Source organism: Heterocephalus glaber, unplaced genomic scaffold (assembly GCF_053883595.1).
Source record: "Heterocephalus glaber isolate CG9 unplaced genomic scaffold, H.glaber_assembly_v1.0 deba00000621, whole genome shotgun sequence".
NCBI classification, from domain to species: domain Eukaryota; kingdom Metazoa; phylum Chordata; class Mammalia; order Rodentia; family Bathyergidae; genus Heterocephalus; species Heterocephalus glaber.
In genome coordinates this window covers 6,091,833-6,619,877 of record NW_028258153.1, presented here as the reverse complement: position 1 = coordinate 6,619,877, position 528,045 = coordinate 6,091,833, and the positions used below count along the sequence as shown (strand labels likewise).

At 43.5% G+C, this 528,045-nt stretch overlaps 15 protein-coding genes and 7 pseudogenes across 61 annotated transcripts; 15 read left to right on the top strand and 7 right to left on the bottom strand.

Moving 5' to 3' along the window:
* Window positions 1-11,273: 11,273 nt before the first annotated feature.
* LOC101699537 (transmembrane 9 superfamily member 2 pseudogene) lies at window positions 11,274-13,397 on the bottom strand (annotated as a pseudogene).
* Window positions 13,398-26,062: 12,665 nt separating this feature from the next.
* On the top strand, window positions 26,063-32,318 carry Catip (ciliogenesis associated TTC17 interacting protein). 2 transcript variants are annotated; one of them, XM_004864597.4, is made up of 10 exons: window positions 26,063-26,150; window positions 26,312-26,404; window positions 26,661-26,861; window positions 27,039-27,094; window positions 27,803-27,889; window positions 28,079-28,246; window positions 29,467-29,591; window positions 31,291-31,367; window positions 31,683-31,771; window positions 31,942-32,318. In XM_004864597.4, exons 1-10 carry the CDS (start codon window positions 26,087-26,089, stop codon window positions 32,182-32,184), a joined length of 1,203 nt encoding a protein of 400 aa, XP_004864654.2. In that variant the 5' UTR covers window positions 26,063-26,086; the 3' UTR covers window positions 32,185-32,318. The 2 variants fall into 2 exon arrangements, with proteins under 2 accessions (XP_004864654.2, XP_087062185.1); XM_087206059.1 differs by lacking the exon at window positions 26,063-26,150 and having other exon boundaries at window positions 26,342-26,571.
* A 15,526-nt stretch (window positions 32,319-47,844) lies between these two features.
* Slc11a1 (solute carrier family 11 member 1) lies at window positions 47,845-60,202 on the top strand. Of its 9 annotated transcripts, XM_004864592.4 has the most exons (15): window positions 47,897-48,038; window positions 48,626-48,759; window positions 49,712-49,834; window positions 50,171-50,290; window positions 54,747-54,853; window positions 55,189-55,259; window positions 55,576-55,643; window positions 55,807-55,962; window positions 56,378-56,536; window positions 57,698-57,787; window positions 57,911-58,030; window positions 58,386-58,535; window positions 58,869-58,942; window positions 59,701-59,854; window positions 59,996-60,202. In XM_004864592.4, exons 1-15 carry the CDS (start codon window positions 47,981-47,983, stop codon window positions 60,107-60,109), a joined length of 1,698 nt encoding a protein of 565 aa, XP_004864649.1. In that variant the 5' UTR covers window positions 47,897-47,980; the 3' UTR covers window positions 60,110-60,202. The 9 variants fall into 9 exon arrangements, 8 of the variants coding, with proteins under 8 accessions (XP_021099905.1, XP_021099902.1, XP_021099904.1 ...); XM_021244243.2 differs by lacking the exon at window positions 56,378-56,536 and having other exon boundaries at window positions 47,846-48,038; XR_002389304.2 differs by lacking the exon at window positions 58,869-58,942 and having other exon boundaries at window positions 47,848-48,038.
* Window positions 60,203-64,068: 3,866 nt separating this feature from the next.
* On the top strand, window positions 64,069-69,517 carry Ctdsp1 (CTD small phosphatase 1). 4 transcript variants are annotated; one of them, XM_004864591.4, is made up of 7 exons: window positions 64,069-64,437; window positions 65,775-65,923; window positions 66,257-66,358; window positions 66,444-66,500; window positions 67,079-67,171; window positions 67,287-67,472; window positions 67,983-69,517. In XM_004864591.4, the coding sequence occupies exons 1-7, from the start codon at window positions 64,371-64,373 to the stop codon at window positions 68,109-68,111; spliced, it is 783 nt and encodes a 260-aa protein (XP_004864648.1). In that variant the 5' UTR covers window positions 64,069-64,370; the 3' UTR covers window positions 68,112-69,517. The 4 variants fall into 4 exon arrangements, with proteins under 4 accessions (XP_004864648.1, XP_004864647.1, XP_021099898.1 ...); XM_004864590.4 differs by having other exon boundaries at window positions 64,161-64,437; window positions 66,254-66,358; XM_021244239.2 differs by lacking the exon at window positions 64,069-64,437 and adding an exon at window positions 65,357-65,483.
* Window positions 69,518-79,333: 9,816 nt separating this feature from the next.
* Vil1 (villin 1) lies at window positions 79,334-107,786 on the top strand. The gene is made up of 20 exons (XM_004864587.4): window positions 79,334-79,500; window positions 84,129-84,214; window positions 84,646-84,720; window positions 85,934-86,130; window positions 87,092-87,200; window positions 87,327-87,437; window positions 88,726-88,928; window positions 89,037-89,115; window positions 89,278-89,376; window positions 90,458-90,611; window positions 91,304-91,404; window positions 91,491-91,628; window positions 92,170-92,328; window positions 93,873-94,052; window positions 94,560-94,705; window positions 95,477-95,621; window positions 95,929-96,117; window positions 98,106-98,174; window positions 99,393-99,533; window positions 104,243-107,786. Exons 2-20 carry the CDS (start codon window positions 84,140-84,142, stop codon window positions 104,354-104,356), a joined length of 2,484 nt encoding a protein of 827 aa, XP_004864644.1. The 5' UTR covers window positions 79,334-79,500; window positions 84,129-84,139; the 3' UTR covers window positions 104,357-107,786.
* On the bottom strand, window positions 105,267-188,388 carry Usp37 (ubiquitin specific peptidase 37). Of its 7 annotated transcripts, XM_087206050.1 has the most exons (27): window positions 187,874-188,067; window positions 182,915-183,010; window positions 179,335-179,398; window positions 178,268-178,429; window positions 177,860-178,084; window positions 173,666-173,837; window positions 169,779-169,876; window positions 165,677-165,855; window positions 165,295-165,369; window positions 160,964-161,061; window positions 159,317-159,401; window positions 155,013-155,174; window positions 148,921-149,052; window positions 148,638-148,761; window positions 147,685-147,875; window positions 139,210-139,327; window positions 137,646-137,725; window positions 133,819-133,983; window positions 131,752-131,817; window positions 128,963-129,104; window positions 126,946-127,186; window positions 122,434-122,600; window positions 115,062-115,122; window positions 113,325-113,440; window positions 111,087-111,156; window positions 110,805-110,943; window positions 105,267-110,119 (listed from the first exon to the last, which is right to left on the bottom strand). In XM_087206050.1, the coding sequence occupies exons 5-27, from the start codon at window positions 178,013-178,015 to the stop codon at window positions 110,032-110,034; spliced, it is 2,925 nt and encodes a 974-aa protein (XP_087062176.1). In that variant the 5' UTR covers window positions 178,016-178,084; window positions 178,268-178,429; window positions 179,335-179,398; window positions 182,915-183,010; window positions 187,874-188,067; the 3' UTR covers window positions 105,267-110,031. The 7 variants fall into 7 exon arrangements, with proteins under 7 accessions (XP_087062176.1, XP_087062177.1, XP_021099845.1 ...); XM_087206051.1 differs by lacking the exons at window positions 178,268-178,429; window positions 187,874-188,067 and adding an exon at window positions 188,245-188,388; XM_021244186.2 differs by lacking the exon at window positions 178,268-178,429.
* Window positions 160,681-160,759, top strand: LOC147829334 (U2 spliceosomal RNA; annotated as a pseudogene).
* A 128-nt stretch (window positions 188,389-188,516) lies between the features above and the next one.
* Cnot9 (CCR4-NOT transcription complex subunit 9) lies at window positions 188,517-223,641 on the top strand. 2 transcript variants are annotated; one of them, XM_004864583.3, is made up of 8 exons: window positions 188,517-188,657; window positions 198,714-198,893; window positions 200,120-200,235; window positions 202,183-202,292; window positions 213,767-213,876; window positions 219,597-219,695; window positions 219,915-220,006; window positions 221,379-223,641. In XM_004864583.3, exons 1-8 carry the CDS (start codon window positions 188,634-188,636, stop codon window positions 221,545-221,547), a joined length of 900 nt encoding a protein of 299 aa, XP_004864640.1. In that variant the 5' UTR covers window positions 188,517-188,633; the 3' UTR covers window positions 221,548-223,641. The 2 variants fall into 2 exon arrangements, with proteins under 2 accessions (XP_004864640.1, XP_012920925.1); XM_013065471.3 differs by having other exon boundaries at window positions 220,790-223,641.
* Window positions 223,642-223,813: 172 nt separating this feature from the next.
* On the top strand, window positions 223,814-254,419 carry Plcd4 (phospholipase C delta 4). 9 transcript variants are annotated; one of them, XM_021244278.2, is made up of 19 exons: window positions 223,814-230,147; window positions 230,371-230,509; window positions 235,238-235,293; window positions 235,428-235,483; window positions 237,428-237,656; window positions 238,926-239,055; window positions 239,600-239,831; window positions 244,814-245,036; window positions 246,075-246,219; window positions 246,872-247,024; window positions 249,658-249,828; window positions 251,243-251,341; window positions 251,467-251,623; window positions 251,973-252,089; window positions 252,259-252,431; window positions 253,069-253,204; window positions 253,526-253,675; window positions 253,752-253,856; window positions 254,080-254,419. In XM_021244278.2, exons 5-18 carry the CDS (start codon window positions 237,592-237,594, stop codon window positions 253,853-253,855), a joined length of 2,055 nt encoding a protein of 684 aa, XP_021099937.1. In that variant the 5' UTR covers window positions 223,814-230,147; window positions 230,371-230,509; window positions 235,238-235,293; window positions 235,428-235,483; window positions 237,428-237,591; the 3' UTR covers window position 253,856; window positions 254,080-254,419. The 9 variants fall into 9 exon arrangements, with proteins under 9 accessions (XP_021099937.1, XP_004864641.1, XP_012920920.1 ...); XM_004864584.4 differs by having other exon boundaries at window positions 235,428-235,586; window positions 244,814-245,015; XM_013065466.3 differs by having other exon boundaries at window positions 235,428-235,586.
* Window positions 254,420-255,106: 687 nt separating this feature from the next.
* Window positions 255,107-275,571, bottom strand: Znf142 (zinc finger protein 142). 4 transcript variants are annotated; one of them, XM_004864577.4, is made up of 10 exons: window positions 275,012-275,120; window positions 274,785-274,856; window positions 272,837-273,132; window positions 268,501-269,100; window positions 267,274-267,438; window positions 265,068-265,889; window positions 261,209-261,386; window positions 257,600-260,507; window positions 256,881-256,986; window positions 255,107-255,969 (listed from the first exon to the last, which is right to left on the bottom strand). In XM_004864577.4, the coding sequence occupies exons 3-10, from the start codon at window positions 273,102-273,104 to the stop codon at window positions 255,500-255,502; spliced, it is 5,517 nt and encodes a 1,838-aa protein (XP_004864634.1). In that variant the 5' UTR covers window positions 273,105-273,132; window positions 274,785-274,856; window positions 275,012-275,120; the 3' UTR covers window positions 255,107-255,499. The 4 variants fall into 4 exon arrangements, with proteins under 4 accessions (XP_004864634.1, XP_004864636.1, XP_004864633.1 ...); XM_004864579.3 differs by lacking the exons at window positions 274,785-274,856; window positions 275,012-275,120 and adding an exon at window positions 275,387-275,571; XM_004864576.4 differs by lacking the exon at window positions 274,785-274,856 and having other exon boundaries at window positions 275,012-275,150.
* A 168-nt stretch (window positions 275,572-275,739) lies between these two features.
* Window positions 275,740-279,823, top strand: Bcs1l (BCS1 ubiquinol-cytochrome c reductase complex chaperone). 2 transcript variants are annotated; one of them, XM_004864580.3, is made up of 8 exons: window positions 275,745-276,004; window positions 277,358-277,726; window positions 277,832-277,971; window positions 278,173-278,367; window positions 278,595-278,658; window positions 278,903-279,072; window positions 279,275-279,392; window positions 279,510-279,823. In XM_004864580.3, the coding sequence occupies exons 2-8, from the start codon at window positions 277,407-277,409 to the stop codon at window positions 279,757-279,759; spliced, it is 1,257 nt and encodes a 418-aa protein (XP_004864637.1). In that variant the 5' UTR covers window positions 275,745-276,004; window positions 277,358-277,406; the 3' UTR covers window positions 279,760-279,823. The 2 variants fall into 2 exon arrangements, with proteins under 2 accessions (XP_087062182.1, XP_004864637.1); XM_087206056.1 differs by lacking the exon at window positions 277,358-277,726 and having other exon boundaries at window positions 275,740-276,004.
* On the bottom strand, window positions 278,903-289,054 carry Rnf25 (ring finger protein 25). Of its 2 annotated transcripts, none has more exons than XM_004864575.4 (10): window positions 288,884-289,054; window positions 286,347-286,421; window positions 285,999-286,101; window positions 285,839-285,906; window positions 285,673-285,742; window positions 284,655-284,726; window positions 284,414-284,557; window positions 281,675-281,767; window positions 281,294-281,428; window positions 278,903-281,116 (listed from the first exon to the last, which is right to left on the bottom strand). In XM_004864575.4, exons 1-10 carry the CDS (start codon window positions 288,922-288,924, stop codon window positions 280,523-280,525), a joined length of 1,395 nt encoding a protein of 464 aa, XP_004864632.2. In that variant the 5' UTR covers window positions 288,925-289,054; the 3' UTR covers window positions 278,903-280,522. The 2 variants fall into 2 exon arrangements, with proteins under 2 accessions (XP_004864632.2, XP_012920924.2); XM_013065470.3 differs by having other exon boundaries at window positions 281,675-281,764.
* On the top strand, window positions 289,004-312,756 carry Stk36 (serine/threonine kinase 36). 11 transcript variants are annotated; one of them, XM_021244269.2, is made up of 27 exons: window positions 289,004-289,149; window positions 289,746-289,917; window positions 290,819-290,959; window positions 291,064-291,141; window positions 292,146-292,276; window positions 292,936-293,185; window positions 294,630-294,723; window positions 295,010-295,179; window positions 295,602-295,789; window positions 296,300-296,399; window positions 298,656-298,799; window positions 299,010-299,189; window positions 300,112-300,209; window positions 300,674-300,779; window positions 302,913-303,063; window positions 303,243-303,370; window positions 303,879-303,983; window positions 305,021-305,119; window positions 305,204-305,292; window positions 305,569-305,632; window positions 305,829-305,939; window positions 307,868-307,942; window positions 308,854-309,025; window positions 309,283-309,430; window positions 309,663-309,810; window positions 310,431-311,177; window positions 312,389-312,756. In XM_021244269.2, exons 2-27 carry the CDS (start codon window positions 289,834-289,836, stop codon window positions 312,530-312,532), a joined length of 3,945 nt encoding a protein of 1,314 aa, XP_021099928.1. In that variant the 5' UTR covers window positions 289,004-289,149; window positions 289,746-289,833; the 3' UTR covers window positions 312,533-312,756. The 11 variants fall into 11 exon arrangements, with proteins under 11 accessions (XP_021099928.1, XP_004864628.1, XP_021099927.1 ...); XM_004864571.4 differs by having other exon boundaries at window positions 308,851-309,025; XM_021244268.2 differs by having other exon boundaries at window positions 300,674-300,806.
* Window positions 312,757-320,568: 7,812 nt separating this feature from the next.
* On the top strand, window positions 320,569-362,164 carry Ttll4 (tubulin tyrosine ligase like 4). 3 transcript variants are annotated; one of them, XM_021244198.2, is made up of 20 exons: window positions 320,569-320,769; window positions 336,663-336,754; window positions 340,717-342,301; window positions 343,305-343,408; window positions 343,835-343,895; window positions 349,624-349,748; window positions 350,200-350,310; window positions 350,665-350,741; window positions 351,405-351,596; window positions 351,697-351,779; window positions 352,208-352,336; window positions 352,699-352,821; window positions 353,093-353,191; window positions 353,510-353,644; window positions 354,101-354,229; window positions 355,561-355,654; window positions 356,445-356,655; window positions 356,981-357,051; window positions 357,534-357,619; window positions 358,064-358,588. In XM_021244198.2, exons 3-20 carry the CDS (start codon window positions 340,815-340,817, stop codon window positions 358,134-358,136), a joined length of 3,390 nt encoding a protein of 1,129 aa, XP_021099857.2. In that variant the 5' UTR covers window positions 320,569-320,769; window positions 336,663-336,754; window positions 340,717-340,814; the 3' UTR covers window positions 358,137-358,588. The 3 variants fall into 3 exon arrangements, with proteins under 3 accessions (XP_021099857.2, XP_087062173.1, XP_087062172.1); XM_087206047.1 differs by lacking the exon at window positions 358,064-358,588 and adding an exon at window positions 361,979-362,164 and having other exon boundaries at window positions 320,623-320,769; XM_087206046.1 differs by having other exon boundaries at window positions 320,623-320,769; window positions 358,167-358,466.
* A 12,316-nt stretch (window positions 362,165-374,480) lies between these two features.
* Window positions 374,481-375,626, top strand: LOC101700379 (UBX domain-containing protein 2A-like; annotated as a pseudogene).
* A 25,910-nt stretch (window positions 375,627-401,536) lies between these two features.
* On the top strand, window positions 401,537-410,600 carry LOC101699181 (ankyrin repeat domain-containing protein 54 pseudogene; annotated as a pseudogene).
* A 4,029-nt stretch (window positions 410,601-414,629) lies between these two features.
* Window positions 414,630-473,293, top strand: Cyp27a1 (cytochrome P450 family 27 subfamily A member 1). Its single transcript, XM_004864569.4, has 9 exons — window positions 414,630-415,207; window positions 467,561-467,751; window positions 470,192-470,391; window positions 470,516-470,713; window positions 470,862-471,034; window positions 472,043-472,209; window positions 472,402-472,483; window positions 472,568-472,780; window positions 472,936-473,293. The coding sequence occupies exons 1-9, from the start codon at window positions 414,944-414,946 to the stop codon at window positions 473,053-473,055; spliced, it is 1,608 nt and encodes a 535-aa protein (XP_004864626.1). The 5' UTR covers window positions 414,630-414,943; the 3' UTR covers window positions 473,056-473,293.
* On the bottom strand, window positions 435,084-435,917 carry LOC147829333 (exocyst complex component 6 pseudogene; annotated as a pseudogene).
* Window positions 436,293-462,685, top strand: LOC147829332 (small ribosomal subunit protein bS1m pseudogene; annotated as a pseudogene). The gene has a single exon (XR_015449131.1). The product of XR_015449131.1 is annotated as a small ribosomal subunit protein bS1m pseudogene (transcript).
* On the bottom strand, window positions 437,348-467,432 carry LOC110345727 (exocyst complex component 6-like; annotated as a pseudogene).
* Window positions 473,294-477,152: 3,859 nt separating the features above from the next.
* On the bottom strand, window positions 477,153-488,059 carry Prkag3 (protein kinase AMP-activated non-catalytic subunit gamma 3). Of its 2 annotated transcripts, XM_013065534.3 has the most exons (14): window positions 487,953-488,059; window positions 487,379-487,418; window positions 486,788-486,943; window positions 486,054-486,460; window positions 484,839-484,920; window positions 484,633-484,691; window positions 484,472-484,517; window positions 484,234-484,288; window positions 483,913-484,039; window positions 483,600-483,765; window positions 482,030-482,067; window positions 481,722-481,868; window positions 481,179-481,400; window positions 477,153-480,687 (listed from the first exon to the last, which is right to left on the bottom strand). In XM_013065534.3, the coding sequence occupies exons 3-13, from the start codon at window positions 486,939-486,941 to the stop codon at window positions 481,284-481,286; spliced, it is 1,398 nt and encodes a 465-aa protein (XP_012920988.2). In that variant the 5' UTR covers window positions 486,942-486,943; window positions 487,379-487,418; window positions 487,953-488,059; the 3' UTR covers window positions 477,153-480,687; window positions 481,179-481,283. The 2 variants fall into 2 exon arrangements, with proteins under 2 accessions (XP_012920988.2, XP_087062171.1); XM_087206045.1 differs by lacking the exon at window positions 487,379-487,418 and having other exon boundaries at window positions 487,953-488,049.
* A 25,109-nt stretch (window positions 488,060-513,168) lies between these two features.
* Window positions 513,169-526,044, top strand: Wnt6 (Wnt family member 6). The gene is made up of 4 exons (XM_087206044.1): window positions 513,169-513,482; window positions 522,939-523,159; window positions 523,429-523,763; window positions 525,221-526,044. Exons 1-4 carry the CDS (start codon window positions 513,403-513,405, stop codon window positions 525,680-525,682), a joined length of 1,098 nt encoding a protein of 365 aa, XP_087062170.1. The 5' UTR covers window positions 513,169-513,402; the 3' UTR covers window positions 525,683-526,044.
* The last annotated feature ends 2,001 nt before the right edge of the window (window positions 526,045-528,045 follow it).

The window sequence follows — 528,045 nt, the reverse complement described above, 5'->3', positions numbered from 1 at the left end:
CCTGAAGATGCACAGTGACTACTGGAGACCCCAGAGGTCTCCATGGAGAAATGCATCAGTGGAATGGAGCAGTGGACACAGTGGACTGCAGTGGCTGGTGAGTTATTCAGATTCAGACGTCCCCCAGGAGAGGGCAATTGGCTGGTAATCATCTTGGTGAGGGCCTACCTGAACTCAGAACTCAGAGCAGCTGCAAGCTGCCTCCATTAGGGTGAGGTGGAACTGAGTTCAAGTTAGCAGGAGGTCAAGGAGCCACACGGGGTGTTTCAGGCTAAACAAAACAGGTTCCAGCCTCACAGCCAGAAACCAGCCTGAGCTTCAGAACTAAAGATGCAGGCTTGCTGGGATTATCCACTACCCTGCCATAAATCTATGGCTGGATTGTTGGGGATTAATCAACACAGATATGGACTCCGTCTGCCCACTTTGTCTACCAGTGGTAGCAGAGATGCCTTTAAGAGGAGGTTTTTTTCTTCTTATTTTCTTCTTTTCTGGTTTTGTTTCGTTTTTTGTCTTGATTGTTCTTGTTTTTATAGAAATGTGAACATTGTTTCTAGTGTTTTTGTTGTAGTAGTTCTCTGTTCTTGTTTTTATTTCTTCCTTCTCTCTTTCCCTCCTGTCTTCACCAGTTTCCCAAAGTTTGCCTAATATTCCTTTGTTCTCCAGCCTTGCTTCTAATTTCTTCCTCTTCTTCTATTTCTTAATTGTTTCCCCTAACCTTTTTAAAATTTTCTCCCCTGAGGGTAAAATTGCCATACTGAAGTCATATTTACCATTTACAATTTTCTGGTTTGTTTTAGATTTTGTTATATAACCACAAATCTAGTTCATATGGTTAAAGGTGGCAAATTAATAGTTATCACAGTTTGTCATTTTCTAGGCTGTATTTGATGCTATTGTTGTTGATTGTACTACTTTAGTCAAGGTGACCTAGTTGTTCTAATCAGTTGCTCTTCCTGGTATGCCAAAACTGAGATTACCTAAGGGTCATATAGGGCAGAGCCAAAGAACCAGGAGCTAGGTCAAGTAGGCAGCAACTTCTCATCTGCAATAAATTTAAGAGTTAGGATCTTGTAACAGACTCAAAACTCAAAATCTAGCTACACCTGGAAGATATCTCTGAGAAGCAGTCATTTCCTAAGGGTTCTAACTACTGACAATAAAGCCACTTGCCATAAATAATTTACAAGCATCAACCCAGGAATTAAACTTAAAAAAAAAAAAAGAAAATGAGATGACCCTTAAGCAAGATGCAGCCCTAGACTTTCAGCTCACCAAATGCAAACTCAGGGGGCATTGAGGTGGAACAATTAGAAACCCACCCACCTGGACTCTGAAGTGGTAAAAGCAGAAGTAACAAAGCAGATGAATGAGGCTATACAAAAAATCAAAGCAGAAATTGTTTCTCAGAAGACTACAGAGATGGTGACCATAATGAAAGATCTGGTTAGTGACTCTAGAGCAGATACAGATTAAAAAATAGAGGAGCTTAGGAAAATGATGGAAACCATGAATGCCTACCACAGGAAACCAATGGAATCCATGAAACAGATTCAAACAGATATCCAGGAGATTAAAAATTCCACTGAAAGCACACACAGTAGGGTGATCCAATGTGAGGACAGAACATCAGATATAGAAGACAGGCTTGTGGTTAGCGATCATGAAAAGAAATATTTCTTAAAAATAGCAAGAGACTGTGAATAATCAATCCAACAGCTGCTAGATGATGTAAAGAAGAATAACATAAGCTTGATCAGAATCAATGAAAAAGCAAGAAATAGTGCAAATGACATAAAGAACCTGTTAACAGAAGTAATGGCAGAAAACTTCCCAAGCAGGGAAAAAGAATTGGACATACAGATAAGTGAGGCATATAGAACTCCAATTAGCCATGGTCAAAAAAATCCTCACCAAGACACATAATAGTCAAGATTCCCAAAATTCAACACAAGAAAAGAATAATAAAGGCTATAGAGAAAAGAAACAAATCACGTATAAAGGAAAGACCATCAGAATCACAGTAGACTTCTCAACATAAACCCTCAAGTCAAGGAAAGCTGGGAGTGAAGTGTGAAGCCCTGAAAGAAAACAACCTCCAACCCACATTCACGTACCCGACAAAACTATCTTTCAAAATTATAGAGAAATAAGGTACTTCCATGACAAAGAACACCTGAATAAATTCATGACCACAAAACCAGCACTTTGAAATACTCTAAAGGATATTCTAGAAAGAGACAAGGACTACAACTCCATGAACCCCATAGAATGAATTCCCAGGCAATGGAATCAATTAAACAGGGGAGGAAAAAAACGGAACCAATAACAGGAAAATAACATGACAAGAATAAGTCAATACATATCAGTTATCTTGTTTTGTTTTTGGTACCAGGGATGGAACTCAGGACCTCGCGCTTGCGAGGCAGGCGCGGGAACCCCTGAGCTAAATCCCCAGCCATACATATCAGTTATAATCATCAACATAAATGGTCTCAATTCACCAATCAAAAGAAACAGACTGACAAATGTTGGCAGGGCTGTGGGGGAAAAAGAACCTTTCTTCACTGTGATTGGCGTGTAGACTGGTGCAACCACTGTGGAAATCAGTGTGGAGATTTCTCAAAAAACTAAAACTAGAGGTTCCATTTGACCTAGCTATCCCCCTTCTTGGTATCTTCCTGAAAGAATTAAAAGCATTATACCACAGTGATATGCACACCCATGTTTATAGCAGTACAGTTTGTAAAAGCTAAATCTTGGAAATAGCCCAAATGCTCATCAACTGACAAATGGATAAAGAAGATGTAGGGGTTTTTTTTATATATAATAGAGTACTACTCTCCCATAAAGAAGGATAAGCTTGAGACATTTCTAGCTAAATAGATGCACCTTGAGACCACACTTTAAGTGAAATAAATTGGACACACATATTTAAAGACCACATCGTTTCTCTGGTGTGAGCAACCAAAAGTGTAAATAAGAACTAAAATGTATAATAGATATTGGGAAATGGGAAGAAAATGTTCGAATGAGAAGGGAAAGAGCCAGGGATGCAGCTCAGTGGTGCTGTGCCTGCCTGACAAGTGCAAGGTCCTGAGTTCCAACCCCAGTACCTAAAAAAAAAAAGAGAGAGAGAAAGAGAAGGGAAACAAGGAAGAGGGGAGGGGGAAAGGAAAGAAGGGACAAGGAAAAAAAAGAATAGAAGGAAAAAATGGAAACAAACTTTTGTAAATAAGGAGGGGAAGAGGGGTTAAAGGGAGGGAGGAGGAATGAGAAAAATAAGAAGCAAGATATATCACACACCGTACAAATTCCCTATGATGAATGTTATCATGTGTACCTAAAATGTGACAATAAATGTTAGCTTCAAAAAAAAAGAAACACTTCAAAGGAAGTGTTTTAAGAACAAAGACTCAAAGCCTGGGAATGGTGATGCTTTCCTATAATTCCAGCACTCTGGGAGGCTGAAGTGGGAGGATCACAAATTTGAGCCCAGCCACAGTAACTTAGCAAGTTGGAGAGACCCTATCTCAAAATTTTTCTTAAAAAATGTTTTTATGAGTTGTGGATCTAGCTCAGTATAAAGACTCTCAGTTTGTTTGTTTGCTTTTGGTACAGGGGATCGAACTCGGGTCCTTGCACTTTCGAGGCAGGCAGTGGAACCACTGGGCTAAATCCCCCGCCCAAGGCTCTCAGTTTGATTCCCAGAGATTGAGGTTGGGTGGGGGAACCAGTGATGCAGAGTTGTAATCCTATCTACTCAGGAGGCTCAGGCAAGACATAGCAACTTTTGAGGCCTGCCTTGTCAATCTAATGGACCAGTGAGATCTCATCTCAAAATAAAAAGGGCTGGGTATGTAGCTCAGTGGTAGAGAGCTTGCCTAGCTTTCAGGAGCCTCTGAGTTTGATCCCCAGCACTGGGGGATTGGGGGCAGGGCAGGACTCTGAAGCCCCCATCTAGGTCAGAGTCCACATTTCATTTATGGACTGGGTGCTCTTAGGCAAGTTACTTAACCTTTTTGTGCCCGATTTTCTAATCTGTCAAATGGGGAAGAGAATGGTAGCTACCTGAGAAGCTCAGTGTGAGGATGGACTTAGTTAATCCCTGCAGAGCTCAACATATAGCGAGCCCCGACAGAGCCAGCTGTCCACCTGTTTCTTATGTGCTTGGACTGGCTTTGGAGCATCACCGCACCCCTCCATAGATCTTTCCAGAGGGTTCAAAAATAGTAAACTTCTGCCTAGCATGCACAAGGCCCTGGGTTCAAGCCGAACCATTACAAATATTAAAAAATAAATAGCAGCCCAGATGTCAGTCTTTCTGAGAGCTATCTTGCCAAATTGTTTCCAACCATAGCAGCCAGCAGGAGATGGCCAGCACCAAGAAAGGGATTCTAGGGGGTGGGGGATAAGAGGTTGAGGAACAGGGGCTCCCAGAAGGTGAGGACCCTGGGGAGACAGGTAGGCAGTAGCCCTATGCAGCTAGAAGGGCCTGACCTACTAGTGGTAAGAAGATGGGGTGAATGCACCTCTGGGAAGAGGTTGAGGGGAACCAGCAGTCCAGGACAACAGCAGGGGAGGAGAGGGCAAAGGGAGAGGACAGCTTTGAGGACATTCCCCTTAAAGAACCTCTAGCTGGGTGTGGTGGTGGACACCTGTAATCCCAGCACTCAGTAGGCTAAGGCAGGAGGATCACAGAGAGTTTAAACCCAGCCTGGGTGGGCTACATAGTGAGTCCAAGGTCAGTCTGAAATACATAGAGACCCTGTCTCAATCCCCCACCTTGCCCAGAAAAGAGCATCTGGATTACAATTTACTACTTTTAAACTTTGTTCTAATCATCAAAATGATTCTGCCAAATTTTACATACTTCATATTATGACACCAATAGGGTTTGCCATTTCTTTTTTTAGATATTCCTTGAACCCTATATATTTTAATGAACAGTTTTACTGGGATATGATTCACATAATGATATAGGAGACAGGGTGTGGCAAAGCTGGCTGGGGAAATGAGTGGGACCTGTCGATCACAAGATCCCAGGGCAATGCGAGGACCCCTTATGTGGAACTACTCGAAAGCTCCCAGCAGATGTGGATGGCATAAAAAGGACTGGCCATGACAGAAAGCCACTATCCTGAGTGACTCTGCAGGGTATCCTGTGCCATGTTTTTGTCTTTGTTCAGCCCAAGTTTGCTCTGCAGAGCTGGTTTCTTTCATACCCTTTTACCTCGCACTTTTCAAATAAACTTTTTGGCACCATTATTGGTTTGTCTCATCCAATTCTTTGTTCAAGTCAAGAAGAACCTGGAATACTTTTGATTGACAAGCCATTTCTAAAGGAACTACCCTATAAAAGTAACACAAAATTCATTCTTTTAAACCATTCAGTTCAGTGGTTTTTAGTACCTATAACTTTGTGGTCATCACCACAATCTAATTTTAGAATATTTCCCTTATCCTAAAAAGAAAGCCCATGCCCACCTGACGTCACTCCCTGCTTCCACACCCCATAGCACGCAACCACTAATGACTTTCTGTCCACAGATTTGCCTATTCTGGACAGTTAAGGTATATCTGAAATGGAGCCCCTAAAGTCTCAGGTGTTGCTCATTGAATACACCAGCAGCTTGGGAGCTTTTTGTGTGATTTCTTTGCCTGCAGATCTGGACCTACAGGCAAGCAACCATGTCAAAAGGACCTGCAGTTGGTATTGACCTTGGTACCACTACTCCTGTGTGGGTATCTTCCAGCATGGAAAAGTGGAGATAATCATCAGTGATCAGGGAAAATGAACCACCCCAAGTTACATCGCTTTCACTGACACCAAATGACCGATTTGAGATAGGAGATGCTCCAAAAAATCAAGTTGAAATGAATTCCACCAAGTTTTTGATGCCAAGCATATGATTGGACGTAGATTTGATAATGCTGTTGTCCAGGCTGATATGAAGCATTGGCCCTTCATGGTGGTGAACGATGCAGGCAGGTCCAGGGTTCAAGCAGAATACAAAGGAGAGACAAAGAGCTTCTATCTAGAGGAGGTATCTTCTGTGGTGCTGACAAAGATGAGGGAAATTGCAGAAGCTTATCTTTTTTTTTTTTTTTTGTAGTGGGGATCGAACTCAGGACCTTGCACTTTTGAGGCAGATGCAGCACCACTGAGCTAAATCCCCAACCCCACAGAATCTTAGCTTGAGAAGACTGTTACCAGTGCTGTGGTTACTGTGCCAGCTTACTTTAATAACTCTCAGCATCAGGCTACCAAAGATGCTGGAACCATTGCTGGTCTTAATGTACTTAAAATTATCAATGAACCAAAAACTGCTGCTATTACTTCAGGCTTAGACAAAAAGGTTGAAGCTGAAAATGTGCTGGTTTTTTATTTAGGAGGTGGCACTTTTGATGTGTCAATCCTCACTATTGAAGATGGAATCTTCAAGGTGAAATCTATAGCTGGAGACACCCACTTAGGTGGAGAAGACTTTGACAACCAAATCATCAACCATTTTATTGCCAATTTCAAGTCCAAGAGTTGAATGCCGACCTGTCCCGTGGCACTATGGACCCTGTGGAGAAAGCTCTTTGAGATTCTAAACTGGACAAGTCACAAATCATGGTGGTGGGTGGTTCTATCTGTATCCCCAAGATCTAGAAGCTTCTACAAGACTTCTTCAATGGAAAGAATTGAATAAGAGATCAACCCTGATATGGCTGTTGCTTATGATACAACTGTTCAGGCAGCCATTCTGTCTGGAGACAAGTCTGAAAATGTTCAAGATTTGCTGCTCTTGGATATCATTCCTCTTTCTCTTGGTATTGAAAATGGTGGTGGAGTCATGACAGTCCTCATCAAGTGCAATACTACCATTCCTACCAAGAACATACAGACCTTCACTACCTACTCTGACAACCAGCCCCATGTGCTTATTCAGGTATATGAAGGTAAGTGTGCCATGACTAAGAATAACAACCTGCTTGGCAAGTTTGAACTCACAGGCATACCTCCTGCACCCCATGGTGTTCCTCAGATTGAAGTCACTTTTGATATTGATGCAATGGCATTCTCACTGTCTCTGCTGTTGACAAGAGAACAAGATTACCATCACTAATGACGTGGGCCATTTGAGCAAGGAGGACATAGAGCGTATGGTCCAGGAAGCAGAGAAGTACAAAGCTGAAGATGAGGGACCGAGGATTTAGCTCAGTGGTTCTGCCACCTGCCTCACAAGCAGAAGGACCCAAGTTCGATCCCCAGTACCAAAAAAAAAAAAAAGCTGAAGATGAGAAGCAGAGGGACAAGGTGTCCTCCAAGAATTCACTAGAGTCCTATGCTTTCAATATGGAAGCAACTGTTGAAGATGAGAAACTTCAGGGCAAGGTCAATAATGAAGATAAACAGAAGATTATTGACAAGTGTAATGAAATCATCTACTGGCTACATAAGAATCAGACTGCAGAGAAGGAAGAATTTGAACATCCGCAGAAGGAGATGGAGAAAGTCTGCAATCCATCGTTACCAAGCTGTACCAGAGTGCAGGTGATGTGCCTTGAGGAATCCCTGAGGCTTCCCCGGTGGGGAGCTCCTTCCTCTGGTGGTGCTTCCTCAGGGCCCAGCACCGAAGAGATTGATTAAGCCAACGCCAAGTATATATTTAGCATTGTTCCACACAATAAAACATTGAAAGATCTGAATTTGTAGCAAATTCTGTGGCAGTTGTTGAAGTTTAACTGCTATAGTAAAGTACTGGGCATTCTCAATACTTGAATACGGAACACGTGCACAGGGAAACAATAACATCACACTTTATAAGCACCATATGATAAGTGGAAATGCAACGTCTTCAATAAAACTATTTAAAATTGGCACCATTTAAAAAAAAAGTTTCAGGTGTTTAAAGGTAATGGGAGCCAGGTGTAGTGGTGTATGCCTGTAATCCCAGCCCTTAGGAGGCTGAGGCAGGGAATTGCCTCAAGTTTGAGGCCAGCCTGGACTACATAGTGAGTTTGAGGCAAGCCTGAACTACATAACAGCACCTGTCGAAAGAAAGAAAGAAAGAAAGAAAGAAAGAAAGAAAGAAAGAAAGAAAAGAAAAGAAAAGAAAAGAAAAGAAAAGAAAAGAAAAGAAAAGAAAAGAAAAGAAAAAAGAAATGTCCATATCTTAGAGAAAAAAGAAATGTCCATTTCTTCTTCCTGGGACAAAGTACTTAAAGGAAGAGACTTAAAGGAGGAAAGGTTTATTTTGGCTCACTGTTTTAGTCAGTGGGTGGCTGGCTCCATGTATGCGTCACCATGTCCAGCTGAACATTTCATATAATTGGAATCATTCAATTTGTAGTCTTCTTTTTTAAAACTTCATCTAGATATTGAACCAGAGAACACTGAGTTATAATTCCCAGATTTTTTTCTTTTCTTTGTTGTTGTTATTTGTGTTTATATATGTATATATGTATGTATGTATTTGGAGACAAGGTCTTGCTCTGTAGTTCAAGGCTGGTCTTGAGTTCACCATGCATCATAGGTTGGCCTCAAAATCATGATGATCCTCCTGCCTCAGCCTCCTGAGTGCTGGAATTACAGATGTGTTCCACCTCACCTGCCCATCTTTTTTATTTTTTATTTTGAGACAGGGCCTCACTAGGTTACCCCAGGCTGGTCTTGAAAATGTGATCCACCCGCCTCATCCTCCTCAATAGCTGGGATTACAGATATTTGCCACTGTGTAAGGTATAATATGTGTGGATTTATGTTTTCATTCCTCTTGGGAATATACTTGTGAGTGGAACTTCTAACTTTTTGAAGAACTCCCAAACTTTTTTCTAAAGCAACTATAAATGCTTGGTGTGGTGGTCCACACCAGTAATCCCAGCACTGGGAAGGCTGAGACAGTTCCCATTTGATACACCCTTTTTTAACCAGTAGTGAAGCCGTGAGGAAAATATTGTCTCATACAAGATCTCAGAGATATTGATGAGGCAGTGATACCTATTCACCCATTAAGAACAGACCTATATACCCTTTTAGCACATCTCAGGTGACACTAAATCGTTTTCTGTCCTTGATCTCAAAGACATCTTTTCTTTCTATCCCTGTAGGTCCTAGCTCTCAATATTTGTTCACATTTAAATGAGAAGATCCTCAAATAGGACTTCTCCAACAGTCTTCTTAGACTGTCTTGCCTCAGGGCTTTAGGATAGTTTCTACTTGTTTACAAGGAATTTAGCTCAAGGCCCGAGAGAACTAAACTTCAGAAGGGGATGCCTATTACAATACATAGATGACCTCCTCATTTATAGCCCCACTAAGATGCGCTGATATGAACACCACTGAGACTAAATTTTCTAACAAATTGGGGTTATAAGGTGTCCCAACAAAAGGCCCAGATTTCTCAACGAAAGGTGACTTAGCTAAGATTCATCTTTTTTTTTTTTTTTTTTTTTTTTTTTTGGTACCAGGGATCGAACTCGGGTCCTTGCGCTTGCTCAGCAGGCAGCAAAACCACTGAGCTAAATCCCCGGCCCTGCTAAGATACATCTTAACTCCAAGACAAAGACTACTGTCCTCAAAGAGAACAGAGGCAGTCTGCCACCTGGGTCCTCCAGAGTCCAAACAACTACTAAAGGCTTTCTTGAAAACATCAGGCTTCTGCCATAAATAAATACCCCACTTCAGAGTAATAGCCACAACACTATATGAGACAGCTCCAAAGACCAAAAACCAAATCCCTAAAATAGACAATAGCTGCTCAAGAAGCTTTTAAAGCCTTAAAACAGGCCTTAGTGCAGGCCCTAGCATTAGGAATCCCAAATCTAACTAATCCTTTTTCTCTCTTTGTGGCTGGGAGACAAAGAGTAGCCATAAGAATACTAACTCAATGTCTAGGCAGAAATAAAACAAAAATTAAAACCTGACCAGTTACTTAACTTTCCAAAGAACTAGATAGAGTATCACAGGGCTGGCCTAGCTGCCTATGAACTATAGCATTCTTAGTCCAGGAAGCTTCTAAGATTACTTTAAGACAAAAACTCCTAGTTCTAACTCCATATCAAGTTAAGGCTCTATTAACTGAAGAGACACTTGTGGATGACTGGGGAAAGCCTCACTAAATATCAGTGTTCATTAAAAATTCAGATGTAGGGCCAGGGATTTAACTTAGTGGTCCTGCCACCTGCCTCTCAAGTGCAAGGTCCTGAGTTCGATCCCAGTACCAAAAAAAAAATCATATATTTCTCTTCAGTCTTACCCTGTCCTAAACCCAGCCACAATCTTCCCAACCAACCCATAGATAAAACAAGTATAAACAAACATGGCCCAAAATTATACTAGCCGTCCTGATCTTAGGGACCAGCCATTAGGCCATATGACACATGGTTCATTAATGACATCAATTTCATAAAAGAGGACTTTAAGAAGACAGGTTATGCCATAGTTAGCCCCACCCAGGTCATTAAAGCAAAAAGACTTCCCCCTAGGACTTCTACCCAGAAGACAAAACTTGTTGCCCTTACCTTGCCTAGGGGAAGAGGGTATATATATATTTATAGAGTATATGTAATGTATGGAACTTTTTATTTTTGGTACCGGGGATCGAACTCAGGTCCTTGCACTTGCGCAGCAGGAGGTGAAACCACTGAGCTAAATCCCCAGCCCTGAGTATATGTAAAGTATATACTGACTCCAGATATGCCTTTCTGGTTCTACATGCATACGCAGTCATTTAGAAAGAAAAAAGACTTTTGACCAGTCACCAGTCTCCAATCAAACATAGACCAGAGATCTTCAGCCTCCTCGAGATAGTAAATCCCCCACAAGAGAAAATAGTTATCCACTACAAGGGACATCCAGCTTTCACAGACCCTGTCTCCCAGGGCAATTCTAAGTCAGACTTCTCTGCCAAAAAGGCCACTCTCTAATATAGTTCTAGCCCATTAACAGCACTCTACCCATAACCCCTTTCCAAGATTGTGACTTAGAACCAAGATATTGTACCAAAGAGCTTCAAATAATTCATAATGAGGAAAAAACTAAAAAAGGTCAATGGTGATATATAAGACCCTGACTGTTCTTGCCACAAGTATCATAGTCATTAAGTCCCTACATAAAGCCTTCCACCTAGGGCAAAATACCACCACAACTATAACACATAAACTCTTTTTTTTTAATTAAGTACTTTCTTTTTTACTGGACACAATGGGCTTCTTCACTCAACCTTTACCACACAGCATATATTGGTAATAAGCCAAAAGCATGCAAGGGCTGGGGATTTAGCTCAGTGGTTCCGGCACCTGCCTTGCAAGCGCAAGGTCCCAAGTTCAATCCCTGGTACCAAAAAAACAAACAAACAAAAGCATGCAAAGAAGCCAATAGTTCCTGTAAAAGGAAAGAAAATCAAAACCGTTATCATGGTATAATTGAAGTACAGAATTGTATTTGCTGTTCCTGTTATCTGCAGCCTTAGAAAGAAGTAATGAATAGTGTATATTAAGAAATACACTGCAGTGAAACTGCTAGTGAGGAATGAATGCCATTGCCAATGGTAACCATAGGTGGAAATAACAAAGAAGCATAGATGCGTCAGAACATGTAATAACCAAAATGATAAATACCAGAAACAGAAAGCCAAACATGTAATACATCTGGTGTGATTAAATGCTCTTCAGAATGAAGAAAAGCTGTATAAAGATGCAGCTGAATTACAAAATCCCTGATATGATAATACCAGGCAAGGGCTTTGTGTAAAAAGACTGCTCAGGAATCTGACATGGAATCTGATAGGCTCAAACTTGGTTTTCAATGGCATTCTTCCTAAAACCAAAGTATGCACCAATAAGTGTCAAAGGCACAGATATGCAGAACCAAAGAGCCAGTATGGCAACCAGTGTGCCAAAGGAAATAGCCATTGATCCTTCTCCCCAGATGATTAGATTTATTACAGAGAAGTCAGCTGGGCCAGGGATTCAGCTCAGTGGTTTCGCTGCCTGCTGTGCAAGTGCAAGGACTCGAGTTTGAACCCCTGTACCAAAAAAAAAAAAAAAAAAAAAGGAACAAAGAAGTCAGCAAACACCATCCCAGGACAAAAAAATGATGTCAATAAAACATTTTTTTCCACTTCTCACCTCCAAAACACACAGAATCTGGCAGCAATGTAGCCTGCAGGAGTGCCAGACAGCACCCACAGGACCACAGCGTACATCATCAGTCCCCCTCAGTTGGCAGGGGACAAAAACCTCAGGCAGGCAAAAAATAGAATCACAAAAGTCATAATTAAAATCTGTATCACAGATCTTAGCAAGACTGACAGAAGCATCCCTTTTCTTGGAGGACAAAATATGTCACCATGAAATAGTTTCCAGCCAAATTCTTTCTGGGCATCCTCTATAGAATCCATCTGATTGTTTTTGGCAATATCTTTATGCAGTGTCTGCATCATAATCATAGCCACCATTCCAGATAAGAAGATAACCATAATGAGAGAATTCATTATGCTAAACCACTGAATGTGGGTGTGAGACACAGACTCCAGAATATGGTTCCATTTAGATGCCCATCTGATATTTTTGTGTCTCTGGAAACTTATAGACTAAATATAGTCAATTTTGATCTCCCCAGAGGCCTTCTTACTTATCACAATGGGAGGCCCGGACCAGTCTGGTTTATTTATATAAGTATGTTTGAAGCTTTTTGGTTCAAGTTTAGCAGCCATTAATCTTGCTCCTATGGGCCCTGTCTCAACAACATGATAGTATATTTTGATGTCAGCATGGTTGAAGATGTAAAATTATCTCTCTCATGGAATTCTGAATTAATAACACAGGCATCTTTTGCATGGCCTTTATCTATAATGCAACAGCCAATAGGAAATCCAGAACTGCAGAACTTCTGACCATTTTCAGTATCATAACATCAAGTGACAGGCATATTATCCACAATCCAATGATGTTGATAATTCAGTAACATGCTTTTTTCAAGAAATTGAACTTTTGTTTGTCTTCAGGTTTCTCTGTAAGATATGTCTTCATACAAACAAACTTACAGGTTTCCTCTTTATTAAACATAAACTTATATGGTGAAGGTTCAATTCTTCCTCCAAATAATACTTGACCAAGATTTTTAGACGGACATTTTCCTTTTGACGCTTGGCAACAATCAAACATTGTTTATTCATAAGGAAGAACAGATTCCACCAAGTCAAGGCTGTTCACAAATAGTTCTATTTCAGCCTTGCACTAGTCACTCTCCTTTTCTTCTTTGCAGAAGTTGACCAGTGCCAGGCCTGGCAAGTAGATGGTGCTTCCCTAGCACAGGCCTGGGACTGCCCCCAGCAGGAGCAGTGACAGCAGTAACGGCTGTGGCCCTGTGGCCCTGGAGATGACACTGGCAGCCTGGCGCTCATGAAGGCTGCTTTGGGGAAAGAGCAACCAAGCCTAGGGGGTGTAGAAGGGAGAAGGGGCAGGGAGGCTCAGAGACTACAGGAGGCCTCTGGAGGTGAGAGAGCCCAGCCCCACAACAGCTTAGTTCCAGAAGTGCCTAACACATAAACTCTTTATGGGCCTAAAATCCATAATGTTATAACCAAGGTCTATAAGACATATCCTGTCTGTGCCTGCCATATCCCACTGACTCATCCTCCCTCATTACCTAGGAAGGCATGGGTCTTCCTCTTGACAAATAGATTTCACTCATATGCCTAAATATAAGGGATATTCACACCTCCTAGTATACATTAACACTTTTACTGAGTAGATAAAGGCCTTCCCTACCAGGTCAAATCAGGCTCTAGAGGTAATAAAAGTTCTCCTTAAAAAAATAATCTCTAAAAAATAATAATAATATTAATAATAATCTCTAGGTTTAGACTGCCTAGGTCTATCCAGAGTGATAATAGACCCACTTTCACCTCCCAGATCATACAAGGAGTTACCAAGGCACTAAAAATAAATATTATCTCCAAACTGCATAGACATCCCAATCATCAGGAAAGACTGAAAAAGCCAATCAAACCCTCAAACAGGACTTAGCCAAGCTATGTCAAAAAACCCACTGTAAGTAGCTAGATCTACTTCTAATTGCCTTAATGAGACTTTGGATAGCCCCCAAGTCCCAATTTAATCTCAGTCCATTTCAGATATGTTATGAGATGACCTTTGTAGCATCTAATCTACTCAATGACACTAAAACCTCCCAACTCCTTCATCATGTTATTATAGATAGCTAAGGTAGGCAGAAATATTATAGGCAGTTAGACAGGGCTAGACCCTCAAGAAAGTCATGAAAAAAGTAAAAACACATTACAACTGTGGCCAAAGGCACATCTGTTTGAGGCCAGGCCTCAAGATAAGTGGTAACACCTGGTCTAATGAAGTCTAGATAGACATCAGTCACCTTGGTGAATGATCAAAACCCTTGAACTCATCCATTCCTGAAAAGTTCTTTGTTCCCTCCATGTACACTTGCTACGTGACTTGCTTCCTCATTGGATCAATGTTACCTAAGCAATTATACTTATAATCGTATTGGTTGATCATAGGTATAACCCATGTTATACCCATGTGGTTGTACTCTATAAAAATTCCCCTAAAAAGTGAGGTCCTCAGCAACCCACTTTCAGGCCCCCTCTGCCTCTCAGGAGCTGTATCTTTCCCTCTCAATAAATATTTCCTACTCTTAATCTCCATTGTTCCTTAGAATTCGTTCTTCAATTTTGGGGAACACAAACTCAGTGTGTCTGACATCTAATAGGTTGGGAATTATAATATTTTCCCTATATCATTTCCTATATCATATTTGGAGATATCACCAAGATAATTGGACAGAGTTAAGAGTTTGGTTTTGTTTCATGTATTCTAGATTGTGACTTAGGTAATCAAAAATTATCATTTTTGTTTATCAATTCCTTATGCCTTTAATTCTTATGCCTTGTCTCTTTTATGCATTGTCTTTTGTTTAAAATGATGGTAAATTTCAATTGAGGACATGGGAAGATTATGATGGGGTTTTTTTGTTTTGTTTTGTTTTATTTTGTTTTGTTTTTGTACTGGGAATCAAACTCAGGACCTCTCACTTCCCAGGCAGGTGCTGTGCCACTGATATACATCCCTGGCCCAGTTATGATGTCTCTTTGATGGGGTATTTTATTCTTGTTTTGTATATGTTGTATTTGGACTTGGTTGCTGAACTTACTAGTGTTCCTTGTTTGACCTATTCAAATGTTGTGGTTTGTTATCTTAGGCAGCAGCTCTAGGTAAAAGTAATGTTAGATTGTCTCCTAGTGAACTTTGATATGAAATGCCACAAAATGGATCTTTTTGTGAAATCTAGTTCAGATTTAGAAAATATGCATGCCTATTAATAAATCATGGGACCCCATCTGACAGTTAAAAGGCAATAATAGGTTGGCAGCCATTCTTAAGACTTGTGGGACAGGTTTCACTGTGACAAACTGGCTCAAATCACCCTTCTATCCCCTAAAGGGAATATTTACTTTTTTTTTGGTACCAGGGATCAAACTTGTGTCCTTGCACTTACGCAGCAGGTGTCAAAACCAGTGAGCTAAATCCCTGGCCCCTCCTAAAGGGAACATTGAGCCTATTCTGCCTCAGTTTCCTTTCTGGTCTGACCTGCTGGTGAGGAGGCAATCTTAGCTCTTGAGATTCCCCATTCTCACCTTTCCAGCTGAGAGTGAGCAAGTTTGTCTTAATAACTCAACATGAGTATAAAAAGAAAAGACTTCCTTTTTCTGATCTCATTTCTGATCTTTCCCTGCCACTTTGTACTTTCCTTTTTTTAGAGGCATGTAGTATTTAAGAGAAAGGAATCCTGAAATGTCCCACTCTTTTCTCTTAAGAACCTTTAAGTTGAGCCTGTAGAAAATGAGCATTTGTTAACACCAAAGACAGGGAAATCATCTTAGATAGATAATACATCTTGGGCTTTTATCTGTCCCTTATAGAACACTAAAACAAACAGTGGTTACTCTGTCAGCTAATTAAACACTATTAGAACAAGCTGCCACCCTTAAAGCAGAGGACAATTTTCCCCAGCACCTCCTTGCCAATCTCCACTGAAGCCAATGGAATTTTGACCAGATAGGCAGCTAAATTCCTTTCTGAAGACAAATCTCTGGTTGTGTGGAACCAGTGAAAGCTGAGAAGACAAATGAGGGGTCATGGCCAAGGCTAGTAGTTCCTCATTAGAAGCTGTGTCCCAATAGCCCAAGTGTGTAACCAGCAGAAATCTTCACTTATCTATTGTTCCTACCTACACTCCTCAATGAGGTGAGAGGCAACTCTCTCAACAGTCTTCTGATATCCTCTGTCCCAGAGTGATCAGAGACAACACTGTTAGAGCCCTCTCTTAAGCCCCCACTAGGAGTTGAGCTACAGGTTTGGACTTTTCTCTCTCTGCTGGTAAGGTAGATAAATGACAACAATAACTCTAGATGTCTGACAAATCTTTGCTGGGACAAGGTCTAAGTTGAGACCCTCTCCCAAGTTTTCTCATCCCTACTCTCTGAGAGTTAACTTTAAAACTCCCTGGCTATCTAAACTACCTAATCACTAAACCAGCCCTCTCAGCAGGAAGTCAAACTGAAGCAACTTTCAGCAACTGTTCACCTTTCACAGAGGAGAATAGCTATCAGAGAAGTGATTTCTAACTAAGAAAAAGAGGTTTTAGTCAGCCTTTCTCTTCTTTCTTGTACATGTAAAAAAACTAATGTGTGCCTTTACAAACATGTAAATTGTGGTTGCTAAGTGATGGGTATAAGTTTAACCTGTAAGCTTCAGAGACATAAAAATTTTAGGGTGGAGCCAGGGATTTAGCTCAGTGGTGCTGTGCCTGCCTTACAAGCACAAGGTCATGAGTTCAATCTCGGGTACCAAAAAGAAAAGAAATTTTAGGGTGAATTTTGAGTAAAATAGCTTTGTCCTCCTGCAAGGTAAGATTGCCTTGGTGATTAGGTAGATAACACAAATGCCTTAGAGGCTTCTTCACCCTGAAGTCCAGGGCAAGATTTCTTTGAGTCATTCACTTGACTCTACCTATCTTTAGAGGTGATCTCTTTTGCAAGCTGGAAAATGGTGCCCTTTGATCTATTTTCCTCACTTTCTTTCAAAGAGTTGGAAAGCAGTAGTTCAGATCTTTTGATTATTGGTTTTGTTAACAATGCTTCCTTCTTTAAACATGATTGTTATAGCTGAAATCAAGTTTAGCTTGTGCTTTTAGAAACACTTGCTAGAATTAGGAGTGTGAGTTTCTGGGAAATACAGGTTCTTGAGCCAGTAAGGGTAGTTAGTCTGACTTTACCTACCTTCTACTCTCCAGACAGTAGCCACCTGCTCTGGAGTGGGTCACCTCAGGGGATGTCTTGAGGATATGGAAATCAAGTAGAAATTAAATGCAAATTCTTTCTCTTGTATTTTCACATGGGAGACTCAATGTCAAAATCTCTTACTCCTTTGGAATGTGTTCTTAAACATTGAAAAATGTTAGGGCCAGGGATGTAGCTCAGTGATGCCACACCTAGCAAGTCCAAGGCCCTAAGTTCAATTCCCAGTACTGGAAAAAAAAACATTGAAAAATATTTAACCATCACATTTTTTTTTTGGTACTAGGGATCGAACTCAGGGCCTTGTGCTTGTGCAGCAGGCATCAAAACCACTGAGCTAAATCCCCAGCCCTGACCCTCACATATTGAGAAGGAATGGTTTAATATTTTTCTTGCACCCATGCATGGCCTGCCTACCACCTAGAGCCAAAATGGAATGCAGAGGGAAGTATTGATTATGATACAATTTCACAACTAGAATCATACTGTAAGAAAGAGGGAAAATTGTCAGAATTACCTTATATTCAGGCTTTCTTTGCATTAAGAAATAATCCTTACTTGTGCTCAGAATGTAAATGTAATCCACAGGAAAACCAGACACCTCTAACCCTTAAGGCATTCACTATCACTAAACCTAAGATTCCCTACCCTTGCCCTTTGGAACCTGAGAATGAGGTTTCCAAGGCAACATTAATCAAAGTCTCATCCACTATTACCAAGCCTGAGATTTTCCCTACTTGCCCTTTGTAATCTGAGGTCCCTCTCTCTTACCTTGTGGAGTCTGTGTGAGCTTCTAAGATAGCCATAATTGAAGCCTCTACTGGGCTATATCCACCCATAGCTGACTTTGTAAAAGCCCCTCAAGGATAATACCTCTTTGTCAGGGCCGGGGACCTGCAGTATTTTTGAGGGTGAGGTCTCCAGGGTAAAGAAAGCACAGGGAGCCAACATCAGCAATATGACCATGAGCAGTGCATCTTTATTCCTCAGCCCTTATATAGGCCACTCCACACCATTACATCATTATGTCCTAAAATTACCTCTTAATGCATGTGCGGTAGTCTATGCTAAGTCATGCTTACATAAGCATTCTGTTGTGTGCATGTACTAGACGGTAGGGTCATGTCCTTAAGGTTCCCGAAAGCCTCAGGCTTTGAATCAGTCAAAAGTGATTCCCTACACCCTTATAAGAGGTAAATGGTGAATTTGGACATACTTGCGTCCATGTGTCCTTTTCTTTCAGTGATCTAAAAAAGATCTAGAAAAGTTGGCAGATGATCCTGATAAGTACATTGAGGTCTTTAGAGGATGTACTCAGATCTATGAATTAGACTGGAAAGATGTAAAGTTGCTCTTAAATCAAACATTGACTTCTAATGAGAGACAAGTGACAATACAAGCTGCCATTACATTTGGAGATGAATATCACAGTGTTAATTTTAGAAGGCCAGAAGACAGGCAACCAGGGGAAAAGGTGGTTCCCACCGGAGCCCAAGCAGTTCCTACCCAAGTCACCTACTGGCCTACCAACCAGACAAGAGGTTGGAATAGGAGACATCTCCAGACATGTAAATTGTCAACTATTCATCAGGAGAAAGATGAGAACCCCTTTGCCTTCTTAGATCATTTAGGAGAAGCATTGGTGAAACATACATCCCTAGCTCCTGATTTGATAGAAGGACAGGTTATTCTTACATTTATTTATTTATTTATTTATTTATTTATTTATTTATCTATTTGGTGGTACTGGGAATCAAAGTCAGGTCCTTGCACTTGCAAGGCAGGCAGTGGAACCACTGTGCTAAATCCCCAGCCAGGACAGGTTACTCTTAAAGACAAGTTTATTATCTAGTCAGCCTCAGATAGAAAAAAGCTACAAAGGATAGCTTTTGCTCCAGATAGCTCACTTGATACTTCAGTGAGAATTACCTCCTCAGTATTTTATAATCAAGACCGGGAGGAAGCCAAGGGGAGAAAACAAAGGGACCAGAACAAAATGGCTGCCTTGGCTGTGGCCTTAAAAGGAATAGACCCTAAATCTGATTCTTGGGGCTCCAAGAAGAGCTTGATGACTGAACTCACCTGCTACTACTGCAAAACCCAGGCCACCGTAAGAGGAAAATAATAACCATCATGACAAAAAGCCTCTTGAGCCATGCCCTGATTGCAAAGGTGACCACTGGAAATTGGACTGCCTCTGTGGCAAAGGGCCCAGAGTTCAGATTCACCTTACTAGCTTGTCCAGCAAGACTAAAGGGCCATAGGGAAGGGTGGAGGGCATGAAGGGAGGGCTAGGAATGGGGAAAAAATAACAACCAAGATGCATTATGTAAAGGTACAATTCCCAATGAGAAATGTAATTGTGTTGTATACCTACAATGTACCAATAAAAGAATTTAATAAAAAATAAATAAATAAATAAATAAAGGGCCCTGTGGCACTCTCTGCCTTCTCCCTCTGGCTGGACTGTCATCTCCATGGAGGAGCCCCAGGTAATCATGACTATAGCAGGAAAAGAAGCCAGCTTATTGCTGGACACTGGTGCATGTCTCTCAGATCTTTTACCGGCCTGGCCTTCCTTCCAGCCATCATACTTCAGTGAAAAGAATCACTAGGGAAGAGGTAATGTGATTTTTTTCACAACCCTTAGGCTATAACTGGGATGGATTTCTTTTTACACATTCCTTTTTAATTATGCATGAAGGTCCAATTCCTCTCTTGGGAAGAGATACCTTACATGAATACTGTAATATACATGCACCCAGGTCAGGCACGCTGCCTCCCCATCATGGAGACAGAAACAACACTGAAGTGTGGACAACTAAAGGTAGAATACATAAAAACAGTAAGAGCTGCTCCAGTGCATATACGTCTCAAAGATCCTACTATTTTTCCTTACTGGAGACAATACTTTCTAAGGCCTGGAGTTAAAAGAGGACTTGCCTATAATCAATAACTTATGGACACAAGATGTACTTCAAAGAAATATACCTCAAATTCTAGGCTTCAGTCCATTTAAAATGCTTTTTGGACACCCTTTTCTCACTAATGATTTTCTCTTTGATAGAGAAACAGATGCCTTACTAAAAGATGTCACCTCAGTGGCTAATTTCCAACAGACTCTTCAATATCTAATGTAAGATCAATCTAAAAAGAAGGGAAATCTTATATTCAACCCTGGAGATTCAGTACTAGCAAAGTCTCTTTCCTCATCTTCCCCTTCCCTAGGACCAACTTGGGAAGGACCAAACACTGTGATCCTGCCAACTCCATCAGCTGCCAAGGTAGCAGGCCTGGACTCTTACATACATCACACTTGACTCAAGCCCTGGGAACCAGAAACTGTCACTGAGTGTGAGCAACCATCTGAATATTCCTGGGAACCCATAGAAGACTTAAAATTCTTATTTAAAAAGAAAAGATTTAGCTCAGTGGTTTTGCCACCTGCTGCACAAGTGCAAGGACCTGAGTTCAATCCCCAGTACAAAAAAAATAAAAATAAAAATAAAAATAAAAAATAAAAAAAAGAAAGCCAAGTCTTCAGATAAGTGATCTAAGATGTTACCTTTAGCCCTTTCACTAATTACTTTAGCACTTAGAGAGTACAATTCCTTTTTAGTCTGGGCACAGGAATATGCAATTGTTAAAACAAACATCTTACTGGATATGTGGTCTGCTCCCCTTGTCAAGTACATCAGAACTTCCTTGGCAGGTATTCCCACTTCAAGGAGATGATTGGAATAAGCTACAAGACTACAATGATGAAATACAAAAAAGTTCAATGATTCATATTTTAACCCACTGTTACAAAAACTGAGTGGCCTATAAACTACACCCTTAATTATTCTGGACATAATCAAATTTTTTCTAAAAATGCCACTGAAGCCTCTCTACAGACACTAGTAAATCCCTTGTTAAGTAATAGTAAGGGCGTATCATGAGAGCCAACAATCACAGATATAAAGATGTCTACTTTCAGATATGGGACAATTATATGTGGTTAACTCTAACTATATGTCAACTTAGTAGAGAGGCCTCCTTATTTTGGGAACAAGGAAATCACTGTTATTCTCATTGGCCTAACTCTACTAAATACTTCAGATGGTCACCCCTTGAATAGTGTATACACATCATAACTTTACAAGTCAAAGACTAGTTTGCAATAGATTGGTTTAATCCCCTGAAATTATATGGGAAGTTTCCAGTGTCACTCATTGGTCCTGTGGAACCAATCTGTCACCCTGGTAACCCCCTGGATGGATAGGGAAATGCACATTGGGATTTGCATGGTTACAAGGCAGGAGTGTCGAAAATATCGACAAACCTGCAAACTTACCCCATCTATGACAATGATGGTCTAGAAATGTGCTTCACTGGTATGATCATTTGGCTTCTGTCTTTGTCCTTTCCCTAGGATTAGAAGATGTCTTGCAACACATCGAGGCCTTAAGTAACTGTACTCAACAAGCTTTAAATGGCATCTCAACTAGTCTCCCTTTCCTAAATGAAGAAGTAAAATTAATGAGACAAGCTGTTCTCCAAAATCAGATGGCATTAGACATTCTAACAGCAGCTCGGGGGATACCTGTAAAAGCAATTGTAAAAGCTAAATGTTGTGTGTACATTCCTGATACTTCTACTAATATCTCAATGGCTGTTCAAGATATTAAATGACAGGTTAAGACCATGTCAGATTCTGAATTTCCCTGGACCTTCACCTTACCCTCTTTGTTGGAGCCTATTACTGGCTTTTCCTGGTGAAAACATTTGTTGGTTGTATTCATAATAGTCTTGTTGATTTTATTATTTGACCCATGCATACTTAACTGTTTCTTTGGCCTTGACTTCTCCAAACTTAAAGCTGTATGCTTATCCAGCATGAGAATGCCGGATGTCTATTGAGGACCTTTAGATAAACCCTCTGGAGAGTGTCTCTGACTGTCAGTCACAACTATGACCCCCATTATCCTGAAGTAGCCAGAATGGTCATTATCCCTAACCCCTTCAAGACAGTTAGGGATACTTCTTCAGAGGGGGAATTATTATAGACAGCTAAGCTCGGTAGAAATATTATAGGCAGTCAGACAGGGCTAGGCCCTCAAGAGAGTCAGGACAAAGGTAAAAACACATTACAATTATGGTCAGAGGCACATCTGTTGGACCTGAGACCTCAAGATAAAGATAAAATAACCAGGCCTAAGATAAATGGTAACACCTGGTCTAATGAAGTATAGATGGACATCAGTCACCTTGGTGGGTGACCAAGACCCTTGGACTGATCTTTTCTCGAAAAGTTCTTTGTTCCTTCCATGTACACTTGCTACATGACTTGCTTTCCCATTGGATCAATGTTACCTAGGTGATTATACTTATAATCTTATTGGTTGATCATAGCTGTAACCCACATTGTACTCTCGTGGTACAATTTAGGAGATAAGTATTTCCTACTCTTAAATCCATTGTTCCTTAGAATTCATTCTTCAATTTTGGGGAACAAGAACTCAGTGTGTCTGACATCTAACAAGTTGGAAGTTACAATATTTTCCCTATATCATTTGGAGTTCCTATATCAGTATTACCCATCTAAAAACTTTCCAACAGGCCCTACAAAAATAGAGAGAAGACTCTTTCACTCCCAGAGACTAGCAATAATTGTCAACCCAAAGTCTGCTCTGGTGACCAGGCCCTAATCAAGACCTAAAAAGAGGATAGAGCTCAAGACCAACTTTTATCCAAATAAAAAGGCCCTTTCATCACCCTACTAACCACTCCTTCTACCATTAAGATACCAAAATTAGATAGTTAGATTTACCTTTCCAGGACAAAACTCAAACCATCTGAGATACAAAAAGACCGCAAACTTCATATACCTGTAAACCAATAAAGCTCAAGTTTCTTTAAAAAAAAACTCTATATATCAAAGAAATAAAAGTTACTCCTTCTAAAGAAATTATATAAATATACTACCACACTTAAGGCTTTTGTTCCAAGTTATAGCATAATAACTTTTAGGTCTTTTCTGTTTCCTTTGATACCATTCTACATTATTTTTAAAACTGTCTCTAATAGAAATAATAAACAGGGGCCGGGGATTTAGCTCAGTGGTGCCACACCTGTCTTGCAAGTGCAATGTCCTGAGTTCGATCCCCAGTACCACAAAAAAAAGAAAGGAAGAAATAATAAACAATAACTACCTACATGAGACCTTAAAACTAATCGCATCTTTCTCCTATCATCAGTTGATAAACTTAAAATTTAAAAGACAGCCTAGACAAACTTGTCTAGAATATTACCTTTTTTCAAGACCAGATAGACTCAATGACAGCAGTGGTCATACAACATCAGAGGGGACTAGATCTCCTAACAGCTAAAACAAAGGGGCTATGTTTGTCCCTAAATAAACAATGTACTTCCTTTGTCCATAGGTCTAAAATAACAAGAGACATGACAAAAATGGCTAGCCATGCTTCCAAGATCCATTAAAAACTATTTAAGTCATAGATATCCCAACCAAATATCTAAAATTGAAGGTCTTGGTTACTCTCCTAGACATGGCCCTCATTAATACTTCTCATACCATTACTATTTAGATCTTATATACTTAATCTCTTAAATCTGTTTCTTCTTGTTTGACAGCCATCAAACTGATACAGGGATGATATAGGAGATGAAATAAGACCTCCAAATGATATACAGGAAATATTATAATTCCCAACCTGTTAGATCTCTGATATGCTGAGTTCATGTTCTCTAAAATTCAAGAATGAATTCTAGGAACAACAGAGGTTAACTGTGGGAAATATGTATTGGGAGGATAGCACCTGAGTGCCAGGAGGGGTCCTAAATGGGTGACCAAGGATCTCACTTTACCGGGAAGTTTTATAGAGCAAAAACCACATGGGAACAATGTGGATTAAAGCTAAGATCAACCAATAACGTTACAAGTAGAGTCGCTTAGGTAATAGTGATCCAATTGGGGAACAAATCACCTACCAAGTGTGCATGGAAAGAACAAAGACTTTTTCTAGAAAGTGATGGGTCTGGAGGGCTTGGTCACCCACTGGAGAGACTGACATCTATCTGGACTGCATTAGGCCAGGTGTTACCCCTTGTTTTGTCCTTTGGGGAAGTATGCAGGCCTGGTCATTTCATCTTTATCTTGAGGCCTGGTCTCCAACGAATGTGTCCCTGGCCTCAGTTGTAATGTGTTTTACCTTTGTCCTGACTCTCTTGAGGACATAGCCCTGTCTATAATATCAATACCTAAAGTTTATTTTTACCAAAGAGATGCAATCTATTATGATAAAGTATTGCAGAATAAACTTTGTTTTATAACAAAAAAAATCTCTACCTAACTTAGCTATCTATAATGTCACTTAAAACACAAAGCATTGGCCAAGGATTACGTTTTACTCAATCCTAAACATGTCTGGCATTAATAGTTTCATAGTTTACAAAGACAATAACAAATGCAAAATATCATGGAGAAATTTTCTTAGAGGATTGGGACTGGAACTGATAAAAGATCAACTACAAGAGAGAAAGAACAGAGAGAAGAAAATAAAAGGTTTTAAACACAGAGAGAGAGGAAGAACAAAATGTTTCTGCCCAAGGAACTACTCAAAAGAATTCTGGAGCAGACTGGTGAAGAGAAAGGTTGAATAGGCAGGTTGCAAGGTCACAAAGACCTACTAGGACAATAGGAAATCCAAAAAGATGTCCACCTTGCCCTATAAAAAAGGGACAGGAAAACAAAATATACATATATGTACTAACAGTGCTATCAGTGAAAGCAATACTTGTGTATAGAACATGCAGTTCTCATGTGTGAAGACTGTCTTGGGTGAGACAGCCTCCCTCCTAGGGTGAAGCAAAGATTATTTCTGTGGTAGACTTTTGTTTGTATTTTCATTGTAATTCACATAAGAATTTATTTCTGCTGTTATTTTTTTGGTTTAGGTAAACAGTTTACATTGAAAATGTTGGAGCTGGAGATTTAGCTCAGTGGTGCCCCGCTTACCTGGCAAGCACAAGGTCCTGAGTTTGATCTCTGGTCCCAAAAAGAAAAAAAGAAAATGTTGATGTGTATTCTAAATACTCATTACATATTAAAATTTTAATTTTTTATTTTATTGATATTTTATTTTCTTGTAAAGCACACATTATTATAATAAAACTCAAAATTAAAATTAATAATTCAGGGGCCAGGGATTTAGCTCAGTGGTTTCACTGCCTGCTGCGCAAATGCAAGGACCCGACTTCGATACCTGGTACCAAAATAAATTTAAAAATAAAATTAAATAAATAAATAAATAAAATTAATAATTCATCTGGGCCAGAGATTTAGCTCAGTGGTTCTGCACCTGCCCCGCAAGCACAAGGACCCGAGTTCGATCCCCAGTATAAAAAAAAAATTAATAATTCATCAATAGAAATACTTCTAAAAAATAAATGTGGTCGTTATACGTCCCCCATAATGAGCCTTTCAAACTGAGATTTGCTATGAAAGGGCTAGGGATGTAGCTCAGTGGCACTGCGCCTGCCTGGCAAGCACAAAGTCCAGAGTTCAATCCCCTGTACAGCAAAAAAAAAAAAGATTTGCCATGAAAAATACCAAATGCTCCCCTTGCTGGACAACACCTCAGGCTTGGGCTGAGCTCACAACCTGCTGTCAGACTTTTTCTCCAAGGTCTGGACCTAGTGAAGTGGGTTGATGGCCCTTTAAAAGGCAGTAACTACAATGGTTTAGGGTTGCCATGGAGACAGATGGACACAGAGGGCCTGCAGCGGACAACATGTCCTCCAAAGTTCACTCCGAAGGTGAGAAGAAAGCTCTTAGGGTGGAAAAGGGGTGGGAGCTCTTCTTCCCCACAATCCCTGGGGGTGGTCTTGATGTATTGAGCTCTTGGGGCCAGGGGCCAGGACGGAGATACCCCTCTCTACCCCTGTCCTCCTTCCCTTAACTTCTCTTCCCTCTGTAGGCCCCATAACCAAGGACCACCTGCCCTCAAGCCAGGTGCATCCCCCAAGGCCAGAGGCCAATGCTGAAGCTGTCAACTTCCTCAGCTCCCTGAGTGAGCCACAAGGTGGAGGGCGGAGGGTCGCAAGTCCCAAGAGGAAACAGAAGGCCCAGATGGGCCCGTCTCTCCCAAGACTGAGAAAAGTCCAAGGCCTATTGTTGCTATTCTTCCAGGGAAGACCACGGCCATGGGAAAGAGGAATCTTTACCCACTGCACCCGGGTGCCAGGGAGGGGAGGCGGGCCACTGGGAAATGCATGGGGGGCTGGGCCCAGAGGAGGGGCTTATTATCTGTCCCCGCCCCACCCCAGGGCTGGAGGAGCTGCAAAAGCTGTTCTTCTCCGAGACTCTGGTCATGGTCTTGGACACCGGGGACCCTCAGGGAGAGCTGACGATCGAGGTACAGAGTGAGAAGTACAAGGACCAGCAGGGCCTCATGTCCCACTGCCTCTTCGTGCACGCCAGGAGCCATGGTGTCTTGGATAAAACCATCTGTGGAAACTCCATCCTGGGTAGAATTTGGGCTTCCTGCTGCCCGTCACTCTGTCTCCTCCATTCCCAGGGTCTCTGATCCCAGGATCCTGTCTTTTGACTTGTCTGGGCCAGGATGAGACACAGGGGAGGTAGGACAGGGAGATCATTCACAGCCAAAGATCCAGCGATGCCAGCGTTTGCCTCCCACACTCTAGGTTATCTCTCGTGGAAACTGGAGCCCTTAGAACAACACAGTCATGAGTTCATCAAGGTACCTCCTAGGGGTCCCCAAGCCTTGCTCCTGAGTCAGGGTAAGAGATCATCGGTCCTGTGAACAACAGAGGGAGGGGACCCAATGTCTCCTGTCACTCTGCCACACCACCACTCACAACTTGAGAATCCATCCATCTGGGACACTGAACTCAGCAGCAATTGCTACTACAGATGTTCTCCTGATGCACAAGCTGAGCCCAGTCCTCCTCCAGCCCCAGCCTGAGAACCTGGCATCTCCCTGAGGGCCCTGTTGCTGGCTTTTCCCAGAGCCTAGCTGCTCCCTCAGGGCCTATCACTATTCCGCTCCACATCCCTTGACCCCAGCCCTGGCCTCTTCACTAACTTCTGGAATATGGCCTTAATCAGTCTACGCACTGGAAACCACTTGTGCCTAAGAATCTTCCCAGAGTCTATGCTCATCTTTGAAACTTGTGTCCTGAGCAACACTCATTTTAGCTTCAAATTATACCATCATATGGCCAAGCTTTGTGGTGTATAGAAGGCTTTCTTGGTTGGCTGCTGTCTTTTAAATCACAACCTTCAAAGCTCAGGACTGAGGAGGTGGCTCAGTGGTAGAGCATTTGCCTGGCATGCCCAAGGCCTTGGCTTCCATCCTCAGCACTGTAAAAACAAAACAAAAAACCTTTAAACCTCAGCATTATCCTCCAGTGAGTCCATGATTCTCCCCTGCATCCTCTGCCCCCAGTTCCCTGTCCTCCCCATGGAGCGGAAGACAAGTTTGCTGAAAAAGGGTGACCAGCTGACCATGACCAGAAGCATCAGGGAGGGTGAGGTAAGGGCAATGGCCAGGTGGGAACTGCTGTCACATCCTCCTCCAGACCACAGGCAGGGACCGGGTTGGGTGAGGCTGGGGCCAGGAGCCTGGACCAAGAACTCCCTAAAGGACCATATGCCCCACACTCAGCTTGCCCACCCTCCTGCATCCAGTCTGAAGTCCCTCACGTAGATCTTTCCTAAACAGGAAGTGAAGACCAGCAAGACTTCTTTCCCCTGGGACTCAAATGAGGGCTTCATCTCCGAGGCTGCCAACCTGGTGCTGCTGCGGGTGATGGCCTGGCGGCAGATGGTGCCCAGCAAGGCCCGCTTCCTGGCCCTGGACACTGAGGGCAAACTCTGCTGTTCCACCTATGTATGAGGTCTCCCTGTGCGGGGAACTTGGCCTGGGTGCAAAGGGAAATGATGGTTGCTGAGATGGGAGAGAAGACAGCTGTGGAGCAGAAGGGGAGTCAGGGTGGGAGAAACCAAGAAAATCTGTCAGAGAGAAGATCAAGTGTGGGGCCAGTGGAATGAATGGGAACAGTTGAGCAAAGCAACCCTTTTTGCACAAGTTAATCCATGAAAAATAAACATAGTGAAGGGCTGCTTTGGAAGAGACATAGCTAGCACAGGCTTCACACATGCTAGTGCTGCACCACTTAGTTATATCTCCACCCCCTTTCATTTTTATTTATTTATTATTTGGGGGGTTTTTTTGAGATAGGGTCTTGCTATGTAGCCCAGGCTTGCCTGGAACTCCCTTCGATCCTCCTGCCTCAGCCTCCCAAGTGCTGGGATTACTGGCATGCACCACCATGCCTGGCTTGATTTGTCTTTCTTTCACTGACCTTGTAAATTACATTCTAGACTTGTCCATCACAAACACAACCAACAGCAATGTGTTGACACAAACAAGCACATGCCATTTCCCCCCATTTTCTTGAAAACATCTGTTCAGTGTTAGGTCTTTTCTTTCCATTAATTCTCCATTTAATTGTGACAGCAGCAACACAGGTCTGAGGCTACCACAAACCTCAGTCCAATCTCACCTTTCAAAGCCTCACTACCTTCCCCAACCGGCGCCAATAACTTGTCCCCCCACCATCCCTCCTCATACTGACCCTCATTCCTGTAAGACAATCTAGAAGCACCTGGTCACTGAGATGCCCTGGGGAGGGGCTGGGGATTTAGCTCAGGGGTTCTGCCACCTGCCTCACATGCAGAAGGGCCTGAGTTCAATCCCTGGTACCAACAAAACAAAACAAAACAAAACAATAAAACTTGTAGGAGATGCCGTGGGGAGGAGGAGGGCAGAACAAGCTGGAGCTGGCCGGTGGTGAGGGGTCCCCAACTTAGCTTGAGGATGTGGCTCAAAACGTATGGCACCTGCAAGTCTGGACAGCCAAGGGCTGCTTATCACTGGTAAATAAGGAATGAAGACCAAGGAGGAAGAGGCGGAAGAGAAAGAAGAGGAGGGGTTGGAGGAGGAGGGGGAAAAAGAGTGAGGAGAAGGGGGAGGAAAGGTCCAGGCTGAAATAGGGGTGACCTTGGTGTTCCCCACCTCAGCATCCTCCCTCCATTTTGTGGCTGCAGCGAGCCCTAGGCTTCCAGGTGATCCAGGTGGGCCACCAGCAAGCCCAAGTATTCATTGTGGAGCAGACCATGCACTCGGAGGAGGGCATTCCCACGTCCTGTCAGTTCTACCTGCTTTCTGATGGGTGAGCCACTGTACGTGTTATGGGGGTGGCACCCAGGACTGTGTTCGTCAGCTTTCCATTGTTATGACAGAATACTTGAGAACATCAGCTTAAAGGAGGAAGGGGTTGTCTTGGTTCATGGTTTCAGAGGTTTCAGTTCATGGTCACTGGGCTCCATTGCTTTTAGACCATTGTGAAGAAGAAACATGGTGAAAGGGCATGGCAGAGGAAAGATGCTCACCTCATGGCAAATGGGAAGCAGAGAGGAAAAAAGCCAGAAAAGAAGGGATGAGGGAATAGATATACCTTAAATGGCACTTCCCCTTGACCCACTTCCTGCAGCCAGACCTTACCTCCTAACAACCCATTTATCTATGAACTCATCATCAATGGGTTAGTCCATTCATGAGGTTAGGTTAGCGTTCTCAGGATCAGGCCCTCAATACTTGAATCTTTAGGGCACCAAGATATTTATATTTAAGCCATAACAGGGACCAAGGGGACAGTGTGATGTCCAAATACAGGAGCTTACCGATGGGGAAGGGGCATGGCACAAAAGGGAGACTGGCTGATCCTAGGGATACCACCAGGAAGAGTTGCAGTTGAGACCTAAGTGTTCCCTACCTCACCCATATCATTCAACTCTTCTTCGAAGATTCACTGGCTCCTTGAGAGCCTTCCACACTTTTTCACCAGACAACCCTGCCTGGCTGAGGAAGTACCTGGCAACCCCACAAGGCCTAGGATGCAGCAGAAGCAGCACCCGGGCTAGGGAAGTACTGAAAACACCAAGGTTCCAATGACTGAACACCTGACCAAGCCGATGTGCCAGAGCACTGCCCCGGAACCCAGCCAAGCTGTCACCAGCACTGTCCTGGCACCAAACGAGGAGAAATGCCAGTGAGGAAGAATAATTTCTTTTTCAAAATTTCAGAAGAGGTATCAATCCAGATACTGCACTGGAAGACGAAGGAACAAGAATGTTGTTGGCTTTTTTTGGTTCATAACCTGGCATATTGTTACTAGTTTGAGTGTCACATAGCAGGAGGCCATGATTTTTCAAGTCCTTACATCTGTGAAGGTCTCAGCACTTTTTTTATTTACTCTTTTATTTATTTATTTATTTTAAAGCAGGGGCCTGATGCTTGCCAAGCCCTGTGTCGTTATCTGGAATATGACTCAGGAACTCAAAAGAGGGGGAGGTTGGGCCGGGGATTTAGCTCAGTGGTTTCGCCGCCTGCGCGATCCCGGTACCAAAAAAAAAAAAAAAAAAGAGGGGAAGCAGAAGTAAGCAGAAGCCTCCAGGACAGCCCTTAAGGGGGCGCTGTGGTCTTAGCGTCCCCAAATCTTCATTTGATCTTAGCCAAAAGGCCGAGAAGCGTTAGCTGAGCTCTTAAATAACAGCAATTTGCTTCCTCAGAGTTGTAGGGGCTGGAAGTCCGAGGTCAAAGTATCAGCAGGATTGGTTTCTGGGGTGCCCTCTCTTTTTAGACAGCCACCTCCTGCCTGTGTCCTCATGTGGTCTTGGTTAGAGAGCTCTCTAAGCATCTCTCCTTATAAGGGTGCCAACCCACCTAATTAGGACCCCATCTTTGAGTCCTCAGTTAACCTAAATTCCCTCCTTAAAGGCCTATCTCCACAGTGAGGGTTAGGGTTTGGCACCGTCCCTAACCTGCGGCAGAGGAAGGCTCACTCTCCCCTCTTCCCCGTTGTTCTCCAGGCACCTGGCGAAGAGAGTCCAGGTGGGCTCCCCGGGGTGCTGCGTCATCACCAAGATGCCCATCTTAAGAGAGGAGGGTGAGTGCAGCCCAGGCCTGAGTTAGCTGCTGGGAGGTGAAAGCCAAGGGAGTCCTGGGCCCTGGGTTTAGGCAGGACCGAGTGTGCTGTGGATGCCCAGGACCTGGGAGGAGACCAGGGGCTGCCCACCAGCCCTGACCCCGAGGCAGACAGGGGTGGACTCTTTTGCTAGGAATCCCTTCCAACAACTCGGTCCGGGTGGGCAGAATCCTGAGGTTTGACACGAGTCTGTGCCTTTTGCTTGGGCGTTCTGGGACCTCTGTATCGAGGAAGGTTCTGGGGTGCAGGGTTAAGCAGTATTCCTCCTCCACGCAGATGAGATTGAGCCTTCGCCCGTGTTCCACAAGAAGCCCATGGTGTGGGAGGAGGACATGGAGCTCTACTCCAAGTTCCTGGACCGGAAGGTGGGGGGGGGGGGGCTGCGGCCAGCCTGGAGTCCCCGTTTCCTCCCTACTCATCTCTGTGCCTGACTGCAATGCATATCGGGAGGAGGGGGTGCTAGGAGCGAGGGAGGGGCTCCGGGGCTGCGGGTCCAGTCCCTAGGGCTGGCTCGGGACCGCGCAGTGCCCCCCAGGAGCAGCTCCGGCTCCACCACGCCAGCTACCTACGGCAGCACCCTGAAGCCCAGGCGCTCGTCTCCGACTTCCTGCTCTTCCTGCTGGTGCGCCAACCCCAGGACGCAGTCACTTTCGCCGCAGAGTTCTTCGGCTTCTTCTCCGCCAAGTGCTCGCCGTCCCCGAGCTTGCGCTCCTCCCACCCCCTCAGCCCTTTCCGCCCGCTGGACCCCGAGGACGGCGCCGACTCGGGGGCGGGCTAGGTGGCCCAGGCACCTGCAGAAAAGGGGGCGCCCAGAGGGGGCGCACATCCCGGCCGCGGCCCTGCTGAGCTGTCCCTGACCGGCCTCTTGTATCTTGAGTCAAAAAATACACCAAATAGGAACTGTTAACTTATCGAGCGAGTTTCGGTCTTTTTTCCTAGCTGCTCGTTTCGTCATTAGCCTCATTTTACAGAAACAGAAGCCTTAGAGTTGGCACACTGGGACTCGAACACTCTGAGTCACCTGCTAGCGCGGAGAGAGGGCGGGGCCTTGGCACTCAGAGTCAGCACCGATTTCTTTAAGCATTTTTGTCCCCGCCCCAAGAAAAACAATAGGGCTAGGCCGGGGATTTAGCTCAGTGGTTTCGATGCCTGCTGCGCAAGCTCAAGGACCCGAGTTCCACCCCCGGTACCAAAAAAAAAAAAAAAAAAAAAAAAAAAACTAGTTCGAAAAACAATAAGGGGAAGGACAGGCGCGAACACCTAGGCCTTGCTCCGCACCTTTGCACCCAGGTCCTCCGTTCCCCTGAAACTCAGAAACCCCCCAAGCTGCGCAGAGTGCCCCCAGTCACCGGCTTCCGTAGAAAAGTGGTGTACAAGTGACTATCACCTCCTTTAGGTCCCTGCTTGATGTCAATGCTGACCAGTGGCTTGTGTCTGCCTCATGCTCCCCTGAGATGGCTGGTAAAGGGGCACAGGCTCTGCCTCTCCATCCATGCATTCATGCGACTTGCTGCCATGAGGAGTAGACTCCAGAGGTTTGAATTCTAGTGGACATGAGCTATAGCCACTAGGCTGGGGTGTGAGAGGTGTCTTTGACCCAGGAAAGGACCCAAGGAAGTCTTCCTGGAGTATTATCTGGAGTTGAGAATTTTAAAAATAAATATTGTATTGTCCCTCTTCCTTATTAAAATAAAATACGTGTTTACAAGAAAAGGGAGAAAAGCCAAGACAGCAAAATCAACCTAATCTACGTGGAGGCAGTTACTCTTAATATTTTGGCACATATCCTTTCTTTTTTCTGGGTAAACTCAGTTGGTATTCATTGAGCATTTACTCAGTCAAGCATTTTTTTGTAGATTAGTCTGGTCTTTACAACTCCTAGGGACTTTATTTTTAACAAAAATGAAATCAAATAGAGTGCAGTAGTGCACACCTATAATCCGGAAAGCGCAAGGCCAGCCTGGACTACATAGGGAGATCTTATCTCAAAAACAAACAAGCAATAAAGATATTACTGATTTAAAAAAAAAAAAAAAGCAAAAAAAAGAAAATTATATGGTGCTATATGCCCATGAACTGGTAATTGAATAATTATGTTACTGAAAATTTTCAGAGGTTACAGATGAAGTCTTCCTGGTTTCCACTCCAATCCCATATAATTTATTCATGTGTTGTAACTAGCTTTGTTTAACTTGCTATATATATATATATATATATATATATATATATATATATATATTTTTTTTTTTTTTTTTTTTTTTTTTTTTTTTTTTGGTACCAGGGATAAAACTCGGGACCTTACACTTCTGAGGCAGGTCCTGGAACCACTGAGCTAAATCCCTGGCCCTAACTTGCAATATATTTTGAAAACATTTTCATATTATTACAGTCTTTTTGTGTGTGTGGCACTGAGGATCCAATCCAGGGCCTTGTGCATTGTAAGCTTGCACTATACCACTGAGCTATGCCCCCAGCTCTATTTATTCATTTAGTACAGGGGATTGAACTCAGGGCTTTTGCCCTGAGCTACATCTCCAGCCTTTGTTTTGCTTTGTTTTTGAGATAAGATCTTGCTAAATCACCAAGTTGGCTGGCTAGGCTTGAATTTTCAATACTCCTGCCTCAGCCTCCCATATAGCTTGGATTACTGGCTTCAGTCTTCTATTTTTTATGACTATACCACAGTCCAACTAATCTTTTTGTTAGTGTAAATAGTGCTACAGGGCCAGGGATTTAGCTTAGTGGCACAGCACCTACCTGACAAGCAAGAGGTCCTGAGTTTGAACCCTGGTATAAAAGAAAACAAAACAAAAAACAAAAAAAACAGTGCTATACTTGAATGTCCTGTAGCTAAATCTTTGCATATATCAAGTTATTAAAAAAAACTGTTATTTCCTTAAAGATACATTCTGCCAGTGGAATTATTGAATTGATTTTAAGGTTTTTGTTTGTTTTATTACTATTATTTCGTTTAGCAGTGCTGGGATTAAACCTAGGGCTGAGGCATGCTAAGCGAGTGTTCTACCGCTGAGCTACATTCCCAGCCCCTTTGTTTTGAGACAATCTCTCTAGGTAGAGCAGCTGATTTTCTTTTCTTTTCTTTTCTTTTTTTTTTGAGACAAGGTCTCATTATGCAGTTCAGGCTGGCCTTGAACTATGTAGCCCCAACTGACCTCAAACTCACAGCAATGATCCTCCTGCCTCAACCCCCTGAATTCTAGGATTACAAGCATGTGCCACCACTCCCAGTATTTATATTAAAATACTGCCATATTCTACCTGGCTAGGACTTTTATTAAGGGCCAGCTCAGGCATTCCAGGCAAAGGGAACAAGGAGGTAAGTTCAGTGTGTCCAACAGAACTTCGTGTTCATGGAAATGTTCTATCTGCGATCTCCATTATGGCAGCCACTCGCCACTTTTGGCCACTGAGCCCTTGAAATGTGGTTCATATGACTGAGGAGCTGGAGTTTTGATGGGAGATAAGGCCAGCCTTAGACTGGCTAGGAAGAGAAGGGTGGGATCCCAGCACTGTCCCTCAGGACTCATAGTAGAAGTTCTCATAGGTCCCCTGGAGATATAGATGAATAGAAGTGATAAAGACAGGTAAATTAGAAATATTGTAGATAGTCAGACAGGGCTGGGCCCTTGAAGTCAATGTAGAGGATGAGAACACATCGAAGCTGTGGCTGGAGGCCATCTGAAGAAGATTAAAGTCACAGTGGCCAGATTTGCATACTTCCCTAAGGCAGGAACAGAAGCTTTGGATTATTAGTACAACCCTTTTGGGCTTTCTGCACTGGTAGACAATTATCTATTAGGGGTGGGCCATCCAACTCCACCCACTAAAACTAAGACCACTAAGACTAAGACTACAGATTATCAACCAAGGTTAGTGATGTTATCCATATATCTTTGTTACTATTGGATCAATATTACCTAAGCAACTATACTTGTAATCTTATTGGTTGATTATAGTTTTACCTATGTTGTACCCACCCCTCCTGACTTTGCTCTATAAAACTTCCTTTGAGAAGTGGGCTCATTGGCAACCCATTCAGGACAGAATCTTTTCTTATTCCATATTCCTATTCTCCGCTCCCATTCCCCCCAAAATTTTCAGACTCTTACACTTGATCTTAGCCAAGAGGCTGAGAAGTGATAAATTTTCCTACTGTTAAAGTCTGTTGTTCCTTAGAACTCATCCTTCGACTTTGGGGAACATGAACTCTGAACTGGAACATGAATTCTGAACTCGACGTATCTGACATCTAGCATGTTGGGAGTTATATCTATTCCTCCCCAATCAGAAGGACACAGATGTCACAAAGCTTGCTGTCGGGCTTTCCTCACAATAGCCCACCCTGTATCTTCCAGGATGTACGTTTATCTTGCTTTTTCCTCTTACTCAGCCCAAGTTTGCTCTGCAGAGCCTCATTCATCACTTTTACTTTTTCAAATAAACTCTGTCACAATTTTATTTGCTCATTTTGTTCACTTCTTTGTTTGTGGTGAGAGTCTGGAATCCAACTCCAGAAGGGAAGGGGAGCAACCCCAAACCTGGTAATGTTTATTTGGTGAGCCAGGAAGGATACTACCCTCTAACAGTTTTACTTTTTTTAAAAAAAATCAATTTGGCCTGTTGTGCCCAGATCACGAGGACCCCAAAGACCACCAAGGAGCCGATGCAATCACACAAGGGTCGTTTATTCAAGCTCGAGCAGGGACTCTCGACTGTCGCCAACGCAGCGGGTCATCAGGGTATTGGGGTAACTACTGATTAGCTGTTGCTAGGGGACTGCTGAACATTATCACAGACAGGTGGTCAAAGTACATCTTGTGGTTTTTCTTGGAACTGGAGTTTATGTCCAGGCCACCTTATTTTAAGATGGAGCCAAATTTTAAAATGGAGTCGCTTAGGTCTCACATTCACTTAGGTCTCACAGGCCCAGAGATTTAGGTCAGTGTTTCCAGTGCCTGCCTTGCAAGCGCAAGGTCCCGAGTTAGATCCCCAGTACAAAAAAAAAAAAAAATCAATTAAATGTACTTGGGCTAGGCTACCACATTGGATGGCACAGCTCTAAGGGATAAATTCTTTTCATCCCAGCAGGCAGTCAGCCCTACTAACATTGAGCTTTTTCCACATACTAGGATTGCTCTGGACAGCAGGAAATCAGCAGACAAGACAAAGTCCCTGTCCTCGTGGAGCTTAGGGTAACATGGGGGACTGAGCATCTGACACAAGTGATCCTTTCCTGAGTGACTTGCAGACACCTAAGTCTTGGACAACAGGTTGATGGAGAGGACTTCAGGGGAAGCTCTGTCTTGGTTGGGCTAGGGCCCCAGGGATTAGGAGTCAGACCTGGGCAAAGCAGAGGGAGCATTGTTTAGGCAGAAGGAACACAGCAGGGCAGGGGAGGCAGAAGACAAGATGCTTAGTCATCCTGAGCGCTGCTTCGGGGCTGACCCCAGGCCTGGGGCCTGTGGGGGAACCGAAAGTGAGGCTGACTCAGCAGCAATGAACCCAGGACGCTCTCAGCTAGGTCCCGAGGTCCGGAGGGCTGCTTGGTCCTGACTCCCTGAAGCAGGAGGGAAAAGGGGAAGGGGCCACGCCCAGCCACCCAGACTCTTCCTCTGCTCAGCTCTCTTGCAACAGGCCAGGGACAGAAGGAGAAGTCTGGCCACTTCCCTGCTCCTGTTGTAAGACCGCTGTCTCACACCCAGGGATCCCAGCGGTGCCTCCAGAATGTAAGACCAAAGGCCTTACCAAATGCTCCAAGGAGCTGAAGTGGAGCACACCCGGGGATCCCAGCGGTGCCTCCAGAATGCAAGACCAAAGGCCTTACCAGATGCTCCAAGGAGCTGGAGTGGAGCAAAGAACACCCAGGAAGGAACACACCGGACAAGTTGGAAAGTGAAACAGACCTTAGTCTGGCCAGACGGCACTCCCAAAGCAAAGTACTTTAGAGAGGCCTAGTCCAGAGTCCGAGGCTCTTTTTATAGGGGCTTGCAGGGGAGTTAACAGGTGAAATTTACAGAAGAAGGAACAAAGGTTTAGTGGTCTTACATTTGTATGTTAATTAGCCTGACATGTACTGTTAGTCAGCAGATGCTTTGTAGATTGGTCTATAGATAGTGGTGTCCGGAACAAAGGGTTGGATAATTATGACTGATAGGGATCTTATCTAGTGTCTGGGAACTAAGAAGCATCTTTATCTATTTACTCACATTCAATCACAGGTGAGGCTAGGGGAGTTTTATGATTACAGAGTTATGCAGTCTTACACTGTGACCTTTATTTCAAAAGCACTTCATGTTTGGTTTGTTTGGGTTGGGTTTTTTGTTTTTGTTTTTTTGAGACAGAGCTCACTATGTAGTTGAGGCTGGCCTTGAACTCTCCATGATCCTGCCTCAGCCTCCTGAGTGCTAGGATTAGAGGCATGCACCACCACCCCCAGCTCATGCTACATTTCTTCTTTCTTTCTTTTTTTTTTTTTGGTACCAGGGATTGAACTTGGGACCTTGTGCTTGCGTAGCAGGCGGCAAAACAACTGAGCTAAATCCCTGGCCCCTACATTTCTTGAAATGAGAAAAAAATACCTGTTGAGCCCACCTGGAGTGCCTGGCACCTGGGGATGCCATGGTGGGCCCCTGCATGGCATTGTCACTTGATGATCCCACGTGCCAATGTGTAAGGGCAGACTCAGGAAAAGAGCTGAGAAGAACTTGACTGAGTGCAAGTCCAGGGAGGCAGAGGGAAATAAATGGTAACCTCAAGGCTGGGGTGGAGTTCAATGGTAGAGTCCCTGCCTATCTGCCTATCTTGCCTAGCATGCACAAGGTTCTGGGTTTGAGCTCCAGCTCTGCAAAAATTAACAAATAGTAGGGCTGGGAATTTAGCTCAGTGGTGTCCTGCCTGGCTGGCAAGTGCAAGATCCTGAGTTTGATCCCTGGTACAGAAAAAAAAAATTAACAAATAGTAATGATAACAGGAATAAATCCTTAATTTTTGTGATTTCCCCAGCACTGCTAGAGGTGTCTTCATCCATTTTCTATTGCTGTAACAAAATACTTGAGACTATGTCCTTTACTAAGAATAGACAGGGCCAGGGATTTAGCTCAGTGGTACCAAAAAAAAAAAAAAAAGAATAGACACTTAAGCCTAGCACAGTGTTACACAACTATGATCCCAGCACCTTGGGAGGCTAAAGAAGGAAGATCACAAGTTTGAGCCCTACCTGGGCAATTTAGCAAGACCTTGTCTCAAAAAAAAAAAGGAGACTCAAATTTAGTTCATGGTTCTAAAGGCTGAGAAGGCCAAGGGCAGAGAGCTGGCAGCTGCTGGGCACCCGCTGGGACCTCCTGCTTCATTGTAACACAGTGCACCATGTGGAGACACAGCAAGGTGCCAGCCCAGGGCTTTCCCTTGCTCTTCTTACAAAACCCTTATACTGTCTTGGCCCCTGCCTCAGGACCTCATCCAACCCTAACCACCTCCCCTAGCCCCACCTCCAAAAATCACTAACATTGAGGGGTTGTTTCCAATGAATGAAATTTGGAGGACAAATTCAAATCCAGCAAAATGGGCTTTTTTTTTTGAGGCAGGATGTCACTATGTAGTGTAGGCAGGCCTTGAACTCACTATGTAGTCCAAGGTGGCCTCAAAATCACAGCAATCCTCCTGTCTTGGCATCTTGAGCACTGGGATCACAGGCGTGTGTCACCATGTCCAGCTGGGCTTTGCTATTGGACCCATATTGTACTGATGGGGAAAAAGGCCAATGCCCAGGGCTACACACTGATTAGATGCAGAGCTAGAATTTCAACCTAGAATATGTGGCTCCAGTTCCCACACTAATCAACCCTGATAAATCCCAGACGAGAGCAGAGGCACCTCCCTGCTTTAATGCACCCAGAGCAGCTACACCAGACCCTGCCTTTCCCTTCCCCAGGTTCCCAGAGACTTCAGCACCCCTCATGCACAGCAGCCAGCAAGAGCCTCACAGCTTCAAGCTGCCTGGGCAGAGGGGAGGGCATTGTGCTGAGGAAGCGCCCAGCTGGCCGCTGAGACATCAAGGAGAGCTTCCTGGAGGAAGCACAGCAGGCAAAGAGTGGGCAGAATGATTTAGGAGGAAGCAACATATGCAAAGGCCAGAAGAGGGAGGAAGCACTGAAGGACTGAGCTACCGCAGGGGGCTCAGGACAAGATATTGAAGTGTGGGATCCCCACCAAAGCGCTGCCTGTTGGCCTGGAGCTGAGGCTCTGGAATCAGATGAGGTAAATGCCTGAATGTCCACCTGTTTGTTAGAGCTTTCCCCTTCACAGGAAACCACGAAGAGAGCAGATGAACTAAGAGTAGTGCTACACAGGGAGTCTGTCTCGGCCCCCTTAGTGCTATACAAGCCAGGCAAGGAGGTGCATGCCTGTGATCCTAGCACTTGGGAGTCAGGTGGATTGGTCCAAGTTCAAGGCCAGCCTGGACTACATAGTGAGTTCAAGGCCAGACTGACTACATAGTGAGACCCTGTCTCAAAAAACAAAAACACCCAAAAAACCTTAGACTGGGTAATTTATAAACCACAGAAATGTATCGCTCAAAAAAAAAAAAAAGAAAGAAATGTATTGCTTACAGTTCTTACTGCATCTGCAGGGCATCTTCTCTAGAGCAGAAGAGAAAAACAAGCTCTGACAGCCTCTTCAAAAGGGCACTAATTCATGAGGGAGGAGACTTCATGACCAAAGGCCAAAAGGCCCATCTCCTAGTACTGTCACTGAGGGGCTGGCACACAGATTGCAACTCAGTTTACAAAACAACCAGCTACACAGTGTTAGGTGCAATTCTTGTGCTTCACAAAAGCTCTTAAAGGTAAATACTTTTTTATTGTTGTTGTTTGGGGTTTTGGTTTTTGAGACAGGATCCACTATATCCTGTATATAGTTCATACTGGCCCTAAACACACTCTGTAGCCTAGCCGGGCCTCAAATCTGCCCTGATCAGGCCTCGATTTAGCTCAGTGGTCCTGCGCCTGCCTTTACAAGTGCAAGGTACTGAGTTCAATCCCTGGGGGGAAAAAACCTGCCCTGATCCTCCTGCCTCAGCCTCCTGAGTGCTGGGATTACAGGTGTGCAACCCCACACCTGGCCAGAAGTTCTGCATTTTTAAATAAATCAATTTTATATAATATTCACTCAATAAAATACAACCTTTCCCTAGCCCTAATCTACTTTCCATCTCTACAGATTTGTTTATTCTAGACATTTACATACGTGGAGTTGAACAATATGTGATCTTTTGGGCCTGGCTCATTTCAGTTCCCACAATGTTTCCAAGGTCCATCCATATCGTAGCACATATCAGGGTCTCATTTCTTTTTAAGAGAGGATAATCTTCTATTGCCTGCATATATCACTTTGATCACTTGGTGTTTTTCTACCCATGCATTAGTGGACACTTAGGGAGCTTCTACCTTCTGGTTGTGAATGTTGCTATGAATTTTGGCATACAGATGTCTGTTTGCATCCTTGATTTTTTTTTTTTTTTTGCAGGGGGTGGAGACAGTGTCTCACTATGTAGTTCAGGCTAGTCTTGAACTCACTTCATAGCCTAGGCTGGCCTTGAATTTAGTGATCCTCCTGCCTCAGCCTCCCAAGTACTGGAATTACAGGCATACGCCACCACACCCAGCTTTCCATCTCTACTTTTGATATCCCTAGGGTACTGACAAAGCCCATAGACCACAGACCTCTTTCAGTCATCTCCAGTGTTTCTTCTGCTCATCTGTGCCAAGCATACACACAGCCATGCATGGGTATTAAGTTCTGCACAATTTTGGCAGATGTGGTTTAGAAGCCACCTTGACAGCCAGCATACTGAACAGCTCCAGTACCACAAAGATCCCTCTAGTCACCCTTTGTAACCACATCTGTCCTCCACCCCACCTAGCCTTCACCCATGGCAACCACGAATCTGATCATCACTTCTCAAACTTTGTCATTGCAACAAAAGTTATTTAAATGGAAGAATAACAGTATGAAACCTTGTGAAATTGAGTCTTTTCACTCAGCATAATTTCTTGAAGATTTATCCAAGCAACCGTATGTTACAATACTACATTTCTTTTATTGCTATAGTAATCCCAGGGTGTAGTACTGCAGTTTGTTTGCCCGTTCACCTGCTGATGGACGTCTGGGATGATTCCAGTTTGAGACTACAACAAATACAGCTGCTATAAACATTCAGGTGCAGGGTTTTGTGTGGACATGGTTTTAATTTCTCTGGGATAAATGCCCAGGAATGTATTCTATACTATGGATGTACCATGGCATTAACCATTCACCTGTTGAAGGATATCTCAGTTATTTCCAGTTCTAGCTCATTGTGAATAAAGATGCTGTAAAGATTTGTGTACAGGTTTTTATGGGAACATAAATCATCATTTCTCTGGGGAACATGAGCAGGAGTGCATGGGTCATCATATGATAGTTGTATGCTTAGCTTTTTCTTTTTTCTTCTTTTCTTTTTTTCCTAATGCTGGGGATGGAACCAAAGAGTTCAATGTGCTAAGCAAATGCTCTTCCACTTAGGTACATGCCCAGGCCTGCATGTTGCATTTTTTAAGACATTTTCATTGCCTGGCATGATAGCACACAACTGTAATCCCAACACTATATGAGGCTGAGGCAGGAAGATTGAAAGTTCAAGCAGCCTGAGTAATTTAGCAATTTAGCAAGACCCTGTCTCAAAATAAAAAAGGCTGGGAAGGGTCAGGGATTTAGCTCAGTGGTGCTGCTGCCTGCCTCACAAGCACAAGGTCCCAAGTTTGATCCCTGGTATCAAAAAAAAAAGGCTGGGGATGTAGCTCAGTGAAAAGACACTGGGTTCAATCCTCAGTACAGAAAGAAAAACGAAGAAAGAAAGAAAGAAAGAAAGAAAGAAAGAAAGAAAGAAAGAAAGAAAGAAAGGAAAAGAAAAGTTGCAAACTGTTTTCAGAATGGCTCTACCATTTTACAATTCCACCAACAATATATGAGCAATTTAGTGTCTCCGTATCCTTGCCAACATTTGATGTTATCCATTTTTAAAAATTTATTTATTTATTTTCATTCATTCATTCATTCATTCATTCATTCATTTAGTGGTGTTGGGAATTGAACCCGGGCCTCACACAAGTACCCTACATCTCAGCTCCATTATTATTATTATTATTTTTTGGTACCAGGGATCTAACTCGGGTCCTTGAGCTTGCAAGGCAAGAGACAGAACCACTGAGCTAAATCCCCGGCCCCCCACTATTTTTATTTTAGCCATTCTGATAGGTATGTAGCAAACTCTAATCATGATTTTAATTTTATTTCCTTAATGGCTAATGACAGTGAACATCTCATGTGTTTATTTGCTATCTGAATATCTTCTGCTCATGACTTTTGCCCATTTTCATTGGATTTTTTTTTAATTTTTAAGAAAGACTATTATTTGACTGGTTATTTCATGCTGGCTTGACATGTACCCCTTATCACAAGTAGCTGAAGTGCAAGAGAAAGGCAGATACCATTTTGGAAGCTTTGCCTTGAAATCCAGCAGTCACAGAGAAGGAAAGTGCCTTCAACCAAACACTCTGTTCAATGATCTCGGTGAGACCTCCAAAATGATATAGTGCACCAAGTAATCCAAATAAGCAAAAATAATCCAAACAAGGCAAATAGTGTAACTCCCAACCTGCTAGATATCTGAAACTTGAGGTTGTGTTCTCTAAAATCAAAGAATGAATTCTAGGAACAATGGAGGTTAAGAGTAGGAAAAATTGGGCTGAGGATTTAGCTCAGTGGTTCTGCTGCCTGCCTCGCAAGCACAAGGTCCCAAGTTCGATCCCCAGTACCAAAAAAAAAAAGTAGGAAAAAAAGATAGCTTCTGTCTAAGAGAGACAGAAGGGGGACCAGAAAGTGGGCTGCCCCTCACTGGATTTCTTTTTCCAGACAAAATCTCGCCATGTAGCTCAGGCTGGTTTTGAATTTGCAGTGATCCTCCTGCTTCAATTTCCCGAGTGCTGGGATTACAGGTGTGCACCTCCACACCCAGCTGTTTTGGTTTTTTTTTTTGGAGATAAAGTCCTGCTATGTAGTGAAGAGTGGCTTTAAACTGGCTAAATAGCCCAGGCTTGAACTTGCAGTCCTGCCTCAATCTTCCAAGTGAGCAAAAGTGATTTTTTTGTTGTTTTTTTGTTTTGGGTTTTTTTTTTTTTTTTTGGTACTGGGGATCGAACTCCGGTCCTTGTGCTTGCACAGCATGGTGAAACCATAGCTAAATCCCTGGCTTAAAGTTTTTAATTTGAAAAATAATTTTTAATTTGAAAACATTCTAAAATTTTAATTTGAAGTCTAGTTTACTAGTTTTGCTCTTTATGGATCGGGCTTTTAATGTCAACTTTAAGTAAACTGTCACTCTACCCAGGCAGGTTAGTATACAGCGGCAGACCCAGATCCAGGGGGAGGCTTTGCAGATTTCCGGGGTCCTTCTCCTATAGCTGCTCTCTGATGCTCCTCCTAGGACCCCACCTCTTAACCACTACACTAAACTGCCTCTTCTGGAAGTTAGAGGCTGTGCAGGATGCTGAACAATGGCTAATCAATTATCCTACAGACTTCCTAACTGTAAGCAAGGCCCCCAGCCTGAGTGTGGTGGAGCACACCTATAATCCCAGCAGTGTGGGAGGCTGAGCAAGTGAATCACAAGTTCAAGCCCAGCCTGTGCAACTGAGAGACTTAGTGAGAACTTGTGTCAAAAAATTGGGGAAGGGCCGGGAATTTAGCTCAGTGGTTCTGCCACCTGCCTCAAAAGTGTAAGTTCCTGAGTTCAATCCCAGGTAGCAAAAAAAAAAAATGGGGGAAGAAAAAGGTCTGAGGATGTAACTCAATACAAAGGTGCTGGGTCCAATCCTCAGTACAGAAAAGAGCACAGAAAGAAAGAAGGAAGCCCTCAAGGATGCAGAGAGGAAGACATCCGGTCATCCCCACAAGAGCCCGAATCCAAGGTAGTGACTAGGAAATGGAAATGGGTACAAATCTGAGTCCAGGGATGATGACAGTGCCCTGAGCAATAGGAATACACAGTGATCAGCCTGATGCTGCTGTCTTCCCTCAGAACCAATCATTCATTATTCTCCTCACTCCCCGACCTCTCCAGCTCCTCTGACCTCCCCATCATTGAGGAGCCAGGAAGCTGGGTGCCCATCCCCACCCTCAGCTCCCAAATGTCATCTACAGTTTTTTACTCAATGTGGAAATCAATCACATTCCAGATTCACTCTGGGCCTGAAGAGCTCCCTAAGAGGAAAATTCTGTCTCTCTCTTCTCAACACTCTGATGCTAAACATGTGGGTTTTCCACACCAAGCCACTCTCTAATTCCCTGTGGACACCAATTCGGTATCTTACAGTGTGACTCAACTGAGACCCTAACTAGTTAAAGTTAGTGCAAACCCACAGGTTAAGGACTCAGTACCCAAGACTCACCCCATTCTGGACAACAGTTGCAAATAAGGATCCCCAAGTTACCCATACTTCTGTCCAACTTGACTACAAATCAGAGGTTCCCATGATCCTCAGGTTTGATAATCTGTGGCTCACATAACTCAGGGAGCTGACTCAATATTACTGGTTCACCATCAAGGATGCAACTCAAGAACATCTAAATGGAAGGGCAGATAGGGCAAGGGATTGGGGGTGTAGAGCATCTATCCCCTCTCAGCTGGGCCACCTTCTCAGCCCTCCATGTTTTTACCAGAATCTCCCTGAATCCCATGGCCTAGGATTTCAGGCGGTTCGATGACGTAGGCATGGTTGGTTAAATCATTGGCCATTGATTATGCAACTCAATTGCTTGGGGTGGGGGCTGCTGAAAGTTCCAACCTTCTGATCACATATTCAATTTCTCTGGCAACCAGCTCCCATCCTCCCAGAGCTGTTACTGAGCCACACCTTGTTTTGCCCACTGCACCAGATGTCAATCACTGAAACAACAAATTTTGCAAAAGAGATTATTCAGGAGGTAGCCAAGCATGCGAAGAAGGGAGAATATAAATCTGAAATCTGCCTCCTCAGGATAGGGTTTAGGGATAGTTATGGGATAAAGAAGCCTTGTGGGCCCTGGGGATGTAGCTCAGTGGTAGAGCACTTGCCTAGCACAGGCATGGCCCTGGGTTCCATCCCCAGCACCACTCCCCAGAAAGAAGTAGGCTAATTGAAGACTCTGGGAAGAGTGAGTAGAAGTAATCAGTGGTCTTTGCACGTGTAATTAAACTTCACAGCTCTTTAGAGGGTGCATGTTCAGAAAACTGCATTAGCAGCTGGGCGTGATGATGCACGCCTGTGATCCCAGCACTTGGAAGGTTGAGGCAGGAGGATTGCAGTGAGCTCGAGTCCAGCCTGGGCTACATAGTGAGTTCAGGGCCAGCCTGAACTACAAAGGGAGACCCTGCCTGAAAAACAAACAAACAAACAAGCAAACTCCATTAGTATGAACAGAGGGTGCTTTTGGCCCTCTGAAATTAAAAAATCACCCATCAGGCACTGGGCAGGCCCAAGTGAAGAGTGGACAGTTTCAAATATAGCAGCCTTCAAGTCCCTTAAAAGATAACCACTTTCACCATGACCCACACTTCAGAAGTACTATCTGCAGCAAAGCTAGTGGGGACTAATGATACATGGCTCAGCTGTGTGGCCTCCAAAATTAGTGATTTTTGTTTTTGTTCCTTGAGATGGGATCTCACTATGTAGTCCAGACTGGCCTTGATCTAGTGATTAGCCCAGGGTAGCCTCAAACTTGCAATCATCCTGTCTCAGCCTCCTGAATAATGGGATTACAGGCATGTACCACCATGCTCAGCCTCCAAATTAGTAATTTTTTTTTTCAAATTAGTGATTTTTAAAGTCAACTAAAGTTAATTTTTTAACAGTAACTGAAAAGCAAGTGAAGCTAGAGGGTTTATTCAGGTTTTCCTTAATTGCTGTCTCCGTTTCTCAGGTGTGTGGAGGATGATTGCATTGGGGAGGTGCTATGCTCATCAGGGGACTCTTCATTGTTAGGAAGTGGAGCCTGATGGGGGGGGCGGGGATCACTGGAAGCGTGGCCTGCAAGGGTGTGTTCTAGTCCTCCACTTCTTCCTTCTGCCTCTGCTTGCTGGTTGCCACGGGTTGAGCACCTTTTCCTCAATCATCCTGTTTCTGCCTTGGAGCCAGCTCACCACGGGCTGAAACCATGAGCCAAAATGAACTTCTCCCCCTTTAAATTGTGGGTGTCAGGTATTGTCTCTCAGCGATGATGAAAGTGACTAAGCCAGTATGTGATATTCTTATCTTCTCTGAGCCCTGCAGATATGGAAGTTGGAGACAATCCAGGTCTTGAATCTTTTTAGCAGAAAAGGAAGGCTGCAGGGTAGGAGGCATGGTAGATGTGAGGGAAGTGGAGGAGATGGAAGGGGAAAGGGAGTCTTACCCATCATTGTCCAGAGGCAACAGGTGGATAACCCTCAAGTGGAATCCAGCCCATAAGTGTGTTTGCTTGGATTACACAATACTTCCATTTTTTTGAGCCTAATATTTAAAAAGTATACATAGTTATGTGCTAAAAAAATAACATTTCAGTCAGTGACAGACTCCATATGTTACTGTGATCCCATAAGATTATATCGCCTAATGACATTATAGCCATCTTAGTTTGTACAAATACATTCTATGATGTTTACACAACATCAAAATTGCCTGGATGCATGGCAAAAATTGTCTGGGACTCTATGGGCACTGCGCTCCTCACATACGGGCTATGATCTATGTCTTGCTACAGTTTCCACCACTCTCTATTGCACCCCAACTCTGGAGCACAGGATCATTTGTCATTCACCACTAGACTGGCAGCTTACTCTCCATCAGTGCCTTAGCACCCGCATTTTTTACCTCTTAGCTAGTCTAAGCCTTTCATATAAGAAGAAATGAGCTCCAAGAGGGAAATATCTAATGACAACCTCAAGTGATCAGTGCAAAGCCAGGACCAGAATGCCAGTGCCCCTTTCTTCTGAAGACACTTTGGCCTGAATCTCTAATGTACATCCGAGTGGCAATGCCCAGAAAGTCTTTTGCTCCGAGGTCCTCAGAGGGGACAGAGGCCCAGGACACCATGAGGACTCCCTGGCTCCCATTGGGCCAACTGGTGATCTTGGAGCTCCCAACACAAGGGTCTGGCCATGGGGGTGGGGAACTATCGTAGGACCTAGCCACAAATACCCACATAGCAGGAAGTGTTTGAAATCAGAGCTCTTTGGGGAAGCACAGAGCACGGGGTGCCTGGAAGGGAGCCAGAGATGATATGGGGCAAAAGGCAGCCATGAGGGGAACAAAGGTTTACACTGTGGGTGACCAAGCCCTTCCGCCACAGCTGGTTACTTCTGCCTTTGGAGGGTGTTTCACAAGCCTGGAGAATGCAAATGTGCATCTGCACAGGGTGATGACAGTGATGGGAGCCAGAAAGGATGGAAGAGAGGGTGTGGGCTCCCACACCGGCTCACTCACAGCTCACTCACACAGATGGAAGCAGTAGAGGGGCTGCCTCAGAGACCACCTGACACCCAAGGCCTAATGACGAGTGAGTAGTGGTCTCCGGGAAAAGAGCCTGACTCAGGCAGGGGGCGACGTGGTGAGGAAATTAGGTCTGCGGGAGATTTGGGGAGCCAAGGAAGCCCCTGGTCCCCCATGGGTGTCCTCGTGGAGACCACAGTGCTGACACCTGACACACTGGTGGGTTGGGTTCTTCGTGTCCCTCAAAGGCTCTTGTTCTCTTGTCACTGGAGGCCCTGAAGCTTCCTTGCCATGAGAAGAGGTAGAGGACGAGGGATTGAGATGGAGGACGAGGGATTGAGATGGAGGACGAGGGATTGAGATGGTGGCCCCAGCTCGCCCTTCTCAAAGCCCGGTGTCTCTCTCTTGCATGCTTTGAGGCAAGAGACCTGGGTTTGGGGGTCTCTGTTCTCACTTGGGAAGAAGGTAATTCTGAAGCCTCCACCCGCTCTGGAATGGTGGGTGGAGGGGTGGAAGGGATGGACCTGAAATGCGGACCAGGGACCCTCATTTCTCCAGATTGACAAGAAGAGGGGAAGAGGAGGTAGATGGCTTGAACCCTGGGCTCTTGAAAGAAGGGGAATACTTAGCATGCCTCCTGGGGCCTTTCTCAAGGTGACAGGAGCCCCCAGAGGCTGAGCAGGCCCACCTATGGCTCCATCTCCAACCCACCACGTCCGGGGCCGCAGCAAGCGCCTCCCCAGCAGACCTACCTAAGTGAGAAGATCCCCATCCCGGATACAAAACCGGTGGGAATGCTGGGAACCTCTGGGGACTTTCAGGGTTGCCTAGATCCTCTGGGATCTCACAGATGGGGGGACTGGGCATCTCCCTTCCCATTCTGAGCAGCAGTGGCAGACAGAGGCAACTGCCCCGTGTCCGTTCATGTTCCCAGCACGTAGCTGGACTACTCCATAGTTGTTTAAAAATGAACAATGGCTTTCTGAAATGTGACTTTTCATCGCTTCTCGGCCTTTTGGCTAAGATCAAGTGAAATGTGACTTTTTGGTTGTTGTTACCTGGGTTTGAACTCGGGTCCTTGTGCTTGCGCAGCAGGTTGCGAAACCACTGAGCTAAATCCCCGGCCCCTGACAAGTGGCTTTCTGAATGAATCTCAGCTTTCCTATGAAGGGAGAGGGGCCTGGGACAATCAGGATGGGCACCTGGAAAGATCTGCTTTATTGAAAAATGCAGGCCCAGGCTATGGCCTAGAAAGAAGTGGAGGAGGCTGCAGGCTGGTGGCCAGGACACTGTCACCTGCATTGCCAGAATCTCCATCAGATCCCTGGGTTGACAGGCCAAGCCCTGCACAAGGGTGGGGAACTGTAGCCTCAGTGCACCCCAAAGAGGAGACCCTTCGGTCTGAGAAGGGGCCAGGAGGCTTGGCCCTCACCAAGCACCGTCTTGGGGCTCTGGGATCCGCTAAGCCAAGCCTTCCGGAGGCAGGCAGGTCAGGTACAGGCTTGCTGCTGAGGCTGCATCCACCATGACTCAGCAAACCCTGCCGATTCTGCCACCCTGGGCTCTCCCCTGTGCCCTGGACAAGGTGGTGGAGCTCTGGGGATGGACAAGGAGGGCAGGGCTGGCCTGAAGGGCTGAGCCGGGGCTAGCCAAGGCCAGCTGGTGGTAGCTATACCCAGGACCAGCCCCTCACCCCTTCCTCCCACATCCTTCACTCTCAACCCTCCCCATCACCCCCAGGGCACATTCAGCCTGCGGAAGCTGTGGGCATTCACAGGGCCTGGCTTCCTCATGAGCATCGCTTTCTTGGACCCAGGAAACATCGAGTCAGACCTTCAAGCTGGTGCTGTGGCTGGATTCAAAGTGACTGAGTTGGGGCTTGTGTGAAGGCCCTGGGGGGGGAAGGAGGTGACCCGGGTGCCCAGGTCTCCACCAGGACACCCAGGCTAAGAGGGCAGAAACCTCAGCTTGCCCTGTTTCCCCAGGGCAGCTGTGAGGATGGTTTTCCTGGGAGCCAGCATCAAGTGCAAATGGGCCAAAAAAGGGTTCCCAGGGCAGCTCTGAGCATGGGGCGGGTGGTCTTTCCACTCCGGCTCTCCCACCCTCTCCCCATGGAGTGTCCTTGGTCTTGAAGGTGTCACCTGGTCTGGGTCTTCTAGGATGACCCCTTGGCTGAAGGTCTCCCCTGTCTCCTCACAGCTGCTTTGGGTACTGCTCTGGGCCACCGTGCTGGGCTTGCTCTGCCAGCGACTGGCTGCCCGGCTAGGCGTGGTGACAGGCAAGGACTTGGGCGAGGTCTGCCATCTCTACTACCCTAAGGTGAGTTTGTGGCGGTGGGGCCAGGAAGGAAGCACAGATGCCAAACCCCAAGTGGCCATCGCCAGCTTCCATGATCGAATAAACCATATCCTCACCCAAGCATCTCAAATCCAGTTGCTAGATAGACTGAGGCTCAGACTGAGAAGGACATCAGAGATGGTAGGCTTGTTCCACAGAAGGCAGTGAGTTGGGGCAGCCCGGAAATGCTTATTGCTGGGCTGGGCCCTGGGGACTTAGCTGCTGTCAGTGCCCAGATAGGAAAACTGAAATCACACCATGATATAGTTCAAAGGGATTTCGTCCAGGCATCTAGTCACTTCAGGTGTTGAAGAGCTGGAGGAGCAAGGGCAAAAGGTACCACCAAAGCTCAGAAAGTTACTACATCTCCAAATCAAGCCCAAGAGGCACCCAGAACCCAGGTTTGGAAAGAAAAGGCGAGACAGGAAGTCAGGCTTGCTCCTATATAACAATTCTCTCTTGGGAACTAACCGGGGTCCCTTGGGAACTATAGTATATCCCTCTGAGGGCAGCACACCCAGTCACCTAGTAACTGCCCTCTAGGCCCCACCTATTACAGGTTCCCCTGCCTCTCGACATCTTCACACTGGGACCAATTTCTACCACACAACCCCTTAGGGGACACACTTAGCCATAGCCACAGCCAACCCACTGCCCTGAGCACTCCTCACAAAACCTAACTAGATGCCCACTGGCAAGGCTCACCTGAAATGTAGTTTGCAGGCTTCTAGCTCTGCAGTGAATGGAAAGATGAATATAGGACTGAGCCAACTAATAAATTGTTTTAAAAACATTAGTGCCTATTAATTTTACAAAATACTGGGTTTTGATGTGGTATTTTCATTCATGTATATATATTTTTTAATATACATATTTTGATCATACCCACCCCCCCATTATTACCCTTACACCTCCTCTTCCTTTCCCCTTATTCCCCTCCTCTTGTCTAATAACGGTCTTCCCTCTACTTTCTGTCATCTTTTTTAGATTCTACATCTTTCTCAGTCTAGCTTATCTCACTTGGCATGATGATTTCCAATTCCATCCATTTTCCTGCAGATGGTATTGTTTTATTCTTCACAGCTGTACAATATCCCACAATGTGTATATACCACATTTTCTTTACCCATTCATCTATTGATGGGTACCTAGGCTGCTTCCATATCTTGGCTATTGTAGATTGTGTTGCAACAACCATGGACATGGAGGTATTCATATAGTATTAATTTGCTGACATTAATTCCTTCAAGTATATACCAAGGAGTGATATAGCTAGGTCATAGGGTAGTTCTCTTTTCAGGGGGGCGGGGTGTGTCATATTGGGGACTAAACCTATAGGTGCCCTGTCTGAGCTACTTTTTTCTTCTCTGAATTTTAGACAGAGTCTCCCTAAGTTGCTCAGATGGGACTTGAACTTGCAATCTTCCTGTCTCAGCCTCCCAGCATGCTAGGATTACACCATAACACTTGGCTCTATTTTCAGTTTTTTTGTTACCAGGGATTGAATTTAGGACCTTGCACTTTCGAGGCAGGCATGGTGCCACTGAGCTAAATCCCTGGCTATTTTCAGTTTTTTGAGGAATCTCCATATTGATTTCCATAGTGGCTGTACTAATTTATATCCTATCATCAGTGTAGAAGAGTTCCTCCCCCTGCCCCATATACTCACCAGCATTTATTATTTTTCATATTCTTTTTTTTTTTGGTACTGGGGATCAAACTCAGGACCTTGTACTTGCGAGGCAGGTGGCAGCTTCACATTCTTGATTATAGTCACTCTGACTGGTGTGAGATGGAATTTCAGTATTGTTTTATTTGTATTTGCCTAATGGTTAAAGACGTTGAACTCTTTTTTTCAAATGCTTATTGGCCATTGGTGCTTCTTTTGAGAAGTCTGTTCAGTTCATTTACCCACTTACTGATTTGATTTATTATTTGACTTCTTGGTGTTGTTTTTTTAGTTCTTTATATATTCTAGATATTAATTCTCTGCTGGAAAAGTAGCTGGTAAAGATTTTCCCTCATTCTGTAAGTTGTCTCTTTACTTTGTCAGTTGTTTCCTTTGCTGTGCAGAAACTTTTTAACTTGATATACTCCCATTTATTGATTCCTGATATTATTTCCTGTGCTGTTGGAGTCCTATGAAGAAAGTCTTTGACTGTACCTATGGCTTAAAGTGTTTTCCCTATGTTTTCTTCTAGCAATTTCGAATTTCATGTCTCATACCTAGGTCTTTGATCCATTTTGCATTGATTTTTGTACAGGACGACAGATAGGGATCTGTTTCAGTTTTCTACAAGAATATCCAGTTTTCCCAGCACTGTTTGTTAGAGTTTGTCTTTTCTCCAAGGTATATTTTTGGATCCTTTGTCAAGAATCAGATGGTTGTAGCTGTGTGGATTTGTCTCTATGTCCTCTAATTTATTCCATTCATCATGTTTTTTTGGTTTTTTGTTTTGTTTTGCCAGTACCATGCTCCTTTTGTTACTATGGCTTTGTGGTATAATTAGAAATCTAGTATTGTGATTCCTCCAGCCTTCCTCTTTTTGCTTAGGATTGCTTTGGCTATTCTGGATCTTTTGTGTTTCCATATGAATTCCATGATTTGTTTTTTTCTAGTTCTGTGAGAAATGTCATTGGAAATTTGATGAGGATTGCATTAAATTTGTAGATCACTATCAGTAATATGGTCATTTTATTTAATTTTTATTAGTACATGTTTGTAGTACATAATGATTACATTCACTGTAGGGAGTTGACACATGTACATAACACATCTTAATTCTTTTTTCACTTCTTTCCTTTCTCCTCCCTCCATCTCTTGGTCAACTTAGCTTTTGCAAAAGATCCATCTCCCTGTTTCGTATCTTTTATTTTGCTCTTTGTTTATATTATGAGTCTCTCATATAAGAGAAACCATACAATATTTAAGTTTATGTTTCTGATTTATTTCACTTAACATTATGGTCTCAAGGTGCATCCATTTTCTTACAAATGACTTGTTTATCCTTCTTTATAGCATTGTGTATAAATACATTTTCTTTATCCATTCATCTGTTGATGGACATATAGGCTACTTTAAAGATTTAGTTATTATGAGTTGTGCTGTTATGAAGAGGAGTATGCATGTATCACTATAATATGATGTTTTTAACTCTTTTGCAAAGATAGCCAGAAGGGGAATAGCTGGAGCAAATGGAATTTCTAGTTTTAGTTTTTTGTTTTGGTACTGGGGATCAAACTTGGGACCTTGCACTTCCGAGGCAGGCGGCAGAACCACTGAGCTAAATCCCCAGCTCTAGTTTTAGTTTTTTGAGCCATCTCCATACTGATGTTCATAATGGTTTACTAGTTTACATTTCTGTCAGCAATGTAGAAGTGTTCCTTTTCCCACGCAACCTCACTAGCATTTGTAATTTTATTTTATTTTTGGCTTTTTGAGATAGGGTCTTGTTATGTAGCCCAGGCTGTCTTCAAACTTGTGGCTATTCCCCTGCTTCAACCTTCTGAGTGCTGAGATTACAGGCCTGCATTACCACACCCAACTTATTATTTGATTTCTTGATGATAGCCATTCTTTCTGTAGTAAGATGGAATCCCAATGGTGTTTTAATTTGCATTCCCCCAAAGGCCAGAGATGTTGAACATTTTTCATGTATTTAATGGCCATTTGTATTTCTTCTTTTGAAACATATCTATTAATCTCACTTGCCTATTTTTTGATTAGGTCTTTTATCTATTTGGGGGAATCTTATTTTTTGAGGGTTGTTTTGGGGGTTTTTTGCTATAAATAAAACTTTATTCTTTAATTTCACTTTTTTTTTTCTTTTGAGACAGGGTCTCACTATGTAGTTCAGGCTATCCTTGAACTCACTATGGAGCCCAGGCTGGCCTCGAACTCACAGAGATCCTCCTGCCTCAGCCTCCTGAGTTGAGTCTTTTATATAGTCTAGATATTAGTTCTCTGTCTGAGGAATCGCTGGCAAAATATTTTTCTCATTCTGTAGGTTGTCGTTTTCACTCAGTTTGTTGTTTAATATGGCTATCTTAACAATATTCATGGTGGGGCCCGGGACTTAGCTCAGTGGTTCTGCCACCTGCCTCGAAAGCACAAGGACCCAAGTTCAATCCCCGGTACCTACCCCCCAAAAAAGTAGAAAAACAATATTCATGGTCATAGGAGGTCTTTCCATCTTCTAGTGTCTTCAATTTCTTTCCTCAGTGTTCTCTAATTTTCATTGTACAGGTCTTTCACCTGTACAATGAGTTAGTCTTTAGGTGTTTTTATTTTATTTTTGAAGCTATTGTGCATGAGATTGTTTTCTCGATTTCCTTCTCAGCTTGTTCATTATCAGTATATAGAAAAGCTATTGGTTTTTTAATGATGATTTTGTATCCTGACAACAACTTACTGATGAAGGGCCTTGTTCTCCTATAGGTGCCCCGCATTCTCCTCTGGCTGACCATTGAGCTGGCCATTGTGGGCTCAGACATGCAGGAGGTCATTGGCACAGCTATCGCACTCAATCTGCTCTCCGCGGGACGGTACCACTCCAGGGCGCACCTACCTTTCAGCCCAGAGCTGGAGAGAGCTGCCGCTTCTTCCCCAGGCTGTGTCCCTCCCGAGTCCATTTTATCCTGAGGTCCCGCTGACATACACAGGGCTGAAGCTCCTAAGCCCCTGCCGTGCCTGGCCGCTCTCCTGGCTTTGCCCTTCCTGGGGTTCTCTGTACCATTTCCCATACACTCCGCTCCCCTCGCCCTACTGTCCAGGCGTTGGTTCCTGCTTGAAGGCGGCCAGATTCCCCAGTGTCCATCCCTGAGGGTGGGAGTCCTCGACCCTGGAGCAGGTGGGCTCACCTAGGCCACTGTGGTTTCAGAATTCCACTCTGGGGTGGCGTCCTCATCACCATCGTGGACACCTTCTTCTTCCTCTTCCTGGATAACTACGGTGAGCGATTTGCACAGCACAAGGATGGGAGGGGCCTGCTGTGGGCGGGGCCTGAGGACCGGCTCACCTGGAAGGGGCGTGGCTTCTGCTACTGAGGGGTCAAGCTAGCTGTGAGGCTTGAGCACGTTGCTTGGGCTTCGGTTTCTTCATCTATTACCTGGGGGAAAGAACCGCACAGACGTCAAAGGGCACTGAGGTAATAGTGTAGGTTAGCCCTCGGCACAGTCACTGCAACAAAGTGCTCAAAATATTAGCCATAATTGTTTGTGTTACAGGGTTTGGGTTTGTTTGTTCTGCTTCTTTACCATGCCCCTAGGGTTGCGGAAACTGGAAGCTTTTTTTGGACTCCTTATTACCGTTATGGCCTTGACCTTCGGCTATGAGGTGGGAAGTCCTACCTGCACCCCGCCCGCCTTCTCTCCCATCCTCCCGTTTACCCCAGGGGCTGGGGGAACGGCCCCTACCCAACCTCCTGGCTGCCGCCATTTTGGGAGAATCCAGAACGGGTGTCAGTCAGCGTCGGGGGCTGACCAGGCTCTCCCCACAGTATGTGGTGGCGCGTCCCGCGCAGGGGGCGCTTCTTCGGAGTCTGTTCCTGCCCTCCTGCCAGGGCTGCGGACAGCCCGAGCTGCTGCAGGCCGTGGGCATCGTTGGCGCTATCATAATGCCTCACAACATCTACCTGCACTCGGCCTTGGTCAAGGTGAGCGGAAGGGAGGGGAGGAAGAGACGCCCCCTTTCTAGACCTGGCCGGCCCTGCCTTGAAGCCTGGACCCCAACCCCCTGGCTCCTGACTTCAGGACTTTAGGCAGGAGCTGAGTCACTATTTATTCAACCTATAATAATGATGTATGCCTGGCGTAGTGGTGCACAGCTGTAATCCCAGCACTTGGGAGGCTGAGGCAGGAGGATGTGAGGTTCCAGCCCAGCCTGGATAACTAGTGACTTGGTGGGACACTGTCTCAAAATGAAAAATAAAAAAGGACCGGGGATGTAGCTCATTGTTCAATCCCCAGTACCAATAAATAAAATAAATAAACAGTTGAGGTTTGAAGGGAACATGTGTAGAAGTGGGAGGGTGGGGACTTAGGCCCTTTCCTTGCCTTTGGCTTTCATAGTCTCGGGAGGTAGACCGAGCCCACCGGGCAGACATCTGGGAAGCCAACATGTACTTCCTGATTGAGGCCACCATTGCCCTGTCTGTTTCCTTTGTCATCAACCTCTTCGTCATGGCTGTCTTCGGGCAGGCCTTCTACCAGCAAAGCAACCAGGACGTGGTGAGACCCCTTCCCCAGGCAGGCCCAGCTCCGTACACAACGCCCTGGAGCTCATGACTGCCTCCTTCTGAGTCTGCCTGGCTCGATTCTCTCTCCTGATAATCCCATTGTCAGAAGACAAGCAGCATTTACTGAGCAAATAATTACTGAGCACTGAGATAGACCGGGCAGCTCCTGGACCGTGGGGTCGAACAGTCAGTGATTCCCGCCCCCCCCCGCCCCCGCAGATTGCATAGAGAGGGGTCAAAGAGACAGGAGACAGACCACTGCTACACAGGACCACTGAGAAGTGAAGCTGTGGTGAAGCATAATTGGCAGCTGGGAGAGGGGCGGCCAGGAAAGCCTTCTACTTGGAGGTGACACTTTCATAGTGACTGAGCAGGCACCAGCAGCTCTTCCTGGATGTCTGGGATCTGGATCTGTGTCTGTCTGTGGTTCAGAGTGGAGCTGTCACAACTTCCAGCCATTGTTGGGTGCTTACCTAATGCTGAGTATTGTGGGGGAGGTGTGGCCAGGCCTGCTGGGACAACTGGCCTTGCTATGTGACCTGGGGTGGTAGTTTACGTCCCTCCCTGGGTCTCATCCAGTTCTTTGGCACAAGGAGACAGGGCTAAATAGTGATTGAGAGCACTTGTCTTCAACACAGGTGGTGGCCTCAGCAGTGTGGGAAGTGGGTGGGCTGTGAGGAAGAGTGGACTGCTGGGCATCTGAATTGCCTCTCAGTGGCAATTCCAGCTCTTACGAACCCAAGAGAGGCTGGAAACTGAGTTCCACGTAAATTCGTCCAATTTTAAACATTGGTAACAAATTCACATTAAAGAAAAAAACAAGTCAGATTCAGTGGTGCACTCCTGTAAACCCAGCACTCTGGGAAACTGAGACAGGAAGATCACAGGTTCAAGCCTAGCCTGGGCAACTTAGGGAGACCCTGTCTCAATGTAAAAATAAATAAACAGGGCGGGGGATGTAGCTTAGTGAAAAGGCCTTGGGTTCAATCTCTAGTTCAGGAAAAGGAAGGAAGGAAAGAAAAAATGTTAGTCAAACAGGGTATGAGGCCAGATTCAGCCTTCAAGCCACCGGTTTTGACTCCCAGCAAGACCAGGGGAGCTGATTTTCCAAGACTGACTGTGCGCTTCCCATCTCCCTGCTGCTCCCCCGCAGTTCAACGTTTGTGCTAACAGCAGCCTCCACGACTACGCCAAGATCTTCCCCAGGAACAACCACACAGTGTCGGTGGACATTTACCAAGGAGTAAGCTCAGGGCCTTGCAGACGGACACGGTGGGTGGGATCCAACCCTGCTCTCGCCACGCCCACCTCGGAGCCCAGCCTCGCGGAGGGCGGGTCCACACTCTGACCACACCTCTCCCCGCAGGGCGTGATCCTGGGCTGCCGCTTCGGCCAGGCAGCCCTCTACATCTGGGCGGTGGGTCTCCTGGCTGCGGGGCAGAGCTCCACTATGACGGGCACCTACGCGGGCCAGTTCGTGATGGAGGTGGGCTGAGGGTGAAGGAGGCCTGTGGTCCAAGGAGGACAGGCACATTCCTGGGGCTCAGACACCGGGCCTTAAGGCAGCCCAGAGCTCAGCGCTAGAAAACTGAGCTTCGGAGAGGTGGGGCGGACAGCTTGGGGAAGCCGCAGGTGCAGGACAACCAGGAACCTGTTCCCAAAAGCCGTTCAGTCTTTCCCCCATTTCTCTCACCCGTACCCTATCCACTGATTGCGCACCAAGCAGCTCCCATTTCAGATATGGGAAACCAGTGTCCTCCAGGTGGGAGGTGGGCTGAGAGACAGAGTCCCTCTTCAGGAGCCCCCGGGCTGCCCCCATCAAGGTCCCTACCCCCATCCAGGGCTTCCTGAAGCTGCGGTGGTCTCGCTTCGCCCGGGTCCTCCTCACGCGCTCCTGCGCCATCCTGCCCACCGTGCTGGTGGCTGTCTTCAGGGACCTGAGGGACCTGTCGGGCCTAAACGACCTGCTCAACGTGCTGCAGAGCCTGCTGGTGAGGCCGGGGTTAAACAGAAACATAGCAACCCCTGTATCCTAAACCCACCTTGCCTCAAGGCTCACGGGACCCCACAGCCATCCAGGGGTCGGAATCACCCTGATTCCAGTTTTACAGATAAGAAAACTATGCACCAAGTTAGGTGACCCCTGGCAGAGCCAAGATTCACACTGGGCAGCCCCCACATCCTGTTCCTGTGGTGGAAGGCAGAGGAGCTGGCAGGCCCAGAGTGGATGGGGGACTCCAGGCAGAGGCTGTGGAGCCCCGGCTGTTCCTCCCCCTGCTGGAGGAGATGTCAGTCCCTCACCCTCAGCCTGGGGCCTTCTGCAGCTTCCCTTTGCTGTACTGCCCATCCTGACATTCACTAGCATGCCGGTTGTCATGCAGGAGTTTGCCAGTGGCCGGTGAGTACTCCCATGGTGTGCCCCAGGGCTAGGACATTTGGTCCCCACAGCCACCCAGAGGTAGAGACTACTATTATCCCCATTATCTGAATGTAGCAACTGAAGCTCAGAGAGCCAAAAGAATTTGCTGAGGAACTGGGCGTGGCATTGCATGCCTGTCATTCCTGCATTGGAGGGGGCTGAGGCAGGAGGATGACAAGTTCCAGCCCAGCCCAGACAATCTAGCAATTTAGTGAGACCTTGTCTCCAAAAGAAAAGTAAAAAAAAAAATAAAAACAACAACAACAAACCAACAACAAAACCCGAAAGTAAACTGGGCCAGGGATTTAGCTCAGTGGCACCTTGCCTGGCTCGAAAGTGCAAGGTCCTGAGTTCAATCCCAGGGACCAAAAAAAAAAGTAAACTAAAGGGGGGGGGCAGGCTGGAAATGTAGCTCAGGGTGAAGGCCCCAGGTTCAATCCTCAGTGTTTAAAAAATAAATAAATGAAAGAACTTGCCCAAGGCCATGGGGGGGGGGAGGTCAGGAATCTAGGGTGGAGGCTCACCCACCCTCACCTCACCTCACGTCAATTCCTGCCAGTGTGGAGCCTGGAGGGCCAGGGACAAGGAGTCTATCCGCTTCTAGCCCCACAGCCGAAAGCCGGCTTTGTGTATCCTGTCCCCAGCTCCAAGCCAGCTGGGCCACAGGAGGAGGCAGGGAGAAGGTAATGCCCGTGCTTTGCCGGCATCTGCCCAGTCACCTCCCTCCTGTCACCCAGGCTAAGCAAGGTGGTCACCTCCTGCATCATGGCCCTGGTCTGCGCCATTAACCTCTACTTCGTGGTCAGCTATCTGCCCAGCCTCTCCCACCCTGCCTACTTTGGTCTCATAGCTGTGTTGGCTGCAGCCTACCTGGGCCTCACTTCATACTTGGTACTGTAGGGCTAGGGGTGCCTTGGGGAGGAGGGAGCGGAGGAGAACATGCCACCTTGGGGGAGGGGAAGGGAGTGCACACAGATGGGGGCTTCCCAGAGGTCCTAGCCCCTTCTGCATTCATGATTGCCCCTCCCCCAGGCCTGGACCTGCTGCATCGCACTCGGAGCCACCTTTCTGACCCACAGCTCCCACCAGCACTTCCTGTATGGGCTCCCTGAAGAAAAGCAGAAGGATGGGGAGAGCTCTGGATGAGCCCAAGGGTGGCAGCCAGACACTTTTGGAGGCTGGCCCAGTGGGGTCCTTGAAGACTTGCTATTTTTAATTTAGATAAATGCTTAACCTCTGGGTCTGTCTCATCTGTAAAACGGGGGCAACCACCACTTTGACATGAATGTAAAGCACTTTTACACAGTACTTAGCACTTGTGGGTTTAAAAAAATCATTTAAAAATATTTATTGATGATGGGCACGCAGGCCCTGTAATCAGCACTCCGAGAGCCCGAGGCAGAAGGATCACAAGTTCGAACCCAGCCTGGGCAATTTAGCAATTTAGTGAGACCTTACTTTAAAATTTTTTAAAAGGGCTGGGTATACAGCTGAGTCCAAAGGTCCTAGCTTCAATCTGCAGTACAAAAGAAAGAAAGAAAGAAAGAAGGAAAGAAAGAAAGAAAGAAAGAAAGAAAGAAAGAAAGAAAGAAAGAAAGAAAGAAAGAAAGAAAGAAAGAAAAGAACTGAGCACTTATAAGAGTGACCCAATAGACACGCGGGGAGGGAGTGGAAGTGACACAGTCTCCAAACTGGCACTTAAAATAGAGGCTTACAAATACTAAACAAACACCAGCTTCCTTTTCTTCTAAAGAGCTAGGAACACAAGCCCGGAAGGCTCTAAAGCCCTGAGAGCCCTCAAACCTCTGGCTGGCTTGCGCTCTCCGCAGCTTTAGCCGCACCTGCAACCCGTTTCCCGGCAGTAAAATGAGGCGCGGTTATAAGGAACCCAAGAGTCCGTGCCTCCCGGGCCCAGTGCCCTTGCTATCTCCCCAAGGGACCGGGCAGACAGGACTCCCACGCTGTGCGGTTAATGCTCCGTCGGCGCTGATAGCTGGCTCCCCCTAGGGGCAGGGACGGTCCCGAGCGCCGGCGCTCTCGCTGGGCGTCACCCTTCAGGGCCCAGCGGAACTACTGGGCCGGCGAGAACCGGAATCTCCCGCCGGGGGGTGCAGAATCTCCAGCAAGGAGGTGGGGAGTAGCTGTGTGGGCCAGGGAACCCATTCTTTCACTAGGAGCGGCCGGGCACCCCTTCGCCCCGTGCGGAGGCTGTACTTTACAGACGGTCCCTAGGCTGTTTCTAGGCTCCCCTAAGTCCCACCTCCTGGCTCCCTGGGCTCCTCGGACCCCAGCCTGAGAGCCGCGGGGAGCAACAACGGGGTGGGGCGCCAAGTCTTTCACAGGAGTTAAACTTGGGGCAGGTGGGGTGCCTGCCCGCACCCCCGATTTTCCGGGGACCCATCAGGGCCGGCGGCCCGGCTCCGCGCTCTGGTTGGAGTGCTTGTTTATGATAAGAATTTTTTCTTTCTTAAAAGGGCAACGATGAGAGTGGGGCCCACAAGGACGGGATGGGACAGGTCTGTTGCAACCGTGGCAACTGCCAGTGAGGGTGCGGGGAGAGAGGGCCGCCCACTGCTTGCTCTGGGCTTGCCTCTGGAGCGGACGGGACCTACGCGGCCGAAGAATGGGGCGGTGGGGAAGAAGGGCATCGCCTGAATTCTTCTCCAGCTGCGCATACGTGTCCCGGCCGACCCTCCCCCCCATTCACTTGATATCAACTGGGCGCCAGTTCTGTGCCCGGCCCAGTGCCAGAGGCGGGGAGGAAGCAGAGTCCCAAATTAAAGATGTGAGCTGAGCTGTCAAGGAGTTCAACCCCAGGGGACAAGTTCAAGTTCCTGAACAGCAAGATGAGGCTAAGGGCACCTGACCCTGCCTGACCAAGTGAAACTAGGGCCCGCCCGAGGAGGTGACCCATGCACAGGGTTTTGAAAGAAGAAAAGAAAGAGGGACAGTCCCACGAAAGTGAGTGTGGCAGGGCAGTGTCTGGTGTGCACCGTGCAGGGAGTGGAACCTCCAAGGAGACTCCGGAGCCTGTGGAGCCAGGCGATGCAGGCTGCTCACAGGAACAGTGAGCCTAGAATTGGAACCGGGGCCAGAGATGATGAGGCACCGCTGAGGAGTAGTCCTGGGCCTGGCAGGAGTCAGCCACCAGCGCAGGACCCAGTCATGTTGTGCCACGGAGGGCCCTGCTTGGGGCTGCCCTCACCTCCGCAGTAGCCCTGGTCCCCGCGGCCCCCAGACTCAGCGCAAATAAGACCCTGGGTTCCGGGACAGGAAGCCTACTGAGGGTGCTCGGCCCCGCTCACTGTGCTGCCCCCTTCACCCTGCTTTTCCAGCCCCATGGCATGTGAGCAGGTGGGCGCTGGACAGAGAAGACACTTGGCCTCGTTGCCAGACAGAATCCTGCTGAGTCCCCCCACCCCCCACCCTGGGCCTAGGAGCATCCCCGACAAGTGATAAAACAGATACAGATGATAGGGGGACAGCAGCCGGTGTGGACCCACACACACAAGCAAAGAACTTCCTTCACCCTACCCCCCGGCGTGGGCAGAGAGCTAAAAGGCTCCGGACCAAAGGCGTGTCCCCCTGCTCGCTGGGGGCAGCAGGGATGCGGGGGGCGGGCTGCCCTGCCCGGTTCTCCGACCCGTGCAGCCCCCCCCCCCCCCCCGTCACAGAGAGGATCAGAGGGAGAGGGAGGAGACCGCACCGCCCAGTAGACCTGGGGCAAAGCCAGCGAGTCGTTCGGTCCCTGACCCTGCACTGCCTTTTGGGGTCCCTGCGGGTCGGACCCAGAAGGGCGCTGGCTCTGGGAGGCAAGGCCGAGTCCCGCTTGGCCCCGGCTGGAGGGCTGGGCTTGGCGCTGCTCTTCTGGGAGTTCGGTTTCCTTAGCTGTCACGGGAATACGAAGGGGGTCGCTCTAAAGAGCAAAGGAGATTAAGGGCACTGCCAGATCAAGACCTGGCGACAGATGGCCGAGGAAGCTGATAAAGTGCAAGGGTGGCGTTCCTGCAGATGCCCTGGGCACAGGAGGGGGCCGGGGTGGGCTGCAGGCGCGGGCCCGCCCCCCACACCCCGTCTGCCGGGCCTCCCCCGGCTCCCTCGGGCAGCGCAGGCTGACAGGCGCCCCGGGCGAGCGGGGCGAGCGCGAATCCAAGGCCGGACTGGGCCGAACGCGCCAGCCCCGCCCCGCCGCGGAAGACGGGAGGAAGTGCCGAGGCGCGTCCGTCAATTTTTAAATTGTGAACACAAAATGGAAACGATGAATGCAAGGAACTTCGTAATCGGGTGGGGGGGCACAGACCTCAAGGTGCGCTACACACGCGGGCCTGGAAACGCAGAGCCCCCTCCCCTCACGGTGTCCCCACAGCCCCGCCTGGAACCTGTAAGAGAGTCCCTAAACAGTTGACACTGGTTCCTCTGGGCACTCGGAGCCAGCACCCTCGAATAAGGCCGGAGTGGTCGGGGAGACCTCCGGTTGGTGGGAGGAAGCGTTCGAAGCCCAGGGCGTATGCGAAAGCCTTTGGCTGGGGAGAAGCCTGCTCCTCCGGACGCAAACACGGGTGGCGTGGGCGCTGGCGGTGGACGTTCGGGGCGACCCGCGAGGTAGTGAGAGTTGAAATTTTCACACCCGATAGACCAGGATCACAGGGCCCAGAGATTGCAGTGGCTGGAGGCAGTCCCAGGTAAAGAACCTAATTTTGTGGATTCCCAGAGCTATTTGGACCTACCAGTAGTACTAGAACCTTCGATCATCCACTACGTCCCTGCGAGGTGGCTTCTACCAACATCAGGCAGAAACCCCATTTTATAAGTAAATTAGCGTTATCCCATTTTCCAGATAAGCAGGCCGATAAGTGCCTGGTGCCGGGCCCTCCGAATCTGCAGAACCCGAGCCGCGCTGCCTTTAGGCGCTACAGGGTGTTGGCGCTCCTGGCCTCGGACCCCTGGCTCGGGGTCCAGGAAGGTGGGTCGGGTGTCCGCCCTGCCACGCAGCCGCAGTGGCTCCGTCCCGCCGGCGGGCGGCCGGAAAGGAAGCGACGCCCCCTGGATCTCGGCAGGAACCCAGCCCGGCCCGCCTCCCCGCCCTCGGAGCTGCGCCGGCCCCAGAAGTGATGAAAGCCTCGGCCGAGTCTTGGTCACGCCGAAGCCGTTGCCCTTTTAAGGGGGAGCCTTGAAACGGCGCCCGGGTTCCATGTTTGCATCCGCCTCTCGGGGAGGAAACTCCATGTTGTAACAAAGTTTCCTCCGCGCCCCCTCCCTCCCCCTCCCCCTTAGAACCTGGCTCCCCTCCCCTCCGAAGCTCGCGGGGATCCCTCCCCTCCCCCCCGTGCCCCGATTCCGGCCCGAGCCGGGGGGGAGGCCGGGCGCCGGGGCCAGAGTCCGGCCGGAGGGGAGCGCGCCCGGCCCCATGGACAGCTCGGCCGTCATTACTCAGATAAGCAAGGAGGAGGCGCGGGGCCCGCTGCGGGGCAAAGGTACTGGGGTGGTGAGGAGGGGGATGCCGTCTGCGCGTGTCGAGAGGGGAGGAGGAGGGGACCGGAGTCTGTCCCTACGCTGCAGCCGCTGCCACCGCCCCGGGCGCCCGCCTTGGTTGGGTCGGAGCTCCTGGCCCGAGAGGCGGTGAGAGCAGAGTTTGAACTCTAGGAGTTTCCGAGACATGGGGCGGGGCCTGGCGCCTCTAGTACACCCTTGTCTGACCCAGGTTGGGAAACTGAGGTTGGGATAGGGAGGGGACCTCTGCGGGGGCTCTTGGGCCGGCCTAGCCCGGGCGTCGCCCCCTCCCCCCAGGTTGGCGCCAATGGGGCTGCGGGGTAGGGGGTTAGGTGGACGCCTTCGGGTCACCCGCTGAGACTCCGCCCCTCAGTCCTTTGGTCGGGTCGGGTCTTGGGAGGGGGCGCGGAGGTGACAGCGGCCGGGAAGGCTTGGAGGATCTCCCGCCAACCCGCAGCCACGTTTCCACAAACTTCCGAGTCATGCGTGGAGGCGCCGAGCACCTCCGAGGCACAGAGGGGCCCGCACTCCCACCAGTTCCTGCGCGCCCGCCGGGACAGCTTTGTGTCCGTAGGGGACGCTGCCCCAGGGCTGCAGGCCGTGGGCGCCCAGGATGTGCGCCCAGGATGTGCACCCAGGCACCAACCCGGGAACCCCCACTGAGGCTGTTCCCCCGGGCCGGGAAGCCAGGGTGGGGGTCCCTCCTGGGCCTCGTGTGGTTCTCGGGGCTTGGAAGTCCTCGAAGCTCTATCCACTTACCGCCTAGGCCTAGTGCGGCCCGGGCCAGGGCAGGGGCGGGGGCGATGGAGGGTGGGTCTGTCAATCAGCAGCCGCCGCCTTGCTGCAGGTCGGCGGTCTGGGCGGGGCGGGGCGGGACAGAGGAGGCGGGGCGGGCAGATGGCGCGGGACACTGGCTTCACTCCTAGGGACTGCACCCCCTAGCTCTAAGGACTTTGAACCTGAAGGGACAGGATGGAGGGAGAGTGGGAGTGGGCGATGGGGCCCCTGGGCCTGAGGAGAGGCTGCCCAGGTAAGGTGGCCAGATGATAGAGGCTGTGAGAGAGCAGCACCTCGTCCCCTGCGTCACTCGCCAACACAGGTGCCTTTGTATCCACACTGGACTCCTGGGGAGGTGACCCAGGGGCTGGAGCAAAGACTGGCCGGGCCCTGGCAGGCGGGTTTCAGGGAGGATCAGAGTCTCCTTACTGTGCCTCCCTGAAGGAAGGGGGCGTGGCTAGACCAGCTCTGGGGTTTGCACCTGGGCTGCCTGCCTCTGCAGCCCAGTGTGTCCACGTCCCCATCCTGGGCCTCCCTGCTTCAGGTGACCAGAAGTCAGCCTCTTCCCAGAAGCCCCGGAGCCGGGGCATCCTCCACTCGCTCTTCTGCTGCGTGTGCCGTGAAGATGGGGAGGCCCTGCCCGCCCACAGCGGGGCGCCCCTGCTGGTGGAGGAGAACGGTGCCATTCCCAAGGTTCGTGGAGGGCAGGTGGGGGCACCAGGGGATCTGGGCTCAGCTAGGAGGGAGCTTAGGGAAGGGCTCCTGGTGGAGGTTGTGTGACCCCACTCAGCACCCTGGGAGGGTCAGAGAAGGGGGAGCCCTACTCCTAAGCCCTCCTCCTTCCCCCAGGCCCTCAGGCCTGGCTCTGTCTGCCCCAAGACTGCTGCCCACTAACACAACTCTGAGGGGCTGGGGATTTAGCTCAGGGGTGGGATGCCCCACTGTCCCCATGTGTCCTCAGGCCGCCAGGGGAGGGATGCCTCTGTCGGAGGTCCCCCCCCCCAGCCCTGCCCCTCCCCACAGCAGAGCCCAGTGCAGTACCTGCTCCCCGAGGCCAAAGCCCAGGACTCAGACAAGATCTGTGTGGTCATCGACCTGGATGAGACCCTGGTCCACAGCTCCTTCAAGGTGGGTCCTGAGCCTGGGAGGGGCCTGCTCTGGCGGGGGGATGGGGCTCCCCACCCTAGCTCCAGCAGCTCTTTTCCCCCTGCAGCCGGTGAACAACGCCGACTTCATCATCCCGGTGGAGATCGATGGGGTGGTCCACCAGGTGAGGGCTAGGGAGAGATGGTGGGCTTGGCATCTGCCCCCAGGCCCCATACTCTTCCCACCACTCCGGAGCGAGCCCCAGATGGGACTTTGATAGACGTGGAATGGTGGCGGCCCAGAGAACGTGTGAGATCTGCCTGAGGTCACACAGAACCTCCAGGACTTGGCTGACTCCGGGCCTCTGGCCTGGCCTCGATGTGCCCTCTCACCCCGCACCCCCTTGCCCGGGACCCAGTTCAAGTAATTCAGGATAGGTTGTGTGCTGTCCAGCCTGTTCTCCATTACTTGGCTCGGGGGCCGGCGCCCTGCAGCCTTGGGGTGAGGGGCTGTCCTCAGGGTCCTGCTTGTTTTGAGGCCAAGGTGAGGGAAGAGACTGGGACTTTAGTGACTCCCTAGGCGGGATCTGCAGCTGCTGGGCTTGAACCTTGTCTTGATCCTCTGGGACACTGGGTGGTTGGACAGCTGGCCAAGGGACACCACTGGCCCTGGCTCCTCCACCTCCTCCACCATTCCCTCCCAGCCCTCTGCTGCCCCCTCCCCAGCCCGTGGGCCACAGCCCCTCACTGGCCCACCCCCCAGGTCTATGTGCTGAAGCGGCCCCATGTGGATGAGTTCCTGCAGCGAATGGGTGAGCTCTTCGAGTGCGTGCTGTTCACAGCCAGCCTGGCCAAGGTGAGCCTCTACCAGGGATGTGGGGTAACCTCGCCCTCCCATCTGCCTCCAGCATGCAGCCAGATGGAGCTCTGGGCCACTCCCAGCCCTTGGATGACCCACCTCCCACCCCCAGTATGCAGACCCAGTAGCTGACCTGCTGGACAAGTGGGGGGCTTTCCGGGCCCGGCTGTTCCGAGAGTCATGTGTCTTCCACCGGGGGAACTACGTGAAGGACCTGAGTCGGCTGGGCCGAGACCTTCGGCGGGTGCTTATCTTGGACAACTCCCCAGCCTCCTACGTCTTCCACCCAGACAACGCCGTGAGTGCTGGAAGACCACACAGGGCTGGGACCAAGGGACAGGAGCCCATCCAGGCTGCCTTGGGCTCCATAAACCTAGATCCAATGGTGTCAAATGGCTGTGCCTTTCCATGCCTGTCACCCATGCACACCACTGTTGCTGCCTGGTACTTGGTTAATTGGTCCATTCCACCTGTATGTGGACAGTGCCCACCACCAGGCAGTAGGGACAGCTTTGGCTTTTCAAAGTGCCAGTTGTGACCTAGTAATGGGCCACAGAATGAATGTAATGAGTCTTGATTGGGATTTTTAACAAAATGAAACAATAACAAATAATCTGAGTACTTAAAGTGTTGCTCTGTGAAACTTTTACCGTATATGTGTCACTCAGAGTTGCTGTCCAACCGTGAGAGCTGTGGATAAGGGCTTCCCTGGAACTGGGCAGCCTGAGTAGTGGGTGCTTAGGGCTGGCCTGGACATTCAACACCCTGGCCTGCCTGCACCCTCACCTTCCTCTTCCCATCTCCCCAGGTCCCGGTGGCCTCCTGGTTTGATAACATGAGTGACACTGAACTCCATGACCTCCTACCCTTCTTCGAGCAACTCAGCCGAGTGGATGATGTGTACTCAGTGCTCAGGCAGCCTCGGCCCGGCAGCTAGTGAGGCGCCGTGGGGCCAGGACCTGTCCTAGGCAGAAGCCTGCACCTCCTGACGCACAGACTCTGGGTACTTGCCTGTACTCTGTTAAGAAAACCTGCGGGCTGCACCATGTTCATGGCCCTGGGGAAGCAGGCATCTCCCTACCAGCCCCACTGGGCTGCACCAAGGACGATGAGCCCTGGGCCCATGTCAGTGCCTTCAAACCTCCTCTCCCCTTTTCAGGGGGCCTGGGAGGCTGTGCCTGCTGCTTACCCTTTCTGTCTCCTTTCTCCGTGCTGCCATGTTTCTGTGCTGCCAAATTGGGCCCCTTAGCTCCAGTTCTGCTTTGGGGGTGGAGGCAGGGTTTCTGACCCCCCAGCCCAGGAACAGTGGACACCAAGTGCCTTGCATAGACACCCCCCTTCCCTGTCAGCTCTCCCAAGGGCAAGGACACAGGTGGCTGCACTCTAGGTGTCCTGCCCAACCCCTACCTTGGGACTGATGGAGCAAGCAGCAGTTTCTTCCCTAGGGAGGGCCGGGAGGGGAGGTCTGTGACCACCTGTGAAGGAGCAGCCATTCTTCCTTCAGGATCCCACAGCTCCACCTCTCCAAAGCTGGACCCCTGCTTCTGCCTTAACCACCCCAAGGCCCTGTGGCTTGGTTCCCTGAGCTCTGAGTATGGGGGCATAGGCAGGACCCCCTTGTGGTGCCATATAAATATGTATATGTGTATATAGATTTTTAAGGGAAGGAGCGAGGGAAGGGTCAGGGTAGAGACACCCTTCCCTCGCTCCTTTCCTGGGCCCAGAAATTGGGGGGAGGGAGAGAAAGGATTTTTACATTTTTTTAAACTGCTATTTTCTGAATTGAACAAGCTGGGCCAGGGGGCTGAGGCTCTGTCCTCCTCTGTCCCTCACAGCCCCTTTGCTCTGTTCATTCAGAAATACTCTTTGAGCACCTTCTATGCCCACCAATGTGCTAGGTCCACCAGCTAAGTGAGTGGGGGAGTCTCCACCCCCTAATTGGTGCCTCTCCCCACTCGACTTCACAGGTGCCTTCCAGGTATCTGCAGGAGGTGGGACTTTCTTGGGTTTGGGGGTTCTCCAGAAAACCTGGCCAGGTTGTCCCCCTCCCTTGTGCCAACCCACCCCCTGCAGCCTCCTCTGACCCCCTGCTGGCTGGGGCCCCCTGCTCCCAGTCCTGCCTTCCAATTCTGACTTCTGTTTCTGAACCCCTGCCCCGCACCAGTGGAGTCTGGAGGTCAAGGCCTTGTGTTCTCCCCAGGGTCGTAGAGTTAAGGGGACCCCCAATGCCAAGGGAATTGGTGGGGGAGGGAGGCTACAGTTGGCCTGAGTCAAGGGTGACCATCCCGTTAAGTGCCTTCTCTGACGGCCTCACAGTGTGATAACTAAAGAGAAAGCCAGGTCTGTCCTGCTTCTGTGGTTTTTGGTCTGTGCCATGTGACCCTGCTTCAGCAAACCCCGGGTGGGGGCAAGAAGAGGGAGAGGCTGCTCAGGCCCTGCGGCAGGGTGGAGAGCACAGCCTTGGGTTGGACTTGTGCACCTCAGATTGTGGTAATGAGTTATTTTGTCTCTGGACTTCAATGGTTTGATCTGCAAAATGGAGACAGACCTTAGGCACACTGTTGAAGTCCCTGACACTGAAGATTCGAAACTTAGTTATAAAGCAAAACTACAACGCCCGGAAAGGAGCGGGCCCTGCGATGCCCGCGGGGCGGAAGGGCGCGTGGCTGGCGGAGCCCGGGAGGCCAGGTTCTGCTCCCCAGGCTGGCGGGTTGGCCTGCCAGGTCGTTGGCGTCCTGGAGCTGTGGGCTGTGTACTGGAGCCGCAATCTCCAGCCTAGGGATAGTTCGGCAGACTGGGTGGGGCTGGCGCCAACTCCCGGCCGCTGCCCCACTTCCTGCCCCGCCCCACGGTCCGCGGGCGCTTCCTCTACGGACCTCGCGGCCCCGGCCGGGCAGGAAGTTCCCTCGGCCCGCTTCCCTCGCCGGCCACTAGGGGCCTCCCTGTCCTCGGGGACCCGGGTCTTCCCGGGGCCTGGCCTTCGCGTACCTACTTCACCACCCAGGGACCCACCCCACTCCTCCTGCAACCCGGGACTGGGAAGACCGGGACCTGCCTCATTCTCCACTCCTGTGAAGGTGGGGTCCATCGCACGTGTCGGTCCCTGTTCCCGCAGCCCCGCACCTGGCCGTCGTTTATCTGGCGAATGTAGCCCCAAATCTGCCTCCTGCAGCCTCAAATCTGCCTCCTGCAGCTTCAGCTGTTGAATGCCCCGATTCTATGTGCAGGGCATTGCACTGGGCGTGAAGCCGCCCCTTCTCCCACGTCCCGCCCCGCTCCTGCTCCTTTTATCCAGTAGGGAAGAGCCAGAAATCACCCACCTGGGAAGAGAAGCCTGCAGTACCCTGGTGTCAACTCTGGTCTGACTGGACCAGGAGAGCCTCAGCAAGATAAATACCCAGCCCCTGGCCTCAGCCTATCCTGGAGGACCTGCTCTAGTTCCTGCTCTCCATGTAAACACTAGTCGCCCCAGATTTGCATCCCGGAGGCCACACAGGCAGAGCGCCCAGGTTTGAGTGAGACCATAGTCAGGGTTTCCTACCACCACCTACACACCCTCCACCTAGGCAGAGTTCAACCTGACCACATTGCAGGTGCTTCCCTGGGCCAGGCACAGCGCCAGGAGCAAGCTGTGTCACTGCTGCTCTCAAGGAACTCAACCCAGAGATATAAACTCATTGATTGGGAGGGTGGAAATCGAGGTTTTGATCTTTTAAGTATGAGTGTTATATCGCTAGGATGAGTTATTGACCCTGCTTCTGGATGCCTTAACTTTGTTCCTTCAGCAGTAGTTGCTGCAGAGGCCCCAAGTGTCATCCAAAGGTAAAACCCTGGGTGGCCCATTCTAAACACATTTCCATAATGGAAGCATTCTTAGTTAAGAGAAAAACAAAATGAGAAAACAAAGATTTAGCAATAGTAACTACAAAAAGTAATGCTACCTATAATTTAAGAAGTCAGATTAGAAGAGCTTCAGTGGCCACAAGCATTGACACCTTGGCTTGTCTTTTGTAGCTTTTGCTATAATTTTTATAATTTTTAGTAGAGGTTGAGGGAGTAGCTCAGTGACAAAGCACTTGCCTCACAAGCATGAAGCCCTGGGGTTGATTCCCAGCACTGAAAAAAGAATTCCAATAACATTTTTTTTTTGGTACTGGGGATTGAACTCAGGACCTTGCAGGAAAGGTGCCACTGAGCTAAATCCCCAGCCCCCAGTAACATTTTATCAGAAACTCTTTAATTTCCTGTTCCCTGGTCAGCTTCCCAGCCACAGTACCCTGGTGAAGGGTCTGCAAGGGAATGGATTTAGTACAGGACACATAATTTACAGGATTATTTTATAATATTCACCCAAAAAGTCAAATGCAGAGGAGCGCAAGAGATCTGTCTATACACTTGAGACCCAAAGAATCCAGCTGAGGGCCTGGATCCATAGCATTGTCCTGCACAAGTCCAGCTGAAGGCCTAGAGCCCAAGGCAATGTTCTCCGAGAGTCTAGCTGGAGGCCTGGAGCCCTTGGCAATGTCCCAAAGGTCAGTGGTGGAAGCTAGAAACCCTGTGCCAGTGTGATGAAGGATCAGTGCCACCAGGCTGAGGGATCCATACTGGAGCCAGGAAGTGATGCTTAAGGTGAAGACCAGAGCTCCCCTGACGAGATCAGCAGCCATTCCCAGTGACATCAAGGACCTGAGCTCCTCCTCCAACAAGAACAGCGAAGTGTACATCAGGAAAATCAACAGCATATGATCTTCCCCTCCAGTTCTCTTTTTATGCCTTTGGCAACAATCCTCAGGTGGGTCTTCCATGCCCAGAACCATGCTTACTCAGTTCAGCTGGGCATTCCAAGTTGATCTTTAGTTAATCCAGCATATGTGGAAAGTAAGATGTCCCTTTGGAATGACCTGCCTCGAGTTGATTGGGGTCTCTGGAACATGGCTATTGTGTTCATTTAGAAATGGCCTCAACACAATCCCCTCAATGGGTGTCACATCACTGTCACTCAGGCAAGCAGAATGTAGACAGGAGTACTGAGTGGCAGGGTGAGCAAGCCCTGACTGAGCCCACCTTAGGCTGGTTCACCCTTAGTCAGTTTAGAGACTTTCTGATTGCGTAGAGCTCCACTTTGTAGAATTAAAATGTAAGCAAAAGACAGCCTGCTTGCTATGGTAATTTGTCACACTGGACCAACAAAGGGTGGTCTGAGCCCCAATACCTGGCAACAATTTAACCTCCAAGCAGAGCACACTCCCAATCAAATGGCACGCCAAGTGAAACAAAGTTCTAGCGCTATCACCAGTTCCAGAACAAATTCAGAATAAGCAAAAATAAGTAAAAGGAATATATGAAAATATAGGCAAAAACAAATCAAAGACTTGAAAACAGAGTCCTAGCAATGAGCCAGACACCATTATGTCTGTGGAAGGAATTGTCCAAATGGTCCAGGAGACCATTTCCTCCAAGGTGACACCCAAAGGGTCCAGAATGCCTTCAGGTCAAATCATCAGCAATGAAACAAGGACTTTTCACTGGGCAGAGTCCCCAGTGGCTGGTGTCATTTCAGAATGAATATTTGCAGGGTGGAGTCGCAAGGTACTGCTATTTATATCCTAGGACATGTGTTACTCAGCATCCATATGTCAGTTTTGGAGGGAAAAGCTTCAGTTGCTATCTTATTTGTATTTCATCCCAGTATCCTCCAATGGCTAAAGACCAGCCACTTACCTTAGTCATGGCTTGTGATAAGAAAATCCCAAAATGAAGTTAGTGCTGTCAAAGCATAGTCACGGTCATCATAATTAAATACCAGTTCATTTAGGCTCAGGAGAATCGTAACACCGCAAAACATTCATCACATACCTAGTGTGGAGAAAGAACATGAACAGAGAGATGATCTAATCACTGCAAACACGGGTGCAAGAGATCATAGAGGGCAGAATGTGAGGGGGATATCTACCACCCCGGGTGGCCCTGGGTGATGGGAAAATGCTCCCTGCTGGAAGAGGAGTTTGGAAAGGAGTCAGGAAGGTGGCCTGAGCAAGGAGCAAGGTAGCCGGTGAGCAAAGCTTCAGGGGCTGGCCACAGCAGGGAGTGGGAGGTAGCAAAAATTTTCTAACAACAGGGAAGGATGGGAAAGGGGGCTGCGGATCTATAACAAGATCAAGAGAGTGGCCTTTTTCTTTTTTGGTACCGGGGATCGAACTCGGGACCTTGCGCTAAAGGCAGGCACCAGAACCACTGAGCTAAATCCCTGGCCCTTTTTCTTGTAGGCATGGGCACTGTTGGAAGCCAAATTAGGTGTACAGGGATACGAGACCCTATTGGAGGCCACAGTCACAGTCTCAAAGATGCAGAAGGAAGGCCTGAACTTGGGTGCAAGCAGAGTAAAGAGAGAAGGAAGGAGGATGGATGTGAGAGAGGAGATAACCAGCAGGAAGTGAGCATGGTTAGCTCTGGAGAGGGGCGGAAAGGGAGGGAGGGAGGGGGGTGACCACCCATCTGGCTTTGGAGAGGTCAGCTGTGAAAACGTCTCTAACTGATCTTGGTATGGGGCAGATATTCATATTTGCTTGTCACACACACACACACACACACACACACACACACACACCAGAGAATTCAGGGTAATAGGCACCCCATGCAATCCTGGTGGCAGGAGTGTTCAGCAAGGTAGAAACTTGCTGAAGAGCAACTTGACAAAAACCATCAAAAAATTAAAATGCAGACACCTTTTAATCTAAACAATTTCACTTTCAGGAATTTACCCTATAGATATAATATATATAACTTGGTATTCATTGTTTATAGGGATTATATGCAGGGTCTTTGTACATGCTAGGCAAGTGCTCTACCACTGAGCTACATCCCCATCCTACCAATAAATATGGAGTTTTTTTCTTGATTAATGTTTTTAAATGGTCTATCTCAACTAAAAATAAAAACAAAAATTAACACCATGACTTTTTGGTGTGTGTATATGTAGTACTGGGGATTAAATTCATGGCCTTCATACTGAGCTACATCCTTACTGCTTTTTAATTTTTTTTTTTTTAATTTTGAGACAAGATCTTGCTAAGTAGCTAAATTGCCTAGGCTGGGCTCTGACTTGGATCCTCCTGCCTCAGCCTCCCGGAATGGTGGGATCATAGGCATATGGCATCACACTCGGTTTACTGTTTCCTTTTTTTTGACAATCAGTTAGAGCTTTGTTTAATAGCTGGAGCCCAGAATGTGGGAGAATTAGAGAAACAAACACTCATGCAGTAAAGCGATGTAGCCCTTACTATGACCTTTCTAGAGGGTGGTTTTCCTAGTCACATCGTTGAGTCAGCAGTTTCACTTTTGGAAGTATATTCTAAAGAAATAATCATGTGGGGTGGGGGATTTAGCTCAATGGTGCCACACCCGCCTCACAAGTGCAAGGTCCCGAGTTTGATCCCTGGTACTGGGGAAAAAAAATTATGCATGTAATCAAATAGCAAATATTTAGCAAGAATACTAACTATAGCATTGTTTTTTGTTTTTTTGGTACTGGGAATCGAACTCAGGGCCTCGCACTTGCCAGGCAGGCTCTGTGCTGCTGAGCTACATTCCTGGCCCCATTGCAGTATTTTTTTTTTTTTTTTGGTACCGGGGATCGAACTTAGGTCCTTGTGCTTGCTAAGCAGGGGCTGGAACCACTGAGCTAAATCCCTGGCCCCATTGGAGCATTTTTTGTGGTATCAAGTAGATGGATACAATTTTGAAGTCCAATAAGAGCTATTGGTTACATAAACTGTGCTATCTAACAGATTACTGTGAGACAACTGAAAATGAAGTTTCAGCCGGCGTGGTGGTACACATCTATAATCATAGCATTAGGGAAGCTAAGGCAGGAGGATTGCTGTGAGTTTGAGGCCAGCCTGGGGCTACAAAATGAATTCAAGGCCAATCTGAACTACATAGGGAGACCCTGCCTCAGAAAGAGAAAAAGAAGGAGGGAAAAAGAGAAAGAAAAAGAAGTTGCAAAGTATATGTGACAGTAAATAGTATAAGTATAGATAGATATTCTGTGCATATAATATACATACTCAGCATATGTACTGGAAAATGCTAAAGGAGATAGTCCTGGAAATTAAAAGTGGAGTAAAGGGCTGGGCCTGGCAGCGCATACATGTAGTCCCAGCACTTCGGAGGCTGAGGCAGGAGGATCACTGTGAGTTCAAGACCAGCCTGAACTACATAGTGAGACCCTGTCTCAAAAAAAAAAAGAAAAAAAGAAACTGACAGCAAAATATACCTCTCGAAAAGCTGGATCCAAGACACCTGGGCAACAACTTAGTGAAGAAAAAAAAAGTAGATCTCTGGGAATCAAGAGGGAGCTTACAGGAAAACTAAAAACTACAGAGACACTGGGGAAACAGTGAGAAGAACAAAGAAGTCCCCAACTCCCAGGGAAGGGGACCTATCTCTGCTAACACAGGTCAGCAGCTCAAGGGAGAAACATGGTCTAGGCCAGGAGCACTAGATCCAAGAAAATCCCATGGATATTATAAACTGCACAAACCACATGAAGTTTTTGGGGTTTTTTTTGGGGGGGGGTGGTACCAGGGATCAAACTTGGGTCCTTGAGCTTGCAAGGCAGGTGGCGGAACCACTGAGCTAAAACCCCGGCTGAAGTTTTATTCTAACAGTGATTCCTACCGTATAATAGGTTAGAGTTGGAGAGTGCAGCACCCACCATATTTGAGTGTTTAACCAAGAGTCCTTTTGGGAAGGGATTCATTGTGTAAGACTGAGCTACTCCAGGAATCAGAAGTGACAGAACAAGTACATGTCAGGGTTTTGGGGATTACCCTACCACACCATGTGGATGGAGGGCCAGAAAAGGCAGTCAATAGAGGGCATAGCCACCCTGGAAGTTTAAGCTCAGGACAAGGGGGTCCCACACTCTGAAGTGAAAAGCCAGGTCAGCCATGTGTGGTTTTTGGAAGGGGCATGGTCTGGAAGAACTGGCAAGTCCAATGAACTGCTTGACCCCCACCTCTACTCCCAGTCTTCATCCATCATAGAGCTCAGGGCCTGTTTCCTTTCCCCATCTGCCAATGTGATCAGGGATATGCCTTGGTTTGAATGGTTGCCACAGCCTGGGATATATGGACAGAGGAGCCTTTAGAGTGTGGGGGGCACCTCATAAACTCACAGGCCATAAATCTGGATGGAGAAAGCTGTCACTTGGGGCACAAAGAGGGAAATAAAAACTGGAAGTGGCTGGAATGAAACCAGAAGAGAATCTTAGGCAATATGGAGCAAACCAGGAGGCATCATAATCCAAGCTTTCAAGCTATATTACAAAGCAACAGTGTCAAAAACAGCATGGTACTGGCCCAAAACCAGACATTTGAATCAATGAAATGGAACAGATGATGCAGAAATAACTCCAGGCACATTCAACCATCTGATCTTTGACAAAGTGGCCATATGATAGAGGAAAAATAGCCCTTTTAACAATTGTGCTGGGGAAACTGCCTATCCACATGCAGAAGATTGAATTGAGACTTGTATCTTTCTCCATGTACTAAACTAAAATAAAAATGGATCAAAGATCTAAATGTTAGCCAGGGACTTAGCTCAGTGGTTCCAGCACCTGCCTCGCAAGAGCAAGGTCCTGAGTTCGATCCCCAGTACCAAAAATAAATAAATGTTAAATCAGAAACAATCTGCTAGAAGATAAAATAGGTAAAATCCTTGAAGACATAGATGTAGATAAGGACTTTCTGAGCTCCAGTTGCACAAGAAATAACATCAAGAATTAATGAATAGTATTACATCAAATTTAAAAGTCTGCAAAGCAAAGGAAACTACCAACAAAGTGGAAAGACAACCTACAGAATAACCAAATTTTGCCAGCTATTCCTTGGACAGAGGACTAATGTCTAGAATATAGAAAGAACTAAAAAAAATTAAGACCCTCAAAATAAAAGACCCAATTAAAATGGACAATTGAAATGAATAGATACTTCCTAGAAAAAAGAAATATAAACAGCTAACAAATACATGAAAAATGTTCAGCATTTCTGGCCATTAGTGAAATGCAAATTAAAACAACACTGAAATTCCATTTTACTCCAGAAAGAATGGCTATCATCAAAAATAAAATAATAATAAAAGCTGCCAAGGCTAGGGGGAAAAAGGAATCATTCTACAATGTTAGTGGGAATGTAAGTTAGTACAACCACTATGGACATCAGTATAGAGATGCCTCAAAAAACAAAATAGAAATTCCAGGGCCAGGGATTTAGCTCAGTGGTTCCGATCCCTGCCTCGAAAGTGCAAGGTCTCTAAAAAAAAAAAAGAAAGTGCAAGGTCTCAAGTTAGATCCCTAGTACCAAAAAGAAAAAAAGAAAAAGAAATTCCATTCAACCCAGATAATTCCCCAGCTAAGTATCTTCCTGAAAAAGTTAGAATATTATAGTGATACATGCATTTCCATGTTTATAGCAGCGCAACCCATAATAGCTAAATCTTGGAAGCACCCCATATGTCCCACCAACAGATGAATGGAAAAAGAAAATGTGGTATTTATATACAATGGAGGACTACTCTGTGATAAGAAGGATAAATGTTAGTTATTTGTAGGAAAATGGATGCACCTTGAGACCATAATGTTAAGTGAAGTAAGTCAGACACACAAGCTTAAATAGCATGTGGTTTTCCTGATATGAGAAACCTAAAGTATAAATAAATTAAAGAGCAAAATGAAAGACAGATAATATGAAACAGGGAGATAGATCTTTTGCAAATGGGAAGGAAACAGGACCAAGAGATGGAATTAGGGAGGTGAGAGGGAGAGGAAAGGGCTGTAAAAATAATTAGGATGTGTTATATGCATGTACCAACTCCCCTTGATGAATATAATCACGATGTACTGCAAACATGCACTAATAAAAAAATAAGTGCATCAAAAAAAAAAAGAAAGAAAGAAAGAGATTCTCCAAAATAAATCACTAGCAATGACTTATGTGTAGATCATCTCTTGTGGAATTAGAGATGAACTTTTCTTTTTAGCTTGTTCATATAATTGAGTGAAATAGCTGCCAGGCATAGTGAGGCATGTTTGCAATCCTAGAACTGTGGGAGCCTGAGGCAGGAGGATCAAAAGTTCAAGCCCAAACTGAGTGTTTAGCAATTTAGTGAGACCCTTTCAAAAACAAAAACCAGGGGCCCCGGATTTAGCTCAGTGGTTTTGCCACCTGCTGTGTAAGCCCAAGGACCCGAGTTACATCGCTGCTGGTACCAAAAAAAACACAACAAATCAGCAAACAAGCAGACAAACAAAAAACACTGGCACTCTACCTCAGCATGAAGGCCCTGGGTTCAATCCCCATTATCACAAAAATAAATGAAATAAAATAAACAAAGTAGCACCTGTGGTGCACACCTGTGCACACACATGTACGTTTGGTCTCCAGAGCTCTTGGGAGGGTGTGGTCAGAAGGGGCCACCTTCCCCAGCCCACTTCATCTCACCCTCCTAAGGGCTGGGGCCCAGGGAAGATGAGAATTTCTGCAAGCTGGAGACAGCTGCCCACAGTGCTGAGTCTGAACATGACCCACAGCAAAGTGGGCTGCACCCCTTTCCCTTTCCCGTCCCAGTGACGTGGACCCTCAGGTCCAGGGGTGGAAAGTAGAAGCTGTGGCTCCTGGTAGAGGGCGGCAGAGCAGAGTCCAAAGGCGCTAGTTTATGGCAACTCATAAAAACTCAAGGAGGAGCTTGTGCCCCCAAAGTGAGGAGGACAGAAAGGGCATCGGTGCCCGTGAGCAAGGGTTGAGTTGAAGGGCCCTTTCAGGGTGCCAGGACCCCTATCTGTCCCTGAAGGGCCTTAATTGTGAACTTCTGGCCCTGGTCCCTGGTTCCAGGCTCTGAGCCCCTGGGAGTCCTCCCTGGTGTTCCACCCCCCAGGACAGGGGGAGGACAGCAGAGCGCCCCCCCCCCGCCGCCATGAGGAGGAGGCAGGGTCAGTGCCTGTGCCCCTCCCTGGCAGGCACTGTCCGCCTGTAGCCAGGGTGCAGTCCCTTGGTGGAAATGAGCCCCATCCCTGTGCTCACTGGCTGGCTTCAGAGCCAAGGGTGGGGCTCATCACTGCTGGCACTGGGCTATGGGTGCCCAGGGACCCAGCGGGCACCTGCCTCCCCACCCCCTCAGCCTTTCTCTCTCTCTGGGGCCCTATCTTCCCTTATATGGTGAAGGCAGTTCCTAGAGGAGGGGGGTGAGGACAAAGGTCGCTCTCTTGCAGCCAACTTGCCACAACTCCCTGAGATCTCCCAGGTGGCGGAAGTCTCCTCTGACAGGTAAGGCCACACGGTGGGGACACATGGGGACCACAGGTGATGGGAAGGAATACGGTCCTTGCTTCTCATAGACGGCCTGAGATCAGCTATAGCACCTGAAAATGGGGTCAGGTGTGAGGGGGGCCCTTGAGATTCTGGAAAGAGCAAGGAGCCCAGTAAGTCTGTCCTGGGCCTCCAAGGAGAGAAGTTTGCAGGCCCTTCGTCTGTGATTGGCCCCCAGCCCACACTGGGTGTCACCTGACTTGGACTGCCTGGGGCTGAGGCAGATCTTGGGGCTCAGAGTTTCTAGACTTAAAACCAAGACAGTCCCTTGGGCCGGGGATTTAGCTCAGTGGTTCCGTCGCTTGCCTTGCAAGCAAAAGGACCTGAGTTCAATCCCTGGTACCAAACAAAACAAAACAAAACCAAGACAGTCCCATCAGACCAGCCTTGGGTGGTCACCCTGACCTGAGCATTCTCTTCCCCCTCACTCATCTCTTTGCCCATTTCTTCCTCATTTGAAGTGGTTTCTTTCTTTGTGTCACCATTCCCCAGATACTTCTGGGACCTCCGGGTCCTTGCCTCCTGGATCCCAGATGTGAGCCACAGCACCAGGGATTGAATGGGCAAAGTCAGAGGCAGACCTTGGTCACATGGGGACATCTCCCCTCCATGAGGACTGGCCCTCTCTGTCTGGCCCCATTCAGCTAAACTGGGGATGGGAGCCAAGTCCAGCCCCGGATCTTAGGACATACTGGCCAGCCTCTTCCAGGGTCACCTGCTCAGACATTCTCCTGTGACTGAGGCACAGAGCCATGGGGCTGAAGGGGCTGGGGGGTCTCCAACCCTGTGCCTTCACAGGCCAGGGGAGGCAGGACGGTGTCCTTTGACAGAGGGGAGAAACCTGCCCAGCTCAGAGATGACTGACTGGGAACTGAGACCCTGGTCTCCCTAAAGCTACACCCCAAGAATCACAGGGCAGCAGATAAGAAAGGAAAGATGACTGGAGATAGCAGGCTCCTAACTCCCTGCAGGGTCCCAGAAGGTCCTCCTCTTATTCCACAGTTTTTCAGCTTCAGTAGTACTTGTTGAGCACCTACTATCAGCTAGGGCTGGGGGCCACAGAGACAAGCCTGTCTAGGTTGGGGAACTTGTGGACCTCAGACTTATAAACATATCTTTTCATCATGATGTGGTCAGGGGCTAAGCGAGACATCCGTCCAGGGTGGCGGGGTGGTGGAAGGCTGGTCCAGCTTGGGATTTTGGAAGAACCTGGGAGAACTGAAACCTAAACTGAGTCTGGAAAAGCATGTGTGCTGGGCAAGTGGAACAGGTGAGGAGAGAGTTGGTGGAGGGCACAGCAGGAGCAGGCAAGGGTGAGAGGCAGCCTGGGGCAGGGATAAAGACATCCTTTTTCCAGTCTCAGGCCATAGAAGACAGGGGCCTAAGAATGAGGACAGTCATTGGATGAGTTCAACTCATTCAACTCATTCAACACAAGGAAAAAATGAGCACAGATCCAAACCAGGGCTTTGCTGGCCATGTCAGGGGAGTGAGGGACCTGTACCCTCCCCGAAGTTTAGGGGACAAGCTGACCAACATGGGTAGGGGGCAGGAGCAGCTGGAGGTCGCCATGGGGTGGCCCAGGCCACCTTTCAGAGCCAGCCGTCCTCAGAATCCCCTTGTTCACCCTTGTCCCTAGCAAAGCTACCTCCCTCCCTGCTCAGGCTTCTGCAGCCTCCAGTCCTGCTTTCTCTCCAGAGAGGGTGAGTGAACCTGGAATGTGGGCCGGAAGTACCCCTCGTGTCTACCACTAATTCCTCCAGCTGCTGGTTCGCTCCTGGAGTCACAGCAGGCCCCTGAGGTGACTTCAGAGGTCATCTATGTAGCTGCCCACGCTCGTAGCTCCAAGGTGGAGTGAGGTCTGTGGTCTACAGCTGGTGTGTGCCAGCGTCTGTTTCGGAGAAAGGAGCTTGGAGACACGGACAATGAGTGGAGTTAAATAGAAAACATTCTCCTCTGTACTCACATTGGCTCTACTGAACCTGAGGTTCCCTGGGACTCCTAGTGTTGAGGAACACCTGATGTAGGGGGCAGTGGCCTACAGGGACACCAGGAAAAGCCTGGCCTAAGGGACTCCTCCAAGCACACAGCAAGCTGCCCGTGATGGACGGATGGCCCAGGTCAGCAGGGGACACTAATCAGACTGGGCCAGTGGCCTGGCTCCTGAACTCCAGAACACCAGAGAGAGCTCAGAGCAGGGAGTCTCCAAGTGGCTGTTTATTATTCCAAGATGTGACTCAGCGTCAAACTGCAAGGAGAGATTAGCTGCAGAGATCTGAAGCTGTCCGTGTGCAGGTCCTGACCCATGGGGCCATGCGACCTTTCATTCATTAGTCACCTGTCCAAGGAGCAGTCCAGGGGGATGACTTCTGCCTGGCTGCGGGCAGGGCCATGGAGAGTGGGGTGGGGAAATTGGGGTTGAGATTCACTAGGGACAGGAGGTTCTCTGCCCTGGCTCCTGGCTCCTGGCTCCTGGCTCCTGGCTCCTGGAAGGATCCCTGGGGAGTTTGCACCCAGCTCCACTTCCCAGCAGCAGAAAATAAAGCAGCCAGGCCCAGGACCCACCCCAGCTAATTAAATCTGAACCCCTGGGGATGAGGCCTGAGCCCAGGTACACCAATATTTTTAAAAAGCTCCCCAGGTGATTCTGATCAGCAGCTGGAGCGAACATAGCTACAGGTCAAAACAAAGCTCCAAGCAGCCAGGAGAAAGCTGTGGAGGGCACCGTCTAGCTCAGTGGGGGAGGGGGGCTCACAGCATGTGTGGGGTTCACTCTGTCATTCATTCATTCATTCGTTCACCCCTCTCTTCTCCGCTGTCTCCTTTTACCTTTCACTCATCCAACAAATTACTCATACTTAGCTAGAAACTAGAGAGCAAGCAGAGATAGTCACGGCCCTTGTGGGGTCTATATTCTGTGAGCCACCGTGCAGTGGCCCAAGGGTGTTTATGAGAGTAGCTGGGGAGGGACAGGAAATTATTGCTTACATTTTTCTTTTCTTTTTTTTTTTTTTCAGTGCTGAGGATTGAACCAAGGGCTCTCTCTCTCTTTCCCTCTCTCTCTCTCTCTCTCTCTCTCTCTCTCTCTCCCTCTCCCTCTCCCTCTCCCTCTCCCTCCCTCTCTCTCCTCTCTCTCTCTCTCTCTCTCTCTCTCTCTCTCTCTCTCTCTCGACAAGGTCTCACTATATAGCCCAGGCTAGCCTCAAACTCGTGGCAATCCTCCTGCCTCAGCCTTCCAAGTGCTAGGATTACAGGTGTGCACCACCACTCCTGGCCCCAGCCTCTTTTTATTATTTATTTATTTATTTATTTATTTATTTAGAGACAGAGTCTTACTAAATCACTAAGTTGCCTGATCTAGGCTTGAACTTTCAAACCTCTTGCCTCACCCCTCCCAGAATGCTGAGATTATAGGGATGCGTCACCATGCTCTAATGCACACACTTTTTAAAAATTGTGGTAAAACACTTGTACAATTTACCATTTTATGTATTTTAAAGCACACAATTCAGTGCTATTTAATATATTGACAATGTCATACAACCATCACTGTTGTCCAGTTCCAGACTTTTTTCCCATCCCAAATGGAAACTGTTCTTATTAGCAATTGCTTCTCATGTCCTCTGGTCCAGCCCCTTGCAGCTTCTCCCTCTATTTCTACAGATTTACCTGTCCTGGATATTTCATGTAAACAGTTATACAGTAGGTGCTTTGTGTGTGGCTTCTTTCACTTAGCACAAGTTTCATCCACGTATCTGTGAAGTAAAGTACTTCATTCCTTTTCATGGCTGAGTATGTTCCATTGTGTAGATACAGCCCTCTTTGCTCATTCAGTCATCTACCAATGGACATTTGGGCTTTTTCTACCTTTTGGCTATTGTGAATAGAGCTGCTATGAACTTCAAGTACAAGTTTCTGTTGTAATATTGGTTTTCAGTCCTATTGGGTGCCTATACCTTTAAATCTGTATTCACTTAGAAACTCTGTATGATTTGTTTGGGGTTTTTTTTGTTTTTTGGTACCGGATCAAACTCGGGTCCTTGCGCTTGCACAGCAGGCAGTGAAACCACTGAGCTAAATCCCCGGCCCCTTGTTTTGGTTTTTTGAGACAGAGTCACACTATGTAATTCAGGTTGGCCTAACTCATTATGTAGCCTAGGCTGGCCTTGAACTTGAGGCAATCCTCCTGCCTGAGCCACCCAAGTGCTGGGATTACTGATGTGTGCCATCACACCCAGCTCTGTGTGATTTTTTTTAAAAAACCAAACATGGCTCTGATAAAAATTTTTCAAACACAGAAATTGTAGAGGGCTAGATGAAGTAAGACCTGTTCGGCAGGTGAAAGGGAGTCGGGGAGGTGTTTGAGTGAGAGAGGATCGTGATCAGAGCTGGGCCAGAAGGCTGGAGACTGGGCCCTCAGCCATCAGGGCCCAGAATGGGGAGTCAGCTCCCCTTCCACCCGCAGGTGCTGGGCCTGCAGCCTCCAGGCACACAGTGCCTCCTTGGGCTAGGCTGGAAGGGCAGAACCAGAAGCCCAGGACAATCTCAGCTCTGAAGCCTGGCTCCCCCTTGGTCTTCTTCCCTAGGCTCCTCCACTATGACCGATCTGAGCTCCCAAGTCAAAAGCTCTCTCAATATCACCACCCCTGGTGTGCAGATATGGAGGATCGAGGTGAGCCCCGCTGGGCAAGATGGGGGAGAGGAGGGAGAGTCTGGAGTGCTCTGCTGCTTTCAGTCCTGCCCTGTGGCTTCCTGGAGCACCTGCTGCCACCTGTCGTTGGCCTCTCCCTTCACTTCCGGTATCATCCACACCCCTCCTCCACCTCCTCTCCTCAGCTCCCACATCCCTACTTCCTCCCTTTTCCCTTTACTCCATTTCTTCCCCATCTGTCTCTCAACTTCCTCTCCACTTCCTGCCCTCACTCATCTCTTCTTGTCCCTGCTTCTATTCCTTTTCTCCTTCCTCCCGTCTCTCGTCTCCCTTTCCCCTGCTCTTTTTCTCCATCCCCTCCTGGCGTGCATCCCCCGCTGGCGTGCATCCTCCTGGTCAGCTTCCTCCCTGCCCCTTTTTCTCCTGCACTTCTGACCTCATTCTCTCCTCAGGCCATGCAGATGGTGCCTGTTCCCTCCAGCACCTTTGGGACCTTCTATGACGGTGACTGCTACGTGGTCCTGGCTGTGAGTGGCCGGGCAGGGGTGGTGGCTCAGCAGAAATCAAAGCCCGCAGTGGTGCTGGGGAGGGAACAGGAGGCTGGGGCAGTGGGGAGAGAGCATTTCCAGAGTGCCAGGTGCCCAGCCCCAGCAGCTCACAGGGGTCAGAGCCCTGTATGGGTAAGAGGTTCTTCCTGCCCTAGTGCCACTGAGCTTGAGGCCCAGGCAACCTTGGCTGATTCACATTCTTGGGGGAACTTCTGAGTTGGTGCGATGCCATCTCACCAAAGTCCCCATTTCCAACATCCATAGTCATCTTCATATCACCTTGATTTTGCCACCTGGTACCCCCTGCACTATTAAGGCATTTATATTTTTCTTTATATTGACTCCCTTTTAAATACACTTACTTAACATTATAAGTGTACATCCTTAAGTGAAAAGCAGTGTTGTGTGTCATGAATAGAAAGTCACTAGAAAGTAGTAAAGTATTTGCATCATTTCACATGTAGTCACCCTCCATATCTACAGGGTATCAGTGGATTCAGCCAGTCACAGATTGAAAATGTTTGGAAAAAACCTATGTCTGTACTGAGGATTTACAGACTTTTTTTTTTTTTTTTGGTACCAGGGATCGAACTCAGGACCTTACACTTGTGGGGCAGGCAGCAGAACCACTGAGCTAAATCCCCAGCCCTTACAGACTTTTTTCTTATCATTATTCCCTAATCAATACAGTATAACAACTTTTTCCTCAGCACTTACACTGCATTACATAGTCTAAGTGATATAGAAATGGTTTAAAGTATATAGGAGGAGCTGGGCATGATGGTGAATGCCTGTAATCCCAGCACTTGGGAGGCTGAGGCAGGAGGATGGAGAGTTCAAGGTCAACCTGGACTACATAGTAAGACCCTGTCTCAAAAAAAAACAAAGTATAGGGGAGAATGTATGTAGATTATATGCAAATACTGTGCTTTCGGGAAATGCTGCTATAGTCTAAGCAAGTTATTTCCAAGATGAGGGGAGGGAGGCCCAGAGAGAGGAAGTCACATGCCTCCCATCTCAGTCAGGGGCAGAGCTAGGTGAAGACTCAGAGGCCCTGACTGCCAGGCCAGTAGCCTCCGCGGTGCCACACTCCCCCTGCTCCAGCCCCCATGTGTGTGGAAGACAGGGTGGGGGGATGGCGGGACGGTGGAAGCCCAGGACCTCAGGCACACTGGACACTTCCTCTCTCCAGATCCACAAGACTGGCAGCAACCTGACCTATGACATCCACTACTGGATCGGCCAGGACTCGTCCCAAGATGAGCAGGGTGCAGCTGCCATCTACACCACACAGATGGACGACTTCCTGAAGGGCCGGGCTGTCCAGCACCGAGAGGTCCAGGGCAATGAGAGCGAGACCTTCCGCAGCCACTTCAAGAAGGGCCTTATGTAGGGAGAGATGTGCTGTGCTGGGAGGAAGACAGACTGTGGGTGGGAGATGGGGGCTGAGCTGAGGAGGCAGAGACGCTGGGACCCACGGCATTGGCGAGAAGCCCCCGGGCAGAAGGAGGCAACCTGGGGCTAGGAAGGGAGGCTGAGGCTGCGAGGGAAGGCCGGAGGGACCCACAGTGGCTATTGGCTGATTTTCCTTACCTTCCTCTCCCTACCTTTATTTCTGCTGCTGCCCTGTCCTGGGCCCTGTCCCTCTGAGCATGCTGGGTGCTGTGAGCTGTCCCTGGAAGCTGTTCTGAAATCCTGTGACTCCAAGTACTATGGATTTCTATAAATCAGTACCTGTCTGAGTGTCCTGGAGAGCTCCAGGCCTAAGGAGGCCTGCAGGGTGTCACATCAAGCCCCATTCCCTTTCTGGCTAATGGGCAGATAACTGCCCTTCTAGATTTTCTGGAAAAGTCTGAGATTCTGGGCTCTTGTCTTTCCCCTGGAAACATGGGCTCTAGAGCGTGTTGCTGCTGACCTATAGGAAAGCCTGGACCACTCCCCACCCTCCCTTTCGTCTTGCTCTCCTCTTTCCACACCACTGTCCACTCCTTTGGGCACCTGAGCTGCACCTCGCTCTTCTTTTCTTCCAATCTCCTGGCTTCTGGGCCATGGCCTTACTGACCCCATCTTTGCAGGCCCTGGTGCAGTTGGGGCTAGGGTGAGGGAGTGAGGATCTGGGGTGCAGACCATAGGAGCTGCTCACTGCCAGGGTTACACGCAAAGGCAGGCCACAGACTGGCTTCATGCCTGCAGGATCTCAGCAATGACTGCTTCCTTACAGTTTGCACCCTAAGCATCTTATGCATCTCAGGTGGCCCCAAGGGCAGCCAGGAAGCCAAGGACTTGGGGCACAGAGGCCTGGCACCCCTCCCAGCCCTGCTTCCTTGGATAGACTCTCTTCTCCTCTCAGCATCCAGAAAGGGGGTGTGGCTTCTGGCATGAAGCACGTGGAGACCAACTCTAGCAATGTCCAGCGGCTGCTGCATGTCAAGGGCAAGAGGAATGTGGTAGCTGGAGAGGTGTGCAGCCCCCGAGGGCACTGTTGGGGGGCGCTGAGGAAGGCTGACATGCAGGGAGGGGTGGCCAGGAGGTGATGCTGATGGATGGGTCCTGTGTGGGGGCTGGGCCTTCCCTGTGTTCCCTAGGTGGAGATGTCCTGGAAGAGCTTCAACCGAGGGGATGTTTTCCTCCTGGATCTCGGCAAGCTCATCATCCAGTGGAATGGGCCGGAGAGTAACCGCATGGAGAGACTCAGGGTAACCCTGCCTGGGCATCACACTTCTGCAGTTCCAGCATCTGCCCCATCCCAGGCAAACTTACCAGACCTCTGCCACAGACAGACCAGCCCCCCACCCCCTGCCCCTGCAACTGGCTGAGTGTTGGGGACAGGACCTGAGTCTCCATGCGCATAGGAGAGGCATGGTAGAGTTGGTGTGTGTGTACTTGAGGCTAGTCCCCTGGGTTGGAAAGTGTCTCCACAGTGTGGCAGACCCTGGGCCAAGCCTTGGGGATCCAGGGGTGAGTGACAGTGTCAGAGCCTCACTGTCCAGCACCGGAGCCAGGCAGGAGGGAAAACCTGGAGGAGTAGAGTGGCCTCTAGGAGGCAATAGGGGGAGGAGAAGGCCCTAGGGCAGGAAGGAGGTGGCGGGCAGGAAGGAGGTGGCTGGCAGGGTCTGCCAGTGCTGCAGGAGCCTGGAGAGCAGGTGCAGGTCTCACAGGGCAGCTTATGTGGCCAGATGTCTGTAGAAGAGCCTTAGGTTTTCTGTTCCATGCCCCACACCATCGAAGGTCATCTGACCTCCAAGTGGAGACAGGGCCAGGGCAAGATCACAGCCAGCAGGGAACCTGTGCCCATGCAAGTACAGCAGAGGCCAGGGGTGCCCAGGCTCAGCTTGGCAGGTGGAACCCGTAAACTTATCTGCATCCTGAACGAGGGGTGAAGGGAGGAGGAGTGAGGCCGACTCAACGCCTTGAGCTAGAGAATCGTGGTTTCAGGCGGAGTCCTGCTTCCTGGGATGGGGAAGACAGCCCGGGGATGGGGGTACTGAGGGAGGACTGGGGATAAAGGGAAGGTGAGCCACAGTGTGAGTGTGAGTTTGTATGTATGGGTGTGAGCACATGAGATACTGTGCCCTGGGGGACTGTGTGTGTGAATGTGCACGTGTCTGTGGGAACTTGTGTGAGGCTGCTGTGAGTGTAAACATACTTGTGCATGTGTGAGCATTTGTGAGATTGTATGTGCACCTTGAGTATGCAGGTAGCACAGAAACTGGGAACAGTACTATGATCCTCAAGGCTCAGCTCTTGTGCAAAACAATGCCAAAACAAAAGCCCTGGCAAGTTCCCCCAGACACCCTCCTGCCAGAAGAGGAAGCCTGCTTTTCATTCTGCTCTCCACTGGCCTTCCTCTCACACACCTTAAAAGCCTGCTTCCAGCTCTTGCTGCTGTGGGGTGGCCAGGGACTTTCCTGGCAGGGTTTGGGGCTGGTGGACGCTGCAATGTCCCCTGCCAGCCTTCATGGGTCACCTGTGGCCTTTCTGCAGGGCATGACCCTAGCCAAGGAGATCCGAGACCAGGAGCGAGGTGGGCGCACCTATGTGGGCATGGTGGAGGGGGAGAGTGAGGCAGACAGCCCGCAGCTAATGGAGGTGATGAACTACGTGCTCGGCAAGCGCACAGAGCTGAAGGCAGCCATCCCGGACACAGTGGTGGAGCCCGCACTCAAGGCAGCCCTCAAGTTGTACCAGTGAGCACTGCCTGGGCTCTTCCTGGGTGCTAGGGACTTCCAGTGTGGGAAAGGTGCCCTGGCTGAGGGGCTTGAGCCCTCCCTTCTATGCCTCGCTTTATCCCACAGCGTGTCTGACTCAGGGGGAAAGATGGTGGTTAGGGAAGTCGCCACACGGCCACTCACACAGGACCTGCTCAGCCATGAGGTAAGAGGGCTGGAGGATGCCCAGCCTCAAACAGCCTGGTCCACCTCTCCCCAAGCAGGAAGAACTTCGGGGTGCAGGGACAGGCATGGGAGGGAAGGCTGACCCAGCCCAGTGTCCCCAGCACCATGAGGCTCTCAGCTGTGTTTTCTCTCCTGACTCTAGGACTGTTACATCCTGGACCAGGGGGGCCAGAAGATCTTTGTGTGGAAGGGGAAGAATGCCAATGCACAAGAGAGGAAGGAAGCCATGAATCAGGCCTTGGTAGGGACAAGTGTTGGGGAGGAGGGTCAGGAGTATGAGGGAAGCAGACAGCAGTGAGAGGCCAATGGCTCCTACCAGGGAAGATTCTAGAAGGAGAGGGCTGGGGGCTGGCCCCACCCAGCTGTTGGGGCTGAGGGGCCACTGTGAAGCCATCTTGAGGAGTTCTTTGCATACCAGAAAGCCAGCCGCCAGACAATGTGGGGCCTCCTCAGGATCTGAGCTGTCACTTCCCCATGCTCAAGGTTGGTTTAGAGAAGGAATAAGAAGGCTGAGTGAGGTAGGAGGATTACAAGTTCAAGCCCAGCCTGGGCAATTCAGCAACTTGAGACTGTGTCTCCAAATAAAAAATAAAAGTAAAAAAGGGCTACAGATGTAGCTCAGTGTGAAGGCTCTGGGTTCAATTCCCAGTGCTACAAAAAGGGAATTGGGTCAGCTCAAGGCCATGGCCAAGTCAGAGTCTGTGGTGATTGTTGGAGCTGGAGTTAGTAACCCAACAGGCTTGGGGTGGGTGTTGGATTGGTGGATGGGTTCAGGGTTGTAGTAAGGGACTGAACATTAAGATTAGAGGGGTGATGGAGTCAAACTAGGGGTCAAATGTGGCCTTGTGGTTGGGATCAGAGTTAGGTTTAGAGTCAATATAGTGGTTCTTCTGATCATGAACTTAATTCCTTCCATGATTCTGGTCGAAAATCAAATTGGATGAGAACTGAATCAAATTTCCCAATAAGATCAGCATTGAACCTAACCATTGAATTTGGTTCTCATCCAATTTGGTTTGTAACCAGAATCATGGAGAGAATTAAATTTGTGAACTGAGGTAGCACTCTATTAGGCTCAGGGTTAAGGTCAGAATGAGGCTTGAGGAGGTTTCACGTTGAGGCTTGAGGTGGTTTCACGTTTGACCTTGAAGTTGGGATGACAGAAGGTTAGGTTTGGGGTTAGCATAGGGATTGAGGCCAGGGGTGGGTTTGATGGTGGATCTGGCTGGAGTTAGAGCCAGGCTTTGGCTTGTACTGGAATTGGGAGTTGAGGAGGAACATGGCCTCTCTGCCCTTTCCCTTCCCTTCCCTTCCCTTCCCAGAATTTCATCAAAGCCAAGCAGTACTCAGCGAGCACACAGGTGGAAGTGCAGAATGATGGGGCAGAGTCAGCTGTCTTCCAGCAGCTCTTCCAGAAGTGGACAGTGCCCAACCGGACCTCAGGCCTGGGCAAAACCCACACTGTGGGCTCCGTGGGTGAGGACTAGATCGGGGTAGTGAGGGAGTCCAGAACCAGAAGCTGGCCCAGTAGAGAAATGTCCTGCCTCCCACTCTCCTTCCCTGATGGGTCCCTTCCAGGCACACTTTTCCTGCTTCAGGGCTCTTTCCTGGTGTGGTGCAGACCCCACGGGACATGGATAAACTCATAAGTATCACCCAGAGGGAGCTAAGAATGACCTACCTGCCTTTCATTTGTAATAGGCTTGGGCCTGCCTGGGAGCCAAACAGCCTCTGTAGACAATATTTGCTGAGTCCAAACTCAGGCCAGGCACTGGGGGGTGGCTGAAGGGAGAGCACAGGCCCCATCGCAGCAGAGCTCCCTGTTGAGCCAGGAGACTAGGTCAATGCTTGATGTCTGAATGCTGCAGGGCTCAGGATGGGTAGATCAACAAAGCTAAAACCTTCCTCTTGTCCCTTTTCTGACCCCTGTGGCTTCTCTGGGAGGCTTTGATGAAGTAGATGTGTTACAATCATGGAGATGTGATTCTGTGCATTAGCTCTGCTGTTCTCTATCTTTGCAACCTTGGGTGAGCTGTTGAATCTCTTCTAGCCTCGGTTTCCTCCTCTATAAAATGATTCTAACAATTATAGTCACCACCCAGGGCTATTGTGAGGACCTGGGGAAACTCGGCTGGTGGCAATTGGTGTCATGATTCCCCCCACTCCAGCCAAGGTGGAGCAGGTGAAGTTTGATGCCGCATCCATGCACGTGCAGCCCCAGGTGGCTGCCCAGCAGAAGATGGTGGACGACGGGAGCGGGGAAGTGCAGGTGTGTGCACAATGGGGCCCGTGCTGGGTGGAGAAGGGGTAGTGGAGGCCAGCTTGGCCCCCACACTGACCTGATACTGGCCCCAGATGTGGCGCATTGAGGACCTAGAGCTGGTGCCTGTGGATTCCAAATGGGTAGGCCACTTCTACGGAGGTGACTGCTACCTGCTGCTCTACACCTACCTCATTGGCGAAAAGGAGCACTACCTGCTGTACATCTGGCAGGTCAGCCTCCATCTCTTCCCACACAATCCCAGCCGGCTCTGCTGCTCTCTGCTGTGCACCTGCTATCATACTTGGGTTGACTACCCCTGGTGATGGGGAGCTCACCCCCTCCAGAGGCAGTCCATTCCATGTTGCGGCAGCTTTGGCTCTGAGATCCCACAGAGTGCCCCCATTCACCACCCTTTTCTGAGTCTCCCTGCCAATTCCCATCACTGCTGCACATACCCTTCCCTTGGTCTCCCTGAGGGTCCTGTGTCCAGATGGGAGGGAGCAGGGAGATACTTGGGCGCTCACTGGGGGTGAGTGGTATGGTCTTTCCCAGAGCAAGGATCAATAAGGAGAAGAGCAGGTTGGGGGTCAAGGCTGGGGTCGAGATGGGTCAGGGCTGGGCTGAGGCTAGGGTTAAAACAGGTCAAAATCAGATTGGGTTTGGGGCTACTGCGGAGGCCTGTTGGTCTGGGGCCAGGTCAGAATTGGGGACAGAGTTGTCTGTTGTCTGAGGCTGGCTCCACCCTATCTGTTCCTTCCTGCTCATCCCCAGGGCAGCCAGGCCAGCCAGGATGAAATCGCAGCCTCGGCCTATCAAGCTGTTATCTTGGACCAGAAGTACAATGATGAACCAGTCCAAATCCGCATCCCCATGGGCAAGGAGCCGCCCCACCTCATGTCCATCTTCAAGGGACGCATGGTGGTCTACCAGGTGTGGCTGCTGGGCTGGGGCAGGTTGGCGTCCAGGAGACAGGGAAGGGGGTGTGGGGAGATGGTTCAGGGTGAAGCCCATTTCTCATAGGAGAGGACCCTTCAAGGCTCCATCACTGGTGTGGAACTGGTAACAAAAACAACCACTTTTTCGCCACCTGCTGCGCGAGCTCAAGGACCCGAGTTCAATCCCCGGTACCCCCCCAAAAAAACCACACAAAACAACCACTTAGTTAGTTTAGAAATGTACATAATGGGCTGGGTGTGGGAGTACACGACTGTATTCCCAGTTCTCCGGAAGGCTGAGGATGGCAAGTTCGAGCCCAGCCTGAGCAACTTAGCAACTTAGTGAGATTCTTCTCAAACATTAAACAAACAAAAAAAATTTTTTGAGACAGAATCTTGCTAGGTAGTTCAGGGTGGCCTTGCCCTCATTAATATAGCATAGGCTGGCCTCGAACTTGCTGTGGGCCTCCTGCCTCAGCATCTGAGTGCTGGGATTACAACCATGTGTCCCCATGCCCAGCTTTTAAAAATTATTTTTACTTTTTTTTTTTTTTTTTGGTACCAGGGATCGAACTCGGGTCCTTGTGCTTGCGAGGCAGGAGATGGAACCACTGAGCTAAATCCCCAGCCCATAAAAATTATTTTTAAAGAGCTAGGAATTAAGTTCAGTATAAAGGCCCTGGGTTCCATCTGCAGTACTGAAAAGAAAGAAAAAAGGAAGGAAAGAAGAAAAAAAAGAAAAGAAAAATCCATAATCAGCCCTTACCTTGGGCAAGTACTATCCACCCTCCACGTCTAACACCTTGAATCCTCTACATGAAAAAGGTTTTATGCTTGGTTTGCCAAAATGATGCACCTGTCCAAACTGTGCTGGTGACTTCCAACAAAATGAAATAGACACTTCATGCAGCTGTTTAAGCAATAATCTGCTTATTGAGCACCTTCTAAGTACACAGTCCTTTGTAATGCACCAAACAAGGACAGGAGTGGCAGGCTCCTACCGTGGTCTCATTGGGAGAGGACAGTCATGTGGTTGTGTTCAAAGGGGGACAGGTCAACGGTCATCTGGGACTGGACATAGAGTTCAAGGGGGTTTGCAGGAGGTCTGGATATCTGGGGCAGAGTTGAAGAGCTTAGCAGGGGTCAAATGAGGGCTTGCAATGTAGGGGGCCCAGCAAGGCCTGAGGCAGGTGCAGGGGAAAGGCCTGAAGGGGACAAAGGACCCCCAGGGTTTGGATACAGAGCGAGTTGGCAAAGGCAGCTGGCATCTTCATCACTGGGGCCTTCACGGGCCCCCCGAGCAGCCGGTTTTAGTCTCTAAGCAGTGGAGACCACAGAGAGTTTCTGAGCAGAGTGCCAGAATCAAAGCCAGCTTTGGAAAGATTAGCCTGGCCATGCATGATGTGTCAGAGGAGCTGGAGGGGTGGGAAGCCCTCGCCCACCTTTCTCTCTCTGGCTCTCTGTGCCCCTCCATTCCCCACTGCCATAGTTACTAAGTCGCTCCTGCCTCTGTCTTCCTGCCCTGTCCCACACCTGCAGGGAGGCACCTCCCGAGCTAACAACTCAGAGCCTGTGCCGTCCACGAGGCTGTTCCAGGTCCGGGGAACCAGCGCCAACAACACCAAGGCCTTTGAGGTCCCAGCCCGGGCCACCTCCCTCAACTCCAATGATGTCTTTGTCCTCAAGACCCCATCCTGCTGCTACCTGTGGTGTGGGAAGGTGTGTGCAGGGCCCAGAGGGTGGGGAGGCCTCGGCCTCAGAGCAGACCGGCTTGGGGCAGGAGTCCTGGCCCACCAGCTGGAACTCGCTGGGTCCCCAGGTGCCTTGAAGCTGTGTCCCTCTCTGCCCCACCTCTGACTGCCCCCAGATCCTCTACCTCTATGTCAGAACCAGTCTCTTGTTCTGTTTGTCACCTTAGGTCTGTGTCTTGGGCTCTCTCAGCAGCTGTGCCTGTCACTATCTCTCCTGCTGCCTCTGTAGCATGGACTCATAGCCTCTTGCAGTCCTTCTCTAACCCTCTGCAGACTTCCTGTCTCCTCCGCTGTTCCCTGGAGTATCAGGGACAGAGGAGGGGATAGATAGCTGTCCCACATGGGCTGTGTGTGCGGGGCCCTGACCCAGGAGAGCTCTCCCACACCCCAGAGCTCTGGGCGGGGGACTGCCGAAGGGTGGGGAGGGGTGGGACTAAGATGTCTCCCCCAGCACAGCTGACCCCTCTCTGCCCAGGGCTGTAGCGGGGATGAGCGGGAGATGGCCAAGATGATTGCTGACACCATCTCCCCAACGGAGAAGCAAGTGGTGGTAGAGGGGCAGGAGCCAGCCAACTTCTGGATGGCGCTGGGCGGGAAGGCCCCCTATGCCAACACCAAGAGGTAACTGCAAAGCAGCCTCCCACCTCCAGTTCATGTCCTGACACTGAAGGGCCTGCCAGTGTCCAAGGCCCATCCCCAGAGCCTGCAGCAGGTGTGGAGAGAGGACTTGGTATACCAGGACCCCAGGGTTATGGGAAGGACAGGGGAAAGCCAATGGCCTTGGAGTCTTTGGGGCATGGTGCTGTGACCACACTGCTCACTAAGGGATGCCCAGGGGCCAGTGTTGGGGTAGCTTCCTTGGCAAAGGGCATTCCTAGCATAGGAGTTGCCAGGGATGACTATTTGCCCTTTAGGAAGAACGTGACAGAGCCCAGCCCTGCCCTTCAGTGCTGGCATAGGCCTGGGATATTGAGGAGAACCAGCCACAAACCTCTTTCAAATGGGTTTTGAGGCTGGAATGTAGCACAGTGGTAGAATGCTTGCCTTGCCTGTGCAAGGCCCTGAGTTCATCCCCAGAACCAAAGGGGAAAAAACCCCAAAATAACCAAAAACAAGCGTTTTGTCTAGAGAATATCTATGATCCACAGCAGGAGCAATAAAGGAAGATAGCACAGAACTTCCTATCAGGGCTATGAAATGCATGTTCCGAAAAGCACTGGGGATTTCTCCTTCAGAGCACTCTCAGGACAGGAGGGGAACCCTTGGTCTGCCATAAGCTGGGGCGTCTGGTGAGGAGATGGCCTTTCCATGCCTGAGTCCCTCAGAGTTCTTGTCCTTGAGCCTCCTTCCCCCAACTCCTCCTGCCAACGTGGTCTTTCCTCCACGCTGCAGACTGCAGGAGGAAAACACGGTCATCTCCGCTCGGCTCTTCGAATGCTCCAACCAGACTGGGCGCTTCCTGGCCACAGAGATCCCCGACTTCAATCAGGATGACTTGGAAGAGGACGACGTATTCCTGCTGGATGTGTGGGACCAGGTATTATCAAGGGTCTGGGGACTGCCCTTCCTACCTACCTCAATCCCCAGGGCCAAAAAGCCCCGGAGGCTGCAGGGCTCAGTAAGCCTCCGAGTTTTCTTGGAATGGAATGATGAACAGCGGGAGCTGAAGCAAAAGGGGAAGGGGGTGTTGTGCCCAGAGGGGCTGCAGGGCAGGATGGAGCCAAGGTCGTTTAGCTGGGTAGTGGCAGGGTCAAGGCTCTACTAGTGGACATCTGGGGTAAACTGAGGCAGAGCCCCGTGGGCCAGGGAGGAGAGGAAGGCCTGACTGTTGGGACTCTCCACAGATCTTCTTCTGGATAGGGAAGAATTCCAACGAGGAGGAGAAGAGGGCTGCGGCCACCACCGTGCAGGAGTACCTCAAGACCCATCCCAGCGGCCGAGACCTCAACACCCCCATCATTGTGGTGAAGCAAGAACATGAGCCCCCCACCTTCACAGGCTGGTTCCTGGCTTGGGATCCCTTCAAGTGGAGTGTGAGTGGCCCCAGCCCAGCCTGGTCCTCACAGCTCACACATCCACCACAGGCCGGCCTCAAGACACAGCCTGGAAGGCAGTGGACTCCCGAAAGCCTTTCTGTTCCTTTGGGATATATGACCTGCTTATTTGTAAAAGGGTTACATGGAGCTTAGCATTAAAAACTAGGGTTGCAGGAAGGCCAGTAACCCCCCTAGTGAGGGAGAGAGAAGGAAGTTTATTTTAAAACTCAAAGTTAAACTGGTTGCGGTAGCACATACTACCTGCAATCCCAGTACCCTGAGGCAGGAAGATTGCAAGTTCAGCTCAGCCTGGGCAATTTAGTGACTTAGAAAGATATTGTCTCAAAGTTGAAAATAGAAAGGGTTAAAATGTAGCTCAGTGTGAAGGGGGTAGGTTCAATCCTCAGTACTGCAAAAAATAAAATAAAAAACCCAGGCCAGGGATTTAGCTCAGTGGTTCTGCCACCTGCCTCCCAAGCACAAGGACCCGAGTTTGATCCCCTGTACCAAAAAAGCCCTCCCCAAACCCAAGGCTAACTGTGGTGCTTGGTTTGCATGCTATATTTAGAATCAAGCTGCTGTGTATTACAGGCAAAGGTCATATATATTACAGGTAAAAGCCATATTTTTAAATTACTTAGAATTCAGCTAGGCATGGTGGCATACACTGTAATCTCAGCACTCTAGAGGCAGAGGCAAGAGGATGGAGATTTTGAGGCTAGCCAGGGAGGGCAGCATAGCAAATTTGAGGCCAATCTGGACTACATAGTGAGAACCTGTCAAAAAAATTAAAAAAAAAGATTAATTAGAATTCTTCAATATTCACTTCCTTTGTTAGCCACATTTTTTCCCCCAGTACTGAGGATTGAATCCAGGGCCTTTGTACTGAGCTATATCTGTTGCACTTTATTATTTTTTATTTTGAGACTATCTAGCTAAGTCACTAAATTGCCCAGGCTGAGCTTGAACTTGTGTGATCCTCCTGCCTCAGCCTCCTAGACTGCTGCTAGCCACAATTTAAGTGCTCAATAGCCCCCCTGTGGCTGGTGGCTGCCATGTTTGAAAGTGTAGGTAGAGAACATTCCCATCGCCACAGAAACTTCAAGGCAGTGCTGACAGGAAACATGTTATTTCTGAAGGACAGTCAAAGCTGGATGTGGTGGCAGACACCTGTCATCCCAGCACTCCAGGCAGCATCAGGGTCACCCTGATGTCTTGCTGAGTGAATGAAGGAATGAAGGAAGGAATGAGCTAAAGGAGGAGCCAGTGCAGACTCAGGGTGATGGAAGGGCTGCCAGGCGTGGAGCTCTGAGAAGCTCTGGCATTGGGATTTGCTGCCTTTGCTATTTGCTGGGATCCGTCCTGAAGATTACACTCAGCCCATCAGCTTGGAAGTCTTTGAACACACACGCACACATGCACGCAGGTGCGCGCGCGCGCGCGCACACACACACACACACACACACACACATATACACATTTGAGGCCAGTGAGCTCTCTGTGTCCCTAAACTCATCTGTTAAATAATTTAGAGCACCCAGAGCCACCAGCCCAAGGCCTCCCTCCACCTGGGTCTTCCCCCCTCCTCCTGACAGGGCTTGCATTTGCCGTGTGCCAGGCACTAGAGGTGGGCTGCAACGGGGCCTCTTCTGCTCTCTGACCTCCTCTGTGGCAGGCAGGGCTCCCCTCCTGTGTCCCTGAGTGCTCCGGAGCCTGCACAGTGCGGGAGGGTTCTCAACGCTGCCTGTGGCTGCTTGCCCGGGCCTCTGCGACATGAAAGGGTCTTACTCCTCTCCATCCCATGGCAGGCGGAGCCAGGACAAATGCGTAGCTACACCTTTCCAGAGGCCTCCTCCAGCCTCAGCCTGAGCTTGCTCTTCCCCTTCTCGCCACCAGGGCCTGGACCCAGGTCTCTCAACTCTTGAAGGAAAATAGCCTTTTGTCTCCTCTGCCGAGATCTGATTTGTTATTTACTTTATACACAGAATGCCAAATCCTATGAGGACCTGAAGACGGAGCTTGGAAACTCTGAGGACTGGAGCCAGATCACTGCTGTGAGTATAGAGTAGGGAGGCTGGGCCCCAAGTGGCTGGGGGGCAGTCAGGGCCAAGAATGACCCATAGAAAACGCCAATGTCCTGTGCTTCTTTCCTGTCTCCTCCCACTTCTTACAGAAGTTCTTCTTGCTGTTCAACTCCAACACGTCTAGCTGTTTTGTCTCTCCAATTACCAGTGAAATGGTTTTCAATTATTTTTCACCATACTGGGGATCAAACTTAGGCCCTTATGTGTGCTAGGCAAGTGCTGAACCTTGAGCTAAATCCCTAGCCCTAGTTTCCGATTTTTATTATGCAGAGGTATCTGGATGATGGGGCAGCATATTAAAATGCAGATTTCAAGACTCCCAAGTATTCTGGTTCATAGAGTTTGGCTCTGCATGCAGGAATCTGTATGTTTTAAATAAAGGGCCCAACAACTCAGAGACTTAGGAAGATCCTGTCTCAAAATAATAAGAAAAAGGACTGGGATGTAGCTCAGTGTGAAGGCCCTGGGTTCAATCCCCAGTGCCACCTACGGACTGCACTTTGAAAACTAGCAACACTTCTCCACAGCCTTGCTCTTGGGATCCTTTCTCCAAGCAGAACACCTGCACCTCCTCTGGTCTTTCCATTAGTTAACAGAAGCTTATTGAGTCCATAGGCCTGGGGTATGGGGATATGAAATTAAAGCCTTTCCTTCTAGAAGTTCATGGGCTCACAGGGGAGACAAGACAGAGGCAACTCTGCAGAACTGCATGGAGGGCCTGAAAACAATTTCCTGGGCATATGGGGCAGTCAACACTCACAGGCTGTGCACCCAGAGGCTGTGAAGCCCAGCGTGCTCACCAGACCTCTCTTGATGGACCAATAGTGCAGACTGGAGAGGACAGATAGGTCAGGGCTAAGTGAATTTATGGATGACAATATCACAACAGATAAGACAGAGAGGGTCATAAATACCCAGGGTAGATCTCAAGCTCTGGAGGAAGCCATGAAGAAGTTAATAAGTCATTGAGTAAAATAGTCATCCTGCCCCAGGTGACGCTTTGGTCAGGTACAACCACTAAGGTGGTAGCTGCAGGGTCTGATCCAGGTGATGTGTTCTTATGAGTGTGTGTGTGTGTGTGTGTGTGTGTGTGTGTGTGTGTGTGTGGGTGGTGTGGCAGGCTGGGCCAGGCCATGGAAGTCTTGCTGAAGGTGGTACCCTAACTAGTGGCTTTCTTTCCTTCCCTAGGAGATCACAAACCCCAAAGTGGATGTGTTCACCGCCAACACCAGCCTCACTTCCGGGCCTCTGCCCATTTTTCCCTTGGAGCAGCTGGTGAACAAGCCAGTGGAGGAGCTCCCCGAGGGTGTGGACCCCAGCAGGAAGGAGGTGGGTGGGGCCCTCCGACAGCCCCAGATCTGGCTTGTCCATTTGTTAGACAACCTGAATGATCCTTGCAGGTTCACCCTGGTGAACCAGACAGACTGTCCCACTTTCCTACCAGCTTCTATCCCTGGGGGACAGAGATCAGAGAAGCCTGAACACACTGATCATTTCAGTGCTAACTGTCACCAAGGTAAGGAACAGGGGCCAGGGGAATATTACAAAAAGGAGTCTGATTTAGTCAGAAATTTCCCTCTGAAGTGTGAATAGGATTCATTTATTTATTTATTATTTTAGACAAGGCCTAAGTATTCCACGATGGCCTAGTCTTGAACTTGGGATGCTCCTGCCTCAGCCTCCCAGAGTACTGGGATTATAGGCATGATCACCACACCCAGGTGAGATTTACATTTTGAAAAGATGTCTGTAAACCAGGGAGCAGAACTCTGGGAGGCTGAGGCAGGAGGATAGCAAGTTTGCAACCAGCCTGGGCAACTTAGTGACTTAGTAAGACGTTGTTGCAAAATTAACAAAAATTTTTTTTTTTTTTGGTACCAGGGATCAAACTCAGGACCTTCTGCTTTTGACGCAGGCGGCAGAACCACTGAGCTAAATCCCCAGCCTCTAAAATTAACAAATTTTAAAAAAAGGTTTAGGGTGTAGCTCAGTGTGAAGGCCCCAAGTTCAATACCTAGTAGAAATAAAATATCAGTCTGGCTGCTCAGTGAAGAATAGACTGGAAGGTGGCAAGAGCAGTCAGTAGGAGAGCAGATCCCCGTCACGCTGTGCAGCAGCTCTGTCCTTTGAGGTACCCAGAAGTCATCCAGACTGAGGTGCATGTTTGAGGGGGCAGCAATTCAGAGGACCTGGGGCAGAGATAGAGTCTACAACTCAGCACATGGTTCAGCTGGTATTGGCAGCACAGGGGCAGGTCTGGCAGGAGTAGTGCAGCAGGAAGGGCTTGTCAAAAATCTCTTTTCTTTTCCCTTCCTCCTTCCTTTCTTCCTGTCTCTTCCTCCTCTTCCCTCTCCCCTTCTTTCTTCTTTTTCTTCCTCCTCCTTCTCCCTCCCCTCTCCTTTCCTCTCCCTCCTGCGATTGAATTCAGGCCCTCATGCATGCTAGGCAATGTGCTAGGCCATGCTCTACCACTGCCTGAAGGACACTGTCCTGTGTTCTGTCTTGGATTCTCCCGTCCGTGCGGTGGGTAGGAGGCTAGAAGGCACCTGTATCCGCACTGTATCACTGGGACGATCCTAGCCCAGGCTCTGGTATATAGACTGCCTGCTCTATATCCAAGCAAGCAGGTCCAGGTAGAGGGGAAGTGGTTTGTGTGATGTTAACTAGCTAGCTGGAAAGCCAGAACAAGAATCATCTTCTAGCTGGGTGTGGTAATGCATGCCTGTAATCCTGCACTCAGGATGCTGAAGCAGGAGGATTGGCACAAGATTGAGGCACTCCTGGGCTATACAGTGAGTTCAAGGCCAGCCTGGAATACACAGTGAGACCCTGTCTCAAAAATAATGACAACAACAACAACAACAATTTATGTTTTCTGAGTGCCACTTGTACCATCATGTTATGTGGCAAAAAGGACATATGTATTTCTAAAGGGAGGGGAGCCAAAGTTAAAGACCCCACTATGCTGGAAGCAGTTGAAGAAGCCTCAGATTTTACAATCAGTTATCTGTAGCTGATTTTCTTTTTTAAATCATGGAAGTAGTGTGTTTCCTTGTGAGAAAGTTGAGAGTTCAATGTCAAGTGTGGAGGGGTGGAGAGGTTTTCAGATCTCTGGCTGCTCCAAACTTGGAAGGGGACCAATGACAAGAGAGGGTGGTGGGCCAGGCTACAGGCAGTAGATAGATAATAATCTAAGTGTCAAACCCCAATGATAAACCTCAGGGAGGCAGATATGGGTGAGGCTGGTAATCAGCAGGCAAGACCATGGTGTTCAAGAGCACGAGCCATGGACAGACACAAGTCCACTGGGATGGGCAGTCCTTGCTATCTAGCTTGGAGGGTCAGAGTCCAGGAGTCCGGGCAAAGCCAAGCACCGTGCAGCCCCTCGCAGGGACCTAGGACACAGCAGCCACAGCTGTGAGGAACTCGCTAATGCCCGAAGTGCTTATGTTTACTCACTTCTTCCAAAACAAGGTCTGCATTGCCCTTCTCCTTGAGGAGACAATGCCCAGGGGAGGGAGGCAAAGCTAATGACAGGCTAAAAAACTGGGCATCAGACCCGCCTGAGCTTGAAACCTATCCACAGTGTTTACTATGAAGTGGTGCAATGTAGGGTTCTCTAGGAGTCAATAATGTCCCCTAGGGCAACTCCACTTCAGGGGAGCAGCCCAACATTTCAAGGAAGCTCACTGTGCTCACCCCACCCCATCTACCTCTCCATGTCTTTGGGAGCAGAGATGAAGGCCGACAGATGCTGTTTTATAGCTACTTTAATTTGGGTCCTTATTTGGGTATATCTGGGACTAGTTAGCAGCCTTAACCAGCATCATAATGCCACCTTAGAGCTGGGAACAAAGGCGGTTTCAGTCAGTTCTGACTTGTGGAGATCCCTGTTACTAGCTTTCTTGTGGCTGAGACACAATACCTGACACACCCACAACTGAAAGGAAAGGTTTAATTTGGCTCATGGCTTTGAGGAATTCAGTCCATGGTTGGCTGGCTCCAAACGAGGAACGTCATGGCAGGAGGAAGTGGTGAAACAAAGCCACTCAGCTCATGGTGATTGGGAAGCAGATGGGAACAGTGACAGAGAGGAAGGGTGAGGGACCGGATATAGGTAGCACTTCCATGACTCACCCAGACACACCCAAGATCATGCTTTACTAATCTGCTAGGCATTTCTCTCTCTCTCTCTCTCTCTCTCTCCCCCCCTCCCTCTCTCCCTCTCTCTCTCTCTCCAAGGTCTTGCTATGCAGTTCAGGCTGGCCTTAAACTCACTATGTAGCCCAGACTGGCCTTGAAGTTGCAGCTATCCTCCTGCCTTAGCCTCCCAAATGCTAGATCTGCTAGGCATTTCGTACACCAATGAGGTTGACATATCAGGGTTAACAGCCACAATACCAAAGACCTGGACAGGTAGTGACTCCCAGTTATGATTTCCAAGCTAAGAGCAAAAAGATAAAATTGTGCAATCTAATCTTCTGATCATTCACAAGATGAGAGGAACTGGCACGTCATTTACCCAAATATTTTGTTTTCTTCTCAACAAAGCAGATTTTTTTTTTGGTACCGGGGATTGGACTTGGGTCCTTGTGCTTGCGCAGCAGATGACGAATCCACTGAGCTAAATCCTCGGCCAAAGCAGAAGATTTGACTCTCAATTTATTCTTCAGCCTTCCTGGCTTCTCCTCTTAGAATCCTTCTCCTGGCTTGGGACTCCCTTCTGCAGTTACCCTCTCACCATCTAAGCAAAACCTGCTCCTAGAGAATCACATTCACCATGAAATAGAAGAGTGAGGAAGCTTCGCATGTTGCCTCTTAGCTAGGAACAAACCTGGTACACATGCAGGTCCAGGAGGGGAGATGACAAGAGCTCTGCACAGTGTGCCTGAGACCACTCATGGCAGGGAGCCTGTGCTGGAATGAACTGACCTTGACTTCCTTGAGTATTAGCATCAGCACCTGAAATCAGGAGCACAGTTGGCTGTATCCATGGGGGACTGGTGTTGAGACACCCCAGGACACCCAAGAATGCTCAAGTCCTATATAAAATGGCATAATCTATGCTCACCCTCCTGTATACTTTGTTTTGAGTCAGGGTCTCACTATGTAGTCCAAGCTACACTTCAATTTGCTATAGAAGCCAGGCTGGCCTTGAAATTGTGATCCTCCTGCCTCAGCCTCTTGAGTCCTGGGATTACAGGCATGTGTCACCTGCATACTTTAGATGACTTAAAATGCCTAATATAATGTAAATGCTATGTAAACTGCTGTTATACTGTATTATCTAGGAAATTATTACAAGAAAAAAATTTGTCCATGTTTAGTATAATTTTTTACCCTAGTATTTTCAACCTGGTTGGTTGAATCTGCAGACCCAGAACCCACTGACAGGGATCTGACTGAATTCAGATCTGCCTGTCTTCATGAGTGCTTTAGTAGTACTCATTAGATTGTTGCTTGCCCTGTCCATTAGGACCACTTAGGACTACTTCCCTGGCAGCTGGTCTGCTAATTTGCCCCAAAGCTAAAGAGCCACGTGTCCTGTGGTGGCAATGCAAGCTTATCCAGCCACCCTGAGCAGACTCCTATCTTGGGGCTCATCTGCTGGCTTTGTGGGATGGTCTATGACTTACAAAGTTAAATGAACCAGACTTTTTTATTTCCAATACCCTTTTCTATGTAGTAGTATTTTCATCCTCATAAAAATAAAAATTGGCCCTTATAACATTTCTCCCATTTTATGGGGAGGATAATAACTAAGCCCTAAAGAGCAGGAACACCTTCAGTCAGAGGTCCTAATTCTTCTCTCTAGACTAACACCAATTTGACCCTGGTACAAAGAAAAGCAGCTCCATTTTTATTACTGTCCTTTTGTGGAAGCCCCAAATGCTGCTGCCCTCCTTCCCATCCTTTCTTGGCTCTCACTGTTTGCTCTTGCTCTTCATTTGATCGATTCTATGCCACACCTATGTGACTCAGCCTAGCCAACCTGGGAAGGCTGTGACCTTTGTCTTCTGGCCCCTTTCCTCTCCTAGGCGCACCTGTCTGTTGAAGATTTTATGAAGGCTTTGGGGATGACTCCAGCTGCCTTCTCCACCCTGCCTCGATGGAAGCAACAAAACCTCAAGAAAGAAAAGGGACTATTTTAAGAAGAGTAGTTGTGGTGGTAAAGCAGCACCCTGCCTTGCTCTCGAGGTTTTGTTATTACTGATTTTCGACCTATGCCAGCTGAAAAGAACATTTCCAGCTGCCTCTGTGAGGAGGCAGTGTGGCAATGCTACTTTTGTTTAGAAATCTATGGACTCCTTCAGAAAGATGCTGGCTCTCCAGGGAGCCTGTGATCTGAAGGGGGAAGGACTATTTTCTCCTGTCCCTTTTAATCACCTTCTTCTAGAGCTTTCCCTCCTCAGAGGCGGCCCAACACTTCCATAGTAGAGTTCTGAGGCACTCCTCCATTTTTTATCTACAGCAGGTGGGCTGAAACATTGTGCAGTCTTGTATCTTTCCCACAATAATGGCCTCTGCTTTTCACTTATGCTGTCCTATCTTACTCAGGTGCTAAGTTAAAGAGGACCCCTTTTTGGGGGAGTTGAATGGCCTGAGATTGCCTTCCTGGGTTATACAATACTCATTACATAGTACCTAGTGAGAACAGCACATCCACTGGTTCTAGGCCTGAGGCCCAAAGCAAATAGTGAAATGAAATAGTAATAGTTTTTCACCCCCTGCCTCATTCTAACAAGGCAGGGGCAGTGTTACCCAGAAGCCTCTGTCAAGCTTCACAGGCTCCTCAGAAGAAAACCATAGGTTCTCAGTGGTAACGATGGGATAACATCAGGCTGCTGCACGGAATCCAGGCAGCCAATGAAGCCGATGTCCACAACTTTAGACTGGTATGAAGGGTGTCTGCAGGGGCCAGGCATTTAGCTCAGTGGTTCAGCCACCTGCCTCGCAAGCACAAGGTCCTGAGTTCGATCCCCAGTACCAAAAAAAACACAAAACCCCAGTAAAGGTGTCTGCAAGAATGTGTCCTTTTCAGAAGTAACAATCAAAACAACAGCAGGTTAATAAAGGTTTTAATTTCACACAAAAAAATTCTGTATAATTTATAAAGGAAACAAAAGGAAAAACCACGAAGGATCCAGAGGAACAGTTCTGCTAAAACACAGACAAAGTGCTGCTCCATACAAAACAGCAAAAATCAGAATAAAAAATCACTATAAACACAAAGAAAAAAAAAATAAAAACCACCTCAAAAATAACATGGCCAAAGCTGCCAGCGAACCTGGGGGTGGCTTGTTAGACCAAGTGTAGGAACCTCACTTCTGCTTTCCTCTCCTTAACCGTAAAGAAACCAACAATAGCCCAGGGAAGCTGAGGTGGGAGGAAGCACTCAGAGGGAGGGAAATCTGGGGACAGGAGTTTGCACACCCATGTGTGGTCTCCCTCATGCTGTTTCTGAAACAGACCATTTGGCTGATTGCTCCTTTGTTCTGGCATTTGACCTGGTAACCGCAGATCCTGATCCACTCTGTTCTTATGCCAGTGGGCACACCTGTACTTTGAACCTCTATACTTAGTCCAGTGTCACTAAAATCAAACACATTTTTTTCCCTTGAGATAGCGTCGTTATGTAGTCCAGGTTGCCCTCGAACTCATGGTGATCCTCCTGCCTTAGCCTCCCAAGTGCTGGGATTACAGGCATGCACCACCACGCCTGGCCACTAAATGCTTATTCATACTGGCACACTTTTAATTAAAACTTCAAAACCTCAGACATATTGCATACATGGAAAAGAAACAATTTACTAATTGTGCATAAATACAACGAAAGAGACTGCCTGGTTTAGTAGTCAAAGCATGCCATAAAGGAATCAATCATTGTGATGAAACAACAAAATAATTGTCACAAAACCCTCAAGGCTTAACAAACTATAGTTTTCCAATAAAATATATATTTTTAGATGTTACTAATAATACATATCAAGAGACAAAAGTAGAATTTTGAAGAAATGGATTAGAAAGATAGAGGGCAAAAATCTATTAGTTTCTGTACACACTTGCAAGAGTGTTACAGGATATAAAGCAAGATGGGGAGAAGTACATATCCATCTTACCGGGACACTCAGGAGACATCCTTCTGGTACGTGGTTACTGACTTCTCTAAAAACCTCTGTGTATGTACAAGATTCATGTATACTTGGAGCTCAAGGTGTTTCCCAGATTTAAAGCAAATATCCACCTCTGGGGTCAATTACATAAAATGGGGGGGGGTTGGATAATGAGGTCATTTGCCATAGTCATTTTCAGAGGACCAAAAAGAGAGCAGATAACACTGTATTTGTTTAATATATACACTTTTCAGGTCACAAGTCTTACAAATTACTTTTTTTCTAATTGCAATATGGAAGAATAGTTTTTTTTTGCAGAGGTTCTAAATCATAAAGCTTCTTAGAGGATTTTGCACTTGATCATGGAGAAAAAGGAAGAAATGTGTTAATATGTGCATCTGGAATTAATGAACTGATCTGTAGTATCACTATATATTTCCTAAAATGTAAGCACATTTACATTTGTTCTATTTGCTGCTGAACTACTTAAGTTAGCCCTGGCATTAACAGGGCACACCAAGTAAACAAATAGCATTGGAATCCAAATATAAATAGATCAATTGGTGGATTTGCTTATTGCATTCTGCTGAGACAAAACTTGAGCGTGTACATACATATAAATATATCCCTACAAAAAAAAATATATATATATATCCCTACAAAAGTTATCTTTTCACAGGCCTATAGTCTTGGCTATTAAAAGGATAATGACATTTGTCTACATGCAACTTTCTGATTCCCCATAATATTAGGGGACAAAAATCAGTAAGTTTGCATTTTATTTTTCTGTTCCAAAAATTTCAACTAAGATCAAAAGGTTGTGTCCAAAACTAATTACTACCACATTCCAATTCAAAGTCACTTAAAATAATGTACTACATATTTGGTATTTTTGATAGGTCCATTATTGTGCAGACTTTCTGGAACTGAAGTACTCTGTCTCCATCTAATTTCTCCCTTCCTGGCCCCAACCCACTAACTCCCCCAAGCCCCAACTATGGGCAAACTGATCACACTGTGCAAAAAAATAATATATTATCTATTTATAATTTAAAAATATATACAGCCAGCTCCAAAAAACAAAACAAAACAAAAACTCCCATAAATCCCAACCCCTATCAATATAGTCTAGCTGAAATCTCCATTTATAGTCAAGTGAGTATGTTAAAGGAGGGAAGGTAGAAGGGGAAGATTCACAAGGCCACAACAAGGACAGAGTAAAATTCAAGTCCCAAATTTGCAAGGAGGAGCAGTGAGGTAACTCATATATTCTAGTAACCTATTTTCAACAAGTTATGCCCAAAACATGAAGGACAAACCAAATCAGATTTCTGTGCCAAGTGTTCTTCTAAACTGTTCACACAGTGGGCTGGGGATTTAGCTCAGTGGCACTGTGCCTGCCTCGCAAGCCCAAGGTCCCAAGTTCAATCCCCAGTACCGCAAAAAAAAAAAAAATAAAAAAATAAAATAAACTGTTCACACATGCAAGCTATGAAAGCAACTCCCCCGAGCTGCTCATGAGGCCATCAAGGTTTATGGCATTATTTTGATTTTCTCTATGTCTTAATGCAAACCTCACTTTGTATTGCTCCCCATCATTTTTAACAGCTTAGAGCTCTCAAATGCAGAGACAGTGAATAGAATAAAGAATTTAATCACCACTGCACTTATTTATGAGAAAACTGATATTTGAAAACAAAACAAAGCTGCTGGTAGAAAATAAAAATTTTAAAACAAACAAAAAAATATTTCCCTCTGCTCTAACTACTCCTGCATAACTACCACTGTACCATTTTGGAACATTCACTATGATAATGTGTGCTGGTAGATGGTAGGAGGCAAAGCATTTATCAGTAGTTAAGCAAAAGTGCTGAGGTCATTTACAATTCAAAGGTCCAAAATTTAGAATAGGTGATTAAGTCACAACACAACCAAGTTTCCAGAGCGGGGCGAGGCTGGAGCTCTCTGAAAGCAATCTTCCAGAAAATATGTTGTTATCTTTGGGATGATGAGTTTTAACTGTTTTCTCCCCCTGAAAACTTGATGTGTTTTGTTCTTACCTCAGAACTGAAGAGTAATCCCCTTGTCTACAACAAAAGCAAGAAAAAACAGAAAAGAAAATGAAGGTTTCATTTTGCCATATTTAACTCTGTGTGATGCTAACACCTGGGCTCACAGAAGCCTGTCCTCATGCTCAGCCTTTCCATGGCTGGTGAAGCTGCTGACCCAAGCTGGGTGTGCTGTCCAAGAGATTAAGGCAGCACTCGATCCTGCACCCCCACTCAGCCTCTACTCAGAGCACCCAATGACAAATACACGGTGCACTTCTGTTTTTTGTTAGTTCTTGAGATTACCTAAACCAGTAACATTTTAATTCTCACCCTGTCTTAAGGGTAAAGTCAGACAGTAAATAATTAAATGCACAAGTTTTTCCCTACAGCTCATGTACTTCATTTCACACGTGCAGCAGGATTTTGCCTTTAGCGGTCCAGGGTTGGAGCTGTAACACAGCAGTGCACCTTTTGGCCTCTCTCTGCCGGAGAGGCAGAGATACTAGCGTTCTTCCTTCTCCCTAAGCCTCTCTCCTGGGGAGTCCCAGTTGGAGCAATATTATTTTTCTACCTGTTTAAGTTTTAGTTATGACACATTAGGGTTGTGCCTGCTTCATAGTACGAATAATACAGAAGAAAATAAAAGATTCTAACTTCACCATCACAATAATACAGATGAATAGGATGAACCAAGTGTGTGAAGGAATCCCTATAGAGAAAAACGTGAGGTCTACAATGAATACCAAAGATAGGACTGCAACACATTCTAAAGCACCAACAATCCATTTCTTGGAAACTGCATGTAAACAGCAAAGGCATGACATATTCATGAAACTTAGAAGACGATTAAGAAACAAAAAGCTTCTCAGGCAACAAAAATGCCTCTTGCAAGGATGACAAACTGTCATTAGTGTAACAGAGAGCTGGTTTTCCAGTGAATTTTACTTGTAAAAAACACATACAAAAGGTCACAGATTTAAATAACGCTACTTGAGGAACAAAAACAAAAAGCCAACTGATTTCTGTCTTCACACACTTTTCAGGTGAATGGACTCTGACACTTTTATTTCTTCTTCCAGCTTCCTAACTGTTCATCTTTTTTATTTATTTATTTTTTTGGTTTTATTTTTTGAGACAGGGTCTCGCTATACAGTTCAGGTTGGCCTTGAACTCACTATGTAACCCAGGCTGGCCTTAAACTTGTGCTGATCCTCCTGCCTCAGCCTCCCAAGTGTTGGGATTACAGTTGTGCGTCACCACGCACAGCTTGAAGTTAATTTTGAGCAGGCATACTCTAGTGGCTCACCCCAACTCCTTAAGCCTCCATTCATTTTGTATGTATATATATACATATATATATATACATATGTATATATATACACACACACATACATACACACAACATGTACTCCTAAGACAAAATGAAGTACCACTTTTGTAGGAGAAAAAGAGGATAATCAGCTACAGATGAGACCAAGGTGTCCATAAAATAGCATGGAGTATTCCACATAATTGCAATTTTGTCTTTTGGTTTTGGCCCTGAGCTGTTTGTTGCTCCCGCATCAAGTAGAATTCCAAATTCTCCTTGGGCAGAGGAAAGGTGACATCAGTGGCAGTGAGAGAGAAAATGCAGTGCACACTGCCAGCACAGGAGACTGTTCCTCACGAGGCTGGACGGGCAGTCTTCCCCACTTCCATGCTAAATGCCTGAGAGTTCTTTTCTGTTTCTAGCAGCTCATCAAAGATCTCCCTTAAAATAAAACAAAAAATACAACAGGAAATTCAGTGAATAGAACCAAGGTATAGAAAGAAGAAAAAGCAACAGGAAATATATTGATAAAGTCTACACAATCCCATTTGATACCTAAATTTTGCTAAATAAGTACCTCATTTACTCCATCACCATCTTAAATTCCTGGATAATAATTTTTGAGAATGAGGTAAACTGGTAATAAAAATACTATGTAGTTCCCATTCATATCAAGCAGATGTAGCTGACAGAACTAGAAGGCCAAACCAGGCGTGGTGGCACGTATCTGTAATCTCAGTGCCTGGGAGGCTGAGGGCAAGAGCTCAAGGCCAGCCTGGGCTACAAAGTGACTAAGATTAGCCTGAACTACATGGCAAGACCGTGTCTCAAAAAAAAAAACAAAAACAAACAAAAAACCTGAAAGGCCATAAAAGTTTATCATAGAGTATCTTCTATCACAAAACAGTATTAAATTCTGTACCTACATGATATTGTGCAATGAGTATTTAATGCTCAGTTGAGAAAATTCAGACTTACAAGGAAATATCAACAGATATAAACATTAAGCAAAAACAATAAAAACCAAAAACTGTCAACCAATCAAGTAATGTGGGTATAATTCATTCTCAAAGAAGAATTCAGGTAAGTTTTAGCCAGTTACTTGGTATCGGGTAAAGTTTCTTACTTGTGCATATAAAAGAAGATGTAACCGCTCCGATCTCGATCAGTCTGCACAGCAGTCTCCTGGATTTTAGATACTTCCAGGTCATTGTAAGTAAACCACGTTTGCTTCTTAATGTCATACACATCACTAATGTAATGACCTGCAAAAAGCAGTTACACCTATTAATATGATTCACATTGAAAGTGACCAAGCTTTAAGTTTTTCTTGATGCATTCAACTTATACCTCACAAAGCCAGGCAAACAGCAAACATAACAGGGGGCAAATGATGATGTCCATTTACCTGAAGAAGAGGTGCTGCCAATGTGACTGACGACACTAATAAGCCGATAGGAATGAGGGAGAGTCCCTGTCTGGAAAACAGAAGTGGGTATAACTTCTCATTTGAATAAAAGCAAAACACTAGATTTGAATTTAGTATCAAAGCTGACACAGCTAAGCCTTGGTGTGGGTTTATTTATTTATTTTGAGCATAACAGGGTAACATTTATTGAGGAAAATAAGAGAAAAAGTAGAAGAAAGAAAAGGAGAAGAAAAGAAGACACAGAAAAGATAAGTCCTGCACGCAGGACAGGGCACTGGTTTAGTAAGACTCAATAACAAAATCCCGTGGTTATACTGTTCATACCCTTTGGACCAAGAATTCACCTCCAACTAAGAATTTATCCTAACGAAATAATTTAAAAGAAGAAAAGAGCTGGGAATGTAGCTCAGCAGTGTAGTGCCTGCCTGGTAAACTCCAGGCCCTGAGTTTGATTCCGGGTACAAAAAAAAGAGAAGAGACTAAAAAGAAACGATATGTACCAAATTATTTACTACAGCATTATCTATAATAATGAAAAGCTGGGACTAACAGTGTACCCAATAATATATGTATTTTTTTGGTACCGGGGATTGAACTTGGGTCGTTGCACTTGCGCAGCAGGCAACAAAACCACTGAGCCAAATCCCCGGCCCCAGTACCCAATAATATTTGACGAGCGGGTGGTATATCAATTTAATCAATATTATTCAGTTAAAATAATAAAAAATTACTCTGCTGGAATGGTGGGACACACCTGTCATCTCAGCATGTAGGATGGTGAGGCAGGAGGATCACCATGTGTTTGAGACTAGCCTGAACTACATGGTGAGACCCCGGCTCAAAACGCAAACAAAAGGACTGGTGAGTTAGCTGAGTGGTGCTGCACCTGCCTTGCAAGCACAAGGTCCTGAGTTCGATCCCTGGTACCAACCGCCCCCCTGCCCAAAACAAAACAAAGGAAATTATTTGGAGTAGCTACATGTTAACTTGTTTTTCAAACCCAGGTGAATTTACATAATAACTACAGCCCTACCAAAGTAGTTATGGTGACATTTAGGTACTGGACAAAAAAATGAAAAAAAGTTGTGTTGCTGTAGGGATTACAGATGAACTTTCATATTTTATATATTTTATTTATTTATTTATTTTTTGGTACCAGGGATCGAACTCGGGTCCTTGCGCTTGCGCAGCAGGTGGTGAAACCACTGAGCTAAATCCTCGGCCCATTTTATATATTTTAAATGTTATTAAATAATGCTAGTAAAAAACAAAACAAAAATGCAAACTGATATTAATGCACTGCAGGCAGCACAGTAGGTTAAAATTTGTGAAGGAATATAGCTACATGTAAATCAAACTGTTCAAATGTTCATAAATTTTGATGTAATAATTTATTTCTGGAGATTTAAAGAAAATCTAAAATATAGAAAATAGGGGCTGGGGATTAGCTCAGTGGTTTCACCGCCTGCTGCACAAGCACAAGGAACCGAGTTTGATCCCTGGTACCAAAAAGAAAATACATTATGATGAAAAACTGACTAAATTTAAATACTCAAGTGTTAGCTAAATATAAATAGTATGTTCATTTCAGTAGAGTATAGCCAACAAGCAGAATAAAAACTTCACTTACATTATGACATTTTTAAACATATGTGGAGTTGAGAATGACAAAAATAAATGTCAAAATGCTAACAACAGTTATAGTTGTGTTAGTTGTGAATAATTAAAATTTGTAGGAACCCAGGTATGGTGGCACATGCTTGTAATACCAGCACTTGGGAGGCTGAGGCAGGAAGGTTGCTGCAAGTTGAAAGCCAGCCTGGACTGCACAGTGAGATCCTGTCTCAGCCACCACCACCACCACCACCACCCACCCACACACAGTAGGAAAAAGGCAATTATTTAAGGAAAGAGGTAAAAAAGGACCAATGTGCTCTAGTTACATAATCAACAGTTTTCCCTATTTACACAGTTATTTGGTGGAACTAAAGATAATTTGATATATACTGTGTTTACTCATATGTGTACTAAGGGTCTTATAGGATGCTCAGGATGTATTTCTGTTTTGTTCTGAATCTTACTGGTAAGAAATGAAAACTAAAGGATAAGAGACAATGAAGATGACTTGATGGCTGCTGAAAGGACACCACCAGCCTCTTCAAAGAGCAGAAGTAGCACTGACGATGTGACCAGTTCTACTCAGGGATAAAACATTACCTCAGCATTTCTTTTCAGTTCCTCAGCTTCAGCTTCTGTGTATTCCATATCAAAAACATCCTCATTTCCAGAATCCTCATCTGAGCCCAATGCATCCAGAAAAGAGTTGTTAAACTCTAAGAAAAAAAGGAAAATTCTGTAAGAGATATGAGTAGAAAGATAAAGTAGCCCGAGGTACACATTTTATCACCCTAAGAAAACATGAAACAATATCACAGTTCAAATCACTCAGTTCACTTCAGGGAATAACGGCAGACATGAAATCTGTAAAAATAAAGCTCTCTTTTCTTTTACACATATTTACATGACAAAGGGGTCTAATCCTCACAAGAAAGGAATAAGACTGGAAAAGAATATATAATTTTACAGATAATCCTAGTTCATTTAATTCTGTATCATAAAAATAGTACATACATTTGAAGTACTTGGCGAATTACAGGTATACACCACCATGCCTGGCACTATGCCCTCTTTCTTAAGAAAACTACTGGATGATGTTTTTCACCAAAATACAAGCATACAAAGAATGAAGAATGAAATACAGGAAATGAGAGATTCACACAGAAGAGAGGCAGAAGTCCCTCCCCTACACAGAAGGGCAGGGAGATCCAGGGTTCCGAATGGACACAGAGGACTATCAGTCCAGACTGCAGCACTGTGACTCCAGAAAGCCATCCTGTCACCAGCTCACTACCCTGAACCCTGAAGACAGTGCTTGATTGTGCCTAGCTAGGATCCTTATTTGTGACTTTGTTTCAACTATATGCCTGTGGGATTCTTACTCCTTCATCCTCTGCTGTCCAGGTCAGCAAAGTGAGAGCTGGAGAAAGGCCAGTGATGTTAGAAAGGTAACAGGGAAGCCAGTCCTGTCCCCATGACCATGCATTGCTACGGACATCCAGGACCTGCCCACACATTAGTTCTGCCAATGCCAGCACCATGTGAACCTTACACTACTCAATACTCACTATGACTGCCTACCAACCTCCCCAGAGTGAGCTTTTGGAAATTCAAGGGACAGCTGAAGCCTCATTCTGTTCTAGGAGTCCTAGCAGTGGCAATGTTAGTCTTTCACTGAACAGACAGATTGTTTGGGCCTCTGCACTGAGCTGCATCTCCACCACTTTTTTATTTTTAGTTTGAGACAGGGTCTCACTATGTCGCTTAGTTGCCCAGGTTATGTTCAAACCTGTGATCTTTCTGTGTTAGTCTCCCAGAACACTAGGATTCTAGGCATGTGCACCACTCGTCCCTGGTGTTTGAGTGTTTTCAAATTGTTGACATGGATATAGATATTAAAACCATAAAAAAAGTAGGTGAATATAAATGTTAAGAATAGTGATTTCCTTTCAAAGGAATAGAGAAGAGATACATAAGTAATTTTTTTTTTGGAGAAAGGGTCTCACTTTTGTAGTTCAAGCTGGCTTCAAACTCATGACCCCCCCCACCCCCAGCCTCCTCAGTGCTGGGATTATAGGTGTATGGCACAATGCCTGGCTCCAGGTAACTCTTGAGGTTCTACTTTTTTTTTTTCTTTTTTCTGGTACCAGGGATCAAACTCATGACCTTGCCCTTGCCAGGCAGGTGCAGTGCCTCTGAGCTACATCCCTGGCCCTGAGGTTCTACTTCTGTACCTGGGAGGAGTTCAAATTTGCTATTGTTAAAAAACGCTTAATAAGCTCTTCTATGTGTAATACATTTTACCATTTAAAAATGTAATTAAAATAATCTCCATACCTTGAAGACTCAACTCGGTAGCTCTTTTGAGGTCATCATCTTCTTTCTGTTCCCAAGCCTCCTAAGGGGACAAAAACAAGACTAAGGTATTTAAAGGGGTATTTGATTAGAAGATTTAATGAGGATAAAATCAGCTATTCCAGAAGGATTAGTTAATAACGCTTTTTTGTTTTCTTTATTTTTTTATTTCGAGACAGGCTCTAAGTCACTAAGATGCCTATGCTATGTTTTGAGTTTATGATCCTCCTGCCTCAGCCTCCCAGAGTGCTGGGATTTCAAGCATGCACCAAGATGCGCGGCTTGACCTTTCTTCTTTCTTTCTTGTTTTTCGTGTTGGGGATTCTGTTTGTTTCGTTTGTTTTTTTAGACAGGGTCTTGCTATGTTATGTAGTTCAGGCTGGCCTTGAACTCACAATGTAGTCTAGGCTGGCCTTGGACTTTTGGTGATCCTCTTGCCTCAGCCTCCCAAGTGGTAGGACTACACCTGCACCACCATGCCCAGCTAGACACTCCATTTTATAACCCTATCGTCAGATCTCTGAAAAATAGACTCATTTTAACTGAGCTAGTTGACAGAAAATAAGATGTATGTCTCTTGTGCATGAAAATAGGGAGTGCTAAAATCCTTCTTTTTCTGCACTGTAAATAACTCATGATTAGAAATTAGACCTTGGTCTTTTGTCTTGGAGTATTTCTAAGAGGCTGGAGATGTAGCTCAGTGGTAGAATGCTTGCTTATCATGTATAAGGCCCTGAGTTTGACTGCCAGCATCAGAAAAAAGGTAATTTTTCTAAAATGACTGCTACGGACTATTTGTAAAATAGTCTGACATACATGTATTTTGATGACATGGTACCAAGAGTTGTAGCTCCTTATAAATAAAAGGGTAAGGGGGCTGGGGATTTAGCTCAGTGGTGCCGCACCTGTCTCGCAAGAGCAAGGTCCTGAGTTCAAATCCCAGTATCAAAAGAAAATTGTGTCCAAATAAAAGGGTAGGACAGCTGGCTCTGAAATGATTTTAAAGCAACAGTTCTCAATGTTGGCTGCACATTAGAAGCTTTTAAAAATCTACATTAGCACTTTTCTTTTACAATGCTGGCTTTCAGAGAATGTGTCTTGATTATCCTCCATGTTGGCTCCTTGCAGGTCCTGTCTAACTGCCTACAAGGTATCTAATTAAGTTACCTATCTACAATACCAGCACAGCCTCTCAGGACCCAGATGTAGAAGTTCTCACAGGTTTCCTTGAGATTTGGACAACACAAAAGGAGAGATGAGAAGAACCTGGAACCTAACTGCTGAGGGAGAGGCAAGCAAGCAACCCAGAACTTGCATTGTGGCAGTGAACTGATAAACACTTGAGAAAGTGACACAAATTGGGATATTGCAAGACTGGTTACTGCCAGAGTTGATCCAAGAAGCTATAAGCATTCAGATGAAAACCACCTAAAGTGTAATAGACCCCCCTATGGAACTTCCTGGAGAACATAGACAGAAGTTAAATATAACCTACATTTATTCTGTGGGATTTGAGGAGATTAAACCTAGGGAGCACTGAGCTATATATCCCTAGCCCTTTAAAATTTTTATTTTGAAGCATTGTCTCACTAACTCACCCAGGCTATCCTCAAACGTGCAATCCTCTTGCCTTAGCCTCTCAGGTAGCTGGGATTACAGTCATTTAGGGTTCTTAGGAGGCCTCTGGGCCCTAGAGATGTTAAACTGGAACAAACCAGACATACCTGAGTTAGAATTGTGGCTCTGCCACTCCCAGTGCACAAGAGGAGGCCTCTGGGCCACTGTACCACCCCCTCCAGCACACAGGAGGTGAGCCGCTCCCAGTGCACAAGAGGAGGCTTCCAGGCCGCCTTACCACCCCACCAGCACACAAAAGTTGAGCCACGCGGGCATCAGCAGGAACCCCCCATTCCCCTATCAAAATGAGAAGACACATAAACAAGTCTCAAAACCAGACTTCCAGATCACCTACAGCAACCCCAAAGGGAAATGAGATGGAACACTCTGATACTCAACCACCTGGACTCCCTGAACTAGCAACAAAAGATGATCTGGAAAAAATGAAATCAGAAATAATTTCTCAGATAACAGCAGAGATTGTGCTCATAATGCAAGACATGATTAATAAATCTAGAGAGGAGCTCAGGAACATGATGGAATCCCAACATAGGAAACAAATGGAATCCATAAAACAGATGCAAACAGATTTCCAGGAGATTAAAAACTCCACTGAAAGTCTACGCAGCAGAATGAGCCAATGTGAGGACATAATTTCAGATACAGAAGATAAGATTGGAATTAGTGAAATGAAAAATTGCTTTAAAATTGTAAGGGACCATGAGAAATCAATCCAGCAGCTGCTAGATGATACAAAGAATAACATAAGACTGACTGGAGTCAATGAAGAAACAGGAGAGAGTGCAGATGACATAAAAAACTGTTCACAGAAGTGATGGCAGAAAACTTCCCAAGCAGGGGAAAAGAACTTGACATACAGATAAGGCATATAGGACTCCAACTAGACTTAATCAAAAGAAATCTACACATAGGCATATAATTGTTAAGATTCTAGAAACCCAACAGAAGAACAAAGTTCTACAAGCAGTTAGAGAAAAGAAATAAACCACATACAAAGGAAAGCCCATCAGAATCACAGAAGACTTCTCAATGAAAACCCCCAAGGCAAGAAGAGCATGGAGTGATGTATTCCAAGCCCTAAAGGAAAACAGCCTCCAACCCAGACTGATGTACCCTGCAAAATTATCTTTCAAAACTGATGGAGAAATAAGATACTTTCATGACAAAGAGCGCCTTAAGAACTTCATGAATACCAAACCAGCAGTCCAAAAAATTTTAGACAATGTCCTAGGAAAAGGCAACAAGGAACACAACCCCAGGAAGCCCAGCAGAATGAATCCATGGGGCGCGATAATAAATTAAACGCAAAAGGGGAGAATCCAACAAAAAGAAAAAGTCAAGACAATGATAAGTCAATATGTATGAGTTATAACCATCAATGTTAATGGTCTCAATTCATCAATGAAAAGAAATAGACTGGTAGAATGGGTCAAGAAGCAAGATCCAACAATACGGTGCATACAAGAAACACATTTAATTCAAAAAGAAAGTCATAGTCTGAAAGTTAAAGGATGGAAACAATACTCCATACAACAGGAACCTGAAAAAAAAAAAGCAGAAGCTATCCTTTTTGCAGATCAAGTGGATTTCAAATGAAAATCTGAAACACTCTGGTCCCAAGTATTTCAGATAAGGGATACTCAACTTGTACGTACAAATCTATTGTGAACATGTGTTTTCATTCCTCTCAAGTAAAAACTTAAGAACAGGACTGTTGGTTCTTAACAGTAATACAAGAAATTTCTATATTGTTTTTCAAAATGGTTTTATCATTTTACATTCACATTAGCAGTATTAGAAAGTTCTAACTGGTTCACACCTAAGCTGACATTTGTTCTTTTAAAACTTTTAATTTCATCTCCCTAATGAGGGTATAATTCAGTCTTCTTATTGTACTGATTAGTATTTTTCTGGTTCTAGTGTTGCACACCCTTCCTTGTGCTGTACTGGCTATTTATCATCTTCTTGTGTCTACTTTTTAATTGGGTTGTCTATTAATGAGCTGTAAGAGTTCTTTATATATTCTGGTTATAGGTTATATGGATTATAAATATTGTCTGTTTAAAGACTACTTTTCATTTTCTTTAACGATGTCATTTAAAGTTTTTAATTTTGATGGAATCTCATTTATCAATTTTTTTCTTTTAAACATCATGTTTTTTATATCCTAGGAAATTCTTCCCTACCCTAAATTCATAAACATTTTCCCTTATAATTTCTTCTTAAAGGTTTATAGTTTTAGCTGCGCAAGCATAAGGACCCAAATTCAATCCTTGGTACCAAAAAAAACCAAACAGTTTTACAGTTTTAGGCTTTCATATTTAGGTTCATAGATCCTTTCAAGTTATTTTTATGTAGAGAAATAAAGGGTTGAGGTTAATTTTTTATACATGGATACCAGGAGTTCTAGTGCCATTTGCTAAAAACACTATCTTTTCCTCTGCTCTTGAATTGAGTTTATGTTCTACAAAATGTTAATGTTAAATAATCTTTCAAAACTCAGTGGACCAGGGCCGGAGATTTAGCTCAGTGGTTCCGGCTCCTGCCTCACAAGTGCAAGGTCCCAAGTTCAATCTCCAGTACCGGGGGGAAAAAAAAAAGATCACTGCAATTTCAAGGCCAGCCTTAACTACATAGTGACACCATTTCAAAAAAATAATTTTGGGCCAAGGATTTAGCTCAGTGGTTCTCCTGCCTATCTCACAAGCACAAGGTCCCGAGTTCAATCCCCGGTACCAAAAAAAAAAACAAAAAACCTCAGTGGACCATCTATGTGTTGTTCTATTTCTACATTCTCTGTTTTATTCCAATGATCTATATGTCTTTCCTTACACCAACACTGCCTTGATTACCATAGCTTTAAAGGAAGTCTTAAAATTAGGTATTGAACACATCTCCCAACACTTTTTTTCTTTTTCTTTTTACTTTTGTAGGTGCTTTGTACTCCTACATAACTTTTAAATTTCAATATCCAATTCTTCATTTATAGCAAGTATATACAGACCTGAATTTTTATATATACCTTGTGTTTTCTAATCCTGCTAAATTCAAATACAAGTTCTAGGGGCTCCTAGAGATTTCTTAGTATTTTCTCTGTAGATGATCATTTCATCTACATATAAAGATTTTACTTCTACCTTGCAACCCTATGCTATTTATTTTTATTGCCAGACTATTTTGGTTTGGGCCTATGTTTCAAAGTTTAATGGACAGATGAAGAGTAGGCATATCTCCCCTTGTTCCCCACCTTAGGGAGAAAGCATTGTATCTTCTCCATTCATATAAGTCATTTTTGCTGGAAGTATGGAGTACACGTCTTTGATCTGTTGAGAAGGTTCTGTTCTACTTCCAGTCTCCTGATAGCTTTTACCATGAACAGCTGTAGAATTTAGTCCAATATTTTTTCTCCAACTAGTGACAGGATCATATGGCTTTTTCCTTTCCTCTGTTAAAATGATGACTTTTGGGGGTGGGTCTTCCAATGCTGAATCAACACTGCCATCCCTATAACAAAACCACTTTCTACATACTGCCAGATCTGACTTCTAAGACTTTGTTTTGTTAAACAAATTTCTATCTATGTTCATACTTTTTTCTTCTATTATCTTTATCCAGTTTTAGTATTAGCACAATGTTCATTTCCTAAAATGAGGGGAGAAGGGTTCCTTCTTTATGTTTTAAATGTTTGATATAATTTATCAGTTAAAATGTACATGAGCCTGTTGTTGTCATACAGGTAGGTTTTCAAGCTAGGAATATACTTTCTTTAATAGGTGCTATTCAAATTTTATATTTCCTCCAGAGTTAGTTTCATTAATTTGTCTTCCAAGGTACTTCTTAGAAGTTATCAAATTTATTTCAATAAAGATTTTTGTAACATGCTTTCTATATCCCTTTAAATTCTGTAAAATCTGTGGTAATGTCTCCTAGATCTTGATATTATAATTTTAAAAATGTATAATTGAGGGCTGGGGATTTAGCTCACTGGTTCCGGCACCTGCATCGCAAGCGCAAGGTCCCAAGTTCAATCCCCAGTACCAAAAAAAAAAATGTATAATTGATATTGTGTAATAGGAAGAAAAGGTCTAAAGGAGGAGGGGAAGTGGGAGGGGTAGGGGAAAGGAAAGAAGGGAAAAGAAAAAATATGAGAAAAGGAAAAAAATGGAAACAAAGTCTTTGCAAATAGGGAAAGGTGGAGGGGGTGAAGGGAGGGCAGGGGAAGGGAAAAGAAATAAGAACCAAGATACTCATGTAATGGTACAAGATCCCAATGATGAATGTAACTGTATTTTATACCTAAAATGTACCAATAAAGTTAATGGGGAAAAAAAATCTACATTAGCTGGGCATGGTGGTGGATGCCTGTAATCGCAGCTACTCAGGATCCTTAGGCAAAAGGATCACGAATTTGAGGTCAGCCTAGGAACTTAGAGAGACTCTGTCTCAAAATTTTAAAAAAGGGCTGGGGATGTAGCTCAGTGGTAGAGCACCCCTAAGTTCCTCAGTGGTAGAGTCCCCAGTCCTGGGGAGAAAAGTCCAGATTAAAGGCAAAGGAGAGAGATCCAAATGCCTAGATAACCACAGCAGAAATTCTGTGGGGCAGAACAATTCAGATATTAGTATTTTAAAAACTCCTTCAGATAATTTTATTTATTTATTTGGTACCAGAGATTGAACTCAGGTCCTTGCGCTTGCGCAGCAGGCGGCAAAACCAGAGCTAAATCCCTGGCCCCTTCAGATAATTTTAATGAGCACTTCAGACTGAGAACCACTGGTATAAAAAAATTTTTTTAAACCTTAATCTACAAGCATTAAAACTATGCATTCAAGAATTCTAGGGAGTCTTGGTAATTTTTCACTAACATGATTTGGAATGAATGGGATTAGACAACCATGAAAACACTACCTACAGGGCCGGGGATTTAGCTCAGTGGTTTTGCTGCCTGCTATGCAAGTGCAAAGACCCAAGTTCGATCCCTGGTACCAAAAAAAAAAAGAAAACACTACCTACAGTATAAATCAGGTATCAAGGTGATGCAAAGATACAAATCTATTAGCATAAAGATATAATAACTGTGGGCTGCAGACCGGGCTAAACCTAGCTCAGCAGCAGAGTGCTTGTGTGCAAGGACCTGGGTTTGATCTGGAGCACCACATCAAAAAAACAAACCATCAAACACCAAATAAAACAAAAAGTGTAAAACTTTAAGAATAGATTACTACAGAAAAACAGCAAATAAATGTGCTATTACCAAAATTTGATAATTAGATTTTAGATATTTTTTCTGATGACTCTATGCTCTAATAATTACAGGAAAAGATTGTGAAATGACCAAAGCCAATATTAAAATATTAATGATAAAATTACAGTGGTACACTAGCTGTGTTTCAAGTTTGCAAAATGAAATTGGACCAGGAATAATCTCTTATATCTCATTTCACTTTAGCATGTGGTGGACTATAGTATAGTTTGGAATGCAACCAAAACACATTTTGTTCTATTTAAATTTTCAAAACAAGAAAATCTACAAAGGTACCTGTTTCAAATCCAAAGTAAGCCCCAAACAATTTTTTAGGGGTGGATCAATACTTACTGTGTGAAAATCATCTAGAACAATGCCTGATACATAGTAAGTGCTCAATAAATGTTAGTCGTTGTTACTCTATTTCTGGGGAAAGACAGGTATGGAGAAAGTAGCACCAGAAAATCTCTTACTTGCTCCTGAAGGCTCTGGGCCAATGCTTGTTGAAGCTCTTGTTCTTCCCTTTCACGCTCTATATCATATTGCTGGAGCCAATCAACTTCTCCCTGAGATCCTTCTGGAGTTTTGTTTTCTTTATTCTCATCACAGTCTTTTGTTATCTCAGTAAAACTGGCAGGATCTGAGGAAAGAGAATTTAACATTATTTTGGAAATTTCTCTCTGAAAAACTGAAATTTCAGGACTAGAGTGACATCTACTGTTGAGAGTAACTTACTATAATCTCATCTAAGAGTTAGCTGGTACATACAGTTTCATCTTACTACATCTACATCATGGGTTCCCAACCTCAGCGCTACTGACAATTTAGGTGGGATAAGTAGTTTTTTTAAGGATGGGGACAGGGAGCAGTCTGTAGAATTGCAGAATTGTAGAATTTCAACCACATCCCTGGCATCTTCCTCCTAGATGCCATTAGCACTCATCTTCGCCAGTTATGACAACCAAAAATGAAAGACATCGCCAAATTTCCCCTGGGGGGGATGGACCTGCTTAGTTGAGAAACACTAATATACAATAATGGTCTGAAATTTTTTTTTTTTTGTACCAGGGATTGAACTCGGGACCTTGCACTTGTGAGGCAGGCTCTGGAACCACTGAACTAAATCCTTAGCCCCGAAATTTAACAGATCATTAGGAGGACACTATGATTAAGGATGGGGAAGAACAAATATCTGTAATATTCATAGGCCACAGTGCCACATTTCCAAGTTCTAGAAACATAGTATTATCAGAGTAAATGAAATATGAATTAGACTAAAACTATTAAGCTGTTATTGGGATTTTCCCATTTACTACACTGAATGTCAAAACACAGTCATTTACTACACTGCATGTCAAAACAGAGTATCTGTTTTCACATTAATAATCAAACTAGCCAGGGATTTAGCTCAGTGGTTCCACCGCCTGCCTTGTAGACGGCAAGGTCTCAAGTTCCTTCCCTGGTACCAAAAAAAAATCAAACTAATGAGGGCTGGTAATGTACCTCAGTGGTAGAGCATGTGCTTAGCATGTACAATGCCTTGGGGTTCAATCCTCACAAAATCAAACAAGCCGTGTATATATTCTAGATCAAAAGAGCGAAGTAGAAAATAATAAATGCTACAGAAAACTATCACAGTACATATGCTTAAAATCAGCCAGGGAAGTAAGAACAAATTTTTTGTTTTTTGTTCCTTCTCAGTCTCTAAGCTATGGCTAACTGGGATAAACAGGAGGTCATGATGTTCTGGTTATTTTAATTATGCGAGTAACAAAATTTCCAATATAGGTAAGAGTGGAAGAGAACTTTTTAAAACCATAAAACAGTTTATCAAAGTAAAAATTCTCATTGGGTTAAAGGCAAGTCTCATAAAAAGAATTCAGCCAGTGAGAATTACCTTTATATATTCATTTTATGAAACTGTTTATATTCTTTAATGATCCTAATCCTACATTTTATATGGATATTTCTCTCTCTCTTTTTGAAGACAAGGTCTCACTATGTGGTGCAGGCTGACCTTTTTTTTTTTGATACCAGGGATTGAACTCAGGACCTTGTGCTTGTGAGGCAGGCAGTGGCACCACTGAGCTAAATCTCCAGCCAGGCTGGCCTTCTTAAACTCACCATCCTCAGGCCTTAGCCTCCCAGAGTGCTGGGATTCCAGGCAAGCACCATCATGCCCTGCTTAAATGGATACTTTTTTTTTTTGGTACCGGGGATCGAACTCGGGTCCTTGCGCTTGTGCAGCAGGCGGCGAAACCACTGAGCTAAATCCCCAGCCCTAAATGGATACTTTTTTATTGGACAGATAACTCTGAAGCTTATAGTATTTTGGTTTTACACTCAAAAACACAACTAATTATTTTGAATTGTATTGAACTGCTGAGTGAATATTCATTAGAAGAGAAGGCAACCTTCTGAATTTATTGGGTGCAACTCTCTTGCCTTTTTGTTTCTTTGGAAATACTGGGGACTGAACCCTCAGCTTTGCTCATGCCAGGCAAGTGTGCCACCACTGGGCTACATCCCCAACCCCTCCAGCCTCTTTCAACAAATTTTATTTTAGACAGGTTTTTTAGCTAAGTTGCCCAGGCTGGCCTCAAACTTGCAATTCTCCTGCCTCAGCCTCCAGAGTAGCTGGGACAGGCATATACCCAGGTAAATATAACATTCTTACAATGAATATATTTACCTCTTCCATACCTGAACTGAAACCTCTCCTTTTCCTATATCTCTATTTCAGTGAATGAGATTACTGTCCATAGTTGGGTTTTTTTTGGCAGAGATAGAAACCTGAGGATCATCTTTTTCTTTGTTTTTTTTTCCATGAACCTAGTGCCTTCGCACTGAGCTACATCCCTAGCCCTTTTTTATTTTGAGATAGGGTCTTGCTAAGTTGCTAAATTGCCCAAGTGGGAACTGAACTTGTAATTTTTCTGCCTCAGCTTCCCAGAGTGCAGGGATTACAGCTGTGTGCCACCATACTCGGCTTCCAAGGATCACTTTTTATTTCTCACTCTCATTTACCCCTCACCTCAGATAATCCATTATTCCCTAACTAAATCCTGAACCCATCAGCTTTTATTTCTAAGCCAAAACCTTGGCTTAGGGGACCATTAACTTTTGCTTTGGACTTTGCAGTAACTTCCTAACAGGTCTCACAGAATCACCCTGGTTCTCCCTAATTTATGTGCTATTTTGCAGCCAGTGCTACCTTTTTTTCAAACACTGATCTTTATTAAAAACATTTGTTTTCTCAAAATATCCAATAATTCCAATGCTTTTGAAATAAAGGTCAAACTGTTAAACACGGTTTTAGGCCTGGCAAAGCCCCTAGAGACTGCTTAGCTCTACAGTTTCATCTTCCTCCCCCTTTAGCACCACACTCCAGTCATGCAAATAGTTCTGAACTTTTTCTTTAGGTCCACTAACTTGCCATGGCCTTTCTCCTCTCTGAGCCTTTGTAAACACTATTCCCAGTGGCGAGTGGTAAATCTCCTCAGTGATTTACCACATGGCCAATCTGTTGGGTCACAACCATTTATTGTGAATCTACTGTATTGAGAATGCACTGCTGCAAGCTGGGGATACAGTGGAACTTAAATGCAAAGGCTCAGGGATGAGAATGAAATTAGCGTATCTGAAGGGACAGAGAAGGCAAGTTGGCTAAGGTAGGAGAGTGGAAGCGAGTGACAGTGTGGAGGCAGGACACAATAAGCAGCTCAGTTATTAAGTGTACTGAGATGTCAAAATAAATTTTCAGTGCAAGTGTTACATGGTACGACTTATGCTTTAAAAAGACTACTTTGGCTGCTTTGCTGCAGCATCTGAGTGGAAGAGATGTTATTTAGCGACCAGGCCAGAGCTGGAAAGTTAGAGCTGTTGCCATAAAGATGTGAATGACTGAATTCAGAACATGCTTTGGAGGTACTGCTGACTGGATTTACTGATGGACTGAAAACAAGGTGCGAAGTAAAACAAAACAAGCGCCAAGGTTCTGAGTTCGATCCCCAGTACCAAAAAAAAAAAACCCCACATCAAAAGAGACATGTTTTTTGGCTTGAGCAACTGGGTAGATGATGGTACGATTTGATGAAACAGAGAAGGCATAATTGGTAGAGGGAGAAATTAAAACTAGACATCCAGAGCTGAGGGTGTAGCTCAGAGATAGAGTGTCCTGGGTTCAATCCCCAGAACTGCCAAAAAATAAATTTAATAAAGTGGAAACTGAGAAGCTGGCTGAAGCCTGTGTGTGTGCTTCTTGTGCTCCTCTCAGCAAGTTTGCACAACGAATGCGTATGAAGCATTTTGCCTCTAGGCTTGTTAGGATCTCCTTTGCCCATGTTCATTTTTCCTCAGCCAGGCACAGAGCTGCCCAGTGTGTCCAGCTCTTACCCCTGTGCTGTTTCTATGGAGATCAATGTAGTTGTCAAACAGGCTTTTCAAAGATAGGCGATAGTAAGTGGTTTAGCTACTTTCTCACCGTTGAGACACAATACTCAACACCCACAACTCTAAGGATGAAAGGTTTATTTTGGCTCACAGTTTCTAGAAGTTTCAGTTTGTAGTTGGCTGGTTTCAAGGCATGGTGGCATGGCACAGGGGCATGGCAGAGGAGAAAAGCTCATGGAATAGTGGCGGGAAGTAGAGAGGGATCAAGGAAGGAGGAAGGGAGATATAACGAATATATACTTATTCTTATTTTACTTGCACATAAGAGGGTTCAAAATTGAAGTGGCCCTGACTCTGCAAATGTGGAAAATAATTTTGTGATATTCTACTATTCTTTTTTTTGGTACCAGGCATCGAACTCGGGACCTTGGAGCTTATGAGGCAGGCACTGTGACACTGAACTAAATCCCTGGCCCTATTCTACTATTCTTTGCATTTCCAAAATCCTAGGCTTGGATTATTTAGAAGCCATTTGTCTCTCTAAGGCTTTGGAATACACTTATGTTTTAACATGTTCATTTCATTAATCTTACCTGGCTCTGTGACTGTTCTGGGCTTCTCAGCTTCCACAGTGCCTGGATTTTCAGACATTTCTTGAATATCATCTTCTGCAAATCCTGTATCTGGGCTGCTGGTTGGTTTATCATCATCTTCATGACTGAGGGTTGGTGAAGTTTCTCTCTTACTGATCTCTAAGACAGCTGCTAGAAGCTCTTCTTCACTTATTCTGTCAAATTCAGACTTCTCAGACTCCGCTCTGGATAGTTTCGAATCCTGAAGAAGACAGTTATTTTAGAGGTGACTAGTGCCTACAAATACAGCAATTTTTTCTTCTGTTTTCTATTAATTCGAGTTTAAAGTAGAAACTTTAATTTCTAAAAATTTCTTTGCTCTTTTGGGTTATTTAACAATAACAATCGGGCAAACCTAATTTTTAAAATAACAACTACATAAGAACATGATACTTTTCTATTTTTTGGCAGTACTGGAGATTGAACACAAAGGCTTTGCAACAAGCTATATTCCAAACCCCTTTAAAAAAAATTTTGAGGCCAGGGATTTAGCTCAGTGGTTCTGCTGCCTGCCCCGCAAGTGCAAGGACCAGAGTTTGATCCCCAGTACCAAAAAACCCAAAAAAATACAACAACAAAAAAAAAACTAAAAAAAAATTTTTGAGACAGGCTGGGCTCAAACTTATGATCCTCCTGCCTCAGCCTCCCAGAGTGCTGCAGACTTCCATGCCTGCCTTGGTACTTTTTCTTGATTACAGTAAGTGGTAAACATGCACTTTGTAGAAATTTGGGAAATACATAAAAATTTATAAAATCACTCAAAATAGATTACTGAATATAAGTATTTTTGTCCAGGTACAAAGGGGATTATACTGTGTTATTCTGTTCATTGCATTCAATATTCCATTTTAAATGTTGGCTGGTCTTAAATGAGAAAAACTAAAACTTCACAAGATTATGTAAATATTAAAAAGTTATATTTGAATAATTTTCTTTTATTTCTGGAAGAATTTCTGAATTTCAATTCTCATTCAAGGTGAGGAACCTCAAACTACTATTTTTAATCTTTTTTTGGTACCAAGGATCGAACTCGGGACCTTGCACTTGTGCGACAGGCACCAGAACCACTGAGCTAAATCCCCAGCCCTCAAACTACTATTAGAGCTTTAAAGTAAAGTGGCAGACAACTGAGAACACAAAATAACTATTATAATTTATTATATTACCAAAAGGGAAGTTTAAAATAAAACACAGTAGCATAAGATAATACAATCACCTAGAAAAGCTTAAATTTTCAATGCATGAATTAATAAGTGTTAAGGTAGATGATGATGTAGCCATGTCTTCATACTCATAATTTAAATAAATTATCTGGTTGCTCAGTTGATGTAAAATGTTTACTACAGTTTCCTCACATAAACAACAGTTACTAAAATTAGGTAATTATTTGAGGTCTAATGTGTAAAAGTAGCTGAGAAGGGTAGAAGAAATTTCACCTACAATTACTTTAATTTCTTAAAAACAGACTGGCTTTTTTTAGCTAGAGAAAGCACACTCTTTAAAACTAGTGTCAGAGCCGGGAGTGGTGGTATAGACCTGTATTCTAGCACTCACTAGGCTGAGACAGGAGGAGCAACTTAAGAGTTTGGGGCCAACCTGGGCTATACAATGAGTTCAAGGCCAACCTGAACTACATAGCAAGACTTTGCCTCAAAAAACAAAAAATAAAATAAAATAAAATAAAATGAAATAAAATAAAATGTAGTTGCGCTTGTAATCCCAGTACTTACAAGGCTGAATGAAGTAGGAGGTTCACCATGAATCTGAAGCCAGCCTGAATTACATAAGTGAGACACTGTCTCAAAAAATCAAAAACCAACCAAACAAAAAAAACCCCACACTAGTATCTGAACAGAGTCACTGAGTTTGTGATCCATCTTGTGTTATTTCTTAGGTTTGGTGATTATAAAAGGTATTTTGTTTGGACAGTAAGAGTTTCACAAATCTTTGTTAAGTGTTCTGATGAAAAATTACTTACTTTCTCCAGGTCTTCCTGTTGCTGTTCATTGCCTGACATTTCACAAAGTCGCTGGCTGACAGCCACAGAGCGTTTTAGCTCATCTTCACTGTCTGAATCAGTGCATAAAGCCAAGGAGCTCTTGGATTTAAAGGTGAATTTCCTACAATTAAAAAAAAAAGTGTGATAAACATTTGTCTTTGTTATTCTTTTGATGTATGTATAAATACCAAACAAAACACTTTTTCATTTGGAAAACTATTTGACAGAGAAAGCAGATTATCAAAAGAGATACAGTAATCATTACCTTTGACCCTAAAGAGCTATGGTATGAAAACTGGATAACTCCTATGCTACTATATTATCATCAATAAGCCAATCATATTGTACCCTTTTCTGTCAATGATCAACCCCAAAGAAGTTTGCTGCTATCTTTATAAAGTAAATATTCTACTGAATTCATGCAGGCATTGCAATGAGTAAACATTTTTGACAAAAAAGTGCATGATAACTATTTTTGATCTTTTAAATTATGATCCATGCACTTTTAAAAATAACAGTAACATTCCACTTATCCAATTATCTGTAGGTCAGACTTCTGGCAACCTCTGCCTTTCAGAACACAGAGGTTTTAAAGTAAGAAAAAAGCCTTCTAAGCAGGCAGTTCTAAAGCCAAAGCACTTAGATATTTTCTCACCCAAGAAATGGTGTATAAAATAGTGTAGCAAGTTCATCAAGAAATGAGAGCTAGGAAATGAGAGAAAATAATCACAGAAAAGGACAAAAAAGAACTATAAAGATATTTACTGTAAGGGCAAACTGTCCTGTAATAATTTAGAGCTCCTTCTGAGTGTAGCGTCACGTTAATACACAGTGCAATAATCAACACTCATAATGCTCATTCTACGTCATTATCATTGTAAAATATCTTCACAATATTTAAGAATATAAGGAATAGTACAACATATTTTAGAAAAATTTTCATCCAAAATGGCTAAAACTTTTAAAAGATAAATGCTTACAAAGGCAAGCCTCAATTACATAAAAATTAATCTATGTGGAACACCAAATATTATTCTTACTTATACCAGATAAGGTGTTACTGTGTTTTCTCTGTGAGCTGAAAATAAACTAAAGGAAAAGAGGTAAATGCCAAAGAACAAGAACCTTCTTGGATAGAAGTTAAAATAAATTCATATGCTATAGTTAAAAAATATATATATAAAACGGAAAAATGAAAAATGCAATTAATCTAAATGTGAAAACTATAAACATATGGAGTGATGGCACCAGGAAAGAGGCCACAATGGAAATCAGGAGGACTGCACAGCAGCAGAGATCAAAGAAAAGAGGCAGTAGTCAGTGAGAAGCCCACACGTGGCCTGTGGCTGGAACAGTTGGGATATCACTGCACTCCAGCCTGAACACTTAAACAGCCTCCTGTTATGTGTTCAAAAGGGTTCTTAGTATAACTTAGAAATAGCCAATTAGTCATCTTAATTCCTTATTTCTGATTTAATGCTCACCAAGCAAACCCGAATGTATGAATTTATCCACGTAAAAACTTCGGTGAAGAAAATGACACCTGGCTATTATTTCACCAGGGTCAAATGTGACAAAGGACATTGCAGGAGAACCAATGGTAGTATAGTTCATAATTCAGCCTCTTTTAAGTTTGATCGGCATGATGGATCTTCTAGGGCCTAATCATCCTTTACTGACCAACTCTCAAATTCTCATATCCATAGACCCTGGAGAACAGATGACCATGCCAAGGTATAATGATGTCTAATGAAACTATCTGTTTCTTGCAACTATAGTGATTTGGTAGATAAAGAGTGCATTCCATTAATAATTACTATATTTACAGAAGGCAGCTTGCCTGTAGCAATGAAAAATATTCATCTTGTAAATGCATCACTTGCTCACTTTCTAAGCAGCCAAGTGGTATTGCTCATTTGTATCTTGAGAACGGGCAAGAGTATTCATATCGGTACCATTTCAGATTTCTAGTCATGTTAGTCATCTGGTTTTAATTGCACTGAAAAATAATTAACAGGAGGAAAAGAAAACAGCAGTTCCCAAATGTCATTTTATGATTACATAAGCACCCCCCGAAGCCCTTAAACAACAAAAATGTCTCTTCCAAAAGTACTTTGGGATTTTAAATTTTTAGAAAAACAAATTTTAAAATCAAATGACAACTAACTCAATTGGAACTGTCTAATCAGGAACTGTGATTCTAGCAAAAATCTTAGAGAGGAGGTATAATTTTTTAAAAAAGTATTTGCTTCCCTCCTAGGATAAATTTTTGGTCTTATAACAAAAAACATAAAACGCAAAACAGCTGCATTTCCAGTGCATGTGGTTAAAGGAAATCCAGTGTTGTTTTCCTATCCCATTTCAGAAGTTCTCCTATTCAGTATCAAAGACAGTAAGTCTCAGTCGGACTACCAAGAGGTAAAAGGTTAGAGATGCCATGCTTATCTTTGAAGAAGAATGCTTTAGACCAAAAGGGGCCATTTTATCCCTTTAATTCTTAAAATCAATTGTCACTGGTTAATTTTTAGAGTTTCAGGATGAAATATTATATATTATCAACTAAGTTTTAAAAGAAAACACTGAATCATCTGAACTTCTTTTGCTATGAAGAACTTGTTATTATCTAGGTTATATTCTAAATGAGATTAGGAAAATTCTGAAGTATGGGTAATACAGAGCAATTATCATGCAAAAAGAAGAATAAAGGGGGTCAGGATAAGCCAATCCTTAAAAATACAAATTTTGGGTACACAAGAAATATAACTCACTTTGAAGGTGTAGAAGGGCTGGTGATGCAGGAATTCACCATTTGAGAGGCTTTCAATGGTCTAGAACTATCAGAAAATTAGAAAATATATAATGTATACATTTACATTGTTAAAGATACATATTTAACTTATAAAATGAATTATTTTGTGCCACAACTTATACATCTTCTTGAAAAACAATTATAATACTTATAAATTACTAGTAATAGAGGCCAAGAGAGAAAATGAAATACCATCTCTGGGCTCTTCTTGCTCTAATAATCAAAATAAACAGCTTTGAAAATGAAGTATAATGCATATGAAAAAAACACCTTGGGAGAAATTACTTTGTTTCAATTCTTTAAATAAAATAATAATAGCTCTCATTTATTGAGGACTTACTAGATGTCAAGCACTACAGTAAGAACTCAGCATGTATTACCTCACTTAATGTTGACAACCATCCTATTATTTTCCCTATGGACAAGCCAAGGAATTTATCCAAGGTCTGAAAGCTATAAATTGCAGAGGCAGAGAGTCTGGTTTAGGCTTATGACCAGAGATCCTACACTGATGGTAATACAATACCACAGCCAAGATAAGGAAAAACTCAACCTGCAGAGGGCAGTTTGCACCAGCAAAAACATTTACGCTGGAGTGGGGGGAGGGGGGAAGAACCCAAAATACTAAGACTCTCTGAGCACATGCTTTTATTAGTGGACCCTTGTAAACTTACTTAATTTTAAATCCAAAGGGAAATAAATACATTTTATAAAACTGCATCAATTCATGTTGACAAATATTCACTTTCTAAAACGTCTATTACTCTTTGCCAAGAGATCTGGCTTTTTCAGTTACTAACTGTATGACCTTAGGAAAGTCACTTAATGTCCGTGGATCTCCTCTGCAAAATTAAGGATATGTGCAAAAATCTCAAAAATTCTTTTCATCTCTAAAGTTTTTTTTTGGTTTTTTGTGGTACCCAGGATTGAACTTGGGTCCTTGCACTTGTGCAACAGAAAAAGGTCTTTGTTCTTTTTTTTTTTTTTTTTTTGGTACCAGGGATCGAACTCGGGTCTTTGTGCTTGCGCAGCAGGCAGTGAAACCACTGAGCTAAATCCCCGGCCCTCATCTCTAAAGTTTTAAAGTCCAGACCTTTATAGTCTTTTACCAAACTAGTGTTTAACTACAGAAGAGAATTACAGCATCTGGTTCCAAAATAATGCAAGTATGTAGAAAAGAGCTTGTCCTTCAGAGAAATTCTAAAATGTCACAGCATGCATGATGAAGCAAAACCTAAAGGAAAAGTTACTTTGTTTCTCTTTGAAAAGTTTCTAGGAGACACTGAAATTCTTCACATTGCTGACAACTTACATTTATGAAGGAACTATCTATTTTGGGGGCTCCAGCATAATATTTAGTATATGGCTTCTCAAATTTGCATGTCCCAAAGAGCCAGCTGAGTTATTTATTAAAGATATCAATTCCAAAGTAATATCTCAGATCTACTGAAATAGCACTTCAGGAAGAACACATCAGGGAAGAAGAAACAGTATTTTTAGTGTCCAGGCGATTCTTACGATCACTCAAGTCCTCCAGTGGTCTAAAAGGGTAAGTGGATTTCTTATAATGTACACTATTTTTTTGTTTGTTTGTCTTTTGAGGCAGGGTCTCCCTTTGTAGTTCATTCTGGTCCTGAACTCACTATGTAGCCCAGGCTAGCCTCGAACTCGAAGCGCTTCTTCTGCTTCAGCCTCCCAAGTGCTAAGATTACAAGCATGAGCCACCATGCCTGGCTCCAATGTACTTTATTAAGAAAAGCAGCTAATAAACTTGGTGGAATTTTCTTTAAGCATTTTCTTGAATTACTTCCAAAATTCTACCTGGGAGTCATGTTCCGTAACTCAGTCATTCTTTTCATAGGTTACTGAAACCTATTTCATTTTTTTTTTTTTCTTTTGGTACTGGGGATCGAACTCTGGTCCTTGCACTTGCGCAGCAGGCAGCGAAACAACTGAGCTAAATCCCCAGCCCTACTGAAACCCATTTCAAAAGGAAAGGTAAAGACATTGTCTCTCAAGGACTTACATTGTCGTATGTGCACTCCAGCCAAGAGTAAAAGGTGGTTTTGTATTTTCAGTGCAATGAGATGACAGGGTCAGGTATCTTGGAATGATGACTTGCTGCCCAATCTTGTTGTTAAGTGAGAGAGCCACGTTGAAGCTATATCGTTTCAAATGAAGAATGAGGACCCTAAAAAACAGGAGATGGTGACTCTACTGACACACAAAATACAGGTGGCTCTCTTATGGATTAAGAGAGGTCATTCTAACTAACCATAGTAGATAAATTTTGATTTAACAAATACATCAGGGGCCAAGGATTTAGCTCAGTGGCACCGCACCTGCCTCGCAAGTGCAAAGTCCCGAGTTCAATCCCCGAAACAAAACAAAACAAAATGAATACATTTGGCCAAACTAAAGATATTTCAAAGTATGTTGATATCAGCACATTGAGATCTAATATTTTATAAAGTTAATATACACTAATAAAAAATAAATTTAAAAAATACATTTACTAATACCAGCCATGTACCAGGTACTGGGCTAGGTACAAATAAAAACAATACTCCACACTGGTGGATTAGTGAGGGTTGGTAAAATATTTACAATGCTCCTAAAAAAAAAATAAATAAAAAATAGCAGACAAAAATACTAAATTCTTAAATGTTGCTATTGGTATTGGGTTAAATTCTCAAATAATTTACTTCACTAATACAAAGTTTAAAAGGAAGTGTTATGTAACCACATGGTAATGTCTACTTAACTGAAATGTTCCATAGCCTTTATGTTTGATGAACATTATTTCAAGGAGTTTTTGATAAGAATTAAATCTCATTTCAGAAGCACTTTCTCTGGAGAAGGCTTAGAGAGAAACAGAAAATTTTTCCCTACCTATAAAAAAGTTACACAAAATAATTTGCATGCCAATTCTGACTTGTAAGCCTGAAAAGACTTTTAACCTGTTTGGTTTCTATTGTTGTAACCTTTTTAACTTCACTGTTCAGAACATAATCTCTGCCTGATATATTCAATGTATTTTACAGTCCACAAGAACTTTAAAAATTGAATATTAAAAAATCATACAGGAAAAAACTTCAGCTTTAGGCAAAAAAATATCTGACCTATGGAAAATTTTCTTACTGTCTATGCCTTCATTATGGAAATCACAAGCTAAAAAATTTGCAAACTGAAGATATCAACTGTACTCTTTTAAAAAGCATTCACGATCTTCAAATTCAGTGTGAAAGACAACAAGGAACCAAGTGATGTGAAGAAACTAAAACTGATGTTAAAAAAATCAAACATTTAAATAAATTTCACAACAATCCTAACCAAAATAAAAGGTAATATGAAACAGGAAGACAAGTCAGAATCACTCATTTGCAAAGACGAGGCAGATTAAAAGTGAACAGAATTGATAAAGATTATCAGGTCCTTTAAGAATAAAAGTAGAATGGCTTTGAATAGTAAAATAGTAAAATGGCTTTGAACCAAAACCAGGACAAGACTAATCATTAGCATGTAAGATACAGAGGCTTCTATTTTGGATAAGTTTGAAATAAATTCACCTTTAATACATGATCTAACAGGAAAAAAAGAGAAAAATTCTCCTCAATGTATGTTTTTAATTCGAAAGATTAAGTAGTTTGAGAATGGGAAAGGGAAGAAACACCCAGGTTGTAATATCAAACAAGTTTTTTTATTATTTATTTTTCTGAGATAGGGTCTTGCTATGTAGTTCAAGCTGGTCTTAAACTTATTATGTAGCCTAGGCTGGACTCAAACTGGTGGCAATCCTCCTGCCTCAGCCTCCTGGAATTACAGGTGTGTGCCACCCCAACTGGCGAAATAAGTCTTTTTAATTGCACACTGGTTTCCTAAGTGACATCTGGTAACAACCAATCTTTACCTTAAGTTTTCTTCTTGCTTTCTTCTTGCCTCATAACACTCACAAATATGAAAGAGCTAAGTCTCTTAAGTAAAAAATACAGGCTAGCAAAGACTTTATGAACAAAACTCTGATCACATAGGAAATATTATAAAGAATCAACAACTGGGATTACATCATATTAAAAAGCTTTTGCACAGCAAAAGACAGCCCACAGAGTGGGAAAAAACTATTAGCTATTCTTCAGACAAAAGTATCTAAAATATATAAAGAACTAACAAACAAACAAAAAATAAAACAGACTAGTCCAAATGTAAAGATTCAATTCAAAAATGGGCATCTAAGGGCTGGGGATTTAGCTGTGGCACCACTGCCTGCCTCACAAGCCCAAGGTCCCAAGTTCAATCCCTGGTACAAAAAAAAAGGAGCAACTGAAATGAATACACTTCTCAGATGAAGAAGTACCACCAACACTGAGATTCCATCTAACATCAGAAAGAATGGCTATCATTAAATCAACCAATTACAAATGTTGGTGAGGCTGTGAGGAAAAAGGAACCCTTCTCCACTATGGGTGGGAGTGTATATTTGTACAACCAATATGGAAATCAGTATGGAGATTCCTCAAAAAGCTAAAACTAGAGGTTCCATTTAACCCAGCTATTCTCCTTCTTGGTATCTTCTGGAGTCAAAAGCATCATATCACAGCTCTACATGCACACCCATATTTACAGCAGCACAATTTGTAAGAGCTAAGTCTTGGAAACAGCCCACATGCCCATCAATGGATGAATGGACAAGGAAAATGTGGTTTTTAGATACAATGGAGTGCATGCTGCTATAAAGAAGTATAAACTTGAGACATTTTTAGGTAAATGGATGCACCATAAGAACATAATTTTAAGTGAAATAAATCAGACACACATGTTTAAATACTGCATTATTTCTCTTGTGTGAGAAACCCAAAGAGTAAATAAGGATCAAAATGGATGATGGATATTAGGAAGTAGGAAGACTGTTCAAATGGGAAGGGAAACAAAGGAGAGGGTAGAAGAAGGGAAAAGAAAGAATAGAAGGAAAAAATGGAAACAAAGGTTTTGCAAATGGGGTGAGGAAGAAGGGGTATACGGAGGGGAGGGGAATGGGGAAAAAAAGAAGAATCAAGATATATTATGTTCAGGTACAAATTCTCTATGATGAATTTGTATATCATTATGTATATCAGAAGTGTATCAATAAAATGAATTATAAAAAATACAAGCTATATCCAATATAATACTGCTAAAAACAACTTGTTTTCTAGAAAAGAGTAGATTACAGAATGTAAAAGAACTAGTCTCAGGGGGGTAGGTTCCAGAAACTCCACACTTATTCAAATTGAAGCTAATAAAAGAAAAGCAAAGTACTGCAGGCAAAGTGCCACATAAATAATTCATGTGAGTAATAATCCTCTTTGTGGCTGAGACCATTCTTGGAAAGAACTAAAAGCTGCACTGTAACCACAACATAATTTTTTGTAACCAGCTTCATTTTATGTTTGTCTACATAGCAGTAATAAAATATAAGTTAATTTCACTCCCAAGTCTGAACTGTCTCATAACACAGGAAACTTACTTATAAGAAAAAGAAATGCACAAAATGAAAACAGTTTTTATTTCATTTTCATGCACATGCCTGTGTCTCTGTAGATATTTCTGACAGTGTGGAATTCAAGAGGGTTAGGCCTCACCAGCTGCATCCTACTGCCATCTCCTTGGGACTCTCAAGACCCTTTTGCTCTTTAACATTTCAATGCCCTTCCCTTTCTTATACAAGAGCACTGTATCTGTCCACCCTGTATACTCTACCTATCTCAGTTTGGTTAACCTCCTTTACCATTCTAGTAACCTCCTAATCTATTCTAGTAAATGTAAGTTTCACTTACATTTGTAAGTACTTTTAAAAAACACATATTTTAAATTTACCTGGGAAGCCTATTAAATTTGTGTCTGACAAGGGCACACTTCCCACCACATTTTTCACAAGAATACTCAAGTTCTTCTGCCTATAAAAAGATGAGAGGGAAAAATGAAGGATGAAATTGATTCAGCATTAATAATAATCATTATATGCAAACAATCTTCTCTAACCTTATTAGTTTAGTGGAACGATAAGTCTGAACCAGTTTAAAGTTTTGTGATGTGAGCCACAAGAATTACCAAATTAAGACTAACATCTCAACTTAAGATGGTAACTAAACTCGTAAAGTACCAGATTCTCACTTTTCCCCATGGATACACATGAGCTGCTGCCAAGAGTGTATCTAGATTTTAACATTTGGCTATAGCACAGAAAAGATCACCTTCAGGTTAGGCAGAGTTCCTGGTCTGTTAGGTGCAACTCTACCCCTTTCTTATGTGATTAATATATTTTTCTTGGTTTTTGTTTTTGGTACCGGGGATTGAACTCGGGACCTTGTGCTTGCGAGGCAGGCTGTGGAACCACTGAGCTAAATCCCCAGCCCTACTACCCCTTTCTTATAATGGAAATCAATCTTTTTGTGACAGCCCACTAAGGATAACTGCTCTAAAAGGACCCAAAGTTTGGGGTGGATATCATTACCTAGAGAAAACTGAAACAAGAAATCCTTAAAAAATGGGGATAAAGATACAAGCAATAATCTTCAGCCTATGATAATTATAGAAATAGTAGAGAATGATTTTTAAAAAAACAAGAAAAAAGCAGAGTATTTATCTTTGGGTAGAACAGAACACTCATCATTTAAGTAACAGATTTTTTTTTTTAAACCTTAGGAGGACAACAGTGCCAATTTGCTAACAACAAAACAAGGACTATTACTATATAGATGAAGAGGGATCCTGGCAAATTTCCACCAGTTATAAGGTCTGCTACACAACAGGTCTAATTAGGGCCCAGAAACTTTCTTAATACCTGTGAGGTTATATCATAGACACAAATATTTATCTACAGCTTTGGATAAACATGATCCTTCCCTTCCTGTTCCCATCAGGGCACATACAACCTAAGGAAAAGCAAAGAGCATTTTTCTTCTTTAGCTCTTAGTATACCAACTTATATAGTATTACCAATTTTAATTTATGATATGAAATTTTAGCATGTTACTTCAAGTGCTTTAAATTAGTATTTTTTACAAATAATGAACCACTTCTAAGCTTGTCTAAAATAGCTCCTGTTGAGTTAAAGATATAATCTGTAAAAAAAAAAAAAAAAGATATAATCTGTTTAATCAGTTTTCTTCTTCAGTGAGTTACAATCAGATTTATCAAGCTTTATAAAGTATTTATAAATACTTTTCATTTGTTTTCCCTGTAGTAATTTGGTTGAAACTCTGCCTTAAAAAACCAATTTAAGGGCCGGGGATTTAGCTCAGGGGTTTTGCTGCCTGCTGCACAAGCGCAAGGACCAGAGTTCGATCCCCAGTACGAAAAAAGAAAAAACCAACTTAAAAGACAATTATCTATGACATATTAAATATATTTATATGAAAATACCAAAGGTATTACTTACCCTAAAGAAAAGATCAAGAGAATCTTGAATTGAACGAGGAGGGAGTGGCTTTTTCCTTCGAGGAAGGTCGATGGAGAGGTCATTAAACTGTTCTCTTTTGGGGATAGTCTCTCCACATCTGTAAGAATAAAAAGAGACAAATATAAGTAGTTAGAGGAATGAAAAAACACAAATATACTTTCCTACAGAATTCATGTTGCTGACATACTATGGGTAAGCATAGGAAATAGACAACATGTAAGACATTTTCTTCTTCTTCTTTTTTTTTTTTTGGTAGTACTGGGGATTGAGCCCAGGGCCTGATGCACGGTAGGCAAGTGCTCTACCACTGAGCCCACCCCAGCCCCTTTTAAATTCTATTTTGAGACAGTGCAGTTAAACTGCCCAGGGTTGGCCTCATACTTGGGATCCTCCTACCTCAGCCTCTAAGTAGCTCAGATTACAGGTGAGCATTATCATGCCCAGCAAAACTTTTTTCATGTCTACATTAAGCCTTATCAAATTAATAGAGATAAAATATCAATTGCAAAAGATCAATAGCAAAAGAAACCACAAAAATTACATAAACACATGGAAACTGAACAACACATTTCTGAATAACCAATGGGTCATAGAGGAAATGAAAGAAGAAATTAGACAGTTCCTACAATTAAATGACAATGACAATACAGCATATCGGAATCTATGGGACACAATGAAAGCAGTCTTACAAGGGAAATTCATAGCAGTGAATACTCATATTAGGAAAACAGAGTGAGCCCAATTAAACAACCTGATGCTGAACCTCAAGCTTCTAGAAAAAGAAGAGCAAGACAAACCCAAAGCTCATACAAGGGAGGAAATTATAAAGATCAGAGGAGAAATCAATGCAATGGAGACTAGGAGAACGATACAAAAAAATCAATGAAGCCAAGAGTTGGTTCTTTGAAAGAATAAACAAAATTGACACACCCTTAGCCAACCTTATCAGAAAAAGGAAAGAAAAGGCCCAAATCCATGCAATTAGGAATGAAAAGGATGAAATAACAATGGACCCAACAGAAATCCAGAGGATCATCAATACCTACTTCAAGAACCTATACACCAATAAGTTGGAAAACACAGAAGAAATGGACAGATTCCTAGATACATATGAATTACCAAAGTTGAACAAAGAAGACCTAAAAATTTTAAACAACCCAATATCAATGAATGAAATTGAAAACGTAATTAAAAACTTACCAATTAAGAAAAGTCCAGGTCCTGATGGCTTCACTGCTGAATTCTACAAGACATTTAGAGAGGAACTACTGCCACTACTATTTAAACTCTTCAATGAAATTGAAAGGGAAGCAATATTCCCAAATTCATTCCTGGAAGCAAACATCACCTTGATTCCCAAAGCAGAGAAAGACTCAACTGAAAAAGAGAACTATAGGCCAATCTCACTAATGAACATAGATGCAAAAATCCTTAATAAGGTACTGGCAAATAAAATGCAGAAGATCATACACCCTGACCAAGTGGGATTCATCCCAGGGATGCAGGGATGGTTCAACATACACAAATCAATCAATGTAATACACTATATCAATAAAGCCAAGGACAAAAACCATATGATCATCTCAATAATGCAGAAAAAGCATTAGACAAAATCCAACACACATTTATGATAAAAAACCTACAAATAATTGGAATAGATGGTCTCTACCTCAATCTCATAAAAGTCATCTATGAAAAAACAACAGCCAATATCATACTAAATGGTCAAAACCTGAAATCCTTCACACTAAAATCAAGAACAAGACAAGGATGTCCACTATCACCGCTCCTGTTCAATACAGTTTTGGAAACATTAGCCATGGCAATTAGACAAGAGAAAGAAATAAAAGGCATAAAGATAGGAAATGAAGAAGTCAAATTGTCATTATATGCAGGTGACATGATACTCTATATAGAAGACCCCAAGAACTCCACCAAAAGTCTTCTAGACTTAATAACCAAATTCAGTAGAGTAGCTGGATACAAGGTCAACACAGAAAAATCAATAGCTTTCCTCTAGACGAACAACGGACTCACTGAGAAATAGGGCAAACAATTCCTTTCACAATAGCATCCAAAAAACTGAAATACCTAGGAATCAACCTAACAAAAGAAATCAAAGCCCTCTTCTCTGAAAACTATAGCACTCTGAAAAGAGATTGAAGATGGTATCAGAAAATGGAAAGACATCTCTTGCTCCTGGGTAGGAAGGATCAACATCGTGAAAATGGCCAAACTTCCAAAACTGCTATATAGATTCAATGCAATCCCAATTGAAATCCCAGCAGCATGCTTCATGGACCTTGAGAAAACAATCCAAAAATTCATTTGGAACAAGAAGAGACCCAGAATAGCAAAAGCAATTCTAGGTAACAGACATAGCAGGGGGTATCACAACCCCCAACTTGAAACTATACTACAAAGCTACTGTGATAAAAACAGCATGGTACTGGCAAAGAAACAGACCAAAGGATCAGTGGAACAGATCAGAATATGCAGAAACAACTCCAGACACACTCAGCCACCTCATCTTCAACAAAGGAGCCAAACACCCTCACTGGAGGAAAGATAGCCTCTTTAATAAATGGTGCTGGAAAAATTGGGTTTCAACTTACCAAAGATTAAAACTAGACCTATATCTCTCACCATGCACTAAACTAAAATCTAAATGGATTAAAGATCTAAATATCAAAATACAAATGCTGAACCTGTTGGAACAGAGGTTAGGTAGAACTCTTGAAGACATTGGTGTAGGAAAAGATTTTATGAACAAAATCTCAGTTGCCTGTGAACTAGCACAATCAAGTGGGATCTCTTCTTATTAAAAAGCTTCTGCACACCAAGAGAAACCACCAGCAGTGTGAAGAGACAACCCACAATGTGGGAAGAAATCTTCACCTGCTGTTCCTCAGACAAATGCCTACTATCTCGAATCTATAAAGAACTTAAAAAGATCAGACCTCCCAAATTTAAAGACCCAATCCAAAAATGGGCATATGAAATGAACAGACATTTCTCAAAGAAGTAGAAATAGCAAATAAACACATGAAAAAATGTTCAATGTCACTGGTCATTCGAGAGATGCAAATGAAAACAATGCTGAGATCCCACCTCACCCCAGAAAGAATGGCTGCTATCATGAAATCAACCAGTAACAAATGCTGGCAGGGCTGTGGGGAAAGTGGAACCCTGCTCTACTGCTGGTGGGAGTGTAGACTTTTGCAACCACTGTGGAAATCAGTATGGAGATACCTCAAAAAACTAGGACTGGAAGTCCATTTGACCCAGCTATTCCCCTGCTGGGTATCTTCCCCAAAGATTTAAAAGAATCATACCACAGTTATATATGTGCACCCATGTTCATAGCAGCACAATCTGTAATAGCTAAAACTTGGAAGCAGCCCAACTGCCCATCAACTGGAGACTGGATAAAGAAAATGTGGTATTTTTTTTTTTTTTGTACTGGGGATCGAACTCGGGTCCTTGTGCTTGCGCAGCAGGTGGCGAAACCACTGAGCTAAATTCCTGGCTCGAAAATGTGGTATTTTTATAAAATGGAGTACTACTCCAGCAATAAAAAATGAGAAATTAGAGACATTTATAGCTAAATGGATGCACACTGAGGCGATACTCTTAAGTGAAATAAATACGACACACTTGTAAATACCGAATAGTTTCTCTAATGTGAGAAACTGAAAGTGTAAACAAGGACTAAAAGGTGTAATAGATAATGTGAAATAGGAAGAAATGGGGCAAAGGGGAAAGGGAAGTAGGAGGGGTAGCGGAAAGGAAAGAAGGGAATGGAATTAATATGAGAAAATGAAAAAATGGAAATGAAGTTTTTGTAGTAAATAGGGAGACATGGAGGGGTTAAAGGGAGGGCAGGAGAAGGGGGAGAAATAAGAATCAAGAGAGATTATGTAAAGGTGCAAATTTCCAATGATGAATGTCACTATATTGTATACCTAACATGTACCAATAAAATAAAATTTTAAAAAAATTCAACTGCAGGTATTTAAGGACTTTCTTAAACTGCTAAATTTTAAATTTTTATATTTTCAAAAAGTTCAAACTTTAAAAAGTTAAAAGGTAACACATATATAGAAAAGTGAGGGGCCAGGGATTTAGCTCAGTGGTTTCGTCGCCTGCTGTGCAAGTGCAAGGACCCGAGTTCAATCCCTGGTACCAAAAAAAAAAAAAAAAAAGAAAAGTGAACCAGTTACTCTTTTACAGCTTGGTGAATTAGCAGTTAACACATCTACACAATCACTTCTCAAATTAAGAAACAGAACACTATAAACTCCCTAGCAGCCCTCTCAAATACCTCTTCCCAATCACTACTCCCTTCCTTTCCACAAAAGGTAATGCTTATTCTGATTTCTAATACTGTGGTTTGAGTTTTGCCTGTTTTTGCGCCTTATATGATGTAATCATACAGTATGTTTTCTTTTATCAAGCCTCTTTGCTCAACATGATTGTAAGATTCAACTCTGCCTAAAATGCTTGACTATAGCCCATTTTTATTGTTGTTTAGCATTAATCTGTATTACTATTCCATAATTAACTATATCACTATTGACGGAAATTTGGATTGCTCCCTTTTTCTGACTATATAAACAATACTGCTTTGATAATTCTGTGTTCTCAATGCACATGTATAGGCATTTCTGTTAGGCAGAAGAACTGTTTGGTTACTGGAAATACTTTTATACAATTTTTTTTTAAAAAGGGACTCATCAAAACATAATATTCACTTTATCTGGAAGCCAATTTACTTATTTTTAGACAGTTGTAGTTGACTGCTTTTCATATGCCCCCTTATCAATATTTTTAGTAATAATCAATTCTCAGCCCTGTTCTCTACACCCACAGCTGAAGACTCAGATCATAAGGAAATATATCTTTTTATTCAACAAATATTAACTGATTCTCTGCTAGGCAGAATTTGCGTAATTCCACATACTTAATTATGGGTAGAATCTGTGATGATAACGAGTTATAATTCCTATGATGATGCTACTTAACTTGGCTAAGGAATTCTGTAGATATAATTAAAGTTACTAATCCTCATTTTGATTAACTCAAAATGGAGATTATCTGCGTGGGTCAGATCAAATCACCGAAGCCCTTCTATCTGGGTTACAGGGTAGAAACAGGAAACGTGGGATTAGAAATCAGACAGATGTGCTCCTGATGGTCAGAAAAAAAGCAAATAGCATTGTTATGAATTGCACATGGGGGTGACACTACTGAAGAAGCCTTTAGGAAATGAATTATCCCAGTTCACAGCTACCAAGAGAATGGAGATCTAAGTCCTATAGCTGCAAAGACCTGAATTCTGCCCACAATATTAGGTTTGCCACACTGTGCCCAGACTTCTGACGTACAGCATGGCAAGTTAATAAATCTTTTTTTGTGTGTGTGGTACTGGGGATCGAACTCCGGACCTTGTGCTTGCAAGGTGATCAAACTCGGGACCTTGTGCTTGCGAGACAGGTGGCAGCACCACTGAGCTAAATCCCCGGCCCTAAATGAGTGTTGTTTTAAGCCAGTAAGTTTGAGGAAATTTGTTAGAGAGCACTGAAAAACTAATATAGCCTCTTATATGCCAGAAACTGGTCTAGGCACTGGGGGTATAGTAGTGAATAAACCAAGACAAAAACACCTTCCCTCATGATGCCTTTATTGTACTGGGGGAGAGAGACAAAGACAAAGACACACAAGTAAAATATATGTTAGATAATGACACAAACTAAGGAAGAGAAACAGCAGGAAAGAAAGAAGGTAAGGGTCAGAATAGAAGGTTAGAACTTCACATATACTTTCTTTTTCTTTTTTCCAGTACCAGGGATTGAACTCAAGACCTTGCACTTGTGAGGCATGCGTGGCGCCACTGAGCTAAATTCCCGGGCCCTTAGAACTTCAGAATAGCAAGAAAATGCCTATCTGAGCAAATGGTCTTTATTTTATTCTCTCGTCCTGGGCACTGAAGCCAGGGAATTGTATGTGTTAAGCACATACTCAACCACTGAGTTATGCCCCCAGCACAGATTATATATAGGGTTTTATAGGACTGACATAAACTAACTTCCATTTTGAAAGGATCACTCTGGCTAATGTGTTTAGCGCTGAAAGGACTGGCTGACAAATGAGATGTGGAGTGTGAGAGAATAAAAAATACACCTTAGAAGGGGACATAAAAAGAACTAAGAGGTGTTATGTATATGTACCAATTCTCCACAATGAATGTAACTATTATGTACTGCAAATATATACTAATAAAAATAAAGAGCCGGGGATTTAGCTCGGTGGTTCCGCAGCCTGCCTTGCAAGCACAAGGTCCCAAGTTTGATCCCCAGTACCGGAAAAAAAAAAAAGAAAGAAAGAAAGAAAGAAAATACACCTGGGGTCAGGGATTTAGCTCAGTGGTTCTTCCGCCTGCCTCACAAGCTTGTACAAAGTTCAATCCCCGGTACCAAAAAAAAAAGTGTACCATTGCTGCTACAGCCCCAGACAGGCTTATCTGTCCTCAACCCTTGTCGCAACCTGTGCCACTGCCCAGCCTGGTCAGTGCTGGTATGCATATATCCCATGATCTCCTACTACTTCCTGCACTGGGCCATGCACCCCAACTGCACACCCAACATCCGGATGCTGCATACTTATGCCAGACTAATGCCACTGGCATGGTGCAGTAGCTATTGCTTTACATAGCTAGCTTTCTCTGTATGCTGCCTGAATGATACGACTGCTCACCTGCCTAGACATGACTGTGGAAGTAGTGAGGTGCCAGAAGCCATTTCCAAAGGAGCTAATTCTTTATTAAAACAAATTTGAATCATACCCTCACAATTCAATAAAATAACAACTGAAACCTTTGCTTCTCTCTCTGATTTATACCAAATTTTGTTTGGAAAGTACATTAGAAGGAAAGGATAGGTTGCAGTCTATCATAGCAAATGCTCTTGGCTCTCTAGACTTTTTCTTCAGAAAATCATTTATCCACTAGAGGAAAATAATAGTAAAGAAATCCAGAAAGGGAAGCAAATCAATCTCTCTCTCCCTCCCTCCCTCCCAGGGATTGAACATGAACCCAAGGAGCTCTACCAGTAAGCTACAACTCCAGCGCTTTTTACTTTTTTTAGGATTCACTAAATTGTCCAGCCTGGCCTTCAACTTGTGGTCCTTCTGCCTCAGCCTAATTATCTGAGATTACACCTAGGCAAAAACTATTTTCTTTATAGTATCCACATGCACATTCAAAATTCTAATAAAAAACTAGAATGTTACAGCTGTAAGAGACCTTAGGGAACTTTGAGCAGTCTAAGAAAAACAGGCATGAAAGAAAACTCGAGAACAAAAATCTGGGTTTTGAATATTTCTAAAGAAAATTCTAGAGCAAATGGAAGAGAAGCAGTATTTAGAGAATAGTTTTCTTGAACTGAAGAAAAGGAAGTCTTCAAATAAAAAGGTTTTATCATGGTAAAGGCAAAATTAACAAAAAGTGTGACTACCTAGATGTAAATTAGTGAAACCAAGACTTCCAAAACCAAAACTGCTACAAAATTTCAGGAAGAAAATTAAAGATTCCCGCAAAGTTAGGTTTCTTATGAGTATCAGAGTGTAACAAAATATGATGGAGCAGCATATATAATGTGTAAAAGGGCAAAGACTGTGACACCATAATTCCATCATGCAGGAAAGCCACAGAAGTAATTGTCACTTATAAAATGGCTCTGAAGAATTCTATTTTCTCTGAAAAAAATTTAGTCAGAGATGCCCTATGGATGACTGAAAAATTAATAATAATAAAACCTTTTGAAGAGAAATGTATGTTATAAAGTTCTAATGATGAGTATGGAAATTAATTAAATGCAGAGTCAGTGTGAATAATAATAATGATTATTATTTTTCTATTTGGTACCAGGGATCAAACTCAGGACCTTGCATTTTCAAGGCATGCATAACGCCACTGAGCTAAATCCCCGGCCCGTTAATTATTATCAACATGGTTGAAAATCATTGCAAAAGTTTAATTCAAATGTTGATCTATTTTGTAAAAAGAATTATTTCAATAAAACTAATATGGTTCAACAAAATAAGCAACTAACAAGGAGGGGGCCTTTTTAGTGAAAAACACATAAAATCCAAGTATATAACAAACTAAATTCTCCTCAGTTTTTAGTCCACCAAGCCTTTTTTATTTTTTTGGTACTGGGAATCAAACTCAGGACCTCACACTTGCCAGGAAGGCACTGCATAGCTGGGCTACATCCCAGCCCCACCAATCCTTTCTACGGAAAGATAAAGTCTGAAAAAGAGGCTTGGTATAATCTGTGGGTTTACATTTTCCCTATGACACAGGAAGGAAGAACAGCATTTGGTACATCACAAGAAACTTTTGATCACTTGCCATAAGGAACTAAGGGGGTGCCAGTCTTGGAGACTACTTACGCTTTACAAATAATGGAGTGCTGAACCTCAAACTCCAAATTAGTAATAACAGGGCAAGTGTATACTCTGGTAGCTGAAATATCTGGTGAATTTTCTTCTCCAGGAATAGCTTCAGTCTTCCAAGTTTTATTTAATTTTTCCATATCCTCTTTCAGTTGGTCTAAACACTGACTTAAAAATTCATGAGCATCCTAGGAAGATAATATCTATCATCAGATCAAAACATTTCCTGTCATCGTAATAACATTAACAAAGTAATTTATGTATTTAAAGCACTTGGAAGTCAGAGAGATAAATCTGTGAGCAAGGTCAGATTTATTCTAAAAAGCATTTTGGGGTACACAGTTTGTGACTAAAAACATGACAGCCAGGTGTGGCTGCATATGCCTGTAATCCCAGCACTCAGGAGGCTGAGGCAGGAGGATTGATGCAAGTTCAATGCCAGCCTGGGCTACCTAGTGAGTTCAAGGCCAGCCTGATCTATATAGAGAGACTGTGTCTCAAAAAGCAAAAAACCTCCAGCCTCCCCTCAAAAAGCAAATGCCAAGGAGGAGGGGTATATATATATGACAAGCTCAGTGGTAAAGTACTTGCATAGCTTGGGCAAGGCACTGGGTTTGATACTCAGCATCACAACAGCAAACAAAACCCAAAAAAACTAAGTAAAAACAAATGACAGAGTTCATATTCTTAGATATTTAAGGGTATTAGCCTGAGTGAATTAATGATTCTTCACTTTGCTAAAAATGTTATCTGTCACTGGCAAACGATACCTGTATATTATGATAAAATACACAGAAGAGTCATACTAAAACCTACCATAACTCCTCAAGGTTTTGAATCCATGATGACCACACTACCCAGATCGTATTTTAAAACAAAAATCTGGTTACACATTAAAATTATTTCAATTTTCCCTATCTCTAAAACAATTAGTAACAATTAGTACTCACATTCTGCATATAACCAGAGAATCTCTCTGCTGTAGCTGAAATGGCATTTTTAACCTTCTTGAGTAAATCTTTCTTGGTCTCTGAATTACAGATATCTTTTTTAACAAGCAAGTGGGCAAAACGCCTGGTAAAACAAAAGGAACAAGGTCAGCATATTTCACAAAACACTGAATAGCATGATATTTTAAAGACTACTAACAATGGCTCAATTTTAAGTGTTTAAAATCCCATTATTCTATAATCAACGTACTAAATGGTTACTGAGTAAGGGCATAACAATTACCTGATAAGTGCATTAAGTGGAATTTTCTTCCATGGGATACCTTGTTTAAGTAAGTCATTTGCAAATGACTGGAGTGAAAACAGAGACTGTAAAATAGCATTCATATAGCATGTATTTCCCAAATTGGAGAATCTGAAAATGAAAGAAATGGTGCATGAAGTATGCTTAGTATAGCAGAGGTAGTTCTGAATTACATTCAGCACAGCAACATAAAGGAGTTCTCTACTTTGGCTTGCATCAGAATCACCTGGAAGGCTTCTTAAACCACATATTAATGAACCCCAACCCAGAGTTTCTGACTCAGGTCTGGACAGAGAGAGTACAAAAATGAACATTTCTTTTGTTTTTGTATCGGGGATCGAACTCAGGACCTTGTGCTTGCGAGGCAGGTGGCAGAACCACTGAGCTAAATCCCCAGCCAAAAATGAACATTTCTAACAAGTTATCAGATGATGGTGATGCTGCTAATTTGGAAAGATACACTTGAGAACCACTGCATTATAAGAAAACAATTAACTTAGTTTTATCTAATGGAAAATTAGGCATTACCTTTATTAGGCAGACCTTTATTTATAATATATGTAGCAAATATTTATTCTAATTTGCTTTTGTTTTTGGTCATATAACTCTAATTTTTATATAGTCAAATTTATCAATCTTTTATTGAACCTTGATTTTGATCCTGAACCTTAATCTTGAATTTACAAAGCTTTCCCTATTTCAAAGTTTTCTCCCCGGACTCACATAGAGTTTTCATATTTTAAACTTAGAAATCTAATTCACATGGAATTTATTTTTGTAAACAGACGAAAGAAGAATCTATAGCTTCTCCAGAATGGCTACAAAGTTATTCTAATGTCATTGATTAAAAAATCCTTTTTTATTCCTCTAGAGGACTTTCTATTCTATTCCACTGACCTGTCTATGCATGGGTACAGCTTTTTTTTTGGTTTTGTTTTTTGAGTTGAGGTCTTGTTACATAGTCCAGGCTGGCCTTCAACTCAGTATGTAGCCCAGGATGGCCTCGAACTTGCAGTCATCCTCCTACCTCAGCCTCCTGACTGCTGGGATAAGAGGCATGTGCCACCACACCTGGCTGGGTACAGTTTTAATTGTAACAAATTCATAATTATTTTTAAGTGTTAGGAAGGGCTAGTCTCCCTTGTAGCTACTTCTACTCAGTATTTTCCTATTTCTGTGTTTGTTTTTCTATACGAATTTTTTGACATGAATATATGCTAGTCTAACTCTTTTTTTTTTGTACCAGGGATCAAACTCGGGTCCTTGTGCTTGCGCAGCAGGCGGCGAAGCCACTGAGCTAAATCCCCGGCTCCTATGCTAGTCTAATTTTATAGAAAAACCTTATATTTTTATTAGAATCATATTAAACTTACAACTTATTGTAGACAACTATATATAATATCTTGATTACACTCAGATGTCCTAAACAAGAATAATAGGTATTTTCTACATATTTAAGTTTAGTTTGTGTCCACTGGGAGTATTTTACAGTTTTTTTATCCAGCTATTTAAAAAATCTTGTTAAGTTACTCCTAAGTATTTTTGATGCTAAATTGGATTTTCCCTTCTGTCTTCAAACTGGCTACAGTATTCATGTTAATTTCTGATTCCATCTAACGAAGTGTTTTATTTTACCTATGTTTCTCATTGATCACTAGGGTTTCTAGGTCTTTCATTTCTAATTCCTATGCCCTACTTTTTTCTCATCTACGTGCATTGACTAATAACTGCAGTACAATGTTAAAATGAAGCAAAGGGCTGGAGATGTAGCACAGTGGTACAGCAGCTGCTTTGCTCAATCCCCAATACCAGAAAAAAAAAACCAAAACTAAACAGCCTCAAACACCAGAAAAACAAAACAATCCAATCAACTACAACAGAGGTAAAAAAAGTAGACATCCTTGACTTGTTCTTGATCTTAAGAAAAATACTAGGACTGGGGTATATATTTAGTCAAGTTAAGGAAGGATACATGGATTCCTATGTTCTGAAGCATTTTTAAAATCAGAAATGGGTACATTTTTGTCAAAAGGTTTTTTCAGGACCTGAGTAAAATAATAGAATTTTGCTCCTCAGACTTACTAATCCAGGAGATTATCTGAATAGATTTCCAAATACTGAACTATCCTTACAATCCTGGCACAAACATGTTAGGACAAAGCATATTATTATTTTTTAGAAGGGGTCTTGTTACATTGGCCAGGGTGGTCTTAAACTCCCGAGTCCAAGCAATCCTCCTGCCTCAGCTTCTCAAGTAGCTGGGTCTACAGGCACATGCCACCACACTGCTTGTTTATTTTCTTCATATGATACTGGATGGAGTCTGTTCACTAGGATTGTTTGGGGGTAATGTTCATAAATGATACTAGTTTATACTTCTTTTGTTTGAAATGGGTTTACTTACACTTGCTTCATTCAAAGTAATCAGTAAGGCTGGGGATTTAGCTCAGTGGTTTCATTGCCTGCTGCAGAAGCGCAAGTACCCAAGTTCGATCCCCAGTACCCCCCCAAAAAACAAAGTAGAAGTTTTCTTTAATTTTCTATACTCTGAAACAATTTACAATCTCTAAAAATCTCAAAGAATTTCCCTGTGAAATCACTTGGGCCTTGTGCTCTTTTGTGTGGGAACTCCCTGCTAAATTTTCTATGGAAAATGGTCTGAATTTTCTACCTCTATGGGATAAACCTGAGTAAACTGTACTTCATTTATGTGTTGAAATGCTTTTGGGCAAATACAAAATAGTGTCAAATGATTTTTTTTTTTTTTTTGGTACTGGGGATTGAACTTGGGACCTTGTGCTTGCGAGGCAGGCGGCAGAATCACTGACCTAAATCCCCGGCCCTCCTTGTCTTTTTTTAAAAAGAGGTAGAAAGGGGGCCGGGGATTTAGCTCAGTGGTTCCACCACCTGCCTTGGTGAGCACAAGGTCCCGAGTTCGATCTCCAGTACCAAACACCAAAACAAACAAACAAAGAGGTAGAAAGGTTTATTTTGGCTCAATTTCTTTTACTGTATATTTGTGCCTCCTTCTTCCTGGGTTGAATAAAAATCTAGTGATTTATCTATTTTGTTAATTTTTTTACGTAACCAGTACAGATGCTCCTTGACTTACAATGGGATTGTTATATCTCAATAAACCCACTGTAAATTGCAAATATCGTAAGTAAAAAATGTACTGAATATAAATACACCTAATTTATCAAAATATCATAGCTCAGCAATCAAGTAAACTGTAGAGTGTCTGCTTTTTATTCTTGGATTACATGGGTGACTGCGAGTTGTGGCTTGCTGCCCAAGCATCCTGAGAGAATGTGTTACCATATATTACTAGTTTGGGAAAAGAACAAAATTCAAAATTGGTAATGTAATTTCTATTGAATGTGTATTATTTCTGCACCATTGAAAAGTCAAAATATCTTAAATTGAACCATTATAAGTTATGGACCATTTGGACTTTGACTTGTTAATATAAGCCATTATTTTTCAGTTTTCTACTTCATGCAATTCTCTTTTATCTTTATTACTTCCTTACACTTTATTTTGATTTACTTTGTCATTCTTTTCATTTGAAGTTTCGAATTATTTTCATTCCTCTGTATTGATATAGATGTTTAAGACTATTATTTTCTATAGCTTAGAACTATATAATTACATATATATACTTTTATATGTATTTCTGTTAATTTTTCTGATCACTGCCCTTAAATATATTGCACATATTGTTATCAATATTTCATCATTCATCTTTTAGAACATCTGTAATTTGTATTCACTCAGTAGTCACTGAACAGGGTTTTCAGAGTTCCTAGGTAGAAGGTAACTATTTTATTTTATTTTTTATTTTATTTTATTTTTTGGTACCGGGGATCGAACTCGGGTCCTTGCGCTTGCACAGCAGGTGGCAAAACCACTGAGCTAAATCCCTGACCCTAGTTTTAATTTTAATTCACTTCATGAAACAATATATTTTCTTTCTTTTTTTTTTTTTTTTTTGAGATAGGGCAGTTCAGGCTGGCCTTCAACTCATGATGATCCTCCTGCTTCAGCCTCCCAAGTCCTGGGATTACAGGCCTGTGCCACCACACCCAGCTCTAGATTGTCTGTTTTATTTATTTATTCATACATTCATACTCTTTTTTTGGTACTGGGGATCGAACTTGGGATCCAACTAGGGATCTTGTGCTTGCAAGGCAGGCGGCAGAACCTCTGAGCTAAATCCCTGGCCCCATTCATTTTTTTTGGTACTGGGATCAACTCAGGACCTTGCACTTGGCAAGGCAGGCACTGTGCCACTGAGCTAAATCCCCAGCCCTAAATTGTCCATTTTAAATGACATCCTTTGACTTACACCTATTACTTATGAAACAATTACCTTTTCTACTTCCGCCTCTAGTTGTACTCTTACTGCCGTATCAGAAGACATGGTATTTATATGCAGTTCTCTATGTGTTCCCACCCATTTGTCTTAGCTCTGTAACTGAATATAGGAAATGTTCACCATCTTGTCAATGCTATCCCACCATGTCTTGGACAGATGACACTCATCTGTCCTCTGGAAGTTCCTGGGGTCAATCCCCAGTATCCAAAACAACAACAGCAACAGCAACTCACTCAGCTGGTAGGTCTGGGAGGCCAATTTGGTAAGCATAATCAAAAATTTCCAGCCGGGGATTTAGCTCAGTGGTTCTGGCGCCTGCCTCACAAGCTGAGGACCTGAGTTCGATCCCCAGTACCAAAAAAAAAAAAAAAAAAAAAATTAAAAAAAAAAAATTTCCAAGTGCCTTCCTTAGTCTTAATAATTCTACTCCTAAGAATTTACACTATAGAACCATTCCATCAAGTACAGTATTAAAAACATACATATATGTGTATAAAAATATTCATTCTAGCCTAGATTGTAAGTAGAAAAAAGAGAAACTTAAATGCATGCTAATACGGTTCAAAATTCTATATTAATATATATAAGGATTTCCAAGGGTTAATGTGCAGTGAAAAAGTCAGAGAATAGAAATGCAATATTATCAGAGTGGTGAAGAATGCAAATAGAGTCCAACTGCCTGAATTTACTGTTGCCATCATACTGACTATATCACTTTTTTTTTCCTTTGGTTTTTTTTGAGACAAGGTCTCGCTATGTAGTTCAGGTTGGCCTCAAACTCATGACATAGCCCAGGCTGGCTTCAAACACAGCAATCCTCCTGCCTCAGGCTCCTGAGTACTGGGATGACAGGGGTGCACCACCATGCCTGGGTTGACTATATCGCTTTGAGCAAGCTAATTAACTTCATTAAACTTTAGTTACTTACCCATAAAAGCAGATTTTTAATATACATGTATCAATAGGATTGTTGCAAGAGTTAAAAAAAAAAAAATCTATGAAAAACATTTAACACACAAGCTCAGTGGTTTCGCCGCCTGCTGTGCCAGCTCAAGAACCTGAGTTCAATCCCCGGTACCAAAAAAACAAAGCAAAAGAAAAACATTTAACACACAGTATCTTGTATATACATTTTGGGTATGATAGCTACTATTATATTACAGTTATTAAACTATGATCTCATTTTTGTGTTTATTAAGAAGAATATAATCATAAAAGCAATAGGGAGGATAACAAATTTAATTTTGAAAGTACCTCAGGAGTATGACTTCATCTATAGATTGAAGAACACTTTACTCCTTTAAAATGAGTATTATATGTATTTCCCCTTGTATCCCAAAGTTTAAAAATTGTTTAGAGATCAGATAATGAGCTTAACATTATTTATGGATTCAATAAATCTCTAATAAGTTATCTAATTTTTGGGAGAGAGGGTGAGACAGGGGTCTGTCTATGTATTTCAAGCTGGCCTCCAACTTGGGGCTATCCTCCTGCCTCTGCCTCCCAAGTGCTGGGATTACAGGCGTGCACCACCATGTCCAGCAAGTTATCTCATTTCTAAGTATTTTATAACTATAATTAATCTGACTTCTTTCTCCTTTCTTTCCTTCCTTTCTCTACCCCCGCCACCACTTCAACAAAGCTTAGGTCAGTTGAATCACTTTATAAAAAGAATGGAAAAGAATTGACCTACCCTTGTAGCTGCTGGTGTTGGTGAGATGAAAGGGGCACTCTTGGTTTGTTCCAGCCAGTGTAATCCTGGTTACACCTCAGTTTTTTAACAGAAAGAGGAATTGGCTGAGGAAGAAATCCCAAACTTCTTTTGGCAGAAGGAGTTTGGCTTGAAACATTATTCCTATAAAAAGAGTAAGAAATAAGGTAAGTTTTGAATGCTACTTTTTCTCCCTAAGTAGATTCATAGAAGTCAATGATCTGAGGAAAAAATTCTTTAATTTAGGAAAATATCTGTGGTAAGTCACTGGGAGAAAACTCACAAACGTAAATGAAGTCTGCTGACAGAGTGCTGAAGAAGCTTTAAGACTAAACTGCACATATTTAATCTATAACCAAAATAATCCAAGTGGACAAAAAAGGATAGTTTTGCTTTTTTTCTACTTACGAATATCACACATTAGTTTATCTAGTCTTGGCAGTCAACTTTTTCCATTACTACAAATAATACAACAAATAGTTTTTAACCCAATCTCTGGCAAAGTCCTCTAGTTTAATGTTTATAATTGAAAATATTGGGGGTATTTTTAATTTTCCTGGATATTTTGATTATTTTCCCAAAAGGCAGTATCAATTCATACTTGTACCAACAGTGAATTTTCATTCCCTCACATCTCTATTGGTTATTATTAAAAGTTTTACCTTTTATAGGATAGTGACATTTGATCTCATTGTTATTTTATTTTACATTTTCCTCATTACTACAGACACTGAACATACAAGTGGTGCCTTGCTTCATGAACTCAATTCTTTCCACAATTCTGGTCACAAACCAAACTGGACAAGAACTGAATCAAGTTTCCCCATAAGGTCAACAATGAACCTAACTAGAACCTAATTAATTAATTTGATTGGTTCTCATCCAACTCAGTATGTGACCAGAATCAGGGAAAGAATCAAGTTCCTGAACCAGGTACCACTGTATTTTTCTCATTGTTTACTCTTTTCTAAACTGTTTTTCTTTACCCTTAATTTTATTTATTTATTTTTTTTTTTAATTATTTTTTTTTTAACCCTTAATTTTACATAGGGTTCTTAATGATTTGGAGTTCTTTATATATGCTATATACTAACCCTTGGTCTAGTATATATCCTAAGTTTAAATTTTTTACATAGTCAAAATTTTTTTTAATGGTTTCAAATCTTTGTCATTTTAAAGAAATCATCCAGTACCATAAAGGTTACAGAAATGTTTTCCTGTATATTCTCTTAAATGGCTTAATATTTTTTGTCCTTCCTTTAATTCACCGGCAAGTTCATTTTGCTTTTATGTTTTGTTTTTTTTTAATTATTATTATTTTTTTGGTACCAGGGATCGAACTCGGGACCTTGTGCTGGTGAGGCAGGCATGGCACCACTGCCAGCACAAGGTACTGAGTATGATCCCCAGTACCAAAAAAAAAAAGAGAAAGAAAGAAAGAAAAAATTATAATTTACTTTCCTATATGGAAAACTAGTTGCCCTAAAATTACTTATTGTCTTAAGAGGTGATATATACATGTACCAACTCCCCATGATGAATGTATTCAATATGCATAATAAAAAATTTTACTTATTTTCTGGTCAGGCTATACAGTAGTTACTGTTTTTACTTAAAAAAAATTCTGAAATAGAATACTCATATGACAAATTATATAAAAACCAAATGTGGAACTTGATGAAGTTTTGTAAAGCAAACACATAGGCAATAACCATTAATAACTCACAAGTGCTCTTCAACAAAATTCCTCTAACCTAAATTTTATCATTAGCTATTTTTTTCATCCCTTACTACAAACTCTAAAAACTGCAGTTCAGACCATGCATGATATTCCTGTTTTCATCCTTCACCTTTCAACCTTTCAGCAATTCTATATTACAGCTGGTGCTTTTACATAGCATACAGATTTTTTTCTTCTTTCAAACTCAGTATCTTTCTCTTTAACTGGAATATTTAGTGTGCTGATGTAAATTAGCATATAAATTTTATACAAATATAGCATAATTATGTCAGTATTATCATTACTGATTTGGATTTATATATTGAATTTTATTATGTATTTGTTACTTGTTACATGTGTTCTCTGCTCCTTTTTCTTGTCTCTTTTTAGAATGCTTCACTAATATTGTCTCATTTTCTTCCCTCTGTTAGTTTGGAAGTAATAAATTCTTTTAGGAAATTTTAACTGGATGTCCCAAAAATTATATTACATGTTAAGAAGAAAAGCTTTATTGAAATGCAAATGACATAGAATAACTTCTACATAAAGTACATAATTTAGTAAATCTTGACATATGTATACCATCACCATAATTAAGATAACAAACATGTCCATCATCACCATAAGTACCCTGGTGGCCCTCTGTGTCCTTCCCTCTCACTCTTGTTTGTGTCCTTTCCTCTGAGCAAGCAACCACTGGTCTGTGTTTTGTCACTCTTGGTTACCTTGCATTTTCTAGAATTTCATATAAATGGAATCATATGTACCTTTTTTTATTAGTTATACAAAACACTAAAACTTTAAAACATTTAATTTTAAAATTTGCTTTTCAAATGCTCATTGATTTTTACTTCCTACTTCTTCAGTTTTCTTCTTGCTAAATAAATTCTTTGTCTCTAACTAAAGATAGCATTATCTGTCTACATTCCTGGATTCAAATTTAGATGGGTATAAAAGTTTGATGCTAGTATACAACCCGTTTCCCAGCACCATTTGTTAAAAGGACTATTTTTAACCCATTCAACAATCTATCCTTTTCTTTTAGCCTACTTTTATTTTAAGCAGGTTTCTTGTATGCATTAGTACTTGATTCTAGTGTGTGTTTTCTGTGTGCCTTATGATTTTAGGTTTTGTTCAATATTGGTTTTCTCACCAATCTGGAAATTTTCACAGTATCTTTGAAATAAAAATATTTTCCCCTCAAATATTCCTTTATACAATTAATATGTTCATTCTACTATTTTGTTAAGAAATTATATTTAATAAATCATTTGCAAACCAAATTTAGCTTTTTGGGTTTTTTTTTCAAAAACTTAGGTTTCCTGGATTGTGTTTTTCATTTTTGGTTTTGTGAGACAGGGTTTCACTATACATTCTAAGCTGGCCTAAGATTTTTCTAATGAGAGGAAATGTGTCAAGATTTCTTTTTCAAATTTAAATAACTTAGTTACCACTGTATTCATAAAGTGCTTGAGAGATAGGCTGAATACCTAACCACAACATCAAATTCATCTTAATCATTTTATACAAAGATGTGTTTACAACTCTGAATTAAATTATAATAAAAAGACAAAACGTGACAATATGTCATTATATGGTATACATATATCATACACTACCATTACCTTTGTTGCATTTTAAACCATCACCACTGTGGAATATATTCCATGATCACACTTTCTCAGTGAGTACTTAGCAGCTGCCTTATATATTTACATCCACTAAACCCTGAAAAAAAAACCCGCCAGCTATATCTATAATCAGCAATTAAATTTCTGACTTTTTCCAATAAAAAGTACTCATACGAAGCTTTTTTTGTTTTTAAAGAAAACTCCTTAATTTTTGGAAGGTAGCTTAAGTACATAAGAAACAAAGACAATGTAAAAGTGTCTCACTGGCAAGATCTTAGCATGTTCACCACTAGAGAGGATAGAAACACAGTGGCCTAGAATCTAACACTGGGAGTCTCAACCAGTAGGCTCAGTACAAATCTTTCCAGACTTCAGTTTATTCATCTGTAGAAAAACTTTAAAACAGAACTAAAAAGTTTCTAGAGTGCTTTCTAACTAAAGTGTCATGATACTATGATTCTCAATTTTTGGGGGGAGTGGTACTGAGGTTGAACCCAGGGCCTCATGCATGCTAGGCAAGCACTGTAACACTCATTAGGGGTTTTTTTTTTGGTTTTTTTTGGTACCGAGGATCAAACTCGGGACCTTGTGCTTTTGAGGCAGGTGCCAGAACCACTGAGCTACATCCCCGGCCCACTCATTAGTTTTAATATTCTTAAATTAGAGTATTTTTAGAGCATAAGAATCATTCAATATTCTGAGACAGTGCTTTTTTTATGGTGCCAAAAGTTTATCTGAAAAGCGGAGGTGAGGGGGTAAGGGAGCAACTAGCTTTGCAGAGTGAACTTGGGCTGAACAAGAAAGGAAAAGAGAAAAGCAAAAATAATAGTACACCCTGGGTCCGGGAGTCTCAGGGTAGGCTACTGTGAAGAGTCATGGCAGCCTGAAAAAGAGAGCTCTTCAAATTTTTCACAAGGCATATGATTCTCACATACCTATCTAGGTTAGTGACACTAGAAGAGTAGTCCTTGGATCCAGCTCTGCTTCCATAAAATGACGATGACTGCAAAGGTAAAAGGCCTATAAAACAAAATTAAAAGAAAAAATGTATTATCTAGATTAATCATTCAACTTCATTTAATAATAAATTACACACTGGGCATGTTTACATTCAACTGTTTTCTCCTTTCCATCAAAGTAAAATATAATTATGTTAAAGAGATTAAGTACTGTGGAAAAAGTTACAAGAGTAAAGCACTATTCTCCTGCCCAAAATCTCTGCAAGTTTTGCTTCAACTTTCTAACCATTTTTAAAAACTTAGTTTTTCTGACTTCTTCCATAGAGCTAGACTATATTTCTACTATTTCTTGATTTATTCATTTTAAACAATATCAGCTGACTCCTTATTATAGAAAACTAGAAGTTGCTTATATCACCCCAAACTGAGGTCCAGGAAGATCTGTACTGAGGCAATCTAGTCTTGTTCTCCTCTAACCAGTTATTACCTGTGTTATGCTAGTAATTCTACTGAGTTAACCCTAAAAGTTTAATACATTTAAAACTTCATTTTGTTTTATGGATTTTCTTGTAATTTTACTATCCACTTCTTCTCTTGCCTCATTTCTTCCACAGCAACTTTTTTTCTTCTGGGATGCTGGGGATTAACTCAGGGTCTTGCACATGCCAGAGTATTGAACCCCACATCTTGCATAAGTATTTTACTGCTGAGCTACAAGTCCCACATCAACTTTTTTTTTTTTTTTTTTGGTACCGGGGATCGAACTCAGGTCCTTGCGCTTGCACAGCAGGCAGTGAAACCACTGAGCTAAATCCCCGGCCCACCACATCAACTTTTTAAAGAATATTCTTAACTTCGATATTGCCAAGGCTTATTACATAATTTTTCCATTTTCTAACTACTGGTTGATTATAAAAGCTGAAAACCAGTAAGTGGAGTTTGTATCTTATGTATTAATATTTTAGAGCTAAAACATATTAGAGATTCATCTTTCTATAACAGCCAATGTCACAATCCCAAATCATTAAAAGAACATTTCTAGAAGCTCAATCAAGTGGATTTTCATAAATTATCAGTTAATCAAATCATGACATATTTTATCTTGCTTCAACTTAATTTTAAGTTGATATAATATTAAAATCAACACCAGATATCTGAGTCTCTAAGGACTTCAGAAGTCCAGAAATATAGGTAGGTGTGGGAAACATTTGACAAAAATGCACGGACAGTCTTTAATTCCTAGTTTTTGTAAAAACGGCGTATAAGGCAAGATTAAATACTTTAGGCAATAATTTCAAGATCTTCTACATAAAATTTTCTCATTAGAAGATGCACTGATGATCGCTTCTCGGCCTTTTGGCTAAGATCAAGTGTAGAAGATGCACTGATGAAACTTAATTTCGAACACTTTAACTCCTCTGATTCAGCCTATAAGGTAGTATGACAATAAAAGAGCTTAACTCCGGACAATCAAATAAAGGAAGGAAGTTAGGTCTAGATTTTTTAACTAGTACTGAATACACTAGTCCTGAATAACATAGTGATATATATTCCACTTTAGGTTTCTACTTCTAGTCTATTACAATATATCATATAAAAACCTTTTATAAAGACCAAACTTACCTGATGTCCGATTTTCTTCAGATTGTTTCAAACTCAACTGCTTTTCTCTACTGCTGGTTAAATACTTTCTTGAGGGATCTGTCATAGTCTTGTTGTTCCTATCATTTTAAATAACAATTTTACATCACTGAAGAGATACTAAAAATCAACAGGATAACTTGTCAGGTGGAAGTCAGCTAACCTCTGTCCTCAGCCATTCTAATATTTCTATAAAGTGTCTATGAGTAAAACACGGTGGCAGAGACAGAAACTGTAGTATGGGTTTCCTTCCCTTCATGAACCTTTAGCTCCTGCTGCTGTGTTTTGTTTTGTTTTGTTTTGTTTTCTTTCTTTTTTGGTACTTGGAATCAAACCCAGGGCCTCTTGCTTGCTAGGCCAGCACGGCACCCAAGCCACACCCCTGGCCCCAGCTACTGCAGGTACTCTATGTCCCAACTGGTTAGCAGCAAAAGTGGATGAGAACATGATCCAGTACCATCCCCTGAGAAAATAAATTAGCCCCTTGAAAGTAAATGGTTTTGTCTGATTCCTTTCACTTTGAAGACCACAATTAATAGAGTAAGTATGTACTTGTCTTCTGTCCAGTGCCTTGGCCAAAATTATTATCTGAGAGCTCATAAGAATAACTAATTTTCACTAGGGATGTAGCTCAGCAGCACAGTGCCTGCCTGGCAAGCGGGAGTTCCTGAGTTTGATCCCCAGTACAAAAAACAAAACAAAACAAACAAAAAGAATAATTTTCTAACCTGAAAACTCATATATTTGAAAATTCATATTTTATTATTTAGGAACAACACTCTACAGAAAAGGAAGTAAAACAAGAGCAAATGACCACAGGATCCTCTGGTACTATCACATTTGATATTACCCTAAAGCGGCTAGCCTGATAAAGCATTGCAACAGCTCTTTTTTTTTTTTTTTGGTACTAGGGATTGAACATGGGTCCTTGCGCTTGCGCAGTACGCGGTGAAACCACTGAGCTAAATCCCTAGCCCATGCAACAGCTTTTTAATTTAAAAAAAAATTTTATTTTGGTACCACGGATCAAACTCGGGTCCTTGTGCTTACGAGGCAGGCGACAGAACCACTGAGCTAAATCCCCGGCTACAACAGGTTTCTTAAAAGTACTACACAGAGATGATCTTATTAACAATGAAATCTTATTAGGAATAAAATATAATATATACAGGTTGAGTATTCCTTATCCAAAATGCTTGAAATTGGAAGTGTTTCATATTTTGGAATGGTGACATACGTACTTAGGGATGGACACCAAGTTCTAAACACAAAATTCATATACACCTTGTGCACAGAGCCTGAACATAGTTTTATAAAATATTTTTAGTGTACCTGTGTTCTGACTGCCACTTGTCATAGAGTCAGATGTGGAATTTCCACTTTTAGCATCAGGTTAGGACTCAGAAAAGTTTCACATTTTGGAACATTTCAGATTTCAGATTTTTGTATTAAGGATGCTTAATTTGTATTTAAATCAACAAACCGTTACATTTATAGAGAATATATGGGTCCAGAAACCAAAGGAGCAGAAGTAGCAGTGGTCCCTTTCCCTATAACTCTTAATAACTCACTTGATGAATTTGTGTTTATCATTCCAATTTGGCTGCCATGGGGTGCTAGTTCCAAGATAAGAAAGTTTTTCACCAGGAGGCATAGTAAGAGAACAATTAAACCTAATGTCATGGCTCCTACCTAGTCACTTGTGGCTTCTCATGCTGGCAGACCAACAGACAAAGAAAGTCACCATACTAGCATGGGTAAGTGAATATGATAAGGAAGAAAAACTGCTACTATACAATGAAGGCAGGGATCAACTGGAATAATGGAGATCTACTGGAGTACCTCTTAGTGCTCTCAAGCTTGTTCAACGTGGTTCTAATGTCACCTAAACTGGCAATTAGATCAACAGTGACCATGACCAGAGACTGAAATCCCTCAGACATGAAGACTTCAAACCAGGCAAACGGTCAAGACTGAAAGTGTTGGTAGAGGATTCAGGGAATACAGAAAGATATCAGAAGGGAAGGATGATATCAGCTATAGCCTCAGGGCCATGTGCAGCAATGCACTCTACCAGAAAGCAAGGCCAGGGGTCACATGGAATATAATAAGCAAGTGGGTTCCTTCCAGAGGACAGAATCAGAATGGTAGATGAGCTAACAGTAACTTATTCCACTACCTTCAAAGTTCTCACAACTTCTGTCTCACAAAATTTTATCACTACGAGTAGATACTGTTCCAGCTTCCTATTTTTGTCTTTTTTAAACAGAAGTTTTTAACTGTCATTACCCAGTTCCTACTCTAGCAATGTATAATGATGTGTGTATGACAATAGAATTGGAGAATGCAAATTAACTTGCCTACTAGTTTTTAGGTATTCGACCATAAGGGGCACAGTCCAAGAAACACCTGGACTTTATGGAGAAGGCTGCACATCACCCAGAGATCCTAGTCTCTGAGCTGGGTACAATACTTAATGAGACTTGGAGTTTGCTCCCATTAGCAATGGGGCTAAGGCTGTACTACATATGGGAAGAATGATAAATAAGGGTATGTTGATGGCCAGAGTGGCAAACTATGGCAGACTGTTACTTGTTCTCAAATAACCATTGCATCCTTGTACTGTAATAGTCAAGTTTTGGTTAGGCAAATTTCTTATAATACAGATATTCCTTATTTAATGACTGTTCAGACCTACAACCTTTTTTTGTACGATTCTGTAATCTTGTTTATAGAGCCTCAATGCCCTTTTCTGTACAGTACACCTGTCTATACAGTACTGTAACTTTTGCTGATTGTACACACACAGTACAGGGTGATTTGCACAGTACTGTAGTTTTATGAACTATTATACACTACAGTACTGCATGTAAAAGTTATACAAATAAAAGCAAAGTCATCAAATTGGAGTTTCCTTTGACTCTTTGTTCTGAATATTATAATGTACATACCACATACAATTTCTCATTTAGTGACCAATTCAATTAACCTAGATGCAGAAATGGCACTTGGTGTTAAGTGAAGAATGTCTGTATAATCATGTAATTAAGTTCTGGACAATGTGATATACACAAAAGTAGTGTGTACAATTTGCAGCCTAAAGGAAACAGTATGCCCTCCCTTCAGTCTTTCCCCCCTTTCTACTAATAGCAATGGAGGTATTAATTGAAGTAGCTAAGTAAGTCCAAAAAATTGTAGATTAACAAGACTCTGAGAATCTGAGTCTAAAGTGATTGTGATTTCAGATACCTATCCTATCAACTACCCAGCCTTTTACATCTGTCATAGAAGCACAACCAGTTAATATATGAAGTTCGTTTGGTTTTTTCCCAACTTGGTTCTGGCGATCTTTTCACCTCTGGTGAAAAGTTAACACCAGTTAACTAACAATGTCTGTTAAGGTATTAGCTGTTCACTATGTAGTATGTTTTCTCTCCACGAAAGCGAAAAAGAAAAAAAAGATCTTCACATGATAATGATGATGAGGATGATGAGTCAGTGACAACTCTACTGCACATCTATTCTCTTTTGTTCAACTCAAGAAATACTCCTTAGGGGCCGGGGATTTAGTTCAGTGGCACCACTCCTGCCTCACAAGCCCAAGTTCCATCCCCAGAAAAAACAAAAAACACTCCTTTGACTTTTTTGTTTTTGAGACAAGGTTTGGTTTTTTTAAGGCAAGGTCTCATTTGAATTTCAGGCTGGCCTCAAACTCACGGTGATCCTCCCGCCTCAGCTTCCCAACTGGTGGGATTACAGGCACACAACACAATGCCTGACAGGAAATACTCCTTTGAAAAATTAATACTCCTTGTCCAGTAGCTATGTAGGACTCACATTCTTTTCTCCCCAGGCTGACTTTCTATACCAGTAAAGTAAAAACACAGTAGTTAAGGGCAAAGGAAAGAAGGGTTCACATTAAAAGAGCAGCAAGAGGCCTGGGGATTTAGCTCAGTGGTTCCACCGCCTGCCTTACAAGCTCAAGGTCCCGAGTTTGATTCCCAGTACCAAAACAAACAGAAGAGCAGCAAGAAATATTTGTTTACCGAGTTTTTCAGTTCTATTCTTCTAAATATTGCATAATTTTTTTAAAAGGTGAGAAAGGAGAAGTGCAATGAAATGACAAAAGCATTAACAGTAGCCTAATTCCCTCCCTATTGAGCACAAAACCTACTGTCATCAAAATACTTTAAATTCTGCTCTATCTTTGGAATTCCCACCAACTGAACATTCCTCCCATAACCCCTAGTGCTTATGACTATCAGTAGGAGAAACACTAATCTAGTGACTTAAAGGCTCTTAAAGCAACTTACGATGAAGAATCATTTTCCTTAGGGTAATCTTCATTCAGCTCTGAGCCAGAAAGCATTCTTTTCCTCTTTTCAGTGCTACAGAGAAGAAAAGTTATTTTTCAAAAGTCATAATTCTGATACCATTAAAAATTATAAGCCAACATAATTAAGGATAGAAAATGTGACTACTGTTATTTAACTCTCTACATCATATTTAAATTAATATGCTGTACATCTGTAGGCTCAAGATGTGTCATTGACAAACTGCATAAGACAAATACTTGAAATTACCTATAAAAATCATTGTATACTTTCTCCTGTTTTTCCTCTTCAAATTTCTAAAAGGCCTAAAAGACATTTATAAAGTTACACTGCATGACTAAGTAAGAAATATCTTTCCTACCGGTTTTCTAATAATCCTGATCTAAGCGGTGTTGATGTAGCTGTCAAAGAAGGAATCGTCCGGGTAACAGTTATTCCACTTCCTGATACAGTCTTAATGGATCCTCTACCTGGATTACCAAGAACTTTTCGAAATGGAATATCATCTTTAGTTTCCAAACTTCCTCTTTTTGAAGAGGCCTGAAAGAATAAAGTTTGTAACAGTTAAATCTTCAAATTAATTGCAATACTTTTAAGATCAGTGATTCTCAAATGGGGAATTTTAACAAAACAAAAAACTAGAGACACTCATTTCTAGAGACTGTAGTCTAATTGGTCTTGGGTGACCCATTCATTTGTGTGTATAGAAACTTTTCTCTGGCAGCGGGGATCAAACCCAGGGCCTCTCGTATGTTAGGCAAATGCTCTACCACTGAGTTACACTCCGGCTCCTATAAATACATTATATATGTACGTATATATCTTTTGGTTTTATGAGACAAGGTCTCACTATGTAGTTCAGGCTGGCCTTGAAGTCACTATGTAGTCCAGGCTGTCCTAAAACTCATGGCAATCCTCCTGCCTCAGCCTTCCAAGTGCTGGGATTACAGGCATGTGCCACCCTGCCTGCCTACATATATATATTTAAAACCACTCTAGATGATTTGAATGCATAGCTAAGTGTGAGAAATTGAACTTGACACTTATTTTCCTATAGTATCCTTAAAATTTTAAAAATTCCATAGCACACCTGGAAGTAGAAGGCAAAAACTCTATTTTGAGTAATTAATTTTTTAAAAAGACAGTTCTAGAGAGCAACATATAAACTCTGGGAAAAAAACATACAATGTTAAGAAGGCGTGACCAGGACTGAGTATACACAGTGTTAGAGTATACGTTTAACACCAGGTGTGGTTGTGCATGCTTGTAATCCCACCACTCAAGAGGCTGAGGCAGGAGGATCACCTTGAGTTCAAGGTCAACCTGAACTACATGGCAAGACCTGTCTCAAAAAATCAAAAATAAAACACTAGGTGGGGTGGCACACACTTATAATTCCAGCCCTTGGGAGGCTGAGGCAGGAGGACTGTGAGTTTGTGGTCATCTGGGTAACTTAGTAAGACCTTATTTCAAATGAAAAGGGCTGGGAATATAATTCAGTGGCTTGCATAGTACTGCCAAAACCAAAAAAAAATATTCTCTATGGAATGGAAGACACATCCAATTATTTATTATATCTTAAATTTAGAAAAAAACCCCAAAACCCTAAGTCACCTGGATGAATGGTTTAAAAAAGTAAAATGATTTTTAAATAGGTAATGTAGTTCAGTGGCAGAAAGCTTGCCTCTTGTGCACAAGGGCCTGGGTTTTATGTCTGGCACTGAAAAAAACAATCATTGTTCATAAATTAAATATTAAAAGCCACAGACTTCTGGGCATGGTGGTGCACACCGGTAATCCCAGCACTCAGGAGCTGAGGCAAGAGAACCGCTGCAAGTTCAAAGCCAACCTGGGCTACAAAGTGACTTCAAGGCCAGCTTGAACTTAGTGAGTTCTTGTCTCAAAAAACCAACCAACCAACCAATCAAACAAACGACAACTGCCACAGACTGAAAAGTTTCACCATCACTCCATCCACTCAATTCTCCCACTTTCCATTCTCCCACCTCATAGCCTTTTCGAGCTTTCTGTACAAAAATCAAAATTTATCCATAAAATGCACAAAATCATACATAATTTTCTATGCCTTTTTATTTAATACTAGTTACAGTCCATAAAACTGTGTATTTCCACAAATGGGAATTATTTGTGGAGGTACGTATATATTTGCATGAGCTATATATGTTAACATTTACGCATTTAGATAGTATTCTAACGTTTAAATTCTAACCTACAACTGTATGAATCTCAAAAAATTATGCTGGGTAAAAGAAGCCAGAGTCTCCCTTCTCCTAGAAAAAAAATATAAATTCTAAGTGTATAAAGTCCAAAAAGTGGGCCAGGGATGTAGCTCAGTGGCACCGTGCCTGCTTGGCAAGTGCAAGATCCTAAGTTCAATCCCTGGTACCAAAACCAAAAAAAAACAAAACCCAAAACCAAAACCAAAAAAAACTCCAAAAAGTACAACCTAATCTAGGGTAACAGAAGCAAATCTGTGGTTGTTTCCAGATAGGGATGGGGTAGGGAGATTACACAGGAGGATGAGGAAACATAAGGGTTATGGTTAAGTTCATTTACTGTTTATGGTAATGATTTTAGGAGTGAAAACAGAAGTCAACATGCACTAGACATTGAATATGTACAATTAACTCTATACCAATTAGGTATCAATAAAAATGTTTCCCAAAAAATCTAATCTATGAAAAGAACCTAACAAAAGTTCAATCTTATTTATTGCTTAGTCCAGTATATGGACTAAGCAATGACCTCTCTACACTGCCAAATACAACTAATAAATTTACTTACAGAAAAACTTCAAAGTTTCTCTGACTTTATGCCTAGCTTCCCTTTGTAAAATATTTAATATGAGACATAAGACCTGCTAAGTTGCAGTAAAATTATTTATTGGTATACAGCAAGTCTCACAGCTGGCTGAGTCATATTCATAAAAGAAAAACTATTTAAAAAAAGATGTCATGGGACCGGAGATTTAGCTCAGTGGTTCTGCCACCTGCCTCGCAAGTGCAAGGTCCCAAGTTCAATCTCCGGTACCAAAAAAAAAGAACAGATGTCATGTACATGTACAAATTCCCTATAGTGAATATAATCATTATGTATCGCAAGCATGTACTAATAAAAAGAAATTTAAAAAGTAAAAACAGCCAGGCATGCTGGTCCATGTCTGTAATCCCAGCACCCGGGAGGCTGAGGCAGGAGGATTGCCACAAGTTCAAGGCCAGCCTGGACTACACAGCAAGATCATGTCTCAAAAAATAAATAACTTTTTAAAACAAGAATGAATGAATAAAATACAAACAAAACATCTCAACAAAACATATACTGTAAAGGCAAAATTCAAGTCAGGTGTGGTGGTGCACATCTGTAACCCAGCCCTTGGGAGGCCAAGGTAGGAGGACTGCTGCAAGTTTGAGGCTAGCCTGGGCTACATAGTGAGTTCAAGGCCAGTCTGGACTACACAGCAAGATCCTGTCTTAAAAAACAAACAAACATGGGGCCGGGGATTTAGCTCAGTGGTTCCACCACCTGCTTTGTAAGCGCAAGGACCCGAGTTCGATCCCCGGTACCCAAAAACAAACAAACAGGCTAAATTCATAATGTAGAACAGACCTAAAGAGTATAAAGATACTATGCATAATGTAGAACATTCATAATGTAGAACAGACCTAGAGTATAAAGATACTATGCGTAACACTTACAGGGCTGTGAGTAGGTGGTATGCTATAAATTGAGCTAAATACCTTTACATGGACTATCTCACAGTAACCTTTAAAATATTATTGCTGTCTCAAATTTTTTTTTTTTGGTACTGGGGATCGAACTTGGGTCCTTGCGCTTACGCAGCAGGAGGCAAAACCACTGAGCTAAATCCCCGGCCCCTGCTGTCTCAATTTTATAGATAGGTACTAAGACTCCAGATACTTAAGAAATTTCCCCAATGATCCACAGCTAGCAAGTGGCAGCACCACACTTAAGCCCACACCCAATTCTAAAGCCATTCATTCATTCATTCATTCACAGAGTCTTCCCATGTACTTTTGGCTGGCCTTGAACTCACTGTGTAGACCAGGCTGGCCTTGAACTCAAGGTGATCCTCCTGCCTCAGCCACCAGAGTGGTGGGATTAAAGGCAAGTGCCACCATGCACAGCAAAAGCTACGCTTTTAAAAACTACAGTGTGCTGTGGTTAATAATGTTTACCATGAGCTATTAAGCAAAAGTTGTTTAGTAAAATTATATGTAGGAAGAGATGTGGAAAAATTTTCATGAAAATAGTTCAACAAATCAAGAAAGCCAAAATGGTAAATCCCAACTATGCGGAAAATACCCTGGTGCAATGCCAGAAATGTTATGTAGTACAGGCTAAATTCTACTCTGCAACTACCCAGTACGCCTATCTATAACTAACATTTTTTTAAAAAGCTAAAAAGATTCAAGCAAACATACCTGATTATCCGAGTAAGAAAGTTGCCTGTTGGTTTCCTTCTGTGAGACCCTGCTACCCAAAACGGCTCCAAAACTACCAGAACCCTGAGGTTTCATGGCTGGTGACCAAAAAAAAAACACAACATCAAAACAAAAACCAAATCACAGACTTTAAAACATCAGGGAAGAGATAACCAAGTTTTTCTGATAGAATGTACATCTCTATGACATACAGTAATAAAAACATAAGAGCTAAAATCTCAAGCAAAAAGAACATGGGATGCATAAAATCTACAAACCAAAAGGAAAATGATAAAAATTTTATAGAATAATTGGTACTTAGCACTATAGTAGAGTTAGTCACTATGTATCTAGAGTAGTGATGGCGAACCTTTTAGAACTTTCAATCACACAAACGGCCTGCTGAGGCATGTGTGCCACAGGTTCAAAACCTCTGGTCTAGAACATGAACACCAACACTGGATCCCAAGGAAACATGTCAGAAAAGATGACAGGTACACCTCCAACAACACATACTCCAAAGCATCCTCTACAAGTCAATGTATATTAATCACAATGTAAAAGTATTGAAACATGATGTGGTATCCCATAAATATGTACAATTTTTATCAGTTAAAAATAAATTTAGTTTAAGATTTTTAATGTAAATGTATTGCATGATGCGGTATCCCATAAATATATATAATTTTTATCAGTTCAAAATAAATTTAAGATTTTTTTTTCCATTAAGTTTATTGGTACATTTTAGGTATAAAATACAGTTACATTCATCATTGGGATCTTGCATCATTACATGAGTATCTTGGTTCTTATTTTTTTTCCCCTTCCCCTGCCCTCCCTTCACCCCCTCCACCCTTCCCTATTTGCAAAGACTTTGTTTCCATTTTTTTCCTTTTCTCATATTTTTTCTTTTCCCTTTTTTTCTTTCCCCTAGCCCTCCCACTTCCCCCGCACCTTTAGACCTTTACTTCCTGTTACACAGTATCAATTATACATTTTTTAAATTACAATATCAAGATCTAGGAGACATTACCACAGATTTTACAGAATTTAAAAGGATATAGAAAGCATATTTCAAAAATCTGTTTTGAAATAAATCTGACAACTTCTAAGAAGTACCTTGGAAGACAAATTAATGAAACTAACTCTGGAGGAAATATAAAATTGGAATAGCACCTATTAAAGAAAGTATATTCCTAGCTTGAAAACCTACCTATATGACAACAGCAGGCTCATATACATTTTAACTGATAAATTATATCAAACAATTAAAGCAGAAAAAAGAAGGAACACTTCTCCCCTCATTTTAGGAACTCAACATTGTGCTAATCCTAAAACTGGATAAAGATAATAGAAGAAAAAAGTATGAACAAAGATAGAAAATCATTAAACAAATTTAAGATTTTTAAGTTTTTATTAAGCAAATAAATGGCTTCTATTTCAAAGAAATTCATGCCTATGTAAATATGAATTTGTACATTGTTTAAAAAGTATTTTAATTTAGTTTGAAAATTTTCCACTGATGATCATTTGGGATGTTCTAGTTTTTCAAAACTGTAAACAATGCTTAACATCCTTTCACATTATCTTCTTGTACTAATTGCATGATTTTTGGAGAGCAAATTCCTTAGAATAAAAATTTCTGGGTTAATGGACATATAATTTTAAATTAAACTGCCACTGCCAAACAGTGTCAAATTTTTCCTCCAAAAAATTTATCAAAAATATTTGATAAACCTATCAAATATACAAATATTATTATGTTTCCCCTCTCATTACTACCAATGTGACAGTAAGAATTATTGAAGTTAAGAATTTTTTCATGATTAAAGGCTACTTTTCTTCCTAAAATTTTTTATTTGCAGTTTTTGTCCATTTCCTTATTAGGCTGTCTTTTTTTTATCAATTTGTAAAATATCTTTGCATATCAATAATATTTATATATAACTGTGATATCACTGGCTAATATTTTCTTCCTTTGTCTTTTTTCCCCCCTTTATCACTTAAATTTTTTACAGTATAAGTTATCTATCTTCTACTGATTCTAGGTCTGTTTATTTCTAAGTGGTGCAGGGGATGGAATCCAGGGCCTCATACATTCTAGGTAAGCGCTGTAGCCCAGACCTGATTTCAGGTTTATGTATACTCCAAAAGGTCTTTTCCATCCCACTATTATGTTGGAATCCACTCCTTTTTTTTTTGGTACCAGAGATCGCACTCAGGACCTTGTGCTTAGGAGACAGGCGGCAGGACTACTGAGCTAAATCCCTGGCCCTTGCACTCCCTTTTTAATATTATCACTTTTTTACATTCAAATCTTTGAGGTGAAATTATCTTGATGAAAAGACAGAGAAAAAGATCCAGCTTCAGTATCTTCTTAAATAGTTAGCTAACTGTTTTATTTACAAAGAACACTTAATCAAAAGTTAGTCTTTTTTACCACTCATTTGAATACCACACTTAAATATTAAATGGCTTATATTATTCAAAGTATTTTTATATTCCTCATCTTACTCCAGTTCCTGCAAAGTATGTTCACCTTTGGGCAGCTATACAACTAAACATAAAGATTAAAATGACTTGCCCAAGATCAAAGAATGAGTTAGTGTTAAGCGCACAGCTACCTACTCTGATAATAGCAATGACTTGTTGAGTACCTATCATGTTCCAGTCAGGCTTTACATTCTTTAAAAAACTTTGAAGTAGGGGCCGGGGATTTAGCTCAGTGGTTCTGCTGCTTGCCTCGCAAACGCAAGGTCCAGAGCTCAATCCCCGGTACCAAAAAAAACACAAAAAACAAAAACAAAAAACTTTGAAGTTAAGGTGGTATGACTTTCATTTTAGAGACCAGGAAATTGAAATTCAGCTGTTAAATGACTGGCCCAAAATGACACAGGAAATAACAAGCAGAGCTAGGATAAAACTCAAGTTTGTTCTGCGCTAAAACACAGTTTTCCATTATAGCATGTTGTTCAAGCTTGGCTTCCCAGTCTACTGTGCCATCCTGCTCTAATGCATTTAAAGACATGCTTTTTCTTACACCAATTCTTAACACAGTGATGCAATTAATATGATGGGTATCGCAGAGTAAGACAAAAACAGAAATATACATAGTTCCTAAAATATTGTGAAAATTTTAAGTAGCACTGTACTCAATTTCTTGATTCCAAAATTTAATTGTTTAGTAAACTGACAGTCCAGATTTGATGGCATAAACATATGAGTAGGTTCTTCATGGCAAACAACCACAAAAAGTTTTATTTTTTTTTTTTTGGTACCAGGGATTGAACTTGGGACCTTGCACTTGTGAGGCAGGTGCCAGAACCACTGAGCTAAATCCCCGGCCCAAAAGTTTTTATTTTATAAGGAGAATGATATGCCAAATATAGATGTCAACTAAATATAAAAAGTATGTCTGGCTAAGACTTTCAGTGCTATACAGAAGTGGCAAAAGTAGGCATCCTTATCTTGCTACTGATCTTCAAGGAAAAACTTTGCTTTCTCGCACATTATCTGTGTGGGCTTTTCACATGTGACCTTTATTACACTGAAGTGGTTTCCTGCTTCTCTGAATTTGTTGAAAGTTTTCATCATTAAGGGTGGTAAATTTTGTCAAACGTTTTTCCTGTATCAACTGATATATCATGCAGCTTTTGTCCTTCATTCTATTAATGACTGTATAAAACAGACTGACTCATACCTGAATCATCCTTGCATTCCAGGAATAGATCCTTCTTGGTTGTGGTGTGCAACTCTTACTGTGCTACTGAAATCAGGTCTAGTATTTTGCTGAGGATTTTTGCATTATTATTAAGATTATTGGTCTGTACTATAGTCATAGTCTTTTAAAACTGCTAATATCAGACCCTGGCATGATAAGTGCTCACCTGTATGAAGTCTGTTTTGATGGACTGCATCTAGAAACAACTTCATTTCTTCTGCATCCTTACTTGGTACTTTGTCAATAGACAAAAAACTATTATCTTGTAGAGTTAACATTAGGCGGCTCTGCTTTGCTCCACTGGGTCGAAGCACCACATTTTTAATGTTATGACTTAGCTGATAAAAATAAAAAGGAAAATTATCTCATCATCAAAAAGGTATAATAAAGTATAATTAATTTGTATAATCAATACTAAACTTCATACTAAGTTACAATTCTCATACTTCCTTATAGTAATTCAATCTATCTTCAACTAAAGGAGTTCCCATTTCTTGATACAATTAACTCAAAGACTTAATTTTCAGAAGAAACAAAGACATACTACTAAAATTCATTTTATAGAATAATACTAGCTCTCTTGATCTTATAGGCAGAGAACTCTATATTTTCAGATACAGTTCTAAAGTTAAAGGATAAAAAAGTGAGTCAACATTTTTCAGAGCCAGGATGATTATACTATATCCAGTATAGAAAATCAAATTAAATTACTGGGTTTTTTCCTTAAATTCTTAAGGTAATTGGCAAATTGTTTAGGCAGCTGCAATACAAAAGGAATATAAATTCAAATTATGAACCTCAAAAGAATTCCAAACTCTCAAAACATATGTCAAAAACAAAGCTTTTCCAATACTAAGAAAATACCTTTTGTTTTTAATTGTTTAAGAAGACTCACTTTACTTCCCTTCAATCACAAAAATATATATAAAGCACCCTAGAATTTTCTTAGCTTACTGGTATCAATCCCCAAAGCTGGTTTATCTTGGACTCTCCTAGCCTTCGAAAATGTGCTATAAATACTTTTATTTTCTCTTGAATGAAATTTTTCCCAAAGGTTAAATGAATTTTTTTTTTTTTGTCCCAGCGATTGAACTCGGGACCTTGCGCTTGCAAGGCAAGCGCTGGAACCACTGAGCTAAATCCCCAGCCCTAAATGAATTATCTTAAAAATTTCTTCATTACCTAAATAATTCCTACCAGATAGGTCGACCTATTCTCTAATATTCTCCCTCAGCAGGCATTTCCAAAGGTTTCTACAACTCTCTTTTGCTGAAGACATATCCTTTAAACAGCAATAAGAATAACATGTCTCATAATTTTAATTAGGGAAAATTGTCAATTTTTAGGTAAGAATGAAATACAATTATACTAATTTACATTCAAATTTGAAGGATATATTTATTTTTAGCTTCAAAGTAGGTCTTAAATCCATGCCCTTCAGTAGAAATTCTCTAGTAAAATACAAAAATAGGTAACATAAAGCCATTATTTCAGTCAATTTATGATTTTAAAAAATTAGTCAAATGTAAATAGGAAAGTTTATTCATTAACAAATAAGATGAGAACAAACCTGAACTTGGTCACTTCAACAACTTAAAATCCCATCTAGCCTCCCAATTCTAGTAACTACTCATGGAAATAAGGACTCCCGTCTTTCGGAAGTCCAGACCTCTCTTAGAACTCCAGGCCTGTTTACCTTCTAAAGGTCTGACACCTCAGACAACTCCTCTCTCTCAATCTTCACACCCTGATGGTTCCCTCCGCTCCCTCTCACCAAATGCACACAAATTCTCAGAAATGGAAATCTCCCGCAGCTCTTAGGTCTTCTTAACTTTCTCTTGCTTCTTCCAATATTTTCCTTTTGTTTAGGACTTTCATCCCTCATCTAACCTCCTACCACAACCTCCTGCATATCTTTCCTAATCTCTCATTATCATGCATAGCCTCCAAGGAATAGGAATTTGAGACCCTTGGCTCCTTAGAACTTCAGCACTCATGACCAGCAAAAGGCATCAAAGCTCTTCAGACTCTACTTCTGTCACTAACTCCCAACTACCCATTTACTTTATACTGTATTGTATTTTAGACACAGGATCTCACTATGTACTTTAGGCTGGCCCTGAACTCACCCTGTAGCTCAGGCTGGTCTCAAACTCACAGTGATCCTCCTGTCTCAGCCTCCTGAGTGCTGGGATTTATAGGTGTGTGCCACCATGTTCAGCACTACCCATTTATTTTAAAATAACTTTGTGGTTTCCTAAGAATTTATCCACACTCACATGTGTTTGTCTACATATAGAAATCACTTATGTTTTACCTTCACTATGGCAAACTTCTATTTATCCTCTAAGTCCTCAGGGTACAAACCACTCACTTTTTTGTGTTACCTCAGTATCTTTGAAATATTTTTTACAGCTGAAAATGCATTTGGTTACTATTTAACTTTGAGGGGAATGGTGTCTCATTAAGCTCTGTATTCTTAGGCCTTAGCACAGAATCCACAATTGTAACCTGTAGGCGGTTAACACATGAATGTTGAATGTAAACTGATCTAGAACTGAGAAGAGGCTGGAATTGCAAATATAATTAATCATCACACTCCTAATGATCTATGTTTGCTTAAATATTTGAATACTCATTGCCAACCTGGGATGAAGACTAAATAAAAAGAAGAAAAGAATCTCTATTTGGAAAAAAGCCTTTGAGGTTTTGGTTTTGTGGGGGGTTTTTTGTTTTTGTTTTTGATTTTGAGATAGGATCTCACTAGGCAGTCCAGGCTGGCCTCAAACTCATGGTCCTCCTACCTCAGTCTCCTGAGTACTATAGTTGTACACCACTATGACTGGTTCCTTTTGTTGAGGTGGGCAATTTGCATTAGCGTGTAGTACATGACAAGCTACTACTGCTTTTATTACCCATTACTACCTGCAACTTATTTAAGAATATCTTTAACATATAATACCACAAGCAATTTATTTTCACAGTTCAATAGTAGAGACAAAAGGAAATTCTACTTCAGTACAGGTTCTAATACACTGTTCTTCAACAGAATATTTCCCTTTAGAACAAATACATTTTTGTATAATCTAGTCAATATACATTTTTTTTTTTTGGTACCAGGGATCGAACTTGGGACCTTGTGCTTGTGAGGCAGGGATCGAACTTGGGACCTTGTGCTTTCAAGGCAGCCACCAGAACCACTGAGCTAAATCCCTGGCTAATCAATATACTTTTGTATAATCTAATTAATCAATATAGAATAAAGTACAAAAAATGTAAGACATGTTATTCAATTAAGATGAGTTAACTCTTGGCTACATAAAAGAAGTTAATACGGAAGTGAAAAACAGTAACTTTTGCATACCAATAAAATGAGAATTCTTAGTTATAAGAAAATAGTTTTTTTTGTGTTTTTTTTTTTTGGCACCGGGATCGAACTCGGGTTCTTGCTTGTGCAGCACGCAGCGAAACCACTGAGCTAAATGCCCGGCCCTATAAGAAAATAGTTAAGATGACCTTGAACAATCATCCTTGAATGCTCCATACTATGTCATGTGGCAGGATTAATTAGGAAGTAGAAACTGGCTTTTAGAAGGCATTAATAAATCCTCTTAAAAACTAACACTAGCCAAGCTGTGTGTTTGAGGCCAGCCTGGGCTACATAGTGAGACCCTGTCTCAAAAAAACACAACAAAAACAAACACACAAAAAAACAAGGAAGAAACAAAAAAAACTAAAGCTAACACTAACCCAAGTATGGTAGTACATGCCTCTAATCCCAGGACTCGGGAACTTGAGAGGCTGAGGCAGAAGGATTGCAAGTTTGAGGCCAACATGGGCTACAAAGTGAGTTCAGGGCCAGACTGGACTGCATAGCAATACCCTGTTTCAGGAAAACAAAAAACAAAAACCCTAATACCAAATCCTGATAAATGAATCCATCATCTATGTTAATGAAAAAAAAAAAGGTATAACAAAGGGAGTTCCAATGTAGTTTTTAAAATAGTTTAGATGTACAGTATTAAAACTCTTCTTGGGCCAGGGATTCACCTCAGTGGTTCGGCCACCTGCCTCGCAAGCGCAAGGAGCTGAGTTTGATCCCTGGTACAAAAAAAACACACAAAAAAACTCTTCTAAGTTCCTTCCCATTAATTTCTTTTCAATAACAGTGACTACTTCCCACTCTTTATTATCCAGAGCCAACAATACTATTGAATAATTTATAAAACATATACACAAAAGTACTAGTGTCCCGGAAAAAAGAACAAGAAGAGCTACTCTGATGCTTACTATGGTACACAACAGCTATTTACTAAAAGATCTATTAAAAAACCATTCCAAATCAAAATTAGGTTAATACCTGAAATGTCCTTGGAATTCCTCCAGTATTGTAATGAACTACTAAGCTGACTTTATTCTCTTTTTCCACAATTTCAAAGGATCCTTCTTTCCACTTTGTAATCCCAGTCTGCATACTTCGAATTCTGATAGGTCCATGTATCTTCAGAGGAGACATGTTTTCTTTAAAAATAAATTGCTTCTAACCAAATTAAAAAAGCAAAAATACACCTTCACCTGACAGGTTCTAAGGAAGGAAAATAAAACAACAAGTTACAAGTTACCAATGATTAAAATAAGAGTTTAAAAGATAATACTTAAAGAACCTTTCCATATCCCTTTCTCCATTTTAATAAACCATTTTCATAGCATCCTCAAAGGTCCTAATTAGTTGTAGAGGACAAGTAAAAAGACAACTAAAGCAACTCACGTTCAGTAACTGCATCTTTGCCACGTGTCCAATATCTGTGTCATAGTCATTATATTGTACATTATGCACCATTCATAAATATATTGTTGCCAATAATTAGGAATCAGATTCCATTCTCAGTGTAACTGCATTCATAGCAATTCTTTTCTTCCTTTATGAATGCTAATGGATCACGAATTTCAAATTTAAGTTTAAAAAAAATGTTGTTATCTGACTCCATTTCTTAGAATGTAGTTTCTCCCCAAACAACAGAGTATTCAATCAGTAATCTAAACATATCCACATGTACAGAAGATATTATAAGATTAAAAATCTTTAAGAATAATCAAATTAGTTCAACTTCCATAATCCTATTATTGAGAAAATCATTTAATCTCTAGGAAAAACAAAGAACCATCTTCTTAAGAACCACCTTCATTTATATTTAATATCATTATCCCTAAAAAGAATTTTACCTTTGACAAACATGTTTCCTGAATGAACTTTTAATACTTGAAAATAACTTCCAGCAATGATGAAAGATATCTAAGATGCTTAGTTTTGCCGAAAGTCAGCAAGTAAATAAAATCTCAGTAATAGAGAATGTTGTTATATTCTATGCTATATACATAAATGCGTATTCATCTAAAATGCTAACCCAAATTTTATTTATAACATTTTCAAACCACTAAAAATAGTGCCTCTAAAATGGATTACTACATAATTCAACAAATTAAAAATCATTAAAAATTGCATTGGCCTAAATAGCTCAACAAGAAATTCTAGAAAAGCCAGTATACAAGGGAATACTAGATCTAGAAGCTATGAGCCCCAGTTCTGTTGCTTACTAACTTGTAACTTACTAACGATTAGTTTTCTCAATTATAAAGCAGAAATAGCAACGCTATAAGGTAATGAAATAACTACTAGCAAGCACTTAACTGACAGCATTAATATTAAAAAATTAGTATCCATTTTCTCAATTTATTCCTATACCACTTTTTTCAAAGACCTCAATAAAGAAGATTAACAAGAGTCACTAACTCAAATGCCTGTAAGAGGCCCACCAGGTAACTGAAATAACTTACGCAAGTAAAATGTGAAAAATCATAACCCAATCCAGCCAATTTTAAGTCAGTAGAAATAATGGACCTAAAAAAAAAAAGTAATAAACAAATAAATAAAATGGACCTAACCCTGCCAGATCTTCTTTTTCAAGAAAATGAAGGTACTCAAACATTCATGTAAAATTCCTCATTTTAAATTTTGAGTAATGAATTCAAATTTACTTTGAAAAGCTACAAGTGAGCTGGGCGTGGTAGAGTACACCTGTAATCCCAGCACTCGGGAGACTGAGGCAGGAGGGTGGTTGCCAGTTTGAGGCCAGCCTGGGTTATGAGGCGAGAGCCTGTCTCAAAAAACAAAAAACAAAACAACAACAAAAAAGCTATAAGGCCTGCAGTTTACTATATAGAAAATAACTGAGAATAATGATGTTAAAACACTTTAAAAGAGTTAAAAAGTATTATGCGTTAGATTCTCTATTATTATTCATTCAACTCATCAAAGCTTTCTGAGGACCCATTGTAACCAGATTTAGATATTAGTATAATTTGCTGGATATATGAATTCATCAAAGTAAGAGATAATGTTTGTAGCCTGGTTTATTAATATTTCATTTTGTCCAAACTAGTAACTCTACAAAATTTTGAACAAGCAATGTGTATTTGTAAAACTTTTGTTGCGAGTAATTATTTGTGGCTTCACTGGGTATATCTTTGATATACTCTGACTTTCAGCACTGCAAAGAGTATGTGGTTCCTCTCTCACCCTGGTTTCCTATGCCAGAAATATAAGTTGTCTTCAATTTCTCTGTTGATGATTGTCAGTATTGGACTGAAGTTGGAAGGTCAAAGCAGAGTTCTGTCAATTCTACCTCCTCACACTTTTCAGACAGCTTTATACTGAAGTATAGATCAAATCATATCACTCTAATTGTTACTCAATAATTCTCCTTTGTCCTCACAATAAAATCTAAACTCATTAACATGATATAAAGGCCCCATGCTCTGCTTACCTCTCTCATCCTAAACCTAAAACCCTCCAGATATCTAGCCATTTCAACAATTTATAATTTCTTCCAAACCCACATATCCTTATGTCACAATATACACACTATGGTCAGCTCTAGAGGATTTTCATGTACTCTGCCACCTTTTGCCTTTCTTAATTTCTCTAAAATCAAGGCTCAACTTAAATGTTACTTTTTTTTTTTTTTTTTGGTAAAGGGGACTGAACTCGGGACCTTGCACTTGCAAGGCAGGCAGCAGAACCACTGAGCTAAATCCCTGGCCCTAAATGTTACCCTTTTAAGAAGCCTTTTCTCACAACTTTTCTACTTGTTCTCTCCCTCATGGCCACACTGAGATTGTTTAAATCCTTCTTTCTGTGGTACTACTCTGTGCTTATCCTCCAGTATTTATCACACTTTGTTATAGCCAATGATTATCTCTTGTGTCTCTTATCTAGAATCTGCCACTTGAAGACAAATTCTTTAATCTCTCCGCCCTGCTGAGACAGGAAATAGAAATTCATTGTTCAAGAATAATGAACAAATTAGCACTATCAATTTTATTCAATTTATTGCTAAAATATACAATAGCAGATAATAAAATCATAAATATTTTATATGGGCAATGCAGGGTTATATTTACAAAGCTTTTTACAATAGTGCTGCTAAGCGGGATGTGGTGGTGCAAACCTGTAATCCCAACACTGGGCTGAGGCACAGGAAGATCACCATGCAGCCAGCCTGGGCTACATAATGAGTTCAAGGCCAGCCTGAACTACATAGCCAGACCCTGTTTCAAAAAAAACAAAATAAATAAAGAGCACTGCTATGCACAGCTATTACATCTTTTGAAGACTCTGTACACCTGAACTTCTCCACAAAATGCAAAGCTGTACTCATATTTTTAAAAGAATTCAATGGAAGAAAAATCATTTATGGATAATAATGTATAGTTACAGAATACTTTTTTTTTTTGAGACAGGGTCTTGCTATGTAGAGCAGGCCTCGAACTCGTGGCTTTCCTGCCTCAGTTTCACACCTGGCCATTTCTTAAAAAACTGGTAAACTTATCCAAACTAGGGTTCATGTTAATTGTTCCATGAAGAAACTCCACATTAAGAGTCAGTGTCTAGGGCCGGGGATTTAGCTCAGTGGTTCTAGTGCCTGCCTTGAAAGTGCAAGGTCCAGAGTTCAATCCCTGGTACCAAAAAATAAAAGTCATTGTCTATTGTCAAATTCCTTCATTTTCCCTTACATGTCGTTATTGGGCCAGGTGGCAACATAAAAAGAAATATAAAACTCTATTAGTTTAACATCTGCCTTATTAAATAAAATGCAGAGCTGGGTGTGGTAGTGTATGCTTACAATCCCAGCATTTAGGAGGCTGAGCTAGGACTGCCATGAGTTTGAGGCCAGCTTGGGCTACACAGTCAGACCCTGTCTCTAAATAAGTAATAAATAGATGAAGATTTCAAAGTTCACTGAAGTATAGAAGAAATTTAAAATGTTATTGGTTACCTCTCTAATTCTCTATGCCTCTCACACATTCTGATGTAGGATTTTGGTTAACTATATAAAATTTTACTTTAGATATTGAACATTTTTAACCATTAATACTAGCAACCTTCTACCAAAATAAAACAAAACAAAAAACCTAAAAGATACAGGACATAAAATTAACAGAACCAATACAATAAAACATTTTATTAATGCCCCAATTTAGTGCAGGACCTGCTTTTGCACTAAATGAATTAACAATAACGACTTCTGTACATTCTTCACATTATCACAGCTTGCCCTACTTGGTTAAGAGAGAAAAAAACTAAGTTTCTCTTACATTATGAAACAAGATCTAGAAATAGTTAAACTTTCTATGAAGCTAAGACAAAGATAAAATTTCCTTGAACTGGATAATTCTCTTAGCCAAGCCATATTAGGAAGAAAAAAGACAATTAAAAAGAATTATTCTTGCAGCCTGCCTCGCAAGCGCAAGGTCCCGAGTTTGATCCCCAGTACCAAAAAAAAAAAAAAAAAAAAAAGAATTATTCTCTACAGTTCAAAGAAATACCTTTTCCCTAAAAAAAATCTTCACAATTAAAATTACTATTCAAATTTGAGTATTCCATGAAACCTAAATCCATAAAATTGCAAACACATTTCTACACTGTGTTCATTTATATAAATGCTCATATTTAAGGTACTGCTTTGAAAATATCCTTATCCAGGGCCAGGGATTTAGCTCAGTGGTTCTGTTGCCTGCCTCAAAAGCTCAAGGTCCCAAGTTCAATCCCCAGTACCAAAAAAAAAAAATCCTTATCCAGAGACCATTCTGTGATAGACTATGCCAAAATATAAAACTATTACTACAAGGGCCCGGGATTTAGCCCAGTGGTTCCGTCGCCTGCCTCGCAAGCGCAAGGACCAGAGTTCGATGCCCGGTACCAAAAAAAAACCCCAAAAAACAAAACTATTACTACAAAACAAACACAGAAACTGCCAACTCTTGACAAATAGCATACTCTTGGAAACATACATCCAAAAACATGACTTACTTTTCAGTGACTTTTACTGAAAAACCCTATGTAATAATAATTCACCTTTATTCTGATCCTTGTGCCAAAGGCAACGCACTCTTCTTGGGAAACTACTCATATTCTGCAGCTATGCCAGTTCTCCAGGAGCCATCAACTCAGCTAAAGAAAATATAAGTGTGCCTTTTTAAAAAAATTCAATATACAAAATTTAAAACTTTTTTGAAGAAAGCAATCATTTACACAACAAAGATTAACCCCTCATATATTTAAAAGCACAAATCAATTACTAAAAATACTTAAGATGACATACAACACACACACAAACACACAAACATGATCAACCCAACTTTAGGAATGCACATTCTGTACAAAATGGACTAGGGGAGGAGCCTGTACCTTGATCAAACTTGTGTCAATTTACTTATCCTGCTACATTTGGAAACTAAGAAGTCAGTGAAAAAGTATACCCTTTGTTAACTTTATAAACATTGTTACAAACTGACATCTAAGTCTTAAAACACCATCCATGTGTTGACACAAATTTCCAAAGGTAATTCATCATGTTTTCACTCATCTTTTAAAGCCTTAAAAAAAATGTTTTGGGGCAGGGGATTTAGCTCAGTGGCACTGTGCCTGCCTCGAAAACGCAAGGTCCTGAGTTCAATCCCTGGTACAAAAAAAAAAAAAAAAAAAAAAGAAGTTTTTCAATATCAAGCCTCCTCAAGCCTGAATTTTTCCTGAAATTCTATCCAGACATTTCTCATTGCCTACTTGAATGGTACATAAACTTAAAATTCATCTGTTCATGTAGTAAAAAACCCATCTATTGAGTTACTGTAGTTGGAAGGCATTGTGGTAGGGATACAAATGTGAAGATACAACTGAAGACCTCATTAAGAGGTCCCTTGACTTCTCTATTTTTGTCCTATCACCATTTAAGCAAGAAATCTTAGCATCAGTTTTTATCTCATTCTCATCTATCCAAAACCAAATTTTTTCAGTTACTACTCTAATTCAGAAACTCATCTTCTTGCCATTACCTCATCCAATATGTATTATGCACTATTTACTAAGCACAGTCCCAAGGGCCACACATACATTATTTCACTTAACTTCCACAATAACCCTATGAGAGATTGTTACTATGTCAATTTTACAGATGAGGAAAATGGCTTAGACAGATTAAGTAGTTCATGAATCAGTAAGAAATAAAGCTACGTCTAAGACCAGAAACCACATTTTTAACCACTGCCACAGTTCATCCAGTCCTCATTTTCTTGTGATTTTTCCAACAACTGATTGTTTACACTACAATATCCTTTGTGGAAAACTTTATTTCTTAGAAACTAGAGTATGCGATTGCTGTCTCCTTTCTTTCTAAAGGCGGGGTGGGGGGCATGCCACACACTCACAAGTTGTATACTCCAACAAAATAATATTTAACTGATACTACTAATTTCCTCCCAAACATTTCTAATGCTAACTTGCCTCAACCCAGAAAATAAATCCAACTGCCTGTTAGACATTCTTGGGGGGGGGGGGGCAGTGCTAAAGATTGAACCCAGGGTCTTTGCACTGAATCCATAGCCCCTTTAACTTTTTATTTTGAAACAAGATCTCACTAAGTTGCTAGGTTGCCCAGGCTGAACTTGGACTTGTGATATTCCTGCCTTAGCTTCCCAAAGTATAACAGATGTGTGTCACAATACCTGGGTCACTTTCTAGCCTTTATTCCCTATTTTTCAAAATAAATTCTACACACAAAAAAATATTAACTTTTAATATTCTCATCATTCACCAAAAGCTGACTTAAAATGGGACTCTGCTTTATGTATAGAAATCTCTTATTAGTCTCATAACTTAAACTCTTGTTAAAGATACAAACCATTACTAATTTTCAAGCATGTTTTCTCAATTAAAAAATCCACTGAAACAATGGGCTGGGGATTTAGTTCAGTGGTTTCCTCCACCCGAGTTCATCCCCGGTACCAAAAACAAACAAACAAACAAACAAAAAATCCATTAAAACAAATATATAAGACATATAAAAGTAAATAGGGATACTAATCTAAAGTTTATCACCAATTAAAGAGTTTAAATGGGTAAAAGCATCCAAAGCTGGAAAACTGTTTTCCTTTGATGTGTTGTCTGCAGAACGAAGTTTGTCATGATATGACACGAATATCAGTAAGCTGGTGCTTCCAAAGACATGATGGTTCTGATAGCAAGTTCCAATTTACTTAATCATTTAACAAATTCTTGAGGAATAAAAATGAAATAATCACTATCCTATATCCTAGTAGGAGACAGACTTCAAATAAATCATATGGGGAATATAGAATTACAAGTTCTAAAAAATGATAAAAAGTAAAATACAGGGCATGATGAGACTTATGATTAAGACTCCGGGATTGAAGGTAAGAGAAAATCAAGAGAAGGCTTTTCTGAGAAAGTACCACTTAAATTGAAAATTGAAGAATGAGTTGAAGCCAGGTATGGTGGCACACGCCTATAATCTCAGCACTCTGGGAGGCTGAGGCAGGAGGATCACAAGTTTGGGCCCAGCCTGGGTAACTTAATGAGATCCTGTACGAAAAAAATAAAAAGGGTTGAGGATTTAGCTCAGTGTGAATGAAGGCTCTGGGTTCGATTCTCAGTACAACAACAACAATAAAAAAAATGAGCTGATTGGAGAACAGCTGTGCTACAACAGCTCAGGTAAACAGAACAGTATATACAAAGGCTCTGAAATGGAAAATACTTGGTGTGACTAAGGATATTGTCAGGGAGCAGGGATTAAGCTCAGTGGCACCACACCCACCTGGCAACTGCAAGGTTCTGAGTTCAATCCCTGGGACCAAGAAAAAAAAGCTATGTGGCTGAAGGTTTGAGAAAGGAAGATGGTTCAAGATGAAGTTAGTGAAGCATGAAAGAGCCAGATTATGTAGACTCTTGTGGACCACAGTAAGGATTTTTAATTTTATTCTAAATATAATAAACATTTAGCAATGAGAAAAACACTGAGTTTTAGGCAAAGAAATGACATGTTAGTATTGAATGGCAAAGCGATAATAGTTTGGCTTTGGGTAGGAAGAGTGGAAGGAACTCAAAATAAAGTAAGCAGAATAAGGCAAATAAACCAGGCATGGTGGCGCATGCCTGTAATCCCAGCACTTGGTAGGCTGAGGCAGGAGGATCACCATAAATTCAATACGAGCCTGGATACATAATGAGTTCAAGGCCAGCCTAAACTACATAGCAAGACCCTGTCAAAAAAAAAGAGGGGGGGATAAGGTAAATAAATGGAAAATTTACTGGAGGTATTCACCTTACCATAACAATTACAGTAATAATACCTAGTTGGAATGTATGTGTGCTATGTACTTATAACGGTTATTTCATTTAATCAGGTGAAAATTTTTATTATTCTCATTTTACAGATGATAATACTGAGGGCTACAGATTTGAGTCCAGGTAAAAAAGGACTGTGGCTTGTACTAGAAAATTGATAGTGATGATGTACAAGAGCAGATTCAGACACGTATTGGAACTATTATAGGCATGGTATAACTTGGAGAAGGTATACATACATGAGATGAAGAGGTCAATAATGCCTCTCTCAAGTTTCTATTCTGTGTAACTGAATAAATGGATATGCTACTTAATGAAACAGGACACAGGAAGATAAAGAATTTGAGTATGGGACTAGAGATGTAGCTCAGTGGTAGAGGGGATGTCTAGCATGTGCCAGGCCTTGAGCTCAACCCAGAGGATGACAAAAATAAATAAATAATTTGGGTACAAAAATAAAAATTAAAACTTTAGTTTTCCACAAATTTGAAATTGCTAAGAAAAAAAATCAAGTTGGGCTGTCAGGCAAACAATTGATGATTTGGATATGGAGTTAAAAACAAAGAGAATAGGCTGGAAATAAAAATTCTTGTCATCAATGCATACTTGAAATTTTAAGCTTAGGAAAGAATGAAAGAGAATCCACAACTGAACCCAAATATTCATTTTACTTTATCAAACATCTTTCACTAGACAACTGATTAGTTTTATGCCACTGAGCTTTGTAGCCTCTTTCAATTTTATCTCTCAGCAGAATGCAACACTACACTTGACTTTATCTCTTGAAAGAGTCCTTCCCTGTCCAGTTATTAAGCCTCAAGAATCTCTCAATGTTGCATCCTAGGTCTCCTTTTTTTCTAGGACTATACTCTGGGTAATTTCATCCATATTCATGGTTCCAATTACTATCAACGTGTCGATAACATATACCCATATTATATACATACAGTACATATCCAGCCTAGAATTCGCCTGTGATCTCAAACCCAGAACACACAACTGCCTACTTAACAGTCTTCTTACGTATCTCCTCTTGTCAGAGACTTTCAGGCACTGCCACCCCTCAAAAGAGAAGCACACAGCTGAAATTTTGAGGAACACTACAAAACCACTACAGCGCAACTCTCCAAAACACAGGACTTTGTCACCAATTATTTCCTTTCATAGATCATGACTTAAAAGAGGTTAACTTGACAACCTGATATGATGGCTAGATATGGGAAGCAATCAAGTGCACGAGAAAAATACAATTCATGTTTTTTAATGAGATGAAAAAGGAGAGAAAGAAGCTAAAGATGGTCAAGACAACGAATAAATATCATGTCCAAGGCCTAATGGATGTGCGGCTACAGAATTCATCTGAAGAGCCAGCAGGCCTTGGCGATTGGGGGGGGGGGGGCAACGGTGAACGACAACAGTCCCAGAGAAAACGGGACAGATTCGAGTGGCGGACGGAGCTAGTGACAGTACAGACCAGGTCAAAAGAGAGAGAAAGTCGAGGGAGGACACACAAGCTGAGTATCTGTGAGGCCTGGGGAGGGCCGAGGGGCTGGGGGCGAGCTGAGCAGCGGAGGGGAGAACTCCAGAAGAGTGAACGCCGAGTGGGCGGACCGCAGGGGGAGGGGTGCCAGGGGAAACGGCTCAATTGAGAAGCCACCCCGGCCGCCTTACCTGTGCCTGAGGGTCCAGAGCACCCTGACAAGCCTGCCGGAAGCAACAGATTTCGCGCGGAGGAGGAGGAGTCGGAGGTAAAAAAAAGGAAGGAACACCGACCAAAGAGCAAACCTGCTCGCTCCCCCCCAAATAGGGAAAGCGGCTGATGGCGGGAACTATGACCACACGCAAACACGCACGCACGCACGCACACTCTACGCGACCGGACCCGGCGCATGCGCGTAAATCTGCAAACTCCGCCCACTACACCCTCACCCGCCCCGGCACTGAGACACCTAACCCAGTAAGCCCCGCCCCCGCCGTGACTGTAGTACGCACGCGCACTACCCACTTCACCCAATTTCGACCTCCCACCACCTCCCTCCTACCTAGCTCAGTTGGGCATGCGCAATTCTTGTCCTACGGAGCCTGCTGGGCTTTTCCCGCCCTTCCTGGGCTTTTGGGGAAGGGTCCGAGTTCGTGCTCTTCTAGGATCACCGGCTCGATGTGAGGGAGATGCGGGACTAACAGGTTGTGGTCAACATTTCGTTTCTGAATCTTAAGGGGCAAAGAACATTCTGCGACTTTAGGCCCAAGGCCAGGAGGCGGGAAGAAGTTGTGTGGGCGGGGTCAGGGGTGAGGGGTCAGAGGGCTGCGAAGGGGGCGGAGCGAACCGGAGGTGGATGGCGGCTCATCGTCTTCCGCGGCAGAGGCGCTGAAGCTGGGACGCGAGTCGGGCGCCTCAGGCGGGGGAAAGAGAGCGGCGGCAGCTCCCAACATGCACAGCCTGGCGACAGCAGCGGTGAGTGGCTGGTCCCGGATCCCTTCCCCAGCCCCGCCTTCCGGCCTCGTAGCTCCCTGTGCCGGGCCTTGGAGTCCGGCTCCTTCTGCCTCAGCCCGCGAGGCCCCGGCAACTTCTACGCCGCGCCTTGTTGGTGGTGCAGCCAGCCCCCACTTTCCTCGCCGGACGCTTCTCGCGGCCTCCCGCGCGGCCCCTCGCGTTCTTTTCTGACAACGGGCCTGGTCCCGCGCCGGCCATTCATTGATCCATTGCGCTGACCGACAGTTTCAGGGCGCCAGTTATGTGCTGGGCGCCGGCAGGGATGAGGGGAATTCCATGGTCAATTTAACGCTGCCGTTGCTCTCGGAACTCACCCCCTAGGCACGTCGCAGCAGGAAGGAAATGGCTTCTGGCTCAAGCCACTTGCTTTGCCTATAGAAAGCCCGAGGCCCGGAGTAGTGCGTGATTATTGCATCTCGTTCTCGTCTTTAAAACCTTTGTTGCACAACTTGTTTTACCAGCGTGCTATTTTAACAAAGAAAAGAGATTTTGTAATTCATTCGTCTAAAGTACTCCTATAGCTTCTTATTTTACCTAAGTTTAGATTCCTTTCTGTGGCCTTCAAGGTCCTGTGTGATGCGATCCTTATCCATGTTCACAGACTCGTTTTATGTCATTTGCTTCTTAAGTTCCAGCCAAGCTGGCTACCCTTCAGACCCTGGTAACGTGCGCTTTCTAACCTCTAGGTCGGGAATGTCTTTACCTCTCTCCCCTTAACACTCGCATAGCCTGTGAGGGTAATCGGTTCCTCTTTCCTCAATTCTCCACCTAAATCTGCCTCAGAATGGCCTTCCCTGGCCACCCTAGTCAGTGTAGCTCCTAACTTTTCTGTCGTAGAGCACTTATTTCTCTCTTACAGCCCTGATCCCAATGTGTTATTAGATTCGTTTACCTGTAAGTTGTCTGTGTCCCTCCTGAGGGCAGGGATAGGACTGTGTGGGTCCCGTATACCTGTTTTCCCCCAGTCCTGGGATAGTTCCTGGTACAAAGTAAGGAGGCAAATACTTTGCTGATGGAAAGACTGCACGAGGGAGGTGAACATTGAAAGAATATAGCCATAATGGAGAAAGGGGACCATTTGATTTGATCACCCTTCTCTGAAAGCTAATTTCATTTTTTTTTCTGTTTCAGGAAGGTGCTATGATTTGAGAGTAGTATACTGAAATTGCATGTCCAGGCAAAATAACATAATTACTAAATAGAATATCAGAGATTGCCTAAATTGCCTTAACTTTAAATATAAAAAGTGAGAATTCAGCTGTGACTAAGCTAAAGAAAACTGTGCTTCTTGAAATTTGATCTGTTGTCCTGTCATTTCCAGAGCCAGTGATATCTCTGCCATCTGTCATGGCATTTCTAAGTTTTTGTAACTATTCAAAGTAGAGATGTACTTTATAAGGCTTAAGTGATTATAATTTCCTTAGTGTTTTTGTTCCTTCCCCTGAATTATACCTGTAATTTGAGAAGCAAGTTAATTATATGTTTGCTGCAGGTATGGAAGAGGCAGCTTAAAGGGGAAATTCTTCTAAGTTTGGCTTGTCCATCTCTCAAAATCTGATCATGCATCTCCTTTCCAGGATTTGTACTTGTGACACCAAACCACTTTTCCTTGTACCTTCCAGCTAATGTATCTATTCCTTTTAAACAACCATTAAAACTGTGGCACATAATTTATAAAAAGTTGGTTGCAGTTGTGGCTCAAGCCTGTAATCCCGCACTCCGGAGGCTGAGGCAGGAGGATACCAAGTTCAAGAGCAGCCTAGATTATGTAACAACACCTTTTCTCAAAAAACCAAATGATTATAAAAATTGATACATAATTTATAAGTACTCAAATACATGTTTCTTCAATTAAATTTACAATGTCTTGCATTAATTTAAAATAGGAACTTTCTGATGCACTTTTGTTATACTGGTTGGACCACATAGCAACTCTTGACAAGCTCCTTTGTGCCACTTATTCACTAGGATATTTCATTAGTGATGAGACTGAAATAGAAAAGGTTGAGGGACTTTCTTTTCATTCCTTCATATCTTCTTAGTCCAAACTGCCTATATTATTCTTTTCTTTCTCTTTTTTTTTTTTTGAGTCAGGGTCTCCCTTTGTAGTTCAGGCTGGTCCTGCACTTACTATGTGGCCCAGGCTAACCTCAAACTCACGGTGATCCTCCTGCCTCAGCTTCTGGAGTGCTGAGATCACAGGTGGGCACCACCAGGCCCAGCGCCTATATTATTCTGATCTGGATAAAATGACAGTAAAATGATGTTTCATTCGCCAGAAATCGAGAAGAGTTAATATGTGCAGCACTTCACACAGTAACCTAGAACACTTGAGAAGAGACTTACTTTTGCCCAATAAGAACTTGTATGTGTGCCTGTATTTTATCTTTTTCTGAACTAGCAGGTAACTCATCCCTTTAGCTAGGAAGGTAGAAAGTATGATCAAAGGAGAGTGTGATCACATGTGAATACAGGTTGTAATTTACTAGAAGAATAACACAAGTACTGAGATAGTTGGAGAAGTATCTTAAATTTTGACTGGAGTAGTATCTTATTATACTAGAAATGTATAGTAAACTAGACTCTTGCTATGGAATATATCCTAATGTCTTAGCTAATGCCACTATAGAATATAATTTTCTTCTTTTGCTCTATTAAATAGGAACAGAAATGTCACACAGGATTATTCTAAAAATTAATGACAATAACAGAAGTCTGCTGGTTGACTAAGTTTATGCAATGGTAAAGCAATAATTCCTGCCTTGATTAAAGTTAACAAATTACTTGGTTATAAACCTTGGCAGTTGCTTCAGATGAATAAAAGTACACATCTTCACATGCCATAGATTTCCTGTAATGGATGTTATGCTAGTGAAACAGCCAAATATGAATCTTTAAGAGCTGCATTGGATTATACCTTTTTAAAAATTCTTTATGATTTCCACTAGCATTCCTAAACTCTTGTCTTTCTCTGTCCATCTAATGAAAAATCATTAAAATAATTTTGTATCTTTGTTGAAGCTATTATGGACTCCCACATGCCCTCATTGGCAAGTAGAGAGAACTCCATGCACTCGTACGCAGAATCTAATTCACTGTCTCCTAATTAAAAAGCTTCTTTTGAAACTTTAAGCAAATTACTAGCTTCTCTTTGCTTGTTCACTTCCATTTTTTAAAATTACCTTGAAACTGGATATGTTGGCACATGTCTGTAATCTGAGCACTCTGAGAGGCCGAAGCAGGAGGGGTTGGGGGGGGGGTGCTGGGCATTGAACCTAAGGACTCTACCACTGAGCTATATCCCCAAGCCCAATCTCCGTTTCTTTTTTTGAGGCAGGATGGGCTCAAACTTGAAATCCTGCCTCCAGGGTGGCTGAAATTACAGGTGTGAACCACTGTGCCCAGTTTTGGCTCTAATTTTATAAATTTATGAGGCTATTTAACCTAATTTAATACTTTCAGCACTATTTGAAAAGTATATAGTCCTTTGTTTTTGAGGTGCTGGCCAAGTGCTCTACCATTGAGCTACATCTCTAGCTCTAGAAAATTTTTTTCTTAGAATATCATCATCTTAATACTCAAAGCCACATGTTGAAGCACCCGTAAACTTGGGAAAATAATCTGTTTCCGCTAATCCTGTTCTTTATTGACTGTCACATATTTATTGGTAGGAAAACAGCCATTCTGGGCCCATGAAGTTATATTGATAATTTGACTTTTTAATATTTATTTATTTTGGTTTTTTGAGACAGAATCTCTATGTACTCTAGACTGGTCTTGAAGTCACTATGTAGCCCAGGCTGGCCTTGAGCTCACAGCAGTCCTCCTGCCTCAGCCTCTCAAGTGCTGGGATTACAGGCTTCCCCTACCATACCCAGCTCAATTTGGCTATTTTCTATTTAAGAAAACTATCAATATCCATTTTCAATTTGCACAAAAGGGGGATAATTTTTCAATTTATGGATGAATGTATATTTTATTTAAAATAAGTTCTAGGCCAGATGTGGTGGCGGATGCCTGTAATCCCAGCACTTGGAAGGTTGAGGCAAGAGGATCCCCTCAGGTGAGGCTAGCCTGAGCTCCATAATGAGTTCAAGACCAGCCTGGACTACATAGTAAGAACCTATCTCAAAAAACAAAACAAAACCCAAACAAAATAACTTGTAAATATCATTCTACTTTTCACATTAAGATCTTTGAGAGATACAAGACCAACTGTTAGCATGCTGTGTTTGTGACACATAGTTAACCGTTGGTGATTTACTTAGGTAAATGTCTTACCTGTGCTAAATTTTGTTGAAAGGAGAAAAACATTACTTGAGATATATTTTCACATACAAATCATCAAACAGGAATCATCAAAAAGGAAAAAAATGGCTCTCTGCCAAGTTTTGGTAATGTAAATATTTTAACAAATTATTGACTTTAGCAGGTTACAATCAATAATGTACAGTAATGTACAACAGAGCCCTTTTCTAACCTCAGGGTAAGTCTTGAGGATAGTAACTAATAGTCTAAATCAGACTTTACATAAATGATTTTGTGTCTGATTGTATAATTAAACTCATTGTTTATCCAAGTCCAACTGTTAATGAGCTGTTACAATACTACATTTAAGAAACTTCTGTTAGATTCTTAAGGAATAACTTCTTGAACATGGAGAGATATTTGTGATTTCAGTCTTATTAACCAGGTAGGACACTGATTCTAGAAAGTAGACTAATTGTGCCATACATTTGCTGTGTGCCCTTGAGCATGTTGAGTCTCTATTAACCTATTAGAATTCTGAGGGTAAAGTGCCTGGCACATAATAGCCTCAATTAATGTTACCTCCTAATAGTAATTTCTAGAAAAGGCAGGCCCAACTGAAAAGATTCATGTTACCTAGGGTTGATTGTGAGGTTTACTGAAAGAGGCATTAGAAAACTGAGGGTAATGGAAGTGATCTATACCTTTTTTTAAAAATGTTGTTTTGAGGCAGGGTCTCAAGTTGCCTAGGCTGAGCTCAAACTTGCTATCCTTCTGCCTCAGCCTCCAAGAATGCTGGAATTACAGAAATATGCCACTATGCCCATCTGTGACCTATACATCTTAATTGTGGCAGTTACTTGGACATATAAATTTGTCAAAGTTCATTGAAATGTACATTTTAAATGGGTATGTTTTTATTGTGTGCAAACTATACCTCAATAAAATTTATGTCTTTAACTTATAACTGAGAACTAAATAAAGTACAGTGATACCTCAGTAAACGAATACTTCTGTTTGTTTGCAAACTCTGAAGCGAGCGACAAACACAACCACTGCCATCTTCCCCACAAACACGCAGCCATCTTCCTCAAAATCGTAAAACAAATTAAATTCATAAACCAAGGTACCACCGTAATTTCTAAGATTTCAGCCTCTGAGACTGGCAATTATTTAATATAGTTCTCCTTTAACAATAATAAAATTGAAGCTTAGAAAATTAAATGACTTATCCTAAGTCACACAAATCTAGAAATGACTAAACTGGGTTTTGAGCCATCTTGGACTAACAATCCAGTGTGCATTCTGTTTATGTACTACTTACATAGTTTCCTGCAAATTGACTTTCCTATGTTGTGGGATGTCCCTGAATTACCTAAACTTATTTGTAGATTTTTTTGTTTTTGCAACAATATTTTTCTGAGGAAAAGATCATACTTTTCATTGGATTCTTAAAGGGTCTGGTCTCAAAAAAAAATGTTACCTCTGCTCTTAATGGTGATTTTTATGCGATTATTGTTAGTGTTTTTAAGTTAGGTAATTTTCAATAGGGAAGTCATTGGTGAATTTGCTTATCTGCCCCTGGACAACATTGCTACTTCACTGAGTTTCATTATCAGTCACAGCCTAATACAGAAATGTTTTACTAAATTGAAAATTAAAATTAAAAATCAGAGTTGTAGCACCCGAATTAGGAATTTTTACAGTTTTGTTTGTTTGTTTTGTTTTTTGAGATAGGCTCTTCTGGTTCCCAAGACTAGCCTCAAACTCCTGGGCTCAAGCAGTCCTCCTGCCTTACCCTCTTGAGTAGCTGTAACTACAGATGCATGCTACTGTGCCCAGCTAGACAGTCTTTAAGGAGAATAGGAATAAGGAGGAAATCTGACCTCTGTTATCTCTCTGTAGTTTCACTGGTTGTAAAATGAGGACAATAACTACCTTGTACTCATTAAATAAAACTATGTTTAAAAAAAAACAAACCTACAACACATTTCTCCCCTTGCCAACCCTAGCCCTTCTTTCACTTCCCATCCCCTTTTAGGAAAACATTAATTTTTAGATTCTTCTATTTTTCTGAAGGGTGTACCTGAATGAGCTTAGGAGAGTAGAGAGTAAGAAACATTTTAAGTTTTTATTTATTCCCTCTAATGAGAGTTAGGCTTTGATTTTTTTTTTTTTTTTTTTTTTTTTTTTGGTACTGGGGATAGAACTTGGGTCCTTGCACTTTCGAGGCAGGCAGCAGAACGACTGAGCTAAATCCCCGGCCCTGGTTTTGATATTTTATTTAAGGATGATGTCCAAAATATTTTACCAATTGGTAATACAAATTAACATGTATGTGCAAGGCCCTGGATTTGATCTCCAGTACCACAAATATTACCAATGATATATGAACCAATATGTAACTAGAAATGTAAAAATATTTGTCTTTCATTCTCCAAAACTAAATTCCTATTTATAAAATTGCTTGTTGCCATGCTTATACATGTGCATGTGTATATGTGTATGTGTTTTGGTGGCTGTCATTAGATAAATTATGCTCCTGTCTGAGCCATAATATGACATCAGGAATTATGTCAAACTATTTTACTAGCTTTCTCGTTGAAATGATACTTATTAAGTGCTTTGTAATCTTAATAACTAGAGAGTTTCTCTTAACATCAGTAATATTTGTGGTACTGAGTTAAACTCACAGAATAATTTTTCTGATATATTCATTATTTTGTCTAGGTTGAAGTAAATAGTTCATTAGAGGGCCGGGGATTTAGCTCAGTGGTTTCACCACCTGCTGTGCAAGCTCAAGGACCCGAGTTCAATCCCCGGTACCAAAAACACACAAACAAACAAAAATAGTTCATTAGAAAGCTTTAGATGAGCTGTAATCTGCAGACAAATAAACAGCATGAGTAAAGAGGTTAAGAGTAGTTCAGGCTGGGAATGTAGCTCAGGAGTAGGGTGCTTGCCTAGTGCATGCAAGACCCTAGATTTAATCCCTGGCACCACCCAAAAAAGGGTATGGACTGTGTTACGAGACCATCTGGGTTCAAATTCTGGCTTGCTAGTTAGGTTTTATGTAACTTCCCTGTTCCTGAGCTCTGGAAAGGGAATATGGGGGACCCTGGTGTACAGGATCATGGTATGTTAACTGGTGACTACCAGGGCAGGGTAGGGGTACCAAATGTGAGTCACAGACGATCTTGTTGGAGTTTACTTATGGTGGTATATGTTTGACAAGACTTTAGGGAAGATTGATTGAATGGGTTCTAACTAATCAGGGGTCCCTTTAGTTATTGGATTGTGATAATTGTTCCAAGAGGCTGTGGGCAGGGTTCCTAAAGCTAAATTTTAGCCTGTGTTTCCACCAGTCTTTTAAGGTGATGTACTCTAAATAGACACTTCCAAAAACAGTTTTTAAGTTGAGGGCCTATTGATCAGAGCATAAAAAGAGCAAGTGCTTCAACCTTACTGCTTTTGCTGTTGGAAGGCGGGGGGAGTTACCCTATTTTTATCATATTTTTGCTTTAGGAACCTATGATTCCTTGAGGAGCATACTAATGGGAGTTACAAAACAGCTTTTAGCAAATTACTATAAGGAAGGCTTAAGCTGCATGGTATTTCAGTCCATTTAGCTATCTTGTGGTTCATTCTCTCTGGCAAGTGAAATTATATTCATCAAGCTAAAAGCTTATACTCAAGCTTACATTTATAGAAAGCCATTTTTCAGGTTGGGCAGAGTAAATCTGAGCCCACCCTGAAGTCTGTCTTACCCTTCATTCTGTCCTTCAACAAAGCAATTCTTTTAGGCCATGATTCTGACACACTAAGATACAGTGGAGACTTGTAAGTACTACGAGAAGCTATGTAATATGGTTCGGAAAAGCATTGAATGTGCAACTTCATACCTGGGTAAGTTGAGCAGATTGATTCAACTGAGTATGAATGATCTCATCTGTAAGTGTAGATCACCCTTTTATCTACTTACCACTCTTATCCCTCATGATTTAGGGAAAATTACATGAGGAATTATTGGGCATAGGGATAGAAATCATCTTGAGTTTGTGAGAAGTTTATGGCTTAGAGGTAGCAAGCAGTTGCAATCACTTTTCTAATATGCTATTTTACTTTCCAGATAAGAATAAGGAACTTGCTGGGCATAGTGGCGCATGCCTATAATCCCAGCACTTGGGAGGCTGAGGCAGGAGGATCACCGTGAGTTTGAGGCCAGCTTGGGCTACATAGTGAGTTCAAGACCAGCTTGAACTACATAGTGAGACCCTGTCTCAAAAAAACAGAAAAAAAAAAGAATAAGGAACTTAACCAAGGTTACAAGGCTATTTGACTAGTATGAAGAATAATTGAAATGCTCAAATTTAGGGGGAATGTTGTGATTCTTCAGTAGAGTAAGGAAAGCATGTTTTATAAATCTATATAGTTCCTACATGAATAAGTAATGAATTAAGTAATGAATGCTCTGAAAGGGATGGAAGGAATGAATATATATGATTGTGTGTGTGTGTGTGTGTGTGTGTGTGTGTGTGTGTGTGTGTGTGTGTGTGTGTGTGGTGAAGAAAGGTAGTTTTTTTTTCTGTCTGAGAAACTATTATAGGCATATGGTTAAAAATAAGTTTAAATAAGGGCCGGGGATTTAGCTCAGTGGTTCCACTGCCTGCCTTGCAAGCACAAGGTCCCGAGTTCAATCCCCAGTACCAAAAAAAAAAAAGTTTAAATGGTAATGAACCATTAAGGCTCCAATATAGATCTCCAACCTTGGAGATAACTATTGTTAAGTTTCTTATGTGTCTTTCTAGAACCATTACATGTAAACATATAAGAATGTTTGTTTATATTAATGGGAGCATATTATATATGCTGTCCTGCACCCCTTTTTGTTTTTGTTTTTTTTGGTACCAGGGATCGAACTCGGGTCCTTGTGCTTGTGCAGCAGGCGGCAAAACCACTGAGCTAAATCCCCGGCCTTCCCTTTTTGTTTTTTATTTAGTGTCAGTACATATAGAGCTATCTCTTTTTTGAGAAGATGGGTTGTTTTTGTTTTGTGAGATAGGGTGTTGCTATGTAGTTTAGGCTAGCCTTGAACTGACTGTGTAGCCCAAGCTAGCCTTGAACTTGGGGACAGTTCTCCTGCCTCAGCCTCCAGACTGCTGAGATTACAGGCATGTACCACTATACCCAGAGCTATCTCTTTTTCTTTTTTTTTTTAATTAAAAATTTTTTTAAAGACTTATATTCTTTCTTTATTTATTTTGGGTACCAGGGATCGAACTTGGTACCTTGCGCTTGCAAGGCAGGCCGTGTAACCACTGGTGTCCACATGGTATTCCATTATAAACATGTACCAATATGTATTTAACCAGCTCCTTATTTATAAATATGTTTGTTTTCTGCTTTAAAACATTACAACCGTAAAGGTCATAGTATGTCTTCAGTACAACCCAAGGATAACTACAGGAAAAATTCCTGAACATAGAATTATTATTAAATAATGTGAAGATTGGGGATGTAGCTCAGCGGTGCCACACCTGCCTAGCAAACACAAGGTCCTGAGTTCAATTCCCGATGTCAGGAAAAAAAAAAAAGAATGTGAGTATTGATAACTGCTAAACAGGTTGAATTGGTTTACATCAAATATGTATATTTAGAAAAGCCTCTCTGATATTTATGAAAGGTACATTCCCTCTAAAGCTCTGTTGCAGGGTGAGACTTGATGTGATTATAATAAACTCACACTTACTTTCTTCTTTTCCCCTAAAGCCTGTGCCTACTGCACTGGCTCAAGTGGATAGAGAAAAAATCTATCAGTGGATCAATGAGCTATCCAGCCCTGAGACGAGGGAAAATGCTTTGCTGGAACTAAGTAAGAAGCGAGAATCTGTTCCTGACCTTGCACCCATGCTGTGGCATTCCTTCGGTACTATTGCAGCACTTTTACAGGTGGGTTTATGTCCATGAGTGCCAGTTCAGTCATCTTCACCATACAGTACTTTTTTTCCTATCTTTACTCAGGTGATTTTGAAGACTTCAGTGGGATGATTCTTTAAACATTAATATTTCTCAGAACCTATTTTAGAAAACTATAAGGGGTTTGTTAAACATGCAAGTTCTTGGATGATCTTAATTAAGCAAGTGACTCAATTTATTGAGTCTGGGGTGGGCCCTTAAGTCTGCATTTCAACAGACAAGTGATTCTGATGCACATGGTCTAAGAACCTCACTGAGAAACATGGCTTTAGGATTGCTGCAGTAGATTTATATAACAGAAGAATGTGGAGAGTAAGGTGTAAGGAACTGCAAGGTATAATCTGTCTGAGGGGGGAAGAAATGTTAAGAATAGCTGTAGGATTAAAAGTGGGGGCACTTGTGCATTAGAGAATAAATAACTGGAAATTTGATTCAGGCCAAAATGATTGTTGGTGGAAGTAAATTAAAATAGTATAATCTGAGATACCAAGATAATAGAATGATCATCCTTAATCTTATTTCCCTGCTTTCATAGTTGCCAACCAAGCTCAGACTTCTTTATGAATAACTGTGGTTGATATCATTTAAAGCAGAAATGCTGACAAAAGGAGAAATTATAAAAATACAAGGGTCCCTCTGGTGAAAGACTCAGCAGCAGCAAAATCTAAGAGGAAGTATAGGTGACCGCAGTTGGCTTCCTAGAAGCCAAGTGTGGTGGCACATACCTAGTAATTCCAGCACTCTGGGATGCCTAGACAGGAAGATGACAAATTCAAGCTCAACCTTGGCAACTTAGAAAGAACTTGGCTTAAAAATAAAAAAAGGGGGCCCAGGAATTTAGCTCAGTGGTGCTGCTGCCTGCCTCACAAGCACAAGGCTCCAAGTTCGAGCCCCAGTACCAAAAAAAAAAAAATTAAAGAAAGGGGCTGGGGATGTAGCTTGGTGTCAAGGTCCTGGATTCAAACCTTAGTACTGCATGAGAGAAAAAGAAATATTCCTAGAGACACGTGTAGAAATGTCTTAGTCAAGTATGTTAGTCAAAGGATATGAACATTGTTTATATTTGCTCCTTTGATAATTAGTTCTTTCAGAATAAATGGAATTAAACAGGGTTTTTTAATTTGATTTTTGCTTTAGTGCTGTGGGAATTATATAACTAGTTATTCATTGTTGATCTGGTACTGGTTTTCACTTTTTAGGAAATTGTAAATATTTATCCATCTATCAACCCACCCACTTTGACAGCACACCAGTCTAACAGAGTCTGCAATGCTCTGGCATTACTGCAATGTGTGGCATCACACCCAGAAACCAGGTAAATGCTTTGGGTGAGTTGGGGGGGTATATTTAATATTGTTATAAGCTTTTGCTGAGTGGTAAGAGGAAGGGCATGCAATAGGACACATGTGTAGGTTTGGGTGAGAATCTTCAGGAATCCTAACTTTTTTTTTTTTTTTTTGTACTGGGGATTGAACTTGGGACCTTGCACTTTCGAGGCAGGCGCTGGAACCACTGAGCTAAATCCCCGGCCTGGGAATCCTAACTTTTTTACCTGTTCATAGCAATGAATTTTTTTTTTTTTTTTGTACTGGGGATCAAACTCAGAACCTTAAGCTTGCGAGGCAGGTGGCAGAACCACTGAGCTAAATCCCCGGCCCAACAGTGAACTTTCAAAAAGCAATATTCACATCACAAGAGAAGTTGTATGTGTCATACAGCCACTTCTCAAGTCTGTGGTATACTATGCTGTGACTGAGACACAGTATAATCCATGGCATATAATAGCAGTTCACTAAAGTTTTGTTAAGTACTTTTTCCCATTGAACTCAGAGTTGTTTCTTCCCCCTCCTTCCCTTCTTCCTCTTCTCTTTTTTCTTTTTTTTTCCTGTTTTGAAACATGGTCTCACTCTGTAAGTCAGGCTGGGACTACTGAGTGCTGGGATTACAGACATACTCTAGCATGCCTGGTTGAACTCACCTTTGACTTTAGAATCCTTAACATAGAATTCTAGGCAGCCCTCATAGTAGATTAAAATTGGAATGCAAATTGAAGGAATTTTTTTTGAGATTCTGCCATATCTAGAGAGTTGAGAAAAGGGAAATCCTTTTCAGGAATCTGCTTTATGGGTTTTGTGCCTCTGAAGATTTATTAAAGCCTTTTCTTTCTTTATCAATTTTTTTAATGAAATCCGAGTGTTTAGTTGGCTCTTAGTTGATCTTTCAGAATTTACCTTTAAAAATTATTTCAAGCACTAATAGCTATACAAGAGTATTTTGAGTGTTAAAAATCTTAGGTGTTAGCGGGGTGTGGTGGTGCTGCCTGTAATCCCAGCCTATAATCCCAGCACTTGGGAGGCTGAGGTAGGAAGAAACTATGCTATGAGTTTTAGGCCAGCCTGCACTATATAGTGAATTCAAACCCAGCCTGAACTAATAGCAAGACCCTGTCTCAAAAAAAGAAAGAAAAAAATCTTAGGTGTTGGCTGTCCTACAAAGTATAACTATAAATAATATAAAGTAATAGACTGATTTTTGTATTAGTTGCCTGCCATATTAGCTGCAAATTGAAATGTTTTCAGAATGCTTAATATATTTGAAGTGCTCTAACAAAAGAAGAAAAATGTGCATTTAAGCATAGGAGATAAATTTGATATGGTCTGCTTTGTTTTATAACCTTGGTTTATAAGGTTTTATCTGGCTGTACCTGTCAAATTATTTAATCATAAATTAGGTGAGGGAGATAATCTAGGAGAATCTCTTAGGCATTTATTAGCGTTTTATGACCTCTTCTTTTAAAATCCAGTGGGATATTTAAGTTAGTCATTTTTTAAGGTACCTAGGTACTGATGGCAGGGAAAATCTTGTGTTCCCTTAACCACCCTGACCTAATCTAGTGTTCAATATTGGCATCGTTGACATTTTGGGCTAGATCACTGTGATGGGAAGAGGAGGGCAAGAGGGAACCATCTTATGCATTGTAAGATGTTTAGTAGTATATCTGGCCTCTCTCCACTGGATAAGAGTAGCTCCCAACATCTCTTAGTTCTGACTACCAAAAATGTCTTGTGTTCTCTAGGGGGCAACCCCACCCACTGCCACCAATTTGAGAACCATTGGCCAAGACTAAGGGTCAATAAAATTTTTTTCCTAAGGTTTCCTTACTCTAGAAGTGTTATAGGCCTTACAGAATTAAAGAATATGAATGCTCAGGATCCTTAGAAATCATATCTGTGCACTGAATATGATATAATTTTTCTTCCAGGTCAGCTTTTCTTGCAGCACATATCCCACTTTTTTTGTACCCCTTTTTGCACACTGTCAGCAAAACACGTCCCTTTGAGTATCTTCGGCTCACCAGTCTAGGAGTTATTGGTAAGTGATTAGGGTTGTTTTGCAAGCCTGAAATCCTCATTCTTAATAGTGGTCTAAGTCGGATATTTTGACTTGCTGCTTACATCTTGTTCATTTTTATGTTTGAAATTGTCTCATTCTCTAATAAATGAGTCGTAAGGAACATGATAACTCTTTTCAAGCACCATTCCAAAGGTAAGTAAGGCTATGAGGACCAAAATTTAGAATTGAGTTCAGCATGTATATAGAAACATTTGCTGAAATTATAGGGAGAGTAAAGAATAAGAACTTGATTCAACACTGTGTATTATGCAGGAGTAAGAGTTTGAATTTGCATTTCATTTCTTTCTGCTGAAAGGTGTTTCACTTCTGAGCTGTTGTCTCCTAACTTTAGAGATTCACTTTCTGTTACTTCACCTAGTTAAATTTTTCATATTCAGTGATTGTGTATACATTTACTGTGGGGATGGGACGGGCATTTAGCTCAGTGGTTCTGCTGCCTGCCTCGCAAGAACAGGGACCCAAGTTCGAACCCCAGTACCAAAAAAAAGAAGGGCTGGAGATGTAGCTCAATAAAAAGGCCCTGGTTTCATCTCCCAGTACCACCAAAAATAAAATAAAATACATTTACTATGGGGAATGTGTGAAATACTTTTTACTCAAGAGAATAATATATCATCTGTTTTACATCTCAAACTCCTGGGTGGAAAGAACAAGCTTCAGACTTATGGAATGTAATACATTCAGGATTTCTTTTCCAAATCATCCTTCCTTTCTTTAAACCTTTTTCTTTTTTTTTTGGTACCAGGGATTGAACTCGGGTCCTTCCGCTTGCAAGGCAGGCGGCGGAACCACTGAGCTAAATCCCCGGCCCCTTTAAACCTTTTTCTTAACAGTTTCTTTCTAAGATACCAAAATATAAGAATATTGATTACACAGACTTTGTTTTGTTGGATTATTGTTTTAATGTGCAACCAGTATTTGGATCCCTATGATTACAAACTGCAAATCAGGAAATACAGTTTAAAAATTTAGTATTTTAAGACACATTTCTCAAGTATATTTTACTCTGCTTTTCTTTGTTATTTATTTGTTTTGTTCTGGGTTTTTTTGTTGTTGTTTTGTGAGACAGGGTCTCACTATGTAGTACAGGCTGGTGTTGAACTCACTATGTACCTAGGCTGGCCTCAAACTCATGGCCTAAATCCTCCTGGCTCAGGCTCCCGAGTGCTAGGATTATAGGCATGTGCCACCATGCCTGGCCACTGTTCATGGTTATTTTGAGATAGGTTCTCACTGTATAGTTCAGGCTGGCCTTGAACTCACAGTGATACGTAGGCATCAGCCTCCCAAGTGCTAGAATTACAGGGGTATACCACCATGCCTGGGACGTTTACTCTACTTTTAAGGAGTGACCATTATCTTATATACTTCAAAGAATGTTAATTGCTTTTTACATCTTCCCCCAAGTAGTATCTTAATTAGAACTTTATTCCAGTACATTCTTTCATGCTTTTAAACTATCAGAATTTCTCATATAGTGTTTAAAATACCAACATAATTCCAGCAAAAGAAAACACATCCTTGAGCTGAGCATGGTGGTGCATGCCTGTAATCCCAGCACTTGGAAGGCTGAGGCATAAGGATTGAGGTCATGAGTTTGAGGCCAGCCTGGGCTACATAATGACAGCAAGGCCAGCCTGGATTACAGGATAAAACCGTGTCTCAAATCAAAAACACATCCTTAACTCTGACTTAGATCATCCCACTTTTGCTGGTTTTTTGACCACTACAGTCAGTTGATGCTTTTATAAACATTAAGATAAAAGTCAAGCTGAGGAGATAAAAAAAACCATGATATTAATTCAATTGTCTGTCCTTGCAAATATGTTCAGAAACTTGTTTCCTCCAGTTCATTGAGGGAATAAGCAGATGATTATTTGGCTCAAAATATTTTACTTACAATTTAGGTGTTGTCGTATGAGTTTGACTATAAATGGAATGATACATAAGAAAAATTAGAGGGCCAGGGATTTAGCTCAGTGGTTTCGCCGCCTGCCTTGCAAGTGCAAGGACCTGAGTTCAATCCCCAGTACCAAAAAAAAAAGAAAAATTAGAAAATATTTGAAGATGAAAATAAAATATCAAAATGTCTAGGATGTAGCTAAAGCAAGGCTTAGAGGGTAATATATAGCATGAAATACTTATACTAGAAAGTAAAGCAAGTTAAACCAAAACAAAAGACAGAGGTTATAATAAAAAGTAGGTATTTAAGGGCCAGGAATGGAGGTGTACACCTATAATCCCAGCACTCGGGAGGCTGAGGTAGGAGGATTGCCATGAATTCGAGGCCGGCCTGGGCTACATAGCAAGATCCTGTCTAAAAAAAAGAGTAGATATTTAAACTGGGCATGGTAGTTCATGCCAGAGGCTGAGGCAGGAAGATTGTGAGATCGAGGCCAGCCTGAACTACATAACAAGACCCTGTCTAAAAGAAACAACAAAAAAAAGGGATAAAAATCAGTAAAACCAAAAAGGATATAGCTCAGTTATAGAGTGCTTATGTAGCATGCACAAGATGCCAGCACCATTTTTTTAAAAAAGGAAGAAACCAAAAGTTAATTCTTTAGGGAAAGAGTCAATAAAATTGATAAAACTAACCAGATTGACTGAGGGTGGAAAAAAAAATTACAGTTCAGAATGAATGAGTAGGGCCGGGGATTTAGCTCAGTGGTTTCACTGCCTGCTGCGAAAGCGCAAGGACCGGAGTTCCATCCCGGTACCAAAAACAAAGAAAGAAAGAATGAAAGAGTATACACTATTAAAGACTACAGACATCATAAAGGACAATAAGGGAGTACTAGTACTGCTAAGAAGTCTTCAAAAATTGATAATATATAGATGAAATGGAAAAATTCTTTAAAGTCACTGTTTACTAAATTGTACTTAAGAAGTAATACATAACCTGATTATTAATTACTTCTTTTATTGTTAACCTTCCATCATAGAAAATTCCAGGCCCAGATGGCTTTACTGGGGAATTCTACCAAATTTTTAAGGTAGAAATAAACCAATTCTCTATCTTTTACAAAGATAGAGAGGAACACTTCTCAACTCTGAGACTAACATTACTCTGATATTTTAAAAAGAAAGACAGCCAAGCATGGTGGCACATAATCCTGCATTTTAGGAGGCTGTGACACAAGGATCACATCATCAAGCCCAGCTTGGGCAACTTAGTGATTTAGTGAGACCATGTCTCAAAATAAAAAATGAAGGGCTTGCTGGATGTGGTGGCACACACCTGTCATTCCTGCCCTTGGGAGGCTGAGGCAAGAGAAGCACCCCAAGTTTGAGAGCAGCCTGGGCTACATAGTAAGTTCAACGCCAGCCTGAACTATACAGCAAGACCCTGTCTCAAAAACACAAAAATAAAGGGCTGGAACTATACCTTATATGAAAGGCCCTAAGTTCAGTCCCCAGTATGGAGGGGCACGTGATTACAAAAAAGAAAATCTACAGGCTAATATCTCATGAACATAGAGGTAGAAATCTTTGGGAAAAACACTAACAAATCAGATCCAACAGTATATAAAATGAATCATTATGACCAAGTGGGATTTATTGCAGGAATATCAATCCAGTTCAGCTTTTCAGAAATCACTCAATATGATTTGGCCATATAAACAGATTAAAGAAATATCATGCCAGGTGTGGTGGTACACACCTGTGTAATCCCAGCACTTGAGAGGCTGATGCGCAAGGATCACTGTGAGTTGGAGGCTAGCCTGGACTACATAGTCCAAGACTGGCCTAAACTACACACCGAGTCCAAAGCAAGCCTGCACTACATAGCAAGACCCTGTCTCAAAAAAGAAAAAAAACTGAGCGTGATGGTATACACCTGTTGTCCCAGCATTCAGGGGAGGCTGAGTCAGGAGGATTGCCACAAGTTCAAAGCCAGCCAGGACTACAGAGGCAGTTCAAGGGCAGCCTGATCTGCATTAGCGAGACCCTATCTCAAAAAAACAAACAAAAAAAGGAAATGTCATTTCTGTAAATGAATTTTTAAAAACATTTGTCAAATTCAACATCCATTTATGATTTTAAAAAACTCAGCATATAAACCAAATTAAACGTCTCCTTAAAAAAAAAATTTCATTCTGGAAGATGGCAGAGTGGTAAACAGCAGAGAAACAGCCTGTCCGACATTTGGAGTCCAAACACTGGAATATAGCAATGTGAGGAAAAGAAGAAGGAAGGAATTGGGTCCCTGGGACCCAACAAAGATCTGAAGCCCACAAGGAGAGCGAAGAGAGAGACCAACACAGGAGAAGGAGATGACAAGGGGCACACTCACTGAGTGGGAGGGTGAATTCAAAGCTGCAGATGCACAGTGACTACTGGTGAGCCCAGAGGCCTCCGCGGAGAAACACACCAGTGGAACAGAGCAGTGGACTCAGTGGACTGCAGTGGCGGGTGAGTTATTCGGGTTCAGATGTTTCCCCAGGAGGGACAGTTGGCTGATAGCCATCTTGGAGAGAGGCAAACTGAGCTTGGAAATCAGAGCAGCTGTGGGCTGGCTCCATCTAGCAGCTCCCAGGCAGGTTGAGGCAGAACTGAGTTCAAGACAGCAGGAAGTCAAGGAACCCAGTTCAAGCCAGCAGGAGGCACACAGAGTGTTGCAGGTTAAACAAATCAGATTCCAGCCTCTCAGCTAGAAAACAGCCTGAACTTCAGTGGAACTAAAGGTGCGGGGTTGCTGGGATTATCCACTACTCATTGTAAATCTAAGGCTGGCTTGCTGGGATTAATCAACACAGATCTGGGCGCTCTCTGTCTGCCGACTCTGTCTACCAGTGACAATAGAAGCATGCCCTTAAGGTAGTCATTTTTTTTTCTTCTTTTTTTGTTTATTTTTCTTTTTTCTTTCTTTCTTTTTTTTTTTTTTTGTACTGGGGATCAACCCAGGACCTTGCACACTTGCAAGGCAGGCGTGGTGCCCCTGAGCTAAATCCCCAGCCCTTGTTTTTTCTTGATTTTTCTTGTTCTTATGAGTGTGAATATTGTTTCTAGTTTTTTTGTTGTTCTTCTGTCCCTGTTTTTATTTCTCCCTTCTCTCTTTTCTTCCCATCTTTACCACTTTCCCAAAGTTTGTGTAATCTTCCTTTGTCCTCCAGCCTTGTTTCTAATCTCTTTCCACTTCTATTTCTCTATTTTTTCTCCCTAAGCCCTGTTAAATTTTCTCCCCTGAGGGTAAAATAGCCATATTAAGGCCATAGTTACTGTATACAATTTTCTGGTTCATCTTAGTTTGGTTTTTTTTTTGGTACCGGGGATCAAACTCACAACCTTGCACTTGCAAGGCAGGCCTGATGGCACTGAGCTGAATCTCTGGCCCTTAGATTTTATTATATAACCACAAATGTGGTTCATATGGTTAAAAGTGGCAAACTAATAGTTACCATGGTTTGTCATTTTCTAGGCTATGGTTGATGCTCTTGTTATTGCTGATTGTACTGCTTTAGCCAAGATAACATAATTTTTCTAACCAATTGTTCTTCCTGGTGTGCCAAGACTGAGATTGCTTAAGGGTCATAAACAGTACTATAGGCCAGTCCCAAAAGAACCAGGGGCTAGGCGAAATAAGCAGCAACTTTTCATCCCTAATAAACTGAAGAGAGGGCCAGGGATTTAGCTCAGTGGTTCCGTCGCCTGCCTCGCAAGCGCAAGGACCCGAGTTCGAGCCCCGATACCAAAAAAAAAACAAAAAACAAAAACAATAAACTGAAGAGGTAGGATCTCAAAACCCAATGGCAGCTACACCAGAGAGACATCTCTGAGTAGTCATTTTGTAAGGGTTACCACATCAGAAAAACAACACAAGCTCAAATAAACAACCTAATGTTTAACCTCAAGCTTCTAGAAAAAGAGCAAGTCAAGCCCAAAGCTTGTAGGAGGGAGGAAATTACAAAGATCAAAGCAGAAGTTAATGCAGTGGAGACTAAGAAAACAATACAAAGAATCAAGGAATTCAGTTGGTTCTTTGAAAGATTAAAAAAATTAATAAACCATCAGCCAACCTTATCAAAAAAAGGAAAACCTCAAATCCATGCAATTAGGAATGAAAAGGGTGAAATCACAACAGATCCTGCAGAAATCCAGAAGATCATCAAAACCTACTTCAAGAACCTGTATTCTAAAAAGATGGAAATCACGGAAGAAATGGACAGATTCTTAGATACATATGAATTACCAAAGCTGAATCAAAAAGATATAAAAATTCTAAGTAAAGCAGTATCAGTCAATGAAATTGAATATATAATTAAAACCCTACGAACAAAGAAAAACCCCAGGCCTGATGGATTCACTCCCAAATTCTACAAGAAATTTAGAGTCGACCCAATGCTGCTGCTTCTCAAACTAATGAAATTGAAAGGGAAGCAGTACTCCCAAATTTATTCCTGGAGGCAAGCATTACCCTGATACCAAAAGCAGAGAAAAATCCAACAAAAAAAGAACTACAGGCCAATCTCCCTAATGAACATAGATACAAAAATCCTCTGTAAGATACTAGCAAACAGAATGCAGCAAATCATCGAGATTATACTCCATGACCAGGTAGGATTCATCTCAGGGATTCAGGGATGGATGGCTCAGCATACACAAATCAATAAATGTAATATACCATATTAACAGAAGCAAGGACAAAAAACAATGTGATTATCTCAATAGATGCAGAAAAAGCATTTGACAAGTCCAACACTCATTCATGAAAATTAGAATAGATGGTCTTTATCTCAACCTAATAAAAGCCATCTATGACAGACCAACAGCCAACATCATACTAAATGGACAAAAACTGAAAGCTTTTACCCTGATATCAGGAACAAAACAGGGATGCCCACTATCACCACTCTTACTCAATGTAGTTCTGGAAACATTAGCGAGAGCAATTAGACAAGAGAAAGAAAAGGAGGGCCGGGGATTTGGCTCAGTGGTTTCGCTGCCTGCTGTTCAAGCACAAGGACCCGAGTTCGATCCCTGGTACCAAAAAAAAAAAAAGAAAAAGAAAATGAATAAGGCTAGGAAAGGAAAAAGTTAAATTATCTTTATTTGCAGATGGAAGACCCCAAAATCTCCACCAAAAGACTTCTAGATTTAGTAACCAAATTCAGTCATGTAGCTGGATAAAAAGTCAACACTCAGAAATCAGTAGTATTCCTGTTCACAAATAACAAACTCACTGAGAAATTAGGGAACCAACACCTTTTACAATAGCATCCCCAAAAAATGAAATACCTAGGAGTCTGAGGAAGGAAGAAAAGACCTTTACATTGAAAACTGCATTGCTCTGAAAAAGGAGATCAAAGAAGATACCAGAAAATGAAAAGATAGCCCTTGTTCTTTGATAGGAAGAACCAGTATAGTGAAAATGGCCATACTTACAAAATTGTTATACAGATTTAATGCAACCTTAATCAAAATACCAATACTCACAGAATTAGAAGAAAAAAATCCTAAAATTCATTTGGAACCAGAAGAGACCTAGATTATCAAAAGCAATTCTAGGTAACAAAGACAAGGCCCAGGGAGCATCACAATCCCTGACTTGAAATTATACTACAAAGCTACTGTGATAAAAAGAGCATGGTAGGCTGGTCTGAGTGCAGTGGTGTTTACAACTAATTGATCACAACCAGTTACAGATTTCTTTGTTCCTTCTCCACTCCCGCGGCTTCACTTCACTAGCCCTAAAAAAAAAAAAAAAAAAAAAGGACATGGTACTGGCAAAATAACAGACCCAAGGATTAGTGAGACATATTAGAAGATGCAGAAATAACTCCAAACACACTCAGCCACCTTATCTTTGGCAAAGGAGCCCAAAACCTTCACTGGAAGAAAGATAGCCTCTTTAATAAATGGTGCTGGAAAAACTGGCTTTCCACATGCTGAAGATTAAAACTAGACCCATATCTTTCACCATGCACCAAACTAAAATCAAAATGGATCAAAAGATCTAAATATTAAAACAAAAACACTAAATCTGCTTGAAGATAGAATATGTAGAACTCTTGACATTGGTGTAGGCAAAGATGTCATGAATGAAACCCAATCGCATAGGAAATATTACAGGAAACAACTGTGATCTCATCTTAATAGAAAGCTTTTGTACAGCAGAAGAAACCACCAACAGAGTGAAGAGACAACCCACAGAATGGGAAAAATTTTTGCCAGAAGTTCCTCAGACAAAGGACTAATATCTGGAATATATAAAGACATAAAAAAAACCAGACCCCACCCCCTCCAATTTAAAGACCCAATCCAAAAATAGGCATCTGAAATGAATAGACACTTCCTAGATGAAGAGTACAAACTGCAAATGAAAAAAATGTTCAACATTACTGGTCATTTGAGAGATGCAAATTAAACAACACTGAGATTCCATCTTATTCCAGAAAGAATGGCTATCATCAGGCTGGGGATTTAGCTCAGTGGTTCCACCACCTGCCTTGCAAGCGGAAGGTTAGGGTTCAATCACCGGTACCAAAAAAAAAAAAGAATGGCTATCATCTAGAAATCAACCAATCACATGCTGGAGGGGCTGTGGGGGAAAGGGAACCCCCTCTCCACTGCTGTTGAGAGTGTAGACTGGTACAACCACTGTGGAAATCAGTGTGGAGATTCCCCAAAAACTAAAACTAGAGGTTCCATTTGACCCAGCTATTCCCCTTCTTGGTATCTTCCAGAAAGAATTAAAAGCATCATACCACAGTGAATAATGCATCCCCATGTTTATAGCAGCACAGTTTGTAATAGCTAAATCCTGGAAATAACCCAAATGCCCATCAACTGATGAATGGATAAAGAAGTTGTGGGTTTTTTTAATACAGTGGAGTACTACTCTGCCTTAAAGAGAAATAAACTTGAGACATTTGTAACTAAATAGATGTACCTTGAAACTATACTCAAGTGAAATAAATCAGGCACATATGTTTAAATACCACATTGTTTCTCTGGTGTGAGCAAGCAAAAGTGTAAATAGGGACCAAAATGTATGATAGATATTGGGAAATGGGAAGAAAATGTTCAAATGAGAAGTGAACAAGGGAGGGGGGAGGGAAGAAAGGGACAAGAAAAAAAGAATAGAAAAAAATGGAAACAAAGCTTTGGTAAAGAGGGGAAGAGGGTTCACAGGAGGGGAGGTGAATGTTGGGAAAAAGCAAGAAATACCATGTGTAGGTTCAAATTTCCTATGATGAATGTTATCAATATGTATATCTAAAATGTACCGATACAAAAAAAATCTTTAATAAAAAAACTCAATTTAGGGCTGAGGATTTAGCTCAGTGGCACCATGCCTGCCTCGCAAGCAGAAGGTCCCGAGTTCGATCCCCAGTACCCCCAAAAAACCCCTCAGTATAGTGGTAGCATATATAAAACCCTGTGTTCCAACCTCAGAACTCCAAAAAAATTCCTCAGCAAACTAGGAATACAGGAGAAGTTTCTCAGGCAGCAACCCAATAGTTAAGATTATAATTATAAAAACAAAATACTTCCCCCTAAAATTGAGAATAAAGTAAGAATGTCTATTCTTACTGGTCCTGTTTAATATACTGAACATTCTAGTTAGTGTAGTGAGACAAGAAAAAAATTGATAAATTAGAAAGGACAAAATAAAACTATTCACAGACAATGTGCTTACATAGAAAAATCACAAAGACTCTCCCACCCCCAAAGCCTACTAGGACTAGTAAATTTAGGAAGGTCATAGGCTATATGGTTGGTATACAAAAATCAATAATATTTCTTGTATTGGCAGTAAACAATTGGAAATTGAATTTTTTTTATATATGCCAGGAATCAAACTCAGGGCCTCTCATTTGCTAGGCAGGTACTGCCTCGCTGAGTTACATCCCTTATCCTGGGATAGAATTTTTTTTTTTAAAGAGACAAATAATTGCAGATGTTCATTGGTATATTCTTATTTCAGTGTTAAGATGTCAGCTCTTGAGCTACAATGTAGATCACAGAGGTGTAGTACTTCCTAGCAAGCACTAGACCCTAGGTTTGATCCCCAACACTGGTTTTTTTAGTTTGTTTGGGGTTTTGGGGTTTTATTTTGTTTATCTCTCCTCAAACTGATCTATAGATTCAGAGCAATTGGAACAAAATCCTAGCAGGATTTTTTTTTCTTACAGAAATTGACAAATTGATTACTATGAACTAAACTGTATCCTCCTCACATTTGTATATGTTGAAACCTTACCCCTTAATGTGATGGCATTTGGAGATGAGGCTTTGGGAAAGGAATTAGATTTAGATAAGTACGTGAGAGTATGACACTCAAGGTAAGATTAGTATCCTTATAAGCAGAGACATCAGAGGGCTTCCTCTCTTTCTGTCCCTATCATGGGAGAACACAGCAAGAATGTAGACTTCTAAAGCCAGGAAGGGAGCCCTTATGAGAACCTTGGATGCATTGGGCAGCTCAAGGAACAGTCATTAGCTTCCCTGCATATAAAATGGAAAAGATATCGGTCTACCTGGTCAGCATTATTACTTGATAATAACAGGGGCTAGAATTGGGATGAATTTTAGAAGTCAGCTATTCCAACTTATTTTATAAAGAAACAGGCCTGCAGAGCCAGGCATGGTGGTATATACCTGTAATCTCAACACTCTGGGAAGCTGAGGTAAGAGGATTGTAAATTCAAGACCAGACTAGGCAACTTAGTGAGACCCAACTCAAATAAAAAATAAAGTATACACACAATCTCCTCTACTTTAAAAAATGATAAATAAAAAGGACTGGAGATGTAGCTCAGTGAAGACCCTAGATTCACAAAAAAAGAAAAGAAACAGACCTACAAAGGCAGAGTAACTTTATCAAACAGGTAAGCTAATTGTGGAACCAACATTAGAATCTAAGTGTGTTGTTTCTTGTTTGGAACTTTTTCTCCTGGTTGTGCCCTACAGTGTTTATGCTCTTTGGGGGAAAGACAACCAGAGAGAAATGTTTGTTTATACCTACTTTAAAGTAGGATTCTGACTGGCACTATTTCTTTGTTACCTGGGACTATGGGTTAATACTGATTGATGTAGGATGATCAATACTGTATGTATTAGTGTAGTCCTGCTTACCTAAAGTATGTGGACTATAGACCTCCATGCTATTGTAAGATTATCTAACAAGAATGCTAAAAATATTTAGATAACTAAACTACTGCTAACTACGTGATGGACCAAACTTGGTCCCTCATCTTTTAGTGCTAACTAATGAAGTCAATCTGTGCTTTTCTTTTTCTCTTTTTGTTTTTTTTTGTTGTTATTGTTTTGTTTTTTACATTAGTATGAATCTGATTCCTTGACATAGAAGCCACAGATTGGTACTCTGTTATTTAAATTTGACAACTTTCTTGGTGAACAATACATACCTCATTTAACTGGAAGCTCTGGCTCTAAAATAATTTTCTTTGTTCATATTTTCTTAGGGGCCTTGGTGAAAACAGATGAGCAAGAAGTAATCAACTTTTTATTGACAACAGAAATTATTCCTTTGTGTTTGCGCATTATGGAATCTGGAAGTGAGCTTTCTAAAACGGTACATTGTTTTGGCTCTTGAGTAGTTTCTTTACAATCTAGATTCATTTTCTGCCTGTTTCCAGCTTTTTACCTTCTATGGATATTTTTCTTTTCAATAAAAATGTTATAAAATGATCATTAAAAAACGCAGATCTGCCGGGGATTTAGCTCAGTGGCACCGTGCCTGCCTCACAATCGCAAGGTCCTGAGTTCAATCCCCAATACCAAAAGAAAAACCAGATCTACCCAGGTGTAGTGGCGCATGCCTGTAATCTCAGCACTCTGGGGGACTGAGGTAGGAGTATCAAAAGTTTGAGCTCAGGTTGGGCAGTTTAGCAATTTAGTAAAACCTTGTCAGGGAATATAGCTCAATGCAAAAGCCAGGTGTGGTGGCACACGCCTATAATCCCAGCACTGGGTAGGCTGAGGCAAGAGAATCGTCACAAGTTTGAGGCCAGCCTGGGCTACATAACAAGACTCTGTCTCAAAAAACCAAAAGGGGATGGGGGGCCGCTGGGTTCAATTCCCAGTATCGCAACAAAAAACAAAACACCCAAGTTAAACACTTTTTTTCTTTGAACCTACATCTTCTACAGGTAATGCATAAGTATATTATTCCAGCCTTTTTATGCGTAGTCAAGTATATATTCTTGAGCTTTTGTTTACTGTGAACTTTAACCGTGGACGGCAGCATAACTATAGATAAAATTCCTGTCTCACTTTTCTCTAAGAGTTCTGTTACCCTAGCCCTGTTGTCTCCTGGCATTGAATGTTGCCGTGAAGGCTTAGGCCAGCCACATTTTCCCTTTGTAAATGAAATTTCCTTCTTCTCTATAATTTTTGAAATTTATTTGATAATCTTATGTCAAAATTTCTCAGAATAACATATTCCTTGCATTTCTTTTTTGGGGGGGTGGGTACTGGGGATTGAACCCAGGGCCTCTGCACTGAGCTACATCTCCAGCCCCTTTTTTATCTTTTATTGCCCAAGCTGGGCTCAAACTCTCGATCCTGCTGCCTCAGCCTTCCAGAGTGCTGTAATTACAGCCTAGTGCCACCATACGTGACTATGACATCAGCTTTAAGTCAAGTACTTTACTTCCAAAGAGTTCATAGCTCTCTTCAGATGCCCAAAGGGGAATATATGACACCCTTTTCCCCAGAAGACACAAAATGTTTAAGAACCTAGCCTTCTCCCGAATTTATGAGGCTAATAGGCATGTGACATCAATACCGATTCTCTGTCCACCGACTCAGAAACTTTTCCATTTTTGGCTGTCACTTATCCTTATGTCTGGCTTGACTATTATTTTTTTTTATTTTATTTATTTTATTTTATTTTACTTATTTTAATTTTTTAATTTATTTTTGGTACGGGGGATCGAACTCAGGTCCTTGCGCTTGTACAGCAGGCAGCAGAACCACTGAGCTAAATCCCCAGCCCTGGCTTGACTATTATTGAGAGCACAAACACAGATAGATTCATATGTTGCATGATCTGTTCCTTATCTTTCAGAATTGTTCCAGTTGTCAAACTGTACTTCAGCATAATTGATACAGTGATTCCCAAATTACTCAGGAGACTAAGACATAGGGCATAAGTATCTTGTCATGGATGCTCTGTGTGATGGCACACACCTGTGATCCCAGCACTTGGGATGCTGGTCAGGAGGATTGCTTTGAGTTCAAGGCCATCCTAGTCTACAGAGTGAGTTCAAGGCCAGCCTGGACTACATAGCAAGACCTTTGTCTCAAAAAAGCAAAAAGCAATATAAGTACCTTGTCATATTCATTGCTTTCCCATCACTTTCAATTTTGATCTTTTCAAGTCTCTGCTTCCATTATAAGTATCTCTTCCTAACAGCATTTTCTACCTTCTCACTACTTTTCCCTCATCAGATAGATGGGGTAAATTGTGGTTGTTAAGCCTCAAAGAGAAGCTCAATTTTATAAAGTGATTGTGCAGTATTATTAAATTGAGAGCATTGAAATAGTTTTTGCTCTACAACATAGTTTTGTTCATATCTATAAATATTTATAAATTTTAAGTTCTTATGTTGAAAAGCTTCTGTTTACTCAAATTTTCTGAGATTTGGGGACCTGACACGATTATAATCCAGGCATGATGGTACATGCTTGTAGTTCAGCTACTTACAAGGCTGAACTGGATGGATGACTGATGTGCACAAGTCTGAGACCACGCTGGGGAATGTAATAAGACCTCATTTCAAAATACATGAACTACATTCTGTGGGATTTTGTTTTTTTTTGCTTTGTTTTTATTTTATTTTATTTTTATTTTTTTATTTATTTTTAATACTGGGGATTGAACTCGGGACCTTGCACTTTCGGGGCAGGCAGTGGAACCACTGAGCTAAATCCCTGGCCCCAACTTTGTTTTTAATTTTGAGGCAGGGACTCCCTAAGTCATGAAGTTGTCTAGCCTGGGCTCTAACTTGCAGGCCTCCTGGAGATCTAGTATTATAGGCTTATGCCATCATGCCCAGCCAAACTATTAAATTTTATGTTGAACAAAGTAAGATGTCTAGGTGAACTTAGAAGGGGAGACTGAAAGATACAGTGAATATTTTAAATGCAAAAAAAATTTACAGTAAAAGACACATTGCCATTAATCCCCCTTAAAGTACTCCCTCTCTTCAAACACACTTAAGTCATCATTCTTGCCACTTTCCGAAGCAGTTCTGGAAGAACTTTGTCATTGAGTGTCTTTGCAAAGTATGATCAAAAATACATTGAATACCCCTGCCAAGTGCCATCCAACAAAAAAGGTATGTTCATAAAAACATGGCAGTAATGACAAAAAAAGCATGTTCATAAAAACATGGCAGTGATAACATAAGAGCTTTCAATGATAACAAACAGCCTGCTGCAATATGTGTGCCATAGGTTTGCCACCTCTGCATTATAGTGTATTCTCATCCACCTTACACAGTGGATCTGGCACCATGTAACTTCTGGTTCTTCCTCAAAGTCAAAATGACCACAAAAGGTAATTGGTTTAAGTCAGGTTAGGTCATCAAGGCAGCCACAACAGTGCAACTAAGACACTCACAAGAAAAGACTTCCAGAACTGTTCCAGGAAGTGGCAAAAATGATGGGATAAGTATGTTGAAGTAATTTAAGCACACTATATTTTTCAGTCCCACCTCATATACCCCAGAGAATATAGTGATTATCTTGGAATAGTGGGATTATAGAATTTTAACTTTTTTCCTTATCTGTATTTTTCTAATTTTCCACAATAAGGAATTTGATTATTTCCTATTCCAAGGAACCCCCATTCTAACGATCCTTCCCTTTTCCAGTTGTCCAGAGCTAAAATTAATCCATCCTGTCTCTAGGTTTTTGGCCTTTAAGTGTCCAGCTAGAATAGTTCCTATATCCTACCCTTTTTCTGGCTTTTCTTCCTTTGTGCCATGCACACATAGACCCTAATCATTCACTTTTTATATGCAGCACTTAGTATTATACTTTGTTTATAATAGGTACCCAGTATAGTAAAGATTGTCAGGGCTGCTGTGTGAAATATTTTAGAAATATAAATGTCCAGGTCCCACCTATAACCTACTGAATCATTCCCCAGGATGGTAAAGTTTGGTCGTGTTTGTGTGTGTGTGTGTGTGTGTGTTTGTGTGTGTTTATGTATGTATTTAAATTTCTCTAGGTGAATGTATAGTGTTAACTGTTTTGGAAAGCTGTTTGCCAGGGTCCACTAAATAGCTACACATAAGCCTATCTATGACCCAACATATTTATTGACTCCTACGTATACATGACTCCTATATATATATTCAAGAGAGATGGATTCTCATGTGCATTTAAATATATATTAGAATGTTGATAGTGGCTTTATTTATAAAGGATGAATTTGTTGTAATACAGTCACAAAATAAACCACACAGTAATTAAAAAGCTTGAACTGCTGATGTATGTATCATGGATGACTCTCATAGGCATGTTGAATGAAAAACCAGACACATATGAGTTGGTACTGTATGATTTCATTTATGTGAAGTTCAAGGACAGGCAAAGCCAATTAATGGCAATAAGTTAGAATGATGGTTACCTCTGAAGTTTGGATATTTCCTAGGGAAAGGTACAAGGGAGTGCTAGAATTCTGAGCTGCCAGAAACATTTTAATCTTGTTCCAGTACACAGGTGTGTATGTAGATAAAAACTCATCAAGGGGCACTTAAGATTAGTGCATTTACATATTTTACTGTGTTTGTATTGCCTTGTGTTGCTCTTAAAACAAATTACCGTAAGTTTAGAAACTTAAAATCATACAAATACATTGTCACAGTTTTGGAAACTACAGATCATTTATAATAAGCTAACGTCAGGATGTAGGCTGGGCAATGCTCCCTGTAGGTTATAGAGGAGATTCCCTTTCCTTACCTTTTCCAGCTGGAACTTTATTCCTTACATTCCTTGGCCCCTGACTCCATCTGCAGAGCCAAGCCAATGCTGAAGCAGGTTCAAATCTGTCTAACCTTATATTGCCATCTTTTTTGTGGTTAAATCTCTTTCTTTACCTCCCTTTTTTTGTTTTTGAGACAGGGTCTCACTATGAACAGTAGTTTAGGCTGGTCTTGAATTCACTTTGTAGCCCTGGCTGGCCTCAAACCCATGATGATCCTCCTGACTGCTGAGTCCTGGGATTACAGGTGTGTACCACCATGCCCAGTTATCTCTTGGTTATAAGGAAATTTACAGTTAGGGCCTGTGTGAATAATCTCTCTATATACAGATCCTTAATCTCATCTTATTTTTACCATATAAATATAAAGCAACATTCTCAGGATTTGATGATTAGAACCTATTTGGGAACCACTGTTCAACCTACCACAATGTTACACCCCAGTAAAACAGTAATTTCCACAATTGGTTTTGTTGAGCAGCCAAGGAAGAGAATCATTATAATAATTGTCTGATATGAATTAAACTAGTATTTTTAAATCTCTTCCGTGTAAAAGTTAATGGCCTTAAATTGAGAGGGGAAATTGAGTCGGATATAAGCTTTATAGTCAGAGTTTATTAGTGTTAGAATAATTTTCAAAGAAAGGCTCAAAAAGGAAGATCTTGTAAGAACAAGCCAGGCATGATGGTGCACACCTATAATCCCAGCACTTGGGAGGCTGAGGTAGGAGGATCACCATAAGTTTGACGCCAGCATGAACTACACAGTGAGACCTTGTCTCAAAAACCAAAACAAAAAATCTTTTAAAGTACAGAAAAGGCATATTTTCCTTACTTGGAAGAGGTGAAACATAACTGAATGTCTAAAATCCTCTTGGCCCACAGAAAAGAGAAGAGGCTGTAGTATTCAAATAATGTTTGGCACTCAGTTCTGCCACTTGGTAGCTTTGTCACTTGGGACCTTAACCTGCACATAGGTGTTCAATAACCGAGCCTCCTCAGCTTTTAGAATCTGATAATTACTTAGAATTTCCCTCTTGTTTTATGTAAAATGAGAATAACAGTATTTACCTTATAGGTTTATTGTGAACATAAGGCATGTAAAGTCTTCAGAAAAAAATTCTGACAGTATAGTAGTATTTATGAATTTTCTGTACTACACATATATAGTAGAATGAGTTGTACAAGATACACAAGAGTCTCTGCATGCTCAGTTTTCTGATTGATGTATGCCTGGGACAATGAAGAGACAATTGGATAGTAAATTTGAGCAACTTTCTAAACTTTGTTTTACTCCAGGTTGCCACATTCATCCTCCAGAAGATCCTCTTAGATGACACTGGTTTGGCTTACATATGTCAGACATATGAGCGTTTTTCCCATGTTGCTATGATCTTGGTGAGTTCCTTCATCTGCCTCATTTTCGACTACTGTGTACTTCTAATCACACAGAGTAGACTCTTTGCAGTTGGCCCTGGAGCAGCTATAGTCTTCTAACTTAAATAATTCTAGAGGCTTCTATAATGATTCTTGAACAATCTAATCTCTGATGTCAATTACAATTATTTTATATTTTGTGTTTTTTCTCCTACCCCCTTCCTATTTTGGGCAAAACAGGGTAAAATGGTCCTGCAGCTATCCAAAGAGCCTTCTGCTCGTCTACTGAAGCATGTAGTAAGATGTTACCTTCGACTCTCAGATAATCCCAGGTAAACATTTATAGGATTTAGAGAACTTTAAGGAAATATTCTGCTGAATTGTATTCCCCATCTCATGACATAGATCTTTTGTCTTTAGGAGATGGAAAGGATTTAACCATATTTAGTTTGTCTGGAACAGAATAAATTCCTTTTAAAATCTAAAGTGCTAAATTTAAAACTCCATCAGAGTTGTATCTTCCCATTGTAATTATCTTATATTGAATTTCCAGAATGCAGGTTTCTAATTCCAGGGGAAGCTTTTTGATGTGGTTTGAGCTTTCAATTGATAGTACAAAGGGTCAGATAGAGAAGTATACTTTCAAACATCTCTTAGAAAGGACCATAGCCTACAGGGCTCTTAAATTATATTTCCAGTTCTCTAATTGCTGTGAGGTCATTGAGATAATTGTTTTATTTTCCTAAGTTCATAATCTTTCTGCCAGAATCATACATTGTGGATATAATGCATTTTAGAAATGTTTGACCTTCTGCTTTGTAAATCCATAATTTATGCTGAAAGCCATTGGCTCAGATTCTGACAAACCACGTAATGGAGTGACTTCTGCATTCCTAGGAAGAGGGATAACTTGATTTATTGTGAACTCAGTTTCTTGCCACTGAAGTTATTCAAGCCTTTCCTGTTTCTCTTGGCAATTTTGTCCTGTTCTTCAGTAGTTTCTGCTGTCACCAAAGTTTGAAAATATGTTTATTTAAAATTCTGCTTACCTAAGTACAAGAACTATAGCTTTGTTTAGAATAGCCCTATAAATAGTTAACATTTACCTTTTTTAGGTTTTCAGATTTGACTTTCTGCTGTTCATCATTTCAAAGAAAATGAAACATTTAAAGTTCATCTGATAATGCTGCTACCATAGTTTTGTTTTCATGATTCATCTCTTATTAAGGTTTTTAATATAAAATTGAAACTATTTCTGTAAAGACATAAGTTGATAAGTTAGAATAGAATGAAAATTCGTTATCATATATAAGTGAGGTCATACCTGCTGTTAATGGTTTTTGGAATATTTCATTTACTATAATTCATCTATTTTAACATGATATTTTGACATTATTGATTGTAATAAATCAAAAGCAGTTTGAAATGAAGTAAACTATTGCACCATTTTATTCCATTTTGCTTTGCATGAAATTCTACACTGGGACATCATTCTGAAAATGTTTGCAGACTACAGATCCTAGAGATCTTTGAACCAATGTCTGATACAAGCTTTAGAGTATTTTAATGGCTTCTTAATATAACTTGACAGAGTTAGATTCCCAAATACTGTATATTTGTGTCTAAGAAAGGGGCTCTTCCCTAGCCCCCAAATCTGGGTTTATTTGTTGGTCTCCCTGGTTGGTTTGTTTTTTTCTGATGTAGGGCACGTGAAGCACTCAGGCAGTGCCTCCCTGACCAGCTGAAGGACACAACCTTTGCCCAGGTGCTAAAAGATGACACCACCACGAAACGCTGGCTTGCACAACTGGTGAAGAACCTGCAAGAGGGCCAGGTCACCGATCCCCGGGGTATTCCCCTGCCCCCTCAGTGATCCTCCCCTGTCTCCTCCCACTGCTCCCCCAAGTTGGGGAAGGGAGGGGAAACCACGAGGAAAACAGCTCAGGTTTTATCGCCGACCGGGAATAGACAACCTCAATGCTGAACTGCACTGGAGAAAAGGGGCAAGGTACCCCTGCTGAGGTGTGTGGGCTGTCATCTCAGGCTGCCTTGAGGACCTGGGCTCCCTCGGCTACTCCTGGGAAATGGGCTCCTGACACAGCAGTCTGCCACCACAGCCCCAGAAGGGTGTCAGCACCAGCAAATGCTGTATTTGCAGCATGCCCAAGATGACCCTGCTCCCCCCTCCTCTGCCTAGCTATTGGCAGAGAGGGGAGACAGTGGTAATAGCAGCAGCACTCTAGGCATGGTGAGCGCCTGGGACCAAGCCATGTGGCGTTTTTTACTTTGCCTTCCTGGAAGACTCAAGATGTGTCTCTTAATTCTCTCTCTCAGTATTTGTTTACTTCGGTTTTTTTGTTTTTAACCTAGAGAGAGGTGTGTTAGTGGACACAAGCTGTAATTTTCAGCAAAACTTAGTTGGCACTGTTTACAAGTCTGTTAGCTGCATAAGCTCAATAAAAAGTTGGTCTGGGCATTACATCCCCTCTGGCAGGCCAATAGCTGCATCAGGCTGTTGGGAGGAATGGGAGGCAGGGGAAAGATGTAGAGCCAAAGGACAGCAGGAAAACTCCGCTTGTTTCCCTCCTTCCATTCTTCTGCTCCTACTCCTGGGTGCCATGAGGACCTTAACCTTGTTTCTGGCTTTAACTGCTAGTTTTTCCAAATCGCAGTGCTTTTCCTTTTCCATTTCCCTCCTATTAAACTTAAAATAGATGTCTTAACTCATCTGCTATCCTGAAAGGGTATTATTTTGTGGAAAGAGGGGTGGGAGTCTTCAAATTCAACTGTTCAGAGATATATTCCAGATGACATTTAAATGAGAGGTGCCTGGGATTAAGGTGCTAGGTCACCTGATCCCATTCTTTTAGTATGAATTTCAGGATTCCATCTGTCTTCATGATTGTATTTGAAGCAGTATTAGCTGAATGGCTGTATTTTATTCACATTTAAGATGGAGGACTGGACTCTGCTTGCTGACTCAGTCTTTTTTTTTTTTTTCTTTTGTCCATGGGAATTACAGGGTTGTCACTAAAATATTTTTCACTTGTTCATATTGTGTTGGAGAATTTCCCTTCCTTTTCCTGAGCTTTAGATTGTTCTGTTCACAATCCACAGGCTTGAACCTAATCTATTATAATCTGCCTTGCCTTCCCCAGTCCTTTCCTGTTAGTACCTGCTCTCTGTCATCCCCATCTCCAGTCAGAGATGGGTTTGCTGGTCCAGCTCTAGAGAAGGACCAAGTCTTTTCTGTCCACATCTCATACAATTGAAGATATAGTCTCTGAACAAATTTGAGGAGGATCTACAAGGGCAAGTTCAGAAATCTTTTGCAGAGGCAGTATTGCCAACTCAAGGGCTCTTTCAAGCCGACTTTCACAAAGGAAGCCGGCCTTGTTAGTTGGCTCCTGTCTCGTTAAAGCCAAGAAAGCAGTAAATAGCCTAGATGTAGGAAGGGTAGAATAAGCACTTATTCCTCTGCCTTCCAAAATGAAGAGGAGAACCAAATCTGAAGAGGAGAGGTCTTGGAGAAAGCAGAAACTAGCATGGACTAGATAAGATGTCTTGACTTCCTTCAGCCCACAGCTTGTGATCTGGAGAGCCCACCTAGGGTAACCCTGATTTTTGACAACCGCCTTCCTGCTGAGCCAAAGTTTTCTCATTCCCCCTCCACTGGGGAAACAGCTGAGGCCCAGGGCCTTGCTCCCTGGAACATTCTCTCCATCTTTCGGTGCATTGGCCATGTTACTGTGCCAATAGTGTCTTAATTCTTGTCCCATCTATTCTCAGCAGGCCTTGGAACCCACGTAGGAGTTGTTGGGGGAGGGGCAGAATGGGTGTTATTCCTTGTGGTTGGTCTTGATGTTTTGTGTATTGTATAAAGAGACCCCTCCCCTTATTTTGTGTTTTCCATCCCTCTCACTCAACAGGACTGAAATAAAACATGCTTCTGTTTTTGTAAAAATAACTTTTCCTTTTAACTGGAGATTTTATTCTGTCAACAGATACCCAGGCACTTTGGTCAGATGATCCTTGTCACACATTATGCACATACATTACCCTACCATGAGTGTAATGGTCGTTCCTATATGGATAGGTCCTTTAGGAGTCTAGAAGACTGCAGCTGATGTACAAAAGCTGTTTGGGAGGGTGGGATGGTGCCATTTACCTGATAAATTGTCTCTTGACATGCCTGTAATCTCAACACTTTGGGAGGCTGAGACAAGAAAGTTGTAAGTTCAAGTCCAGCTGGGGCAAGTTATCCAGTTAGCAAGACCTTGTCTTAAAATTAAAAAGCACCAGGGATGTAGCTCAGTGCAAAAGCCCTGGGCTTAGTCCCCAGTAATCAAAACGAAAGAAAAAGTGTCTTGCAGAAACAGGCCCTGTCTTCTGGCTTTCTTGCCAGTAAGTAGAAAGGTTTCTGTGAGAAGGTAATTCATCTCTGGAGTGGAGGGCTTGAAGCTCACCTTTAGAGTTGTTCCCGTGCCCGGCCCTTAGCAAGATACTTCCAGCTTCTTTTTTCAAGGACTTTAGAAGGCCTGTGAGTGTTTCAGTGGTAGAGCAAAGAGAAGCATCAGTAGCCTTTAGAGCATCCCTTCCTTGTTATCTACAGAGGATGCCTCTGCTCATTGTTAGTGCTGTACAAAGGTTAGGAAAAGAGGGACATAGAAAGTTACTCCTATATCAAGAATTCGTGGAGGGCTAGAGTCCAGCTCAGTACTTGAGCACATGCTTAGTATACACAAGGAACTGGGTTCAGTCCCCAGCACCATAAATAAAAAAGTTTGAAGACATTTGAAATAGGGAACCATAGAATGAAATGAGATTTTTTTCCTTTCCTGATATGTTGTGGAATTTGATTGTTGGAGAAGTATTTTAAATTGTTCCAAAAGCAGGTATAACAAGTAAAAATTTGAACTATCCACCTAGTTTAATTGACATACATAGAACACACTGCACTCTTACCCGACTCTGTGTGTGTGTGTGTTCATTCTTGGGAGGAGTATTTATTTGGAGACACAGTCTTGCTATGTATGTAGCTCATGCTGACAAACTCATGGTCTCCTGCCTCAGCCCCTTGAGTGCTGGGGATTATAGCCCTGTGCTGCCGTTAATTGCACCTGAAGATTTACTAGGGTTGATCCTAGCAGGACCACCAAGCAATCTTCAAGATTTTTCAGAAAAATTAAAACAATAGGATGTTCTTTTACCATAGAGAGCTCAAGCTAGGAAAAAGAACTGAAAATTCCTTGTTTAAAACTTAGGCATTATAGTTCTAAACCACATGGATCAAAGAAGAAATCACATGAGAAACTAGTCTTTTGAGTTAAATGGTATTGAAGATAATGTCATTGGAACCTGAGGTATACAGCTAAAGCAGTGCTTTTAAAAGAAATTATATATTCACATTATAAATTCACATATTACAAAAGAAGAAAGCCTGAGATTCAGAAATTAATTTTTCATGTCAAGAAACTGGAAAATAATAGTAAATTCAAAAAGTAGAAGGAAAAGCTGGGTGTGGTGGTACACCCCTGTAATCCCAGTACTTGGGAGGCTGAGGCAGGAGGGTTGCCACTGAGTTCCAAGGTCAGCCTGAATTACATAGTAAGACCCTGTCTCAAAAAGTAGAATATTTTAGAAAGTTGCTGAAATAGAAAACATACATAAAACAATTTCCAAGTAAAGAGTCCCTGGAAAAGATCAGAATTGATAAACCCTTAGCAGACTGATTAGGGAACAGCACCTCCTGTCTTAGTGACTGATCTCATAACTTTCCAGACTAGGAAAAGGGACTAGATCCCAGTTTACTTTCAAAGCAGCATTACCCAGCCATCAGAATGGCAAGAACATTTCCAGGATAACCAAGGGCCAGCCTCTGCTGTGAATATAGACAATTCTTGGACATCAGCTTTGTGAGAGGCTGAATCAGGAAGATTGCCCGTTCTGAGCAATACAGTGTGTCAAGCAAGGAGACAGGATGGAGCATCTAGGTTCAAGTCCCAACATGTACAAAAAGGCAAAGCTAGCAATATATATCAAAATACATAATTTGAGTTTATTGCAAAAATACAAGACTGACTCTATTAAACTAATCAATCAGTGCAGTTCAAGTAATCAACTTAAAAGGAGAGCAGGCGTGGAGCTGCATGCCTGTAATTCCAGCACTGGGGAGGCTGAGGCAGGAGGATCACCATGAGTTGTAGGACAGACTGGGCTATACAGTAAGTTCAAGACCAACCTGAACTACATAGTGAGACCCTGTCTCAAAAAAAAAATCATTTATATAGATGCAGAAAAAGACCCTATAGAATGTAACATACCCATTTTTTTTTAAAGGATATAGCTCACTAGTAGCATGTCACTTTAACATACACAAGACCCTGGGTTCAATCCCCAGCAACACTTCAAAAAGAAGGGAGGTGGGCAACTTTGAAAACCAGGAATAGAAATGAATGACTAATAAATTATCAGCAAAAATCCTACAGTAGTAAACCTCCCAATAAACACTGAAATCTTTATGAGTGAAACAAAGATGTCCACTATCAAATCTCCATTTATCATTTCCCAGTCAGTGTGATAGACCAAGGAAATAAAACAATTGGAAAAGAAAAGGAAAAATCTCAGTGTGTGCTGAGAGTGATTGTGTGCATAAATACTCCAAAAGTGTCTACAAACTCTTAGAATTAAGTGAATTTAGCATGGTCACAGAATACCAAACAAAATCAGTTACATTCCTCTACATATAAAACAATAAATAGAAAATGAAGCTTCAAAAACAATGTATAATAGCCTAAGTCAAGTAGCTAGAAATAGGTGCAGCAGAAGGTGTACAGAACCTCTACATTGAAAAACCACATTCAGGAGAGAGACATAAATGAAGGTATGTATCATCTCCATGGATAGGAAAGGACTATAGGATGCCAGGTTTTTTTTCAAATTCATCTCCTGGTTAAACTCAATTCTAAGTAAAATCCCAGCAGTTTAATTTTTGTGAAAATTGACAGGCGGATTCTGAAATTCTGCCATAACACCAAAGCAACCTTAAAATTTTAAAATATTGTAGGCTTTCCATTCCCAGATACCTTCCTTTAAATTTTCAACCTTTTTGTAGACAAAACTCTTAAAAATAACATTTTGTTGTTATGATCCTTTATGAAAGTTTGTCTTGGTATGGAATATTATACCATTTGTAGTCTTTATTTTATGTGGGGTTTTTTTTTCCTGGTACCAGGGATTGAACTCGGGACCTTGCACTTGTGAGGCAGGCACGGTGCCACTGAGCTAAATCCCCAGCCCTGTAGTCTTTATTATTAAAACCTATCATTTTCATAGTGTTTTTTTAATACCGCCTCACCATCACTTGAGTAAAGTGATAGAAATATAACTTTTGATTATGCAGGAATGGCAGAGTAGTTATATATTCTCTGGTCTGACACTATATCCTAGCTTTTAGTTCTACAGGTGGTCTCATATTTAAGATTCTTAGAGGGAATGTAATATTTTTAGTTGCCTTTTTGACCACCACGAAGATGCTTTATTTCAGAATTTTGAGTAGTTCAGCTAGATAAGCTGGGGAACTGAGCTTGGATTTGCCGGCCTGAATGTCCTAAACGTTGGCCCTGGATGAAGAGGGCCTAGGCAGGCTTGGATGCCAGGGTAAGAGTACTGTGGTTAGGTCTCCTGCCAGCGGCTGCTTTGTTTTAATTTAGACTTCTAGACCTTTCCTGGGCACAGTTCCCAGAAAGTCCCTCTGCTGCCGCTGCCCTGATTAGATTTCTGCATCTGTTAATAATAGGCAGCTGAGGGGGGAGGGCCAGGATCTTTGCAGAAATAGGAATTACCAAACCCGATGGCCAGTTCCTGTGCCTAGGGCCTTGTCTGCTTTCTCTGGATCTAATGAGAGTCTTTTAGAAGGTTATGCATTCTGAGCACCCTGAAGCCATACTAACCTTGTTAGTCTCTGAGTCCTCACCCCCAAAACCCTAACACTCAGTCTGAAGAGTAGTGGCGTGTTAATGAGAATGCTGAAACAAACTATAAGTGTTTGAGATCTGCACTCCTGGAAGGTCCAGGGTGAGTGCTAACACCTGTGACAGATCACCCCCAGAGGAAAGGTTTGGCAGCATTGAGCTTATAGGGACTCAAGGGGAGGCAGATGTATATAGTCTTGGAGTTAAAAGAGGAATGGGGTGAAAGGGAGAATGTGAGGATGAAGCTCAGAAAAAAGGAGATGCTGCTGTCGGGCAGGTAGAAATGGGACAGCTAGGCAAGCACAGGAGGCAAGACTGCTACTAATCAAATCTGAAATCAGCGTTCACATTTTGATGCTCCTCCTACTCTTCCTTTTCCCAGTGAATGTCCTCCCTTTTAATGATTCCCCTCCCTTCGTACTCTTCTTCCCTTATCCAAACCTGCTCTCAGTAGCTGGGCATGATGGCACACACCTATAATCCCAGCACTTGTGAGGCTAAGGCAGGACAATCACTGGGAGTTTGAGACTAGCCTGGGCTATGTAGTTCAAGGCCAGTCTGAACTATATGAGACCCTGTTTTAAAACAAAACAACAACAAAACTTGGTCTCAGTAAAAGAGTTTGCTTATTCTAACCTAGGTAAAAATTATTTAAAACTATTAATGCCAGGCATGGTGGTGCCTGTAATCCCAGCATTCAGAAGGCTGAGGCTGGAGGACTGCAGCAGGTTGGAGGCCAGCCTGGGCTGTAGTGAGTTCAAGGGAAACCTGTGGTATAAAAAAGTCTTCAAAAATTTCTAGTTGCCTGGGCTGGGGATTTAGCTCGGTGGTCCTGCCACCTGTGCCTCAAAAGCACAAGATCCCGAGTTTGATCCCTGGTACCAAAAACAAAAAAAACCCTAGTTGCAAAAGTTTTAAATCCTTTCATTGTAAAATATAGCATCATGCTCGCTTCAGCAGCACATATATTAAAATTGTAAAATATAGCATAGATATAGAAAACTACAGATAGAAATATATAGCTTAGTAAATTATTACAAAGTGAGACTCCTGTTAGCACTCAGAACTAGAAACAGAACTTGGCCAGCTATTCCAAAAGCCAGGTATATGTACCCCCATCCTATCACAATTTTTCTTTTCTTTTCTTTTCTTTTTTTTTCAGTTTGACACGGTCTCACTGTGTACTCCAGGCTGGCCTTGAACTCACTATATAGTCCAGGCTGGCCTCGAATTTACAGTAATCCTCCTGCCTCAGCCTCCCAAGTGCTAGGACTACAGGCATGAGCCATCATGCCCAGCTAATTCTTCCTTATTTTATGGTCATCATCTAGTAAGATTCTATTTAAGGGACCTAAAAATTTAGCTATAAATAGCCACTAATGGTAGAATTTTAGGCAGTTGAGGAATATTTGGGGGGACCACGAGAGCCAGCCAGATCTTAGCACACTTAAAATCACATTTCACACAGCTGGTCCCCTCTGTGCCTGTGATTAAAATATACCTTACTGCTGGGGATTTAGCTCAGTGGCGCCTCGCCTGCCCCCAAAGTGCAAGGTCCTGAGTTTGATGCCGGGTACGGAGGAAAAAAACAAAAACAAAGTGCAAATTAAAATATACCTTATTGAAAAAGGATTCCACAGAAGTTACAGGGCTGTGCCTTGTGCCTCAACTGCCTGTCATTCACTGGTCCAGAAAATGCCACTCCCCATAGTCCTCCCAAAGCAAAGCAAAAGCAGATCCAGGTCACAGAGCTGTTGGTGTTCAAGGGGCTGGTTGTCTCTGCTGTGGACACATGCAAGTCTAGGTCATCATATAAAATTCCCTGCACCTCGGTTTTCCATTGTGAAGGATGGAGTCATAATACAGTAAACCCTTTATAATCCCCTATTCTGCTCCTAACATGGCCTTCTTTCCTCAATCTTGGTTTCCATTCCCTCTGCCTAATCTTTCACCCTTGTGAGGAGCTCACTGTTGCCCTTTCCTAATGAGCATCTTGCCAGTCTGTACTTCCTCCACTCTGAATTCTTACACACCATGACCCTACTTCATCTCTAGTCATGCCCCTGTAAACACAGATGTATGTCCCAGCCCTGAGCAAATGCTTGTAGAAGGAATGAATGAATGAATGTAAAGGAAGAAAAATGAATTGTTTCACATTCATGTGTGCATTTTTCAATATTTAGCAAGTCTCTTAAATGTTCATAGATACTGACTCAACCCTTGACACTCAGTCATTCCCCCCGTTTCTTTCTCCTCATCTTCCTCCTTTCTCATTCTACTTCTTTCTTCCTTTGCATGCCACTGAGTGCCTTACAAGGCAGGATGCAGAGACACAGGCATGCTGGTGGAAACAGACACTGTGGAAAGCAGCCAGATGAAATGAGGGCAAAACCAGCAGTAGCACATGCAGAGACCCGCTGGAATGAAAAGCAGTGATTCAAGGAGCACTGCAATTCAGACACTCCTTGAGTTCCACTGTGAGAGCTGCTGCAGGATTGGGGTCAGTTGGGGCTGTGGGGGAGGGTGAACATCAAGATAAAGAGCAGCCAGGCTTCTCCCTGGAGATCCATTGCCAGTCAATCCCTCCTTTTAATCCCCCTCCACCCCTACTACTCTCACGTGGATCTGTGTCCTGGGCCTTTAAGAGCTGGATGGGCTGGACTAAGGAAAGTGCTTACACCTCTCCCCACCCCACTCCTTCCCTCTGGCTGTAACCCTGCCAGTAATAGCAGCAAACTGCAGTAGAAGAGGGGAGGAAGCAAGCAAGTGCAAAGGAGAAACCGAGCCAGGCTGGGCTTCCTCAGCCCACAGTGGAGAGCATCACAGAGCTCAGGACACAGGACTGCTATCCTGCCCACCACGGTAAGGACCTGGAGGCTCTAGTTAGCCTCCACTCAGCTCTGCTCTGACCTCCCCAGTCCCTAACTCTGCCCTCTAGGCACTTACGTACCCTGATTAGACTGTATCCTAGACTCCTTTCCTCACCCAACAGCTCAACAGGACTCTTCCGTTTCCCTCCTGTTCCTCCTCCTGTATTAGTTTTCCTCCTGTCTGTGTCAATCACTCATTGTTTATTTGTTTATTTGGGCTTTGTTTTGGGGGATTTTTTTGGTCCTAGGAATTGAACCCAGGGGCTTCGAACTGAGCAACATTCTTGGCCCTTTTTATTATTTATTTATTTAGTAATTTATTTATTTAATTTTTAAAGATAGGGTCTCCCTAAGTCTCTAAGTTGTCCAGGCTGGGCTTGAACTTGTGATCTTCCTGCTTCAGCCTCCCAAGTGCTAGGATGATGGCTGTACATCACCACACCTGATTTCAATCACCCCTTTATTTGTTTTTTTTGTTTTGTTTTGTTTTGTTGGTACCAGGGATCAAACTCGGGTCCTTGCACTTGCGCAGCAGGCAGTGAAACCACTGAGCTAAATCCCTGGCCCACAATCACCCCTTTATAAAGAGAAAACTTCTTAGCTGTCCAGGGCTAGGAGTGCTGACCCTAGCCACTCCTCAGAGGCGAGCCTTCCCCAATAAGGGAAGAGAAAGACTTGGAGTAGACAGGCTTTAGCATACATTCATTAACAGATTGTTGAGGTTTACCAAATGAGGAATGGCTAAAACTTTGGGGAGTCAGGAACTCTTCGTAACAGGGAGAGTTATGAGACTTCCTGAAGGAAGCCAGAGTTTTTGTCCTGTGCCTTACTCTTGCTTAATGATCCAGGGCAGTTTCTTGGTGCTATGCTATGGGACTTTAGATTACAACTTCCTGATCTGTAATAAGAGAGTTTAGGGTTTCCCAGACTCACCTGTACCAGGTGTGCTTGTTAAATATTCTTGAGCCCTATACTTGGAATTTTTGATTTGGTAGATTCTAGGGTAGGGTTAAGGAAGCTCTGTTTTAAGTTACTTTTCAAGAAATATTGACTTAGCCATGAACCTCTAGATTATATGTGCTGTAAAAGAGCCTTCAAACTCTAACATTCTGAGGGCTATGACCTGTGATCAGAGCCATTCTATCCCTCAGAGACAAATCAGACTCCTTGAGTCCTACTGTAATGCCATCGGCATCAATGGTGACACTACCAAAGTCCAACTCTAGATGACATGAAGCCACTTAGAAGTTAAAGGACAAATCTTGCTCTGCAGCCCCAAGCTTTCTCCTAATTTATGTGTCTATTTTCACATCTGTATCAGAGAGGTAATTATATCCTGAAGATCTCCATGTATGAATATTTAAGACCCAAACTCTCTTATTCTCAGTTTTCATCCTCAGGGCCCTTACCAATGGCCCCACTCCCAAATGCTTTGTTCCTTCTCTTCCCACTGTACTTGCATCAGCTGTGACTATCCCTCCTTTCAGACAGCAGAAGAAACACCAAGACCTAGAATATACTTGGATTCTAGCTCTCATTCTCTGGGCACTTTGTTTAGTCAGTCTCCTAGGATACAGGGAAAAGAGGCTGAGCAGAGGGACACGCTACTGAGTGTCCACAGTCTCAAAAATCCTCCAAGAGGATGGGAATGAGAGATATTGGGAATTAGTGAAGACAAAGGAGGGAAGTGAATGGAAGAGGTGATGAGAGAAGGGATGCAAAGAGGAGAATAAAAAGGAGGATCTAAGTAAGCAAAGAGGAAAACAGAAAGGACTGGGAAGAAGAAATGAGCTGGAAAGGAAGGAAAAAGATGGAATCAAAATGGCATGGGGAAAGGAAAGAATATGGGAAGAAAGAAAGCTCTTTGGTAGGGAGAGGAGAAACAGAAATGATGAAGAGAAACAAAATGTCAGTGTTCCTGATGGATTCCTAGCCTTGCTTTAACCTGTTTCCTAGAGAAGGCTGTTTCTAAGGCAGAGTCTTGGCACACTCTGTTAGATCTCCTAGATGATTGTATAGAGATCTGGGTTCCAGTTCCAATTCTGCCACTCAATAAGTGACTCTGGCAGGTCAGCCAGTCTTTCTAGTCCTCGATCCCCTTCTTTATAAAATGAAGTCCAGCTTTGTCATTATGTATCTCCCTGTGTTGACTGAAGCTGGCACTCTTGTGGCCACATGTTACCTGGATACAGGCTTAAAATAGTGATTCAGGAATTCAATCAGGATTAGATTTTTGAAAGACCAAGCTCTGGGATGGAAGAGTCTGACAAAGGAGGGAAAAATAATTTTTTAAAGGTGGGTTGTTTTGGGTTTTTTTGGTACTGAGGATTGAACTCGGGTCCTCGCACTTGTGAGGCAAGCAGCGAAACCACTGAGCTAAATCCCTGGCCCCCGCATGTGGTGTTTGAGGTGGTAATCTTTGTCAGGTGCGGTGCCCATGCCTGTAATCCCAGCATTTGGAAAGCTGAGGCAGGAGGATTGATTATTGCAAGTTTCAGGCCAGTTTGGGCTACATAGTGAGTTCAAGACCAGCCTGAATTATATAGTGAGACCCTGTCTCAAAAAAAGCCAAACAAACGAAGAGGTAGTAGTCTCCAAAATAAGGATGTCCACTTGGGCTCTGTTCTCAAGTTTCCTGTGTTTCAGAACATCATTGAGACCCCTGGACATGGGTAGAAGGGAAAGTAATTCTTTCTTCTCCCAGGCCTGAGGCCCACCCTGGGATCCCTGTGCCCCAGAGGTGGGAGCTGCAGTTTAGAGAGGACCAAAGGCAAACTGTTGGCTTGAGAGATTAGACATTAGTCCCAGTCCAACCTTGCTCCAGTAACAGTCTGAAGACTCAAGGAATCTGAGCCATGTTACTTTCTAATTCATTCTTTGTATAGCTTCTGTAAGCCTCGTATTCTAAACTCTGTGTCCCCACCGAAAAAAGGAACTGCTGTTCTGTCTCTCAGGAAGCACTTTTTGTCCCTTCGTCCATCCAATGATTTCTTCTGGTCTTAACGCAGGCACACATATTCAGCCTCAGACATCAAAATCTTTTCTCCCTGGAGCTGTCACAGGTTGTTTTTCTCCCAAGAGACTGCTTCCCAACCTTCCCCTCTCACTCTGCTATCCCTTTAGAAACTTTCTCTAGGTGCTGGAGTCAGGGAAGCTGTTTTTTTCAGTAACTCCCACATTCTGCCTGAGGATTTAGTCACTCCTGAATGACTTTATACCATCTTTAGAGAGATGGGACTCTAATATGCCCTATCTGTGACCTCAGACAAGCCACATCACATTTCCAGACTTACACACTTTTGTATTTTAAAATATAGGAGTCAACTATATGATGTGTTCATGGAACACTAACTGAATGACTGCTTTCCAGATTTTCAAAACTGTTAAAGATGTTCTCTACTATCAAATTTTAAACTTTTTAATTAACCATAGCATATTTCTATTCAAGTGTAGGTCCTTTGCATATGCAAAAGTATAGTTTTATGTCTCATGAGGTTTGTTAGTTTCAGCACAATGTCAAAAGGTCCACTAACTAGGAAAAACTAAAATCAAAGTGAACACATATTAAATCTTCTATCTCTTTTTAAGGAAAGTTTGTTGTTAGAGGCTAGGACAGCTTAGCCAGGTCCTAAATTGGACAGTATGTATTTTAAAGGAAGTACCCTTTTTCAGTAGGCAAATGTGCAAATGCAGTTCTGATTTATGTAACTTTTTTTTTTTTTTTTTTTGGTTTTTTGAGGCAGGGTCTCTCTTTGTAGTTCAGGCTGTCCCTGAACTCATTATGTAGCCCAGGCTGGCCTTGAACTCTTGGTGATCCTACTGCCTCAACCTTCCATGTGCTGGGATTACAGGTGTGCACCACCACGCCGAGCTCTGAGCTACATTATTTTTTTTTCTTTTTGGTACCCAGGATCAAACTCAGGACCTTGCGCTTTCCAGGGCTGCAGTACCACTGAGCTAAATCCCTGGCCCCCCTGGGTTTTATTCTTTTTTTTTTTTTTTGGTGCCCGGGATTGAATGGGTTTTATTCTTAGCACCGCAAAAAAAGGAGGAGAGCCGGCGATTTAGCTCAGTGATCCCACTGCCTGTCTTGCAAGCACAAGGTCCTGAGTTCGATCCCTGGCACAAAAAAAAAAAAAAAGGAGGAGGAAGAGAAGAAAAAGAATATAAAATATGATTTATCATGTAAATAGAAGAATATAATTCAGTGTTGTAGAAGAGACTCAAACAGTCAGGCTTCCCTATCCCTTCAGGAGCATGAGTGCATGGACAAGGGTCCCAGAAGAGGGAAGCTGGGATGATTCCACCTGGAGAAGAGAAAGCTAAGGTGTGGAGAGATTCCAGGTTCTGAAAGGGGCTGGTCAGCAAAATGGTGGTTCCCAATTAAGAGATGAGGAGTGAACTTGGTGTGGAGAGAGGTTACCTAGTGGGTTGTAGGGTTTGGGGTAGAAAGAGGGAATTTGGCAGATGCCCTGGTTTAGCCCTCTCTGGTTAGCCATGGGAAACAGCAGAGGCTCTGGGATCAGACATATCTGGGTTTAAATTCTAATCCTTATGTCATTTGAGGCAAGTATCTTATCCTCTCTAAACCTCAGAGTCACAAACTCAAATTAGTAAAAATCACTACAGACTATGTAGACTAAGAAAACACTGACCTCTTCTCTTGCTCCCTAGATCTCTAAGATTCACACAAGCCCTTTGCTCCTCTTTGTTCTTTTAGGTGTCTCTGGCACCAGCTAGTGGAGCAGTGGATGATGGCGTCCCTGTTACAAGACCGTGAGTACCCTTGCAGAGGAAGAAGGGTTAAGGGCAGCCCAGGGAAGGGAAGGAGGCTGGACTTGTATTCCACAGCTCCTTCTGGGCCCTCTACCCTACTTGCTAGCCCCTACTCCCTGCTTCTCCTGGTGCAGGGCTGACCACTGATCAGGACCTGCTGATGATGCAAGAAGGCATACTGATGCGCAAGGTGAGGTCCAAAAGCTGGAAGAAGCTAAGATACTTCAGACTTCAGAATGACGGCATGACAGTCTGGCATGCGCGGCAGGCCGGGGGCAGGGAGAAGCCCAGCTGTGAGTGACCTGGATAGCTGGGGGGGGGCATTCGGGTGGAGAGGTCCCTGTGGAGCCTGGCAGCCTGAGAGAAGGGGAGGGACCAGGGTCCCACTGATCTCATGCCCTTGTGCTGTCCCACTCTTGGCTGTGTCTGAGCCTATACAGATCATAACCAGTACTTGCCTTTGTAAGGCTATTGTGAAGATTAATTTTTCCATATAAAGGACTTAGCTGAGCACTGGCACATAGTAAGGCCCAAGTCATAGAAAAAAAATGTATGTATGTATTATGTATATGTGTGTGTGTGTGTGTGTGTGTGTGTGTTTGTATTACTGGAGAGTGACCCAGGGCCTTCATACCGTATACTGAGCTACATACATCCTCACCTCTGTTTTTGTTCATTTGTTTGTTTTTTGTTTTTTGAGACAGGGTCTTGCTATGTAGTTCAAGCTGGAATCCAACTCACAGTGACCCTCCTGCCTCAGTCTCCTGAGTGTTGGGATTATAGGCATGTGCCAACATGCTCAACAGCCAACTCTTTTTAAAAAAAAAAAAATTTTTTTGGGAGATAGGATCTCACTAAATCACCTAGGCTGGGCTCAAACTTGTGATCCTCTTCTGGCTCCCAGAGTGCTGGGATTACAAGCATTCACCACAACTCTTGGTTCATTGGTTATATTTTCTTGTTGTTGTTGTTGTTGTTGTTGTTGCTGTTGTTGTTGTTGTTATTGTTATCATATGACCAAGACCACACAAACAAACAAAAAAGAAAGCAAAAGATACCATGGTCTCAGACATAAATCTGCCTAGATTAAAGCCCTGGCTCTGTCACTTTCTAGCTCTAGGATCAGAACAAACAGTACCTGCCTAGTAGATTACAGAGATTCAATGAAATAATGTGTAAGGTACCTAAAACAGGATCTGATTAATCAATGTTAGCCATTATATTTTTATATTTAAAAATATATCAGTGGGCTGGGGATTTAGCTCAGTGGTTCTGCCACCTGCCTCGCAAGCCCAAGGTCCTGAGTTTGATCCCTAGTACCAAAAAACAATAAAAATAAAAATAAATTTTAAAAATAAAAATATGTCAGAACAATGTAGATTCTGCTGGCCAAACTATGATTCCTCTAAAAATCTAATAGCTAGGTGTGTGTGGTGGCAAATGTCTGTAATTCCAGCCTTCAAGAGGCTGAGGCAGAAGGATTACCATGAGTTCAAGGCCACCCTTGACTACTTAGTGAGACCCTGTCTTAAAAAAAAACAAAACAACAAAATAAAAACAAAAATCTGATCTCAGAATACATCTTAGAGAGTCTGCTTTAGACACATACTCAAAGGTCACAATTCAACCTGTCCGCAGCTAAGGTACGGGATAGAATTTCTCTGGCTCCCTCCTAAATGTCTGGAAAGGGGAAACCCTCAAACCTGAATTTAGGCATATACTGCTTTGGTATAATTGCTTCTACCATTCAAACGTGTTTCAATTTGTTATCCCTACCAGCTCTTTTGTGACCACCATTGAGACTAGCCCTGGAAAGGGACCATCCATTATCTAAGACACTGGAGGATTAAGTCCTTTTGGTCTGTTGTTGCATTGCCAGCTGGTGGCCGGAAGCCACGTCTTAGCACTTCTAGCATAGGCCCCTGCCATGCTGCTTAGGAAAACAGCAATGACTGAACTTCTGAACCCCAGGAATCTGTATTTCCATGCACTAATGCTTTTAGGACTCAGCCTGTAGAGCTTAGGGCTCCATCTCTATATCTTCATAGAGAAGGGGGTGCTGGCCCTTGCCTCTTAACCTCTGCAGTTTGTTGGATTCCCTTCTTTAATATTCCTACCTGCTTCTTCTCTGAAGTCTCAATCTCTGATGTGGAGACAGTGCGGAAGGGCCATGATTCTGAGTTGCTGCGTGGTCTGGCAGAGGATTTCCCACTGGAGCAGGGTTTCACTGTTGTCTTTCATGGCCGTCGCTCCAACCTGGACCTGGTGGCCAACAGTGTTGAGGAGGCCCAAACCTGGATGCAAGGACTCCAGCTGTTGGTTGATCTTGTTACAAGCATGGACCAACAGGAGCGGCTGGACCAGTATCAACAAGATGGAGCCAGGGTGGGGACTGGGTAACTTAAGGAGCCAGATGCTGCAGCACTAGGGAAGATGGGAAAGGGTGCAGGGATAGGGAGACCCAGAGGTCCAGAAGCTGTAGGCAAGGCACCTCAGGCTGATGTGTGACTAAGGGTTCTGAGGAAGAAATGGATGCTAGAGGGAGCAAACGTATAGCCAGGCAGAGTTTGGGCATGAATCAGGTCTCCCAGGATTGAGAGAGGTAGAGGGAGAGGCACAGGAGCAAACACACAGCTGCTCCTGAGAGCTGAACAGAAGATCCTGGTGGTATTAACTGCCACAGGGACAGGAACCAACTCCTTAGAGGGCCCTGTGGCATAGTACTTCAGGATTCCTGGATTGTGTGCCCATTCATTCATTCATTTGTCACCAACAAAGGATATACCAAGCAATATGCCAAGTTTTAGGGTACAGAGATTAATGAGATACAGATATTGTCTTGGTCAGTGGACAGGATGGAATGGTGTGATTTAAGTACCAAAGGAATGTTATGATACTTAGATTATTTGTATGCATTCAAAGGAAGAAATGTAATTCATAAAGTGTTCTGAGAAGGCTTTAGGGAAGAAATAGCATGTGAGCTGGCCTTAAGAACAAATAGTATAACAGGGCCGGGGATTTAGCTCAGTGGTTCCAGCACCTGCCTCAAAAGCACAAGGTCCAGTGTTGATCCCCCACACCAAAAAAGCAAAAAACAGAAGGGTGTTGTTCAGTCTCCACATATTTAGGGCCAGGGATTTAGCTCAGTGGTTCCAGCACCTGCCGCGTAAGTGCGAGGTCCCGAGTTCGATCCCCGGTACCAAAAAAAAAAGAAGAAGAAGAACAAATAGTATTTGAATATGAAGAGAGTAAGAGTAAAGTCCAGAGATAGGAGACTGAACAGAAGAAGAGAGTGGGACATCAGAAAGCAAGGACATTAGAAACAAGAATTATGGGTTGCACCAGATTACAGAGGTGAAGAAGATTTTAACTTCTATGTTAAGGGAATTGGGTGTCTTTCTGCAAACAACAGGAAGGTCCCAGCATGTGCCTGGGCCATGCAGTGACAAGATAGATTGGTGCTTGGGAGAGATTATTCTAGAAGCTCTGTGGAGAATGGATTGACATGGGAGAAAAACTAGACTAGGAAGGAAGAGAGATGAATGGATGAAACATACACACACACACACACACACACACACACACACACACACACACACACACACAGTGCTTTTGCCTTGACTCAAAGCTGGATGGCTGAGTGACTGGTTCCAGCGTGGAGACAAAAACCAGGATGGTCGGATGAGTTTTGAAGAAGTTCAGCGGCTGCTGCACCTAATGAATGTGGAGATGGACCAAGAATATGCCTTCAGTCTCTTCCAGGTGAGTCTACTGGGAAAGACAGGCCATATTTTCATGAGGCCAGAAGGCCTTTGACCTCTAACAGGAACATTCATTTGTTGAATCCCTGCTGTGTCTTCTAGCACCATGAGAGGCAAAATAGGAAGTGTGGTAAATGATTCTTGCCATTCAGTCTTGTTAGAAAGATGAATTGTAAATCTATGAAAGACAAATATCAATATATTGTTATGTTGGACCTCTAGGACCTTTCTGTTCCTGGCCAGAATTTTGCAGGTGCATAGTACAAAACCCCCACTGGAGTGTGAATAAATAGGAGGAAGTATCTTCTGACCTTTTAGGGGCCTTTATGAGATATAAAATTTTCTTTAGCAGCAAATGATAGAGCAGAAACTTTGCTTTTAACTTACTAAAGTGGCTTCATCTATAAACATGAAATGTCAGGTGTTCTGTGGGGGTTTTATGGAAGCATGTTTGAATCTGCCAACAGGATCGCCCTTACAGGGCAAGTGAAAGTTATAAAATTTCCTATTAAAGTATCTGTATGCTCTCCCCTAACCTCTTATAGACAGCAGACATCTCCCAGTCTGGGACTCTGGAAGGAGAAGAATTTGTACAGTTCTATAAGGCACTGACTAAACGTAATGAGGTACAGGAACTGTTTGAGAACTTTTCAGCCGATGGGCAGAAGTTGACCCTCCTGGAATTTGTGGATTTTCTTCAGGAAGAGCAGAAAGAAAAAGATTATGCTCCTGACCTTGCTCTGGAACTCATCAACTGCCATGAGCCTTCAGACAGTGGTAAGGAAAACTGGGTGGAAAGATACCAGACATAGGGGACAGGGTGGGGGCCATAATTAAAAAGCAGAGAAACATGCCAGGGATTTAGCTCAGTGGTTCCGCCGCCTGCTTCGCAAGCACAAGGTCCTGAGTTCAATCCCTGGTACCAAAAAAATAAATAAATAAACTATCAAGTAACATTATTAGGGCCGGGGATTTACCCCAGTGGTTCCGTCGCCCGCCTTCCAAGTGCAAGGACCCGAGTTCGATCCCCAGTACCAAAAAAAAAAAAAAAAAAAAGCAGAGAAAAGCAATCTTCTACCTGGAGGACACTGAATCTACCTACGTCCTGGTCTCCGGCACACCATCTCATTTAGCCACTCCTCCAGAAGGAGAGCAGCCTTTCCCTGCATAAACAGGAATGGGGTCTAGAGGACCCCACCAGTCCTCCTTTCTTCATTATATTCCTGTTTCATAGCCTTTATTTTTGCGATGTTTTCCTGCTATCATCTTCATCTTGAGTGGAAACAGAAAACCCATGGTCTTCTTCTCTAGTGGAAATGATTCCTTTTCCTCTGGTTCTCCTTCACAGTTCCTGTTTGCTGTCCCTTAAAATGTTAGCTCTCTGCCCTTTCCTGGGATTTTTCCCAATTCCTCAAGTGGTTCTTGAGTCCTTGAGCCCCTGAATCAGAAATCTCCTCCCTGCTGGGCAGAGCAGATGATGAGGCCAATTATTTAGCATTTAACAAGTGCAGCAAAAATATGTCTTTTCAGTCCTCATATTTTCTTCCACTCTCTTTTGTACACTTGTTTCCATTCTTCTCTTCCCTCCAGAGTGTGAGCAAATTTACATTAATAGTAAATTACTTACAAGACACTTTCACATTATTTGCTTAATTTAGTTCTCACTATAACCTTGTAAGTCAACACCTATAATCTTTTTTTGTATGTTTAACTAACAGCATTTTAATATCTTAAGAAAACTTTACTGCTTTTGAACATAGAAAACTTTATTTTTTATTTTTATTTTTTGGTACTGGGGATCGAACTCGGGTCCTTGTGCTTGCGCAGCAGGCAGTGAAACCACTGAGCTAAATTCCCGGCCTGAGAAAACTGTTTAACCTTTTAATTACATTAAACTTAATTATGTAATATTCAGGCTGCTGTTTTCTCATCTGGAGGGAGTTTAATTGGGCAAGGGTCTAAGGGCCTCTCCAGGGAAATCCTCTTCTTTTTCTTTTTTTTCCTCACAGTACCAGGAATAAAATCCAAGGTCTTGCACATACTGGGGTAGGGCTCTACCACTAAGCTACAGCCCCAGACCCTCTTTTTGTGGTTTTTTTTGTTTGTTTGTTTTTGTTTTGGTACTGGGGAACTAACTTGGGTCCTTGTGCTGGCTCAGCAGGCAGCAAAACCACTGAGCTAGGTCCCCGGCTGGACCCTCTTTTTGTAATAGGACTATACATTAGAATTTTTTTTTTTTGGTACCAGGGATCGAACTCGGGTCCTTGTGCTTGCGCAGCAGGCAGTGGAACCACTGAGCTAAATCCCTGGCCCTACATTAGAATTTTAACTCTTCGCTGCTTTATAATGAAAGCAATTTTAAATGTATTTTCACAAATTAATATTTTAAATTTTAATAGAACCAAACATCTTTTTTTTTTTAATTTAAGGAAAGAATACTTGAATTTAGTAACTGATGACTCAGATGAACAGCAATAATCTTTATTGGGCCTTTTTAAGTATACTACCATGCATTAATATCTCTATATGCTTTTTCTCTTCAAATCCTTCCAATGTCCTGTTAAAATGGATTCTCTTAGCCAGGTGTGATAGCCCACATCTGTAATCCCAGCATTTGGGAGGCTGAGGCAGAAGAATCATAGCAGATTTTTGTTTCTTTTTCTTTTTTTTTTGATCATAGTGAATTTTAGGCCAGCTTGGGCTTCATAGTGAGTTCAAAGCCAGCCTGAGTTACATAGTGAGACCTTGTCTCAAAAGAACCCCTCCCAAAAGGATTCTCTTATTCAGTTGTATAAAATAGAAAAATTGAGCTTGAGAAAGAAGAAAGGACTTGTCCAAAGGCAACAACTAATGAGGAAGGAATTGGAATTCAAATACAAGTCATCTCTTAACTGATATCTCTCTTGGAATTGAAGATAACATGGGATGATTGAGAGCTGAGGAAGTGATCCAGGTTTCAAGTCTCAACTCCTACTCCATTTCATTCATTCACTCATTCACTACTTCAGCTAATGCTTATTGATTACCTATAATATGTCATCTGTTCTGAGCACAGAGATACAGTAGTACCTAGGTCAGACAAGGGCACTGCCATTGTAGAATTTAGAGTCAAACAGAAAGTGTTAGTGGCTGTGAATGAAACTTAGAGGTAGAACACTTGCGTAGTATGCACAAAGCCTTGGGTTTGATTTTGTGAGGGTGTTAAAAGAAGAATGGAGGCTCTAAAGCAATAATTTCAGAAAATTAAATTGAAGAATATCAGAGTTAAGAGCTGCTGTTTCCAGAGCAGGATCTAGTACACATCAATTACATTTGTCATGGATTGAATATGTTCCCCAGATTGCATGTGTTGGGAATTTAATCTGCAACATAAAAGTGTTGACAGTTCAATTTTTTTTTTTTTGAGACAGGGTCTCACTATGTATGTAGTTCAGGCTGGCCTTGAACTCACTATGTAGCCCAGGCTGGCCTCCTGCCTCAACCTCCCAAGTGCTGGGATTACAGGAATGCGCCATTGCTCCCAGATCCAACATAAAAGAGTTGAGAGGTGGGACCTCTAAGAGTTGATTAAGTCATGAGGGCTCTGCTTTATGGGAGTGTTCTGGGAGTTATCAAGGGAGTGAGTTCCTGCTAAAAGGATACATTTGGTCCCCTTCCTCCCTCTTGCTCTCCCAAGTATTCTCTTGTCCTTCCATCTTCTGCCATGGGATGACCCAGCAAGATCTTCACCAGATGCAGGCCCCTGAACTTCAGACTTCCAGAACTGTAAGAAACCTGTTTTTAATAAATTAAGTACCTAGTCTGTAAAACAGACTGAGACAAGATTTATTCTACACCTCTCTTGGTGATCCCTCCCCTTGCACTTGAGAATCAGATAGTAGACTTTGGTTCAGAGTGTATTATCAGTCAAAAGACTTGTCCTAGCCAGGAGTGGTGGCAGACAACTATAACCCCAGCTCTCTAGAGGCTGAGGCAAGGGAATCACTGCAAGTTCAAGACCAGCCTGGACTACATAGTGAGTTCAAGACCAGCTTGAACTACATAGCACAACTCTGTCTCAAAACAAAACAAAACAGGGCCAGGAATTTAGCTCAGTGGTTCCACTGCCTGCCTCGCAAGTGGAAGGACCCAAGTTTGAACCCTGGTACCAAACAAAACAAAACAAAACAAAAAAAACTGTCTTCAAGTCCTCACTCTGTTTCTTATTAACTGAGTAACCTTGGGCAAGTCATTCAACCTGAGACTCAATTTCCTCATTTGTAAAATAACTAGTGATGAAAGGAAATGATGCACATGATAAGTATCTATCAACTATGGATTTACCTGAGTAATTTGAGTTATCACTGGCAAGAATGAAATTTCTTGCCCCAAGTGCTGCCATTCTCTACCATTTCCAGGTCTTGTCAAACCTGGAACAAGGAAGCTGGGCGTGAGAATTAAGGTGTTTTATCTTCCAAGGAAGAATGCCTTCACAGCTCAGTGGTCTAGAACATGGCTGATACCTGCTGGCCTGTGTTCAAATCCCAGCTCTTCCACTTACTAGTTATGTAACCTGGGGCAAGTTATCAACTTCTCATAGCAAACCATGTTAGTGAGACTATTAAGTGAGCTGTTGCATATAGTGTCCTTAACATAGAGCAGGTGCTTAGTTACTGTTAGTCGTTATCATTAGTATATGAAACCAACCTTGAGAAGCCTGAGGGCTATAGAAAGTGTATTAGTCACTGTCCTGTCACTAGGACAAAATACCCAACACCCACAATTTAAAGGAGAAGAGATTTATTTGGCTCATGGTTTGCCATGGGTTGGGTCCATGGTTGATGGGCTCCATGGCAGAAATGGCATGGTGGAAGGGCATAGTGGAGGAAAGATACTCAACCCATGGCAGCCAGGAAGCAGAGAGAGAGAGAAGAGAGGAGCCAGGGACAAGAATATACCTCTCTAGGCCATGCTCCCAGTGAATCTCCTTTTCCAACCAGACCCCTCCTAACAGCACATTCAGCTATGAACTCATCAGTACCTCCATAACCCAATCACCTCAAAGTTCCACTGCTGAATATGTGAGACTTCTGGGGCCATTTTAGGTCCAAACCATAAGAGAAGGGGTAACAGTCCCTTTCTTTAACAAGAGTGTACTCTAAGGCGACGCTGACAAATGCTCCCCGAAACACCACATGGGAGTGTTGATGGTAGGAAGAGATCTTCAAATCATAGGTCACACAGCTGTGTGACCCAAGAAAGAAAACAGGTATCTTGGCCTCATCACTAATGATTCTCTGACTTTGAATCTCTCTGACTTCAGTTTCCCATCTATAAGATTAGTCCTTTGCACTGGGTACTGTTCTGTCTATTATGATAACTCTGGGGTTCATGTGACTATTTAAATTTAAATTCAAGTGGCACTTAAAATGCAGTCCCTCAGTCATGCCAGTCACATTTCAAGTGCTTGTAGCCACAAGTGGTTAGAGACTGCCATATTCAACAGGCAGAATAGAACATTTCCATCATTGTACGAAGTCCTGTAGGACAGCTCTGGACTAGAATGAGTTTATTGGTTCCCTTTGATAGTCTCCAAGGGTAGGAATGGTGGAAATGACAGGCACTGGTGGGAAATACTTGGGATCTAGAGGCTGAGAATGGGGACCATCTGAAAGGTAGGACCCCAGAGGGCATGGGGTGGATGGAAGGTGTGCTGTGGGTGTGCTGCGTGCCCTACACTCGGAGCATCTCACTCCAGTGCTCCCCACTCCACACCCTAGGCAAACTTCGGCATGTGCTGAGCATGGATGGTTTCCTCAGCTACCTCTGCTCAAAGGATGGAGACATCTTCAACCCGGCCTGCCTCCCCATCTACCAGGATATGACTCAGCCTCTGAGTCACTACTTCATTAACTCCTCTCACAACACCTACCTAGTGAGGGACCAGCTGTGTGGCCAAAGCAGCGTCGAGGGATATATACGGTGCAGTGGGGTAGAAAAAAGGTCCAGCTCATGAGAGGGACTAACTGTGGGGAACTGAGGGGAGGCTATCAGTGGACAACAGGGGTTGACGAAGTATTGTATGGGGGATTAGGGGTTGAGCCTGGATACCTGAGATACTTGGAGAAGACATTGAAGACTGGTGGGAGAATAGTAATGAAACCCTATGGGTAAATAGAACTTCTCTTTCACAAACTGTGAAACTCTCAGAACTCAGAGGCCTTCACAGATTTATTTTTAATAAATAAACTGCATGTTAAAGGGAAGGCAGTAGAACAGAGGATTAGAAACATGAGTTCTAGAGTCCGACTACCTGGGGTCAAATCCTAGCTCCCTTAATAGTACTTTGGGGCTAAGTAATGAACCTCTTTATGCCTTGTTCTCTGTCTATGAGATGAGGATAACAGTGCCTTCCCTTTCAGGGTAGTTGTGAACACTGAATGAGTTAATCTGTGTGTCAGTAGCTACCCCACGGAAGCTGCTTTTATTGTGATTAATCATGAATTAGATTGAATAGTCAAGAGATCTTTGTAAGTGCTAGCAAATGAACTAGTAGCTTTATAGGATAAAAAATTAGTGGAGCTTTTACTCAAAAATAAGTGAAACTTCCAAGTTTCCACGTTAGAAAGTCTAGTTGAGAAAATAAGGGGGTGGGAGTATAGTTCAGTGGTAGAATGCATCCTTAGCATGTGTGAGGCCCTGGGTTGAATCCCCATTGGGAGGGGAGGAGGAGAGAGAGGGGAGGCATACACTTACCAAGAGTTTGACATCACAGGTTTGGAATAGAGATATGAAACCAGAACACCAAAAGTACCACAAGGCAATGTGTGATGCTTGCATGTTGGGGGGGTAGGGGTGGAGATCAGTGTGAATTGCAACCAGATCTCAGTAGACAGAGAAGTCTCCATGGAGATACAGCTTGCAGGGGTTTGGATGGGTAAGTGGTGGTGAGCATTGTTCTCACCAGAGTGCAGAGAGGGTCCTTAGGTGGAAGATCATACACTGACCTCCCCTGCTTCTGGGCTCTTGGCGTTCTTACAGGGCCCTGAAGCGGGGGTGCCGTTGTGTGGAGGTGGATGTTTGGGATGGACCTAGCGGGGAACCTGTCGTTTACCATGGACACACTCTGACCTCCCGAATCCTGTTCAAAGATGTTGTGGCCACAGTAGCAGAGTATGCCTTCCAGGTAGTATCCCCAGGTTGGGACCAGCACTAAGTAAGGAAAGAGGGTCTGGGGGAAAATGACTGGCTCAGGTCTGGGAGGGTAAAGGAGTGCAGGAAAAGTTGCTGCAAATAGCATGCTATATATAGATGATTTAAAGCATCAGACAACATTAAGGGTTACATGAATAAGTGTTGAGTGTGTTACTACTAATCAGTAGTCATAGAGGTAATTACTAATTCTTAGTAACTACTACTTATAACAAGTTCATTTAACTATCTGGGAGAGGATGGATAAGGATACAAATAGCGGTGAGTAGGGCTGAGGGACAATAGGAATTTGGAGATGGGTGTCTGAGGGTGTAATACAATAACTAGGGGAATGACCTGGCCCTCCTACTCTGAGCCTGAAAACTCAAAAGTCTCAGAAGGACCTGGGTCAGACTTGGCATAGGTATGAAATTTGGGACCCCAAGAGTGATCTTAGATGTGAGTAGCATACCAGGCCATGGAGTTCAGGCCCCAGCGGTCTCACTGAGTCCTGTAGCGGGGTTGGAGACATTTAGCCCTCAGGGTACTCAAATGAATTAACAGGGGGCCCTGGAAGCCACATGTTTGGAGGAGGTCAAGGGGTTTAGAACTGTGGATACAAGCCCCCCCACCTTCTCCCTCATCAGACATCAGACTACCCACTCATCCTGTCCCTGGAGAACCACTGCAGCTGGGAGCAGCAACAGACTCTGGCACAACACCTGACCGAGATCCTGGGGGAGCAGCTGCTGAGTACCCCCTTGGATGGGCTGCTGCCCACACAGCTGCCCTCGCCAGAGGTAGGGACCTAGGCTCTTCTGTAGCTTCTGCCTTCCCCCTGTGGCTCCTTCCTCCACGCACCTCTTGTTCCCTTCTTTCTGTCCTCAGATGGGCCATCTTGTCTTTAATATGCCTGGAGACACCTTTCATTTTGAAAGATCTAATTGAAGGCAGAATTCTATTTATAGTTCTCTAAAGTTTCAGTCAACTATTCACTCTATATTTTACTTTCAGTGGAAATATCTTAATAGTTTATAACTGTTGTACGGTGTAGACCATACAGACAATATAGAGACAAGGAAGTCCACCTCCAGCATGATCACAACCTCTTCCATAAAAATATCTGTATCTATATATGTCTATATCTCTATCCATATCTCTATCCCTATCTATCTATCTATCTATCTATCTATCTATCTATCTATCTATCTTTTGCTATACCTATTTGATGCTGGGGTTAGAACCTAGGGCCTCACTCATGCTAAGGACGTGCTGTATCACTGAGCTATGCCCATATCAATAAGTTTTTTAAACCCTTATATAAATACAGGTGTATATATTCACATGTTATTTGGGACAGAGTGGCCTCAAACTCATGGTGATCCTCTTGGCTCAGCCTCTTGAGTGCTGGGATTACAGGCCTGTACCATCATGCCAGACTTATTTTCACATTTTTATTTTGTTTTTTGGGATAAGATCTCACTAGGTAGTTCAGGCTGGCCTTGAACTCACCAAATAGTCCAGGCTGGCCTCCAATTTGTGGCAGTCCTTCTGCTTCAGCCCCCTGAGTGCTGGGACAAGTATGTGCCACTACGCCTGGCCTTATATTCACATTTTTTAAAAACCATGAATGGAATCATCTTCCATGAATATCTTACATGTAATATATATTGTGGATATCTTTTCATGTATAATTTTTTAAACAGCTTTACAGTATTCTTTTTTGTTTTTGTTTTGAGACAGAGTCTCACTGTGCAGGTCAGGCTGGCCTTAAACTCACTATATAGCCCAGACTGGCCTTGAACTTGCTGTGCTCCTCCTGCCTCAGCCTCCTGAGTGCTGGGATTATAGGCAAAAACCATGCACAGTTGAGCTCTAAAGTATTCTATTTATGTTATGGGCCATAATTTATTCAACTGTTTGCACATTTGATGGACATTTAGGTTGTTTGTAATTTTCAACTTATACATATGGCTTTGTCCATTTAGTTTTTCTTTGAAAAGGATTCCTAGAAACAAAATTACTAGGTTAAAAGGTTTGCATCCTGACATATTTTTTTATTGTTATGCCAATTCGCCCTGTGGGGGGAAAAAACCAAATTATATTCCAACCGACAGAAGAGAGTGACCAGAAACAACTCTGGGAGATGATTCATAATCATAATGGCAAACACTGAAAAAAAAGGTTATGTTTTCTTTTTTTGAACTATTTGTTATTATTTACTTTCATTAGGGTTTATCATTTTTATTGATATTCAGTGATTTTTTTTTTTTTTTGATACTGGGGATCGAACTCAGGTCCTTGCACTTGCGCAGCAGGCGGCGAAACCACTGAGCTAAATCCCTGGCCTGATGTTTTTGTTTTTTGAGACAGGATCTTGCTATGTGGTCCAGCCTAGCCTCAGACTAGTTGTGTAGCACAAGCTGGCTTTGAACTTGCAATCCTCTGCATTAGCCTCCTGAATGCTGGGATTGCAAGTGTGCCCAGCCGATGTTAAATGTTAAAGATATTAGGCTTTTTAGGGGAGGGGTACTGGGGATTGAACCAGCCATTTTTTATTTTAAGACAGGGTCTCTCTAAGTCATTAAGTTGCCCAGGTTGGGCTTGAATTTGTGATCTTCCTGCCTCAGCCTCCCGGAGTGCAGGGATTATAGGTGTGTACCACCATTCCAGCCTGGAAAATATTTTTTGCAGTCTATTTTTGCTTTTTTTGTTTTTAGCATTTTTCATCTTATAGAAGTTTTTAAGCTTCATGTAATCAAATTTTCAATCTTTTCTATTTTAGAATTGAGTTTTCTTATCACCTTTCTAAATGCTATTTTGTTCTCACACTCTTATGAGCTTTTTTGTTTATTTATTTATTTAGAGACAGGGTCTACTATGTAGTGCAGGCTGGCGTTGAACTTGTGGTGATCTTCCAGCCTCTGCCTCCCAAATGCTGGGATTACAGGTGTGCACCATCATGCCTGGCTCTTATGTTCCTTATATATGTAAATCTTTTTTTTCTTATTTCTTTTTTTGGGAGGGAGATCTTGAGACAGGGGTCTCACTATGTAGTTCAGACTGACTTTGACCTCACTATGTAGGCCAGCCTGGCCTCAAACTTGAAGTGATCCTCCTGCTTCAGGCTCCCAAGTGCTGGGATTACAAGTGTGTACGCCACCACGCCCGACTATATATGTAAATCTTTAAAGGAGTTTTTAGTATGTCAAATGTGAGGTAGGGGCCTGTTTTTCCATATAGGTAGAGATATAACAAGTTTGCTTAACAATAAGGGAATTCCTATGTTATATACCAAGAAACTGATCTCTTCCTGGGGGAACTTTCGACCACTCTCTTTCTTCCTCTGCCTTTGAGAGCAATGAGATCTGAAGGATCTCCAGAAGAACTTCAGACAGGTAGATAGATAGGTCCCTTCGTTTTTGTCCCCTAGCAACTTCGAGGAAAGATCCTGGTGAAGGGGAAGAAGTTAGAAACACTTGAGCAGGATGTTGAGGATGAGGATGAAGAGGAGGAGCCAGAGTGTGACCTGGAGCAACAGCAGGGGTCAGAGCTGGAGCCTGAGCTGCAAGAGTCGTTCCTTCAGAGTAAGGACAAAAAGAAGGTAGGCCAGGAGCCGTCTTCCTGCCATAGCATTTGCTCAGCATGCAGCACAAGCTGAAGGCTGGTTTGTGATGAGACTAAACCCAGGCAAAGTAGAGGGGCAAAGAGAAAAACGAACCTTCCTCCTAATAACAGAGGCATAAGAATGCATGTATGGGGCTGGGGATGTAGCTCAGTGGTTTTGCCACCTGCCTCACAAGCGCAAGGTCTTGAGTTCGATCTCTGGTGCCAAAAAAAAATATATGAAAGAATGTGTGTATGGCATCATTATATATATTGCCATTTACAGATATATTCCAGTGGCTTTCCTACTTCTTTGGGCCATGACATCTTTATTTCTTTCACTTTCCTTCTTTCTCCCTAACACAGTCTTGTATGAAAGCTCAGTAAACAAAATAGGTAAATGCAGAACCATTCTAATGCAGAACCATTGGAGCTCTCATTTGGCTCTTCTGGATCCCCTAGGTGACTCTGGACACATCTTTGTACGTGTCAGTCTCTTTAAATCCTGGTTTCAAAACCACTGAGAGTGTGTGTGTGTGTGTGTGTGTGTGTGTGTGTGTGTGTAGGACTGTTACTTTGCCTGAAATAATTTCTGTGACCTCAACTATATTGGTTTAGCTCCTTCTTGGAAGGGGTAAAATTTGAGTTTGAGGAGGGGCCAGAAATAGCCAGAGATGAAAGGGAGAAAAGTTGGAAGTGGGGAAGCTGAACCCCTGAGAAGGTTGTCCCAGCGTGGTCTGCCTCCCTATGGGGAAGAAGGAGGCTGAGGGAGAAGGGGTGCCATTGCTTGTACCTCTGCAATCCAGGTTTGAAGTCTGCATTGTTCTCTTGTGCACTCGCTTGGCTCACTCAGCTGACTTCTAGCATACCCTGTTCCCTCTGGGGCTGTGGTGTTTAACCTGCTACTGTGTCCAGGGTTGGAAATGGGAATTCAGGAAACAAATCCAAATATATTACTCTGGGATCCTCACAGCCTTCGAGGCGTGAATTCTGTGATCATTTGCATACCCTGACATATCTGTCCAGATTCATGAACCTTTTGACCAAAGATCATCATTAATTTGCTTTAAAAGAGAAGTAGGCCTGTAATCTCAATACTCAGGAGGCTGAGGCAAGAGGATTGCTGGAAGTTCAAGCCCAGCCAGGTCTACATAGTTAGTTCAAGGCTAGTTCAAGACCTTGTCTCAAATAAACCAAACCAAACCCTTCAAAAAACAAGAACAACACCAACAACAAAATAAATAAAAGGAGAAGAAAAAGAGAGAAGTAGGGAGGAAGATGCTTCTCTGTTTAAAAATAATATAAATACTTGTTATCTAAGGTGTAACATACAGCAGACCCTCCAGGCTCAGAGGCTGACACCAATCCCAGCACTATATGCAGAATGCCTTTATTCCCATTCCCACCCTCAGGTTGTGAAGTGCCCGCCGTTTTGTCCGCCTATCTGTTGTCAGATTATGACTCAGGGTCCTATTCCCGATCCTGGTGGGTTGCTTCTCTTGCCCATGCAGGTGAGGCAGGAGGGAGAATGCAGTGGGGAGGCAGCGGGCAGAGGCTCAGGTTGGATGGCTGTTAGCTTCTTCCCTCGCAGACTGCTGAGGATTCAATTCCATCTTCCTTCTACTTTCTCCCCCAGAAACTCAAGCCCATCTTGTGTCCAGCCCTCTCTGCCCTGGTTGTCTACCTGAAGTCTGTCCCATTCCACAGCTTCTCTCACTCAAAAGAGAACTACCACTTCTATGAGATATCATCCTTCTCTGAAAGCAAGGCCAGGAACCTTATCAAGGAGGCTGGTCAGGACCAAAATGGAAGGACAGGGAGGGAAGTGGGTTGGGTGGGCTCACACCTGATGGCAGGAAGGTAAGTTCCAAGAAAGAGGACAAGAGCTAGGGAGAAATGAAGAAGCTAAGAAACTCCTCAGAGCAGGCAAATGGAGAGGAGTTGTGAATAATGGACACAAGGCAGCAGGGGGAGGAAAGCTGGGAGGAAGATGGGCTGGATGGAGCAGAGCAGAAGCACAGTGAAGCTTTCTGGAGCCAACCTCAGCAGTCAGGGAGGAGTGAATGAGTGGGCAGCATCTTGGGATGGAAGAAGTGGGAGGCTCTGCCCCCACTTCCTTCTCCACCCCTACACCCTTTATAGGCAATGAGTTTGTGCAGCACAATACTTGGCAGTTAAGCCGTGTGTATCCTAGTGGTCTGAGGACAGATTCATCCAACTACAATCCCCAGGAGCTCTGGAATGCAGGCTGCCAGATGGGTAAGGAGGCCACAGAAGCAGGGAGGGGGGTGGGGTGGAAGATAAGTTCCTCAGTGGAAGTAGGGGCAGGGAATGCTTTAACGAGTAGTAGGGTGAGAAAGATTCTATCTACAGAGATGGGCTGGAAGGCCCCCAATGTGAATTTTCCTTTTTTCTCCTGGATCCCCAGTGGCTATGAATATGCAGACTGCAGGGCTTGAAATGGACATCTGTGATGGGCTCTTCCGCCAGAATGGTGTCTGTGGCTACGTGCTGAAGCCAGATTTCCTGCGTGATGTCCAGAGTTCCTTCCACCCCGAAAGGCCCATCAGTCCTTATAAGGCTCAGACCTTATTAGTCCAGGTATGATGGGAAGAACCTAGGGTGGCTGGGATGGAAGTGGGGGAAGAGGTAACTAGGCCTGACAAGAGTGTAACTGGTTGAAAATTTCCGAGAGGCAGGATAGCCTAAATGTTCTCCCATCCAAGTACTAACCAGGCCCAACCCTGCTTAGCTTCCCAGATCAGAGGAGATTGGGCGCGTACAGGGTGGTATGGCCATAGACAGGATAGCCTAAATGTTAACAGCACAATCAGACTTTGGAGCCTGCTGCCAAGCTTCACATCTACTTCCTAGTTGTGTAACAGTGGACAAATTCCTTAGCCTCTCTGTATCTGTGTTCATCTGCAAAATGGGGGTAATACTACTGCCTACATCCCAGAGTTGTGAAGATTGAAGCAGTTAAGATCAAATGTCTACAACTCCTGGCACATAGTAAGAGGCTATGCTGTCATTTGCATGCCTACTTTCAGACCTCCTTAGTTTCTACCTGTTGCGTCTAAAATTGCAGATAAAATATGAAAATATATAACCCATGGAGGATTAGTTTTGCAAACCAAAAAGCTATAGTGCAAGGTCCTGTGTCTTCTCCCCTGGAGTGAAAGCCGAATGGGTGCTGGGCTGAGCAGGAACTCATGAGGTTCCAATCCCCTGGTTGCAGGTGATCAGTGGCCAGCAACTGCCCAAGGTGAACAACACCAAAGAGAAGTCCATTGTGGACCCACTGGTGAAAGTGGAGATCTTCGGCATCCATGCAGACACAGCCCGGCAAGAGACCAACTATGTGGAGAACAATGGTGAGAGACAGGGTAGTGCTGGGGAAGGAGCTAGTAGCGCATAACTACTGTCTCTCTGTCTTGTCCTCCATTTTGTATGGTTCACGTCACTGCTCACTCCTCCACTCAGAGGAGGCAGTGTGGAACAGTATGAAGAATCCTAGCCCCTCACAGGCTCCAGTGACTCAGGAAAGCTGTTTATGCATTCTGAGCCTGTTTCCTCACCTGTGAAATGCTGATTACCATCTAGATTAAATGAGAAAACAGGGAAAGCAACTCAGTATGAGCAATTGCAGAAGACAGTCAGTGACAGTTCCTTTGGTCCCTCCAATCCCACCTCAGGCTTTAATCCATACTGGGGACAGACACTGTCCTTCCGTGTCCTGGTGCCTGAACTCGCTACGCTGCGTTTTGTGGTAAAGGACTATGACTGGAAATCCCGAAATGAGTTCATTGGCCAGTTCACTCTGCCATGGACCTGCATGAAACAAGGTGAGATGGTTCTCGGACCCCTGGCCAACACACCAGCTCTGGCTGCCTTCCTGACTGTCCTTTTGCCTCGTTCCAGGTTACCGTCACATACACCTGCTCTCCAGGGATGGGATCAGCCTCCATCCAGCTTCCATCTTTGTTTACATCTCCATCCGGGAAGAGCTGGAGATTGAATCCTGAGGTGGGTACCTCATGCAAGGGAGGGTGGTGGCTTTAGATAGGGAGAAAAACCTGGAAGAATTGCCCCCAAGAAAGCAAACGGAGATTGTGCATTACCAGGTACCAGTTACCTTGCCCTTTCTAACAAGCAAATCTAGGACTTTCACCTTCTCTCTCTTCCCTTCTCTTGTTTTCACAAGCCTTTGGTATCTTTCCTGCCCTTCTTCTTTGTGTACACTGTGCAGGCGTTTCTCCTTCCTGTTGCTGTGGGCTCAATCCCATATTCAGACCCACCACTAACCTCTCCCATCAACTCTGGTGTGAAGGCAGATTGCAACTGGAAACCTAAAGAGGGGCTTGGAACACAGAAACCCACAGAACTATTATCCTTTCCACTCCTAACTTCCTCAAAGCCCAGAGCCAAGGGAAGGATAAATCAAGGATCAAAGCTCCCCAAGCAAAGGTTGGGTTAGGAGACCTGACCCAAGACCGTACTGACTCTTCAGAGAATACTCCACAGCCCTCAAGAGTCTCCACTGGACTGCTCCTCCTTATCTCTCTGGTGTAAATAGAGCTTCTCTCCAATTTGGCTCCTCTATGGTGTTATTGTTGGGGAAGAAGGGGAGGTACACGGGTTGGGGGGACATTTGGGTAGTTGGTGGAAAAAAGGTAGAAAAGTGAGGTTCCCAGGGGCTTCCTGGATGTGCTACATAGAAAGGACACAGAAGAGGCTTCTTGGGGGCAGGACAAGGAGACCAAGGTTTATGTGGTCCCAGCCGTCTTGGAGAGCTTCCCTGGAACATTCTTGGTTTATGGCTATGTAAGCGTAATTATTAATAGCACTCTCTCTAGTGTTCCTACTGTCAGAGGATCAATTACATAGCGAGGTGCTAAGAATTATATTGTGAAAACTCAGAATTGAAATTTACCTCCCCAGTCACCTGCCTTTCAAAGTACTGTTGTGCTTTCATTCCCAGTGTAGCTGCTAAGGCAGCCTGAGGACTGATATTGAACTAAAGCTACTCCCAGGAAGAGGCTTAGTGGGTGGCAGTCCCCCTCCAGACAAAGGAGCTTGGGAGTGGGGAGAAACGAAAGGGCCAGGACAGGCTCAAGGTCTGAGAGAAGGCAGACAGGGGTCTTTCAGACCTATCTCCAAGTAAAGATGGAAGAGACAAGGGAGGAGCAGAGGTCTAAGAAGGGATGGGGCAGATCAAGATGACAACCTGGAAACGTTAAGACAGGAAGCTGGACGAATCCATAAGCTGGTAGTCATTTTCTGTTTAACATGCTTTATAGAGCATTAGGCACATGCAGTTAGATACAACTTATTTAAAGATGCTAGAAGAAAACAGGACTTGATTCAGTAAGAAGGGAAAACAGAGTGGATAAAATCGGGACCTTATATACAGGGACTCTTGAGTGATGGTGAAGAAACTGGAAATTCACAGGTTAAAAATATAGTGCACTTCAAGAAGAAATCAATGTTTTGGTCTATATCTCTCTTTTATATAGCCACTAATTTCAAAGTACTATGACCAGAGTCCCAGGAGGGGTTACAGTTGAACTGACAGCTCAAAGCCAGTTCTTCCTTAGGCCCTGAGCACCTTGAACTAGCTCTGATCTCCATCTTTGGCCACAGCCAGCTCTCTGGGAGATGGGCTAGGCTCAGCCCTCAGGTCCAATGGAGGGAGTGGCATGAGCAGGAGGGCTGGAGTCCTCCAGCTTCACATCATGCAGATGCACGGTGGGGGTTGTGGGGTCTTTGCCCACGCTCTGGTGGGGGTCGGCCTGGTCAGGGTGGTGCCTGCGCACATGCTTGACCACCTGGAACTTCTGCTTGGCCTTGTAGCTGCAGAGGCGGCAGAAGAAGGGGTGGTGATCAGTGTGGGTGAGGGCATGATGGCGCAGACCGGCAGCCCAGCGAAATGCTCGGTGGCACACGTTGCACACATAGGGTTTGGCTTCACTGTGCTTGCGAAGGTGGGTGCGCAGCAGAAAGCGCGTTTTGAAGGCCTTGCCACACTGCTCACACATGAAAGCCCGTGCTTCTCTATGGCGTGTCTCCCTGTGCACACGCAGTGCATCAGCCCGGTTGGTGCAGTACTCACACTCAGGACACTGGTATGGCTTCAGTCCTACAGGACAGGGAATAAATCACCACTGTGGCAGCATAGAATAAAGTTCGGCAGGCAATAAGGACATCATGATACTGGGATATAAAGAACACAGGCAGCAAGCTATATAATGACCATATCTTTGGAATGTTCTAGTCCTGTATGGTACTTCTGTGTCCTTTTCTCAACACAGCCCTTGTTTGCATAGGTGACCAGTGGGTGCTAATGACTAAGTGACCTCTAACCAACTAGCTACCTGATAGTAATGAGTACTCAAATATGATAGGGTTATTGAATGGGAAATTCCAACCCTCTTTTGATCATGGGATATTCACAGGATGTAGGAATTCATTTAAACACAACTCATTGTTCAACTCAAAAAGTAACAGAATGCTTAAGAGAAAAGTAGTAAAGATGAAAGAAGCAGCATTCATGGAAGCAGAGGGCCTTGAAATGCACCTAATCAGTTCTACATATGGGCAGGCATATGTAGTAACCATAGGCACATAATCATTAACCCTTTTCAGAGAAGCTCTAGTTTGTAGATTCCATACCAAAGAGAGGATAAGGATAAACTGGAACAAGAGAACTTTACACTTTCTGCTTTGTACTTATATGAGTATAGGAACCAGGTAGACCTGATCTCACTGAGGTTTGAATTGGGGTTCTCAATCAGGGAACAACCCTGTACCACAATCAGGTGGGAAGCTGTTGGAATGTACATGTGCTCTCAAGTTTATGCTCCTCTGTTTCTGATAGCTAAAGTGAGTTGGAGAGGCATTTGATATACACTTTTTCAGCCTACCCTCTAATTCCAGTGTGAAAATTGATGTTGCTCTGAATCTGAGCAAGGACACATATCACTTTACTGAGGTCAGGCTTACCAGAGAACAGGGCAATACTTTAGGCCTGTCAAAACCACCCAGACTCACCTGTGTGCTTGGTCATGTGGTACTTGAGCTGGTTGACCCATTTGCACTTGTAACCACACTCAGGGCACAGGTACTTCCGTTCCTCCTTATGGATCCGCATGTGATACTAACAAGAAAAAAAACAAAAAGCAGAACATGTATATCCTGTGGTACTCACTGGACGGGGGAATAGGGATAAGCAGGCGAAGAAACTGTTGGCAGATAATCCTATTCCCAGCTCCCATCCTATCTAAACTTAAGTTACCAACTGGGTCCTCCAGGATGGCCACTTTACCTAACCCATTCAGCCTCCCTAGGTCTGCCCTGACTATCTCAGCTCTGCCACTCATAAGCTTTGTCCTTGGGTGAGCTAACCCTGAATTCTCAGTAATCTGTAAAATGGGGACTAGTAAAAGTATCTGTATCTCTTATCTTTGAAAGAATTAAAATTACTGTCCTGGGTATACAGTAAGTGCTCAGTAAATGTTAGCTGTTATTATCCAGATTATCCCAGAATTATTATATGGCCTTATCACACTGTAAGCAGGTACTATAAAATTTTATCTTTATAACTCTCTGAAGTTGGTAAGTATTATCCCCTCCTTGTAAGTGAGGGATCTGAACCTTAGGGAAGTCAAGGAACTCATCCAAAGTCATAAAACTAGTGTTTGGAAGAGTTGGGATTACAGGACCCAGAGCCTACACTTTCTCCATTCCTGGCCTCAGGCCCCTGAACTTACCTTGAGGCGAGAGGGGTCAGCGCAGGCATAGGGGCAGAGATGACAGCGGTAAGGCTTTTCCCCTGTGTGGATGCGGCTGTGCCAGGTGATTTTCTGCCGGTTCTTGGTGCTGTAAGCACAATCAGTACACTTGTAGAGTCGGGTGCCCCCATGCCCTTTCACATGGTGATCTAGCACCAACTGATGGCGACATGCAAAGTCACAAAACGGGCAGTGCAGAGGCGGCTGGCCAGCATCCCCATCCCCATCAGAAGCCGCTGTTGCTGAAGTCTCCTCATGCTGTTCCAGGTAGTGCTTCACCAGGCCCACCCGCTCTCGGGCAGCAAAGTCACACAATTGGCAGCGGTGGCTGAAATGCTGCTGTCTCCGATGCTCATCCAGTGCGGGCCGGCTAGGGAAGGCCTTCTGGCAAGCCCCACACTCTAGCCGTGGGTGCTGTTTACGGGTATGTCCTCGCAGACTGGCAGGGTTGGGGCAGAGCAGCCCACAGTGGGAGCATTGCAGGGGGCCTTCAGCAGCCTCGGCAGGGGAGCCAGGGGCAGCATGTGTGGGCTCAGGGTGTCGGCGCAGAGCATGCTGCTTCAGTGCTGTCTCCGAGCTGAACTGAGCCTCACACTGGGAGCAGGCAAAGGCCGGGGTGCCTTGGTGGCAGCTGTTGACATGGCGAGTGATATCATGGCGAAGATAGCCACTATAGTCACAGAGTGGACAAAAGTGGGTGGGTGTCTTGTCGTGTACTCTTAGCCGGTGCAAGCGCAGTTTTGAGTTGGTACCAAATGTCTGAGAGCAGGAGCTGCAGGGGATGCGGCCAACACCTGTGTGTCGGGACTGGTGAGCCTCCAACCGATACCGCCTGGTGGTGGAAAAGTCACAGAAAGGGCACTGATGTGGCTTCACTCCCTCATGCTTGAGCCGCCGGTGCTGCTGCAGGCATCGGCTCTGTTTACAGGTGAAGCCACAGTCCCCACACTGCAGAGGGGGCCTCGGGCCTTGGACTGGGGCTGCAGTGTGGTGCTTCCGCTTCTGGTGGAGCCTCAGGGCAGCAGCAGTGGGAGCGGTGAATGGACAGAGGCCACAGTGCAGCTCTCCAGACTGCCCAAGGGGACAGCCCTGGGTCTGGTGAGTCCTCAGGGCCCGTTCCTGCTGGCAGCTGAAGGGGCACGTGGGGCAGGAAAAGAGGGCCACCTTTTGTTTCTGAGCTGAAGCTGTGACCCCATCACCAGGACTGGGCTTGGTACTCCCACTTCCATTACTCAGGGGAGCAGAGTTTCCATTGCTCAGGTGGCTCCCTCGCTTTCCTCCCTGGCCACGTCTTCCCCGGCAGCCTTCTGCCACATGAGAGGTAATAGAGGAGAGCCGGGAACAAAGGAATGTGCATGAGTTGCAGTGAAACTTGCCATGCTCAAAGTGGAACTTCTCAGGGGTCTCTGTGGGTGAGGAGTTTCCTGCAGAAGGGACCAGGAATTCAGAGGGTGTGGTGAGAAGCTCTACTCCTTCTGGCTCCCTGGGAAGCTTGGGAAGAGCATCTTTTGGAAACAGTAGCTCTTCTACTGGTACAGATTGGGGATTCCTGCCTTCACTATCCTCTGGGGCCTGGGTGCCTGGGAGCTGAGGATGCATAGGGATGGGAGAATCTGGTCTTGGCAAGCCCTTGTTCTTTCTGAGCAGAACAGGGCACTTCTTCAGCAGGTGGGTGCTGAGGCCACGTTGTTGCTTAAAGCTAGCCCCACACTCAGGGCACAGCAAGGGCTCTCGGCGGCCCTGGCACCCTGTCCTGGAGTGCAGATTTAGGGCCTTCTCCCGGCGAGTGATAAAGGGGCAGTGTGGGCAGCGGAAGGCTTGTCCTTCTCCCTGGATCACTACCATCTGTACCCGCCCTTCCAGCACCAATGCTTCTGCTTGTTCTTTGTCCTGCCTCCTTAGAGCCTTGAGTAATGACTCTGACTCAGGAAACTGAGGCAAGGGTGGCATCTCAGCAGGTGGAGTTGCCTTCAAGTTTTCTACCCTGCTGTTAGGGGTCTCTTCTGAGGATGGAGGAGTTCTAGTGGGCTCAGGGACTGGCTTCTCCAGAACAGGCTCTTCTTCAGCACCCAAGCCAGCAGTCCCAACACTTTCAAAGCTGGATGCTGCTGGCCCTTCGCGTCCATCTGGCCCTTCCAGTTCCAGAGGCCCAGAGGAATCCAGGGGCTTGAACTCCACAGTGGCTGTTTCATTAAGGTCCTCAAGGGGTGGCTCAGGCACAGGTTCCAGCTCGACTCCCAGGGCCTCTAAGTGTAGTGTGCAGCTACCCTCCTCCATTTCCACTGGGCTGGGACTGCAAACCAGGTCAACGCCATGGAGAGCCTCACTGCCATTCCGTCTCCTGGTGCTGCCCTCCTCACTTATCTCTGGCAGGGCCTGATCCAAGCTGGGATCCACCACAGACCCAGGTTCATGGCTTGGGCCCTCAGGCTGGATAGACAGCTGGCTGGAGGGCTCTGAGTCTGGTGGGTGTGCCAAGCACTGTCTGGTGACCCCTGGCTCTTGTCTGGCATCACGGGGCTGCCAGACCTGGTCCCCAGGCACGTAGCCATGGGCCTTACGCTTGTGGAAGAATAGAGTGGTGTTGCTAAAGGTACGATAGTCACAGAGGGCACAGCGGAACTCACGGAGACGGGTGTGCTTACAGTTTTCATGGCTCAACAGGGCCTGCTTGTGGCGGCTCTGGTAGCTGCAGTAGCGGCACGGGTAGAGTGGGGCTGGTGTGCCAGGGTGATGCTGGGAAGCCATGTGTTTCTGAAGCTCATACTTCCGCTTGCAGGCAAAGGCACACACCTCACACATCAGAGACTTGCCCTGGTGTCGCAGCTTGTGGCTGCTCAGCTGGTCGGCCCGATGGCAGCGATAGGAGCACTGGTTGCACTGGTATCTGGTAAAGAGGGAGAGGGAGGCAATCGCAATAATAAACAGCTAACAGTAACTAAATAAATATGGGTCAGGCTCTACACTCATGCATCATTTAACTCACCTTTCCACTGCCCTATAAAACAGGCATTTCTATTTTATAGTTGAGGCTAAGGCACAGAATTAATAACCTGCGAAAGATGGTTCCAAAGGAAGTTGAGGAGGAGACATCCTAGCTTCAGGGCCAGCATTCTAACCCCTACTCTAAGTTGCTTCCTAAAGGAATCATGAATAAGTCAGCATCACTCATTCTGGACTTCCAAGGGGTGATAAGGCTAATATCCCCAGGGTAGATTTTTGTGCCTAGTTTCCATTCTCCTATAGAGGCATGAAAGCTGTAGAGAAATGCCCTAGTCAGTTGTACCCACAGGTCAGAGAACTTGCCTGGAATTGGCAGTGGCCAGGAATGGTGCCAGAAGTAAAGATTCTATCCACATTCCTGACCAGACTGTGAATTCAAGTGACACCTTAGTCTTTGGGTCTATCCTCTAGGTCTGTATTCCCTCCCTTTGGCCCAGATTGCTCTCAACACAAAGAGTGGGGTACAGGCCCAGAGGCCAGCTGTAGGCAATCAAGTTGAGTGTGTTAGGGCCAGAAGTTGGCTCCAAGAGGCCAGTTTGACAGAAGGATCTCAAGATAAGGATGCAGGCCTGTGTGTGCTCGTACCTGAGATCGCCTGCATGTTTTCTCATGTGCACACTGAGGTAGTGCTTCCACTTGGTAACATAGCCACATTCGGTGCACATATAATCCTTGGTGTTGGAATGGGTCAGCATGTGCTTGGACAGGTAGCTCACATCTCGGCAGGTAAAATCACATAACTCACACTTGTGAGGCTTCTCACCTTACACGGGGGGTGGGGTGAGAGGGGAAAGGACACAGGTCAGACACAAATCCAGTGATTGGCCAGAGCAATTCTTCCAGCCAGGTTGTCCTGATGTAAGACAGGAACAAAAACTTTATGGGCTGAGATGTGGAAAACTGCCCAATAAAGCTCTTTATAGCCCTCTCAGGTAAATCATGCCCGCCCCCACCCTGCTACACCAATAAAGAGGAGAAAAGTAATCACTGAGCTTTTCAAAACTGGCTCCAAAGTACACTCTTGATTTGTTATGCAGCTTGTTGGCTCTAATGGTCAGCTGCTCAATTTAGCCCAATTTTTTCCAATTTGCTGGAACAGAGAGAAATTAGGCAACCAAACATGTTGGTTAAGAACTTTGACTCTGGATTCTATTATAGTAGTAAGAACTGACAATATTTATGTATGTAATGCTCACTATGTGCTGACACCTTTCTGAGTAGTTTATAAAAATGCCTCCTTTTACTCCCATGAAGCAGGTACTATCATCACCCTCATTTTATAGATAAGAAAACTGAGGCACAGAGAAATTGATGGAGTGGTGGCTCATACGTGTTGGCTTTGGGCAGTCTAATTTGTCTCCAAAAAGGGCACAAGAAAAATACTAACCTCACATTGTTGGTATGAATATTAAATCAGATACCCTAAAGTTGTCAGTGATGCCCAGTACAAACTCAATGATGAGTTGTCCAACTAGTTGTCAAGACTTGGCACTAACTCTAGGAGGCTGTGGCAGGAAGACTGCAAGTTTGAGACCAGCCTGGACAACTCAGTGAGACCCTATCTCTAAATAAAAAGTTTTAAAAGGGCTGAGGATATAGCTCAGTGAAAGGCCCTAGATTCAATCCCCAGTACCACAAAATGAAATAAAACAAAACAAAACAACCAAACAACAAAAAATACCCTGGCTCTAAAAAGCTGGGGCCATGTTCCTTCAGGACCCCTCCCTACCCACCCAGCCTGTGGTAAAAAGCAAGCAACATGGTACTCAAGTTCTGATTAGCTGTGTGATCTTAAAGTAGGTCTAAATTTAACTTATCAGAGTTTATTTCTTGTTTTTCCCAGCCTTATAAGACTGTCATGGATTATTAAACTGTATAATTATATAGACACAAAGTATTAAGGTATTAGGAAAGGCCTCAGAAAATGAGACTCTGACTAAATCACGCACAAAAATGAATAGTTCATCAGGAACAAGGGTTTTGCCCAAAACTGTCTAGAAGTTGTTATCCCAAATGAGTTCTGATGGAAATTTTTTACTGTCCTGTCAATCCACTGATATTTATGTAGATCACAAAGAGGATGATGCTATACAGGAAGTCTGATTTTGTTGTTATCTAAAACCTCAGTGATGTTGACAACCAATGAAGAATCTGAGGGCTGGGGATTTAGCTCAGTGGTTCTGGCACCTGCCTCACAAGCACAAGGTCCTGAGTTCGATCCCTGGAGAGAAAAAAAGTATCTGAAACATGGGCTGGAGGTGTAGCTTAGTGGCGCTGTGCTTGCCTGACAAGCACAAGGTCCTGAGTTTGATCCCCAGTACCAAAAAAAAAAAAAAAAAATCTGAAGCATGATGGCACATGGATACAATCCTGCTACTCCTGAGGCTGAGGCAGGAGGATCAAAAGCTTGAAGCCAGCCTGGGAAACTTAGTAAGACCCTGTCTCAAAAAAAGAAAAAAAATCACCATGTACTAAACTAAAATTCAAATGGATCAAAGATCTAAATAAAAGAGAAACACTAAACCTGCTGAAACAGAGGTTAGGTAGAACTCTTGAAGACATTGGTGAAGGAAAAGACTTCATGAACAAAAACCTGTCACATGTGAACTAGCAGCACAAAGGATCAACAACTGGGATCTCATTCTATTAAAAAGTTGCTGCACAGGAAAAGAAACCACCAACAGCACGAAGAGACAATCCACAATGTGGGAAAAATTTTTTTACCATATATCCCTCAGACAAAGGTCTACTATCCAGAATATATAAAGAACCTAAAAAATCTGACCTCCCAAATTTAAAGACCCAATCCAAAAATGGGCATCTGAAATGAACAGACATTTCTCAGACAAAGGAGTAGAAACAGCAAATAAACATGAAGAAATGTTCATCATCACTGGTCATCTGAGAGATACAAATGAAAACAACACTGAGATTCCACCTCACCCCAGAAAGAATGGCTGCTACTAAGAAATCAACCAACAACAAATGCTGGTGGGGTTGTGGGAAAAAAAGGAACCCTTCTCCACTGTTGGTGGGAGTGTAGACTGGTGCAACCATTATGGAAATCAGTATGGAGATACCTCAAAGAACTAGGATTAGAGGTCCCATTTGACCCAGCTATTCCCCTGCTGGGTATCTTCCCAAAAGAATTAAAAGCATCATACCACAGTGACATATGTGCACCCATGCTTATAGCAGCACAGTCTGTAATAGCTAGATCTTGAAAAACAGCCCAAATGCCCATCAACTGATGATTGGACAAAGACATGGTTTTTTAATAAAATGGAGTGTTACTCAGCCATAAATAATGAGAAACTAGAGACATTCATAACTAAATGGATGCATACTGAGATCATACTCTTAAGTGAAATAAACAGGACACACATGTGTGTAAATACTGAATAGTTTCTCTGGTGTGAGAAACTGAACGTGTAAATGAGGATCAAAATGTATAATAGATATTGTGAAATAGGAAGAAAAGGTCCAAAGGGGAAGGGGAAGGAGAAGTGAATGGGGTAGGGGAAAGGAGAGAAGGGAAAGGAAAAAATATGAGAAAAAGAATAAATGGAAACAAAATCTTTGTAAATAGGGAGGAGTGGAGGGGTTGAGGGGAGGGCAGGGGAATGGGGAAAAAAAGTAAGAGGCAAGATATATCATGTAAAAGTACAAATTCCCAATGCTGAATGTCATCATATTGTATACCTAAAATGTACCAATAAATTTAATGAATAAAAAAAAAAAAAAAAACAAGAATAAAGGCCCGAAGCTGAAGCTTAGTGGTACAGTGTTTGTCTTAGCATGCACAAAGCTGCGGGCCAATCCCTAGCACCAAACAAAGAAAGTCTGAGGTGAAATGAGTGCAATTTGTAGGTCACTGGATCTTGTTTCAGTGCCATGGATACCCAGCCATGGATAGCCATAAATACATGCATGTCTCAGTCCTCTCACATCCTGTCTCTCAAAGCACATCCCCACACCTGAATTGTAAAGAAAGGTATCTGTCGGGCTGGGGATTTAGCTCAGTGGTTCTGCCACCTGCCTCACAAGTGCAAGGTACTGAGTTCGATCCCTGGTACAAAAAAAAGGAAAGGTATCTGTCCTTATCTGGGTTTCTTTATTCTTAACAGGTAAGATATTCAACCACCCACCTGACTATGGGTGGGCAGAACTGGACAGGGGCTTAACCGTGAGGTACAACAGCATATCACTTAGAGTACAGGCTCTGGAGTACTATTACATGGGTTTAGATCCTAACTTGACCACTTTATTAAGGGAATGACATTCAACCTATGGCTCATTTGTAAACACAGGATGCTAGATCTGTGTCCAGGAATTAATGTATGTGAGGCCCTTCATCTGATGTCTAGTAGATGCATGTTGGCTCGTGTTAGCCATTATCGGTACTGTGGTTACTACATTATCATAAGGATGGAAGCCATCTCACCAGTATGCAGCAGCATGTGTCGGATGAGCACCCTCTTGTGGGCAGTGGCAAAGCTGCATTCAGGGCACTGGTGGATCTTCTCATGAGCATGCATCTTGCCTACATGGTCCTGGTAGGCAACTGGGTTGAAAGTGGCAAAGGGGCAGAAGGTGCAGCGCAGCTCTTCACTGCCTGGGTGGCCTTGCTTCTTGTGTTTGCGGAACAAGTGCTTGTTGGAGCAGGCAAAGTCACAGTGAGGGCAGTGGAAGGCATAGTGGCTCTTGTGGTGCACCTCCATGGCTTCGGCTGTGGCAAAGAGCATGGGACAAGAGTGGTGACGGCACTCTACAGCCCGCACCCCATGGGTCTCCTTCAAGTGCTTTACAAACACCTTTCGATCGGGGGCTGTGTAGCTGCAGCCCTCCTGAAAGCAAGGTAGTGGAGATGGCTCTGCTGCAGCTGCTGCTGTGTGGCTCTTGAGGTGCTCCTTGAGTGCCTGGCTGAGGCGGAATTCCTCACGGCAGACAGGACAGACATAAGTGTCTGAGTAAAAGTTGGAAATATCCTCGTGCATGCTGGCCATGTGGCGATTGAGTGCGTTCTTCTCCACTGCACTATAGTGGCACAGTGGGCAACGGTGGGCTTTCTCACCCAGCTCCCGCAATAGATGGGTCTTCAGTTTGCTCTTGCTGGTGAAGAACTTCTGGCAGTTGGGGCACTGGAGGCTGGGATCTGGGAAGTGGAGATGCAGGTGTTCCACTAGATGGGTCCGCTTCTTAAAGCAGCGCTTACACTCGGAGCACATGTGTGTCTTGAAGAGAGATTCAGAGCCAGAAGCCAAATCTGGGGAAAGGGAATCCAGGGGGTTAGCAGTGAGATTCTTCCATAGGTAAGGGGCAGGTCAAATGATGGAAGAGATACAATCTGGCCAGATACAAACACTGTGTGGCTTTTCTCTCAAAGAAACCAAACAATAGTCTTAAAACTGTAGTCTCAAGGAAGAGAAGAGTAACTCAAGTGTTAAGAGAAACCAAACCACAAAGACTTCTGAGACTTTGCTGTGGCCTGTTTGAAGTGCTCCCCCAGTCACCCACTGTTTCTGAACCTCTATTTGGAGCTGCTCAAGAGAACAATCTAGGGCTGGGGATTTAGCTCAGTGGTTCCACCGCCTGCCTCAAAAGTGCAAGGACCCGGGTTCAATCCCTAGTACCAAAAAAAAAAAAAAATTGGCTCACTGAGCTCTAGGTAATAGAGCTGGTAATAAGTACAATCAAATCTTACCCATTCACGTGACAGTGAATATGCTTTTTGGGGATGGGTTCAGACCTGAGAAGCAAAGATTCAGAAAAAAAATCCTAGCAGGCTTAATGCTAGCAAATCAGAATGCTGATCATTAACTTCTAGCATCTTAGTGCTATGAACAACACCCCTCCTTCCCTGCAAAAGAGCATTCTGCCATGAAAAAAAAGTCCAGAAGAGAAAACTACCCCAACCCTGTGTGATCAGCATCTTGACTCAACAAATCTTTTTTTTTTTTTTTTTTAGTTTTTCTGAGACAGGGTTTCACTGTGTAGTCCAGGCTGGTCTTGAATTATAGATCCCAGGCTGGCCTCAAAATTGTGGCAATCCCAAGGACCCAAGTTTGATCCCTGGTACCAAAAAAAACCAAAACCAAAACCAGAAACAAAAATTGTGGCAATCCTTCTGCCTCAGCCTCCTGAGTGCTGCAATTACAGTACTCACCAAATCTTGACCTTTTTTTTTTTCTTTTTTGGTAGTACGGGGCCGGGGGAGGATTGAACCTAGGGCAACTGCACTGAGCTACATCCTTAGTTCTTTTTAAATTTTTTTAAAATTTTGAGACAAGGTTTTGATAAGTTGCCTGGGCTGGGCTCAAACTTGTGATCTTCCTGCTTCAGCCTCCCAGAATGCTGGTATTACAGGCATGTGCCACCACATACAGCTAACTTTATTTATTTTTGAGACAGGGTCTTGTTAGCCCAGGCTGTTCTTGAACTCTTCTGCTTAAGTGATCCTCCTGCTTCAGCCTCCTGAGTAACTAGGACTACAGGCATATGTCATCACACTTAGCAGACCTTGACTTTGAGTCAAGGTAGAACAGAAAGAAAGGAAGAATCTGAATCAAAGCTCAGAAAACCAGACCCAAGAGCTTCAATGCCAGGCTCTCTGCTGTCCACCTCTCCCCACTGCCTAATAATGTCATTACCTTCCAACTGTCCAGCCTGCTGGCCTTTATCCAAGGCTTTCTGAGGGTTCTTCTGTGTGCCAGTCTCCTCTTCTTCTACATCCTCCTCCTCAGCTGACTCCTGCCCAGGCAAAGGTGGACCAGCTTCCTGTGAAGGGTCTACCTCTGCTGGAGGCAGTTTGGGAGCTGGAGATACATAAAACATGATGAAGTTCATGACACCCCATTGACAACACTGACGGCTTGAACTTTTCTACTTACTGGCTAGTAGAATCACCCTCCTCCTCTTTTAGCAGTAGGGTATCTTGGGTCTTAAGTAAATAAATGTATTCCCACTCAAGAAAGGAGCTAAACTATCAGTAATAATCCAATTTAAAGTAAATCAAACTTCAGAAATCACCAGCCAGAGCCCCCTTAAGGTGACAGCTTTGAGGTTACTGGGACAGGGGTAGGGCTGAGAGGTACAGAAAGGTAGACTGCACTTTGTTGGCTCAGGGGCCAATGACTGGGCTCGCTCAGTGCAGGTGAACATGCTCTGATCACTCAACTGTTCTATTGAGAAGCCCAACTCAGAAAGCCAGCATCGCACCTTACCCCTTAAATCTATCTCTTTTATCTCCCAACAGCTGCCTCAGTAAAGCAAAGAGGTATGACTAGTTCCCAGGAAAAAGATCTTCCCTTTAGGAATTAAGAGATCAAGTGGGTCTCAGCAAGCCAAGTTCTCATCACAATGCTGTCTTCTTCATTCCTCCTGCTCTTCCACTCACCCCTTGCTGGGGTTTTTGTTGTTGTTCTGAGACCAAGAGGAGTAAGAATCAATAAAGCACCACCTCCCTGGAAGGTTTCCTTTTAAAATAATCCCAGCTTCTCCTGCCCCATCCCACTTGCTCTAGAGGAAGTCTAAGGCATTCTATCTACCACCCACTAGTGGGCACTTTCACATCTGCCCTCATAAAGTCAAGTCTTAAAATGGATCAGTAGAGAATGTTGCTTAAGTAACTGCAGGCCACACATAATCTAAGTCACATTTCACTCAACATCATGGACAAAGACTTACTCTTTGTCTCATATGTTCTGACTGGTTTAAGGTTTCCAGATGACTTCTCATGCCATCCAGTAATTTTGTCCTAACTACTCTCAAGATTTCCAAATATTCATGTACATTCATGGTACTGGAAACAAATGTCTCTCCCATAAGATCAACTATGGCTATATCCCAGGTAGGGGACTGGGTTCCGGGCCTCATACCTGGCAGTAGCTCCTGGGACAGAAGTCCCTGGACGGCAGAAAGTTCTCCCTGTGTCCCAGCCCCATGGTTTCGCTGATGCTGCCGGAAGAGTTTGATGTTGGAGCCCATGAAGCTGCAATGGGTGCAGTGGAATGGGTAATGGGCCTGCCGGTGCAACTCCATCCCCTGGTGGCTCCCAAAAAGCAGGGGGCAGCCCCGGAAAGAACACGGCACAGGAACTGCTCCATGGGTCTGCCTCAGGTGGTGCTGCAGACCCTTACGATCTTCAGCAGAGAACACACAGCCAGACTCTGGGCAGGAGAAGGTGTCAGGAGTGGCTCGGTGACTCTTGAAGTGGCTCTTCAGGGCCTGCGGTTGGGCAAACTCCTGTCTACATACAGGACATGGCAGGGGGCTATCTGCTGGACTCTTGCCCTGCAGAGGGCCATGGAGGGTGAGGTTGCTGATGGGCAGCTCTACAGAGCACGGGGTGCTAGAGAGGCCCTGTACAGGCTGTATATGGGTCTCAGTGCACTGGTGCACGGACAGCAGAGTGGGCTCTGCAAAGCTCTGTTCACAGCGCTCACAGAAGTACACCTCCACCACCTTTACCAGGACACCTGCAGGCAGAGGACCGAAGAAAGGCAGAGAATCAGATAGAAGGAGACCCTAGGAGCTAGTTACTAGCAGAAATGCAGGTGAGTCTTTTCCCATTCAAGGAGTGCAGATGGACTTCAAATCCAGCTCTGCACCTGGACTGTAAGCCCATAGGTCAGGGACGGTCTGGCACTTTTATTTGGATTCCTAGTGTCTAGTAAAATATCTAGCATAAGCTGGGTGTTTCATGAATGAACAATTGTTAATAAAATTCAGAAAGTTTTAGAAAAGACAATATATTTTGCTGAAATAAAAATTAGAAACTTCCAAAAGAAGACAGTGACATACTACGAAGAATATCTGCAACATAAAATGTAGCTAGATACAGTAACACAAACCTGTATCCCAGTACTTTGGGAGGCTAAGACAGGAGCATCACAATTTCAAGCCCAACCTGGGCAACCTAGTGAGATGTTGTCTCAAAATAAAAAATAATAAAAGGCTAGGAATGTAGCTAAGTGGTGAGCCCCTAGATTCATCCCCCAGTGCCCCCCTCAAAAGAAAAGTGTCATTTTCAAATTCTATAAAAAAAGCTTTTCAGAGACATGAGAGTTCATAATGGAGAAATCCTTCTGAGAGTTGAGTCATGTCTGTAATAGCTGCTAACATTTTAAAAGCAATGAGAAGCTGGGCATGGTGGCACACAGATGTAACTGCAGCACTTGGGAGGCTGAGGCAGGAGGACTGCTTTGAGTTCAAGGCCAGCCTGGACTACATAGTGAGTTCAAGGCCAGTATGAACTACATAGTGAGAACCTGTCTCAAAAAACACCCAAAAATCAGAGCCGGGCATGGTGGCACACACCTGTAATCCCAGCACTTGGGGAGGCTGAGGCAGGAGGATCGCTGCAAGTTTGAGGCCAGCCTGGGGTAGTGAGTCAGGGCCAGCCTGAACTACAAAGTGAGACCTTGTCTCAAAACAAAACAAAACACCCAAATAACAAAACAAAAAACAAAAAATGATAAAAGCAATGAGCAGGGCCCTGATAATGTGTCTTTTGGTCCTCGGACTGCCCTATGAGAAGACGGACCTGAGATTCCACATTAAGGCTATCATGTGGTACTGGTTTCTCTTTTATTCTGCGGGCCTCTTTTCTCTATTTTTTAAAAAAAATTTTTACAAAAGTTCAGTGCAACAATTCAAATGATACAGAAGTATATAGTGCCACCCTCACACAAAAAGTCTGGTCTATACCCTTGCAGGCTTCTTTTTCTCTTTTTCTTTTTGGAACAAGGGAATTGTTATGTGTTGTCCAGAAGGCCCTGAGCTCCTGGGCTCAAATAATCCTCTTGCTTCAGCCTCCTGAGTAGCTGGGATTATAGGCAAGTGCCATTGCATCTGGCTTCTTTCAGGCCTTTTTTGGATCACTGTTCTGCAATTTGTTTTTTTTCTCTTTTCCACTTGCAGTATATCAAAGATATTTTTATCTACGAGTACAGAGGTAAACTTCATAATTTTTTGTTCAGTTCATAGTATTTCAGAACATTAAAATCAAAATGGGCCAGGTGTGGTGGCACACACCTATAATCCCAGCACTCAGGAGGCTGCAGCAGGACTGCCACAAGTTCAAGGCCAGCCTGAACTACAAAGCAAGAACTTGTTTTAAAAAACAAAATAAAGGGCTGGGGGTTTAGCTCAGTGGTGCCCCTGCCTGCCTCGAAAGTGCAAGGTCCCGAGTTTGATCCCCAGTACCAAAAAAACCAAAAAACCCAGTAAATTAAAATGAAATTCTGACCTAACTGATGGACAGTTGAGATGTTTCCAACCATTACAAATAAAACTGCCCTACACATCCCCATCTCTGTGTCCATGTCTTTCAGCCCTCCCCAATACCAGAAATTGAACTCAGGACCTTATGTTTGCCAGGCAGGTGCAGCACCACTGAGCTAAATCCCTGGCCCACCATGTGTTTTTCTGTAAGACAGATCCCTAGAGTGGAATTGCTGGGTCAGAGTACATACACTGTAAAACTGGCTATGCAGTTAAACTGACTTTTTTCTTTTTTTTTTTTTTTGGTTTTTTGAGACAGGGTCTTGCTATGTAGTTCTGGCTGGCCTTGAACTCCGTATGCAGTCCTGGATGGCCTGGAACTCATAGTGATCCTCCTGCCTCAGCCTCCTGAGTGCTGGGATTACAAGCATGTGCCACCAGTTATTATATGTTGTTCATAAACTGTAAGAGAGCATATTTCCTCACAGGCTCTCCGACACTGGGTATTATTTTTTAAGTATTTAATTTTTGCCAAAGCTGAGAAACAAAAATTGTATTACATGGTTATTTTTAACTGGAATTTATTTTTGTGAGATTAAGTAAACTTCCATATGGTTATTGACTATATTTATTTTTTAGTGAATTACATGTAACCCCGCCCCCCTTAAAATAATAACTAGCTGAGTGTGGTGTATGTCTGTAATCTCAGTACTTGGGAGGCTGAAGCAGGAGAACTGCTGAGATTTGAGGCCAGCTTGAGCTACACAGTGAGTTCAAGGCTAGCCTGAAATACATAGCCAGACCTTGTCTCAAAAAACCAAAAAAAAAAAAAAAATTTTTTTTTTAAACGTTTATTTTTCAGGCAAGCATGGTGGTACATGCCTGTAATCCCAGCACTTGGGAGGCCAAGGCAGAAAGATTGCTGCAAGTTCAAGCCAGCCTGAACTACACAGTGAGACCCTGTCTCAAAACAAAAAACAACCCAAAAACCCCCCAAAAGTTTGTTTTTCTTATTGTGGAGCTCTGAATTTTAAGGATATCAACTCTTTCTTATATATTAACCACTTACTAGCCCATTATTTAAATACAAGTTGACCAAAATTGCATATTTTTTCCCTTAATTTTTCTAAGATAACAGGAAGTACAAAATGATAATTTTATCAAATTTATTCAATACAAGATTCGACTGGTTGAAATGACACCTATCTGAGCAACACTCAGAATAGTCAGTATGTAAACATACACAGTGCCCAAATGACACTTAGGTTAAACGGTTAAGTGGTTAAAAATGTTTTCCCAAGCTTTTTCCTCCCTTTCATCACACATTAGTTTAAAAATATTACGTGGTTGAATTAGCTAATTTTTCCCCAAAATGTCACCATACTACACTGTCAGAGGAAGTAGTGACAAGAGTAGCTGGAGGATGGCAGTCAAAAAACCAGGAAGTTTCCTAAAAAGAAGTTACAGGAAGTAAAAGGGTAGATTCTTTCTACTAATATAAATATAAATGCTCAACTCTTCCTAACAGCATGCTTTGGATGAGTGAAATACACAGGAAAGTAGAGCAAGGAAAGATCAATTACCTCTGGAAAGCTCTGCCAAGCCCCAGGTGGTACAGTCAGGCTGGGCAGCCCCTGGCTGCTATTCCTTGGTGGTAGGGTCAATATGAGGGAAAGACTCCCCAAGGATTATAAGACTAAGGAAAAGCCAGAGTTGGGCAGATGTGTCAGAAGGTCTACTTTTCTGGATTGGTGCCTAGCAGTCATAAAGCCCTTGTAGGACAGGCTTTGCCAAATGCATGGTACAAGGTTATGCACTACTATGCCAGTCTTCCATCAACATACACCAACTGCAAACCCAATTACATCTCAAAGTATAAAAATAGCATGCTACCTTGTGTTCTCATCACACTCACACAGAAGGATCAAAAATAGCACACAAAAAACCTCAGGGCTGCTTGTCCCACTGGCCTGCTAGTAAAGTACATACCTGGGCTCTCTCCAGGAGCTCCTGGGGCTAGGGTCCCAGGTACTGTTTCCACAATGATCTCCATGTTTCCTGGGCTTTCTTCAGTAGCTGTGGCCTCTACCAGCAGGCAGCCTGGCTCAGTGTCCCCAGGACAGGTACTTGGGATGGGCCCCAGGATCCCACGGTTAGAGAGAGCTGGAGGGATCAACAATAGCTCAGGGCACAGTCCATCCATCTCCCCAGTGCTGTTGACTGGTTGTGAGTCCAATACGGCGTCTGCCATCACCATTGACTCTTGTGCTGTGGCTTCTTAAATGCTGACAACCCAAGCAGAATAAAACGAAAATATGGAAAAAGAAAAACAAAAAAACCCCCAAAACATGGTTAGTACAGACACATAGCTCAGTGCCTACCCACTTAAGACATTTCCTTGCATGGCAGAATGTTCAGAACAAAGAGAATAAATTTTAAAAAGGGTTAATATTAGGAGAGAGCCAATAATTTCTGGCCCACACATTAAAGATTATAGGTTATTTCTTTGCCTTGGTCAAAGCATAAATAAGCAGAGTCTCAATTTTCCTTTTTTTTGTTTTATTTTTTGAGGCAGGGTCTTACTATGTAGTTCAGGCTGGGCTTGAACTCATGGCCTCAATCCTCCTGCCTCAGCCTTGTGAGTCTACCACACCAGGCCTTTCAATTTTCTTATCTGCAACAAAATTTGGCAGGGTCAAAGGATCTTGAAGGCCCCTTTACTACTTGGTGATCTCCCTACTCCCTTAGTATTGGTATAAACCATTCCATTGCCACCTGGCTCCCACTGAGCTTTCCAGACATATCTTCATCTCTCCCCTCAACAGATCTCAGAACCAGATGATTTGCCATCTCACTCACATTCTCCTTTAATTGCACACACTCACTCCCTTTTGGCTCTTGTGGCTTAATGTGCCTTTCCCCCTTCTCACTCTCTCCTCTGGCAACCAAACCCTAACTATAAGTAGCTACACAAATGTCATTTCCACTATGAAGGATTCCTAACACTCAACCTTCTCTTTTCCAGGGTCCTGGTGGCATTCTGTACCACAGCACCAGCCCCAGTGTGTTTAACTGAACTATTGTTTACCTATTAGTCTCCCTCCTAGATGTGGAGCTTTTTGAGTAACATTTACCTGACATTATCACTTTCATGAACACAAAGGAATTCCAGTGAAGTATTAGTAAACATGGAGCTGCATCAGGGTAATGCCAGGTATCTTGCACCAAGGTACAAGGTACAAGGTACAACCAATTGATACACAGTTCCTCATACATAAATTGTCACATCTAGAGAAATCTCAAAGCTGTTAACTAAGGAAGGCCTCAAACTGGAACACAAGTGAGAAACAAATGACAATTAAACTGCATGCCCAGCTATTATATATGGCTAAAATGCGTTTAAACTAAATAATTTTTGTTATATCATTCAAAGACATCAGGTTCACCTGTTTATTGAGCTAGAAATACAGTATGTACTTTCACTTTTTAAAAATGGAACAGCTGTGCTGAAAATTTTTTTATCATTAACGCTTGAAGTAATAAAATAGCCTTCATTTATTTAAAAAACAGTAATTTTTGCAATGAATTTAACAATAATCACTTCATGAATTCAATCACAGAGACTGCAGGTGAGAACTAATATTCTGTATTCTCCAGAATCTTTCTATTCAAAACAGTAGATCAGTCAGGCGTCTTGGTGGTGCATGTCTGTAATCCCAGTACTCAAGAGGCTGAGGCAGGAGGACTGCCAGAGTTTGAAGCCGGCCTGGGCTACACGGTCAGTTCAAGGCCAGCCTGAACTATATACATAGCAAGACTCTGTCTCAAAAACCAAACCAAACCAACAAAAATCCAACACAAAAACCATCCAACACCAAAAACAGCGGATTACAGGATTCAGGAGGCAGGGAAGTGTACTGCCGCAGCCTCCACTTACTGCCTGTTATCGCTGCTCTGGGGAATCTTCCAGCGCCGTGCAGAATGAGAACCTGCAGCTTCGGGAAGGCTGCTGAGGTAGGAGCAGAGTGGGCACAAGGGAAGAAATAAGTCTATCTTAGAGGCAGAGGCAATAAGGAAGAGGAAGGATAAAGTAAGGGAGAGGAAAGGCCTGGGAAACAACGACCCCAGCTCCTGGGTTCTCACTGCTTCTGTGCTCTGACTCACCGCGTGGCCTCCCGCAGACGCGGTCGCCACACTTGTCTGGGCCTCAGCTTTCCTATCTGTAAAGTGGAGGCGATGACAGCGTCCATGTAGTCGGGCTGGATCACGAGAGCCAGCGAACAGGACAGGAATTTAGTAGCCTGCAAGCCTGGGGGAGGAGTGCATCGTCATGATTACGGTCCTGAGGAGAGGAAGCCGGGACCCGGGCGGGGTCCAACGTGGTGACGCGGATGAGGTTCAGGGGGCCGCTGAGAGGCGCGGGGCCTCGCTCGTAGGCGTGTTCCCGCCGCCCAGGCCCAACCTTATCCTGGGGCTCCAGTAACTTTTGCCTCCAGCTCGCTCCACCTCCCAGTTCACGCCCCGCGGCCGCTCACTCACCTCAGGAGTCAGGGCCAGCCGGAGCTGCATCTCTATGGTCGACAGCAGCTGGAGCGGCCTCCCAGGGCTCCTTTTGTGCGACCGCCCTCGGCCCATCCGCCACTAGAACATCCGGCATATACCTCGAGGCCACACTTCCCCAGTCGGCCGATAGGTATTCTACGTTTTTTTCACCTCTCAGTCGTCCTTCTGCCTACCAACCCTGAAGCTTAACGAGGACCATTGAGAGTTGTGGGGCAGAGTGGCATGGCCTTCGTGGTGGGCGTGGCGGGAAGTAGCTGAAACATTTAGGGGGCGGGGACGAGCGGAGCTTCCCTCCGGGCCGAGGGGTGAAACCAACGAGTCGGAGGGCCAGAGAGCCTTGGCGGTAGGGGGCGGGGTGACGAAGTACTCGAAACCACGTTCTTGGAGGCTTGAGCCACTGTATGGAGGGATTTCTTAAGGGGGCTTCTGGGTGTCGATCAAGGACTGGGGAAGAGAAGAGCTTTGTCTGTAGCCTTCCATGCATAGGTGTTTTGGAATTCTGGATTCCAGCTCGCTGAACCTCAGCCGAGGTCACTGCTGTCAATTCACTGCCCTTCGTGCCAGGTGCCGGGCGGAATGGCGTGGGTGGCTGAGGTGAGCAGTCGGAAGAGTGTTGTGCTAGAATCAGTTTGGCTCCCATTTCTCCAGGTGTTTTTGTTACAGCTGGACCCCCTTTGGGGGTTGAATTTAGGAAAGGCTGTGTGGAGGAAATAGATGGAGAGAATGGAAAGAATGCAAAGAATAAAGAGCGGACATTCCGAGCCAAGAGAATTGCAGGAACAAGGAGGGGGGAGGTGTTTTGCATATTTGGCAGTGGGGGGCATTATTAGGAGCTAAGCCATGAAAAACAGATGGGTGCCTTATTGTGGAGGCCTTCGAGTATCAGGCTGAAGAGTTTGTATACACTTTAGGGTCTGTTGGGAGCCACCCATTGAAGGCATTGGAGAAAGGAGAATGATAAGTTAATTGAAGCTGATCCTAATGAAGCAAACTTTAGATCTCGGTATAGCTGTTTAGTGATGCAAGAGCTGAAGACCGATTAAAATGCCATGTCAATAATTAAAATTTAAAGAGACAATTGAGGTGGGAGGTAATAAAGAACTACAGTAAGTCCCCGATTTACGAATAAGTTGTTCCCAGAGAACATTCATTAGTCGGATTCTTTTGTAAGTCCAACAAAGTAAGTCTTACACACCTTTGACACAGATATACAATGTGTATTGCTTTGCACTTCTCAGCAGTCCCCTCCACATCACCACTGCTTTTCCTCTTGCTTCTGAACATCCTGGGCTCTGAATGAACACTGTACTAATGTACACAATCGCACTGTACAATGAACAGTGAGCACACAGCAGGACAGCTGTGACGATGTCCAGCAGACATGTGAGGTACTCCTAGGATTTGTTCCCATCTATGAATGTTCCTAATGCAAGGTCTGTTCATGTGTATGAAAGTTTGCAACTGGAATGTTCATAAGTTGGGTAACTTACTGTAAACAGGACAGTAGGAATTGGGTAAGGGACAGGATATTTGAAGGGCACATGGTCACCTACAGGTCAAGAGAAGAACCATCCTGCTAACTCCAGCCAGTAGGCCTTTTACTATCTCACCTGGTCTCAAGGTCCACACAAATTCTGTCCATCTATTATCCTGATGTGAAGCTGGTTACATTGCTCTCTTGGGTTTCAGGAATCTTCAGACATGATCCTCTGGTAGGAAACAGGTATGAGTAGGCTGATGAAGAACAAAATGGGATGAAGGGCCTGAAATGTTGGCCCTTGTATTCCAGCAGGAACCCTACCTCACAGGAGGAGAATATTAAAGCAGAGTAGTGCTGACCTTCCTGCTTCTGCAGGAGGGAGTGGGACAGGGCTAGGGACATATGTGGGATCCAGTGTCTAAACTAAACTTGTGCTTTGTCTCATCTCCACTGCTCATTACCCCTAGGTTTTGATAATGCCTCACAGCCTGTAAGCTTTGGTGTTTCCCATTCAAGATGCCACTTTCAGACTTTGTTCTAGCCCTAAAGGACAATCCCTACTTTGGGGCTGGATTTGGGCTAGTGGGTGTGGGCACAGTCTTAGCCCTGGCCCGGAAGGGCGCCCAACTGGGACTGGTGGCGTTTCGGCGCCATTACATGATTACACTGGAAGTACCTGCTCGAGACAGGAGCTATGCTTGGTTGCTTAGCTGGCTCACCCGACACAGTTCCCGTACTCAGCACCTCAGTGTCGAGACTTCATACCTTCAGCATGAGAGTGGCCGCATCTCCACCAAGTTTGAGTTTGTTCCTAGCCCTGGGAACCACTTCATCTGGTAAGGTTGGGAGCCAAGGAGGGCTCTGAGAGCAGAAAAGGAGAACGGAGAGAGCTGGGTTGGACACATTCTCCTTCACTTATCCGTTTGACCATTCTTATTCAGGTATCAGGGGAAATGGATCCGGGTAGAACGAAGCCGAGAGATGCAGATGATAGACTTGCAGACGGGCACTCCTTGGGAATCTGTCACCTTCACAGCCCTGGGCACTGACCGCAAGGTTTTCTTCAACATCTTGGAGGAAGGTGTGGGATGGCACAGGAAAGCTTTATAGGGCGAATACAGGGATGGAGACATTGGATATCAGAGGAAGGGCAGTTTGGAGAGGAGAAATAAGGGGATTGGAGCCCATGAAAGCAGGAGACCGGGAAGAGGCCATTTTGGTGAAGAATCAACAGTGGTAAGGAGAATGAATTATTAGCTTTGTCTCATCTCTCCCCTCCCAGCTCGAGAGCTAGCCTTGCAACAGGAGGAAGGGAAGACAGTGATGTACACAGCTGTGGGCTCCGAATGGCGCACCTTTGGCTATCCACGCCGCCGCCGGCCCCTGAGTTCTGTGGTTCTACAGCAGGGTCTGGCTGATCGAATTATTAAAGACATCCGGGAATTCATTGATAACCCTAAATGGTACACTGACAGAGGTGAGAAACAGCTAGGGTCTGGGCTAGGCTGCTTTTGACTATATTATTTCAGCAAAGGGGGTGATCTTTGGCCCAATTCCCAGAGGTGAAGGGGAAAGAAAAGTTGCCTATGTAGATGATTTCAGAAATCACCAGGCCAGTATGGGACAAGGCTGGGGATGAATGTGGACACCTGGGGCACAGTAATGATACACGTTAGGTCTTGTTTTTCCTGGCTGTATCCCTAGGCATTCCCTACAGACGTGGCTATCTGCTTTATGGGCCCCCTGGTTGTGGAAAGAGCAGTTTTATGTGAGTAGTCAAAATTTCTCTTAACTGTGAAACTCAGCCTTTGTGGTGAAAGTGAGCTAATGGGTTGGAGAGGGAAATGAATATTGGGCCATGAACCAAGATAAACATGGGACATGTAGAACACTGATTGGGTAGGCTGTGGGAGAGCCAGGCCTCTGAGATACACCTCCCAGGCCTGGGACAAAAAGCAGCTGGGCCCAAGGAAGAGTCCCCAGGTTACTTCCTGCCATACCATGGTCCACAGCACAGCCCTGGCTGGAGAACTGGAACACAGCATCTGCCTGCTGAGTCTCACAGACTCCAGCCTATCTGATGACCGGCTCAACCACCTGCTGAGTGTGGCCCCACAGCAGAGTCTGGTGCTCCTGGAAGATGTGGATGCTGCTTTTCTCAGCCGAGACTTAGCTACAGAGAGTAAGTGAAAGTGCTGGGGATGGGGAGTGGTTCTAAATGAGGGTAGTGAGGTATAGTGGGAGAAAGTAAGAACTGGAAGGTTGATGGAGGCTGCTTGGGTTGGCGGTGCAAGGGGACCATGATGAGTAGGGGACCATGGTAGGTACGTTCATTTTGAGCAGTGCTGTGACCACTCAGCTTCTCCATCTTTGTCTTCCTTCAGACCCTGTGAAGTACCAAGGTCTAGGTCGTCTTACCTTCAGTGGGCTGCTCAATGCCCTGGATGGCGTGGCTTCCACTGAGGCACGCATCGTATTTATGACCACGAACCACGTTGACAGGTAAGGAGTGAGGTAAGACTCCGGTCCCTCTGTCTCAGGAGAACGAGGAGGTGAAAGGGACCATCTTTTTTGGGGGGTGCCATTGGGACTGTTGCTTGTAACTACTTCTCCTCTTAGGCTGGACCCTGCCCTGATACGCCCTGGGCGAGTGGATATGAAGGAGTATGTGGGCTACTGCTCACACTGGCAGCTGACCCAGATGTTCCAGAGGTTCTACCCAGGACAAGCATCTTCCTTGGCTGAGACCTTTGCAGAACATGTCCTTCAAGCTACAACCCAGATTAGTCCCGCCCAGGTACAGGGCTACTTCATGCTATATAAAAATGACCCTGCAGGGGCAATTCATAATGCTGAGTCTCTGAGGTGATCAACCAGGTTGTGCTCAGCTCTCCTTTCTGAGGAAATCAATAAATACTTGCTCTGGTCTCTGACTTCCCTTCTCCCCTTGCTGTGCTGGTACTTGAATACAAAGCAGGGGCTCCAATCATAGAAGCCTACAAGGGTTAGTCATGCCACCACATGTACAGATGATGGGGGCATAGCCCACAACAGAAGAGAGGAAGAGATCCTAGAATAAATGGAAAGATATATGCCTCCACCTAAGGGGATCTAAGTAAGAAACATGTGCAGCTGGGTGTGGTGGTACATGCCCATAATCCCAGTACTCTGGGAGGTTGAGTCAAGAGGATGCCAAGCTTGAGCCCAGTCTGGGCAACTTAGTGAAACACTTTCTCAAAAGAAGAAGCCAGGGGTTTGGGGATATAGCTAACTGCAAAGGCCTTGGGTTCAATCCCCAGTACCACCAAAAAATAAATGTGTGAATATGAGGGTATACCCAGTGGGGGTTGTATTATTTTGCCTTCTAAGGATTATGCTGAAATGTCAACCTCTGACTAGTTTTCCCAGAAACTCATTACACTACTGGAAAAATCAAAACCCTTTTTGCCTTGATCTCTTGGGAGAACAGACTAAAAGACAAAGGTGGGGGCTAATTTGCCACATAGTCAAGTTAACACAGAAAGAGGCATACCTCACAAGCTAGGCACTACTAAGCAAAGAAAGGCAAAAAAGGCCAGATGCCTTTATTGTCCCTCTCCCATCCCCAATTCCCTGTTCCCCCCACAGTACTGCTAGGAGCCATCCTCAGATTCCAAACCTAGGGGGTCACTCCGAGGAGTAGGTCGAGTGCCAGGCCGGTATACTCCCTGGCCCCGAGGCAGGTGGGGGTAGGAAGAACCTGGTGTTCGGCCCTTGGAGCGCTCCCAGCGAGCACAGTCCCGAGTCCTACGGGGTGGAGGACCCTGCCAGCCGCCAGGTCCTTTTTCTTGGGGAGGACCTTCAACCTCTTGATTTTGGGGTTCCAGATTTAGATTGACAGGCTCCTTGAGGGGCCTCTCAGGAGGTGGAAGTTCTTGGGTTTTACTGGTACCTCTGGGGGCAGAGAACTCCCCTCCCTTCAGGTGCCTCCGATTGGGCTGTCGCCAGGGCCCTCGACTGGGCCGGGGGGCATCTAGCATGGCTTTCTGGGTCTCACCCAACTTCGGCTGATTTGGCCCAGTCCCTGGAATCTTCTCACACATGTACTGGGTGGCCACAGGCAAAGGAACTGGCAGGGTGGGCTGGGCAGCTGGTGAAGTAGATTGTTCTGCAGGGAGGGCATTAGGTGATGGGTGGGATCCTCTGGAGACATCTACAGCTACCTCAGGATCCAAAGGGGCAGAAGCCTAGAGAAGAGGTGTGCCGAGAGAGATGCAGATCCTCAAAGATGGGAACTGTGTCCCCTTTCCTACTACTAGCCAACCACCATCAGCCTGTAACTTCCTGGGTAGAACAAAGTACATCCTAGGGCCATGGTAGAGTGGCAGAGTGGTGTCTGAGGGCAAGAAAGAAACTTCCCTCACCTGCTGAAGGCTGATGAAATACCGCTTCCGCTCAGCCTCAAGGTCAATGATGCCGCCCCGCTCCTGCTGCCTCTGGTAGAGCCGTTTGAGCTCCTCCTGCTGTCGCAAGCTTTCTGCACTGGGTTGATACAGCTCCTGGAGGGAAGCAGAATGGTAGGGAGGAAAAAATAAACAGAAGGTGGCAGATTTGAACCCCTACTCTTCCAGGAATGCCTCAGGAGAGCTGCATAAGGTGCTTGGTTTGATGGCCTGAGTCAGGCTCCCAGTGGCAGCTGTGGTTTGGTGGACAGGTCGAGCCCATTCAGTGGAGACAAGATGCCATTCCTCCCACCTTAGAGAATGCCATTATTCCTGGCTCAGATGAGAAGGGAGTCCCCTTACCATGGGCTGTTGGGGTTCAGGGGCTGCTTTCAGTGACTCAAGATCATACACGAGGGGCTCTCTGCACACTGGACACTGCACACCGACTGCCTTCTAAAACAAGAGGAGAAATCACACCCTGCTCCCTGGCAGCCATCTTGATTTGCAGAGGGCTGGGACTGAAGGCCATAGGCTTATCTGTTCAGCAGTGAGGTAGTACAGGAGGAGCTGCCAAACGAGAAGTCTGGGGACTCTTGGAAACTGCAGGCAATACATATGTGATGTGATAAAAAAAAAAGTGAATGTTTAAATTAAAAAATTATTACAGTAAGAGACACCCACTCAAAATATTTCTTGTTGCTCCAAACACATATACAATTGCTCTTGGCATTTTTTTAAGAACTGCAAAACTTTATTTCTTTAAAATTGCCTTTATCACAAATTTAAAATCTGAAGAAGCCTTTTTCCCACTCAGATTTCATAAATATTAGAATAGCAAGTATTTCATTTTAAAAGGTCATGTTGACAATGGTCAAAGATGATCCCCAAATTCATTTGTTACTACATTGTTTTTTGTTTTTGTTTTTATGGGGTTTTTTTTGTACCAGGGATTGAATTTGGGACTTCGAGCTTGCAAGGCAGACAGCAGAACCACTGAGCTAAATCCCCGGTACCCCCAAATTCATCTCACATCTAAGAAGTGAAGTTTTCAAACAGCCTGATGACCAGGATTGGTAAGGTCATGTCATAGTCCAGAATTTATAGTTTAGTCCCTCCATGTAACAGGAAGAAGTTATGGTCCAACAAGGGACAACTGCCCTGAGATGACGCTCCTGGATGGATTCCTGGGTATTCAATTTCACCTGACGAGCACATCTGTCCCAGTCCCCTTTTGCATTTATGGCTATTCTCTTCTTTTCATCACAAAGCTCACTGGAAACTGTTTTTGAATGTATCATGTTACGGGGATGTGCAAACAAAAATCTAAATGCACCAAATCATACGTGATTCAAGTTTTAGTGAAGGTACCTAATTGTTCTTGAACCCTGATGCTACAGAAAGTTAGAAAATAAATGAAGTCAAAAGAAGTCAGGCTGCACAACAGAGACAGGGGAGCCTTGGCCCACAGTAAGCTCAATGGACTCAAGTCACAGATTATTCACAGAGGCAATCAATTCGTTCTCACCAGGAGCCATGTTGTGGTAGAGCTTACCATCAAATCAGCATGAAGATGAGTCAACTCGAAAAATGAAAAGCGTGAGGAGCTCTCCCCACATACCTAAGATCTTCGTCATCATTTCACACCTTAGCCCAAGGGATTACCGGAAGCAGGAAATCCTCTTGCCACTTTCTGAAGGAGTTCTGGGAGTCCTCTTTCATGAATGTCTTTAGTTGCTATCATGGCTACTTCAGTATCCTGAATTGACTCAAAATATTTACTTTTCATGGTCATTTTTATTTTGGGGAAGAGTCAGGAGTCAGAAGTTACACACTGCCAGGTAATGGTGAATAAAGTGGATAAGGACACATCATTTTTTTTTTTTTTTTAAGTTCTTTTATTGGTACATTTTAGGTATACAATTCATTTACATTTATCATTGGGTGTTTGTACCTGAGCATGATATATCTAGGTTCTTATTTTTTCCCCATTACCTGTGTGCCCTTCACCCCCTCCGCCCTTCCCTATTTACATAGATTTCATTTCCTTTCTTTTGTTTTTTCTTTTCTCATAGTTTTTCCTTTCCCTCTTTTTCTTTCCCCTTCCCCTCCCTTCACTTCTTCATCTTTGGACCTTTTTTCCTATTTCAAATTATCAATTATTCATTTTAACCCTTGTTTACACTATCAGTTTCTCACACTAGTGTAACTATTCGGTATTTACACGTGTTTCCTATTTATTTCACTTAAAGAGTATGGCCTCGATATGCATCCATTTAGCTATAAACGACTAGTTTTTCATTCTTTATGGCTGAGTAGTACTCCATTTTATAAAAAAAACACATTTTCTTTTTTTTTTTTTGGTACCAGGGATCGAATTCGGGACCTTGTGCTTGCGAGGCAGGCGCTGGAACCACTGAACTAAATCTTCAGCCGAAAACCACATTTTCTTTATCCAGTTTCCAGTTGATGGGCACTTGGGCTGCTTCCAAGCTTTAGCTATTACAAACTGGGCCACTATGAACCACATCTTCTTTTTTTAAGCCTTTCTGTTGGATGGTACATGCCAGAACATTCACTGTATTTTTTATTACTCCTTTTATTTTACTTATTTATTTAGAGACAGGGTCTCACTATGTAGTTCAGGCTGGCCTTGAACTCACTATGTTGCCCAAGCTGGCCTCTTAACTCATAGGGATCCTCCTGCCTCAACCTCCTACGTGCTGGGATTATAGGTGTGTGCCACCATGCCTGGCATTTATTATTCCTTTTAAAGACACAAAAAGACTTCCAGAAAAGCTGCAGAAAGTGGCAAGAATGATGCGACAAGTGTGTTCGAAGCAAGGGGGAGTATTTGGGGGAGATTAAAGGCAATGTGTCTTTTACTATAATAATTATTTTTAATTTATACATTCACCATATATTTTGATTACCCCTTGTACATGTACGTAAGGATGCCCTTTTCTTTATGGACAAAGGTGAAATTCCATCTGTCTCAGAGATATCGATGACTCTAAAAAGGTATAAAGCCACTGGAGTGGAGGGATGGCAATGGCTGTGAAGGCGAAGTGTCAGGTGAGAGCAGGGGCTGGCTACGCCTACCTCTTTGGCAGCAGCATGGTGCCGTTCCTGTTCTTGCTCCTGTCCTTGAGCCTTCAGCTCTTGCTCCATGTGTTGGATATACCGAGCAAGGCAGTGGCAGTGGAAATAGTGGTAACACAGTGTTTTGGTAAAGGCTTCCTTCTCCTGGAGCGGGGACAGATAGAAGGTACTGTCAGTGGTCACTCACAAGCCATACTCTGCCTGTTTCCAGCGCATTCCAGGTCCCAACTGAGAAACCCACCTGGAAACCATAGAGGCAGATGACACACTGGCCATGGGGGATGTTGTTATCTGTGAGAATTTCCTTCCCTTTCTGAGAGAAGAGGAGACAAAACTGCTTAAATACAGAGGCAAGGATAGGAACTATGAGCCAAGCTTTTCTGCTCTTCCCAGGTGTGAGGAGTGACTGGCTGCACTTGGTACCCACCTGGCCAGCCTGTATCGCATACTTATGCATTCCCATTATGGTGGTGCTCCCTTAGCTTGTGAGCAATCCTTCTGCATATTCTAGCCCCTCCAGTAATTGGATCTTTCTGGCTTCAAAATCTAAATTGTTTTTCCTCTCGATAGTGACTTTTAATGCATTATTTGAATAGCTAATACTCTGGAATTCCACAGAGTTCAATGGTTCATAATGACCTGGCCTAGGGGTGTTACAGTGCTCTAATAGGGCCACTCCCGGACTCTAGGCCATCTACCTTTATTCTACTCTGAACATTTTGCTTAAAAATAATTCCAAGTTGAGGAAAACAAGACTTGTTTTTCCATCTCAAATGATAAAAGTTATCAGTGTACATTATGTTCTACATGTTGCTTCTTGTGAGTTGTTTCTTTAACTATGGTATAAACTCTCTTAAGTACAGGAACTGTGACTTTTTCTAGTCAGCTCCAATGGCTAGCCTTCAAACGTTCATTTATGGCTAAGTCCACCAAGGCAAGATCACTGTCTTTTGCCATCTGAGTTGCCAGTGCCAAGAGAACAATAAGCAATGAAATTGCAGCAAGAAAAATGCAAGCTAAAGAGGAACTGTACTTTTCTGTCAAGATACTCTGACAAGCAATTTGGTAAAGCTACTGATGTATCTTTTGGGGAGATTTTTCTGAAACATAACAGTTATCTTTCTAAATTAATTTACCTAAACAAGGACTAAAGGAATGACTCCAAATATGATATATTTAGGATTCCTTTCAAAACAAAAACAAAACACAACTGCTGCAGCTTGAAGGCAGGGGCATTTTCCCATGCCAGCACACCTTACCTCAATGAGTTCATAGAGCATGGCAGTACCCAGCCCTGCCTTAGCCACATGGCCCAGTGTCTGTGAGATCCTGGAAGAAGAGAGCAAAGCTAGTATTAGGCCTGCCCCTTCCCTTGCCAGGCAGAGTAGCATACCGAGTTTTCCCTGCTCTGACAGCCCAACTTACTTGTGGATCTGTTCATCTGAGAGCCCTCGGGGGTTCCGGATAGAGATCTGTGGCACTTCATGGGGATACTAGTAGGGGAAAATAACAAGTTGCTGCTAAAGTGATCCACCTCAGGGACTCTTTCTTTTTTCCTTTTGCTGTTGTATAGTAGGAGTCTCACCTGCACTGGGATTTGAAGCACCAGAGTGAAGCAGACATACTGTGAATCCTGGTCCTCTGCAGTGGCAGGGTGCAGAGTAATGAAGATCTCCCAGGGTGAAGATCTGCAAGTAGATGAAGTGAGACCCAAGATATGACTGTTCAGGGGCTCAAGGGCTGGGGAGGAGGGGAGTGAGCAGGCAGAAGTGAGTATTTGCCTCTTTCTTTAGAGGAGATTAAAGGAACAGCCTTTGTGTACACAAGAGAGACATTATCTCTGAATCAAGGGTCGCAGTGTCTTAAGATCAGGTTCTGCACAGAATCTTCTCATTACTAAGGATATTTCAGCATATCCTAGTTGAATACATACCTGCCATTTCCTTTAATCACCTGTAGTTCATCCAGATAGATGGACTCTAACACTTCAACTTCAGAGGGAAGGACCCTAAAGACACAGGAGGAAACTGACTCACCATTACAGATCTTCCTGCAGAAGCCTACTAAAGCTGGCAATCTCCCTCAAAGCATTCAATTGTTAAATTCCTTAAAAATGAGGGGAAAATTTCCTAAAGTTGCCAAGTGGCCAAGTAGGCAGCTGGGAATCAGAATTCTAGAGATTACTTCTGCCAACAGGTGAGGAACAGATTCCCAGAGAGATGAAAAGACTAACCAAGGAGTAACATGGGCAGAACAGAGACCAGAGCCTGGTTTCCTGACTCCCTGTTCAAGTTTCATTCTACGCTGGTTATCTCTTAGTGGCTATCTCTACAACCAAATGGCATCTATTTATTGCTAACAAGGTTACCAATACTAATACTGCCTTTCCTTACTCCATAGTTAAGCATGGATCTCAGTGCCTTGCCTATTGCCTAAACATACTGCCACCACCATCATTCTAAGCCATCTCAAAGGAGATACCAACCTGAACAGAACAAGTCTAGGTGGTATAAAGGCTGTGTTGTAGCCGAACAGCCATCAGCCTTGGAGTCAGTAATATGTACCAATCACCAGCTACTAAGTAATCTGGGTAGTTAATTCTATAAGCCTGAGTTACTCTACTACATATAGGTATCACCTATATCTACTACATATAGATACCACCTACTCTCTAGGATTAATGTGAAGATTAAAGGTGATTTTTTTTTTTTAAAGGTGATTCATTTATGTAAAGTACCTAATAGTATCTGGGTCATAGTAACTAGTTTAAGTCCTCTTTTTTCCTGTTTCTATGTAACTTTCCCACCTAAAAGGAAAGAAGGATGTACTTAAGAGTACTCTGGATGTATTTATGACCCTGGCTGTCTGGTTGACCTAGATGAGCCTGTCAGGTTAGGTTAGGATCCATGATCCTGATGTAAACCAGAGGACATATATATACATATGTAAACACAGAAATAGCAATTGTCATGATACTGAAGATAAGTAATTGGAGTCACAGTTCAATTCAGGTGATAAATGGAAAGATGGATGCTTTGCTTTCTTATATATTGTTCCCTCTTCACCAAGAGCATGTCTCCCATAGCATGACCTATATCATAATTTCTGTTTTAAAATTGTTTTTAAGCCTTAGGTAGAAACCTCAAAATATAAAATATAAAGCTTTACACTTACAAGAGTGGAGTAGCTCTGTTGACATGGGAATGGAACCCCTGAATCAGAGCTTGCAGTATGACAGGCTGCTGCAGTCACTGCTGCCCTCTCATTGCTCAAAGTGTCCCCTCAGAATCTTAAAGTTACCCCAAACAGTGAAAACTGCTAGTCTAGATGGTCTTAATAAAAGTCAGCACTGGCTGGGCTCCCTGAACTAACTTAACACTGAGGTATAACTCTTTGAGTTTCAGTCAGGAGGCTTTTCAATACTTGGCCCATCCTACCTGTGACCTAGGTCCTGGCTGTGAGATACAGGATGGAATGGTAATTAAGTGGTAACACAAAGGGTGTGTGTGTGTGTGTGTGTGTGTGTCACAGTGTGTCCTGGTACTAAGAATAAAAGATCTGGAGTCAGACCTGGGTTCCTAGTAGTAACCTCAGATCTCCTCAGATCTTCTACTCTCAGAGTTATTAATAAAAAGAAGCCATAGATAGGTTACAAATCCATGGTGATGTTCTTAAGTACTCCAAGGTAGATGCCACACCCACTTTTTCACAGCTAAGAACGTGTCACAGAAGCTAGTTAGCCTGGTCTGTATCACACAGCTAATAAAATGTGGAGTGATCCCACACTTACCCTATTTCCAAATCTTAACAGTACTTACAGGTTCTGGTCTCTTAAAAATCCTTGAGCCAAGGGCTACGAGGACTTCTTAGTGGGGTATAAGGCTTTATTCTGACAATAGCCCTCATTAGTGCTGTCGGGGACAGAAGGTTGAGGAAAACGTGGGAGAAAATGGACTAAACTTGGGCAGGGGATTTAGCTCAGTGGTTTCGCTGCCTGCTGTGCAAGCTCAAGGACCCGAGTTCGATCCCTGGTATCAAAAAAAAAAAAAAAAAAAAGACAAGAAAATGGACTAAACTAAGGGGCAAACAGGGACTGGAGGTGGAGGACGTTTCTGGAAGTTGGGGAGGTCTGATGAGCAGGTATCCCTCAAGCTCCTGAGAAAATTTATTTTAGAAGAGAATGAGAGAAGGTGGGGCCAAAGGGGAGGTAAAATAATCAAGCCAATAAAGCGTGGCGCCAACTGGCCAGGCAGGTGCAGACCCAGAATCCTCTCCCATCACCGCCCCTCCACTCTTCGGTTCCCAATTCAGAATCTCGCCTAGGAAGAAGTGTCAGAAGAAGTGTCAGCGTCTCTGCCACCCCGATCCCTCGCTCTATCCCTTATGACCACCGTACGGACCGTCTGTAGTCGCCGCTTGTTCCTCGCAACGGATTCAGGAAGCCGGCAAAAGCCCATGACACAGACTTACCAGTCCTCCTCCCCTATAGGGACCGACGCAGATGCCGCCATGTCTTCTCCGGCCAGCAGCCGGAACCGGAAATACCTTTAGGAAAGGCGGAGACTGAAGGGGGGCGTTGTTTCTAGGCAACCGCCGACTCCAGGTCCTTAGTGGGGCCTGATGGCGATCGCTGTCTTATAGTGCCCCGGGAAGTGCCTATGGGCGGTCCTCGTCTCTCCCACACTTCTAAGAGCCTTTGTCCTCGGAACTAATGACAGTTCTAGCGAGTAAAACCGGTAAGGATGGGAGCCTAAAGAGACCGGCATAGAAGGGTAGAGAAAAATGATAGGTCAGGCAAAGTATGTAGGCAGCCAGAGGGGACTAGAGGAGAGGCCAGGCAGGTGTCCCTCGGCCTGAAGAGTTTGGAGCTCCTAAACTGGCTGAAAGAGGAACTCCTAGCCGGCCGAGCGAGAGAACAAGGGGTCTGGGCAGGGGTGCTGAGGTTGGGAATGGCAGGGATTTGGGGGAAGCTAAAAGGGGCGGGGCGGGGCAGGTGGGCGAGGCTAGTTTGAGGGAAGTGGGGAACAAGTTATCTTGTGGGTGCAGGGCTTGGGTGGGAGAGTGGACAGGAGACTGTAAAAAGGGAAGGAGGGCCAGGGATTTAGCTCAATGGTTTCGCCGCCTGCTGCGCAAGCGCAAGGACCGAGTTCGAGCCCGGTACCAAAAAAAAAAAAGAAAAGAAAAGAAAAAAGGGAAGGAACTCCAAGGAGCCGGTCTGTTTGTTCAAAGATCTCGTCATCTTTCCATCCACACCACTCTACCATATTTTTAGGCCTGGATTATTGTAAAAAAGTTTAGGCTGCTAACATTTACCCTTCTGCGCCCTTGCCAGGCTTCTCAGATGCATGGAACTGTCCCTGGATGTGTAGCTCTTCGCCACTCTCTCTACCTTCTTTCTGAGAGATCCTGAAACCTTTGTCATGGAAAAGTACCACGTGTTGGAGATGATTGGAGAAGGCTCTTTTGGGAGAGTGTACAAGGGTCGAAAAAAATACAGTGCTAAGGTGGTGAACAAAGATATTTTTTGAGTGGGATTCTGTGTCCCTAATTCTAGTGGAAAATGGAGCCAGACAGTTGGATTTATACCAATCTGTATTCCTGAGGCACTGACTTCTTACAGAGTTTTATCTCTGAAGTTGTATTACTTAGGTTCAACTTCCAGTTACCTCCATTTAAAGCCTTAGCACTATGGACTACTTTTCTGTTTCTCAGTTTCTTCATCTGTAGAATGGAGATAATAACTGATTGATGCGGTTTGAGGATTAAATACCTCGTCACACTAAGTCACTTAGTACAATACTTGACACCTGTAAATAACAAATATTATTATTAGTCTATCATACCATGCAGAAAGAGATAAACCATGTGAACTCTATTCTTCCCTCTTCATTTTTCCTTCTTTTTCCCTCAGTCTCATCTTGAGTCTTTTGGTTAGATCAGAACACCTCTCTAAGAATCCAACAAAGGGAGCCAGACATAGTGGTACATGCCAGTAATCCCAGTACTGTGGGAGGTTATGACAGGACTATCCCAAGTTCAAGCCCAGATAGGGCAATTTAGTGATTTAATGTGTACCTGTCTCAAAAAAATTAAAATAAAAAGGGCTGGTCATAGTGTGAAAGTCCTGGGTTCCATCTCCAGTACTGGGGGGAAAAAAAGAATCCAGCAGAGGGATATGTTTGGGAAATATTGTTTCCACCTGGGGTGGGCAGTGGTGGAGGTGGGGGAGGGAGTCGAGCAAGATCAAAATATCAAGGGGAAAGCAGAGATGGGAAACTAGCAGATGTGATAAGAGTTGCTCAGACTATTTAAAGTTGAGTTTTAGAACTCTCTGGTTAAGGTTGAAATTCTAGCCTTTTCCATAGTTGTAGTTAGATCTTGACTCTTTACTTACACCACTGACAGGTGGTGGCCCTGAAGTTCATCCCCAAACTGGGGCGCTCAGAGAAGGAGCTGAGGAATCTGCAACGAGAGATTGAAATCATGCAGGGTCTTCGTCATCCCAACATTGTGCATATGCTTGACAGCTTTGAAACTGACAAAGAGGTGTGCTTTGATGGTTTGGAATCACTTCTCAAGCACAAGGGTCCCAGGAATTTCCCAACCTCAGAATGCATGAATCTATCACTCTCATTGCCTTCTCCCTGTAGGTGGTGGTAGTGACAGATTATGCTGAGGGAGAGCTTTTTCAGATCCTGGAAGATGATGGAAAACTTCCAGAAGACCAGGTATGCTTCCCATACCTGACCTCTCTCCAGGTGGAGGATGGGTAGGGCAGGCCGAAAGGCTTGAGGGTCTCCATTTTTGAAGACTCCTGACAAGAATGCAAGATACCAGGGATATATATAGAGGCAATGTGGTATTAGAGTAGAGTGTGTGAACACTGGAGACATAATATATGAGTATGAAGCTTGGTTTCCCTGGGACAAATTAATCTTTTTTGTGTTTAGTTTTTTCATTTGAAATTTCATTTCTTTTTTTTTTTTGTATGTATGTACTTTTTTTTTTTTTGGTACTGGGGATTGAACTCAGGACCTTGTGCTTTCGAGGCAGGCAGTGGCACCACTGAGCTAAATCCCCGGCCCTCCAGCCCGTGTATGTACTTTTTTGGGGGGGCCAGGGATCGAACTCAGGACCTTGTGCTTGCAAGGCAGGTGCCAGAACCACTGACCTAAATCCCCGGCCCTTGTTTTTTTGTTGTTTTTTTTTTTGGTATTGGGGACCTTGTGGTCCTGAAATTTCATTTCTAATGTCTACTTCATAAGGCTATTACAGGGACTAGTGAGTTAATTTACATAAAGTATTTAAATAGGTGGCTAATTTTTTTTTTTTTGGTACCGGGGATCGAACTCGGGACCTTGCACTTTCGAGGCAGCCGCTGGAACCACTGAGCTAAATCCCTGGCCCGAATTTGTATTGAATGTTTACTATGTGCGAGGCACCATTTTTTTTTTTTTTTTTTGAGAAAAGATCTTACTATGTAATTCAGGCTGGCCTTGAACCCACTATATAGCTCAGGCTAGCCTTGAATTCACAGGGATCCTCTTGCCTCAGCCTCTCGAGTTCTAGGATTACAGGCATGTGCCACCATGCCCAGCTAGCAGGAATATTCTGCGCTCTGGGAGAACAGGGAAGATCACCTTAGCTGTAGTATTAGGAGAAGTCTTTGGGCTTGTCAGCTGGCTCCTTTCACTAACCTTTTCTTTCTTCCTCCCATCTGTTCGACCCCTAGGTTCAGGTCATTGCTGCCCAGTTAGTGTCAGCCCTGTACTATTTGCATTCCCATCGTATCCTACACCGAGACATGAAGCCTCAGAACATCCTCCTTGCCAAGGGTGGTGGCATCAAGCTCTGTGACTTTGGGTAAGGTTTCTGAGCTTCCAGTTCTGCAGGGAGCCCTAGACTATATGCATGACTTACTTGGGCCTCAGTTTAGAAGCTGGAGACTGTCCCTTTTGTTAGGTCTTTTGGAACTAATCAAAGATACTCTCTCTATTCTGGTGTGGGATATCTCATACAATGACAGGTAGGAAATGACTGTTTTAGTTACTTTCTTGTTGCTGAGACACAATACCTGACACTTACAACTTAAGGAAGGAAAGGAGTTTTACTTTGGCTCATAGTTTGTAGAGGTTTCAGTCCAGAGTACACTGACTTCAAGGCAGCACTTCTGGCAGAGGGATGTGGCAGAGTACAGTTTGCTCATGGCATGGTAATGGAGAAGCAGAGATCAAGGGAGGAGGGAGGGGGAATAAACCTTTTCAGGCCATGCCCTCAGTGACACACTTCCTCCCACAAGGGTTCACCTCCCAGCATCACGTTTAGCTAATCTTGATTAACCCACTGATAAGTATCACATCCCTGAAATCCAGTCACCACCCAAAAGGCCCATCTATGAGCACATGAGGCTTTTGGAGGACATCTAGATACAAACCATAACAATGACCATATTTAGCTTTCTAGTAATGACCAAATCCAGAATATCTTTTCCCTTTCCATTTCCATCTGATCATCTGCTGCAGATTTGCCCGGGCTATGAGCACTAATACAATGGTGCTGACATCTATCAAAGGTACACCACTCTATATGTCTCCAGAGCTAGTGGAAGAACGACCATATGACCACACTTCGGACCTCTGGTCTATGGGCTGCATTCTGTATGAGCTGGCTGTGGGAACCCCTCCCTTCTATACCACGAGCATCTTTCAGCTGGTCAATCTCATTCTCAAGGACCCTGTACGCTGGCCCTCCACCATCAGTCCCTGCTTCAAGGTAATAAGACTCAAGGGAGAGTACTTTTTACATCAGAAACCTGTGTCCCTCTACTTCTGTTTTCTTTTCCAAAATCCTTTTCCAGAGCTGGGGCAAGACTTTGCAAGCTGCCTTGCTATTCTCCTGTGGGGATTTATTCTAAGAGGGTATTCTTGGGTCTGCTGAACTTGAGAATGGTAGCCTTTCTTTGAGGCAGGTGTGCTGTATGACAGTGGTGGTGAACCTATGGCACACACGCTGCAGTGGGCTATTTGTATCATTGAAAGCTCCAAAAGGTTTGCCATCACTGCTACATCACAATGGAAAGGTAATTTCAAGATACCAGAGATAATGGTCCTTTTATATGTCCTCTGTTCCACTTATTTCCTCTCAGATGCAATAGCTAGATCATATCGCTTGAAGTTGTCCACACTACTTTCAGTGTCCTTCAGATATCAAAATGACCAGTGATGGGGCTAGCTTGGTGATTAGGGGCAGATGACAGAGGTGGTGCCTGTCCTTGATAGCTAAGTCTCAGCAAGCTGACAAATGGGAGGGATGAGGGAGGAAGAGTTTGTTCTCTTTTTTTATTTCTTATCTAGGTCAAGATTATGGTCCATCAATGGAATTTAAGTGCAATCTTCTCCCAGAATAAAATCTTAATATAACTTTGCTTTATCTAATGGTAAAAAGGGAAAGATTTCTTCCCAATGTATTTTGTTAGACCCAAACAGTTATCAAAAAGAATCTAAAGAAAGAATCCTTAATTTGAGGAAGTGTCCATAAGATACTCATTCTTCTTTAGGGCAGATCTTCAGGTGTCTTCAACAAGAGCCATAGTTATACAAATCCCCTTGTTTTAGAATAGTGATCAGAATCTAGTAGTGCCTTTTATTCTTGTTTTAGGCCCAACTGAAGATTTTCCCAAGGGTAACTCATAACAGATGTACACTTTTGAGAGATAGTCTTCTAATCTCTCCACCATCTGAAGACTTGATGAAAGATTTCTGGTCTTGAGTGTTTCCAAACATATTTACACCATTACTTAAGTATGTGACTGTGTTTTTAAACACAGATGCATCTGTTTCTACACAGCCATGAAGAAACCATGAAAGGGAGGGAAGAGTTTGGGATGCTTTTGAATGTTTGGTTTCTAAAGGTGATTGCAAAGGTGACAACTCCTCTTCCAGTTTTTTCTCTCTTTTTAACAAAGCCATTGACCTTGAGATTTCTGCTTTTACTTTTGGGGTCACAGAATGTCCATGAACAGGAATTGGGTCTCTGTAGGAGGTGAGGCTATGGTCTGTCTGGAAAATGAGACCTAAGGAAAACATTTTTGAGAGTGTGGTTGAGTCTGCTCTGAGAGTAGATGCAGGAATCTTTATTTGCCAGTTCTGCTAATAGGTTAGACAGAACCTAGAGGGAAGAGGAAGAAGGGCTGATGGAGTGTTGTTTCTCTCCACAGAACTTCCTGCAGGGGCTGCTTACCAAGGAACCCCAGAAGCGTCTGTCCTGGCCAGACCTCTTGCATCACCCCTTTATTGCTGGTCGTGTCACCAGTGAGTTATCAGAGTTCCCAGGCCTCTGACACTTCCCAGTATTTTCTCCAGTCAAACCTCTATTCTTCAGTATCTGAATCCAACATATCTTCTTTCCTCTACGAGCTTAAACTTCGTTCCTAGTTCTTCTTAGCCTACCATTTGCCATTCTTGCTCCCTCTTTTTCACTTTGTTTAAATGGCTTCCTTCCACAGAAGCCTGGAGGCACTGAAGTTGTCCCTAGCTAAGTGGACATGGTGGATGAAGCTCTAGAATAATCATGTCCTTCCCCCTTCCTCCCTTGCAGTAATAACGGAACCAGCAGACTCAGATTTGGGCACCCCATTCACCAGTCGCCTACCCCCAGAACTTCAGGTTCTAAAGGATGAACAGGCCCATCAGCTGCCCCCCAAGGGCAGTCAGTCTCGCATCTTGCATCAGGCCTATAAATGCATGGCAGAAGAGGCCAAGCAGAAGGTGTGTGGGGTATAGGAAACTATGTTAACATGACCAGGCTAGTGACTAAGAGAGTTGGAGAAGGATGACTTTCTAGTTAATGGGGAAAGGGCCATAAGTAGAATCCATACTGCCCTATGGCAACCACATAGGTTTTTTTTTTTCGGTACCGGGGATCGAACTCGGGTCCTTGCACTTGTGCAGCAGGCAGTGAAACCACTGAGCTAAATCCCTGGCCTCCAAATAGGTTTTTTGTTTTTGAGACAAGGTCTTACCATGTAGTTCAGGCTGGCCTTGAACTCACTGTGTAGCCCAGGCTGGCCTCGAACTCATGGCAGTCCTCCTGCCTCAGCCTCCTGAGTGGCAGGACTACAGGAGTGCACCGCCACGCCTAGCAGCAACCAAATAGTTCTGATCCAGTATCTCCTCCTCACCTCCCACAGAAACAACAGAACATAGGACTTGCCCTTGAACAAGAAGATAAGACCAACAAGATGACCCCTAGCACAGTCCCTACGCCGGAACTAAGAGGCACTCTTGAAAAATCAAGCCTCTTGGCTGGGATCTTGGCTTCAGAAATGAAGAGCAGTTGTGCTGAATGGCAGGCTGGAGAGGCCCCCTCTGCACCTCGGTGAGGAGGGTATAGCTAGGGGTCTCAAACTATGAGGGGAAGGTATCTCACAGATCTTTGGCTCTAGCCAAGGTACATATGACCTGGTCCTTTCACTGGCTATTGCCTAAACATAGACAGGGCCTTGGGGATTTGAGTCCTAGGTTCTTAATTCATTCATTGGGAAACTTGAGGACTTTATCTTTTTTTGTGTGTCACTTACACTTTGAAAGGGAAAAGATCATCTGCATTCAAAGGGAAGACTGAGTTAAAAGCTAGAGATGGAAACTATAATGTAGACTTGAAAATAAGGTCCAGCGTGGGAGAACAGTTAAGGATATGTTCGTGGATGCCAACATATCCTATACTGGCCATATTCCATATCCCAAAAGGAAATTTCCTCTGTCTATCTGTATGTCTTGTTCCTCATTCTTTTCCTGGGATGGAGGTGGTGGTGGTGGTGGCACAAGTTAATAAACCCTAAGCCTCGTCAGTCTAGAATTCATTCTATGCCATGGCTTCTGCTGGCAGGGAAAACTGTATCACCCCAGACTGTGAACAGGCATTCCTGGAGTTGGGACCAGAGGTAATGAGCCAGCAGAGCACAGATGCAGGGGACCTAGAAGACAAGGTGAGTCCTAGGGTTCTTCTTGACTTTCCCTGCCATAGGATGTTGGGTCTAGCAAAATGTTTTTCTAGAGCAGGGATACTCTAAGTATCAGCTCTAAGTATGAGTTCCTGTTGTGTCAAAAAAGTATTTTATTATCATTTCATAGATTTTTAATTGCACAGTATCTGAACATATAATTCTGAAAAATTAGAATTCATAGGTGAAAATTAAGGTCCCAAGTTAGGTATAGTGGTGCACATCTATAGTTGCAAGTACCCAGGAGGCTGAAGCAGAAAGATGGCTTTAGCCTAGGAGTTCGAGGTCAGCTTGGGCAATGTTGTAAGACCCCATATTTTAAAAAATAAAAGAATTAAAAGTTTTCTTTGGGCCATATGTCAGTTCCAGAAGTGACTTCTATTACTAGGTGAAAAGGTGTATCCTTCCAAACTTCCTCTACTTTTCCATACATCTATCAGCATACAAGAAAATCTATTGTTTGTCTTTACATTACTGAGTTCATCCTGTATGTATTTTATATCATTCCTCTTTTTACCATATGATCTATTTTAGGGCTTTTCCTACATCAGAGCATATAGTTCTCCCTCAGTCTTTTATGTTTAAGATTGTAACTTTTTATTTTGAAATAGTTCATCTTAAAGAATAATTCCTATATACCCTTCAGTTCCTACATACAATTCCTACATACTGTCCTTGTGGTCCATTTTGTACTACTAAAGCAGAATACCTGAGACTGGGTTTTTTTGGGGTTTTTTTTTTGTTTTTTTTTGTTTTTTGAGACAGGGTCTCAGTTTGTATCAGTCTGGCCTGGAACTCACTATATAGTCCAGGCTGGCCTCAAACTCTCAATAACCCTCCTGCCTCAACCTCCTGAGTGCTGGGATTATAGGTATGTGCCACCATGCCCTTCTTCTTTGCCTTTTATGGCTAACAGTTTTGTTTTGGGGGTTTTTTTGGTACCAGGGATTGAACTTGGGTCCTTGCGCTTGTGAGGCAGGTGGCAGAACCATTGAGCTAAATCCCCACCCCATGACTGACAGTTTTGAGATACATGTATTAATCCATTTTTTATTATGATAGCTAAATATATGAGGTTGGTTAACTTTATAAAGAAAAGAGGAAGCCAGATGTTGAGGTGCATGGCTGCAATCCTAGTACTCTGAGAGCCTGAGGCAGGAGGATTGCAAGTTTGAGCCCAGCCTGGGCAACTTAGACCCTGTCTCAGAATTTAAGAAAAGGCTGGGGATTTAACTCATTGCAGAGCCCTGGGTTAAATCCTAAGTAACAAAATAATTACTTAAAATATAAAAAAGAAAAGAAAAGAAAAAAAAGGGATTATTTAGCTCATAGTTTTGGAAATCCGAGGGTCAGGCGTTGGCATTTACTTGGCTCTGGTGAGGACCTCATGGCTGAGGATGTCAAGGCAGTGAGGGGTAGGAGTGGGAAGAAGGATCACATCTCACACTTAGAAGCCAGAGAAAGTAGGTGGGGCCAGTCTTAGGGCTTTATAACAGCCTAATCCCAAACTGGATATATAGCTCAGTGGTAGAGTGCTGCCCTAGCTAGCATTCACGAGGTCCTCAATTCAAAAGAGAAATACCTCATCCCTTCCAGGGATTGCCTCCCACTGACCTACTAGGCCCCACCTCTAAAAGGTTCCACTGTTTCCCAGTACCTCCTCACGGTGACAAGCCTCCAGCACATCAACCTTTTGAGAAACACGTAAACCACATCCAAACCTGAACAGTACTGTTCCTCAAATTGATGTTTCCTCATTGTTAGATTCAGGTTATGCAGTTTTGGTAGGAATACCTTATAAGTGATGCATCCTTGATACTACAGTCTCTTTAATTACCTTATAGCATTTCCTATTAGGGATGGATTTTGGTTTATTATTCCCTGACCAACTGACTTTAGGATACTTCCCTTATTATATCAACCACACTGTTATGGACATCTCCTAGGTATGTCTGCACTCCTGGACCCCTTACACTATCAGTGTGTCTGATAGTGACCGAAGATATACACCTGTGCTGTTTGTAGTGACTTCATAGATCCCCAGGTTTCTAACTCCAGGTTGGGAGCTGTGATCCTGAGTCTTGCATGTTCCTCTTGACCTCCTGTATTTTCTTTAATTTTTTTTTCTTTTTGTACCAGGGATCGAACTCGGGTCCTTGCACTTGTGAGGCAGGTGGCGGAACCACTGAGCTAAATCCCTGGCCCCTCCTGTATTTTCCTGTTTCCTCCATTGTGCTTTAGGAGCCAAACCATAATAGTGAATGGCAGCGCCTACTAGAGACCACTGAGCCCATTCCTGTTCAGCTGAAGACCCCTCTCGCCCTGCTGTGCAATCCTGACTTCTGCCAGTACATCCAGAGTCAGCTTCGTGAGGCCGGAGGGCAGGTAATGGGCAGAAGGTACTGTGAGTGGCATTCAGAACTCTGCAGAGATGAAGTATTAAAACACATGCACTAAGTCGGGCAGAGTGGTGCACACCTATAATCCAAACATTTGGTCTGCCTTGCCAATATCTTGAGGATGTTTGGTGTCTGTAGCTCTCCTTCCTTTACCTGTGATAATACCAATAACTGTCTCTTCCATCTTGTCACGCAGATCCTGAAAGGTATACTGGAGGGTGCTACCCACATCCTCCCTGCACTCCGGGTCCTGAGCAGTCTTCTGTCCAGCTGCAGAGATTCTGTTCCCTTGTATTCCTTCTGCCGGGAGGCAGGGCTGCCTGCGCTGCCGCTTAGCCTACTCAGGCACAGCCAGGAGAGCAACACTATCCAGCAGGTAGGTGCCAGGTTGGGAGCATCTAAAGATTGATACGTGATCCTTTTCCTTGGGCTTCTCTCCCTCAAACTAATGTCTCTGTTTGGCCCAACAGCTTTTATTTTCTTTCCGTTAATCTTTCTGGGGTGAGACAGGTGGTGTCGGTCATGAAGTAGACTATGTATGTCAATATATGAGAGCGGGGAATATGAGAAACTAGAGATCACCTCCCCACTCTTGTTAGCTCTAGCCCATTGTGGCCTTGTGGAAATTTGGGCCTGTGTGCTGGATCTTCCAGTTTTCCAAAAGAAGGTAGAAATCCAGATTTCTGTGTATAATTTCCCAATATTTAGAATATTTTGCTTTGGAATGTTGGATCATGGGTCTTATTGACTTGACAGAGCAGGATACTGAAGTTGATTAGCTCCTACACAGTCATTATATAAATGGTCACAAGGACAATGAAAAGCTAGGATTGGGCTGGGGATTTAGCTCAGTGGTTCCACTGCCTCCCTCAAAAACTCAAGGACCCAAGTCTGATCCCTGATACCAAAAAAAAAAAAAGAGTTTTTTGAAAAATAGAACCTTCTACATTTCACAATCTTGTTCGGGCAAAAGAAGACATGCTAGATGAAAAAAACATTAAAATATCACAAAACTATGTATTATTTTATTTATTTATTTTTTGGTATAAATAAATAAATAAAATAATAGTTTTGTGATATTAAAAAAAACAAAAACAAGACATGTTTACTGGCTATTTATAGCCCATTGGCTGACACTTTGTCACCTCTTGACTCTCTGCCCATACTTCTTTCCCTACTGTCCCTTTCTGTTTACTCAGCTTGACTAGATCTCTGTATACCTTTTTTAAAAAAACTACTTTTCCTGTTCTCCATCACCCACATTGCCCTTACTATCTCTCTTTTCTCTTTTCCGGCAGCAACCTTGGTATGGGACCTTCTTGCGAGACCTGGTGGCTGTGATTCAGGCCTACTTTGCCTGCACCTTCAATCTGGAGAGGAATCAGACAGGTGACAGGTGGGATCAGAGAAGCTTTGCTCCATTGGCCAGTTTGGCCTTAGTTCCTACCCCATTTCTTTCCTTTCTCATTAGGAAGAAACCAAGTTAAGAGAAGTTGCGATTCGTGACAGGGTTAGAGATTAGCTGAATTGCCCTCAGAATTCAGCTGGTCCTTGGGAACCTTGAGACATCTCTAGGTTTATCCAAGGACTTTCAGGTTCTAAGAGTCAGTAGTCACCATGGCCCTAAATAAAAAAGTCAAGATGTGAACAATCTAGAGAAAATGGCAGAGAAGGGTTTGGAGGGAGTGTGAAATCGTGTGTGTATGTGTGTGTGCGTGTTTAGTAGGGAAGAAAGAAGGGAGCATTTTGATGTGTTCCTTGGCAGAAATTATCCTACCTTCCCAGAATTGAGCCATTCATCACATCTGGGCTTTTAGCAGATTAATGAGAAGAAACTATGGGCTCATTTTTTTCCCCCAGCCTGCAGGTGTTTCAGGAGGCTGTCAACCTCTTTCTGGACCTGTTGGGGAAACTGCTGGCTCAACCAGACGACTCTGAGCATACACTGCAGAGGGACAGCCTTGTGGTAGCCTACTCCCACCTCCAGATTTCGGTCTCTCCTATATTTCTGTGTGTTCTCTCATCCCTTTGTTATGACTGTAAATGGTCAGATCAAATTAGTACAGCAAACATTTTTGAATTCCCACTGTGTTCCATATGCCATGTGAGTAAGAGAAAGTCCCTGTCTTCAGGGAACAAGGGGTGGTCTAGTAGGGGAAAGTAGGAAGTACATGAGGCTGGGCATGGGGCCGCATGCCTGTAATCCCAGCATTCAGGAGGCTGAGGCAGAAGGATTGCCATGAACTCAAGGCCAGGCTGCACTACAAAGTGAAACTGTGTCTTTAAAAAAAGAAAAAAGAAGGTAAGAAAGTACATGAGAACTTAGTATAAAGTACAGATCCACTGAAGAAGATGCCATTAACCCTTATTTGGAGGGTCACGGAAGAAATCTTTAAGAAAGAAATCAGGGCCTGGGATTTAGCTCAGTGGTTTCGCTGCCTGTTGCGCAAGTGCAAGGACCCAAGTTCAATCCCCAGTACCAAAAAAAGAAAGAAATCATCTCTTGTAGGATTTGAAGAACACATAGTTTGCCAGCTGGCTGAGGCAGTGAAGTAGGGGAGGACAGAAAGAGCAGCTGGTCTATAGGGACTTAGGCATTAAGCAGTTTGGCATATTGCAGAGGACCATAAGTAGAAGTATTTTCTCTTGGCTCTTGCAGATCATCTAGCATTTCTCAACCTTGTTTGTCCCAAGACTAGTAAACTGTATGGATTCACTTCCTAGGCCCTGGAAATGAGGACAGGAGAATGGGGGGTTGAATGAGAAAACAGCTGAGTTCTCAATGATCTCAGAAGGAACAAGTAGAGAGGAACATGTGCAAAGAAGTAAACGATTTCTTGATCATTATTCACATGGTAATTGAGAGCACAGATCTGGGATACATTCCTGCCTCCAGCTACTCAAATTTTTTAGTCTGAGATCCTAACTTCATATTCCTTACCCTTTCAGTCAGAAATCTTTGAATGTCTAAACTAAATCTCAGTCAGCAGTTGATCATGTTATTGACCAATACTTCTCATGTCACTGTATAGTGAGGAGTAGCATAGGGAGTTTGGAATAATTATCCTTCTTCCCGAAATTCCAAATCAAGAGATTTAGAATCAACTGGGATGAGAGGATTCCAAGAATATCTAGAAATTCTTATATTCATGGCCCACAGATTACATTTTGAGAAATATCATTTGGGGAGGAGCTGATCCAGAAGATAAGAGGGTTGGCTGGGCACGGAGTTCAGTGGTGGAGCACATGCGTAACATGTGCAAGGCCCTAGGTTTGATCATCAACAGAGAAAGAGAGAGGGAGAGATAGAGAGGAGAAAGAGGGGAGGGGAGGAGAGGGAAGAAGAAAGAGGAAGAGGAGGTGGAAGAAGAAGAGGAGGAGGAAGAAAGGAAAGAAAAAGGGAGATTGAGACGGAAATTCTTGTCCTGCAAACATGAAGTCAGTATAGTTACAATTCATTTATTGTGGGTATGTGCAAAGAATGCTTAGAATTAGACAACTGTCCCATTTTCTTCTTCTCCTTCTTCCCTTTCTCCTCCTTTGTATAGGCATTGATCCTGAGGCCTCATACATGCTAGGCAAGTACTCTACCACTGAGCTATATCCCCAGCCCTTTTTATTTTTATTTTTTATTTTTTATTTTTTTTGTACAGGGGATCGAACTCAGATCCTTGCGCTTGCGAAGCAGGCACTGGAACCACTGAGCTAAATCCCCAGCTAAACATATTCCTGGTTACATTTCTGAACTTACGGATTTCAACCCGGTGACATATTAAAATCACTTGGAGAAATTTTTTTTTTTTTTTTTTTTTTTTTGGTACCGGGGATTGAACTCCGCTCCTTGTGCTTGCGCAGCAGGCAGCGAAACCACTGAGCTAAATCCCCGGCCCCAGCCCTTTTTATTTTGAGACAGGATCTTACTAAGTTGCCCAGGCTGGCCTCTGATCTGATCCTCCTGTCTCAGCCTCTCAGGTACCTGGGGTTACAAATGTGCCCAAAATCCTCTATTCCGAGCTTCTCTGGATATTCTTGGTTCTTACCACTTAGCTCATTCGGTCTTCTGATGCCCCAATGCTGCCTCTGCCCTTGTCTCCTTCAGTGCTTTGTTGTCCTTTGTGAAGCCATGGATGGAAACAGCCGGGCTATCTCCAAAGCCTTTTACTCCAGCCTGTTGACCACACAGCGTGCAGTGTTGGATGGGCTCCTTCATGGCCTGACAGTTTCACAGATTCCCTTCCACACACCTCCAGGTGAGGGGTGGGCAGTTTCTCTTGGCTTCTTTGTTGTGTTGGTCCTGCTCTGTTCTTCCTGCTGCCATCACCTAGAACAGTGCCTGGCACGTAGTGAGTACTCAATAAATCCCTGAACTGAAAGAGAATGGAGACCTGAAACAACCAGATCTCACCTGTGTTCTTTGCTTTCTCCACAGAGACCCCGTCCATGAGTCAAGCACTGAGGGAGCAGAATGAGGATCTGCCTGGAGCCATTTCCTGTGCCCTGGCAGCCATGTGCACTGCTCCCGTGGGGCTGTCCAGCTGCTGGGATGCCAAGGAGCAGGTCCGAGCTGCAACTTCTTGCTCCTTTTTTCCTGCTCCCTAGCAGAGTTGGAGAGGCTGGCCCCAGTTTCTCAGAGGAACAGAAAAACAAACTTTTATGCCTCTTCTTACACAGTAGTTCCAAAAACAGATGCTGCCAGCTTGGGCCTGGGACACTTGTACAATATGATGTAGCCAGAATTCCAGAGCCTGTGGCTGGCTGGTGAGGGAGAAAGCTCAATGATAAACTACCCAGGTGGTGAGACTGCTGATTGGAAGGGCTCAGGATTCAGTTTTCCTGTTGTCCAGTAACATTGCCTCCAGTACCTGCATAAATTGAGACCAAACTAGGCCATGACTTTTGCTTCTCCATTGGCCATGAATACTGGGAATAGAATGGGGTATGATGTTCCTGGTGACCCTTGTAAGAGAGACCAGTAAGGGATGGAGAGTCTTGGTCACCTGGAGATGTGTGAGGAATAAGTGGAATAAGAGAGATCAGATTGAATCTCTTGAGTTTATCCCCACAGGTCTCTTGGCATTTGGCAAATCAGCTGACTGAAGACAGCAGCCAGCTCAGGTCATCCCTCATCTCAGGCCTGCAACATCCCATCCTATGTCTGCACCTTCTTAAGGTACTTCCCAAAACTCTCAGAATCTTGGCTTTCCTTTCTTTTCTTCCTCTCTCTCTCTCTCTCTCTGTCTGTCTTTCTTTCTTTCTCCTACAACAGAGAGGTAGACAGACAGACACAGGAATTTAAGAATCCCTTGGAAAGTCAGGTGTGGTGGCACACCTGTAATCTCAGCACTTGAGAGGCTGAAGCAGGAGGATCACTGTAGGGAACAGGGAAAGAGGACGTTACTAGAAGCTCTGCAGTAAGTCCTAGTCTCCTTCGAGCCACGGCAGCACAAGGCAAATTACAGGAAAGGTAGAAAAATGAGACTGAGAAGAAGCTGAGATTCGGGTCTGATCAGTGCTGCTCTGAGCGGCAAAGATGAAAGCCCCCAGCTTACCGCACCTTTTATTCAGTACATCGGGAGAAACAGATGTAACAAATGACTTGCAGAGAGTTCAGTACATCCTGTGTAAACAAGAAGTAAGGATCCAAGAACAATGAGGAACTGAGTAGATGTTTGTTCCCCCAGTATGTTTCCAGCTGGTGTAATCTTGTCCTGGAGAATCACTGCATCACCGGATCACTGAGGTCTCAGTTGTGACCGGAGGCCAAAATGGAGTTATGTCTCGGAATTCCATAGCTGGGTTGTAGGCAGAACTAGGCTAACCAAATGATTTTACCCTAAAATTATGTAGCATTGCTCCCAACAGGTCACCGTGAGTTTCAGGCCAGCCTGGGCTACACAGTCAGTTCAAAGCCAGCCTGGACTATGTAGCAAGACCCAGTCCTTAAAGAGAGAGAGAGAGAGAATATCCCTTGGAGGACTCCATTCTGCTTTTAAGTCTGATCAACTCAGGTGTCTCCATGTTAGCCAGTCTTCACCAGAACTGAGAAATGTCCCTGTCTCACTATCTCAAGCAAGAGGCAGGAGTCCTTCACACTCCCAAGGTGGGCACTAGCTCCCTTGAGTGATTCACCTGCTTTTCAGCTGAGCCCCTCCATCCTAGAGCCTGGGGATGCTCTGCCCCCTGACAGACTCCTTCCTGCTCCCCTAGGTTCTCTACTCTTGTTGCCATGTCAATGAGTGCCTGTGCCGTCTTCTAGGGGAAGAGTCCCTGGCCTTGGAGTCAATGTTGATGCTAGTCCAGGGGAAGGTAGGCCAGTAACACAGGTGGGCACCCCTTGGCAGCCTTACTGTTTTACCTAGAGGTTATTCTAATAGCTAAGTTCCTTTGTAGGTGAAAGTAGTGGATTGGGAAGAGTCCACTGAAGTGGCGCTCTACCTCCTCTCCCTTCTTGTCTTTCGGCTCCAAGATCTGCCTTCCAGGTGAGTCATAAAGTCAGGTCTCTCCACTAAAGTCTTCTCCCACATAGCTAACCTGGACACAGTATGGGCAGTAGCACTCTTTAACCACTGCTTAGGAGGGACTAGGATCTAGAGAGGGAGGGTTTCTAAACAAAGAACAGACCTGGGTTCCCATCAACTTGGGGCTGTGAAGATGGATGTTCAGCCTAGGCAAAGAGCACAGTGCAAGGGAGAGGAAAGGCCACTTACCAGCCTCCTTTAATGCTCTGCATCCCTCGGTGTATCTCCTTATTCCAGAATGGAGAAGCTAGGCAGTGAGGTTGCTACCCTCTTTACCCACTCACACATCGTCTCTCTTGTGGTAAGTTTTCAGCCTTCCCCCTCCTCCCTTTTACCCCCACGATCTGTCCTTTCTGGGAGTGGGGCAGTCACACTCCCATTTGAAGCTGCTTGTGGAGGCATTTTTCTGGAACAGGTCAGAGACATGAACCCCCTCTGGCTGTCCTGAGCACCATTCAGATTCTGATGGTCTTTCTCCTTCACTGCCTGTCCCACAGAGTGCAGCAGCCTGTTTGTTGGGACAGCTTGGTCAGCGAGGGGTGACCTTTGACCTCCAGCCCAGGGAGTGGATCGCTGCAGCCACACATGCCCTGTCTGCCCCTGCAGAGGTGAGGCCTACAGGGAAGGCACAGACACATTTTCTCCAAGTCAAATACTAGAATCGCTAGCAAGCCTGGATGAGAATAAGGAATGGAAAAGGAATCAGGAACTGCTTCCTCCCCTAGCCTTTTGCCCCCAGACAGTTAGGCCCCTCTGAGCTCAGACTGATCAAACTTCACATTTCTTCTTTTTTTTTTGGTACCAGGGATCGAACTCGGGTCCTTACACTTGCAGAGCAGGCGGTGGAACCACTGAGCTAAATCCCCTAAACTTCAGATTTCTTATGCAGGGTTTTGAAGGAGGGAGGTGGGGAGGGAACAAAGGAGGACAGGAGACTGATCAAAGTTCTCTGAGGTGTTAGCTTTCCCTGCCTGCTTCAGTCTGTCTTGTGGTTAAAATCCTTCTGATACTTGTCTTCTCCCCTCCTACTGCAGAATCCACTCTATTTTCCCCACTTTTTCTTCTTAACTGGGATGAAGAAGGGATGACACACTGCATCTTACGCAGGAATCCAGTCCATTTTGTAGCCTTGTTTCTGTTTTCTCCCTTTCCACATCTTTCCCTTTTCCTTTTTAGTCCCTTTGGAACTCATATGTCTCATTCTGTAAAAAGAAGAATAGATTTCCTGTTCACATTATTGTCATATACATATGGATTCTTTATAATCTATAAAGCACTCTTGCATATGTTATCCCACAGCATATGTGGAAGATAGACAGAGCATGTAATAAGACTTATCTCCTTTTCTTTGATGAAGTTGACCTTCAAAAAAGGTCATATAGGGCTGGAGATTTAGCTCAGTGGTTATGCCACCTGTCTCGAAAGCACAAGGACCCGAGTTTGATCCCATCCCCGGTACCAAAAAAAAAAAAAAAAAGGTCATATCATTGGTGATAGCACTAACATTTATCTAGGAACCTACATCCAGACCCTGGAAGTAATCAGAGACACTCCCTTTCCCCCATTATTTTGCCTCTAAATGATTCCCCCAGGTCCTATTTATTCTACCTTCTAGTTGCTTCTCAGGCCTCTCCCCTCCATGGCACCATGGCAGTTTATGTACATGACTTCTCTTTTCTAGTCTTTGATGTTTGTCTATGTAAGTATCTCTCCTTTTAGCCCTCAATTTTCCATTTTATTCTCATTACTGCCACAGAGTTTTTTTTTTTTTGTATTGGGGATCAAACTCAGGACCTTGTGCTTGCGAGGCAGCCGTGGTGCCACTGAGCTAAATCCCTGAGAGTGAGCTTTTTAAAAGGAAAGTACAATTATTCATTCAACCAATGTTAATTGAATGCATAAATATGTATTAAGTGCCCAACACTATTCCAGACTCTGAGACTATAGCAGTGAGTAAAAGAAACAAAAAAATTGCTCATGCAGAGTTTACATCACGATCATGGCTTCCCACTGCTTCTAGGATAAAGTCCCTGTGGCTACCCACTGCTTCTGGGAGAAAGCCCAGACTTAGTTGCCTGCTACTCAGAGCTCGTCCGTTGCCTGTTGGCTGTATAATCCTGCTACACTAACAGAGTTGCCATTTCCAAATTGACTGTGGTTTTTCATGCCTACCTGCCTTTGTATAGGTTATGACTTCTTGAAATGGTCTCCCTTCTGACTATCACATTTTCTAATCTGTCTTTAAAATTTTCAATGCATCAGTTTTTTACCTCCAGCAGCCAGTATTAGGCACTCTCAGCTGTGCTCCTAACCTCTTATTTAGCAAGTATCTTCCTAATTATGATTTCTTCTGTGTCTGCTTATGCTACCAGACTATGTCTTTAGGACGTACATTGAATGAATAGGCAGATACTGAGACTTCTATGGCCAGAAAACTCTTCCCACTCTGCTGGGCCAGGGAAGAGCTTTTCTACCTGACTAGGAGTTGGGTGCATCCCTCTCAGGGATCTGTATTCTTCTTGCCTCTCTCCAACAGGTCCGGCTGACTCCACCAGGTAGCTGTGGATTCTATGATGGCCTCCTCATTCTTCTGCTGCAGCTCCTCACCGAGGTACAGGTGTATCTTGAGATGGATGAGAAGAAAAGAGAAGAAAGTGGGCAGTTTTTTGAGTTGCTAGATACTAGGAAGGAAGAAACGACCTACACTTGCTGTGCCTGCAGTAGTCTTATTGCTGTTGCCCCACCTGCCCTCAGTAGGAGCTCTTTGAGGGAAACCATCAAAGCGCATTCCTGGAGATCCAATGAGGAAACCAACAAATTCCTCATTTTGGACTTTTTTTTTTTTTTTTTTGCTGTACTGGGGATTGAACTCAGAACCTTTTGCTTTCGAGGTAGGTGTGGTGCCACTGAGCTAAATCCCTGGCCCTGGGATTTTTTTCTTTTTTCTTTTTTCTTTTTTTTTTGGTACTGGGGATCGAACTTGGGTCCTTGCTCTTGCATAGCAGGCGGCAAAACCACTGAGCTAAATCCCTAGCCCCTGGGATATTTTTCTTTTAAAAAATATTTTTAAAGTTTTCTTTTATTGGTCTGTGTACAACTCAGCCTTGGCATGAGCTGACTCCAACAGGACAATTCCCTGGTTTTCAGCAGGCACGCACATGTCTTGTGAGGTTCAGGGAATTAAGATATGATAAAAGAAAATAAGACAACAAGGAAATACTACGTGGGAAGACAGAAGTTATTTCTGTGGCTCCATTTCCTTATAGGTCAGGGACAAGAATGAAAAAAGGCATTTGCCAGGTGTTGTAGCACACGCCTGTGATCCCAGCACTTGGGAGGCTGGGGCAGGAGGATCACTGCAAGTTCCAAGGCAGCCTGGGCACTCATAGTGTGTTCAAGGCCGGCCTGAACTACAGGGCAAGACTCTGTCTGGAAAAAAAAGAAAGAAAAAAAGTGGCATTTGGGCATTTGGACCCCTGACTTCTGCCTCCCCACCTATTCATTCACTTTTGTTTCCAGCAGGGGAAGGCCAACCTGATCAGGGAAGTGGCTACCTCAGAAATGTGGACCATTCTGTGGCACCGCTTTTCCATGGTCTTGAAGCTACCTGACAAAGTGTTTACACAGGAAGAGGACCTGTCACTGTCTAGTCCACCGAGCCCAGAGCCAGACTGGACACTGATCTCACCCCAGGGTATCTATCTACTAGCATAGCCTCCTTTTTGGGGCCAGTATATGGATCCTGCTTCAAAAGGAGGCAGCCTAGAATTAGGTTAACCCACAGAGAGACATCTGTTGGTGCCACCTGAAAAGAGGATGGCAGAGTCTACAAAGGAGCTGGTCGAGGATGGGGAAGGGACTGGATAGGCGGTAGCTCTGGGAACCACAGAGAAACAGGAGCATCTGGACCTCTTGCCTGCATTGCTAGGTCTTTCTTCTTGGTGTTTTTAGGCATGGCAGCCCTGCTGAGCCTGGCCATGGCCACCTTCACACAAGAGCCCCAGTTATGCCTGAGCCACCTGTCCCAGCGTGGAAGTATCCTCATGTCCACCTTGAAGTACTTACTTTCCCCCAGCTTCCTGTATCACCTGAGCCAGGCGTGAGTCTGAGATAAAGGAAGAAGAATTAGCATTGGTTGGGGCAGGGTGGCAGGAAAGAAGTAGCTGACAGCTTGAATAATGAAATGGGAAATGAGGTAAAGATTAGGCTAGAAACCTGAGAAGTTGCTGAGAGTAGGGAAGAGTTCTGGGGAAGGAAGTTTGAAAGTAAGGGAAGCATCAGAAGGGTAGGTGACCAAGACCAAGTCTGTTCTACTCCATCCCCTCCCTTAGGCCTTCCGGGCCTGAGTTTCTCCCTGTCGTGGCACTCTCTGTCTGCCAGCTCTTCTGCTTCCCCTTCTCCCTGGATGTGGATGCTGACCACCTTGTAGGAATCGTGGCTGACCTCAAGAATGCGGAAGTTGCAGCCCTCCTGCTGCAGGTACATGGGAAGTGGGAGGGAGGGATAGATGGCCAAGTCTTTTGTCCTCTAATTCAGTCCTCAACAGTTCCAGGGCTCTCTTAGGTCCCTGTAAGAGTGGAACATCTGGCTTGATCTAAGAATTGGAGTGGGGACAGCATGCAGACCTGAACAGAGCACGCAGCTGGAGCTGGGCTATTGTTTCCTCTTTCCATCAGTCTTTTACTTGGCTCTTTTTTTTGGTACTAGGGATCAAACTCATGACCTTGCGCTTGTGAGGCAGGTGGGGTGTCACTGAGCTAAATCCCCAGCTCTTTACTTGGTTCTTTTGGAGTTCAGTGGGAAGAACATCCTAGTCCCAACACTAAAAGCTCAGCTCAATTACTTCCTTAGTAGTTCTTGGTATTAAGCCATGGATCTTTGGAGGCAGAGACGAGCCCTTGTGGACTAAGAAGTGAACTTGAAAAGAAGCTGCTTTCTTGGCTTTCACACGTGTTTCACGTAGTGTGCTTTGGGATTGGACTTCCAGCTCTCCTTAGCTTGGCTTTTCTCTAGCTTTTAGGCTCCTTCTTCCTAGAAGTGGTGAACTCTCCCTTTCTCTAAACTTCTTTTACCTGCATCCCCATACTGCATTCTCCCAGGTCTGCTGCCATCATCTTCCATTGTCACAAGTCCAGCTACCCATCAGCCTCCTCACACACCTGGCCCTCATGGATTCCACCTCTCTCAACCAGTTTGTGGACACAGTGGCTGCCTCCCCTAGAACCATCATCTCGTTCCTCTCTGTTGCCCTCCTGAGTGACCAGCCACTGCTGACCTCTGACCTCCTCTCCCTGCTGGCCCACACAGCCCGAGTACTGTCTCCCAGCCACTTGTTCTTCATTCAGGAACTCCTGGCTGGCTCTGATGAATCCTATCAACCCCTGCGCATCCTCCTGGGCCACTCAGAGAACTCTGTTCGGGCCCGTACTTATGGGCTCCTGGGACACTTGCTCCAACACAGCATGGCCCTCCGTGGGGCACTGCAGAGCCAGGCTGGACTGCTGAACCTTCTGCTGCTGGGCCTTGGAGACAAGGACCCCACTGTGCGGCGCAGTGCCAGCTTTGCTGTGGGCAATGCAGCTTACCAGGCTGGTCCCCTGGGACCCGCCCTGGCAGCAGCAGTGCCCAGTATGACCCAGCTACTCGGAGATGCTCAGGCTGGTATTCGGCGCAATGCTGCATCAGCTCTGGGCAACTTGGGCCCTGAGGGGTTGGGGGAGGAACTCCTCCAGTGCCAAGTACCCCAGCGACTCCTAGAGATGGCATGTGGAGACTCTCAGCCAAATGTGAAGGAAGCTGCCCTCATTGCCCTCAGGACCCTCCAACAGGAGCCCTGCATCCATCAGGTATGGCCCAAGGGACATGTGAACTGTGATGATCAGGGCCCTGTACTATACAACCTTTCTCTGAGATAGTCTGTAAGGAGTTGGGACATCTAGAAATCCAAGCTTGCTTTCTCTCTGGGTGTAGGGAACTCAGGCACAAGGAGTTTTCCATTTACCATCTCCCACCCTAGAGAAGGGAGAGGAGCTAGGACATGCCTGAGCTATCAAAGACCACAGCTTCTGTCTTCAAGAGGCTGTACAGGAGGGAGATGAGGGAAGACCAGAAGATATTGAGGCCACGAAGGTGCCAGCTATTTTTTTTAGTATCATGCTAAACATTTTACCTTTATTACCTAGTTTAAGCTGTTATTACCCTCATTTTGCAGGTGAGGGAACTGAGGCACAAAGAATTTAGTAACTTGTCCAAGTTACAAATATAGCAAATCTCAGGAATCTGGGTCCAGAGTCCATACTCATTTTTTCTTCCCTGTACTGGGGATCGAACTCAGGTCCTTGTGATTTCAAGGCAGGCGGTGGAACCACTGAGCTAAATCCTCAGGCCCCAAGTCCATACTCTTAACCGCGGCTTTATTCTGCTGTTTCTGTTCAATTTTCAATGCATGAGGAGCCCAGTGGAAATCACATATCTACCTATGATAACACATTATAATGGTACAATGTGGTAACATTGGGTAGTTCCTGAAGAATAGAAATTTGGCATGATGGTAGTGATATTGTAGGCGTTTCTGGCAATCCACATGGAGAAATAATAAAAGAGATTCTTCTTTGAAAATAAAGTGTTGGGACCCACTAGATCTAAAGCTAGAAATTCAAACTTTGGAGCTCCTGGGGACAAGTGGACGGGTCCCTTGAGGCCTTGGTTTTATGGTCTGCAACCAAGATACTGGAAGTAGACTTCTGTCCTCATGATTCCTGCCTCCAAGGTTGCTCTTCTCCCATTTAGCCTATTTTATTTTTCTGAAACAGGATTTCTACTGTGTAGCACAGGCTGGCCTCAAAACTGTGGTGATCCACCTGCCTTAGCCTGTCCTGAATGCTGGGATTACAGGCATGTGCTGCCATACCCAGATTCCTTTCTGTCTATTCTGAGTCTCCCAAATCCATCTCTTTTTCTTCCTTTTCTGAAATGGGTATTGGTGGTTTAAAGAGTACCCTTTATACTACCATTTCTGAGCCTCATGGCCTATTCGGTCATCTGCTCTGTTCCACAGGTGCTGGTGTCCCTGGGTGCCAGTGAGAAATTAGCCTTGCTCGCTCTGGGGAATCAGTTACTACCAGAAAGCAATTCCAGGCCTGCCTCTGCCAGACATTGTAGGAAACTCATCCACCTGCTGAAGCCAGCCCACAGCACATGATTCCAGGTTCCTGGGGTCCAGCCTCCAGCCTTCCTTGCCCTGCTATTGCCAAGTCTTCCTTATGATCCTTCACAAGTCACCAACTCACCTGAGGGCTAGAGACTGAAAAAGAGTGACAAGCTGCCAACTCTTCTGAGAATGAGGAACTAGAAGAGATTTATACATAAAGCCCCTTCTTTTTCCAAGATTCAGGATCATTTCAACCAGTAAATTTTATTACTGTCGGTGCCAGAGAAGATTTCTTCCTCCTCTACGTACAGGGGTCTTTTCTTCAAAAATGTGCCTTTAACCCCAGGAATGTGCCTCCCGGACTTTAGGGAAACATTGTCACCTCACAGATCTCTCCCTTTCTGGAGCTGCTATAATCCTCCAGCGATTTTTGCTGGAGGTACATTGGCCTTTGTCTCAGCTGAAGGCTGTGGGGATAAATGTCATCAGCCCCCGTTGTTGAGGGGTTCCCTTAGCCTACATTTCTTCCATGGGTGGGGAGTATATCTTTTTTTTTTTTTTTTTTTTAATAATTCTGCTTGTAAACTTTTTTAATTAAAAAAAAAAGTGCCTCTCCCTACTTGTAGCTCCCGGGTAAGAGGCTGGGGGGTTCAACCTCTCTTTTAGCTTCTACGTGGGGATGGAAGCCTTGGAGTCTTGTTCACATAGGATCCTGCTTTGGGTCCTCACTTGTATCTTGCCTTGCCTTCCAGCTTCCTCCATCCTAGATGAGCCAAATGTGATCACCTACTCCCAAGCCGCAGCCAGTAGAACTGAAATAGCAAAGGGTAGGTTTGAACAGAGGTAAAGTGAGTTTCTTTGAGGTCTCAGACTATTTTTAATATTTAGTGGAGTTTCAGTGTACTGTAGAGGGAATCCTGGCTGCTTTAAAAGAGCAGCTATTTATGAAGATTGTGTAGCTTGCCTGAAAGAGATGTTTAGCAGACATATTAGAATTGTAATCTAATTGGACACATGCTGGGAAGCTTAAACCTTGACTCATTGGATAGCTTAGGACAAGCTTCCAGGGCCCTGATTTCTCCATCTATACCTTCCTTAAACTCTGATTTTTTTTTTTTATAAAGAATTGAGGCCAGGCACAGTGGTGGATGTCTCTAGTCCCAGAACTCAGGAAGCTGAGACAGGAGGATCATTGTGAGTTTGAGGCCAGCCTGGGCTACATAATCAGTTCAAGGCCAGTCTGAACTATATAGTAAGATTCTGTCTCCAAGAAAAAAAAAAAAAAAGATAGACAAGTAAAGTGCCCTTAGTTTTATAAGGGATTTTATGTAGCCCTTTGTTTTAGTTACTTTTCTTTTTTTTTTTTTCCGTTTGTTTTGGTACTGGGGATTGAACTCGGGTCCTTGGGCGTGCGAGGCAGGCAGCAGAACCACTGAGCTAAATCCCTGGCCCCTTAGTTACTTTTCTTGTTCCTGAGACAAAATACCAGACAACCAAAGATAAAGGAGGAAAGGTTTATTTCAGTGCACAGTTTTTAGAGGTTTCAGTCCATAGTCTAGACTGGCTCCAAGGCAGGGCAGCATAGCAGAGGGGTATCACAGAGGAGAAACAGTTCATGGCATGGCAGGCAGAAGGCAGCAAGCAGCAACCAGTAGCCTGTTTTTCCCTTTTATGCCATGCAGGATACCAGCTTTTTGGGTAGTGGCACTCAGAACTATGCTAATTCCAATCAGTGAACTAATTAAGTACCACACAGCCTTAATCTCAGTATCACACACCCTAGATCCAGCCAGCTTTGAAAAACCCACTTATGAGTGCATGTGGCTTTGGCAGAGACATCTAGATAATAAGCCATAACATCCTTGTTTTCATTACCTACTGTGTTTACACTTTAACAAAAATGACATTTTCCTAAGGTCTTCCTTATTTCCTATCCAGATTATTTCAGTTCAATTCAACATGTATTTATGAGTCCTTTCTATGTGCTGGATTCTGTTTGAGCTACTGGAGATAAACACTACCAGTCTATCCTTGAGTTTCCATTTTGGTGGAGGAAATAAGGAACTTACTAAAATAAGTGAATTAAAGATGGGCATGGTGGTGTATGCTTATAGTCCCAATACTTGGGAGGCAGCAGGATCACTGTAGCCCAGGAGTTTGAGACCAGCCTGGACAACATTGTGAGATTCTGTCTTAAAAAGTCAATTAGATGGATTATGTGGAACAGTAGTAAAAGCTCTGGAGGGAGCTAAAGCAGGGAGAGGGAGTTGAGTGCTGAGCTAGGTGGTCAGGGTGACCTCAGTAGAAGGTGAATCTGAGCAAACTCTTTAAAGGTAAGAACCGAGCAGTGCAGCAGTGCCAGAAATACCTAGGCAGAGGGCCGGGGATTTAGCTCAGTGGTTCCACCACCTGCCTCGAAAGCGCAAGGTCCCAACTTCGATCCTCAGTACCCCCCCTCAAAAAAAAAAGGGGGAGCTAGGTGAGCAGTGAAGAGGGGATTGTAATAATCCAGGTGGGAGAGAATGGTGTCTTGGACTGGGGTAGCATCAATAGAATGGTAAAAAGTAATAGCTGGATTTTTATTTTTTCAGTACTGGGGATTTAACCCATGGCCTTTGCACTCAGCTACTATCCATTGCTTTTTTTTTAAATGATTTTGAAACATTATCTTGCTAAGTCTCTAAATTGCCCATGGTAGGCTTGAATTTCGGATCCTCCTGCCTCAACCTCCCAGAGTGCTGGGATTACAGTCATATGCTACCATGCCTGGCTATTGAATATATTTTGAATATGGACCAAATTGGATCTCTTGGCTGATTCGATGAAGGCATGTGACCAAAGGAAAGCAGGCAAGGATGAGTCCAAGGTTTTTGGCCTGAGCAACTGGAAGGATGAAATTGCCTCTAACTGAAATAGAGAAGGCCCCCAGCAGAATGGTAATGGGTAGGAAGATTCAAGTTCAGTTACAAAAATGTTAGGTCTTTTAGTTGAAAATCTTCAAACAAAAGTAGAGAGGTTAGATCAGTAAACTTCATAACCACTTGAGCGGATACTGTATTTATTCTTTGTTACTTGGGAAGTTTTAGAAAATCCTGAGCAACATAATATTACCCGTAAATACTTAGGTCTTTGGCAGATCAGGACTTTTGTTTTCATTTTTGACAAAACCACAGGATTGTACCACACTTAACAAAAATTAACAGTAATTGCCCAGTGTTAAATATATCATTGGACTTCAGTATTCTCTGACTTATCGTTTCTTCAAATGCAGACCTAAACAAGGTTCACTAATTGCATTTGGCTGACTTTCTCATAAGACTTACTGTAAAACACTTCTTTCAACATATTTTGGTACCATTTTATTGAAGAAACTGGATCATTTGACCAGTAGAATTTCTCACATTCGACTTTACTGATTATATATTGGAGTGTCACATTCTGTAGCAATATCCTTCATATTTTCTTTAAATATACAAATATATAGAAATAACACAAGATGCTGGGATTCAGGGGAGGGGGGAGGAGGAAGGGAAAGAAGGGAAAGGGGATTTTTTTAAAAAGCTATGGGAGGAAAAAATAGACTTTTTAAATGGGGAAAGGAAGAAGGGAGGAGGGGAATGGGAAAAAAAGAATTAAGATATATTATATACAAATTCCCCATGATGGATGTGATCATTATGTATGGCAAACGTGTACTAATAAAAAATAAAGATTAAAATAAATAAAGCTTGGGGCTCTGGAATTAGGCAATTTCTGAGGCTGAAAGAGTAAAGGTCTAAAATCTCAGGAGATAAATCCAAAGAAATACCAAACACGTGAAGCCAAAATGATTGTGGCAATCTCACCATGAGTGTTTGGAGTCACACAGATAAAATGCAAGTGAGTCAGCAGCCCAGTGTAGGAACAACCCTTGGTGAGTGACTGCCAGCATATACATTTGTCATTTATAACTTATTTTTGAGGTTAGTCCATGTCTAGTGTCTACATGGATATAGGGTCATTATCAGAACAGACATATAATAAAAGCAAAAAAATGAGGTTCTGGGTGAATTTTCAGCAATGCAAGCCCCGTGAAGGAAGCCATATGAGCCAACACCAAGTACCTCTTTGCCATTGCTAAACAGTCTAGACAGGAGCCTGATGAGCTGGGAACTTGGACACCAATCTGCTCTGTAACTTCAGAAAGTCTTCTCACCACTGGGGCCTCAGTTTCATTCTTCTGAGAAATGGGGGGAACAATATCACCCTCACCTATTTGTGGGGTAATTGTGAAGATCAGAGAAATCATAAGCATGTCTGAAGTCAAAAGAAACCTAAAACTGCTGCAGAAACCTAAGGGTATTATCTAGATCCTCCCCCTTCTAAATTGAAAAAATTAAGCTTTTCATTTGCCAGTCTTCTCTGCAGGGTTCAAAGTCTTAAAAAAGCATTATTTTCTTAACAGAAACCAACACTTTTCACAGATCTCTCAGGAAACCAAAGAGGCTAGCAAAGTTTTCCATAAACTGTTTTTAATCTGGGAATAAATATACTGAGAAAAAAAAGAAATATAGTGGTTGTTGAATCTTAAATACTGATCACTGAATCTAGATAGATAACATTAGAAGTGCTTTCTAAAAAATATTCCTTGCTTAAATCCAGTGTCTATTTCCTGATCAGACCCAAGCAGTCAAGCATACTTTTTCACTAAGATCTCTAGACTTAGGTAAACATAATATTTTGAAATTTGTAATTATCTCCTAAAAGATAAAGTAGGAGGAATCATTTTGTGAAACAATTACTGGGCCGGGGATTTAGCTGAGTGGTTTAGCTGCCTGCTGCACAAGCGCAAGGACCCAAATTTGATCCCCAGTACCCCCCCACCGCCCCCGCAAAAAGAAGGAAACAATTACTCATTTTTTTCAAATAATTCATTACATACCAGCTTGAACTAGAGTGCTTATCTAACATATAAATAATTCAATGTAGATTGCAAGCGAAAGGTCCTGAGTTTGATCCCCGGTACCAAAAAAACAAAAACAAAAAAACAAATAATTCATTGTAGAGAAATTTAAGCTCAAACGTTTTAGGCTATTGGATAAAGCAATAGTTGGCCATTTTATGAGGAAGCATAATAAGACATGTTTAACATCTCTGGGAGTATGGAATCCAAAGGATTAGGACTATATCAATTTTGCATCTAGCATTTATTACACAATGTGCTGACAAAGTGCTAAGAGGGTTTAGAGTGCATGGTCTGAGTAGTGCCTGTTATGTAGAGAATGTCTGGAAAGTTTGAGGATTTGCACCTGTGTTTGCTTTTATGTGCATGACTGTGAATGTCCTTTTTAAGGATGGGAGAAAACTAAAAATGCGCATACATATAAAACTATAGAGAGTGGCACAATACACTCCTAATCCCTGATCTCACTTGTCATCAACATTTTGCCACACTGGGTTGCCTTATATATTCCTTTTTAAAAATTTGTCATTGCTCAGCCAGGTGTGGTGGCACATGCCTGTCATTCCTGCATGCTGGGAGGCTGAACCAGGACTGCAAGTTCAAGCCCAGTCCGGGCAATTTAGTGATTTAGTGAGACCCTGTCTCAAAAAAATTAAAAAAGGGTTGGGAATGTAGCTGAGTGCGAAGGTCCTGAGTTCAGTCCCTAATATCTCTCTCTCTCTCTCTCTCTCTCTCTCTCTCTCTCACACACACACACACACACACACACACACACACACACACACACACACACAGAGACCATTGCTGTGGTTTTAAAAAATGCTATTTGGAATAATTTAAAGTTGTAAGATTAGTATGAAGAACTAACTCCCAAGAGCCTTTTCCCTAGTTTCACTAATTGTTAACATTTTGCCACATATGACCCATTATCTTGATTGTCCAACTGATTTGCTTGACAGATTAATAAAACACACTTTTGGGTATGTCTGGGTGGTCATAGGGGTATGAGCTTGGGAACTATATCTGGTCTCTGGCCCCCTCCTCTCTGCTGCTCTTTTCCTGTGCTGTGCTTCCTGATTGCCGTGAAGTCAGCAGTTTTGAGCCACCATGCCCTTCTGCCATGATGTCTCTGTCTTGGAGCCAACTGACCATGGAATGAAACTTCCAAAATTGTGAGCCAAAATAAACCTTTAAGTTGCAAGTGTTGAGTATTTTGTCCTAGCAAAGGGAAAGTTGACTTATATACCGCATTTAGTTTTAGCATATTTTTCCAACTACGTATGTTGAGAGTTTTAAATATCATGACTTTTATCTTTAAGTATATCATTGTTAATTTCTAAGATCAAAGGATATTCCCTTATATAAACAGTATAATTAATAATATTAGGAAATGTAACATTAACACAATACTATTAACTTCCACCCATATTCAAATATTGCCAATTATTTTAAATGATTTTAAGTGTTGAGGATTGAGCTCAGGGCCTTGTGAATGCTAGGTAAGCATTCTACCACTGAACCACACCCCAGCCCTTAAATAATGTTCATTATACAAAGTTTTCTTTCTCCTGCTTCAGAGTCCATCCCGAGAACATGCAATGCCTTTGGTTTTCATGTCTTTTTTCATATCTCTTTAGTCTCTAGTATAAAACCATTCCTCAGCTTTTCTTTGTCTTTTATGGATATTTTGGCTTGTATCTAGATGTCCCCACCCCAAAGCCTCATGCGCTTATAGGTGGGGCTTTTGAGAGGCTGGATCATGGGTGGGTGATACTGGGATTAAGGGTGTGTGGTAATACATTAGTCAATTGATTGGTTTAGTGTGGTTCCGGGTGTGGATAATGAGACGGCCCATCCTGGGTGTGGATGGGACCACTCAAAAGGCATGTAGGGCCGAGGATTTAGCTCAGTGGTTTTGCTGCCTGTTGCACAAGGCAAAGACCCGAGTTCAATCCCCAATACCAAAAAAAAAAAAAGGCTTGTAGCCTTGAGGGGATAAAAAGGGAAGGGAAGCTTGTTGTTGCTGCTTTCTGCCTACCCTGCCATGGACTGCTTCTCCTCTGCCATGCTACCCTGCCTTGGAGCCAGCAGGGTATGGACTGAATCCTCTACAAACTATGGGTTAAATAGAACTTTTCTCCTTTAACTTGTGGGTGTTGGGTATTTTAGCCAGCAACAAACAAGTAACTAACACAATGATATTGACAGTTTTGGAAAAAACAGGCCAAACTGGGTATATCTTTGATGTTCTTTGTGTTTGGTACAGGTTATTGATTTTGTGGTGGTTTTTTTCCCCCTAGAAACATTTACATAAGTGATGATATGTGCTATGGTTTAGATCTAAAATAGCCCCCAAATCCTCATGGTTGCAAGGTGCTTGGATTATGGGGCATTATAACTTGCTTGTATTCCAAGGCAGGGTCTGATGAAAGGTGGTCACTGAGGGCCTGGCCTTGGAGGTTTTATCTCCTTACCCAGTTCCTTCCTACCTTCTCTGCCTCCTGGCTGCCATGTGAACAGCTATTCCTCCACTATGGCCCTTGCCCTGGAACCAGCAGACTATGGACTGAAACTTGAGCCAAAATAAAGCTGTCCTTTTAGTTGTGGCTGTCTGGTATTTGTCCCAGTGAGCTAAGTGACTAAAACAATGTGTCATCTAAATATAACTGTATCATATTGCTTTTTTTCCCCATTTTGATGAAATTACTTCTGATTACTTGGTTAAGATGGGCTTAGCAGATTTCTGTTGCTAAAGTTCACACTTGAAGCCCATTAAGCAGCTGGTTGTTGTTTTATTCGGCTGTGAGAGAGGGATTTAGGGGAAGGTGTGTTAGAAGGAACCAGAGTGGATTAGGCGATGTTTCTTTTACTGGGCTCAAACTCAAAGGCTTTCTGTGGAAATTCTTTAGTAGAGTGTAAGCTCTTTGATTTTAGAGGAGTGAACTGAGCATAGCCAGAGTCCATAGATGTTAGGTGGAACCGGTAGAAATAGTTCCGGGTTTCCAGAACAGAGCTCAACTTCGGGACTACATCTCCCAGAATTCCGCTCGACAGTCCCCGGCGGACCGAAGGGATTGCGCGTGCGCTAGTCCGCTGTCGACCCTGCCCCCCAGGACCCATAAGCCCGAGATTCCGCGCGCTGGCCTCTCGCCTGCCTCTTCAGGCCCTCTGTCTGTCCGCTGGGGGCGCGCGCTGTGCTTGGCAGGCGGTAGCGGCAGCTGAGAGAGCGGGTCGCGTGGCGGTACGTGGTTGCTAGGGGCACCTAAGGTTGCTGGCTCTCCCAGGAGGTCTAGCGAGAAAGCAGTGTGGAGCCGGCGCCGAGCCGCGGTGAAGCCGGGTCTCCCAGGTGCGTGTGACTGCGGGGCCGGGGATGAACCGCGGGCTGTCCGCCGTCCGGACGCTACCGCCCCTCCCTCTGCCCCGCACCTTCGCGCGGGTCCCCAGCCCTCCGGCCGTTCCCGCCCCAGCCGAGCTTCCGGCTCGGCACCTCCATCCATCCAGAGGCCAGGGGGCAGCGGCCTCCTATCCGGCCTCTTCCGAGCCCTTGGTGGCTGCTGCTACGCCGGGTGAACTTAGGTTGCCTCGCCTCTGAGTGCCTGAAGCTAGCAGCGACCCCTTCGTCCTGGCCCGGGTGCCTCTTCGTTCCCGCCGTGCTGCAGTTTAAATTCCCCTCGCCTGATTGGGAGCCCAAACTATTCGGCTTCAGGGCCAAATTAGCTTGTATACCTGCCTTTTTTTTTTTTTTTTTTTGACTTCCCCACTGAGAATGTATAGGGAAACACTTTCCTAAACTCTGGAGTCCAGCCGGATCTGAGATCCTATGGAACTTACATCTTTATCAATTCCTCCACTTAATCATTTATAAACAATTTTTAATAAACATGGACAAATATTTAACGAATCATGCTACTAGGGAAAGTGACAGGGGACGGCGATACAGTGGCGAATGAGACGGATATATTTTCACAGAGGTGATAGTGTAGGAGAGACTTAATCGAGTAAGCATTTGTCAGCCTGTGGTGGTGTAAAGCGATAGAACCGAGGAGAGGCGCTTAAACTTGGAAAAGTACCTCATTCCATTTCCCCCTGGTCTTCACATTCACATTCTGGGCTAGGAAATGTTTTAATCTTTTTTTTTTTTTTTTTCAATGGGGTCATCTTAGATACGCCAAATCGCATGTTCCTTAATTTCAGCACCTGTTAATTCAGCTAATCAGGAAGCATCTGGAGGAAACTTTGGGAGACTGTTCCATCCCATCCTTCCTTTCTTTTTTGGTGGTAGTGGGGTACTGGGATCGAACTCAGGACCTTGTGCTTGCCAGGCAAGGAGCTGTGCTGCTGAGCTACATCCCTGGCCCCCATCCTTCATTTTTTGCAGTGCACTGAGAGGCTCTTTGCTTAAGATCTTGTTGTTCCACCCCGTTGTTACTCACAAAGTTATCAGCCACTTATTGATTGTAATAAACCTAGGGGCTGGGGATTTAGCTCAGTGGCAGCATGCCTGCCTCCCAAGCTCATGGTCCTAAATTCAATCCCCGGTACTGGGGGGGAAGAAAAGATTTTCTCATTGCTGGCAACATTGGAGTGAAACTGATTGTACTAAACCTAGCTTTGAAAAATTATCAAGTCTTTTCTGGGAATAAAGAAGTGGGAGGGTATTCCAGACACTGTATAAAGTAGCTTTAGAAAAAATAGGGACCTGAAACATTTTGACATTCCTGAGCTGGGTTTGTTAGGATGCTAACCTGAGACAAATAGGAAGAAGGAAGTTAATAGGGTTTATATCACAAAGGGCCTTTGGAATTTTGCTTGATTAGAACTGTATCCTGGAGCAGTGGTTTTCAGGGTGGTGTCTTTAGGGCCCAAGGCTTCCAAAGGATGGATACAAAGGTGCATATCTCCAGTGATCAATGTCATTATATTGTACACCTAAAATGTACCAATAAAAGGATATACAAAAAAAAAAGGATGGATACCCCAGCACACAAAGCTTTATTTAGATGCATACATTTCCAGAGCAGGAGCTTCCAAAGCGACTCTTTTCTAAAAGTGCCCCAGGTGGAAGTGAGGTGTGTGTATGTGGAGAGGCATTTCCCTCACTCTTGCCAAATTTTGTGTGAGGAAGTCAGAACCACCTCAGAAGCCAAACTAGGAACAATTTGGAAACACTGATTTCAGGGAAGCCTTCTTTAGTTTTTAAATTACCACCGAACCCAGAAGTCTTCCTGTCTTTCCCTAATACACATTGCTGTTGAGTTAAGCGTGTTCCCTGAGAGTCTGATCCCCCCCACCCCCCGTACTAGAGATTGAGGTACATCTTTAGCCTCTTTTTATTTTATGTATTTTATTACATTATTATTCTTGCAGTACTGAGAGTTGAACTCATAGTCTTTGCACTAAGCTACATCCCCATTCCCTTTTTAATTTATTTTGAGACAGTTTGTTTTTTTTTTTGTACTGGGGATTGAACTGGGGACCTTTCGCTTGCGAGGCAGGCCCTGGAACCACTGAGCCAAATCCCTGGCCCTGAGATAGTCTTGCTAATTGCCCAGGATGGGCTTGAACATTTGATCTTCCTGCCTCAGCCTTCCAGAGTGCTGGGATTACAGGCATGTGTCACTACACTGAGCTACCCTGGTTCTTTTTTTACTAGACTTTTTTTTTGGTACCGGGGATTGAACTCAGGTCCTTGTGCGCTGAAACCCCTGAGCTAAATCCCTGGCCCCTACCCTGGTTCTTAATGAGTGTACATTTCTGATTTTGAATTTAAGAGAGTACAACAGTTTAATGCAACTAGGTTGTTTTATGGGACTGTGGGTTTTTAAAGCTATATTGGATAAAACTTGCATAACAAGCTTTTAAGAGATTTAGCTTAGGTTTGATGTGTTATTCAATAAGATAATAAAAATCTATTTAATCAAATCAAATGATGAAATGTGTATTCTAATAACAATTCTTAATTCATTTCTTTTAATAAAATGTTTTATGTTTTCTGCCTCCTTTTAACAAAAAGGTAAACGTCTTTAAACTTTTGATAAAAACTGGATGTCAGGTCTGAGGTTATAATTTAGTGTGCAAAGGCCCAGCATTTGATGCCCAGCATTGGAGGTAGTTGTTTAGATGTCTTTTTAAGTATGTGTAAGGAGTACATGGTTTAAAAAACTCTTTTGGGGATAATGAATGAAATCATTTGTTTATTTATTTATCTATTTATTTGGTACTGGGGATTGAACTCAGGACCTTGAGCTTGCAAGGCAGGCAGTGGAACCACTAAGCTAAATCCCCGGCCCATGAATGAAATCATTTGAAAAGTATGTTAGGAGAACTGTGAAAAGATAATCTGTAGGATTTGTGTCTGAGGTTACTGTCATGCCAGTGTGGGAAATGAGTAGGAAGGGTTTTAGATTAGAATCGGGGAGCCAGTGAGAAAACTAGTATAGTGACCCAAGTCAGAAATGATGAATGTCTTATGGCTGCTGCAGTGGGATAGAGAGGATTTTGAAAGATGCTAAGGTGGGCATGGTCACACATGCTTGTAATCCTAGCACCCTGGGAAGCTTAGGCAGGAGGATCTTAAGTTGAAGCTCAGCCTGGGCAATTTAATGACCTAGTGAGACTCTTTCAAAATAAAAAAATTTAGCAGGGTGTGGTGGTGCACACCTGTAATCCCAGCACGAAGGAGGCTGAGGCAGGAAGACTGCCATGAGTGCAGCGCCATCCTGGACTATACAGTGAGACCCTGTCTCAAAAATTTTTTTTCTTTTAAGGGCTAGGGATGTAGCTGAGTATGAAGATCCTGGGTTCAAACCTCATTACTGTCAAAACAAAACAAGAAAGAAGGAAAGATAGTTAAATCTGGTAGAATTGGCAAAACCTGGTGGCAGAGTAGACATATAGATATTAGATCAAGGGCTGGCATGGAATGATCTAGCTGTCTAACTTTACTGGTCCTGTGGGTGGTGATGCAGTAGAACTATTAGAAGGTGCAGCTTTCTTTGCTCCACTTCCTCTTACTCGCTGATGGCTGCCTTCCTCCCCTCCTCCCCTCCTCCCCTCCTCCCCTCCTCCCCTCCTCCCCTCCTCCCCTCCTTCTTTCATTTTGACTGCATGTTATATCCATGTAACATATGCAGTGATAGTGGACAATACTGTTAGATTGAGTTATGAAGATCTTCCAAATGTTGCAACATTTTATTATAAAATACCAACCCCCCCCCCCCATGTTTGTATTATCACCACAGACTCTTCAGGAAAGCAGCCAAATATTGGGAAGCTGTCAAACTCCTCCTGGCAGATACACTTTTGCCAAAATTCTGGCTTTTCTCTTGGAAGCTCAGATTTTATCATTGCCAACAAATATTGTCAGCTGTTTTCCTTGCAGTGACAGGCTTACTTTGTTTCATTTTCCAGAACATGTCTGCCAAATACCAAAGTCCTTTAAAGCACTATTGCTTATGTCATTCATTCTTTCTTGAGGTAAACATGGTGTTCCACAGAATCTTGCCATTCCAACAACCACACAAGTGTCTTACTTAGCAACAGTCATCATCTTCTATACACAGTTTAAGTGTTTTACGTGTACTCTCTCTTTTTTGAGGAGATGTTCTGGAGATTGAACCCAGAACCTTGCACAAGCTGGCCAGGTAGTCTACCACTGACCCCTACTTTTCATTTTGTCATACAGAATAATAAAAAGTTGTCCACTTAAGAGGTCCGATTTAATGATTTTTACAGTCATCAAGTAGAACTAGTATCTTTCTTTGTGTGACAAAAAGTACGTGGTGGTGAAGAATTTTAACTTGCCATTGTTTGATTCTAAGGTTCCAGGAGTTTTGCTCATCACTGTTTTTGTTGCCTCATCAGTGGAAAGGTGAGCATAGTAAAAAACACAAATAACATCTTAGTTCTGTCATGAAAATAGTGTTGTCCTAGCACAATCTCTGGTCTCAGGGTCTGGAGACCAGGCTTTGGGGCTGCTACTTGAGTGCTAAGATGAAGAGGAAAGAAGGAGGTTATTTTAGCAGCTGATGAAGGTGTAGGTTTTAGGAAAGCTAGTCACCTAATTATATGAAGCCTTCAATTGGTTTCACTTTTCAGAAGTCTGTAGATTTACGTCCCTCAGCTCTTGTAACCTGTATCTTTTTCTCACGTTTGCTCACTCATTTTGCATTACTGAACTGTATTCTGCCAAAGGTACCTGTGACTTTACTTATCTTCACTTGTGATACTGACCCTCTCTTCTCATTATGGCAAGGGCATTGACTTTCCTCTGTATGATTTTAAGAAGTTGATTTCTTCTTCAACTTTCTTTAGAGAGACATAGTGTAGCATTTGTCTTGTTTTTTTGAAAATTATGTGTATGAGTACATTTGCTCTACATAATGATTACATTCATCACAAGGAACTGATACATATACATAAGGACTTATAAGAGAAAATGAACCTGATTTCTACACATCTCTCCTATTTGTTACCAGGTGAGACACTTGTATCTTCTAATGTAACTGTTGGGCAATTGGAGTAACCTCATCAAAAAACTTGTAGATTGTAAACTGAACCATTTTTGATCCCCTAAAATGGTTCAGAATTTCCCCTGGTGAGTGAGGGAAATACCTAGATGGAAGAGGAAAAGAAAACTATAGATCTTGAATGCGATGCACTCTCCTGTAATCTAGGAGAGCGATTCAATCAGTGGTTGGTGAATAATTGCTTTCTGTAGAAGTAGAGACCTATCTAAGTTGATTTGGTTATGGACCCTAGAGACTTGTTGGTTTGAGACAATAGCAATAGCTTCTCTGGCTGTAGGAGAAGAGGTTTATTTTGTATCATTGTTTCAGTCCTTAGTCACCTAGATCCAAGGCAGAAGCACTGTACCAGAAGGGCATGCAGAAGAAAGCTGCCCAGCTCATGGTCTCTGGGAAGCAGAGAGCAGGGGAAGAGCCTGAGAGAAGGGGCCGGGGACCACCTATCACCCCCAAGGTCATAGCCCTGTGACTTCTATCCTGCAACTAGGCCCCACATCCTGATAGAACGTTTGGCTATGAATCATTAATGGGTTAGTCCATTGATGAGGTTAATGCCCTTAAAATCCCATCACTTTTCTGGGAGTTCCTTAATCCAGTCAAGTTGACCATCCAGATTGACTTGTGCACAGCATAGGCAAAATTACCCCACAGAGATTGAACAGAACTGGGTAGGCAGATTGTAAATGCCATGGGTGTTCAGAGTTTTGAGACTGGGGCTTTAGAGGGGGGAGAATGTGCAGTCAGGGACTTTAGTCAGGTTGCTTCCCAGAGACCATGAGCTGGGGAGCTTTCTTCTGCATGCCCTTCTGCTATAGTGCTTCTGCCTTGGATCTAGGTGACCAAGGACTGAAACAATGATCCAAAATAAACCTCTTCTCCTACAGCCAGAGAACCAAAAGCATCCTGTACTTGATGATAAGGGGGTTAGGGACTGGGCTGAGCCAGCCATGCAAATAGAAAGGCATGTTGGAGCCGTTTTATCTTTAAAAGCTCTGCATTTTGTTGCCCTCCACTCTTACCCTTTTAGCAGTTTTAAAGATTTTTTAACAGTTTTGTGAATGTATAATTGACATTGAATTTATCCATTACCCCCAAGTTAGTTGTTTTTCAACTTTGTCCTAGTAAGTCCTAGTGTCGCATGAAGTTATTGGGGGACGAGACTTAGGCAGCATTGCTGAAAGAGGACAAACTGGAGCAGGGCTCTTCCCACCCACCTTCTACCAGAATAGCTGTGCATTTGTCTGTTGTAGAGACATAGGAATTTCCTGTAAAAACCACCATGGTGTTTATGAGGCATAGCCACGTGGAAAGTGAACAGTGGTATAAGATTCCCTTGGCAGAGATCAAATGGAAGGAATACATAACATGAACCCAGAGAGGGTAGGGCTTGAACTGGGTCTGAAAAAGGTAGATAAAATATGGTAAGGCTTCGGAAGGAAGAGGCTTCAGAGAGGAAAGCCCTGCAGATAGCACTTGTTGGGTTTATTCCAGGAGTTTAGTGTAAGTCCAGCGTAGTTCACATAGCAGAATTCAAGATGGGGAGAAATGAAAGTATGCCTTAGCTGGGCATGATGGCACACAGCTGTAGTCCCAGCACTTGGGAGGCTGAGGCAGGAGGATCACCATGAGTTCAAGGCCAGCTTGGGCTACATAACAAGACCCTGTCTCAAAAAACAACAACAAGGACCAGGGATTTAGCTCAGTGTTTCCCGCACCTGCCTCACAAGCGCAATGGAGGATGGGGGCCAGGGATGTAGCTCAGCAGCACAGCTCCTTGCCTGGCAAGCACAAGGTCCTGAGTTCGATCCCAGTACCCCACTACCACCAAAAAAGAAAGGAAGGATGGGATGGAACAGTCTCCCAAAGTTTCCTCCAGATGCTTCCTGATTAGCTGAATTAACAGGTGCTGAAATTAAGGAACATGCGATTTGGCGTATCTAAGATGACCCCATTGAAAAAAAAAAAGATTAAAACATTTCCTAGCCCAGACAAAAAAAAACAAACAACCAACCAAAGAAGTAAGCCTTAAAAAAAAATGTGTGTGTGTGTGTGTGTGTGTGTGTGTGTATGTATGTATCTCGCTCTCTATCTGCCTTGTCTTTCTGTTTGCCTGACTATTGGGTATTTCAACCCAAGTTAAGAAATGTGGATTTTATTAATTGAGGCACATAGCAGTCATCTGGAATGCTTGTTAAAAATGTAGATTCTGGCCAGGGATTTAGCTCAGTGGTTCTGCTGCCTGTCTCCCAAGCCCAAGGTCCACAGTTCAATCCCCGGTACCAAAAAGAACAAAAATAAAAAAAAAACAAAAACAAGGTAAAATAAAAATGTAGATTCCTGCCTCTGTCATGGAACTGGGTCCAAAGAGATCCCCCAAAGAGCAAATAGGGATCTTGCTTGAGCCTGGCAGGTTCTTAACATTGTTGCAGCAAAGCATTTCAGGAAGGTATTGGTGAGAGGCATAGGCTGATTTATTAGGCAAAGTTGGAAAATAAGAGAAAATAGAGGAGGGACTTCAACTCGGGAGCTAAGGGGGCACAGCTCTGATAGGGAGGATTGGAGTGGCCTGTTAACGAAAGAGATCAGCTTTTATGGATTTGTTGGGAGTAGGCTAGGGTCTGGTTGATCATTATCTCAGTTTTAGCTTTACAGGATGACTCAGGAAAAGTTCGATGATTGCTTTTGCTTGGGTCAGTCTCAGTTTGGAGGAGGTTCTGGTGGAATCCAAGGTGCCCAAAGGACTAGGACAATGACTGGAGCCTTCCGGGCACTCACTGGTAATTGAATGTCTCCATAAATCTCTTTTCATGGTGTCCTCAGTTTTGAAGGAGGATGAGATAGGTTAAATAAATTCAGGGCCAATCAGCCTTATATATTAGAAAGACACTCCCTAAATGTTAACATGCCTATATGTGGAGCTGAGAAGGGATCTGATCCAGAGTATTAAGGTAATAAAGGAGACAGATAAAAAATGAGAGTCAAGCTTTGTTCTGCTTTTAGTTACCTATTGGGCATCTGTAGGCTCAAGTGAAGTCCCTGGATGTTTTTGTTGTTTTGTTTTGTAGCAAAAAAACAACTTTTAAACCAGGTATGGTGATACATGCCTATAATCCCAGCACTTACCAATAATCCTAGCATTCAGGAGGTTAAGGCAGGCAGATCCTGAGTTGAGAACAGCTTGTACTACATGTGCGATCCTGTTTCAAAAACAAGACCCTACTCCACCAGGCTGCCTCAGAAGAAAACACAAATCATGCTTTTAATAAGTAACAGTTTGTCTTTAGGCCCCAGGAGTTTGTCCTGTGTCCCTGTGGTGGTCTCTGTCTGTCTCAGACCCACTCTAGACCAAATGAATCTTCCCTGAAGGTAGGACTCAGGACCTGCACCCCAGTTTATTTTGATGTAGGTGGTTGGTGGGCCACGATAATATGTAGTGAGGACTGATGGGCACTTTTTGAAAAGGGATTGATCTGATTGAGTGATATTTAAGCAAAGTTAATTTGCAGGTTACCTGCAGGATGGAATTAGGAAGGGCAGACTAGACGCTGATGGAATAAATTGAGATCTGAGGTAGTGGTGGAAATAATAAAAGGAGGAAGAATGCTATGAAGAAAGACTCTTAAGTTTCATGACTGGTTTGGCTTTGGGGAAATAAAGAAAAGGAAGAAGAAGTGACTTAAGTTTTCGTCTTAGATGTCTAGAAGAAAGAAGTTTCCACTGAAGGAAATTGGAAGGTCAGGAATGGAGAGCTGATTTGATAAACTGAATTGAAAAGGTTGCACATGGATTTGTAAAGTGGAGCAGGCCATTGATGATGCAGATATGAACTTGAGAGTAGTCAAGTCTACAAGTGACTGTTCTACAGATAATAGTTGAAATTGTGAGAGCAGATTTGTTTGATTTGAAAGGATGAGAGAGGAAGTATGAAGGATTTTGGAGAGGGCCTCAGGAGGAAAAAAGGCACTAACTATAGAAAGGTATAACTGGCAGAGTAAAGAAGTGGAAACTAGGAGATGGAGGTAAGACAGGAGCACCTGTTTGATATGAAGAGAGCCACCAGTGGCCTTGCTGGTATGCTTCTGTGATATACCACAATAAGTAGATATTTGGCTCCTGCTCCTCACGGCTGGCTCACAGCTCCTAATACCCTTCAGTCTCCTAAAATGGAAAGTATCTTTGTTTACTAATGGAATGACTGATGGCCGATGGATAGCTTGTGGATAGGAAGCTGGTTGCCAGGGTACCAACCATGTGATTAGAGGAGTGGAACCCTAATGGATTTTGACTAGGTGATTTATTTACATAGCTCAGAAGTTAAAATTATAGAAAAGATATGCACAGGTAAGTCTTATCTGTGTGATAATCTCACCCAGTGGTGGTGGTGGTGGTGATGATGATGATGATGATGATGATGATGATGATGATGATTTATTATTTTTGTACCAGAGGATCGAACTCTGGACCTTGTGCTTTCGAGGCAGGCGGCGGAACCACTGAAGTAAATCCCTGGCCAGTGATAATCTTAAAAAAAAAAAAATTAGGTATTTAGCTGGGTATGGTTATGCATACTTACAATCCCAGCTCTCTAGGAGGAGGAGGCAGGAAGGTCACAAGTTCAAGTCCAGCCTGGGCAACTTAGTGACACCCCATCTCAAAATAAAAAATAAAAGAATGGCTGGGGGTGTAGCTCAGTGCAGAGGCTCTAGTTTCATTTCTCAGTACTGGGGAAAAAATGTACATCCTCACATTGTTTTCTTTATTCAAGTATAAAGAGGTATTAATATGTAATAGTATTAGGTAGTGGAGGAATGACAGGGAATAAAACAAGGTAATATAGTTAGGAATGATTGCAGGTGGGGCAATATTAGATCAGATTGACAGGGAGACCTCTTAGGCTAAATACTGAGTAAGGGAACTGACCCAGCCATTCTGTTATGTGGCCATGGGAACATCCCTGGGGAGGGGAGAGTGGCTTCGGCTGAGGTTATGGAAATGGTCAGGAGGTCGTGGTGAAATCATTAACCCCAGGCACATCAGGAGTTCTTGTTACGCAGTCTCTGAGCCTCACACCCTTCTCTTCCGCCTGGATTTATTTTTTTTAATTAAAGTCTGTATGCCCCTGCAGTTTATTTCTTGTCCCTGACTCTAAAGATTAATTGGCACGGGAGGAATAGGATTGATTCATTCTTGTCTCATTAGTCCTCCTCCCACATCCCCTAGTGGGATTTTAATAAAATCTGACGTTGCCATCTAATTTCAGGAAGATAACTACTTGCATAATAGTGGTTATAGAAACCCTCCGAGCTTCCCACAGTGCCTGCTTGTTTCCTTCTCTCTCCTGCAGTTCTTCTCTCAGCCTTGAAGTTTCCTGTTTAGCTTGGTGCTGACGGCACCTGCTTTTTCTGTTTTAGAGTAAGACAAGGATTTGGGTTTTGTTGGGCAGTGTAGTTTTCACATAGAATCAGGTTTAAACAGCATTTCTCCCTTATGTGTTGGAGGCTTGTTTTTTGAGACAGAGTCTTGATTTGTAGCCCTGGCTGCCTTTAAACTCAGAGCAGCGATCCTCCTGCCTCAGCTTTCTGAGTGCTGGGATTGCCAGTGTGTGCCACCACACCCGGCTCTGTTGTGTTGATGGGCCCCAAAGAAGTGCTCCTAATCACCTTCATCAGCCAGGTTCTGGCTTTTGGGTTCTCCTTTAATAAGGTTAAATTTCATGACAAGGAGTGTAAGGTGAGTGTCTAACATCCATATTTATTTTTAGGAGTATTTCTATTATTTCTTTTAATTACATGAATTTTATTATAATAAATTTTATTTTTTATTATTTAAATTTTATTTTAAAATCTTATAATGTGTACTTAACAGGAACATATTAATAAAATAAAGTATTAAATTATTAATATTTATTTAGCCAACTTCTTTGGGTTATATGAACCAGTTCCTTATCAGTAGCCAAATCACCTGTTGAATCACTTTCATCCTCCACCCAAAGTTGTAAAAGCAGTTTTTCATGGTAACATTGTACTGAATTGGGCTAATTCTACAAGAAAAATCAAAACAAACCATTTAATAAATTATAAATGCACAAAAATTAAACACAAAGCATAAGACGGGGCAAGACTCATCTGTTGATAGATAATTTGACATATGTGCATACACCTTGCTGTTTCAATCAAGTTGGGGAGCACAAAGATCCTCCCCAATCTGGATGTATTTCACCCAGCCTTAATCAACGAAATCTCCTTGAGCCACAGTTTGCAAATTATCACAGGTAGTTTGGGATGGTTTGTGTTGGATGACTAATTCATATTAAGGTGGCTACACTTAAAATACTTCTGCTAAGGGTTAGGTCCCTTAAAAAAGGCATGTGACCTTTGTATTTGTACCTTAGGGATGACAAGTAGGTCCCCTAGTGAAGCCCACTTTGGGTAGGTAATTCAGCAAGATTTAAGTCCACTGGTTTGGGTTATTCGCTGGTAAAAATCTGTTTTAAAGAAACGTTGAAGCTCATTGTGTGTTACCTGCCTTCTAGTCTGAAGAGAACAAAGCTTCTCTTTAGTAATTACTTTATTATTAAAAATTTTCAGGCTTGGCCCAGGGATTTAGCTCAGTGATTCCACTGCCTGCCTCGCAAACACAAGGTCCTGAGTTCGATCCCTGGTGCCAAAAAAAAAATTTTCAGGCTTTCAAAAAAGTTACAAAAAATGGTACAGTGCTGAGGGTGGTGGTGCATGCCTCATCTCAGCTACTTTAGAGGCTGAAGCAGGAAGATTGCAAGTTCAAGGTCAGCCTGGGCAATTTAGCAGGATCCTGTGTCAAAATTAACATTTTAAACAAGGGCTGGAATGCTGTTCAGTGGGTAAGCACTTGCTTAGTATACTTGAGGCCCTAGAGGCCCTGGGTTCAATCGCTGGTATAGGGGTGGAGAGAGTACAAAGAATTTTTGTTTACCCTTTCCTCAGATTCATCAAATGTTAATGTTTTACTACACTTGTTTTTTTGTGTTTTGATCATGTTCCCCCCATCCCCAAGGGATCAAACTCAGGACTTTGCAAGACCAGGTGCAGTGGCACTGAGCTAAATCCCCGGCCCCACACTTGTTTTATTACTCATTCATATTCTCATAGACACATGTGTGAACTCTTTTATGAAGTTTTTGAAAGTTGCAGACAGATTGCCCCTTTACTTTGGAATATTTCTTTAAAATTGCCTAAATGTTTGTAAAACCAGGAAAATCTCATACCTTGCCACAGTATAATGATCAGAATCAGGAAATTAACATTGCTAAGATACTGTACTGGCTTTTGGGTCCCAAAGAGATTCTTGCCAGGTCCTTGGTGTCCTGAATAAAGAGTTGGACAAGACACATGGAAAAGGTATGGGGGGGCCCCCAGGGATTTAGCTCAGTGGTTCTGCTGCCTGCCTCGCAACCAAAAGGTCCAGAGTTCGATCCCCGGTACCAAAAAAAAAAAAGAAAAGGTACCAGGTTTATTTGCATTTATTGAAGGTGGAAACGTACTCTGCAGAGTGAGAGTGGGCCGGAGAACAGACTCACAGTGGCCACGATGATAATGGAGGGGAGTCTTTAGTATCTGGAGTTGGCTTCTCCCTCTTGTAAATAAGGCATTAGGGATGGTTGTCCTATCAGAAACTCGGCCTGGCCTCAAATTTAGGAGGCTTGCTTGGTTTTGTGCCAGATGTAAATGAAGACTCAAACAAAGCCCTTTCGGATTGGTTCTGTGTGTAGTGTTCAGAAACTGCAGGGTCATCTTGGATTCTGTGTTCTGCAAATGTGCCCCAGGTCTCATGACTGACAGATTATTCTCACTTGCTTGATTGGCTTTGCCCCAGTTGTAAACTCCTACCTCACTATCATATACTGTATTGCTATTACCTAATCTACCAACCTTATTCAAAGACTGCCAGTTTTCTAACAGTGTCGTTTATTTAGCCTGAGATCATACATTGTATTCCTAGTCATGTCCTTTAAGTCTCCTTTAACCTGGAATGGTTCCTTAGCCTTTCTTTGTCTTTAATGGGTTTGACACTTTTGAAGAATACAGACCAGTTTTTCTCTAGAATGACCATCAATTTGATCATGTTTGATACTTATCCATTCAAGATGATGTGTTTTTGCCTGAAAATTGCAGAATTGATGTGCCCTTCAGTGAATCATATCATGAGGCACATGTTAGTAATGATAACTTTAATCACTTGATTAAAATAGTATCTGCCTGATTAGTCTACCGTTACAGTTACATTTTTCCCCATTGTAGTTAATCAGTATTTTATAGGGAGGATTATTTAATTTAATAGTCTTTTGCCCACTGGTTTCAGGATCCACAGATGAGTCTTGCCTGAAAGTATTATTATGGTGGTGGTTGCCAGTGGCGATATTCTAGATTTATTAGTTAGAAGAGTTGTTTCTTCTTTCATTTATTCTTTTCTCTTCTTTTTTAAATACTCAGGATTGAACCCAGAGCCTCATGTAAGCCAGGCCAACATACTACTACTACTCCATCCCTTTATAATTTTGAGACAAGGTCTTGCTGAGTTATCCAGGCTGACCTAGAATTTGCAGTTCTCTTGCGTTAGCCTCTTGAGTCCTTGCTTCCTTCATTCTTTTATTTGTTGATATCAGTTTGTATTCATGGATTCTTGTATTTAATCTGATATTTTTGCTGTTCACTTTATCCCAGATTTGGTCAGAAGGAGCCTCTTTTTTTTTTTTCCCCAGTACTAGGAATTGAACTCAGAGCCTAAAAAAAGGAAAAAAAGTACTCCTAATTTAATTCTTTTTGATACTATTTTGAATAGAATTATTTGGCTTATTTATTTATTTTTTGCAGTGCAGGGGATTGAACCCAGGGCCTTGCCACCTAGGCAAGTGCTCTACTACTGAGCTACACTCCTAGCCCCATTTCTTTTTATTTTTACTTGTTTATATAGAAATAAAATTGGGGTGTTTTTGCATAATGATTTTATATATTACAACCTTACTAAACTTGCTTATTAGTTCTAAGGATTTTTGTGGATTTCTTAGGATTTTTATATATGAGTTCTTGTGTACTACACATAGCTTTTTCTTCTCTATATATCTCTGATTTCTTTTCTTGCTTTATTGCACTGGTCAGACTCACCAGTACAGGAAGGAGTAAGTAGAAATGGGGAGAGTAGATGTTCTGCCTTGTTCCCAATCTTAGAGGAAAAGCATCTAGTGTTTTACTATTAAGTGTGGTAGTAGCTGTTCCTGTGGCTTTTAATGCCTTTATCAAATTTTGAGCACTGCCTTACTTTTTGGCAGCACAGGATGTTCTTGACTGGTCTGCCTTTCCACCCCCTCCCTGGAATCAACCATTTTTCAGGGAGCTCTGGCTCCTTGTATTATTGACAGATGGTATTTAGAAATGAGGGTCTGGGCAGTAGTTGAGTAACTGTTTTATATTTTAACTCCTTTCATTCAGTGTTTTCAGGTAACCCCAACCATCTACATATAAAAACCATAAGAAGACCCAGAAGCAAGGGAATAGAAAGGTTTTACCTAACACATACCTTCTTTTTCTGGTATATCCCAAAGCACTTCAGTTGCCCTTTAGTGCCAAGTCATATTTGCAGCTGAAGAATCTAGTAATAAATTTCATAAAAGCTCCCAAATAACAAGACAGTTACGTCTTTTGTAAAAGAAAATTGATTGTCCTAGCTGAAATATTGTGGTGGAGTAATTATTGCCTGCTGCTTGTATTTTTCCCCTTTTGTGGCAGCTTGTGAAAGGGCTGAAGGGAGAAGATGGGATCATTGAGTGCCAGTAAGGATGAGAGCAGTAATTACCATGCCGAGAATGTTTATTTGGGGCCAGATACTGTGCTTTTTTATGCTTTATGTGGATTTTTTTTTTTTTTTTGGAGACAGGGTCTCGCTGTGCAGTTCAGGCTGGTTTTGAACTTACTATGTAGCCCAGGCTGGCCTCAAACTCACGGTGATTCTCCTGCCTCAGCTTCCCACTTGGCATGATACCCAGCCTATGTGGATATTTAACTTGGTCTCTCACAACTACTCAGTGGGGCTTATGGTTCTTCCTCTCTCTTGCCTTTCCTGGAACATTCCAGCAGTGTGGGTTCAGCATTGAATGAGAGTCACTACTGACCCATGCTTTGCTTGGCAGGAGTCACCAGGAGGTGGTAGCTGCTGATGCAGCATGGCTGGGAGGAGGAGGAGTGCCCTAAAGGTACTTGGGAAACCTCACATAAGTAATATGTGTTTTTTGTTCTAAAGATCAAACAATACAGACACTTGAAGTAAACTATCAGCCCCCTCACCTTCCCCTGGCCAACCCTTCATCCCACCCCTCTCCCCAAGATGACACCATTAACAGTGGAGTGTGTGTTCTCCCAGACCTTTGTTTTTGCACAGATTATTCAGATGTCCTGAGAGCTGTTTAGAGGGACTTTTCTCCTCAAGAATTCTCTCCTCAGCTACTCTGCTCTCAATTAACCTTTACTTGTTTCAGCTCGGCCCTTTCCCATTTGGAACTAGATTGAAGAATAAAGTCACAGAAACAGATTTGTTTTCTTCTAAACTTGAATTCTGCAGGCTATAGTTCAGTATTTGTACCTTGTTCGACACTTAAGCCCTCTTGTTCCCCAGGGATCATGTATGGGAACAAAAACATGTTAGGTCATTAGTTATGTAAAATATTCAAAATGTTATTTTCCAGGTGAGGGGAGTTTCTTGGCTCCTAAAGTAAGTTCCTTGCAAGCTGCTGATTGGCGTGTCAGCTGATGGTGGACCCTTTGAACATCAGAGGGAGTAAGTATGAAGGCCTTTGCCTGTCTTTTTTTTCTTTTGAGACAGGTTCTCGATGCTATGTAGTTCAGGCTGGCCTTGAACTTGCAGTGACAACTTGCAGTGATTCTCTTGCCTCAGCCTCTCGCATGCTAGGATTAGCCTTTTCATATCTTTAGTATATATAAGTGACTTAAAATGTATGTAAACTGGATGAAAATAATAGAACTTGTAATTTACTTGCCATTTGCTCTTTGTGAGTTTAGGTTTTTTTGTTTTTAAAGAACTGGGGGATTGAACCCAGGTAGTGCTGAGCTATGTCCCCAGCCCTACTTATTTATTTATTTTTTGTGTGCCGGGGATCGAACTCCGGACCTTGCTCTTGCGAGGCAGGCGCTGGAACCACTGAGCTAAATCCTCGGGCCTATTTTTTTATTTTGAAACAGAGTCTCATTAAGTTGTTCAGATTGGCCTTGAACTTGTGATCCTCCTTCCTGAGCCTTCCACGTAGCTGGGAGTACAGGTGTGTGCCACCTTGTCTGACCAAGTTAGGTGTTTTGAAGCTTTCATCAGTAACCTAGGAATGACCTTCTATATGTAACATCTTTTCTCTCTGTTCTCTTTCCTTTGATGTCTCATCTTAAAATAGTGCCCAGGAGATGAGCAGTCTGTCTCTTGGATCCTAAAGGCACACAAGCTCACAGGGTATATCATCGCAGTGCACTTAGAAATTGAAGGGAGTCTTGGAGAGAGGCCTTCTAGACATTGTTGCCCAGACTATACCACAGGGGATGGGCTTGATGACCTTGTGCCTTGGTAAACACTTCCCTGTGAGTGTGTGCTGTCTGTGGGGTTTGGATGCCAGGCATTATTTGCCTATCTGGAGGGTTTTTTTGTTTTTTTTTTTGTACCGGGGATTGAACTCAGGTCCTTGTGCTTGCACAGCAGGCGGCGAAACCACTGAGCTAAATCCCTGGCCCTTGCCTATCTGGAATTTGACTTTATGGCAGAACTATGAGTTAGGACTACAAGAGTATTGTGTTCTTGATGTGGTAGCATTTGAAACTATTTTCTTGCTTTCTCAGCTTCTTAGATTTTAGACCTTCTAAAGTCTCTCTCTCTCTCTCTCTCTCTCTCTCTCTCTCTCTCTCTCTCTTTGTGCAGGATTGAACCCAAGGCCTTCACAGTGACCTACATCTCCAGGTTCCCCCTCCTCCTATCTTGAGATAGGGTCTTAGTAAGTAAGCTGCTATGTAGTCTAGGCTGGGCTTGAACTTGAAATCCTGCCTCAGCCTCCCAGAGTGCTGGGATTATAGGCATGTGCCACTGTGCCTGGCTTAAAGCTCTTTGAGTTTGCTACTCACACTCCTGCAGGCACTGTGGCAGCAAGCACTCAGGGGGCCTAGAACACAGGCTACTTGAATGTTGTAGCTGGGTCTCAGCTTGCCATCACATGGAATTTTGGTTTCATTAGGAATCTCTATAAGAGCAAAGAAGAAGTGTTGAAAAACCTGGTCATTTCCTTCTCTCAGCCAGATACTACTATTAAACCAAACACCCTGAAACCAGGTTGGGGTACTTGTTTGTAATCCTTTTGGGTAGTTTTACTATACTTCATGTTTTTGAAGCTACTCTCTGCAAAGTGAGTATCACACATGACAAATTTCTCTTTGCTTGGTACTTCCTCACACAGTCATCTTAGCCAAGGAATCTCTGACTAGTTGTGGAGCTCTTCCACAAAAAGGGACTTATAGAAACATCTTCTCACCTGCTTGGCCCTTGAATGCGGACATCTTTCTTTAGGAAGACAGGTGGCCCTTGTCCAGGTTACCATCCCACACATCATGGGGACTATGGCAGGAGACAAGGAGTGGAAATAACCATTGCAGAGACATGAGCTCTGAAATCCCATCAGTCAGAGATATTCACTCTACTCTGGCACTTGCCCAGCTGGCTGCTTCATACTATCTGGGAGTAGGCCACCTGCAGCTTCTGAGGTGTGTGGAGACTGTCCTTAGTTAGCTTCCCTTTCTTCATTTGGGCTGTAAGGCAAACCAGCTGGTGTTGGGCTACTTGTGTTTAATGCTTCTGGCATGAGGATTCATGTGGTGGGATACAGAGAGGTAGAATTGGCAGTGTGGTACTGTAGTGTGTGCAGAAGGAGGGGTTGTCTTTACCCAGCCTGATGTGTTGTGTGGTGGGTGCTGATAGCTACAGGGAGAGTGGGATTGTCCAGTGTTGATTTGAAGGCTGTGGTATGCTCTTACATAACCCACCCCTGAAGGCCTGGCCCACCTCTGTAAAGGCATAAAGGTTTGAGATCGTGTGATGCACATGGAGAGCCACTGGGTGGGTGGGTGGGTGGGGGTCAGGGGATGCCAGCCTGAATTTTCATTTCCTTAGCCCTTTTCTCCCATCACTTTGGGATGTCCATTGTGTTGTGTCAGTCGGGCAAGATGTGGGTTCCTGAAAAAGGATTGAGCTGGGACTGTGAATCTGTTGAGTGTATGCAGCTCTCTCTCTCTCTCTCTCTCTCTCTCACACACACACACACACACACACCTTGCACACTCATAGTCTTGTTAAGTGATTGGCAACATTTGACTCTTCCTGTTTTGCGTGCTTCTCTAGTGTACCTGCACAGGGTAATTGTCCCCTGCACAGTATTTCCATAATTTGGACTTGTGTCACCTCATTTTGGGGTTACTGGCCTCAAAATCTAGTTTTAGCATTTATACTGTTTTTAGCCTGGTATCATTTTGAATATTGGGAGTGATGTGAATTTTTATACTCTCCTGAGAAAGAATCCAAGTAGGTCAGCCTTTACAGGAAAAGAGGGCAATGTCATATGGCTTCTGCAAGCTGTTTGTTGTTGTTATTCTTTCCTAACTACTATGAAACGACTTGATGAGGATATTAGGGTTCCACTCAGAATTATCCCAGATAAATGACTTTTTACAGATGTTTTATTTTTCATCTCTTGCCCTTACTGCCGTCTGAAAGCAGACCCACATTTCCCCGCAGTTGTGAGAACTGGAGAGTATATTGTGAATTTGATTTAGGAAAAGAGTGAGCATGCTAAAGAAATTGTTTGAGACCCAGAACTACAAGGCTTGTTCAGAGATTCTGCATTAGAGGAAATGTTGAATGAGAAGACATGTGTGACAAGCTCTTCATCCCTGAGAGCAGCCCAAACTGAAGTATAGGTTATGAAGTAAAGAAAGCTCCTCTCCTCTCTATTTCTTCTGCTCCCTGAACTCTCCTGTCACATTATGGCTGTTGGGAATAGTCACTGGAGGTAAAAATAATGTTAATGTTTAGTTCCATTTTCTTTCTTGTCCCTACTAAAATATGGGTTGGAATTTAAATCTGAAGGATTGGCAAGATTCTTGAAGAAATGAAATTGCTATCTCACCTCCAGAATAAACTCTAGGGTTAATGGGAATTCTCTACTCTTGTCTGAACCTGTCATCCTTAACTATGAAAAGCAGACTAAACCAGAGGCAACTGAGAGTTGGATTAGTGAGCAGTAGGGGTCAAATGCATTCTCAGATAATCTTTGAGCTTCCAGAATTGGTTGGTGAGGAGGAAGATGTGGTGTTATTTGCCACTTCCAGACTTGCCTTAGTTCTAGCCACACTGGTTTTAGGTGAGGGAAGGTGGTCCCTCTGGTAAAATCACGGTGGTGAGACAGAGAGAGGGAGGCACACTTTCTAAGTGAGAGTGGACACACAACCTTCCTCACAGTGATAGAGTCTTAAAAGTCTTAGTCCTTGAGGAAGCTGTCTTAGATTGAATTAGGATAGAAGGGAGACCCTGGAAACTCCCTAGAAATCTAGTGGCATTCTCCTGGGTCCCCAAATGATGACCCAAGAGCAGTTGCCCAAGAAATGCTGACGTGGGACCTCTTTTGCTTACTTGAGGACCATTGTGTCCATAGTGTCAATCCTCCCAGCAACATTCCCAGTTATTTCTCTTCCCTGCAGGCTGACAGACTCTAAGGATGCAGCTGGTGCTACTGAAGGTGTGTGGTACCTTTCCTGAGCCAGGCCATGAGGCCATGTGGCCATAATGTGGGCCCCTCATGGCCTCAACGGGAGCAGAGCAGCACAGTATTGGCCTCTGCCACAGAGACAGCAACAAGCAGAGTTGTCCCTCAGGCACAGTGCCTGCCCCATCACCTGAGAAGCCCTTGGAGGCTGAAGGCTGGGCTCAGGCCCATCAGCAGGTGAAGCCAGCCTGGAAGCTGGAAGAGAATCACGTGGGCACATTGTCAGCAGGGCTGCGCCCAGGCGTCTTCAGGGTCCCACTTCAGCCAGCCTATTTCTTTTGCCCCAGTACTTTATGTAGCTCTGGCACCACAGCTGTCATTGCAGGTCATAGCAACTCCTGTTACCTGCACTGTCCCCCAGACTTGTCCAGCAGTACCTTGCTCTACCGCTGCTCCAACAATAGGCACAAGCCATACCAGCAGCTGGAGTCTTTCTGCTTGCATTCCAGCCCGTCAGAAAAAAGACCTTTTTCTCTTCCTCAGAAGAGTCTCCCTGTCAGTCTCACTGCCAATAAAGCCACCTCTTCCACAGTCTTCCCCATGGCCCAGCCCATGGCATCCTCATCTACAGAACCATACCTCTCACTGGCAGCAGCTGGGGAAAACCCTTCAAGGACAAGCCTGGCCCCTGCCATCTCAGGGAAGATCACATCTCCACTGTCTTCCTCCTACAAGCCCATGTTGAACAACAACTCCTTCATTCATCCAAATAGCACTAAAGTGCCTTTCTTCCAGGCCACAGAGAGCCTAAAACCAGTATCCTCATCCAAGATTCAGCCTGTCTCCTGGCATCATTCAGGGGATACTGGAGGCTGTGCACTCCAGTGTGTTGATCATAAGGTACCCAAAAGCATTGGCACTGTTCTAAATGATGCCAGTGTCCATATTACCCCACCTACCCCTGGTTACTTCAACACATCCACCACCAGTGTTGCCTCTTCCCAGTACAGCTGGAATAACTTAGCCACAAGGGCAGAGCCATACCCCTATGGCCTGAATGATAACTCCAGCTCCCAGGCGCCAGCTAAAGAGGTTCAGTTCCCTGAAGCTGTGAGGAGCTTGGCCGAAAAGGGCTTTGAGAAGAAGCCACAGCAGCAAGGCTACCAGCTTGAACAGTCTTGTTTTGTGAACCCTAACGTCCAGTGGAGCCTCCTCAACAGGAGCCGGCAGTGGAAACCTCCTGTGGTAGGCCAGCAGTTTCCTCAGGAGGAAGCTGGATCAGACAGGAAGATCTTCCCTGGAGCCTCAGACACTGTGGGGTTGGACAGTACAGTCTTCTGTACCAAAAGGATCAGCATTCACCTCCTTGCCTCACATGCCAATGGGCTGAACCCCAGCCCTGCCTGTGGGTCTGTAATTGACTCCCTACCAGTTGGAGAAGACAAAGCTCCCATTCCCCCTTCTCCCCTTCAGCCCCTTGGCGTAGCTGAAGTGGCCACCCGCTTCTCTTCCATCCATCTAGGCCAGCCTGGGAAGGAGAAGCCTAAGGAAGCCAGGGAGCTGGACTCACCTGCTATTGGGTAAGTTGGAGAGCATTTCTGGTTCATTTAAAGAAGTACAGTGGATACACCATAATCCAGGGACACTGGCCCTTTTCTTCCAAAGGTTGGTTTTATTTTTTTAGATGTCTTAGAATTTTTGGTTTTCACTTAGGGGAAGGGGTTTGGAAGCTATAGCTTGCAGGCCAATTCTTACTGATTGCCTGCTTGTATAAATAAAATTTTATTGGAGTGCAACATTGCCTATTTATTTACTAGTATTTGTGATTGCTTTCTTGTTAAAATGATAGGGTTGACTAGTTGTGACACTGAAAATGTTTACTATCTGGTCCTTTACAGAAAGAGCTTTTTAACCCATTTTAAGTTTTAACCAGGAGAGAAATGAGCATTCCAGACATCATTTGGGAGTCAAATTGGGGTTCTGTGACTTTCCTACTTTCTCTAAACCAAATCAGGTTCCTCAAGTATTCCTAATATGACAGCCATTCAGAGTTGGGGCATAGACATGGTTGGTTCCTTCTCTTGTGCTTATTACTATTCTAGAAGTTTGGTTCACCAAGGCCTTCTTTTGAGTTTTCAGCAGGTGGCCAAGGGACATTTGAAGTCAGTTACCAGATATTCACTGCTGAGTTCTTGTGTGCAGAATTTTGTATTTGTATACTATGAAACATTTTAAAAAATGGAAAATTGCTGGGCACGGTGGCACATGCTTGTAATCCCAGCACTTGGAGGCTGAGGTAGGAGGAGCACTGCAAGTTTGAGGCCAACCTGGACTGCACAGTGAGACTCTACCTCAAAAAATCCAAAAAGGAAAATGTAGTGCTTCCATATAGGGCATGTAAGCAACTACGGTTAGATGTGAATTTTCATGTTGAGAGGAGTGAGTTATGAGGTCTAGGCAAGAGAAATCAACCAGCTTAGTGACAGAAATGAGACACATACTGGGAGATGATGTAGGAATGAGACTCTAAATGTGACTTCTCTCATGGAATGGGCTGGGCTGGGTCATGATTCTTTCTTTTAGTTTAGCTACTGACCTCCAGCCAAACCAGGTAGAGGCTGAAGATACAGAAGAACTAGTAGATGGTGTGGAAGACTGCTCCAGCCATGATGAAAATGAAGAGGAGGGTGAGTAGGGAACCCTTAAACCTCCAGCTGGTGTCACAACCTGTTATAGAAGGAGGCCAGAGCCAGGGATTTAGCTCAGTGGTTCCGCCGCCTGCCTCGAAAGCACAAGTTCAATCCCTGGTACCAAAAAAAAAAAATAGAAGGAGGCCAATAACGTATGCCAGGTTTGGCTCATAGTATCACCCACATGAATTGATTGCTCTGGGGGGCCTCCAGGGGGAACTGGGGACTTGGATTTTTGGTCCTCCTGTCCCACTGATCTTGCTTTCTCTTTGTTGCTGTTGAGCTCAAGGAAGGGAGTGCTGGGCGGTACTTGCAGCTCCCCAAAAAGAGCCGAGTCCAGAGTGTTCAGGAAAGCTGTGTTTGCTTGGTGAATGTGTGTGGTTGCCTCTTCCAGACTGGACTTCTCTGTGCTTCCTCCTCCAGGGGACTCCGAGTGCTCCTCAAGTGCTGTCTCCCCTGGTGACTCAGTGGCCAAGATCTCTTGGTGAGTGTCGATTGTGTGAATTATTGGTAGATGCTCATATTGTCACTTAAAGATTATGAAGAGATTAACCATACTGGCCCTGAGAACCCTAACTCATTTTCACCAAACTTTATGAATGTGACTTATGTGTTTGAACAGAGGACCAGACACACACCGGTCAATCGGGCTTATGTCAGTTGGTCAGTTGTACTTTTTTAGGATGCAGGTTCATCTTGAGATGCCAAAAAATTGTTCAACTAGAAAAATAATTTCAAAAGTGTTTTAAAAAATAAATAACCAGGGCCGGGGATTTAGCTCAGTGGTTTCGCCACCTGCTGTGCAAGCACAAGGACCCGAGTTTGATCCCCGGTACCAAAAAATAAAAAATAAAAAAATGAATAACCAGGGGCCGGGGATTTAGCTCAGTGGTTCCACCACCTGCCTTGCAAGCGCAAGGTCCCAAGTTTGATCCCCGGTACCAAAAAAAACCCAAAAAACAAAAAAACTTCCAAAACTATGATCCAAAAAAATGAATAACCAATTAATAAAGAAATACAATATTTGAGACAATTTCTTAGTCATCTAGGTCACCAACATGAAGGTAATTGTCACCTATACCCTAAAATGCATCCTATTTTTACAAATATTTCCAAGATAGATAGGACCTTTCAGCCACTTACCAGTCCAGTTATTTAAATACAGGGTGACCAGAAATTGTGTACTTTTTTCATTAATTTTTATAAGATAATACAACAAGAAATATAAAAATGACAATTTTATCAAATTCTATAATTTTTCTGTGTACGGTATATATCTTAAAACATTCAATACACAGTGCCACGTTACAGTCTGGACAGCAGTATCTAGTCTCTTTACAAATTCTTTTTACATTATAGTCTTTCTTTGAACAACACACTTTACATTGTCGTGTTGGCCTTTCCTTTTTTCCTGTGGGTGATATAATTTCAATAAAATGTCTACCCACTAAAAGTCATGGTGAAGACATCAATGATGGATGTCCTGGTTGGCTGTCCCGTATTTTTCAATTATTGGTCTCTTAGACCTAATGTAAATTGTAAGTGACTTTTTGAACCCCCTTGTTTTGAATAAATAACAGAGATCCATGTTGTTTGGTCCAGAAGAAACATAAATATTTTATAATAATATTTTTTTCCTTGCTTTTTGATTACAGGATAGCTTGTTAGATGTTGGTCAACTCTGCCAACACCACCCATATAGTTATTATAATCATTGACCACTGTTGGAATTTCTTTAGTTGTTTTTTTTTTTTTTTTTGGTGTTTTGAGATAGGGTCTTGCTGTGTCGCCCAGGCTGGCCTCAAACTAGTAGCAATCCTCCAGCCTCACCCTCCTGAATGCTGGGATTACAGGCTTGAGCTACCAGGCCTGGCTCGTTTCTTCTTTCAAGTTCTATCATTTCTGCATCATGAATAGTTGGCAATAAGGAAATATCTCTTTTGTCTTTCTATTTCATGACACAGACTTTTCCTCTCTGATGTGCTAACATTTCTCCCCTTTTTCAGTTTTTTCTTTTGCAGATCTTTTGGCACTTCCTTTCTATTCAGTCTCAGTGTCCCAAATGTGTTCATTTTGTATTGTAAAAAAATACAACTGAGTTCTGGAGAAATATAAAAATTATACTTAATGTACTTAACAATAAGGGTTTTAAAAGATGATAGCACAAAATTACAGGTTATTTTTCACAAATAAAATAAACATGATTAGTAAAAGAAGAGAACCAAAACTTATTATTAGATTTAACTAGAAACAAATATCAAAGGTGAATACATTCTAAATAAAAAAGTGTGCAAAAAATAGTTGATAAAAAATAAATAAACAGATATATGAGTATATCTTGTGCAAACAAGAATCAACTGTTTGGGCCGGGGATTTAGCTCAGTGGTTCCACCGCCTGCCTCACAAGTGCAAGGTCCTGAGTTTGATCCCTGGTACCAAAAAAAAAAAAAAAGAATCAACTGTTTGAAATGACATATGCCCCAGCTGTGCTTGGGATTGTCAGTACATAAACCCACTGCCTCAGTGACACTCGGGGTAAACTGTTAAGTGGTTGAAATGCTCTTTGACTCCTTTCTGAAGTTAGTTTTATGTTGGGAAATAAAACTGATGTTAACCTACCTAGGCATTGAGGCACAAGCTTGTAATCCCAGCACTCGGGAGGCTGAGGCAGGAAGTCGATCACTGAGTGTTCAAGGCCAGCCTGGGCTAGACTAGACCTTGTCTCAAGAAAAAAAAAGATTGAAACTAACCTTAGCATCTTAGTAATAAGAAATTGAGTTTAAGCTGGGTGTGATGGCACGTGCCTTTAATCTTGGGTCCTGGGAAGTCTGAGACAGGAAGAATAGAAAGTTTAAGGCCAGCCTGGGCAACTTAACATGAGCCTCTGTCTCAAAAAAAGAAAACAAGTTTTAAACATCTCAGCACTCGGGAGGCTGAGGCAGGGTCACTGCAACTTTGAGGCCAGCCTGGACTCCATAGTGAATTCAAAGACAGCCTGAACTACACAGCGAGACCCTGTCTCAACTCGCCCCGCAAAAAATTTTGTGAAAGTTGTGAATTTTGCTCATTTATTAACTCCTATAAATTATATGCACCTTTCTATCAATGTGGACCTTAAAACATGGTTTTCAAGAAAATGGAGATTGATGAATTCCAAACCACTTTGTATTTTAATGATGACTAAAATCAGAAATACTTTTTTGGATTGCTGAAATCTTTTTCCCCTGTATTTCTTATTTTTTCCTATTATTATTTTTCTTTTTGGTGGGAGGTTAGGATAGGGTCTTGCTATGTATTTCAGGCTGGTCTTAAACTCAAACTCACTATGTAGCCCAGGTTGACCTTGAACTCATGGCGATCCTCCTGCCTCAGCGTCCGAAGTGCTGGGATTACAGGTGTTTGCCAGCATGCCTGGCTATTTTTCCCTATTATTATATATTTCATTGAAATAGGTTTTTTTTTTAAGTGACAAATGTAAACTGTGTGGGTGTGTTTACTGGTGATTGAACCTAGGGTCTTCACACTGAGGTATATACCCAGTCTCATTTTAAGACAGGGTCTTGTTAAATCAGTAAGTTGCCCAGGGGCTGAGCTCAAACTGCTAATCCTTCTGATTTAGCCTCCCAGAATGCTGGGATTACAGGCATGTGGCACCACACCTGGAAAAAGATTTATATGGTTTTTTAAAAATAGAAAATTGTGCAACTACAGGAAAAAAAAAAGATCATTTAAAACACTACCTCTTTCCCTCTACCCAGCAAAAAAAATTGTTTTTGAGATGGTGTCTTGCTACATTACCTGGGCTGGCCCTAACCTCGTGGGTTCAGGTGATCCTCTGCCTCTCAGCAATAGTTTTATTGCATTTCCTTCGGCTGTGTTCTTTTTCTGGAAGTATGTAATGTTAGAGATAGAAGTCATTTAGTCCAGTGAAAAAACTGAGGGCCAGAGAACTAAAGATAGTGTTCCAAGGTTACAGCTTATAGCCCTGCTAGACTACAAGCCACGTTTCATGAGGACAAGTCCAGTACTCTTGAGAGTTTAACTAACAGGGTTTTCTGCCTTTTCTTTAAACTTTTGATTTGAGGATAGTTGTAGTCTCAGGTGCAGTTGTAGTAAGCAATTGATTCCTGCCATCACCAAAAAGGAGGGAGGGAGAGAAAGAGGGAAAGAAAACACAGAGCCATCCCCTGTATTTTCTACCTAGTTTCCCTCAAAATTAATGCATTACAAAACTATAGTACAGTATGGTATAACAGTGTTATATGTTATTATCTATATTTCAACAAATATGCATCTCAAGATACAGAACATTTTCTTCCCTATAAGAATCCCACCTCATGCATTTATAGGCACACCTACTTCTGTCCCTTCCTTAACCTTCTGGTAACTGTTAGTTATCCATTTCTATAATTTTGCCATTTCAGGAATGATATACAATGAAATAATAGTATGTAACTTTTTGGGATTTTTTTTTTAATTCAGCATATTCTCTAGAGATTGATCCAAGTTACTGTGTTTATTAATAGTTTTTTCTTTTTCATTGCTAAGTAGTATTCTATGGTGTGGATATACCATAATTTGTTTACCCATTCACCCATTGAATGATATTTGGGTTGTTTCCAGCTTTTGGCTACTATAAATAAAGCTACTGAAAGCAATCCTTACCTGCTTGTATGTGAACATAAGTCTTCATCCCTCCGTGATAAATGCCAGAGAGTACAGTTGCTGGTCATATGATAATTGCGTGTTTAGTTTTTAAGAACTATCAGATCTGGTTCTGAGAGTGACTGTATCATTTTATATTCTTATCTTGTCATTATTATTGTTATTTTTTTTAGTACCAGAGATTGAACTCAGGACCTTGCACTTGCCAGGTCAGCACCGTGCCACTAAGCTAAATCCCCAGCCCTCTTGTCTTTATTCTTGTATCTTAACTCATTCTCCTTGATTTTCAACAATCTTAAATTCTTTTTTTTTTTTTTTTTTTTGGTACTAGGGATCGAACTCAGGTCTTTGCACTTGTGCAGCAGGCAGCGAAACCACTGAGCTAAATCCCTGGCCAACAATCTTAAATTCTGATAAATTAATAGCCTTTGAAGAAAAAATTTGGGGAAATGAAGAATAGAATTGAATTGCAGTAATTGGAATTGGGAATTAATATTTAATTTGACCCAATAAAATCCATTAAAAATCTCAAAGATTTGAAACACTAAAGTGTTTTATATATATACTTATATACATTTATATACTTATATACAGTGCCTATTTTTGTTAAACTGAAAATAACAACAGATAAAGTGACTTTTCTCTTTTTTTGGTGCTGGGATTCAATACAGAGCCTTCCAGACTAGGGGAGCACTTAACACCCTGAACTACATGAATAGCCCTCATAATGAGCTTTTTTTTTTTTTTTTTTTGGTACCCGGGATCCAACTTGGGACCTTGCACTTTCAAGGCAGGCGGAGGAGCCACTGAGCAAAATCCCTGGCCCCAAATGAGCTTTTATGAAGTAAAAATTAATCTCATGATAATGTTTGTGGCTCATACTCTCCATTTCTCAGTGCTGTCTAAAGATTTGGGCCAGTTGGCTTGTGCCTGCAGGTGGTGGAAGTGTTCACTGTTTTGACGCCCCTTAAAGTCTTGGCTGAGTATTGCCGGAACAACAGTAGGGGCCCCACAGCCCACTGGCCCTGAGTCCTGGCACATCTGTTGAAAGTCCTGTCCAAAATGGAGAAGACATGAGCCACCCACACGTCTTCACACCGGCCTAATATGCAATGAGTTAGAAGTACCATTGTTTCTTTCAGTTGCTTTTTCCTTTTTTCATCTTAAAAATATCTGTATCTCAGATCTTTCCCCTCCTATTTAATTACCTATTTCATCTTTTTTCTCTCCTTTATTTTTTGTCTTAGTGTAGCAGTGTCCATCCAAACTCAAGTTTCTCTTTCAGAACTTCTGTTTTGGGGACTTCTGCAGTCTGTGACTTGTCTCTGGAAATTTTGGAGAGGTATTATTGAAGTATCACGGGACCTTGTCTCTAGGTGACATTCAATGGTGTGGCTGTATGTAGGCTAGCTGTAGTGTCTTAGGGATTCATATTTGTAAAAACAGCTATTGAGCACTTACCTTTTTGGAATCATTCTATATCCTAAGACAGCACGCCTGGGCTGTTGTTTTCCCTTTCTCTGCCACATGTTTGTTTTTCATCTTAGGAGCTGCGAGGAGATCGTGACCAAGTCCCTTTCCAATTCTGAGAAAGTTGTCCGGCCAGCCCTCATCTATAGTCTCTTCCCCAATGTTCCCCCTACCATCTATTTTGGTACTCGAGATGAGAGAGGTAAATGTGGCCAAGTGACAAAGCCCAGGAGGGGCCCCAGGAAAAGGATGCTGTGAAGTTGGGAGGAGGTGGTGATGGGATGAGAAGGCTTCCAGAATGGCTGTTCTGATGGTTATCTCACTGTGTCTAGTTCTCACCTCGTTGTAGATGTAATATGGGGACTTTTCCTTGGCTGTCCTTTAGCTGTCCCTTTTCAGCTTCATAATCTCAGCCTTAGCTAATGCTCTCTAACCTTGTTTCTTTCCCCTTTCAACCTCCTCTTTCTTTGCTCTCATCCCTGCACTGCCCTCTTCTTCCCCAGAGTGTGCTCCTCTGAAACCCTGATCTGGAACAGTTTTTAGTGACTTACCTACTCAGGGAAGGATGGGCACCATTGTTGTCTTTCCATTCCCTCATTATGACTCTCCTGCCCTCTATCCTGTCGACTCCCTGTCCCCTGCCTTTCCTGAAGTGGAGAAACTTCCCTGGGAGCAGAGGAAGCTTCTTCGGTGGAAGATGAGCACAGTGACTCCCAACGTCGTCAAGCAGACCATTGGACGGTCCCACTTCAAAATCAGCAAGAGTGAGTCACTGGCCTGTGAGCCTGTTATCTGCCCTACCAACTGGGCTGTGGGTAAGAGGCAAGCCCTAGTACCCTCCTGTATGGGCACTTCTGGGGACCCTGTCTTGGTTTCTAACCTCATGGGGGAGCAAAGCTCTGATAGCCCTCTGGGCTGACCCTATTGCTTAAAATTGAGAGACAGAAGGCCATTGTTCTGTCCCTGGCCTTGGGCCTCATGTAGGACAGCTCCATGGCAACTCTTTGAAACTAAGTCAGAGACCTGTGCCCAGAATCAGTGGTATTTCTTGGGGCTTATGGGACTCAGTCCCAGGAACTGAGCTGCTAGCAGGCTGACTCCCTGATTACCTTCTGTAGGAAATGATGACTGGCTGGGCTGCTGGGGTCACCACATGAAGTCTTCCAGTTTCCGATCCATTCAAGAGCATCAGAAGGTAGGGGTCCTTTCTGAGGAGCCCATTCTCCTGGACTTTGAACTAGGCCAGTGGGGCAGGTGTGGGAAGAAGAAGGTGATTTCTTCTCACAAAGAAGTGAGCTCAGTTTATAGAGGAGAAAGTTGAGGAGGGAACTCGGGTCAGATGCTAGCACACCACACGCATCTCCAGTTCTGCTGCAGTGTCTTGGGCAGTTGCTGCCTCTCAGGCACTCTTTTTCCTCTGAGAGGTATTGGCTATTTTCTGTTTATTGTTTTCCCTCTAGCCATTGCACATTACTGCTGTTCCTTCAAGCTAACTGTGTATTGAGCATGTCTAGTTTCATGTTGGAACAAATGAATCTCTTGCCCCCAAACTTACTCAAAGCCAGATGCTTTCCTGTCCTTGTCCCCTAGGCTGTTGTGGAAAAAGGTTTAACTTCTTTGCACTCAAGGTGAGTGCACTCATGTCTGTCTTCATCACTATTTTGCTTTGTATTTTAAGCATCTCTTGGTGAATGCTCAGCAGTTGAATATGTGAGGACCATTAGGTGGTAATAGTAAGATGGAATAGGAGCCTGGACTGTTGATAAGAAGGTTGGAATGGCATAGTGGGGCTTGTCATCTTTCCCTGACCTCATCTCTACCTTCCCCCTGCTCTTACCCTTTGTCTCCCCTCCTATAGTTAAACCACTTCCCAGGCTCATTCCAGATTGGGAGGAAGGACCGTCTGTGGCGGAACCTGTCTCGAATGCAGAGCCGCTTTGGCAAGAAGGAGTTCAGTTTCTTCCCCCAGTCCTTCATCCTGCCCCAGGATGCCAAGCTCCTGCGAAAGGCCTGGGAGAGCAGCCGCTGCCAAAAGTGGATTGTGAAGCCAGTGAGTAGATCACAGCAGGTAGTAGATGATGATCTGAGAAAGGGAACAACAGAGTGTTGGGCCCAGATCAAATCTTGTCTCCTTTTTACTCACCTTGTAGCCAGCATCAGCTCGAGGCATTGGGATCCAGGTCATTCATAAGTGGAGTCAGCTCCCTAAGCACAGGCCTCTCCTGGTACAGAGGTAAGCCTCTCTCTAGCTCATATCTCGCTCCCCATCTTTCCATCCTATTGGCCTCCAGGATCCTTTCTTACAGCATTCTTCTGTCCCTTGTCCTCCCAGCCAAAGGGCTTCTTTTTTTTTTTTGGTACCAGGAATCAAACTCGGGACCTGGCGCTTGCGAGGCAGGTGGCAGAACCACTGAGCTAAATCCCTGGCCCCCAAAGAGCTTCTTTAGTCAACTGTTTTAGGGTCTTTAACTTAAGGACTGTTTTTTTTTTTTTTTTTTTGGTACCGGGGATTGAACTCAGGTCCTTGTGCTTGCGAGGCAGGCACCAGAACCTCTGAGCTAAATCCCCGGCCCTAACTTAAGGACTGTTAACTGGCTTTTGCTATGGCTATTACTCTTGGGCCCCATCTCATCTAATGCAAAGCTGGCCTTTCCTCTCTAGGTATCTACACAAACCCTACCTTATCAGCGGCAGCAAGTTTGATCTGCGGATCTATGTTTATGTCACTTCCTATGATCCTCTACGGATTTACCTCTTTTCAGATGGACTTGTCCGCTTTGCCAGTTGCAAGTATGTGATAGTGATGAGGTGTCATCTTGACAGTTTGGGGATGTATTTCCCTCAGAAGGAGAGAAAGTAGAGGGCTCTAAACAGAAAAAATAAATGTTCTGGTGGTTTTGTTAGCAAGGGGGATGGTGGCCGGAAATAGGAAATAAGAATGCCCTCTATCTACTTCACCAAATCTTCAGGACTGAGGTGGGACAAAAGAAATGGGTTTACTTGTGGTTTTGTAGAACCTTGCCAACAGATACACTTTTCAGGCCCTTGTGGATCTGAAAAGATTGGTGCACTCCTTCATTACCCCCTCACGAGTTAGGGAAATGTTTGGCATTCTCCTGCTTTCTCACCATCTTACCTCTTCTCACTTCCAGGTATTCCCCTTCTATGAAGAGCCTTGGCAACAAGTTCATGCACCTGACCAACTACAGTATCAATAAAAAGAATACTGAGTACCAGGCCAATGCAGATGAAACAGCCTGCCAAGGCCATAAATGGTACTGAGGACGGTGTCCCCGTCAGTAAAGGCCTAGAGGATTTCTTTGGGTTTTGGAGGTTCAGGGAGTTAGTGGTGGAGGATTAATATCTGTCCATAGATTACATAAGTACTTGTCAATCCAGAATTGGTCTATTTTCATCAAAGTTCATCTCTTAATTCAAAATGTCAAAGGAAGAGATATGAAGAAAATACCTTTAGACCGCTTATTCTTTGTTCTTCCTCTTTTTTCATCACTCATTTCAATGTACTCCATCCTCCTCCCGCTGCAGGGCACTGAAGGCTTTGTGGAAATACCTGAGCCAGAAGGGAATCAATAGCGACATTATCTGGGAGAAGATAAAGGATGTTGTTGTTAAAACCATCATCTCGTGAGTCCTGTTGCCAAGCTGGGTGGGGTCTACCGCCCAACTGCCTCTTCTCATTGATCTCATGCTGCTGTGCCTTAGGCTTTGGATCATGTTATGGTTCAGTTTTGAGGACAGGGACTAGAAAGAAGTAGATGGAGTTAAATTCTGTTCATTTCCTGAACTTATCCCAGAACTGGCCCCATATTAGACACATCTCTTCAAGAACCACTTTTCCTGGAGTTGCTTCTGCCTGCTTCTCTGGGGCACCCCATTGGCAGGGCAGTCCTGGGTAGGAGTATGAGAAAGCGGAGCTGAGTACATCCTTGTCCCTGTGACCAGGTCAGAGCCCTATGTGACCAGCCTGCTCAAGATGTATGTCCGGCGGCCCTACAGCTGCCACGAGCTCTTCGGTTTTGATATCATGCTGGACGAGAAACTCAAGCCCTGGGTCCTAGAGGTCAACATTTCCCCCAGGTAGGTGGTATTTTCAGTACATTTGGAGCAGAATCCTTCCTGTGTCCTCAGGATCCCATTGCCACTCTAATTTTGTTGATTTGGGGAATATCTTTTCTTCACTAGAATTTGTGTTTGCATAGTCTTCATTTGCTCATTCTCTTATTCTTTGCCATTACCTTAAGTGTCTTTGAAAATGATGAAAGGTTGTTAAAAGTTAGTCTTTTCACATGACCCCTATTGCTTGCTTTCCCTTAGCAAACTAAGGTCATGGACAGGTTTGCCAGCCTGAGTGAGGTTACTCTGTCTTTAGTACAAGAGACTCTCAGTGTGGTGCGTCACATATTTGGGTATTGGAGCCCTTTTCATTCTAGGGGAGCCAAGGAGTCAAGGGGCCTAGGCCTGACTTGGATATAGGACTGCTTTGGAAACTGCTTTGGAGGTGCTTTGACTGTGCTTTTCATCTTCTCCTTGAAGCCTCCACTCCAACTCTCCCTTGGACATCAGTATCAAAGGCCAGATGATCCGTGACCTTCTGAATCTGGCGGGGTTCATTTTGCCCAATGCAGAGGACATCAGTTCCAGCTCCAGCACCTCTCCTACCAGGTCAGCTCCTCGCCTGTTTGGCTTCTTTCCTGCTTGGTCTTCCTTGCGGTCACTCTGGCCCTGTGGTTCATGCACATGCCAGTGCCACAGCAGCATCCCTAAAAGCAAGTTTGGCTATTTTCTTCCCTTGCTCAGGAATCTCCACAGGCCGGGGGGGGTCAGATTTAAACTCCTTTTCTGGACATTTGAGGCCCCTGCCCCCCTCTCCTGCATCCATCTTTCTCTGCTCTTCCTGGCTGCTGTGCTGACAACCATGTCACTCACAAAAGCAAGGTTGGAAGGATCCTTAAGGGCCAGTTAGTTCGTTCTCCTCTCTGAAAAGTTCATTGCTCCTTGCTGTTCCCCCATAGTGTTCTTTCCTTTACTCCTGGAGTTTCTTCCTTGTGAAATGGCCCTCACCCAGACCTCCTGTTCATCAAAGCTTGGCTTCAGACCACGTCTTCATGACACCAGCTCAGTATGGGCTTTTTCCTCCATACTTCAAAGACTTGGAACCCCTCTTGAGAGGAGTGGGTAAATTTAATAAGCACCTATGATGTGTAGGGAAACAATGCTAGAGGGTTAATGCTAGCATCGAAGTATATAGTGAAGAAACAAGAACCCTGGTAGTTTTTGTTTTTGTTTTGTTTTTTTTGGTACTGGGGATCAAACTCAGGACCCTGCGCTTACAAGGCAGGTGGTAGAACCACTGAGCCAAACCCCCGGCCCATCCCTGGTGTTAAGTAACTCATGCGGCATCGTTTAGCTAGAGAGTGGAATTAAAATTCTGATTTGCCTGGTAACAAAACTTTCCTTCCCTCCTATATACCTTGTAGTCTCATGTTCAACTCTGTCCTATTGTCATGTGACTTATTCCACCTTCTGTACCATAAGCTCAGTAGAGGGAGGGGCTGCTTTTCTGTCATGTCTGTATCTCCCAGCAGTGATTGTAGTAATAGATGATGAAACTGAGATACAGGAGGTTGTTACTGGCCCAGGGTCAAATGGATAGTAGAGCAAAGCTGAGGGTGTAGTGAATGTTCATTAAATTAAACTAAACCAAGACTGATTTTTTTTGTCAAATTCAAAAGAGAGTGCCTCATACTCTTTGAGTTTGAACCTTGAGTTCTTCCATGGTACTGGTGTTGGTTGACCCTTGGACAGGCTTCTTGAGTGGAGTGCATTTCAGTGTGTTCCATTCAAGTGCTAAACATCTTCCAGACATCTTCATCTTCATTTGAGAAGGGAGTCTTCCTGGGCTAGACCCTCTCTCCCTATTTCCTTAGGATTCGAAGCTGACTCTACACTTTGCTTTCCATACCTCTGTAATTACCTCTTAACCCCCACCTTAGCTCTCCCAAGGACAAACGTCAGATGGCTCCCGAGTATTTCACTGCACAGAAGATGAAGAAAGCCTATTACCTAGCCCAGAAAATTCCTGACCAGGTAGGAGATTGGTCTTTTCCCCAGCAAAAAGCTTCTGAGCTCAACCGTTTGGGACCCCAGGGCTCTAGAGCAGGGTTTATTTGTTGTCATGTATCTTATCCTGGGAGAGAATTGATGTTCTTTATCACATTTTCAAGAGCCACTGCCCTTAGCACGATGCTGCAGTGGCCATCTGTTGTCAGAGCTATAGGCCTTAAGTCCTCAGAGTTCTTTCTCTGAGAGGTTCAGAATGACCCTTGGAGGCTTGGCCCTCTCAGAGCAGATATAGAGCCAGATGTAAGAGTGGCAGGCAGCCAAGATGCCTGTAATCTCAGCACTCTGAGAGGCCAAGGCAGGAGGATTGTAAGTTTGAGCCCAGCCTATTCAACTTAGTGATACCTTGTCTCAGAATTTTTATAAAAAGTTATTTTAAAGGCTGAGGATATAATGCCCAGTGCAAAGGCCCTAGGTTCAATCCTCAGTATTGGAGGGCCAGAAGGGGGAAAATGACAGGCAAAGGCTCGTGCCAAATCTGAGTACCTGGACCCTAACCTTGTTTCCATCCAGCAGATCACTTAATCCTAGAGTCTCTGGGGTACCCCTGACCCCAGCCAAGAGCTGAGCTCAGTGGATTTAGGAATAGATGGCAGATGGCATACACAGCTGGCCCACCAGGTGGAGGTGGTGGTCCCATGAGAATTCTGGAGCCCTAGGACCCCAGAGCTGTGCTCCCTTTCCCCTAGTTTCTTGGTTATCTGCCTGTGGCTTATACTCTGTCACACCTGCTTCTTCCCTATTGCTTGGCCCATAGGACTTCTATGCATCTGTGCTGGATGTCCTGATGCCAGATGACGTTCGGATTCTGGTCGAGATGGAGGATGAGTTTTCCCGTCGTGGTCAGTTTGAGCGAATTTTTCCTTCTCGAATCTCTTCTCGCTACCTCCGCTTTTTTGAGCAGCCACGATATTTCAACATTCTGACCACCCAGTGGGAACAGAAGTACCATAGCAACAAGCTCAAAGGTGATGTGCTCTCTGCAGGAGGCTATATTTGGTGAGAGATTAAATCCCGTTATCCTAGCTGGGTGTGGTGGCACATGCCTGTAATCCTAGCACTCTGGAGGCTGAGGCAGGAGGAGTGCCTTGAGTTTGAGGCCAGCGTGGGCTACATAGTGAGTACAAGGCCAACATGAACTATATAACAAGACCCTGCTTCAAAACAAACAAACAACCCCCCTCCAAAAAACAAAACAAAACCCATTAGCCTAAGGAATGGTCCTCTCTGGAAGGAAAATAGGCCAGTTGATTCCTTCTTATTGTCCCAACCACTGGTCATCTCTTGTCCTAGGAGTGGATCTGCTTCGGAATTGGTGCTACAAAGGGTTCCACACCGGGGTTGTCTGTGACTCTGCTCCACTGGTGAGTGACACCAATGTAGGGGTACAACGTCTCCTTCTCAGTCCTCCCTCCTTTGCCTCAAGAGTATAGTGTGGCCTGGGTGGTAGGTACAGAGCCTCTCACTTCTCTCCTAGCCCTGCCTCTGTTTTTTGACCTTTTCCTTTTGAGGAAATGATTGCCACCAGGATTGCCTGGATACCTTTCTTTCAGGGAGCAAAAATGCTCTGTAGGGTTCAACTTTCTGGTTCAGGAGAGAACTAAGACTTTTATATCTTTGGGCCATGCCTTAAGAATAGGGGAGAGAAGCAGGGGATTTAGCTCAGTGGCACCGCTCCTGCCTCGCAAGCGCAAGGTCCTGAGTTTGATCCCCGGTACCACAAAAAAAAAGAATAGGGAAGGGGAGAGCCCCATGATTGCTCAGAGCTGGAAAGAGTCCCAGACTCCAAACACTCCTGCCTGACCTCTGCTCAGTCCTTTTGTCTCATCACTTCCTTTATTTTTAGTGGTCTCTGCCGACATCACTTCTGACTGCCCCAAAGAATGATGGAATGCTCAATGCCTTCAGCAAACTGGACACTGGCAAGCTGGGGTAAGTGCTGCTTTGACAAGGCAAGGGCTATTGAATGTGGGGAGTTTTCTTCCTGTCTTCCCACACTGTGGCAACGAAGTGAGCATTCTCTGTCTCGAGGTTAGTAAGAGTACCAAGAGTATGCAGCCACAGTATCTTCTCCCTGGTGGCTCTTGGTGGCAAAGCTGAGCTGGAACAGGGAATCTACTGAAGCTGCCACTTTGAGCCATACCCACTTGCTGTAGGGAGTTCTTAGGCTCCTTACCCTCACCATAATTCACACTGGTGCTTAAGCTGTAAGCCTTCAAGTGAATACAGTGTACCTAATGGGTATTAATATAGCCATATAATTACAGCCTAGAGCACGATAGTGTTGTGAATGTGTGGCCTGGACTCTGAAGGCAAATGACAGGTTAGTGACAGCTATGCAGTGTCTAAGCTATCTTTCCAACCTGTTCCCTCTAGAAAGCACAGCTCCTTCCAAAGGAACCTACTGCCCTCTGAAGAAGGGACCACACCCAACCTCAAGAAGACTTAACGCTGGCCTCTCTCCTTCCCCTTTGTCCAGTAAACCTACTTCCTCAAAGGATAGCGAGGATACCAGCAAAAGACCCATCTTCTCCACCCAGACATTACCCATGATCAAATACTCTGGGAAGACTGTGAGACTTTCAACTCCCTCCTAGCTGCTGTGACCCCATGGCTAGCTGCCACCACATGGCCTGCCCAGGAGCACCAGCATCAGCTACCTCATGGGAACTGCCTGCTGACCAGCCTGAACCACTACTCCACCTTGCCCTCATCAGAGCAGTTTTTGAAGTGGTTGTATTGTAGAAATGGGCATTTGGAGGGCTGGAGGGCTGAGATGATGGGGAGCAGGTGAGGAAGGCTCACTCTCCTCTGTCACTTGTTGCCTGGCTGTGCACCTCATATCTCAGTAGAGAAGCCAGTGTCAGCCATGCAGCCTTATAAAGCAGGGTTTGGTTTCTACCTTCACAGGCCACGTGTGTTTGTTTTAGGTTGAGTTATAGCTCAAGACAAAAAAAACATGCTGGATGTGTTTGGGCTGGAAGTCCTGTGTTCTGTAACTGAGGGGTTCCTCTGAATGTCATTTCCTCAGGTCTCTCCTCCCCGACAGCCGACCTCCTTTCCTTCAAAACCTTCCTTTCAAAATCTTCAGGTGTCCTAAGTAGATAGGCAGGAACCTACTTCTTGACATCTTAGTCTTGGGGGTCTCATGTCCTCTGGACCATTTTTCCTTTCGTATGCTCACCCAGCCAATAGCCCTATGTCTTGCTGTTCTGGCCTCATGTCACTCCTTGTCCACCCTTCCACCCTTCTCTCTCGTGTCTGTACAGCTGGGCTTCCTGTGAGAAGTTCTGTGAACTTGGTAAATTTTCCATGGCTCCAGTGGAGGAGCCCTGGGGATCCCTGTTGATGTGGTCTAGGTCCACATGTCAAAGGACACATCCAGGGGAAGCAGGCAGGAGCTGTGGCTTCTCTACACAGAGGAAGCCTCATGTTCTGTTTTACAGCTGGCAGGCTCTGGTGGCCTGGCAGGGGCATTCCAGGAAAGTCACTTGTAATACCGGCTTCCAGTCAGATCTCTGACCAAGCTCATACTCACTTAAGTAAATTTTAGTGTTGAATAAATATTGAACAGGTGAACTCTGCATACAAAGACCTTTAGGACCTGAACCATGAGCTCTGCTTCTCTTTTCCCTGGGGAAAGTGGAGCCCAAGAAGCACAAGATGTGGGAGCTTAGAGTGGCTTTCATCTGCACTGTGCTCTTCCCTCACCCAGCACTTCCCAGTGGCTGCTTGCCTCCTCCTCAGTTCCTGCCATTTCTTCAGTTAGTTTTTCTGGCAGTACTACATACAAGAAGTCCCTCGGTCCCACAGTTGCTCATACACCCATTCTGCACACCAAGCAGGAAGCTCAATTACAGTCCCACCCTGGTCTTTAGTGGTCCTTGTTCCTCTGGGCTTTGGAAAAATAATGCTTCCTTACTTTGTGGCCCCTGGAGTTCTGGGATGAGTTGGAGAGGTTTGACTGGGTTCAAGGCCAGAGTTGGTGAATGTGCTGCCCAGTCCTAAGGCCATGTTGACAGTGGTGAAGAAAGGTTGGTGGCAAAGTCCTGGTCTGCGAAGTTGGGCCATAGTGGGAGAGGTCTTTGGCAGTCCTGGTAAATCTGTTTTGCTGTTGTCACAGTGCACTCCCTCTTGACCTTCCTGAGTGCAGCCCATCTTGTGCAGGTGTGGGTAAGGGAAGAAGCAACCTCCCTAAGAGAATCTCAGCCCTACCCAGCAGCCTGGTTGCTGTTGGCCTTCAGGTGCGAGGCCTAGCTGAGTGGGGTGACTTCTTGGAAACCAGCTTCAGTTCTTTGACCTGACTTCTGAGAGTCCTGGACAGCACAGCCAGTCCATTTTCATCCCCATAACTGAAGAGGAATGAGCATTACAGCATAATGGGTTGGGGGAGGAAAGAGGACTTGGGAAATGAGTGATGAAATGTACAGTGCCCTTAGTAGTTTAAACTGTCTATATATACACTGTGGTTTTTGTTTTGACGGTACTGGAGATTTAACCCAGGGGCTTGGCACTGAACCCCAGCTCTTAAAACTTATTTTTTAAGGGCCGGGCATTTAGCTCAGTGCTTCCACCACCTGCCTTGCAAGCGGAAGGTCTCGAGTTCGATCCCTGGTACCAAAAAAACCCCCAAAAGAACCCCCCCAAAAAAACAACTTATTTTTTATTTTGACACAAGGTCTTGCTAAGTTGCCTCAGCTGAGTTTGAACTTTTGACCTTCCTACCTCAGCTTCCTAAAGTGCTGGAATTGCAGGCATGTGCCATCACACCTAGCTATGTGTAGTATTTTTGAGTTTCATCATATTTCAGTATCTAGTAGAGTGAGTATTTTTGCTGGGTAGGAAAAAGGAGTGGGGCTTACCTGAAACAGTTACCTTCCTTTCACTCTTGAGATAAAGTGGTCTTGTTTATAAGCATTCAAAATACATGCTTCTGCACTGAATCTGTATACCATACAGCATTCAGCTAAACAAGGAACTTTTTTTTTTTTTTGGAAACAGGATTTAGCTTTGTAGTTAGTTCAGGCTGACCTTGAACTTGAAGCAGATCCTCCTACCTCAGCCTCCTGAGTGCTAGGATTACAGGTGTGTGGCACCATGCCCAGCTAAACAAGGAATTTTTGAGAACTAATGAGATTCTTTTTTGAGAGTTTAAATTTGGGAATATAATAGAATAAATATTTGTCAGAATATATCAGTTGTATTTCTAAGTTGATTCCCAGGCCCTGTTTAGAAGACAGGAAGTAAGAGCCCCTGAGGCAAGGAATGAATTACAGGTATTTCTGGAGAAGCAGAGTCAGGATTTGGGAAGGTGAATAAAGGGTGGTCCTGTTGCCTTTTACCTAGAATCTACTCCTATCAGAAACTAGGTTTCTGAGAATGGGCCTCAGAGGCTGACCTTGGTTTCAGATCTCAGGTCTGTCACTTATTTTGTGACCTTGAACATACCAGCTAACATTTTAAAGTCTGTTTCTCCCTCTATTTCAGTTGTGTGTGTGTGTGTGTGTGTGTGTGTGTGTGTGTGTGTGTTGGTTGGTATTTTGTTTGTTTTTGGTACCAGGGATCAAACCCCAGACCTCACGCTTTTGAGGCAGGTGCGGCACCGATGAGCTACATCCCTGGCCCTGGTATCTTCTTTGTTTGTTTGTTTGGTACAGAGGATTGAACTTGGGTCCTTGCGCTTGCGCAGCAGGCAGCGAAACCACTGAGCTAAATCCCCGGCCCCCTGGTTTTGTTTTGTTTTTGTTTTTGTTTTTAGTACTGGGGATCGAACTCTGGTCCTTGCAGCTTGTGCAGCAGGCGGCGAAACCACTGAGCTAAATCCCCGGCCCTTGGTATTTTGTTTTGAGACAGGGTCTCACTGTGCTCCAAGATGGCCTCAGATTTACTGTGTAGCCCAAGCTGGCCTTAAATACACCACTTTAGCCTCTCAAGTGCTGAGATTACAGCTGTGAACCACCAAGCACACCTCTGTTTGTTTATAGTATGAATACAGTAACTATATACGTTACGGGGTGTGAACAACATTTAAGCCAAACATGAAAAGTAGTACAGAGAGGTTGCTTCTTTCTTAATTTACTCTCCCTGCCCTATTCTGGGCAAGAGATGTAAAATTCTTCCCCTGAAGAAAGCTGAGCAGCTGCAGAGAAATTTTAGAAGTGAAGAGGCCAGAACAGAGTCCAGATGTCTCTATCCCATCTTTAGCCCAGTACACACAGAAACAATCTTCATTATGGTTCCATTACATTATCATTCTAGTGGGGATTTATGCTTTGGTTATATACTTCACAGGATGCAGATTCTCTGGGGGAAGGGAGCACATTAAGAGAAATAACGGATGTGAGGTAAGAATTTGATTTCCTTTGATTGGATAGGGAGAGCAAGGGAGCAGCAGGTGTCTGGTGTCAGGAAAGGGGAACAACACGTTGCAGAAGACACACTTTGCCTGAAGTAGGTGCCAAAGGCCTGATGCATGGGCCTAGCAGCTATACCAAAGGACAGGTGTCATTACAGGTATGTTCTCCTGGGGCTCAGGCTGTTGACTTTCGAGTAACTTGTTTCCCATCACCTCAGCCAAAGACCATACCTGATGGCCCTGGGCCAGCCCAACACTCATGAGGGTCAGTGAGGCAGGCTGATCATCTGGGTACACAGACTTCCCCAACTCCCTCCTCAGTTGAATTAGTTACCCAAGATAAGGTGATCACCTGGCTTCTTGGCTTGTCCTTTAATTCTCCCCTCTGACTACTGTCCCAGTGCCTCATCTACTTTGGGACTTGGAAACATTGATGGTTTTTTGAGACGTGTGGCAGAGAGCTCCATATTTTGCCACTTGAGATTCCAACCCAGCCTCTCTTGGCCCTATAGGTCCCCACTATAGCCAAGTTTGTAAGCCAAGTTTGATACTCATCAGTATCTAGGGATCTCTACAGGCTTTTTTTTTTTTTGGTACCGGGGATCAAACTTGGGTCCTTGCACTTGTGCAGCAGGCAGTGAAACCACTGAGCTAAATCCCCGGCCCTACAGGCTTTTTTTTTTGTGGTACCAGGGATCAAACTCAGTACCTTTTGCTTGCAAGGCAGGTGCGGCACCACTGAGCTAAATCCTGGGCCTCTACAGGCTCTTTTGCCTTGCTCTTCTGCAGCTTTGGATCAGTGAAGCTTTTAGTCTTAGCAGATTTCTTACATAGGTAAAAGAACACCAGGACGCTCAAGAGTAGGTTTTTTAGGTTTCCTAAAAAACCCATTTGTGCCTTATTTATTGGAATCGACTGAGACATGCAGAATGCCACAGGAAAAGCTAACAAAATTTTGAAAAGTTAATCTCTCCTAAGTTTCAGTTAGTAAGCTGAGTTACCAAAGCCCACCTCATAAAAGGTTAAGGGGGTTAAACTTTGGGGTAAAATTGAGTGCAGATCACCTAAGAAAATGCCTCACACACATAGGATACAGATTTAAAATAGGTTCTAAGACCAATGACTATAGCAAAAAGATTTCTTCCTTAAGTAGTACGCAATAGGATTCCAGTAGCATGTTATTCTCACAAACTATGATAAAATACACAGTGGGTCCTCTGCCTAGGTTCCGTGTCCATGGATTCCAGCAACTGTAGGTTGAAATCTACTTAGGCCTGTGATGGTTGTGTATGTACTGGTCATGAGTAGACTTGTCTTTTCTTGTTCTTGTTATCTAAACAGTACAGTATAACAACTATTTACAAAGCATCTACACTGTATTAGGTGTTATAAATCATCTAGACATGATTTGAAGCATACAGGAGGATGTATGTCAGTTATATAAGGGACTTGAGCATCTGGATTTGGGTATCTGGGGGTCCTGGAGCCCAGCCCTGTCCCCACAGATAAGAGGACAGCTGGATTTGAGCTTATCCACAGGAGATTAAAATTGAGTATTCCATCAAGATGATTAGCTAAGATTAAAACTTACCATTAGTTGTCAGAGAAGTGCAATTAAAGCTACAATGAGATACCACTTAACACTAAAATGACTAAAAAGAAAGACTTGAAAACACCAAATATCAGTGAGAATGCGGAGCAACTGGAACTCATTGCTGGCGGGAATGCAAAGTTGGAAAAATGAAGCAGGCCCTGTGGTCATACAGCCTAGCAGTTGCACTCCTGCAAGCAAAGGCCTATGGCAGCCTTATTCATAGTAACAACACCTTGGAACAACTCATGTCCAGCAATCAGTAATAAACTGATACATCTGGAAGATGTAAGATTATAGATTATAAGAAAATAAGCTGATTTATGCAACAACACGGGTCTTGAGTATTATACTAAGTGAAAGAAGCCAGAAACAATATACTTTCTGATTCCATAACACTAGAAAAGGCAAATTACAGTCACAGAAGGCAGATTGAGGGTTGTGAGGTACTGGAGATGGAAGGAATTGCCTATAAAGGGTACACTGGAAACACTTTAGATCTTGGTTGTGCTTACATGATTGTATAGTTGCTGAGGCTCATCAAAGTGTACACTGAAAATGTGTGCTGTATATGAATAAATAAAGCTCTCTTTGCCCATCCCTGCCTCAGTGCTAGAGACTGAAGCAGAGCCTCACAAGAGCGAGGCAAGTACCCTGCCACTGAACTATACACCTAGCCCAAAGATGATTTTAAAAGCTCAAGAAGTACAATTTCATGAGACACAAACTAAAATGAGATAACACTGGAATAATTAAGACTCAAAAGGCAGCCGAGACCAAATAGTTTGTACAACAATTGGAGTGTGCATACACCACTGGTATGAATGTAAAATGATGCAGTCATTACTGTGCACTAACAGTTTTTTTATAAAGTTAACATGTATCTACCAAGGATCCTGCAAAACGGGGGAGAAATGAAGTCACATCTAATATTTTCATTGTAGTTTTATTCATAGTTACAAAAACTTGAGAACGATCCAAATGCCTTTCAGTAAGAGATCAGATAAGCTGGTGTGGAATGCTCAACAATGAAAAGGAACAAACTACTAACTTATGCAACAAAAGCATTGGGTTGAGTGAAAGAAGCCAGACAGAAGGGTGCATAGTGTGGTTATGTGGAGTTAAAACTGGAGGAACTAGTCTATGGAGATTGAAATCAGAAGGATGGTTGCCTTTGGGAGTTAAAAATATATTAACAAAAGAAGAACTTTCTGGGGTGATGGGAGGGCTTGCTTCATTCCTGACTGGGTTTGGTTACCTGGGGGATGCACTTGTTAAAACTCAATCGAACTGCCTATTTAAGCCCTGTGCATTTTAACGTAAGCACTTTAAAAAAAAAAATTGAGGGCAGCTAACACAATCATTTTAAAGGGAATGATTCTGTTGTGTTATTTGCAGTGTTGTGCAGCTACTACTTCTGTGTAGTTCTAAGATATTTTCCAAACCTGAAAGTAATCCCTTTGGCCATTAAACAGTTGCTTTCTGGGCTGGGGATTTAGCTCAGTGGTTCCAGCACCTGCTGCGCAAGCCCAAGGTCCCAAGTTTGATCCTCGGTACCAAAAAACAAAAAACAGTTGCGAGTCTTTCTGCTTCTGTAGATTTACATATTCTGGATATTTCATATCTATAAATAGAATAAGATGTGACCTTTAGTGTCTGCTTTATTTCACTTACGATATTTTACTTTATAACATGTATCAGTTCTTCATTCCTTCTTATGGCTGAATAGTATACCATTGTAAATAACACAATTTGTTAATCCACTTATCCATTGATAGGCATTTACATTTCTTATTTGTGGATTGGTTGGTTTGCTTTTGTGGTACTGAGGATTGAACTCGGGGCCTTCATGCTGAGTACATCCCTAACTATAACAGAATCAATAGGAACTATGTATAAATTTTAATATTATTTAATATTAAGTAATATATTATAATATATCGATATAGCTTTTAATATTTATAAATTATTGAAGGGGGCTTATTAGGCAGTCTTAAGTCTTGGCTGTCTGTAAGATCAGAGAGGCAAGAGAATCCACAATGCTGGCTGCATGCTGGAGAGCCAGAGGATCCAGGAGCTGCTCAGCCCAAGAAGACAAGAGATGCAGCCCCATCCAAGGTTGAGGACCTGGAAGATCACTGGAGAGTCACAGGTACAAATTTGCATGGAAGGCTAAAGAAACTGGAAACCTAAGAGACAGATGTCCAAAGCCAGTGACAGCAAAGGATGGTCCTACTCAGAAAGACTGGAGCTCTTCAAAATGGGCACACTTTGGGCACATATCTTTCACTTTTTATTCCACCCAGGCTACAAGCCTATTGTTTGGTGCCACCCACAGTAGGGATGGATCCCCTCCTCCCCCTGCTCAGTTTTCTGGCCTATAGTCATCCACAGAAACACTGAGAACTGAGCTTTACTAATCTTCTAGGCAGTTCTTAATCCATTCAAGTTGACATACCATGATTAATGGTGATGATCCATCCTTTGTCAACTTTACAAATAAAGACATCTCTTTAAATCATACTTAATCTTCAATAGCATGTTCACAATTATGCCTAACATGATACAGCTATCCTGAATACAAACAGATTTACTAATCCACTCCCCAGAATAGAAGAGAAAGTTATTCTTTGGGTGATGCTTGCTTTTCTCCTGACATTCCATAACTTGAATATTATAATGTAGACTTAACACTTAAGTGCTGGTGTTAAGCCAATAATTGTTATGTTATAAAGAAGGAAAACAAAGATATCTGCTTAGTATGTGTTTATATGCACAAGCATATTAACAAAGTAGAAATGAAATAGGTACTCATGACAATTACAATCCTCGTTTTTGTAACTGGCCATGCAATTGTAGCTGGTATGCATACTTGCTGTCTTGTACTACCCATTCTGTCCGTATTCCTTTGGTATTTAGCAAGTACCTCAGCATGTCTTGGTTCTTTACCTTGTGGAGTAACTCATACCTTCTTTCCTGAAGATTCTGTGCCATTTGTTACCCTGCCTGGATTGTTGTAGTTTCCCACTGACCTTAATTTACAGAGTGTGGTTGATAACATACCCTAAAGGGGGCTGGGGATTTAGCTCGGTGGTTCCTGTGCCTGTCTCGCAAGCACAAGGTCCCAAGTTCGATCCTCAGTACCAAAAAAAAACCAAAACATGATTTGATAACATACCCTAAAGGATCTCCTGCACTCTAAACATATTCTTTCTGACCTCCATTGTGAAGTAGTAGTCCAAGTTCCCCTTGGTAGTCTGCATCAGTTACCCCCACCAACACCATAACTCCCTTTTTAGATTGTTGACTCAGAGATATGAGGAGCCCAAAATAACCAGGGCAGTTATTGTTGTGCCTCTTGGTAGAAGTCTTCCCCCTTCAGGAACTAAGACTTTAAGGCCAGCAGAACATAAGTTCATGGGAACAGGAAGCAAAAATTTTGCTAATGGGGTACGGTATGTGGTACCATTCCCATTTATACCCCTTGATTCCTACACCCAGGAATCCTGGCTATGGGAGAAACAGTACCATATTTGGGTTGCTGATTCAGAGCATATACAGCTTTCTGGAGAACCTTCCCCCAGCCCTGCAAGGTATTGCCACCTACTTGGCACTGTAACTGCATCTTCAAAATCCCATTTCCACCATTCTGTTAATCCAGCTGCTTCTGGATGATAAGGGACATGGTAAAACCAGTGAATTATATGAGAACAAACCCATTGCCACACTTCTTTGGCCATGAAGTGCATTCCTTGATTAGAAACAGTGCTATGTGGAATATCATGATAGTGGGTGCAGCATTCTGTAAGTCCATGGATGGTAGTTTTGGCAGAAACATTATGTGCTGGAAAAGCAAATCCATTCCCAGAAAACTATCAGCTCTGTTAAGGACAAAGTGCTGCCCTTTTCATGATGGAAGTGACAATATAATCAACTTGCCATCAGGTCACAGGCTGATTACCACAGGGAATGGTCCCAGATCGGGACTCAATGTTGTTCTCCGCTGCTGGAAGATTGGGCAGTGGCTGTAGTCAGGTCATCCTTGGTGAGTGGAAGTCCATGTTATTGAGCCCATGCAGAACCTCCATCTGTGCAGCCATGGCCACTTTTTTCATGAGTCAATTGGGCAATGACAAGTGGCTGAGTAAAGAGGTTGACTGCTTGGCACAGGGCAGGTCATCCTAGCCAGTTGATTATCCAAGTGCTCTTTAGCCAAGTTCACTTTTTGGTGAGCATTTACATGGGACACAGATACCTTCACACCCTTTGCCTGTATGGAAAGTTCTATTCACGTACCTCTTCCCCATATGCCGTTGTCACCAATTTTCCAGTCATGTTTCTTCCAAGTCTCTGTCCATCCAGCCAGAATGTGAGTATACTGTATAGTCACACAAGTCACCATTTTTTTCCCAAGAAAAATGTACGATCAAAGTCTTGCTCACTGTGAAGATTTTCCTTCATCATTGTCCTTCAAGGATGACCTAGGAAGGGACTGTAGTGCTACAGCTGTCCACTTCTGGGTGGTACCTGTATAATGTGGAGAACTATCTGTAAACCAGGTCCTATCTTCTCTTCCTTTGTCAGCTGATCATAGGGTACACTCTAGGAAGCCATAGGTGCATGCATAGAGCCAGAGTCAAAATAGCAATAGGAACTATGGGCATTTGGGCCACTTCTTCATGTAACTTACTTGTACCTTTCAGACCTGCCCTGGGCTGATCATGGATATACTACTTCCATTTGATGGTGGACTTCATGATTTGGTAGATAAGATAGCACCCAGTTCATGATAGGAGTTCAGGTTGCATGGTAACCTGGTGTCCTGTGGTCAAGCATTCAGTTTTTACTAGGCCCAGCAGCAGACTAGGAGCTGATTCTCAAAGGGAGAGTAGTTGTCAGCAGATGGTGAAAGAGCCTTGCTCCAGAATCCTAAGGGCCTCTTTTGTGACTCACCTATAGGGCATGCCAGAGGCTCCAAACTGTACCTCTTTGTGCCACTGATGCATCAAATACCTCTGGATCCTATGGCCCAAGTAGCAGAGGAGTCTGCATGGAAATCTGAACCTTTTGCAGAGCCTTATCTTGTTCTAGGCTCCACTTGAAACTAACAGCTTTCTGAGACTTCCAGGAAGATGCCAGAGTGGTGAACAGTATAGAAACAGCCTCTCTGAGATTTGGTGTCCAGGTGCTGGAATATAGCAATGTGAAGAAGAGAAAGAGGGAAGTGGGTCCCTGGGATTCAGCAAGGATCTGAAGTGAGAATTGAAGCCCATGGAGAGAGAGAGAGAGAGAAGAGAGACCACAGCACAGAAAAAGGTGGTGGCAAGTGACACCTCCCTGAGTCCTGGCTCACTGTGAGAGGGGAAACTTGAACCTACAGAAGCATAGTGAGTATAGGCCACCCCAGAAGCTTCCATAGAGAAATGCACCAGTGGAATGGAGCAGTGGATGCAGCAGACTGCAGTGGCTAGTGAGTTATTCAGGTTCAGACATCCCCCAGGAGAGGGCTATTGGCCAACAGCCATCTTGGAGAGAGGCCAACTGAGCTCAGAACTCAGCACAGCTGTGGGGTGGCTCCATCTAACAGCTGCTAGTGTCATGGAGAGGCAGAAATGAGTTCAACTCAACAGGTCAAGGAGCCAAGTTCAAGCCAGCAGAAGGCAAGGGAGTGTTGCAGCCTGAACAAATTGGGTTCCAGCCTCACAACCAGAAACCAGCCTGAACTTTAGTGGAACTAAAGGTGCAGGGTTGCTGGGATTACCTGGTACCCTACTGTAAATCTAAGGCTGGCTTGCTGAGATTAATCAGCACAGATCTGGGCACTGTCTGTCCGCTCTGTCTACCAGTGACAGCAGACAGGCCCTGAAATGAACTTTTTTTTTTCTTGTTTTTGTTTTTGTTCTGTTTTTTTTTTTTTTGGTACCAGGGATTGAACTCGGGTCCTTGAGCTTGCACAGCAAGCAGTGAAACCACTGAGCTAAATTTCCAGCCCTTGTTCTATTTTTTTCTTGATTGTTTGTTCTTGTTTTTATATGAGTGTGAAAACTTTCTAGTTTTTTATTGTTGTTTTTCTGTTTTGTTGTTCTTTTTATTTCTTTCTTCTCATTTTCCCTCCTGTCTTCTTCACCAGTTTCCGAAAGTTCTTCCTTTGTCCTCCAGCCTTGCTTCTAATCTCTTCCTCTTCTATTTCTCTATTTTTCTGCCTAGACCCTTTTAAATTTTCTCCCCTGAGGGCAAAAGAGTCATATTAAGGGAATATTTACTGAATACAATTTTCTTGTTTGTTTTAGATTTTGTTATGTAATGACAACTATACTTCATGTGGTTAAAAGTGAGAAATTAATAGTTACCACAGTTCATCATTTTCTAGGCTGTGTTTGATGATACTGTTATTGCTGATTTTACTGCTTTAGCCAAGGTGACTTAATTGTGCTAATCTGTTGTTCTTGGTGTGTCAAGACTGAGGTTTCCTAAGTGTCATGAACAGTACTGTAGGCCAATGCCAGAGAACCAGGGAGTAGGCCAAATAGGCCGCAACTTCTCATCTCCAATAAATTGAAGAGGTAGGATCTTGTAACAAACTCAAAACTCAAAAGCCAGCTACACCTGGAAGACATCACTGAGAAGTAGTCATTTCCTAAGGGTTCTAAATACTAGCCATAAAGCTACCTGTTATAAGGAATTTACAAGCATCAACCCAGGAATTAAACTAAAAATAATAGAAAATGAGAAGACATTTAAGCAAGATGCAACCCCAGACTTCCAGTTCATCAAAGGCAAACTCGGGGCAATGAGATGGAATGATTCAAAAGCTACCTACCTGGGGCTGGGGATTTAGCTCAGTGGTTTCACTGCCTGCCTCACAAAGTGCAAGGTCCCAAGTTCAATCCCCAGTACCAAAAAAAAAAAAAAAAAAAGCTACCTACCTGGACTCTCTGAAATGCTAACAGTGGGAATAACAAATCAGATGAATGAGGCTCTAGAAAAAATCAAATCAGAAATAATTTCACAAATAACTACAGAGATAGTGACCATAATGAAAGTCATGGTTTGTGACTCTAGAGCAGATACAGATAAAAAAAAAAAAAAAGAAGAACAGAAGAGCTTAGGAGAATGATGGAAACTATGAATGTCCCACATAGGAAAGAAATGGAATCTACAAAACAGATTCAAACAGATATCCAGCAGATTAAAATTCCATTGAAAGTATATGCAGCAGAATGAGCCAATGTGAGGACAGAAATCAGATATTTAAGACAGGATTGTGGTTTGTAATCATGAAAAGAAAGATTTCTTAAAAATAGCAAGGGAAAAAGAAAAAGAAAAAAAAATAGCAAGGGACCAGGCCAGGGATTTAGCTTAGTGGTGCTGCTGCCTGCCTTGCAAGTGCAAGGTCCTGTGTTTGATCGCCAGTACCAAAAAAAGTTCAAAAATGGCAAGGGACCACAAAAGTATCAATCCAATAGCTGCTAGATGATGCAAAGGAGAATGACATAAGATTGATTGGAGTCAATGAAAAAGCAGGAGATAGTACAAATGACAAAAAATCTGTTCACAGAAGTAATGGCAGAAAATTTCCCAAGCATGGAATAGGAATTTGACATTTAGGTAAGTGAGCCTTATAGAACTCCAATTAGTCATGATAAAAAAAACTACACCAAGACATGTAATAGTCAAAATTCCAGAAACTCAACAAAAGAACAATATTAAAAGCTGTTAGAGAAAAGAAACAAATCACCTATAAAGGAAAGCCCATCAGAATCACAGCAGACTTCTCAACACAAACTCTCAAGTTTAGGAGAGCTTGGAGTGAAGTATTCCAAACCCTAAAAGAAAACAACTCCTAGCCCAAATTGGTGAACCCCACAAAACTATCTTTCAAAATTGATGGAGAAAGAAGATACTTCCATGATGAACACCTGAAAAAATTCATGACCACCAGACCAACACTCCAAAATGTTCTAAAGGACATTCTAGAAAGTGATAAGGACTACAACACCATGAACCCCAACAAAATGAATCCACCAAGCAAGGCAAACTGGGGAAAAAAGAGAACCAACAACAGGAAAATGACAAGGATAAGTCAATACATATCAGTTATAACCATCAATGTAAATGGTCTCAATTCAGTCAAAAGAAACAGACTGGGAAGAATGGATCAAGAAGCAAAGCAAGATCCAACAATATGCTACATACAAGAGATACATTTAATTAAATTCATAGACTGAAAGTCAGAGGATGGAAAACAATAGTCCATGTGACAGGAAACAGGAAAAAAGCATTGGTAACTATTCTATTTGCAGACAAAGTGAATTTCAAGCCGAGTGATTAAGAGAGACAAAGATCACTATATCCTTGTAAAGGGAACAATCCAAGAGGAAGAGATAACAGTCATAAATACATATGCACCAAATACCACTGCACCCAACTATATAAAACAACTATTAATGGACATGAAAAATAAAATAAGCACTAGTACAAGTATAATGGAGGACCTCAGTACCCCCACTGTTAAAAATAGATCAACTAGACAAAAAAAATCAAAATATCAGAACCACACCAGACTTTTGAACAAATGGTCTTAGTACATGTCTACAGAGTATTCCACCCCACAACATCAGAAGACACATTCTTCTCAGCTGCAAACGGGATGTTCTCCAAAACACACCACATACTAGCTCATAGAACATGTTTAAGTAAATGCAAAGGAATTGAAATTATCCCATGCATATTATCAGACCATAGTGCAGTGAAATTGGAAATCAATGGCAAAAGAAACCAAAAAAATTCATAAACACATAGAAATTAAGTAACACCCTCCTAAAAAAACAGTGGGTCCCAGAAGAAATTACATAGTTTCTACAATTAAACAATAAGGCCAATACAACATACTGCAACTTATGGGATGCAATGAAAGAAGTCCTCTGAGGGAAATTTATAGTGTTGAATTCCCAGATCAGGAAAACAGCGAGCTCAAATAAACAACCTAATGTTGAACTTCAGGATTCTAGAAAAAGAAGAGCAAGCCTAGCCCAAAGCTCATACAAGGGAGGAAACTATAAAAATCAGAGCAGAAATGAATGTAATGGTGACTAAGAAACCAATACAAAGAATAGATGAATTGAGCAGTTGGTTCTTTGAAAGATTAAATAAAACTGACAAACCTTTAGCCAACCTTATCAAAAAAAGGAAAGACTCAAATCCATGCAATTAAAATGAAAAAGGTGAAATCACAACAAATTCTGCAGAAATACAGAAGATTATCACTACCTACTTTGAGAACCTGTATTCTAAAAAGATGAAAATCACAGAAGAAATGGGCGGATTCCTAGATACATATGAATTACCAAAGCTGAATCAAGAAGATATAAAAATTCTAAGTAAAGCAGTATCAGTCAATGAAATTGAAGATGTAATTAAAAACCTACCAACAAAGAAAAATCCCAAGCCCTGATGGATTCACTGCCAAATTTTACAAAAAATTTAGTCGACCTAATGCTGCTGCTTCTCAAACTCTAATGAAATCAAAAGGGAAGCAATACTGGAAATTCATTCCTGGAAGCAAGCATTACCCTGATACCAAAACCAGAGAAAGATCCAACCAAAAAAAGAGAACTATAGGCCAATTTTCCTAATGAACATAGATGCAAAAATCCTCAACAAGATACTGGCAAACAATGTGGCAAATCAGCAAAAAGATTTTATACATCATGACCAAGTAGGATTCATCCCAGGGGTGCAGGGATGTTTTACAATATTCAGATCCATAGATGTAATACACCATATTAACAGAGCCATGGACAAAAGCTGTTTGGTCATCTCAATAGATGACCAAAAAAAGCATTTGACAAAGTCCAAAACACTTTCATGATAAAAACCCTACAGAAAGTTGGAATAGATGGTCTTTATCTCAGTCTCATAAAAGCCATCTATGGCAAACCAACAAGCAATGTCATACTAATGGACAAAAACTGAAAGCTTTCACTCTAAATCAGGAACAAGACAAGGATGTCCACTATCACCACTCTTATTCAATATAGTTCTGGAAACATGGGCCATAGCAATTAGACAAGAGAAAGAAATAAAAGGAATAAGGATAGGAAAGGAAGAAGTTAAATTATCATTATTTGCAGTTGACATGATATCCTCTACATAGAAGACTCCAAAAACTCCACCAAAAGACTTCTAGACTTAATCACCAAATTCAGTCACATAGCTGGATACAAAGTCAACAAACTCACTAAGAGAGAAATTAGGGAAACAACACCTTTCACAATAGCATAAAAAAAAATGAAATACCTATGAATCAATATGAGGAAGGAAGTAAAAGATCTTTGCATGGAGAACCTACAGTACTCTGAAAAAGGAGATCAATGAGGATATCAGACAATGGAAAGATTGTCTTGGGTAGGAAGAACTAATATAGTGAAAATGGCCATAATTCCAAAATTATTATACAGATTTAATGCAATTCTGATCAAACTACCAATAGCATAATTCACAAAATTAAAAAATATAACCCCTAAAATTCATTTGGAACTAGAAGTGACCTAGAATAGCAAAAGCAATTCTGGGCAACAAAGGCAAGGCATTTCCCTGACTTGAAATTATAATACAAAGCTACTGTGATAAAATAGCATGGCACTGCCATAAACAAAACAGACCCAAGGATCAATGGAACAGATTAGAAGATGCAGAAACAACTCCAAACACATTCAGCCACCTTGTGTTTGACAAAAGAACCAAATACCTTCACTGGAAGAAAGAGCTGCTTTAATAAGTGGTGCTGGAAAAACTGGTTTTCCACATGCTGAAGATTAAAACCAGACTTATACCTTTCACTGTGCACTAAACTAAAATAGAAATGGATCAAAGATCTAAACATTAGGCTTCCAGTGGGTGTGCCCACACCTGTGTAAACCACAGGAGGCCCACCTGATCTCAGGCCTGAGGGATTCCTGCCCCGGGGCCCTGAGCAACTGGAGGAGAAGGTGAGGAGGCCCCATCTAGGGTAACGCAAAGAGAATGAAAGAAGTAGATAATCTTGAAAGTATAAAGGAAGAATGGATTTGTGAAACAGGATCTGACAATCAACTGCTTAGTGATAATGGACAAAGGAATTGTAAATATTTTGTTGACAACCTCTTTGAGGAAGCTCAGAAGGTTGGAGCCAAATGCTTATCCCATACTGAACAGAAGAAACAGGTAGATGTAAGAATAAAATTATGGAAAAATGGATTCATGATGATTTTAGAAGTTATTCTGATAGTACAAGTCAGCAGTTTCTGAACTCCATCAAAAAGGGGGAATTACTGGCTGGTCCGAGTGCAGTGGCATTTACAAAAAAGGGGAATTATGTTCAGAATTACAGGGTATTTTGATAAGGAGGAGGTGGATGTTAAAGTTGAAGATAAAAATGAAGCATGTATATCTACAAAGCTTGCATTCCAACTCTTCTCAAGGCAGGGGCACAGACTGGGAAATGCCACACCAAAAATTGTTTCTAAAATAAAGACTATTGAAGTTACAAGTAAAAGAAATTTATCTGCTGTTTCACTGAACAACTTGGAGTCCATCACTAATATACAGATATGGTTAGCCAAAAATTTAACATTTCTCATAGGGTAAGCCACATCAAAGATTTCATTGAAAAAAATCACAGGTCTCTGAGAAGTCTGCCTTTCTCCCTGCCAATGGCACTTCCTTTCTGCAGATTGCTGGATGAGATGGTCACTCTGGAAGAAGCAATATACGGAATCCTATAATCCTTCAGAGACTCAAAAACACTTCTGAGCCTTGTAGAGAACTTTCCTAGGGTTGGTTTCTGAGAGACTGGAAACTTTGCAGAAACATGATGGGTAGAAGTGGACATTGAAATGTGGGAGAAAGGCCAGGGATTTTGCTCAGGGGTGCAACGCCTGCCTCGCAAGTGCAAGGTCCTGAGTTAGATCCCTGGTACCAAAAAAACAAATAAATAAAAAAGTAGGAGAAAGGAGAAGTCAGATTTGCTAGATTTCCCTCACCTTAAAATGGCCACTACATATAATGGCTGCCTTCTCCTTCCCATCATGCCCGTCCTCCTGCCAAAGCCCAGTTCCAAGATGACTCCCTTCCCATGATTCAGTGTTTCCCCACCTAAACCTAGCCCCCAAATGGCTTCTCCTGCCAAAAGACAGCCTTCTTCCCAGCATGCCCCTCTTCCCACCAAAAGATAACTTGCTCCCTTCTTGGCAACCAGTGATGTCACAGGCTCCCCCAATCCCCTGGTGGTGCACCTTACAAACCCTCCAATCCCTCACTGTCACATCTCCCAATCCCCACCCAGACTCTGTAAAGGTGCTCTAGCCCCTGCCACAAGGCTGCAGTCTGTTCAGAGGCAGCCTGCCAGATTGTCCCTCCAATAAAGGCTTATTGTGGTACTGATGTGGTCTTGATTTTCAGCTCTTTTACCTGACAAGATTTGCTGGACTTTGGGATCTAGTGATATTTAATTATCTCCTGAGCATGGTTTTTTTTTTTTTTTTTTGGTATCAGGGATCAAACTCGGGCCCTTGTGCTTGGAAGGCAGGTGGTGGAACCACCGAGCTAAATCTCTGGCCCTCCTGAGCATGGGATTTTTAATAATTACAAGTTAGGAAAGTAACTATGACTGGAAGCTATATTTCTCACTTTTTTTTTTTTTTCCCTGTACTGGGGATTGAACTTGGGACCTTGTGCATGCGAGGGAGGTGGCAGCACCACTGAGCTAAATCCCTGGCCCTTCATCACATTTTTTTCCAAAAGGCTACTCAGAAAAATACATGTATTTTCGAATACCAATTAATCCACATAAAATATATTAAATAACTATCTCTAGAATCTTTTTTTTTTTGGTACCGGGGATCAAACTTGGGTCTTTGCACTTGTGCAGCAGGCAGCGAAACCACTGAGCTAAATCCCCAGCCCCCCTTTTCTTTTTTTTTTTGAGACAGGGTCTCTCTATATAGTTCAGGTTGTCTGTGAACTCACTGTGTAGCCCAGGCTGTCCTCAAACTTGCAGCAATCCTCCTGTCTCAGCTTCCCAAGTGCTGGGATTACAGGTGAGTGGCCCCACACCTGACTTCTAGAATCTTAATATGGGCGGGCCATGGTAGTGCACACCTGTAATTCTAGCACTCAGGAGAGGAAGGAGGATCACTGTGAGGTTAAGGCCAACCTGGGCTACACAGTGAGTTCAGGGACAGCCAGAACTACATAGCATGACCCTGTCTCAAACAAACAAGATACTCTCAATATGGTAAAAATTAATAAAAATGGACTTAAACATCATTTCCAAACAACAGATATTTATTTAAATGTTAGCTATCTTAGAATTTTTAAATAGCAATCCATTAAAAATTATACACAGCAGGTTAAAAGCATCAGTGTAATTATTTTGTGCCTCAGATATAATCAGAAGTCTGGGATGAGCTGGATATAGTGGTGCACATCTGTATTGTGAGTTCAAGGCCAGCTTAGGCTGCATAGCAAGGCCTTGTCCCAAAACAAGACCAAAAAACTGTAGGATGACTTGTTTTCACCATAGTTGTGTCTAAACCTCAAAGTTTTCTCAGTTTTCCCTCTGTGCTGGCAAAATATATCAAATATTTATTGGCATATATAAATTGTATTTTCTCATAGTAAAATTGTGCAGTTTAGGATAATGTCAATATTAATCTGCCTACTTACCTTTCTATACTTTCTAAATTATAGAAAAAAATTCTCTCCAGAAACCCCAGTTCATTCTTTTTCCCTCAGCACCCCAAAATTAGAGATTGGTTTTTAACTAATGTTTGGGATTAGCCATTTATTTGCTACCATTCACTTAGAATATGAGAGTTAACCTTTGTGTTCATTGAAAGATTATACATCCTCAAAAATAAAAAAACAAATATTTAATTAAAATACTAAAATTATAGAAACATTAAATCTTCAAGAAGATAGAATAGGTAGAACTTTTGAAGATATTGGTGTAGGCAAAGACTTTATGAACAAAACCCTGATTGTACAGGAAATATTACAAAGAACAACTGGGATCTCATTACATTTAAAAGTGTTTTCACAGCAAAAGAAACCATCAACAGAGTGAAGAGACAACCCACAGTGTGGGAAAAAATTTTTGCCAGCTGTTCCTTAGACAAAGGACTAATATCTGGAATATATAAAGAACTAAAAATCATATTCCCCAAATTTAAAGACCCAATCCAAAAATTGGCATCTGAAGTGAATACACACTTCTCAGACAAAGAAGTAGAAATGACAAGTAAATATATGAAAGAATGTTCAACATCACTGTTCATTCGAGAGATGCAAATTAAAACAATGCTGAGATTCCATCTCCAGAAAGAATGGCTGCTATCAAGAAATGAACCAATAACAAATGCTTGTGAGGCTGTAGAGAAAAAGGAACCCTTCTCCACTTTAAGAGTGTAGACTGATGCACTCACTGTGGAGCAATCAGTGTGGAGATTCCTCAAATAACTAAAATGAGAGATTGCATTTGACCCAGATATTCCCCTTCTTGGTATCTTCCCGAAGGAATTAAATGCATCATACCACAGCAATATATGCATAACCATGTTCATAGCAGCACAGTTTGTAATAGCTAAATATTGGAAACAGCTCACATGCCAAATGCCCATCAACAGATGAATGGATAAAGATTTTTTTTAATACAATAGAATACTACTCTGCCATAAAGAAGCAAAAGCTTGAGCCATTTCTTGGTAAGTAGATGCACCTTGAGATCATACTCTTTTTTTTTTAAGAGAAATCCAGAGTGCCTGTTTCATTCCTTCACCATACGACATGTTGTCAAATAGTTTTATCTCTCTCAATCTCACAAGTAAAAGGTAGCATATCTAATTGGAACTCACAGTTCTCTTCCATAGGGAGATCTTTGCATATTTTCAGACATTTTTTCTAGTAATTTGTTCCTATCCTCTGCCCACTTTCCTCTTCACCTACTGGTCTCATTGATTTGTAGGCACTCTATATATGAAGTGAATCAATCCACTGTCAGACACATAGCCAATCTTCATGTGTGTTACTGGCAGGAAGCTCAGCCAACACAGCTTGAAAGTCATTCTGCTACGTGTCTGATACACTGTGTTCATGTTCCTTAAAATCGAAGAATGAATTCTAGGAACAATGGAGGTTAAGAGTAGGAAATATTTATTGAGGGATAGACAACTGCTGGCTGAGAGGGACAGGAGGGGACCCAGAAAGTAGGTTGCCTAAGACCATACTCTGAAATGAAATAAATTGGACACACATGTTTAAATACTGCATTGTTTCTCTGATGTGAGAAACCAAAAGTGTAAATAAGGACCAAAATGTATGATAGATTTTGGGAAATGGGAAGAAAATGTTCAAATGAGAGGGGGAGCAAGGGATGGAGGAGAGGGAAAGGAAGGAAGGGACAAATAACGAGAATAGAGGGAGAATGGAAACAAAGCTTTTGTAAATAAGGAGGTAAGAGGGGTTGAAGAGAGGGTAGAGGAATGGGAAAAAAAGAAGCAAGACATATCACGGTACAAATACAAATTTCCTATGATGAATGTTCTAGTTATGTATATCTAAAATATATCAGTAAGAAAACCCTAAAAAAAATAAACAGAAACTAGCAGCTTCCTGAATCACTCGGTACATGGCTGGAATAACACACCCAAGTACAGAATGTGTTGAGTCCAAAATCCAAATAGGCTCACTAGGTATTATGTCTCCTTGGTTGTGGAAGGGGCTGATGCAATAACTTATCTTTCACCTTAGAAGGGAGATGTCTATATACCTCACACCACTTGCCTGAGATAGAGGGCCCATGAATTTAGTTAGATTTATTTCTCACCCTCTGAAGTGCAAATGGTTTACCAACAAGTCCAGAGTGGTTGCTACCTCTTGTTCACTTGATCCAAACTGTATACTGTCATCCCGGGTGATACCTTGTGGAAGATAAAGATAAGATACCCTGAGAACTAAGTTGCAATACAGGGCTGGGGTGTTGATATACCCTTGAGGCAGGTTGGTAAAGGTGTATTTCTGGCCTTGCCACCTGAAAGCAAATTGTTTCTGGTTGACCTATGGATATATAGAGAGAAAAAGACATTTTTCAAATCAAATGGTACCTGGTACCAGGAGATGTATTGATCTGCTCAAGCAAGGAAACTACATTTGGAACAGCAGCTGCAATTGGACTCGCTATTTGATTGAGTTTGTGAAAATCTACCATCCTTCTCCAAGATCTATCTGTCTTCTGCACAGGCCAGATGGAGAGTTAAACGGAGATGTAGTGGAAACCACCACCCCTGCATCTTTTGAGTCCTGAGATGTGGCACTAATCTCTGCAGTCCTTCCAGGGATGCGATATTGTTTTTGATTTACTACTTTCCCAGATAGAAGCAACTCTAATGACTTCCATTTGGCCTTTCCCACCATAATAGCCCTCATTTTTTGTGTGTGTGGGTTTTTGTGGTATCTGGGATTGAGCCCACAGCCTTCACACTGAGCTACATCCCCAGCCCTATTTTTATTTTTTATGTTTGAGACAAGGTCTCACTAAGTACACTTGAGTTGCCCACACTAGATTCAAACTGGCGATCTTCCTGCCTCAGCCTCCCAGATTGCTGGGGTTATGGAATGTGCCTCTATCCCTGGCTGTTTTGTTTTTGAGATGGGAACTCACTATGTTGCACAGGCTGGCCTTGAACTCCTGGCTCAAGTGATCCTCTTGCCTCAGCCTCCTGAACAGCTGGGACTAAAGACACACACCATAGCACCTGGCTGGTTGTTCTTTTTGACTGTTGGGAATGGTGCTGCTATGAATCTGTGTATACATGTAGTTGAGTGCCTGCCTTCAATTCTTTTGGGTGTTCTGTTATTTTTGTAGCGCTATCTTTATAAAAAGTACTGCAAACTGAATGGCTTAAAATAATGGAGAAATTGTCTCATGGTTCTGGAGGCCAGAAGCTCCAAATCACCATGTCAACAGGACTGGTTCCTTCTTTCTTTTTAAATTTAATTAATTTTTTAAAATTAAACTTTTTTTCCCTTTTTTTTTGTTTTTTTGAGACAGAGTCTCACTGTGTATTTCAGGCTGGCCTTGAGCTCACTGTGGAGCCTAGGCTGACCTGGAACTCATGGCTATCCTGCCTCAGCCTCCCAAGTTCTGGGATTACAGTGTCTGGCTAGGACTGGTTCCTTCCGAGGGTGGTGAGGAAGAATCTGTTCCATTCCTCTCTCCAAGCTTCTGGTGGTTTGCTGGCAATCTTTGGCATCCCTCAGCTTATTGTTATATCACCCTGATTTCTGCCTTCATGTTCACAAGGCTTGTCTATGTGTGTATGTCTCTATATAACTCTCCCCTCCCCATACTACCTCCTTTTTTTGAGATGGGAACTCACTAAATTGATCAGGCTGACTTCAACATGGTACTCCTGCCTCATTCTTTTCAGTAGCTCGGATCTCAGGCATGTACCACCTCACCCAGCCAAATTTCCCTTTTTTATAATATACAATCATAGAGGATTAGGGGCCCACCCTACTCCAGTATTACCCCTTGTCTCAACTAATTACATCTGCAATAAACTTATTCACAAGTAAAATCATATTCTGAGGTACTGGGGGACCAGCACTTCAGCGTATGAACTGGGGTGGGAGGTGGGAACAAAGAATTCAACCTGTCATAGATAAAAGCATACGAGTGGAGTCCCCAGGTTAGATCAGCTGTTAGCAATGCTGGGGCAATGGCATTATTAGCCTTGGTGTGCAATGCTCTGCCATAACCATGATAATCATCAGAGTACATAGTATGGTTAGAATGGAAAGACAGTTTGACATCCCAAATCTAGGTGCTCATTGGTAGAGGAAAGTAAACTTTAAGACACATCTATGTTGTTGGGAAACCAACTCGGAATCAGGATCCATGAGCCCTATAGGTGCCAGGAATATCAACAATCACCAGAGCGTGTCACTGAGATCAACATTATTAATTATTCTTGCCTACTTGGCCTCTACTCAAAGGGAAAAGGCTCAAATCCCTGGAGACAAAAAAACATTTTTCTAAAACGCATATCTGTCTGAGACAAATGACCTTTCTAATGAACCATGACATTAAGAATCAGGATCATCACCCAATGATAAATGTAAACGAATAGTATACCTAAAATGTACCAATAAAAGAACTTAAAAAAAAAAGAATCGGGATCATTGGCATTAAGAACCTCATCATACTATGTTTCAGAAGAGAAATGGCAGTCACTGCAAGAGATATACATATTTTATGAAAGCAAGTGCAATTTGTTCTGTACAGTAGATGCTCAAGCAAAGTAAATAGCAGCTATTATGTAGATGTTTCTATCATAATTTGGGCAATATTCTCAGTATAGACAATTTTTCCCCCCAAATGCTTCAGTATTAGTATTATTATTGATTTTTTTCAAATAAGAAAAATGAGGTTCAAAGAGGTTACATGATTTGTTCAAAGTTAGTGAATGCATGTACTATTTTCTAGCACTTGTAGAGGTTGCAGGTTTCAGAAATCAGTGGGAAGACCTGGACTGAAGGCAATGTAGACAGGCAAGAATGCTCAGAAGCTGAAAAACATGGCACTAAATTAACTTATCACATCATTCTTGCCACTTTCTGAAGCAGTTCTGGAAATTCTTTCGTGAGTATTTTTATTTTTTTTAAATTTCATTTTATTTACATTTTAGATATACAATATAATAACATCCATCATTGAAAATTTGCACCTTTATATAATCTGTCTTGGTTCTTATTTTTCCCCTTTCCCCTGCCCTCCCTTCAACGCCCCCCCCAACCCTCGCTATTTACAAAGACTTTGTTTCCATTTTTCCATTTTCTCATATTAATTCCATTCCCTTCTTTCCTTCCCCTACCCCTCCCACTTCCCCTTCCCCTTTGCCCCTTTTCTTCCTATTTCACATTATCTATTATACCTTTTAGTCCTTGTTTACACTTTCAGTTTCTCAGACTAGAGAAACTATTCGGTATTTACACATTGTCCTATTTATTTCACTTAAGAGTATCGCCTCAATGTGCATCCATTTAACAACAAATGTCTCTAATTTATCATTTTTTATGGATGAGTAGTACTCCATTTTATTAAAAAACCACATTTTCTTTATCCAGTCTCTTGTTGATGAGCATTTGGGCTGTATCCAAGTTTTAGCTATTACAAACTGTGCTGCTATGAACATGGGTGTGCATATATTGCTGTGATATGATACTTTTAAATCTTTGGGGAACATACCCAACAGGGGAACAGTTGGGTCAAATAGGACTTCCAGTCCTAGTTCTTTGAGGTATCTCCATACTGATTTCCACAGTGGTTGCACCAGTCTACACTCCCATCAGCAGTGGAGCAGGGTTCTTCTTTCCCCACAGCCCTGCCAGCATTTGTTATTGGTTGATTTCATGATAGCAGCCATTCTTTCTGGAGTGACGTGGAATCTCAGCATTGTTTTCATTTGCATCTCTTGAATGACCAGCAATGTTGAACATTTGTTCATGTGTTTATTTGTTATTTCTATTTCTTTGTTTGAAAAATGTCTGTTCATTTCAAATGCCCATTTTTGGATTGGGTCTTTAAATTTGGGAGGTCTGATTTTTTAAAGTTCTTTATAGATTCTAGATAGTAGACCTTTGTCTCAGGAACAGCAGGTGAAGATTTTTTCCCACATTGTAGGTTGTCTCTTCACATTTCTGGTGTTTTCTCTTGCTGTGCAGAAGCTTAGAGATCCCACTTGTTGATTGTTTGTGCTAGTTCATGGGCAACTGAGGTTTTCTTCATAAAATTTTTTCCTACACCAATGTCTTCAAGAGTTCTACCTAACCTCTGTTCCAGCCCATTCAGCATTTCTGTTTTAATATTTAGACCTTTAATCCATTTCAATTTTAGTTTAGTGCATGGTGAGAGATATAGGTCTAGTTTTAATCTTTGACAAGTTAAAACCCAAATTTTCCAGCACGATTTATTAAAGAGGCTATCTTTCTCCAGTGAGGGTGTTTGGCTCCTTTGTCAAAGATGAGATGGCTGAGTGTGTCTGGCATTGTTTCTGCATCTTCTAATCTGTTCCACTGGTCCTCAGGTCTGTTTCTTTGCCAGTACCATGCTGTTTTTATCACAGTAGCTTTGTAGTATAGTTTCAAGTTGGGAGTTGTGATACCTCCTGCCATGTCTCTGTTACCTAGAATTGCTTTTGCTATTCTGGGTCTTTTCTTGTTCCAAATGAATGTTTGGATTGTTTTCTCAAGGTCCGTGAAGCATGCTGCTAGGATTTCAGTTGGGATTGCATTGAATCTATATAGCAGTTTTGGAAGTATGGCCATTTTCACTATGTTGATCCTTCCTACCCAGGAGCAGGGGATGTGTGTCCATTTTCTGATATCATCTTCAATCTCTCTTTTGAGAGTGCTATAGTTTTCAGAGAAGAGCTCTTTGATTTCTTTTGTTAGGTTGATTCCTAGGTATTTCAGTTATTTGGATGCTAGTGTGAAAGGAATTGTTTCCCCTATTTCTCTCTCAGTGAGTCTGTTTGTCTAGAGGAAAGCTATTAATTTTTGTGTGTTGACCTTGTATCCAGCTACTCTACTTAATTTGGTTATTAAGTCTAGAAGACCTTTGGTGGAGTTCTTGAGGTCTTCTATATAGAGTATCATGACACCTACAAATAATGACAATTTGACTTCTTCATTTCCTATCTTTATGCCTTTTATTTCTTTCTCTTGTCTAATTTCCATGGCTAATGTTTCCAGAACTATATTGAACAGGAGTGTTGATAGTGGATATCCTTGTCTTGTTCCTGATTTTAGTATGAAAGATTTCAGTTTTTGACCATTTAGTATGATATTGACTGTTGGTTTTTCATAGATGGCTTTTATCAGATTGAGGTAGACTGTCTATTCCAATTATTTGTAGGGTTTTTATCATAAATGTGTGTTGGATTTTGCCAAATGTTTTTTCTGCATTATTGAGATGATCATATGGTTTTTGTCCTTGGCTTTATTGATATAGTGTATTACATTGATTGATTTGGATATGTTGAACCATCCCTGCATCCCTGGGATGAATCCCACTTGGTCAGGGTGTATGATCTTCTTGATGATCTTCTGCATTCTCTTTGCCAGTATCTTAGTAAGGATTTTTGCATCTATGTTCATTAGTGAGATTGGCCTATAGTTCCCTTTCTTGATTGGGTCTTTCTGTGCTTTGGGGATCAACATGATTCTTGCTTCCAGAAATGAATTTGGGAGTATTGCTTCCCTTTCAATTTCACTGAAGAGTTTAAAGAGTAGTGGCAGTAGTTCCTCTCTAAATGTCTTGTAGAATTCAGCAGTAGAAACCATTAGGACCTGGCCTTTTCTTAGTTGGTAAGTTTTTAATTACATTTTCAATTTCATTCATTGATATTGGGTTGTTTAGAATTTTTACATCTTCTTCCTTCAACTTTGTTAATTCATACATATCTAGGAATCTGTGCATTTCTTCTGTGTTTTCCATCTTTTTTTTTTTTTTTTTTGTACCAGAGATCGAACTCGGGTCCTTGTGCTTGCACAGCAGTCAGTGAAACCACTGAGCTAAATCCCCAGCGCTGTATTTTCCATCTTATTGGCATATAGGTTCTGGAAGTAGGTATTGATGATCCTCTGGATTTCTCCTGGGTCTGTTGCAATTTCACCCTTTTCATTCCGAATTGCATGGATTTGGGCCTTTTCTTTCCTTTTTCTGATGAGGTTGGCTAAGGGTTTGTCAATTTTGTTTATTCTTTCGCAGAACTAACTCTTGGCTTCATTGATTTTTTTGTATTTTTCTCTTAGTGTCCATTGCATTGATTTCTGTTCTGATCTTTATAATTTCCTCCCTTGGATGAGCTTTGGGTTTGTCCTGCTCTTCTTTTTCTAGAAGCTTGAGGTTCAGCATCAGGGTGTTTAATTGGGCTCGCTCTGTTTTCCTAATATTAGTATTCACTGCTATGAATTTCCCTCATAACACTGCTTTCATTGTGTCCCATAGATTCTTGTATGTTGTATTGTCAGTGTCATTTAATTGAAGGAACTGTCTGATTTCTTCTTTAATTTCCTCTGTGACCCACTGGTTTTTCAGAAGTGTGTTGTTCAATTTCCATGTGTTTATGAAATTTTTGCAGTTTCCTTTGCTGTTGATCTCCTATTTCATCACACTATGGTCTGATAATGTACAGGGGATAACATCAATTCCTTTGCACTTACTTAAACATGTTCTGTGAGCAAGTATGAGGTCTATTTTGGAGAATGACCCGTGTGCAGCTGAAAAGAATGTGTATTCTGATTTTGTGGGGTGAAACACTGTAAACATCTGTTAAGTTCATTTGTTCAAGAGTTTCATTGAGTTCTAGTATTTCGTTGCTTATTTTTTGTCTAGTTGATCTGTCTATTTGTGACAGTGGGGTATTGAGGTTCCCTGCTACTATTGTATTAGTGCATATATGACTTTTCATGTCCATTACTATTTGTTTTATATAGTTGGGCACACTAGCATTTGGTGCATATATATTTATGATTATCATCTCTTCCTGTTGAACTGTTCCCTTTACAAAGATGTATTGTCCTTCTTTGTCTCTCTTACTCAGTGTTGGTTTGAAATCCACTTGATCTGCAAAGAGGATAGCTACTCTTGCTTTTTTTCGGGTTCCTGTTGCATGGACTGTTGTTTTTCACCTTTTAACTTTCAGACTATGAGTTTCTTTTTTAATTAAGTGTGTTTCTTGTATGCAGCATATTGTTGGATCTTGCTTCTTGCCAGTCTATTTCTTTTGATTGATGAATTGAGACCATTAACATTAATGGTTATAACTGATATGTATTGACTTATCATTGTCATTACTTTTTCTTTTTGTTGGATTCTCCCTCTTTGCATTTAATTTCTTGTTGGACCTGATGGATTCATTCTGTTGTGCTTCCTGGGGTTGTGATCCTCATTGTCTTTTCCTAGGATATTGTCTAAAATTTTTTGGAGTGCTGGTTTGGTATTCATGAAATTCCTAAGGTGCTCCTTGTCATGAAAGTATCTTATTTCTTCATCAATTTTTTTTTTTTTTTGGTACTGGGGATTGAACTCAGGTCCTTGCACTTGCACAGCAGGCAGCGAAACCACTGAGCTAAATTCCTGGCAACACGACAGTCAATTAGACCCTTTCTTTTATTTATTTCTTTTATTATTTTTTTGGTACCGGGGATCAAACTCAGGTCCTTGCGCTTGCACAGCAGGCTACTTCTCCATCAATTTTGAAAGATAGTTTTGCAGGGTACACCAATCTGGGTTGGAGGCTGTTTTCCTTTAGGGCTTGGAATACATCACTCCAAGGTATTCTTGCCTTGAGGGTTTGCATTGAGAAGTCTGCTATGATTCTGGTGGGCTTTCCTTTGTATGTGATTTGTTTCTTTTCTCTAACTGCTTGTAGAACTTTGTTCTTTTGTTGAGTTTCTTGAATCTTAACAATTATATGCCTATGTGTAGAGTTTTCTTGATCAAGGCTAGTTGGAGGCCTATATGCCTCAGTTATCTGTATGTCAAGTTCTTTTCCCTTGCTTGGGAAGTTTTCTACCATTACTTCTGTGAAAAGTTTTTCTATGTCATCTGTACTCTCTCCTGTTGTTTATTGACTCCAATCAGTCTTATGTTATTCTTCTTTGCATCATCTAACAGCTGCTGGATTGATTTCTCATGGTCTCTTACAATTTTTTTTTTTTGTACCAGGGATCGAACTTGGGTCCTTGCACTTGCGCAGCAGGTGGCAAAACCGCTGAGCTAAATCCCCGGCCTGATCTCTTACAATTTTAAAGCAATTTTTCTTTTCCTGGTCACTAATTGCAATCTTATCTTTTATATCTGAAATTCTGTCCTCACATTGGCTCATTCTGCTGCATAGACTTTCAGTGGAGTTTTTAATCTCCTGAAAATCTGTTCGCATCTGTTTTGTGGATTCCATTTGTTTCCTATGTTGGGATTCCATCATGTTCCTCAGCTCCTCTCTAGATTTATTAATCATGTCTTGCATTATGGGCACAATCTCTGTTCTTATCTGAGAAATTATTTCTGATTTCATTTTTTCCAGATCCTATTTTGTTGCCAGTTCAGGGAGTCCAGGTGGTTGAGTATCAAAGTGTTCCATCTCATTTCCCTTTGGGGTTGCTGTAGGTGATCTGGAAGTCTGGTTTTGAGACTTGTCTTCTCATTTCAATGGGGTGGGGGTGCTGTTGTCACCTGCATGGCTCACCTCCTCTGTGCTGGGAGCAGTGGAACTGCAGCCTGGAAGCCCCTTCCTCTGTGCTGGAAGTTGTGGTACAGTTGCCCAGAAGCCCCTACTTCTGTTCTGGAAGTGGTGGAATGGCATCCTGGAAGCCCCTACTTCTGCGCTGGGAGCAGTGGAATGGTGGCCTGGAGGCCCCTTCCTCTCCACTGGGAGCAGTGGAATGGCGGTCTGGAAGCCCCTTTCTCTGTGCTGGGAGTGGTGGTATGGTGGCCCCAAAGCATCTTCGGCTCTGGGAGCAGTGGTACAGTGGCCTGGAAGCCCCTCCTTTTGTACCAGGAGTGGTGATATGGTGGCCCAGAAGCCCCTTCCTCTGAGCTGGGAGGGGTGGTACAGCCTTGTGTCTTTAGGAGGTGGGATTAAGAAATATGGTGACTTGGTTCTGACTGCAGGGGAAATATAGGAATATATTGAATCCAGTTTCCAGTGTCACCTGAGTTACTGAAAATCAAAACATATAAAATCTTGATCAAATGTTTAAATATATTTTTTAATATTTGAAGCATGAGTTGTCACTTACTGTTTGCCTTTTTTATGAGGAAATGTTGGAGAGTTACAAATGTAAAAATGTTAAGTGGAAAAACAATATCCTTAAATAAAGTAGATTCCAGATTCAAAAAAAAAAAGAAAAAGAAATATGGTGAATGCTGCTGTCAAGTGGCATCCAATGGGAAAGCAGGCTTGTGAAAAACAATACAGTGTGTCCTCATCCACCTTATTCACTAGATCTGGCTTGTGACTCCTGGCTCTTTCCCAAAGTCAAAATGACCATGAAAGGTATGCATGATGAATCAACTCAGGACTTTGAGGCAGCCATAATGATACAACTAAAGATACTCACAAAGAGGACTTCCAGAACTACTTCAGACAGTGGCAAGAACTATGGGATAAATGTGTTTGAAAAGAGAGAGAGTATTTTGAGGGAGATTAATGGTTGTGTCTTTTACTACAATACATATTTAAAAATTTAAACATTCATTGTATTTTTTGATTGCATCTCATATGCACAGGGAACTTATTATGTCACATGTTAATTCAATACATAACTTTTTGAGGGTCTATCAAACTGTTTTCCATAGTAGCTGTACCTCTTTGTATCATTCCACTTGTAAAACACAGGGTTCCAATTTCTTCACATCCTTATCAACACTTATTTTTCCTTTTGAATTTTAAATAAATGGCTTTAACCATTCTAGTGGATACAAAGTGGTGTCTCACTGTAGTTTTGATTGCATTTCCTTAATGATCAACAATGTTGAATATCTTTTTATGTGTTTATTGACTATCTTCCTTGGATATATCTTTATTTATCTTCAAGTTCTTTGCCTATTTTCTTTTGTTTTTGTTTTTTATTTTTTTGGTACTGGGGATCGAACTTGGGACCTTACGCGTGCAAGGCATGGGATGGCACCACTGAGTTAATCCCTGGCCCTCTCTTTGCATATTTTTAAATTGAATTTTAAAATTATTTTTGGGGGTTGTAATAGATCTTCATATATTCTGGATATTAAACCTGATCAAATATATGATTGGCAAATATTTTCTCCAGTTCTGTAGGTTGCCTTTTCACTCTCTTGATATTATCCTCTGTTATACAAAAGGTTTTCATTTTTATGAAGTCCAGTTATTTTTGTTACTGTTGCCTATACTTTTGGTGTCATTTTTTAATGTTAAATTCTTTTGTTGGTACATTTTAGGTATACAACACAATTACATTTCTCATTGGGAATTGTACCTTTACATAATGCATCTTGGTTCTTATTTTTTCCCCATTCCTAGCTCTCCCTTCACCCCCTCCACCCTTCCCTATTTACAAAGACTTTATTTCCATTTCTCATCATTTTTCCTTTCCCTTCTTTCCTTTCCTCTGCCCCTCCCACTACCCCTACCCCTTTGGACCTTTTTTTCCTATTTTGCATTAACGATTATTCATTCTAATCATTGGTACATTTTAGGTATACAATATAATGACATTCATCATTGGAAATTTGCACCTTTACATAGTCTCTCTTGGTTCTTATTTTTCACCCTTGCCCAGCCCTCCCTTCAACCCCTCCATTCCTCCCTATTTACAAAGATTTTTTTTCTATTTTTCCATTTTCTCATATTAATCCCATTCCCTTCTATTCTTTCCCCTAGCCCTCCCACTTCCTTCCCCTTTGCCCTTTTTCTTCCTATTTCACATTACCTATTATACATTTTAGTCCTTATTTACACTTTCAGTTTCTCACACCAGAGAAACTATTCGGTGTTTATACATGTGTGTCCTATTTATTTCACTTAAGAGTATCACCTCAATGTGCATCCACTTAGCTATAAATGTCTCTAATTTCTCATTTTTTATGGCTGAGTAGTACTCCATTTTATTTTAAAAAAACACACATTTTCTTTATCCAGTCTCCAGTTGATGGGGATTTGGGCTGCTTCAAAGTTTTAGCTATCATAAGCTGTGCTGCAATGAACATGGGTGTAGATGTATCGCTGTGGTATGATTCTTTTAATTCTTTGGGGAAGATCCCCAGCAGTGGAATAGTGGGGTCAAATGGGACTTCCAGTCCTAGTTCTTTGAGGTAACTCCATACAGATTTCCACAGTGGTTGCACCAGTCTACACTCCCACCAGCACTGGAGCAGGGTTCCTCTTTCCCCACAGCCCCGCCAGCATTTGTTACTGGTTGATTTCATGGTAACCGGCATTCTTTCTGGAGTGAAGTGGAATCTCAGCATTGTTTTCATTTGCATCTCTCCAATGACCAGTGATGTTGAACATTTTTTCATGTATTTATTTGCTGTTTCTACTTCTTTGTCTGAGAAATGTCTATTCATTTCAGATGCCCATTTTTGGATTGGGTCTTTAAATTTGGGAGGTCTGATCTTTTTAAGTTCTTTATAGATTCGAGATAGTAGACCTTTGTTTGAGGAAAAGCAGGTGAAGATATTTTCCCACATTGTGAGTTGTCTCTTCACACTGCTGGTGGTTTCTCTTGCTGTGCAGAAGCTTTTTAATAAGAAGAGATCCCACTTGTTGATTGTTTGTGCTAGTTCATGGGCAACTGAGGCTTTGTTCATAAAATCTTTTCCTACACCAATGTCTTCAAGAGTTCTACCTAACCTCTGTTCCAACTGGTTCAGAGTTTCTATTTTAATATTTAGATCTTTAATCCATTTTGATTTTAGTTTAGTGCATGGTGAGAGATATAGGTCTAGTTTTAATCTTTGGTAAGTTGAAACCCAATTTTTCCAGCACCATTTATTAAAGAGGCTATCTTTCTCCAGTGAGGGTGTTTGGCTCCTTTGTCAAAGATGAGATGGCTGAGTGTGTCTGGCATTGTTTCTGCATCTTCTAATCTGTTCCACTGGTCCTCAGGTCTGTTTCTTTGCCAGTACCATGCTGTTTTTATCACAGTAGCTTTGTAGTATTGTTGCAGGTTGAGGATTGTGATACCTCCTGCCATGTCTCTGTTACCTAGAATTGCTTTTGCTATTCTGGGTCTTTTCTTGTTCCAAATGAATTTTTGGATTGTTTTCTCAAGGTCCTTGAAGCATGCTGCTGGGATCTCAATTGGAGTTGCATTAAATCTATATAGCAGTTTTGGAAGTATGGCCACATTCACTATATTAATCCTTCCTACCCAGGAGCAGGGGATGTGTGTCCATTTTCTGATATCATCTTCAATCTCTGTTTTCAGAGTGCTATAGTTTTCAGAGAAGAGGTCTTTGATTTCTTTCGTTAGATTGATTCCTAGGTATTTCAGTTTTTTGGATGCTAGTGTGAAAGGAATTGTTTCCCCTATTTCTCTCTCAGTGAGTCTGTCATTCGTGTAGAGGAAAGCTATTGATTTTTGTGTGTTGACCTTGTAACCAGCTACTCTACTTAATTCGTTTATTAAGTCTAGAAGACTTTTGGTGGAGTTCTTGGGGTCTTCTATATAGAGTATCATGTCATCTGCAAATAATGACAATTTGACTTCTTCATTTCCTATCTTTATTCCTTTTCTTTCTTTCTCTTGTCTAATTGCCAGGGCTAATGTTTCCAGAACTATACTGAACAAGAGTGGTGATAGTGGACATCCTTGTCTTGTTCCTGATTTTAGTGTGAAGGATTTCAGTTTTTGACCATTTAGTATGATATTGACTGTTGGTTTTTCATAGATGGCTTTTATCAGATTGAGGTAGAGACCATCTATTCCAATTTTTTGTAGGGTTTTTCTTTCTTTTTTTTTTTTGGTACCGGGGATCGAACTTGGGTCCTTGCGCTTGCACAGCATGCAATGAAACCACTAAGCCAAATCCCCAGCCCCGTAGGGTTTTTATCATAAATGCATGTTGGATTTTGTCAAATGCTTTTTCTGCATCTATGGAGATAATCATATGGATTTTGTCCTTGGCTCTGTTGATACAGTGTATTACATTGATTGATTTTCATATGTTGAACCATCCCTGCATCCCTGGGATGAATCCCACTTGATCAGGGTGTATGATCTTCTTGATGATCTTCTGCATTCTGTTTGCCAGTATCTTATTAAGGATTTTTGCATCTATGTTCATTAGTGAGATTGGCCTATAGTTCTCCTTTTCGGTTGGGTCTTTCTCTGCTTTAGGGATCAAGGTGATGCTTGCTTCCAGGAATGAATTTGGGAGTATTGCTTCCCTTTCAATTTCATTGAAGAGCTTAAAGAGTAGTGGCAGCAGTTCCTCTCTAAATGTCTTGTAGAATTCAGCAGTGAAGCCATCAGGGCCTGGGCTTTTCTTAGTTGATAAGTTTTTAATTATGTTTTCAATTTCGTTGGTTGATATTGGGTTGTTTAGAATTTTTAGGTCTTCTTCGTTCAACTTTGGTAATTCATATGTATCTAGGAATCTGTCCATTTCTTCTGTGTTTTCCATGTTATTGGTGTATAGGTTCTGGAAGTAGGTATTGATGATCCTCTGGATTTCTGCTGGGTCTGTTGTAATTTCACCCTTTTCATTCCTAATTGCATGGATTTGGGCCTTTTCTTTCCTTTTCCTGATGAGGTTGGCTAAGGGTTTGTCAATTTTGTTTATTCTTTCGAAGAACCAACTCTTGGCTTCAGTGATCTTTTGTATCATTCTCTTAGTCTCCATTGCATTGATTTCTCCTCTGATCTTTATAATTTCCTCCCTTGTATGACCTCTGGGGTTGTCCTGCTCTTCTTTTTCTTTTTTTCTTTTTTCTTTTTGGTACCAGGGATCGAACTCAGGTCCTTGCACTTGCGCAGCAGGTGGCGAAACCACTGAGCTAAATCCCCAGCCCCTGCCCTTCTTTTTCTAGAAGCTTGAGGTGCAGCATCAGGTTGTTTAATTGGGCTCATTCTGTTTTCCTAGTATGCGTATTCACGGCTATGAATTTCCCTCGTAAGACTGCTTTCATTGTGTCCCATAGATTCTGATATGTTGTATAGTCATTGTCATTTAATTGAAGGAACTGTCTGATTTCTTTAATTTCCTTTGTGGCACATTGGTTTTTCAGAAGTGTGTTGTTCAATTTCCACGTGTTTATGAAATTTTTTGAGTTTCTTTTGCTATGGATCTCCAATTTCATCACACTATGGTCTGATAATATACAGGGGGTAACTTCAATTCCTTTGCACTTACTTAAACATGTTCTATGTGTGAGTATGTGGTCTATTTTGGAGAGTGACCCATGTGCAGCTGAGAAGAATGTGTATTCTGATTTTGTGGGGTGGAACACTCGGTAAACATCTGTTAAGTTCATTTGTTCAAGAGTTTGATTGAATTCTAGTATTTCATTACTTATTTTTAGTCTAGTTGATCTATCTATTTGTGACAGTGGGGTGTTGAGGTCCCCCACTACAATTGTATTAGGGCATATATGACTTTTCATGTCCGTTAGTATTTGTTTTATATAGTTGGGTGCACTAGTGTTTGGTGCATAGATATTTATGATTGTCATCTCTTCCTGTTGATTGTTCCATGTACAAGAATGTAGTGTCCTTCTTCATCTCTCTTAATCAGTGTTGGTTTGAAATCTACTTGATCTGCAAAGAGGATAGCTACTTCTGCTTTTTGGGGGGTTCCCGTCGCATAGAGTATTGTTTTCCACCCTTTAACTTGCAGTCTATGAGTTTCCTTTTGAATTAAGTGTGTTTCTTGTATGCAGCATATTGTTGGATTTTGCTTCTTGACCCATTCTGCCAGTCTATTTCTTTTGATTAGTGAATTGAGACCATTATCGTTGATGGTTATAACTGAAATGTATTGACTTGTCATTGCCATGACTTTTTCTTTTTGTTGGGTTCTCCCCCTTTACATTTAATTTCTTGTCATGTCAGATGGGTTCATTCTGCTTTGCTTCCTGGGGTTGTGATCCTCAATGTCTGTTCCTAGGATATTGTGTAAAATTCTTTGGAGTGCTGGTTTGGTATTCATGAAGTTCCTAAGGTGCTCTTTGTCATGAAAGTATCTTATTTCTCCTTCAATTTTGAAAGATAGTTTTTCAGGGTACATCAATCTGGGTTGGAGGCTGTTTTCTTTTAGGTGTTGGAATATTTCACACCAAGCTCTTCTTGCCTTGATGGTTTGTGTTGAGAAGTCTGCTGTGATTCTGATGGGCTTTCCTTTGTATGTGATTTGTTTCTTTTCTCTAACTGCTTGTAGAACTTTGTTCTTCTGCTGAGTTTCTGGAATCTTAACAATTATATGCCTGTGTGTAGATTTTTTTTGATCAAGGCTATTTGGAGTCCTATATGCCCCACTTATCTGTATGTCAAGTTCTTTTCCCCTGCTTGGGAAGTTTTCTGCCATCACTTCTGTGAAGAGTTTTTTTTATGTTATCTGCACTCTCTCCTGTTTCTTCATTGACTCCAGTCAGTCTTATCTTATTCTTCTTTGCATCATTTAGCAGCTGCTGGATTGATTTCTCATGTTCCCTTATAATTTTGAAGCAATTTTTCTTTTCCTGGTCATTAATTGCAATCTTATCTTCTATATCTGAAATTCTGTCCTCACATTGGCTCATTCTGCTGTGTAGACTTTCAATGGAGTTTTTCATCTCCTGGAAATCTATTTGCATCTGTTTTATCGATTCCATTTGTTTCCTATGTTGGGATTCCATCATGTTCCTCAGCTCCTCTCTAGATTTATTAATCATGTCTTGCACTAGGGGCACAATTTCTCCTGTTATCTGAGAAATTATTTCTGATTTCTTTTTTTCCAGATCCCCTTTTGTTGCCAGTTCAGTGGGTCCAGGTGGTTGAGTATCAGAGTGTTCCATCTCATTTCCCTTTGGGGTTGCTGTAGGTGATCTGAAAGTCTGGTTTTGAGACTTATTTATGTGTTTTCTCATTTCGACTGAGGGGGGCAGAGGGTGCTGTTGGCGCCCACGTGGATTACCTCCTCTAAGCTGGGAGAGGTGGGACAGGGGCCAGGAGCCGTGGTAGGGATGGTGGCCCAAAAGCCCTTTCCTCTGGGCTAGGAGCAGCGGGAAGGATGGTGGCCTGGAAGCCCCTTCCTCTGGACCAGGAGCAGTGGGAGAGCAGCTCAGAAGCCCCTACCTCTGGGCCAGGAGTGCCGGGAGGGATGGTGGCCCAGAAGCCCCTTCCTCTGTGCTGGGACCGGCGGGACAGAAGGTGGCCCAAAAGCCCTTTCCTCTGGGCTGGGAGCAGCGGGAGAGATGGTGGCCCGGAACCCCCTTCCTCTGGACCAGGAGCAGTGGGACAGCGACTCAGAACCCCCTACCTCTGGGCTGGGAGCCGCTGGACTCAGTACCATGGTCTGGTGGTCCGGTGTCCTCTGCATCTTTGTAGTGTGGAACCAGGTGGCTGTACAGAGGAGCGGGGCGGGGGGGGGGGGGGGTTCCAGTGGATTGTTGCCAGAGTGCAGGCTGATTCAGCGTGTTGGTGTCATATTTAAAAAGTCATTGCTAAATGTAAATCATATGAATTGCTTCCTTGTTTCTTCTAAGAGTTTTGTAGATATAACTCTTAAATTTAGGTCTTTGGTCTACTTTGAGTTAATTTTTATATGTAGTATAAGAGTCCAACTTCATTCTTTTGTGTGTGGCTTTCCAGTGTTCTCAGTACCATTTTTTTTTTTTTTGGTACTGGGAATCAAACTCAGGGCCTTGTGCTTGCCAGGTAGATGCTGTGCCACTGAGCTACATCCTGGCCCTCAGTACCATTTATTGAAGAGACCATTCTTTTCTCATTCAGTAGTTGTGGCACCCTTGTCAAAAATCAGCTGGGGATTTAGCCCAGTGGTTCCACCACGTGCCTTGAAAGCACAAGGTCCCGAGTTCAATCCCCGGTCCAAAAAAAACCAGTTGATGCTGGGCCTGGTGGTGCATGCCTATAATCTCAGCTACTCAGAAGTGGAGGCAAGAGGGTGACAAGTTTAATACCAGTCTGGGCAATTTAATAAGAATCTGTCTAAATAAATAAATTAATAGGGCTGAGGATGTGGCTCAGCCCTCCCTGAGTTCAATTCCTCATACCAAAAAGAAATCAATTGACCATCAATGTGAAAGTTTCTTTCTGGGCTCTCAATTTTATTCCATGGATCTGAAAATCTGAACATCTGAAAACTTATGTCCATGTCATGAGCTTTGAAATCAGAAAGTACAAGTCTTCTGATTTTGCTTTACTTTTTCAGATTTTTTGCTATTCTGAATCCCTTTAAAATCTGTATGTATTTTGGAATTTTTTAAAAAGCCATTTGATAAGAATTGCATTTAATCTGAACATAGCAATGAGTAATATTGGCATTTTAATGACATGATGTGTCTCTTCATTTATTTAGGTCTTAATTCCTTTCAGCAATGTTTTAGTTTTAGTATACAAATCTTGTGCCTACCATATTTATTTCTAAGTATTTTATTTTTGATATTATGTAACAGAATTGTTTTCTTAATTTTCATTCTGGATTGTTCATTGCTGGTGTATTGAAATACAACTGTTTTGGAGTGTGAATTTTGTATCCCACAACTTTGGCTTGCAGTATTTTTTTTTTTGTGCCGGGGATCAAACTCGGGACCTTCCACTTGCGAGGCAGGCGGTGGAACCACTGAGCTAGATCCCGGGCCCCTAAAATTGCCTTTTTCTTAATTCAGCATTTGTTTGGTTGCTATATATGTTTGTTCTCTAGAATTCTGACAACTTCTGGGGTTTTTCCCCCCAGTATTGGAGTTAAGCACTTCACTGCTGTGCTATATCTTTCTAGCCCTCTTTACTTACTTACATTATCTTTTATTCTCATAATAGCCCTGTACAGATTTGAGATAGGTCTTGCTATGTAGTTCAGGTTGGCCTTCCACCCTCTATGTAGACCAGGCTGGCCTAGAACTTGTGGCGATCTTTCTGCTTCAGCCTCCTGAGTGCTGGAATTACAGGTGTGCACCACTAGGCCCAGTTTGGTCTGTATTAGTCTTATATAATCACTGAAAATTGAAACTCATCAAGAGTTTTAACTGTGAGGCTAGGGATGTAGCTCAGTGGTGCCACATCTGCCTGGCAAGTGCAAAGTCATGAGTTTGATCCCTGGTATCATAAAAAAAAAAAAGAGTTTAACTGTGATACTGGTTAATACTGATTGTCAACTTGATGAGATTAAGAGGTAGATTAATTGCCGGAGAGGTGATTGGACTGAGAGGGCACTAATCCCATGGATGCATGTGTCAATCCACCAGTGAATTCACAGCTAAATGGGCTAAAAGGATCTGGGTCCTGGTTGGAGGAAGTGGGTCGTGGGGTGTGACTTTGGGTCATAGCTGGTCCCTGGCCCCTTCCTCTCAGGATCTTCCCCTGCTCTGTGCTTACCAGAGGCCATGAGTTTTCATTCACCACACCCTTCCAACGTGACGCTCATGGAGCCAGGTGGCAACAGACTGACACCCCTGACACTGTGAGCCAGAATAAAACATTTCTTCATGTAAGTTACAGGTATTTACCCCAGGCTCTGGAAAGCTGATGAATATAGATCTCTTGACCAAAGTTTCACAAAGCCAGGATTAGAAACCATGTCATATGATTATATAATCTATGTTTTTTATTCCTATGATCATTTTCTTATTCTGAAATAAATTATTTTTCCCCACTTTGGGTTTTTTTTTTTTGGATACCAGGGATTGAACTCAGGACCTAGAGCTTGTGAGGCACACATCAGCACCATTGACCTAATTCCCAGTCCTCCCTTTGGTTTTTTGAGACAGGGCTTTGCCGTGTAGTTCAGGCTGGCCTTGAACTTTCATGATCTTCCTGCCTTAGCCTCCCAAGTGCTGGGATTATAGGCATGCACCACCACACCTGACTAAGAAATTTATTTTTGAAAATGCTAACAACATACAGGAAAGTATGCAGAAGAAAGTAAAAGTCACATATAATTTATCATCATTATTAATTTTGATATATATCTTCCTAGAGATCAACTGTTGAAATGATTTTGAAACAACAAAATATCATCAGCATTTTAATGAAACCTGCTCTTTCCACTATATCAGACTGGCTCTGGTTCCAGTGATTTCTTTAGCTCAGGGTATGAGCTCCATGCGAGCACTCACAGTGTCACACACGCCCCTGGTGCTCACTTCCATTGTGGCCCAGACCCACGAACCATGCAGTGGTTTCATTTCATTTCCCCTAGGAGAGAGATGACACAGCAGAGGCCAAAAATAGTCAAATATTTGCTTTGTAAAAGTGGAAGCTTGGACATATGATGAAATAGGAAAATATATTAGGCAATTTTCTGTATTCTGAGGAGTAGGAGAGCTACCTGAGGTAGTGGATGGGGATGCAGTGGAGCTGAGGTCCACTGACACAAAGTCAGTGTGGGGCCCTTGTAATTGCCCAGTGTCTCATTTCTGGCTCTGGCTTTATAAGCTTATGACTGGGGCAAGTGACTTTTAATCTCTGTCCCATGTGTTCCATTTTAAAATATTAGGATCATTTTGTTTTGCTTTCTTTTTTTGAGACAGGATCTCGCTATATAGTTCAGATTGGCCTTGAACTCACTATGTAGCCTAGACTGGCCTCCAACACACAGTGATCCTCCTGCCTCAGCCTCCTCAGTGCTGGGATTACAGGCATGCACCACCATGCCTGGCCATTAGGATAATATTAATCCTTAGAATTGATATAAGAACCTCAAAGTTCTCCGCCAGAGGCTCTTAGGAGCCAGGAAGGAGGGAGGGACAGAAGGAGAGGAGAGAGAGACTTGAGAACCCTCTGGTCAGGATTAGGGGTACAGGGTGCATCCGGACAAAAACAAGGATGCTTCCATCAATGGCAACATGGGCCAATAGCTGCTGGGGACCAGGTTGTGACCCTGACATCCACTGGGCATGGTGTAATCCATCAGAATTATACCCAACCCTGAGGAACAGAAAGGACAGACACAATATGCTATTCTGACACTATCTACTTGGAGTTAGTGGAGGCTCCACAGGTGAAGGGCACAGGCTCCAACAGGACTGCCTTCACTTCATATATTGGTCCCAAATTTTGTGGTGGCCTTTCTTATCTTCAACCAATTGGCTACAAATTTAGAGGTGCTCACAAACCTCTTAAGTAGACTCACAATGACTCACAACAACAGCAAAGCTGTAATTACTGCTGTTGTTTGTCCCCCAAGGGCTCACGTATTGAAAGCTTGGTCCCCAGTTGGTGATGTGAGAGGTGGCAGAACCTTTAAGATGTGGGACATAGTGTCAGGTAATTAGGTCACTGGGGGTGCTGTCCTCAGAAGAGACAGACACTGGTCTCATGAAGTGTCTTAGTTGTTCCCATGAGAGAGAGTTGTTACAGAAGAGCAAGCATGATCCTGGGTTGCTCTTTGGCTTCTTGTCTCCCCATGAGATCCCTCCCTCTCATGTGTGTTCTCACCAAGAGGCCATCCACCATGCCATGAGCCAAGGGCTCAAACAGATGGGACTTCCCAATCTTGGATTTTCAGCCTGCGAGTAAAATAAACCTCTTTTCTTTATAAAGTACCTAGCATCTGGTATTCTGTTATGGCAATGACAAATAATAATTATAGTTTTCTGAAGGCTATAAATCAGAACCAGCCAAATGAAGAGAGGTTTGGGGTGAGGGATGGATGAGTCCAGAGTCCAGAGCTTCTATGTCCTCTGTCCGTGGAATCAGGGTACATCACCCTCTCAGTACTCCCGTGTGTTCACCAAGCAGGTAAAGTTTGAGCATTGGTATCCAGAGTCTTTAGTGGGATTTCATTATATAGCTATGATTGAGCTCAATCTCCAGTTGCCTTTCCTTCCCAGAGGTTGGGGTATTACCACCTGAGTTAATGCACCAACCCTCTAATCTTGTGGACCCGGAAGATCTTTTCATCCCCACAAGTCTTTATGCTGAAACTACCAGGGCGCCCATTATGAGTACTAAAGACACTCCCATCAGGCAGGAAATCCAAGGGTTTAGAGTTAAATCTCAGGAACCCAAGGCAGAGAGCCAGACAAATATTTTCTATACAGCAGCAGGTATCTCTAAATGCAGCAATAACTTTCTGTTATAAAATGGGATGCCAAAGAAGAGTCCGCCAGACTCAGAAGGCCAGCAAATATTTTTATTTTTATATTTTGAGATAGAGTCTTGCTATGTAGTCCAGGGTGGTTCAACTTCTTGATCTTCCTGCCTCAGCCTCCTGAGTGCTGGATTACTGGAGTGTGTCACTGTTATGGCTTGTGTCTAGATGTCCCCCCAAAGCCTCATTCGGTCATAGTTGTGGCTCTTCAGAGGTGGCTGGATCTAGAGTACAATGCTAGGATTAAGGGTATAAATGCTACCCACCCTAAGGGGGTAACCCTGGACAAGATATAAGGGACAGAAAGAGGCTTGTCCTTTGTCTTCTGCCTATCATAAAACTTTTCTCCTCTGTGATGTCCCTCTGCCATGCCATCCTGCCTTGGAGCCAGCCAACTATGGACTGAAACCTCTATGAAGTAAGCCACATAAACCTTTCTTCCTTTAATTTTGGGTGTAATATGTCTTAGCAGCAAGAGAAAAGTAACTAAGACGGCCACAATGCCTGGCTAGCACATAGCCCTGAGGTTACTCCTGGAATGTGGTACAGTAGCCCTGCTTGGGATAACAGTGAGCACACCCCTCAGAGATGCTAGGCTCACTAGGCCTGGACGACTCTGCTTTGATCCAGGACGGTGATGTTATATAGGGCCGGGCAGTGAGTTCTCCCTTCTTATGGATCCTCACTCAGTCTCTGGGTATGAGGGCAACAGGGCTCTCCTCCCACCTTCCCATTTCTGCAGTAGCAATGTTCACATTGTCTCCTCCTCCTCCCACCTCAATTCCAGTGGAAAGAGCTTTAACCTCAATAGCTGAAGACATAGGTACAAAATCTGGCCCTGTCTCTAGCTGCTCTATGAGCTTCATTTTTTAAATGCAGCCATTCCGGGAGACCATGGCAGTCACATGCGTTCATATGACAAGGACTTCTTTCACACAAGGACAGGATTTAAGAAAGTATGGCCTGGCTCAGGGACAGACACAGAGATGGTAGAGGACAGGAAAGCATACACCCAGTTTGTTTGGGATGATTAAAACTTTTATTTTAGGAGTGCGTGGTGGTGCCTGAGCCACTGAGGGAAGCCGAGGGCCTCTTCTTTGCCAATTTTGGGTCCACTTTGAGTGGCACCACCAGCTCGGGCCCACGGGGAAAGAGGTACACACTCTGAAGAGGTTGAGGGACTTGGCCAATGCCAACAATGTAGAAACAGTGCAGCAGCTGCTGGATGATGGTGTGGACCCCAGTGGTGTGGACGCCAAGGGCTGCACCACTTCTCCACTTTGCCTCCTGCAATGGCAATGACCAGATCGTGCAGCTGCTCCTGGACCACCGGGCCGACCCCAACCAGCGCAATGGGATGGGGAACACACTGCTGCACCTGGTGGCCTGCACCAACCACTTCTCTGTCATCACCACACTGCTGCGAGGAGGGGCCCGCATGGATGCCCTGCACCTGGCCAAGTCCAAGAGGAACAACCTGCAGGAGGGCCACTCCCAGTGTCTGGAGGCTGTGGTGCTGGAGGTGAAGCAGATTATCCACAGCGAGGACCTCTGTACTCGCCTGCAGATGACCAGCGCCAAGGAGCAGGTGGATGAAGTGACCAACCTGCCAGCCAGTTTCACCTCCCTCAGTTTGCAGATGCAGAACATGGAGAAGAGGTAGCAAGAAAGTCTCCCTGCCTTCCTGAATGGCCACTGCCCTGCGCTCTGCTCCTCATCACAAAGGAAAAGCCCAGTGTCTTGAGACTTTGGTGGACACTTCCCTTGGATGTACTCTCCATAACTCTGGAGTCACTTCCAGTCACTGTCTGTCATCTCTGTGGACTGGAGGGAGCAGGCCAGCCTCTGCAGCTGCACCTCAGCAGTGGCCCATGCAGTGGCTCAGCAGCCTACACTTGTCATGGCCTCTCTCACAGGCTCCAGACCTCCTCTGTGTTGTTCCTGGCTGTGAGCTGGTTGCCATGAGCTGGCTTAGGAAGGGGACCCTCAGCCCAGGGGGCAGTGGTGGCCTCTGTCCTGGCCCGCACCTCTCACCAGCACATAGATTTAGGCTCATCGCCTGACTTCATTGAATTTCTCTGGTTAGAAGGGGAGCCTTGGAGACACTCAAACCTTACCAAGGTTAGGAAGGGCCCTGCTGAGCCCAAGGCAGGAAGTCCCTGGCCCTTTGCCCCAGCTGCAGGAGCACCAGGAGGGTGGAGCCGTCTTGTAGCTTTCACTGTCATTGGGTGATAGCTGCCGATGCGTGGGAGAGCCCGGGTCCTCATCCCAGGAACCTGTGACCCTTACCTTATCTGACAAAGAGGCTTATGGATATAACTAAGGATCCTGAGGCAGACAATCCCGAATTACCTAGATGGGCTGGATGTAATTGCAGTGGGTGAGAGAGGAAGTAGGAGATGTGTTGATAGAAGCAGGAAGTTGAGAAAGGGTTCTGGAACGAAGGCTGCCCACCTTCAGAAGCCAGAGGCAAGGAAACCGCTTCTCCTCTTGGAACTTCCAGGAAGCACTGGCGCTGACAACCTACCTGGACTTGAGTTCAGTGAGACGGATTTCAGCGCCAAGCCTCCAGAACTGTCAGAGAATAAATGTGTCATTTTGGGGAAAAAAATTATTTTAAAAGATTGTCAACTGTTTTCTCATAAAAATTCTGATTTCTGGCTTCTCTTTGAAAGTCTAAAGGTCTGGGGACACCAGGCCTGCGTTCCCGTATGGCAGCAAGTGGCTGAGACTGGTGATAGCTGTTCTGCAGCTGTAGCCTTCAGTTGGCCCAGTTTCAGACAGCCCACTATTCTGGTCACTGGCCTGGCCTGCTTCAGTTAAAGTTACTGGGCTTTTGGGGCCAGGGATTTAGCTTACTGGTTCTGGCGCCTGCCTCGCAAGCACAAGGACCTGAGTTCAATCCCCGGTACCAAAAAAAAAAAAAAAGTTATTGGGCTTTTGACCCAAGGCATGGACAGTGCAGAAGTAAATGTATATATATTAGGATTTTTAAAATTCGTTAAAAAATTCTTATTTTCTATATCAGAATTGAAGAAACAACTTAGGTGGCACTTAAAACCTCTGGGGAAGCACTGTGTAGAATTGGCCTTGCTCTGCCTCCTGCCTTGCAAACACAAGGTCCAGAGTTCGATCCCTGGTACCAAAAAAAAAAAAAAAAAAGAATTGGCCATGCTGTTACGTCCCCAGTCAGAGAACAATCAAAGTCCTGAAAGTTTCCCTAAGACCAGTACCCCTTCCTGGCTATCGGAAAGTGCAGCCATTAAAAGCCAGTGGAGCTGAGTGTGGTGGCGTACACCTGTAAGCCTAGCACTTGGCGGGGTGAGGCAGGAGGATTGCCATGAGTTCAAGGCCAGCCAGGCTGAACTATATAGTGAGACCCTATCTCAAAAATAAAAAAAAAGAGCTAGTGTAGACTTTTTATGGTATCAACAGATCTTCTACACTCCAGGCAGAGCAGGAAAGAAACCAAATGCTTTGCTTGCTCGTTAGTAAAATAATGTTCACAATTCTGTTTTGGGAGGAAACATTCTTGCTTGGATGTGGGTTTAGACTGCACAGTTTGAAGGGAAAGACAAGTAATTTACTTAGGATGAGATGTTTACTTTTATAGGTCAGGGGTACCTCACCAGCAGACTCGCTGCCAGCTTCCTGGGTAGGGGCAGAGGTGTGTACTGGAAATGAGACCAGAACCGGAGGGGCTGCCTTCGTCTTCCAAGAGCCAGTGCCCACCCCCTGTATATCCTGGATCATGGGCCAAAACTTGGGTCCAGCTACACCCCAACAGTAAGACTCTGAATCTTATTTGTGTGCAGCAGGCTGTACCCTGCTGTCAGTTGCTCTTTTCAGACTGTGCTTTGCCCCAAGTGACTCTCTGTTATAGACAACAGTTTGCTCTGTTTTAAGTGCAAATGCCGAGGCAGGATCATCTGGTAACTTGTCTGCAAATATTGGACACACTAAGCTTATCTTTTAAAAAACATGACAATTCCCAGATACATAGCAAATCATAAGCCACAAACTAATCAATAAATTAATCATACTTAAATTGATCAAAATTAAATCAGGAACACACAGACATGTGATGTATCATCAGAAAACCCAGGACCACGATCTCCATCAAACCAAATAGCAATGCAATGCCTTCACCTGGATCCCAGGGAAAGAGGGACACCCACCACTGGGACATTGCAGTGATACACACATTGACCCATCACGTCATCAGGTCACCTGGTGAACACATCATGCCTCACAAGGGGAACGTGCAACAAATGCCAGCTCGCTGCCCCCCAGCTTGAGCTCAGCTCAATCCCCCTGCTCCACGTGGCCACTCTAACTGCTTGCCTTCTGGACTCAGGCTGTGACTGAGTCATCGGACTCTCTCCTCAACCCGGAGAAGCTCTGCCTGATCTGCAGTTTTCTCCTCTGTGTGCTCTGGGCCTTTGCTTTCAGTCCTGCCTCTTAGAGTCCCGTAGTCACTGTTACCATTTCTTAGCCATTCTAGAATCTAACATAATTGTGTGAAGTTGAGGCGTGCCTTGAGTGTTACACGTATTAGGAATTAAAAGATGGAATAAAAGAAACTGAGGTTGCCCAACTTCCTGGCTACTGAGGGAAACCTTGAGTATTTGGCCAGATAAGGCTGATGAAATTGATGCAGCCTGTGACTTCATTGCTATTCAGTAAATTCTGACATTGTGGAAAGACACAAACATGCCTGGTCTATGTTAATGGCACACCTGACTTTGGGGGAAAGCATCTAAGGTCCTTCCGGGAAGAAGTGGGCTTTCCTGGGCCAGGAATATAGCTCAGTGGTGCGGTACCTGCCTGGCAAGCACAAGGTCCTGAGTTCAATTCTCGGTACTGGAAAAAAAAAATACATAGCTGAGGAGGAATTTTCCTCAACAAAAGAAGTGGAGGTTCTTTTTTTGTTTGGTTTTGGTTTTGGTACCGAACTCAGGTCCTTGCGCTTTCGAGGCAGGCGGCTGAACCACTGAGCTAAATCCCAGCCCTAAGTGGAGGTTCTTCAACTAGAAGCCAGACATCATTTTAGGAAGCAAGTTTTCATAAAGTTCAAAAGAAGTTGTCCTCACAGCATGGAATTGAATAAGCCACTTTAAAAAAAACAGATATTTGGGGGCTGGGGATTTAGCTCAGTGGTTCCGGTGCCTGCCTTGCAAGTACAAGGTCCCGAGTTCGATACCCCTGTACCAAAAAACCCCCAAACAAACAGATATTACATGCACATGTTACAAAACTCAGGGTCCACAAGTCATACTGTGTAGGCATGCGTCTGACCCCTCTGTCCCAGAAGCAGCTCTTAGCACAAGTTTTCTTATGTACCCTTCCAGAAATATTCTATGCATATGCAAACACTGGTAGCCCACTAAAATACTATTCTATTGGACTTTTTATCTTGTTTTTTTCGAGACAGGGTCTTGCTATGTAGTCCAGGCTGGTCTCAAACTCATGGTGATCCTCCTGCCTCAGCCTCCTGAGTGCTGGGATTCTGGGTGTGTGCCACCACGCTGTACTATGTATCTTGGATTTTTTATTTAAAATCTTTATATTAAAGTCATTTCATAACACCATGTTTGGGGCTCAATGGTACTATTCTTTTTTTTAAAGCTGTAAATGATTCCAATGTATGGATTAGTTAGTCATCTACTGACAGGCATTTATACTGTTTCCAAAATTTTCTTTATATTTACAAACAATGGATGTGTACAAACAGTAGATACACACACAATCTGTATTTATGACTTTGCAAATGTGCATGTATGTACAATAAATCTGTAGAAGTAGGATTGCTTGTTCAAGAACTAAGTGATTTAAAAGTTTGAAAGCTCTGTAGCAAGCTAGGCATGGTGGATGTATGCTTGCAATCCCATAATATTTTGGAGGTCCTTGACTATGCCTCTTTCAGAAGCTAAATCAAATAAACAAAAATAAAGTTATAGAGGATTTAAAAACAAAATTAATAAATTAATAAACAGAGATTACATATTTTTAAAAAGATAACATGGAACATTCAGAAAAATAAAGTTCTAGACCATCAAAACCACTTCAATAATTCTATAAAGCATGATAAGTATATACCACAATGTAATGCAATAACATTATAAATTAATAACAAAGGAATGGCCCCTTTCAAAACAACCTATTTATATTTAAATAAAATTGCCTTTCTACATGACTCTTAGATTCAACCAAAATGAAAATTCCAAGCTGGAAATGAATGACAAAAGAAATGTATTAAATCTGACTAGATGTTTCCAAAATAATATCACATGAAAAGATATAGCATTCAATGCACATATTAGAAAATAAGAAAGCATCAGTAAGCAGTCTTTTTTTCAGGTGCTATGAATTGAACCCAGGGGCACTTTACCACTGAGCTACATCCCCCACCCTTTTTTGTTTGTTTGTTTGCCATACCAAGAATGGGACCCAAGGCCTTCACACTGAACTACATCCTTAGCCCCTTTTTACTTTTTATTTTGAGACAGAGTCTCACTAAGTCTCTGAGTTCCCCAGACTGGGTTCTAAGTTGCAGTCCTCCTGCCTCAGCCTCCCAGGATGCTAGGATTACAGGCATGTGCCACAATGCCTGGCACCTGTCTGCTTTTTAAATTTTATTTTGAGGTAGGGTCTCACTAAATTACCTAGGCTGGCCTTAAACTTGCAATCCTCCTGCCTCAGCTTCCTGAGTAGCTGGGATTACAGGCATGTGCCATTGTGCCCAGCAATTTAAAAAAAATTAAAAAATATAAATACTAAGAAATGAGTTGAGGCAATGAGAGTGGAGTGCATGGAGTTTCTACTTCTGTTAATGCAGGAATGGACTTTCCGAGAATCCCTTGATAAACTGAATAAACTATGAAAAGCATTTACTCGAAGACATCATCGTCAGTGAACAAACAAGGTAATGAAGAATCTCCAGGCAAGAACCAGAATACAAATCCAGATGTAAAGCAGGTGTCTGGGACCACTTTCCTATTAGTGACCTTTCCCGCTTGCAGAAGAGGAAGCTGAGGACCTGAACGGGGAGCTTCTCCCGTGCAATGAGAAAAATCAAGTCCAGGGTCTCGTGCCTGATCCGTAGGGTGGGATGGAGCAGGATGAAAGGCTGGAAGTGGATGTGCTTCCCGAAGGACTGTCCCTTGGCCCTCAGCTTCACGGCATCTCACACTTGAAATTGTAGGAAACTGATGTTAGGTTGCTGGTACTGTCAGCACTGTCTGAATCAGAAGGAAATCTTCCATGAGGAAAATGAAATCATTCTAAATCTCAAACTAATTCTACTTGAATACAGCTGGGCATGGTGGCACATGCCTGTAATCCCAGTGCTCAGAGGCAGAGGCAGGAGGATCTCAAGTTTAAGACCAGCATGGGCTACATAATAAGACGTATTTTTAAAGTTGAATACACTTTTCACATACTATCAAAAATAACCAGGCCCAGGAAGAACTGTGACAATGTGAACAAAAACTCTCCAAGCTGGGCATGGTGGCCCATGCCTATAGTCCCAGCATTTGGGAAACAGAGGCAGGAGGATCGCCACAAATTCAAGGCCAGCCTGACTACATGGTGAGACTCTGTCTCAACCTCCTCCAAATAAATAAGTAAATAAATAAATAAATACTAAATAAATAAATAAATCTAGCTCTCTAGAATCAATGGACAGTATAAACTGTCCTGCTGTCTTACATGGATTTAGGATAGTGGAGTTTTAAAAAAATTATACTCTGTAAAACAACTATTCTTATAAAGTTAAAGAGGATATAAAAGAGAAAGAAATTTTGGCTTAAAATCAAAGACTGGTAAAAAAGACATAAATTTGAAAAAACTAATCAAATTGAAAATGTAAAAATACAAAATAAGATTCAATGCATGTATTTTCAAAAAGCTAAGAAAAAGATTTTTTTTTTCCTTTTTTTTTGGTGCCAGAGATCGAATTCAGGTCCTTGCACTTGTGAAGCAGGCAGCGGAACCACTGAGCTAAATCCCCAGCCCTAGAAAAAAGATTTTAAAAAATATTCACATAGAAAATGTTTAAGGAGATTATTTATCCTCATTTAAATATTACACATGCATACATGTATTGAAACATCACATGGTAGCCCCTAAATATGTACAATTTTATCCATTTAATTAATTAAATTAAAAAGCCTTAAAGGAATACATTAATTAGCAGATTAGACACTGCTGAACTAGAGAATTAATGAATTAGAAGCTATAGAAGATAAAAAGGAGCTGGGGACATAGTTTGGTGGCACAATGTATGCTTAGCATGCATAAAGTTTGACCTTCAGAACTACAAAAATAAAAACAAGAAGACAGGATAAAATGAAAAAATCTAACACAAGTATCAGTTAAAGTCCTAGAAAAAGAGAAAGACTGGCTGGGGATTTCACTCAGTGGTTCCGTGCCTCACAAGTGCAAGGTCCCAAGTTCAATCCCTGGTACCAAAAAGAAAAAAAGAGAGAGAAAGAATAGGGAGAAACGTGTTTGAACAGATAATGGCTGAAAAACTCCACAAACTGATGAAAGACATTCAGTCATACATTCAACCATTAGCAGGTAGGCAGGCACTTTTAGGGGCAACTTCCTTGTGTTAGTCACTTTCTCTTCAATGGAACAAAATACCAGACACTGCAACTTAAAGGAGAAGAGCCAATTTATTTTGGCTCATGGTTTTAGTCCTGTGGGTCCAAGGCAGGAAGGCTCAGTGGAAGGATCTGGCAGAGGAAAGCTGCTCATGTCATGGCAGCCTGGAAGCAGAGAGTAAAGGGAGGAGCCCAAAATGGAGATAAACTCTTCCAGGTCATGCCTGGTGACCCCCTCTTCCTGCCAAACCCACCTCCTCACAGCAAATCAGCAATAATGACCATGTAATCCAGTCACCCTCCAAACGCAGAAGGTTTGGGGAGCCATTTCAGATCTAAACCATAATACTGTACTTGTGGGAGTGGAAAATCTATTGCCCCCTTTGAATGATAATATGCTTTCAAAGTTGTTTCTTGTTGTTGTTTTGAAACAGGATGTAAAGAAAAACAAGACCCCGGGGCTGGGGATTTAGCACCATGCCTGCCTTACAAGCGCAAGGTCTTGAGTTAGATCCCTGGTACTGGGGGAAAACAACAAACAAACAAAAACCACCCCCTTCGACAAAATGTTTAAAAGCTGGAACTTCTCTTTGTTCAACCCTCAGCCATTTTGGACACAGAGTCCATTGAGCTAGTATATACACCTTAAATAAATCCTCCTGACTCCCATTTGGTTCTCCTGTCTCTTGGAATTCTGCAACAGCTTGTTTTAGGTAAGACCCTTCAGCGAAACTTACAAGAAACCAGCCAAAATCACCAAGTCACTCTGACTCATCTTTTTTTAGTATATGTGCTGCCGAAGCAAGCACTCTGACTCATCTTTTTAACATGACTTAGAGTAAACTTTGCTCATTACAATATTAAATTCTTCACCCAGAGGCCTTTTAAGCCACCGTTTTTTTGTTGAACATGTGATCTATGAGCTAAAAATGAGAATGCTCATGAATGTGCTTGCTTTTACATGTGATGATCATGTGAGGAAACCTTGCACAAGTGTTTCAATACCTGAATACATGTGTAATGTTTAAATCAGGAGAAGTATATCTATCATCTTCATCAGTTTTTCCTGTCTGAGGATGTATCTGTTTTCCAGTAAAAAGCTTCTTTTATTTGGGAAGCACTATCCTTTGAGAATTAACTCCAGTGTACTTACTGGCCATGAATAACAAATCTCTCTCCATCCCTTTATCTCCTGGTTGTGCTTATTGCTTTGCACTCACCAAAAAGTGAACACATCACTTTGGGTTAAAACTATGAATTCTAGGATGAGGAAGAAACCCACACCCAGTCGTATTGGCTGTCAATAGTTTTTCCAATTTAGTAGCCCTTTTCCCTTCTGACTGGCTATAAATAAATTTCTCAAGTGCTCTTGGACCTATTTTACAATCCTGCTGGCTCCTTCATTCATAGGTTAAATAATCTTTGACCTTGTGTTTATTTTATATTTTTTAACTTTTCAAAAACTATACTGTAACGCTGTGGGCATCATAGCAAATTTTTAGAAAAGGTGCATTATGGAGGTGTGTAACACCCACAATTATTTTTTAGTATTTCTATTGATTAATTATTAATTTTAATTTTATAAGTTTTATTATATTAAATAATATGTACTTAATAGAAAAATAAAATATAAATAAAATAAAATATTAAAATTTTAATGTGTAGAATAAACATCAACTTTTCAACATCAACTGTTTATCTGCTTACAAGATCTAAAAAATAACAGCAGAAATAAATTCCTATGTGAATTATAATGAAAAGACAAACGAAATTCTTCCACAGAAATAATCTTTGCATGGGCCTGGGATTTAGCTCAGTGGTTCCGTCACCTGCCTCGCAAGCACAAGGTCCTGAGTTCAATCCCTGGTACTGGAAAAAAAAAAAGAATCTTTGTTTCAATTATCACACCTAAGGCAGCTTTCACACATGACAACAGCGTGATCCATACACAAGTCTCACTTACACTGACAGCATGTTTGTCAGATTATACTTGTCACCTCTCTTCTCTTCCATTTTTGTCAGGAGCTTCCTATTATATTATACAATGTCCACTTAGCGGAAAAATGAAATATCAGTAAAACAAAATATCAAATATATACTGTTTAGAATAAACATCAACATTCTCTACATCAACTGTTTGTTTGCTTACTAAATCTAAAAATAACAGAAGAAATAAATTCTCATGTGAACCACAATGAAAATACAAATAAAACTTTACCACAAAAATAATCTTTACTTCAATTATCACACCTAAGGCAGTTTTCACACATGGGAACAACATGTTCCATACACAAGTATCGCTTACACTTATAGTACATGTTTTTGTTTTCCTGTCTTCTTTAGTAGGACATACTTGACATCTTGCTGTCTTCCTGTTTTCTTAGGAGGTTCTTGTCATGTTTCACCTGTCTGTTTACCAGTCTGCTCCAGAATTCTTTTCTTTTTTTTTTTTTTTGGTATCGGGGATCGAACTCCGGTCCTTGAGCTTGCGCAGCAGGCGGCTGCGCGGCAAAACCACTGAGCTAAATCCCCGGCCCATCCAGAATTCTTTTGTGGAGTTCTTAGGGCAGATACATACTGTTCTTCCTCTGTTGTAATTGATCATTTATTAATTCCAGTTCCAATCCTGTAAGAAAATTTCTCCATGATATTTTGTGCTTGTTAATTTCTTTATAGACCATGAAACTATGCCTCACATGTTTAGGATTGAGAAAAAACAACTATTGGCCAATGCTTTGTGTTTCAATTGGCATCATAGTTGCTATATACCTTGTCAACAATATTTACTCTAGCTTTCCTTTTGTTGTAAAATGTGACTATTTCTGGCTTCATTTGTGTTGAGGATTCACTATCAATCTTTGTTTGTTTGTTTGTTTGTTTGTTTGTTTTGAGACAGGAGCTCACTATGTAGTCCAGGTCAGCCTTGAACTCATAATGTAGCACAGGCTGACCTTGAATTTACAGGATCCTCCTGCCTCAGCCTGCCGAGTGCTGGATTACAGGCATGCACACCACACCTGGCTTCACTATCAATCTTATCATTGTGGCATAACATTGACAGTATCAATACTACTTTGTTTTTGTTTACAATGTTATGTCTTTCTGAAATCCAAAGATTGTACTATACATTTCTCTATTATGAACTTGCAACATTTTTTCAAAAATTTGCACTTTGTTCTTCTAAAGAGTTCCTGTGCTGGCCAATTGGTGCCCTTTTAACAAATGTAACATCAATGGTAATTAGTGAACCAATTGTCGAATGTGACATTTGGGTTTATTCTTGAAACAGGTGCCACAAGTCTGTTTGGAAAGTCATATGGTTTATTACTGCAAAAGAAAGACCCAGTGGCTGAGTTCCAGGATGAATTTCTAAATTCAAGGTGTAAAATGACTTTGCATTTACCAGAGTATATATTTTTATACCATATTTGGAAGGTTTGCTTGGCATATATTCCCAAAAACTTCAACAACCATGAAATGATGCAAGTTGTTTGTCAATTGTCATATATTTGAACAGTGTATAAATTGCTTGACAGTTTGAAATAAAGCTTTCAACAAATGAGCGAATGGCAGCCAAATTGTCGGATTTTTTTTTTCTTAGTAGGTTTTTTGGTCATCAAAACATAGGCAATTTTGATGAAAACCAAATCTCTTGAGTGTCATTATTGTTCTAAAAATCTCAATGCCACATCTGTCACTTCTCCATAAATCCTTTACATTCTTTTTTTTTTTTTGGTACTGGGGATCAAACTCAGGACCTTGCACTTGTGATGCAGGCATGGCAACACTGAGCTAAATCCTCAGCCCAATCCTTTACATTTTTACAGTTAGAATGATAAACTCCTGCTATGAAGGGCTTTTAGTTCAGATAGTGAAGTGTCCTGATAAATATATTTTTGAGTATTACTATTGATGCATATAGAATGTTTTCTTGTATTTCATTATTAGTATATTTCAAGACATCTTGTAGCATATCATCCATTACAAACAATTTCCAGCATTGAATTGCAGGTTAGCATCCCATTCAACAGGTTTCACCCCTGGCAAAAACCTAATAACGTTTTCTGACTTAGTTCCAACATTGGATCTGTCAGGTATACATGACCATTTGGCTAGTCTTTTTTTTTTTTTTCTTCTTTTCGTACCAGAGGATCAAACTCAGGACCTTTCGCTTACGAGGCGACACCACTGAGCTAAATCCCCAGTCCTGGCTAGTCATTTTGACTAGTCAAATATTTATTTACACTACTATTTTCTACCTTATATGAATCAAGGTCTTATTCTGTACTTCTCTGTCATATCTTGCTAACTTCTTTGGACATGATCCAAGTCATCATTGGTAGCCAAGTCACCTGATGACTCACTTTCAACCTGGTCCCAAAGTTGTAAAAGTGGACTTTCATGTGCCATTGTACTGAATTGAGCCAATTCTACAAGAAAAATCAAAAGAAAACATTTAATAAAACAAATTATAATACACAAAAATGTACCACGCCACATAACGTGGGTAAAACGCATCCATTTACACTTAGACACATGTTACACACCTTGCAGTTCACCATATCAAGTGGTGAACACAAAGATTGCTTCCTGTATTCCTCCAGGGAAGCTACTGAGAGCACAGCTGTCTACCCTTATGCCAAGGTACTTATTTTCATTAGAAAAGCATGGTATGGGCATCTGTGACCCAGTACGAGGAACTGTTAAATATAAAACAAGGGATTTATGAAACAATTTTTTTTCTTCTTGTGATGAGTTCTCCATACTATTCTGTTCTATTCATTTTATTCATTTATTCTGTTCATTTTATTGTCGTTCTGTTTCTGTGGTACTGGGAATTGAGCCCAGGGCCTTCTACTGGCTTACATCCCCAGCCCTCCCCTCGCTTTGTTGAGACAAAGTCTAAGTCACTGAGTTGCCCAGGTTTGGCTTGAACATGTATTGTCCTGTTTCAGCCTCCCAGAGTGGAGTATTCTATTCACTTTATTAAATGAGACAGCTGACCATTCGAGGATTGAGATTTCTGAAACTGTGAGCCAAAACAAACCTCTTAAAAAAAAAAAAATCCTGGTCATGACCCATTAAACCTGGCCTTCACTTGCATTTTGAAAGATCCTGTCTTAGCCCACTGTGAGTGGGGAGGTGTACTTGGGGAGGACTGCATTTTAAGACTCATTTAATATTGAAGTTTGTTCTTGTCCCTCCCCGGATGGTCAGATGACCCCGGCTGCAGGGCTGTTTTGGTGCCCTACTGGGTCACTCTGGGGGAACTACTAGAAAAAGCCAGCCCCCAGCCAGGAGTGGTGGCGCACTGGGGAGGCTGAGGCAGGAGGATCGCCAGGAGTTCAAGGCCAGTCTGGGCTATGTAGTGAGACTCAGTCTCAAAAAAAGAAGAGGAAGAAGCCAGCCCACACGTAAGCCTCAGTAGCGGGTTCCAGGTCCTTCCTGGGAAGTGAGGGGCACTCCTGCGACAGTGCTGGGCAACTGGGGGGGGGGGGGCTGTGGGTCTCGCTAGGCGACAGCTGCGCTCCCTAGCCCCGCAGCGCCAGTGCGAAGTTCCCCTCCGAGCCCGGAGAGCGCGCGTTGGGGACTCGCGCAGGAGGCCGCCGCGCCAGAGCGCTAAGCCTCCCCGCCACCTTGGCCCTCTTCCTAGCCCAGAGAGAGAGTGGCTTCCGCTTGTTCGCTAGGCCCTGCTTTGGTGGCCTGAGGCCCGCAGCGGAGAGTGAGAGGAAAAGGGCTGGCCGACCTTTTCTCCGCCCGCCCCCGGAGTCACCCTCCCCTTCGATTCCGCCGCTTTGTTTAACTCCGGGGCTGGTCCAAGTGCCCCAACTCGGGATTCTAAGGTGCAGCCGAGTGAGCACGATCCATGGCTGCGCTGGTCTGCGCGAGGCTGCGGTGGGCGCTGCTAGGCACGCGGGTGGCTGGACATGGTCTCTGTCCTCGCGGCACCAGAGCCAAGGCCGCGATCTCTGCCGCCCTCCCCTCGGACGAGGCACCCAAGGGACCTGGAGCTGGTCCCGGAGACCCGCGGCGGCTGCGGCGCTGGGATGAGCTTCCCAGGATCGGGAGGCTGCGCTTTTTATTCCAGTTGTTCGGGAAAGGTTATGCCCTGCGCTTGCATGAGCTCCAGGTAACTGAGTAAGGGCACTGGTGACCTCAGGGGTGAAGGGGTGAAGGCATCAGGACAGAGAACGTTGGGAGGAAAAGTAAGATACTAGAACTTGCTGGGGACCCACTTGAGGCTATGCTCGTTAACTGGAAGTTTGTAGGGAGAATGTGCAAAGTTCAGACAATGCCCTTTTAAATGAAATAAACAAGCCCATGACTATGGATCAGGAGGGCATTAGGGAGCCTCTTGGGAAGACAATGGCAGAAAGATGTGGAGTTACTATTGAGTTCTGCTATGACTTCTTCCAGAGAAAATAACTTCAGGATCATCACTGGGCTTCTTATCAGTTTGCAAGGCAAATTTCCCCTTTCAGGGGTTTGTGTGTGGCCAGGTGGAGAGAAAGCTTTCTGGGAAAGTGAAAGCAAAATTATAGGCCGTAAAGAGCAGGAGCTGCAGTCCCAGATGGAGAGTCAGACCTGAGCCACACTCTGCACAAAGTCTGGCTGGGCATTGAGAATGAGGGAGAAATGACGCTGCAGGTCTGGAGGGCAGAGTTGGCAGCAGCCAGGGCTACCTCCTCTGGACTTGCCCTGGCTGCCACTGTCTGTCCTGCTGTCCTGTTGGTTCAAAGTTTGAAGAGTCAGGGGAGTGGATCTCGAGGTACTGAGAGATGGTTTGTAATAGGGCCAGGTGCGTTGGAACTATAGAGGTGCGCCACACTGAATCAAATGGAACCTTTTATTATAAGCCGGCTGATCTAGAGCGAACTCTGGACTAAGGAAAGGGAGCTTGCAGGGTCCTTTTAAGGGGTCTTTTATTTGGGGAGGGCTCAGGGAGTGGGGAAGCACAAGCAGAACTTCACAGGAGCAGAACTTTGCTGTCAGTGGGGGTCAGGGGCAGTTTTACATAGTTTAGTTAAAACAAAGTTTTTTGTTTGCAAGGTAATAAAGACAACATAGTTGTAGACTCACACAGGATGGGTGGTTGGCCTGTTATGCATTAACAGAGGGGACTCACAACCGGGGGGGGGGGCGGCGCGACCACCCGGAATCACTCAACTTTACACAAATGGAGTCAGGTACACAAGTGGAGCCAGATTGGCTATCACATTCCCAACTCCTCTAAGTCTGATGTCAAAGCATTGACTAATCTCGAGCCTCCTGAGTGGGTAGGAGATTATAGTAGGTTCTCATGTATAACAGTTTTATGGTGTTTTACAAATTTAAGTATCTAATTAAGAACATAGGGGGCTGGGAATTTAGCTCAATGGTGCAGTCTGCCTTGAAAGCGCAAGGTCATGAATTGGATCCCCGGTACCAAAACAAAAACAAAAACAAAAACAAAGAACATAGGGCCCAGTCAGGAGCCTGAGGAAAAGCAGGATGGGGATGACAGTGTATGGTCTTTTTTATGGCAGGGAGAGGTTTGTTTTTATTTTTTTGGAAGGCCTTGACGAGCATGGTGTTTTTGGGCTGGAATGGGTGGTGGGCACAGAGCCAGGTAAGGATAGGGTAGTGTGTATGTTGGCTTGGACAGAAGCCTGAAGACTGAGACTGAAGGTTTTTTTTTTTTTTTTTTTGGTATCAGGGATCGAACTCGGGACCTTGCAAGGTAGACTGAAGGTATTTTAACAGAAAATTTGGTTAGAAAATTTTTTTAGCATCTCACTTTTTTAGGCGAGCAGGAAGGGGCTTTTTAAACATAATCTCATAGGGAGTAAAGCCTATTTTATAAGGGGTGTCTATTATATGAAAGATGGCCAGGGCAGCAGGTTGGCCCAGCCTTTACTAGTTTTTAAAATTAATTTGGTCAAAGTAGATTTTAGCATCTCATTTATCTGTTTTATTTGTCCCAAGCTTTGAGGTCAGTAGGCACAGTGGAGTTTTAAATTTATATTCAGTGTCTTATAGACTAAATGAGTTATTAGAGGCTACAAAGGCAGGGCCATTGTCAGGTCTAATGGACGCCGGTAACCCAAACCTAGGGATCAGTTCCCGGAGCAGCTTTTTTTTTTTACCACATTGTCAGATTTTTGCAGAGCAGCATAGACCTCTGCTCAACCAGAGAAGGTATTGATAGCTGCTCATTTGTGGCTTGATCTCCGTGAAGTCTATTTTTTAGTGTTTTTTAGACTCATTTTTTTGAATAGAATTTTGAGGGGTGTAGATTGGCCCTGGGGGGAATTTTATTTGTATGCAGGCTGGGCACCTAAGAGAAGCCTGGTGAGCTAGTTTTTGTAATTTTGGGAAACAGTATCTCAGAGCTAGAAGCTCAGCCATCTTGGAACCCCCTAGGTGTGTGACTGAATGTAGCTATTGAATGAGTTGTCGCCCCAGTGTGAGGGAGGTAGACATGGCCATCTGGACATTTTTATCAGCCTTGGGGTTTTATATTTTTATTTTTTTTGGTTTGTTTGTAACTGGTTAGCTTTTTTGTCTTTTTAAAATTTTTTGATGGTTTTTTGTGGCCATTGAGAGTCTCCTCTCTGTATATGTTGGCGTGAACATGTAGTGTAACAAAGGCATATATATTGTCAGTGTATATATTTATCTTTTTTTTTTTTTAATCTTAGGGCCTGGGCTAGAGTGATCAGTTTTGTCTTTTGTGTTGAAGTCTCTTTAGGCAAAGGCTGGGCCTAAATAATTTGGTCAGCTGTAGTCACCGCAGCTCTCGCTTTTTGTACCTGCTTATCTTGTGGACAAATAGATGAAAGGGATTGGTGAGATCAGGCAATATCAGATCTGGGGCTGATATCAGTGTTTGTTTTAGATCTTGGAATGCCTTTTTTTGTTTTTTATTTTAGGGGTCGGTCTTTTTTCGTGGCAGAATGGAGATGTCAAGCTATCTTGACAAACCCAGGTATCTATAGGCAACAGTATCTAGCTGTGCCCAGGAATTTTTGTATCTGTTTTTCGGTAGTTGGCATGGGTATTTGGAGAATGGCCTGTTTTTTGGCCTGAGACAGAGGGTTTTTTGTGTGTTTTTTTTTTGAACCAGGGATCGAACTCGGGTCCTTGTGCTTGCGCAGCAGGCAGTGAAACCACTGAGCTAAATCCCCGGCCCCTGTGCGTGTCTTTTTGGTACCAGGGATCGAACTCGGGATCTTTCACTTTCAAAGCAGGCAGCAGAACCACTGAGCTAAATCCTTGCCCTTTTTTTTGAGATCTCATATCCCAGGTATGACACTTGGGAGGCACAGAGTTGTGCCTTTTTGGCCAAGACACGGTAGCCCAACTCTTTTAGTAACTGGAGAAGCTCTTATGTTTTTTGTAGGCATTTTGAAAGACTAGGAGTAGCTAGCAACAAATCATTTATATATTGAAGCAGGGTGAGGTTTAGGGTGGGGGAATCAAAACCTCACCAGATCTTTTTGGAAGGCCTCACCAAACAGAGTGGGTGCATTTTTGAATCTTTGAGGCAGCCGGGTCTAGGTGAGTTGATAGGATCATTGGAAGCCAGGTCAGTCTAGTTGAAGGTAAAGATGGGCTGGCTAGCTGGGGCAAGAGGCAGACTGAAAAAGGCATCTTTTAAACCTAGCACAGTATATACTTGGTGCTCAGGAGACAGGAAATTTAAGAGAGTGTGTGGGTTAGGGACGGTGGGGTGTAGAGTTATCATCTGTCGATTAACTTTTTTTAAATCTTGGACCAGCCTGTAATCTGCCATCCCTGATTTTTATATTGGCAGGAATGAAGTGTTTTATGGAGACTGATAGGGAGTCAATATTTTAAAGTCTAGCAACCTCTTGATGTGAGGGGCTATCCCCTATCTGGCTTTTTGAGAGATGGGATATTGTCAAACTAGCACAGGCATGGCCGTTGACAAGAGTTTAGCCAAACACGGTGGATTGGTTTTTGTTTACACCTTTGGGAACTCAGCTCGGAGCTAATAAGCCCTTGAGGATTTTTTTGGGGGGGCTCTCTCTCTGTTTTTTATTTTTGGTTTTGTTTTTTGGTACCAGGGATCAAACTCCGGACCTTGTGCTTGCGAGGCAGGCGTGGTGCTACTGAGCTAAATCTCTGGCCCCTGGGCTCTCTTTTTTTAAGTGGAGATATTTTTTGGATAGAGCAGTGGTTAAGAAGAGTGACATCTGAGCCTCGGTTGGAGTGAAGGAGATAGTGGGGCTTAGCTTATGAAGGAGGTCTTGTCCCAGCAAGGGGATTGGGCAGTCCAGTATCCACTAGAAAAGGGTGACTAACTTGTATTGGTCTCAAGCTTATTGTTTGTTTGTTTGTTTGTGAGCGGGAAGTTTTGTACTGTTCCTGTGGCTCCCTGGATGGGAATAGATGATGAAGAAAGCTTGTCCAGGTGGTGGTTTAACATTACTGACCTCTCAGCGCCACTGTCCGTTAGGAAGCAAACCAGTTGGTCCCCTACTTTAGCATTTATCATGGGCTCCCTGGGTCAAGAGAGAAGGCTCCCCCCCTACCCCGTCTGAATATTTTTTTTTGGAAGTGTGGAGGGACAGTATCTTGGCAGAGGGTCTATGGGGGCATTTATGTTTTTGGTGTTCTTTTGTTTGTAGTAGACACATTGACTGTTACCTAATGGCAGGTGTCTTTCTGGTTTTCAGGCATCTGTCTTTTGGGCTTTTTAGAGTTGGATTTCTTTTGATAGCCGCTGCCAAGATCTTTGTCAACCTTGAGGGGCCAGGGCTGAAATATTGGGGTTTTTTTTAGCCCAGTTATCTTTTAGTTTTGGTCTCTAAACTTTAGTTATTGACCACTCAGAAGAGAAGGTTGCTTTTATAATTTTGTTGGACATTAAACATTTTGGAAATATAAAGTATAGTTAAGGACTGGTATTTTTATCAGCCATGATTGTCTTAGTAGTTGAATCTCTGTAGAATGTTAACAGAGCCACACATAGTATTTTAGTATGATAATCATAATGACATTACCTTTGTAACACATTTAATGACCATCTTAGCGTGGAGTAGCTTTTAGTCAAACACCTCTGTATGATTGTAAATCATTAAATATCACATAGAAAAACCCTTGTCATCTTTGAATAGTATGTCATCTAAAGGTGACACAGCCTATAAATGTATCTTAGAAGTTTATAACGTTTAGCTCTTAATTTTTTTATTTTTTTGCTTAAATTCTTTTATTGGTACATTTTAGGTATACAATATGTTTACATTTATCATTGGGTGCTTGTACCTGTACATGATGTATCTTGGTTCTTATTTTTTCCCCATTACCTGTGCACCCTTCACCCCCTTCACCTTTCCCTATTTACAAAGACTTTGTTTCCATTTTTTTCTTTTCTCATAATTTTTCCTTTCCCTTCTTTCCTTTCCCCTACCCCTCCCACTTTCCCTTCCCCTTTGGACCTTTTCTTCCTATTTCAAATTATCAATTATTCATTTTAATCCTTATTTACACTTTCAATTTCTTACACTAGAGAAACTGTTATTTTCATGTGTGTCCTATTTATTTCACTTAAGAGTATGGCCTCAGTGTGCATCCATTTAGCTGTAAATGTCTCTAGTTTCTCATTCTTTATGGCTGAGTAGTACTCCATTTTATACATCTTTATCCAGTCTCTTGTTGATGGGTACTTGGGCTGTTTCCAAGCTTTAGCTATTACAAACTGTGCCGCTATAAACATGGGTGCACATATATCGCTGTGGTATGATTCTTTTAATTCTTTGGGGAAGATACCCAGCAGGGAAATAGCTGGGTCAAATTGGACTTCAAGTCCTAGCTCTTTGAGGTATCTCCATACTGATTTCCACAGTGGTTGCACAAATCTGCACCCCCGCCAACAATGGAGAAGGGTTCCTTTCTCCCCACACCCCTGCCAGCATTTGTTATTGGATGATTTCTTGATAGCAGCCATTCTTTCTGGAGTGAGGAGGAATCTCAGTGTTTTCATCTGCATCTCTTGAATGACCAGTGATGTTGAACATTTTTTCATATGTTTATTTGCTGCTTTTACTTCTTTGTCTGAGAAATGTCTGTTCATTTCAGACGCCCATTTTTGAATTGGGTCTTTAAATTTGGGGGCCTGATTTTTTTCAGTTCTTTATATATTCTAGATAGTAGTCCTTTGTCTGAGATACAGCTGCTAAAATTTTTTCCTCACATTGTAGGTTGTCTCTTAGCTCTGTTGGTGGTTTCTCTTGCAGTGCAGAAGCTTTTTAGTAAGATGAGATCCCAGTTGTTGATTCTTTGTGCTAGTTCCCGTGCTACTGATATTTTGTTCATAAGGTCTTTTCCTATGCCAATGTCTTCAAGAGTTCTACCTAACTTATCTTCCAGCAAGTTTAGTATTTCTGTTTTAATATTTAGATCTTTAATCCACTTCAATCTTAGTTTAGTGTATGGTGATAGATATGGGTCTAGTTTTAATCTTTGGCAGGTTGAAATCCAGTTTTTCCAACACCATTTATTAAATAGGCTATCTTTCCTCCAATGAGGGTGGTTGGCTCCTTTGTCAAAGATGAGGTGGCTGAGTATGTCTGGAATTGTTTCTGGATCTTCTAATCTATTCCACTGATCCTCAGGTCTGTTTCTTTGACAGTACCATGATGTTTTTATCACAGTAGCTTTGTAGTATACTTTCAAGTTGGGGATTGTGATACCCTCAGCCATGTCTTTGTTGCCTAGAATTGCTTTTGCTATTTTAGGTCTCTTCTGGTTCCAAATGAATTTTTGGATTGTTTTCTCTAGTTCTGTGAAGTATATTGTTGGACTTTGAATCGGCATTGCATTAAATCTATATAGTAGTTTTGGAAGTATGGCCATTTTCACTATATTGGTTCTTCCTACCCAGGTTTCGTTGGTTTCTCTAGAGGGAAACCGGAGACCCCGGAGAGCACCAACCTTTAAAGAAAGAAAAGGAGACAGCTGGGGGACGAAACAGCACTTTATTCTTCAGGTCACTGTTCTCTGTTTCGACCCAGATTGGGTCTAGCAGTCAGGTTTTATACATTTTCGACAGGCAATTCTGACATCATTATTCTTTGTTTTCTCAGAAGAACATTTGTGACATTCTTGCATGTCTCTGGCCTTTGTTTATCATTATAGCATTGTAACATTTATCTTAGTCTTAAAGGTTAAGAAGTAACTCATAAAGCCACAGGCAAGTTTACACATCTCGTGTCTCTGTTCACCAGAGCCGTACATCTAAGAGTATATCGCAGCCCTCCTCTATCAGATGTTCAAAGAAAGCAGGGCGATTTCTGCAGAAATCAAGCCCACAATTTTTCCCTCCATCTGTAGAGTCACAGGGCCGCGATTCTCTGACCCCGGACAATGGTTACTAAGAGAGCTTAGGAAAACATGTTTACTTCCTATGAACTTTTACAACATCTTTTAAGGCTTTCTGCAATCCTTATAGCAAACAGGCCCGAGGAAGTTCTCTGAGACATTTACTTAGTTCTTTCAATTAACAAGTTTCTTACAATTAGTAACTAAATCCTAGAGTTGAGGACATTCACAGAGAATTGCTTAATTTTCTCATTTCAGAAGCTTCTTACAATTAATAACTAAATCCTACATTTTCCCACACCCAGGAACAAGGGATGTCTTTCCATTTTCTTATATCCTCTTCGATCTCTTTTTTCAGAGTGCTGTAGTTTTCAGTGTAGAGGTCTTTTGCTTCCTTTGTTAGATTGATTCCTAGATATTTCATTTTTTTGGATGCTATTGTAAAAGGAATTGTTTACTTAATTTCTCTCTCAGTGAGTCTGCTATTTGTGTATAAGAAGGCTATTGTTTTTTGAGTGTTGACCTTGTATCCAGCTATTCTACTGAATCTGTCAATTGTCTAGAAGTCTTTTGGCAGAGTTTTTTGGCTCTTCTATGTAAAGTATCATATCATCAGCAAGTAATGACAGTTTAACGTCTTCCTTTCCTGTCTTTATTCCTTTTATTTCTTTCTCTTTTCTAATTGCTGTGGCTGTTTCCAGAACTATATTGAACAGAAGTGGTGATAGTGGACATCCTTGTCTTGTTCCTGATTTAGTGTGAAAGTTTTCAGTTTTTGACCATTTATTATGATGTTGGCTGTTGGTTTTTCATGGACATTAGCTCTTAATTTTGTTTTATTTTATTATTATTATTATTTTGGTACTGGGGATTGAACTTGGGTCCTTGGGCTTGTGAGGCAGGTGGCAGAACCACTGAGCTAAATCCCCAGCCCTTAGCTCTTAATTTTAACTTGTGACATCATTTGGACTGCTCAGTGCCTGAGGATCTCAAGTATGGTGACACATAACATATCCATTATATAAGTTTTAAGAAATATTATTATTTGATTATCTCATGTTGGCTTGATATGTATATCTTATCATAAGTAGCTGGAACGCAAGAGAAAGGCAAATTCCTGGATCATAAGGAATTTATTATCATAAACAAAATGTTAGAAGACATGTACAGTCAGAAGACATGAATATATTTTGTATACCAGAAAAGTAGCAATAATAATTATTACAATTATATGAAACCTTATGTCCTATAGTGTAGTGTGGTACCAGAAGGATCTTTTAAAAACACCTTGTTTTGTTTTTTTACCAAAAATTTTGTTTTGGAAGATGACCAATATAAACATATCACAATAACATATTTAGAACTTAACCCTTTGATGATAACCAATATAAACACTTTTTTCAATATAAACATTTTATAATAACATATTTGAGCAATGTTTATGGGAGTATGTTTTTTTATAAGGCTATGAAGATTATAGGGGCTCTCTTTAGTGAACAAAGACCAGAAATAACTGTCTTTTTTAACCAGTAAAAACCAGATTGTAACAATTAACAAATTATCTGTAACCAACAAGTATATATATATTAAGTTATTGAATGTAGACAGCAATATGTATTACAATAAAAATTAATCTTTGATGTCATTTTGATCAGTTAGCAACCTGGGAGAAAAGAAAGGCATGTCTTTAATAACATTTATCTATTATAAGATAGACAAACATATAAGACAATTTATAAAACTAGAGTGCATTCAAATATATTTGGCCAATTTGAATTATAACATCTCTTTTAACTAAGACTAGTCAAAACTTTTACAGGTCAATTAACTGATCTCTTGTAATTAGAATTAAAGGGAATAAAAGCACTTTATGCCTATAAATGTAACCCCTTTATAACAAACTTGGAACCAGCAAGCAAACATATTTTTTGACAATTATTTTTGTATATGTTTTTTATGTATGTAGGCCTTTTGGTCTTGTCTATCTCTCTATCTTTTTAACAAGACAAACATATACAAACTTTTTATGTCAAAAGTTTTATCTGTTTTACTTTGTAGCCTTTTAAAATATTTACCTTTTATCTTATTTATTATAAACCTTTTGTTATTGTTGTTGTTTTTTTTTTTGGTACCAGGGATCGAACTCGGGTCCTTGTGCTTGTGAGGCAGGCGGCAGAACCACTGAGCTAAATCCCCAGCCCCTATTATAAACTTTTTGTAACCTGTTTTAGCTGTTAAAATTTTAAGTGTTTTTTTATCGTTATAGCAACTAGGCTCACCTCAGCCGACAGTCACTGGGATCGGGGCACACAATCCCCTGAGCCTGCCTCTCGCTCCTTGAGGCCTGGGAGGACTGCAGAGGTCTCCCAGGCACAGGCAGCCAGGGGGCCAGCAGCAGCAGCTCGGGCCTCAGACCGTTGAGCCTCCCAAGCTGGCGGCAGAAGAGCTGCCCCACTGGGAAGCCAGCAGCCACCAAACTTGGCTTTTTTTTTTCCAGGAAAAAAATTTTTAAGATCCCCTGGGAAAGACACAGGTAGAGGGATAGAGGGATGGAGAGGGCCAGAGAAATTATGTCTGCAGATCCCTTTTTTTCCTGGCACCCGGGATCCCTTTCTTTCTCCGGTGTAGCACGGAGGGTGTGGGCAACCAAGTCTCAGGAGACTGGCTAGTATGCGCCGGAGCCGTTTATCCCCTAGAGGCCAGGATGCAGGGAAAAGGGGTGGCCATTTTTCATCCCCTCTGTGGCCCTGTATTGAGCTTAAAACTGGACTGTGGTTGCTTGGTGCCACTCGGGCCTGCACAGGTCGAGGAGGGAGAGGGAGAGGGGCTGGTACTGGGAAGAAAGGGCTTTTGAGCCAAAATCTGGATAGGCCCAATTAGAGGAAGATGACAATGACCTGGGAGGAAAACAACAGGGCCCTGATGAAACCATGTAGGGCTGGAAGACAAGGTAAAAGAAGGGACACAGAAAGGGCATTCAGAGGGAGAATAAGAGAGACCTGAGAATAGAGTGGGAATTCCCAGCCTGATGGAGTCAGCAAAGATCTTTAGAAAGAAGAGAAGACCTGTCACTAATGAGCATCGGGCAGGAAAGCAGTTGTGGGAGGGGGAGTCCCAGCTGCAAGAGATCAGCCGCAATTTAGAGAAAGAAGACAGGTCCGAGCATTTGGGGACAATGGGGTCATCCGGACATAGAGAAAATCCCCTAGTGTTTATGTGGTACACCCTTGATGTCGAGAGACAAAGGGAGGGGTGTACTTCTGTGGGAGGAACCACTCAGTCAGTCCACTGACTGGCCTTGGGCCTCTCAGCCTCTTTAAGGACCATCCAGGCTTTGGGGTGTATTTATCTCATCGCAACAGCACCCTCATGGCCATTTTTTAGACTCGTCCAAGGAATCGCAATATGACCTCACTTAGATCTCATAACTGAGGGGAGAGCATTTCCCCTCTTTGTTGTGAGACATGGATGGAACAGTCTATAGTTTACAGTGTCTGTTATCATTTATTTATTCATTTAGAAGCTAAAACATTTTAAACCCATCCCCAGGGGAGATTTTTCAGATTGGCTGACTTGCAGCCAGACCAGACCACACCAGACCAGACCAGAGGGCCACCTTAGTCAGCATCCTGACCTTAGGAGGGGCCCCCGGGAATGCCTTTGTCAAGGACTGTTTCTCACCAGAACCAGGAGGATCCTTACCTTCACACTAGACCAGATGGACTCCGGAGAATTTGGAGGGTGTCTCAGGCATCTCTGCAGTCCCCTCAGTGTTGGCAGTGAGACTACGGGGCCCTGGAAGTCTCAGAGGGTGCCTCCCCTATAGTTGCTGCCACACAGGGGAGGGACCACAGTGAGGCCAATCCACCCACTGTGGCCATCTCGCTGAGGCCTCTAATATGTAATGGGGCCAGGCGAGATGGAACTACAGAGATGTGCCACACTCTGAATTAAATGGAATCTTTTATTATAAGCTGGCTGATCCAGAGCAGGTTCAGGCCTCTAAAAACTCTGAACAGGGCCGGTGATTCAGCTCAGTGGTTTCGCTGCCTCGATCCCAGTACCAAAAGAGAAAACAAAACAAAAAACCTCTGGACAAAGGAAAGGCAGTTTGCAGGGTCCTTTTAAGGGCTCTTTTATTTAGGAAGGGCTCAGGGAGAGGGGAACCACAAGCAGAACTTCAGAGGAGCAGAACTTTGCTAAGTCAGTGGGAGTGGGGACAGTTTTACATAGTTTAGTTAAAACAAAGTATCACACAGGTGGGGCTCTTTTGTTTACAAGCTAGTAAAGATAGGGCCAGGGATTTAGCTCAGTGGTTCTGCCACCTGCCTTGAAAGCACAAGGACCAGAGTTCGATCCCCGGTACCAAAAAAAAAAAAATTGTGCAAGATAGCATAGTTGCAGACTCACACAGGATGCAGTAGTTGCTCTGTTATATGTTAACCGAGGGGGAGGAAGGGGAAGAGGACCACCTGGAATCACTTAACTTTACACAAATAGAGCCAGGTTAAGAAATTGCTCCCTATGCACCGGGCTCCTCTAGACCAAGAAACTTGTCCTGTAGAATCCCCCTCTTTGTTCAGTTTCTGGAACTGTGAATCCACTGGGGCAGGGTGGAGGGTTTCTCTGGAGATTGCTCAGGATTAGCTCTACAGCAGCAAGTACCAAAGAAATTCTAGATGGCCTTAAGAGGAGGAAGAGGAAGCAGGACAAAGGCAGGAATGTGAGGTCTTTTTTTTTTTTTTTTTTTTTTTGGTACTGGGGATTGAATTCAGGACCTTGCGCTTGTGAGGCAGGCATGGTGCCACTGAACTTAAATCCCCAGTCCCGGAATGTGTGATCTTTTAAAGGAGAGCCCAGGACTGCAATTTCAAATAGCTCTCTAAGGAACCTGCGCTGTCGCATGGGAAACACATTAAATTTCCCTACTATGTGTGGCTGGTGTGAATTAATGAAGAGCAGACATCGTAAAACCCAGGTAGTAGACCTACTGAGGAAGAGGATGTGTTTCAGTGATCCACTTAGGTCAGAAAGAATTCATTTGGTTGTCATTCAAACTGGCCTAAAGGATAAAGCAGTTCTGTTGGTTTATAGAATAGAAAACTCCAATAGTTGAGTTTCCTTCAGGTGTACTTTTCTTAATTTGCTTTGATTGTCTTAATCAGTTTTAGATTACTGTAACACAGTACTATACCCGAGACTGGTACTTTCTAAGGAAAGAGCTTTATTTAGCTGACAGTTTTGGAAGCTAAAAGTCTGAGACCATCAGCCCTTTCTGGCAGCCTTTGGAGCAGGTCTTCTGGCTGTGCTGTGATATATGCCATGACTGATGTGTTTGAGAGAGGTTACATGGTGGGAAAGGATGAGAGAGACTGGGAAGGGGCCAGCCTTGCTCTTGATATAACAGCTCACTTTTGTGGGAACTAATTTATTTTTTGAGGCCACCGTTAATCCCTTCACTAGGGCAGTCTTGACTCAAACTCCTTCTACTAGCCCCATTTCTTTCAATAATTGGGGACCAAGCTTCTACCACATAGAGCTTTGAAGAAATAAGCTGTATCTAAAGCACAGCATTCTGCCTGTGACCCTCAAAGTTCATGTCCTTCTCACAGTGCATCAATTCCATGCCAACAGTCCCAACAGTCTTAAATGGTTTGAATGCCAACTCAAAAGTCCGAAGGCAACCTCCTTCCAGCTGTAACCTTATAAAATGAAAGCCAGGTGATCTATGTCCAAGACACAGTGGCAGGACAGAGATAGAATAAACATTCCTACTTGAAAGGGAGGAATGGGCCAAATGAGAGGAGTCACAGGGCCCCAGTAAGACTGAAACTCAGCAGGGCAGAAATTAATCCCTAAAAATGCAAGTCCTGCCCCTGTGGACACAGGAGCGGGGGATGAGCTGCCAGGGCCTGGGGCAGCCCTGTGCCCATGGCTTTGCTGATGGAGGCCATGTGAGGGCTCCTTCTGGTTGCATGAAGGTATCTGCAGCTTTCTCAGAGAGGTGTTCCATGCCACTAGTTGCCCTGCCTTTCTGGGTCCTTTCTGTGTCTCCATTTTTGTAGCTCTATTAAGCATTTAATAGAGACTCTGGTGGGTTCTGTCCCCATGGCAAATTTCTGCCTGGCTACCTAGGGTTTTTTTTTTTTTTAAAAAGTCTTTGTAGAAGATGCCATGCCCAGTAGCTCTTGGATTCTGGGTGTCTACAGAACTGGCACCATGTAGACTCTGCCACAGCATATAGCTTGGAACTTTTGGAGCAGGACTACATGCCACATGTGAGTCCATTTGAGCAGTGGCTGGGTGGCCAAGTGCAAGGGCCTCAGGTGGCCCTGTGCAGCAGTCCCTACGTGGGAGTGTTTCCTTGAAACCATTCTGCCCGCCAAGGGCCTGGGCCTAGGATAGAAGGGACAACTTAGGTGATTTCTGGGGTGTGCTCTGGTCTCTCCTGGTGTCCGGATGCACAGCACCCACCTCCCTTTTATCCACTGCACCCTTGAACATTTTTTCCTTGGCTCTTTACATAAACAAGCTGTGGCTGTTTTCTTTTTAATTACACATGCAAGGCCCTGGATTGCTCTCTAGCACCACAATAAATAAATAAATATTTAAAAAGTAAATTCTACCTCTAGGTCATTCCCATTGCTCCTGAATATTACCATGTGCAGTTTAAAAATCACCCAAGTTGCTGGGGATTTAGGTCAGAGGCACTGCACCTGCCTTGCAAGCACAAGGTCCTGAGTTCGATCCCTGGTACCCCCCCCAAAAATCACCCAAGTCATTTTTGTATTTTGCTTAGAAATTTATTTCACCAGATACCCCAAATCATCAACCTTAAATTTGGCCTTCCATGGAGCCCTAGGACATGGTTACAATTCAGCTATTGTCTTTGCTATTTCATAATAAGCATGGCTTATTTTCCAGTTTCCAGTAAGACATTCCTCATTTCCGTTTGAGACTTTGTCAGGATGGCCTATATTGCCCACATTTCCATTGGCATTTTAGCTCCTTACCAGTCTTTTTGTCTTTTGAGCCCTCACCTGAATTGTCCACAATGCTTCATTTTCAACACTACAGACCTTCCTTATCTGTTCCTCCTACCTAACTCTTCCAACCTCTGCTCATTACCCAGTTCCAAAATACTTTCACATTTTCAGGTTTCATAATAGCAACAACACCACTCCTTGGTAGTAGTTTTGTATCTTAATCCATTTTGTGTTGCTACAGTGAAATTATCTGAGACTAGTTGACTTAAAGAGAAAAGAGACTTGTGATTCTGCTGGCTGCAAAGTCTAGACTGCATGGTGTCAGTGTCTGGCAAGGACCTCTTGGCTGTGTCACAACATGGCAGAGGACCAGGGATTTAGCTCAGTGGTTTCGCCGCCTGCTGTGCAAGCGCAAGAACCCGAGTTCGATCCCCGGTACCAAAAAAACAAAAAACCCCCACAAACGACATGGCAGAGAAGCAGCAGGCTTCTCTGCAAAGAGAGAGGTCATATGGTTAGAGACAAAGCAAGAGGCCAGGCTTCCTCTTTTATAACACCTGATCTCAAAAAAAGAAACTAATCCATTCCTGCAAGACTTGCATAAGCCTTTCACGAGTGTGATCATGAGCCAGTCACTTCTCCCAAGGTTCCGCTTCTTAAAGGTGCCCCCCACCATTGGGGACCAGCACAGGAGCCTTTGGGGGACAAAACATATTTGAACTGTAACCAAACTGATGAAGCTATCAAATGCACAGTTTTGTTTTTCTGCAGTTTTTTTGGCTGTGCTCTTTTGCTGAAGTGGGCTGACCAGCTTGGCCAGGGTTAGTTGCCTATGCTTGAACCGATCACAATATTGAAATATCAAGGAGCAAAATGGACACACTTTAATGAGCTTAGCTTCATGCAGCCTCTGGGCAATCTGTAGCAATGTTTAATCCACTCCTAAAGCTGGGGTTGGGGGTCCCTTCCATCCAAAAGAGGTGGCTACCAGATGAGGGGAGGAATGGAATGGGTGTAGGCCCAGTCAGATGTCCTGTGCCAAAACCCATGGTGCTGGGAGTGTTACTCAGTCGTGGAGTCCTTGTCTAGGACACACAAGTACCTGAGTTTGATCCCCAGAATGACACAAATAAACACAAAACAAGCAACAACGACGAAAACCACATCCCCCTGCATTATCATATATAAAAATAACAAAATCAGGGCCGGGGATTTAGCTCAGTGGTTCCGCCGCCTGTCTCGCAAGTGCAAGGACCCAAGTTCGATCCCCAGTACCAAAACCAAAAACCAAAAACCAAAAAACAAAATCAACTTAGGGAAGCATTGTAACACGTAAGGGAAATGCCAGTATGTTTCTCTTTCCTAACAAAAATAATGTTAAGAGCCGGAGATTTAGCTCAGTGGTGCTGCCACCTGCCCCGAAAGTGAAAGGTCCTGAGTTCGATCCCCGGTACCAAAAAAAAAAAAAAGACAAAAATAATGTTAAGAATGCTGGAGGGTCTGGGGCTGTAGCTCAGTGGCAGAGCAGTTGCTTAGCATGCATGAAGCACTGTGTTCAATGGAAAAAAAGTGATAGAGAAAGGAAATATGAACATATGTTAAATATATATGTAAATGCATGTAAAACTTTTGTCTTGCAAAGATGTGGGTCCTGAGAATGATGATATGGTATCTATCCTGTTGTTCTTATTGTGGAGAGCCTGGGCTGGGGGCTCCTTCCATGGCCCCTAGTGCTCTGTGCACTTATTTGTCATTTTATGTGTCATTTTTCTTATCATTACCTGTTTATATGGCTTAGATTTTGGGCTATGAGGTCCCAAGGGCTGGGCCCACATCTTTGTCTCCTCTGTTCTCTGGGGCTAGGCACAGGTTTGGTGCCAGGAGAGGTAAGTAAGGAGTGGTGATTATATCTGGGGTAAACTTGTTTGTGACACTTGTCTTCCCAGCTTCCTGATCTAGGTTATTTGACCTAAAATAGAAGGAAGGAGAGACAATGAGGGAGGAGGGCAGATTGGTCAAACCTGGCCCTTCAGTCCTCAGTGCTTCTAGTTCAGAAAATACATTTTGTCAGCACATTCAGCATGGGCAAATTATTGGGCACTGACTCACATTGGCCAAACCCACAGAAATAGCTCTGTGGACTGCAGTGCCCATGTGTTTCTTTAATGAGGAGATCAGTGCTCCCAGGGATCGAAATGCTCCATCACACAGAAATGCCTTGTTCTAGTTTCTTGTTGCTGCATAACAAATTACCATGCCCAAGCGCTAGGGTTATGATTTTGAGGGTCAGAAATTTGAATGGGCTCCATGAAAATGACTTATCCCTGTTTCATGATAGAATGTGGCTTCATAGCTAGGCATCATGCCACACGCCTGTAATCCTAGCACTTGGGAGGCTGAGGCAGGAGGACTGCCACAAGTTTGATTCCAGCCTGAGCTACATAATGAGTTTGAGGCCAGCCGGAACTACCTAGCAAGACCCTGTCTCCAAAAAAAAAAAATATATATATATATATGGCTTCAGCTCAAATGGCTGAAGATGGCTGGGATTGCTTAAGGTCAGCCATATGTCTGAGCCTCAGGCCTGGCTTTTGGCTTTTGGCTGCCATTGTCACATCTGCTGGAATGGCCAAGATAACTTTGTTAGTGGCATGACTGGTTCCTGGGTGGTTTGGCTGAAACAGCTCACAGCTCAATCTCTCAGAGTCACTCTCTCTCTCTCTCTCTCTCTCTCCCCCTCCCTCCCTCTCCCTGTTTTCCCCCACCCTATACCCTTGGACTTCCTTATAGCTTCCTTATAGTTTGGACTTCCTTATAGCATTGTGCTCTTAGGACAGCCACTGTTACAAGCTTCTGGCTTCTTTTTTTTTGAGAGGTGGTCTCACTATGTAGACCAGGCTGGCTGAGAACTTTTGGGGATCCTCCTGCCTCAGCCTCCCAAGTGCTGGAATCACAGGTGTTCACCACTATGCCTGGCACTTCTGGCTTCTTGAAGAGTGAATGTTCCAGAGACAGAAAGTAGGAGTGGGCAATTTCTTGGGGTTAGGGTTAGGATTAGGTCTGAAGATGGATGGGCCCAGCAGCATTTCCACTGGAGTTCATGCATCAAAGCAGCTATAATGCCCACCAAGTCTCTAAAGAAGACAGAGACCTTCACCTTTGAAGGGGAGGGGTGACAAACAATCCATAGTGATCTTTAATCCAGCACACCCTCTTCTGAGGACTCAGGTATCAAGAGGAGAAATAAGTAACTGTTATTTGGTAACGCCTTCTAAAAGTGGCTTCACCAAATCAACATTACTGGGTTTTGGGTTGCTCTTCTCTCTTTCTGGAGGTAGATTCCAGGTTCTTCTCATCTTTAATTGAAAGAAACAAGCAAAAATCAGAGGCAAAGTTTATTTGAAAAAGTGAAAGTGAAGAGAGAGAGAGAAACTGGCTCTGCAGAACGAGCTTGGGCTGAGTAAGAGGAAAAAGCAAGTTAAAAGTATACCCTAGAGGATGGAGGGGTAGCGCTATCACGAGGAAAGCCAGGATGGCAAGCTCTTCTTGGCATCTGTATCTTTTATACTGTCCAAATCTCAGGGAAACCCGTGAGAACTTCTACATCCGGGTCCTGAGAGGTGGTGCTGGGATCCTGGCTTCAGGCTGTCGCACTGTCTAGGCCATTCTATTGAAAACTTGCTCCAGTTCTTGTGAGAAGCCTATGTTTAGGGCTTTGGGAACTGTTCTGTGCATGTGTCTGGGATCTCAGACACAGGCTGCACCTACTTCCCCAGCCAGTTTTGCCATGTCCTAATCTCTTGTCTCATAACTACATTAGTGAACTGCTTGGTTTCAAAGACGCAGAATTAAATGGATGGAATTGTATGGGGGGAAATTCCACCTCTGCCTTGGAGAAGCCTGGTTGAGTGTGCTTCTCTGATGCCTGTCCATCCGGGTAAGTATCTCTCCCCTGGGTAGTGAGAGATGAATCGAATGCTGCTGAAGTCTTGCTCTCTGCCTCCCCTCCTGTGGTTTTAGAAAGACCACCTGCATTTGGTTGACATATTCTTTCTTTGGTTGATTAGACCCATTTTCTTCCCCAGTGATCATGGTACAGTTATGCCTTCCAGAGATCATCGTCCTGGACCGGGGACATGAATATTGCTTAGTATCACCTGACAGTCATTTGTGATTGTTCATGTAGATATGCAGAATTTGTTGCTTCACCTTAAAGCATTAGGGATGGAAATTTTTTTCAACAACTTGCTCAGCCTTTAATATTTCATCACAGACTCACCAAATGTAAACTTGTTTAGGTATAGTTTTCTTACAAGTATAAATCCTGAAGATGCAAAAGGAGTTTTTAGCATAAATACAGAGAAGAGAAAATAAGGATCACGTTTACATTGTCATTTAGATTTCCTTAGGGCTGGGGATTTAGCTCAGTAGTTCTGTCGCCTGCCTCGCAAGTGCAAGGACCTGAGTTCAATCCCCTGTACCTAAATAAATAAATAGATTTCCTTGATTTACACAAAGGAAACTACATTTGGTTTAGATTCCCCAGAGATCAATTGCTTTGGTCTCTTTCTATAGTGATATAGTAGTGAAATTTGCTGTTTGAAGAAAGTAGCCTGATTCCTGTGGTTATCTCCTTCTCTCTCTCTCTCTCTTTTTTTTTTTTTTTTGGTGTTTTGAGACAGGGTCTCTCTATGTAGTTCAGGCTGGCCTTGAACTTTCAGCAATCCTCCTGCCTCAGCCTCTCCAGTATTGAGATTACAGGCAGGTACTACTATGCTGGGCCTGTGGTAATTTCTGTGTGTAGGAAGAACACATCTACTCTAGGACCAGCTGTACTTGTAGAGATCTTTAATCTACAACACCCTTTAGCCTCCATTAACTGTCTTCTCAAATTGAACCAAACTCAATCAGACCAATCTGGTTTGGGGTTGGCTACAAGCAGTATTGATAGACACATAAACTCTGATGAGCAGAAACAACACTGCACCCTTAGAAAATCCAAAACGTTTTCTTCAGATTCAGAACAATTAAGTGAAACCAAACAGAACAAATAAATCACATTCTTACTGAGTTAAGTTTGATTTCGGGGAGCTTTAAAGATTTGTATATTTCCCCCTCAGAATGAGCAAAATTAAAATTTTTAGTCTACTTAAATTGCATTAGGGTGAAAATAAAAGCTAAGCAAGAAAATGACAGTGAAATACCCATATGTCACATATGAGACAAAATTGCCTTCCAAAACAATATACTAAAAAAAAATTTCAAGGTTAAATAGAAAAAAACCTTATAGAGGCTTAAGTTTTTCTAATGTATTTACAATCAGTTTAATGTATAATTTTTGACTTGATTTATATATCATAGTTTGCCTTTTCCACTAAAGTTGAAAAAAATTTTCACATTTTTCCATATGTAAAATAGTATTTGATTATTTAAAACCTATACAAATGATATTTATTACTAATTATTAGTTTAGCCCTCATCAGTATATTTTCTGTGCTTTTTTTTGTTGTTTTTTGAGATAGGGTCTCACTATGTAGCCCATGCTGGCCTTGAACTCATGGTGATTCTCCTGCCTCAGCCTCCTGAGTACTGGGATCATGGGTGTGCACCATCACACCTGGCTCTGTGCTGCATTTTAAAATTATGTAAACAAATTACTGTCGCGATCCATGGTTGTTAGAGATCAGTGCTCAGTCACCAGGGTTTGGTGATACTAAGTGCAAGTGATATGAAGTCTATGTGTGTTGTCACCAAACTTCTTAGCTGTTTTGTTACTGTCTCTATCGACTTCTGTTTGTCTCAGTCATTCTTCTTGACCTGAGCAAATCTATTGTTCTTTTTGTTAGCATCCTTCCTCTTCTCCAAAAGAGGCTGTGTTTGGATGCACTCAAAGGTTCGGAGAAGCTGGCTATCCATAATCAGCTAGACAAGTAGACTGATACCAAACAGAAACAGGTCAAGAAGTAATGTGAGGTGAGTGAATGCTAGTGGCAGGGAACCCCACTAGAATCCCAGCACAGGGGCAAACAATTCACCCTGTATGATGTTTAAGTTAAATTGCTCAGTGGCCCACTGTGCTTATTTGTTGTAACTCACTGTCTAGTAGCATCTGCACAGAAAATGTTAACAGATGCCAGGAGGCCAACATGTGAGCAATTTTCCCAGGCAAATGAGTAAACACTTGAAAGATGCTTTTCAAAAAGTTTATTATTAGACCCATTATTATTAGATTCATTAAAAAAAACCACTAGCTCTTCCATCTGGCTCAGACATTGTGCAGTTGTGATCAGTTTTCATCAGTTTTTTATTAAGTTTGTATATATTTCTCCTTCTGCTGCATGTCAAGCATCCTTAAGAGTAGTAAGTCCATAAAGTTTTTTGGTATTAGGGCTGGGGATTTAGCTCAGTGGTTCTGCTGCCTGCCTCACTAGCACAAGGACCTGAGTTTGATCCCCAGTACCAAAAGAAAAAAAAAAAAAAAAAAAATATATATATATATATATATATATACCTCAAGAAACTGTTCATACCAAAAAACTTTTTTCTATGGTACCAGGGATCGAACTCGGGTCCTTGCGCTTTTGAGGCAGGCATCGGAACCACTGAGCTAAATCCCCGGCCCTCTTGAGAAATACTTTTAACATTAGTTGTAAAGTTTCCAAGGTATTTATAAGCTTGTCCCAGGTATGTTGTGTTTAGGATGATTTACATTTGTTTCATTAAACCTATGTGAGGCTTTTAAATAAGGTTCAGGAAAAATCTCCTCAGAGTTCTGATCAGCACCAAGTTTGTTGATTTTATAAGCATATCATCTATTTCTGTTGAGCTACAGTGTAGTGACTCTGAAAATTTAAAGGTGGCATAAAAATATTCTTTAATCTGAATATAAACATTAAGTACTGATTGAGACATGGAAAACTTCTTTGGGAAAGACTGCTTATCAAAATCTGGATCTTGAAGGCCTCACTGTACTGCGAGCAGTGGTGTAGTGGCCCGGAAGCCTCCTCTGTGCTGAGAGCAGTGGAGTCTCCAAAAGATGTGGAATCCTTTGCATCCATGTTGAGACACTTTCCTCTTATACAGATGGGACCTGCCACGGATACACTAGTCATTGGAAGAATCTTTCATGTTGTGGAGAATGATCTTTACATAGATTTTGGTGCCAAGTTTCACTGTGTATGTGAAAGACCAGAAGTGGATAGAGAGAAATACCAGAAAGGAACCAGGGTCCAGCTGCGGCTCTTAGATCTTGAGCTCACTTCTAGATTCCTGGGAGCAACCACAGACACAACTATCCTGGAGACGGATGCAGTTCTCTTAGGACTCCAGGGCAGCAGAGACCCAAAACCTAAAGTGGAACATCATAAAAAAGAAATTAACTTTGCTTAGTACATTCACACCTTCATTGAACCCAGATTTTCAGCAAGAATGTTATGAAATTATGAATAAATAATTGCAGGGGATGTAATAAATGAAAACTGTAATGATAAAAAAAAAGATCTGGATCTTGAAAGAGAAATTTGATGATAACTATGGAGTGTAAATTTTTTTTTTTCATTGACAATAGGACTGGGGGGGCTGGGGATTTAGCTCAGTGGTTCTGCTGCCTGCCTGCCTTGCAAAGCACAAAGACCCGAGTTCGATCCCTGGTACCAAAAAAACCCCCCAAAAACTCAGAGGTGATAGAAAAAATGTGCATATTTTGGGGCTGGGGATTTAGCTTAGTGGTTCTGCCGCCTGCCTCGCAAGCACAAGGTCCCAAGTTCAATCCCTGGTACCCAAAAAACAAAAAAACAAAACAAGACAATAGGGCTGAGGGAATAATTATCTTTGGCAAAAATATCCCTGAAAACTCCACCCCATTTCTTAAGCAGTATTGATCTCTTATTTAAAATAAAAAGTTTTTAAAAAGTCAGTTCACTGGAACATCACAAGCTTGCAAATTGCAGTGAGATTCTTTAGCTCCAAGACAAGATCAGGATCTGTGCAATAGAGATGAATGAGTTCTAAGGACAGCAATTAACTTTTTCATCTTTTTTTTTTTTTTTGGTAGTACTGGTGATTGAACCCAAGCCTTTACACTGAACAACATCCCCAGCCTTTTTTTTTTTTCGGTGGTCCCAGGGATCAAACTCAGTACCTTGCACTTTTGAGGCAGTCACGATGCCACTGAGCTAAATCCCCGGCCCTTGAGTGAAATATTTTTTATAGCCATCAACTGTTTCATGCGTACTTGACTGGGGCTGCAATACTAGTCTTGCATGTTTCTTTCTTTGTGTTCAGTAATAATTTTCAAATGTTTCATTACCCAAACAGAATAAATATGCAAAAACCAGTAAGCAGGAGAGAAATTAATAAGATCCCGAATTCTTTTATTTTTTTTCTTGGTACTGGGGATCGAACTTGGGTCCTTGCATTTGCGCAGCAGTCGGTGAAACCACTGAACTAAATCCCCGGCCCAGATCTTGAATTCTTAAGACCTCCTGTTCTTCCTCAAGAACAGGTTTCAGTACAGTTTCATTTCTTTCTTCTGGAATTCTATCATGATTATATACATATTCTTCTCAAATTTTACATTGTTTTGCTTTTGCAGAGCAACCCTGAAGGTTCTCTGTTGTACTTGTTTTGATGGTGTTTCGCCTATCTTGTCAGAATGGTTTAGAATGCTTTCCCAAAAATCGTTGCGATCATACATGGGGATTTCTTTAATATCCTTGAAGGGTTTAGGAAGATTTTCTATCATTAACTAACAAAACCAGTATTGACAACCCTGGGGAAAGTATACTTTCTCTAATTGCTTCATAGTTTTTAGGGTAGAATAATACCTTTTTGCACTCATCTGTTCTTTTAGCTTACTGTGCATTTCCAGCCCTGGAAGATATAACTGTAGCTTTCCTACTACAGATGGAATATTCCTCTGCTGAATTACACATGGAAAATTATCTTCTATTTGTACTACTGGAACCACCTCTTTTTCAGCATTTTGAAATTTTTGGTTGGCATCAGTAATTTGCACCTTCAAATTTTCTGCGTTGGTCCTTGATTTAAAGAGTTCTAAGGGCCAGGGGTGTAGCTCATTGGCGTCGAGCCTGCCTGGCAAGCATAAGGTCCTGAGTTCGATCCCCTGTAATCCCATCTGCAAAACTCATGGGCAGTGTTGGTGTTGTGATCTGCAAAATCCACTCATTCTTGGGACGATGTCCAGATCCTCATGGCTCTCTGCCCTCTTGGCTGAAAGCTGAGGAGCTGGCCAGGGATGGAAATTTGAAGCTAAGTTTTAAGGTAAAAAATGTGTGGAGTAGCTTAGCAATTGCAGTGCCAGGATTTTATCTTACAGATAAATTATTGTGGTCAAAGAGGTATTTAAAAATATTCAAGGTAACCAGGCATGGTGAAACACACCTGTAATCTCAGGAATTGTGAGGCTGAGGCAGGAGTATTGCTACAAGTTTGAGGCCAGCCTGAGACCTTGTTTCAGACAAACCAACCAACCAACCAGCCAACCAAAACCCCTGTATATATATATAATTTTTTTCAAGGTAGCATTATTTGTAGTTAGGAAAGATTAGAATGGCTTAAATGTCCCATGGTAGGAGACTAATTAAATTAAAGTACATCCATAAGATGGAATTTTAGGCAACCATTTAAAAGGATATGGGTGATCTATTACACTAACATAAATTGCTTGGGAAGAGTTGGGAAGAGGGGGCCGGGGATTTAGCTCAGTGGTTCCACCGCCTGCCTCGAAAGCGCAAGGACCCGAGTTCGATCCCCGGTACCAAAAAAAAAAGTTGGGAAGAAAGTAAAATACAGAACTATATAATATGCCATCCTTTGTGGGCAAAGAAAGGGTGTGAGGAATAAATGCACATAGATATGCTTGTATGTGCACAAAAAGTCTCTGGAGGGATGGAGGCAGAGCTTAGTGGTAGAATGGTTGCCTAGTATGTGCAAGGCCTGAGTTCAATCCCCAGCACTGAAAGAAATAATAAATAAATAAATAAAATTTTAAAATCACACAATAAAAATGTATATGTGTGTTTGTAAGTGTATCACACACACTCATAGGAAAACTATGTAAGGAGGGCACACAAGAAACTGGTAACAATGGTTGCTTCTGTGTAGGGTGCTAGGCTCTGGAGGGCAAAGTCAGTTGGAAGAAAGACTTTCCTATCACTGCATAGCCTTCCATCCTCTTTGATTTAACAGTATGCATTTGTTTATCGCCTTTCATGATTTAAAAAACAACAGAAGATGAGAGCAGGAGATAAAAAGCCAGATGATCAAATGCAACTTTATCTGACACAGTATCTGGGCTCTTATCCCGTCCCTTCCCATCCTTACTGCTGTTGGCATGGGCCCTTACTTTTGATGTCCACCTGCATCCTCCCTTCAGCTCTGCATCTGTTGCTGATCATCCACTCCTGTCCTCGTCACACTTGCTGTTGGTCCCAGTCTGTCAGGGCTGCTGGACAAAACTGCTGACTTAACTGTGCTTTGCCTTGGAGCTGTGTGTAGGAGGTGGGCAGTGGAGGGCCTCCTGGAAGGCATCCCAGGCCAAACCTTGTCTTGGATTCCTGTTGCATCCTCATCCCCTTGCATCCCATTGTTTCTCTGTGTCAAACTTAGAGGGAAATTCTTACCATCTGACTCTCTGATACATATCTTTTCCATCTTCCTGCATAAAAGCAGACATTTTTCTGATTATTGGAGTAATGGCTGCACACGTGCACAAAAATAGCTTTTTGCAGGGTTAGGGGTGTAGTTCAATGATAGAGTGCTTGCCTAGCATGCACGAAGCCCTGGGTTCAATCTCCAGCACTGTATTAAAAAAAATCAAGGTGCCAAGTGGGGTGGCACATGCCTGTAATCCCAGCACTTGGAAGGCTGAGACAGGAGGATTACTTTGAGTTTGAGGCCAGCCTGGGCTCCATAGTGAGTTCAAGGCCAGTTTGAACTACATGGCAAGACTTTGTCTCAAAAAAAAAAAAAAAAAAAATCAAGGAATAAGCTATTAAAATATATACATATAAAACCTTTAAAATATGTCTAATTTACATATCCAATATGTTAGTTCAGTAATTTATGTTTGTAATTTGAAAATAAATACATTTTGTAATATAAATATTACAAAAATATTTGAAGCAAATATGAGAAATTAGAATTTTTTTAATTTGGGAGGGGTGAGCACAAGGATATTATAATGGTATTTGCTTGAATCTTCATTGCTAAAATACTCATAATAAAAAATGCAAGTAATTTGGTTCATCATGAGTCCACATGGTGCCTCGGGCTTGTTCTGGTCTTGGATGAGGTCACTTGAGGCAAGGTATGGAGCAAGGAGAAGCTGGGAATTCTGTTAATTCTTTAGCACCTCCTGTTACTTGGAGATGTGGATTCTGCTTGGTTGAGAGGCTGGGGTGCACTCCTGGTTACACTTTGACAGCACCAGGACTGTGCTGTCCCAGTTGCACTGCCCTGTTTGTGACTCAGTATGGGCCTTCTTTCTGCTCTCTGTCAGCCAAAGAATGGGCTTTGCCTGACGTTAAGTGGCTCCTGTTTATCCACTGAATGGGTGCCAGCTTTTAGGGCTTGGTGACTTGGTTAGTTGACATTGGTAAGACAGGGCAGCACTTGTAAATTCACTTTGTCAGGGCTGTTTGGCTAATCAAGCAGGCCTCTAACTGGCAGAACATCAAAATGCAGTTATCAATTTTGGGAGGAGCCTGCCTATAATCCCAGCATTGAGGAGGGTGAGGCAGGAGGATTGTCACGAGTTCAAGGCCAGCCTGGGCTACACAGTGAGTTCAAGGCCAGCCTGAACTACACAGCCAGACCTTGTTTCAAAAAAAGAAAAAAAAATTGGGAGGTCAGGGGGTGGATTTCAGGTAATTTTCATGTTCATTTCTTCTTTTGGTAACAACTTTTATTTTCCTTCCTTCCTTCTCTCTTCCCTCCACTTTCCTTCCTTTTCTCCTTCTCCCCCACCCCGTCTCTCTCTGTCTCTCTGTCTCTCTCCCTCTCCCTCTCTCTCTTTCTCGCTCTTCTTTTTTTTTGTGTGTGGTTCTGGGGATGAACCCAAAGCCCCATGCATGCTAGGCAAGCACTCTACTACTGGGCCATATCCCCAGCCTGGAAACGGTTTTATTGAGATATGATCACAAACTATACAGTTCATTCTCTAACACTTATATGGTTGTTAGTGTATTTATAGTTCATACATTTGTGCAATCATCATTCTGGAAAGAAACTCAGTACACTTTAGTAGTCAGTCATTTCTCATCTCTCCCAGCCCCTGGTGACCATTAATCAACTTTCTGTCTGTATGGATTTGCTCATTATGATCATTACATGTACATGCAGTCATTCAGTATGAGGTCTCTTGGGACAGGTGTCTTTTACACAGAATGCTTGCACAGTTCATCCATACTGTAGTATGTATCAATACTTTATTCGTTTTTGTAGCTATTCAGGGATATACCACAATTTTGTATCCATTCATCTACTGATGGATATTTGGGTTGTTTCTACTTTTTTTGGCTTGGTTTAACTTTTTAAGTTTTCAAAACACACACACTTCAGAGCTGAGTTTCTTAGAGTTTCCAAGGCTTTGAAAACCTGAAAGCTATATGGCACTTATCTACAGTGTAGTGGCACGTGCCACTGGTGGCACATGCCTTTAATCCCAGGACTCTGAGAGGCTGAAGCAGGAGGATTGCAAGTTAGAGCCCAGCCTGGAGAACTTAGGACACTGTCTCAAAATAAAAAAGGGCTGGGGATGTTGTTCAATGTGAAAGCTTAGGCTTTGATCCCTATTATATCTCACACACACACACACACACACACACACACACACACACACACGAGTTTATGGATGACAAACATATTGAATAAGAGTCCAGCTCTTCCCCCTGATTCCTAGCTGCTGCACATCTCAGTTTATGACTCCTATCCTTGGAGGAGGCAGATTAGTGCTTTTCTGGACACCATACCTATGCTTTAGTTAACAGTGGCTAGGGGCTGCTTTGAGTTATCTACCTTTAACGTAGATTAGTCGCCATGCACCTTTGGACTTAAATAATACAATTTCTTTTTTTATCTGATGAGAAAATAAATATTAAGGTCACATATGCAAGCCAAGACCTGGCACATTTAACTAATAAAGATAAGAGACACTTAAATTTATTACATACACAGTGAAAAGCAAGGATAAACCAAAGATCCTAGCTCCCCAAGATCCTTGTCTTCCATACCCAGAAAGACTATACCTAGACTCAGCCCAGCACTGTGGGAGACCAAGGCAGGAGAATCACAGATTTTAGTCCTGCCTGGGAAATTTAGCAAGACCCTGTCTCAAAATAAATAGAGAGGGTGTGGTGGCACACATCTATAATCACAGTACTCTAGGAGGCTGAGGCAGGAGGGTTATACAGTAGAGCCCAGCCTGGGCAATTTAGTGGTTTAGAAAGATCCTGTTTCAAAATAAAAACATAAATAAAAGGGCTAGGGATAGCTTAGTGCAAGGACCCTAGGTTAAATCCCCAGTACTGAAAAAGGAAAAAAGTTAACATCCGAACATGGGGACAGATGGCTGCTCTGTGAGTGTAGGGTGTCCTAGGTGCTGAGAAGCCCCTTCCAGACCACAGCTAAGGGATCTTATACCCTGCATTTCTTTTCTGAGGGAAGCAGAGCCAAAAGCCTTAAGTCTCCCCAGAACCCAGGAGGGAGGCAAGTAAATGCTCTCTTGTGCCAGCTTCCGAGTGAGATGGGGAGGTGAGGAGGAGGAGAAAGAGGTGACCTCACAGTGGCTCCTTACGGGTCAGGTTCTGGGACAGTCACAGTGTTCTGCCAAAGCTCACAGGCCATGGTTCAGGTCTTGGCACACGTGTACTTTCCAAGGTTGACAATATGCAGCCTCTCCCCTACCCATTGGATGGTTAGATTGACTTTACTGATATGGCTCCTAACCAAGGTTCTGAGGCTATTTTTGGTTTTTGTTTGTTTTGGTTTTTTTGGTACCAGGGTTCAAACTCAGGACTTTGTGCTTGCCAGGCAGGCACACCGCCACTGAGCTACATCCCTAGCCCAAGGTTCTGTTTGTTGCTGACAACATTATACAAACATATGCACAGCTATGACTCCGTGCAGTTTGTTCAGCCTGGCAGCTGTTTGGAGCACGACTAGAGCTGTGACCAACTCCATCTGCCTCCCTCGTGAACCAGCTGACAACTTTGGAACAACTTGTGACAAATAGACAAGAGGCCAACAGTACCGGGATGAGACCAAGTCAGAAGTGAATCTTTTTCTGTAATTTTTTGGAGGGAGTCCCTGTTAGGGATTGCATTGTGTGCCTCATGCGTGCTAGGCAAATATTCTACCACTGAGTTATAGCCCCAACCCAGAAAACTAATTTTGTTCCTTTTTTTTTTTTTGGCACCAGAGATCGAACCTTGCACTTTCGATCCGGACCTTACACTTTCGAGGCAGGCAGTGGAACCACTGAGCTAAATCCCCAGCCTAATTTTGTTTTTTGGAGGCAAGGTCTTGCTATGTAGTTCAGGCTACCTTGAACTCACTATGTAGCTCAAGCTGGCCTGGAATTCATGGCGATCCTCCTGCCTCAGCCTCCTGAGTGCTGGAATGACAGCATGCACCACCACACCCAGCTTTTGTTCTATCATTTTTTTGTGGAGGTTGAGCCTTCCTGAAGTGAGTGGTTGTTGAAAAGTTCCTACAAGTTCTTAGATTTACCTTCTTCAGTGACCAGTGGTCAAATTGAGGTGGTGGCAGTAGTCTAGGTTAGATGCCCTGGGGACAACAGCTGAAAGAGGGATCAGTAGTCTCTTTCTCCATCCCTAATCTCCTGGAGTTGGCCTCGATGTCTTCCAAGGAGAGTTGCTTTCCTTCCTCAACCACGTCATCAATTTAACCATCCCTACAGCTGTGTCTTCACCCTTTGCCCCAGTGCTTCTATGTCTTACCTGCATGTGCATCCTGGTTTGTCCCAGGCTTCTTTCCTTGCTTGGCTCCTGTTGTCCGAGAACATTTCCAGCCCTTGACACATGAACCACGTGAGGGTCACCTTAGGAGCTGGCACTTGATATTCATAGTCGTTGTCATCACTATCCATGATTGCCCAAGACTGGCAAGTACAGGTGGTGGCAAAAGAAGCACCCATTTTGAGCCATTCACTTTCTGCTACTTAAAAATTCCAGTAGCTTGGCCTTTCATTGAATAGGCATGGCAATAGAATGAAAGAAGCTGATTATGTGTTTTTGGTGTCTTTCAGCCTATCAGGGCCTCTTCCCTCTTCCTTAATCTCTAAAAATTGTGCTAAATGTGAGATGCCCTCTGGCAAATTGCCACTTCAAAATCCAAATTAACTTCCTTTTTTTTCCTTAGATTTTTTGAGACAGGGTCTCACTTGTATAGTCCAGGTAGGCCTAGAACTCATGGAATCGTCGTGCCCCAGCCTCCTGAAAGCTGGGACTACAGTCATGCACCACCATACCCAGCCCAAATTAACTTGGTTGCCCAGTTAATCTTCAATTTCTCCTTAAAGAGACCATTCCAAGCCTGGCGTGGTGGCACACCTGTAATCCCAGTGCTGGGAGGCTGAGACAGAGGATCATTGTGAGTTTGACACCATCCTGGGCTACATAGTGAGTTCAAGATCAGCCTGAACTACATAGTGAAACCCTGTTTCAAAAAAAAAAAAAAAACAAAACCAAACAGAGCCAGGGATTTAGCTCAATGGCACCATGCTTGCCTCACAAGCACAAGGTCCTGAGTTCAATCCCTGGTACAAAAAAAAAAGAAATAAAATAACAACAAAAAAATGAGACGGCTGGGGATTTAGCTCAGTGGTTCTGGCGCCTGCCTTGCAAGTGCAAGGTCCCAAGTTCAATCCCTGGTACCAAAAAAAAAAAAAAGAGAGAGAGAGATTTCAGTGGCACCTGCTGCCTGGGAATGATAAGGGGCATGAAAGATCCAGCCAGTGGCTCAGTAACTTCCTGCTGCTGGATACTTTAGTCTGATTGGATGCTTTTGGGGAATCCAAATATGTAGCACAGTGCATCTATGGGTCCTTGAATAATCACCACATCTGCTCTGTGGATGGAGATGGCGGTTCTGTACCTACAGTGTGCACTGTAGTCATTGCCCAGGGATGCTCTTAGGATAGGGCAGGGAACCTAATATTTTGTCAGGACAGTCTGAGTCCAATGTCCTTCACTGTGTGCTACAAAGTTTCCCCTGCCAGTGGCCTGTGTGGCTTGCAGCCTGAGCATTTTGCCAGGCTGCCTTGGTCTCACTAGCTGGGATGTTCAGGCTTTGTTTTGTGGCCCAGGCTTGGCTAGCACATGAGTTACAGTGCCTTTTGCAGTGGCATACCATGTGGCAGTGGTCTGATTGGCTTGTCAGTCCCACCAGTGTCCATCCTCAGGAGACCTTTTCCATGGGCTTCCGCTTGGGATCCCAAATAGGGACGAGGATCTTGTGTGATCCGATGCCATTATGTTCATCTCTGAAGAGGCTGAGCCTTGCTTATCCAGTCATCCACAGCCAGGCACCAGCTCACACTGCCAGGAAACAGTGAAAAGGAGCTTTTTGGTGGGTGTTTCCTAGGACTGGTGTCATAGCTCTTCCCACTGGATCACACTCCTCCATGCCAATTTTAAACAGTTTTCCTTGAGTCTGACAAGAACAGCAACCCAGTACTTCCTTTCCAGTGGCCTTTGACTTAGCTGATCCCTCCATGAATGAGGCTGAGTAATCAAGAACTTCTGTGTCCTGAAGGCCCCGAGAAACACAAGGTCCTAGCATAAACCACTTAATGCTCAATTTACTTTCTCCCCTCCTCCTTCTCCTCCTCTTCCTCCTCTTCTTCCTTCTTTGTTGAGATTGGGTCTTGCTGTAGTTGAGTCTGGTCTTGAACTCACTATGTAGCCTACACTGGCCTCAATCTTGAGGCGATCGCTCCTCCTGCCTCAGTCTCCCAAGTGCTGGGGTTATAGGAGTGCACCACCATGCCTGGCTGTTTACTTCTTTTTTAGCTATACCACTTCCATTTGGTGAGGGAGGCTTTTTATATAGGACAACTTCTTCTTCTTTTTTTTTTTTTTTTTGGTACAGAGGATCAAACTTGGGTCCTTGCGCTTGTGCAGCAGCCGGCGAAACCACTGAGCCAAATCCCCGGCCCAAGGCTTTTTATATAAATAAATATAGTCTTTCAACTTTCTTTTCCCTTAAATTCTTTTATTGGTACATTTTAGGTATACAATTTGTTTACCTTTATCATTGGGTGCTTGTACCTGTACATGATGTATCTTGGTTTTTATTTTTCTCTCCATTACCTGTGCACCCTTCACCCCCTCCGCCCTTCCCTATTTACATAGACTTTGTTTCCATTTTTTTCTTTTCTCATAATTTTTCCTTTCCCTTCTTTCCTTTCTCCTTCCCCTCCCACCACCCCTATCCCTTTGGACCTTTCCTATTTCAAATTATCAATTATTCATTATTAATCCTTTTAATCCTTATTTACACTTTCAGTTTCTCACAGTCTTTAAACTTATTAATACATGTTTGCTGTACATAATGATTACATTCATTATGAGGAGTTAGTACATACACATAACACATCTTAATCCTTTCTATGTGCCCTCCCTTCTGTCCCTCCCCCTAGTTGTATGTTTTATATATATATATATATATGAATATATATATATATATAATATATATGATAGTAGTCTGTCCTTATCTATGGGGAATTTGTTCCAAGACCCCTAGTGGGTGCCTGAAACCATGGATTGTACCAAACCTTATATGTACTATGTTTTTTCCTGTATGTACATAACCCATGATAAAGCTTAATTTATAAATTAGTCACTGCAAGAGATTAACAACTATAACTAGTAATAAAATAGAATAATTATAACAATATCCTGTAATATAAGCTATGGGAATATGGTCTCTAATCTGGAGTTTTCCATTTAATATTTTCAGATCACAGTTGATTGTAACTGAAACCATGGACACTGGATAAGGAGGATATTGTGTCTTAGTTACATCATTGCTGAGATGCAATATCTGACACTACACCTAACTCTAAAGAGGAAAGGTTTATTTTGGTTCACAAGATTGTATAGGTTTCAGTCCATAGTCCAAGGCAGGGCAACATGATTAAAGGAGCATCAGAGAGGAGAAACAATTCATGATGTGGCAGACAAGAAGCAGAGAGAGATCAAGGGGCAGGAGGGAAGGAGACAGACCCTCCCAGGCCACAACTCCAGTGACTACCTCCTCCAACCAGGCTTCACCTCCCAACATCATGTTTAGCTATAAACGTGTCAGGACGAATTCACTGATGAGTATCACACATCCATGATCCAATCATCTCTCACAGCCCCATCTATGAATCTTTGGAGAGAGAGACATCTAGATATAAACCATAATATATATATTGAGTATACTGGGCCAGGGATCTAGCTCAGTGGTTTTGCCGCCTGCTGCACAAGTGCAAGGACCCAAGTTTGATTCCCGGTACCAAAAAAAAAAAAAAAAAAAAGACTAAATATACTGCGTATACATGAGCAATACCCATTTTGTTGGTGTTGACATTTCTGCCTGTCCCATGACAGGAACATCAGGGGACAATAATACTTCAACATCATCAGTCCATGTCCACCAGTGCACCACAACCAGCCAGTAATTGTCTCCCACATGGAGCATTCTGGGTGGTGATGGCCACAACCCTAGAGGACCACTGTCTAGGGGCCATAACTTTTTGCCACAGACCTCAGCCACTGCCACCTGGAGCATGAACCCCTGTAAGGACAGTCTGCACTTTCTGAATGGTTCCCTTAAGCATGACGCTCTACTGGTCTTCCCTTCCCTGGCGTCCTGTACCACTTAGCCATACCATATGACTGTGCTGGGAGGATTGGGTAGGCTCCTGGTGGTCTGCTTGACTCCCACTACTGTTTGTGACATTTATCTATTGGAACAATCAAGAGAAGTATTCCAGGGCCAGGGATTTAGCTCAGTAGTTCCATTGCCTGCCTTGCAAGCACAAGATCCTGAGTTTGATCCCCGGTGTCAAAGAAAAAGAGAAGCATTCTGTGTACTTAACACATCTATTCCCACAATAAATCATATTGGATGCAAAAGGCTCACTAGCTGTGTCCATTGATTTTTATGTGTATGCTTGGGTAGGCCCAGTTTTTTTGTGTTAAACAACAGTCTTGCTAAGTTTTGGTATGAAGTATGATTTTATTTGGTTTGTTTGTTTTTATTTTTTTAGTATATGTGCTGCCGAAGCGAACACTGTTTGTTTTTATTTTTTAGAACAAAACATTTATTGGCATATTTGAGATATACATAATGATGACATCCATCACAGGGAATTTGTACCTATACATAATATATCTTACTTCTTTTTTCCCCATTAGCCTTCCCTCCCTTTCACCCCTCTTCCCTTCTTCATTTACAAAAGCTTTGTTTCCATTTTTTCTTTTCTTTTCTTTTTTTTTTTTTTTAAGAATCTGTGATGATTTATTAAAAACGAACAGTTAACTTATTCTTAGGTTTATTATTGAGAACATTTACACCTAAGGTAACACTGCATATATATGAACCTTTGAAAGATGAATTGTAAAGCAGAAATGATTACTGTATGAACTCTCTCTAGAAGTATAGCTATCTGTAAAAACAGAAGAGGATGCGCATTGAGGCCATACTCTTAGGTGAAATAAACAGGACACATATGTGTAAATACCAAACAGTTTCTCTGGTGTGATAAACCAAAAGCACAAATAAGGATGAAAAGTATAACTGATAATGTGAAATAGGAAGAAAAGGTCTAAAAAAGGGGGGGTAGGGGAAGTAGGAGGGGCAGGGGAAAGGAAAGAAGGGAAAGGAAAAAAATATGAGAAAAGGAAAAAACTGGAAAAGTCTTTGTAAATAGGGAGGGGTGGAGGGGTTGAGGAATGGGGAAAAAACAAGACCCAAGATACATCATGCAAAGGTACAAGATCCCAATGATTAATGTAACTGTATTGTATACCTAAAATGAACCAATAAACTTAATGGGGGAAAAAAAAACATAGAAGAGGGCTGGGGATTTAGCTCAGTGGCACCACACCTGCCTTGCAAGTGCAAGGTCCTGAGTTTCATCCCCGGTACCAAAAAAACCAAAACCAAAACCAAAAAACAGGAGAGCTTTATAAGACGAAAAGTACAATATGAAAGGCAACAATGTGGGTCAAAGTCTGTGCACCTGAGAATTATGTTCCATTTGAGTATATCAACACATACCTGCCTCTCTCTCTAGCTGTTCTTCTCTACTAATGTGTTTTGTTTCTATACATGTGGTTTATTTCTTTTTGCTTCTTTTCTTTTTCTATATTCCCTCAACTCAGTTTTCTTTCTTTAATTTGGCCTCAACACAACATTTGTGTTTTGGAAATATTTTGGACATGCTATAAAATGATCTTTTCTCCCCTCCACTGGCCAAAGAGCCTAGGGAACAAGTTCTGTATTTGTGGAATGAAGGAAAGGACCACCTACAGTTACTAAGACCACTCTGAGAAGGGAGAATCACTCCCCCACTTCTTCAGTAACATACACCGCATGGTAAGTGGTTCATTACCCCTTACCGCAGTCCAGCAGGCACTGGGGTTCTGAAGAACCATAATGGGCCTTGGTCTCTTCTAGCTGGGGCTAGACATTAAGTCCTGGTACAGGAGGCAGTAGTCTTTTCCTGAATATTTTGTGTCCATGTCCAAATCCTTGTCCATGGGATGGAGCCTGGGGAACTGCTTCATCAGTGCCTCTCTCCAAATCTTCCAGCATGCTCATGGCTTCCTCTCCAGTCTCTGGGTAATGTTCACGCACCTGGGCCTGCAGATCCTCAGGCAGGACGGCCAGGAACTGCTCCAGAACCAGCAGCTCCAGGATCTGCTCCTTGCTGCGGGTCTCTGGCTGAAGCCACTGATGGCAGAGCTCTCAGAGCCGGCTCAGGGCCTCTCCAGGTTTGGGGGAATCCTGGCAGCAAAATTTCCTAAAAAGTTGTCAACTGAGCTCCTGCCTGAAGGGATCGTTTCTCTGTAAGCAAGTGTCTGGATTCCAGATTAACTCTTCCTCTTCCACTACCAGAAGTCCTTCATCCACTGGAAAGTTCTTAGCTGCAGCTTTCCTTGATTCTGTTGCCATCTCAGGCCAAAGATACTAGAAGGGCCTTCTTCAGGAGAGTCTACCTGTTTAGAGTGTGGAACTAGGACTGTTACAGTTATTCAGAAGGAAGAACTAGGGTTACTTATAAATCTCTTAGATAACAGAGTAAGGCAAGTCCTCCTGAGGGCCAGATGTTAATTTCAGCTGGTGCAGCTGGCTCCTGGCCCCAGGTCCACGGGCTTCCTCCTGCTCCAGTAGTTCCTCATCTGGCTTCCTAATTTTATAGCTCACTCCATGTTTTGATTACTGGAGTTTCACCGCAGCGCAGCACACAGAAAACACGAAGTACTGGCGCTGTGAACCGGACCCCGGCGTTACCGGCGTTACCGGCGTTACCGTGAAGCGACTGCGCTCCGGGGCAGCGACCACGCGCTCGCAGCACCCGCTGCCCCGGGCCTCCGCGATGACGTCACGCGCTCACCGCCGACGCCGGAGGAGGCTCCTCCTTTCTCCTGGGTTCTGAGGCCCAGGGTTCAGGTGCCGCGAGGAGGTTGTGTCCTGAAGGGGGGACCACGAGGGGCCCTGGATGTTTGGAGGGGGACGCCGGCCCCTGTTTCCATTTTTTCTTTCTATTTTCTTGTTCCTTCTTTCCTTTCCCCCTTCTCCCTCCCTTGTTCCCCCTCTCATTTGAACATTTTCTTATTTCTCAATATCTATCATATACTTTGGTCCTTATTTACACTTTTAGTTTCTCATGTCAGAGAAATAATGCAGTATTTAAACATGTGTGTCCAGTTTATTTCACTTAAGAATATGGTCTCAAGGTGCATCCATTTAGCTAAAAATGTCTCAAGCGTATCTTCATCATGGCAGAGTAGTACTCCATTGTATAAAAAACACATCTTGTTTATCCATTCATTGGTTTATGGACATTTGGGCTGTTTCCAAGATTTAGCTATTAGAAACTGTGCTGCTACAAACATGGGTATTCATGTATTGCTATAGTATGATGCTTTTAATTCTTTCAGGAAGATACCAAGAAGAGATATAGCTGGGTCAAATGGAACCTCTAGTTTTAGTTTTTTGAAGAATCTCCACACTGATTTCCGTAGTGGTTGCATCAGTCTACACACCCATCAACAGTAGAGCAGGGTCCCTTTTGGCCCACAGCCCCACCAGCATTTGTTATTGGTTGATTTCTTTCTTTTTTTTTTTTTTTTTTTTTGGTTGATCTCTTGATAGTAACCATTCTTTCTGGAGTGGGGTGGGATCTCAGCATTGTTTTAATTTGCATCTTTCTAATGACCAGTGATGTTGAATATTCTTTCATATATTTACTTGTCATTTCTACTTCTTTGTCTGAGAAGTGTGTATTCATTTCAGATGCCAATTTTTGGATTGGGTCTTTAAATTTGGGGGGGCATCTGTTTTTTTTGAGTTCTTTATATATTCCAGATACCATTCCTTTGAGGAACATCTGGCAAAATTTTTTCCCATTCTGTGGGTTGTCTCTTCACTCTGTTGGTGGTTTCTTTTGCTGTGCAAAAGCTTTTTCATGAAATGAGGTCCCAGTTGTTGATTGTTTGTGATATTTCCTGTGTGATTGGGTTTTGTTTATAAATTCTCAGCCTACACCAATGTCTTCAAAAGTTCTACCTATTCCATCGTCCAACAGATTTAATGTTTCTGTTTTAGTCTTTAGATATTTGATCCATTTTGATTTTAGTTTAGTGCATGGTGAAAGATATGTGTCTAGTTTTAATCTTTAGCATGTGGAAGCCAGTTTGTCCAGCACCATTTATTAAAGCGGGTATCTTTCTTCCAGTGAAGGTGTCTGGCTCCTTTGTCAAGGATAAGGTGGCATATTTGGAGTAGTTTCTGCACCTTTATTCTGTTCCATTGATCCTTGGGTCTTTCTCTCTCTCTCTCTCTTTTGCCAGTACCGTGATGTTTTTATCATGGTAGCTTTTTTTAAAATTTTATTTTATTGTTACAGTTTAAATATACATAATAATTACATTCATCAAAGGGAGTTTGTACCTGTACATAATATATCTTGATTTCTCTTTTTATCATGGTAGCTTTGTAGTATAATTTCAAGTCAGGGATTGTGATAACCCCACCTTGACTTTGTTGCCCAGAATTGCTTTTGCTATTCTAGGTTTCTTCTGGTTCCAAATGAATTTTAGGATTGTTTTCTCTAATTCTGTAAGATATGTATTGGTATTTTGATCAGGATTGCATTAAATCTTTATAACAGTGTTGGAAGTATGGGCATTTTCACTATATTGGTTCTTCCTACTTAAGAACAAGGGATGTCTTTCCATTTTCTGATATCCTTGTTGATCTCCTTTTTCAGAGTACTGTAGTTTTCCATGTAAAGGTCTTTTACTTCCTTCTTCAGATTGATCCTAGGTATTTCATTTTTTTGGATGCTATTGTGAAGGTGTTGTTTCCCTAGTTTCTCTCTCAGTGAGTTTGTTATTTGTGTACAGGAAGGCTATTGACTTTTGAGTACTGACTTTGTGTCCAGCTATGCTACTAAATTTGGTTATTAAATCTACAAGTCTTTTGGTGGAGTTTTGGGGAGTTTCTATATAGAGTATCATGCCATCCACAAATAATGATAATTTAACTTCTTCCTATTTTTATTCCTTTTATTTCTTTTTCTTGCCTCATTGCTCTGGCTCTTGTTTCCAGAACTCCATTGAATAAGAGTGGTGATAGTGGACATCCTTGTCTTGTTCCTGATTTAGAGTGATATCTTTCAGTTTTTGTCCATTTAGTATGATGCTGGCTATTGGTTTGTCATAGATGGCTTTTATCAGATTGAGATAAAGACCATCTAATTCCAATTTTCTGTAGGTTTTTTGTTTATCATGAGTGGGTGTTGCACTTTGTCAAACTTTTTCTGCATCTATTGAGATGGTCATATGGTTTTTGTTTTTATCTTTGTTAAAATGATATATTACATGTATTGATTTGCATATGTTAAACCATCGCCGCATCCCTGAGATGAATCCTATTTAGTCATGGTATATAATCTTGATGATTTGCTGCTTTCTGTTTGCCAGTATCTTCTCTTTTTTTAAATCATGGCCAATTGGAGTTCTATATCACTTATATGTATATCAAATTCTTTTTTTCCTGTTTGGGGAGTTTTCTGCCATTACTTCTATAAATGGGTATTTTATGTCATTTGACTCTCGCTTTTTCATTTACTCTAATCAATCTTATGTTATTCTTTGTATCATCTAGCAGCTGCTGGATTGATTTCTCATGCTATTCCCTTGCTATTTTTAATAAATTGTTCTTTTCATGATCACCAGCCACAATCCTGTCTCCTAGATCTGATATTCTGTCCTCACATTGGCTCATTTTGCTGTGTATACTTTCAGTGGAATTTTTAATTTCCTGGATATCCGTTTGAATATGTTTCATGGACTCTATTTCTTTTCTATGTTAGGCATTCATAGTTTCATCATTTTCCTAAGCTCCTCTGTTCTTTCTTTCTTTCTTTCTTTCTTTCTTTCTTTCTTTCTTTCTTTCTTTCTTTCATCTGTATCTGCTCTAGAGTCACTAACCATGTCTTTCATTATGGTCACCATCTCTGTAGTTATCTGAGAGATTATTTCTGATTTGATTTTTTCCAGAGCCTCATTCACCTTATTTGTTACTTCCACTGTTACCACTTCAGAGAGTTCAGGTGGGTGCCTTTTGAATCATTCCAACTCATTGCCCCCTGAGTTTGCCTTTGGTGAGCCTGAAGTCTGGGGTTGCATCTTGGTTAAGTGTCTTCTCATTTCCTTTTTTTTTTAAGTTTAATTCCTGGGTTGATGCTTATAAATTACTTATGGAAGGTAGCTTTGTTGCTAATATTTAGAACCTATAGGAAATGACAACTTCTCAGAGATGTCTTCCAGGTGTAGTTGGCTTTTGAGTTTTGAGTCTGAGGGAAGATCCTACCTCTTAATTTTATTGCAGATGAGAAGTTGCGGTCTACTTGCCCCAGTCTGCAGTTCTTTGGCACTGGCCTATAGTATTTTTTAAGACCCATAGGCAATCTCAGTCTTAGGAGGAACAACAGATTAGAATAATTATGTCACCTTGACTAAAGTAGTACAATCAGCAATAACAGTAGTATCAAACACAGCTTAGAGAATGACAAACTGTGGTAACTATTAATTTGCCACCTTTAACCATATGAACTAGATTTTTGTAGCTATATAACAAAATCTAAAATGAGCCCAGAAAATTGTATGCAATAAATAAGCCCTCCATATGACAATTTTACCTTTAGGGGAGAAAATTTAAAAGGGGCTGGGGAAGGGAAATAGAGAAATATTACAGGAAGAGATTAGAAGCAGGGCTGGAGGACAAAGGAAGATCATACAAACTTTGTTAAACTGGTGAAGAAGACAGGAGGGAAAGAGAGAAAGAAGATATTGATACAGAAAAGTTTTAGATAACTTAATAGATTGAATATTAAGGTAGTTGTAGAAGCAAAATAAGTAATGCGTTCTTTTAAGATTTGCTTTTCCTGTAACTCCTTGTTTAAGGTGAGGATTATCTGACTCTAAGCAGTAACTTCATTAACCTAACAAAGTTACCGTGCCAGGGTGAATTTACAATGTATATGGACTATCTTGTGTCTGTGACTTGTAAATAGGAACTGGAATTATATTTACTTATCAAAGACCACAAGGGATGAGATAATGGGTAAAAAGGACATAAAAAGGGAAATGCTGAACAAAGGGGGCGGATATTGACCAGACTGGTTTCTGGCATTCCCATCCGCTCGCGAGAAGAAATTTTATTATTTTATCCGAATTCTGTGTCTCTGTGTATTTCTTTCCGAGATTTCCATAACAATATGAAAACAAATAGAACAGTACAACAACAACAAAAAATAGAAACTGTGTTCACACTCATACAAAAACAAAAACAAGGACCTTGGGTGTAGCTTAGTGGTGCAGTGCCTACCTGGTAAGCATGAGCTCCTGAGTTCGATCCCTGGTACAAAAATAAAAAATAAAAAAAAACAGAACAAAACAAGAACAAAAACCAGAAAAGAGGGGGGGAAAGAAGAAGAAAGTAAAAAAGAAAAAAAAGTCCAATTCAAGGCATGTCTTTGCTGTCACTGGCAGACAACATGGGCAGACAGAGTCCAGATCTGACCTAATTAATCCCAGCAATCCAGCCATAGCTTTATATTGGGGTAGTGGATAATCCCAGAAAGTGCTCAGCACCTTTAGCTCCACTGAAGTTCAGGCTGGTTTCTGGCTGTGAGGCTGGAACTGGATTTATTGAGCCTGCAGCAGTCCACATGCCCCCTGCTGGCTGGAACTCTGCCTACTGACCTCCTGCTGGCTTGAGCTTGGCACGCTCACTTCAACACCAGGAGCCATTTAGATGGAGCCAGCCTGTACCTATTGTGTGTTCTGAGCTCAGTTGGTCCCTCTCCAAGATGGCTACTGGTCAAATGCCCTCTCTTGGGTGACATCTGAATCCTGATAACTCACCAACCACTGGAGTCTGCTTCGTCCATTGCTCTGTCCCCCTGGTGTATTTCTTTGTGGAGGCCCCTGGGGTAGTCACCGTGTGTCTGCAGCTTTGACTTGCCCTTCCCATGCCATGAGTCCAGGCTGTGGGAGAAAGCGCTGCCTGTCTCCTCCCTCCTTTTCATTGATGTCTTTCTCTTCACTCTCCCTATGGACTTTAATTCTTGCTTCAGATCCTTCCTGCTCCCAGGGGCCCACTTCCGTCCTTCTCCTCCTCACACACTATATTCCTGTGTCAGGACACTAAATCTCAGAGAGGGTCTTTCTCTGTTACTCACCATTCTGCCATCTTCCTGGAAATCTGTTGGTAGGTTTTTAATTGCATCTTCAATTTCATTAACTGATATTGGTTTATTTAGGATTTTTTATATCTTGTTGATTCAGCTTTGGTAATTCATATGTTTCTAGGAATCTGTCCATTTCTTCTGTGTTTTCCATCTTATAAGAATACAGGTTCTCAAAGTAGCTATTGATGATCTGGATTTCTGCAGGATCTGTTGTGATTTCACCCTTTCATTCCTAATTGCATGGATTTGAGTCTTTTCTTTTTTTTTCTTTCTTTTTTTTTTTTTTTTATAAAATGGCTTGTTTGTTTGTTTTCCAGTGGTAAGGATCAAACTCAGAGCCTTCAACCTACTGGGCAAGCACCACACCACTGAGCTACATCTCCAGCCTGAAGGGTATTCATGTTGGCCTGTATTTTCCAGAGCCTATCTCTAGGATATGAGAGAAGATTGAACTGTCCCCAAGTACCCATTGAACAGATTTATCAATCTGTTAATGATAAAATGAACTTCTAATGTTTTTCTGTTACAAATCCAGGCCAGGTTACAGTGGCTCCAAGCCAATTTATAATTTCCCGTCTTGTCATCAGTGGGTGCAAATAGAAGATGGGAACTCTTCTGGGTGTACCCCTTTTGCCTTAGCATGTGAAGATCCATCTCAGCCAGCCCTGCTCAGTCCCCACATACTCTTCCTACAGTTTCCTATCATCAGCTAAGGTGTTCATGGCTAGGGTCTGCAGTGAACCAAGTACATCGTTGAGAAACTGTCTTTGGTAGCTAGGGAATATTTTATCTGTGGTCACAGCCTTGGGTCCCAGTGAGGCAATGTTGCCCTCCTGGTGAGACAGAAGAGTGAGCAACCACAGAATCCTCCTCTTGGTTTTGCAGAACTACCCTCTTTAACGCTAGACTACAATAGGACTCATCAGGGCACTCAAGGGGCCGTGATTGAGGATACTTGTCCCTCTAGTCACTGAAAACGTCAGTCCCATTTTTGCCACTTCTGTCCAGAATCCTGTTCCCTACATTGCTTGTTGGCTTCTCAATCCCTCTCAATTCTTGCTGTCTTTTTGGTATTGTGACTGTATTAGCTTTGGGGAAGAGGAGGGTCAAAAACCACACACACACTCAGGAGTAGGTGGGGCAGCTCCTCCCCTGTTTGTTAAACTGGGTCCTGTTGTCAGGCACAACTTCTGCCTGAGGAGAATACTGCTATTTTTTTTTTGGTTGCTAATAAGCAGTCTTCTTTGGCTGCCAGAGGTTCAGTGTTGTGACTCCAGTATTGTTTGGAGAAAACTACTTGGCAAGCAGGCTCTGAGTCCTTCATGCTCAAGCCTTCAGCTTGCCAGCCAAACTAAGCTTGTGTCGGCAACATTTTCCTAATGCTTATGAACTCACAAATATTTCCTACTGGCTACACCTCTTCACAGGTGGGAGGGGCCTGTAGGCCTGTCACTCACAGAATCACTTTTCCTTTTGCTCTTGCTTCTCTCTTCTCCCAGAAACAGGCCAAAGGGCTTTAACACAGGCATGGGGAGGTGTGTTGTGGCTGGATGCTCAGGGAATTCTGGAATTCCTGGTGAGTGCTGGAGAGGGGCAGCTCAGAGGGAGCAACTCTACTTTTGAGCCCAGCTTTGCATTTGCTTTCTGTTTCTAGTGGCTGTTGGCTCAAGCTTCACCAAATGCACTTGTAGCAGCCTAAAGCACCAGTCATGCAGCTGGTTGCAGTGCCACTTCTAGCTGCTTGCCTTACAAATGTTTATTGACAGAGTAAGTAGGACTGTTGGAAATGCCCTGGTCTTCTGCCCTTCTGGCCCCTGGGAGCCATGTCGTCCAACCTAAGGTCTTCCTCCTTAGAGAGAGAACCCCACTCACTTCAACTCCCATCCTTCTTCAGTCAGAGCATGCACTCTTAGATCCTGGTCATCTATTTTACCTTCTAACCTGGGCCATCTTGCCTTGTGTCCCCACCATCCTTATCACTTAGGCAAACCTTGGTGTATGTGAATGCATGCAAGGTCCTAAGGGCTCTGTGGCATGGTTACATGCTAGCAGTGTTGGGCTGTAACCATTACAAAGTCTCAAGCCAAACAGTTCCTGACCTTTTGACTGATATAGCCAGCTGTAGTTGACTGGGCTGAGAAAAAACACAGAGCAATGGTGCAGACACTTTATTTTTCTTTAAAAATTATCTAGGTAGGGCTGGGGATTTAGCTCAGTGGCACTGTGCCTGCCTCGCAAGCCCAAGGTCCTGAGTTCAATCCCCAGTACCGCAAAAAAAAAAAAAAATTATCTAGGCTAATGGTATAGCTCAGGGGTAAAGCACTTGCCTAGCATGTGAGAGGTCATGGGTTTGATCTGCAGCACCACAAGGAGAAAATTATCCTTGTTGTTTAAAAAAAAAAAATCACATAAATATGAGCAACATGGTAGTTATTATGGATCTCTACCATGTTTAGGAGAAAATACCCACTTAGACTTAATTGAAATAACTTGTAGAAGCAAAATATATCTTTTGTAGAGAAACCAGAAAATATAAAGAAAAAAAGACAATTCTGATCTTTCACAATCACGACACCCAGTACAAAGCCCAGTGCCTTGTATCCATAAAGGCCTAATAAGCATTTCTAAGATGAATACATAAATACACTGATGATCTTGCTACCAGTAGGCATTGCCCACCTCCTCATGTGTCACTAATGTGTATACGTGTATTTTTTTAATGAAAGCATAAATTTGCCATTTTTATTGAAAAATAAATCTTTCTTTTTTAATAATCACCCTTCTATCACAATCTTTTGGGTTGTTTGGTTTGGTTTGGTTTTTTGAGACAGAGTCTTGCTATGTAGTTTAGGCTGGTCTTGAACTTACTGTGTAGCCCAGGCTGGGCTCAAACTCATGGTGATCTTCCTGCCTCAGCCTCCCAAGTGCTGGGATTACAGGCATGCGCCATCACACCCAGCCTATAACAGCTTTTAATGGCAGAATAGTGTTCCACTGTATGGTTGTATCAGAATTTACTGAATCCTATCATTATAAATTTAGTTTTTATGTCTAAAATGTGATAAATATATCCATCACTAAATATATGTGTATATCCTCAGTTATTCCTTAGAATAAAACTCCTGAATGGAATTGTTGTGATAAAAAAAGAATTTGGCTTGATCTTTGTTATTCATTGACTGTCTTCCTCCTTCACATTTTGGGTGGGGTGGGGCAGGAGTCTTGGTGTCTCCTAGGCTGGCTTTGAATCTACAATCCTCCTGCCTCAGCCTCTTGAGTGGTTGGGATTATTGGCAAGTGACACCACAGCTGCTGTGAGGGTGTAGCCTGTTTTCTGTCCTCTAGAAAAGTAATGGGCAGGGCTGGGGATTTAGCTCAGTGGTTCCGCCGCCTGCCTCGCAAGTGCAATGTCCCGAGTTGGATCTCCGATACCAAAAATAAAAAATAAATTTAAAAAAACCTCTGCAAATATCATGGCTGAAAATAGTATGTCTTTATTTGTGAAAATGTACATATTTTCCATATAGATTTATTACTCCTATTTCTTTTATAAATTCCCTGTTCCTGCTTTTATGTCTATGTCTTTTTCCCCCAGTACTGGGAATTGAATCCAGAGCTTTACTCTGCCTAGCACTGAGATATTCCTGTAGCCTTTTAAATTTTCTTTTATTTTTACATTTTGAGACAGGGTCTTGCTAAATCACTTAGGCTGACCTCAAATTTGTGATCCTCCCTCAGCTTCCCAAGAAGCTGGGATTACCATCATGGCCACCACTCCCAGATTAAGTCTCGTTTTCTAACATGTTTTTCTAATTTTCACATGGATTTCAGCTCCCTCTTTATATAGAAAGCTTATTAACCTTTTACCATGTAGAATGCAAATACAAGGCCTGTGTCACCTTAGTGACACCGGTACATTCTGAGAATTTGTCATTAGGTGGTTTTTATGTTCATGTGACCATCACAGAACTTATTTACACCAACTATGACAGCTATTACACCAGTAGTCAATATAATTTTATGCAGTTTGTCATCCATCAAATGTCCTGTGTGGCGTTTGTATTTCTGGCTTGACCATTGAGTCTTTACATCAGATATCTTTGCAATGTGTTCTTTGGATTTGGGTGTGGTGTTACAAAGTCCTTGCCTACGGCAAGATTATGTAGAACATTTATCTGCATTTTCTTCTTGTCTTTTTGCAGTTCTTTTGAACTCTTTAACCCTTCTGGGATTAATTTCTGGATGCTGACATGAGGCCCATGAGAGACAGTGCCTGACCAAGGGGGTCACACACAAGAATGGAGCCTGTACCTGACCCACCAGGCCATGCGCTGTGGCCAGGGTTTAGTGCTGCCCTCAGAGCAGACACATTTTTTATTCTCTGTTTAGTGAGGAACGTGCTGGGAATGGGACCTGGGGCCTTGAGCACACTAGATATCTGCTCTACCACCGAGCTGCACCCTTAATGATGTGTACTCATTTATTTGTTCTTTCTTTGAAAACTAGGCTAAGATATCAAGAAGTGACATATTCTGTGACCCCTTGGTCCCTCTATCTGGTTATTATTCACTACTTACCATAAAGCCTTTTCTACTGATTTCTCATTTATGGAGCTTTGAACGATTCTCTGCAGCAGGTTGCTGGCCTCTGTCTCCCCCCCCCCCGCCCCCGCCCTTCCCTGCTGCTTTGCTCCACCATACTCTCCCCGCCACAATGTTCTGCCTAGAAATTGTGGAGCCAAGACCTGAAATTGTGAGTGAAAATACGTAAATCTTTCCTCCTTGTGAGTTGTTTATCTCAGGAATTTGTCACAGCAACACAAAGTTGCCTAGCATATCTTATTTATCTAATGTTTTTCCTTTATGGTTCATGTCTTTGTTTTCAAGTCTAAGAATCCATTACCAAATCCAAGGTTGTAAAGTTTTACTTCTATGTTTTATTGAAGAATTTTATAGTTTTAGTGCTTACGTTTAGGTTGTCGACCTATTTAGAGTTAATTTTTGTACATGGAGTGAGATAGGAATCCAACTTCATTCTTTTGGATTTGATTATACAATTGTATCAGCACTACTTGTAGAAGAGGCTTTTCTTTCCTCATTGAATGGTGGATCCCTGGGTTCCCAATCCCCAGCACTGAAAAAACTAATCAATAATTTAAAAAAGAAGAAGGAAGGAAGGAAGGAAGGAAGGAAGGAAGAGAGAGGGAGAAAGAAAAAAGAAGGAAAGAAGGAAGAAAGAGAGAGAGAGAGAAATTTAGTTTTTACAGTTCTGGGGAGCAGCAGTCAGAGATCAGGGTGCTAGCTCAGATGGTTCCTGGTGAGGACTCTTCCTGGCTTGAACACAGCTGCCTTCTCCATGGCTTCACATGATCTTTCCTTGGCGCTTCTGCATAGAGGGAGCAAGTCCTCTGGGGTCTCTTATTATAAGGACGTTAGTCCTATCAGATCAGAATTCCTACCTTTATGATCTCATTTAACCTTAATTACTTCTTTAGAGGCCCTGTCTCCAAATACAGACAAACTTGAGGTTAGACTCACATTATATGAATTTTGAAGGGGCATAAATGTTCTGTCCATAACAGAGGCTTGTTCTTCCAGGCTTTTAAAACTAATACCCACCCTACAAGAGCCACTACTACCAGTTTCCTGTGTATTCTCTCCCCCAATTCTTGTCTGTCTCTGTATCTGCCTCTCTCCTATTCTTTGCATTGTCTGCAACGTGTTTGTTTTTTTTCTCTACTTGGTTCACTGACAGCTGATAAAAATATTAACTGAGTGTTTAGTGTGCCTAGCATTCTGTCAAGCAGTATGGGAGGCTATAGAGAAGTATGACATGATTCCTGTCTCTGAAGATTTTCAATCTAGTTGAAGAAATCCACCTTGAACTCATGGCAATCCTCCTGCCTCAGCCTCCCAAGTGCTGGAATTACAGACATGCGTCCGCACACCTGGCTTATTTCCTAATTATTTTGTGGCTGAATGCCATGAGTTCAAGATCAGCTTGGGATACATAGTGAGTTCAAGGCCAGCCTGAACTACAGCGAGAGCCTGTCTCAAAAAAAAGAAAAAAGAAGGGATGTAGCCCAGAGGTTCTGGTGCCTGCCCTGCAAGCACAAGGTCCCAAGTTCAATCCCCGGTACCAAAAAAAAAACCAAAAAAAAAACAGACTGAAAATTATCTGGGCCAGGGATTTAGCTCAGTGGTTTCACCGCCTGCTGCGCAAGCACAAGGACCCGAGTTCAATCCCCAGTACAAAAAAGAAAAAAAAGAAAAAAGAATTGGGAAACATATGTAATCCAGTTTGCAATCACCCAGTTCATGCCTCAGGAGGCAAACTCTAAGGGTAGGTCTTCTCTGCTGTGATTATGTTATACTCCTAGCCCCTTGAATGGTGCAGGAGGAACCACACAAGAGTTTAATGCAAATGTTGAATTAACTCAGAACTCTTCCTCTTTGGAGTTTCACCAGGTGAGGCCTAGTTCTTTCATTCATCCTGAAAGATGACCTCTGTTCTGCAAAGTGGCTCTTAGACCGGACCTGCCTGAGAAGGTCTGGGCTTTCTAACTGCTCGGGTTACCATGTAATGGGAGGCTCACAGGCACAGCACACATCTGTCAGCGAGTATTCTGCAGGCTTTCTAAAATAACTCATGTAAGTAGATTCCTGTTGAGTTCCACCAAGTAAACTGAGAAGTATGAAGGAAAAAGAAAGGAAGCACAGCTTGAATATAGGGAGAACTGTCCCAGAAACCGTCCCATTAACAGCCAGAGACTCTGGATTCCAGGAAAAGAGCCAGTACCCAGATGCATGGTCATTTTTCTTGTCTTTTTTTTTTTTTTGGAGACAGTGTCTTGCTCTATAATTCAGGCTGGCCTTGAACTCACTCTGTAGCCAAGGCTGGCCTCAAACTCAAAACAGTCTTCCTACCTCAGCCTCCCAAGCAATAGGATTACTCGTCTTTGAAAATATGACATTTTTTTTTCTGATTCCAAGATCATGGTGAAAAATCTGCAAAACAAATCACAGTATAAAGAAGAAAGTAAACTGCTATTTGCCACTAGTGAAATCACTTGTGACATTTTAATAAAAATGTTGCATGTAATTTTACTGGATCTTAGAAGGACAAGAAATCAAACTTTCAGATAAATATTTCTTTAAAAAGAGTTATTATTTTAAAAAGATTTATCTCAAATTAAAGAATTAAGGGACATATATTAAGAGGTGGGGTTGGTTTTGGTGCTTCTCAACCTGGAGCAACCCCTGCTCCTTAAGATATAATGTGTAGAGACAGTTTTTATTTTCTCAGCTTAGAGGCTACTACTGGATAGAGGCTAGGGACGCTGTTGCGTCATCTTGCATTGCAGAGGACAGTCTCCCAGAGCGTAGAATTATCTAGCCCTGAATGTAAACACAGTGGGAACACTAGTGCATTGCATAGTTATTGTGGTTTTAAAATAGCACATAATTTTAAAGGGCCTGAGTTGGTTTCCAGTTAAAAGGACACAGTCAGTTTATGAGAGGTTTATGACTATTAAGTCAGGGGTCAGTGTTATAAGTAAATGGTTAAGAGTGTGGCATCCGCCCAGGTAGTCTAGATTTGAACCCTTACTCTGCCATTTACCTGTAAAGTGACCTTGGGCAACTTCTTGTGCCTTAGTTTCCTCATCTTCAGATTGTGGTAGTGTTAAACCTACCTTACCTAATCTAGTGGGGGCTAAGTGAGCTGATATAAGTACAGTTCTTGTAACAGCATATGGTTTATGGTCAGCTCTATGAAAATATGTGTGATTATTGTTGATATCTTACACAGATTAGGTCTATTTTGGAGATAAGTCTCCTAAGGGATTTAATAGGGGGAAAAGACCTGTATATAAAATATTTTTTAAAAAATGGAAATTTGAAAAGTAAACAAGGCCAGGTGTGGTGATGTATGCCTATAATCCCAGCACTTGGGAGGCAGGAAGATCACTGTGAGTTCGAGGCCAGCCTGGGCTATACAGTGAGTTCAAGGCCAGCCTGAACTACATAGTGAGAGATCCTGTCTCAAAAAAAAAAAAAAAAAAGATAGGGCTGGGCATTTAGCTCAGTGGTTTCGCCACCTGCTGCACAAGTGCAAGGACCTGAGTTCGATCCCTGGTACCAAGAAAAAAAGAAGAAGGAAAGAAAGAAAGAAAGAAAGAAAGAAAGAAAGAAAAAGAAAGAAAGAAAGAAAGAAAGAAAAAAAGTAAACAAAACTCATTTACAGGAAAATGAATCTGGCCAGGGGCCACTTACAAATCCAAGGAGCATATAAATAACTTCAGTGGTTCATCAAGGTGTTCCTGCCTTTGGGAATTATCTGATCAATGATGGGTGAATTATTGTCCCAGGAAACATTATTTCTTTTTTTCCTTTTAAATTTAAAACTTTGAATAGGTAACACATTGCCATTTTTCAAAATTCGAAACAATATAGTGTGATAAATATTAAGCAGTTTACCAACAGAGCTGAGACAACCTACAATGTGGGGAAAAATTTTTAGCAGCTGTATCTCAAACAAAGGACTATTATCTAGAATATATAAAGAACTTAAAGGGCAGGGGACTTAGCTCAGTGGTTCCGTCACCTGCCTTGCAAGCGCAAGGTCTCAAGTTCAATCCCTGGTACCAAAAAAAAAAAAGAAGAAGAAGAAGAACTTAAAAATAATCAGACCCCCCCAAATTTAAAGACCCAATTCAAAAATGGGCATCTGAAATGAACAGACATTTCTCAGACAAAGAAGTAAAAGCAGCAAATAAACATGAAAAAATGTTCAACATCACTGGTCATTTGAGAGATGCAGATGAAAACAACACTGAGATTCCACCTCAACCCAGAAAGAATGGCTGCTAGCAAGAAATCAACCAATAACAAATGTTGGTGGGGTATGGGGAGAAAGGAATCCTTCTCCATTGTTGGTGGGAGTGCAGACTGGTGGAACCACTGTGGAAATCAGTATGGAGATACCTCAAAGAACTAGGATTGGAAGTCCCATTGGACCCAGCTATTCCCCTGCTGGGGATCTTCCCCAAAGATTTAAAAGAATCATACCACAGCGATATATGTGCACCCATGTTTATAGTGGCACCGTTTGTAATGGCTAAAGCTTGAAAACAGCCCAAGTGCCCATCAACTGGAAACTGGATAAAGAAGATGTGGTTTTTTTTAAAAAATAAAATGAAGTATTACTCAGCCATAAAAAATGAGAAACTAGAGACATTTATAGCTAAATGGATGCACATTAAGGCCATACTCTTAAGTGAAATAAATGTGACACACGTGTAAATACTGAATAGTTTCTCTAGTGTGAGAAACTGAAAGTGTAAATAATGATTAAAATGAATAATTGATAATGTGAAATAGGAAGAAAAGGTCCAAAGGGGTAGGGGGAAGTGGGAGGGTTAGGAGAAAGGAAAGAAGGGAAAGGAAAAATTATGAGAAAAGAAAAAATGGAAACAAAGTCTTTGTAAATAGGGAAGGGTAGAGGGGTGAAGGGAGGACAGGAAATGGGGAAAAAATAAGAACCAAGATACATCATGTAAAAGTACAAGCACCCAATGATAAATGTAAATGTATTGTATACCTAAAATGTACCAATAAAAGAATTTAAGGGAAAAAAATTGAGAAGTTTTATTCCCACCACTGACTCCCTACCTCCTGTAGGAAATCATACTAGTGGTTCCTTATGTCTTCATCCAGTATTTCTCTACAAAGGTAGAAGTGTTGGGGATTTGTGGAAATTTTCTTCCAATGAACAGGCAGAATCAGTCAGGGTGGATTCTGGGCGATGAGGTGATCTATTGGGACCAATTGTGTTGCACTGGACTCGAGGGAATCCTTTTTTTTTGAGAGAGAGAGAGAGAGGGTCTTGCCATTTAGCTCAGGCTGGCCTTGAACTCACTATGTAGCCTAGGCTGGCCTCAGACTCCTGGCAATTCTCTTGCCTCAGCCTCCCGAGTGCTGGGGTTACTGGTATGCACCACCAACCCAGCTGAGAATCCAATTTTTAAGGCCACTAGTGAGATCCAGTATGACTGGTGTTTTTCTGGCCTCTAAATGGGGTGATGTTTTCTTTTGTAATCTGAACAATAGATCTCTTCTGTAACTTTAATGTCTTTTTACAGAAGACTTTCGGCCTAATTTTTGCACTGGAGCAGACCGTGATCCTCTCAAAATCTCTTCAGTAACAATTATGAAAGAGGAGTACCTGAGAAACCACCGTGTTTTATTATCTTTCAGTGTGGGGGTGACCAGTAAATTTTCTTTCAGATCTGTGGATTCTTTTGAAGTTTTGCCCTCCCAATAATAAAATGTATTTATTTTGTCTCACATTTTCAACTGTCAGTTTCATAGATATAATGAATATCAGTTGCCAAGTGCTCAAGAAATTCTAAGATAAATTTTTTTTCAGTGCTGGAGATCGAATCCAGGACCTTGTGCATGCCAGGCAAGCACTTTACTATTGCATCCTCAGCCCTTAAGGGAAAATGTCTGAGAATTACATTACCCAACCAACACTTTCTTTCTTTCTTTCTTTCTTTCTTTCTTTCTTTCTTTCTTTCTTTCTTTCTTTCTTTCTTTCTTTCTTTCTTTCTTTCTTTCTTTCTCTCTCTCTCTCTCTTTCTTTCTTTCTTTTTCTTTTTCTTTTTTAATATGTACCACATGGCTTAGTTCATATTTGGACTTTGCCTTTGTCATCTGTCTTTTTTAAAAAAAATTTCTCATCATGTTTCATTTTTCTGCTTATTACACATTTATCTTCATCTCTGTGAAGCTACAAGCTGCAGTAGATTTAAATGATAAGAAACTGTGAGCGCTAAAGGGCTGTTTCCCTAATATGCTGGGTTCCAGTCTCCGCCTCCAAATATCCCATTCTCCCCTGTATCCTGCAAGGACCTTAGTTCCACCAGATGCTCATGCTTCTCAATATTCTTGCCCCTTGTGTGGCCATTTTTTCAGTATTCTGCCTCTAGAACCACTGGCCATACCAGTGCCTACCTCCCACATGGTGGACTTCTTGCCCAGCCGACTTGCTCTGGTGTAGCCATCAGATCTCCACCCTTATCCCAGCCCCTCTCCCAGAAATGCCTGCCCAGCTGGGCCCCAGTTATTCAGCTTTGGTTGAATCCCCACAGGTGCTGACCAAGGCCAAGTATGGTCCAATATGGACATCCTCCCTGGGCTCTACGCTCCTAGTGAACCTGGCCAGTGCCCCACTCTTGGAGCAAGTGATGCGGCAGGAGGAAAAGTACCCTGTTCGAGACAGTATGGAGCAATGGAAGGAGCACCGAGATCATCAGAGCCTGGCATATGGGCCCTTCACCACGTGAGCAGGGGCCTGAAGGGACTGGAACAGAGGGCCCCAGAGGACTGGGTCTACAGAGAGTAGGAACAGGACAGCCAGTAGGGTAATGGGCAGAGTGGAGTCTCCCTGTATCCTCTGAGCCCAATATTCAGCCTTACAAAGCAGTCCATGGGGTGGGCTGAGATGCAGGGACCATTCATTGGCTTTTCCACTAATACATTTACCTGTCTAAGTAAATGATTCACTTTGGACAAATGAATGCTCACAACAAGCCCATAAGTGGATAGCATTATTGGATAAAGAAACTGAGGTCCAGAAAGGTTTTATGTTACACGCCAGAGGTGACACAAGTAGCCAGCGGTGCAGTAGAGGTGCAGTAGATTTCTCCAGATCCAGAACTCAAGAACTTATGACCTGGACACTTAGGGAAAATGAACTAGCCAAAGGATGTTTTCAGGTGTCTTTCATGTCCATATATTCATCCTCCCGTTGCATGTTTTTTCTAGTTTCAAAACTAAAACAACTCCACTGCCCATATTTAAAGTTCTAGGAACAGGATACAGAAATGTCTGTTGTTTAAAATCTCTTTAGGGCCAGGGATTTAGCTCAGTGGTTCTGCCACCTGCCTCGCAAGTACGAGGTCCTGAGTTTGATCCCTGGTACCAAAAATACAAAATAAAATAAAATAATAAAATCTCTTTAACTTGATATCTGACCCTGAAGGCAAAGTTTAGATTTCATGTTTTCATCAGGCCAGGCCACCTCTAATTTAGCAGTTCAGATTTAGAATGGGAGCTGAATATTACATAGATTCCTCTGTGATCTACTTATATATTTTTATTTACTCTAAAGCCAATTTCCTAAATATATCCCTTAGGCATTTAAGAGCTATTTTGCAGCTGGTCATGGTGGTACATGCTTGCAATCCCAGTGCTTTGGGAGGCTGAGGCAGGAAGACTGTGAATTTGAAGCCAGCCTGGACTGTACAGTTAGAACCTGTCTAAAAACAAAACAAAATAAAATAAAACAAAACAAACAAAAATCAAAACACTTTTGCTCTTCTTGTTTTATTTTAATACGTATATTTTGGAAATCTCACTTTATGAGCATTGTTTTCCCAAGAAATGGCTTAACAACTCCAGAAATGCTTGCATTTAAGCTCTGTAAATCTGATTCCAGCTGTGGCTGGGAGTTTTACTCTTGGAACAGTACATATGCCCTTAAGTGATGATAAACAAGTCTATTTTGATTTTCATTTCTTCTTCAGCAAAACTTTTAGTTAATCTTTTTATAGCCTTCCCTGACACAATAAGCTCCTGGCTGTGGAGTTTTGTTTAAATAAATTTACTTTTTAAAGTAAAAATTGTTTTTTCTTTTTAAAACTTCATTAAAATTCAGTAGTAATATTTATCATAAAAATTTCAATGCACTCCCATGCCACCCTCCTAAGGTACCAGTGCTGACAATATGATGTGTATTCTTTCCTACTTCACCTAGAAACATGCAGATGTACATGCAAGATTTCCTCTCTTCTTAAAATTGAACCACATTGCATCTACTGCCTTACAACTAGATTTTACCTTTTTTTTTTTTTTTTTTTTTTGGTACCGGGGATTGAACTCAGGTCCTTGCACTAGCAAGGCAGGTGCCAGAACCACTGAGCTAAATCCCGGCCCAACAACTAGATTTTAAAAAGTAGATGTGGGGCTGGGGATTTAACTCAGTGGCACTGAGCCTGCCTCTCAAATGTCCTGAGTTCAATCCCTGGTACCCCCCCCCCCAAATAATAATAATAATAAAAAGTAGATGTGTACCCAGCTTGCTTAGGAAAGGTAACAGGTTTGGGGGGCAGCCTCCAACACTAGCCTCCATGGGAAGCATGTTCCCATCCCTCTGAGCACCCTTGCCTAAGGGTGGCCTAAGCCTCTCTGTCCCCTTGACCCACTGATCCAAGCAGAACACGAAGACTCAGAACCTGCAGAACCCAAAGTCCGCCCTAAAGTGGAACACCAGAGCTTCCTCTCATTTCACATGTGGAAGATTCTGGAATTGTATAATTCTAAGATACTTATAGTCTATATTTATTAAGAATTCACCGTATGCCAGGCACTGATCTATGCATCCTAATAACCTGAACAACCTTACTAAGATAGGCATTCCTATTATGCCCAGTTTACACATGGGGAAACTGAGTCACACTGGAATTAAGCTACCTGCCTAAGGTCACTCAGCTAGTGATCATCAGGCCTGTGATTTGATTCTAGATGCCCACTTTACTCACTTCCACTGTGCTGTTGTGAGGTTCTGAGCCTTTATAGTTCTGAGATTCTATTATTTAAAACCTGGTGATTGTATAATTCTAAATGCTGGGAAAATGAGATTTTCCTCAACTCTATGGAGCCTCAGGATGGGACGAGCTTGATTAAAGCTTATGTTTGTGCTTCCCCTCCATGTTCCACAGGGAAGGACACCAGTGGTACCAGTTGCGCCAGGCTCTGAATCAGCGGATGCTGAAGCCAGCTGAGGCTGCGCTCTACACGGATGCTTTAAATGAGGTGATTGATGACTTCATTGTTCGACTGGACCAAATTCGGGCAGAGAGTGCCTCGGGTGATCAGGTGGCAGACATGGCTCACTTCTTCTACCACTTCGCCTTGGAAGGTACCTTTGCTGGGAGAGGGGCTGGGAGCAGGAATGGGTTGGGGTAGGCTATGCTCCCCTTCCTAGTGCTCCCTGGATTCTGTGTCCTCTGACTGCCTCCTGTGATGGCTTCTGCATTTTCTAGCTATTTGCTACATCTTGTTTGAGAAGCGGATTGGATGCCTGGAACCCTTCATCCCTGAGGACACTGTGAACTTCATCAGATCTGTCGGGGTTATGTTCCAGAACTCAGTCTATGTCACTTTCCTCCCTAAGTGGACCCGTTCCCTGCTACCCTACTGGAAGCGATACCTGGATGGCTGGGATACCATCTTCCTCTTTGGTGAGGAGTCCTGGAGGGGCAGGGAAGAAGCTGGGTCTGGCTCCCTGGCCTGTGCCTCTCTTAATATGTCTCAGGACTTTCTCCCTCATGCCAGCAGCTGCCAGAGCAGCATGATCTCATCCTCCCCTGTTCTCCATTGCCCCTGCAGGGAAAAAGTTGATTGATCAGAAACTCAAGGAGATGGAGGCCCAACTACAGGCAGCAGGACCAGATGGGGTCCAGATATCCGGCTACCTGCACTTTCTGCTGACTAGAGGGCTGCTCAGTCCTCATGAGGCCATGGGTAGCCTGCCTGAGCTGCTTTTGGCTGGTGTGGACACGGTGTGTGAGCAGGCCAGCAAGGAGACCAAGGGCTTCCAGTTCCTGTTTGAACCAATTCTCTGTGATCCCCCGCCTGAGCCTGACCTTCATCCCTCCATATAGCTTCATTTCTTTCTATAACCTGGATGCAGTGCTAAACGGAAAATAGTCGTTCAGCCCAGCTGAAGCCAGCATACTGAGGATTGAACCCAGGGCCTTCCCACTGAGCTACATCCTCAGTCTTTTTAATTTTCATTATTTTGAAACAGGGTCTTCTAAGTCACTAAGTTGTCCAGGCTAGGCTCGAATTTACAATCTTCCTGCTCCAGGCTCCCAGAATACTAGGATTACAGGTTATGCCACTGCGACCCTGCTAGGGCTGGTCCTTTACTGTAAAGAGGATCCCACCATCACCTGCTGGGCCCCTTGCTCTCGCATATCTGGGGAGTTTCATTCATATCAATTCCAACTTTCTTTTCTTCTTCTTCTTTTTTTTTTTTGTACTGGGGATCGAACTCAGGTCTTTGCGCTTGCGTAGCAGGCGGCGAAACCACTGAGCTAAATCCCCGGCCCTAAAATATGCAGAAATAGTCTTTCTGTGGTATTTGTTTGTTTGTTTGTTTTTGGTACCGGGGATCGAACTCGGGTCCTTGAACTCAGGTCCTTGCGCTTGCAAGGCAGGCGGCGGAACCACTGAGCTAAATCTCCGGCCCCTAATTCCAACTTCCTTTAATGCAATGTAAGTGGAGAGTTGGAAGCTTTCCCATGAACACCTCTGTCTCTAGGGGACCCTTTTCCAGCCCTTTTATCATGTGGGGCTTCTCCTTGTTACCATCTCCTCTGTCTTCATCCTGGTGGAGGTTCATGTTTAGCATGAATGTCACCATAACCCTCATCCCTTTTCCTGCTATACTTGTGACTAATTAAGACTCTAATTTTGCATGCACCCACTCATGTACCTTCCCACCACCTAGCTGGCCTCTTCTCCTAGAAATCTCACTTCACTTTATCTCCCGTTCTCCCTCCTAGACATCCAACACGCTGACGTGGGCCCTGTACCACCTTTCAAAGAACCCAGAGATCCAGGAAGCCTTGCACAAACAAGTGGTGGATGTGGTACCCCTGGGGCAGGTGCCCCAACACAAGGACTTTGCCCACATGCCCCTGCTCAAAGCCGTAATTAAGGAGACCCTGCGGTAGGATGTGATTCCCAGAGCATAGGGTCTATGTGTGGGACAGGAACAGGAGGTAGAGCTGCTGGTGGGCTTCAGAGAGGGACAAGGGTGATGGGCAAGGGGCAGGGGCGCCAAGGACATAAGGGAGAACGAGTGAGACTCTGCCCCCTCTTGGCTCTGGAGGCAGACCCTAAACTTTCTTTTACCATGCAGCCTCTACCCTGTGATACCCTCAAACTCACGGATCGTCATGGAGAAGGAAGTTGAAGTTGGTGGCTGTGTCTTTCCTAAGAATGTGAGTGAGGCCGGAGAGCCTGAATGCCCAGCAGGGCCCACAGGCCTACACCAATGGATTCATGATGCTGTTCTTGCTCTGTAGACCCAGTTTGTGTTTTGCCACTATGTGGTGTCCCGGGACCCCAGCATCTTTCCTGATCCTGAAAGCTTCCAGCCTCAGCGCTGGCTGAGGAAGAGCAAGGTTGATACTCCTGGGGTCCAACATCCATTTGGCTCTGTGCCCTTCGGCTATGGGGTCCGGAGCTGCCTGGGCCGCAGGATTGCGGAGTTGGAGATGCAGCTGGTGCTGACAAGGGTGAGTGGGGAGGAGTGCAAGAGGCTGTAGGTCAGGGAGGGGTGAAGGGGTTGGTGGAAAGGAGAAGAAGGGAGGTTCAGGGCAGCAGTGTGAAGAGGGGGAGAGTGCCTGGAGAAAAAGCCCCCACTCGCTCCTCTGTGCTTTGTCCCCGCCAGCTGATGCAACACTATGAGGTGGTCCTGGCCCCCGAGACAAAGGAGCTGGAGGCTGTGGCCCGCATCGTCCTGGTTCCCAATAAGAAGGTGGGCCTGCGTTTCCTGCAGAGGCAGCACTGAGCTGGGCCCCTGCTTCCCTGGCGCTTGTCCCAGAGTCCCCAGCCCTGGCTTGGCAGTTGCTGGCCATAGACGTGGCTCAGATGAGGAGGGAGGGAAGACTGGGTAGGCTGGAGGAACTCAGTGCTCTTCTCACAGCACCTGAGCTTTTGCCATTTCTATCATTTTAACAGCAGATAAAGCCGCTCCTATCACCTTACTATTCTTGGGTATGACACAAAGTAAAAGATCTTCTACTAATTACGGGGGTCTTTGTTCTTTTTCTTTTTGGTATCGGGGATGGAACTCAGGACCTTGTGCTTGCAAGGCAGGTGTGGCACCACTGAACTAAATCCCCAGCCCTGTTATTCTTTTTGACCACCTGCATCTGAACCCTTTTCTGTGTTTGGGAAACACCCTTTATTAAGCACCTAGAAAGAGTGAGAGGTCCTGGTGCCTTTCTCCTTAGAACCTGAGAATGTCACACTCTTCCCCAAAACTCACCCAGAGGCCTTACTGAGGTAGCAGCAGTGTGGCACCCAAGAGTGGCACTGCCAGTGTTGCTTCCATTTTAGATAACAGAAGCCACCGTGCAGGTGCAGTGGCATATGCCTGTAGTCCCAGGTACTTAGGAGTGTGAGTCAGGAGGATCACTTGAGCCCATCCTGGGCAACACAGCAAGACTCCCTTTCAAAAATAATGAAATATAAATCACCTTCTTTTGAGAGAAAATGCTGAGTTTCTACAACATTTGTTGGAGGAGCTCTGGGCCAGGATGGAGCGGCCTCTTGTAGGCACTGACACGCTGAAGGACCCTGTTGGGCACAATCAGGAGAGTCAAGAAGCTACCACTACAACTGTAGAGCTACTGTGCATCACCTCAGTTTAAAAAAAAGATATATGGCCCTCCTTGCCTCTTGGTGCTCCTGAGTGGACTCAGACTTCTGTGAGTGACTCCCACCTGCCCTGGCAGCAGAAAGAAACTCCTTGCTCCCTCACTTTCTCCTTCCTGTAGATTCAGGGTCTCCCTGGCCAACTGTGGATCCCCTGGAGGGCACAAATCCAGTGTCTTTCTCTTTGGATCCCCCCCTCTGTCTAGCATCTAGGCGATGTTAAATAGAAGTTCGTTGAGTGGGAAGAGACTAGAATAGGAGGAAGGGAGGGGGAGGATGGAGGACACATCCTGTACGTCGAGAAGCAAACCTAGAGAGGTTCAGCAGGAATTTCCCATTATAAGAGCCTGGCCCTCTAACCCACATGGTAGTGGGCTCATCTGTGAGAGGTCCTTGTAAATGCAGAGGATGGGGGCTGGAAGCGGTGCCAGGATCTATGTCACAAAGGCAACCAGAGGGGATTTCTGCCTTCCCTAATGTGCCGAATTCTTCAAACCAGCAGGGCCCAGCTGCTGAAGCAACTTGAGTCCCCCACTGCCAGGGCTTGGATGGGGCCATCTGTGTGATGTGAGTTGGGATAAGAGTTTTGTAGCATCTGGGCAAGAGCGCCAGTGCTCACGATCTGCAGCCCAATGAATTTATAGGAGAATCGCCCATGAAAATCCATGAAGCCACAGCCATTGTGGAGAACAGCATGAAATTTCCTCAAAAACTTAAAAACAGAGCCAGCATATGATCCCACAATTCCACTACTGGGTACATATGTAAAGCTATTTGAAATCAGTATGTCAAAGAGACATTTTCATTCCATGTTCATTATAATCTATTCACAGCAGCCAAGGCATGGAATCAACAACCTAAGTGTCCCTCCAAGGATGAACAGACAAGGAAAGTGTGCTATATATGCACAATGGAATACTAGTCAGGTTTTATTTTTTTGAGACAGGGGTTTGCTATGTATTTCAGGCTGGTCTTGAATGCACTATGTAGCCCAGGCTGGCCTCAAATTTGCAGTGATCCTCCTGCCTCAGCCTCCCGAGAACTGAGGTTACAGGCGTGTGCCACCACGCCCAGCTGGAGAACATTATGTTAATCAGAATAAGTTAGGCAGTGAAAAAAAAATAAGTTAGGCACAGAAAGGAAAATACCACATGATCGATAGCTGTGGATCTTATAGAAGGCATCTGTAAAAGCCAAATTCATAGACATGGAATAAAGCGGTGCTTATCAAAGTCTGGGTTAGGTGTAGAAAGGATTTGGAAAATGTCTGTCAAAGGACATAAAATCTCAGACAGGAAGAATGACCTCAGGAAATGAATCATACATCGTGATAGCTATAGTTAATAACAGTATAGTGTATACTTTAAACAGCCAAGGAACTAGTTTTTAAGTGTTCTTTATACACACACACACAGACACACACACACACACTCTCACGGTAAGCTTGTATGATGATGCTTATGTCAAATAGCTTGATATAGGCATTCCACAATGTGTATAAATATCAAAGCACATTGAAATATATATTTTTTCAATTAAAATATTTTAAGAAGGAAACAAGTCTATATTTACAAAAACTCCATGAAGATTGTGTATATCCATACAAATCAAATATTATTCAGCCATAAAAAATAAAATACTAGCAGGGTGTGGTGGCACACACCTGTAATCTCAGCACCCAGGAGGCTGAGGCAGGAGGATCATTGTGAGTTCAAGGCCAGCTTGGGCTACATAGTGAGTTGAGAGGCAGCCTGAACTACAAAGGGAGACCCTGTCTCAAAAAAGAAAATAAATAAATAAAATAAAATACTAACTCATGCAACATTATAGATAAATCTTGAAAACATGCCAAGTAAAAGAAACCAAACACAAGATCACCTATGGTATGATTCCATGGAATTTCGAGAACAGGCAAATCTACAGAGGCAGAAAATAGATTGGTAGTTGCCAAGGGCTGGGAATAGGAAGGGAAAATAGGAAATGACCATTGAAGGATACAGAATTTCTTTGGGGGTGATGAATTAGATACTGGTGATGGTTGCACAACTTTGTGAATATACTACACATGCACCACCAAACCATATACATTGAAAGGATAAATTTTAATGTATGTGAACTGTGTCTTGATTTTTAAAAAATTTACATTTTCATCATCTTCATCTACATCATTTTCAGCTGGGGGTGGTGGTGCAGTCATGTAATCCCAGCACTCAGGAGACTGAGGCAGGAGGATTGCCACAAGTTTGAGGCCAGCTTGGGTACATAGTGAGTTCAAGGCCAGCCTGAACTACATGAGACCCTGTCTAAAAAAAAAAAAAATCATCTTCATAAGATTATTTTAGAAATAGCTTCTTATGTGATCAGTACCTCCGGAAGAGTCTCACCAACACCCCAGAGGTTCCACAGGAACTTTTGAGGCAGCCTGGTGTCTACTTGGACATCTCTAGGGCCTAAATTCAGCCTCAAACTGGAAATTTTTAAAATGCAGAGGAAAATAAGAGCTAAGCAGACTGGTAAATGAATGGAGTCCTTGGAGGATTCATTAAAGACCAGGTGATATTTCCTCATAGTTCAATGGGGGTAGGCTCAGCTTCAGAGGCTCTCTTGAATAGTTTTGTCAACTGTGCTGTGTTTGTCAGCTTTCCTGTTCTGTAACAAAATACCTGAGATAATCACCTTGTAAGGAGGAAAGGTTTATTTTGGCTCACAGGTTTTGGAAGTTTCAGTCCATGATTGATTGGACCCATTTCTTTGGGGCCTGTGACAAGGCAGGATGTTATGGTGGAATCACATAGTTCCAGCAAAGCTGTTCATATTATGGTGGCCTGGAAGTAAAAGAGAAAAAGAAGCTGGGGGTGTAGCTCAGTGGCACTGTGCCTGCCTGGCGAGCTCAGTCTTGAGTTCAATCCCTGGTAACAGGAAAAAAAAAAAAAAGAGAGAGGAAGGGGCAAGATCCCATGCTCTCCCTCAGGGACATGCCCCCAATGACCAACAGACCTCTCCCTAGGCACCACCTTCCCAGTAGTGACAAGCCGAGAACTACCTTTAACACATGGGCCTCTGGGGGCCTTCCAGATCCCAGCTATAGCAAGTGCAGAACACAAGATAGAAGAGATGAGGAGTTAATGACACAAAACTGAAACCTTGGCCACAGAGGCTGCTACCAGAAACCCCACAGACATGGCAGTGGAGGAAGACAATCAGAGACTCTCCTGCCAAACAATACATCACTGCCACCAAGAGTCTTTCTCTTCTTTCAAAAAAGTTTTTTTTTGATAGACAATATATCTGCAGAAAAATACATCTACCACAAATGTGCTTCAAGTTCTTTTATTTACCTTGGGAGTTGAAAACCTTGCCTGTGGATATGCCATCACAATGCCTGGATAGGACTTCTTTACTGTAAGTGAAAAGCTTACTTTCTTTGACAGTGATTTGGTCAAACACACCTAAGAGCTCCAGGATGGATGAGATGTCATGGATGGATTCCGTCCCGTGATAAGCAGAAGCCCTGTTTGAGGCTGACACAAAGCCTATCTGTGGCCAGTGATTGGGCATACTTCTGGGGTTTGAGAGTTTCAAGGTCCGCAAGAATCACAGCAAAGGCACATTCCAGTGAGGCTCCCTGATGGCAAATCCTGACCTTCCTCTATAAGGCAGGAACAAGAGCAGGTGTAGGATAACTGCAGAAAGGTGGATATTGATCCAGCATAGCAGATACACTTTTAATTGCTATTCCCAGTCCAGCTAATTGGACTTTGTTAGTCAAATTAGGATTAATATAATTGAGTATGTTTTTAAGAAAACAGCCTGTCTTCTTAAACAAGTAGGCAGCACTCTTATTAATAAAAATAGACAAGATGCCAGTGTTTCCTGGCTGTCTATGCCCTCCTGCCCTACAGATGTTTTAATTCTGAATGCTTGTTAGCTTGGTAATGGTTTATTTCCAGGTTATTATTCCTGATTCCAGTTTTAATATGTATGTCAAGTGCAAACTTTGCTTTCATCATGGAATGGACATACATAACTTTGTAATGAATACTTCTATACTGAAGGGTGCTTGGGAGAAGAGTTTTGAGGATGCTAATAAATCATGTCTTCCATATTATGCCAATCCTTTTAGTCAGTGCTTCCTGTAGACTTTAGACATAATTAAATAATAGATAGACCCAATCATGTGACAAATTATTTTACTGTGAGAATGAGCCACCCATCCTTATGTCCCGGCACAGCCACATGCTCATCCTGTCTCAGTAATCGTAAATCTCCAGTTTTTATAGAAAATAAGCACAGTTCCCCAGAATCCACCCCAAAATCAGGAAAAGAGCATGTCTAGGAATGAGCCTTGGGCTCTGCATTTTTTACAAGACTTCCTTGGTGATCCTGGAGCACATCCGGAGTGAAGAAGCACTGAGGGTTGTGAAGCTCTCTTAGGAAGGCAAAGGAGGCCTCAGGAGTCCAGGCTGGAGGTCACAGAAACTCAGGGAGCCTTTGGGGGCTGAGGAGGAGCTGGGGGCAGCCCAGCCCCAGGTTCATATGTGGGAAGGAGGGGACAGCAAGGCAATCTGCACAAAAGCACACTTTTTATTCTGAGCTAGGCTGGAAGCAGTCACAGCCCTGGTGACAACTCTAAGGTTCTTGTCTGGCATCCATGAAGGTTGCAGGGCTGGGCCAGAAGCTGGAGTTGGGGTTGATGGGAGGAGGGGTCTGAGGTGGGGAGGGCTGGTCCCTCTGCTGGATCCTTGGGACACTGAGCACAGACACGCAGAGACGCATGTGCTCTCAGGAGGTACAAGGAGACCCACATGCTGTCCTTAGCCTTGCTGTTAGGGCTGCAGGTCTCTTCCCAGAGGCATATAGTCAAAGGACTGACCTGTGATGCTTGCCCACAGCCAGCCCGCATTGGAGCCAGCCTGTGTCAGGCTCCTTTAGAACGCTTGAGAGATCCTCCCTTGGCCCAGGCCCAGTGATCATCCCCATCTCATCCTCCTATTGAGCCCCAAAACTGGCACCTTCCTGGGTAGGACAGGGTAGGGCCAGCACTGACCCTGGGATTTTGGCAAAGTGGCTGGTGAGAAAATACCTTCATGTACTGTCTGATAGTCCAGCACAAGTGTCTGACTCTGAAGCTTAGGGAGGTAATGGGGTCAGGATCACATTTTAGAAATAGTAACCTACCCACACTGGACAGCTGGACTTGCAGTGCCCATTGCCATGGGGGAGAGTGACAGAGCAGAAGCGGAGTCTTGGCTTTGGAAGCTCAAAAGCCTGATCCTCAAGTTGAGTGGCAAGAGTTCAGGACACATAGCAGACTTGGAAGACTATATCAGGGCCCAAGAACAAAGGGCCCTTCGTCCCCACTGGTACAGATTTCACAGGCTGGGGGGCGGGGGGGATGACAAAGAAACACTTCTGGCCCCTGTGAAGGGAGCCAAGCATGAAGGGTGGGTGTATGCATGACAAATCCCCCCTGTAGGTTTGGAGATGTCAAGGGCAGGAGAGTCCTGGGCCCCATGTTCCTGGGTAAAGTCTGGGAAAACATTACAGTACAGAGTAGAATATGCTGCCCATTGGAACAGCCTGATGGAGCTTTCTGAAGCCCAGAGGGGTACAGGACCGGGAGCCAGAATGAAGTGCATGCCCCAAGCACAAGCAGGACCAAAGAGGCTCTGGAAGTGAGGGGCACATGGTAGTGACCACGCATACCAGTGACCAACTGACGATGACCAGGTGAGAATACGTGCCGGCATGGACGGATGCTGATGACTGAGGAGCAGAGCTTTACATTGCTTAAACCCCCACCCCACAGCCCCAGGTAAAGATGAGGAAGGGACCCTAGATGGACTGAGGTTAATCTCTACCACCTGGTAAGATGGAGTTCATAATAAAAATTTCATTCAGTGTTAGAAAAATAAAGTTATGTTTTTGCAGATTGGAGTTCATAAACTGGGTTTTATGTACTATATAAGTAATTGGTTAATAAATATTTTCTTTATGGTTTCATTATAAATAAAAGATTTTAAAAATCAGCAGAATAATGTTCTATGTGCCAAAGAAAAGCCACTTGCTGTTCTGCCAGTTGCGGGTTTTCCTCCTTGTGTTTGAATTCTGAAAGCACAGGGATCTTCCACAAGTTTAGGTTGAATGTCTAGCATTTTGAGCGATGTCAAATCCAAGTTCATGGCTTATTCTTTTCATTTTTGTTTTGTCAACCTCTCATTCTAGAGGATCTGAGTACAAGGCCGTAGTCACTGGGAACAAAGAACACTGTTCACTGGCGAGAGTAAGGAAAACGTTTTCTGGACAATGATGGAGAGAGAATCCGGGTCCAATAGGCAACTCTAGAAATAACTGCTGCTCCACAGTTACCCCCAGCATCCCTGAAATGACCATTCCAGGACAGCAGGAAGACAGTGCCACTACAGTGGTTGCCCTGGGGAAGGAACAGCTGGGACTCCCAGGAATAGGGGATGAGCTGAACATAGACCAGAAGCAGAGCCATCTAGAGCCCATGACTTTACCCATGGGCTTCAGGGTCACTGCACCCTAGTGACCACTCTCCACCCAGGTTGGGGGAAGGTTGATGCGAGTGAGTTCTGAGCATGGGTGGCCCCAGGGTAATCCCAGTGCTTCTGGGTCAGGCGTCTCCAGGCTTGACTCAGCCACTGTCCTTAATGCCATTGTCCCCATGGTGAACTGGGCATGCCCGAGGGCTTCTGGGAGTACAGGCTGGACAAGGATGATTGGGGAGGGCTGGAGAAGCCTGTGAGGAAGAGAAGGGAAGAGGGTGACCAAAGAGGGAGGGAGAGTCGTCTTCCCAATGAGCAAATCATCATTCAGTGCCAATTTGGTGGACTCCGTGCCTCATCCTTCTGCAAACCCCTAGCAAATATCTGAGATCATACACTAGGTGGAGGCTCCCCCATTTAAGTCTTAGATCTTACTGAAGATGTAAATTTCATTCAACAAAGGTTTATTGGCTTGCCTCCTTCTATGCAATTCCCAGCCTTTGGTAATGGAATGGTGAGAGAGCAGCTAAATCGTCCCAGAGAGCCTTTAGCCCTGTCTCTGTCTACTCCTCCTAGGAGGCCTCTGTGACCTCAGCTGGGAATGGGACAAGGTGGTGGCCTTTGCAGTTTTCATGGGGCTAATCAGCTATGAGCAGGACCACTGCCATCCTTGGAGTGCCCCATTGTGAGATCTGGGACCCAGAAGGATGGAGGGGTTGATCCAATGGCCTGGGGCTGAGCCTACCTGAACCAGGTAAACAGGGGTGAGGGAAGAAGAAAGCTGAGTCCCCCAGCTCCCTTCATCGACTTCCAGGTGTGGAGGTGCCCTGGAATGAGGACTTGGGTATTCTCAGGCACTGAGGGCATCGATGCCAGCAGGGCTGAGCACCAGAGCCTGAAGGATGTCCGAAAGGGAGACCACGCCCAGGAGATTCTGGGTTTCATCCACTAACACCAGCCGGTGCACCTGTGGGTCCAGAGAGTTCGGTAAGGGGCAGAGCCTCGGGGCCATGGCAGCTTTGGCATCAAGGCCAATGATCCAAGGAACAGAGGAACGAGAGGGTGTCTCCAGGGAGTGAGCTGGCGATGGCTCTGAGCACTCAGCCGGCTGTGGCCCTTGGCACGAGGGCCCAATGGACAGGTCCTGGTGCATACCAATGTGGCTGCCAAGAGTTGGTCACGAAATGGGAGGGCAGGCCAGGTGCCTGAAGATCGGGGACAGCTGGAGTTGTGTGTAGAAGAATGGGGCCATCTGTGTTGGGGACATGTATGGAGGGGCACAAGGTACCTGCTCCCGAGCAATCCTGTCAATGACTTCCCCCAGGGTCTCATGGGGCTGGCAGGAAAGGACACCCTCCAGACACAGTGTCCTCTGCCTCAGAGCTTCTCCCACAGTCATGTCTAGTTGGTTGTAGGTTTGCTGGGCAGCCAGATGCTGGGGCAGGGAGAGAAGGAGAGCTCTGAGTCACCCCTTGCTCAGGCTCCAGCCCCCCACATGGGACTCTCTACACACTATAAAGTGCATCCACAGATACTCGCCATCCTTCCTCATACTGCAGCCTCCCTGCAGCACCCCAAGTCCCCACAGACACTTACAATCACATCAAATCGGGAATAGAGGCCCACAACCTGACCTGCAGGGGGAGGGAGGAGAAAGACAGGGAAAGAAGCCCACATCAGAACCAGGGTGCTGTGCAAAGGGCCTGAGGCAGGTTTTTGAAATGAACTTGACATCCTCTAGGCTGCTGGCTTTGTAATGAGGCATCAGGCTGCCCCTACCTGAACCACAGATCAGCTCAGCATCACAGCAAGGGAGACAGCCTGACCTTGTGCCTATTAATGAGATGCTATATGAGAAAATGGCATCATCTATCTACTATTCTAGCCTCAAGTTTAGTCGCAGCTCATTAAGCCTTTAGATCTCATTTCTGGTTTACAGGAATCAGGAACAGGGGAACAAGGTAAAGCGCACGTGTAGGAAGCAAATGGACAAGTGTGGAAGTGCCATATTCTGCGAGCTCTTCTACTCATGTGTGTCATGGAAATGAAGGGGGAAGGGAACAGTTCTAGGCTTAAAGAGACTTAAGGGATGAAGGACTTTAACTGGATCCAACTTTGAACAAATCAATTGTAAAAAAAAGATATTCTTGGGGAAATGGAGAAGTGAGAATATTGGACAGCATTAATACATTATTCATATTTTGTTAGGTAATGTAGAAAATTACATTTATTTTAAGAGATACTGACCGATGTGGTTAAGTAACTTAAATTTCATCAGAAATAAAGATGAACAAAAAAAAGAAAGGAAAATAATAAAAAAGAAAAACAAAAACAGAAACAAATAAAGATGAACTAATTATGGTGATATGTTAACAGTGGTTAATCCAGGCAACAGATATATGGGGTACATTATATAATTTTTTTCAATCACTTTTACTCATTTAACATTTTATAATAAAAAATAAATCCAGGCTGAGGCAAGATTGTATGTACGAGGTTAACCTAGGCAACTTCGCAAGACCCTGTCTCAAAATTTAAAAATAAAAATAAAGTGCTGGGGATATTAGTTCAGTGCTGCCTGAGTTTAGTCTTCAGTAGCACAAGAATAAAATAAAAATAAATCCATGGGCCGTGGATTTAGCTCAGTGGTGCTGCCGCCTGCCTTGCAAGCACAAGGTCCTGAGTTTGATCCCCAGTACCAAATTAATAAATAAATCCAAAGCACTTTTTCATACTGAGCTTATTATGGTGAATTTAATTTTGTAATATTTTACACCCATAGTCCAACCAAAAAAACTTTCTTGCAGTCCCTCTGACCCTTTCCAGAACAGGAAATTGAGGTCTGGCTGGGCTGAACTAAACAAAAAACCTGCTCTCCAGCTGTTTCCTCTCACACACTCAAGTTTTTGCTTTTAATGTTGTAAATCCTCCAATGTAGTCAGGATGGATGTTCTTAAGATTCCCATTTTACATATGAGGAAACTGAGGCACAGAGAACTTGGTCCAAGGTTCAGAGAAGGCAGAGACTTCTAACCCCCTCCACCCTGGGTCTCCAAGTTGATGCCACATAGACTCCTGCCCATCCTCAGCCCATCTCTCCCATGTTCTCCCCACCATGCCCTCCTCCCCTGACCCTGGCCAGAGCTTCTCGCCCTGGTCCTGGTACCAGATTCATTGACTACAGGCAGCGCTGACACTCGCCGGTCCACAAAGACGTCCAGTGCGGTCAGGACAGGCGCCGTCTCCAGCACCACAGCCAAATCTCGGAATGTGCCGATGCCCAAATCTTGGATAGTGCGGTAGAGGAAGGAGGGCCGGGGCAGCAGCGCCCCCTAGTTGGGGCGGGGACAGGGTGGTGACCAGAGCTCAAGTAGCCTGCAGAGGGCTCCCAGCTCCTCCCTCCCCGAGGCTTGAAGATTGGCTCCTCTGTGGCCTCCCCTTGACTCCCCCTTTCTCCTCCCCACTGGGCCAGCGCTCACAAAGATGTGCAGGAATTTGAGCAGCCGCTTGTGTGTGAGGATGTAAAGCACCGTGCCTGACACCGGGTCCAGGACCGGCAGGCGATGGATCCGGTTCTTGATGAGGGAGTACACGGCTTCGAACAGGCTGGGGAGGTGAAAGCAGTGAGCCTGGGGCAGCCTGGGGAGAAACATCCTCCATCCCTGCCTCCTAAATAGGACAGGAACCAGCTCTGCCTGTCTATCTGCATCCCAGGATGAGGAAGGGGGTTCAAGGCTGAGTGGGATGGGGGAAGGAGACCGAGCAAGAAGGGGGCCAGGTGGGTAGGTGGGGATGCTTACCTGTCATTGGGAGAGATGGAGACCAGAGGCTTGAAGCAGCCTTGAAGGTAGATCTCTGCAGAAAAAGCAGTCAAGCCAAGGGAGCTGCAGCCACCACACTCTACAGCCCAGCTGCTTCCCTTCCTATGAGCAAGTAAGGCCCCCTATTGCCTTGCACCCCCAGGAACTCCCCACAGTCCACTCTCAGCCTCACACCCTGGGTACCTCCCTCAACCCCACAGCTCCTCTCCCAACTCACCCCTCCAGGTCTCTATCGTATGTTGTTCAATCTCATAGATCTGGACCTAGAAGCATCAACAAGACCCTGGAAGTCAGACTTGGGCCCCACAGGCACCAGGCTCCCTGAAGACTTCCCTCTGTGCCACCCTGGCCCACTGGGAGCCTCAGCCTGCTCCTCACCAGAGGAGATCTGTAGTATCGGTGCAGCACCAGGATGAAGTCTGTGATGGTGAGCATCCCTGAGGGGTAGACAAGGCACAGGGAGAAGTCTGGCTGATAGCCCTGGGGTGTAGGCAGGCTAAGGCCCTTGCCATGCCACTGTCCTTGACCATATGACGTCTCCCCTTGCCACTCCCACCATCCCTGCCCTCCCAGCCTCTCCTTACCTACAAAACTCTGCTTCCTGCTGTCCCATAGAGGGGCTGCCCGAACGCCATTGGCCACCAGGGCAAAGAAGGCCTTCTTGATCTGAAAGGCAGGAAAGAACAGTTGGGGGGTCAGTTCCAGGAGGCTCTCCTCCTCCTCTGTCGTGCCCCTCAGTGGGCACAGTCCTGCCTCTCCGTGTCCTCATGAGGGTCCTTCCATGGGGACTTTCTCCCAGGTCCTCCTGGGCACGAGCCTGCCTGTCCTCACCATGTCATGGCACACAGTGGACACAATCACTACTGGGCACATTTGCCACTGTGCAGATACACATTGGCCACAGCAAAAAGCTGCTTGTGACCAGAGGCACTGAGGGACCCTCTCCAGACACATCTGTGTGTGAGAAACTAACTCAGCATTTCCACCTGGAAGTCATGTGCATAACCATAGTACAATGTTTGTCAATCTAAAAACTAGAGATGTAATTATTTATATAGTATTTGCATAGTTACATAGTTTTTTCTCTATATTAATTTTATATTGACTCATTTTGAGCAATATTCTAAGCAATACTACCTATACATGCTCTTTGTATTTTTCTAAAAAACATTAGAATTAATATCAAACTATCGAAATAAATATACTTATTCTTGAACTAGTAGAACTAAATTGTACACTGTAGATAATACATACACACACACACACACACACACACACACACACCATGCTTCAGGCAGACATACACCATCTGCTAAACTGAAACAATGACAAGAATAAAAGTACAGGCATTTGGTAGTTTAGCCTAATGGAAGAGCAGATACCACAGCTCATCCTATTTTTCTGTTAGTACCCAGAGTTCCCTACTCTGTCCTGAGTGGCTCTGCAGTGTCTTACACATATCTCACAGTTTATAAAGCTCTCCTACTTTGTGGTGGCTTGTCCTGAGATTCCTCTGAAACAGTCAGGGGAAAGCAACCATTCTGGTCCCCATTTTAGAGATGATGGAGGCAAAGTGACCTACTCAATGTTTTAGAGATACTAAGTGGCAGAGCAGTGATGACAATTAGAGCATTCTCACAGAGCATGCCCTCTCCCCATTGGTCTCCATGGTGCTAAGAAGGAACCTTTGAAGGGCTCCAGCAGAGGGACATGGATTGGCAAGCATCCTGGAAATGAGTGGTGGCTGCAGCACTGTTAGAATGGAGGCTGGGTTCAGGAGGGTGGAGCTAGGGCCTCACCTCTAGCGTGGTGTCGAAGACGACCAGCTTGGAGCTGGTCGCCATGGCATCATAGCAGCTGTGCTCCTGCATGAAGTGCATGTAGACCTGCGCCCCTGGCTTCCGCAACTCATCGTCCCAGCTGAGGCTGAGTAAAGGGGCCTGTGGGGATGGGCTCAGGGCCGGTCTGTCTTCCTCCAGATCTTTGAGCTCACAGTCCCAGGCTTCTGGGGCTGGAAACTCCATGGGGAGCTCCAACTCATCTGTGCTGGAGCCCACGGCAGAGGCTGCACAGTCAGCAGGGAGGAGGTCCCACCCTGTGAGTGGGGTCCCTGCTCCAGCCAAGGGAACAGCTTGGGCCAAGGGTGTGGCCTTGGGGAATGTGGCCTCTAGCCCAGTGGACTCAGCAGCTGGCCTGGTCCGGGCACCTGTTGGGGGGAAAAGGAGGGGAGGACAGTAACTTCATCTTCCAAAACACATTCAAATGTGCTATCTCAGTGACCCCACAGGAGCCTGGAGAAGCGTGGATGCTGAACAGGGCAGAAGCCAAGGATCAGAGTCATATGTGACAGCAGCTCTTCCCATCTTTCCGTGGTGACTACACTAAGCCCCTGGATCTGCAAAATAGCTGCTCTCTCCCATATGGGGAGGCAGAGGCCCCCAGATGAGGGCTGGATGCAACTCTGCATATGGAGGGATCCAAAACAGAGCCCATGCCCCAGCTCCCACCTCCTCAAAAATGGCCTTGGCCTTACCTTCCCCCGGACCTTGTGGCTCCCGTTGCTCTGCAGCCTCCTGCTTCGTCCTCGATGGTTTTTTGGTCCCAGGTTTCCCACAGATTCTTTCTGAGCTGGTGCTTACGGCTGGTGATGACCACAAGAGGCTGTCACCTTGCTCTAGAAAGCTCATCTCTGGAAGGGGGAATGAGGCCTACTTGGTTAACAGGAGGTCATGCAATGAGATCAGTTAATACATTATTAATAATTATATTTGTAGACTTCCAAAGAGTTTTTTCTCCAACATATTTCTCATTCTATACTCACAGCTGTGTTATAAGGGAAGCACTGTTATCATTCCTATTTTACTAGTGAGGGACCAGAAATTTGGAGAGGTTAAGCAGTTTGTCACAAACCACACAGCTAGGAAGTTGTAAAGTTAGTACTGGGGTCCAGGTCTTCGGAAAAGAGAGGAGCTGAGGGACACAGAATGGGGAGAGGGGGAAAAGAAACAATGAAGCAGAGGAAGGAAAAGGACCGCTCCTGATAAAAGCCCAGCTAGCGGTTGGGAGTTGGAGTTTCCAGAAAGGAAGGCGGCAAAGGAAGTGAGAGAAGAAGCATTTTACCTACCTGCTGTTCAGGTCCCCCAAGGCTGCTCCAAGACGGGGGTCTACAGGGAAGGAATGTCTGAAGGGTGGGGAAGACCTCTCCAAGCCCCCAGGTCCTATACGTGTCACTGCACACACACATGCACATACATGCAGGCACATATGTGTATGAGTCACACACAAGCACAGAAACACACACCCAGGGGCCGGGGATTTAGCTCAGTGGTTCTGCTGCCTGCCTCACCAGCGCAAGGTCCCAAGTTTGATCCCCGGTACCAAAAGAAAAAAAAGAGAGATTTGTGTTTCATTTTGGGGCCGGGGATTTAGCTCAGTGGTTCTGCCGCCTGCCTTGTGAGTGCAAAGTCCCGAGTTCGATCCCTGGTCCCAAACAACAGCAACAAAAAAACCTAAAACAAAACACACAGCCACATATACACACATATCCAGCCACTCAAACAGATTACAACGGGCTCTCGTGCTCACACACAGAAAATACAAACACACCAGCAGACACGCATTTACACATGCACACACACATTCACACGCTGCGCTCCAAGCTCCAGCTGCCCCGCACCTGCCCCCTGGGACCCCTGTACCCGAGCGCGCTCCAGTTCCGGCTCCTCGAGGCCAGCCTCAGCCCACGCAGGCGAGTGCGCCACAGGCGCTGGGTAGCACTATTCTGGGCCTGCCCCTGGCGCTCAGCCTGGCCGGGTCGGTTTCTCTCTGATTGGGTATCAGGCAGCTGGACTGGAGGAGGGGTCCACCCGCGCAGCTGTTCCTGCCCTGCAGCCTGGGGGCGGGCTGGGCAAGGAAGGGGAGCACCTGGGAAAGCTGGTGCCAGGGCCTCATCTATTTGGGGTCTCTGAGGACGTTAGAAGAGCCCTGCTGTGGGGAGGCGGCAGGGGCCTTGGGTGCGGGGAAGGTCGGATCGGAGAGTCCTCTCAACTTCCTCAGGGGCCTTAGGAGGGAAAGGGGATTAGCTTCGTCCTCGTAGAAACTTTAGTGAGGGTTGGTGCTGGAATTAGAACAAACTGGCCAGCTCGGGGCTGGGGATAGGACGAGGGGCTCGTGGTGGTCCTGGGAGGGTAGCCAGTGTATGTCCAGATGTCCCCATTTGAGTCCCAGAAGCCTGTCCCTCTCTCAGGTGGAGGGAATGGAGGGAGCAGCTCAGGCACGTGGGGAGCTGTACACATCACCTCAGAGGTGCGGGTGGCCTTGAGGGCTGTCGGCCCACCCTTTCCTACAGAGGGAAAGATCCACCTGAGCTTGGGAGGTGTCTGGGGAGCAGGAGCCCAGCTCTGTGAATACTGTGCCTACGTCCCCCTGTGCCAACCGGATCCTAGCCTGTCTCAGTGGCTCCCACCCCCTTCCTTGGCATTCCTGGGGCCTGAGTCAGCGTCCCAATCCGGAATGCTGACCCAGCTGCTCTGGCTCCCCTCTTGATGCCCCTCCCTTCCTCTCCTCCTACCAGCCTCTTCTTTTCCATCCCAGCTCCTGGCCCAGGAGTGGACGCTCAGTAATAAATTACTGTCTTGCATTCTCTCTCTCTCTCTCTCTCCTCTTTCTTTCTCTTCCTTTTTTCCTTCCTTTCCCTCCTTCCTTCTTTTTTCAGCACTTGGGATGATCGAACTCAAGGGTGCTTTACCATTGAAATACATCCTCAGTCCTTTTTATTACTTATTTTGAAACAGAGTTTGCAAAACTGCCCAGGCTGGCCTTGAATTTGTTTGTTGTTGTTGTTGTTGTTGTTGTTGTTGTTGGGGGTTTTTTTGGCACTTGGGATCGAACTTGGGTCCTTGCACTTGTGCAGCAGGCGGCGAAACCACTGAGCTAAATCCCCGGCCCTTGGCCTTGAGTTTGTGATCCTCTTGCCTCAGGCTCCTGAAGTAGCTGGGATTACTAGTGTGCACTACTATGCCTGACAGATTACTACTGGATTTCTTGCTGAATTTATTAAGCATACTTCCTATAATCCCTCAAAATGTCTGTGCTGACTGGAGGGAAGGTGGAGCTGAAGAGAGTAGGAAGGGATCTTGGCTAATGGGGACATCTCAGACAGTGGAAAGACCATCAGCATATGATTTGCTGCAAGGGCTTCACAGTGAGAGACATACCTTGTGTTTTACTGGAATGGTCAACAGTTTACCAGTATGCAACTCCTTGCTATTCATTGTTCGGTGTCTAAGTCACTGCCTCTTGTTTTAGGCTTTTAAGCACCCCCAGTTCCAAATAACAAGTTCTACATTAGTTAAGATACATATTTGGTTTCTATAACAAAGACCCAGTTTCAGAATTCCTTAAACAAGAAAGTTTCTTTCTCTCATAGAATAGTTTATAGACGGTTTAAAGGTGGTTGGGTGATTCTGAAACCCTTCAAAGCATCTTTTGCCTTGGGTAGTTACTCTACCTCCTCCCATTGGACTAGCTTTCCAGCCAGCAGACAGGAAAAAGGAAAAGGGGAACTCATACCTTTTCCTTTTAAGGCCTGACCTGGAAGTTGCTCTCATCACTTCCACTTCCACTACGTTGGCCAAATTTAGTCATGAAGCTCTGTCTTGCTTTAAGGAAGGTTGAGGATGTAAGTATTTGTTTTGGGCAGCTATTCCAGGTAAAAATTTAAGTGACTCTATTACTAAGGAAGAAGAGAAAGAAATAGAAATTAAGAGGCAACTGGTAGTCTCTGTCACAGAATGTTTTCATCTTTATCTTATACTCATGGAAACAGGCTCAGAGAAAACAAGCAACGCTTCCCAGTGTGACCTGATAAACAAAGGACCAAACAGAAGTTGCAATCAGGTCTGATACCAAGACAGATTTTTTTTTTGTCACATCCAGCCAATATAATTTGGACATAAAAGGGCACACCATGGAGCTAGAGATGAATGAAATTTGTATGTGAAACAGTTGTGTGAGTCCAGCCCAGCTCTTCTCTAACATGGACGCAAAGGGCATGTGCTATCTCAGGAGATTCATGCAGTTTGGTGAGACAGTTAGGGAAGACTTTGCAAAAGAGGAGGCTCTGCAGAGTAGAAAATGTCATTTGCGCTATCTCTTGCTTTTTCATTGACTAATCAATCTTACGTTATTTTTCTTTGCATTATCTACCAGCTGTTGGATTGATTTTTTGTGGTCCCTTGCTATTTTTAAGAAATCTTTCTTTTCATGATCACTAGCCTCAATCCTGTCTCCTAGATCTGATATTCTGTCCTTACACTGGCTCATTCTGCTGCATATAATTTCAATGAAATTTTTAATCTCCTGCATATCTGTTTGCATCTGTTTCATGGATTCCATTTCTTTCCTATGTTGAGCTTCATGGTTTCCATCATTTTCCTAAGTACCTCTATTTTTTTTTTACCTGTATCTTCTGTAGAGTCACTAACAAGGTCTTTCATTATGGTCACCATTTCTGTAGTTATTATAGAGATTATTTCTGATTTGATTTTTTCCTAGAAACTCATTCGTCTGTTTTGTTACTTCTGCTATTACCACTTCAGAGAGTCTAAGTGGGTGTCTTTCTAATAGTTCCATCTTATTGCCCCCTGGGTTTGCCTTTGGTGAGCTTGAAGCCTGAGGTTGTATCTTGCTTAAGTATCTTCTCATTTTCTATTGTTTTTTAGTTTAATTCTTGAGTTGATGCTTGTAAATTGCTTATGGAAGGTAGCTTTATTGCTAGTATTTAGAACCTATAGGAAATGACTACGTCTCAGAGATGTCTTCCAGGTGTAGCTGGCTTTTGGATTTTGAGTCTGTTGCAAGATCCTACCTCTTAATTTTATTGCAGATGAGAAGTTGCTGCCTATTTGGCCTAGCCCCTGGTTCTTTGGCTCTGGCCTACAGTAATGTTTATGACCCTTAGGCAATCTCAGTCTTAGCATACCAGGAAGAACAACTGATTAGAATAATTATGTCACCTTGGCTAAAGTAGTACAATCAGCAACAACAAAAGCATCAAACATCCTAGGAAATAAAAACTGTGATTATTAATTTGCCTCCTTTAACCATATGAACTAGATATGTAGTTATATAACAAAATCTAAAACTAGAAAATTATATACAGTACCTCAATATGGCAATTTTACTCTCGGGAGAAAATTTAAAAGGGGCTAAGGAGGAAAATAGAAAATAGAAGAAGAGGATGAGATTAGAAGCGAGGCTGAAGGACAAAGGAAGATTACACAAATTTTGGGAAGCTGGTGAAGAAGATAGGAGGGAAAAAGGGAAGGAAGAAATAAAAACACGAACAGAACAACAACAACAACAAAAATTAGGAGCAGTGTTCACACTAGTATAAAAACAAGAATTTTAAAAAAAGAAGAAGAAGAAGAAAATGTCCACTTCAGGGCATGCCTCTGCTGTCACTGGTAGACAGAATGAGCAGGCAGAGCTAAGATCTGTTTTGGTTAGTCACAGCAAGCCAGCCTTAGATTTACAGTAAGGTAGTGGATAATCCCAGCAACCCTGCATCTTTAGTTCCACTGAAGTTCAGACTGATTTCTGGTTGTGAGGCTGGAACCCAATTTGTTCAGCCTGCAACATTCTGTGTGCCTCCTGCCAGTTTAAACTCGGTTCCACCTCACCCTGACACTGAGAGCCACTAGATGGAGCCAGCCTGCGGCTGGTCTGAGTTCCAATCTCATTTGGCTTCTCTCTCTCCAAGATGACTACTGGCCAATCTGAATCCAAATAACTCATCAGCCACTGCAGTCTGCTGTGTCGACTGCCCTGTTCCACTGGTGCACTTCTCCATGGAGGTCTCTGGGGCTGCCAGTAGTCACTGTGAGACTGCAGGTTCAAGTCATTCCTCCCATGCAGTAAGTCAGGGCCCAGGGAGAAAGTGCTGCTTGCCACCTCTTTCTTCTGTATTGAGGTCTCTCTCTTTGCTGTCCTTGTAGGCTTGAATTCTCACTTCAGATCCTTGTTGGGTCCCAGGGACCCACTTCCCTCCTCTTCCTCACATTGCTATCTTCCAGTGTCTGGACATCAAATCTTGGAGAGGCTTTTCTCTCCTTCCTGTTCACCACTCTGCCATCTTCCTGGAAGTCCCCTGGAGTGGAAACTGGAAAATAGAGCATTGTAGAAAAAGGCAGTGGTGGAAGCCCAGCATGCTCTATACCTGTGAAAGTGGCTTGGGACATCACTTGTGGTTGGGAGTTGGTGATGTGGGCTCTCTAGGTCTAACATTGGGTGTCTTTGGAGGAAGGGCATCCACAGAGCCTGTAACTCATGGGAGCTGACTGATAATACTCAGACTATTGTGTCTTGGCTGCAGTTTGCTGCTATTAGCAAAGTCGTGCAAGAGAGGTGCTCAGGCAGCTGTAAAAGGTCATTTGGAAGAGGGAGCCTGGGCTCCCAAACCTTTCCCAAGCTTGCCCCGTTCTTCTTCAGACAGTGGGAGCTAGCTCAAAGAGCAGAAAGTAGAATAAGGGAGCTCCCTTTACAGTCAGGCATGCTTTGTCAAATAGCCTCAAGAAGGTTCCAACCTGTTTGAGAGAGAACAGGAAGAACAACAAGTCTAGAGAATTAGCATAAAAATGATGTGTGTCGGGCCGGGGATTTAGCTCAGTTGTTTCGCCGCCTGCTACGCAAGTGCAAGGACCCGAGTTCGATCCCCAGTACCAAAAAAAAAAAAAAAAAAATGATGTGTCCCTCAGACCAGTGGCTGTGGCTACTCAAATATGGAATCAATCAGAAGCCATCTAAGATTTTGGAGGCATTGTACTGGCAAAGAAACTATAAACCTGGTCAGCAAAGCCTGGTTTGACCCTCCTCTCCAATTATCCCTACCCTTCAAATCTACACCAGTGGAAAGAAGGTTGGGAAGGCTATAAAGCATGTGAGAAAGATGTGTTCTTCCATGTAGCCACAATCGATAATGGACAAGGAATTACTTCTTGGTGGCAGAGCCAGAGACCCCACGGAAGAGGGAAAGGGGAAATCCTCCCACAAACAGACCCGGAAGTAGCCAGATATGTCCAGATGGATTTAGCAGTTGCAAAGACCCAGTAGCCACTGGATGTTGACATTATTTTCCTATTCCAAGTGGAGGTTTTTATTTAGTTTATTCTGTTCTTCCCCCACTGTTGTATATGGGGAATGTGAGTGATAGCGTATTGGTCACCTTTTCCATTGCTGGGACAAAATACCTGACTCCTGCAATTTAAAGGAGGAGGGATTTATTTTAGCTCACAGTTTCTGATGTTTCAATCTGTGATAGGCTGGCTCCAAGGCGGAAACATCAATGCAGAAGGGTCTGGAGAAGGAAAGCTTCTCAACTCATGGGATCCAGGAAGCAGAGAGTGGGGGAAGAGCTAGAAAGGAAGGAGCAAGGGGCTAAATATGGTCCCCCAGATCATGCCCCATGATCCACTTTCTTCAACCAGTCCCTACCTACTAATAACCCACTCTGCTATGAACTCATCAATGGGTTAACTTATTTATGAGGTTAGTACCCTCACAATTCAATCACTTCTCCAGGAGTCTCTTAATCCAGTAAAGTTGACAATCAAGATTAACTGGCGCAGTTTATCTGCCTTTTAGTTTATAAGTCACAAGAGCAGGAGGACCTGGTAAAGGGCACTATTCTTCTCTCAGACTTTCTGGGTGCTATACTTAAATGGAAAAAACTTGCCTCCCTTTCGGGATGATAAATGTGCTCTTTCTATGGGATGGCCAGATGGATGACCTCTCCCCTTCATCCTGTACTAGTAAATCTAGTGCAAGATTATAGTTCCCAGCTTCTTTGTAGATAGTGTGGCTGAGTGACTAAGAATGGTTGATGAGATTTGAACAGTAATGATTGCAATTTATAAGGGTCCCCTTAGAAGGAAGGACATTTTCCTCTTGCCACTGTCTGGAATTACTATATGATGGTGAAAGCTAGAATAGCCATTTGACCCCAATGGCCAAAGATGCTGGTTGAAAATGATAGAACTTCCCCTGTTTCCTTCCTGGTCTTCCTACCTGTCTTCATAAATTTTGTGTTGCTATAAAGGAATGCCACAACATGGGTAATTCATTAAGAAAAGAAATTTATTCTCACAATTCCAGAGGCTGAAGAAGTCTAAGATGCACCTGGCAGGGCTTTCTTGCAGAATGGTCTCACAGCAGAAGATGGAAGGGCAAGAGATCATGTGTAAAAGTAAGAGAGCAAACTTGCTTTCATAACAGACACACTCTTGAGATAATGAACCCAGTCACACGATAACAGCATTAACCCATTCCTAAGGACAGAGTCCTCATGGCCTAATTACATCTCAAAGGCCCCATCTCTTAACACTTTTGCATTGAGGATGTTTCCAACATGTGAACTTTTAGGAACACTTTCAAACCACAGCACCCTAGCCCCATCTCGGTCAGCCTACCTCCGGGCTTGTGTGTTAGAGAGAAGTAGGCTTCTGTCCTGAAGCTGCTGACAAGTTGGATCTCTGCTATGGCAGTCAACCCTTAATCCTCTCAATACATCTACACTGCAGGATCAGGGTAGGACAAGAAGTTACATTTTAAAATTTTTTTATTTCTTTGTGTTTGTAGTACATAATGATTACATTCATTGTGGGAAGTTGGTACATGTATACAACACATCTTAATTCTTTTTACTTCCCCTTCCCTCCAATCTGAGAAGTTACAGGTATAAGTAAATAATGACATATTATATGCAGTATCCCATGTAATCCCTTGCAACCCTATGACAGAAATACTTTTATTATTGCAGTTGTACAGATGAGAAAATGGAGGCATAAATAGATTAAGTAACTTGATCAAAATTTCAAAGCCACAATTATGGAGCCAAACATAAAACCCAGGGTATCTGGAGTCCAGTACCTAGAACTACACTTTATGGAGAGCACAGGCCTGGCATGTAATACATGCTCAGCAAGTGGTTACTATTATTATGACCTTGGCACCTGCTCCCAGCACCCCCGATCTCCAGTCAGGGCACTCTCAAGGCAGGCACTGCAGTGCTCCAACTCTTCAGTCGTCATCTCCTGCTGCCTTCCAGGTTGGAAGTGGACCCCAGCTGGGGACAGACACCAGAGTGCCCAACATGAAACCATACTAATTTCTTTCAGTTTTAAAGGAGAGCTCTGCCCAGCCCCCAACTATATCCTCTGGCAAGGTGAATCAGCAGAAGGTGCTGGCCTCAGTTGGGTAATGTATACTTCTTGGGTAATTGATTTTGGCCTCTGGCCATGGAATCATATTTCCTGAAACCCTTCTTCTTGGCTCACTGGCACACTGAGTGTATAATAAGGACCCTGCACCCTGACCGTAGGGTGAATTTGGCTGCCATCTCTAGAGAGCCGATTTGCCTAGTACATGGGGTTGGGGATCCAGTTTAAGTGTTATTTTTATATCGGAGGGAGAAAAACAGCTTGAGGAGGCCAAAGGAGTAGCCTGGATGAGCACTATTACAGATTAATCGCAAATGGGATCTCCCGTGCCAGACTGGTGGAGAGTCTGAGAATAGCCTTTGTTCAGCCACCAGAGACATCAGCACCTGTTCTGTCGGTGAGGCTGGACAAAGGAGCATGTGTGCCAATGTCCCAAGGACCTGCTCAGAGCCAACATTTGTTTAGGCAATTCAGTTGGCCTCCTGGCCCTGTTGCTAAGCCTTTTTCTGTGAACTGTTGGGAACGGTAGTGGGCAGATGGTGTCCGTGTTCACTCAATATCTCTCTGCCCTTCTTTTAGCAAACCTCCAGGTTTTCCTTCAGGAAACCACAATTCTCCCAATCTCAGAGCATGTGATTATTGGAGGGTTGAACTGTGGATGATTCCAGGAAGTACCTTGTATTCCGACTAAGCCCACCACACACCAAATACCTCTGGCCACAGTGAGTACGGCACTGGCAGAATTCACCCAATAGGGGTGAATCCTGGGGCTTTTGCTAGAACTAACAAGAACTCTTTCCTGCTAGATTTGGAGTGGTGAGGATGGAAGTGTGGGGATTCTGGAGGTTGCTATACAGAATGGGGCTGAGAACGAAGCTAAATTAGGGGACAAAAAGCCATTAGAATAGTAGTTAGCACTGGTCAGAGTATGCCTTCCTATTAATCACAGGCTAAGGAACAACTCCTCATCAATCATTAGGCATCCTGGTCCTGTCCAGGGACCTACCCCTCAGTCAAACAAGTAGCCCATAAGTCATTTCTTTTGGAGATATACCCAAATCAGGCGCAAGCACAGAAACATCTCAAAGTGTATGGAAGTAACCTTTGGCCACAGACAAATTTGTTATCTACTCATCCCTGTGGGCTACATCTCATGGAGACAATTATAACAAAATAAATTGTGAGAAAGAACAAGCACAGTTAACATAGAGGAGGTAACTCAGCGTGAGCAATCAAACAGGGAGTGGGAGACTTGAATTCTCGATCGGAAATAAAAGACATCTACACCTACACCCTCAGAGCTCATGCCAATTCCCTTTCTGGTACAAGCCAGCTCCTCTCTGAGTGTACAATTGATACAGAGGGGACAAATGTAACTCTCAAACCTGCTAGATATCCGAAACATGAGTTCATGTTCTCTAAAATGAAAGAATGAAATCTAGGAACAATGAAAGGTTAAGAGTAGGAAAAATGTATTGAGAGAAAGAAAGCTTCTGTCTAAGACAGATGGGGGACCAGAAAGCGGATTGCCCGCTGACCCTGCTTCTCAAAGGTGTTTTATGGGACAAAGCCATGGGGTGAGGCAGCTTCAGGGTGGGACAAAACTGCAGTCAACAGTAAGATTGCAAGCACAGTTGCTTAGGTAAAACTGATCCAGTGAGAAATCACAAGGTGGGCAAAACTATGATCAACCAATAAGAATACAACAAGTGGGGCTGGGGATTTAGCTCAGTGGTTCCGCCAACTGCCTTGCAAGCACAAGTTCCTCAGTTCGATCCCCAGTACCAAAAAGAAAAAAAAAGTATGTCCTGTCCCTGGCTCTTTCTTCTCTGGCTCTTTCACTCTACTTCCTGACTGCCATGAGGTGAGCAGCTTTCCTCTACCATAATCCTTCTATCTTGAAGCCAGCTGACCATGGATGGAAACCTCTGAAACTGAGCCAAAATATACCTCTCCTCCTCTAAATTGCATATGTCAGGTATTTGGTTACAGCAACAAAAAAAACTAACACATTATTTTAAAAAACTAACACAGATACAAGTTTAAACCAGGCCTGGTGGCACACATCTGTAATTCCAGAACTCAGGAGGCTGAGGCAGGAGGATCATCCTGAGTTCAAGGCCAGCCTGGGGTGCACAGTGAGTTCAAAGGCAGCCTCAACTATATATATAGTGAGACCCTGTCTCAAAAAACCAAACCAAATCAAACCAAATCAAGCCAAAACAACAACAAAAGTCTGAAAAACCATGGAGCAAATAGGAAACAATAAAAAAATAGCACAACAGATTTGAAACAGTGGATAGAACTTCTAGAAGTAAAAAATACAAAAGTATAAGTAAATATTTAATAGAAGAATTTAACAATAGATTAGGCATCACTGGAAATAAAACCGAACAGTTGGTCAGAAGTTTCCTGGCAAGCTGGGTGGGGAGGCACACACCTATAATCCTAGCCCTTAGGAGGCTGAGGCAGGAGGATCACTGTGAATTTGAGGCCAGCCTGGGCTACACAGTGGGTTCAAGGCTAGCCTTCACTACAAAGTGAGACCCTGTCTCAAAAAAAAAAAAAAAAGTTGACTGGAATGTAATGCAGAGTTAAAATATGCAAAAAGACACATGAGAAAGAGTCAGAGATACAGACTTTAGAATGGGAAAGTCTAAAGCATACTTAAACCGAGTCCCAGAAGAGAGTAGAGAGAGAAATAGGTAGAGATTAGCTGAGGCTTTGAGAACTGATGAAAGGAAACTGTCTTGATTGGAGAAAGTTATGAATCTCTAGGGCAGCGGTGGAGAACCTATGGCACATGTGCTGCAGTGGGCTGTTATCCTTTAAAGCTCTAAAATGTTCGCCATCACTGCTCTAGGGGAATAAAGGAGAAGAAACTCACACCTATAAACATCACAGTGAAAACTTACAGAAAACCAAATGCAAAGAGAAAACATTGGAATGTGGCTGGAAAAAATAAAGAAAACTCTGTATCTGCAAAGAACTGACAGGTCACTTTCAAAGAACCTCAGTTTCCATGTGTATAAAATAAGAATTGTGACTGTGTAACAGCTGACTTCTCAATAGAAGGTGGACACCAGAGGCAGCAGAATATCTTCAGTGTGCTCAAAATAATCTCCAACTTCTAACAAGAGAAATTTTACCAAGAAGACAAAAAAGGTGTTTTATGACAAAAACAGCTTCAGAAAGTGATTTTAGGGCTGGGGATTTAGCTCAGTGGTTTTGCTGCCTGCTGCACAAGCGCAAGGACACAAGTTTGATCCCTGGTACCAAAAAAAAAAAAAAAAAAAAAAAGAAAGTGATTTTAGATCTGAGAACTAAAAAAGAATAAAGAGCAAGTAAATAGTAAAAAAAAATTTGATAAATCTAAATGAGTAGATGAACTATTTCATGTACATAAAGGCTGAGGATGTAGCTCAGCTTGCCTAGTACCCAGGAGGCCCTGGGTTCAATCCCGAGTACTGCAATTAATCAATCAGTGATTCAAAAAGTCCTGTGGGGTTAAAGAATTAAAATATTTCCAACTATAATATATACGCTAAGAGTAGGGGAAACTGCAACTAAAGTATTTGAAAATTCTAGTGTTTGCTGGAAAGAGGAAAAGGTTTTAGTTATGATATGAGATTTTGATACATTAATCATGAATGCTATAATACCTAGTGAAAGCACTGAAAGAATAGAAATGGGGCTAAGTGTGATGCCACCTGGAATCCTAGCACCTGGGAGGCTGAGGCAGGAGGATGGCAAGTTCAAGCCCAGACTGGGCAACTTAGTGATTTAGCGAGAACTTGTCTCAAAAAAAAAAAAAATTGAAAAGAGCTGGGGATGTAGCTCAGAGCAAAAGCTCTGGGTTCAATCCTCAGTACAGAAAAAAAGAATAGAAACAGAGTTAGTAAATAAAAGAACGCAATAAAGTAGAGAAACAACAGAACAGGCAGGACAATCAAAAGCACAAAAGATTTAGGAGAATAAACATGAACCAGGGAAAGACCTCGCTAGCCCCAAGAGGAGATAAAGGGTCTCACTTTGGCAGGGGAGAGAAAAGTCAGATGGCAGCAGGTAGGACCAGATGTGTCCTAAGGGAGCTGCCTCACTTGCTCCTCTAGCTCCTTTGCTGATCCAAGAGCAGAAGTGGTCTGCGCCTCACTTCTTGGAATGTGGAGTAGACAGGGCTATTCAGTGAATCTAGGGAGGTGGTCTTGGTGCTAGGTTTTTGCCACCGTGACCAAATACCTAAGAGAAACAACCTCAAAGAGGGAAGATTTACTTTGGCTCATGGCTTCAGGGGTTTTGGTCCATGCTTGAGTAGTTACATTGCTTTTAGGCCTGGGCGAGCCAGGAACGTCATGGCAGAAGGGTGTGGCAGAGAAAGCTGCTCACCTCATGGCAGGCAGCAAGCAGAGAGGATGAACGAGCCAGGGAGGAAGGGGCTGGGGACTAGATATAGTCCCAAAGTCACACCTTCACGACCCACTCCCTTCAACTAGCCCCTACCTCTGGTCTCCATCTCCTCCCAAATCATGGCCTCATCACTGATGGAGTTAGAGCCCCCATGATCCATGCACTTCCCAAAAGCCCATCAGCAACCAAACCTTCAATGCCCTGTGTCATTCAGGACATACGGTTCCCAACCATAACCGCCCTTTAGGCAGCCTTACAGAAACACCCAGTCCCAGTATGATAGGGAGCAGCAGCATGATCCTAGTCCCAAGAGTGATGCAAGAGGACACCAAGCCTTTGAAAATCGTTTGAAGTTTCCTATGATTTAAGCATAACACCCAGGCAGCTGACTGTCTATAGTGTCCCCAAGAGCAAGGTAGATGTGGAGAGGGAGAAAGAAAGTGAGCAGATGGGGATGAGAACCAGCAGCTATCTGTGTGGCTCATCAAGTAAGGACCAGATGGGTGAAGGATGTTGGAATGGATGCCAGTGTGGACTGACCACAACTGAGGGTCACATACCCATCCTCATGCCCCCAACTCCACCTTATATAAGTACTTGGGAACTTAGAGACAGTCCCAGGGAAGTTGAGGAGACCCTGGATTGAGATTCTGTTTCTCAGAATCCAAGATGTATTCGCTAGGATTATTTCAGCCACATGTAATAGAAAGCTCAATTCAATGTGGTTTAAATAATTTGGAAATGTGTGGTTCCTGGAGCATCAAGGTGAAGACTGGGTCTTCTTTGCCTCAGAGAGCCACGATCACTGCTATCCTTCATATTCTCCCTCTTTCTTGATCTCTTTTCTTTCTGTGACCTTCAGAAAACCTCACTATGCCAGCTGCACACGAGTAAATGGCAATAGTAGGCCAGGTGCAAGTTCTCGCCCACAGAGCCCCTGGGTAGCAGGCAGGCTGGGGTGGACATCTGTTCTAATGAGTCCTGGCTCACATAGAGCCCACAGAAAACCTGCAGCAAGAACATTGTCTCATTCCTCTAGGGACTTAGTAGAGCTTCTCCTCTGCCCAGCCAAGAGGTATTGCCACAAAAGCATGTGACTTTCAGCAAATTGCATTCATTGAGTCTTGATTTCCATATTCCTAAAATGGGAATAATAATGTCTGCCAGCAAGCCAGGTGTGGTAGTGCATCCCTGTAATCCCAGTACCCAGGAGGCTGAGGCAGGTGGATCGTAAGTTTGAGTCCAATCCAAGCTGGGTAACTTAACATCTTGTTGAACCCTGACTCAAAATAAAAAAATAAAAAGGGCCAGGGATATAGCTCAGTGTGAAGGCCCTGGGTTCAATTCTCAGTACAGAAAAAAAAGTATGGGGCCGGGGATTTAGCTCAGTGGTTCCAGTGCCTGCCTTGAAAGCGCAAGGTCCCAAGTTCAATCCCCAGTATCAAAAAGAGAAAAAAAAAAAGAAAGAAAAAAAAGTATGACTTGACTCTTGACCATATATATATATATGGCTTATATTTTGTGGTATTTGCTACATTTATTTTTTCCCATTGAGGAGCATTCAGGTTGTTTTTAGATCTCTTTTTAGTTTTGTTTTGCTATTAGCAATAATCTCCCAACAACCTATTTTGTTTAAACATCTAGAAATTTTAAAACTCACTTTGAACTTGGGAGGTAAAAATGACATATTTGAGTCTTCTGTAGAATTTAACTGTTTACCGAGCTGCTAGATTTTTCCCCCCAAAACAGCATTTAAAAATCTCTCCTATTTTTCCTGTTTCAAATTATCAATTACTCATTTTAATCATTTTAACCCTTATTTACACTATCAGTTTCTCCCACTAGAGAAACTATTCAGTATTTACAGATGCATGTCCTATTTATTTTACTTAAGAGTATGGCCTCAATATGCATCCATTTAGCTATAAATGACTCTAGTTTTTTGTTCTTTATAGCTGAGCAGTACTCCATTTTATAAAGAAATCAAGTAGGGTGAAGGGAGGGGAAGGGGAAAGGAAAGAAGGGAAAAGAAAAATTATGAGAAAAGAAGAAAACGCAAATGATGTCTATGTAAATAGGGAAGGGTGGAGGGGGTGAAGGCACACAGGTAATAGGGAGAAAATAAGAACCAAGATACATCATATACAGGTACAAGCACCCAATGATAAATGTAAACGTATTGTATACCTAAAATGTACCAATAAAAGAACTTAAGGGGAAAAAAAAAAGACCAAAATGTACAATAGATATTTAGAAATGGGAGGAAAATGTTCAAATGAGTAGGGGAACAAAAGAGAGGAGGGGGGAAAGGGAAAAAGTGACAAGAAAAAAAATAGAAGGAAAAATGGAAAGAAAGCTTTCGTAAATAAGGAGGGGAAGAGGAGTTGAAGGGAGGGGAAGGGAATGGGAAAAAAGAAGCAAGATGTATCATGTACAGGTACAAATTCCCTATAATGAATGTTATTATTATGTATATCTAAAATGTGCCAATAAAATTTAGAAAAATTTAAAAAAAATCTCTCCTAAGAGGTGTGTTGGGGGGGGGGCGGGGACGACCCGATTTATCTTCACTGTGGACGTGGAGGTGGTGGTACTGGAATGGGATGTTACTTTCGAAAGCTGAGGATTGCTAATTAGCCCAGAAAGAGAAAATGCCTTTCTTGGAAGCAGGCCTGGGACCCTGCTGGCTCTCCCTGCCCCTCCTCCGAGCTTTCCCCTGAGCAGCTGTCAGCTTTCCTCAGGCTCGTGGAATCTCCTTCTGATGTTATTCTTGGCTCCCTCACTTGGCTCTTTGTGGCTTTTTCATCTCTCCCCTGGGTGGGCCGCAGAGGGCCTCCAATCTGCGCCTTAGGATCTGGCGCCCTCTGCTGACTGATAGGATTCACCACAATCCCGAGAGGGTGGTCAGCTCTGATTTGGGGGCTCCTCCATGGCCACTCATCATGTCACGTAGGGAAACAGAGGCAGCCAGCGAGGAAGTGACTTGCTCAAGAACTCAAGCACATATTAAACTTCTAGGATCAGAACGTGAATCTTTGGATCCTTTTGGCAGCCCTATTGCCAGCACACCATAGTGAAGGTGGATGCCTGCCAACACATCCCCAGGGGATCTCAGGGACTGCAGTCATGCAGGGGACACCTGGATTGGTCTCCTTTCTCTCTCAGAGCATTGGTGAGCTAAGCACGACTTGCCCATAGGCCATGGTTCCCCAGGTGCCATCTTCACAGGCCCCTTCATGTATCGCCCATATCCATGTACCACGCCAAATATTATTCACTTAGCATTTCTCTTTAAATTTTCTCATTTTAAACTTAAATTTCCAAGAGATTGTGCCACCCTTCCCCTGGTCCACGGATGCATATAGTTCCTTGGAGGTTGTTTTTGTTGTCCTCTTTCAGTGCAAGAAGACGTGACCCTCATCCCGAGTTCTTCACTTTAAATAATCTTTGCGAAGGAGAACCTGGTATTTTTCAGTCTGACCTTGCTCTGTGCCTTTACCATGCTCTCTAGTCCCCTGTGGCACTCTCTCCCCATGGGAACGCGAGATACAGACAGGCTGGTTATTTGCCCAAATCCCCACATTGGTAAGTAGTTGAGCTGAATTTGATCACACCCTGGATATTTCCAAAACCAACTGATATGATCTTACTTACCTTCCATGGTGGTTAAGCTTAATTGCGTCAACTTGATTGGCTTGGGAGCTGCCTAGGGGATTAATAAAGCACACTTCTGGGTGTGTCTGGTTTGGTGACGGAGGGGTGGCCTTGGGATCTATCTCTGGTCCTTGACCTTTTCTTCTGCAGCGGGCTGATTCGGCATGTTCCGTGCGACTCCGACCTTTTCTTCTTTCTGGTGCTGTTCCCCTGTTCTTCTCAGCTGCCATGAGCTAAGCAGTTTTCCTCTACCATACCCTCTGCCAAAATGTCTCTGCCTTGGAGCACTGGATCGTGGACTGAATCCCCTGAAACCATGAGCCAAATTTAACTTCTCCTCTTTCAAGTGTCCCTTCCAGCAATGGGAAAACTAATACACCTTCTGAAATAAAAAGTAAAATGATGCAAACGATGGTTAAGAAATAATGCTGGGGGAAAAAAAAGAAATAATGCTGGGCCTGTGTCTGTGCCTCAGAAAGACTTGCTATGCAGGGGGAGGCAGACAGTGGGTGGGCCATGCCATGATAGAGGCAAGTGCGGGTCCAGGTGCACAGGAGGCTCAGGGAACATGTGAGCCCTAAGTCCTGGAGACAGGGGGATAGGTAAAAAGGAGCACTCTGGATGCTGCGTTTGACATCATTGATCCTGTTGGGTACCTTGTGGCTCCCTTTGATCATTCACAGACATCGGTAGCACTGTCTGTGGGGCCTTCCCAAGAGTAATGCTGACCAGGGTAAGGTAGAAAGGGAGAACAGGGATGGGATACAGGCAGAAGCACAGGCTGGAATGATGATATCACTTGCGGTGATCATCTTCGCCTCGGCTTCCTCATCTACCCAGTGTCCTATCCATGTAAACAGTCTGTGGGGCCAACAGTCCCCAGCCATCAGCTCCTTCAGGGCTGGCCTCAGTGGCAGAGAACACCCCAGCACTTTCTGGGGCTGCCTGCACAGCTGATGACTGAAAGGAGCAGAGGGACAAAGGCCAGACCATTCTGATCCAGAAAAGCACATTCTGGTGGCCAAACTCCCTCCAGGACTCTGGGCTGCTGGGCTGGAAGTTGGCAGAGGCCTTGTCTATCTAGTGCTGCTTCCTTCCTCTTCTTTCCACAGGTGTTGGCTCCCAGAAAGCCTCTTGTATGCCAGACTCATCTCAGTACATACTTCTGGAGAACCCAGTCTGGGACATAGTGATTTTATATACCCAGGACATAGGAGGCATGCAACGATTTTGATTCAACAATTATTCTGCTCATCAGGCACCATCTTTTGGCTGGCTCTACATTCATTTTTGCTGGAGTCACTGAAGGTCGGCAGCCAGAAAGTTCAACCATGGGGGTATGGGACAACCTCCCTGACTGATCAGGCCACACAGAACTGGGGCAAACTGACTGTCCCCCAGGGAAGTCCATAGCACTGAAGATTTTGAGTATTTTCCTAATCTACTCCTACCTTATTTAGCTCTTTTACTCATACCCCACTGCCAACGAGGTATTGGAGATGCTTCTAGTTCTTTCCCACTACAGATAATGTATTTATAGTCATATTGCCATATATAAGTAGGTTTTCTCCTCTTGACTAACTCCCTTTGCATACTGATTCAGAAGTAAAGTCCTACTGTGTATGATCTGTCTTGTCAGCATGCTCTCCAGAAAACACGGTCAAATATACAGCTCCACCAGCAACACATGAGGGATTTTCCACATCTCTTGCCAATTTTTAGCTTTGCACCTTCTAAAATGCTGTTCTTAATTTTAAAAATGGGAGTTCATCCTCAGTCTAGTTTTAAATTTCCATTTCTCTGTCATGGAGACAAGCTTTCCAGAAGTGGTTTTTTATTTTTTGTTTTTTGTTTTTGAGGAACAGTGTGCCATGAAGCCAGGAGGTGGCAGTGTGACTCTGTGCTTAGATTGGAGAAGGCCCTGTGGAGTCAGTGCTGGGGTGCCTCAGCAGATCTGGTTTGAGAGAGGAGGTGCTGCTCTGTCTTTTGTGTCCTCCTGCCCTGCCTCAGGGATATCTTTCGCTCTCTTGAAGTTTAACCGGAGCCCAAGTTTGTCACAGGCCAGACTAAGTTCACACCCCGCAAAACACTCAAAAGCAATGGAGGGAAATAGACAGAATCCACTCTGATGCTGTTCTTCCTACAAAGTAGGTTCACAGGGAGCCGGAGGGATTATTGACAGCTACAGGTATCTGAGATCTAGGGGGATGTGGGGCTGAGCAGGGTAAGGTGGACAGAGTGTGGAGGAGCATGGATGGGGGCCAGGGTTAGGTCTGACCAACAGCCACTCTGAGCCCGAGGCTCTCTTGGAGATAAAACCCAAGAGACTCAGGAAGACAAGAAAGAACCAAACTCATGGGAATTCAAGGCCAAGCTAAGAAGTATAGCCTTTATTTTGCAAGCCACGGTGCACCAGTGGAAGTTTCCTCATGAGAAAATAGTGGGATGGTGTTTGTGCCTTGGCAAAATTGGCCGAAGTTCTACCTAACTTGGTGCCTTTCCTCCCATGTTCTAGGATATGTTTCTCCCTCATGACTGATCTCCCAGAGGGGTCTGCTGACTTCCCTCCTCCCAAAGTGCCCTCTTCCCCTGGCTTGTGTGGAACCACAATGCTTCCCCGCCAGAGCCCCTCCTCTTTCCCCGGCTGCCTCTTCTCCTTCTTCTAGCCATTAAAGACTGCCCTTCATCAAGGCTCCTCAGCCTGTACTCTCCCCAGGGCGATCCAGTTTAATTACACCCTGCACCAAGATGACTCTGCCCAGGCCTCCCCTTTGAGCACCAGACCCATGTATCCAACTGCTTGCTTGACAGCTCCTCTTGAATGTTTTGGAAGCATCTTGAATTCATGGCACAGACTCACCCACCCAGCTTTGCCCAGACTCATCCACCCAGCTTTGCCCAGTGCTAGTCCTCTTCTGGTGTTCCTTGCTGAGTGGACAACACCAGCATACATCCTGCTAAATAGATTAAAACTCTCAGAGGTATCCTGAGGAGCCCCTCCCCATTTCCAACCTGTCCCCAAGCCAACTGGACCTTTCTTCTTCGACACTGGTCAAACTTTCTGCTTATTTCCGTCTCCACTGGCACTTACCCAGGTCACAGCCATACTGTTTTGGATGTGGACAGCCACAGGGGTGCTTAACTGCTCTTCCTCCTTCCTCTTTGGCTCCTCTCCAATTGTGTCTTCACAAAGTGTAGAACTGACCACGTCATCCATACCTGCATAGTAGCTTCCCATTGAGTACTTTAAAAAAATCTTTTTATTCCTAAAATACTATAATGGATACAGCAAAGAACATAAAACAAATGTATAAGTGAACACTTATGAATCAAACCCCATGAAGAGACTGAACCTTAAGACATTCCTCTCCACGCGTCTCTCAAAATAGAACCGTCTCCTTCCCCCAATCCCAGAGCAAAGATCCTGATGTTTATGGTGATCGGTAGCTACTTAAAGACTGCCCCGGCCTATTCAATTTGGGGGCTTTGGATTGTCTTCTTTACAATGGTGCAAAAGCAGCATGCATATAGTACAAACCATGCTTTGAATTTTGATCATTCCCTGGGCTAATGCTTTGCAGTAAGGTACTCTTATGAGATGCCAGGCAAGGCTGCAAGCTGTAGCTTCCAGTTGCCTCCCCACCGCCCATCATGAGGAAAATGACCCTCACTTTACAGTGTACCCTGTAGTGTAAGCTGCCAACATTTTTTGGATGTTGTATTTTGTGCTTTTGCATCCCTTCATGTCTGTGAAATGCCCATCTGTGTCTGCTGTTCCCATAGGACCATTCTGTTTTTTAACTTTCAGTACAGTAAAAATTACATGGGATATTTGACACTTTATTAAAAAGTAGGCTTTGCTTTAGAGGATTTTGCCCAACTGTAAATGTTCTCAGTATGTTCAAGGTATACTCGGCTATAAGCTATGATGTTCAGTAGGTTGGGTAGATTAAATGCATTTAGACTTTTGATTTTTATCCCTAGCCCCATCATAACTTGAGGAGCATCTGTATTTTTCTTTGTTATCCCAACATGCATCCCTAAATGCTGTAGTTCAACTTTGCCTGTTTGTTCTTTATTTATATGTCTGTTAGGTCTCCTTTAATCCCATCCATCTCTTTCCTTCCCTCTTGCAATAAATTCTGCCTGCAGAGCTCCCACTGCTTTTCAAATAAGAAAAAACAATTCCCTTCTGGGCCTGTAAGGCCTTTTTTGGTCTGATCACCTCAAATCCCCCCAGCCTAATCTCCCACCAGCCTCTGCTTTATACTCTTTCAACTTCCTGCCAGGTGGGGTGTGGTAGCTCACACCTGTAATTCTAGCACTCACAAGGCTGAGGCATGAGTTCCAGGCCAGCCTGGGCTATGTAGTAAATTCAAGGGCAGCCTAGAATACATAGTGAGACCCTGTCTCCAAAAAAATTTAAATAAAAACCAACTTCCAGCCCAGCTTGTTTCCTACCCTCCCTGTTCCAGGTAGGACATTTACAGTAGCTGCTCCCTCTGCCTGAAATGCCCTTCCTTCCCTGTATCTCCCAGGTAACCCCTTGTATCTCTGTTCTGGCATTCCCTTCTCTGAGAAGTTCCTCCCACTCCCTGACATGGCCACCCCCACATCCCCTCCCAGGGCCCTCTAGCTGTGGTTTTCCTTGTGTTGGGGAGATGATGTGATTCACAACTGTTAGCTCCATCCTCTTTCCGACCCCACTGTGTAGCTGGGTGCTGGCACATACTAGGCTTCAGTTACAAATTTGCTAACTGCTGCCAGGGATAGAGAAGCAGCAGCCAGCAATACAACCAGGAGAGAGACTGGCTCTGGAGAGCTGCATTCAGGAGCCCAGTGCTCAGGGGTGAAAGCTGGGTGGGGAGCAGTGAGAGAGGGGCCTCCTGCCCAGCATACAGGCGGCCACACCAAGGCCCCTTCTGCATACAACAGAACCAAAGCCACAGGAGCTGGATGTGGGTGGGGCTCAGGGATGGAGCCCTTTGACCCCCAGTGCAGAAAAGCAAAATCCCTACAGGGTGGGCCGGCCACTCCCACTCATCTGCTGGGACTGAGTGAAGTGGAAGCTAATGTTCCAGCTCAGTCCTGGGGGGCAGCAGCAGCCCTTTACTCTTTGGCACCTGCTCCCCTTGCTTTGGCCCCTTTCTAAAGTGCCCCCTCCACTTTTCTTTCTTCCTGTTCTTTATTTACATGTCGGTTAGGTTTCCTTTATTTTATTTTTTTATTTTGGGGGTGTTTTTTTTGGTACCAGGGATCGAACTCAGGACCTTGCACTTGCCAGGCAGGCACAGCACCACTGAGCTAAATCTCGGACCCTTATTTTGGTATTTTTGAGACAGGATCTCACTATGTATTCCAGGCTGACTTTGAACTCACTGTGTAGCCCAGGCTGGCCCAGAACCCATGGTGATCCTCCTGCCTCAGCCTCCTGAGTGCTGGTATTACAGGCAAGCGCCACCATGCCCAGCAGGTCTCCTTTAATCTAGAGATCCCTTCCATCTCTTTTCTTCTCTCTTGCAATAAATTTCACTTGCAGAGCTCCTACTGTTTTTAAAATAAGAAAAATAAAATTCCCTTCCAGGCCTGTAAGAAGCTCTCAGTCTTTCATTCTCTCTCTCTTTCTCTCTCTCTCATACTGGGAATTAAACCTAGGGCTCCACATCCAGCCCTGTTTATTTTTATTTTGAGACAGGATCTTTCTCAGTTTCCCAGGCTGAGCTCTAAAATGTCATCCTCCTGCCTCAGCCTCCCACAGTGCTGGGATTCTAGGCATGGGCCACCATGCCTGGCTCCCAGTCTCTCTCTGAACTAAAGGGCTGATTGGAGAGTTGGGGGCAGGCATAGGGTTGAGAGATGTGGAAGATGTGAGGCAGGTGGGCTCTGTGGGAACTGGGTGAAGGGTCCCCTTGGACAAAGGCACAGAGGGAGTGTTGAGGGAGCTTGGACTGCAAGGCCAGGTAAGGCTGGCCAGGGGTGGGACATTGGCCTGGCACAGCCTTGGGACTGGAGGTGGGCTGGGCCGCTGGAGCAGAGCTGCCCTGATAGGAGTCTCTCTTCTCTCTCTTTTTCCTTCCCTCCATCTCTGTAGGGGGCTGGTCTCTCCTCTGTTCTCTGGAACCCAGGGCTTTTAGGAAGCACAGTTACCTCCCAGAAAAAGAAAGTTGGATCTCACTGCTGGGGACCAAAAGAGGGAGGGAGAGGGAGAGAGGTTATTGGGAGGGGAAGGGTCACAGGCCCAGATTCCAGGGCTCCAGAGGCTTCAGTCATGGGGGGGGGGGGCACGAATGAAACTGATTAATAGACAGACACAAATGGAGACCAAATTCTGGACTTGGGAGAGATGTGAAAAGACACAGAGAAAGGCAGGGAGAGAGAATCCGACAAACACAGAGGGCTCTGCTTTTGCCTGAAGTGATTCTGATGTTATCTGTTTCCAGCTGCCTCTCTCTTGTCCGAAGTCCCCACCTCTGCCCCTCCTTCCTCTTCAACCCCACAGCCAGATGCCCGAGTCTCTCCTTCTCTGTCTCTTTTGTACCAGGGCCCAAAAGTGGAGTTTATAGGTCCTCACATCTCAAGGCTGAGAGGTGGAAGGAGAGGCAGAGGTGCCCAGCGTGGAGGGGGCTCAGGCTGGCACCTCCCTGCTCCTGCTGCCCACCTCTGGACTGCTGTCTTCCCACCCAGTCTCTGGTGAACATTTCCCTGCATGCACATCTGTGGGGAAGGGCGGCACCAACATGGCTGCTGTCTCCAGGGAGGCAGGCAATGTCTTAGTCTGAGCCAGCCCACCTCTGTCCCACAGTACTTGTGGGTCAGTTACCCAGTATTATCTAGGGGGAGGTGATGGTGTGGTTTCTGAGGGCTCATCTGCTTGCCTGTGCCCAGCTGGCACTGTGTGACTGTGCTCTGTCTTTGTATCCCTCAGTTTGCATCTCTTGGAAAGTCTACCACGGTGACAGCCGTGGGTTGAAGCATCAGGAACATCTGAACCCGGGTTCGAGGGGCACAAGGACAGGAGTCTTTGTTCTGGTTCCTCCCAGAGGCCAGCCAAACCCTAGGTGGGGGTGGGAGAGAGCCAAGGGGAGAGTGCAGAGGCAAGGTTGCTCTTCGAAGCCCTGGAAATTAGGCTTCAGGAGGCCTGTCCCTCACACACCCCAGGCCATCCTGCTCCTGCCTGGAGGCTTCCACAGCCATGCCAGTGCCACTTGATTCTGGAATGGGACTCTCTAGGGCAAGGACCAGGGCTTGGGGAGTCCTGGATGGTTAAAGGTTCTGGAAGATCTGGCCAGAGCAAGCACTGTAGGAGGGGTGGGGCAAGCTGTGTGTGTTTGTAGGAAAGGTGGGGGTTGGGGGCAGAAAGGCCGCCTGCGGGGGAGAAGGCTTCTTGGCAAACGCCCCAGTTTCCTGAGCTGATCCCTGCTCCCTGCCACTGCTCCCAATTCTGTTGTTTCAATAACATCATTTTATCCACCCCACAGAGAGACTGTGTCTTAGGAGGGGGAGGCAAGGGGCAGGGCTAGGGCATGGGGGAGGAGGGCGGGAATGAAGGGAGGCTGGGGTCTGGAGTCAGCAAGGACCAGATTTGGGGCGCTCCTTCCTCATGAAAAGGCAGGGCGGTCCCAGAGCCCAGGTCCCCTGATGACAAAGACAAATACATTAAAATTCTTGCCTTGGAGAAGAATGCAGGATTGGGAGAGCATTTCATAATCTGCAATAACAGTAGCAGGGTGGGGGCAGCAGTGGGCAGGGGGCTCAGAGCTTAGGCTGAGGATCCCAGAGGGCTGATCATTGGCCACCTGCAGCCCCTAGGGACCCTTGAAGCCCTCTAAGCTGCCTGTTTGGCTCTTTCTGGCCTGAGTGTGTGCCCAACATGTGTATTTCTCTGACTGTGCATCCTCCAGGGTTGGCATTGCCTTGAGGAGGCAACTGTACAAAATTACTTGGTTCGAGCTTGGGGGGCGGGCATGTGTCCATTGGGATGTTGGGAGGGGCTGCACGTGGACTACTATCTCCCTCAGCACACCTCTTTCCCTTCTCTAGAATGCTCCAGCTCCTTCTGCTCTCTGTATCCAGTACAAGGGACTGGACTGACAGCCTGGACCCAGGGCCCTGGGGTGGGACTCCTGGAAAATCCAGAGGTACCCTCAGGTGTCTAAGCCAATCTTTCTCATTTCTTCTCTCTCTACTTAGAAGTCTTCCTTTTCCAGATCTGCCTCCTCTCCTGGGATAGGCATCTGTCACCTCTCCTGGCTCCCCCAGTGTCATCCACTTTCCGGGAGACTCGAGATCTTGTCTTCTCTCTGCTCACTTAGGGAGGTTCATCCCTCAGTCTCCATTGCTAGATTTCTCCCCACCCCAAATGACCAGAAATGGTCTTCCGGGTGCCTGAAGTTTCTGCCACACGGGTTTGAGGTCCTCATTTGTTCTCCCTTCAAGGACACCTTTAAAGGCTGATGGCCACTCTAGACGTGGTGGAAGGTGGGGAAAGTGGCCCCTGCTGCGGAATGTCCGCACCACCTGTCTCCCGGCACTCCTGGGGCACATGGGGGGGGGGGAATCTGTCGCAGGTCGGAGGGGCTAGAGCTGCCGCCTGCTGCCAGCCGCTTGGCTTGATGAATGGAGCTGTCCCTCCTCCCCACGGAGCCTTTGATCTCCCTCTCGTGGGGAGGGGGCCAGGGGCATCAAAGACATTTTTGTGGCATTAGAGAATCAGATAAACCCCATCTCACCTGCAGCTGACTCTCCCACCCCTTCTGCCTGGGCCAAGTTGGAGGAAGAACTCAAGGTCGGGACCCGAGGACACGGTAGGCGAGGCGGCAGCGAGTTCTGACCCCTCAGCTCTTGGAAGTCCTCAACCTCCACCCTCTGGCTCGCTTACACGCGAAGAGCGAGTGCTGGAGTGCAGGCCCCGAGAGAATCCTCTCACCGGGCCATCTCCCCCTACTCCCGCCCCCGAACGCCGGCCCGAAGGGGCTGGAGGGCTGCTGGGGAGCGAGCGGACCGGAGGCCTAGGGCTGCCTCCCTCGCTCCCGAGAGGCCGAGAAAGGGGCGTGCGTGTGGCGCGGGGGCGGCCTCAGGGAGAGGTGACCCTAAAGGTCCGCAGGCGGGCGCTCCTGCTCGACAACCCTTCCCAGCATCCCGCGCCGGCCGCCGAAGGCCGACTTCCTCTTCTGGCCCCCGCTGCATCTTCCTCCGACGCCCCCCCCCCAACTCCCTCATTCCTGGGAAGTTTTCTCTCTTTACAGTCAACAAACCTGTCAAACGTCTACGTCTCCCTTCCAGCCCCCTCATCAGCTCTTCTTCCTCCCTCCCCACCTTACCCTTCTCTACTCCCTCCCGACCCTCCTTCCCCCGACTCTCCAGGGCCGGGGGCGGCGGGGTGCCAGCGCGGAGAGAAGAGGTGAGGGGCGCGGCCGGCCGGTCCCGCAGCCAGAGCGCGCTCGGCCCCGCCCCGCCCCGCGCCCCGCGCCCCGCGCCCCGCGCCCCGCACCCTCTCTCTGCTGCGCTCCGCGCCCGCCGCCCCAGGGCGCACGTCTCCCTCCCGAGAGTCCCGCCGCCTGACTGTCGCAATGGCCACCCCCACGGTCCCCCTGCCCCCCGCCCACGCCCCGGCCCCGCTCCCCTCCCACCCCCGCCCCCGGCTCTGATTTCTTCTCCCGAGCGAGCTCGGCAGGAGACACAGGCGCTGGCTGCCCCGTCCGCTCTCCGCCTCCGCCGCGCCCTCCTCGTCCGAGATGGGCCCCCCCGCTGCCGCCAGAGCCGTCACCTCCGGGCCACAGCCTCGGTCGCCTCGCTCGCCCTGAAGCCCGGGCCGCCGGGCCGCCCGGGTCACCCCGCAGCCTCGCCCCTGCCCGGCTGTAGAGCGGGCGCGATGCTGCCGCCGGTGCCCTCCCGCCTCGGGCTGCTGCTGCTGCTGCTCCTGTGTCCGGCGCACGTCGGCGGGCTGTGGTGGTGAGTGTCGCGTGGGTGTCCCGGCGCGGCCCCAGCGCTGGAGGGTGGGGACCCCGGCCCCATGGGGGGGGGGGGTTCCGCAGCGCACTCCAATTGCCTTGGGGCTCTACCTGTCTCGGATCCCAGTTTCAGGGCAGCGGCTCAGAGACCTGGGCAGAGGTCCAGGGATTCTCCTCCTGGCCTCCTCTGGGAGAGCTTTTAAAGTGCCAGTTGACGTTTCCAACCCCTGGCACCTTCTATTGTGTTTCCTCCTCCCGTGTCCTCCCTCCCCCTATGTCGTGTGTTCGATTCCGATCACCGAGGAATTGTCAGGTAAGTAGGAAAGAACTACCCCAGAAAAGCTGTAATCAGAGAATCGAAGAAATCGAGGGAGAAAGACCCTGGAATTGGGGGGAGGGGCTGGAATTGGGAAAAGAGAGGAACAAGGTAGGGAGCTAGGAGGCGGCAAGGGTCAGACATTTGCCCACCAACCCGTCAGCTTCTCTCCAGGATCTTCCAGCGTGGGAAACAGCTTCGAGAAAGGGAATGTCAAGGAGGAAACCGAGTCAGGATCCTGAGTTTCTCTAGCTCCTCCTTCTCTAGCAAAGAAGAAGAAAGGCAAAGGCGTCGTGGATGAAAAACTCATCCAGCCCAGGATATAGGGGACTCCGGGAGGGTCCTGGTGGAAGGGAGGGAGGCCTGGCCAAGGAGAGATGGGGATGTCTTCCCAGACTCAGCCTCTGGACTTGGCCTTCAGCTAAGGCAGACCCAGGCTGTGTAGGGTCCCAGTGCTTTGAACCTTGGAGTGGGGCAGGGATTAGGGAAGGTGGGTGCATGGCCAGCCAGGACAGCTCAGAGATCCAAATCCTGAAGAATTTTTCCCATTTTCAGTCTCCAGAGTGCAAACACCCGCCAGGAATAGCTCAGTGTTTAGAGAGGCAGGATTGGGACAATAGTCCTGATAGATCAGCCAATCCTAAGAAGGCAGGGAATTGTCCATTTGCATGTCACCAATCATTGGCTGGATTCCTACCCTCCAGTCCTCTCCCAACCCCCGGATTTGGAAGGAGAGCTGGGGCCATCAGATCCTTCTTTTCTCAGAAATAGAGTAGATGCCCACACTGTGAGCTGCTGGCCACTGTCCCTCTTTGATGAAGTGGGAGAGACATTCCTCATAGGTGTCAGTGAAGGGAGAAATTCAGGAGACCCATGTCTCAGTTAGGGAAGATGCATCCTTTAATCTTGGTTTAGCATAATGAAGCAGGAACTTTGACATAGACAGACCTGAGATCTAATCTCAGCCACTAAATCTGTAGTCCTGGGTAAAGCCCAACCCAACAAGGTCTCAGCTGTGAATCAGACATAACCATCTCCCTACTTGGCAGGCCTGCTAGGAGGATTAGGTGGGAATACCTGTAAAAATGACTGACATAAGGAGATACTCTTGACCCTTTGGCTTCTCCTGGCCAAGGTCCCCAGGCATGAAAGAGGAAAGTAATTTAAATTCAAAATGTAAAATCTCAAGCAAAACTTAGGGATCACTCTTTTGTTCCCCAAACACACCTTTCCTCACTTTGCTCTTTCTCAAGTTGTGGGGACAGAGTCCCTCTCCCCCTCTTCACATGTCCTTACAATTAAAATACTACTTCCTCTGTGAAGCTGCCCTTCTGTTCTCCCTCCATTACCTTCCCTGTGCGCCATGGGGTCCCATGCATTGGGCAACTGTGCCAATTATTGCGTTTTACTGAAAACCACCTCTTCTGGGCTCTATTTTTTCTGGTCCTAGAAGGCAGCGGCTTTGTCTCTAGGATCTCAGAGGCCCAGGACAGAGTAGGTGCTGGGGATAGGTTTGTGGGGTGCTGAGTGGGTGGACTCACCTTTCAGGGTCTTGTGTCTATGGGGGTTTCTTTGTTCAGGAGGGATCACTGGGTGGGAGCCAAGCTAACAGGAGAGGGGCTTTGTCCCTTGGGGAGTGACCCTGAAGCTGGGAGGCAGGGAGTGGGGGAGGAGGTGAGGAGGGCAGGTGTGGGAGAACACAGAGGCCTTCATGGCCACAGCTGCAGGGTGAGCCCGGTGAAGAGTGAGGGGCTAAGGCGATAAGGTGGCCAGCAAATGCTTCACTCAGATGTGTCTGAGAACCTGCCCCTCCCACCTGCCTCAGCCCCCTCCCTGTCCGCTGTTTCAGATATTTCATTCTTTTGGTCTGAGCCCAGGCTCTCTTTTGCATGATCTTTGACTTTGCTGGCACTCCAGGTTTGATTCTTGCCACTCCCACCCCCACACCCAACCTCCCTTCAACTGGGAGTTTCTAGGCTATTCCCAGTTGTCTAGAACCTGCAGTGCTGGTGCTCTTTCCCCTGTTGCTTAGAGGATGCTGGCCAAGCCACAGCTCCGGTGGTGGACAAGAAAGCAGCAGGACCTGAAGCAGCCATTGATACTCTAGCAGCAGCCAGGCTGAGAGCAGAGAGGACTCCAGGAGCTCTCCAGGACCCAACTGTCCTGGTTGGGGAAGGAGGGTCTTGGAGAGGGTTACCCAGGCCATGAAATCTGCCCTGGGACCTGGCCCCAGATACCAGAGAAATTTCCCTTCCACCTTCCCTTCCTTTCTGCCCCTGCCCAGTGCAATTTGTGCTTTCTAAACTCTGCCTCCAGCCACTCAGGGTGTCTCCATCTGTAACCATATCTTTGTGAATCACAGAATTCCAGATTCCAGGACACTGGCCAGGCTCTCTCGAGGTCTTCTTGTTCAGCCTGCTTCCTCAAGGCCATCCAGCCCATACTCTGGCCCCAGCAGTCCTCCCAGTCCTGACAGTGGAGCAGACAGGGAGAGGCTCTGGCTTTCTGTTTTGTTTGTTTTTTTTCCTCTGGGTACCAGGGGTCGAACTCAGAACCTTACGCTTGCAAGGCAGGCACGGCCCCACTGAACTAAATCTCCGGCCCTGACTCTGGCTTTCTGGTCACCAGCTCTGCTCCCCACCCCTGCTTCCCTTCTGTCCTCCCCCAGGAAGTTCTTCACAACGTCTGACCCATCTTTATTTATACCTTCAATCAGTGGATGTAGAAAATAGCTCACTCTCACAGAAGAGCCAAATCAGTTCCCTTCTTCTCTCTTCCTCTTTCTGTTTTAAATTTTCTGTGAGAGAAACGAATCCTCTCCTTGTTCCACTAGGAGAAACATCATACAGTCTCTTTCCTACCCCCCATCTTGCCTTCCCTCTGCCTCTGCTTCTGTCTCTGCCTTCATGCATAGAAAGGAAACAGGAGCCTAGGACAGTCTCACTGACAGCCTCTTGGTGACACCCGGATTTCCCAGCTGCCACCCCCACCCCAGGCTGGGCCTGGCCATCCTTTCCCATCCTGTATCTATCTGGGGACCCTGACCCTTTATGGGCAATCCTGTTGTTGGGCCCCGCCAAGCTCCAGGGTAGGGTGGGATGGCCATCCGTTCCCCCCTCCAGGCCTCCTGCCTTGGCAGCTTCCTCCAAGGGAGACAATGAGGCTGTGAGCAGAAAAGGGCAGGGGCAAAAGGAGGCCGGCTCGATCCTGGCCAGAGCATGCCCTGGGCCCACCAGAGTCCTGGCACTGTGACATTTCCTGGGGGGGTGCAGCCCTCTCCTGGCCAGTTCTCATGGAAGCCAGGAGTTGGGGGGGGGGGGGGGGTCAGTGGGAGGTTCAATCACCAGGGCCCAGCGAGGGGGATTCCAGAATGAGTACTTTGATGGAGGAGTGTGGCTATGGAGGGGCTGAGGCAGGGCAGGGCAGGGCAGGGCGGGCAGCCAGGCTGAGGCAGGCCAAACAGGAGGTACTGGGGTAACTAGATGCTGCCTTCTGCCGACCAGTGAGAGCGCCCCCTAGCCTGGACCTCCTTCCTGTCGGGGCTGGAAGTGGCCTGAGGCAGAGAAGAGGGACAGGAATGATGCCAGGAGGCTGCTTTGGCTGGTTCCACCAGCTCTGAGCCATCCCATTTAATCTAGAATTTGATCTAGAAAGGACTGAGAGAGCATCTGGTCTAATATTCTCAAAGGGTGAGAGCAGAAGGTCCAGTGACAGGAGGTTCCTTGCCCAGTGCTGGTCGCTGAGAGCCAAGGCTGAGTCCACCTCCTGCTCAGCTCCTCATCCTTGGGTGCAGTGGGGTTGGGACCCCTTCCAGAGGGCCCTCTGCTCCCTCATCCTGCCCTCAGGTGGGTGCTCCCCAGGACAGCCTCTCTTCCAGGTGTCCCATTACTTGGCAGCCCTGGCCAATAAGAAGCCCTTCTGTATGGTAAGGTCCAGGAGAGGCAAGCCCCTACCTCTCCCAAGAATGATGAGGAGAGAAGTGTGAGGTAGGACGGAGGAAACCAGATTGGATCGGGTGGGAGAGGGGTAGAGTGGGGGCAGCTGGTGGGCAGCGGGGAGGCAGGGGTTAACGGAGCTGGGGCATCGCTGGCTTTGATGTGGTGGCTGGGGTGGGAGTAGGGACTGGGGGAAGGGGAGCAGTAATTACTGAGTTAGACAGAGCAGGACAGGACAGGCGGGCGGGCACAGGCACAGGCCCGGCAGCCTCAGCAGCCGTCAGGCAACATTTTTCTGCCCCCTCTCCACACCCCCCTCCCCCATCCCTATCCCCATACAGCCCCCACCCACAGCCCCAGGGCTCAGGGCTCCCTCTGCTGGCTCTTGGGAGGTGGGGTCAGTGTAGGGACCTTGGGAGTGGGGCGGGAACATAGAGCAAGGCCACCTGAGAGACCCCACGGAGGAGGCTGGTTACCCACAGGGTCTGGGACCCCTCTGCTCTCAGTGACAAACCAACAGTGTCGGGTGTGGACAGGGAATGGTTCTAGAGGTGCTGCAGGTCCCCAGGCAGGGCTGAAGGACTAGGAGACAGGGATCTAGGCTGAGAAGTGAAGGCAGAGAGTTGGGTAAAACAGTGCTCTCAGGAATCCCCGAGTGCTGCCTGTGGCCTACCTGGCACTGTGCAGGCCTCACAGCTGGATAGGGTCAGAATGGGAGGAGCAGAAGCACTCATTGAAATCCACCTGGACAGGTCTTTGCACATGTAACTAGGGAAGATGGCAAGTATTATCATCCCTGTTTTCCAGTTGAGGAAACAGAGGCTCAGAAGATGAAGTCTCACCATACACTCAACAAATACTAAATGCCAACTTCACTTGCTGGGGACTCAACGTCACACAGCAAGCAAATGGTGGCACCCAGATCCAACCCCACATCTGCTGGATCCTAAACCCCAAGAGGGCTCTGATGATGACATCATGCCCACGTGTGAAATTTTTCTATTTAATAAGTTTTCTCCCTAATTGAAGAGATAAGCTGAGTAAATATGCTGGCAGGATAACAAGGATCCCCAAATGAGTGATATTTGGGGGATACATCTGGGCAAGGGCTGGGGCTTGGAGAGGCTCCTTCCGGTCAGAGGGATTGGAGATGAGCTCAGAGAGATACTGGCAAAGATTTTGATGAATTAGGGGTAAAGAGGGGGTGACTGAGTCTAGAAATTGAGTGCTGTGTTCCAGGAAGGATGCAGAACCCTGCCGGAAGGAAGGGGCCACCCAAGGTCTTCCCACATTTCAGGCAGCCCGTTCCCTCTAGCCTGTTTAAAAATCTGTTGATTTTTAAAAACCATAACTTTTCTTGCAGTTAGGGATCCCTCCACCCTGTAGCCAGGGTGTGTCACCTCTCTTCTTGTATTACTCACCTGTAACAGGGCGAGGTGAGTAGGATCACTCTACATGGCCTTCGCATTACCTTTGGCCCTCTGATCCAGAGGTGAAAAAGTAGGTTGGGTCAGGACCCTGGGGCCTCTGAGCCTGAAGTCAACAGATGCTGCCTGTAGGAATGGGCTGGCTCTAGACACCACTTCACTGGGCTACTGATCCTGCCAACCACTGTCCATGGAAGGGAGCTCTCAGTGCAGACCAAGCCAGTTAGAATGGCCAGCTGCAGGGTTGTCCCTTCTTGTCTGCATACTGAGTTCTTTTAGGACTAGCTTCATTTTTTTCTATGCCCAGGAATGGCAGTTTGATTACAGCTGCAAATCCCATATATTATACATCACGTACCAGCACTGCACTTCAGATTCTAATACATGCATATTCCCCCAAAGGAACACATCTTCTGAGGGCCAGTCCGGGGTGCATGCTGACCCAGAGGCCCCAAAAAAGCAGAGTTCATTCTTGAAGGAAGCAGAAGGAAGGTAAAAGGAGAAGACACTTGGGAGTTGGTTGTGGACATAGAGTTGAATGCTAAAGTTGGGGGTGTGGGCCTCTTGTGCTAGTGCCTCACTTTTCTGAAGCCCAAAGAGGTACCTAACTTGTCAGGAGTAGCTGAGCCCACCCAGAGCTGATAGAAACCAGGGTTCATAAGCATGGCTGGGGGTTTTGCTCAACACTCCCTTCTGGAGTTTCATTTCCTATCTATTTAGAATAGGAGCAAGGACAGCAGGGCAGGGAACAAGCTAATCCCCTGAGATTCTAGCTGCTACCACTGCCCATCCCTCCTCCTGATCAGCTCATAAACAACTCCAGTTCCCAGGAAGCCAGCCAGCCTGGGAGCCAGACCCAGAGCGAGACCTGGCTCAGGGGGCAGCCTCTCAGCCCTGTGAAGGGCCAGCCCCACCTCCTGAAGGGTCTCGCTCTTCATACTCTCCACGAGTCTTCTCCTATCTCCAGCCCCTGGAAAGCAGACAAGGTCAAGAGGGTTTTGCCTTTCCCTTGCTTGTCCTCACTCCTTCTTGCTTTCCTCATGAAGGAGGAGGGAGAGGAGAGGGATGGGGAGGTTGACCTTGGGAAGATAAACCAGTCAACCTTGGGAAAGTAAGGAGTTAGCAGAGGGCAGGGTTGGGGGCAGGCTGAGAACTTAGCAGAGGCCTCAGGGATGGGAAGGTGAGTTTGCAGAGCCCCAGACAGCCAGGCCAGCCAGGAAGAGGCCTAACACACAGGTGGCAGCAGGGGAGCAGGACAGCCGCAGAGGCCTTTTCCCTGCCTCAGGATCCCAGGGGCAAAGAAAATGTTTGAGGAAGCAAATTGAGAGTCATGAAATAGTATGTGGACAGGGGCCTGGGCTCAAGGGAGCAAATTCTCCTTAGATAGCTTGTTCATTCATTTAGAAACATGCATTAAATGGTGTTTATCGTGCGATTCAGTGTCACTTGTTATTCATATGTAATGTAGAATTCATAATAGGCAGATTTTCATAGTAAACACTGGGGGGGGGGGCATTAATTAGGTGCCTAAAAGTCTGAAGTCTGCCAGGGGAGAAAAAGAAATATATGAAAGCCTAACTCTAAAGGAGCTCATAGTCTTATCTACCAAGCCTATACACCATGCTAGAGGCTGCTCAACCCCCCCCCCCTTTAAGTCAGAGTTATACTCTGTAACTCAGACTGGCCTGGAATTCATGATCCTCCTGCCTCAACCTCCTGATTTGCTAGAATTACAGGTATGTGCCACTATACCCAGATTCAAATACTGCCCCCACTGTGGTACCGAAGATTGAACCCAGGGCCATTGCACTGAGCTAAATTCCCAGTTGGTTTTTTTTGTTGTTGTTTTTTATGGTACAAGTTCTTTTTATTTTTTTTTTTTGAGAAGGGTCTCACAAAGTTGCTAAATTGCCAAGGCTAGGCTCAAATTTATGATCCTTCTGCCTCAGCCTCCTTAGTGCTGGGAATATAGGCATTTGCCAACATGCCTGACTCACGTCCTTTTTATAGGTGAGGTGGCATAGGTAGATGGAGGAGGCACAGATAAATGCATGGACAGGTAAGCATAGGTCAACTCTCTAAGATCACTAGGTCACCTGAACCAGCCTGAGCTGGCCTAGCCTTGGCCCACTTGATGACCTGTCACCTCTCTAGGTTTGTGAGAGTGTGGACACTGGTCCGGAGTGAGTCCTAAGCTCAATGGGAGAAAGATCTGGTACGTAAATCTCTCCACTGAGAACAGATGCCTGGTTCCCAAACTCTGGGGATAAGGATGATAACAGCAACCTGACCTGACCCTGCGTGTGTGTTTGTGTGTGTGTTAGGGACCTTTGAAGGACTGAACTTCCACGGGTCCCTACCAACACCTCTCCAAGCACCTGAGTATTGAGAGTTCTCCCTTAAGACCTAAATTCCTCTTGCTGCTATTTAAGACCATGACATCTCAGAACATGCCTGGGCAGCCTATGCTTGCTTGTGGAGCAAATGGGGACAGTGGGGTGAATATGCGTGGAAGCAAAATTGAAAAGTAGTCCACCTTGACCCATCCACAGCTACTTCCTCTGCATTTCTCTCCCCAGGCGCCCCTCCCTTCCATGCTGAGTTCTTTCTCTGCCCTCTGCTGGGGTGGTCTCAAATTACCCTAGCAAGCAAGCGTTCTGCCCAGGCACTCCTCTAAGACAGGGATCCCAGCTGAGTGTTCAAATCAGAGCCATCTGATTAAAGTGGTTCCCCCCAGGTGTGAATTCCTGGCTGACAACCTATGGAAGCCAACTGGCAGCTCTCTGCTCAAGTGGAATGAAGGCGGCACAGTGGAAGGGATTTCTAAGTGGGCAGGGAACTTCCCATGAGGTCTTTACCCACCAGTCTGCCTCCCCTTCCCCATTGCTCAGTTGGCTATGTCAACCCAGTGCACAGGCCTTGGCTTGCTGCCATCCTGCCCTGGGAAAGCCACGGACCTTGGAGCAGGCACAGGGTCAGTGTCACCTACTCCCCAACAGTGGTCTAGAGGCTCAGTCCCCAGCTTTTTCCTTCTGCTGCCCAATCTTAGTTGGGTGTAGCATGGGGAGAGATGTCACACAGGCCATCAGGGTGGAAGGGCCCAAACTCTCCCATTATATGGAGAAAAACTTGGCTAAAGTGAGGGTGTGGCTTTCCTCAGAGGCTTTGGTCCCTAGATATTCTGACTTCTCATGGCTTTTCTATATCCCTGAGATAGTCATTGCCTTTCATTAGTGCTATCTGGCACATCTAGCTTGTGGTTCACTAAGACCAGATCTTTCCTTGATACTACCTCTGTCCTTGGTGTCTGTGACACATGATTTCTTTGCTTCGACAGCCTTCTTGATCTCTCTTCTGCTAATTTCTTTCTTGTCTCCGTGTTGAATTTTAACCTTGTGCCAGCTGCCTTCAGCTTGAGTCAAGTTCCTATAAGGGGCTGGGGATGTAGCTCAGTTAGAGTGCTTACTTAATTGTGCAGATTCAATTAACAGGAAGGTTGTGTGTCCTCTAACAATTTATTAATAAAGATGTATGCAGAAGGATAAGGCTGAATCCTTGCTCTTTAGCAATTTTCATTCTAAAGTCTAGTTAAGAGGGGACACAGACATGGAATGGTAAGAGAACCGGATAGGACATTCCCAATCTCATTTGGGTGTAGGATGAGGAGAAATGACAGCTCCTGGCTGTGGTTGAGTGGGGTTGGATTCCTTCTCCTCTACCCAGTGCCCTTCTGTCCTTTTGGGAGTAACACCTGTGACTTGCTGTTCTCTGCTCCCCAGGGCCGTGGGCAGCCCCTTGGTCATGGACCCTACCAGCATCTGCAGGAAGGCACGGCGGCTGGCAGGACGGCAGGCCGAGTTGTGCCAAGCAGAGCCAGAAGTGGTGGCAGAGCTAGCCCGGGGCGCCCGGCTTGGGGTTCGAGAGTGTCAGTTCCAGTTCCGCTTCCGCCGCTGGAACTGCTCCAGCCACAGCAAGGCTTTTGGGCGCATCCTGCAGCAGGGTGAGTGTGGGGAGAGGACCAGGGGAAGAGGTGGTTTCTCCCCATGGGGGATCAGGGGATAGGGGAATAGGTTTGGGAGGCTGCCTGAGTCCCACCTCCTGGCCAATCTATGGGTACCTTGGCCCACCTATTGGGGGCTCCCCACACTGCACAGACCCTGTCTCTCAGGGGTTGCTGGGCTGCACTCGCCACAGGGCCCCAGCCCACCCTCGCAGGCCCCAGAGCCCAGGCTTTATCCTGTGTGCTGGTGCCCCTCCCCACATCTGCAGATATTCGGGAGACCGCCTTCGTGTTTGCAATCACTGCAGCGGGTGCCAGCCACGCAGTGACACAGGCCTGTTCCATGGGTGAGCTGTTGCAGTGCGGCTGTCAGGCACCGCACGGACGGGCCCAGTCCCGGCCCCCTGGCCTGCCAGGCACCCCAGGACCTCCAGGGCCCGTGGGCTCCTCAGACACCAGTGCCGCCTGGGAGTGGGGAGGCTGTGGCGACGACGTGGACTTTGGGGACGAGAAGTCAAGGCTGTTTATGGATGCGCAACACAAGCGTGGACGTGGAGACATCCGAGCTCTGGTGCAACTGCACAACAACGAGGCTGGCCGGCTGGTGTGTATGGGAGGAAGGGTGCAGGTGTGTGGGGAGTGTGTGGCTTGTGGGAGTGGCCATGTGTCTGTGGAGTGTGGGCATAAGGGTGCACAGGTGTGTTGTGTGTGAGAGTGACCAAGGCAAAGGGGGCACTTGGGAACTCTGGGAGGTGAGGTAGGTGAGCTGTGTAGCCTAGAAGGGGATGGCAGCGGTGGGGCTGGATGCTGAGTGGTGCAGTGGGCAGAGGGGAGGAGATATTCGGGGAATCAGACTGAGAGCCCTTAGGGACCCAAAGTCCGGAGTGCATACCTCTGAGGCACGACAGGTGGGCAAAGCTTGGGAGCGGGTGCACATCTGGACGCCAGGGCAGAGGTTGGACAGGGAGATGGGGGATGAAAGAAATGCTAGAAGCTGCAGTAAGAGTAGGGAAGCCAGGGAAACTGAGGGAGGCCTTGAAAGGGGCTGGATGGGCAACCTGTCTTAAAATGGAGTGAAGAACCAGGAGCCAGTCTTGGTGGAGGTAGCAGGGGGTCAGGTGGAGGCCAGGAAAGCTGCTGCTGATTCTAGACTCTTGCCAACTAGCTGCACAGCAGGCCCAGTCCAGATCTCACCTGACCAGGGCCATAGCAGCTTCCCCCATTCCCTCTGCAATAAGAAGGCCCCAGGACCCTTGTTTAGGGGCAGGAAGCCTGCCTGAATCTGATGGTTCTAGCAGGGGAATGGGAAAGAGTTGTGGGGGGAGTCACACAAACCTGCAGTTGAGATGGCCACTGACTTCTGAGCCTCCAGTGATGGTTTTCCTGGGTCAGCTGACCCCATGCATCTCTAGTAAGGTTGACAATCTCAGGCCCCAGCTTCAGACACAAAAAGCAGATAAATTAAGGGAGGACTCCTGGGTTTGCTCTCAGTGGAACATTTCCACGGGCCCTTCTTCCTGCACCCTGTGCCTTAGTTCTAAAGCGCTCTAAGGACGCTGTCACACACGTCCTGTATCCTTCGGGTTCGGGCTGAGGCCTTGGGCAGCCCCCGGGAGGAGGGGGCCGGGAGAGGAATGTCCGGACAGGCCCACATACCTGTGTCTGCTCAGCCAGCCTGGGGCCGTGAGGGGCAGGAATGAGGAGGCCTGGGTTGCAGGAGAGCCAGGCTGCGACAGCTGCCACCTCTCTCCCTCTAGGACGAATCTCACCCCTGCCATCCGTTTTGCTTTCTACTCCCAATCTCTGGCTTTGGGCCCTGCAATCTGCACTGCGCACTATCCTCCCATTCCCCACTTCTCCACCTTTGTCATTATTCTTCTTCCCCGAGCTGTCTCTTCCTTGATGTTCTCCTCACTTTATGCCCTCCCTTTTAAATCTTTTTCCTCCTTGCCATTCACACCGCTCCGGCATCTCATTTTCTGTCCATCTTCTGGGCTTTTCCCTACCTGCACCCACCTACCCTCAACTGTCCCCATCCATCCTCTCCTTTGCTCCCCTCAGGCCGTTCGGAGCCACACGCGCACCGAGTGCAAGTGCCACGGTCTGTCCGGCTCATGCGCGCTGCGCACCTGCTGGCAGAAGCTGCCCCCGTTCCGCGAGGTAGGCACGCGGCTGCTGGAGCGCTTCCACGGTGCCTCACGAGTCATGGGCACCAACGACGGCAAAGCCCTGCTGCCAGCGGTCCGCACGCTCAAGCCACCGGGGCGCGCCGACCTCCTGTACGCAGCCGACTCGCCGGACTTCTGCGCCCCCAACCGGCGCACCGGCTCGCCAGGCACTCGCGGCCGCGCCTGCAATAGCAGCGCCCCGGACCTCAGCGGTTGTGACCTGTTGTGCTGCGGCCGTGGGCACCGCCAGGAGAGCGTGCAGCTCGAGGAGAACTGCCTGTGCCGCTTCCACTGGTGCTGCGTAGTGCAATGCCACCGGTGCCGCGTGCGCAAGGAGCTCAGCCTCTGCCTCTAACCCGCCGCCCGCCTCTCCAAACTGCGCAGAGCCGTATCTCGGCCCCTGTGGGACTCCGGGGTCCAGCAGGGGGCGCTGCCGGGCCCCAGCTGCTCTCTGGAAAGTCCATTTGACAGGCCTATGAGATGAGACCGGAAACTTGGAGTACACACGCTGGGTCTACGAAGATTCAGGGCACCGGAGGGCTCCTGGAAAGGTGTTCTGAGAGTTTCTGGGGGCGATTATACAGGCTCCCTCCCTTTGGCCCCTCGGGTGGAAACAAAAACTCCAGTCTCTAGGCCTCTGGAGACCAGACTCCTCAGAACTGCTGGCCATGGAATGGGTGGGTGAGGTTCTTATCAATAAAGATATTTAAACCAGTAGTACTGGACCCTCAGCTTGGGAGGAGGGCTGGCCTCTTGTGGGCTCTGTGTAAAGGGAGGTGGTTTCCATAGAACTCAGATCTCAGGAGTCATCACCCTGAGTCCTTGTCTCCCCTAAGCCACCAGCTTGGGCACTCTCCCTTGACCCTCTTTTGCTCCGTGTTGTCCCACATGGAGGCCTGGATCTGGGAAAGAATCGGCAGTTGATCTGTACAGGGACAAATGAGAGGGTCCAGTAAAAAGGGACAGGACCCCTTTGGTGGTGTGCTCAGCTCTTGGTCCAACCCTCACCTTAATTTTTAGGGGATTATGTCTGTTTCTGTGAGGCCTGGGGAACTCAAGGGGTGGACTTTCGCCCTGCCCATGTTCATGTGGTTAAAGTACTTTATGAATATGGTGAAACTAGGTGATTAGCCACACCAGCTTTGGTTACCACCAAAACTAACTTCACCCAGCCCCCACTCCCCCCACCTCCTTAGACCTGAAAAGACTGCCCGGGCAGCATTTCTAGTCACACTTGGAGAGGAAGCAAGGTTATCCTAAGGTTTCTCTTGGCACCCATCCACATGGTCTTCTCATTCCACTCTGGAAGCTGATGGTGAGGGTGAAGGGACACAGAGGATGTTCTGGGTTCTCCAGAAGTCCTTATCTTTATCCATAGCCCAACTGTGGGGATGCAGGGCCCCCATCTGCTCCCAAGCAGAACTCCCCAATGGGAAATGACTCCACCCATCAAGGTAGGTAGGGTGCATGAGCTTGGATTCAGGTGCTACTGATTAGAATTTTACAACTCGGAGCAACTTGGCTTCAGTTTCTCTACCTATACAATGAGGAGATCACAATGTTTTGGATCACCAGTCCTAAGAGTGTAAGCACAGAGTTGTCTATAGGGAATGTGTGCAGGAGGAGAGACTGAAGGCAAGTATTCAAAGAGAGGCAGAGATAAAGCAGAAACAATAGGTGTGGGAGGTGGGAGACTAGGGCAGGGGTTGAGAGAAACCTATGACATTTGATTCCCTGGGGCTAAATTCAGACTTAATGAATGGACTTCTCATTCTTTAATTCTCTTTGCCTACTCTAAAAGTTGGGTATCTCTCTTTGCACTCATGGCCTGCCCAATACCTGCAAAGCATCAGCTCTCTACCCCTATTCTCACAGTAACTACCATTTATTAAACATAAATTTGATATAAATAATGTGGTTATTTTTTTTTTTTTGGTACCGGGGATCGAACTCAGGACCTTGTGCTTTTCAAGGCAGGCGGCAGAACCACTGAGCTAAATCCCTGGCCCTGATATAAATAATGTGTCAAATGTTGTGCCAAGTCCTTTCTATTAAAAAAAGAGCTTATTATCTTACTTTTATTTGTTTTTTGGTACTGGGAATCAAACTCAGGACCTTGTGCTTGCGAGGCAGGCGGCAGAACCACTGAGCTAAATCCCCAGCCCTATTATCTTATTTTTAAAAAGAGCTCCTAACCAGAAAGTCTGTGATGGTGTGAGGTGGATTATGATACCCTCCTATTGAAGGTAGAGTTTATTTCCCCTCCCTTGGAATTCTGTCTGGCTCTGTGATCTGTTTTGACCAATAAAGAGGGACAGAAATGCTATATAACTCCTGAGACTGTAACTATGTAACGTCTTCTGCCTTCAAATCTGGCACACTCTGTCTAGTCAGAAATCTAACTCTAGGGCTGGGGATTTAGCTCAGTGGTTCTGCTGTCTGCCTCGCAAGTGCAAGGATCTGAGTTCGATCCCTGGTACTGAAAAAAAAAAAAAGAAATCTAACTCTAAGGCCACCATGCTGTAAGGAAGCCCAAGACGGCTACATGGAGAGAACAAGACTACTAGAGAAGATCTAAGGTCTTGGACATAAAAATAAAACCTTTTGAACTGTCCAGCCCCAGCCAAGCCTCACCCCCAGCAAAAGGCAGCCACGTGAATGAAGCCAGTCAATGGGTCCATCATATGGAGCTCAACCACCAACTGATTTCTGACAAAC

Bases quoted from the DNA above. Each gene is read 5' to 3' on its own strand.
- Ttll4 (XM_087206046.1), top strand. From the start codon at position 340,815: ATGGCCTCAACGGGAGCAGAGCAGCACAGTATTGGCCTCTGCCACAGA. The intron at 356,656-356,980 runs GTGATGTGCTCT...CTCTTGTCCTAG, and splicing joins CCATAGCAACAAGCTCAAAG to GAGTGGATCTGCTTCGGAAT. The intron at 357,052-357,533 runs GTGAGTGACACC...CTTTATTTTTAG, and splicing joins TCTGTGACTCTGCTCCACTG to TGGTCTCTGCCGACATCACT.
- Bcs1l (XM_004864580.3), top strand. From the start codon at position 277,407: ATGCCACTTTCAGACTTTGTTCTAGCCCTAAAGGACAATCCCTACTTT. The intron at 277,972-278,172 runs GTGTGGGATGGC...CTCCCCTCCCAG, and splicing joins CTTCAACATCTTGGAGGAAG to CTCGAGAGCTAGCCTTGCAA. The intron at 279,073-279,274 runs GTAAGTGAAAGT...GTCTTCCTTCAG, and splicing joins CCGAGACTTAGCTACAGAGA to ACCCTGTGAAGTACCAAGGT.
- Catip (XM_004864597.4), top strand. From the start codon at position 26,087: ATGGAGACAGATGGACACAGAGGGCCTGCAGCGGACAACATGTCCTCC. The intron at 26,405-26,660 runs GTGAGCCACAAG...GCCCCACCCCAG, and splicing joins CAACTTCCTCAGCTCCCTGA to GGCTGGAGGAGCTGCAAAAG. The intron at 27,095-27,802 runs GTACCTCCTAGG...CTCTGCCCCCAG, and splicing joins ACAGTCATGAGTTCATCAAG to TTCCCTGTCCTCCCCATGGA.
- Plcd4 (XM_021244277.2), top strand. From the start codon at position 235,269: ATGATGGCGTCCCTGTTACAAGACC. The intron at 237,657-238,925 runs GTATCAACAAGA...ACTCAAAGCTGG, and splicing joins CAACAGGAGCGGCTGGACCA to ATGGCTGAGTGACTGGTTCC. The intron at 251,624-251,972 runs GTCAGGACCAAA...CACCCTTTATAG, and splicing joins GAACCTTATCAAGGAGGCTG to GCAATGAGTTTGTGCAGCAC.
- Znf142 (XM_004864579.3), bottom strand. From the start codon at position 273,104: ATGGTGATGGCAGACGCCGTATTGGACTCACAACCAGTCAACAGCACT. The intron at 265,890-267,273 runs GTAATGACATTA...CCCTTTCCCCAG, and splicing joins GCAGGCTGGACAGTTGGAAG to ATTTGGCTTCTGGCTCTGAA. The intron at 261,387-265,067 runs GTGAGATGGCTT...CCCCCGTGTAAG, and splicing joins ACACATGCTGCTGCATACTG to GTGAGAAGCCTCACAAGTGT.
- Prkag3 (XM_013065534.3), bottom strand. From the start codon at position 486,941: ATGAGCTTTCTAGAGCAAGGTGACAGCCTCTTGTGGTCATCACCAGCC. The intron at 481,869-482,029 runs GTAAGTGTCTGT...TCCCTGCCCCAG, and splicing joins ATTCCCGATTTGATGTGATT to CATCTGGCTGCCCAGCAAAC. The intron at 481,401-481,721 runs GTACCTTGTGCC...CTGGACCCACAG, and splicing joins ACAGGATTGCTCGGGAGCAG to GTGCACCGGCTGGTGTTAGT.
- Usp37 (XM_087206051.1), bottom strand. From the start codon at position 178,015: ATGTCTCCTCTGAAGATACATGGACCTATCAGAATTCGAAGTATGCAG. The intron at 113,441-115,061 runs GTATGGAGATTA...TTTTTTTCTTAG, and splicing joins TACCGAGTTGAGTCTTCAAG to AGTTTAACAACTCTTTTCTG. The intron at 110,944-111,086 runs GTAAATGGACAT...TGCTTTTTGCAG, and splicing joins TGGCAGCACCTCTTCTTCAG to GTCATTACATTAGTGATGTG.
- Cnot9 (XM_004864583.3), top strand. From the start codon at position 188,634: ATGCACAGCCTGGCGACAGCAGCG. The intron at 198,894-200,119 runs GTGGGTTTATGT...TTCACTTTTTAG, and splicing joins CTATTGCAGCACTTTTACAG to GAAATTGTAAATATTTATCC. The intron at 213,877-219,596 runs GTACATTGTTTT...GTTTTACTCCAG, and splicing joins GAAGTGAGCTTTCTAAAACG to GTTGCCACATTCATCCTCCA.
- Stk36 (XM_004864570.4), top strand. From the start codon at position 289,834: ATGGAAAAGTACCACGTGTTGGAGATGATTGGAGAAGGCTCTTTTGGG. The intron at 294,724-295,009 runs GTGAGTTATCAG...CCTCCCTTGCAG, and splicing joins TATTGCTGGTCGTGTCACCA to TAATAACGGAACCAGCAGAC. The intron at 298,800-299,009 runs GTAATGGGCAGA...CTTGTCACGCAG, and splicing joins TTCGTGAGGCCGGAGGGCAG to ATCCTGAAAGGTATACTGGA.
- Slc11a1 (XM_004864592.4), top strand. From the start codon at position 47,981: ATGGAAGCAGTAGAGGGGCTGCCTCAGAGACCACCTGACACCCAAGGC. The intron at 58,031-58,385 runs GTGGGCTGAGGG...ACCCCCATCCAG, and splicing joins CGGGCCAGTTCGTGATGGAG to GGCTTCCTGAAGCTGCGGTG. The intron at 59,855-59,995 runs GTACTGTAGGGC...CCCCTCCCCCAG, and splicing joins TGGGCCTCACTTCATACTTG to GCCTGGACCTGCTGCATCGC.
- Wnt6 (XM_087206044.1), top strand. From the start codon at position 513,403: ATGCTGCCGCCGGTGCCCTCCCGCCTCGGGCTGCTGCTGCTGCTGCTC. The intron at 523,160-523,428 runs GTGAGTGTGGGG...CCACATCTGCAG, and splicing joins TGGGCGCATCCTGCAGCAGG to ATATTCGGGAGACCGCCTTC. The intron at 523,764-525,220 runs GTGTGTATGGGA...TGCTCCCCTCAG, and splicing joins ACAACGAGGCTGGCCGGCTG to GCCGTTCGGAGCCACACGCG.
- Ctdsp1 (XM_004864590.4), top strand. From the start codon at position 64,371: ATGGACAGCTCGGCCGTCATTACTCAGATAAGCAAGGAGGAGGCGCGG. The intron at 64,438-65,774 runs GTACTGGGGTGG...TCCCTGCTTCAG, and splicing joins GGGCCCGCTGCGGGGCAAAG to GTGACCAGAAGTCAGCCTCT. The intron at 65,924-66,253 runs GTTCGTGGAGGG...CCCTCCCCACAG, and splicing joins AGAACGGTGCCATTCCCAAG to CAGAGCCCAGTGCAGTACCT.
- Cyp27a1 (XM_004864569.4), top strand. From the start codon at position 414,944: ATGGCTGCGCTGGTCTGCGCGAGGCTGCGGTGGGCGCTGCTAGGCACG. The intron at 470,392-470,515 runs GTACCTTTGCTG...TGCATTTTCTAG, and splicing joins CTACCACTTCGCCTTGGAAG to CTATTTGCTACATCTTGTTT. The intron at 471,035-472,042 runs GTGTGTGAGCAG...TCTCCCTCCTAG, and splicing joins TTTTGGCTGGTGTGGACACG to ACATCCAACACGCTGACGTG.
- Rnf25 (XM_004864575.4), bottom strand. From the start codon at position 288,924: ATGGCGGCATCTGCGTCGGTCCCTATAGGGGAGGAGGACTG. The intron at 284,727-285,672 runs GTAAGGTGTGCT...CTCTTCTCTCAG, and splicing joins TGCTCTATGAACTCATTGAG to AAAGGGAAGGAAATTCTCAC. The intron at 281,768-284,413 runs GTAGGCGTAGCC...CTCTTGTTTTAG, and splicing joins ACCATGCTGCTGCCAAAGAG to AAGGCAGTCGGTGTGCAGTG.
- Vil1 (XM_004864587.4), top strand. From the start codon at position 84,140: ATGACCGATCTGAGCTCCCAAGTCAAAAGCTCTCTCAATATCACCACC. The intron at 89,116-89,277 runs GTAAGAGGGCTG...TCCTGACTCTAG, and splicing joins AGGACCTGCTCAGCCATGAG to GACTGTTACATCCTGGACCA. The intron at 92,329-93,872 runs GTGTGGCTGCTG...CCACACCTGCAG, and splicing joins GACGCATGGTGGTCTACCAG to GGAGGCACCTCCCGAGCTAA.